The 570,018-nt window shown below is 35.1% G+C and overlaps 27 protein-coding genes, 1 non-coding gene and 1 pseudogene across 39 annotated transcripts; 14 read left to right on the top strand and 15 right to left on the bottom strand.

The window, feature by feature from the left end:
- Positions 1-8,173: 8,173 nt before the first annotated feature.
- On the bottom strand, positions 8,174-20,403 carry LOC113403594 (L-dopachrome tautomerase yellow-f2-like; annotated as a pseudogene).
- A 10,395-nt stretch (positions 20,404-30,798) lies between these two features.
- Positions 30,799-61,900, top strand: LOC113391360 (gelsolin-like). Its single transcript, XM_026627296.2, has 16 exons — positions 30,799-30,897; positions 45,685-45,796; positions 47,651-47,731; positions 49,047-49,121; positions 50,150-50,345; positions 51,260-51,375; positions 51,811-51,988; positions 53,356-53,456; positions 54,202-54,318; positions 55,534-55,602; positions 56,469-56,531; positions 56,944-57,052; positions 57,606-57,715; positions 58,968-59,078; positions 60,420-60,536; positions 61,755-61,900. Exons 2-16 carry the CDS (start codon positions 45,686-45,688, stop codon positions 61,821-61,823), a joined length of 1,623 nt encoding a protein of 540 aa, XP_026483081.1. The 5' UTR covers positions 30,799-30,897; position 45,685; the 3' UTR covers positions 61,824-61,900.
- A 2,269-nt stretch (positions 61,901-64,169) lies between these two features.
- LOC113391361 (gelsolin-like) lies at positions 64,170-88,199 on the bottom strand. Its single transcript, XM_026627297.2, has 11 exons — positions 88,134-88,199; positions 78,695-78,766; positions 75,202-75,276; positions 72,115-72,304; positions 71,025-71,140; positions 70,375-70,552; positions 68,878-68,978; positions 68,090-68,206; positions 66,748-66,813; positions 65,356-65,418; positions 64,170-64,360 (listed from the first exon to the last, which is right to left on the bottom strand). The coding sequence occupies exons 2-11, from the start codon at positions 78,761-78,763 to the stop codon at positions 64,289-64,291; spliced, it is 1,047 nt and encodes a 348-aa protein (XP_026483082.2). The 5' UTR covers positions 78,764-78,766; positions 88,134-88,199; the 3' UTR covers positions 64,170-64,288.
- An 18,924-nt stretch (positions 88,200-107,123) lies between these two features.
- On the bottom strand, positions 107,124-117,884 carry LOC113391420 (cytochrome P450 307a1). The gene is made up of 2 exons (XM_026627382.2): positions 117,433-117,884; positions 107,124-108,521 (listed from the first exon to the last, which is right to left on the bottom strand). The coding sequence occupies exons 1-2, from the start codon at positions 117,809-117,811 to the stop codon at positions 107,281-107,283; spliced, it is 1,620 nt and encodes a 539-aa protein (XP_026483167.2). The 5' UTR covers positions 117,812-117,884; the 3' UTR covers positions 107,124-107,280.
- A 39,866-nt stretch (positions 117,885-157,750) lies between these two features.
- Nvd (neverland) lies at positions 157,751-164,507 on the top strand. The gene is made up of 8 exons (XM_026627359.2): positions 157,751-157,966; positions 158,524-158,707; positions 159,380-159,565; positions 159,879-160,051; positions 160,577-160,682; positions 163,260-163,384; positions 163,613-163,783; positions 164,343-164,507. Exons 1-8 carry the CDS (start codon positions 157,754-157,756, stop codon positions 164,505-164,507), a joined length of 1,323 nt encoding a protein of 440 aa, XP_026483144.2. The 5' UTR covers positions 157,751-157,753.
- Positions 164,508-167,449: 2,942 nt separating this feature from the next.
- LOC113391400 (multiple coagulation factor deficiency protein 2 homolog) lies at positions 167,450-181,927 on the bottom strand. 4 transcript variants are annotated; one of them, XM_064220146.1, is made up of 7 exons: positions 181,789-181,927; positions 181,524-181,630; positions 179,791-179,832; positions 178,059-178,203; positions 177,109-177,151; positions 176,110-176,258; positions 167,450-167,609 (listed from the first exon to the last, which is right to left on the bottom strand). In XM_064220146.1, the coding sequence occupies exons 2-7, from the start codon at positions 181,620-181,622 to the stop codon at positions 167,467-167,469; spliced, it is 621 nt and encodes a 206-aa protein (XP_064076216.1). In that variant the 5' UTR covers positions 181,623-181,630; positions 181,789-181,927; the 3' UTR covers positions 167,450-167,466. The 4 variants fall into 4 exon arrangements, with proteins under 4 accessions (XP_064076216.1, XP_064076215.1, XP_064076214.1 ...); XM_064220145.1 differs by lacking the exon at positions 167,450-167,609 and adding an exon at positions 169,434-169,620; XM_064220144.1 differs by lacking the exon at positions 167,450-167,609 and adding an exon at positions 175,234-175,503.
- Positions 181,928-187,350: 5,423 nt separating this feature from the next.
- LOC113391354 (inactive peptidyl-prolyl cis-trans isomerase shutdown-like) lies at positions 187,351-194,676 on the bottom strand. The gene is made up of 6 exons (XM_026627287.2): positions 194,549-194,676; positions 193,277-193,393; positions 192,150-192,298; positions 191,126-191,241; positions 188,759-188,961; positions 187,351-188,222 (listed from the first exon to the last, which is right to left on the bottom strand). Exons 1-6 carry the CDS (start codon positions 194,599-194,601, stop codon positions 187,475-187,477), a joined length of 1,386 nt encoding a protein of 461 aa, XP_026483072.2. The 5' UTR covers positions 194,602-194,676; the 3' UTR covers positions 187,351-187,474.
- Positions 194,677-195,409: 733 nt separating this feature from the next.
- On the top strand, positions 195,410-202,529 carry LOC113391357 (gametocyte-specific factor 1-like). Its single transcript, XM_026627293.2, has 4 exons — positions 195,410-195,636; positions 199,283-199,458; positions 200,864-200,992; positions 202,381-202,529. The coding sequence occupies exons 2-4, from the start codon at positions 199,285-199,287 to the stop codon at positions 202,513-202,515; spliced, it is 438 nt and encodes a 145-aa protein (XP_026483078.1). The 5' UTR covers positions 195,410-195,636; positions 199,283-199,284; the 3' UTR covers positions 202,516-202,529.
- A 3,038-nt stretch (positions 202,530-205,567) lies between these two features.
- On the bottom strand, positions 205,568-206,739 carry LOC113391355 (protein HGH1 homolog). The gene has a single exon (XM_026627288.2). The coding sequence runs from the start codon at positions 206,662-206,664 to the stop codon at positions 205,582-205,584; it is 1,083 nt and encodes a 360-aa protein (XP_026483073.2). The 5' UTR covers positions 206,665-206,739; the 3' UTR covers positions 205,568-205,581.
- A 3,360-nt stretch (positions 206,740-210,099) lies between these two features.
- LOC113391356 (uncharacterized) lies at positions 210,100-235,946 on the bottom strand. Of its 2 annotated transcripts, none has more exons than XM_026627290.2 (4): positions 235,793-235,946; positions 220,514-220,654; positions 212,713-212,883; positions 210,100-210,406 (listed from the first exon to the last, which is right to left on the bottom strand). In XM_026627290.2, exons 1-4 carry the CDS (start codon positions 235,929-235,931, stop codon positions 210,333-210,335), a joined length of 525 nt encoding a protein of 174 aa, XP_026483075.2. In that variant the 5' UTR covers positions 235,932-235,946; the 3' UTR covers positions 210,100-210,332. The 2 variants fall into 2 exon arrangements, with proteins under 2 accessions (XP_026483075.2, XP_026483074.2); XM_026627289.2 differs by lacking the exon at positions 235,793-235,946 and adding an exon at positions 233,061-233,296 and having other exon boundaries at positions 210,104-210,406.
- Positions 235,105-354,447, top strand: LOC113391424 (tubulin beta chain-like). Of its 2 annotated transcripts, XM_064220139.1 has the most exons (13): positions 235,105-235,108; positions 337,816-337,844; positions 343,569-343,680; positions 345,219-345,341; positions 346,546-346,647; positions 346,992-347,119; positions 348,418-348,585; positions 348,879-348,993; positions 350,407-350,477; positions 351,566-351,705; positions 352,190-352,349; positions 353,443-353,544; positions 354,252-354,447. In XM_064220139.1, exons 4-13 carry the CDS (start codon positions 345,266-345,268, stop codon positions 354,345-354,347), a joined length of 1,158 nt encoding a protein of 385 aa, XP_064076209.1. In that variant the 5' UTR covers positions 235,105-235,108; positions 337,816-337,844; positions 343,569-343,680; positions 345,219-345,265; the 3' UTR covers positions 354,348-354,447. The 2 variants fall into 2 exon arrangements, with proteins under 2 accessions (XP_064076209.1, XP_026483171.2); XM_026627386.2 differs by lacking the exon at positions 235,105-235,108 and having other exon boundaries at positions 337,529-337,844.
- Positions 262,062-288,853, bottom strand: LOC113391349 (prion-like-(Q/N-rich) domain-bearing protein 25). The gene is made up of 13 exons (XM_064220056.1): positions 288,820-288,853; positions 282,603-282,755; positions 281,817-281,915; positions 280,918-281,118; positions 277,104-277,310; positions 269,422-269,541; positions 267,964-268,131; positions 267,571-267,717; positions 266,744-266,860; positions 265,788-265,916; positions 263,369-263,509; positions 262,803-262,931; positions 262,062-262,187 (listed from the first exon to the last, which is right to left on the bottom strand). The coding sequence occupies exons 1-13, from the start codon at positions 288,851-288,853 to the stop codon at positions 262,114-262,116; spliced, it is 1,719 nt and encodes a 572-aa protein (XP_064076126.1). The 3' UTR covers positions 262,062-262,113.
- Positions 289,479-312,596, bottom strand: LOC113391401 (putative fatty acyl-CoA reductase CG5065). Its single transcript, XM_064220055.1, has 11 exons — positions 312,592-312,596; positions 301,828-301,933; positions 298,213-298,329; positions 297,387-297,509; positions 296,787-296,912; positions 294,856-295,003; positions 294,023-294,124; positions 291,644-291,830; positions 291,328-291,434; positions 290,935-291,064; positions 289,479-289,704 (listed from the first exon to the last, which is right to left on the bottom strand). Exons 1-11 carry the CDS (start codon positions 312,594-312,596, stop codon positions 289,479-289,481), a joined length of 1,377 nt encoding a protein of 458 aa, XP_064076125.1.
- Positions 307,857-307,929, top strand: Trnav-uac (transfer RNA valine (anticodon UAC)). The gene has a single exon. It is a non-coding gene; the product is annotated as a tRNA-Val (tRNA).
- On the top strand, positions 315,041-332,069 carry LOC113391425 (serine protease snake-like). The gene is made up of 10 exons (XM_026627388.2): positions 315,041-315,203; positions 319,938-320,017; positions 326,208-326,295; positions 327,102-327,203; positions 327,862-327,929; positions 328,632-328,792; positions 329,937-330,131; positions 330,766-330,955; positions 331,140-331,303; positions 331,841-332,069. Exons 2-10 carry the CDS (start codon positions 319,957-319,959, stop codon positions 332,012-332,014), a joined length of 1,203 nt encoding a protein of 400 aa, XP_026483173.2. The 5' UTR covers positions 315,041-315,203; positions 319,938-319,956; the 3' UTR covers positions 332,015-332,069.
- LOC113391427 (transmembrane protein 267) lies at positions 335,249-336,846 on the bottom strand. The gene is made up of 2 exons (XM_026627392.2): positions 336,366-336,846; positions 335,249-335,619 (listed from the first exon to the last, which is right to left on the bottom strand). The coding sequence occupies exons 1-2, from the start codon at positions 336,642-336,644 to the stop codon at positions 335,293-335,295; spliced, it is 606 nt and encodes a 201-aa protein (XP_026483177.2). The 5' UTR covers positions 336,645-336,846; the 3' UTR covers positions 335,249-335,292.
- Positions 354,448-355,744: 1,297 nt separating the features above from the next.
- Positions 355,745-370,431, bottom strand: LOC113391421 (zinc finger protein 737-like). Its single transcript, XM_026627383.2, has 15 exons — positions 369,870-370,431; positions 368,484-368,658; positions 366,724-366,765; positions 365,759-365,851; positions 363,584-363,715; positions 362,557-363,165; positions 361,367-361,497; positions 361,079-361,153; positions 359,885-360,023; positions 359,013-359,119; positions 358,615-358,768; positions 357,120-357,251; positions 356,681-356,881; positions 356,356-356,502; positions 355,745-355,977 (listed from the first exon to the last, which is right to left on the bottom strand). The coding sequence occupies exons 1-15, from the start codon at positions 369,941-369,943 to the stop codon at positions 355,840-355,842; spliced, it is 2,349 nt and encodes a 782-aa protein (XP_026483168.2). The 5' UTR covers positions 369,944-370,431; the 3' UTR covers positions 355,745-355,839.
- Positions 370,432-371,173: 742 nt separating this feature from the next.
- LOC113391422 (zinc finger protein 260-like) lies at positions 371,174-393,586 on the top strand. Of its 2 annotated transcripts, XM_026627384.2 has the most exons (17): positions 371,174-371,531; positions 371,984-372,061; positions 372,204-372,300; positions 372,844-372,882; positions 375,144-375,236; positions 377,844-377,978; positions 379,913-380,334; positions 384,434-384,650; positions 385,066-385,196; positions 386,387-386,461; positions 388,305-388,443; positions 388,651-388,760; positions 389,776-389,923; positions 391,299-391,430; positions 392,483-392,683; positions 392,946-393,106; positions 393,386-393,586. In XM_026627384.2, exons 1-17 carry the CDS (start codon positions 371,458-371,460, stop codon positions 393,387-393,389), a joined length of 2,256 nt encoding a protein of 751 aa, XP_026483169.2. In that variant the 5' UTR covers positions 371,174-371,457; the 3' UTR covers positions 393,390-393,586. The 2 variants fall into 2 exon arrangements, with proteins under 2 accessions (XP_026483169.2, XP_026483170.2); XM_026627385.2 differs by lacking the exons at positions 371,174-371,531; positions 371,984-372,061; positions 372,204-372,300; positions 372,844-372,882 and adding an exon at positions 374,266-374,305 and having other exon boundaries at positions 393,386-393,584.
- Positions 393,587-395,456: 1,870 nt separating this feature from the next.
- Positions 395,457-402,586, top strand: LOC113391402 (zinc finger protein ZFP2-like). The gene is made up of 8 exons (XM_064220054.1): positions 395,457-395,535; positions 395,841-395,917; positions 397,318-397,411; positions 398,137-398,243; positions 398,913-399,058; positions 401,132-401,253; positions 401,318-401,409; positions 401,731-402,586. The coding sequence occupies exons 1-8, from the start codon at positions 395,457-395,459 to the stop codon at positions 402,583-402,585; spliced, it is 1,572 nt and encodes a 523-aa protein (XP_064076124.1). The 3' UTR covers position 402,586.
- A 10,996-nt stretch (positions 402,587-413,582) lies between these two features.
- Positions 413,583-414,779, top strand: LOC113391426 (uncharacterized). Its single transcript, XM_026627391.2, has one exon. The coding sequence runs from the start codon at positions 413,675-413,677 to the stop codon at positions 414,755-414,757; it is 1,083 nt and encodes a 360-aa protein (XP_026483176.2). The 5' UTR covers positions 413,583-413,674; the 3' UTR covers positions 414,758-414,779.
- Positions 414,780-418,610: 3,831 nt separating this feature from the next.
- Positions 418,611-422,947, bottom strand: LOC113391351 (zinc finger protein 665-like). Its single transcript, XM_026627285.2, has 2 exons — positions 422,776-422,947; positions 418,611-421,074 (listed from the first exon to the last, which is right to left on the bottom strand). Exons 1-2 carry the CDS (start codon positions 422,799-422,801, stop codon positions 418,713-418,715), a joined length of 2,388 nt encoding a protein of 795 aa, XP_026483070.2. The 5' UTR covers positions 422,802-422,947; the 3' UTR covers positions 418,611-418,712.
- Positions 422,948-424,139: 1,192 nt separating this feature from the next.
- Positions 424,140-433,925, top strand: LOC113391352 (microtubule-associated protein 1B). Its single transcript, XM_026627286.2, has 9 exons — positions 424,140-424,434; positions 426,478-426,742; positions 427,091-427,205; positions 427,987-428,093; positions 428,769-428,887; positions 429,507-429,613; positions 430,371-430,505; positions 432,174-432,427; positions 433,456-433,925. Exons 2-9 carry the CDS (start codon positions 426,674-426,676, stop codon positions 433,696-433,698), a joined length of 1,149 nt encoding a protein of 382 aa, XP_026483071.2. The 5' UTR covers positions 424,140-424,434; positions 426,478-426,673; the 3' UTR covers positions 433,699-433,925.
- Positions 433,926-443,396: 9,471 nt separating this feature from the next.
- LOC113391367 (signal transducer and activator of transcription 5B) lies at positions 443,397-483,469 on the bottom strand. Of its 6 annotated transcripts, XM_064220136.1 has the most exons (23): positions 483,270-483,469; positions 483,025-483,074; positions 473,038-473,077; positions 471,727-471,785; positions 469,490-469,566; positions 468,475-468,624; positions 468,257-468,380; positions 467,363-467,483; positions 466,872-466,981; positions 465,607-465,713; positions 464,843-465,047; positions 463,427-463,509; positions 462,773-462,842; positions 462,187-462,341; positions 461,785-461,908; positions 461,190-461,318; positions 459,893-459,999; positions 458,906-459,067; positions 457,403-457,527; positions 456,617-456,769; positions 455,348-455,477; positions 444,702-444,838; positions 443,397-443,557 (listed from the first exon to the last, which is right to left on the bottom strand). In XM_064220136.1, the coding sequence occupies exons 4-22, from the start codon at positions 471,775-471,777 to the stop codon at positions 444,703-444,705; spliced, it is 2,319 nt and encodes a 772-aa protein (XP_064076206.1). In that variant the 5' UTR covers positions 471,778-471,785; positions 473,038-473,077; positions 483,025-483,074; positions 483,270-483,469; the 3' UTR covers positions 443,397-443,557; position 444,702. The 6 variants fall into 6 exon arrangements, with proteins under 6 accessions (XP_064076206.1, XP_026483090.1, XP_064076207.1 ...); XM_026627305.2 differs by having other exon boundaries at positions 483,025-483,469; XM_064220137.1 differs by having other exon boundaries at positions 458,906-459,061; positions 483,025-483,469.
- Positions 483,470-486,800: 3,331 nt separating this feature from the next.
- LOC113391381 (zinc finger protein 596-like) lies at positions 486,801-491,418 on the bottom strand. Its single transcript, XM_026627331.2, has 7 exons — positions 491,145-491,418; positions 490,722-490,779; positions 490,474-490,635; positions 489,704-489,877; positions 488,398-488,468; positions 487,866-488,052; positions 486,801-487,668 (listed from the first exon to the last, which is right to left on the bottom strand). The coding sequence occupies exons 2-7, from the start codon at positions 490,773-490,775 to the stop codon at positions 487,066-487,068; spliced, it is 1,251 nt and encodes a 416-aa protein (XP_026483116.1). The 5' UTR covers positions 490,776-490,779; positions 491,145-491,418; the 3' UTR covers positions 486,801-487,065.
- A 285-nt stretch (positions 491,419-491,703) lies between these two features.
- On the top strand, positions 491,704-494,640 carry LOC113391395 (dynein axonemal light chain 1-like). The gene is made up of 5 exons (XM_026627355.2): positions 491,704-491,904; positions 492,755-492,866; positions 493,335-493,481; positions 493,566-493,736; positions 494,540-494,640. The coding sequence occupies exons 1-5, from the start codon at positions 491,750-491,752 to the stop codon at positions 494,591-494,593; spliced, it is 639 nt and encodes a 212-aa protein (XP_026483140.1). The 5' UTR covers positions 491,704-491,749; the 3' UTR covers positions 494,594-494,640.
- A 692-nt stretch (positions 494,641-495,332) lies between these two features.
- Positions 495,333-502,624, top strand: LOC113391385 (E3 ubiquitin-protein ligase Rnf220). The gene is made up of 8 exons (XM_026627336.2): positions 495,333-495,922; positions 497,167-497,370; positions 498,941-499,072; positions 499,155-499,226; positions 499,838-499,939; positions 500,469-500,534; positions 502,092-502,166; positions 502,295-502,624. The coding sequence occupies exons 1-8, from the start codon at positions 495,572-495,574 to the stop codon at positions 502,385-502,387; spliced, it is 1,095 nt and encodes a 364-aa protein (XP_026483121.2). The 5' UTR covers positions 495,333-495,571; the 3' UTR covers positions 502,388-502,624.
- A 9,261-nt stretch (positions 502,625-511,885) lies between these two features.
- LOC113391403 (zinc finger protein ZFP2-like) lies at positions 511,886-523,181 on the bottom strand. Its single transcript, XM_064220103.1, has 13 exons — positions 523,025-523,181; positions 522,714-522,845; positions 521,694-521,859; positions 520,835-521,008; positions 519,208-519,380; positions 518,554-518,684; positions 516,960-517,034; positions 515,715-515,853; positions 515,518-515,642; positions 515,016-515,142; positions 513,346-513,459; positions 512,191-512,388; positions 511,886-512,110 (listed from the first exon to the last, which is right to left on the bottom strand). Exons 1-13 carry the CDS (start codon positions 523,145-523,147, stop codon positions 511,937-511,939), a joined length of 1,851 nt encoding a protein of 616 aa, XP_064076173.1. The 5' UTR covers positions 523,148-523,181; the 3' UTR covers positions 511,886-511,936.
- A 1,018-nt stretch (positions 523,182-524,199) lies between these two features.
- On the top strand, positions 524,200-527,801 carry LOC113391380 (uncharacterized). Its single transcript, XM_026627330.2, has 3 exons — positions 524,200-524,384; positions 526,078-526,200; positions 526,680-527,801. The coding sequence occupies exons 1-3, from the start codon at positions 524,250-524,252 to the stop codon at positions 527,781-527,783; spliced, it is 1,362 nt and encodes a 453-aa protein (XP_026483115.2). The 5' UTR covers positions 524,200-524,249; the 3' UTR covers positions 527,784-527,801.
- A 4,872-nt stretch (positions 527,802-532,673) lies between these two features.
- LOC113391368 (monocarboxylate transporter 12-like) lies at positions 532,674-569,724 on the top strand. Its single transcript, XM_026627312.2, has 18 exons — positions 532,674-533,117; positions 552,477-552,581; positions 555,653-555,775; positions 556,124-556,257; positions 558,248-558,441; positions 559,039-559,182; positions 559,678-559,744; positions 560,589-560,704; positions 561,744-561,869; positions 562,988-563,142; positions 563,802-563,880; positions 564,000-564,126; positions 565,476-565,631; positions 565,820-565,962; positions 566,844-566,949; positions 568,095-568,168; positions 568,633-568,779; positions 569,485-569,724. The coding sequence occupies exons 1-18, from the start codon at positions 533,085-533,087 to the stop codon at positions 569,619-569,621; spliced, it is 2,166 nt and encodes a 721-aa protein (XP_026483097.1). The 5' UTR covers positions 532,674-533,084; the 3' UTR covers positions 569,622-569,724.
- Positions 569,725-570,018: the final 294 nt, after the last annotated feature.

The raw sequence follows: 570,018 nt of genomic DNA, 5'->3' as shown, positions 1-570,018 counted from the left end.
GCACGAAATTTATAATTTATAAAAACACAAATTCCCAACCCCCGTTTCACCCCTTAAGGGTGTTTTTTTGATTGATGACTGATCGACTCGTATATACATACTTTAATACTAAAAATATGACATTTAATATTTTGTATGTTACTCTAACTTAAATTCAAGTACGACATTTTATATGTTGATTTCGAAGGTTCAAATATTGAAAGGTCTTTAAAATTTTGCCAAAATGTTAATATAAGAAAATCATAAAGGATTAAAACTAAATTAAAATGTTTGTTTATTGATTGTTAATACACTACGGGAAATAAATACCGCTTTTTTACACACGGATGGAAGAAGGGGCCATCTTTATGGTAAATGATTCCCCTTTCCATAAACATTGATACTGTAAGAAATATTAACCATTTCCTGTAACACCCAGGATTGAATCTGGAGGTCTGGAGGCCCCAGGAAGAGTGGGGGCCCCTAATTATTATTTCACTAATTAAATAGAACAATTTCATTTCTATCAGTAGAGTTAGTCAATCATTTATTTAATTTTTATTATCTTTTAAAAGCATTATTAATAATAATATTATAAACTGAATATATCCAGATATATAAACAAATATTACATTAAAATTCTTAACCGTCGGAAACTTTATTTTGGAGCCCCTATTGTGGAGGCCCCAGGGAGTTGCCCCGGCTGCAATGCCCTAAATCCGGCCCTGATAACAATGCGCCACCAACCTCGGGAACTGAGATGTAACGTCCCTTGTGCCTGTAGTTACACTGGCTCACTAGACCTTCAGACTGGAACACTATAATACTAAATATTGATGTTTGAAGGGCGAATAACTGAAGAGTGGGAATACTTTACGGCCAAATATATCCAAGGTCATTTCTAAGATCTGAACACGCCATAAACACTACACACAATATCTGAATTTCCAGTACAGAAAGACTATTTATAAATATTATTAGTATAAATATTTTTTGTACGAGTACAATTTTCCTTGTAAGTGGTTACATCATATTTAATTCGTTTAACGGAATTCATGGTCGTAAGTTTACTAAGAGGTTATCTTGTATCCTTAGAGTTTTTAAATCGCCCAGCGGTTACAAGATGAGAATCTTAACTGAAGATTATGGGATCAAAGAGGACCAACGAAGATACAAAAAAAGTATAGCACCTGGTTGGCTAGTGGCTGGTTCGATTTTTGTCCAGAGAAACGGAGTTGCGATTCAACAGGGAAATGCTGCTAGCATTCTTGCCACCATTGCACATGGTCAAGATTTATACAGTAACTATTTTTACTGTGTGTATGTATATGGGCACAAATCGCCATCTCTTGGTTATGGTTGTCAAATAATAATGTTTATATTTTAAGTCATCATTTATATTATTAAATTTTATTAGATAAATTTCTAAAAAGCGTGAAATATTTATTGAAATAGCTATTCGTAAACATGTTACTGTTACTAACTGTATTTAAAACGGGATATTTACCATGTTTTTTATTTTTTTTATTTGCTGGAGTCTCGTGAACAAGACGTTCGTAGATAATGTCGAAATATCGAGCTTCACCAAATAAAAATAGAAAACATGGTAAATATCCCGTTTTAAATACTGTTAGTTATAAAGATAACCATGTTAATTTAAAATCTTATGATGCTGTTATTTATAAGGCCCCAATAATTAATAGACATTTGATTGTTTTAATCTTTGGAAGATGTGGACGCATCAGCATGCCGCCATTTATCGGCAATGGTTTTAATAATATTAATAATATAAAATAATAATTCATCATCATCATCAGCAGCCTGTAAATTTCCCACTGCTGGGCCAAGGCCTCCTCTCCCTTTGAGAAGGTTTGGAGCATATTGCACGCTGCTCCAATGCGGGTTGGTGGAATACACATGTGGCAGAATTTCGTTGAAATTAGACACATGCAGGTTTCCTCACGATGTTTTCCTTCATCGAGCACGAGATGAATTATAAACACAAATTAAGCACATGAAAACTCAGTGGTGCTTGCCTCTCTACAGTGGGAATGGGTATTGCAAGCATGTAAAATCATTGATCCTGAATTCTTTCCGGTTTTGTCGGATATGACGTCTAATCGGATTGTGATTAAGGGAATAGACAATGCATCTGTGTTTGTGCACACACTTGAGTCCAATATAATAATATTTTGGTGACCGTTGGAAGTGGACGTGTTGCAAATTCGTAAAAATATTTTAAAATTATTGAAAAATTCGCCAACCAAAAGTGTTTCTAATTTTCAAAGTTTTAAACAGTGTTTTCGTATAAAATATAATTGGTACTAATATCATTGTGATTGTACTGAAGAACGAGTTAAGGTGCATCGGCGTCAGTGCAGCTCCCCTCACCCCCTCGAGTAAAGAGTACCGCTGCTATTTTTTTATCTTGTTCGCTCCTATTAAAAAAAATATACGATGAGCCTACAGCGAACGCCACCCAGTAACATATTGATAAGCGGTAGCGAAAGCGTGAGCGGGTCAGTACCCAATCTATCTACATATGATCACGAAGATCCATTCATTAATATAAATCCAAGAAAACGCAAAGAACGCTCTGAGATATTTGATTACCAAAAAGACCAACAAAATTTTCATAGGGACATTATGTCATTGTTAGAAAAATTCGGCCAAACTCAAAACGAAAACTTGATTATGATAAAAGAAGAAATACGCACTATAAAAAATGAAATAAAAATTATCCAATCTAGTAACGAAAACCTCATACAACAATTTAATCAAATAAATTTGGAAATAGAAAAAATTAAATTAAGTTATACTGGAACTCAAAATAAGGTTAAAGCTTTGGAAGATGAAATAACAATAATCAAAAATCAAAAGTGTACATGTTCCTTAACACCAAACTCGCTTCCGCTTATGAATGAAAACCTAATCCTCGAAGTCAAAGATCGTTTCGAACGCGAAAAAAATATCATAGTGGTGGGTATTTCCGAAAAAAATGATAACAACTATAAAAATAGGCGTCAACATGATGAGAATAAAATAATTGATCTAATATTACCACTTTATGATAACTGCCCTAAACCAATCAAAACAATGCGCCTGGGAAAATATATTCCTAATAAGTCGCGACCTATAAAAGTATTTTTTAATAATACGGACATCCCAAAATACCTTGTCTACAACAAGCATAAACTACCGGAAGGCATAAAAATATATTCTGATCAGACAACCACACAAAAACTATTTATGCAACAGTTAAGAGACGAATTGCAAAAAAGAATTGCTAATGGTGAGAAAGATCTTATTATAAAGTATATTAAAGGTATACCCACAATTATTGCTAATAAAACCAATAAAAAAAACTAACAAGCACAGTAAAACAAAACGCAGAAAAATTAAAAAATATAAAACCAATAAAAGAAATAAATCACTACATTATAAAAAAATACGAAGATATTCCCTTACACTCGTCATCACTACGATTATTTTATGCCAATGTGCGTAGTATTCGCAAACATGGTAAGCTCGATGAGATAAAGTGTATACTTAAAGCGATACCGAAAACTACGCACCTGTGTATATTCACTGAGACGTGGATAACATCGGAATCCGATGCAAAACTTTATTATTTACCGGATTATAAACACATATACAATTATAGAAAGAATAGTAGAGGAGGCGGAGTGTCGATTTATATACACAATAGTATAAAATATGACGTTACAGAAGAATTAGAAGAAAATGGAAATCATTACTTATGGATAAGCATTGATAAATTATCACTCAATATTGGCGCTATTTACAAACCAGGGGAAACTAACTTAAAGGATTTTTTAAATAAATATATCACACAACTAAATAATAGAAAAAGATCGATCATCTTAGGAGACTTTAACATCGACCTGTTAAGCACTGGTACAAATATTACGCAATATTTAAGCAGCATACAGGAGGCTGGATATAGAATTATAAATAAAAGAACTAAAACACACAATACCCGTGAAACCACTAAAACCAGCACATTATTAGATCATATATGTACTGATATAAACAATCATTCATTTAATATATCGATAATTGAATCCGCCTTGTCTGACCACAAGCAAATATATCTTGAAATTAGCAGTCTATCACCGCAAAGAAATAAAAAGATAGACTATCAGGCACTTAATTATAAACAACTATACTTTGATGCACTAAATGCTACATACAATAATGAAAGTGACGATTATGATTATTTAGAAAAATTTATATCGAAATTCATAATGAAAAATAAAATCAATAAAACAAAAATACTTAACCCACCTCGAAAGGACTGGATAAATAAAAATATTATTGATTCTATAAATGAGCGCAATAGCCTATGGAAGCAAAATAAAGCCTTACCGGGGAATGAAATCATACATAAAAAATTGAATACAGAACGAGACAGAGTACCGAAACTCATTAAAATGCATAAAAGCGAATATTATTATAATCTATTTGATAAGGTAAAAAACAACCCCAAAAAAATGTGGGAAGTGATGAATAGTTTGGCTTTGAATAAGATTAGGGATGGTTTTGCTCCTCCCAAAATGATGTCAGATTCAGGAATGGTTTTTGACGGTAACAAAATATGTGATCTCTTTAATACTTTTTTTTCGTCAATTGGCACGGAGCTAGCTTCTAAAATACCGAAGCCATACCATGAAAGTACACAGAACATTTTCATGTATGAAGATGGTTACACACATAACATTACATTAACAAACTTCACACCTTGCAGTTCAGACGAAGTTTCTAAAATTATTGATAAACTAGACTGTAATACAAGCACGGGTTTGGATGGAATTAGCACAAAAGCGATTAAATGTCTTAAAGGTGTTATACTTGTAAGACTTACAAATTGTATAAATGTATGCCTTGCACAAGGAATTTATCCCGATTCACTTAAGATCGCAAAGGTCAGTCCTATATTTAAATCTGGTAGCCGATCCAATCCAAGTAATTATAGGCCGATATCTGTTCTGCCAATAATGTCGAAAATATTTGAGCGTATCTTATATAATCGTTTAAATGGGTATTTGACTGAAAAACAGTTCTTAAGTAAACGACAATATGGTTTCCGTCCAAAGTCGAGTACTCTCTCAGCTGTTGTAGACTTAATTACTAAAATTAAAACTAACATTGATAAAAAGAACATTGCATTAGGTATCTTTATTGACTTAAAAAAGGCCTTTGACACAATAAGTCATCAAAAACTTTTATCCAAATTATGTAACGTTGGCGTGACAGGAACTGCCTTAGCGATGTTTGAGTCATATTTAAAAAATAGACAGCAAGTAGTTAAAATTAATAACTTTTCTAGCGCTTCCCAAAATGTGACGTACGGTATCCCTCAAGGATCTATTCTAGGACCCTTATTATTTTTAATTTACATAAACAACATAGAAAAGATAGGATTAACTGGCAATCTTACACTATATGCAGACGACACTTGTCTTTTTTATTTTCATAAATCTATTCATGAAATTGTAATCAATGCACAAAATGATCTAAATTTGATAAATGAGTGGTTCAAACACAATTTACTTACAATCAATACTGCTAAAACTTCATTTATTATTTTCTCTGCTAAAAATAAAAAGATACCTGACTTCACTCCGCTGACGATAAATAACGATATATTACAGCGCTCTCATCATGAAAAATATCTTGGCTTATGGTTAGACGACAAACTAAATTTCAAGATACATATTAACCATATTAGAACAAAGCTGCAATCAATATTAGGAGCAATCAATAGAATCTCCACTTGTATACCAAAAAGAATCCGAAACATTTTATATAATTCTTTAGTAAAATCTCATTTAGAATATCTAATACAGGTCTGGGGATCCACTACTACTTCAAATTTAAATACTTTACAAAGAATACAAAATAAGATTATCAAAACTCTATATAAATATCACTATTCTACTCCAACGACACAACTTTATAATGAAACAAAAATATTGAATATATCACAACTATACACATACTATACATGCATTCTAATCAAACAAATTAAATCAGGTTCCATTCAATCAGAGATAAGGATTTGTGAGAGACCGCATATTTCGAATTTAAGGAATAAATATAAACTTCATATTGATAATGTAAGAACTAATTATGGTAAAAAGACAATTCTGTTTGAGGGAGTACAGCTGTTCAACAAACTACCAGATGAAATAAAACTATGTGATAGTATGGAGATGTTTAAAGTCAAACTAAAAAATCATTTAATATCCTCGCTATAGTAAATAAAGCCTTTTATATCCAACGGCCCAGATGTTAAAACTGTTTTGCAAATGTATAGAAATGTTCATTGTATCTCATTTTAAGTGAATGGTAAATTCTTATGAGAAATAAAGTTCTTTATACCTATATATCTTCTGGGTAGTTGGCTGGTCTCCCTTGAGATTGGTCAGGAGGAGATAATGTATGGGTCACATCTTACAACTGAGTTTTAAACAATTTAAACGCAACCGATTGAGCTGAAACTATACTAAAAAAAAAGTGACCAAGTGTGAGTCGGACTCGCCCATGAAGGGTTACGTAGCAGCAAGTGACAAGGTTTATGTTTATGAAATTCAATTTTTTATTTTTACATTCGAGTTAATTGAATGAAAGGTAAATTGCGGTTTGGATTTGTGACGTATTAATAAAATTACTTACTAGATCTCGTTCAAGCCAATTTTCGGTGGAAGTTTGCGTGGTAATGTATATTATATATTTTTTTTTAGTTCATATATATTGACGACCTCCGTGGTCGAGTAGTGTGTACATCGGTTTTCATGGGTACGCCACTCCGAGGTCCCGGGTTCGATTCCCGGCCGAGTCGATGTAGAAAAAGTTCATTAGTTTTCTATGTTGTCTCGGGTCTGGGTGTTTGTGGTACCGTCGTTACTTCTGATCTTCCATAACTCAAGTGCTTTAGCTACTTACATCGGGATCAGAGTTATGTACGTGATGTTGTCCAATATTTATTTATATTATTTATTTATTTATTTTTAGTTTTTCACCTTTTTTTACCTCGGATTTTCTTATTTACTCTTTTTTTTTTAAAACATTACAATATCGCAACGTAAAAATTACGAGGAATAAAGGCAATTGGTGGCGCTTGCAGTTGACTACTCCACAACAGGGCAGGGACCTAAAGTCCTGGGCTAACACTACTTAGGGGCCCACCTAAGACATATCTGAACGTAAACTTGAATTAAATTAATTGAATGGGTTTTATTACCATACGATCTATTTAATTTGATAAAATGATGGATTCTTTCGCATTGTCGTCTATTTTTGACTTTGACTTGACTTAGCGGGGTCCCCTTGAAGCCACGAGGCCCTGGGCTGAAGTCCAAAAAGCCATATGGTAGATCTGGCCCTGCTCCACAACAATGGCGGCGTTCAACATTCCCGCCAACATCGAGTTGTTTCACCAGACCTGTCAGCTGTCAAATCTTGTTCGTTGAATTTTAAAGATGGCGCTTGCGATTCGCCGTCATAAACATAAAATTTACTTTTTTGTTGCATATATAAAACAGTTTTATTCTTATTTAGCACAAGTATCAAAGATTTTTCGAAGATTTACATTATCTTGAACTTTTTTTTCGTTTAAAATCAAAATGGCGTCAAATAGGTTCAATAAAACAACTTTTACGTAAGAAATGTTATAATTATCTACTAGCAATAATAATAATTCAAGCATCAGTTCTCTTAATATCAATTTGGTTGTATTTTTTATTTTATGTTACAGTTTATACTAAAAAAGAAAACTCTCGGGATCATATTTTTAACAAAAGGATAATTATAATTTCTTCTCGCACGGCGTGTTCCGTATTAAGTCGTACACGTTGGCCCTGAAAAAGACATAGTATTTTAACTATAGTCTGTTCGAAAGAGATCAAAAGCCAAATAAACAATATTTGAGAGCTTGAATATTCATTATGTATTCGAAAAGAAGTTAGAAGAAGAAGTTATTTAAAAAGGAAAATTTTTGTGTTTTTACCAGCCAGGAAATTAATTGGCTTTTCTCTACTATATGAATGTATCATACATATAAACGTTCCTCTTGAATCGCTCTGTTTATTGACGAAAACCGCATTAAAACGCGTTGCGTAGTTTAAAAGATCCAAGCGTAAAGATGTCGGGAAGCGACTTGGTTCTATACTTACTTATGTATGTAGAAATTGTAATCTTTTACATTTAAAGTCGAGTACACGAAATTATGCATCTGATCACTAGTAGCCAGACATCATCGCCAATTACTTTTAAATCTGTAATTAAAATTTATGTATATAAAATCGAAATACCGCTCACTGATTAATCACGAAATCTCTGAAACTATAACACGTACAAACTTGAAAGTTGGCTGGTAGGTTCCCTATAGGGTGTAGATATCCGCTAAGATTGTATCCCTAAGGGGGTACAATGGAAGTTTGTGTTGTGTTATGTTGTATCGTGTGCAGTGATTAACAGTTTGTTAATTAAAGAGTTAAAGACTCACACACAAATCGCACGCACACACATATATGATATCAATCATCATAATATTAGAAAAATTTAATTCATACATTTTGATATTTAATTATTAAAAGTCTAAGTCTATTGAAACATACCAGATATATAAGCTAATTTCTCATGATCCTGAACAGCCACGCCGATGTTCTCGGGCGCCATCTTGTTGTCGACCCGCCAGCACAAAATGGCGTCTTGAGCTACATTAGCGTAGAGCAATGTCTTAGTTCCCGGGTGGTAGTCGTGTGAGCCGCTCTGTGTATTACAACCTTTAGTGCCTGCGACCTGAAATAATAATAAACTATTAATATAATTAGCTCATACTCATTTTTAGACAGAGTGTCGCACCGGGACGACCTCCGTGGTCGAGTAGTGTGTACACCGGTTTTCATGGGTACGCCACTTCGAGGTCCGAGTCGATGTAGAAAAAGTTCATTAGTTTTCTATGTTGTCTCGGGTCTGGGTGTTTGTACCGTCGTTACTTCTGATTTTCCATAACACAAGTGCCTCAGCTACTTACATTTGGGATCATAGTAATGTATGTGATGTTGTCCAATATTTAAAAAAAATAATAAATCAAACGACTGAATTATCTTTGTGTGCGTGACAGCTACGTTTGAAACGCCAATCGTCATACAAGTTTACTAGTGTGCGTGTAGTTGGTTACCGACTGTTAGCCAGTATTTTTTTCGACGTGTTCTCGTCATTGATGGCCAGACATATAAATAATCGAAGGGTGTATTATTGTTAAACAAGGAATTACTTGGTAAGCTTTGTACAATTCCGTCAAGTACATTTGATAACTTCTTATGGAATGTTAAACCGCTTCGTTGCGTAACGCGTTACGGAACACAACAATACTTATACAGCACTCAATAATTTTGGTGGTAGGGCTTTGTGCAAGCCCTTCTGTTTAGGTACCACCCAGTCATCAGATATTCTACCACCAAATAACAGTACTTAGTATTGTTGTGTTCCGGTTTGAAGGGTGACTGAGCCAGTGTAACTACGGGCACAAGGGACATAACATCTTAGTTCCCAAAGTTGGTGGCGCATTGGTGATGTAAGGAATGGTTAATATTTCTTACAGCGCCATTGTCTATGGGCGGTGAACACTAAGCATAAGGTTGCCCATTTGCTCGTTCGCCTACCTATGTCATATAGAAAATAAAAAATACTAAGCCAACGTTGTTTAAATATTGACGATTCGAAAACGCTTCAAAATTGATATGATTCGATTTAAGAGGACAGTCCTTGCGGAACGCCTAAATAGCGCTTACTATTTTCGAAATATCTTAAAACTGGAGCATTGATTATGGATGAAAAAAGACATTCAGTATCTTAATAGATAGATCTCAAGTTTCACCGCGTGATATTTATAAAATTTGTATTAATAACTCAGTAAATTCATCGTCAACATCACTCCAAACACTGAAATCGACCTTTTCTATTAGCGTTTTTTAAGCTATTTAGCTGCTAGTTTATACATGTATTTTTGGTTAAATGGGGACACAAAAGTGTAAATAATAAGTTCACCGTGTTAAATTTCTATTATATCACATAATATTATAGTAATTTTTATTTAAATATTGCTTACTTTTTGGCATTCGTCGTCCATACATTTTAGTATGGAGAAAATAATTTGACGGTTTTGACTTATTATTCGACATCGCTGTCAATAAATTTTCAGTCCCTCCCCAGAGCCCAAGGTGAGAGCACGTCAATTTTTATTTCGAGCCGACTCTTATAATTTCGCAAAACGTCTACGCACACATAGACAAGTTAGCATAAGGGTGGGGCGCGAGTGTCGTGGGACACAATTGTTAATTTTTATGTTGCGGAGCTGAGTCTTCCTGTCAGGGACGATAAATGAGGACTCCACTGAAGTTTGGAATCCAATGCTATTCCCAAAAAAAAAACCGTAGTATTGGCTACATCAAGACGGCCACCATTTAAAGATATATTATAATTTTGCTTTCTAAAATTTGGTAGGGTAAAAACTACACATTTCGTTTTTTGAGTATTCAAAACTAAATTATTTACTGTAAACCAATCGTGTATCTGTGATAATGCACCGTTCACATCGTCATAGTCAGTTTTTTCCTGTCTACCTTAAAAATCAGTGAAGTATCGTCAGCAAACAACATTATATCACAAATACCTTTAACATAGAAAGGAAGATCATTTATATATACTAGAAATAGAAAGGGACCCAAAATTGATCCTTGTGGAACACTCATTTATAACGTAGATCCAGAAAACTTAATGCCATTATTGAAAACTTGCTGGACTCTTTGACTTAAATATGAAGCAATGAGATCAAGAGCTTTACCTTTAATACCGTAGTATTTAAGCTTATAAAGAAGCGTCTCGTGTTCTACACAATCAAATGCTTTAGACAAATCACAGAATACTCCAATAGCATTCTGTGATTTTTGTCAAGCATCGTAAATATGTTTAAGAAGTGCTATTCTCGCATCAGTTGTCGAGCGACCTCTTGTAAAACCGAATTGCTCACTATGAAAAATAGTATTTGTACCGAAATGGACGAGAAGTTGATTTAAAATATTTAATTCGAATATTTTACTTAAAAATAGAGTATTAAAAAAAATTATATTTAACTCCGTTATTTATATTTATAAAATTTAAGAAGTGATTATTTAATGTGTCTTTACTTTAATTTAATTCGGTATATCTACTAACCTTAAAATATCAAGAAAATAATTATTATTATTTAGTTAGACGAAAGCAGTTGAAAAAATAAAAATCATAATGAATATTTGGCATCTTAATGCACTCTGACCGCACCCTATGCTAACAAATAATTTATAATTGCGTTTGCGAGTGACAACCTTATAGCTAATACATTACTCGTAATTAAATGTATTTTTATAAATTCTACGTTATGAACGCGCAATGAAAATTTAATTTATTCGTTGCACCGAAAACAAGCAACTAATTATCTCCGGGGATGCGTACGATACACTGCACAATGCAACTGTATTATTGAAAAGTACCTATGTGTGTGTTCTAAAATTAATTCCCATGCTTACAAACTACGCTCTTAAGTACTGCTGTTTGGCTGTAGATTATGTACTGGGGTTAGTGTTCATATGTAGGGACGGTTTATGAATTAGATTAAATAGTCTTCACCTCGCGCCATTTTATATATTATAAGGAGTGACATCCCTACCATAACCAGTCCACCTGTTACAAAGTATAAAACGCGCGCGATTCTAAGACTCGGATTACTTTTTATCTCGCGCTCGTGTTAGACTGTCGTCTCGCTGTCGGCACGTGAGCTAATTTAGTGTGTCACATTGGGTTTATTGTCATTAATTAATGTAAATAAGATTATTGCTAAATTTTCCATTTGAATAAATAATTAATAAATTAGGAGTGATTTGTAAGGTAGATTGTTTTTTTTTTTTTAATAAATTACCACTTCTGATTCTTATAATATCTTATTTTCCCGCGCTTTCGTGACGTGTCACTGGAGATGACATATGAATAAATACACAGATAATACAAATATTCATACAAAATATAAATCTAATATGTTCTACCATTAAAATTGTTAAAGATAAAGAAACGAACCTTAACATGTTTATCAATAGATTTTCCACTCTGAAGAAACTTCGTGTTGACTGTGAATTCCAAGGTAGATACTAAGGGATGGTAGAACGCAGTTCGATGACCTTCAGCGTCAGGTTCCGACAACGCGATGCTGAACAGTCCGTCTCGCCAGCTAATCACGTAACCTTGAGAATTATATCGTATAACAAAGTCTTATGTTATTCAAATTAAAAGTGTCGGTAGGAAGTTGATCTCGTTATGAATTTTGTTTACTTGTTGACTTCCAGGCAGGATGTATTATATACCTACATATGTAATATATTTTTTTATGGCATTGTTTGGCGGACGAGCATATGGGCCACCTGATGGTAAGTGGTCACCATCGCCCATAGACAAAGGCGCTGTAAGAAATATTAACCATTCCTTACATCACCTATGCGCCACCAACCTTGTGCCTGTGATTACACTGGCTCACTCACCCTTCTAACCGGAACACAACAATACAGTGTACTGTTATTTGGCGATAGAATATCTGATGAGTGGGTGGTACCTACCCAGACGGGCTTGCACAAAGCCCTACCACCAAGTAATTGTATTTAACTAAAATAACTTTGTATTTCTAAAAAGAGTAACTACTGAGTATCGGTTCTTCTCGGTAGAATCTGCATTCCGAACCGGCGGTAGCTTCACTTAATATTGTTTGTTAAATGATGAATAAATTAAAAGTATTTGTAAAAGCCTACTTGAATAAAGTACATTTTAATTTTGATTAAATAACAGACACAATGAAATAAATTATTCCTTATTATTATTATTTCTGCTGATTATGGGCGCTCTAACGGCGGACATACAGGAGGAGGCACCCTGGTGCATGATTTTTGCCGAGGACATTGTACTGGTTGGTGAAGATGGACCTGAGATCCAGAGCAGATTGGAAGATTGGCAACAGAAACTGGAGAATTGTTGGCTTGAAAACCAGTAGAACGAAGACTACTTTGGTCGTCCCCTGCCTCTATATCCATCCACATCCATTCTCTAAACCTTTCTCACAACATGGTCCTCATTCCTCCGCATAGCATGCCCGTACCAAGACAGCCGGTTTCCAGATAGCTTCTCGGTTACCGGTGCCACTTTCAAACTCCCTCTTATGAACTCATTCCTTACCCTATCCATTCGCGTAACACCACACATTCGTCTCAGCATTCTCATCTCCGCCACATTCAATTGTCTTTCCAATCCTTATAGCCATAGTAAGAGTTATACGTACCCCCTATTGTGAAATTCAAAGACATTTCATTATGGGCGAAGCTTGGATGTCTCAATCTCCAACTGTTTTTAGACTTCAACGAAAATACAATCATTCCTTCGGTTGCCAAGTCGTTGATGTAAGCGAAGGCGTCTTCACACTTATCACTCGTAACATCGACTGTGATTGAAGTTAATCCTGAAAAAAATTGGAAGTCAGTTTTGTGTGAAGCGTCTTTATTATTAGTTTTAAGTAGAAGTTTAGTTAAGAAGTTACATTTTCCTGTAGACTATGTTGTATGTTAATTTCAAATAATTAGGCTCAACAGTTTAACAGTAAAATGGGGGGGGGGGGCTAAAGACATATTTATAAATAGATATACTTGTATTTCTCACGAGTCCTCCTTTGATTTCTGATTTAATTTCCAAAATTAATAATCGGAAAGATAAAACCGGATATGTTATATACAAGCTGCCCCCCCCCCCCACCTATTCTATCACTCTCATAACCTGAAGGAACGGCTTAGACTATAACTATGTTTGGCCTTTTTAGAGGGTTACCGCAGAATACGTCAACATCTCAAATAATAACAATAATATGTTAAAAAAAAGCGTGCAATCGCCTTCCACAGTCTCGGGACAATCTGTACAAGTCTATACGATCATCAAACTGATGATATCAGATCGAATTCAGACAAAACAGATCGTGACAGATGAATACACGATAGTATTCCTATAAGGTTTTCGTAATAAATAAATAAATATTGGACAACATCAAATACATTACTCTGATCACAATGTAAGCTGAAGCACTAGTGTTATGGAAGATCAGAAGTAACGACGGTACAAACACCCAGACCCGAGACGACATAGAAAACTAATGAAGTTTTTCTACATGGACTCGGACCTCGAAGTGGTGTACCCATGTAAACCGGTGTGCACTCTACTCGACCACGGAGGTCGTCAAATGTAAGAGAAATGATTACCTCCGGGCGTCCTTTCGTTCACGAGATCCGTGTCCTTTAGCTCGTATCTTAAGATTTGTCTGTCTGTCTTTAAGTCGTATATGACGATGGCGGGTTTTTGCACTTGACTTCGATTACCTAAAAGAATCAAAATAGTTACACGTTCAGACATTTTGGGAATAATGGTTTAACCCTTATCCAATTAAGTACCTTAAATACATTACATTAACAGCCTGTAAATTTCCCACTGCTGGGTTTAGGCCTCTTCTCTCTTTGAGGAGAAAGTTTGGTCGCGCTGCTCCAATGCGGGTTGGTCGAATAAACATGTGGCAGAAATTAGACACATGCAGGTTTCCTCACGGTGTTTTCCTTCACTGCCGACCACGAGATGAATTATAAATATAAATTAAGCACATGAAAATTAAGCGGTGCTTGCCAGGGTTTGAACCCGCAATCATCGGTTAAGATGCAGGCGTTCTAACCACTGGGCCATCTCGGCTCAGGTTTCATGTGTCATAATTAAAAATAAATAAAAAAAAAATTTGTTAAGAAGGCAAAAGTCAAAACTTGTATTGTAGCAATTGGCCTCCTCAGAGTTCGATTTAAAGGTCTGGAGGCCCTAGGCACAAGACGGAGTGGAGACCCTAGAGACTCTAATAATAATATTATAAATTAATTTGAATATTCTAACTTCAATCAGCAAGCTATAATTCATTTACTTTTATCGGTAACGTTTAAAACAGTAATTAGTAACTTTATATCAATTGGATCATATCTAAATATTTGTTGATTCGTCGAAATCTCTGTTGTGGGGGTCCCAGCGCAGTTGCCCTCCCCTAAATCCGGCACTGGGCCTCCTCTACACAGACTCAGAGCTAATGTACGAGGCCTAATTTAGAGTTCTAAAAGCCTTCCCATGATATCCTTACCTGGTATTTCCAAAAGTCCAGTATCAACCATCCAAAGTCGATGACATGCATCAATTCTTGGCCTATACACAGACACCAAGTTCGTACTGTTCGGAAAAGGCCTCAGAGCTGGTGACTTCGTGGACATCTCCACATAATTGAGGGTCGAGGGGATTCCTGTAAAAGATGTAAGTTCTTTTAGAAGATAATCATCTGGGACCTGCATTTTTATTCGAAAATATTTTAATAAGACTATCCATATCGTTCAATAAACAAAAACAAGTTTCCGAGCGCAGCACTCGACGGGCTAGCCACCTCATACCAAAACATCGCACGCCATACGGCAAAACAACAATAACAATCAACGGAGCGCCGCTTTATAACAGTATACCCTCACACGTAAAAAATGTTGACTCATTTCATGCATTTAAAAAGACAATTATCCGGTTATTAATTATTGAACAAATATATTTTTTTTCATCACGAACATTGGGACAAAATTGAGCACAATTGTATTTGTTTTTTTTTTTTTTTTTGGTTATATTTATTATACATAGAATGCCAACGACGACTAATTGCATGTTACTAATTTATGTTATCACATAAGTGACTGTATGTCTTTGTTTATAATAAAGTTCTTTAAACCTATTTAACGAATCGTTATTGGGAAGATGTTTCTTAATGCATGTTTCTTTCCAGGCCATAGATGTAGAGAATGCTTGATTCCGCATGTTCCTTAGATAGTATTAAAAATTGACATGTAATCTATTTTACACCTACGATGACGTCACCTCAACCATACTTGGACATCTTCATTACACAGTATAAAACAAAGTCACTTACCGCTGTCTGTCCCTGTGTATGCTTAGATCTTTAAAATTACACAACGGATTTTGATGCGGTTTTTTTTAATATATATATTGATTCAAGAAGGTTTATATGTATAATACATGCACAATATAGTAGAGAAACACTAATTATTTTAGAGGTCGTAAATAAATACATTTTTGCGCTTACATTGCAAACGCTGGCTGAACCCTACGTGATAAATCAAAATAATGTACTACAGTATTGTACACCTTAAAACGGTCTACAAAAAAGTTCGCGATTGTTAAATGTCTATCTCTTAGGGATAACGCACAATAACCGTTATTTATCCTTGACTTTTTACGAGAAATAATAGCTTATTCGAAGCGATTTTAAGCAAAAAAGTATTAATCCTTATCCAATTAAGTACCTTAAATACATTGTGCATTTAGTAAACATATCAATATGGCCCTTTACAGCGTATAATTTAAATGAATATATTCGTAGATGCAGATTTAAAACGCAGAAACTTAGCATTGTATTGTTTAATGTCTGAAAAACTGTGAACATTATACATAAAGACATTCTGTAGTTATATTTGGTATCAGCATTGCACCCGCGCGGAGCCGGGGCGGACGCTAGTATAACGCAATACCAACTATCGACATGGGTTTCGACACTTTTAGCACTTTCAAAAAGAAATGTTATGCCTTTTATGCAAATTATTAGTCAAAGTAAATTTGTTTCTATAATTTGTTTATGAACTTATTTTCATTTTGTTTAGTTTACATTTTGTTTAGTTTAGATTTATTAAATAGTTTTCGATAAATTATTTTATTTCATTGTTTTGTAATTATTAGTTTTAGTTTTTTATTTTTCTTTTATTTTTATTTCTTAAGTTTTGTTTTAGAGATCAATACTTTATAAGTGCATGTTGTGTTCTCCTATAATTGGAGGTACATTTAATATTTTATTGTCTAAACTTGTATTTTTTGTATTACATATGCACCTGTGTTGGAGTTCCATATTAAATAAATAAATAAAATAAATAAATAAATAAGTTATTATAAATAACTGGCATCCTTCCGACGCCTCTTGTGTTAAATAAACATTATATTTACTTCGTAAACGCATCATGTAATCGCTAAACAGTATTATGTGAATATTTAGCACTTAAGAATATCATACTTTAATACAACTCTGTTAAACTTAACTACTTATATCTACTGTCTGTTTGTAATAATAAAATAACCGCGTTTTAATAAATGCATATGTATGTATACACGGTGCATATACCTAAATAACATTTTTTACAATTTTTGTCTGTCTGTCTGTCTGTTTGTTCCGGCTAATCTCTGGAACGGCTGGACCGATTTTGACGAGACTTTCGCTGGCAGATAGCCGATGTAATAAGGAGTAACTTAGGCTACTTTTATTTTAGAATTATATGTAAAACAATAATAAAGTCACGCTTTTTATTAAATTCAAAACATCAACAGTAACTTCAAATCGTAGATAAATTTATTGTTTTGAATGTCATGCAAAGACATCCGCAGCATTTATCTCATGGAACATAACATATCTCTACAGAGTATTAAAATGTCGCTTCCCGCTCTGTACGCTTGGATCTTTTAAACTACGCAACAATTTTAGAATTACATGTAAAATAATAATAGAGACACGCTCTTTTATTAAATTCAAACGCGCACGAAGTCGCGGGCACAGTTCGTTGTTTAATAAATGAGGTTGTATATATGTGAAACATAATTATCTCTAGCATATATATGTTTATTTACCATACCGCCTTCTCGGCACAGTGACGATAACTTTTTTCCCGTAAACTTCAAAGCCTACGGGCACATTGTTGTACTGAATGAAGAACTTCTCGGAATCCAGAGCGTCTTGTTGAAAATGCAAACCGTTCGGCGTTTTCTCGAAATTCGAGTCTTCGTTATCTGAAAAGAATTAATTATAAATGTCTTTGTTAAACACGAAGAACTGTTGAATCAAATCGAATCAATTTTATTCAAGTAAACTTCACAACGAAGCGTTTTTGAATCGTCGATATTAAAATACTACCACCGTTTCGGATGCAGCCTCCAGCGAGGAGACACGGCAAGAGACTCGCATAGTTGCACTTTTCAAATAAACAGATTTACAATGCTGATTTTTTACAATAATCAGTGTCCCGTGACGGAACCCGAGCCTAAATCCAGGCGTTTTTTTTTTCTAAAAAGTACTCTTTTAATGAATAATAAGATTTATTTATTAATTTAGTCTTAATAAACTTTTTAAATTTCGTAAATGTTAAATTGGTTACATTTCCCGGTGTCTTTTTATATATGCGTATAGCATTGCCCAAAAACGTTCTCTGTACCGTATGCAAACGGAAAGTAGGGGTTACAAGTTTATTCTTATTTCTAAAGTAAAGCGGGTCGCGCTGTTTGAAACGACGCTTTGCTGTATATTGTGTGAAGAGCCGAGATGGCCCAGTGGTTAGAACGCGTGCATCTTAACCGATGATTTCGGGTTCAAACCCAGGCAGGCACCACTGAATTTTCATGTGCTTAATTTGTGTTTATAATTCATCTCGTGCTCGGCGGTGAAGGAAAACATCGCGAGGAAACCTGCATGTGTCTAATTTCAACGAAATTCTGCCACATGTGTATTCCACCAACCCGCATTGGAGCAGCGTGGTGGAATATGCTCCATACCTTCTCCTCAACGGGAGAGGAGGCCTTAGCCCAGCAGTGGGAAATTTACAGGCTGATTATGTTATGTTATGTGTGAACAACAGACAGAACGTAAATTCACAACGTTTGAGACTAATTAAACAATAACGTCAAAAATATACTGATATTACAAATACGAAAGCCGTTTAACAAAATTATTAATGCCGGCTGAAGTCAAAGGGGACTGTGCGGGGAACGGGCGCGAGGGTACGTACAGGGGAACAACATCTCCGATAGTGTACAGGATGTTTTAAATTAATGAAAACGAATTAAAGTCCTACCTAAGTTCATTAATGTATTTTGATTGTTTTTTGTGTTCAGTCTTAAAACGTCATATGATTTGGGGTATTTAATTCGTTGTAAGTAGTATTAATAAGTATAAACTACTTATATAAAGAGGACAGATGTTAGGTTAGTGTCTTTGTCCGCACCCCTGATAACTTGAGTGCACAATTTTCTGATTGGTCGATAAAACCAGACGTGAGAGATAAAAGGGGAAGAAAACAAAGTTTTAGCAGTCGCCACAATATCGAAATACAATATAAATAAATATTGGACAACTTCACATTACATCTCTGATCCCGATGTAAGTAGCTGAAGCACTTGTGTTATGGAAGATCAGAAGTAACGACGGTACAAACACCCGGACCCGAGACGACATAGAAAACTAATGAACTTTTTCTACATCGACTCGGACCTCGAAGTGGCGTACGATGTAAACCGGTGTACACTCTACTCGACCACGGAGGTCGTCTAAAATATAACAATATTGATTACCTCTTATACATATAAGTAAGGATATAATTTTGACTTTAAGTACTATTTGTTTCGGTTTCACTTCCGTTTTAGCGGTCAATAGTTACGTAAAAAGACAAGGTCAGTGGTTTGTCCTTGAAAGAGAAAGATTTTTTTTATATAGGAAATACGGAAAGCACTTCCAAGCGTACAATAATTGATTAAAATCATACTTAATTTGTGGTAGGACTTTGTGCGAGACCGTCTGGGTGGGTACCGACCACTCGTCAAATACGGAAATAATTATTATTGTGTTGCGGTTTTAAGGGTGAGTGAAACTTCATTGTAACTTCAGGAACAAGGGACATTTACATTACATTAGCAGCCTGTAAATTTCCCACTGCTGGGCTAAGGGCTCTCGCTGCTCCAATACGGGTTGGTGGAATACACATGTGGCAAGATTTCGTTGAAATTAGTCATATGCAGGTTTCCCCACGATGTTTTCCTTCGCCGAGCACGAGATGAATTATAAACACAAATTAAGCACGTGAAAATTCAGTGGTGCCTGTCTGGGTTTGAACCGGAAATCATCGCTTAAGATGCACAAGGGACATAACATCTTAATCTTCAGTTGGCTCATTTGCCGTACGCCTATACCATTAAAAAAGTATACTTACATAGGACGCCATTGAAATCATAGCTCATTTGTTTCCAAGCGAAAACTTCACCGATATTCTGATTAGTTAAACTTCTACATTCGTAATTAAATATAATTAACAAACATATAATTGTTTTGTTTATCATTGCGAGTTACTGACGCGATGTTTTTATAACAACTGACCGGTTTTAAAATTATCATAAGGCCAATGTTACACAGCTGCTGATTTTGACCTCGGCGACGTTTTTGATTGCTTAAGATACGGTTAAGCGACGCGACGAAGCTGAGAACTGCGTAGTGTTGCCAGTAAGTACTTAATTTTTTCCCTGGGTGAGTCATGTTGAAATGTAATTATTAATTTAAATGAAATCTCATTTGAATAGAATAAATTTTCAAGTTTAGATGACTGTATATAGTTTGAATATGAAATAAATATCTCTACGTCTCGGGACGCCTGACAGAAGTGATAACTTAAACTGATCTAAGTTGAACTATTTAATATTGTAATTGTTTAACTCGAGAAAAGTTTAGGTTATTACTTAAATCTTATATATATTAATATGATAATGTAAGGAAAGATTATTTATTAATAAAATCTTTTATTGATTATAAAATATATTTCATTCTTAGTTACAATTCTTTAATATATGCATTAGAATTTTGTGTGTGTACCTTATTAGTATCATTATTGCCTGCCTACCGCTGTGTGCTTAAGACAAAGGGAAGCCGGGCAGACTGGCGCCGTAACGCGTTACGTAACGCAGCGGTTTACCCTCCCATAATGAGTTATCACTTCAAAAATGTCTTATGCGATAGGTGGGATGGGAGCTGGTACTGAGGAGCACCCGCCCAGAGTTGAGAGCAGTACTCCATGTGAGGCCGAATTTGCGCCTTGTATAGTCTTAGGCGCTGGGCCGACGTGAAATACTGTCTTGCCTTGCTGAGCACACCGAGCTTTTTGATGCCAATTTGGCTTTTCCTTCCAATTGACCGCGGAACTGAACGAGGCTCGAAATATCAACGCCAAGTATTCCGATACTAGCTGTGCCGGCTAACGGAATGTTCTCGAATCGTGGAGATACGACGAATGTACGAAATTAAACACGAATTTTTTTTTTTTTTATGTTAGAGGTGTCAAACGAGCAAGAGGCTCACCTGATGGAAAGTGACTACCACCGCCCATGGACATCTGCAACACCGGGGGGCTTGCAGGTGCGTTGCCGGCCTTTCAGGAAAGAGTACGCTCTTTTCTTGAAGGTTCCTAAGTCGTATCGGTTCGGAGAAACCGCCGGCGAAAGCTGGTTCCACAGAGTGGTTGTACGAAATGTATATAACTTTGTTATTCTTTGTGGTATTATCGGTATGAGAACATGAACAATCAACACGCAATCGCTAGTATAGTCAATTCCAATCGAAGAAGGAAAAAAGATAAACAAACCTTAGATTAACGTATTTCATGCGATTCGCTAATAACTCAAAACAGTTTTTGGTAATCACTCAGCAGTTGCTCGAATGTCCAAATTGCTCAATGAATTCAGCGATTCAATAGATTTAAACATTGTAAGCCTCCCAAAGTTCCGATATCTAGTTATAGACAGAATTAAAAACGTCTAATTCTATATTGATGTCCAAATTACAAATATTTAATTTATACAAAATTTTACGTTATAATAATCTAAATTTTTTATTCGATTTATGGAACAATATTATTTTAATTCTATAACTTATTATAAATGATGAATTGTATAATTATAATTGAATGATAAATTATTTTAATTGTTTTCGTTATCAATGCATGCCATAATATAATTTAATTTTAAGATATTATTACATGTCGTGTTTGCTTTAATATAGTTGTACATTTAGAAAGTAATTAGTATGTAAATTAATAAATTGTATCATCAAAATGTAACAACTGCTAGCAAACCTAATTAAATAAATAAAATAAATAAAAAAATAAAATAAACTCAGCTATAAACACTACTGAGAGTTTACGATTAATATATCTCTATTTATAATACAACACTGTTACACTTAACTACTTATATCCACTTTAATTTTACTCCCGAAATTCCGACAACAGTTTCGTCGACGTTCAAAACGTTATTTTTACGAAAATCTTTAATGTGTTTCATAGATTAATCGAGCTCTCGACCAATGATGTCGCGTCGATTTGCTGTCAAATGTTGTTTATTTGGCTTCTTTTTCTCTTGTAGTTGGAATAGACTACAATATGAATAGCTATTCTGTTTAATGAAAAAACTGTTCTTAATTAATAAACTCTTTGGGGTTCAGTACCCAAAGGGTAAAAACGGGACCCCTTGCTAAGACTTCGCTGTCTGTCCGTCCGTCTGTCTGTCACCAGGCTGTATCTCAAGAACCGCGATAGTTAGATAGTTGAAATTTCAACATATTATGTATTTCTTTTGCCGCTATAACAACTGATACTAAAAATAAAATAAAATAAATATTTAAGGGGCGCTCCCATACGAAAAACGTAATTTTTTGCCTACTTTTGCTCGATATCAATAAATGTGTACCTACTGTTCTTTATCTAGTCAATGGTACGGAACCCTTCGCGCGCGGGTCCTACTCGGACTTGGCTGGTTTTTATAATATTCATTATATATACCTTTATATATAATATAACATTATTTTACTTAAATACATAATAGATCCACTTTAATCTTTCTTCAAAAATTCCGACAACAGCTTTGCCGACATTTGACACTATACACAGATTATTAAATATCCAAACTTAATCCTCTTGTTTATTAAATAGGGCGGCGTGTCTATTAAAAGAGTGTCTTTGTACTGTCACTGTAGCGGAGCATCACCGATATAGTAGCCAATGAATATATCGTATAGCATAACATAATAAACATAAACAGCCTGTAAATTTCCCCCTGCTGGGCTAAGGCCTCTTCTCCCTTTGAGGAGAAGGTATGGAGCATATTCCACCACGCTGCTCCAATGCGGGTTGGTGGAATACACATGTGGCAGAATTTCGTTGAAATTAGACACATGCAGGTTTCCTCACGATGTTTTCCTTCACCGCCGAGCACGAGATGAATTATAAACACAAATTAAGCGCATGAAAATTCAGTGGTGCCTGCCTGGGTTTGAACCCGAAATCATCGGTTAAGATGCACGCGTTCTAACCACTGGGCCATCTCGGCTCTATCGTATAGCACCTACCTTTAATAATGATACAATGGTAACGTCAAATCTACTACAAAAAAAAAAAACGCTTAAATTGTATGCTCCTAAAATTTGGAGAAAATTCAAAAACTGGTAACACTAACGTTGCCTGTCAAAAACATTCGTTACGCGCCAATGTAATCGCGTCCAAGCTGTCTCGTTTTTGGCGACTTCAAAACAAAAGAGGTTTTTAGTTATTAGGTCTGGTTTATTCGTATGGTTGACGTGGCATCACGTCAAATTATCGCGCCTAAATTAAATACGGTCAAGCCAGCGACTAAATTTTTTATCAATATTGTCACAAGTGAATGAAACTGTTTAAAATGAATATGTTATTTATTTGAATAAGAATTAAGACGCTGTGACGATTATTTTAATTTTTTTTTTATGTATGCAGTTACACTGGCTCACTCAAACCTTTAAACTGGAACACAAAAATACTGAATATTGCACATAAAGTCTTAGTTCCCAAGTTTGGTGACGCAGTGGCGATGTTAGGAATGGTTCATATTTCTTAAAGCGCTGACATCTTTTAACAGTAGTTACCACCAGGGCCGGATCTACCATACGGCTTTAGGCCCCCGTGGATTCAAGGGGGCCCCAGCTAAGTCAAGTTAAAGTCAAAAATAGACGATAATGCGAAAGAATCCATAACTTTATTTAACTAAACAGATCGTATGGTTCGCAGCCCTGCGAGTCCGGCAATTAATCAAACCCATTCAATTAATTTTATTCAAGTCTACGTTCAGATATGTCTTATGGGCCCCTAAGTAGTGTTAGCCCAGGGCCCCCTAAACTTACGGTCCGGCCCTGGTGACCACTTACCGTTAAGTAGACCATTTGCCAATCCGTTAATATTATCAAAGCGAATGTTCCGGGGCAGAATCGTGCCCCCATTTAAATAAATAAATAAATATTGGACAACATCACATACATTACTCTGATCCCAATGTAAGTAGCTAAAGCACTTGTGTTATGGAAGATCAGAAGTAACGACGGTACAAACACCCAGACCCGAGACGACATAGAAAACTAATGAACTTTTTCTACATCGACTCGGGGTTTACCCATGAAAACCGGTGTACACACTACTCGACCACGGAGGTCGTCATTTAAACACCAAACGAAAACATTTTTTTTTTTTTAAGTATCACGTCGAAGGAGGTTTTCCTCAAAACAATTCCGATCATAAATTTAAACTCATTTATAAATAACAAGTCCGATAACTTTCCTCGTAATGAGATAATAATTTAGACGATAAACAATAATACAGTTTAATTCGAAGAAATCGTATCATATTCAGCCCTAGCTGCCTCGTTGGTCTAGTGGTTCGATAAGCGGCTACAGATCCCGAGGTTCTGGATTCAAAGCCTAGATCGGGCCGATTTCTGCTGAAAATTCAGTAACAGCCCGGAGGTTACATCGTAAAACCCTTGACCCCAGTGCCGTAAAAAGCCTTTTTTGATGTTTTATTTTGAGTTAAATCGACGTTCACAATCTCGCGAGATAGATTATAATCTAACTGTCATCATCATCATCATCAATAGCCTGTAAATTTCCCACTGCTGGGCTAAGGCCTCCTCTCCCTTTGAGGAGAAGGTTTTGGAGGATATTCCACCACGCTGCTCCAATGCGGCTTGGTGGAATACACATGCGGCACAATTTCGTTGAAATTAAACACATGCAGGTTTCCTCACGATGTTTTCCTTCACCGCCGAGCACGAGATAAATTATAAACACAAATTAAGCACATGAAAATTCAGTGGTGCCTGCCTGGGTTTGAACCCGAAATCATCGGTTAAGATGCACGCGTTCTAACCACTGGGCCATCTCGGCTCGGCCATCTAACTGTATTTACAATAAAAACCAGACCGAGTATGCAAATGAACAGAAGGCAGATTTTTGGATAGGAGTCCCTTAGAAAAGCTTAACCCGAAATTGTCAACCTCGATGTCCTACGAGCGTTCGGCGCCATCTTGAAAAAAGGATTGAATTTTGTTTCCTGGTGTAACTTCAGTAGTTCGGGATGGAAAAATAAAATTATGTTTTACAATGATGCTCCAATCTCTCTATATTTCTTTACAATCCCTGACAATCATCCAATTGTTTTCCTTATGACAGCTCAATCATTTTTAAAATAGGAAATAGTGTTACATGCCAGTAGGTATTAAATGTTATTCCATATAAAATAATATTAACTAAACTTGTACAAATTATTGATCAACTAATTACAATAATAATTGTATGTTTATAATATGTGTTAGAAATACTTATTTATGTACTTACATTAATATTATAATTATATATTTATTAAACTCATATTTTGTTATTGTATCTGATTTCATAAAAGTATAATCGATTTAAGAACGTCATTCGTATGGCTTTACAATATAATACAAGATGTTTTCCCGCGCAAAAGGATTATTAAAAATAAAAAAGGCGTGTCGCGCATGGAATGAAATAGCAGATTTTTGTGAATTGGATATTTAACTTCAGAACTATAATATTTATAAAATAAAACAAATAATAAATAAATATTCTGTGTACTGGTGTATTTATTATATGTAATAATAATAATAATATTGTTAGAAGAAAATTAAAGTCACAAATGGCAACACTACGACCGGATATATAAGGACGACGGTTGGCGGCACTTGTCTAACCGCTTAGCTGTCCGAATATAGCGATTGCCTGTCATAGAAGGAAAATGTCTGTTGGCCGCCATTACAATATTTTTAAAAAGATCATTTCATTTTCTATTTGTAACATCAGAAGTGGGATCTGAAGGCTGAAAAGCCACTGAAAGCCTACATTTCTGATTTTATAAATGAAATTAGTACTGTTAGATTATCACCACGTGGTCTGATTAATTAATGTTCTGACGGAGTTTTTGTCTCTGCGATGCCTTCCAACGACCAACGTAACAAGCGAAAGCGTCGCGAGCGCACTCCTTCGCCCAATCCGATGGAAGAGATTTTGAGAAGATTACGCGCGTTGGAAGACCAACCCCGTTCGTCTGTGGAGACACCATCGGTATCGGTGCTTGGCATCTACACCGCTGCGTGAGCTGGTGTCCGCGCAATTGGGGACGCAGCCGCTGACTCCACGCACCAGAAACATGGAATCAACGCAGTCTGAGGACGTGGTGACGCACGCCGTGGAGCGTCTATTGACCGCCATCAACTGTGCTCAGGTCAGATCCAACCGATATTTTGTCTCTGATTTTGATCCGAGTGTTCATGATTTCGACTCGTGGTGTGATGAAGTAAAGAGAGCTCGTATTGCGAACTATTAGGACGATAGAGAATGCCTTGCTCGCGTGCGATATTGCCTAAAAGCGGAATCTCGCACCTGGCTGAGCCAATAGACAAGCAATATTCGCAATTAGAACTAAAAGCGCTATGCCCACGATCAGTCGTTGTCGCGAACATTCTTTATGATGTAATGCGGACAGAGTCCGAATTCACCACATACGCTGAGTATTACTCGCAAATCGCTTTTAAGGTTGCCATGGTTACCAGCGCTAAACTATCACCCGATTCTATTGTGGAGTTTTTGTCGAGCTTTGTTAAACCTTCTAACAACTTTAAGAAAGTGTATTTTAATGATAACCGAACTTATAATTCATTCAACAATAATAATTCAAATCGCAAACCGTTAAAACGACAATATGATTCTAAAGATTTAAAATCAATAAAGTGTTTCAAGTGTAATCAGTTCGGTCATAAGAGCGTTAATTGTTTAACTGATGCAGGTTTTTCACTTAATTTAAGAATATGTACTTTCCTTACCAATGAGATAGAATACCTAGGTAGGATTATAAAAGATCGTCAGGTTAGGCCGAGTAATTATAAAATTGATACATTGGTTAAATCGCCGCGACCGAATAATATCTTAACAGGTTCGCCAATTTCTTGGCCTCGCAGGATATTTCCGAAGATACATTCCTAATTACGCGATAAAGGCTGCACAAATCGCCGCTCTAACTAGAAAAGGTGTAATCTTTAATTGGAGTGATGATCACGAAAATGCACGTCAAGAGATCATTACTTATTTAACCCATGGAAGGTACTTGTTGTACTTGTTTCGCTGTTTGCTTTGTTAGCTGATATACCTCTTGTTTTCTATCCTACTCTTGAGTTAGATTATGTACTAAACTAGCCCGTATTTAGTTTTGGCCATGTTATGTAAGTGTTGTGTTCAGTGGAAGAGACCCGTATAAATCCTGTGCGCCATGGTATTGGGTTGACCCTGACACTGGTGGTTTCTGGGGTGAGTCGGTGGCGCAACCGACAACAGACCTGTGTAAATCCAGCCATCATTAGGTATCTGGGGTGACCTACTAGAGACCGATGTAAATCCTGTGTGCATAGACGAGTATATGCGGGGTATTTGGTTGCGTGGGAACAGACCTGTGTAAAGCCTATGTGATTTGAAATTCTTATGTGTGGCGTTTCTGATGGTCATGTTGAACTTAGCTAATTCGTACGTAATCTAACGCTTTTATGTGAAATTAGGTCAGCTGCTAATAATAACAGATGTAAATAAGTGTGATTTTTAGACTGTGTGTATGTTCACAGAAACCGATGATGATGACGCAGAGCAGCCATTGAACGCGGAGGTTGTTGCTGGACCATCCTCGAGTTACTTCTAAGGACTTCGAGCACGCAGTCCCGTCAGGAGAAGCCGTGTTAGAAGAAAATTAAAGTCACAAATGGCAACACTACGACCGGATATATAAGGACGACGGTTGGCGGCACTTGTCTAACCGCTTAGCTGTCCGAATATAGCGATTGCCTGTCATAGAAGGAAAATGTCTGTTGGCCGCCATTACAATATTTTTAAAAAGATCATTTCATTTTCTATTTGTAACAATATGATATAATTAATTATGATATCCTATGACGTAGCACCGTATTGGAGGCTAGGGCTAGTCTCTAGCACTACCGATAACTCGACAGTGCGTCGAGATACAACAATTATTATACAATCATTTTTGTTCCTTAATTAAGGCTCTACAATTTACGACAAATCAAAAATCCTTCTCGGTTCATTTGTGTCACCAAATGTAATATAATGACTGATCTATATGTATGTTAAACTGTACACTAGAATATTTACAAAAGATAGCATTCGGTGGAACGAATTACGAGGTCAATGAACTGATTGCCGATAAATAATTGATGAATTAATTACTGTTACGAGGCAAGCTATGATTACTTGAAATAAATATTATACATTTTAGACGATTTCCGGAAGTTTGAAGCATTTAGTAACTCCAAGACATCTTTGAGTCTTGATTCTTATTATTATTTAAGGACAATTTACATTTTTAATCTTTTAAAAGAGATTATCTGTCACTAGAATTATAATGTGCATTTCAAGTCGACCGTTTATATGGAACGTACTTAAGATTCAATTGTAAAACATGATACGTACTAACAAGTTTAGCTCAATAAAAGTTCGTAAAAAATTTTGAAGGGGCTTAAATATAATCGTGTCGAAATCGATTTAATTTATTTAGATCCGAAATAATATATAAAATTAAAAAATCGATTCAAAGTGTAAATCTGTGAAAAGAAACAATTCATCCATATTTTTTCATCGTCAGGATCGATATATTTTGTTTAAATTTAATAAAGATCAGAGAACATTAAAAACAAATCCGAATCGGTTTATGAATGATCAAAACTTTCTTATTTTTATTTAATAATGTTAAAAAAAAAACAAATCGAAACTTTAATCTTCGAATCAGAACACACGCCAAAAAATGTTGCCACTACACACCGCCCGCTGCTACAAATCGAAAATTATGCTTATTAAATAATATCATTATTAATTTTTTATGGCATTGGTTGGCGGACGAGCATATGAGCCACCTGATGGTAAGTGCCACCGCCGCCCATAGATAATAGCGCTGTAAGAAATATTAACCATTCCTTACATCGCCAATGCGCCACCAACTTTGGGAACTAAGATGTTATATCCCTTGTGCCTGTGATCACACTGGCTCACTCACCCTTCTAACCGGAACACAACAATACTAAGTACTGTTATTTGGCGGTAGAATATCTGATGAATATGTGGTATCTACCCAGACGGGCTTGCACGAAGCCTTACGACCAAGTATTAAAGTACAAACAATGAAACTGTTATTAAAAATCCCATAATTTTAAATAATGTTGAATAAATCCACATCCGCAATTTAAACAATTAAACAATGTATTCAATGGAATAAATAAAGAGTATTCACTTATTGTACAATAATATTTTGCAGACGAGTGTTCCTTTAAATGTTTTTTTTTTTTTAATTTGACAACAGAGGCATTGTGAACGCACTAAAGAGCCCGTTTGAATAAATTATATTTCGATATTAAAACACGTGAACTGTCAGAAATCATCACGTAAGTTTAAAATGTAATATTTGGAATTATTTTGTGTTATTGTTTTAATTTATACAGGATTTTTAGTAACAATTTTATTTCTTTTATTTCTCAGACGTTGTCAATTTATTTCATTGTCTGCTATTTAATAAATACTATAAAGCGAAAGCAGCTCCGTTAAAACCGGAACTAACTAAACTAACATACCTCCTTAAATAAAACTATATATGGGTGCAATGCTGATACTAAATATAATACAGAATTTCTTACAACGTTCACAGTTTTTCAGTCGTTAGACAATACAAACCGCTGTGTCCCTGCGTTTTAAATCTGTAATATCTTCGAAGATATTCATTTACACTACATGCTGTAAAGGGTCATATTGATCTATATTAAATGAACAATTTATTTAAGGTACTTAATAGTATAAGGATTAATGCTGTATTGCATAAAATCCCTTCAAAAATAAGCCATTATTTCTCGTAAAATCCTTTACTTTGGATAAAAATTGTTATTGTGGGTTATCCCTTTAGTTAGATATATTCCATGGCGGACCTTTTTTAGACCGTTTTAAGGTGTATAATACTGTAGTACATTATTTGGATCTATCTCGTAGGGTTCAGCCAGCGTTTGCAATGTAACCGCAAAAAAATGTATTTATTTACGACATCACTTTAGAAACCTCTAAAATTATCAGTGTTTCTCTACTATATTGTGCATGTTTTACACATATAAACCTTCCTCTTGAATCAATCTATCTATTAAAACAAAATCCGTTATGTAATTTTAAAGACCTAAGCATAGGTACATAGGGACAGACAGCGGTAAGCGACTTTGTTTTATACTATATAATGATCATAAGTACCTGTACTTCGTATAGCCCGCATTTAATTTAGACTATTGACATGACAAGAATTAATGTATTTATATTTTAATATATAGATGTGCAAAGTCGCGTCAAATTTATAATCTTCGTAATATAACAGTATCACATTTGTCCATTTGACATTTGAGTTTTGACCGGCGCCATTTTGAATTATACGACGCTCAATCGGCAATTCCTCCAGCTTTGATTCAGTCGGGTTTATTCATTCGAAGGAGTTGATTGTTTTTTTTTTTGTGTGTTTATTTTAAATTTGTATTAAATAGTGTTTGTGTTTGTTACACGTAAGTGATACAATTTGATTTCTAAATATATAAGTTATTGGAATAACATTACCGGCATATGAATTCAATTTGTAATTTAAAAAAAAATTGTACAAATTCTATCGCGTTTGTTTTTTCTTAGAACGTTTAAATAAGGTTTAGACAGTATGAAAATTAACGATTTTTAATTGTTGAATAGTTAATTGAGGTATATTAAATGTATAAATACTTAAAATATTGTAATAGTTTGTACGAATATTGGTATTTTATTGTTATTATTTTATATCTGTAGTTTAAAAATATAAACATAGATATATATATACCTACCCTTCTGTTTAAAGATCTCCAATTTTTAGAAATAGATAAATTATCTATATATTTCGAACAGATTTTGATAAAAAATATACCACTGGAATTTCTTCTCCAATAAATACATTTTTGCTTTAACGTTGTATTTGCCCTCGAGAAAACGAAATTTCAATTGTTTTAAAACTATTAGTGCATATTTATAAGTATATACAATGTACATATATATATTATATGTTATGTATATTATGTATTTACTAGCTATCCGTTCGGATATGATAAACATAAAAAACACATTTTGAATCACTCAGTTCATTGATGAGAACCGTATTAAAATCCTTTGCGTAGTTTAAAATATCTAGTATATACTATTGATATATACTTTTTGTGTAATATACAATGTAATGTTCACATGTAAAGTCGATCTACCAATTAAATAAAATAAATATTATATTTAAATATCAGCTCGCTGTGCACACACACCGTCTTCACCGCGCGCCCATTTTTTATATATCCTCTTTTCCCGCGCTTTTGCGATGTGTGTCACTCGAGATGACAGATGCATAAAATACACAGATAATATATATTTATATAAAATATAAATCTAATGCTAATGAATATGTTACTATAGATCTGTGTACACTACATCCCTCCTTTGTTATAAATATAAAATATTATAGTATATGGGATGAATAATAAACTTCGATTTCTACAATAAGTTTTTTTTTTTTATTATACAACCAGGTAGACAAAATGAAACCATTTTACTGATCTTCATTCGTCTTAAATGATGGTTACTAATCTGTACCTCCACATCACTCTTTAATTGGCTTTTCACCGGGAACAATACTATCGTTATCCTTTAGTACATGCCAGTGTCCTACCATAATTTTTAGGTGTACTACATTTCGCTTATTTGTTGACCTGTCTCATCATTGTGGACTATTACGTCCCCGCTCTTACTCGATTCTACAGTGTGAGGAGCTGGATCGTAATTTAAAGTTATCTTATTATTCTTTGTCATGTTTTTACGTATACCTATCCCCTACCATTAGTTTACAGTTTGAAGACTGTCTGCATTCTTTTCCCTTCTTTTTTGTTGTTTGTCTCTGATCCTCACTTCCTGATCTTCTGCATATGTCATTGTTTTGAATCATAGCTAATTTATCTCGGAAATGACGATGGAAGAATAACTCTGCGGGAGTCTTTCCTGTTATGGGGTGTGGCGTATTGTACATTATCATATATTCTCTTAGAGCTCCTTTTCAGTCTAAGGTTCAGATAGCAACTCCCTCCACTTTAAAGCGTTTTGGGAGATCGGAGCAGACACCAAAGTGATCCCATACCATCCCATACAGGATTTGCACCAATTTTCAGCATCTTTGTCGCACTTCGGCCACCAGAATTTAGTTCTTAATCTAATCTACATTGCAACGATGCCGGGATGGCCTTCATGGGCAGATCCTAACACTCGACTTCTTAAATTTGTTGGAATCTCGATCACAAAGTTCACTTTGTGATATAATATAAGTGTTAATACTTTCACCCAAATAGTATTATAAAGTTCCTTTACTTTTGATATATCTGTATCCTGATATAGATTTCCTGCAGTGGTATAGTGACAGGTGGACGTGACGTGGTCATCTCAGTTATACTCAGGACGTAGTCATGATCAATTACTTTCAGATCTAAAGCCAATTTGCAAAGTCTCGAAAGTGGATCTGCTATATTTGTTTTACCTGGTCTATATTTGACATCAAAATCATATGGTTGTAGCCTTTCAATTCTGGCACATGGCTTTGATTTTGGACTAAACACTACCTCTAATGGTTTATGGTCCGTAATTATTTAATTATTTTTTTTTGCCATAAAGTAACATATCAAAATGTACAACTACCCATACTAGCGCTAACACTTCTTTTTCTGATTCAGTCTTATTACCGAATACAATACTACTATATTTCTCACCAATGTCTTACTTCGTTCGAACCTTTTTTTAGTGGTTCTGTTATTATTGCTAAATGAGGAATCCACTTCCTCACAAAATTTACTAAGCTCATAAATATCTATACATCTACGATAATATTTTCTTACGCCACTTTCTTTCAGAACTGGAACTATAGGTGTTACCCTACTAGATGAGCCATTTACTTCTTCTAATATATATTTTTGTACCAACTCCCTAGCAAATTTCGGGACCAACTTCCTATCACATATACTGTCGTATTCTCTTAAACTTCTTTAAATTTAAATTTGATTTGAAATGACCTCAATAGATCTAGCGGTACTGCACTACCATAAGCTACAAAAGTCTTGTTAGAATTTCAGTTCATATTTGTTACTTGAGCTTTATTTTGTTTCATAATTTATTAGGTCTGTCATGTGATTAAATTATGCTACATACAGCCAGAGTCTATGAGCATGTCACTCTTGTTTCACCAATGCTACTTTTTATGTTTAAATCATTTTCCACTTTAAAAATTTATCAATTTTATTTTATATACTTATTATATTATATGTTGATTCGGTCTTATAAGAATTAACAATGTTCTTTCTTCTTCTAGCTTGCTCTTTTTAGGGTCTCTAGTTCAACATTTTACCCTAAAGTGGTCTATAATTCCACATTTTAAATAGGCTTTCCCTCTCGCAGGTCTAATTTTAACACATGACAAAAGCTTTGTACTTCCACACTTTTTGTCCAAAAATTTCCAACTGTCTGTTTATGGTTTCTAACACATTAGCTCCTATTACTATTTCATCTAAGGTCTACTTGTCTCCTGCTTTTAAAATTGTCTTTCTCAAATCGTCTGATCTATCTTTTCTATTATTTGAACGTTAATGTGGTCCTCTTGATCAAGAACTGATATTTACAAGCTTGATGTCTTAACTTTACTAGAAACTTCTGAAACTTCTTATCAGAGTCTTGCTTTAATAAGTGATGAAATCTTAATAAATGATGCTCATATACATTTCTTTGCTTTGGAGCAAAATACTCATGTTACTTTTGAATGTTATGTTAAATAAATCACCTTCATTATCATTAGCTCCCGGAATACTATAAAATATTTCCTGTAAATCGTTTCCTAAAAAAGAATTGTAATAGACAGAGATCTTTTCTTTTATTCGGTATCAATACCCGCTGCCTCAATATAAATATATAGGCCCCGCTTCCATCTCTCCCATCTAATGGAAGCTGACCCTACATCTCCCTCGCATTCGAACTTTTCAAAGGTATATCGCGTTATTGCAGTTATCTGTAGACAAATAACTTTTTGCTGTCGATAACGACTTTGAGTACAATCAATTAAATATACAATTTAGCAATTGAATGTTGATTACACACTTCCTATTGAATGCGCAAACATTTTTTACGCTATACAATGCTCAAGTGCCTTACGCAATTTAATGCTCACAATATTCGCAATTTAATGCTCAAATGCCTTACGCAATTTAATGCTCGTTATATTCGCAATTTAATGCTCAAATATCCAACGCAATTGAATGCTCACGATATTCGCAATTTAATGCTCAAACATCCAACGCAATTTAATGCTTAAATATCCAACGCAATTTAATGCTCATAATATTCGCAATTTAATGCTCAAACATCCAACGCAATTTAATGCTCAAACATCCAACGCAATTTAATGCTCAAACATCCAACGCAATTTAATGCTCAAATATCCAACGCAATTTAATGCTCATGATATTCGCAATTTAATGCTCAAATATCCAACGCAATTTAATGCTCACGATATTCGCAATTTAATGCTCAAATATCCAACGCAATTTAATGCTCATGATATTCGCAATTTAATGCACCAAAACCACGACTAGCTTAGTCAATGATAACTTACAGAAATCAGTACTTAATACATTTCCCAATTGAATGCTCGTGTTATCCCAATTTCGCAATTTAATGCTGATATCACACCATTCACATTTTTTGTTCATATGTCTCTTACCCATATATCGCATGTGGGACACATATATTTTATTCGGGACTTTGTCCAACACAGGTACGTCTATCCCATTGTATATGGTAAACTTAAAAGTAATTAAGAGTAATTTATATTAATTAATTATTTTCGTATATTAAGAGTAACCTAACCTAACAATTATTATTACTTGTAGGTCTCCCGCGAAACTTCGCGTTTATTCTACAGATTTTTAAGGAATTTCGAAACCTATGACAGGTTTTGTTTTGAATTCATCCCATTATAAACTGCAAGTCACTCAAAATGATGGAACCTTTTTTAATTTTTAAAGTCAAATAGTATAGTTTTTAGTTCAGTTAGAATTGGAGTTTGTCGATAACAATTTACTTGAATTTTGTTTACGTTATTCAACTTTTGCTTATACAGCTGTAGTAGGTACCACTCTCTAACCAGCCAGTACCTTTTTCATTCTCTAAAATTAAGTATTTGTGAAATTATAACAATTAAGTAAATTATAATCAAGAATCCTCTCCACTTTTCTGCACATCTACGATTGCAGCCCTCCAAAATACCGACCTTTTATATGCTGCTCTCGTCCTGTACTCATTGGTACAATATATTTAACTTTAAAACAAACTTAAATGTTTCTCCATTTATATTTAAGTGATCAGTGTTATTCCTAATGATAGATTAACGTTATTATTAACTTCGTCCTATGTAAGTGTAATAGACTTAAGTCCTTGGAAATAAAATCTTAAATTAAACATCGAACATCTACTACAAGATTCTAATTATTGCCTACCATATCATGCTTAGCTTGAACTACATCCACCCTCATCTGGAATCGAATTCGTCTTAATTTTTGTATTCAATAACAATGAGTCCCTTTTATGATTATTATATATCACAATGTTTAATATTTCAATAAGATAATGAAATATTAAAGTTTTCCAACAGTTGTTGTAGTAGGCGTCAATGTATTGATACATTTACTACAAAGTGATTAATTATATTTAAGTTTATTAATTATATTAAAGTTCTTTGTTTAGTATGTTTTGAACATCAGTATAATTAAATAAATAACTATGATATAATTAGAAATGTTAGGAAAGTGAATATATCTGCCTGGGAATTTCCTTTCCTATAATTGAAACAAAAAAAATAACTCACAATTTTCCTCGTCGCCACTTGTAATGTTCACATGTAAAGTCGATCTACCAATTAAATAAAATAAATATTATATTTAAATATCAGCTCGCTGTGCACACACACCGTCTTCACCGCGCGCCCATTTTTTATATATCCTCTTTTCCCGCGCTTTTGCGATGTGTGTCACTCGAGATGACAGATGCATAAAATACACAGATAATATATATTTATATAAAATATAAATCTAATGCTAATGAATATGTTACTATAGATCTGTGTACACTACATACAAGACTATTATATAAGTTGAATTCATTAATAAAACTATTAAAGCTCATATTAAAAATACATTGATAAATAAGGCACAGGTATTACTCAATACAAGATTATATTAAAAATAAAAAATCGTGGCATTAGTATTTATTGACTTCTAGACAGGATATATAAAAACTTAATCGTCGTTTACTGATATACTCTGTAATTTAAATGGTAAAGAGTAACTACTGAGTTTCTTGTCGGTTCTCGGTAGAATCTACTCTCCGAACCGATGGTAGCTTTAGAGACGACCTCCGTGGTCGAGAAGTGTGTACACCGGTTTTCATGGGTACGCCACTCCGAGGTCCCGGGTTCGATTCGCGGCCGAGTCGATGTAGAAAAAGTTCATTAGTTTTCTATGTTGTCTTGGGTCTGAGTTTTTTTTTTATGATATCGGTAGGCGGACGAGCAAATGGGCCACCTGATGGTAAGTGGTCACCGCCCATAGACAATGGCGCTGTATGAAATATAAACCATTCCTTACATCACCAATGCGCCACCAACCTCGGGAACTAAGATGTTATGTCCCTTGTGCCTGTAGTTACACTGGCTCACACTTCAAACCGGAACACAAGAATACTGAGTATTGCTGTTTGGCGGTGGAATATCTGATGAGTGGGTGGTACCCACCCAGACGGGCTTGCACAAAGCCCTACCACCAAGATAAGGGTGTTTGTGGTACCGTCGTTACTTCTGATCTTCCATAACACAAGTGCTTTAGCTACTTACATTGGGATCAGAGTTATGTATGTGATGTTGTCCAATATTTATTTATTATTTATTTATTTATTTATACATATAATTCAACCCTGTAACATTACGATTCAAAAGCGCTTTTATGAGTCTACTTGAATAAAAAGTCAACGTTTAAAACGGTTTTCCCAGAACCATAATGAATAAAACAGATTATTAAAGTTCTCGACCAATGACATTGCGCCAATTCGATGTCAAATGTTGTTTATTTGACTTATATCCTCTGTGAACAACAACATACCAGAGTTCAAAATGCTTCTGTTGCCAAATTTAAAAACATTGTTAAGGAACGCTTTTTGTGCGAAAAGTTACTATACAATTAGTGAGTTTATGTTTGATAGCACACCTTCGGAATGAAACGATCGCCTCCTGGCTGTTTCTATTCATATACAATTATGTATCTAATTAATTTGACAATAAAAAAAAGACCCGCTGAGTTTCTTTCGCCGGTTCTTCTCAGGTCAGGGTGTTTCCTTTTCCGAACCGGTGGTTGTGTTTAATTTGACCATCAATAAGTAAGTGTAATGCTTCTATATTGAATAAAGGAATTTGAGTTTGAGTTTGTTGGAATACAGCATAGACAACGAAATATATATTAAATGCTTTTAGAGAGAGTATTTATTGTCCAGAATATATTGTGAGAAATTGTAATCATTACATAATATTATAAAATAAACTCAAAAACTAGTAATTACATTAAAAAAATATATGTTTCAATGTAGGTTTTTTGTTTTATTTTATTAATACCTGCATACTTTAAATTTGGCAGGTGGGTTCCTTGTCAGAGACATTCGCGGTTGGAAGTTATAAAACAGTCGCTTGCCGCTGTCTGTCTATATAAACTTAGATCTTTAAAATTGCACAACGGATTTTGATTCGGCTTGTTTTAATAGATAAATTGATTCAAAAAGGTTTATATGAAACATTGATAGTTTTGGAGGTTTCTGACGTGATGTCGTAAATAAACATGCGCCGGTAAAACCGCAGATTCAACTAGTAATTCATATGATTTCACTTATCTATCACAATAAAATTTGATACATTGCAGTTTCATAAAAAACTACTGAGTTTCATGCCGGTTCGTCTCGGTAGAATCTACATTCCGAACCGGTGGTAGCTTCATTTGATAGTTTGCTAAAAGACGATTCAAAAGTGCTTGTAAAAGCCTACTTGAAATAAAGTATATTTAGATTTTGATTTTATGTAAGTTAAATTATTGTGCATGTCATTGAAGGTTTTTTTTTTTATTAACATTTGTGTCATTTTTATCTAAATAGTAATCTTTAGCAAGGTTGTTTTGTCTTGACTGTGTCGGGTTGCCATTATAAAGAGAAATATTACTTCCTGTTATGTGTGAACAAATGATATGACCAAGGAATGCGCTGTCGGCCATTTTCTATCTCGAAGTCAATCTCGGACCTTCAAACTTGACTTGCTCGTACGCGCAAGTGGTTCATCTGATGGTAACTCACCACATAGACATTAGATCTGTAAGAAATATTAACCATTCCTTACATCGCCATAAATAAAAGAGCCGAGATGGCCCAATGGTTAGAACGCGTGCATCTTAACCAATGATTACGGGTTCAAACCCAGGCAGGCACCAATGAATTTTCATGTGCTTAATTTGTGTTTATAATTAATCTCGTGCTCGGCGCTGAAGGCAAACATCGTGAGGAAACCTGCATGTGTCTAATTTCAACGAAATTCTGCCACATGTGTGTTCCACCAACCCGCATTGGAGCAGCGTGGTGGAATATGCTCCAAACCTTCTCCTCAAAGGGAGAGGAGGCCTTAGTCCAGCAGTGGGAAATTTACAGGCTGTTAATGTATGTAAAAAAAAACATCGCCAATACACCACCAACCTTGGGAACTGAGATGTTATGTCCCCTGTGTCAAACACAACACTAAGTATTACTAGCGGGAAAATATATGTGTGGGTGGACCCACACAGACGGCCTTGCACAAAACCCCCACCAATTGATGGTTTTAGCTTGTAATCCAGAACGACATAATTAAAAACCCTTGTATTTTGATATCTCCTTTTAAATAATTCTTGTGTTTGAAAGTATAACTATATAGACTTTCTATCCGGTTCTTCTCGATATCGTATAAGATATTTGAGCTCATTTATAAACCAGTTATCGTATCTCTGAGTGCGTAGTTTAATTTTTGGGACATCAAAATAAAAAGATTCGTAAATTATGTAAACTATGATACCATTCTAATTCAATCAGGATTAATAAATAATTACATCGTATAAAACAAAGTCGCTTACCGCTGTCTGTCCGTATGTATGCTAGATAGATAAGTACTAGCGGGTCGATAACTTACGGCCGAAATAGATCAAACGTTGCCGTTCCGAACTATTCATTCACAAAATTAGTAAAAAGTAATGCCGGCTGCTTAGCCGATACTTAGCTTGATTTTTGCTCAGCTTGATACCAAATTCAATTCAATCTAAATCAAAATATACTCTATTCAAGTAGGCTTTTACAAGCACTTTTGAATCGTCATTTAACAAAGCGAAGCTACCACTGGTTCGGAATATAGATTCTATTGAACCGGCAAGAAACTCAGTAGTTACTCTTTTTCAATATCTAAAAATACAGTCATGTTAGTTAAATACAATTATATATGTATGTCATGTCTCCTGCCTGGAAGTCAACGAGCGTTAACTCCACGCTTTTTTATCATCAATATAATCTTGTATCGAATAATATGCCTTCTTTGCCGATGTATTTTTAACAAATTATTTGAATCTATGAAACGGCAAAGTTAAAAATGTCTGCGGAATTTTATTATAGAAACGGATATCTTGCCCCAAGAATGATTTATTGACTTTGCGGAGTCGGAAACTTCTAAGCTTATCCTTACTTCTTGTGCACATACAATGATTATCACTGATTCTATCAAAGTGATCAATGTTACTGTGAAAATACACGTTTAAATCGTTTCAGTGGTTTGGCCTTGAAAGAGCAACAGACAGACAGTTTTGGTTTCGCGTCGATTATATCAGTATAGGTAATATTTTATTGATTGCGTTATGTATTCTGAGAAGTATTTCACCCTTTAACTATGTTAAGAGATAAGGTGACCTCGTAGAATAAAAATTATCATGATTATTGTAATTTATATTTAACTAGCGACCCGCCCCGGCTTCGCACGGGTGCAATGCTGATACTAAATATACAGAATCTATTCATATACAATGTTCATAGCTACGACATCACATTAGAATTCTATAAATTGATCAATGTTTCTCTACTATACGGCATGTATTATACCTATAAACCTTCCTCTTGAATCATTCTATCTTTTATAGAAAACCGCATCAAAATCCGTTGCGTAGTTTTAAAGATCTAAGCATAAATAGGGACAATAGTTTTATATTACGTAGTTATTACAAACACAGGCACACTCAAGCATACGAATACATGTACACTTACTAAATTTTTGAGCAAAATATTTTGGATTATATTTATTTTGTGTGGGACGCTACAGGCGTTGACACGTTGGCCCCGTCTCATATCCGAGAAACAATGTTAAGAGCCGGTGCCGCTGCGGACTAAGCTGAAGCAAAAAAAATATTTAAATATTCAAAGATCAAATTATTTTTTTGTCCCATTTGCTGTCGAAACACTTGGCCCTCGGATGAATGGTGTTCCCAACGATGTTCCCAACCTTCTCAAAAGGAGAGGAGGCCTAAGCCCAGCCGTGGGAAATTTACAGGCTGTTAATGGGCCATTTACAAGTGATATTTTTTAGTTTTATATCTCAACAGAGTATAAAACCAAATCGCTTCTCGCTCTGTACGCTTGGATCTTTTAAACTACGCAACGCATTTTAACGCGGTTTTCATCAATAAACAGAGCGATTCGAGAGGAAGGTTTATATGTAGAATAAATCCATATTAGAATAGAGAAAAGCCGAGATTTCCAACTTTCCCAATCGGAAAATAATAAGTGATTTTCTTCAATCTAAAAATTGTATATCAATCCTTATTGTATTTCTTTTTTAATTCCTTCTCCCCCCTCCCTTTTTAGACTACCCTAATTGTTAACCCTTTCCTTACTATATTATGAATACTTTAAATTGCTTCCATGTTGAGTAACGATATTTGATTCAAAAGAAAATCGTAATTGAATACTAGGTGGTACTCATCAGATATTCTACCACCAAACAACAATCTTCAGTATCATCGTATTCCGGCTTAAAGCGTGAGTCAGTGTAACTATGGTTAGGCGGACGAGTCAATCGGCCACCTGATGGTAAGTGGTCACCACCGCCCATAGTCTTAGACACTGTAAGAGATAATGCCCATTACTTACATCACCAAACCGTCACCAACCCTGGGAACCAAGATGGTGTGTGACCCTTCAAACCGGAACACGACACAGCATATTAGATGGTGCCGTTACCACTAAAACTTGTAAAATTAACAACAATCTCTTGCGTTAATATTTTATGACGTTTGAATGAGAACTCTTGAACTTTAAAACTATGATAAGTATGACCTCTTGTGAGATACGATCGAACAAAATATGTACCAATAAGTATATAATACTAAATATAAAATCAACTTCGTATAAAACAAATTTCGCAGTGAAGCGTTTTTGAATCGTCAATATTTAAACACTGCCACCGTTTCGGATACAGCCTCTAGAGAAGCAACGGCAGGAAACTCGCATAGTTGCTCTTTTCAAATGAACAGATTAACAATGCTGTTGTTCACAATTAGTGTTCAATCAGTATTGTGATGGAACCCGAGCCTAAATCCAGGAGTATTGTCTCTGCACAAAAACATTCTCTGTACCGTATTCGAACGGAAAGTAGGGGTTACAAGTTTATTCTTATTTCTTGTATTAATAGTATGTATATCAGCTTTTATGGAATACTTTTGTATATTCTTCTGTATAAACATTATGTTATTATAAATATATTGTGAAGCAGCCTTTTTCTTTAAATTTTTCGCGTTTATTATGTCCTAGAACTAATACTGTATATAGTTCGGATAGCTCTTTTCTGCAGAATAAATACTATTTCAATATCTCAGGACCGGATCTACCGTTTGGTTTTTTGGGCTTCAGCCCAGGCCCCTGTGGATTCAGGCCCCCAGCTAAGTCAAGTCAAAGACAAAAATAGTCGATAATGCGAAAGAATCCATCATTTTATTAAATTAAACTATAATTAATCAAACCCATACAATTAATTTAATTGCCAATTTATGTTCAGGTGTGTCTTAAGTGGGGCCCCTAAGTAGTATTAGCTCAGACGCCCCCCCCCAAAACTCACGGTCCGGCCTTATAATTTAAGTTATTTGGATTTTTATTTGATTTTATTTTTATTATATATATAATTCTCAAATAAAATTGACCTAATTTACTCCTTATTACATCCGCTATCTGCCAGTGAAAGTCCCGTCGAAATCGGTTCAGCCGTTCCAGAGATTAGCCGGAACAAACAGACAGATAAAAATTGTAAATAATGTTATTTTGGTATATGTACCGTGTATACATACATACATATGCATTTAGTAAAAACCGGTTATTTTAATATTACAAACAGACACTCCAATTTTATTATATGTATAGATAAGGAATATTAGTGTGACTTTCCGAACGTCACGCGTCAAGCTGTCAGACGTCTTTTAAATTGATTCTCATTTTGGCGGGAAGCAGCGCGGCATACGGTCAGGCGTATCATTGTAAAACTGTCTTTGTATAACATAACATAACATAATCAGCCTGTAAATTTCCCACTGCTGGGCTAAGACCTCCTCTCCCGTTGAGGAGAAGGTATGGAGCATATTCCACCACGCTGCTCCAATGTGGGTTGGTGGAATACACATGTGGCAGTATTTCGTTGAAATTAGACACATGCAGGTTTCCTCACGATGTTTTCCTTCACCGCCGAGCACGAGATGAATTATAAACACAAATTAAGCACATGAAAATTCAGTGGTGCCTGCCTGGGTTTGAACCCGAAATCATCGGTTAAGATGCACGCGTTCTAACCACTGGGCCATCTCGGCTCTGTTTTTGTACTAATATTATAAGTATGTTGTTATTAATTAATTATTATTTTATATTCATTTAATAAATTTACTAAGAGTAAATATGTTTTGTTAATAATACCGTATTATAATAGAGTAATTTTTTTTTATTGGTACGTAGTTCTTTAAACGGCCTTACAGTAGAGTGAACTGGCGGATATCTTCACGTAAGGAATATGCGTTATGATCTAGGCGACATTTCCCTCCCTTTCTCGTTCGCTCCGTCTCGTCCTCATTGTTTATGCTTTTATATAAAACTATATTTTGTAAACGTTATTTAGTACATAATATATACAGAGTGGATCTTTGTTCCAACCGGGTGTCACACGACACAACACAATGTTTTTTTGAAGCGATGACTTCTTATCAAATCCAATCGAATCGAAATATACTTTATTCAAGTAGGCTTTTACTTAGTAAGTAAAGCTACCACCGGTTCGGAATGTAGATTCTACCGAGAAGAACCGGCAAGAAACTCAGTAGATACTCTTTTTCGACATCTAAAAATACAGTCATGTTAGTTAAATACAATTGTATATGTATGTTATGTCTCCCGCCTGGAAGTCAACGAGCGTTAACTCCACGCTTTTTTATCATCAATATAATCTTGTATCGAATAATATGCCTTCTTTACCGATGTATTTTTTACAAATGACTTGAATCTATGAAACGGCAAAGTTAAAAATATCTGCAGAATTTTATTATAGAAACGGATATCTTGCCCCAAGGATTTATTGACTTTGCGCAGTCGGAAACTTGGCGTTCTAAGCCTATCCTTACTTCTTGTGCACATACAATGATTATCACTGATTTTATCAAAGTGATCAATGCTACTGTGAATATACATAATATTGTTGTAAATATATTGTGACGCAACAGTGAGTATTCCTACTTTGTTAAAAACATCCCGCAGAGTCTCTAGCTTCAAGATTATAAACGCGTTACGGCGCCAGTCTTTGGGCTGTCCTTTCTCTTGCGCACACAGCGGTAGGCAGGCAATGATGACACTAATAATAAACATCCTCAAAATTCTAATGCCGAGATGGCCCAGTGGTTAGAACACGTGCATCTTAACCGATGATTTCGGGTTCAAACCCAGGCAGGCACCACTGAATTTTCGTGTGCTTAATTTGTAATATAATAAAAATTATATAATAAAAATAATAATATAATTCATCTCGTGCTCGGCGGTGAAGGAAAACATCGCGAGGAAACCTGCATGTGTCTAATTTCAACGAAATTCTGCCACATGTGTATTCCATTAACCCGCATTGGAGCAGCGTGGTGAAATATGCTCCAAACCTTCTCCTCAAAGGGAGAGGCCTTAATTAGCCCAGCAGTGGGAAATTTACAGGCTGTTTATTTATATATTTAATAATATTTAAATTCTAATGCACATATTTAAGAATTATAACAAAAATAATAAAAGATAATTATTAATGAAAAATAATTAACCTTTCCTTACAATATAATATTAATATACATAAGATTTAATTAATAACCTAAGATTTCTCAAGTTAAACGGTTTCAATAAATAGTTCAACTTGGATTAATTTAAGTTATCACTTCCGTCGGGCGTTCCGAGACGCACTTAATTTTTTTTTATTAAATAGTTTATCTTGGTGGTAGGGCATTGTGCAAGCCTGTCTGGGTAGGTACCACCCACTCATCAGATATTCTACCGCCAAATAACAGTACTCTGTATTGTTGTGTTCCGGTTAGAAGGATGAGTGAGCCAGTGTAACTACAGGCACAAGATATAACATCTTAGTTCCCAAGGTCGGTGGCGCGTTGACTATGTAAGGAATGGTTAATATTTCTTACAGCGCCTTTGTCTATGGGCGGTGGTGACTTACCATCAGGTGGCCCATATGCTCGTCCGCCGACCAACGCCATAAAAATTCAAAATATTCAAGAAATCTCAAACCGATATTTGTTTTACAATTGTGCATGTGTGAACATAACCGTACGTATTGTGTTTGAATGTGTTTGTAATAAGCATTTTATACGAAGCCAGGAAATATTTCTTGTTATAGAAAAACCTTGAGAATGAGTGATTCATATAGTCATGAAGGAAAAAACAGTCTAACAATGATAATTGTACGAGTGTAAACATTATTCGTTCCGCGTGATGACCTAATCTTCGTTTTTATTGAGGCAATGTCTGTCTTTGGTGTTATAGCTAGACTAGCCGTGCCCGCGACTTCGTGCGCGTTTCAACTCAACAAAAAAGTTATTTTGTCTAGACAATAAACACTAGTATTCATTAAAATCAATAATTATTTGTTACAGAATGAAGTTACTTATTCTCTGGGCGGTCATTGCCCTCACAGCATCCGGACATGCCCGGTCCACGGCGAAACAGCAGCAGGTGACGCCTCACATCACGTCTTTATCTGATAAGGTACTGTATACCCTAAGATTTCGTTTTTATTAAATAACTTCAAGCCGCGTATTTTGGTTGAAGTATTCATAGTTTCGTGCCGGTTGTTCTCGGTAGAACCTACATTCCGAACCGGTGATTGATGTCAATTTTATTTAATATGTCCTGTGTATAAATTTATTGTTAGATATATATACTTTAATATGTATATATATTAGGTCAGTTGGCGGCCGAGCAAATGGGCCACCTGATGGTAAGTGGTCACCACCGTCCATAGACAATGGCGCTGTGGGAAATAATAACCATTCCTCAACCTTGAGAACGAAGATATTATGTCCTCATCTGTAGTCACACTGGCTCATTCGCCCTTCAAACCGCAGTAGGAATATCTGTTGAGCGGTCGGTACCTACTCAGGCTTGCCCTACAAATCCCTACCACAAAGTAAAATGTCTAAATATTGTAAGGAATAGTTCAGTAAGCTATATATGGCGCCATTTCCCTGTGGCGAACAAGCCGGTCTTTATAGGATAATGGTCGAAACCCATTTATGTAATTAGCGTTCAATGCTGAATCGATCATGTTCTTAGGTTTCGTATATTGCTCGTGTTATATACTTGAGTAGTAAATAAATAAAATTATACTCTATTCAAGTAGGCTCTTACAAGCACTTTTGAATCGTCATTTAACAAACTGTATTAAGTTAAGTTACCGCCGGTTCGGAGTGTAGATTCCACCGAGAAGAACCGCCAAGAAACACAGTAGTTACTCTTTTTCAATATATTTATTAGGTAGTTGAGTTCTACAATTTATTTTAAATTTGAGAGCGAACTTTAGTCCGAATTCGTTCGTGTTCGAATACGAATTTCCACCAGCGTCCTTTGCGGTCATTTTATATCGGTTGTTTTGAAATAAGTTCCTAGTTGTTATACATTTTTGGAGAGCTGATAAAACGGTTATGTTTTTAAAATAATCTGCACGACAAGTTTTTATAACGATTTTTTTTTGTTTTTAAGGCATTTTTGGGGGAAAAACAAATTGAAATAATATCTTTTTCCGTCTATCATTTTTAAATTTGGACCGATAATGATTGTTTTAATATTGACAAAAACCAGTGTTTATTCATTTTTATAAATCAGAAGAAAAAAAAAATAGATTTTAATTGATACTTTTTTTAGAATACATTTTTGAAGTTGCATTTATGACTCATTTTGAAAAAATCTAAAAAACGTGATAACTCAAAAATGGTTCACTTTTGCATGATGCATATGGGGGTTAATATTATGGCAAATAGTTACCCCGATCACCTCCTAACGGGAATACGTCGAATTATATACTAGGGGTAGTCCGCGGCTTTCTTTGTTGTAGTAGTCGAAAGTAGCCTATGTACTTCTTTAAAGTTCAGTGTTGTTTCATACCAAATATCATCAATATCGGTTCATCAAAATTCAAATATGCTATAATTTGTTATTAAGTATTATTAAGAAAAATATATTTTAAGTATACTATGCAAAAACAATATTATAATAATATTTTTTTATATCTGATTCGTTTACGTTTTCTGATAGATTTTTAATTCGGTTACCCGAAAATTTCGGTTCTGTCACGGAGCTCCATTACATTCGTACTGTGTACGTTAAGATCGCACCAAGAAAAGACCGAAAAGGGCTTAAACGCAGGACTAACAGCTTTACGAGCTTCCCGACTTACGAAGGGAATCACTGATAATTTCCAAACCTTATAGAGCTACTGATAAAGTCTCGGCTGAAAAATGCCATAACTTTGTCACTCTTGGAAACCAGTCCTCGGAATATGCCACCTCGTATGCTAAGTGAGAGACATCCAAAGAAACTGTTTTCAATGTTATTTAATTTCAGGATGCGAGACTGAAGGCGAGGACTCATCCAGCGTTCGCCAGCGCGGGTCAGCGAGCTGGACTCGAGCTATGGAGGATAGAGGTCTCATATATCATCTAAGTTTTTGAAGTTCAATTATTTATTTGGTATTTTTTAACGGAGTATACAAAATTGTCTAATAAAAGAGAAAAAAAATTGAATGATAGGCGGACTGGCAAATGGCTGATGGTAAGTGGTCACCACCGCCCATAGGCAATGACACTAAGAAATATTATCCATTCCTTACATCGCCAATGCGCCACCAACCTTCCCTCCTACCCTCACGGGTAGCACACGCTGAGTGAAAGGTATTAAAGCAAATAACAGCCTAAGGGACTCATATTTTGAGGAGATTTGCTTTGTTCTACCACGCTGCTCCAATGCGCGTTAGGTTATTATAATCCTACCGAATTCGTGTGTTTGCCATTAAACTATAAATTAAATAAATAAAAATAAATTTATTAACATAGTCACAAAACATCCGGTGGCCTGCACTAGGCAAGCCTGTCTTGCGGATACGAACTACGGGTTACAATTTCGTACGTTCAAACTAGAGCTCGGACGATCAAAGCCGTCTCAAGCTATGCTGCGGCCCTTGGGCACCCATGAATTTGGGGCCCTCTCGGTAGATATTTACTACCATATACAAATACTTTGCTTATGGCCAGGCCTTAAGTATAGTTTCAAATAAACGGTGCGGTAATTTTCGTACATTCGTAGGAATCTGAATGGTTGTACAATTTTAAGGCTGTAGTTTATATATTTCTGTTTTTAATATTGAGCCGAGATGGCCCAGTGGTTAGAACGCGTGCATCTTAACCGATGATTTCGGGTTCAAACCCAGGCAGGCCACTGAATTTACATGTGCTTAATTTGTTTATAATTCATCTCTTGCTCGGCGGTGAAGGAAAACATTGTGAGGAAACCTGCATGTGTCTAATTTCAACGAAATTCTGCCACATGTGTATTCCACCAACCCGCATTGGAGCAGCGTGGTGGAATATGCTCCATACCTTCTCCTCAACGGGAGAGGAGGCCTTAGCCCAGCAGTGGGAAATTTACAGGCTGATTATGTATGTTTTAATATCGACTACGTCACTAGCCTTTTGATAAGGATGTAAGTTATTTCTTACAAATATGGCAATTTCGAAAATTGTTTGATTCTTCGGGGCCCTGGGCACTTGCCCCATGTGCCCTATGGTAAAGACGGTAAGGCGGACGATATACAATCCCATTGGGGATTAAGTTATAATATTTCTTAACTATCTCGGATTATATATTTGTGTACAACCAAGATTATAAATGTTTCCGTCTCTCTCTTGCAATATTGTTTTATACGTCCGTCCTTGTCGTGCTTCTAATGTGAACTCTTTTTCAGAACTTCGATCCGGTCGCTGTTCCTCAGAAGGATGTTGGAAAATTCTATAAAGGCGATTCGTACATCGTTTTAAAGGTAAAAATGTTTCCTAATAGTAAATAATTATAACTTTGGTATTTTTTTACATACAGCCTATTCTAATGGAAGTAGGAAAAAAGATAAACAAACCTTTGATATACGTATTTTTTGCGATTCGCTAATAACTCAGCTATATTTTGCACTACTAAGAGTCTACGATTAATATATCTCTATTTATAATACAACACTGTTACACTTAACTGCTTATATCCACTTTAATTTTACGAAGTTCGAAACGCCATTTTTTCGCAAATCCACAGTGAATATCATAGATTAATCGAGCTCTCGACCAATGATGTCGCGTCAATTTGCTGTCAAATGCTGAATAAAATGCTGTTTATTTGGCTGTTCTCCTCTTATGGTTGGATATATATATATGTATGTCAGTAATGGCGTCCAGCTGAACGATCTTTGACGCGTTTGTCGCCAAAATCAGATATCTTTACGTAAAAAATAATTGCCTATACGTTTTCTCTAACGTCGCAGTGACTTTGCCGTTTTTCAAATCGAACCATTTTTCTTAGAATCGTAACAGCCGCAAGCAAAAGATTCAACAACATTAATAATGGTCACTATTGCCCCTAGACATTGGAACTGTGAGAAATATTAACCATCCCTCACAATCGTCTATGCACCACCAAAGTTGGGAACTAAGGTCAACATCTCCAAGATCCTTGCCTGATGTGGCTCACTCAAACTGTACCACAACAATACTAAATATTGATGTTTGGCGGTAGAATATGTGTGGTACCCAGGCTTACACAAAGTCCTACTACCCCTATCTATATTAAATTGTACGAAGAGCTCCGTATGTCTGTTGTATGAGAACCTTAAATATTTATGTTAATCAGTTTTTTTAGTATTTGTTGTTATAGCAAAAATATATTAGCTGTGTTAATTTCAGCTAACTATAACGGTATCTTGAGATACAGCTTGCTGATATAGATGTACAACGGAATCTTAGTAATAGTATTTCACGCTTTGGGTGCGGAACCCTAAAAATGACATTTAACAAACCTTTTCAGACCACATCTGACAAACGCAACAATCTCTCCTGGGACATACACTACTGGATCGGCAGCGAAACGAGTCAGGACGAGGCCGGGGCAGCCGCTATACTGACCGTTGGTTTGGATGATAAATTTGACGGAAAAGCGGTTCAGCACAGAGAAAGCATGGGTTACGAGAGCGCACAGTTCCTGGGTTACTTTCCTGGTGGGGGTGAGTCGAGCATGACCTCGGTCCTGTGTTAACACTAGAGTCAAATTTAGAAGTCAGAAAACAAAGTTTTTTATTTATTGTAATTTATACCATAAATTTATTTAATTTAATTAATTTGATGTATTTCTACTAATTTATTATTGTTAACATTATTTTATTTTAATTAAATGCTTATGTGTTCAGATTTTATATTAGGTTAGATTAGATAATTAATATATTAAATTAAATTCATATCATTGTATTCAAATTGCTCTAATTCTGTATTATTTGTAAGTGGAAACTTAATTGGTATCTGTATTACCTTTTTTAATCATATATTTGTGTATTATGTTACTGTTTGTTTCCCAAATAAAATAAATAAATAAATTTACCGCTAAACACTTAAAATTAAAAACTGATACAGTTAACATTCAAAGTGATTTCTTTAAAGGTGTAAACAACATCGACCTTCAAATATATAAAACAAACTAACATATTTAATATATAAATTAACATATTATTGAAATTAAGACAAAAGATACTATACTGAAGTAGTTAAAATTAGATTACAAAGAAAAAAAAAACAAATCTTAAATATGATTATGATATCTTTGGAATAATCAAAAGTAGGTTACTTTTTATGTGGACAGTACTTACAATCCTGTTCCTCGGAAATAATTTCAGCTGTTTGTTGTGTGCCTGGACTTTGTTTTTTGATGGTACATGTAGTCGTGACAAATGGGCCGTCTGATGGTAAGTGGTCAAACCCCCCATATACATTGGCGCCGAAGAAAAATAAGCATTGAACAAAACTTAGGAACTGAGATGTTGTCTGTTGTACGCTAAACACTTCTTCTGTAAACAGTGACATTACAAAATGTTAGGTCGGCTTTTATCTTCAAAAGAATCTTTTATTATTTTAAAAACTATTTCAGCCGTCCGTTACGTTGATGGTGGTCACCAATCCGGTTTCAACCACGTCGTGACCAACCCTGGAGCCGAGAAGCGACTCTTTCAAGTGAAAGGGAAGAAGAACATCAGAGTGAGACAGGTAATTTAATCAACGACCTCCGTGGTCGAGTGGCGTGTACACCGGTTTTCATGGGTACGCCACTCTGAGGTCCCGGGTTCGATTCCCGGCCGAGTCGATGTAGAAAAAGTTGATTAGTTTTCTGTTGTCCTGGGTCTGGGTGTTTGTACCGTCATTACTTCTGATCTTCCATAACACAAGTGCTTCAGCTACTTACATTGGGATCAGAGTAATGTATGTGATGTTGTTCAATATTTATTTATTTAAATAATTAATTTATTGTTTATGATTAATATATCTTTATTTATAATACAACCGTATTACACTTAACTGATAATATCCAATTTTCCCAAAATTCCGTTAGGAGTTTCGTCGACTTTCGTGGTCTATTTGCTACCATAAGAAAATCATGATCATCGAAGTACATACAGTTAAGGATAAATATTTCGTTCTAAGGTCGACCCTCTGATCTCCTCAATGAACAAGGGCGATTGTTTCATCCTGGACATCAATAACGACATCCTGGTGTACGTCGGGGAGAAGGCGAAGAACGTGGAGAAGCTGAAGGCGACATCGATGGCCAACCAAATAAGAGATCAGGACCACAACGGAAGAGGAAAGGTTGAGACCATTGGTGAGTTTTCGATTTAGAAGATTAATAGACCGACGAGCCGAGATGGCCCAGACAAAACCCAGGCAGGCACCACTGAATTTTCATGTGCTTAATTTGAGTTTATAATTCATCTCGTGCTCGGCGGCGAAGGAAAACATCGTGAGGAAACCTGCATGTGTCTAATTTCAACGAAATTCTGCCACATGTGTATTCCACTAACCCGCATTGGAGCGTGGTGGAATATGTTCCATACCTTCTCCTCAAAGGGAGAGGAGGCCTTAGCCCAGCAGTGGGACATTTACAGGCTGCTAATGTAATTTATTTAAAGTAGACCAACAGCGTACTACTTTGGTGACCTTATCCAATTGGAGTTAGTATTCTTTGATGACCACACGAAGCCAGTGGTTAAAATACGTGCATCTTAAGCGACCATTGCGGGCTCAAACCCTGAAGAGCACCGAGTTTTCAAGTGCTTAATTTGTGTGACAAACATCGTAAGGTACTGCATGTCTCCAATTTAAATGGCACTCCGAGTCTTCTTCTCGAAGGGTGAGGAGGTCTTAACCAAGCACTTGCATTCAAGCACAATTTATCATATTTACTAAATCAGTTGCCGTGTGAGTTTCGAGCGGGTATTAGGTGCCCTATAGTCTATTTCAATCGAAGTAGGAATAAAGATAAACAAACCTTAGATTAACGTATTTCTCGCGACTCACTAATAACTCAGCTATAAACACTACTGAGAGTTTACGATTAACATATCTCTATTTATAATACAACCCTGTTACACTTAACTACTTGTATCCAATTTAATTTACCCGAAATTCCGATAACAGTTTCGTCGACGTTAAAAAGTCAATTTTATCGCGAATCCACTCTCGACCAATGAAATCGCTTCGATTCAAGGTCAGAGTTGTTTACGTGGCTTTTCTAATCTTGTGATCGTAATAGAGTATATGGCCTTAGTCAAACTCTAGACGAAGAGTGTGTTAAGCGATTCTTTTCACGTTCATAATATTTATAATTCGTTAAGATCTTTTAACATAACATAACATAATCAGCCTGTAAATTTCCCACTGCTGGGCTAAGGCCTCCTCTCCCGTTGAGGAGAAGGTATGGAGCATATTCCACCACGCTGCTCCAATGCGGGTTGGTGGAATACACATGTGGCAGAATTTCGTTGAAATTAGACACATGCAGGTTTCCTCACGATGTTTTCCTTCATCGCCGAGCACGAGATGAATTATAAACACAAATTAAGCACATGGAAATTCAGTGGTGCCTGCCTGGGTTTGAACCCGAAATCATCGGTTAAGATGCACGCGTTCTAACCACTGGGCCATCTCGGCTTTCTTAAGATCTTTTAACACAATGAACTAATTTTACAGATCAATACTCGAGCGAATCTGATGTCCAGAAGTTCTTCACGTACCTAGGATCCGGTAGCAAGGATTTGGTTCCCGACGAGAGTGCTGGGGGTGACGATCAGGTAACTTAACGATGCAATGATATGACATTAATCTGGTAATTCTTAACCAGTTTTACTGGTGAAGGTATGTACTATGTTTAACTGATGGTGATCGCCCATAGACAATTGTGCTGGAAGAAATATTAACCATTCCTGACCACCATAACCACTGAATTTTCATGCGCTTAATTTGTGTTTATAATTCATCTCGTGCTCGGCGGTGAAGGAAAACATCGTGAGGAAACCTGCATGTGTCTAATTTCAACGAAATTCTGCCACATGTGTATTCCACCAACCCGCATTGGAGCAGCGTGGTGGAATATGCTCCATACCTTCTCCTCAACGGGAGAGGAGGCCTTAGCCCAGCAGTGGGAAATTTACAGGCTGATTATGTTATGTTTATGTACATCGCCAATGCACTAACCTTGGGAACTGAGATGTGTCCCTTGTTCCTGAAGTTACACTGGCTCAACTCAAACCGGAACGCAACAATACTGACTGCCGTTTGACGGTAGAATATCTGATGAGTGGGTGGTACCTACCCAGAGCTTGCACAAAGCCTGTCCACCCAGTAAATTTGCATCCGAAAAGAATATTAATTCAATAACATAGTATGCTTTACCCACCCTAATCTTGGTGGTTCGGTAATGGTTAATATTATGGCGTCAATTTCTATGAGCGATGGTGACCACATACCATAGGGTGTTCCATTTGCCCGACTATGTTTAGTATGAAAAATTGCAAATGATTGAACTAATTTTCGCAGACCTTCGAGAAAAACGAAGAAAAATCCGTGATCCTATCAGAAGTGTCGGACAGCTCCGGCAAGTTGAAGATAACGCCTCTGACGGCGCCGTTCAGACAGGAACAGCTCAAGCCACAGGTCGAATATGTTATTTACTGGCACCACGGTCGACATTTTAATGTTTAAATACATTTTGTCTGTAAAAAAAAAATACTATCTAACTTATAACGTAATTTCACATTTGACACAATTCATATGATATTAAAACTTGTCGTGAGATTTATGTACTCGTATTTGCTTATATATTATGTATATACATCAAGTATATGACGGTGGGAGCTTCTGGTACAGGGTTCACGGCGTAGGTCTCAGAAAAGTTACCACGACAAGATTATATTGATGGTAAAAAAGCGTGGAGTTAACGCTCGTTGACTTCCAGGCGGGAGACGTGACATACATATATAATTGTATTTAACTAACATGACTGTATTTTTGGATGTCGATAAAGAGTAGCTACTGAGTTTCTCGCCGGTTCCTCTCGGTAGAATCTACATTCCGAACCGGCGGTTGGTTTACTTTAAATAGTTTGTTAAATGACGATTCAAAGGTGCTCGTAAAAGCCAACTCGAATAAAGTGTATTTTGATTTTGATAAAAAAAAAATAATGTATATAAGAAAAATTACATTGAACGAGTTAGTCTAGATGAGTTATTAATTTGTCACTGTTAATGAACAATTAAACTTTATTTTGTTTAAACAAAAACACCGTATTTCCGTATGAAGGCGATACGGTTAGCCAACAATATGTCGGAGCGATTTGCCGAACAGTTGGGTTCGGGAATCGATCCGACATTGGGATGACTGACGTGCAATTTTTTTTTTTTATAAGTATTGGTCAACATCACATACATTACTCAGATCCCAATGTAAGTAGCTAAAGTACTTGTGTTATGACTCGGCCGGTAATCGAACCCGGGACCTCGGAGTGGCGTACCCATGAAAACCGGTGTACACACTACTCGATCACGGAGGTCGTCAATGTCGTGCGATGGAGATACTCACGAAATAAAACGTATTCAATATAATCCGATCACTGTATTAATTGATTCAACAATCGTACACCACAAATATCAAAGGATTACAATGATTCAACTCGATTAAGATCGAATCGGTTCGCGAGCCGCCATCGCATTCGAGTCGCCTGTCAAAACGTAACGACTCGCGTCGCCATGACACTTACAACTCCATTCGGGGTGACCCGCTCTTAAAATTAAATCAGCCATCAGACATTATTGCCAGCTACTCGATTCATTGATTATCCAAATCAATAACAGTTCGTCTATATTATTTCAGGAAACATATATTTTGGATACCGTGAGCGGCAGTATCTACGTGTGGGTAGGAAAGCAAGCTACACAGAAGGTATTTATAAAATGTTACCTATGACGTACAGACCGTCATCGGCTCGGTGAAGGGAAGCGTCGTGAGGAAACCTGCATGTGTTTTTAATCCTAAGAATATCGTAACAAAATTAAAAAATTGCGTGTTCAAATCGTGTATATAACATTTGGTCTCACGTTTTTGTTTTGTTAATTTTGTTAATCGAAAGACATTAATAATTCACTTGCTGGTAGATTTGTGCCCGTCTGGTTAGCACCCACTCATCAGATATTCTACTCGGTATTGTTGTGTTTGTTTGAAAGGGTGAGTGAGCCAGTGTAACTACATACACAAGGGATATAGCATCTTAGTTCCCAAGGTTGGTGGCGCAATGGATATAAGGAATGGTTAATATTTCTCACAGCGCCATTGTCTATGGGCGGTGGTGACCTCTTACCATCAGGTGGCCCATATGCTCGTCCGCTAAGCAGTGCCCTAAAAAAAATTTAAAAAGAGAACATATAACTATATAAAGTAAGGCTCACGTCTTCCAAGAAGACGGCTAGCCCGAAGTCCAGCGAAATTCTGATGATGTTTAGCAATAATATAAAACAATGTCTAATTTCATGGAAATTCTACCACATGTGTATCTACCGACAAGCATTGGAGCAGCGTGGTAGCATAAGCTCCAATCCTTCTCAAAGGGAGAGGCCTTGGCCCAGCAGTGGGAAATCTGGTGGAGGCAGTTCCTTTAGTTTACCTTCCTACAGAGATTTTCTCGACGTAGATACCTAAAGACTTGTTACAGGCCTGTTCCGTGGCTTAAACCCAGAACCGGAGATCAGAAGCCTTATAAGTTTATAAAACAAAGAATATTTACAAAAAAAAAATGTTTTTTTTTTTTTCAGGAAAAGACTGAAGCGATGGCGAAGGCCGAGCAATATTTGTCATCGAAAAATTATCCGTCATGGGTGAGTTTTCATTTTTAATATTATTCAAGGTCAGTTAATACAAACTATATCAACAGGCAACAAGTTCAGAACATGAATATGTGTATTTTACTTAGTGATACAGCTTTGAGCTAGCCCGTCTGGGTAGGTACCACCCACTCATCAGATATTCTACATCAAACAACAGTGCTCAGTTTTGTTGTGTTTCGGTTTGAAGAGTGAGCCAGTGTAACTACAGGCTCAAGGGACATAACATCTTAGTTCCCAAGGTTGGTGGTTTATTGGCGATGTAAGGAATGGCTATATTTCTTACAGTGCCATCGTCTATGGGCGGTGGTGACCACTTACCATCAGATGGGCCATGAGGTCGTCCGCTTACCAATATCACAAAAAAAAAAAATCTTGAATTTCAACCTCTAATCGAATCCCTCAGGTGCACGTAGCGAGGATACCGCAGGGGACCGAGCCGGCAATATTCAAGCAGTACTTCACGACTTGGCGCGACGTCGGCATGTCCCACAGCCGCCTCGTCAGGTCTGTCGGTGAGTGTCGTATATGATCTAACAGTATTTACAATTCTACATAATCAGAGCTCGGTGTACTAAAACGGAATCGGACATCCGCCTCCAAAAGGCGCTATGCTTAAATTATCCTCTTAATCAAATGTGAAATGATATGATCAGCCTGTAAATTTCCCACTGCTGGGCTAAGGCCTCCTCTCCCGTTGAGGAGAAGGTATGGAGCGTATTCCACCACGCTGCTCCAATGCGGGTTGGTGGAATACACATGTGGCAGAATTTCGTTGAAATTAGACACATGCAGGTTTCCTCACGATGTTTTCCTTCACCGCCGAGCACGAGATGAATTATAAACACAAATTAAGCACATGAAAATTCAGTGGTGCCTGCCTGGGTTTGAACCCGAAATCATCGGTTAAGATGCACGCGTTGTAACCACTGGGCCATCTCGGCAAATGTATTAATGAATAAATACCAATTTCAAGTAATATCTTCCAGTTACAGTAAGGCCGTCCTGTTAGTTTATGGAGTTGTTATAAATTTCGAGCGAGATTAGATATTTTAAATATATTTCTAGACGACAGATATCTACAGAAACTTGAGCCGAGCGCTGTGAAACGTCTTTACGAAGTGAAAATAGGATCGAACAACATTTATATTAAAGAAATGGACGACGTCGAACAGGTGGTAAGTAAGAAATTTAAAAAAATGTTCCTTATTAAAAATTAAAATTTTTACTTATGGTCCAGGTTTGATATTTTTAATTTTTGTAATGTTTTTGTTGATTTTATATCGTAACGGATTGACATAGTTTTGTAGGTGGATATCGTTTAATTTAAATTTAATTGGAATTCACGATAAATACATTAAAAACCTACAAACTTGAAATTTGGCTGGTAAGTTCCTTATAAAGGATTTCACGAAACTCCACCCGTAAGTGGGTAAAACGGGGATTTAACCCCCTTAGGGGTCAAAAGTAGGGAGGGACGTCCTGTTTTTGAAGTAAGAGTCTAGAAATTTAGAACGTATGCTCTGATGGTGTGGAGGGGTACTAATAATATATCTTTAGAAATCAACCTTTAAGGGTTAAAACAGGGGATGGTACTTTGTATGAAAGTCCAATGTTATTGAAGTTAAAGTAATTATGGCGGAAGGATTTTTTATTATAACAATAAGAAGTATTTTAGCGCGGACCGTGCGGACCGAGTACCTAATATTATTATGAATAAAGATTTGTTTGTTTGTAATAGATAATATCTGAATCTGTTGAACCGACTATCCAGCAATAAAATTATATTTTAATTCAAATTGAAATAACTGCGGATAAAACCGCGGGCACAGTTAGTTAATAATAACAATCATGACAGTTCTAATTCGATAGTTGTAGTGTTGTGACCAAATAAGTAATTATATCGATGGCATATTTTTATTATTTTTTTATTGAAATAAAGATTACCTGTCGTTATAATTATTTCGTTTCATCGTCGAGTACCTACCTATACCTACTTATTTAACAACAGCTTCGAAAATTTTAAAGTAGTTGCCATTGTCAGTCACGAATTAAAACGCGTAACATATTGTAATGAAATATAATAGTCAATAAATTTGTACAAAACTATCCGGCAGTAGTCTGGTTTCTGTCTAACATCGCTCCATCCCCATCAGTTACTCCGACTCTGGTATAACCTTGTATGCGTGTAAACGTCATATTTTCCTGTCATTTGGAAAATAAAGAAATGGATATATAAAAAATAGTTACCGTATAAATCTTGACAGCGCGGAATGGTGGCGAGAATGCCAGCAGCATTTCCCCGTTGAATAGCAATTCAGATCCTCTGGGCTAAAAACGGACCAGCAGTCGAGGCGATGAGGCGAGGTGTTATACTTTTGATGAAGCGAACTCTAGCGGTACTTAATCAAAGATGAAATTATATTACAGAATCTGGAGGAAGATGGAACTTACATCTTACAGAACGGCGAGAACACCTTCGTCTGGTTCGGAAAGGAGACGCCAATTACGTACGTGAAGTTATGGGAGGATGTTGTAGTTGTAAGTCATTTAAACTGATTTTTCGTTATATGACATCTGTGGTCCCCATAGAAGTCCCCATAGTAGTGTAGTCGCCGTTTGAAGCGTCAATGGCGCAATCAAGGGCCGCCTGGCGATGTAAAAAGTTGCAGGGTCGATTCGGATCCCTCGGGCCCCCACTGCCAACACAAGTGATAAGCTTAAAGGGAGTGGTAAATAGAGATATTATCATTTTCATCACGATCGTCATCATCATCATTTTCATCATGATCATCATTTACATCATGATCGTCATCATCATCATTTTCATCATGATCGCCATCATCATCATTTACATCATGATCGTCATCATCATCATTTACATCATGATCGTCATCATCATCAATTTCATCATGATCATCATTTTCATCATTTTCATCACGATCAATATCATCATCATGATCGCCATCATCATCATTTACATCATGATCGTCATCATCATCAATTTCATCATGATCATCATTTTCATCATTTTCATCACGATCAATATCATCATCATGATCGCCATCATCATCATTTACATCATGATCGTCATCATCATCAATTTCATCATGATCATCATTTTCATCATTTTCATCACGATCAATATCATCATCATGATCGCCATCATCATCATTTACATCATGATCGTCATCATCATCAATTTCATCATGATCATCATTTTCATCATTTTCATCACGATCAATATCATCATCATGATCGCCATCATCATCATTTACATCATGATCGTCATCATCATCAATTTCATCATGATCATCATTTTCATCATTTTCATCACGATCAATATCATCATCATGATCGCCATCATCATCATTTACATCATGATCGTCATCATCATCATTTACATCATGATCGTCATCATCATCAATTTCATCATGATCATCATTTTCATCATGACAATCATTATTTTTATCATGATCATCATCATTGACATCCTGTGACAGTCTTTCAAGCTTTGTGACCACGAATCTTGACCATGTTTAGTTCTTTCTTTGTGTAACGGGTCCCTGAATAACCGTTTTACAAATTATAATCTAAATTCGATACAAAAATGCCTCAGTTTTAGCAATAACATCATTTTATTGCGCGACCATTAAGCAAAAAAGATTACATCATCTCTTTTGGCCAGCGGCTTTAAAAGGTGGCACATTTAGTCTATAAACCCCCCCCCCCCACCATCAGTTGGCCTATCGCCCATTGCCGGCTTGACGTTGATTCCTGGGACAGCCTGTATATTGAGAAGCAACATTTAAAATATCGATTTCTTTAAACATATGCATCATCCATCGTCAGACGAATATATATTTATATTTTCTATTTCAGCAATTTCTTCGTTTCTTCCCACAAGAAAATACACAAACGTTCAAAGTTGCTAAACAGGGACTCGAACCGGACAACTTTGTCCGGGCTTTCCGGAAATGGGACCCTTACATGTGGCAGGTGAGTTTGGTAACTTGCGTTCATTTGATGTTAATTCCAATGGCAGGAGGAGTAAATATATAAACAGTTTTGACCTTGAATTGAAGAGATGTCATTGGACGAGATCTATAGATTATTTTGGGTTGTTATTATTATGTGTTCAAGAAAACACATTTTGTACGTTTTAGTTTTAAATGTCAGTAGATGCTATTTGATTTTTGGAAATGAAATAAGAAGTTAAGTTAAATTGTGTTATGTTATAAACAAAGATGTTTTAATCAAAAAAATGTTTTTCATTACTACTCCGGCCACTGAAATGTACTCTAAAATAGATTAGGTCGTTTATTTTTATATTAGACGGTCGGGCAAATGATATGGTGTGTGGTCACCACCGCCCATAGACATGGGTGCTGTAAGAAATGTTAATCATCCCTTACATCACACCAATGCACCACCAACTTTGGGAGCTAAGATTATATATCTCTTGTGCCTGAAGTTACACTGGCTCCCTCTTAATCTTAATTTATATATAAATTTCCCACTGCTGGGCTATAAGCCCCATTGGGAGATTATTCCAACACGTCGCCTTAAGCAATATTGGTATATATTTAACTAACATAACTGTATTTTAAATGTTGAAAAACAGTAACTACTGAGTTTCTTGGCGGTTCTTCTCGGTAGAATCTACATTCCGAACCGGTGGTAGCTTCACTGAATATAGTTTGTTAAATGACGATTCAAAAGTGCTCGTAAAAGCCTACTTGGATAAAGTATATTTTGATTTTGATCAGAGTAAACAAATCTTATCCTTAGACTTACCAAAACCTCACCAGTAGTATTTTTTAGTAAGTTGTCCACCCATAGACAATTTCGATGTAGAAAACTATCAATTCCTTACATATTTATTTATTTATTTATTTGGGAAACAAACAATTATAATTACACTTAATAGAAAAAAAAAACATAAATCAATCAAGTTTCCACTTAAAATTAGTACAAATAAATGACAACTTACATTAAAAATAAAAACAAAAACAGAAAGTATAAGAAGCAAGTAAAACAGTTACAGTTTAGTAATATGACGTAAACTAAATTTAAACTCACTAATTTTTGAGTTAAATATATCTAATTCTTTACAATGTATGTTATAATTTATATCTAATGTTACACTGACCACGGGAACTGAGATGTTATTTGTTATATTTAATTTTTATGTTATCTGTGTCTTTTTTTTTTCAGAAACAAAATTCGTACGAAATGAACAGAGAGGAAGTACTCAGGTTCAATGAAATCGAGGATTCGAAATGAACGCAAGAAAGAATATAAATAATTTTATAATTTGTTTTGTAATCTTTATACGCTGTTAAAGTAATAAATACTCATTTTCTTAATTGTTTTTTTTAATATCAGAAGACCTTGTTAGGTTATAGTAAATAAATAAATATCTTGAGCCGAGATGGCCCAGTGGTTAGAACGCGTGCATCTTAAGCGATGATTTCGGGTTCAAATGCTTAATTTGTGTTTATAATTCATCTCGTGCTCGGCGATGAAGGAAAACATCGTGAGGAAACCTGCATGTGTCTAATTTCAACGAAATTCTGCCACATGTGTATCCACCAATCCGCATTGGAGCAGCGTGGTGGAATATGCTCCATACCTTCTCCTCAACGGGAGAGGAGGCCTTAGCCCAGCAGTGGGAAATTTACAGGCTGATTATGTTATATGTTAAATATCTTGTATTTTAGGAGTTGGTCGTCAGGCTTAGTACGGCCTACGTATGTTTAAGGAACTAGCAAGCCGCCCCGGCTTATAAATATACTACAGAATTTATATACAAAGTTCACAGTTTTTCAGTCGTTAGACAATACGAACTATGTCTCTGCGTTTTAAATCTGTGATATCTTCGAAAATATTCATTTAAATTACACGCTGTAAATAACATTGGTCTATATTAAATGCACAATGTATTTAAGGTACTTAATTGGATAAGGATTCGTTTCGTAAGTAAGCAATTTTTTCTCGTAAAAAGTAAAGGATACAAAAAATATTATTGTGGGCTATCCCCAGTAGTAGTAATATACAAAAGTATTCCATAAAAGCTGATATACACACTATTAATACAAGAAATAAGAATAAACTTGTAACCCCTACTTTCCGTTCGAATACGGTACAGAGAACGTTTTTGTGCAGAGACAATACTCCTGGATTTAGGCTCGGGTTCCATCACAATACTGATTGAACACTAATTGTGAACAACAGCATTGTTAATCTGTTCATTTGAAATTAACAACTGTGCGAGTTTCCTGCCGTTGCTTATCTAGAGGCTGTATCCGAAACGGTTGCAGTGTTTAAATATCGACGATTCAAAAACGCTTCATTATGAAGTTTACTTGAATAAAATACGTTTGATTTGATTTTATCTGCTCTGCTCGACTGAACTGAACTGAATGTGTTTCTAACATTAGTGTGCTGTGTCACACACAGCGAACGTAACCGCGATATTCATAAAAGTAAAGTAGAAAAAAAATGTTTATTTAAAAACGATTCTATCCTACAATCTGTCAAATATTTTAAGACTAGCCGAGCCCGCGACTTCGTGCGCGTTTGAATTTAACAAAAAAGTAATTGTTGTAGCCCAAGTTACTCCGTATTATATATATAAAGTGTAGACTCTATGTATTATAAGTCAAAGGACTGCGTATTTAGACGAAGAAACATCTGTATTAGAAAAAGAAAAAGTTTATTTCAAACTAGTACTAGTAATTGAATAAAACAATTCTTATTCGAACGCTTTTGCGTACAGTCCGTTATTTTCATCTGACGTCTTTTGTTGCACCAGTAGTTTTGTTGTATTTTTTTAATTTTACACAACGGTGCGATATTGAATCATATTGGAGATAAAAAAAAGTATTTATTTAATAATTTTGCTGCTCGCGGGGCTTCTTTAGGCGTGCGAGCAATCACAATTTGTAAGCTAAAGAACGGATTCCTTAGAGAGTTCTGTATGTATGACGCCGACAGTTTACGGGCTGGGATAACAAAGCGACAAATAAATATACACACCGCGCAGTTTTTACTAATTTTGGCGACTTAAAAGAACTTTTTATGACGCCGACAGATTACGGACTGGGATAATAAACTTTGGCGACTTAAAAGAACTTTATGACGCCGACAGATTACGGGCTGGGATAATAAACTTTGGCGACTTAAAAGAACTTTTTTATTATTTAATGTGTTATTGAGGGTGCCTCATTGTACGAAAGACAAGCTGAGCCAACCAAAGTCGAGTGATTTCGACGCTTTAGGGAGTTTGTCGTTAAATCGAGTGACGTTACATTGAGTTTACGTATATATATATAGTTAGTTAGTTTATATATATAAACACTCCGCTGTCTATATACCTATTGGGTACGGAGCCCTAAAACGACTTGTGTCGTGGGATATAAGATTGGAACGAAGTTCTATGTATTATGTATCAAACAACAGACACGATGAAATAAATCAACAACTTTAGAGAATAAAATAGTAAATGATAGAGAGAGAGGCAAAGATAGCTTGGTCTCATAACGCTTTCCTCACGCGACGATTTCTCAGTTCACTCTACTGTAAGCCGCGTTAGAGAACTTCGTTTAAAAATTAAAGAAAAACAAAATAAAACATTAAAATATTTATTTTGTGCAAATTAAATATAAATCACATATCATTAAGACATCTTAAAATTTAAAAAAAAATGATAATAATATTTGAAGTCATAAAATTAATACAAGTCAAGTTTAATTCCAGTCTTGGAAGTGTTGCTTGAAGGCAGTCGGCTCTATGCCCGCCACGACCTTCGATATGTGCACCTGGAAAACAAACCAATCAAATCAGATACAGTTTTAACTTAAAAATCATTTATTTAAACTAGTGATCGCTCATTGGTCGAAATTCGAATGTCATTCGTTGCAAACAAAACTGTAACAAACAACCTGAACCTGCTATACCTACTCGAAATTAAATAAACTTTATCTATAGCACAAAAGGCGTCACAATTAACGCCCTAGGGGGTGGGGGGGACTCAATCTATCTCCATAAGAAATTCCATCCAAACAATGTTTTAAGCGTGAAGAGCTAACCCAGCAAGTGATCGTTTCGATTTTATATTTCGTAAAATTTTAATCGAATATGATTTTTAAACTTGTAAAATTGCACAGATATTTTTAACTTTGCCGTTTCATAAATTCAAATAATTTGTCAAAAATATATTAATAAAAAAAAGCACATAGTTCAATACAAGATTATATAAATGATAAGGATATATTCCATACATATATAACTGTATTTAAATAACATAACTTTGTATTATAAATATTTAAAAAGAGTAACTACCGAGTTTCTTGGCGGTTCTTCTCGATAGAATCTACATTTGGAAACGGTGCTAACTTAGTTCAATATAGTTTGTTAAATGACGATTCAAAAGTGCTTGTAAAAGCCTACTTGAATAGAGTAGTAATAAGTAATAATAGTAGTAAGTAGTAGTACTTGGTGGTAGGGCTTTGTGCAAGCCCGTCTGGGTAGGTACCACCCACTCATCAGATATTCTACCGCCAAATAACAGTACTCTGTATTGTTGTGTTCCGGTTAGAAGGGTGAGTGAGCCGGTGTAATCACAGGCGCAAGGGACATAACATCTTAGTTCCCAATGTTGGTGGCGCATAAGTGATGTAAGGAATGGTTAATATTTCTTACAGCGCCTTTGTCTATGGGCGGTGGTGACTACTTACCATCAGGTGGCCCATATGCTCGTCCGCCAAACAATGCCATAAAAAGTATATTTTGATTTTGATTTAACTCTACTCACCCAAGCAGGATAGTTATTCACTTCAAGGTAATACTGTGCCTTCTTCATAGCCTCCGCTTTCTCCTAAACATTAATATTAACATATTAAAACATACAACCATGACGACCTCCGTGGTCGAGTCACCACGAGTCGATGTAGAAACAGTTCATTAGTTTTCTATGTCGTCTCGGGTCTGGGTGTTTGTACCGTCGTTACTTCTGATCTTCCATAACACAAGTGCTTTAGCTGCTTACATCGGGATCAGAGTAATGTACGTGATGTTGTCCAATATTTATTTAATAACACCAGCTATCTGGTTAAGTATGATATTCGATCCATATCCAGGCTGCTTCAAATAACTAAAATATAATTATCATTGTACATGGAAAATGGTTAAAAAAAAAAAAAAAAAAATATCCCGCTGAGTTTCTTTCGCCGGTTCTCATCAGGTCCGAGGCGCTAAATTCCGAACCGGTGGTAGATTTTTGACAATCAATAAGCAAGTGTAAACACTTCTATACTGAATAAAGATTTTTGACTTTGACTTTGACTATCCGAGTTTTTGTATTGACTTTTGTGTCATTAGAATGATAACGGTGTCTACAGTGGCTAGGATGCGCTTTTCTAACGGTATCCTGAACACATTGAAGGTGGATAACAAATTTGTTAAGCATTGGGGGAACCTTCATGTAAGTACTCTTTGTTTTAAAGCCCTTACGCAGGCCGGATTTAGGGGAGGGCAACTGGGGCCTCCACAAGAGATTGTCTTCCGTTCATAGAATATAACTTACATTACTAAGAGTTTATGATTAATATATATTTATTTATAATACAACACTGTTACACTTAAATACTTATTTGATAACAGCTTTTCCACAGATTATCCAAAATTCAAACTCTCGACCAATGATAAAAAATAAGCGTCAATTCAAGGTCAAGTGTTGTTTAGTTGTCTTTGGTCCTCTTGTTGTTGGATTAGACTAAGATATTATACAGGGTTCTTGGTAACCCGACGTATTCCCGTTATGGGATGATAGGGGGTGACTATTTGCGATAATTTTAAGCCGCATATGCAAAAGTGAACCATTTTTGAGTTATCACGTTTTTTAGCTTTTTTTCAAAATAAATCTTTCGACAACTGCAACTTCAAAAATGTATTTAAAAAAAGTAATATTTTAAATCTAATTTTTTTCTTCCGATTCATAAAACCGATTAAACAATGATTGTTTATAAATATTAAAACAATAATTGTCGGTCCAAATTTAAAGTATGCGAGAAGGAAAACGATAATCTTTCAAATATTTTTTTCAAATAGATCACCTACTAACGCGAATACGTTGAATTGACAACCCTGTGTATCAGCGTAGATAACTTTATGAAGTATGAGCGTTGGATTGTGAACTCATATTTACCCTTCCATTCGCTTCCCTCCCGATCCACACGTAGATGCTGCTGCCGGTGTCCAGGATATAGCACTCCTGGAGGAAAAAAAAATCCGTAAAAAAAATACGTTTGTATTTCGGGACGAACGACAGAAGTGATAACTTAAACTACATTAACAGCCTGTAAATTTCCCACTGCTGGGCTAAGGCCTCTCCCTTTGAGAAGGTTGGGAGCATATTTCACCACGCTGCTCCAGTGCGGGTTGGCGGATACACATGTGGCAGAATTTCGTTGAAATTATAAAATTAAATTGAATTTAAAAAACCGAAGATTATTAGCTCAAAACCGGTAGGAAATCACAGATTTTGTTCTTCTTAATTTAAATTTTAAATGGCTTTCCGTTAGAGGTACGAAACCTTTAGAAGGTCGCTTTGTCCTGCATCTGTCTGTTCATCAAGACCCTTCTCAGGAACGTATAGACGTATAAGTTTGAAATTGATACCAAATACAGAGGAACTGTCGAAAAATCTCTAAGTATGAATGATCAAAAGATACGTCCATTTATGTCGTAGGGAATCAAAACCTCCCCGTAGACTAGAAACATGAAATTCGCAAGAAACAATCTCTTGTACCACAATAGGGTATATTCTGAACTTGGTATTAAAAAATAAACAATGAAATTTGATAAAACTGAAATATAATTTAATTAAATATACTTGAATATTCTGATTTTGAATCATATTATATGTAACATATCTTGAAATATGATAAAAAGTTATGATCAAAATTATTTCACCTCAAGTGAGTATTTGATTGTGTAAATTTCACAATTCACTTATCTCGGTGGTAGGGCTAGGTACCCACTCATCAGATGTTCGACTGCCAAACAAACAGTGCTCAGTATTGTTGTTTCAGTTTGAAAGGTGAGTAAGTCAGTGTAACAAACAGGCACAAGGGACATAACATCTTAGTTCCCAAAGTTAGTGTCGCATTGGTGATGTAAGGAATTGTTTAAATTAAACGTATTCGTACAACTGGACACTAAACACCAAGGACAGCGATATTAATTCATTATTTCCCAAAAAAACACCAAATACTTATAGCTGTTAACGTTGAATGAGTGCCGGTCGTACATACACGACTTGTTTTTACCAATATGACGTCACCAAAACGACTGACAGACTAAAAAAAGGTTTGAAATTTAATTTAATTTGATTTGATGGCAAGAAAACGTGTTTATTTTGTCGAAATATATTTTTTTGCGGCTTTCCATTAGGAAAATTAATATTTTAAAGTAAACCTCAAACGTAGAATACTCTGTTATAGGAAAATATCGAAAACCGATGAATCTCTTGAACATGTATTATTTACCTTTGTGTCTAATTGTTCCTTGGTGTAAGGTCCGGATAGTTTCTTGATCTCCAACGATCCGGAACTGTCGGACACTTCGCACAACGTGACCTCTTTGGAGGCGCCCCGTTCAAAGTCCTGTTAAAAATAACGAAAATATGGTCACCATAGTATTATTTTGCGTCGAGATCGTTTTGTTTAAGCATTAGTTGGTTTGCTGACGAGACTGTTTTGGTAAGTACCACCCACTCATCAGATATTACAAGACAGTGCAATTAAATTGACCCTGTGTGTGTGTGTGTGCAGAGCCTTTTTTGTTTTAGATGCGTTTTGTAGCTCGCTAAAAAGAGTATTAAAATCTCTGAATATCTATCTTCCTCAATGGGATGTATCCAACACTATCTTTGTACAGATATTATTTTGCGTCTCAAATATAATAGACACGGTAAATAAAGTGTTGGTCAGGGCCGGATCTACCGTATGGCTTCTTGGGCTTTAGCCGAGGGCCCCGTGGATTCAAGGGGCCCCCAGCTAAGTCAAGTCAATGTCAAAAAGAGACGATCAAAAGAATCCATCATTTTATTAAACTGAACAGATCGTATGGTTTGCGAATCCTGCAATTAATCAAACCCATTCAATTAATTTAATTCAAGTCTACGTTCAGGTGTGTCTTAAGGGCCCCTAAGTAGTATTAGGCCAGGGCTTCCACTCTAGGTCCGGCCCTGGTTTCGGTCGGTTGGTTTTTGACAACACCTGACATTCGACAACTAGTTTTCAACAATGTATGGTTATCTCCATCTTCCCCTCACCTCATCATCGCCCCCTTCCTCCGCGTCTGAAACCGAATCCTGGTCTCCAGATCCGAGCGCCGCGAAGAACTTGTTCACGTCACCTTCGTTTGAGAAAGGATCTGGAATAATATACAATAATAATTTTAATCAAATCAAATCAAATCAAAAATCTTTATTCAATATAGAAGTGTTTACACTTGCTTATTGATTGTCAAAAATCTACCACCGGTTCGGAATTTAGCACCTCGGACCTGAGAAGAATATATACAATAATATATGAGAATATATACACATTAATATATGAGAGCCGAGACGGCCCAGTGGTTAGAACGCGTGCATCTTAACCGATGATTTCGGGTTCAAACCCAGGCAGGCACCACTGAATTTCCATGCGCTTAATTTGTGTTTATAATTCATCTCGTGCTCGGCGGTGAAGGAAAACATCGTGAGGAAACCTGCATGTGTCTAATTTCAACGAAATTCTGCCACATGTGTATTCCACCAACCCGCATTGGAGCAGCGTGGTGGAATATGCTCCATACCTTCTCCTCAACGGGAGAGGAGGCCTTAGCCCAGCAGTGGGAAATTTACAGGCTGATTATGTTTATGTTTTATGTAATATATGTTGTTAACGCTCCTTCCTTGAAATTATTAAGCCCAACAGTGGGCCGGATATTTTTACTATCACCCACTCGTCAAATAATGAACCGCTAAATAGCGGTGCTAAGTATTCTTGTGTTCCAGTTTGAAAGGTGACTGAGCCAGTTTAACTACACAAACAGGCACAAGGGACATAACATCTTAGTTCCCGAGGCTGGTGGCGCATTGGTGATGTAAGGAATGGTTAATATTTCTTACAGCGCCATTGTCTATGGGCGGTGACCACTTACCATCAGGCGGCCTATACGCTCGTCCGCCAAGATATACCATATACACACACGATAAAACAAATCAACAACTTTAGAGAATAATTAAACAACAATGACAGAATTCAAAGTCAAAAGAAACACGTTACCATAAACTAATGTAATAGAAAGAGACAGAAATATACCGAGAGGGAGACGTCTCTTACGTGAAGATTTCTGTCAGTTCACTCTACTGTAAGCCGCGTTAGAGAATTTTACTTGGTTCCACAAAATACCTACACTACACAGTATAAAACGAAGTCGCTTCCCGCTGTCTGTCTGTCTGTTAGATCTTTAAAATTACACAACGGATTTTGATGCGGTTTTTTACAATAGATAGATTGATTCAAGGGGAAGGTTTATATGTATAATACACGCACAATATAGTAGAGAAATATTGATAATTTTAGCGGTTTCTGAAGTGATGTCGTAAATGAACACAGTTTTTGCGCTTACAATGCAAACGCTGGCTGAACCTTACGAGATAGATCAAAATAATGTACTACAGTATTGTACACCTTAAAAAGGTCTTCAAAAAAGTCCGCGATGCACCCGTGCGAAGCCGGGGCGGGTCACTAGTTTCATTATAAATCAGCTATAATTAGCTCACCAATAATTTCAATGTTGCCGCGTCCACTGTGATCCTGATCTCTGATCTGATTAGCGACCGATATAGCCTTGAGCCGCTCGACGCTCTTCGCCTTCTCTCCAACATAAACCATGATGTCATGATCGACATCCAGGATGAAGCAGTCGCCTTTGTTCATGGACGAAACTGACGTCTCCACCTGGAAAAAGTCCAGAGTTCGTTTGAGTGTTACTGACGTAAAATACATCTGCGAGATATCATTTAAAAACACTAAAATAAGATTCAGTTATGAGTCGTGAAAACTGCTAAACTTTTCACATTGGGAAGGATCTTGGTTAAATCTCTTGGTAGGGTCATATCTGGGTAGGCACCACCTCTCAGATATTCTACCGCCAAACAACAATACTTAGTTTTGTCGCGTTGCGGGTTGAAGGGTGAGTGAGCCAGTGTAACTACAGACACGAGGGGCATAACCTCTTAGCTCCCAAGGTCTTACAGCGATAATCGTCTACCAATAATATTTAAAAAAAAAACTACGGTTTATTAAATAATTGTAAACAATAACAACATTGATAATATATACGTTAACAAAATATTAAACTTAGAGACTTCGTAAGAGGAAAATGTGAGAACTATATCTATCTCACTCTAACGCATTGGTCGTGTATTACCTGTCTCACTCTGACATTCCGTTTGCCCTTGATCTGGAAGAGTCTCTTCTCGGCGCCCGCGTTAACAGTCACGTGGTTAAATCCGGACGCATGACCGCCATCCAAGTAACGTATGGCTGGAAAAATAAACATTAATTAATAGTTATCGCCCGCGGTTTTGCTCGGGTTTTAGGGGGTTTGTCTATATCGTCGATAGTGTTCAAGCTCTGTTCATATAAAAATTTCATCAAATTCCGTTCAAACAGACAGAATTATGTTTACATTTATAGTAATAACATAGAAGTATAGATTTTTTATGTGAAGCATCAATTGCCTGCGGGGTAAATATAGAATAGTTTCATCCCCACCCCCGCTCACCCCACCTCCTTGTGCTCCCTTTTGTATGGGCTTCTAAATCCTGTCATCCATGATTTTGCATGAGTTAGTGTTGTGTAGTGCACTCTGAAATAATTCTCCAAAACGGACCAGCAGTTCTTGAGACAAACGCGTTCAACCAAACAAACAAACTTAAATTTTTCTAACACATTAAATTTAATTTATTTGATACTTAATGACTTTTTTTTTACAAAAATACTAATTTTACATTTTTTCTTCTTCACTTAGAGGGTATAAGTTTTGACAGGAGAGGACAACAGTTCAGAATCCCAACCTCCGACTCACACGCATTGGGTTCTTTTATTTTTATGGCATTGGTTGGCGTACGAGCACCACCGCCCATAGACAATGGCGCTGTAAGAAATATTAAACATTCCTTACATCACCAAAGCGCCACCAACCTCGAGAACTAAGATGTTATGTCCCTTGTGCCTGTAGTTACACTGGCTCACACTTCAAACCGGAACACAACAAGACTGAGTACTGCTGTTTGGCGGTAGAATATCTGATGAGTGGATGGTACCTACCTAGACGGGCTTGCACAAAGCTCTACCACAAAGTAAACCCCTACTAATATTATAAATGTGAAAGTAACTCTGTATGTTACCTCTTCATCCCTTAAGAGCGTGAAAAGGGGATGGAAATGTGTATGGGGGATCAATGTTTTTATGGAAGTATAATGGAGGTCCATTTTAATATATAATTAAATCGTTACCTGGTTCAAAGTATCCAAGAAACTGCCTCGATTCATAACCCTGACTTTCTCTATGCTGGACAGCATCCCCGTGGAATTGCTCGTCGTCGAGATTGACGGAGAGTATGGCGGCGGCACCCGCCTCGTCTTGGCTTGTCTTTGAACCCAGCCAGAAGTGAATATCCCAGGAAAGGTTAGAGGTACCGGTTGTCTGAAATGTTTAATTGAAAAATCATCAAAAAATAAAAGCATGTATCTTGGGGTCCGGTCGGTACGAAGTTTCTCTCGCGATATATTGTATTAAATAACAGACGCAATGAAATAAATTGACAACGTTTGAGAATAAATAAACTACAATTTAAAAATTTTCTATTAAACTTCCGAATGCGAAATTGAAATTATTAAAATAAGTTTAATATACATGATCTTGGCAACATTTTACATGAACAGTTTTTAGTGGTATCATTCATGTTAAGTATATATAAACAATTTTTATAACCTACAAGACGAAGCCCTTCTGTACTGTTTGAGGTTAATTTCGTCATTGGGTTAGGACTCCACTACGTTAATACGTCGGAAATAGATTTGACAACGGCTCGTCACTGTGAAAATCTAGCAAAGCGTCGTATGGATGGTTAGCGAAAACATAATGGCGGCATTCAACAGGGAAGCGGAGCCGTCATCGTAAATGCACCACAAATACGACGAATCGCTTTTGGTCCGTGCAATCCACGATACTTTTTGTTAATTTCGATTCATTTGTGATATAAAGTGATTAATGAGACTGTTCATTTGATTTTTGTGGACTAAACACTGATTTTAATTGTATTTGAAGAAGTGAATTGATTGTACAATTGATTTTGACGTTTTATCTTGTTATCCGATTGCATCCAGAAGTCATAAATCATGGCTAAGCCTGACGAAGGTGATCTCACGCCTTTATACATCGAGGAGCAGGATGCCGAACAGTTGGGTTCGGGGATCGATCCGACATTGGGAAGACTATGTGAGCGTGAAATGGAGATATTCACAAAATAAAACGTATTTAATATCGTCTGATCACTGTATTAATTGATTCAATAATCGTACACCACAAATATCAAAGCATTACAATGATTCAACTCGATTAAGATCGAATCGGTTCGCGAGCTGCCATCGCATTCGAGTCGCCTGTCAAAACGTAACGGCTCGCGTCGCCATGACACTTACAACTCCATTCGGGGTGACCCGCTCTTAAAAGTAAATCAGCCATCAGACATTATTGCCAGCTACTCGATTCATTGATTATCCAAATCAACAACCAAAGTAACCGCGCCCCGTTATATATAAATATTTATTGAATGCATATCTTAATATACTAAGTGGTTCTTTAATAGTTTATATCGGATCAACATTGGAATTATCTTGATCCAGATCGAAAAATAAACACTCGTGTAATTACAAGAGTGTTTTTATTTATCACCTCCTTGAGATCTTAATTTAACGATACGGAACAGATGTTTTTAACAAATAGTACTTTTATTGACTGGTTGATTTCTTCCACTGATTTCCTTTAACTCGCGATATTTGTTAGATATTTTCCGTGTGTTATGTATTTAAAAGTATTTAATTACATTAGAATTATTTACATTAATTCCTTAAATATATATATATATGGATTGAATATTCGTAAATAGTTCAGGCTGTCCGTCTGTGGAACCCTCTCCCTGTTGAAGTAAGACGTGTACAATCAATCGTTTCATTTAAAACCGTCTTGACAAAATACTACCTTGAACTGTTAATGCTGTATATTTCGCGAGAATCTAATTTAAATTTTATATATAATATATATCTAATCTATACTATTAATACTTAATATTATAAATGTGAAAGTAACTCTGTCTGTCTGTCTGTCTGTCGCTTTTTCACTGGCAAACCAATGAACCGATATTGACGAAATTTAGTATGAAGCAAACTTGAACTCCAAGGAAGGACATGGACTACTTTTTTTGCCTGACACCTGACAACGACCCCTAAAACGCGAGTGAAGCTGCGGGCGACAACTAGTTACATATATTTGTAAGATATTAATTTATATAAGATATTATTGTAGAATTAAAAAAAAATACTTTTACTGGGTTCCTTAACCTCTACTAAACAATATAAAATGGATTTTAAAAACCAATCAAGTAGCCTATTATTCTCAAACGTTAATTTAGAGCCGAGAATGCCCAGTGGTTAGAACGCGTGCATCTTAATCGATGACTGCTGTTTCAAACCCAGGCAAGCACCACTGAATCACGTGCTTAATTTGCGTTTATAATACATCTCGTGCTCGATGAAGGAAAACATCGTAAGGGAACCCGCATGGGTCTGATTTCAAAGAAATTGTACATGTATATCCAATCCGCATTCAGCGTGTTGGAATATGCTCCAAACCATCTCAAAGGAAGATAGTCTTAGACCAGTCTGAAAAATTTACAAGCTGCTACTGTTGTTGTCAAAGTATTTCATTGCGTCTGTTATTTAATACAGAATATATAACGACTTCTTTCAAACTGGATCCCACGACCCTTTTACCTTAAATTAGGTATGTAGACTGTCAAATGAATCACCACCGCCGACAATGTAAATGTAAGAAATATCCACCATCATTTGAACCGTCAATGCGTCACTAACCTTGGAAACTAACACGCCACATCATGTTAAGATTTCCTCGTGAATCACGCGTAATTGTAAAACAAATTATGACAATTCATTCGATGGTTGTGTTTATATGTTCAGATATACAGACAGACCTGATGGAGACTGTTTTATTAGATGTAAGAAGAAATAAGTTTTTAATTTATACACGATTTTCCTTCACAAGTCGTTTAAATTCAAGGTTGAATTTGTTTATATAAAATTTTCCCCAAATCCGATCGAATATGTGATTGACAAAAAAGACCCGCTGGGTTTCTTTCGCCGGTTCTTCTCAGGTCAGGGCGTTTCCTTTTCCGAACCGGTGGTTTTTTGACTATCAATAAGTAAGTGTAAAGCTTCTATATTGAATAAAGGAATTTGAGTTTGAGTTTGAGTTTGAGTCCGGGCAGTGGGAATCTTGGATATATACAAAAACAAATAGTTTACCTTTAACACGATGTAAGAATCTCCACTATAGAAGTTCCCGTATTGATGAGAAGGTACTGCAACGGGCTCGAAATCCTGAAAACGATATAAATTTTTAGGTAAGTGGTCACCACTTAAAGTTATACTGGCTCACTCACCCTTCAAACCGCAAAAAAATTTTGTATTGCTGTTTGTTGGAAGTATGTATTATGAGTGATACCTACTTGCATGCACAAGACCCTTCAAGTGAACAAATGTTTTATAACAACATATGCCCCGGCTTCGCACGTGTGCAATGCTGATACTAAATATACGACAGAATGTCTTACAACGTTCACAGTTTTTCAGTCGTTAGGCAATACAAACGGCGTCCCTGCGTTTTAAATCTGTGATATCTTCGAAAATATTCATTTAAATTACACGCTGTAAAGGGCCATATTGATCTATATTAAATGTTCAATGTATTTAAGGTACTTGTTTCATTAATGCTGTATTGCTTAAAATTGCTTTGAAAATAAGCTATTATTTCTCGTAAAAATAGAAGATAAAAATGGTTGTTATGGGTTATCCCTAAGAGATAGACATATACCATCGAAGACTTTTTTGTAGACAGTTTTAAGGTGTACAATACTGTAGTACATTATTTTGACCTATCTCGTAGGGTTCAGCCAGCGTTTGCAATTTAACCGCAATAACGTGTATTAACGACACCACTTTAAAAAACTAAGACTAGCTGATCGTCTCGACTCCGTTCGTCTATATTGCATAGTCATCAGGGGCAGGTTTAGGGAGCAACCAGGGTATATGCTCAAGGGCCTCTACAAGAGAGGATCCGCCACAATAGAGATTCCCATGAGTTAACAATTTTAATATATGTTAAACGGTCTAATTATAAAAATAATACTATTTTAAAAGTCACTGATACTATTGACAAATCTGATTGTCAGAAATGAAAATCTTCGAATTCATTTGTAAAATAATATTTAAGGGCCTCCTCTCCCATGTTGTCCCAGAGCATCCACTCCTTTGTAGCCCTAGGGCTACAAAAATCCGGTCCGTAAGTCATAAATATTTTTGAGAAACTTCAACAGCGTTTCCACTGCGCAACGAAAGCTCTCTAAGGAATACATTACATTACATTAACAGCATGTAAATTTCCCACTGCTGGGCTAAGGCCTCCTCTCCCTTTGAGGAGAAGGTTTGGAGCATATTCCAGCACGCTGCTCCAATGCAGGTTGGTGGAATACAAATGTGGCAGAATTTGGTTGAAATTAGACACATGCATATTTCCTCACGATGTTTTCCTTCACCGCCGAGCACGAGATGAATTATAAACATAAATTCAGCACATGAAAATTCAGTGGTGCTCGCCTGGGTTTGAACCCGAAATCATCGGTTAAGATGCACATGTTCTAACCACTGGGCCATCTCGGCTCGACTCTAAGGAATAATTTTCCCAATTTGCAAGATATTTCATTGCGACTCCCCAACTATTGGTCGCAGCGTGATGTTATATATTATGATGGGCTATTTAACACTGAAAGAATTTCTCAAATAGAATCAGTACTTCCTGAGATCATCGCGTTCAAACAAACTGTTCAGCTCAATGATATTCGAACAGATTTGTATCACAGTGGGCGTTCTGTAATCTCATAGTTTAGAGGAAATATAAATTTAAACTCGAGACGAAAATAGTTTTAATGTCTCGTTACAGAGAACTGGTATTTGAAATTACGAGAAAATACTTTTGGATGTATCGTAATTATTATCTGGGATCTAATTTAATCATCACTTGGTTCTCGCCTGGATTTGAACTCGCGGTCTTCGGTTATGCGAGGCTCGCACGTGGCGAAATATTACAAACATATGAGTTATCAAAATCGAAATATACTTTATTCATAAGGCTTTTACGACTTTTGAATCGTCATTTAACAAACTATATTAAGTGAGGCTACCACCGTTTCGGAATGCAGATTCTACGAAAAAGAACCGGCAATAAACTCAGTAGTTACTCTTTTTAAAAGTTATGTTAGTTATACAATTATATATGTATGTTATATATCCTGCCTGGAAGTCAACGAGCGTTAACTCCACGCTTTTTTATCATCAATATAATCTTGTATCGAATAATATGCCTTCTTTACCGATGTATTTTTTACAAATGATCTGTATATATTTATGTAGATAACGGCTTAATATAAATTAATTAACTTTGAGTTAATAGCTATATACATGTTAAAGGTATCCCTTATCAGTGTCATTAAAATAACAGCGACGTCAGCTTTAATAATGAAACTATTATTTGTAATTGAGATAAAAATATATCAACGTCTAATCAAAAGGGAAAAACGTAAAACTGTTGATTTTTAAGAGCATAACAAAATTTTGTTACGTCAAAAGTCCGTCATTCAAAATCAAAATATTATAGATAGATTCCGTGTCCCACAAACAGGAAGGATGTTACTTTGAACCGATTTGGAAAATTCTCTTTTTTTTGGGAGTGTACATCCCGTTTGGTCGCGTTAATATTTTAAGAAAATATACCTTCTAAGTAGTCAGTAGGAGGAGTGAATAGATCGATTCAATCACGGAGACACGTTAAATTGTAACTAGTGAGTCTCCCGCGAAACTTCGCGTTTATTCAGAAGATTTTTTTAGGAATTTCGAAACCTATGACAGGTTTTCTTTTGATTTCATCTCATTGTAAACTGCAAATCACTCCTACATTTGACGCCAAAATGATGAAACCTCTTTTAAATGATTTTTTTTAATGTCAAATAGTATACATTAGTTCAGTTAGAATTGGAGTATTTCAAAAACTTATTTCTTATACAGCCGTAGCACCGCTCTCTAAACGGTTTGTAACTTTTTTCCGCTCTCTAAAATTAATTCTTTAAATTGTAACAATTTAGTAAATCACAATCAAGAATCCTCTAATCTTCTGCACATCAACGGCTGGAACTCCTCAAAATGAGACCATAACCGATCTTTTACGTGCAGCTGTCGTCCCATAATCACTTGGACCAAAATCGGCTTACGCTTTTAATATATAAAATTATTTTCGTGCATTAGTATGAGTGAGTGACGCCTCATGCTTACAAGATGTCTTAGTGTGCGTGCCTTCGCTAGTAAAAAAAATTATATGACTTGACCGATTTCGGTCTTCATTTCAAGGGAGATCAGTCCCCTATACAGGTCTGTTTCAGTGTCTCACAGGACATATCATACTTCCTTCCCTCTCATAATCCGTTGGGACGATAAATCCAACACGTCCAGAAAGAGTTCAGGCGCAGGACCAACGGTTTACGAGGTTTTTGAGGGGAGAGCACACAATTCCAACTTACAGACTCCGAATTGTTACTGAGAATCTTTCGATAGAACAACCCAATCACCTTCATCGGCCCGATCTGGAGTTTGAACCAAGAACCCGAGACTGGTGTCGTCTGAAACAGGACACGCTTGACCCCCCCCCCCTCCTCCATCTTATACATCCAAGACCCGGGTATCAACCTACCTCAACTCTCCATATTTCGATACCAGCCTTCTTTCCCGAGTTCACGAAAGCGTGGTGCACTTCAGGCATTATCTGCAAACGAAACGTCAAACGTTAAAAGAATAATTAAATACTATTGGTTCTACCTTAAGAATGTCGAGGGTGTGGTTAAGTAAACATTTCTATCTCTCTCTATCGAATGTTACATCAATAATGTCAGAAAAGGACAAATATAGGTAGGTAATGAATCAATCGTACCAAGCAACCAACGCAAGCATTTTTTATTAACTTCTTGTGCCTCACCCATGGTCTTGTACATTGACGACCTTAGTTCGCAAGTGAGAATTTATAGCATACATTACTCGTTTTTAAATGTATTTTTATAAATCCTACGTTATGAGCGCGCAATGAAAATATAATTTAGTCGTTGCACCGACAACAAACAACTAATTCTTTCAGGGTTTGCTTAGGATACACTGCTTAGTGCTGCTGTATTAGTGGAAAGTATCTATGTGTGTGTTCTAAAATAACTCCCCCCCCTCACAAACTACGTTCTTAAAACGCGGCTGTTGGAATTTCAACGTCCTCCACTCTGGATTAAGATAGGGCTGTTGGCAAGCAATATAGTCTTAACTAGCTTTTCAAATATGACTTTATTGAAGGTAGTTTTGAATGCAACAATAAAACGTTAAGAAACGAGATCATTTGATTCCCGGTTGGATCGAAGTGGCTTTCGCGACGGCTTATGTTTTAAATAAGACACGATTAAATAAATCAACAAACTTTGAGAATAATTAATTATATTAATAATAAATTAAATATATATTACATATAAATCCATAAAGAATCACTTATGTATAAAATAAGTCACTTCCCGCCGTCTCTCTGTGCCTATGAATGCTTAGATCTTTGAAACTACGCGACGAATTTTGATGCGGTTTTTTTGATAGATAGATTGATTCAAGAGGAAGGTTTACATGTATAATACATGCACAATATAGTAGAGAAACACTGATAATTTTAGAGGTTTCTAATGTGATGTAAATGAACACATTTTTTGCGCTTACAATGCAAGCGCTGGCTGAACCCTACGAGATAGATCAAAATAATGTCCTACAGTATTGTACACCTTAAAAAGGTTTTCAAAAAATTCCACGATGATATATCTCTCTTAGGGATAACCCACAACAACCATTTCGTATCCTTTACTTTTTAGGAGAAGTAGTTGTATATCAAGAACCTTAAATACATTGTGCATTTAATATAGATCAATACGACCCTTTACAGCGTGTAATTTAAATGAATACTTTCGAAAGATATTTTATAGATTGCCGAGTGCAGATTTAAAACGCAGTGACGTAGCGGTTTGTATTGTCTAATGACAAAAAAAGCTGTAAACGTTGTAAGACATTCTGTAGTATATTTAGTATCAGCATTGCACCCGTGCGGAGCCGGGGCGGATCGCTAGAGAATTATAACTTTGAATTAATTCAGGTTTATATTTCCTCTAGTGGCAAGGAAGACATAGTTAGGAAACTTACGAGATGTGACCACCAACGCAAAGAGATGCGAGTCCAACAGTGGGTTATATATTTATTTAAAGTAATAGATATCTCTTAACAAAATAATTAACTCGTTCGATACAAATAATTCTCGATTTCAGTTAAGATCCAAGAACTCAATTGTCTGAAGTACTTCAAACTGATAAGGATTTACAAGATGATAAGAATGAACGCGTGCAGTTGCGTTACGATACACGCGTCTTTGAATCATGAAAATAAATATTGACAAGGCGTTGTCGTGGCGAGGTTGGAAATAAATTTTTGAAAAATTTGGAAATTTCTAGAAATTAGCCATGTTTGCCGAATATTCATAATTTGGAATATTGAAGGAAGGTTAATTTCTTATGATACAGGATGAGTAAATGGGAAACCTGATGGTAAGTGGTCACCACCGCCCACAGACAATGTCGTTACAAGAAATATTAACCATTCCTTACGTCACCACTCCACCTTACGCCACCAACCTTGGAAACTAAATAACATGTATGACTAAAATTTAGAACGTCAACTGTCTGAAACAATTGATTAGAAGTCTTAAAATGCTTAAGTTTAAGGATACACATGTGACAGAGCCAAAAACCCACCAATCCGCATTTTGTTAAAATTAGACACATGCAGGTTACCTTACGATGTTTTCCTTCACCGCCGAGCACGAGATTAATTATAAACACAAATTAAGCACATGAAAATTCAGTGGTGCTTGTCTTGAACCCGCAATCATCGGTTAAGATGCACGTGTTCTAACCACTGGAGCATCTCAGCTCGGAGGTGTGACTAAGGGTTAACCTATTAACCATGACACGCTAATTTAAAGCGTCTATTCTTAAATTAGACCAATCAATAAATTCCATTCTCATATCAAGAAGTACTGTTAATATTGAAGTTACTAAGAGTACTTATTACGTTGTTTTCTAAGGCGTTACTGAAAAAACGACTAAACGAATATCGATAAAACTTATATCAAGAGATGCAATGCGTTTCGGAGAAGGTTTTAGTATATAATCCATAAATATGCCATAAATTTTTGCCATAAATTATAATCCATAAATTTGCCCACTTTTGGGCGTTAACAAACTGCTATCAATGAGTTTAGCTATAGTTTGCAAGAGCTATAGTTCCAAGGTCATTGGACTAAATCGATTACAGTGAGGAACTCAAGGCCGAACAGGGCGTGGATTCCTATGGGGATTACACATTGTATAAATAGGGTTGTCACAAAATTGTGTTTACTTTTATTTTAATTTATATTGTACTAATAAATTAAACGTCGTTTACGATAAAATATTCTAGTCTGTTGATATATATTTCCCAATCACCGCTTGAGATATCAAACGATCCGATTTTACCGACAGACATTTTGGTCGTATATTGTATCCAAATAATATTTATTTAGGCAGTAAATTAATTTAAATGCACTAGACTCGCTTGATTGCTTCTTTGCTTATATTCGGTTTCAAATGGTTTTTTATCCTCGACGCCATTGAGATGTTTGTGGATAATAGAACACGTTAAATTGCTTGTTAGTTTATTGCTAAGAAAGATGGTTCCCATAGCAACCCGAATAACAATAAATACGAGTGTTAACCATAGCAACACGTATAACATAAATCAAAGAGTTCACCTGCTATTTAGGGGGGGGGGGGGGTTGGATATAAAAAGTAGTCTGTCCTTCCTTGGGTTCAAGCTTGCTTCTCGACATAATTGCGACAGATAGACAGACAGAATTGCACTCACATTTATAATATTAGTAAAGATGGTGCCGGAATTCTTAGGCAAGTATAATATGATCTACTATAAATTATGAACATCTGTATAAAAGTTTTAAGTAGAAGATTAAGATGTTAATTAACAGACGCATCGTCATCCTCCAGCCCTTATCCCAATTTCACTTGGGATCGGCGCATGTCTTCTTCTTCCATACTTCTCTGTCGGACGTTATCCCACAAGTAACATTCTTTCTAACCATATCGTCTTTCACACAATCCATCCATCGTTTCTTGGGTCGTCCCCTACCTCTATATCCATCCACATCCATTCTCAAGACCTCTCTCACAACGTGGTCCTCATTCCTCCGCATAGCATGCCCGTACCGTGACAGCCGGTTTCCAGGTAGCTTCTCGGTTACCGGTGCCACTTTCGAACTTCCTCTTAAATAACAGACGCAATGAAATAAATCAACAACCTTTCAAAATGGAGATATACGATTGCTATTGTGTAAAATTCGTGTGATTTAAATTTCATGGTTAAATAATATTATACAAAACCTATATATTAGAGAGAGACAGAGCTAAAAGGAAAGAGAGGGAAAGACTTAACGCTTTTCCCTCACGTGAAGATTTATACCAGTTCAATCTACTGTACTGTACTGTACTTTCCGTTTGCATACGGTACAGAGAACGTTTTTGGGCAATGGTATACGCATATATAATAAGACACAGGAAAATGTAACCAATTTACCATTTACGAAATTTAAAAAGTTTATTAAGATTAAATGAATAAATAAATCTTATTATTCATTAAAAGGGTACTTTTTAGAAAAAAAAAACGCCTTGATTTAGGCTCGGGTTCCATCACAGGACACTAATTATTGTAAAAAAACAGCATTGTAAATCTGTTTATTTGAAAAGAGTAACTATGCGAGTTTCTTGCCGTGTCTTCTCACTGGAGACTGCTTTCCGAAACGGTGGTAGTATTTTAACATCGACGATTCAAAAACGCTTCGTTTTGAAGTTTACTTGAATAAAATTGATTTGATTTGTAAGTCGCGTAAAACGTGTAAATGTCTAGGTATATTTGATTTATAATTGCAGTTATATTTATATCCACGACAGTACAATCATTTAAAAAATATAAACACACGTATATAGAATTGGCACCCCTAAAGCCACCCCAATCATTAACGCGAGGGCTGTCTGGTGAGTTATCGGACGAAGAATGATGTCTCCATTGCATAATGTGTTTCTACTATATATATGTATTAAAAGCGCAATGGTTTACGGGCCGCCTGGCGATGTATAGAGTAGCAGGTTCGATCCTGACCCCTTGGGCTATTTTCGTAATGGGAGCGATGAATTGTGATCAAAAATCAAAATATTATTATGATATACGTGGGCGGACGAGCATATGGTCCATCTGATGGTCACCACCGCCCATAGACAATGGCGCTGTTAGAAATATTAACCATTCCTTAATGCACTAACCTTGGGAACTGAGATGTTATGTCCCCGTGCCTGTATACACTGGCTCAACTCAAACCTGAACGCAACAATACTGAGTACTGCTGTCTGACGGTAGAATCTGATGAGTGGGTGGTACTGATATGGTACTACCCACACGGGCTGGCACAAAGCTGTACCACCAAGTAAAGTAGACTGATAAAAGCTCTTTTGAATCGTCATGGTACAGTATTGAATTTAATTTAAAGTTACCACCGATTCGGTAATGAAATTATACCGAGAAGAACCGTTATCATTGTATATGGAAAATGGTTATAAAAAAAAAAAAAAAAACCGCTGAGTTTCTTTCGCCGGTTCTTCTCAGGTCCGATGTGCTAAATTCCGAACCGGTGGTAGATTTTTGACAATCAATAAGCAAGTGTAAACACTTCTATATTGAATAAAGTTTTTTGACTTTGACTTTGACTATACCATTTTAATTACATATATAACATATAGAACATATCATATCAATTATTTTTTTATATATCCTGCGTAGAAGTCAATAAATACTACGTCCGCACTTTTTTATCTCTAATATAAATCTTGTATTGAGTAATATGCCTTGCTTACAGATGGGTCTTGATATGAGCTTTAAATTTTTTAATTCCTTAAAGGAATATGAATTTTCATGTGCTTAATTTGTGTTTATAATTCATCTCGTGCTCGGCGGTGAAGGAGAACATCGTGAGGAAACCTGCATGTGTCTAAATTTCAACGAAATTCTGCCACATGTGAATCAACCCGCATCGGAGCAGCGGGGTGGAATATGCTCCAAACCTTCTCCTCAAAGGGAGAGGAGGCCTTAGCCCAGCAGTGGAAAATTTACAGGCTGTTAATGTTAAAAAAAGGGTCTTACTATTATTCTTTAAATATCTATATATATAAATATATAAGATATTTACAGGCCTTTTGCCCTTCTAGGTGGGGGGTAGCCACTCACCATATAGTCGACCGCCAAACAGAAATACTTAGCATAGTTGTTTTTTTTTCGAGATAAGTTTGCTGTTGGCCTAATGGCCTCTACAGCGTCACCGGGCGGAGTAGTCGAGTTAAAATACTCAAGCCTGGATGTTGGGCTTAGAATACGCTCGTCCTAGGGATGCTGCGAGGCCGGACCTCGGCTTAGGACGCCGTCGAAAGGAGGGGTAATGACGTGTGCATTCGTCGTACGGTGAGTCGGAAAATAAGATGGACCTCGGTGTGTTATCTGTGGTACCTATCGTATCCATGAGTCTGTCGACGGGGTCGTGTAGGACGTACTTATAATTATTTTTTTTTATTATAAATGTTGGACATCACATACATTACTCTGATCCAATGTAAGTAGCTAAAGCACTTGTGTTATGGAAGATCAGAAGTAACGACGGTACAAACACCCAGACCCGAGACAATATAGAAAATTAATGAACTTTTTCTAAATCGACTCGGCCGGGAATCGAACCCGGGACCTCGGAGTACACCCTACTCAACTACGGAGGTCATCATGCTTAGGATGCCTACGGATCGGATAGACTGTGTTCTGATTGCATGATCCAAGCCAACGTAACTACAGGCAGAAATGACTTAACTTCTTAACTTCCAAGGTTGGTGGAGCACTGGTGTGTAATTGTTAATGTCTCACCAATGTGTAGTTAGTACCACATACCACCGTCACGGTAGCATGAAAGCGATCCCGTGTCGTCCGCCGGAGAGTCGGAGAGGGTACCGCTGGTTTTTTAGTGGGTAGGTATTCCACTGTAACGGGACACACTCGACGTCTTGGGCCCACAACGTGAGGGAAACGCATAAAAAGTTTTTCCAGCGAAACAAAAACGACCACATACAATCAGGTGGTCGAATTGCCAGGCAGCCTAGGATGTAAAAAAAAATTTTCTTACTTTGTATCTGTGATGGTTGTGTTGTTGAATTTTATGACGCAACAAAATCATAGTAGTTTTAATTACAGTCGTTAGAGTATTTTTAGATGTCAGTACTGACAGCCGCGGTTTCCGAACGATGTTTAGTTAATTTATAAGCAGATTTAGTTTTTTTGTTTTTTTTAGATCGTTAAAGACAAGTATTGTTTATGTATTTATGGAATTAATTAGATGAACAAATTAAAACTGTATTATAAAATCGACAGAGTATATCTTTCCTGGGTAAATTTCCATTACATGCAAAACATTTTACGTTTGCCTTAAGTTAAATTAAAAAAAAAAAAACAAAAGATTGTCGTAAATCGATTGTAACGCAGTTTATATCGGTATGTATTAAAAAAAATACGAGTGCCTCTCGAGACGCCCGACAGAAGTGATAACTTAAACTGATCTAAGTTGAACTGTTTAATATTAAAATTGTTCAACTCGAGAAAAGCTTAAGTTATTTATTAATATGATATAAGGATAGATATTTATTAATAAAATATTTTATTCTTAGTTACAATTCTTGAATATGTTAATATTCAAATTAGAATGAATTTAATAAAGGAAAGCCAAACAGACTGGCGCCGTAACGCGTTACGTAACGAAGCGGTTTACCCTCCCATAAGTCAGAGAGACAAATGAACAACGTTAAAGAATAGTTAAATAACAAAAAATGTAGCTGTTATTAAAAATCCTGAATAAATAGAAAAAAACGGGAAAGATCGCTTAGTCGCTTCTTAAGCTCTACCGTTAACCGCGTTAGAGAAATTCGTTCCAACTTAAAAATAAAGTATATTATACAAGGCCATATAAATAGATATATCTCACCGTAAAACTGTAAATACCGTTAGATTATAATCTATCTCGCGAGATTGTGAACCGCAACACACTGCTCACAATTTAACGCGTTACTTCTCGGTAAATTATAATCCACTGAAGTTAATTAAAGTTAAATTATAAAAACTCTAACCTAACATATGCTATCGAAATTTTCGACGTTTTATTTCGAGTTAAATCACCGTTCCCTATATTTCGATAGTTCACAATATCGCGAGATAGATTACAATCTTACGGTATTTACAATTCTACGGTGATATATACGTAAATATAATTGTATATGATTACGATATATTAAATCATTTTGAATACTATTCATTGTAAGTTATAGTAAATTCCAAACACAAGAGGACAAAAGCGAAATAAACAACACTAGACAACTAACTGCCATTGACAAGGTAAACAACAGTCGGTACACAAAATTTATATTGGATACGGAACCCTAAAAAGTAAATAACGCGACACACTAAATATTTCGTGAATATTTCAAGCGCTGATTTTAATATCGGACAAAAAGCGTCAGAAAATCACTTTTGTTGTATGAGAGCCCCCCTTAAATATTCATTTTATTTTGTTGATAGTATTTGTTGTTATAGCGGCAACAGAAATAGATAAGTCTAGCTATTGAGGTTCTTGAGATACAGCCTGGTGACAAGACAGACGGACGGACAGACAGCGAAGTCATAATAACAGGGATTTTTACCCGTTGGGTACGGAACCCTAATAAGAATTATTTAATTTCAAATTATTTACTCTTTTCGAGATTTCCCCTCAAAAAGGATGTACGATTGAAATGTTAGGGGTTTTCAGTTAACATTTAGCCTTATCTAGGGGAATTTTAAGTTGGCCCTAGGGGGGGAAAACTGCAGGAATGTGCACACTGCTCAACTACAACAGTAGCCCAGGTTCTGTTCAAAACTATATTAGACTTTAACTCATCATTACATAGTATAAAACAAAGTCGCTTCCCGCTGTCTGTCCTTATGTATGCTTAGATCTTTAAAATTACACAACGGATTTTGATGCGGTTTTTATTGATAGATATATTGATTCAAGAGGAAGGTTTATATGTATAACATATGCATAATATAGTTGACAAATACTTATAATATTAGAGGGTTCTAATGTGATGTAAATAAACAAATTTTATGCGCTTAAATTGCAAACTTGGGCTGCACCATAGATAGATCAAAATAATGTACTACAGTATTGTAAACCGTAAAACGTTCTATAAAAAAGTCCGTGATGATATATGTCTAACTCTTAGCGATAACTATTCTTTAATTTTTACGAGAAATAATGGATGTTACAGTTTAAAAATTCAGGAACATAGTTGTTTGTTTTGTATAAGGACAAAAATACAATTGCAAAATACATACTGTAGTATTATTTTTTATTTATTTAGTATCAGCATTACGAACCCGTGCGAAGCTGTGCAGGCCGCTAGTTCAAAATAATAATTTCAAATCTTGGTACGACTTCAATGACCGATAGTGGAAAATTAATGAAAATTCAAAATGAATACCGAAACGAAACTAACGAACCAAAGAACTTCGCTAAATATTTTCTCTGAATTTACTTATATAGGCCTAACGTAGATATAAAATATTTTAGTTGATAATTCAATAAAATCGGTTATTTCTCTCGAAAATTGTTAACAATTCTTACTGTTATTTGTGACAGAAAAAATACTGAGAGAAAAACACAGTTTTAGCATTTAAACGACTCCGAACACAACGAACCAATTCAAAACTTTGAAATACGAAAAAAAATTAACATTAAAACAACAATTTAAAACAGTCGACAGTAAATATCAACAAACGTTTACAAAATTACTATCAATTACAAACTTTTCTATTGTTAAATATTTGTTTGTTTATAAAAATTGTGTCGATGATATTCAAATAAACAAAACTTAATAAAAATATTATAAATGACTTACGTTAACGCGTCTGTCACCGTTGAGCTAACGCTAGGCACTGAACGAACTTCGTTACGAAATGATTGAACTGACTGATGTTGCTCGCGAATGGTGAACGGCATTAATGTCACAAACTCGGTGACTCGTCGCGCGTCCCTGAAATTAAAAAATAAAAACATGCTACCGCTAAACAATGAATTTATACTCTGTCAATTATAAAAATGATTTACATTAATTGATATTTTATTAGAACAACGTTACTATGTGAATCTAATTGCTTTTAATATTTAAATGGATATTATATTGAATATTTAATTATTTCAACCGCATAGTGATTAGTATACTGTAATGTTTAGCGGGAAAACAATCTTATCAATCTTAAATTTAATTATCTGTGTAACCTGTTATTAGAAAAGAATGCATGTTGAGTTTGATGACGGTTCTTCTCGGTATAGTATACATTCCGACGCGGTTGTAGTTTTAAATTTAATTTATACCTATAAAAAGACAATGTGGATAAATTTCTATTTTATATCTGACGTTATTCGACTTTTTTTTTGTTTTATAACAACTATAATATTAACAACAGAAATATTGTAATGGCAGGTACTCATGCGAATGGGGCAAGCGGTGGTCACCACTGCTAATAGCCGGAGCCGGACCGTAAGTTTATGGGGCCCTAAACTTACGGTACTTAGAGGCCTAACACATATCTAAAAGTAGACTTGAATTAAATTAATTGAATGGGTTTGATTAATTGCCGGACTCGCAGGGCTGCAAACCATACGATCTGTTTAGTTAAATAAAGTTATGTTAAGTTAAATTAAGTTATCTTTCGCATTATCGTCTATTTTTGACTTTAACTTGACTTAGCTGGGGCCCCCTTGAATCCACGGGGCCCTGGTCTGAAGCCCAAAAAGCCGTATGGTAGATCCGGCCCTGCTAATAGCCAATAGGTTTATAATATATTTATATGTTTTATGTCTATATTTTATGAATACTGATACATGTCTCATCATGACAACATGAGAGAGTTGCTTTCCAACCCAACGTTGGAAAGCGTCGTTGAATCTGGAATAGATATTTCGTAGAACAGGCGTCATGTTTAAAAACAGGCGATAATTTAAAAGATCCGGAGATATTTTTAACGAAGGAGGAAATAGTCTGAGGAAAACTGATTCTTTATAACTTGCTTACTATTTTCTAGTTTCAATAATAAACATGATTACGATGGCGACAATCATTGTATAAATATTTTAAAGTGGTAAGGTATGTTTATAGTGTTGGGCGCTAATCGCCGTAACTAATTCAATTCTAAAAATGTTTTTACTGGTAGAAAGTTATATTATTCGTGATTGCTATAAAATTAATTATGTTTATTTATTTAAACCATTATGAGTGTTTAAATTATTTATTTGTATCGGAAAAGTGAGGTTAGTTCACTACTTTTTACTTGGTGGTAGGGCTTTGTGCAAGCCCGTCTGGGTAGGTACCACCCACTCATCAGATATTCTACCGCCAAGTAGCAGTACTCAGTATTGTTGTGTTCCGGTTTGAAGGGTGATTGAGCCAGTGTAACTACAGGCACAAGGGATATAACATCTTAGTTCCCAAGGTTGGTGGCGCATTGGTGATGTAAGGAATGGTTAACATTTCTTACAGCGCCTTTGTCTATGGGTGGTGGTGACCACTTACCATCAGGTGGCCCAATTGCTCGTCCGCCTACCGATACCTTAAAAAAAAAAACAATGTGGCCCAGTGCTGGTACAAGGCAAGGCATAACTCAATTGTATTCAATCGCTGCTTTTTTAATAATATAAAAAGTCCATGTTCCTACAAACACGTACGCATACATACACATACATACAAACACGCACAAATTCTTTATTTTTACACATAATTGTACTTATTATTAACGTGCATGAAAAATACAAACTGTAATTTATGTTGAAGAGAATACATTTATTATTATTATTAAATACGTCGTCTTTAACATTGAAATATGCATTATTATTAAAATAATAGAAGATTAAATACAAGAATAATAGACAGATTTAGAAGGATTTTCGTCACCAACTGAAATAAATGCGGGCGAAGACGTTTTGAGCTAGTAAGAAAAAAAAGAAAAGTAAAAAAAAAACAAAAGAGGAACTTAACTATACTGTTTAATCTAGTTTTACCGCCGAATGCATCAATACCTTGTAGTGTAATACATTAAAAAAAAAGAGCGTGCGATCACCTGTCATAGAGGCTTCGGTTTACTTTTAGGCGCGAAATTTGGCAGATCCAGACACAATATTTCTTAGACATAGAAAATTTGTCGTTTTAGTTGGTTGTTGTTATTGCTTATTATTCATTTAAAGTATTTAATTTTATTGTTAATTTTTATTATAAATTCAGATAGTACCACTATATTATTTTTAAAAAGTCATTTTCACCTCTAGTCTGTAAGACTAAATATTATATAATTCCTAACAGTATTTATATATGTTTTTTATTTTTATTTGGTTGAGCTCGATATTTCGACATTATCTACGAATGTCTTGTTCAGTCTAGTGATGTTAAACACAGTTAGTAATAAAAATAACCATCTTAATTTAAAATCTTATTATATAATTCTACAAAACTCTAAAATATGAAATGTATTGAACACATAATCCTTTTTATTAAGTATCATTAGTGAAAAAAAAAGTTATAATAATTTATTTTCAGCTATATTTACTAGTCAGAGATGTCAATTAACTTTAATGAATACATTTTATTTTAAATAGTAACAACCACATATCTATACATATACACGTCTTACAAAACAGCTTGATCAATTCATTAGAGCGTTACCGCTTATGGTCGAGTCTATTGTATTCTATGAACGAAACACAATTAGTCTCATGAGACCATGGTCGAGAATCGCTGGTTGATCAAATATTAAACTAGTAGATATCGTCCGCATGCTTTGCTCGCGTTGTAGGGGCTGGTTGGCAGGTATCAATCGTTTTTTTTCATGGTTTTGGTCTAAAGTCTTTAACAATTTTATCTCATGGCGCATTTACGTCTTATCGAGGAGAGCTGGACACTCTATGTAAGAACGCGTGCATCTTAACCGATGATTGCGGGTTCATACTCAGGCAAGCACCACTGAATTCTCAAGTGCTTAATTTTCAGTTTATAATTCATCTCGTGCTCGGTGAAATAAAACATCGTAAGGAAATCATCTAATTTCAACGAAATTCTGTCACATGTGTATCCACCAAATCGCATTGGAGCAGGACCTTATTCTCAAAGAAGAAGAGGCCTTAGTCCAGCTGTGGGAAATTTTGTCAGGTATTAGGTATAAAAAGTAGCCTATTCATCCTTGGGGTTCAAGCTTGCTTCATACCCTAATTCGTCAAATTCTGTTCAGTGATTTGGCCGTGAAAGCGTCACAGACAGACAAAGTTACTTTCATCATCATCATCAGCCAACATTCGTCCACTGCTGGACATAGGCCTCTCCAAATGCACGCCACTGTGGTATTTCTTCGGCAACTCGCATCCAGCTCCTGCCAGCCGTCTTGCGCAAATCGTCACTCCACCGTGCCTGAGGACGTCCTACACTACGTTTGCCGAGACGCGGTCTCCACTCTAGAACACGTTTTCCCCAACGGTTATCGGTTCTACGACAAGTATGGCCGGCCCACTGCTACTTCAGCTCACTAATCCGGTGGACTATGTCGACTTTAAGTTACTTGCGCATTTGTATTATCAGTATACACTAAATGTGCCCGCGACTTTGTGCACGTTTGAATTTATCAAAAACGTTAATACCTGAGCTGAGCTGAGCTCAGTGCCAGGTGGTGCAGTGCAACAGAGCCCTGGTATGATAGCTACGCCACTGGTTGTGTACCAGTTTGAATGGTGACTGATCCAGTATAACTACAAGCACAAAGGACATGAGTGAACTCACAACTACAGCCACTTGGAGTATATCATACATAACGTAGAGACATATTTTAAAAATTGTTAATAAACATGTAATATCGAATTAGGACAACCATGTCCTGTAATTATATGTATATGGTTTTGTATTATAAATAAATAAATTAATTAATCTTAGTTACCAACATTGGTTGCCCATTGGCGATGTAAGGAATGGTATGTGGAATGGGGAATATTAGCGCCATTATCTATGGGTGGTGGTGGCAATTAACCATCACGTGGTCCATTTACTCGTCCACCAACCTATACCATATTTTGTTTAACTAAATCCTAATAATTAAGTCTTCGGCTGCGCTCAAGTGTTTCTCAAATGTTTCATTTCTCCGGTATAAAAAGTAACCTCTGTGCTAGTTTAGACTATGATCTACCTCAGTGACTAATGCCATTAAAATCCGTTTACTCATTTTCTAATAATTGAATAACTAACATGCATCCATTCCACCTATAACTTTTATTTTATTTATTTTTTGTTTAAAATGTCTACAAAACAAACGTTCTACGGGTTGGTGGATTCACATGTGGCACGATTTCGTTGAAATTAGACACGTGGAGGTTTCCTCACGATGTTTTCCTTCACCGAACACGAGATTAATTATAAACACGACCGTGTCATCAGCAGAGACAAAGCTTACATTTTTTTTCAAGTTGTTTTATTCAAACTATTGAAATATTTAAAAAAAAAAAGAAATTTTAATGAGGCTATAGAACGGTGAGTAATAAATGTTAAGTTATGTTATCTCAATGTTAGTAATATTTAAAGATGCCGGATAGCCTTCATCGAAGTTCATCATGGTTAATTGTACTTGTGCGGAATTTTAATAAAAGTGACAAACTTATCTTGTTCCACAACAAAATATTATAATATTCCAGTAACAGTTATTCACAAACATATTGAAATCGCTTGTTGACGTTATCTTTGACAGCTAATTGCATCTGACATGGCGCGCTGATGATCTTACGAAATAATCTTAATGACGACCTCTGTGTTGGAGTAGTGTGTACACCGGTTTTCATTGGTACGGCACTCCGACGTCCCGTGCTCGATTCCCGGCCGAGTCGATGTAGAAAAAGTACATTAGATTTCTATGTTGTCTTGGTTGTCCTGGGTCTGGGTGTTTGTGGTACCGCCGTTACTTCTGATATTCCATAACACAAGTGCTTTAGCTACTTACATTGGGATCAGAGTAATGTATGTGATGTTGTTCAATATTTCATTTATTTAATCTTAAACAAAACCAAAGCAATGGCTGCCTCACTACCATTGACGCAATGCTTCCCTAGAGTGCTTTCATCACGTTTGATGTAAAACATCTTGGCCGCCTTGGAAGCTAGATCGTTTGTTCGTCATGACGATATGTGGCTCTCATGAACTGTCTCCCTAGTCTCCTATATAATTCCATATTGAATTACTATTATAATAAGAAGGTGTATCGATTTTTTAATTTTGAATATTTCGTAAATAATGTTTACATTTCATATATTTATTGATCTTGGGTGACTTGGGACAAGATCAGCAGTCCCCTGAGGAGAACTCTGCCGTGCCACAGCATAGCAAGATACGATATATCGACCCTATTCGTGGAGTGGACGGCCATTGCAGGGGTTTTGTGGGTAGGAAACCCACATTAAGTGGGCCGGCTTTCCGAAGGCTTCCACTAAACTTCACATAGCAATAAAGTAAGATCATATCGATCAAATTACCAACTGATCCGCTCATATTTTATATATTTTTCTCCAATCAACAGAACCAGTTTTATTAGATTGTTTTGCGGAGAATCAATAAAAATGTGATCGATTCTGTCGGAAATCGGTACGATCCTAACCCAACTCCCTATGTAGGCAAACTTGTAACACAAAATTTTCGACAACGAACTCATTAATCATTCTTGGACCAAGATATTCGTTTCTATAATAAATTCCACTGATATTTATGACATCAGATTACGAAACAAAAGAAGATGTAGGGCACGGAGTACTATATACTAACCAAAACCAAATAATGTACATGGATGTATCATAACCTATGAATAATATTACAATTTGTATGCACTTATTCTATGAGTACAAGCCCTTGAACTAGGCCGAGTCTGTGTCTCAGACGCTAGTCTCTTCCGATTACGTTGTACAATTTTTATACGACCCAACAAACATTTGACAGGTCGCCACAACGTGCCAACTGTAACTTTTGGTTCTATAAGCTGGTCGCTGTTACGCCGTTATAACGTCGACATCACCAAGAAAAGGCCCATTTTATACGACTTAGTGTCCTATAAGAGTCATGTAGCCGTCGCATAATTTACTTTTTGGTCGCATAGTGGTCGTATAGAGGTCGTATAGAGGTCGTGTAGCAGACTTAAAGTGTTTATTACAGCTGCTTTACGACATTTGATCGAATACCAGTATCCAAAACGCTTACCAGACTATATTTTTTGTAAAAGTGACTGGATAAAATATTAATTGTAAATTGAGTTTGAAAGCTGTCACGAACAAACTGAATTGATTGTGAACATTATTTTTTATTTATTCATCTCTGTGTTTACTTCGAAACTCATGTTCAAGGAATGTTGATCTGATGGGGAATTAATTTTATCGAGTTTTATGCGCTAGTTTTAACTATATAATGAACGCGCTAGTGTAATCAATTAAATAATTAATAATTTATTGAGATTTTTTAAAGTAAGTTTTAAAAATTACCGTTACGCGATTTAAAGTGCAGGACAAGACCTTTATACAACTTCGTTTAGAAGTTTTAATTTATGTAATTAATGGATTTGTAAATATTCCGCCATAGAAAACGAAATTAGAGATCAGTTTAGTAATTGCCAAGTAACTATTAGTATTTTTTATTAATTTAAATAACGGTTTTATTTATTTGAAAATTAATAATAAAAAATGAGATCAAAACACCAAAAATAAACTAAGAATAAATTACTAGTACGAATGATACACGACCGTAGTTCGTCACAATGTCAAGGACAAAATGGCGTCTCGCCGCTTCGCTTCGTTCGTGAATTTTTATTTTGTTATAGTTAAACCTTGAATTTAGGCAATTAGCATAGTGTGAACTTTCGAACGGATCATTATCTTCAGATATTTAATTTTAGATTTTAGCGTAAATTAAACGGCTGTTGTATTTTAATGTTATAAAAATTTATTTAGGTCGGATTAATAATTGTAATTTTTGTAACGAAGTTCTTCTACGCGGCTTAAAGTACTCCAGCTTGGGTTGGTTTATGTTTTTGGCTTTATTTCTTAAGAGGCTGTTTTTTTGGAATAGTGATAAGAATTTTTATTCTAAGTCTTGCATCTGTTGAATGGATATTACGGACCAGTGGAATAAGATAAGGCGGTATCAGTTGGACTTATACTCCAAGTGTTTCAACTGCAATGGCTCACATAAGGCCAGTGTGAACGAACTAACGTTCCATGGCCGACTATGTTTCATAATAAAAAAAATATATGTTTCGTCGACCACCCGTTTGGAACGAAGTTGCTTTCGCTTTATATTATCTAACAAATAACAGACTCAATGAAATAAATTACCAACGCTTGAGAATAATTAAATAACAATGATAAAATTGTTATAAAAAATCTCGTGTAACTGAAGTTTTATAATAGAAAGGGACAGAGATAGTGTGAAAGAGAGGCAAAGATCGCTTGGTCGCATAACGTTTTCCTTACGAGTTACGAGACGATTTCTGACAGTTCACTCAACAGTAAGCCGCGTTAAAGAAATTTGTTTCATAAATAAGATTAGTTACTATTCATAGTACCTCATTGAAAGTAAGATAGTAGGATATTTATGAGTAATTCAGTAATTAATACTTAGGTATACATTAACTTAGTAGTGAAACAACACTAAAGTCTAATTATAATAAAAATATATAAACATATTCTAGAACCTTCATTAACAATGGTAACGTAAAAGCCGAGATGCCCCAGTGGTTTGAACGCGTGCATCTTGCGCTTAATTTGTGTTTATAATTCATCTCGTGTGTGTTCGGTGAAGGAAAACATCGTGAGGAAACATGCGTGTGGCTAATTTCAACGAAGTTCTACCACATGTGTATTCCACCAACCCGCATTGGAGCAGCGTGGTGAAATATGTTCCATACCTTCTCCGCAAAGGAAGAGAAGACTTTAGCCCAGCAGTGGGAAATTTACAGACTGTTAATGTAAAAAACGTATGTTATTGTCCATTGGGCTTTTTAGTACTCGTTTTCCTAGTACACGGGAAAACGATTACTAAAAAGCCCAATGGATTATTCCAATTAAATAAAAAATAAAATTACATAGCTCATATCCAAAATGACTGATAAATAAGACATATTACTCAATACAAGATTATATTAAACTATCGAGCCGCCCCGGCTTCGCACGAGTGCATTGCTGATTTGTATACTACGGAATGTCTTACGATGTTTAGTTTTTCAGTCGTTAGACAATACAAACCGCTATGTCCCTGCGTTTTAAATCTGTAATATCTACGAAAATATTCATTTAAATTACATGCTGTAAAGGGCCGTATTGATATATATTAAATGCACAATGTATTAAAATTATTTAATTGGATAAGGATTAAGGCTGTGTTGCTTGAAATCGCTTCGAAAAAAAAACATTATTTCTTGTAAAAAGTAAAGGATAAAAAATGGTTGTCGTGGGTTATCCCAAAGAGATAGACATATACCATCACGGACTTAGTATAGCTTAGTATTTATTGACTTCTAGGCAGGATATATAAAAAAATAATTGTCACTTACTGACATACTCTGTGATTAAAATGGTGGAAAAGAGTAACTACTGAGTTTCTTGTCGGTTCTCGGTATAATCTACATTCAGAACCGGTGGTAGCTTTACTTAAAATAGTTTGTTAAATGACGATTCAAAAGTGCTTTCATGAGCCTAGTTGAATAAAGAATATTTCGAGTCGAATTTGAATCGTGAAGTTATTATAAAATCGTAGAATTATGTTACGCGAATGGATAGAGTAAGGAATGAGTACTTAAGAGGAAGTTTGGAAGCGGCACCGGTAACCGAGAAGCTATCTGGTAACCGGCTGTCTTGGTATGGGCATGTTATGCGGAGGAATGAGGACCATGTTGTGAGAAAGGTTTTGAGAATGGACGTGGATGGATATAGAGGTAGGGGACGACCCAAGAAACGATGGATGGATTGTGTGAAAGACGATATGGTTAGAAAGAATGTTACTTGTGAGATGACGTCCGACAGAGAAGTATGGAAGAGGAAGACATGCGCCGACCCCGAGTGAAACTGGGATAAGGGCAGGAGGATGATGATGATGACTGTAGCACACTCGACATCATCATAGTTTATAGCATATATTGAATATTTTACGAGCTCCGAACAGCTGATAAGCGAATGATAGCTAATTTTTATCAAACACTATTATATTATTTTTACAAGATAATGAGATACTAATGTTTGATAAGAAACCGCTGTTGAACATCGTTTATTGTGTCATTATACACTCAAAACTGATAAGAGTATTGATGGCCTTTTTCTGTGTTGATACAGCCTTAAGTGAAGTGCGCTTGGCGCTATACTTCTCACCCCGCTGTCGTCGTCGGGAGTAGGGGGATTCTCGGTATCCCGGGAACTCCGGGAACTCTCTAGCTTGGAGGAGAGGTAGGCTGACCGTCGGGCCGTCGGCCATCGTCATGTACGCATGTGTAAGCGACCCCTTAATGTCCCCCTGAATAGCCGGGGTGGGTACTGCTGGTCCTTTCGTGGTAAGCTGAGACGCATCAGGCGTTCTCAGCACCGGCGAGTCCCACATAAACTAATTTAATAATTTTTGCTTCCGTATGTTGTGCCCTGGGCGCCCCGTATAATTAATACGGCAGATACGGCGGTAGCTACGTCCCTATGCTCAGGTCTTTGCACTCGTTCGTGTGATGATCGGATCTGAACTGTTATAATACAGACTGGCACCAAAGTCCCAAAATTTTACTTACTAAATAATGTATCATAAATCTCTCTAGTAAACCATGATCTTTGTCTTGATAATAATTATAATATTGGAAACATTTTTCATGGTAAAGGTAGGAATAGGCAAATCGGCTACCTGATAACCACGCCACGCCGTCACCACATAGAGGTAGATCCTTATACCGCCAAAGCGCTACAAACCGTGGGAACTAAGATGTTACTACCATTTTTGTTGTGTCCACTGGCTCACTGACACTTCACTGAACATGACAATACTGTTATTGTTGTTTGGTGGTAGTTAATCGAGCCAGGATAACTACAAGTGACCACTCACCATCAGCTAGCTCATTTTCCGATAAGGTTACCTATATTATTTATGAGATTAAATTTAAATCAATGCAATTGTTTATGTTGGGTATCATATGGCTTAATTAGTTCATGTTTATGGCGTGGGTAGGCGGCCTCGCAATTGAGCCGACTGATGGTAAGTGGTCACCACTGCTGTATGACATTTATAATAATAACAGCCAATACGCTACCATCCTCGAAAAATGAGATGGTATATTCCTTGTAGTTACACTGGCTCATTACAAAAACATATATTCAAATACTAAGTCTTGCTCCCAGCTTTGTTTGTGATAAATACGATAATTTAATACGAAAATGACGTCACTATTAACTTCGACACAAGACGGATTGATCTGTGTTGCCAAAATAATTAAAAAAAACAAAAATGTTTAAAAATACGACATTTTCCTTGACTTTTCAAGTGACTTGTAATCTCGCCAGATAATTTTACAATCTCATGATCTCATGTAGATCTTGTTCTTCCGATAATAGAACAGACGTTGAGTCATTTACCTAGTACTATATATGTTACGAGCACGGCTATCCTCTAAACATATACATACATACATATATATATATTGGAGCCGCATTGGAGCGGCGTGGTGGACCAAGACCTTCTACTCAAAAGACAAATCCAATCAACAGACAACAGACAATCCGGTTCCTACTATGTTTTTTATAATTTCAAAGGTACTTTAATTTGATAAAAATTTACGTCATTTCAGCAAAGCCTGTATTTATATATAATGTTTATACTATTATTATAAACATATATTTACAAAGGCAGACACATAAATAGGTTCTAAGGTGCGGGCAGACCACATAAAAGTTTCTTAACTGTCCTTACGAAGGTCCATTATTTATTTATTATATATAAATTAATACAGTGATCAGACGATATTGAATACGTTTTATTTCGTGAGTATATCCATTGCACGTCAGTCTTCCAAATGTCGGATCGATCCCCGAACCCAACTGTTTGGCATCCCGCTCCTCCGACATAAATTAATCAAAAACTGTTTGTAGCAAATCACATGGAATACTTATTTTAATTGAGGTTTATCGATATTTATTCCTTCTTTGATTGGAATTGACTGTATTATATACAACTTATAAATATAATGAAGAACAAAAATTTTATATGCCAGGAAATTTGAAATTCTCGGTGTTTCTCTACTATAATATGAATATATTATGCATCTAAACCATCTCCTTGAATCACTCTTTATATCGATGAAAACCGCATTCAAATCCGTTGCGTAGTTTAAAAGATCTAAGCGTGCCGAGCGGAAAGCGGCTTTGTTTAATATTCTGTACAGATAACACATTAAAACAGACTGTACCTTACGATCACGAATACAACTTTGTACAAATTCCAGTCTAGAGGAATCACATAGAAAATTCTAGAAATGTAAATACTGTGAACTCATTTTCGCAATAATAAAATCTTCGACAGAGCGATATTGTAACGATGTTAAAAATAACTCAGAACACTTAAATTTTATGCACTATTCTGATCTAGAAATAGATTTTATTGTCGTCTCATGATCTTCGCAGATCTTTTATTTTATGCACATGTTGCTTGGGTTTGTGTGAAACAAACAATACGCAGTTTAATAGCAATATTGAATCATTTTTCGGTGTTTGGGATATTTTGGGCAATATACTACACTGTACCCTAGGGTACAGTGTAGTATGCGCAAGTGATCCCGTGAAGTCCCTCGAAAAGACGGATTGGGTACCGCTGGTTTTTCAGTGGGTATTCCGGTGCCTTCAGCTTCGTCAAGCCATAAACAAGAGATGAGATGTGTAGAACAAACATTATTAAATAAACAAATTTATTTGAATTTACTATTTTTTTTTATTTTTATCTTAGGAACTGTAACGCCTTTTCAAATATAGAAGCAATCTTGACGACTTAAAATATTGCTATACATTTTTATCAGGCATTTAGTTGTAATTTTTTACTTATTTTCGCAAATATAAATAAATAAATTTATAATTGAGAAGTCAGTTAAAAAACGAGAGGCTTCGTGGGTCCCGGTAGAAACGAAGCTTACGCTTTCGCTATATATTATGTATTAAATAACAGACGCAATTAAATAAATTAACAACGTCTTATGTACAGTAGTAACAGCCTATAAATTTGCAACTGCTTAGTTAAGGCCTCCTCTCCCTTTGAGGAGAAAGTTTGGAGCATATTCCACTGCTGTTCCAGTGCGAGTTGGTGCACACATGATCGAATTTCGTTGAAATTAGACACATGATGGTCTCCTCACGATGTTTTCCTTCCCCAAACATGATATGAATTTTAAATGAAAATCACCGGGATAAACTTGACCGTCTGTTAAATAACTCTTTGCGCTTCATTTTCTGCCTTCGTAAGTTCGTCCATATCTCTCAGTATCGTGATAAACTAAAATGGTTTACAATTCGACGACGTAGAGACTTTCATCTCTTTTCTCTATTTTGATCCTCTCCCTCCCGATTATTTGAAAGGGAAATTCTAATTTCTTTGTGATAACCACAATCGTCTACTACCTTCTAAGGATTCTTACGTTCTTTCTGTTCCTACTCATACTGCCGGTTTCGTCTCTTATTCTAACTCCGTTCAAGCTGTCCGATTATGGAACAAAGTACCCGAACATATCAGAAATGCTACCTCTTTATATGTTTTTACTATAGATAATATAGATCTATGTATGTATGTATGTATTTTTATAGTCTTATATATAAGTATATATACATATGTTTTGACAATTATTAATTCTGCCTTCATGGTTTTATGTTTGACCTAAAGGTAGACTGGCAGTGAACGCCTTCAGGCATTGAGTCCGCCTCTGAATTTGTGAAACTGTTATCGGAATTTTGGAAGTAAAATTAAATTGGATATAAGTAGTTAAGTGTAATATTGTTGTATTATAAGTAAAGATATATTAATCACTAGCGACGCGCCCCGGCTTGGCTCGGGTGCAATGATGATACCAAATATAATACAGAATGTCTTAGAACGTTCACAGTTTTTCAGTCATTAGACAATACAAACCGATACGTCCCTACGTTTAAAAATCTGTAATATCTTCCTAAATATTCATTTAAATTACATTGATTTATATTAAATGCACAATGTATTTAAGGTACTTAATTGGATAAGGAATGATGCTGCACGGCTTAAAAACGGTTCGTAAATAAGCATATTTCTCGTAAAATGTAAAGGATAAAAAATGCTTGTTGTGGGCTATCTCTAAGAGATAGACATATACCATCGCGGACTTTTTTGAAGATCTTTTTAAGGTGTACAATACTGTAGTACATTATTTTGATATATCTCGTAGGGTTGAGTTACTGACTCTGTGCAGTCGAGTTACAGGAGTAACAAGTTTGTGTTGTTCCATCTAATGCTATCAGTGTCAGATTTTCTCAGAAAATTCATATCGTTCAACGGCAATATTAATGCTATATTTTACCCGTCTTCCTACCTAGGCAAACGATAACCAAGGCCTTTATACTGAAAGAAATATTAACCATTCCTTACATCACCAATGCGCCACCAATCTTTGGAACTAAGACGTTTTTTTTTTGTTTATGGCATTGGCTGGCGGACGAGCATATGGGCCACCTGATGGTAAGTGGTCACCACCGCCCATAGACAAAGGCGTCGCAAGAAACATTAACCATTCCTTACATCACCAATGCGCCACCAATCTTTGGAACTAAGACGTTTTTTTTTTGTTTATGGCATTGGCTGGCGGACGAGCATATGGGCCACCTGATGGTAAGTGGTCACCACCGCCCATAGACAAAGGCGTCGCAAGAAACATTAACCATTCCTTACATCACCAATGCGCCACCAATCTTTGGAACTAAGATGTTATGTCCCTTGCGCCTGTAGTTACACTGGCTCACTCACCCTTCGAACCGGAACACAACAATATTAAGTACGGCTGTTTGGCGGTAGAATATCTGATGAGTGGGTGGTACCTACCTGAAGGGCTTGCACAAAGCTATCACAAAGTAAACCCCTACTAATATTATAACCGTGAAAGTAACTCTGTCTGTTACGCCTTCAAGCTTAAACCGATACCCTGACATTTGGTTTGGGTATATATAAAATCCCGGGGCAGACATTAATATACTTATAACAAGTCACCCCTTCTCTGGATATATGAGTGCGTCGTACTTATCCAGGCGGGCTTGCGCGACCCCCACTTACTTAAATTTATGCCCCAGTGGGTAACAGATTGCGCGAATAGACATTTGTGAATATAATGTTCTTGTCTATTTAAATACAGTATTTATAACTTATATTTCAATATGACATTGAGGCAGGTCGGAATCCATGAAAATATTATCGGTTGTTGTGAGATTTTTTTATCGTGTTATTGAATTTTAGATTGTGTTGCGGTAGGGAATGGTCGGGTACGCGGCTAGAATGTAAAGGGACCTGGTAACAACTGTGGCATTATACAGTAAGTATTTTTTTTCTATTTGTAGTAACAATTCGTCTTGTTGGATTGCTTGAGTGATTCCGTTTTTATTTACCTTCGAGAAACAAACTCATTTTTGTATTCATAATCAGTCCTGTCCTGGGGCCTTCGCAAGAGAGGGATAGATTCCGATGAGCTAACAATTTTAATGTTTATATATCTGGATATACTAATAACTTTTTTAAAAGATACTGATACGAAGAGTAAATAAATTATTGATAAATATTACTGACAGAAACGAAATTGTTTAAATTAATTTGTAAAATAATAATCAGAGGCCTCCACTTCTTAGTGGCCCCTGGGCCTCCATACCTCCAAATTCGGTCCCGTTCATAATGATAGTTTGGACTAGTGATGGTCCGTCTTAATCCTCGCTTAGAACTGAATCTCAAATTATTATTTTTTTCATCAAACCAATTCGTGTGGGGTATCTATGTATAGGCCTTTAAAAATGATATCGAGGTTTCTAGCATATTTTTTTCTAAACTGAATAGCTTGTGCGAGAGACACTTCCAAAGTCGTAAAATGTGTGTCCCCCCCCCCCTGTAACTTCTAAAATAAGAGAATGATAAAACTAAAAATAAAATATGTTGTACATAACCATGTAAACTTCTACCCAAAATTGGTTTGAACGAGATCTAATAAGTAGTTTTTTTTTTAATTTCATAAATCGTAAACCGCAATTTACCATTCATTCAATCAACTCAAATATGAAAAAAAATATCATTTCATTTCATAAACATAAACCTTGTTACTTGCTACGGAACCCTTCATGGGCGAGTCCGACTCGCACTTGGCCGCTTTTTTTTTTCTTATTTTACGCGGGAAAACATCTTGTATTAACGTTTAAAGACATACAAAGACGTTCTGAAATCGATTAGACTTAGACAAAATGTGTGTTTATTTAATATAAAGGAAAATTGCCATCTCTAATAGGACAAGCCATTTGTTTATTACTTTCGTAAGAAATTACAATTACGCAATATAAAAGTTATGAGGTACAAGGCAAAGAGCCGAGATGGCCCAGTGGTTAGAACGCGTACATCTCAACCGATGATTTCGGGTTCAAACCCAGGCAGGCACCACTGAATTTTCATGTGCTTAATTTGTGTTTATAATTCATCTCGTGCTCGGCGGTGAAGCAAAACATCGTGAGGAAACCTGCATGTGTCTAATTTCATAATCAACGAAATTCTGCCACATGTGTATTCCACCAACCTGCATTGGAGCAGCGTGCTGGAATATGCTCCAAACCTTCTCCTCAAAGGGAGAGGAGGCCTTAGCCCAGCAGTGGGAAATTTACAGGCTGTTAATGCTAATGTAGTTATGGTAAACTATGAGCGCACAATTATGTTATTATTTAAACATACTACAGAATGTCTTACAACGTTCACAGTTTTTCAGTCGTTAGGCAATACAAACCGCTGTGTCCCTGCGTTTTAAATCTGCGATATCTACGAAAATATTCATTTAAATAACATTGATCTATTTTAAATGTGCAATGTATTTAAGGTACTGAAGTATGTACAATTTATTTAACGTACTTGGATAAGGATTAATGCTGTGTTGCTTAAAATCGCTTCGAAAATAAGCCATTACTTCACGTAAAAAGTAAAGGATCTCTAAGAGATAAAAATACATCATATAGGACTTTTTAAGGTGTACAATACTGTAGGACATTATTTTGATGTATCTCGTAGGGTTCAGCTCGTGTTTGCAATGTAAGCGCAAAATGTTTATTTACGAAATCACTTTAGAAACCTCTGAAATTAGTGTTTCTCTACTATACAGTGCATGTATTATACATATAAACCCTCTTGAATCAATCTATCTATTAAAAAAAACCGCATCAAAAACCGTTGTGTAATTTTAAAGACCTAAGCATACACAGGGACAGACAGCGGTAAGCGACTTTGTTTTATACTTTGTTTGTTTGTTTTTGTTTTTGTAAGGATGTCGAATGACAATGTTTTCAAAACACGAGGAATTAAATGGAATTTTGACATTATATAACTACTTAAAAACGCAGTCTAAACAGCACTATGGTTTTACATTCGACGAGGTCAAGCGGAATACTATTTTTTTTCAGATTATGTCAAGTTTCTAAGATAACTTCAGAAACTGTACACTGATAAAAATAATGATTGCTTAAAATTATTGATTATATTAGACAACGTTAAAAACAATTTAGGATTTGACGCAACATAGGACGGAGTTCCATACTAAAATGGTCATTATTTCATAAAATTCGACTGACAGACAGACAGAATTAATTTCGTATTTATAATATTAGTATAGATCAGTCTTAATTTAAAGCGATGATACTGCAAAAGCACAGCTAATGATGTAATAATTATTTTAACGCCGAACACATCAATACCTTGTAGTGTAATGAATTAAAAAAAAAAAAGCGCGCGCAAACGCCTGTCACTGAAGCTTGGGTTTACTTTTTGGCGCGAAGTTTGAATGATTGCCGTTTTGATTGGTTTTTGTTATTTATTTAAAGTAATTATACTCTGTTCGATTTAGCTTGATCTTTTTGACAGACGGGACGGGCTAGTGATGATATAAAACAGTCGATGGAACGATGGAATGCGTAGTTCAAATTAGTTATACCAGCCAAAGAGACCCCAACCAAAAGGACCCCCGTTCGTAACAATAACTTAACAATGATCTTTAATAAGGATTTTTGTAATCGATATTTGTAGCAGTTACTGCCTGTTATTCGCGTCCCTACCGTCCGACCGACGTAACGTCGTACAAGCGTTTATTATTTTCAGTGTTTCTATTTAAATTTTACTTTGAAGCAATAATATATAATAGAAAAAGTCTTAAAGTTTTTGGATGGAATGAATCTTTAGGAACTTTTGTATTATACGTATTTTTTTAAATATTTTTACAATTTTTAATATCATTACATTAAGAAAATAATATGTTCGTCATTGCAGAGTTATGTCGATCAGAAGAATTGACATCTGTCAAAAAGATCAAGCTATATTGAACAGAGTATAATATTATTTGTTGTTATAAGGTATGGTAGTTAGGAATATATATTTTTTTAAATGTTATATTGACTTTTAATTAAGAATATTATATACTAAAACATTCTTGGAAACGCGTTGCATGTTCTGTTTTAACTTGTATGTTTAATAGTTTTTTTTTTTTTACAATTAGGCATTAGAAAATAATACCTTTGCCTCTTATTATCGTACAGACTATTGAAAGCTAGCTGAATCAAATGAACGAATGAATGTTAATAACTTATAAGGTTAAATAAAATACTTTTATAATAATTATGAGTAATTTCTCTATTTAATATCATTCTAAATCCATTCATACAAACTAAAATCGTAATCCAACAAACACAGTACAGTCGTTTATATATATAATATATCATTGTATGTCGCCAGTACATATATGTATGTTTATTATAAAAATCACTAAGTCATGTTTCAAAATAAATAAGTTTTGAGCGTACTTATTAATTTAATCTGTGACAAGAATTTAGTTTTTTAATTTCAAAGGAAAAGTTATAGAAAGAATCTCTAAGGAATGTCGATTTCAATGGCAGGAAGAGTCAATATACTTATATATCAATTTTGACCTTGAATACACTGTTCGAGATTTAAATTATATATGATTTTGAATAATGACGAAATTATCGGAAGTCTAACTGTCAAATGATTATAAGTAGTTAATTGTACAGTATTATAACATTATTTATGGTAGGTATAGGTAGATGGACGAGCAAATGAGCCATCTGATAATAAGTGGTCCCCATCGCATATAGACATTAGCGCTATAAGCAATATGAAACGTTCGTTACATCACCGTAGGGAGCTAAGATGTTATGTCCCTTGTGCCTCACTCACCCTCCTAACCGGAATATAATAACACAAATACGTGGGTGGTACCGAACACTAAATGAAGATATATTAATCAAGAACAGTTTGTAGTTCATAATATAGCAGATGTATTAGCAAATTGGATTTAATATAAAATTTAAGGTTTGTTTATCTTGACTCCTAGTACCATTGAAATATACTTCACCTCTATAAGAGCCTAAAAGTCGACATTTAGAGCAAAGAATACAAAAAATAAATTTCTAAAAGAAAATAGTTTAACTAAAAGAAGTAATTTGACATAGTAATATACATACAGTATATATATGATAATTCTGAAGAATAAATCACTAAACATATTATAAAATTAAATATAATTATTTATTGATTAGTTAAAAATCGAATCAGCCTAATTTAATTTAAACGAAAAACTAAATTAATTACCATACAAAATAAATAAACACTTCAACTAAAACTAAGATAAAATTGAAAAAAAAAAAAAAAAATTGAAATACTAAATTCAATTGTCACAGAATAAATAAGGAGGTCTATCTAAAATAATATGAGTTCAATATTTTCTTGGCAAGAGATAAAGTTCAAAAGTGTCCTTTGGTAAGGCAACGCAAGCTGGCTTCTGTCTCAGGTCGTCTTTATTGACAGCCGCGACGTCAAACTCTTGGACGATGTTGGCGAACATGACGAAACTCATAGTGGTGACCAACGTTTGACCAATACACGTCCTCTTACCAATGCTGAACGGTAAGAAGTGAGGGATGTTCTTCTTGACAGTGACGATTTCCTTTTCGGATTCCGTGGCTTTGTTAATCGGACCCGTTCTCTCGCTGTCCGATTCCATACCTGAATCGCATTGCGAGTTCCTCCTCGTGCGTATTTTGGTGCGTTCCAAGAATCTAGACGGATCGAATTTTTGCGGCTCATCCCAGTATTTACTTGAAGTGTTCAATTCGTAATTGTTTATAAAGACAACGGTTCCTTTCTCAACGCCGTATCCTGATATATTCGCGTTCTCGGTAGCCACATGAGGGACGATGGGTGATGAGGCGTATCTTAGACATTCTAAGATTGTTGCCTCTGTGTACGGCAATAGACTCCTATCAGCCAACGTTACAGCTCGTTTCCCTTTAGTTATTCCATCGATTTCTGCCTTAATCTTCTTTCCAACATCCGGATCCCTGGCGACAGCAGCTAAACAGAGCATGACCAAGTTACCGACAGACGAATGTCCACCTAAGAAATCTTCAAGCATAAATATAATTGTGTTTCTGTCAACAGTTGGATCGTCATGGAGCACTCTTAATAGACCATCGAGGAAGTCTTTCTCAGGTCCCTCCATGTCTAAATTAATCTCCCTCTGTTCAACAATCCTGGACAGGATGAAAGAACGAATATCGTTTGACCAATTGGTTAATTTCTCCATGTGTTTCTTGTAAAATGGCGCCAGCCACGGCAGGAAATCAACAGCGTAACCTTGGTTTATTTCCCAGAAGATCTCGTCGAAATGGTTGACTATCTTCCTGAATTCCGCATCGTTGTCGGCGTCGAAACGAATGTTGCACATGTAGTTTGTAAACATGTTCATAGCTGTTGTCATTAGGAGGGGTTTCAAGTTGATGCTTCCAATTGTCGAACGAGTAATGTTCCGTAAGGTCTGGACGAGTTCTGTGGATTCGAAGGTCGCCACGGAACCGATTCTCGTAAAGTTATCCGTGTGCTGTTTTGGGCCGCAGTGACGTCGCGCCAAGTTTCTACGTCTGAGTTGCAGGTTTGACCAATCACAAAGGGCCAGAGCTGTAAAAGAAAAAACTTTCATTAGTATTTGAGTTTGAAACTTTCACCTGTCTCTCTGTCGGTTTGCAGTAATTTCGTTGGTTTTTATTTAACTCAAAAGTAAAATGAAGAAAAATCAATATACCCAACGTGTAAAATTAAAATGATGTTAGATTAAAGATAGACTGTAGATCTTTTAGGTTTCTGTGTTCAAGCCTCTAAGCCAAAATTTATAAAACTAAATATTTTTTTCTAGAACGTATCACAATCAAACACGTGTCGAAGCTTAGTCGGCTGTGTGGCACTCGATTTATTCAGCTATAAGATGTGACCCACACATACTAACAGTTGAAAATAATCAAAAGCTTGTAAAAAGAAATGAGGTTGCGTGTTTTAGTACAATTCAATACTTGCTCAATAGAGCATGGGTTTTTCGCACCATTGATTTCTATGGGCCATCGATCTTAAACCAATAACTTAAGACATTAACATTGAACCGTCTGGGAAAGCACACTAATAACAATTAGAATTATTGGAAATATTTATGCAGTTACATTTATATCATAAGTAGCAGAACCTGTAGTTTTATCCGAGCTACATTTATAAAACACAAACTTCCAATCCCCGTTTAACACCGCTTGGTAAAATCCGTTTTTAGCGGATGTCTGCATTCTATGAGAAACCTTCCTGCGAAATTTCAATTTGTATGTTGGTGTATTTCGTGATTAATCAGTGAGTTGTTAATTAAGATTTTCACCTATATATGGATTATATATTTAATAAACTAATATATTGTTATTGTATCCGAATCATAAAAAAGATTTTAATCGATTTCAGAACGTCATCCGTATGGCTGTAAACATTAATACGAGATGTTTTCCCGCGTAAAATTAGAAAAAAAAAAACGACTGTCACAGATTGAATGTAAACGGGAGTTCTTGTTCAATTATTTCGACCTCAGGATTATGAGGTTTATAAAATTAAACAAATATTAAAAAAAATATATATATATATATAATTTGTACATGGGGTATTTATTTATTAATAGTACTTGTCAGTTTGCTCATGGAATGCATAAGTACTTATCTATATAACGTATTCCGTTTCGGTGTAAATTGGTTTAGATGGAAGACCGTCTGAGTATCAGCCAGTACATACATTCTATCTCCAAGAAGGGTGAGCCAGTTTAACCACAGGCACAAGAGTGACATCGTAATCCAAGATCGGTGACGCATTCCCGATTTAATTGTAAATATTTCAAACAGCGTCAATGTCCATGGCGGCCATTTTGTCCATCAGTCTAACTATATCATTAAATATAATTTTATAAATGTGAAAGTAACTCTGTCTGTTACGCTATTACGATTAAAACACTGAATCGGATTTGATGAAATTCGTTATGAACTTTAAACCCCAAGGAAGGACGTTATAATTTACAATCTGTAAACTTAATAACTTCGTTGATCGTACGAGAACCGGTGTATTCAACATGGTATGGACGTTGGCAATGAGCCGAGATGGCCCAGTGGTTAGCACGCGTGCATCTTAACCGATGATTTCCGGTTCAAACCCAGACACCAACTGAATTTTCATGTGCTTAATTTGTGTTTAAAATTCATCTCGCGTTCGGCGGTGAAGAAAAACATCGTGAGGAAACCTGCATGTGTCTAATTTCAACGAAATTCTGCCACATATGTATTTCACCCGCATTGGTGCAGCGTGGTGGAATATGCTCGAAACCTTCTCCTCAAAGGGAGATGAGGCCATAGCCCAGCAGTGGAAAATTTACAGGCTGCTAATGTAACCTAATAAAAAAAACATGGGCTGGAGCTTCGCTTGAATTCTAATGTCTAGTAACAAATAAACGACGTTACATATACAGAGGGACTCGAAGCATCAACCGGTTTAAAAGTATAATTCGTAAGTTCTATATTTGTCAATAATTCCATTCTTGGCGCAAAATATGCGCACCTATAATCGCCCTCCATTATCCTGCATGAATTATCTGTGTACGTCACGGTGCCGCAACACCTGGGCTGCGGTATGAAAAAATATCGCTTTTGTAATCGATCACAGATTATAAAACAAAAGATGGGAGCACGCGGGATATCGAAATGTAAAAAAAAAAACAAATGAGAATCCCAGTAGTGTGTCGTTATTAATAATCTTTTAAAACGTTAATAATCTTGACTTTGAATCAGTAATCAGTTTTGAAAAAAAGGATTTTTTTTTTTGGTAATGTTGCCAGTTAAACGTACGAACGTAGTATGTGGGAGAATTTTATCTTTAAAATACAGTTTTAGTAATTTTTTTTAAATATTCTTTTATTATTTGGTTAGATAGTAAAAATATACGTTTAGTTATAGGAGTGTATACTTTCGATAAACGATCATAGATTGTTCAAATCAATAATATTAATTTCACAACAAAATAGACGCGATTGAAGCTTTCAGATGTATCCTGTGAACGTTTATACTCAAATAAAATCTATACTAATGTTATAAATCCGAAAGTAACCCTCTCTGTCTGTCTGTTGCTCTTTCGTTTCAAACCCCAGAACCGAATTTGATAAACTTTAGAATAAAACAAGCTTGATCTCCAAGGAAAGGCGTAGGCTACTTTTGTTAGCATAAAACACGAGCGACGCCGCGTGCAACTTCTAGTATTATATAAATTTAATTGACGTAACTTTGGATTTCAAATGTTGGTAAAGAGTTTCTTGCCGTTATTTTCGATAGAATCTAAATTTCGAACCGGTGGTACGAACGTTTAGTATATTTCTGTAATATGACGATTCAAAAGTGCTTCTAGAATCCTTCTTGAATTAACTATATTTTAATTTTATTTGATTTGAGCAATTGTTTGTATTCTATAAACTTTGGAATTACTGAACCGATTTTGAACGGACATATCATCTCATTTCCTTAGGTTGGTAGCATTACCGATGTAAGGAATTTTTAGAATTACAGCCTACTCCATAGGAATAAAGTTAACAAACCGTACATTTACGTATTTCATGCAATTTAATAATAACTCAGCAATATTGTGCACTACTAAGAGTTTATGATTAATATATCTTTATTTATAATACAACACTGTTGCACTTAAATACTTATTTCCACTTTAATTTTACTTCCAAAATTCCGATAGCAGTTTCGTCGACGTTCAAAACGCAATCTTTCGCAAATCCACAGATTAATCGAGCTGTCGACCAATCATATCGCGTCAATTTGCTGTCAAATGTTGTTTATTTAGCTTACCTCCTCTTATTGTTGGAATAGATTATATATACGGCGACTTTAGGCAGTTTTTTTTTTCATTATAAGTATACGTTTTAACAGAACATAACAATTGTATCAAGATTGTTTATTTATAAATAAGCAAAGTTAACACATTCTGCTGTTTACTATTGAGCCGAAAATTTTTAATGAGACGCCAATAATAATTGATTTTCATGCGGAATATGATACTTTATATAATTTTGACATCGTAGAACAACGCTCATTGTGAAATTTACTTGCCTAATTACAATTGTAGGTCATAGATATTTGATATTTTTGATACTAAATTCTAAAGTGATTGTTTTCAGTTGTATTAATACACTAGCGACCAGCTCCGGCTTCGCACGGGTGCAATGCTGATACTAAATATACTACAGAATGTCTTACAACGTTCGCAGTTTTTCAGTCGTTAGGCAATACAAACCGCTACGTCCCTGCGTTTTAAATCTGTAGTATCTTCGAAAATATTCATTTAAATTACACGCTGTAAAGGGTCATATTGATCGATATTAAATGTTCAATGTATTTAAAGTACTTATTTGATTAATGCTGTATTGCTTAAAATTGCTTTGATTAAAATTGTTATGGGTTATTCCTAAGAGATAGACATATACCATCTAAGACTTTTTTGTAGACAGTTTTAAGGTGTACAATACTGTAGTACATTATTTTGATATATGTCGTAGGGTTCAGCCAGCGTTTGCAATGTAAGCGCAAAGAATGTGTTTATTTACGTCATCACTTCAGAAACCTCTAAAAATATCAGTGTTTCTCTACTATATTGTACATATAAACCTTCCTCTTGAATCAATCTATCTATTAAAAATTACCACATCGAAATCCGTTGTGTAATTTTAAAGATCTAAGCATGCATTGGGACGGACAGCGGTAAGCGACTTTGTTTTATACTATGCAATGAAGCAACCCGTCCTGGTTGCACACGGTTGGGGAAGTTGAAATTCTAGGCTTTTCTCTACTGTAATATGCATGTATTATACATATAAACCTTCCCCTTGAATCGCTCTGTTTTTTGATGAAAACCGCATTAAAATCCGTTGCGTAGTTCAAGAGATCCAAGCGTACAGAGCGGGAAGCGACTTTTTTATACTCTGTAGAGATATGTTGTCATGGTAAGGATGTCTTTGCATGACATTGAAAACAATAAATTTATATACAATTTTAAGTTACTGTTGATGTTTTGAATTTAATAAAAAAGCGTGACTTTATTATGATTTTACATATAATTCTAAAATAAAAGTAGCCTAAGTTACTCCTTATTACATCAGCTATCTGCCAGTGAAAGTCCCGTCAAAATCGGTCCAGCCGTTCCAGAGATTAGCCGGAACAAACAGACAGACAGACAAAAATTGTAAAAAATGTTATTTCGGTATATGTACCGTGTATACATACATATGCATTTAGTAAAACGCGGTTATTTTAATATTACAAACAGACACTTCAATTTTATTATGCGTTTAGATTAGCGCGCTCGGAAGGTGTGACCGACTCGTAAACCGTAACCGACACGTCTTCTCCGACCGCTCTCTTCTGTCTTGTGTGATATTTATACTAATATTATAAACGCGAAAGTAACTCTGTCCTCTACATCTCCACGGTTAAACCGCCGAACAGATTCAGAGAGAATTCGTTAACAATTTGACGTTAAATTGACGCGACATCATTGGTCGAGAGCTTGAATGAAAATTGCGTTTCGAACGTCGACGAAACTGTCATCGGAATTTTTGGAAATAAAATTAAATTGGATACAAGTAGTTAAGTGTAATAGTCTTGTGTTATAAATAGAGATATGTTAATCGTAAACTCTTAGCTATATAGCCGAGTTATTAGCGAATCGCATCAAATATGTAAATCTAAGGTTTGTCTAACTTTTATCCTACTTCCATTGGTACAGGCTTTAGTTAAAACGCCATGATAAACGCCAATTAAACATTCGCAAAATTTCTTGGTTCATTCGGATTGAACCAGTTATCTTTAGGTAAGATTCACGTGCACTAACAACTGTGTCATCAATGTCATTGATATTATGTTACATATTAATGGCGCCTTTTAATATATGTATATGTAATATTATATCCCTATGGTTTAAGTTACGAGAGTCTTGATAGATTGACAGCCTGTAAATTTTCTACTGCTGGGCTAACTCCTCTCTCTTTGAGGAGAAGTTTTTTGGAGCATATTCCACCACACTGCTCCAATGCGCTTGATATATACTATTTATAAAAGCGAAAGTAACACTATCTGTCTGTTAGTTTCGTTCGACTGAATGGATTTTTATTTTTATTTGGTATTATGGAATAGATAAATTATTTTTATACCTTGCTCCTGACGACCAACCGTTAGCAGGCGAAGTTACGGTCAAGCACTAGTTATAAATAATTTAATTATTATCGTGACTTTTAAGGGAGTGGGGGTCTAATCTTGCGTATTGCATTTTCAGTACCTTTGACAATGTATTTGCAAAGAAATGATCAATTCACTTTGTTCCTCTAGAATCTAGGTAGTATAAAACGAAGTCACTTCCCGCTCTGTACGCTTGGATCTTTTAAACTACGTGACGGATTTTAATGCAGTTTTCACCAATGAACATGACGATTCAAGGGGAAGGTTTATATGTATAATACACGCATATCATAATAGAGAAAAGCCTAGAATTTCAACATTCCTAGCCGAAAGAAAATAAGATATATATGTTTTTTAATTTTTGTTTTTCAATTTCAAAGTTGCAAATAGACCCCGATTGTGAAGCCGGGCAGATAACTAATTAATAACATTTATTTAATAAAGTGGTTTTAAGTAACACTTTTGTAAATAAATTTAAAATCTCATAAATTAATTAGGTACTAGTCAGGAAAGATAATCATTTGAAAAAAAAACGCCTGGATTTAGGCTCGGTTTCCATCACAATACTGATTGAACACTAATTGTGAACAACAGCATTGTTAATCTGTTCATTTGAAATGAGCAACTGTGCGAGTTTCCTGCCGTTGCTTATCTAGAGGCTGTATCCGAAACGGTGGCAGTGTTTAAATATCGACGATTCAAAAACGCTTCATTGTGAAGTTTACTTGAATTAAATACGTTTTATAATTGTTCCGACGCTTTAAGTTAAACGCTTGTGACTTGGGACATTATTATGTGATTCTGAGTGATCATTAAAGTTTAGAATTACAATAGGCATACTTTGTAAGTCAAAATGATATCGGTTATCAGGAATTTCGTTTAATTTTAAACCTACAAATGGGCCACCTGATGGTACACAGTCCATAGACTTCGACACTAAGACAAATACCATCAACATTTGGAGCTTGTGGCTCCAGTTATACTGATTCAAACAGGAACACGACTGAATGTATTTTTAAATTTTGAAAAAGAGTAACTACTGAGTTTCTTGTCGGTTCTTCTTGATTGAATCTACATTCCGAACCGGTGGTAGCTTCACTTAATATAGTTTGTTAAATGACGATTCAAAAGTGCTCGTAAAAGCCTACTTGAATAGAGTATATTTTGATTTTGACTATTGCTCTTTGGTGGTAGAATATCTGATGAGTGGGTGGTACCTACACAAAGCCATTTTTTCAAAGATATTTTGCACAATAGTTCCACTGAAATGTTACACGTTACGTTGCACTTCGATTCGAATATAATGTTTTTTATTGAAGGTTTTTTTTCAGTGTAAATCATACTTGAACACTAAGGACAAAGCATATTTATACCTAACACATGACGACCCTTAAAATGCAAGCGACGCCGCGGGCGCCAACAAGTTATAAGTAGAGATATTAAAAGGAAAACCACAGGCGAAAGCGAACAAAAAAATGTGTATATTGTATTTTCTTTATTAAGGACTTTAACGTCATATACTTAAAGTACATTTTCATTAATCATTGTTCGAGTTACATTTCAATGATTTTTAATTACGACGCCAATGTTGGGCCAATGTTGGTTCAATGTTGGTTACAACTTTTTTTATATTGTATGTAATGTTAAGAGCCGAGATGGCCCAGTGGTTAGAACGCGTGCATCTTAACCGATGATTTCGGGTTCAAACCCAGGCAGGCACCACTGAAATTTAATTCACATGTGTATTCCACCAACCCATATTGGAGCAGCGTGGAATATGCTCCAAACCTTCTCCTCAAAGGGAGAGGAGGCCTTAGCCCAGCAGTGGGAAATTTACAGGCTGCTAATGCTAAATTTTTATATTGGTTAAAATATATCAGACGGTATTTGTTATTAGTTTAGTCTCGCGATTTGACTCACATTATAAATACAGGAAAAAATTCAATATCATTTATATGAATCTTTTTATAGTGTTGGCAAACGATATACTGAGTGACTTATTGGTAAGTGGTCACCACTGCTCATAGACATTGATGTGATAAGAAATATTAACCATTCCTTAAATCGGCAATGCGCCACCAACCTTGGGAACTAAGTCTCTTGTACCTTGACAACAACAATACTAAATATTGCTGCTTGGCGACAGAAAATGAAATTATACAGAGCTTTTTACGTATATATAAATACTGTAATGTTATATATGTTGAATATTATTATAAAATTTAAATACTAATAAAAAAAAATGTTTTGACAATTTAAGGCATTATAAGTTTACGCCTTTGCCAGAAAAAAAAAGATACGTTAGTTCGTTATATTTACTGAATTTAAATAGACTTTTTTGTATATTTAAGCTGTAGTTTTTATTTTACATAGATTTTTTAAGATCGTCCTTTTTTCTTTTTTTTTAACTGACTTAGTCGGGCTTAGTTATTCCTGGTGGTCTTTAATATTTTGTATTTTTTTTTTGTTCAGACTAAGCTTGGCTTTGGTTTGTCTATCACGACATTGCTTTTTATATATATACTAGCGATCCGTCCCGGCTTCGCATGAGTGCAATTTTATATAATTTTATTGGTTCAGAAGATCTGTGTAATACTAACACGGCATAGACACTCTTAAGTTTTTTGAAATATACCAATTTTCAGCGCAGTTTTAGTAATTTTTCTTACCAAAAATAACCTTGTGCAAAGGATTAGAAAACTAAAAAAAATAATGGAGCTTGAAAATTAAACAAATAATATGACATTGCATCAAACGTTTGTACCAATGTTGGTCAATGCAACCCAACGCAGTTAAAGCTCATTTTTTACTCATGAGCCTAACGCCTTAGCCAGGCTTTGTAATTTGATGTTTTTTCTTATCGCCTTTATTGAATATAAACAATAATTTTGTAAACAGTTTTACTGTTGACTCTGAGATTGATAGACGTGTTGATTTTTTATTGTTGTAATAAAAAACCTTTTGTGTGTTAAGTTATGCGATATTTTATATTTTGGCTGTATAAAACGGTATGTTGTTTTTATTTAAATTAAAAAAAAATGTCTTCCAAATTCATAATCTATAAAATAAAATTTGTCTAAGCTATACGGACAGTCTCAAAAGTCCTTAGAAATATTTTTTCTTTATAAAAATTCTCGAATAAAATTAGTCTCGACGTGATAGTATCATTAATTTGGTCTTGAGATATTCCATACATATATTTTGCTTATAAACACACAGACATACAAAGAGAAATCCTTTATAAAAAACAAATAATTCTAAATTCAAATTAATATAATAATAATACTTACAATTATTTCTGTCGCCGGCGAATAGTTTGTGGAACCTCAAGAAGTCGGGACGACCGCCGAAGAATTTTCCATTTTGATTCAGAACCTCCCTTATCTTGTCTAAGCTGTTTACAACCAGACACTGTGCTGAACCTAACTTTATACTAAATATATCCCCATAAACACCAGATAATTCAGTAAATGATTGGAAAGGGGATTCATTTTTTCCGAGTAAGTGCAAACTTCCAATTACAGGCAAAGGTATCGGGCCTGGGGCTATTTTCAATTCAGCGACTTTATTTTCTCCATATTTCGTAACTTTTCTCCACGTAACAGAACGTCGCGTTACGAGTTTATATACAATAAGGACGCATAAAGCGATTATGAGGAGTGCACTCATTTTTTCTAAAAAGAAATATTTCGAGTGACAACACCTGTTTTGACAGGAGATTTGGCGGGAATAGCCCCGTTCGTCGGCCAGCACTGCGACAGCTGTCCGATGGCGGCCATATTTATACCAATTCGTGCAAACTGTCATTGACAATTGGCACAGACTATTTTCGACTTTATATCAATGCTAATACGATTCACACATCGTGCTAATTTAATTTTTGTCTATGCATACAATTCGATGTACCATTTAGAAGCATAGTTGGCAGCACTGTGTATTAAAATTTTCAATTACAATAATTTTAAATAAAGTTACATATATTTACTACAATAATAAATATAAATATATTAAAATTTAAAAAATTAACTAATAATAATTTATTTTATAATTTAAATGAAATTGTCGAAGTATAGAATGTTATCTTTGCAATATGTTATTTAAAAATATTCCTTAAAATTGTAATGTTAACTTAAATTCGTCTACCTTTTAAACAAATTTGCTGATCGTATTGAATTCAAATGGAATAATATGATACGACGATTAATTCTAATTACATACAAAGTTTTTTTTTTAATTTATATAAGAGCCGGTCTCATGTTGCATACACTGATTTTGAAATTTATTTCTGGGTTAGGAAGGCAATGCTAAGTGTATAAAAAAGGGTCCGTTGTTATGTCTGTCTATACGAGCCATTATTTATATTTTTGTTTTTGATTTTTATTAAGAAAAGTTATATATATGTTAGAGATTCACCGATTACAACTTTGGCCGACTTGCCGACTAACCAAACAGACGGTCTAACTAGTCGGCCTCTTGATTATTGTTTTGCATATTTTTATTTAAAAAATAAAATGTTATTGTTCAGTGAAAGAGTTTTAAGAGAATTAATATTTATTCAATAAAGTCTCGCGTATGAATTTTCTTTGACCAATTTAATAATGATTCGTGTTATGTCAATTGTAACCAGACTAATTTTAATTTATTCAAAATTCATTTCATCGTAATAATAATTGTAATAAAATAATGTAATTCCTCCTATATATATATTATATATATTTAAGATATAATAAAGGAAGCCAGTTAGTCTGCTCTCTATGTCGAATAGTCGCTACAAGTCGGAACATCTTTAATATATTTGTAGGTAGGTATACGAATCTCCTGTATGTGCACCGAATTCGTAAACGAATCCGATTTTTTTTGTAACCATTTAAGTCTATGGATGCTTTCGTTTGATAAGTAACGCTACGTTAGGTCAATATGAAATCGGTTTGGCTAGTATGTGTATACCAACCACAAGAGGACAAAAGCCAAATAAACAACATTTGACAGCAAATTGACGCGACGTCATTGGTCGAGAGCTCGATAAATCTATGATATTCACTGTGGATTTGCGAAAAATGCCTTTTTGAACGTCAATGAAAGTAAATAAATAGTTTTCTTGAATAGTGTTGTATTAAACATGAGCCGAGATGGCCCAGTGGTTAGAACGCGTGCATCTTAACCGATGATTTTGGGTTCAAACCCAGGCAGGCACCACTGAATTTACATGTGCTTAATTTGTTTATAATTCATCTCGTGCTCGGCGGTGAAGGAAAACATCGTGAGGAAACCTGCATGTGTCTAATTTCAACGAAATTCTGCCACATGTGTGTTCCACCAACCCGCATTGGAGCAGCGTGGTGGAATATGCTCCATACCTTCTCCTCAACGGGAGAGGAGGCCTTAGCCCAGCAGTGGGAAATTCACAGGCTGATTATGTTATGTTTATGTTATGTTGTATTAAACATAAATACGTATTACGCAAGAACTATTATTTAGTTCGTTTTACGTAAATCTAAGGTTTGTTTATCTTTATTCCTCTGACTGAAATCGATTGTGTGTAATCGCTTAATATTAGGCAGTCGACTGGTTTCCGACGGTGGCTAAGTGTTTGGTACTTTATATTCGTTCAAATACACCCCCCCCCTCTTCTAAATAACATGTATGTTATTTTATAATAATCGATTGATTGTAATTTTGTTTTTAAATGTTGAAAAAGTGTGGAAAATTTTAAGTAAGTGAATCGTTATTTAACAAACTGTATTAAGTGAAGCTACCACCGGTTCGAAATGCAGATTCTATCGAGAAGAACCGGCAAGAAACTCGGTAGTTATTCTTTTTCAATTATACAAACGAATGTAAAATGTAATGGCGTCAATCCTATCCTGTTTATAAACATACTCAAATATTCAATTTTTTTGTTTTTTTTTTTTTTTGTATATGTAATAATAATATTAAGTCCGTATGTTTTAAACATAAAGAAACATTGCGTACGATATAAATGTTTTTTTTTTTTTCTCATTTAATTTTGGGACTTTTGCCCAACACAGGTACGTCAGTCCCATTGCCCATTCTTCCTTTTTGTTTAAATATCATTTAATATTAATAGCCATTAAAATACAGGAGCATCCTAGCAGATTCTGATAAAGGATCCGATAGAATACTCTGAACAAATCCAACATCTAACAAACATGCTTTTAAATTAGTTAAGATTAACTTTCTCTGATTCCAGTTTTTTTCATTAGTAACCTAAAACTTTTTGATGGGATATGTCCGGATCTAAGACTTAAATTTTTATATCATCGACTTAAAAACATCGTCGAAAGTTTTTGTTTATAATTAAACTGTATTACTTAAATAAAAATACGTAAAAAGTTTTAGGGTTGCGTTGACAGCGTTACAACTGTCTCTGTCGCACGACGCGGATCCAGATAAGGGTTATGAAACAGATAGCATTTTTGATAACATCATCTCGGGTTGACACAAAGTTCCTTACACTAAAGAACAAGCGTTTAGGATCGCTAAGCCTTCAAACAGTGACATAGGCGGACACTTACTAAACAATGTTATAACCTAAACTTAAACTTATTTTTTACATTACGTTTACGTCAGCAGCCTGTAAATTTCCCACTGCTGGGCTAAGGCCTCCTCTCCCTTTGAGGAGAAGGTTTGGAGCATATTCCACCACACTGCTCCCATGCGGGTGGAATACACATGTGGCAGAATTTCGTTGTAATTAGACACATGCAGGTTTCCTCACGATGTTTTCCTTCATCGAGCACGAGATGAATTATAAACACAAATTAAGCACATGAAAATTCAGTGGTGCCTGCCTGGGTTTGAACCCGAAATCATCGGTCAAGATGCACGCGTTCTAACCACTGGACCATCTCGGCTCTTACTCGTAAACTTATTTACGAGTATGTATTTGAATTTAAGAAAAAATATGTAATTTATAAAACATTGCCTATAGCGTTTGATATATTTGTTCTCAAGTCTAATAAACTTAAAATGTACATGTATACCCACTGCTGGGCCATCTACTAAGGGCCTCTCCCTTTTGAGGAGATAGTTAAGAGCCCTACGCTGCTTCAGTGCGGTTTAGTGGATTCATATTTGGCAGAATTTCGTTGTGATTTCGTCACGATGTTTCCCTTCGCCACCGAGCACGAAATGAGTTATAAACACCTATTTGCACGTATAAGTTCAGTAGTGCTTGTCCGGGTTTGGATCCGCGATTTAAAGTTTTTCCTCTCTCTTTTAATTTAAAAAATAGAATAGGCTAAACCTTATCCTCAATGAAATCGGGCCTTTGCCTTTTTTTAACACGTTACATAACGATAAAACATCGTACAAAAATATTTATAACCTACATCCTAACACAACTGCCAACGTCAAAGGTGTTTTTAAAATTCGTTTGAAATTCAAATAAGTTAATGCTTCTGTATAGAAAATAATACGATTTCGAATTTTGTTTTTTTTTTTTCATTTAGACACGTGCTCGATGCTAATCCGTGACGTCATCCGAACCTTATCTGGTCACGAAACTTGATGAAAATCTTCCCTTAGATTCACTTACATTAGCAGCCTGTAAATTTCCCACTGCTGGACTAAAGCCTCCCTTTGAGGAGAAGGTTTACTACTGCTCCAATGCGGGTGGAATACACATGTGGCAGAATTTCGTTGAAATTAGACACATGCAGGTTTCCTCACGATGTTTTCCTTCATCGAGCACGAGATGAATTATAAACACAAATTAAGCACATGAAAATTCACTGGTGCTTGCCTGGGTTTGAACGCGAAATCATCGGTTAAGATGCCCGCGTTCTAATCACTGGGCCATCTCGGCTCTTAGATTTACTTATCCCATTTTTTTTTTTTTTTTAATCTTTATTTGAAAAGAGGCTCAGCGACTAACGTTGAGCGACTATGTCAGCCCCAATGTTCTATACTTATCCCATGTGATTTGCTTATAGCTCAGCTATAACGTGCACTACAAAGGGTTCTCGATCTCTATTTCACGTAACCAAACATATCGACTTTAATTTCACTTCCAAAGTTTCGATGACTTCACCGAAATTCAAAAAGCTATCGAGAATTCATAATGGACGTCATTGTTTATTCGAGCTCTCGGCCAATGATGTCGCGGCATTCGCCGTCAAACGTTGTTTATTTGCTTTTTGTCTTCTTGTTTTTGTAAACGGTACTTAGGTTGCTAGGTGAATAGGATTCGAGAATTCTAGCAGGACATTGAGAAGACTAACCCAGGCAAACGCGAGTCTAATGCCGTTCATTTGTTTCTATAAATAACAAAAAAGGATTTTTGTTTTATTTTACGGTATAGGTTTTACTTTACTTGGTGGTAGGGCTTTGTGCAAGCCCGTCTATGTAGGTACCATCGAGTGGGTGGTATCAAATATTCTACCGCCAAACAGCAGTACTCAGTATTGTTATGTTCTGGTTTGAAGGATGAGCCAGTGTAACTACAGGCACGAGGGACATAACATCTTAGTTCCCAAGCTTGGTGGCGCATAGGTGATTTAAGGTATGGTTAATTTGTTACAGCACCATTGTCTATGGGCAGATGTGATCACTTACCATCAGCTGGTCCAGTTGGACGACATCCTACTAAAATTATAGCAACATTTGTTTGAGCGTCGTTGCCTCTCGTGTACCGAGACGTGATCTCCGACCGCTCTGTCTTGTTTGGCGCGTATACTCTGTTGCTATTATGACAAATATATACATATTAATTTTAAACTTTTATCGAATCGGCTAAGCAGAGTTTGTGTTTTAAATTCAGCAACAATTGTTCGTCTAGAAATTTTCGAGGTTATATTTCTTTTGGTGCGTTATGATTTAATTATGAAAGTGACTTTTTATGACGCGCGCGTGTCACAGTCATGACATCTACACGATGAAGTCGCTCGCTAACCGCCTGGTGGTAAATGGTCACCTCCGCCCATAGACAAAGGCGCTGTACGAAGTATTAACCATTCCTTACGTCACCTATGCGCCACCAATTTTGGGAACTAAGATGTTATGTCCCTTGTGCCTGTGATTACACCGGCTCAATCACCCTTCTAACCGGAACACAACAATACAGAGTACTGTTATTTGGCGGTAGAATATCTGATGAGTGGGTGGTACCTACTCGCTCCTCATCTTAATTAACAATGTTAATTTATTGCAAATTTAAATTGTTAATAGTAGATATGGTAATGGTCAAAAAATAAGATATTACATGAACGAATATTTTAATTAATTATTTGCTAGCAATTAGAAGAAATACAATGTCTTAAACTTAAACGTATGTACACACACCTTTACGTCTATTCAGAAACTAGCGACGCGCCCCGGCTTCGCACGGGTGTCATGCTGATAGTAATACTACTTGATCTGTATTAAATGCACAATGTATTTAAGGTACTTAATTGGATAAGGAATAATGCTGTATTGCTTAAAATCGCTTTGTAAATAAGCCATTATTTCTCGTAAAAAGTAAAGGATGAAAAGTGGTTCTTGTGGGCTATCCCTAAGAGATAGACATATACCATCGCGGACTTTTTTGAAGACCTTTTTAAGGTGTACAATACTGTAGTACATTATTTTGATTTATCTCGTAGGGTTCAGCCAGCGTTTGCAGTGTAAGCGCAACAAAAAGTGTTTAACTACGACATCACATTAGAAACATCTAAAATTATCATTTATTATACGTATAAACCTTCCTCTTGAATCGCTCTATCTATTACAAAAAACCGCATCAAAATCCGTTGCGCAGTTTTAAGCATCTAAGCACACACAGGGACAGACAGACAGCGGGAAGCGACTTCGTTCTATAACTACGTAGCGACAATTTTACACCAAAAAACATATTTTCCTCGAAAACAAATCTTTCCCGAAAATTAAGGATTTTATTTATAACCATTTTGAATAAAACATTATCCCGCTCTACTTAATAACTAGGTAAGTTTAAAGTGAGATAGGTATACTATTTACTGTGAATTAGAACGAGACGGATAGTGTTTTGTTTTTGTTAGACGTAAAAATGTCAGTGCATTGTATGATGTCTGAAAAACGAATACCTAGTTTGGTAAATGCTGGGCTGCCTCTCCTACCTTTGAGGAGAAGAATTGGAGCTGATTCCTCAACTTCTTATTTTAGATTAATTTAGATAAATTATGCTTATGATTTTAAGTAATACAGTTAAATATCAACTTAAATACATTGTGCATTTAATATAGATCAATATGGCCCTTTACAGCGTGTAATTTAAATGAATATTTTCGAAGATATTACAGATTTAAAACGCAGGGACACAGCGGTTTGTATTGTCTAACGACTGAAAAACTGCGAACGTTGTAAGACATTCTGTAGTATATTTAGTATCAGCATTGCACCCGTGCGAAGCCGGGGCGGGTCGCTAGTTGTAATATAATTTTAAAATATTGTTCGATATGTCAAATCGTTTTTTGTCGATCTTTCCGCGCTTCACTGAGCACGAGATGGATATTAAAATTTAGACGCGCTCGCCAGCAAAGATCGCGCCGCCACTGTTGTTTCACGTGCTACAATCACGACCACCTCAGCCAGTAACGGGCCAAGGATTCCATGGAAAATGGGACACGTTTAATTCTTAGAATGTGTTGAAAAACATGCGTGTTTTTGTGTACGTGATTTATTAATGTACGCGCACTAAACTGTGGGATGAGAAGTTGATACAGTTTGCTATGACTAATGTTCGTTGAATGGTTACAATTTAATGATATTTAGTATTTAAAAAAGAAAAAAACAAATATGTGTTTATATGTTTTGAATGTGGAGTCATTAAAAAATAAAATTCCTAGAGGTTCAAGCTTGACAGCTCGGTATGGAGCCACATTTGAACAAATTCAGTTTAGTAACAGACACACAGAGTACTGAATCTGTTGCTCTATTGGATGATTTTGTTGAATTTATATACGAAACTAGCTGTGTCCGTGACTTCGTGCGCGTTTGAATTTAACTAAAAGTTATTGTTCAGTACGCAGATTTTAGTTTAACTTATTAATTCTGTACTAGGCAGCTTTTGTGATATTAAGTCGTTGGTGGGAGGTACCTGACGTGACGGCGGAGTGGTGGCATGCGCGAGGGCTGAGCGCGATACTGGACACTATTTGGAGATTGCAGGGAATTTTGTTATTATTTCATATATATAGTTCTAAAATAAAAGCCTAAGTTACTCCTTATTACATCAGCTATCTGCCAGTGAAAGTCCCGTCAAAATCGGTCCAGCCGTTCCAGAGATTAGCCGGAACCAACAGACAGACAGATAGACAAAAATTGTAAAAAATGTTGTTTCGGTATATCTACCGTGTATACATACATATGCATTTAGTGAAAAGCGGTTATTTTAATATTACAAACAGACCCTCCAATTTTATTATACGTATATATTAATATTTTTTATGGTCCCCTTATCGTCTCATATACTTAACATATTGTTCAACAGCAATGAGGCTGTTACTGAGATTCTTTCCAATAACAGTTGTATTGGAAGTACACGGGTTTAAACTCGAACTCAAATTCCTTTATTCAATATAGAAGCAGTACGCTTACTTGTTGATCGCATAAACACTACCAACGGTTCGAAAAAAAAATACCCTGACCTGAGAACCGGCGAAAGAAACTCAGCGAGTATTTCTTTGTCAATTTTATTATTTACCAATATTCGATACGAAAAGGACTAGCTACTCCATTGGGTAGAGAATAGTTAATACCTTTAACAGTGCCAATATTTGTGAGCGGTGACCACTTACCATCTGGTGGTCAATTTCCTCGTATGTTTCTGGTAGATTTTTCTTAATAATCGACCAAGTTTAAACGCTCATATCAAAAGTTTGTAAAGATAAATTATGACCTAAATATTTGTTGGTTAAATTAGATAAAACTGGTGGTCTATTCCTCCGGTCATAAGATAGACCAAAATTTAGGAATACATACACCCCCCAACGAATATGTCTTCGTGAATAAAGTTCGCCGTTACGTATAAATTACAGAATCTAGACCAAGACACGATTTGTCAATATTTCCAAGAGTTTCGGCTGTTGTATTTTTTATGTTGATTTCGTTTCCATTCTCGACAAAATTTTTTACCTGTTTCTTAACGGAATACGAATAATGTTTTCAAGTTGCGCCCTCGACTTTGACCTCGGACAGTTTGGTAAATGGTTTTACTTTGATAAATTACTCGGTAGCTCGTTGGGCATCCTTAATTAATCACATATTTCACCATACAGAACTATTCAATGATTGAATTTTTGAAGAAGTGAGCACGTAAAGGCACCTAATATCTGAGTTCTCGAGTTCGGTTTAGCAATGTTATGGTTATGGTTAAGAGCCGAGATGTCCCAGTGGTTAGAACGCGTGCATCTTAACCGATGAGTTCGGGTTCAAACCCAGGCAGACACCACTGAATTTACATGTGCTTAATTTGTTTATAATTCATCTCGTGCTCGGCGGTGAAGGAAAACATCGTGAGGAAACCTGCATGTGTCTAATTTCAACGAAATTCTGCCACATGTGTATTCCACCAACCCGCATTGGAGCAGCGTGGTGGAATATGCTCCATACCTTCTCCTCAACGGGAGAGGAGGCCTTAGCCCAGCAGTGGGAAATTTACAGGCTGATTATGTTATGTATGTATGTAATGTTATGGTTAATGCTTACGTACCAATTTCTATTGGAAGTTCATTTGATAGTCTGTCTAATAATTTTAAATTATTATTCTAGATGGTAATAAGTTAATACCAGCAGAAATACAATAATCTATTTCATTCTAATGAACCTGGTTCATCGCCATGGTTTAAAATGTTTAACTCATAACTGTTCCGGAACTCTACTAGTCCGGTCAAATTAGACCAAAAAAGAGGAGTAAGTTACAAATTATTTCAAGATTTCAAGACTCAACCTTTGACCTCAATTAAAAAAGATCCAGGTAACGTTATGACTCGTAACTTCTGAATAATATTTTTAATTATGTTTTGAACAAGTGAAAGCATTTTCACCTTGTTGTAAATTTATGTAACTTCGAATGTCTAGATCGGCAAAATGATATACGTAACAAATTAAAAAAAGACAGATTTCGTCGGACAACCCGTTGGAACGAAGTTTCTTGAAATTAAATAAACCGACAACGTTTAATAATACTTAAATGACAACATATATAATTGTTATTAAAAATCCCGTTTGAATTAAAACAATAACAAAAGATAACTTTAAATAATTTTATATCATATATGAAACCGTATTCAAACGAAAGATATAAGGAGAAGGAACTTTAACGCGGAAGGAAGGCTTTTTGAACGCGGCTTACAGTAGAGTCAACTGTCAATCTTCACGTAAGGAAAGCGTTATGAGACCGAGCGATCTTTGCCTCTCTTTCTATTTCACTTGTATACGGTTTAACATAAAATTAGCTCTGTTGTTTTAATTACATTGAAATTAATTATCCTTCAAATTACGACTACAAAAATGTACAATGAAACCAAAATAATGAATCCGCCTTTATATTTACAGTACATGTATCTTGATCAGAAGAAATCTTAACAAAACTATCCACACTTATATAAAATTTACCAAAGTAAAAGCACATCTTAAACGTAGCACCCGACGAACTAGCTTCCTTGTATAACCTGAACCTAGAACATCATATGTTAAAAAAACTGTTAGATATAAAGGAGCGCAACTTTATAATAAAATATTATACAAATAAACTTTATAATGTTATTTTGAGAATAAATGTCTATAAACGTAATTAATTCCGTATTAATATTAATTAGATTTATTGAACTATTAATTATTTCCAAAAATTATAAATTTCGATTGGTCGTATCGGTTGGACGTGATGCGTCGTAATCTCCTTGCAATGTGTTGTTGGTTTCATGAATAGGATTAGTAATAACGCTCTATTTGATTTGACCAATGAGAGCGCCGTGTTTGAGTTGGCCTCGAATTGGTTCCAAGTTGACAACCTCCGTGGTCGAGTAGTGTGTACACCGGTTTTCATGGGTACGCGACTCCGAGGTCCCGGTTCCGATTCTCGGCCGAGTCGATGTAGAAAAAGTTCATTAGTTTTCTATGTTGTCTCGGGTCTGGGTGTTTGTACCGTCGTTACTTCTGATCTTCCATAACACGAGTGCTTTAGCTACTTACATTGGGATCAGAGTAATGTACGTGATGTTGTCCAATGTTTATTTATTTAAGTTTGCCGACAGGAAATGTTCATGTTACTTATTACCAAAGGGAGATTTTATTTGCTACATGCCATCTACTTCTGTAAGGTTATTTTTTTTATTCAATAGATTATGACAGACACTAATTTAATCCATAACAGCTATTCAGCCTCATTTACGCGACCCAGGCTTCGCACATGTGCAATTTATTAAGGGGGATGACCCCCTTTTTTATTGTTTATAATAAAAACATTTATATACATCAAGATTATTAACATTAAGTTCTTAAATATATACAAATATGAATTGAAAATAGTTACTATATAAATCTTCCGCGTGGAATGGTGGCGAGAATGCCAGCAGCATTTCCCCGTTGAATCGCAATTCCGGAATTGCTCCTGGGCAAAAAACGAACCAGTTCTCTTGTCACCAGTGGAGGTCACCACCCACAGACAATGGCCCTGTAAGAAATATTAACCATTCCTTACATCACCAATGCGCCACCGACCTTGGGAACTAAGATGCTATGTCCCTTGTCTCTGTAGTTACAAAACCTTCAAACCGGAACAGAACAATACTGAGTACTACTGTTTGGAAGGTGCGCTCCGCATCGGGCGGCACTTTGCCGGGGCCGGCGCTGCGGAGGTTTAACTTTTTTTAAAGAAAATAATTTTTTTGCCTCACACGCTTAAAAGTTAATTTTCAAAATAAAGTTTCACTTGCTCTCACCTAAACAAATCAAGTGAGTTCAAACTCGATAAGAAATTAACCGTCAAAGGAAGACAAGAAATTAAAATTATCTGTCAAAAGTGTTACTCGTACAACCAAAATGTCGAAAACCGCCCGTTATTTCGACTTCAAACTCGATCACGATTGCAAAACTGAGAGAGCGGCAAATTTGGAATCCGCACCGGGTGCTAGTGACCTATGCTACGCCACTGTTTGGAGGTACAATACCTGAGGCCTACCACCAAGTAAAACAAAGTATATTCAAACAAAACAAGTTTTACCACTTAACAACAGATTGGGGACGTGTAAGTGATGTCAGAGGGCTAGCGACTTGCCTGCCCTCTGATCTAGTCTCTTGTCCTATGCCCTCATGGTCGTAAACACGATGACACTCCGAAAATAACCGAACCAAAAACGAAAAGATAGGTTCATATAACAGTTATTTTTATAACGTAAACAAGAAATATAGGCCGTGTTTATTATGTAACTTTGGGTTATTTCTGTACGTGTGTAAAGTTTTTTTATTGATGTAATACTTCTATTTTGCTTCGCGTGTAAGAATGAATCGTAGGACGACCCAAGAAACGATGGATGGATTGTGTGAAAGACGATATGGTTAGAAAGAATGTTACTTGTGAGATGACGTCAGAGAAGTACGGAAGAAGACATGCTGCGCCGACCCCAAGTGAAATTGGGATAAGGGCAGGAGGATGATGATGTATTCCATTACGGCGAACTTCAAGACGCTCTCGTAAACTGAGATGTCTTCTCCGTCTGCTTTCTATTGTCTTGAGTATGGCGCGTATACATTGCCTTTTGTATATTGACCAGCGACCCGCCCCGGCTTCGCACGGGTGCAATGCTGATACTAAATATACTACAGAATGTCTTACAACGTTCACAGTTTTTCAGGCGTTAGACAATACAAACCGCTGTGTCCCTGCGTTTTAAATCTGTAATATCTTCGAAAATATTCATTTAAATTACACGCTGTGAAGGGTCATATTGATCTGTATTAAATGCACAATGTATTTAAGGTACTTAATTGGTTAAGGATTAATGCTGTATTGCTTATAATCGCTGTGAAAATAAGCCATTATTTCTCGTAAAAAGTAAATGATAAAAAATTGTTATTGTGGGCTATCCTTAAGAGATAGACATATACCATCACGGACTTTTTTGAAGACCTTTTTAAGGTGTACAATACTGTAGTACATTATTTTGATCTATCTCGTAGTGTTCAGCCAGCGTTTGCAATGTAAGCGCAAAAAATGTGTTTATTTAAAACATCACATTAGAAACCTCTAAAATTATCAGTGTTTCTCTACTATATTGTGCATGTATTATACATATAAACCTTACTCTTGAATCCGGTACGTAGTTTTAAAGATCTAAGCATACACAGGGACAGACGGACAGCGGGTAGCGACTTTGTTTTATACTATGTAGTGATTACAATTATATCAAATCTTTAAGCAACGCACGACTTAAGCAGGGCGTCTCATTAAGAATAATATTCATGTCTATATTTGCCGTGACACGCCATATTGATACGTTTATCCTGTAAATTTCATAATTGTTAAGGTCAATGTCATATATCATATTTTGACATTTCACGATGTCGAGTCAATTTCGTGTTTCTTTTTACCTGTTCAGAAATATAGATCATTTTATCACGAAGATAGAGGGCGCCCTCTACGTTGAAATATTGTCGTGTGAGTGAGTGACGTCGTTGTGTCAAGACTTGTTAGTGTGCGTGTCGTGTTCAGCAAAAAAAGTTAGGTTATATAAGTTTATTTTATTTAAAAAAAATTAATTTTACCCTTACGTGATGTAGTTTATGCGCAATTTTTTTTATTATATGACGGTCAATGGGCTATAAAAGGGATGACTGAAAGACAATTGCATGTGGCGGAGTTGAGAATGCTGAGAGGAATGTGTGGTGTTACGCGAATGGACAGAGTAAGGAATGAGTACATAAGAGGAAGTTTGAAGGTGGCACCGGTAACCGAGAAGCTATCTGGAAACCGGCTGTCTTGGTTTGGGCATGTTATGCGGAGGAATGAGGACCATGTTGTGAGAAAGGTTTTGAGAATGGATGTGGATGGATATAGAGGTAGGGGACGACCCAATAAACGATGGATGGATTGTGTGAAAGACGATATGGTTAGAAAGAATGTTACTCGTGAGATGACGTCCGACGAGAAGTATGGAAGAAGAAGACATGCCGCGCCGACCCAAAGTAAAATTGGGATAAGGGCAGGAGGATGATGATGATGGGCACCACCCATAGACAATGGCGCTGTAAGAAATATTAACCATTCCTTAGATCGCCAATGCACCACCAACCTCGGGAACTAAGATGTTATGTCCCTTGTGCCTGTAGTTACACTGACTCACACTTCAAACCGGAACACAACAATACTAAGTACTGTTGTTTGGCGGTAGAATATCTGATGAGTGGGACCACCAGACTGATCTCAAAATCTGCCTTATAACAAGACCAACGAGGCAATCAGACAAACAATATCTACACGAGATATATATATTGAGATGTATCTTAAGATTTCAAATTCGCTTCGCAATTGGCAAGAGTTTTGTTTAAATATTCGTATTGATTTTGCCTTCAGCGCTAACATAAAACTTCGGGTATTTTTTTTTTTCGTCGACCGGAAGGTGTCGATGTATTTTTTCTGGTTTGACCCAATTTATTCAGAGAAAAAAAATTGCCTGAAAAATATATTCTCAGGGTTGCCAGTGAATTTATTATAAACTGACAAATGTTTTTATTGGAAAATAGTTAACGCCCACGGCTTCGCTTATTTGAAAGGTTGCTCAGTCGTTAGGCATACTTTAATTCTTAGGTATATTTGGTGGTAGGGCTTTGTGCAAGCCCGTCTGGGTAGATACCACCCACTCATCAGATATTCTACCGCCAAACAGCAGTACTCAGTATTTTTGTGTTCCGGTTTCAAAGGCGACTGAGCCAGTGTAACTAGAGGCACAGGGGACATAACATCTTAGTTCTCAGGTTTGGTGGGGCATTATTTCTTACAGCACCAATGTCTATGGGTGTGTGACTCATCATCAAGTGGTTCATTTACTCTATTAAATACAACCTATTGTATAAAAAGGCATAAAAAGCTTAATAAAACAAATTAATTAAATTCGGGAGCAACAGACAGACAGACAGAAGTTACTGTCGCATAGTGATCTTTGTATTTTAAAATCAATCAATCAAAATACACTTTATTCAATTAGACTTTTACAAGAACTTTTGAATCGTCATTTAACAAATTATATGAAGTAAATCTACCACCGGTTCGAAATGTAGATTCTACCGAGAAGAACCGGCAAAAAACTCAGTAGTTACTCTTTTTCGACATCTAAAAACACAGTCGTGTTAGTTAAATACAATTATAAATGTACGTAATATATCCTGCCTGGAAGTCAACAAGTATTAACGCCACGCTTTTTATTTTAAATTATATTGGACGTGGTTTTTAGGCGGTTTTTGTAAGGGGAAGTCTTCGAGAGATATCCTGGTTCTTGGAGGAGCTGGTTCTTACCTAGTTACTATTGATATCACATAAACATCCGCTGTCCTGCCGTGTCCCAACTGGATGTAGAACGACATCTAGCATCTTGCGATTCTATTTTTGCAACGAAGTTCTCTAACGCGGCTTACAGAACAGTGAACTGTCAGAAATCTTCACGTAAGGAAAGCGTTATGAGACCAAGCGATCTTTCCCTCTCTTTCCTTGACTTTTAGTAACAATTATGTCCTTATAATTGAATTATTCTCAAACTTTGTTAAATTATTTAATTGCGTCTGTTATTTAATAAATAATTTAAAAAGAAAGCAACTTCGTTCCAACCGAGTGTTAAATGACATTTCTCGTTCTATTTTGTTTGTATATCTATAGTCACAATTAGAAATATTTGACAGCGCAAGGTACGCCATCTTGTTTATTCATACTGGTTGGAAAGGAATGTCAATGGGAGTTGAACGGCGCTCTAGTGAAGCGTCGCGTCGATGGTAGCGCGGCGGCCATCTTGGATCGACAGTTACATTCAAGATTTCCCGCGCACCGCGTTTGCGACGAATCGCTAATTTCCGACATTATCTTTATTCTTTTGTAATATATTCAGTGATTTATGTGTGTTTGTGTATATGAGTTATTAACGAATCGATATTGATGACTATTGTGAATATATCTGTTTGATTGATTTGTTTAAATAAAAAATTACTGAATTTGTGGAACGTTCATATATAAAATCGTTTGAATTTACGCCCACTTATCTTGAATAATCCTGATATTACTGATAAAATGTCAATTCATTTCAATTCTTAGTTTAATGGCTTTTAGTTGCACCGACAGGGCACAGATTATTTCGTCAAAGTCACGTAGGATGGAGAAGACACGAAAGAGATTGATCAATTGAGGAAACAAACTCAATTAAACCTAGAACAACACAAACATAAAGGGTTAATAATAAGGTCAGTTACAAATAATTGTTAGTACTCTAAACTATATACAATAAGATATAACACAAAAAATATTTATTCTAAATTTGACATTTGACGTATTTCGCAAAAAAAAAAACATCGTCGCTGTCACGGTGACAGTTACCGCAGCCCTAAAACACACGGAAACGTTGACGTATAAATAAAAATATATGTTAAATACTTATGACCTTCTCTCTCCGTGTAGACACGTGAAAAAAAAACCAAGCGAATATTTTGACGTTCATATTCGGCGGATTCGAAATGTTCTCCGTCTTCCTGAATTTCGGTAAATCATTTTCTTTTTTTACAAGATTAATATTCAATCAAGCTGTTTGTCTGGGTCATGTTTGATGGACTTTTGAGTTTGGCGTTTTTTTATTGTAAATGGTTAGACAGTCTGGCTAGTGGGACACTGGTGGTAAGTTCTCTGTAATAATAACAATTCCTTACATGGTCAATGCGCCACCAACCTTGGGAACTGAGAAGTATCTGTAATTGGACAGCCTTACTCACTCTTCAAACTACTATCGACAATTAACTGATGAGCTGCTGGTGGTACCACCTCAGACGGACTTACACAAAATCCTACCACCAAGTAAATCAAACTAAATATGTATATCATCGTCGAATTGTAAATACCGTTAGATTGTAATCTATCTCCTGAAATTGTAAACGGTCGAAATATTGTAAACAGTGATTAAATTATAGATATATCGGTAAGGTTAGGTTAGAGTTTTTATAATTTAACTTTAGTTAACTTCAGTAAGATTATAATGTACCGAGTAATGCGTTAAATTGTAAGGAGTGTGTTACGGTTCACAATCTCGCGAGATAGACTACAATCTAACGGTATTTACAATTTTACGGTGACAGATATACTAAATTTAAGTTTTCTTTAGTACGTAGTTTATATCAGTACTTTAATATAGGGGACGTCTTCAGCCCATTTATAACCAAAACATTTTTAGCTCTAAGTTTGATAATTTACACTTGATGCTTATTAAAGAACTTGAACGGGGTTTGTACTAAGTCATAGTTTTCAGTTCTAAGCGTTTTGGTATGGTCATGTGAGGCCTAGAGAGGAGACTAGGGTTTGGGTCCCGGGACGTGTCGTGTTTCGAAGTCCCTGGTCTTTTTGTGATTTTAGTCGTCTCGAGTCCCGAGACTGTCGGGTCGAGGTTATACGCGTCATCTGTTAGTTAAATGAATAATTACTTGGTCCGCTACTTATTCTGGGAAAAGAAGTTCTAACTTATATCCAGGGGTAGTAATATTTTGGTCACAACAAACTCGAAATACATTACAGTACAATTCAATTATGATATTTAAAAGACACACGTATCAAAATGGCGGCACTGTAAGTCGGTTCTCAACAATCCACGGGTGAGATGAGATACAGAATACCGAGTATTGTAGATATTATATCTATCACGACCGAAAAGACTTAAGGCGCAGGACCAAAGGCTTTAAGTATTTTCCTAGACGTGGGAGCGTACACACTTCCAATTTCAAGACACCAGTTTTTTTTTTATGGCATAGGTTGGACGAGCATATGGGCCACCTGATGGTAGGTGGTCACCACCGCCCAGACAGTAGCGCTGTAAGAAATATTAACCATTCCTTACATCACCAATGCGCCACCAACCTTGGGAAGTAAGATGTTATGTCCCTTGTGCCTGTAGTTACACTGACTCACACTTCAAACCGGAACACAACAATACTGAGTACTGTTGTTTGGCTGTAGAACATCTGACGAGTGGGTGGTACCTACCCAGACGGGCTGGCACAAAGCCCAAGTAAAAAAGTTTTTCGATAGTAAAACCTGGATTTCGAAACTGGGATCTGTGGCCATATACCAAGTCATCAGACCAACGAGGCTGACCAATAAAAAAAACGAATCAAATAATATTAAAATTAGGACGACGGAGCTTAAGCAAACTATATCAACAGAGTATTTTATTTTTATTTTTTTGCCAATTTACAAGATCATCGAACAGTTTGAAGATGGATGGAAGATCAAAGACTCAATTACATATATATACATGCAGTTAAAATAATAATGTATTACTTAAAACTTAAGTAAATAAATAACAGCACGTTGATCTCACTGGTCGTACGTTTCTTCGTTTATAAGGAGAGTGTTCTGGAGCTTAATCCACATACTGTTCCAATGCGGGTTGATTAGAAGAGTTTCTTTAGTAAAACTATGTTAATTTACCTTGTTATGAATATGTTATGATCGTATATAGAAACGAAGTATATAGTTTACTAATATAGTTTGACGTTTACGGCATACGAGTCGGTATTTCCCTGATCTGCTTAATAGATATTACACAAAAAACGAGAGATGTCTTGTAACATTCAGTTGGAACGTAGTTGCTTTTGCTGTATATTACGTGTTAAAAAATACACCAGAACACAGAATATTTATTTTTTATCTGTTTTATTTTATAAATATTATAGTCCTCAAGTTAAAGTTCCAATTAACAAAAATCTATTGTCATTCCATGCGCGACTCTGTTTTGTTTTTTTTTTTAATTTCATTTTGCGCGGGAAAACATCTTGTCACACGCCATACGAATGACGTTCTGAAATCGATTACTTTTTTATAAAATCGGATACTTATACAAAATATGAGTTTATTAAATATATAAATGTAACAACATAAATAAATATTTCTAACAGTATTAAATAACAGATGCAATGAAATAAATTCAAATCATTTGTAAAAAATACAATGGTAAAAAATATTCCTTAATATTATTCAATACAAGATTATATAGATTATAAAAAAGGGTGGAGTTAATGCTTGTTGACTTCCAGGCGAGAGACATAACATACATATTTATATGTATGTAACTAACATGACTGTGTTTTTAGATGTTGAAAAAGAGTAACTACTGAGTTTCTTACCGGTTCTTCTCGGTAGAATCTACATTCCGAACCGGTGGTAGCTTTACTTAAAATAGTTTGTTAAATGACGATTCAAAAGTGCTTGCAAAAGCCTACTTGAATAAAATATATTTTGATCTTTTTTTATATCAATAGTTTTACTAGGTAAGAACCAGCTCCCCTAAGAACCAAAATATTCAGGACTTTTCCTTGCAAAAATCGCCTAGAAGTACAAATAATTTTATGTAAAACTGTAAACAAGACAAAGGGAGGGAAGATCGCTTTTTGCGTGACGATTTCGGCCACTGTAAGCCACGCAAAAGAACTTCGTTCCAAAAAAACACATTTACTGTAGTACAACAAAACCATAATTTACTTTACAATATAATGCAAATGGTACCTTCTAGAGCTATAGTGGTACCACTAACAAAAACAAGTCTCGAAACACATTCACGGTCATACATTTCGCAACAACCAGAAAGTCTATTGTTAAACATAAAACATTATTCAAATTGGTCCTGTTGACGCAGATCAAACATAAATATTGTATTGAGGCTTAATTCATATGCACGCATGTTTGGATACTCGCTGCTGAATAAAATTAACATAAGCTGTGCCCGCGTGATTTGTTCGACTTTGGGATTGGATACATCTGAAAAAAAAAAACAAATTATGTATAAAACATTCTTCAAACTTCAATAGCTAAATCACAATAATTATCTATATTAATATTTTCGTGCAAGTCTCCGATAGACCCGATCGAAACATATTCAAAATTGTAGATCGTTAAAAAATTATGATTATTGAGTCGATATATTTCGATATTAAGTATATGCAATTCAATGACACGACAGTTCAACGGGCGGCCATGATTGTTTACGGGTGCGTTCAGAAAGTGTGTTCTAAATAATCATTTCGGGCAGGGCTACGGTGGTTAGTATATTTATATTAGTTTGGGTTCATTTATTTTATCCCAGCGAAGCTCGGTTTTTATGTAGTTTAACATAAAATCGTAACACTTGCTTATTGGTTGTCAAATAATGTACGAGAACTGAATGAAAATGAGAGTAATTCTTATAATGCGCGCGCATACGATATCATTAAAACTATACTTTGAAGTTGATCTACTTACTCTTTTTGACCAGGGAAAAGAGTAACAATTGATTGTCTTGTGGGTAGGATCTACTTGCGGAACTGGTGGTGGCTTTGCATTTAACTGAACACGGTAACACGACGATTTAAAAGTGCGTTCTTGAATAAATAATATTCTGATTACGATTTTGTAAATATTCAAACTTAACTGGACAAAATCCGAGAAGTCTTTCCTCGTTAAATTTGGATTTTTTTTCCATCACGCTGCTTCACGGAGGGTTGATCCTCAAAAACAATGGTGCTTGTCCTCTTATACATTTAATCTAATTCAAATCTTTGACTAACATCTACGTCATGCATGATCGTCTAATGAGCTATTTCGGCTCATTATTAAACAATATTACTCATTTCATAAAAATAAAAAAAACATTTGAACTATATTAAGACTTCTCGTTATATAAACATTGCAGATTAAATATATACCGAACAGAACACAAATAAATATCCGAAATACAAATATTATATTCCGGTACGCGTATCCGACCGTGTATTCAAAATGGCTGCTGCGTTAGTAACGGTGAAAAAAATAGTGTCAAATGTTGACAATTTATTATTTATACATACGAGACGGACCGTGTCTTGACAGTTAGTTTATTATGCATTTAATTTAAATACGGGCGAAAATGAAGCGAGACGAAGATTATTTTGATCCAACTCTCGATATTTATCTGGATGTTTAAATGGAGTCAAATATGGTCGGCCATTTGTAAAAACATGACGTAGCTTAGCCATAAATAACATAACATTATAAATACGCCAGTAGTTCAGCCTATTTATTTTTGATTTTAAGGTTTCAATTCAATTTTGAAATTTGATACCAAAATATATAAAATTGGGGATAAACGCCGGCTACGTCCTTACGATTAACACTCGCTACGCTGAAGACATCAAAACAATGTTCTAGAATATTCTAAGTCTTAAAATGCTTCACATAAAATGTACCGCTCCTAAGACGCGTTCATAATACTGTTTTTCGTCTATTAAAATTATTAAAATATAAGTTAATTGCGGCATATTTTTTTTTATTAATTGTCAATTGTTATTCAGATAAATGTGTTAGTTATCATAAACGTTTGATATAGATTAAATATATCTTTTACAGGATATTAACATTTGAATGAATACTTTTGAAGATATCAGTCATCATCGTTTGCTAATTACGTACATGGTAAGGCTTCTGCAAAACCTTTTGGTACCACCTACTTTGAAGGGTGTGCGACCAGTAACTACAGGCACAAGGGGCATACTATTTAAGTTCTTCGAGTTGGTGGAGCATTTGCGATGTAAGGACTGGTTACGCCACAACGCCATTGTCTATGGGCAGTGGTGACCACTTACCATTAGTTGGCCCATTTGCTCGTTCGCCTACCAATAACATAAAAAAAAAACATTACTGTTTTATTGCAATTCATTATTTGCTTACAAATTTAAATTCCGTCAAGGAATTGACAATTTTTTGATATCTGTCAATGTCATCAGTGACCGCAGACTATAAATCAGTTTATAGGCGTACCCTACCTGATGGGTTTAGTTATTTTACTCTATTACCTTTGCATATATTATATCTTCAATATTTGTGAATTATATGGTTTTTGACGACCTCCGTGGTCGAGTAGTGTGTACACCGGTTTACATCGTACGCCATTTCGAGGTCCGAGTCGATGTAGAAAAAGTTGATTAGTTTTCTATGTCGTCTTGGGTCTGGGTGTTTGTACCGTCGTTACTTCTGATCTTCCACAACACAAGTGCTTTAGCGATTTACATCGGGATCAGAGTAATGTATGTGATGTTGTCAAATGTTTATTTATTATCGTCGTTTCATTTTTTTGCTCATATTTAAATACAATTAGTTGAACGAAATTTTTGGTCGAAGTTCGTTAACGCGGCTTACAGTTGAGTGAACTGTCAGAAATCGTCGCGTAAGGGAAGCGTTATGAGACCAAGCGATATTTGCCTCTCTTTCACACTCTCTCTGTCTCTTTCTATTCTAACCGGTTTTATAAACCATAACTTTTTGTTATTGTTAAATTAAAAATTATTAATCGCGGCGTGTAACTATTCTCAAACTTTTTTTTTTTTTTTTAATTAATTATGTAAATAATACATAATTACATTTTAATTAATTATGTACAACATAATTACATTTTAATTAACTATGTACATAAATATGTACATAATTAATTTAAAAAATAATACACTTGTGTTATGGAAGATCAGAAGTAACGACGGTACCACATACACCCAGACCCGAGACGACATAGAAAACTAATGAAATTTATCTACATCGACTCGGCCGGGAATCGAACCCGGGACCTCGGAGTGGCGTACCCATGAAAACCGGTGTACACACTACTCGACCACGGAGGTCGTTGTTTAATTTATGTTTGTAATTCGTTTCGTACTCGGTGAAGGAAACCTGCCTGTGTATAATTTCAATGAAACTCTGCCACATTTGTAACCACCAGCTAACATTTGACGAGCATGGTGTAAAAATGCAAACCAAGCGAGTTAAGGTGGGACAAAAGCTGTTCCTATATTGAGAAAGCAACCAACCAAACGAGCACACTCTCGCTTTAGTTTTTAATACAGGTTTTATTCATTAGCAATCTGTAAATTTCCCACTGCTGGGCTAAAGGCCTCCTCTCCCTTTGAGGAGAAGGTTTGGAGCATATTCCACCACGCTGCTCCAATGCGGGTTGGAAATTCTGCCACATGTGTAGTCCATGTGGCAGAATTTCGTTGAATTTAGACACATGCAGGTTTCCTCACGATGTTTTCCTTTACCAAGCACGAGATGAATTATAAACACAAATTAAGCACATGAAAATTCAGTGGTGCCTGTCTGGGTTTGAGCTCGAAATCATCGGTTAAGATGCACGCGTTCCAACCACTGGGGCATCTCGGCTCATTTTGGGTTTTATTCACTGTGTCAATTATAGTTAGTCTGTTGAATGCAATGTATGCAAATAAGTTTTTTCAATTGTTTTTTTTGTCGAAATGATATTCAAAAGATGTGTCTTTGAATATCATTTATTCTATTTTCGTTTTTATTTATTTTTTGTTATATAATCTTCACCGAGCAAAACAATTGAATGCGTAATTTGATACAACCCATATAATTTTATATGCATTATTTTAAATTTATTCGTGACCATTATCTTAAAGACATAAAGCGATTTTATTCTTCCACGTGAACTGCTGAGAACGCCCGCTGTGCTCTAACTTAGCGACACTACTAAAAAACCAGCAGTACCCACCAGAAGAGACGCTTCTGGAAGCATCGTGGGACCGCTTTCGCATGCCACCATGACACACCGACGGAGGGATAGCTGTACCGATTTCCAACAATTGTCTCTTAATTTATAATGCTGAGTTTTCTTTTTATGAAGCGCAACGATAAATTTGTTCGCTAAGCCGCCAATTATGATTCACGTGCTTTAAAAACTCTATCAGTATCAGTACAAGTTACATTTTTTCAATAATTTATGCATAACATAACATAACATAATCTGCCTGTAAATTTCCCATTGCTGGGCTAAGGCCTCCTCTCCCTTTGAGGAGACGGTTTGGAGCATATTCCACGCTGTTCCAATGCGGGTTGGTGGAATACACATGTGGCAGAATTTCGTTGAAATTAGACACATGCAGGTTTCCTCACGATGTTTTCCTTCACCGCCGAGCACGAGATGAATTATAAACACAAATTAAGCACATGAAAATTCAGCGGTGCCTGCCTGGGTTTGAACCCGAAATAATCGGTTAAGATGCACGCGTTCTAACCACTGGGCCATCTCGGCTAATTATTTAATTTTAATTATCTCGGTTAATTTATGCACTTATAGCCTATTCCAACCACAGGAGGACAAAAGCCAAATAAACAAGATTTGACAGCGAATTCACGCGATATCATTGGTCGAGAGCTCGATTGATCTGTGATACTTATTATGGACCAGCGGATCGCACGCGAAACTTCTCGTTTATTCAAGAGATTTTTCAAATTTTTAAACCTATGACTATAGGGTTTCTTTTTTTTTTTAATTTAAATTCATTGTAAACTGACGACGTCTGTTAGCACGATTTTCATTTGTTTTTTTTATATTTATACAGCCATAGCGCCGCTCCCAACGCGATCAGTAACATTTTTCCGTTCTCTAAATTTAATTCTTTGTTAAATCGTAACAATTTAATGAATTGCAATCAAGAATCCTCTTTAATTTTCTGCACATTATATTATTTTATTATATTATTGTTATTTTATTTCATTGTTTTGTAATTATTAGTTTTAGTTTTTTCTTTTATTTTTATTTCTTAAGTTTTGTTTTAGAGTTCAATACTTTATAAGTGCATGTTGTGTTCTATAATTGGAGGTACATTTAATATTTTATTGTCTAAACTTGTATTTTTTGTATTACATATGTACCTGTGTTGGAGTTCCATATTAAATAAATAAATAAACATCTACGGCTGGAGCTCTTCAAAATGAGATCATGATCGACTTTTAATGTGCAGCCATCGTCCCATAATCACTGGGACAAAAATCGGCTCACGCTATTAATATACAGCGTGATTTTTAATACACAATTATATTACCTTTATTTAATTCTAATTAATTAACGCCGAAGTAAAACTTCTCACACGCGTTCAGTACACGCACTCATATGTAAATATGTGGGATATTTTTAACTTTGCCGTTTCATGAATTCAAAACATTTGTAAAAAATACATCGGTAAAGAAGGCATATCATTCGATACAAGATTATATTGATGATAAAAAAGCGTGGAGTTAACGCTCGTTGACTTCCAGGCGGGAGACATGACATACATATATAATCGTATTTAACTAACACGACTGTATTTTTAGATGTTGAAAAAGAGTAACTACTGTTCTTCTTGCAGGTTCCTCTCGGTAGAATCTACATTCCGAACAGGTGGTAGCTTCACTTAATACAGTTTGTTAAATGACGATTCAAAAGTGCTTGTAAGAGCCTACTTGAATAAAGTATATTTTGATTTTAAAGAGCCCAGCTAGGGCAGTGGTTAGAGGTTTGGTTCACAATCAAACAGTCGTCCTGTTTCAGGTCTAATGGTGCTACAATTCATCTATAGGTTGCGACGGAAAATGCCTTAAATACCTATTTTTGCCGGATGAAATTTCGATGACATGTCTATTTTAGGGGTTGATCTTTAGGTGTTAGGGATAAAAAGTGAACCGAGCTGGCCCAGTGGTTAGAACGCGTTCATCTTAACCGATGATTTCGGGTTCAAACCCAGGCAAGCACCTCTGAATTTTCGTGTGCTTAATGTGTTTATAATTCATCTCGTGCTCGGCGGTGAAGGAGAACATCGTGAGGAAACCTGCATGTGTCTAATTTCAACGAAATTCTGCCACATTTGTATTCCACCAACCCGCATTGGAGCAGCGTGGAATATGCTCCAAACCTTTTCCTCAAAGGGAGAGGCCTTAGCCCAGCAGTGGGAAATTTACAGGTTGTTTATGTATCTAATATATATGATAATAAAGTAGCCTACGTCATTTGTGCAAGCTTGCTTCAAAGCAAATATCATCAAAATCGGTTCAGTGATATGGACGTGAAAGAGCAACGGACAGACAGAGTTACTTTCGTATTTATAGTCGAATAGAATATTTTCGAGTTGCGAAGGGACAAAATGTGCTCAAATACTTATCATATAGGAAGGAAAACAAGGTTTCTATCGACTATAGAATTGGTGAAGGATTTTTTTTTATTTTTTCACTTATGATAATCATCACAACATCACATACATAACTCTGATCCCGATGTAAGCAGCTAAAGCACTTGTGTTATGAAAGATCAGAAGTAACGACGGTACAAACACCCAGACCCAGGACAACATAGAAAACTTTTGAAATTTTTCTACATCGACTCGGCCGGGAATCGAACCCGGGACCTCGGACTGGTCATGAAAACCGGTGTACACACTACTCGACCACGGAGGTCGTTCGATCTGGACTTGGTTATATATATTATATTTTTATATTACATTTTTTTTTATGGCATAGGTTGGCGGACGTGCATATGGGCTACCTGATGGTAAGTGGTCACCACCGCCCATAGACAATGACGTTGTAAGAAATATTAACCATTCCTTACATCGCCAATGCACCACCAGCCTCGGGAACTAAGATGTTATGTCCCTTGTGCCTGTAGTTAAACTGACTCACACTTCAAACCGGAACACAGACTGACTACTGCTGTTTGGCGGTAGAATATCTGATGAGTGGGTGGTACCGACCCAGACGGGCTTGCACAAAGCCCGTCTTACTACCATCAGGTGGCCCATTTGCTCGTCCGCCTACCGATATCATAAAAAAATATATATATTTTAGTAAAAATGGGTAAAAATAAAAACTCACGACTTAATTCTTGTTGTCACGAGGTCTTTACTTTATTACGAAACGACGCGTATAATCTCAAGTCTTAGTTACGACGTATCCATAGAAATTCTCAACGCATAGAGTCGTCGGATATGTCACAAAACATTCATCCACAAAACATTAAAATATTATAACAAAAGGAATAATTTCTCGTATTATAAGATTTTTAAACGCCATTGTAATGTTTCGTTCTTTTTAAATTGTATGACGTCGGACCTTAGCCATGGTTCACTTGTGGGCCCTGTAATAGACCAACGCAAAACGTCGCAACCGAGTATACGACCATATGATATGACCATACGCGCGGGAGTTTAAATATCTCGGTATTTAGAGGGAATTCACGGATGTGTAGTATTTATACTCGTATATTTCATTATAGTACCAAAATATCGTTTTGCTAAAAGAATGTTACGACTTTTTGCATGGAGGGTTTCGATGTATTAGTTTCTTCGACATTTGGATAAACAAATATTGCATGAGGGGGGACAGGCGGCCATTTTGCTAGCAGCGATCTCTTCCAGGCAAACTTGACTGATTGTAGAATAAATTTAGGAGGCGGTAAATAGGCTATTTGACTGGTTTAGGAAGTAAAAGTTAAGGAACCCAGTAAAAGTTGTTTTTTTTTTTAATTCTTGTACATATTTGCTGAAAGATATCAAATTAAAAATTCCATATTTAAATAGCGCGCGAAAACGCTACTTTGACAATATGGCAATAATGGGGTCGGTGACGTCACTTGCCTGTATTGTAATCCACATACAGTAGGCAAACGAGGTTTACAAGCGAGCGACGTCATCATAAGCCCGACCGATCGCGAGCGTTTTGTGTCACGTGACAAACGTTTAAAAAAAATGCATTTTTATTTATGGATTTTCGAATAAATTAATTATTATTTTAAACTTTCGTTGATAACTAAGCATTTTTAAACTCATAATATACTGATTACAATAATTGTCACTTCATAATCAATAATTCGCATCGTCAAATACCAAAAATAATTATTATTAAAAGTCCTTTTTTTGATATATTTTGTTGTATATAAATGAATTTATTCGGGCAGACTTGAGCATTGTTTGAGTAATTTCAAGTGTCAAGGTTGTGATTTAATTGGTCAGTCCAGTCCAGCCAACAATTGCTTTGGTTACGCGAATTTTTAATCTTCTAAAATATTCATACGAAGGATATCTTGTAGAAGACATTTTTGAGTAAGATATTTATTTAAATAATTACTATTTTAAGGTAAAAACAAAAAATTTATAAACGTTCAACTGCTGGGCTAATACCTTGAAGGCTTTGGAACTTACTCCACCACGCTGCTCAAATGCGGGTTGCCGGATACACATGTTCAACTTCCACATGCAGGTTTCCTCACGATGTTTTTCTTCATCGAACACAAGATGAATTATAAACACGAATTATTTATTTATATGAAAATTCGATGTTCTAACTACTGGGCTATCTTTGTTCGTATAACGTTATTTTTGCTATACTTTATACTTATTTCTAATAAATAAAAATAATTATTACGAACGTTTAGCGATGTAATAAGTTTCAGGATCGCTCCTGACCCCTTGGGCTATAGTCGTCCCCGCTCCTAACACAAGTGATAAGCTTAAAAAGGAGGGTAAATGAAATATTAATTCCTTCATTAATTTGGGGCTTCTACGCATTAACAAAAAAATGCTATCTAGACTTTTATTTAGGTCTATTTAAGACTTACAATTTTCTGGTACATTGTTTTGATCTCCTAAGATGAAATCGTTAGGCATGTAAGCGTGCGCCGAAGCGTAAAACGTTTTGGGTAATATCGATACAGTTCAGCCATTTCGTACGAAATCCACTGATCACAAATCAAATCAAATCAAAATATACTTTATCCAATTAGGCTCTTACAAGCACTTTTGAATCGTCATTTAACAAGCTATATTAAGTGAAGCTACCACCGGTTCCGAATGTAGATTTTACCGAGAAGAACCGGCAAGAAACTCAGTAGTTACTCTTTTTCAACATCTAAAAATACAGTCGTGTTAGTTAAATACAATTATATATGTATGTCATGTCTCCCGCCTGGAAGTCAACGAGCGTTAACTCCACTCATCTATATAATCTTGTATCGAATAATATGCCTTCTTCACCGATGTATTTTTTACAAATGACCTGAATCTATGAAACGGCAAAGTTAAAAATATTGAACAACATCACATACATTACTCTGACCCCAATGTAAGTAGCTAAAGCACTTGTGTTATGGAAAAAAAATGTCTGCGGAATTTTATTATAGAAGCGGATACCTTGCCCCAAGAATGATTTATTGACTTTGCGGAGTCGGAAACTTGGCATTCTAAGCATATTCTTACTTCTTGTGCACATACAATGATTATCACTGATTTTATCACATTGAATGGCAAACAGATATATTATTTCGTACATTCGTGTAACATTTGCGAAGTAAAGATGCTTCGATCAGTAATCAAACAATTTTGCTACTAATATCTATGGACGGTGATCATGTCTATAAGGCGTCTGTCTGTCTACCTGTTCTAAATTAATAACATAGTACAGTAGACCGCCGATTATCCGAATTAGTTAAGACCGGGAAAAATGAACTGTCACACATAGAATAAACTTTATTGAGTTTAACAAAAACAGTCCTACGACCATAACAGTTGAAATATATCTAGACCAGTGGCGGACTAAGAAAGACTAAACCCGTCCGAGGGCCGGGGCGGCAAAGACGAATGAGCCCCCCCCCCAGCTTTAAAAATAATGTAGTTTTACAAGCATTTTATGCAGTTTACATTTGTGTGTATTAAGCACATTTTTAAAGTCTTGTTTAGGATTTGAAATGAAAAGAAATATACTTTATTGTACACCACAAACAAAACGAAACACACAGAAATAAAAGTAAAACAAAATTAGTAAAATAAAAATTAAAAAAAAACGTAAAAACTAAAAAGTGTTGTACAATGGGCGGACTTATGGCTAATTAGCCATCTCTTCCAGACAACCCAATCTGAGAGAGAATTTTTAAAACCAACGTCGTAGGCGGTGCTGTCATAAACTTACATACAAATATTTACACACTGATACTTATACATACTACATATATATATATATATATATAATATATATCTCTATATATTTATATAGTTTGATCAGGGGAACGCAGATGAATTTACCAAGACTGGAGGCCCGGGGCGAGCCGCCCCTTCCGCCCCCCTGTTAGTCCGCCACTGATCTGGACTCCATTGATTTCCAACTTGTTACAACATAACAAAACAAACATTACTTGGTTTTAATTTTTTATATTACGCTTAGGACAGATTCGAATAATTTGTTTGGTTAATCGGCGTTCGACTGTACTCCATATATTAATTTAAATTTACTAATTAAACCTTTCTTTTAATAACCAATAGGGCAATTATTTTTTTATTAAAGTTATTATTGGTTAAATATAGAACTTTAAGTCCTTTAAAGGGAAATCTTGTATATTAATAGCGTGAGCCGATTTTTGTCCCAGTGATTTTGGGACGATGGCTGCACGTAAAAGATCGGTTATGGTCTCATTTTGAAGAGCTCCAGTAGATATGCAGAAAGAGCATCGACTGCAATTAACTAAATTGTTATAATTTAACAAAAAAAATATTTTAGTTGTATGAGAAGAATTTGAAAAACGTAAACAATTTTTTTTTTTGACAAACTTCAATTCTAACTGGACTAATGTATACTATTTGACTTTAAAAATGTCATTTAAATAAGGTTTCATAATTTCGACGCCGAATGCAGATGAGCGACTTGCAGTTTACAATGAAATGAAATCGAAATAAAACGTCACATAGGTTTCGTAACTTCTAGAAAAAAACTTTTGAATGAACGCGAAGTTTCGCGGGAAACTAGTATTGAAAACGAAACATTATCAAGGAATTTCTTCTACCGACGAAATCAGGATATATACGAGATCATTTTGATTGCGTTTTTGATTAACGTGACATTTACGGTTACGGTTTGAGATATCTTTATTAATATTTCTCACAAGAATAAAATTCACTTAGAAGAAAAATAAGGTACATTAAAATTTGTTTACATGACTAGCGTTAACAGAAACAGAGGGTAAAATTAAAAAGTTATTCATAACAGAACAACAAACATCACAGAGCGAGCGCAACTGGAAGTGTCTTTTTATTTTGAAGATTTTATTATTATATTATTATTTGTTTTGTTTTAAAATATGGAATTTTAAAAGTCTTTTATATGTAGACAATGATTTAGCATGTTTTTTATCTGTTGGGAGTTTATTATCAAAACAAATAGTCCGATCCTTATTTTAACATAAAATTCATGAATTATATATAAGAACATATCTTTTAAAAACGACGCTTCGATTGTAACAACGCTCAGTTCCACTTTTGCTTTCGAACTTGCAGCGTCTCCGTTTTCGGTTCGATATTTTGGTAAGTTTATTTCTTTCATTCTAATATTAAAAATGAAATTAATCAACAACTAGTTCGTCTCGCGAAACTTCGCGTTCATTCAAAAGTTTTTTTTTTTTCAAAACATCGATTTTCATTAACGTTTGGCGCCAAAATTATGGAACATTATTTTAATTAAATCTTTATTGTCAAATATACATTAGTTCAGTTAGAATTGGAGTTTACTTTAAACTTTGTTTACGTCTATCGTTTTCATTATTATAAAGCCGTAGTGCTCTCTAACCGTTCAGTAACTATATCCGCCCTTTAAAACAATTTAGTAAATTCAAGAATCATGTTTATTTATCTGCACATCTACGGCTGGAGCTCTTCAAAATGAGACCATAACTGTTTTTTATGTGTCCCATAATCGCTGGGACAAAAATCGGCTAACGCTACTAATATATAAAACGATCACCCCTAAACCTAGAGGGCTAGTCAGGATACATATAGATAACCTAGTTTGGGCTTGAGGCTTGTGTGAGAATATATAGAATTAATTCATTAATTCACGTCAATAGTTTAAAGTAGATCGTGAAACAGCGAATTGTAATTACTTTACTTTACTTTATACTTTATCGTACACCACGCAAAGTAAATAAATATAACATGGATACATCTTAAATAAAAGAAGCTTACAATTATGGCGGACTTATCGCTACATAGAGATCTCTTCCAGACAACCAACGGTTTGGGTGATAGCTCACAGAGTATGAGATGTTGTTGTGCTGTAATAATGAATAAAATAACATTTATGTTTAACTAAAACTAATAAATTAATTATATTTACTTGGTAAGGTACCACCCACTCATCAGATATTCGATCGCCAAATTGTACTCAGTATTGTTGTGTTGCGTTTTGAAGGGTGAGTGAGCCAGTGTAACTACAGGCACGGGGACGTAACATCTTAGTTCCCAACGTTGGTGGCGCATTGGCGATGTAAGGAATGGTTAATATTTCTTACAGCGCCTTTGTCTGTGGGCGGTGGTGACCGCTTACCATCAGGTGGCCCATATGCTCGTCCACTAACCAATGCCATAAAAAAAAAATATTATTAATACATATAAAATATATACATACTTCTTATATATTGTGCTTAAACAAAACTATAAAAAATAATATTTTTATTGTTAACGAATGCCTTATGAATTATCTTCATTACACAGTATAAAACAAAGTCGCTTACAGCTGTCTGTCCGTATGTATGCTTAGATCTTTAAAATTACACAACGGATTTTCATGCGGTTTTTTTTAATAGATAGATTAATTCAAGAAGAAGGTTTATATGTATAATACATGCACAATATAGTAGAGAAACACTGATAATTTTAGAGGTTTCTGAAGTGATGTAAATAGACCCATTTCTGCAAACGCTGGCTCAACCCTACGAGATAGATCAAAATAATGTACTACAGTATTGTACACTTCAAAATATCCGCGATGGTATATGTCTATCCCTTAAAGATAACCCACAATAACCATTTTTTAATTAAAAATCAAAAATATAATTAAAATTTTGTATTGTCTAATGACTGTGAACGTTGTAAGAGATTATATAGCATTGCACCCGTGCGAAGCCGGGGCGAGTCGCTAGTTAATATATAAGTTTGTTATAATGACAAGTTATCGTCCAGTTGAGCCTCATTTTTCCGACGTATCTAATGAATTAACCCATCTCATTTATTAGCAATGAATTACGGTCGAATTTCGACCAATGGGCGACCACTATTTTAATTAAAACGACAGCTAAACTCTTCTCATCCAATGGGAACATTTTATGTAAAAAATAGTAATAAATCAGACGTTAGTTTTGTCGGACCGTCGCCCTTAGACGTATATTGCACTGCGAACCATTCAACACACATCCTTCAAACCGGAACACCATAACACTAACAATTTTTTTTTTTTTTTTTATTAATAATAATCTTTATTTGAAAAATAAAAGCATTACAGTAATTAAACCAAGTCGTTTGTAGCTACACTAATTACTTAACAAAAGAGATAAAATTTAGTAAAAATAAAATTTTATAAAAAAAAACGTAAACAAAAATAAGCTTAAATCTATTTAGGAACTACAAAACATCCTTAAAAATCTGGAATATATAGAATTGTTTGAATATAGTATAAAAGGGATCACAAAATATGTCTACATCTCGACAACAGAGTAGGAAGCTATTTAACAGTTTAACAGCCCTAGCAGTGGGGCTGTTGCTAACGTGGGGATAATACCACATAGGTGGGTAACAAAATAATCTATGTTGCCGTCTTCCAACTATTGCTGTTTGGAGATTATATGATGAGCAGGTACCTACACAAAATCTTAAAACCAAGTAATGGCTTCATCATCAATATAATAAATGCAATAATACCCAACGATAATGATGAAATTTTATATATAAGTTGTGTGCAGTCCGACACGTAGGCAATGCCGCGGTTTGAAACATCGATTGGTTTCAATGTAAATTGTCAAAATCAAAGTCAAAATATTATATTATATATAAAGATCGGTGTTTTTTGTAACGGCCGTCACGAAATTTGTACCATTGTGACAAGGTTTTTGGCTAAACATGACCAAACATCAAAATGCGAGTGAAGCCGCAGACGACAACTCGTACAATATATTTCAACGTATAATGTAGCCAAACCAACGCCTGGTTACTACTAGTGTATATATATACTAATATTATAAAGGTTCAAAATTTGTTTGTTTGTAAGAGACAGATGTCTGAGTCAGAGATGTCATCCAATCCAAAAAATGTTTACACTGGTAGAGATCAACATTAATTCTTGAGTATCTGCTTGGATCTTTTAAACAACGCAACGGATTTTAATGCGGCTTTCATCAATAAACAAAGTGATTTTCGAAGTTCCAGCTTCCTTGTCGGTCGTTTCATTTCAGGTGCTTTGAAATAAGTTCCAAGTTGTTATACATTTTTGGAGAGCTTAGAAAACCGTAATGTTTTTTTTAAATAATCCGCAGGACACGTTTCATAACGATTGTTTTTTTGTTTTTAAGGCTAGAAAATATTGAAATATTATCGTTTCGTAATATTAAAATTGATACTTTTTTTAAAAAGAAATTTTTGATGTTGCATTTTTGACTTATTTTTAAAAAATCTAAAAAACGTGATAACTCAAAAATGGTTAACTTTTGCATAATGCATATGGGGGTTAAAATTATCGCAAATAATCACCCCTATCACCTCCTAACGGGAATACGTCGAATTACCAATAACCCTGTATATGACGGACGCATGCACGTGGTTCTCAAATTATCCTTAGCTAGCAAGGTCAGGCATATAGGATACGGAAGACCGTGTTATGTTACTTTTTATACAACTAGTGACCGCCCGCAACTTCAGCGACATAGTTCTAGTGTTGAGTCAATATATAAACGTCATATACATTTTAGGAGGAACGAATCACCTGATGGTAAGATATGACCACTGATCATAGGCAATGGATCTGTAAGAAATAAGAGCCACCAACTTTGGAACTAAGATGTTACGTCCCTTGTGCCTGTAGTTACAAATTCGCAATTCAAACTGGACTACAACAGTACTGAGTACTACTATTTGGCGGTAGAATATAGGTGGGTGTTACCACCTACCACCAAACAGATTTACGTATTACGATTTGCTAATAGCTGCTATATTGTGAACTACAATCATTTATTGATTAATATATCTTTACTACAAATCATATTAACAAATACACCAGCACACGGAATATTTATTTAATTATTTGCTTAATTTTATAAACGTAAGGTTGAAATGAAATCTAAATTGTTAAAAATCTCTCTTTTACAAAAAATTGGTGACAATCATTTTTTTTTCTAATTTTACGCGGGAAAATATTATGTATTAATGTTTAAAGCCATACGAATGACGTTCTGAAATCGATTAGACTTATTTTTATGTAATCGGATGCATTGACAAAATATGTATTTATTAAATTTATTATTTCAATATTAATAACAGGTTTATAACTATTTTAAACAAAATAAAGTTCCCAGCCTACGCGATAAAACCATAAACTATCAGATTTTAATGCGGTTTTACTAATGGACGGACTGTGTCATGAGGAAGATCTAAATGTATAATTCGTGATTTGATGATTGTTATAGTTATCAGAAAACATTACACAGATCTATAAATATAATAAAATAAAAACATAATCAGCCTGTAAATTTCCCACTGCTGGGCTAAGGCCTCCTCTCCCGTTGAGGAGAAGGACACAGATCTATAAAAACATATTAATTAGTAACAGATTTACATTTTACATGACCATGTATTATCTGTGTGTTTATGCATCTGTCATCTCGAGTGACACACGTCGCGAAAGCGCGGGAAAAGTGGATAAATAAATTTATAAAATGACGCGCGTTGAAGACGGTGTGTGTACAGCAAGGTGATATTTAAATATAATATATACCTTACACCTTTTTCCACCAGTGCAAGGGACAGATAACTAGTTAGTCTGGTTAGTTCATTGAAGAGAAGCCGTTGCCCATGGCAACCGAAATAACAAGGACAGAGAGCTACACGACGTAAGCGAGCAGATTAAAAATGTGTTTACAAAATACTAAAGTGTTTTTACTTTGAGAAAGTTGAGCCCACATTTTGAAATTTAACTCATCATAGACTATGGTGAAGTTTCTAGAAACTTCTAGAAACTTTTTGGCGCGAAATCGAAATTGCGTTTCTGAGCTGCTAACATTCTTAAGATAAATCTCTAAATTATAAAGACAATTCTGGGAATAAGTTTCGGAAATTTATAAACAGACTTTTAGACGAATAATTTTACTATATATAGTATTAAATGTGTGTCACGATCAAGTTACAATTTCTGCAGTTCTTAGAATTTCAAGTTGAATTCGAAGAATTGTGGCGTCGCTTATATTAAAAATGTAATAATTAAATAAAAATCATTAGATTTTAATTTTTTTTTATTAGCAACACCGTAAAACACGAGTCATATTATTCAAAATAATTTTTTTATCTGATATTCGGTAAATAATGTATTCGAAATTTTAATTAATTGCGTTTTTTTTTAAAGAAATATCAGGATTGGCGATGATCGTAATATTAAATTGCAATATATTTTCATCTTGATCACTGATTTAATACTGATTGATACTTTGAGGGTCGATTTTTGATAAATTGATGATTAAATATGGCGGAATGGTCTGAAACAATACATTCTGAACTCATAAAAAAAAAAATGATTGACAAATTCAATCGTTTTCAGTGGTTGATTTTATCGTTACGTTTTGGATTAGAAATTCAAATATTTGAAATTTATATTTCGCTTGAATTCGAATGCAACTAACATGTAACGTTTACGAAACATTTTATTCTTAGATCTTAACAATTGAAAGTGATTTTAATTTGACAAATGACATTGATTTTGAGTACATTTATTTGGTTTTAGAATATATATTTAAATTTCATTTTGTATTGTGTACGTTATAATTCCTTGTATGTTTCCTAAGCCTTGCAGTTTTATTTATGATCGAGCACGCTCGTGTACGATCTGTAAAAACATTGAGTCGTTTCACTGCGCAAAACCGTGCGCGTTTTCGCGCAAACGCTTTCCAACGCGTTTTTTAAGATTATTTATCAGACTTATCTTAGCAACAAATATTAACTTAATTACTCTTTATGTAAATGTATTTTATTAAAGAACTATAAAAGAGTATTTATTATAATATTATTGAGGCTTAGTTTTGGCTGTGACTCCGCACGGAAGTTAAATTAAAGTTAGTATATTTATAGTTTAACGTTTATTGTCCATCTTGTGGTAAATGGTCGCCTTACATTTTTATTGTAATAAATATTAACAATGCGTAACGTCGTCAATGCACTTCTAACCTTTTTAAATTGAGACTTTGGTCCTACACAGGTACCTCAGTTCCACTGTCCCTTCTTCCAACCTTAGGTACCATTGTATCTCGTCCTATAGCTATACTGTCTATCTACAAATCGAAACACAACAATACTGGTACCATTGTATCTCGTCCTATAGCTATACTGTCTATCTACAAATCGAAACACAACAATACTGAATGGTACCACCTGGACGGGCTTCCACAAAACCTCAATGAATTCCTAATAAATGAAAAGCAAAAATAGTGACTTGTTTTAGAGCTCGCGTTAAACCCTACATATGTTAGTGAATTCAGAAATGTTGAATGATGGATGTTTCACACGTGTAGACGCACCTTTATAATATTTTATAACGTTCAAATTGTAATTTGATCTATGAATCTATTACACGAAGTTCAGTGCGTTAATTGATTTAATATATATATTTTATGTACAGTATTAAATTATTAAATTGTTTGTGATGGTTCAGTACGTATCATTTTTTATATGCTTTCATGTTTAGTTTAAAATCAACTAAATATTATAATATATTGCATAATCTCCGATGGAATGGAACAACCGTAAATCAGTGCTCTGTTTTGACTCAGCAATTCTAAACCGGGTTCTCGTTGCTAAAGAAAATTATATGTGAAATTTAAATTAGATTTTTTCCAATACAAAAGTTTCTTGTGTGTTGTTCCGGTAAGGGCGATTGAGTCAGTAATTGCAAGTGGAATATGACTAGGTAAGGACTCTTGGGTCGTTTGTCTATTGGAGAACGTATATCACGGGCTCTTTGGTTCGAGATCCGAGTCGGGAGTCTAAAAATCTATTTTTCAAGAGATCGGTTTTTGTCAAGAGAGGGTTTTTTTTTTTTTTTGTGTTTTTTAACATTTTTGATCGCGTTGAATTTGTCTATCGGTTATTATGACTTATATAGGATTGCTTTTAAGACTTAAGTTTGCTCAAAATCAAAATATACTTTAATCAAATATTATATTTCAACGTTAAAAAACATTTTCAGGTGATGGATTTTCAAAACCCGTGTGAAAGGTTTTATACTTATTAACATAAGCTTTATAACGTTTTCCATATTTGTAACATCGGAAATAAAATATTTCCATTCTCACCTTCATCCAACATCTCACCCTCTTAGGTGATTTTCAAAAACCATGTGAAAAGTGATTTTCTTATAAACATAATCTCTATATCGATTTCTGTATTTGTAACATCGGAAGTGACAATTTTTCATTAAACCTTCACACTAAACATCCCCCCCTTAGGTGATCCATTTTCAAAAACCTGGTCACCGTTGTCTTTTAGTTATAAACAGAATCTTTACATCGATTTCCTTCTAAGATCGGATATGACGAATCTCCATTAAAAATAAAATTAATCTTTAATCCTATTGGGTGTTGATTTTTCAAAAACGCCGAACAACCGTGTTTAACTTAATAATGATTTTGATGTTACTGAAATCAATGACGAATTCCCATATAAACGCCTTATTTAGTTACTTTAATTTTACCCAATTATACCCTGTTCAAGTTAGCTTGGTCTTTTTGACAGACGGGCTAGTGATGAGAAACAGAAAATCTAACATATATAACAGTCGATGGAACGATGGAATGCGTAATTCAAATTAGGATTCCATTTTTTTTCTAAAAAGAGTTATACCAGAGATCCCAACCGAAAGGACCCCCGTTCGTAACAATAACTTAACAATGATCTTTAATAAGGATTTCTGTAATCGATATTTGTAGCAGTTACTGCCTGTCATTCGCGTCCCTACCGTCCGTCTGATGTAACATTGCACAAGCGTCTATTATTTTCAGTGTTTCTATTTAAATTTTACTTTGAAGCAATAATATATAATGAAAAAAGTCTTAAAATTTTCGGATAACGCTTGAATCTTTAGGAACTTTTGTATTATATGTATTTTTTTAAATATTTTTACAATTTTTAAAATTATTAATTTAAGAAAATAACATGTTCGTCATTGCAGAGTTATGTCGATCAGAAGAATTGACATCTGTCAAAAAGATCAAGCTATCTTGTACAGGATAGAGGATATTAATTTTTGAAGTCCATTTAGACATCACCTACGTCTTATAAAGAATCATTTTGTAAATTTTCATCCTGTTAACTACCAGTTTAAGCTTTTATTTATAAAATGGTACTCGGCGTCCGTGTTAGGTTTTATTTTGAACTAGCTCAACCCGAGTTTTTACCTGCGTTAAATTTATAAAACTTAACCTTGTAGCACATAAAGCTTCACCAAGTTTACGCCCTCGAGGTGAATTAAAAAAAATGTCCTTCTGAGACTCAAATCATATCCATAGGAAACTTCATCTAAATCAGTTCATCCGTTTAAACGTGGACAGATAACAGACAGAGTTACTTTTGTGTTTATAATATTAGTATAGATTTGTTAATGCAAGAACGTCGCTGTGTAAGATAAAGCCTTCTAATTTTAACTAATTATACAATTGCTTTTTTTTACCTGAATGATTTAGTTCTGTTGGCCCTACTGACCTTTACAGCGTCACCGGACGTTGGGGCAAGTGAAATTCATCCTTGAAATTGAACCCTCTCGAGCTCTTGATAGACGTTCGTTCTGAGGGTGTCTCCTATGAGATCACATCGCTCAGAACGTCGACTACGTTTGAATGAATGTATAAGAAATACAATTACGACAGTAATTTGTTAATTATATATGCCGGGATAGTACAGAGTTCCAGCAGTTCCCTAATACGCAAGCGACGTCGTAAAATAATTACGATTATTTTGAAAACGATGTATGTAAATATTACAATTTATCATTGTATGAAACTTTTGTACAATTGTATGTTAAATAAGCTTGATTTATTTTACTATATTATGGTGTATTTTAACATGAAGTATACGATTGTCACAAATCAAATCAAATCAAATCAAAATATTCTTTATTCAAGTAGGCTTTTGCGAGAACTTTTGAATCGCCATTTAACAAACTATATCGAGTTAAGCCGCCACCGGTTCGGAATGTAGATTCTACCGAGAAGAACCGGCAAGAAACTCGGTAGTTACTCTTTTTCAACATCTAAAAATACAGTCGTGTTAGTTAAATACAATTATATATGTATGTTATGTCTCCTGCTTGGAAGTCAACGAGCGTTAACTCCACGCTTTTTTATCATCTATATAATCTTGTATCGGATAATATGCCTTCTTTACCGATGTATTTATTACAAAAGATTTGAATTTATTAAACTTAAATTAATTAAGTTAATTTAAAGTCGGTAAAACGAATCGCCAACGTGAGCCTAAAAACAATTCTATTAATGCAGGTTCTTTTTTTTTTTTTCAGATATGACGTTAAAGAGGTGAAGAAATCATTCCAAGATGGCGATTAAAGATTTGATCGAAAACGAAAATAACTGTCAGAATACGAAAGTCAATGAACTTTACCTTTCTTCGCATTTAACGTACGGTGTTCTGTGTTCGATTTTTGAATTCGTCTTTAAACATTTCAAAGTTGCATTTTTTGTTTTTATTTTTTTTCTCTTCATATACATTCTGTACAAATCGTATTGGAGTCCCGTGTTTTACGCAAAGGTAAGAATTATTGATATATATTGATAAAACTTCGAATCGAGTTCAATCATATTATTTATAAATAAACGAGAAGCGTATGTAGGTAATATTATGTTTCTTTAAAATTCGGTTTTATTTAAAATTAATAATTTAAGCGTTTTGAAATTTTGTTGGCTGTTGTTTCGTCGTGAGCCAATTTTGACTGTAGAGTCAAGTCTTGTTTAAAATAACTACTACGATTTTGTGAGGATCGTTTTTATTTAAAAAATATTTTCTAAGAAGTTTATGTAAGGTTTTACAACACCGTAACAATATAAGTAAACAAAATCAACCAAGTACAAAAACATCTGAGCCCAAATACATATTATAACTATACAAAGATTAATATAGAGGTTATCCATATTTATGTCATTTTCAAGCTGACTAAGCTAACTTAAGCATTGCAATGTGTTTATTATTTATAATGTTAACATAAAAGATATATATTATTTGACTCTATTGTTAGTTAAACAAGATAATGAACCAAAATGTATTTATGAGCCAAGATAAAAAAAAACATAGTACATTTTATTTTTTAGGAATTATCAGAGGTTGGGTTCAACCACATCCCAAAAGGAAAAGATAGATGCTTAAATATAATAAGGGCACAAAAAGGGAGGAGGTTTGGGAGCAAGTTACCACCTCCCTATCCAAATGGATGGTTCGCTCTCGTGGAGAGCAGAGACTTGGTAGTCGGTGGTGTTGTGGCTATAGATGCATTAGGTAAGAAATACTTGCTGTATTTTCCTGTAGTTTCGTAGCCTTCGAGCTTTGGATGAAAAGTTAACAAGCTATCCTTTTCACAAATGAAGGCAAAATTATTATACGAGTATTTTTTAAATGATATATTTATGCGGACTGGCAAATTAGCTACTTGGTGGTAAATGGTCACTACCGCTCATAACGCCTATACCTATATATGTGATATTGGCACTGTAAGGAATATTAACCATTTGCTACATTGTCAATGCACCACCAAACTTATGAACCAAAATGTTATATCACTTTTGCGGGTAGATACACTGGATCAGTCTCTCTTCAAACCGGAACACGACAATACTAAGAACATAGCTGTTTGGCGATAGAATATCTGATGAGTTGGTGGTACCCACCCAATTGGGTTTGCACAAAGCCCTATCAGAAAGTAAAAATAAATAGTTGACTTTGTATGTTTATTTGTAAAAATTGTGACATCGAAATTCGTTTTTGATTCATGTTATTGTTGACTGGTGGTTCATTTGTAACTGTTGGTAGCTTAGTATACCATTTTTTCCCGTAGGATGATGATTCCAAAGAGATATAAAGTCATTTTACAATTTTATTATTATTTTTTTATTAAAATGTTACGTTATACATGAAAAACGGTCTTGTAAATACTCTTAAATTCTTACACAGGACTTAATCTTTGTGTCTACCGAGGTGAAGATGAAACAGCGCGGGTAGTGGACGCTTACTGTCCACACTTGGGAGCAAATCTAGCGATTGGGGGTAATGTTTGCGGTAATTGCATCGAGTGTCCCTTCCACCAGTGGAAGTTTGGAGAGGATGGGCAGTGTGTCAGTATACCTCATACGGAGACAGGTGAGCTTTTGGGAGAAATATAGATACAATAAAGATTTAAAATATGCCTAATTCTGGTATATGTGATAGGTATTTGATATTTGTAATTTTTAATGAAGAACTGTATATGTGATACGTTTTACTTCACCGCCAAGTATAAGTTATATTATTAACATAAGTTAAGCACATGACAACTCTGTACTCGGTTAACTCAAACCTTCGACTTTCTATCTCTTGAGCCGAGATAGCTTAGTTGCTACACTAGACTATTTTGGCTCATAAATACTGGTACATTCAATATTTCTTCTTAATTCTTATGTTTGTGTAATTCTAGTTCCCAAAGGCATATCAATAAAGACGTATCCGTCAATGGAGATTGACGGAACAGTCTGGGTATGGTACGATGCTGAGGGACGTCCTCCGCTCTGGACCGTCGAGGATTCTGACGAGACGAAGAACTGGGGCTATAGGGGCAGGAACGAATTTCTTGTCAATGCTCATATTCAAGTAAGAAATTTGATCTTTGAAGTAGATTAGTATTTTCGTCTATTTATACGAAAAGTCGATCTATTTTTTCGAAAATGCGAGCGATCATAGTGTGCTTTTAAAGTTTCACTAATAACTTTCAAAGCTGCTAATACTTAATATATATTGTAATAATATTTAAATACTAAGTAAATCATTAAAATATTTAAAATCTTATGAATATACTTAAGTTGTGGTTTCTCCTTAATAATAAAAGTATATATTTTGTATTGATTCAGTTCAAAGTTTTCTTGTTGATTATACATTAAGATTAACATGCTCATAATATGTCATGATTAGACTCACTTTTGTGTGACGGAGATTTATATTAAGATTTAACTTAAAACGTAAGAAAAAAATGATTAAATTATTTTGGCTCATATTATGTTCTTGCCTTTTACAGATATTATCGTTTACTTTCAAAACGAATAAACAAAAAAATATAAAAATTACTTTAACTTAAACCCCATAAATTGTTTTCCACATTTGTGTATATTTTAATTCAAGGAAATACCAGAAAATGGCGCGGACGTGGCACATTTGAACGCTGTACACAATGTCTCGCTGCTAACTGACGTCGGATACAAATACCCATTTTTAAATAACATTATTGGTAAGTCGTAGAAATGTATTCATAAATTTAATTATTGAGACATCAAATATTAAATAAATATGATCACAGATGAAAGTCAGAGTTAGGGGTCATGTTTGTAATAAATGTCAATAGATGGCGCTCATTATATTTTTGTGTTTTCTTAATCGCGCTGGCTAGATTTTCATTTGCTGTTAATGAATGAATGAACATGAATGAGCAAAATGAGGAATGTCCTTTCTTAACTCTAATAATATCAGTTTCGTATCGATCAAAACATTTATAGAATCCCAAATGATAAATAAAGTACAAAGAACTTTATTTCTCATAAGAATTTAACATTCACTTAAAATGAGATACAATGAACATTTCTATACGTTTGCAAGAAAACAGTTTTAACATCTGGGCCGTTGGATATAAAAGGCTTTATTATATAGGCGAGGATATTAAATGATTTTTTAGTTTGACTTTAAACATCCCCATAATATCACATAGTTTTATTTCATCTGGTAGTTTGTTGAACAGCTGTACTCCCTCAAACAGAATTGTTTTTTTACCATAATTAGTTCTTACATTATCAATATGAAGTTTATATTCATTCCTTAAATTCGAAATATGCGGTCTCTCACAAATCCTTATCTCTGATTGAATGGAACCTGATTTAATTTGTTTGATTGCATTTATAGTATGGGTATAGTTGTGATATATTCAATATTTTTGTTTCATTATAAAGTTGTGTCGTTGGAGTAGAATAGTGATATTTATATAGAGTTTTGATAATCTTATTTTGTACTCTTTGTAAAGTATTTAAATTTGAAGTAGTAGTGGATCCCCAAACCTGTATTATTTTTCTAAATGAGATTTTACCAAAGAATTATATAAAATGTTTCGGATTATTTTTGGTACACAAGTGGAGATTCTATTGATTGCAACTTTGTTCTAATATGGTTAATATGTATCTTGAAATTTAGTTTGTCGTCCAACCATAAGCCAAGATATTTTTCACGATGAGACCGCTGTAATATATCGTTAATTATCGTCAGCGGAGTGAAGTCAGGTATCTTTTTATTTTAAGCAGAGAAAATAATAAATGAAGTTTTAGCAGTATTGATTGTTAGTAAATTGTGTTTGAACCACTCATTTATCAAATTTAGATCATTTTGTGCATTGATTATAATTTCATGAATAGATTTATGAAAATAAAAAAGGCAAGTGTCGTCTGCATATAGTGTAAGGTGACCAGTTAATCCTGTCTTTTCTATGTTGTTTATGTAAATTAAAAATAATAAGGGTCCTAGAATAGATCCTTGAGGGATACCGTACGTAACATTTTGGGATGCGCTAGAAAAGTTATTAATTTGAACTACTTGCTGTATATTTTTTAAATATGACTCAAATATCGCTAAGGCAGTTTCTGTCGCGCCAACGTTACATAATTTGGATAAAAGTTTTTGATGACTTATTGTGTCAAAGGTCTTTTTTAAGTCAATAAAGATACCTAATTAAATGTTATTTTTATCAATGTTAGTTATAATTTTAGTAATTAAGTCTACAATATCTGAGAAAGTACTCGACTTTGGACGGAAACCATATTGTCGTTTACTTAAGAACTGTTTTTCAGTCAAATACCCATTTAAACGATTATATAAGATACGCTCAAATATTTTCGACATTATTGGCAGAACAGATATTGGCCTATAATTACTTGGATTGGATCGGCTACCAAATTTAAATATAGGACTGACCTTTGCGATCTTAAGTGAATCGGGATAAATTCCTTGTGAAAGACATACATTTATACAATTTGTAAGTCTTACAAGTATAACACCTTTAAGACATTTAATCGCTTTTGTGTTAATTCCATCCAAACCCGTGCTTGTATTACAGTCTAGTTTATCAATAATTTTAGAAACTTCGTCTGAACTGCAAGATGTGAAGTTTGTTAATGTAATGTTATTTGTGTAACCATCTTCATACATGGAAATGTTCTGTGTACTTCCATGGTATGGCTTCGGTATTTCAGAAGCTAGCTCCGTGCCAATTGATGAACAAAAACTGTTAAAGAGATCACATATTTCGTTACCGTCAAAAACCATTCCTGAATCTGACATCAGTTTGGGAGGAGCAAAACCATCGCTAATCTTATTCAAAGCCAAACTATTCAAATCACTTCCCAAATTTTTTTTTGGTTTGTTTTTTACCTTATCAAATAGATTATTATAATATTCGCTTTGATGCATTTTAATGAGTTTCGGTACTGTCTCGTTCGGTGTTAAATTTTTTATGTATGATTTCATTCCCAGGTAAAGTTTTATTTTGTTTCCATAGGCTGTTGCGCTCATTTATAGAATCAATAATATTTTCATTTATCCAGTCCTTTCGAGGTGGGTTAATTATTTTTGTTTTATTGATTTTATTTTTCATTATGTATTTCGATATAATTTTCTCTAAATAATCATAATCGCCACTTTCATTATTGTGTTCAGCGTTTACCGCATCAAAGTATAGTTGTTTATAATTAAGTGCCTGATAGTCTATCTTTTAAATAAAAAGTGTTGTTCTTGTGCGTTTGTTCTTATTACAATAAACATATACCAGGTTGCCATAATTGGAGTGCGGAGTGGTCTAAGGGCGAAATGGATCACTTGGCCCAGATTAAAATCGCTCACCAGTACATTATAATGAAGTTCGACGTGTTCCCCATCAATGTTACAGTACATCAGGTAATATGGCCTAAAATTTACTATGATATCAATAATAATAATAGCTTTTCTTAAAGAACAAACTTAAAATTCATCGTAGAATCAGAAGTATCAGAAAGTATCGTATTAAATCTCTACCAAATACTGGTCGTCCTTACGAGAAACTAGAATATAACGATTCGTTTAATTTTAAAACGGGCAGTAACCAATAATTTCCTTTGTGAAAGTATATCATTAAAAAATCCTCAGATAGGTCCTGCACACGTGAGACTACGCTTCCATTCGCCGCTCGGTCCAATGACGATTATACAATCTGTGACGCCGATAGCGCCTTTGGTACAAAAAGTCGTCCATAGAGTTTACACGCCCCGTTATAATGCCATCCTCGGCGCAGCTCTTGTGCTTATGGAAGCTTATCAAGTAAGTTTTTTTTTTTAATATAGGTAGGCGATCGGGCAAATGGGCCACCCGATGGTAAGTGGTCACCAGCACTCATAGACAATGGCGCTGTAGAATATTAACCATCGCCAGTGCCAACAACCTTGGGAACTAAGATGTTATGTCCCTTGTGCCTGTAGACTCGATGGAAACTTATCCACAGTAAATTATTCATAAATTATACAACATATTTGTATAATTTTATTTATTTAACCCGAGCGTAGCAGAGTTTTCATCCAGTATCTTATAAAGTGCTACAATTAATCAAAACAAAATATTTTCATTTGAACTTACAAGCTCTTGAATCATCAAGCGCTGCCACCGGTTCGTAATATACAAGCACGTACATTATAAATGACATGATAATTTCTATCATAAGATACAGTAACGGTTAATTCTAAGCACTATTATCAAAAATGATCCATACTGCAAAATTTTGTCTCATCACAAGTCCTTTTATGTTAATGAGCCAAAATAAACACGAGCAAAATCACTAATGTCGATGTAATTTCATAATTTATGATATATTTCCATTTCACAGTTTGCAAGAGACGTTGCTATATGGAACAACAAGAGATATGTCAGTTCGCCTGTCTACGTGAAAAACGACAAAACCATTCGTACATTCCGATCATGGTTTTCACAGTTTTACAGCGAACAGAGCGTGTCTTTGAAGGATGCCTTGCAAAATCCGTTAGATTGGTGATTGAAAATCACAATTATTGCATCAAAGGTATCCTTAAGAATAAGTATTTAACAAAAGAGTTTATCAAGTTCATCTGTAATTATTATTGCTCAAAAATCAAGATAACGTCAAAAACTATTACAGGAGTATTATTGGTTCTCTACCAATACAAGTATTTGGACTCAAGTAACCGTCACAGATCATGAAATGAAATGATGAATCTCACTGTTGATATTACATATACTTGTATTATAAATGCAAAAGTAACCGTGTCTGTCTGTATGTTGCTCTTTCGACGAAACCACTCCAAATTCAATGAAACTTGGAATGAAGCAAGATTGAACTCCGAGAAAGGACTACACTTTATGACTACTGAAAACAAACCTGACGAACAACCTCTGAAACGCTAGAGGAACCGCGGGCGACAACTAGTTGTCCATAAAGTAAATATTGTTGTATGATGGTTATACATAATTATATTTTGTGTTAGAAGCTTGAATTATAAAAAATCATCATAAATAAAAAAACAAGCATTAAATTCCAATATGTAGCATTGCAGTTTAATTATTCATGACTGTTATATTTTAAATACACCGTGAGCCAAAATACTCTTTTAAATCTCTAAAATTCAGTCAAAAGCTTACTTTTCAAATACTCGTGATTAATTTGAACTGCAATTCGAAGAGTACGAAACATTTCTTTAATATTTAAACAGACGATGATTTACTTAGAATTAAAGGCAATTATAATAGAGAGCGTAGATGTGACCTTAAATGAATATTATGTTGAACGAAAATTCACTTGGTGGTAGGGCTTTGTGCAAGCCCGTCTGGGTAGGTACCACCCACTCATCAGATATTCTACCGCCAAATAACAGTACTCTGTATTGTTGTGTTCCGGTTGGAAGGGTGAGTGAGCCAGTGTAAACAGGCACAAGGGACATAACGTCTTAGTTCCCAAGGTTGGTAGCGCATAGGTGATGTAAGGAATGGTTAATATTTCTTACAGCGCCTTTGTCTATGGGCGGTGATGACCACTTACCATCAGGTGGACCATATGCTCGTCCGCCAACCAATGCCTTAAAAAAAAAACAAACGAAAATTAATCCATTCGAATTTTTATGTCAAAGTAAACTATACTTTGGTTTCATTCATTTTTATGTTGGATCATGTCCATTTTTTTTTATTACCAGTGTTCGCCCAGTGATCGAAATTCAACCATAATCATTGTTGAAAATTAACGTTAAGCAACAACGAAATACATTTACAAATTTTCATATTACTTACGAACACTAAAGCTTGTGACGCGATAAAAAAAATTGACAACGCTGAAAAAGGCATTGAGCAGTTGTGCCTTTGACTATTTTTGTATGCATAGATAATAATTAAAAAGTAAGTTCTCATATTAGTTAATTAAAATTATCAATTAATGTATGTCATAAATAGCATTTTATGTATTAAACATCACAATTCGATTGCAAACAAGATTAGTTGAAATTTCTTCTTTAAGTTAGAAGATCCTGTTTTAGCTTTTAAGATGTTATTCCTGTAAATAAAACTATGATATATTTTCAAAAACATATATTGTATGATTTTTGTAATACAATAAAAAAAAAAAAACAAAAAATATCTTTAGGTTACGTCATTTGAACGGATAATTTAATGTTATTGTTGCCATATACGAAAATTGTTTAATGTAATATTTCTTAATGTAAATATAAAAAATATATAATGAATATGTATCGTATTTATTAACAAAACCCTGACTAGATAACTACTCCATATTTTCAAACATCGATTACCCTTATTTACATTTTGGCGCCATAATTTAAAAAAAAATGTCTCGTGTGACATCCGATTGGAAGTAAGTTTCTTTCGCTATATATTGTGTATTAAATAACAATCACAATGAAATAAGCTGAAATCGTTTGAGAATAAATAAACAAGAATAAATATAATTCTTATTAAAGATCCCGTTTGAATTAAAATTTAAAAAAAAAATGAAGAAAGTGAAAGAGCAAAACGCATAACGCGTTTTCGTTACGCGACGATTTCTGCAAGTTCACACTACTGTCGGCCACGTTTAAGAACTTCAGCCCAAAAAATCCTTTTATTGTCTTCAACGTCGTACATATTTATATAAGGTCAAAATATTCAGCCAAATAACTTTATTTATAATCAAAAACCGTCGAGGCTTCCATCGAATTTACTCAAAATATGTCAAATATCTGTATATAGTATAGCCAACGTATTTATACATAACAGAGATAGATTAATCTTGAAATATAGTAAAATTATCCTTAAAAAGAGATAAATGTATATATATTTCTCAATTAAGTTGTTAAAATACACCCATTTGAAATTTACGGACTGTAGACTATTACACGTCGCTCAAGGACAATTTCTTATCTTATTAATATATCTTTATTTATAACACAACACTGTTCTAATTTTGGAAGTAAAAAATCCTATAATTTTGCTGACATCATAAACGTAATTTTTTCATTAATTTGTCTATTGTAATATTATAAACTACAACCACCACCATCCACTCTCGCATAGGAGCAGCGTGGTGGAATATGCCTCAAGCCTTCTCCTCAAAAAGGAGAGCCTTAGCCCAGCAGTGGGAAATTTACAGGCTGTTAATGCATGCATGTAATGCAATGTTATAAATTTTACATTATACACATTTAGTTCAAGAAAAATTGCTACTATTTGATATGTAACACCTGACAAGTATTAAAACCGAGCCGACTACAAATAGTAATTCATACAACAGATTATTCAAGATCTCAACCAATGATATTGTCAGTTTAACCTCAAAGTTGTTTTGTTTATTCCTCCCGCGAGGGCTATGGACTGTAAAAATAATTTAAATGATTCAGCCATCAAAATCACGAGTCAATTTTCAAGATATACTAATGAAAAACGGGTCGCAGTTGAAATTTGGCGTTTTCTTCGTAGATTTTGCTCGTTTTCACCTACACCGTAACTGATCTGAATTCAGCATAGTCTATATATCCATCATTGTTCTTATCCGCCTGTTTTAATGCACCTTCAACTATTTCGGACAGATCTTCATCCTTATATTGAAGTAGTACTTTTTTTTCTTCGCCATTTGGTTCTGCGAAATTCATTAATGTTAAATTGCATGTCACAACGTCAGTTAACACAAATCAGTTGAATTTCACTGCTTCGTGTTAGATCTTTTTGCAAGACTGCCTAGGTAGGTACCATCATGTTTATAGTAGTGTTATCTTCCGGTTTGAGGGAGCTAGTGTAGTACAGGCACCAGGGACATAACATCTCAGATCCCAAATATTATATAACAGAAGAAATAACGAGCTAAAGACAAAATCTTATCATTAAAAACGTAAGCTGTAATTTCTTACGAAAGCAAACACACCCATAAAACTTTACAAAAAAAATCAATATAAAATTTACAGAACACACCTTTAGACTCACCCAAAAACAATCCAACCAACCCACGCTTCAAAGCACCCTTCAATCCAAAAGCATTGGTAGTACCTATTTATGCGATTTACACGTCTCGTCGAAAAATTATGGTTCACTGTCGAGAAATTCATAGTAGGAGTTTGGAACTTAACTATCAATAGTCTATAATCAAACGAGGCGTGAAGAGGCATCTTGCGGGACGGCATGACGAGGGCGACTAGTGCAGCTCATTCTTGGTGACTGTACTAGTCGTCTTCGCGTTTGGACTCCACTTCCGCATACCATCAGGTGAAGTCATAAAACAATCTCGTGCTTCAAAAAGGACGTAAAACCGTTGATTCTGCACCCGAACTTTGTCCGTCCTATCAGATTATAAGAATGAGTGCACAGTCTTGAGCACTTGATGTTTCCTCAGTGCTCGTAATCGGTGAATAAGACATCATTAATTTAAAATGTCGTTATAAAACAAATTTTGCCCTAAGGATTGCCAAGTTACGTAAAAACGTAGTTGAATGTTTGTTATTGTTCCAAGTGATCGATGATCCGGAATAAATATTACACACAAAATTATATCATATATAAAAATAATTAAAAAAGCTCTCTTTTGTGTTGTTAATGTAAAGATTTAATAGCTTAAATGCAAGGCAGGGAAAGTGATATAATGTATAAAAATCTCTACTGTTAACAATAAAATAATGAGCCATACTACAAATGTTGTCATTGTGCCTCATTCTTAATAATATCAACGCAACACAATTACAATTGAGTACTGATTTAGCTAGCTCAGAATATTTTATTTGCTTCAAAACAGAAAAATAGTTATAGAAAAATTTTACATACTATCTCGTAAAAACAAAAGAGGTTATATATATGTATTTGGGTTGTCAACAATTTTCTCATATTCAATAGGCTATTTGACAATGCGAAAAATTGACTTTAGTCAATTATTGTAATCAGTATAAATTATGAGTTTAAAAATGGTTATTTATCAACGAAAGTTGAAAATAATAATTAATTTATTCCAAAATCCATTTTTTAAACGTTTGTCACGTGACACAAAACGCTCCCGATTGGTCGGGCTTATGATGACGTCACTTGCTTATTAACCTCGTTTGCCTATTATATGTACCACAGATTACAATACAGGCAAGTAACGTCACCGACCCCATTGCGGCGCCATATTGTCAAAGTAGCGTTTTCGCGGGTTATATATTTTAATATGGAATTTTTATTTTGATATTTTTCAGCAAATATGTACTAGATTTAAAAAAGACAACTTTTACTGGGTTCCTTAATCTCTACTAAATAATATAAAATGCATTTTAAAAACCAGTCAAATAGCCTATTAAAAGAAAACGCGTTAAAGAAATAAGAATATTAGAAAATAAGTTTATTATGCAAATTATATAAAAAACATCTTTTTCGTGCTGACTGACATTAATTATGAATAAAAAAATGTTGATCGGACGAATATTATTTTCTTGTTTGAGTTTTCTTTACTTGAAATGAATTAAAAAAAAAAGTAAAAAATCACTTATTTTTTCCTTTAATCATACTTATTCTGTATTCTAAATAATCGATATATCCGTCGTTATTAATATCAGCGTGTTTAAGCGCCTTTTCTAAAACCGCTTCAATTTGTCCGTCCGTGTAAACTGAACGATTCGCGTCCACTTGATCTGAAAGAAATTAAAAAAAAGATTTTTTAAGATTATTAGTTATTTTAATTATTAATGTTAAAGTTTAAATCTAAATTAAACTAATCTATAATATATATGTTGCTTCTTTCGTATGCGTACTTTGATTATTTGTATGCCTAAACTTTATTCCAACCATAAGAGGAGAAAAGCCAAATATACAACATTTGACAGCAAATTGACGCGACGTCATTGGTCGAGAGCTCGACTAACGCACGCCATTTTGCGAAAAAATTACGAAAAAACTGTTAATAGTGTTGTATTATAGATAAACATATATTTATAACAAACTCTTAGTAGTGCACAATATAGCTGAGTTATTAGCAAATCTCATGTAATACGTAAATAAATTTTGTTTATCTTTATTCCTACTTCCATTGAAATAAACTGTCAAAACTAAGAATGCGTCTAAAAAAATAGCGACCAACAGTACAGCACGCACACTAGTAAACTAGTTTGACGTATGGCGTGTCAAAAGTAACCGTCACGCACACCAAGATAATAAAATTGGTTCGTTTGTTTTAGTTATTTCTAGTCCGAAACTCTATCTATATGTATAAATAATCAAAGTATGCATGAATACATTTCTTTCAATGAAATCAAAGTCAAGATAAGGTCGCAATCAATGTTCAATAGAAGCATTACACTATGGTGAAGTGACAGGACCGGATTTGGAGGTCCCCTGAAGTTTTTTTTTTTTATGATGTCGGTAGGCGGACGAGCGAATCGGTCATCGGTCGCCCACAGACAATGACGCTGTAAGAAATATTAACCACTCCTTACATCACCAATGCGCCACCAACCTTGTGAACCAAGATGTTACATCCCTTGTGCTTGTAGTTACACTGACTCACTCACCCTTCAAACCGGAACACAAAAATACTGAGTACTGCTGTTTGGCGGCAGAATATCTGATGAGCGGGTGGTACCTACCCAGACGGGCTTGCACAAAGCCCTACCACCTAGTAAAAGTGGAGCCCCTAGTTAGTTTTTTATATATTCATTGTAAGAATTTCATTTCTGTCAGTAAAGTTTGTTTGTAATTTAATTACTATTTTTATCAGTCACTTTTAAAACAGCAGTACTATAATTTTACTATTAGTATAATTTGACTATATCCATATATCTTAACATTATAACATTCGTCGGAACCTCTCTCGTGGGAGGCAGTTGCCCCGGTTGCCATCCCCTAAATCCGGCCCTGAGAAATAGGAGATATTTCATATAGGTCTTGAAAACAAAATGTCTACTTCTCACGCGTGTACATAAATACACGCGCCTTTTCTGTACAATCTACACAACACAGACGTAAATTACGTTATTCGTATAGTTCATATAGTTGCTGACGCTTGCCTAAAAGTGCTTACTCTCATCGGATAAATATTACCACTGTAAGAAATACTAAAATATTATTACCCTTGTAGTTACACTGGCTCACTCATCCTTCAAACCGTAACACAACAATACTAACCTTTTTTTTGAATTTTGAACCAAATAGCTACATAACTAAACTACGTTACAACTAAAATTACTTATGTAAATATATTAATTTAAAATTAACTTACCCCAGTTATAAAGTAGGGTTTTCTTCACAACACACTGTATTTAATGTGGTTCGTAATTCAATACAATAAAAATACCAGTTATTAAAGGGTTTTTTATTAAAAATTCACATCACATATAACAAATAACAAAGACCGGGTAAATCGCTTCGTTACGTAACGCGTTACGGCGCTAGTCTGTCTGGCTTCTCTTTCTCATACGCATACGCAACGGTAGGCAGGCAATAATGATACTAATATAGTACATATTCAAGAATTGTAACTAAGAATAAAATATATTATATAATCAATAAAAGATTTTAGTAATAAATAACGTTTTCTTGCATTCTCATTATTAATATTAAAAATTTCAATATTAAATAGTTCAACTTAGATTAGTTTAAGTTATCACTTTAGTCGGGCTTCTCGAGACGCACACGTATTTTTTTTTTACTTTTCATTGTATCATAGCAATAAATATACTTACAATTTTGCTATTATAATACGACAGGCGTCAAGTATTAGATGCTGCGTAAATATCTCATGAATTATTGTGTAGCCGGTAATAAAGAGAGGTTACAAAATTTATTGTTCGGATACAATATTCAACGGATTTACGATCTTTCATATTCCGGACTGTTATTAAGAATTTTTCGACGGAATAATTTTAACTAATCCGACCCAGTCTGACGCCAAGGCAAGACCTCTGGACCTACGGCGTCATAATCTCACCACTTGACAAGGCAGACAAAAGTATAATATGTTTAACCACGCTCTTTCTAATTCATGTCAGTTCCTATGATTTGGCGGGAAATGAACAACCAATGACACAGCTCCAATAACGACTCGTTATCGATAAGCTTTTCTATTGGTAGATATACAAAATACCTTACTGGGCGTTTTTTTTTAATTATCAAATTTTTAAATTAACTAAGACGTTAAACTCTAAAACATAAGCAATCAAAAAAGCAATAAAACGACAAATCAATGTACAAATTTATTATTATCCACAACATTCGATACTAAGACGACACAACCTTAAAACCACAGACAAAACATTGCACGCATAACATAAAAAAGCGATCATTTGACAATTAATCGTATCGAGTTTGACGTTTAATTTTTAGAAAAATAAACGACATTTTGTGACGTAATTTAAATAAAGAATATTTCTTAAATACAGTATTAAATCGAGTATTCTATAATAATCATAGATATTGCCAAATGATTTCATAAAATGCAATGTGTGTCTATGATTATAACATTCACAACATAATATTATATATATATATATATATATATATATATATATATATACATATATGTATGTGTAGGCATGTAGTAAAATCGATTAACCGAGACATTAGAGTAAAAAAAAAATATTTTAGTCTTTGTTTCAATTAACGCTATAATTTTAAATAAACGTAATTTTTTCGTAACATCTTCCCTCTCGCTTCCGCAAACCGTGAAGGTGATTTCGTAAAAAGGGACGGAAGTATGTGACAGAACCAATTTTCCAAATTATTTAATGTCAATATTTCTTCACCGAGGTGGGATGTCAGATACGCATAAAAGCAAATATTTAAAGGCTCGATTACCGATCTTCTTTATTATCAAGGCAATAAGAACCTTAAGACGTTACCAATAACATAGTTAAGATGAAGTAAATTGTATGAATTATGTTAATTTAGTAATATTTATCTGTTGCATAGATTAGGTTAATCGAGGTTTAAAATATATGTATTTTAATAAAACATATATGTCCTTCCCTATGACAGTGGGTGGTTATTACTTATATAATAAAAATGCACGTACTTTAATATTATATATTCACTTTCCCATTGAATGTTATTTTTTATTAAATATTTTTATATCAAGAAAAAATATTGAAGTCTTAAACAGTTATAAAATTATTTACATTTTATTTTTTTTTTCTAATATTTTGTGGCACTAGTTGGAATAAAACATAATTGTGAACATATTTAAAATAATTATAGAATAAGATTAAAAAAATCAAGATTATTTTTTTAAGGAAGAGATTCCAAATAATTCGAAATTGAAAGAAGAGAACACTAAAATAAATCAAAAGAAAAATTCGAAGAAAAGAGAAAACTCATAGATTAAGTAAAATAAATACTAAACAATATTCGATCAAAAAGTTTGGAAGCACGTCCGTACAAAATATACATCTAATAAAAAAAATAAGTCTTAACATTATCCGAGTTCGAAACTAACGATTTTTATGTATGGCAATACTGATTTTACGAATACAAAAACTCACAGATCTTCATTTCGACACAACCGCTCAAACCGCTCTTTCAAATGGAACGAAATTTAAACTTTAGCATTTGACAAATGCCACAGACTATAAAAGAATTTATAGATATTCAGTTAAAAATTTGACAAACAAATCGAAACGAATCGAACTGGATCGTTGATTTACTTAATGAGAAAAACTTTTCAGTAACGATTTTATTTCGATTCGATTGCGTTTAACAGTGAAACGGAATTAAAATGCTTAATAAATAAAGCACCGCGCTGCACGCTGTTTTATGACTAACGACCTAATTTAAAGTTACTTTACTTTAGCTAGAGAACCGAGATGGACCAGAAGTTAGAACGCGTGCGAAAACCGACGATCGCCGTTTCAAATCCAGGCAAAGCAGTGACACACGGGATCAAGCAGTGCTAAATAATCACGTGTTTAATTTTTTATTTACCCTCATACTCGGTGAAGGCAAACATCGTCCGGAAACCTGACAAAAGATCAGCTAAATTATTATTGATACAAAAAAAAAAACGGGAAAAATGTCATTTATGAAATATGTACCTTAAAATAAAAGTTATTTCCTAATATTCAATTGGAATGGAATGTTTGATCTTATTAAATATATATTATTTGACATTTAAATTGGATTGAACGGCTCAAACGAACTCAAATCGTAGTCGTATAATGTGTCAAGTTTGACATAACGTTGTATTTCAAATTAACGTTGCATATCGACAGTCCACTATCGACAGACTATCGATAGTTAAGGTTGTAGCGACAGTATCAATAGTATATCGATAGTCTTGTCACGTGTCAATGCTATCGATAGTATTGCAAAAACCGTTACTTTTAACCTAAACTATAAATATTGGACAACATCCCATACATTACTCTGATCCCAATTTAAGTAGCTAAAGCACTTGTGTTATGGAAGATCAGAAGTAACGACGGTACCACAAACACCCAGACCCAAGACAACATAGAAAACTAATGAACTTTTTCTACATCGACTCAGCCGGTGTAACCTAAACTATCGATATCCTGAATAGTTTTCAAGGTCTACCTATCTATATATATAGGTAACTATCGATAGTCAAAATATCGATAGTTCTGCAACACTGTTTCAAATGTTAGAAAAGTACCACTGAGTTTCTCACCGGTTAATCTCGAATTTACATTCCGAACCGGTATTCGTTTTACGTTTAATACAAATCTGTCAAATCACGATTCACAAATGCTTGTACGAGCCCAGTTGAATAGAGTGTATTTTAATGATATATCCGTCAAGTGTATTCCTTGTGAAGTTCCTTAACGAGTGTTCCTAATAAAGTATTCGAGATTTTCAGTTTATTTTGACATTTCAATGTGAAATTCGAAGACGATTTTTAATTCGATATTTAAAAACTTTTTTTTGGAACGAAGTTCTTTAACGCGGCTTACAGTATAGTGAACTGTTACGGAATCGTTACAGAAGAAAAATGGTTAACCCCCTCCAGGTGACCTTGCCCTCTATTTCTTTTATATTTGGTTTAATATAACATTATTCAAACTAATTTATTGTTTTAATTCACACGGTATTTTTATTCTCGTCATTGATTTATTTCAATGTATCTGTTATTTAATACATAATATATAAAGGAAGCAACTTCGTTCCAAACTGGTATCCCACGACCGATTTAGTTTTTTTTTTTTAATTTAATAAATATATTAAAAAGACAACCAATCAATAATATACGTATAACTACATATGTATCCATAAAATGTAATACATTAGCCTTTGTATCCAAAAAAAAAAAAATCAATGTTGCCATACACCAAAAAAAAATCCAACTTAAAAAAAAAACGCGGTAAATCAATTATTCTCCTTATTCTGATTCTTCTGTTGCGCTCTAATGAATTCCGGATAATCTATGAAACCGTCACGATTGTGATCGTCCATATTTAATATTGGATCTATTAAGTTTATTAACTCATCATCTTTGAATATTTTCTCCCCTACTGGCGGGGAGCCCTGCTGCTGTTGCTGTTGTTGCTGATTTTGATTATGACCTTGCTCTGATGAATGACAGCGGCACATAGAAATGAAATGACTATAAACATATGTGCAAAATACATATATATATAAATACGAACACAAAAAAAAACAACCCCAAATCACATCAACCCACGAAGCTTCAAAACATAATTTTACTCACGTAATTAATATATTTTACTACGCGAATGTTTGCACAGTATTCGAAACTGTGTCCTGTGATTTGTTGAATACCATTTAACTTTATAATTCATTGTTAAGTCACTCAAGCAATTTAAGTATAGATTAAAAATAAATGTCAAAAACAAAACCAACAGATTATTTTAATGTTAACAAATTAACAAATCTAATCAGAACTTAGGCTAACTTTTATGTTTCTAGTGCGAAAATAAATAAGCAATTTTTTTTTTTTTTTAACTGTATATGTTAGATAAAATTTTGAATTCATCCCAAAAATCTGATTATATTTGCAAGATATTATTTATATATTAAAAATCTTACAATTTAATATTAAACCGAATTTTAACTATTACTGGTGACAAGACAATCAAGTATACTTAATGTCATTTTGACGCAAAATTTGCCGCCAATTTTTTTTTTTTTTTAGTACTATGAAGGTGTTAACTTACCGTGCCAATGTATTAAACTCTTAATCAGCTCACATCCGTCTAATTTGTTATTATTATCAGCGTCGTGCATTTTGAAATAATGAAACTGTAATTCCTGTTCGGTCATCTTCGATGTGTCGATTGGTACTTCCATGTGCTCTTGAATATGTCTGGAGAGAGAGAAAGAGATAGATAGAGATCACGGGATGCCAGACAGAGAAAACATTAATTTGGAGTTAAGACCTACAAGCCTGTCTTTCACACAATCATCATCATCCTCCTGCCCTTATTCCAATTTTACTTGGGGTCGGCGCATGTCTTCCTCTTCCATACTTCTCTGACGTCATCTCACAAGTAACATTCTTTCTAATCATATCATCACAATCCATCCATCGTTTCTTGGGTCGTCCCCTACCTCTATATCCATCCACATCCATTCTCAAAACCTTTCTCACAACATGTTCCTCATTCCTCCGCAAAACATGCCCATACCATGACAGCCGGTTTCCAGGTAGCTTCTCGGTTACCGGTGCCACTTTCTTTCACAAAAATACATACAAATACCGCCGCCAAATATTAATGTTAAACTTAGTATCGTCGTGTTCCAGTTAGTCAGTGTAACCACAGACACAATGGACATAACATCTTAGTTAGAAAGGTTGATGACGCAGTGCCAATGTAAGGAATGGTTAACATTTCTTACAATGACTATATCACCGAGATCTTGTCCAATCAATTGGTCAATTCGAAGTCAAAATTATTTAAATTTTAATATTCTTGTAGTTGGAAGAGATAGAAAATGATACACTACCTCCCGAAAATTGTTAATTGTTGTTCATACAGTTTATTTTACACCACAAACATAAAATACAGAAATCTTAAGAAGGAAATAAAATATAAACAAATAATTGATGTGCCGTACAACGGGCGGACTTATGTCCAATTAGCGATCTCTTCCAGACAATCCAAAATATAATTGTGTATATTATTTAAATTATTAATAATCAACAAACTACTCACTCTCTCTCCTGGGCGATGTTCGCCGCGTTCAGAAGTTGTGGATCTGAAAAGATTATGTCCATATCGTTTTATTCTAATATTGCGAAGAAGATTTTGTTTTGTTTTGTAGGGAATAATCTCAGTAACTAATGAGATCCAATTCTAAAATTGTTTTCACTGATAGAAAGCTCAATTTCCGATTGTTATAAGGTATAAATATTAATTATATCATATAATTTTCTTTAATAAAAAATTGCACGCGAACGAAAACGAGGCGGATTGGTGTATTAAAATTTCGACAGGCTTTAGCCCAGCAATGGAACATTGGCAGACATTTATGATTTGATAAATCGCATTTTCTCAAAGACACGGTTAATAAGACAAAAAAAAATCAAACAAATCTTAAAATTCGAAAAATTAAATTACAAAACTTAACTTGAAACTTCGGCTCTACTGGTTGTGTAAAACCTTCGCGCTTCCTTAAAAACAACCCAAGGGTAAAATCGACAACACTATATAGAATCAGAATTATCAGAGTCTGTTTTGTGTGAAATTTTTTGGGATGTTTTCACGATTGTCTAATTATTCTTGGTCTCACAATATCCTTATGTTTTCGTGAACCTTCGAATTACCAAACCATCCGCCAAGTATGTAAAGATTAGAATGATGATATTTATTTTAGACTTTCTCACGTACGTTTTCAATTTGGAATTGAAACAAGCAATCTAATACAAATTTTAAATTGAAAAAAAAAAAACAACCAAAAAAAGTTTTTTTTTTTTCGTCTAGGAAAATCGAAATTACTGGCTTATCTCTACTATAATATGCATGTATTATACATAAAAACCTTCCTCTTGAATCGCTCTGTTTATTGATGAAAACTGCATTAAAATGCGTCGCGTAGTTTAAAAGATCCAAGCGTACAAAGCGGGAAGCGACTTTGTTTCATACTATGCAGAGGTTCCCCTCACCATGACCACCGTGTCCATGTCCATGGGAATTCTGCACCGGCATCTGTTGCACGGGCACCTGCTGTTGATACTGCTGCTGGGGAGGCTGCTGGTACTGTTGTTGTGGTGGCGGCTGTTGATATTGTTGCTGTTGTGGCGGGGGTGGCTAGAAAGATTCACTTCATTAATATAATTTATTAATAAACATAATCAGCCTGTAAATTTCCCACTGCTGGGCTAAGGCCTCTCCCGTTGAGGAGAAGGTATGGAGCATATTCCACCACGCTGCTCCAATGCGGGTTGGTGGAATACACATGTGGCAGAATTTCGTTGAAATTAGACACATGCAGGTTTCCTCACGATGTTTTCCTTCACCGCCGAGCACGAGATGAATTATAAACAAATTAAGCACATGTAAATTCAGTGGTGCCTGCCTGGGTTTGAACCCGAAATCATCGGTTAAGATGCACGCGTTCTAACCACTGGGCCATTTTAATTTAATTTATTAAGGTTTTGCTTTAAAAAAAAACTTTTTACGTTGATTAGTTTATGATTAAGAAAAGTTATAGACATTACTAGTTTGTCATCAGTAAAAAGTAGCTTCTAGTCTATTCCGACTCCATTAGGACAAAGCCCAATTAAACAACATTTGACGTCGAATTGACGCGATAACATTGGTCGAGAGCTTGAATAATATATGATACTTATGACTGATTTGCGAAAGAATGCCGTACTGAACAAAAAAAAATGATTCAAGTAAACTTCACAATGAAGTGTTTTTGAATCGTCAATATTTAAACACTACCACCGGAAAGCAGCCTCCAGCGAGACGAAACGGCAATAAACTAGTTGCTCTATTCAAAGATTTACAATGCTATCTAGATCCAGGCGTTTTTTTCTAAAAAGTACTCTTTTAATGCACAATATGATTTATTTATTAATTTATCTTAATACACTTTTTATATTTTGTAATTTATAAATTGATTATATTTCCCGGTATCTTATTACATATTCGTATACCATTGCCCAAAAAAAGTTCTCTGTACCGAATGCAAACGTCGACGAAACTATCATCGAAACTTTGGAAGTAAAATTCAAATGGATTAGTGTGTTATTATAAATAAATATTTATTAGTCAAGAACTGTTATAATTAATGCTCATATACATTTGTTTTGGATAGATCGTAAATATTAAGAGAGACCTACAAAAATTAAGAGAGACCCAACCTTAAATAATATGCTATGTACATACACTGTGGTATAAAAAAAAAACTAAATATACTACAGAATGTCTTACAAAGTTAACAGTTTTTTTGTAATTAGACAATACAAACTGCTATTTGTAAACCGTTTTAAGGTAACACTGTAGTACATTATTTAGATCTATCTCGGAAGGGTTCAGCCAGCGTTTGCAATGTAAGCTAAAAAAAAATGTATTTATTCACGACATCACACAGAAACCTCTAAAATGATAAGTGTTTCTCTACTACTTTGTGCATGTATGTAGTCGGAATAGACTAGAAGCTACTTTGTTACTGATAACAAACGCCTAAAACGCGAGCGCAACCAATGATGTCAACTAGTATTGTCTATAACATTTCTCAATCATAAAAACATTCCTCTTGAATCAATCTATCTATTAAAAAAAACCGCATCCAAATCCGTTGTGTAATTTTAAAGATCTAAGCATACATATGGACAGTTAGACAGCATTAAGCGACTTTGTTTTATGCTATGAAGTGATTAATTTTACCTGTTGCTGCATCGGTTGAGGAGGGGGTGGCTGTTGATAGTTCTAGAACATCAAATTATCAGTTATGAATATGTTATCTGTGATTAAAGGATTAAAAATGATATAGTTAAAACCAAGGTTTTTTTTTTTTTTTAAAGTTGTTTTACGCGGCTTACAGTAGAGTGAACTAGCAAATCATCACGTATCTCTCTGTCACGTCACGAATTTATATTATAAACATGATTGTTCGGACATCTTGAGTAATCTTTAATCTAAACTAAAAATCAAAGGAAGCTCAGCCATCTGTCTTTCGGATATTTTCAACTATAAGATACAAAATGTTGTTCACACATGTAATTGTATTGTATACCCAAGACACACATACATAAATACCATAGACATATTATACAGATACTGATAAATTAATAAATTTTAATACCCATCGTAACCATACACATTTTAATTTTTTGGTAATAAACAACTGCATAGTTGCCCGAGCAATTTAATGGGGCTTTGATTTATAACGACCTCTTCTATCTTTAAGACATTGGTTATAAAAGAAAATCTAGTGAATTTATTTTCAAATATACAGAGACGAATATAAAATAATAAATCATGTCTAATTACATAATTATTATTGTATTATATATTTCCAACAAAAACAGATCTTTATATATTTAGATGGAGTCTCGTGAACAAGACGTTCATAGATAACGTCGAAATATCGAGCTCCACCAATTAAAAATAAAAAACATGGTAAATATCCGGTATTAAATACTGTTAGCAATAAAAATAACCATGTTAATTTAAAATCTTATATAAATTTAAAATGCTTGAGAATTCAACCGAGAAACCGGAACAAGTCTCGTGAATGAACCCAATAAATAAGTTTATATCACGTTTCATACAATTATATACATCTCTATTATATTCTATAATCAAATTCTCAAACATTTTAAATTTATTTCTTATACAATACATAATATATAGAGACAGGAACTTCGATCCAACCGGGAGTTGCACAACACATCTTTTTCATTAAATACACAAGCATAGATTCAAAACAATCTATGTTTTTTTAAATGGTAATAGACTCTAACAACAGGCAAGGGATTCCAGGCAAAGGATACAGGCAAAGGAGTTCCCTAGTCTGATGACGTATTGATGTTACAATAATAATTATTGTTTTACTGTAATTGATTACTTATAATGCGCAAATACACACATTCATTAAGTTATATTTTTTATTTCAAGCACACTGCCTGTTTAGGGTCTAAATCACAATAATTTCCAAGACAAGGTATTTTTAAATAGAAAAATTATTTCTTATTAGATTAGAATTAATATTATTTAGTTTATATTTCTATTGATGGAATACTATTGTATAAGTATATATACATATAACAAATAATTTATCTCTCTAACTAATTTGAATGTTCTGATTGATGTTCTCATGTTAGTTGTAAAACCTTAAACAGGTTCCAAGTAGATTAGTGTTTCAATTTATAAATAATTTTACTAAATGTATAATTATTTATTAAAAAAATATTTAGAATATTAATTATAAATGTATGATAAAAAAGAAAAACAGGAAAAGGCTTAAACAACTTTATACAACTGTCTGTGCTAATTTAAAAAATAAAAAAGGTTTTTTAAAGTGTCATAGCACAAATGAAACAGCTTTAAAAAAAGGGTTATTTATCATGTCACGTCTGAATTCAATAACTCATAAATAAAACTATTTAATAAATTACCTGGTAATTCTGCGGGGGTACCCCGGGCGCAACTTTCTGCTGATACTGTTGCGAAATTGTACATTGTAAAAACCCAGCTACTATTAACAGACGAAGCATTTTGGTACCTGTAATTAACACAACAACCACTTGACACGTATTCCACACATAGAACAAATTTTTAACACAACTTTATAACAGTTTGAGGATTTTATTTTTTTAATTTTAGGTTCTTTAATGGTCAACGGTTTAATACCATAACGAATAGTATAGAAAATTAGTTTACCTTTCAGCTACGTGGTCATGCGGTCACGATAAATTACCTTATCGAATCTAATGATAAAATTATTATAAGCTATTCGTTTTGCGGACGTTTTCAAAAAACAAGTTGGGATATCACACGTCACGATAACATGTCATGGTTGACTTTTACTATTTACGTTCCGTTTCGCAAGTTAACGCTAAACGATGTTATCATTACATAATCCTCCGGAATAAAACTTTTATTTTATTATAAACTATAATGTACATCTATATTTATAATATTTTTTTTCAAATTCGTTTAATAAAACTATTGACTTATATTAATAAAACTATGGAGTGTAAAATTTAGAGGCCGTTGTTGGAGTTAGCGTGGGGAATTTGAAAGGACGCGTTACTTGATAGAGTATACCGGATTTAGGAAAAGGTAGACATCCACCTTCGAAATGATATTTTATACTAATAATTAATAAAAACATAAACGTTATCCAAAAAATCAAAATATACGTTGTTCAAGTATGCACATGCATAAGCAGTTTTGGGTTATAATATCATGTAGTACTTACTAGCTACGGTGGCGCCATTTTGGAATTTTATGCAACTATATTTCGTAATTCGGTTGATTTTTTTGTGCAGAGTTGCAAACCATATAAAATACTTTTTACCCCTACACTCAATAATTATTTTAAATATATATTAAAATAAGACTATCGTGTTCTTGTTCTATGGTGACCACTTACCATCAAATTGTTTAAATGAGTCATAATTTAGCTTGTAATCATTTGGTAAGAATATCACAAATATTTCGTTCAGGCCGTCTATAATTATGACTGTGCATTTATTTGAGCAGGGCCGAATTTAGGGGAGCCCCCACATTAGAGGTTCCGACGAGTTAAGAATTTTTATGTAATATGTTTAGAAATCTGGATATAGACAATTTATAATACTATTACTAATAACTGTTTTAAAAGTCACCGATACAAAGATTAAATATATTATTGCCAAAGCTGATTGACAGAAATGAAATTGTTCAAATTGTTAGAAAAACTTATTTATGTAGTTACATTTATATTATAATTATATATTTAATAAACTCATATTTTGTTATTGTATCTGATTTCATAAAAGTGTAATCGATTTCAGAACGTCATTCGTATGGCTTTACAATATAATACAAGATGTTTTCCCGCGCAAAAAAATGATTAAAAATAAAAAAGTGAGTCGCGCATGGAATGAAAATAACAGATTTTTGTGAATTGGATATTTAACTTCAGAATTATAATATTTATAAAATAAAACAAATAATAAATAAATATTCTGTGTACTGGTGTATTTATTAAAATTAATTAGGGGCCTCCGATTCTCTGTTGTTCCAAGGTCTCGACTCCTTTGTGGCCTCGAGACCTTTAAATCCGGTACTGATTTGTGATCATGTAATTGCGCCATTATTAACTAAAACTCTTCTAGGGTAAATTGAGTCAATTGAGATATTACCATCGGTAAGTAATTTTGTTGCTTAAATTGATGTAATTAATTTTAAAATCATTTTACGATGTCCAATTATGGCTGTATGACGTCATCGTACGTATAAAATGTTAACTCGCTCGATTTTTTCATACTATGTAAATAAAATTCATTATTATTGTTATACTGGATGAAAACCCGGCTTTGTTCGGTTAAAATAAATATTACTTAACAAATAAGGTTTACTTTTCATGTATCAATAACGCTTTCAAAAACGTGTTCAAGCAATAACCAGTAAACGTCAAACATGGCCGCCCGTTGAACTGTCATTTCATTAGACAGATTTAATATCTAAATATCTCTATCATAAAGAGTTTGATAATATATATGTACTTTCGACTAAATAATTTTTTTTTTTATAATTATATTAAATTAAATAAGGTTTCGATCTGGTATATCTTAAACATGAACGAAATTATATATTATTTATTTATTTATTAAGGACCGTTAAAAAACAGTAAGCAACGTACAAAAAAAAAAAAAATTATACTTAATAAAAAGTGTGCGACTCTTTAAGACGACCACAACATACATTTTACGGTACAATATATAAATATATTTATTTTACTAAAATAATTCTATTACACTAGAATATTAAATATTAACTAAGTACATTACATTTAAAAAATAAGCAATAAATATTATAATTAGCAAGTGCTGTAATATAATTTATCACATTAATAACGTATAACAAAATACATTCAATAAAAAAAAAAAACAAAATTGTAATAAATTAAAAAAAAAGTTTAAATTCATTTTTCATTAATATCTTAAAGTAACATGCTTACAATATTTTGTTTTGTAATTAAGATTGTTACATAATTATATAACTTTAATTTAATACCGTAAATAACGTATAGTATCTAGCAAATGTTTTCAAGATATATTATTGATTTTATAAAAAATAAAACACAGTATTGCCCAAATTGTTTATTTAGTTATAGGAACACAACCTTTGTTTTTTACATGTGGTTTTTTTTTTTTTTAAATGATACCTCTTTAGACATAATGAAATAAAAAAATAGTGATTACGTTTGAATTAATTAAACTTTATTTGGATATCAAGTACGCCATACATGTATATTATTTTAAAAATGTCTACACATATAGAAGAATCAATGGTGGTGTATATACCTACACAATTTTTTCGCTGTACAAACGCTTTTACCCTCAACTTTTTTGACTCATCAGCAACCGAGTGCTACAAAACTCACTAAAAAAACCTGTGGTCCCAACCCGTTCGAAGGGCGCCACGGGATCGCTTGTTCATACAACCGTGCAACTGATACGCCTAGCCAACTGAGCCGTACCCTGTTCAACTTAGCTTGAACAGTCGATGGAACGATGGAATGCATAATTCAAATTAGAATTCAATTTTTTTAACTTATTTTTCTAAAAAGAGTTATACCAGCTATAGAGACCCCAACTAAAAGGACCTCCGTTCGTAATAATAACTTAACAATGGACTTTAATAAGGATTTTTGTAATCGATATTTGTAGCAGTTACTGCCTGTTATTCGCGTCCCTACCGTCCGTCTGATGTAACATTGTACAAGCGTCTATTATTTTCAATGTTTCTATTTAAATTTTACTTTGAAGCAATATTATATAATAGAAAAAGTCTTAAAAATTTCGGATAACGCTTGAATCTTTTGTATTATATGTATTTTTTTAAATATTTTTACAATTTTCAAAATCATTAAATTAAGAAAATAACATGTTCGTCATTGCAAAGTTATGTCGATCAGAAAAATTTACATCTGTCAAAAAGATCAAGCTATCTTGTACAGGGTATAGTGATAAGTTCCCGGTTCTTTTCAAATCAAACTTTGACTATAACCCACAGATTTTTTTAACCTATCTGAGGGCCAATTCGTTGAATAAAACTTATTTATATCGGTTACAAGACGATCTTGATTATATTTCGATACAACTTCTACTGAACCACAACCGTATCGTTGCGTTAGTTGGACAGAAATACGTCTTATAACGTTAGCAATAACGTTTGAATTCGATTGCAAGTGACAATTAGTAGAATTGGCGCCCAGTAGGGCTATTCTGTAACAAAAAACTCGTATCTCATCGCAATACGAGCGTGAAATGTCAGAAACGGCGTATAACCGTAAGTCGGTTGTGAACATTACACGAGTGAGATTCGAAGTGATTTCTTACAGAATCCCACAGCAGCAGTAACAGCGCCGCTAAGTGACTTGATTGAATAGCTAATTTAACCAGTTGGCTGCGACATATACATACACACACCTTTAACAGTTTTAAAGGAGACTGACAGCTGTCAGTACCACCATCACAGTGGTGCCATTGGATCCCGGTAAGCATGTATCATGCAAGTAATACTTATACATCTTAATCATCTTATCTATTAACAAATTTGAAAGACCCTGTCCGATTTTTTTTTTTGCATTTTGACGATTCCTGACACTTAAGCTTAGAACTACTTATCGAATCTAGAAAGGTCAAGCCCAGGCTCACATATATAGGATTAAAATTGAGTTATTTACAATATAATAATAAGTATACCATATAAAATTGAGTTAATTACAATATAATACGAAATATATCATATAAAAACACTATAAACACATGGGTGAGTATAGAATCTTCTCAAGATATGCTTCGTTCAAAACAAAATTTTACCAACATTTCTGGGAGAATTCCCCACATGCACCACCTCTTTATTTCCATGGCAACACTGAAGTAAAATTTCATTAAACATTTATGGCATACGTGTAACTTTTGAAGTCTACACAAATCCCTGTTTCCCGCCTAAATCACTGTCAAAAAATTGGTCTCAATTTTATACACACGCCATCATTTTAAGAATTAATTTGAATGTTAAACCTTAATCAGTTTTACATACGTTAAAATTATATTTATATTCATTAAAATTTTATTTTAAAAATATACGAGAAATAAGAACAATTATATTACGAGTTTATCTTTCTAAAAAGTACAATCACCCTTCCAAATTCAAAAACCTCCAAAGGTCACAGTTGAGTCTTTTTATTCCCTGTAAAACTCACACATCCAGAAATGTATAAAACATCAATAAGATTATATTTATATTAGATATATATATATATTAAGTCTAATCGTCATTAAGATTATATATATATACGCTTATATGTTTATATAGTATATAATGTATAAACGTCATTTTTATACACAATTATATCATATTGTAGGAATTTAAACCGACAACTAGACATATAAAACAATTGGACAGATTAATTACGTTATATTATCACTAATAATAAAAAAAATTTAAAAATATAACAAAAAGAAAAAAAACTAAAAAATATTTATTTCAATAACGTAGTGATACTCACAGAGTACAAATATTTTTTTCTTATTATCTAACAAAGTAAAAGGCAAAAACAATTTAAAAAAAAATAACTAACAGGTGCATTCATGTTAAAAATAAAAAGACTTCGATATGTTTTTTAAAAACAAACTACAGTCTACTAATAAATTTCTTAGTATTTAAAGCTTACAGGAACACAGAATGTATCAACCAATACTAAAATAATTTCAAAGTGACTATTAAGTCACAAATCATATATTTTAGCTGTAAATATGTCAAAAAAATACGCACTACGTTCCTGAGTGAGTTCTATATACATATGTATTTTAAATGCGTTACCGTACTTTGTGGCAACGTCGTGGTAATAAAAAGTAACGAAGTGACAGGAACCTACCGCCCCAACAACGAAATGAAAGTTAAAAATTCCTAATAAATTATAGGCAATACACTATTATTGTTAATCACTACAGATTATAAAATAAAAACCGTCTGCAGCGTCTGAACCAAAAGCTACCGAATATACTTTCATAGGATGCGGCCATTTTGTTTTATACCCCGTGTCATCTTCGAATGGCTTAGATATATTGTGCACTACTAAGATTTCTTGATTAATACATCTTTACCTATAACAAAACACTAATTCTGTCTACTTTAATTTTACTTATAAAATTCCGAAAACGATAAATAATTGCTCAATCCATTCAAGCTATCCACCAATTATATCGCGTCAATTCGCTGTCAAATGATGTTTATTTATTCGGCTTTAGTCTTATCTGCTAGTGTTTGGAACTGAGTACTGACTATGGTTATATTTAAAACTAAGTCGTCATGTGTGAAAAGATAGAAAATATTTTATATAAAAAATTTATGTATGCGACTTTTTTACAATGGAAAGCTTTTTCCTTTTCCCCTGTCCCTCCTCTAAAACGACTAATCCCTCAAATTTCGAACTCAAATCTTTTATACATTCGACCTCATCTTTCGTCAAACCGGGAGGCAAATCGAATTTCGCATATTCTTCGTTTCCCGCCAAATTTTGACACATGTCAGTTACGCCATTTTTGAAACTCTCGTCTACGTCATAGACGACTGTCTTTTTCGCAGACGAACACTTAAACGCATTCTGCCACAAATCTCTTTCCTGATCAGCTGATTTTAAGTTATATTTGTCTAAATTCGCAAGCGCTTCACCTATTTCTTTGTTTTTCGGTTGCAATTTAAGCGCTTTCTTGTAATATGTAACAGCATCCTCATACTTACCTAACATCTCGTGACCTCGAGCGTAATAAAACAAGATTTTGCAATGTTTATCTACATCTACGATATATTCTAAGGACGCACACATATTAAGAACGTGTTTGGGTTTATTTAATTTATAATAACACACAGCTAAGTTTGTGTAAGCGTTGATTTTTAATTTTTCTACTTCTTCTCTTTCTAGATCGTTCTCTGGCTGTGATATGTTTAGTATAGATATTGACTGTTGGTAATTCTTGACGGCTTTAAAGTACTTCTTCTTCGAGAACAAATCTTTTGAGTAATTGTGCAGAGATTTCACTGTTTTCATCGTAACCTCGTATTTCTTCTGTTCCTGCGATGGCAGATCGTTGAACCTGGTAGCAAAATCAACGAATAAAAATGTATTATTAACGATGTCACTGGAAACCGTAGTCTTTTAAAAAATTGAAGAGCATTTTTGTTAAATTCATTTGGTCGTGGGGCTTTGCTCAAGCCTGTCTAAGTACCACTCACTAACTCACCACATATTCTACCGCCAAACAATAGGTTTGAAAGATAAGTTTTTTTTTATGTAATAGGTAGGTGGACCCGGTGGTAAGTGGTCACCACCGCCCATAGATAACGACGCTGTAAGAAATAACAACCAAAAACTTGGTTGCTAAGATTTTATGTTGTGTCTGTAGTTAAACTGGCTCACTCAGCAAAGGCCTACCACCAAGTTAGTTTAAAAAAATAAAGGAACATAGCATCTTAAATCAAATTAGTGACACTTTCTTACAGTGCATGTGAAACCAGTTATTTCCAGTTTGGTAAATAGTAGCGAAATCACTGGCCATAGACACAAGCAGAGATACAAAAACCGTTCGCCTTACTAATGTAGAATACTAGAAATGTATAAAAAATAACTTACCTTGATATAGCTTGAACGTCGTCAACGTCGTACAAAGAGATAACAAACAGCGCTGGCTCCGGTCTAATCCTTGGCGGAGCACCTTGGAGCCCCCATGCCATCCTCGGCTGCAGCAGCAGAAGGAACCTAGCCTTCGGTCCTTTGACACAAGTCAGACCGATTTCGAGACCTGGTAGAAACCGTCCTCTGCCTAATCGCATGCGCTAAATTAAAAAAAAAAAAATCGAATACAATACATTTTACTGAAAGCAAACATTTTAAAGATACGACTTTTTACGTTGGAATCTTTCGACTGACCAGTGAGTTTTAAAGTATCAAAACATTTCTCATGAAAAAAATATAATATAACGTAAATTATGGCAATATTATCAATCAAAGCAGTGACAATGTCAATTTCTCTCACACAAACACAGCGACATACATTTTGACGACCTCCGTGGTCGAGTAGTGTGTACACTACGGGTAGGTCGTCTAACCGGCTTTCATGGGTACGCCACTCCGATTCCCGACCGAGTCAATGTAGAAATAATATCTATATATTAAAAGAACTGTAACACCACCCCAGCTTCGCACGTTTGCAATTTATTGATAAAGAAAATGTTATCTTATAAACAATAATACCCTATATCTACTCTGGAATAATGTTGCCATGTAGCAATTTATTTTTAGAATTGGATCATTAGTCCCGGGGATTACCCGAAACAAAAAAAAAATTGCCTCTTTATAATATTAGTATATAAATATCGAAAAGCTTGCAAAAAACCCACGTTACGTGATGGGAGGACTTTGAACGGTTTGAAAGATGAGCGAGCCAGTGTCACCACAGACACAAGGGACATAACATCTTAGGTCCCAAGATAAGTTGTGCATTGGCGATGTAAGGACTTTTTTAATACTATTGAGCTAACTTTTATGATGACCACTAACCATTAAATGGTCTATTTACGGTTAGAGATATTTATTTCCGCCTATAGACAAAGGCGCTGTAAGAAATATTAAGCATTCCTTACATCACCAATGCGCCACCAACCTTGGGAACTAAGATGTTATGTCCCTTGTGCCTGTGATCACACTGGCTCACTCACCCTTCTAACCGGAACACAACAAAACAGTGTACTGTTATTTGGCGGTAGAATATCTGATGAGTGGGTGGTACCCAGACGGGCTTGCACAAAGCCCTACCACCAAGTTTTATTGTATATACACTTATTTATGATTATGTTTATAATTTATATTATAATAAATATATATGTGTGTAAATAAGGTAATTTAATTTAATGTTAAATAAATATTTTAGTATTTATTTTACATAAAGTGCCTATCTATATAATTCATAATTAATATTGTTCTAAGTTTTCTCTAATATAGTGTTTTTAGGTATTATGTTATTTTAGTTACATCTTTTAGTATTTTCAGTTATTTTATATAAGATTGAATTGAATTTTAAGAACATCCCTTTAGAATGTGGCTTTCAAGACTTTTTTTGATGTTACGAAGCGATTTTATTTCTTTGATATTCTTCGGCAAATTGTTGTAGGTATAAGCTTTTGGCATACCTTTACTAAAAAAAAACAAAACATGCATACATGCTCTCATATGCAAGTGTCGTAAAGATTGATATTTTGGCTCCGTCGCAGGCAACTAGCTGAATTAGCTATCCAATTAATTTGTTTTTTTTTTTACATTAACAGCCTGTAAATTTCCAACTGCTGAGCTAAGGCCTCCTCTCCCTTTGAAGAGAAGGTTTTGGAGCATTTTTCACCACGCTGCTCCAATGCCGGTTGGTGGAATACACATGTGGCAGAATTTCGTTGAAATTAGACACATGCAGGTTTCCTCACGATGTTTTCCTTCACCGCCGAGCACGAGATGAATTACAAACACAAATTAAGCACATGAAAATTCAGTGGTGCTTGCCTGTCATCCAATTAAACGCCTAGCCAATATGATCTTCTCCAATTTACTCCTAGTGTTTTTTAAGAAAACACTTCACAGGGCACTCAGTTTCGAAATTGTCGATAAACAAACTAATTTTAAGATAAGTATTACGATATTTACTAATGACAATGTGTCAGGAACGGAGTATTTTAGGTTAGGGGTCAGACAAAGAAGATGAAACAGAGTCGAGCCATTTTAACCAATTTTAAAAAGAGGAGAGTCTAAAGCAAGTTTACTGTCCATATTTTATGAACAGAAGATGAATTGGCCGAGTGTCATTCAGACCGTTGGTTGAACAGCATCGTTTCGTAAAGTGGCTAGGCGTTTAATTGGATGGCTAATTTAACCAGTTGGCTAAAGCAGCTCCCATTCATCAAGAGTTTCTATCGTTAGCGTTACAGAACCTCGTTTCCACTGTCATATACTTACCAATGGGGCACCACCATTCATTGTGAGTGTGGAATCGAAAGGAATTTTCGCCTTTTCAAAATATGCTGCATAGTGGATGGTCACCATCGCATCTACTGGTATCAGCGGACCATTGCCTACAAAAATAATTAACAAATCCTTGTAAAATTGTCTATGCCTAAATTTCATTGTCTTTGATATTCCATGCATGTAAACGATAAACTCAAAAACTACTGAACGGATTTTGATACGGTTTCAACTAACTTGAGTGATTCAAGGGAAAGAGTTAGGTGTGTTCTTTAAGATTTTGTGTAAATTGGCTGGAGGATGATGAGGATTGTTGAACTTGTCGTAAAAAAAATTATACCGACCAATAAAAAATAAAATGTGATAAAAACTTTTTTATGTAACACCCTTATTTTAGGGAGGTCTAGACTTGTAGCTGGTAGTGTGTATCTTTAATATTAGATAGTACGACAGAAGAGTATGTTAGAGTAGGGTATATGATGCCGTCACGGTTGCACACGAAAGCGACCCCGTGGCAACCGCCGAAGTGACGGAGAACACCGCTGGTTTAATAGTGGACATTCCGGTGCGTTAAGCGTTCTCGGCACATCAGGTGGGGGAAACACGTATTGCGTTATTCGAGCGAGAGAAACAAAAAACTAGGGTCTATTATGCCAGAGGACTCTTATTAGTTAATCTAGAGTATAAAGTGTTTTATGGTATAGGAAGAACGCGTAAGTGGCTCACATGATGGTAAGTGGTCAGTAGGAGCCTGCCTTATGCGTAAGAGAAAGGGAAGCCAGACAGACTGGCACCGTAACGCGTTACGTAACGAAGCGGTTTACCCTCCCATAAAGAGTTATATCTTCAAAATTTATAATAAACATACATTTCGAACATTGTAAAACAAGATAAGGTGTAAAGACTTGACATTTATTGCTGGTTTAGCGATAATTCATCGTGTAGATGTCACGTCTGCGCGCGCATCTTAAACATTATTCAATAACGCGCCAAAAGTAGAACTTCGAAAATAAAATACCTTCTTCCATGATGAGCATTTTGACATCACCAGTCGATATACAATCAACCATCTTCGTCGAGAGATCGCCGAACGAGTGATACTCCGGGCAGGAGAGCATTTGTTTCTCCGTTGACTTTTCTATATTCTTGAATGCATCTTCAGAGTCGCTGTTGGATTAAAAATCTCTGATTGCCTGTATTAACGTATACTTGGATCGCCCTGTCATTTTTTAACTTCACATTGTACGATCTGTGAGAAAGAGATGAAACATTCGCTTCATCCCTTTCACGCAGACGGGTCACCGTAAAGTTAAAGAGAGACAGGACGAATGTTTCATGAGTTTAGTCGGTATCGTACTTTGAATGCATTGACGTACCAGAACGTTATTCATAGTTTTTTTAGATGTGATGAAAACGGTTACCCGTCAACATCGAATCGATGACATCTGATATTCCGAAGACATCCGATTTTAGATGTGTTTCGTTATATCGAACACATGGCTACTCGTTGGTCTAGTGGCTGGGTTACAAGGGTTGGTGATATAATTATCATTAAATATTTATAATGTTACACTTCCATTCCAAAGAACTCGTAGTATATTCCAACCGCAAGAGACCAAAGGCAAATAAACACATATGCGGACGAGCATATGGACCACCTGATAGTAAGTGGTCACCAACGCCCATAGCAATGGCGCTGTATGAAATATTAACCATTCCTTACATCGCCCATGCACCACCAACCTTGGGAACTAAGATGTTATGTCCCTGCCTGTAGTTACACTAGCTCACTCACCGTTCAAACCGGAACACATCAATACTGAGTACTGTTGTTTGGCGGTAGAATATCTGATGAGTGGGCGGTACCTACCCAGACGGGCTTACACAAAGCCCTACCACCAAGTAATGTAAATATACTTTATTGTACACCACGAACATAATACACAGGAATCTTAGGACTAAAAAACATATTTGATGTATTGTGAACAGACTTTGGCTAATTAGCGTTCTCTTCTAGACAACCCAATCTCGGTGACAGATTTCAAAACATAATCTCGGTAAGTGTTGTTCTCTTAAACGTACCTACCAATATTTACACACTAATATGTATACTTAAATAACTATATTACACATCAATATAATTACCTATCACTGTCTCCGATATCAGGACAGAGGTCATCATCGCAATTTGTCATCAAGCCCATATTCGGTTTCTTGAAGTCCATATCTATTTGAAATTCCGAGTTACCACTTATTAAATCTCTGAAAACAAACATATTGCAATAATAATAGTAATGAAGCATTTATATCAGACTATATGTCCATTTTGTTAGTAAAGATTATCTTATCCCAGTGTTAGTACAATAAATAACACTAAAGAAGAAAAAATCTCTTAATAATCACTTCTGCACCATTTCGTTAGAGATTGCACAACAATTATTGATATACAAGCAGTCAAGTCTGCTGGGGATCATGCTAAGTATGCTGTTGGTGCTGCCACTGACTTTACGCAATAGGGATGCGCATCTTTTATGCATTGTTGCATATGAAACTATCAACCCAATACTCTGCGAACATTCCCGATGCACTATAAAAAGACAGCAGTTCCATCAGCACCCTGAATGCATTGTTATATTGTACTCAAAGGGCACTGTACGATTTTTGTGTATAATGAGCCCACAGGCTGCACATATTTTAAAAAATAATGTAATTAATATATCACATGAAAGTATTTATATGATATTAATATGATTTATGACTACATAATATACAATAAAGTTTACCCACTGTGTTTGTACGCCCTAAAAATTAAAAAACTACTCGACAGATTCTATGCGGTTCTCATTAATGGACAAAGTGATTCATGAGGAAGGTTTGGGTGTATAATTTATGAGAATTTTGTGTAAATTATCTGAATTATGATGATATTTTTTAATGTTGTCACAAAATATTATTGCCAACCAATTGACAGGGATGTATATTATGAATACCCAGGGGAAGTTGGGTCTGATAGCAACTATACAATAAACATATATCCATGGAAATCATTAATATTTTTAAATATAAGAAACAATATAAAAAAATTGTGTGTCCATTTAAATAAAATATATAATTTAAAATAATACAGGTATCTTCATTTAGTTGTTAGGTGTAAGTTTATATATTGTTTTATAGAAAGCAAATGTATAAGCACCGCCACTTTCATCTTGGCATTATGCTCAGTGTCCTTACAAAATGTCCTCCAGATATAAAAAATTAAAAATGTTTTTTTTTTTTTTATAAATGAGATATTTTAGTTTTAATTTTTTTTTTTTATGTATCTTATTCAAATAATATATTGTGAATATTTAGAAAATTATTCGCAAATTTCCCAGATTCTGTGAAAAGCAAAAATTAAGTAAATATTATGACACTTACTTTAGTTTCACTCCTGAAGAAAGTTGAACGGGATCTTTAAAAACTTCTTCCATATTAAATTAAATTCTATAATAATATTTCTATAGGTTATCGGCTTACAAAATATTATAACAAACACGAAAATTTGTATTTACTATTTGTAATCTGTCAACGGCACTGTTTTTTTTTAAATATAATATAATAGCTATGGATGTAATTTTATTGCGGCCCTGAAAAAATACAATATACAGAGTGGAATGTACAAGTTATGGCATTTGGCACTTTAAGCCTATACTATAAGCCTAAATTATTAATCACATATAAGAAAATGTTTTCGAATAATATGTAGTTTCTTTTTAACTTTTTTTTATTTTTTTGAATACTTAACATAATTTACTAACAAAAAATCTGTAAAATAAAATATGTAACTGGCTCCAGAATCTCCAAATATTTGTTTTAATAATAAATATGTTTTAATACAAATCAATTAATATTTAATTCCTTATCTAAATTATATGCAAAACTACCAATGAAGCGTTTTTTAATCATTTTATATTCATTCATACATATTATATTTATTCTTTTCACATCTCAGAAGCTTTTTTTCCTTTCTCTATTCTTTTACTCCAAAACCGAATGGTTTAATGGTATATAGATGAAGATTTCTCTAAGTTTTTGTTTTTTTTTATTGTACTGATAAATATCTAAAACTATGAGCAATCATATTATTATTTTTATATATAATAAACACTGTAAATTGTAATTGACAAAATAGTTTTATATCAATTTTAGTCTAGTCACAAAATTCACTACGATATTTTCTAGTGTTGTTTTAAACTCTTGTTATGCTGGCAGCCCCAAACTTAACTTGTTGCGACCCTTATTTGTATACATCCAGAGCAGGTATTTTTCTATAAATAGTGACAAATTTAGACGTTGAGTAAGTGAGACAAATTATTAACTGAGTCTATGCCAATGCACTTATTGATCGAATGTACTGTACTATATGTGTATTGATATTTTTATATGAGTTATCACCTATTGCACCTGCGAGGTACTGACAAAGCTGAATTCGCACCGGCTTCCGTGAAAATCGTCAGCAGTTAAAGGTAAATATTTTTACGTGTTATCTAGTGAAATAAAAAGTAACGTATAATAAAAACGCTAATTTTTAAAATATATTCTTTAAACTAAAATAAAAATCTTTTAAATGATTTCAATAGCAATTTGTAGCTTGTGTAATGCATAAGAAAACTAAGAAAACCGATTATTATGATGAAAAATTTGTAACTGCTTGCGAATATTTCAATTTAGAGTCCGTATATAAGTGAGTAGCTACTCGCCCCGGGTTCACACGGGTTGATTAAAACCGCATTAAAATCTGTTACGTAGTTAAAAAGATCGAAGCGAGCAGAGCGACAAGCGACTTTGTTTTATACTATGTAAATAAATAAATCCCCTATTCCAAAGGTACCCCCTCGGCATAGCCTAGCTGTGGAATAGGATCCTACTAATCCGAAGAACCTTTATATTATCAGATGTGATCCTATTTCACCATGTTGCTCTAAAGCAAATTTGAACTACCTAAGATTAAAATTTATACTCTATCTACTAGCCAAATCAAGAATTAGTTATTCTCAAAATAATTTTAAAATGTGTTTAGTCATGAAATTTTATTTATTTGGTAGATTAGCAATCGCTTACCCTAAATAATAATAATTAAAAAAAAACTTTATTAAAGTAGCCAAATGTATGATTATAATTAAACATATTATGTATATGATACTTAAACATATTAAAGATATAATTGGCGAAGAGTTAAACAATATATCCTTAACTACATATATGCCGGGCGAATATGATGCTTCATTACATTGTTTTGTTTGAGCGAAGCGAATCGAGCTTTTGATAAATGTAGTAATTTATATTGCTATTGTCATAGTGCAATATATTATATATTTCATCGTAGGCCAGAAGCCAGAAGTCTATATTTGAGTTGAATCTATGCTGGAAGCTCTGATAATTTGAAAAAAGAATAGGCATTAGATAGGATCATATGATTTGTAAGTACAGCATACTGCTTGGTTTTAACCTACCACACATGCACACATGCACACACATGTGCTCACAAATATGCTCATATATATTTATATTCACCTTTTTTATATATTATAAATTATCATTGGAAATAGTTGCTATTGTACAGATGGAGTCAGGCGACCCTTAGTACAGGGCAACCTAGTTTGTCTCTAGTAGCTCCTGCCTCCCACATACAATTTTACTTATTATGAAGGCAAATGTAGAATATGAACTGCAATGTTCCCGGGAGAGAATAAATAAATTTATTATTATTATTTAAATATATATGACTGCGCATGCGTAGCGCCATGTTGAATTACGTCGGAATAGGCTATTTGACAAATGCGAAAAATAAAGTGTCAATTATTGTAATCAGTATAAATTATGAGTTTAAAAATGGTTATTTATCAATGAAAGTTGAAAATAATAATTAATTTATTCAAAAATCCTTGAATAAAAATGCATTTTTTTAAACGTTTGTCACGTGACACAAAACGCTCCCGATTGGTCGGGCTTATGATGACGTCACATGCTTATTAACCTCGTTTGCCTATTATATGTACTACAGATTACAATACAGGCAAGTAACGTCACCGACCCCATTGCAGCGCCATATTGTCAAAGTAGCGTTTTCGCGGGCTATGTAAAATTAAAATATGGAATTTTTATTATGATATTTTTCAGCAAATATGTACTAGATTTAAAAAAGACAACTTTTACTGGGTTCCTTAACCTCTACTAAATAATATAAAATGCATTTTAAAAACCAGTCAAATAGCCTATTTGATTTGACAACGGCTCGTCACTGTCAAAATCTAGCGAAGCGTCGTATGGATGGTTAGCGAAAACATAATGGCGGCATTCAACGGGGAAGCGAAGCCGTCATCGTAAATGCGCCACAAATACGACGAATCGCTTTTGGTCCGTGCAATCCACGATAGTTTTTGTTAATTTCGATTCATTTTATGATATAAAGTGATCAATGAGACTATTCATTTGATTTTTGGACTAAACACTGATTTTAATTATATTTTGAAGAAGTAAATTGATTGTACAATTGATTTTGACGTTTTATCTTGTTATCCGATTGCATCCAGAAGTCATAAATCATGGCTAATCCCGACGAAGGTGATCTCACGCCTTTATATATGACAGAGTCACTGTGATTGGTTGCAAATAATGTTGACAGTTGTCCTGCCATACATATTACAGTTCATAAACTAAAACAATAATATAAACAATTATTTTATGTGTGTACAATGGGCGGACTTATGGCTGATTAGCCATCTCTTCCAGACAACCCAATCTGAGAGAGTATTTTTAAAACAACGGGGTAGGCGGTGCCGTCATAAACTTAAATACAAATATTGACACACTAATACTTGTACTTAAAATATATATATACAAACATATATATATATGTTTGTATCAATATATATATATATCAATATATATATAAAACTCAAAAATAATATTTATATATATATATACAGGATTAAAAAAGCGTTCAAAACGCTTCTGTTGCCAAATTAAAAAAAAAAATTAAGGAATGCTTTTGTGCGAAAACTTACTATACAATTAGTGAGTTTACGGTTGATGCACACCTTGGGAATGAAACGATCGCCTCCTGGCTGTTTCTATTCATATACAATGTATGTATTTAATTAGTTTGACAAAGAAAAAGACCCGCAGAGTTTCTTTCGCCGGTTCTTCTCAGGTCAGGGCGTTTCCTTTACCGAATCGGTGGTAGTGTTTTTGACTATCAATAAGTAAGTGTAATGCTTCTATATTGAATAAAGGAATTTGACATTATAGACATTATTAAACACAAATAATGTTGTTGAAGACGTCTAAATTATTACAAATAAAAAAAAAAAAAAATGGTGAATTGAAGGAGTATTTTTACTTAGAGAACAATTCCACCACCCTTGGACATCGGTCCCGTAAGAAATGTTAATCATTCCTTATTTCGTCAATCCGCAACCAACAAAGATGTTGATGTTCCTTGTGCCGGCTTCTGACTTATTTACCCTTTAACATGAACGTGTCACATTGGCACGCGTGATATCTGCTGATTAAGTTATGTGCAGTGACGTGAAGAGTTATGGAATGTGTTCAGTGTTATTAACAATAGAATTGATGATACAAAGTTTTGGTAATTCTGTGTCAATTTTGGTACTCACATCGATCAAACGTCACATACATTTTAGAATTAATTAGTTTTAATAAGTTAACTTAAATGATTTCGTTATTTTGGAACCGACGCTGCCAGTCTACGTAATTATATTAACACAACAATATATGAGGACAGGCTGATACCTACCTAGACGGGCTTGCACAGAGCTCTCCTTCCGTAAACGAACGCGTCTTGTGCATTTCTTTTTGATTAAATAGATATTTATCTTGGTGGTACGGCTTTGTGCAAGCCCCTTTGGGTAGGTACTACCCACTCATCAGATACTCTACCGCCAAACAGCAATACTCTGTATTGTTCTGTTCCGGTTTGAAGGGTGAGTGAGCCAGTGTAACTACATGCACAAGGGACATAACATCTCAGTTTCCAAGGTTGGTGGCGCATTGGTGATGTAAGGAATAGTTAATATATTTTAAAGCGCCATTGTCTATGTTCGGTGGTGACCACTTACCATCAATATATATATATTTTTTTTGTTACAGCAATGGCCGACCCAGCTCCACGCCAAATGGTATCATGTCCCTACAACAAGTCACATCAGTTGGAGCACTATCGTATGCACATTCACCTGCAGAAATGTAGGAAACAACACCTAAATTGCAACAAAGTTACGTGTCCCTTCGACTCAACGCATGTCGTAAATGACGTGGAGCTAGATGTGAGTTATTATTCAATTCTGTTGATATAAATGTATACATAACTATAGAGTCGATTTCAATGGCAGGAAGAGGAAAGGTGTATAAACTTTGACCTTGAATTGATGTGACGTCATTGGCCGAGATTTAATTATCTGTGGTATCATCATGGAAGAGAAATGGACCAAGAATAGATCCCAGAGGGACCCCACATTTCATAGATCCCTAGGATATCTCTTACTAATTACATCAATCCTCTGAACACGAATGTTCAGATACGAAGTCAGTACATTGAGAGTGGCCTCTTTAAGGCCGACGTAGCTCTCTGAACAGCGGGTCATGTTGCACGCGATTGATAGCCTTAGATAAGTCACGATATATCCTTAAAGAATGTCGATGAATTTGTTCTCGGAAATTTAGAAGTATGATTTTTTTTTTATTGACAACATCACATACATCACTCTGATCCCAATGTAAGCAGCTAAAGCACTCGTGATATGGAAAATCAGAAGTAACGACGGTACCACAAACACCCAGACCCGAGACGACATAGAAAACTAATGAACTTTTTCTACATCGACTCGGCCGGGAATCGAACCCGGGACCTCGGATTGGCGTACCCATGAAAACCGGTGTACACACTACTCGACCACGGAGGTCGTCATCATGATCATGATTAAAGTGGATATAAGTAATGACGTAAAATATTGTTATAATTTACATAAATAATAATATATTAACAAAGAACTGTGCGTACAGCATAATTAGCAAATCGCATGGGAAACGTAAATCTAAGTTTTATTTATCTGCAAAGTGCAGAGTCTTGCCGTTGAAATGTGAAATACCAGCCACCCGACCCCTCTTAGCAAGAAAATATTACGAACCCTGTAACTGTCTGTAAATTCCACAGCTGGGCTAAGGGCTCTTCTTCCTTTGAGGAGAAGTTTTGTATAGCCTATTCCAATGGAAAAAAAAACCTTAGATTTACGTATATTATGCCATTTAGTAATAACAGCCATATTGTGCATTACTAAGAGTTTATGATTAATATATCTTTATTTTATAAATAACACAAGACTATTGCACTTAACTACTTATATCCACTTTAATTTTACTTCCAAAATTTTGATAACAGTTTCGTTGACGTTCAACGCGCCATTTTTTCAAATCCATAGTGAATATCATAGATTAATCAAGCCCTCGACCAATGATATCGCGTCAATTTGCTGTCAAATTTGGCTTTTTTCCTGTTATGGTTGGGATAATTAATTCGACCACACTGTTCCATTTGGGTTAGTATACACATGTGGCAGAATTTCATTGAAATTAGACACGTGCAGGCTTCCTCACGATGTTTATCCTCATCGAACTGGAGATGAAAATTCAGTGGTGGCCAGTCACATACTTACGAATAAATTATTGTTCAAGTATCACGTGAGTGTCTGCCCCAAGAGAGAGATGTTGGACAGCCAGATGTATGTTATGGATAACGATTACCGCCCAGCCGTGGAAGTGCAGCCTCCGCCAGTGGTCACGTATGAGGAGAACTGGGACGATGTAAGTCAATTTAATTACCTTTTAAGTTACTTCACATTTTAAGACGTGGGGGCAAATGTTGCAAATTAATTTTGAACGAGTTCCAAAGATTGGAACTGAAGTGGGTTTCGGCTCTTATTCTAACTACGTGCAAGCTGTCGGATTATGGAACAATATACCCCTAATATATTAGAAAAGCTATCTCTAAATTTACTTTTAAGACTCGTGTACGTGAGGACATACTGTCAGAGAGCCCCTAGCTCTCATGATATCTGTGATGAAGTATTATTTATATGTTTTTACTATAGATAGTATATGTCGATATTTATTTTGTAGATATATGTATGTATTTTTTTTTATAGTATAGTTTGACAAGCATATGGGTCACCTGATGGTTAGTGGTGACCACCGCTCATAGACAATGGTGCTGTAAGTAATATTAACCATTCCTTACATCGCCAATGCCCCACCAACCTTGGGAACTAAGATGTTATGTCCCTTGTCCCTGTAGTGACACTGGCTTACTCACCCTTTAAACCGGAACACAACAATACTGAGTACTGTTGTTTCGAGGTAGAATATCTGATGAGTGGGTGGTACCTACTCAGACGGGCTTGCACAAAGCCCTACCACCAAGTAAATATGTTTCTTTTATTCTATAGTTTTGTGTTGTTGGTAATTAATTACCGCCTTCAGGGTTTTCTAATTTACCTAAAGATTGACTGGCAGAGAATCAGGCATTAAGTCTGCCTTTTGTTCTGTTTACTTTGTGGTTGTTGTTGTTGTTTGTGTTGTTTGTTGTAAGTCATTAAATAAATAAATATTTTATCGTCAAACTGGTATAGTAAACTTAGTATTGTTGTGTTCCGGTTTGAAGGGAGAGTGACCCAGTATTAATAGAGAATCAAAAGTATAATCTTGGTTTTTAAGGTCAGTAGAGCATTGGTGATGTAAGGAATGGTAATATATTTTACAGCGACCATGTCAATGGGCAAATGTTACTGTTTACCGTTAGATGGCACATTTGAGTCTGTTTGTATATTATAAGACATTATACAATACAGAATCAATAACCATGTGACTATCCCAGGCGTCAAGTATTTTGCAGAATTATGCTTTATAAAAAATAGTCAAAAGTGAAAGGAGAAAGGAGCAATAAAAATAAATTGCTTTATGTTAGAATTTGTCTGTCTTAATAATTTGATACCAAAGCTTTAAGACCATTGGTCGACCTTAATTTTATTTGAATTCTAACATCTGTCAAATGTTAAAAATATATATTTTTTAATATTCTGCCGTTATTTTTATATATACTTTAATTAGAGGCATGAAATAGGTGACATGTCGTATATAAATACTGGATTGATATATTGTTGTTGAATTTTAAACATCCTGTATTTATTTCACAGTTCAATACAACATCTTACATACCAGACCCAGCTAAGAAAGGGTCACATATTATTACAAAGATCAGAGGTGCAACGCCGTCCGAGAGGCGGAAGGCAAGGATGCAGGGTATTGCAAATTTCAAACCTCTAGAATAAACATACCAAGCATATTATAATATTTATTTAAAAAAAAAAAACAACATCTAAATATCATTTTGTTTAAAAAACAAACTTTCTCTATCTGTTGTTCGTGTCAATGTAAATAATACTATCAATTGATAAATATGAAAAATAACAGTGACGTTTATTATTTAAAGGAATAAATTTTATTTCTTAGTCTTTTTTTTTTTTTTATATTTTGACAGGAGTAATATGTTAAACTGCCCTACATAGTCCTTTGTTTATGGTTGTTATCATATTATTATATATAATGCTTATGTTTAAGTAAAGTACCAAAGTAAAAGTCCGTCTATGTTCCACTATTAGGTAAACGTCTCTTATGGTAATATTTGAGGTTATTACATCAAGCTGCGCAGGTTTCCTCGCGATTTTTTCTTTCAGTATTGTTTACAAAAATAATTCTGTGGCTTGGTACTAAAAGAGCTAAAATTAGTAATATAATCCTTGTTACCAATAAAAAAAAAATACTCAGTTTTTTTTTTGTATGTATAATTATTTGGTTTGGGCCTTATTTATTCAGATTTTGTTGATTTCTGTTGTTGTTCATAACAATTATATATTTCATATAACGTAACGGTAAACGGTAAACTAAAAATATAATATTTTCGATGTTATTAACTTTTAATTAAACACTAGTATCAAAATTGGATAATTACTTTACTGTTCTGTTTTCTATCATAGATATAAAAAAAAAGAACATTTTTTACATTTATATTGAGTTGAATTAAATTCAAACGACTAGCAAGTTCCTTTTTTAAAAATAAGCGTTTTTAAGTACATAACTAAAGGATGGTGCATTCCAGAATATTCTTAGCATTATTCATCCTCCTGCCCTTATCCCAATTTTACTTGGGGTCGGCGCAGCATGTCTTCTTCTTCCATACTTCTCTGTCGGACGTCATCTCACTTATACCAGAATATTCTTAGCATATTCTATATTTAAAGTTGTATTCAAGATTACAATGGATAGGATCTGAGTTTTGTAACATTATCTTTTAAGGACTCATTTTGACGATCATTAAGAGTGGTGAGCCAGTCTCTAAACTTCTATCCCTACAAAGTAGATCATAGATTTAATGTGATATTTGTATTTCGTACATTACGCTTAGATTAACGACAAAACATTGTGAACCAGCTCAAGAATGTTGCCAGTGTAAAAAATGTAATTTAAGTTGTAATAAAATCTTTATTGTTCTTTAAGTATGTTTTTAATCTAATTTTAACGTAACTATGTTAGTAGTTCTTCAATTATTCTTCAATTTGTCACGTTATTTTTAATTTAGCGTTATTTTCTTGACGCGTAGGGTGTGTTTTTAGAATACTTTTTTTTAACAATTGTGAAGAAAAAAAAAATCAAATTTAGAATGAAGCTATGTATTTGAAATGTGCGGGATAAGAAACCGGGGTGCTACTTAAGAATACAAGGAATGTAGACTAGAGATTAAGCTGTTGCTATGTATATTTTTATATTACACTTTTTTTTTTCATTTGTCTGTAGTTTTGACATAATTTCATCTGTGCTGTATCAACGAGCTGGCTGTATATATGATAGTTTATTCAAACCCCAAGAGGATAAAGCCAAATAAAAAAATATTTGACAGTGACAGTGTCAAATGTCGTATATTTGGCTTTTCGGGATAGAGTATAGATCTATTTACTGACGAATGTACGCTGCCCCATGACGTATATTATTGACGTGAATGACTTCTTATAATATGTATTTGTGTGCGTGAGACAATTTCGAGTTTTATTGAAAATTAAATGTGGAAAATGTGTTAATACATTGATATCGCTTTTAATGTGCAATTTGTTGTATAATTAAGTTCATTCTGTGGTCCATTTAAAGTCATATACTATTTAAATGTAAGTTTATTCTAAATAAACTTGTAGTTCCATAAATGTGGGTATAATATGTCATTTCAAGTGTTACCAGACTAGTGATTAAATTTATGGATTGATATCTCAATGTAAACTTTCATTAAATCTAAATGTCAATATTACGATGGTTTTATTTATTGGTTACCGTCATAACTCTACTCTCCCACTTCCCTTCCTTTCCTAACATCGATCCCTTGTATAGCCTATTCCAATAGAAGTAGGAAAAAGGATAAACAAACCTTTGATTTACGATTACATGTGATTTACTAATAACTTAGTTAATGTACTGTGCACTAAGAGTTTATGGTTAATTTAATTTTATTTAAAATACAACACTATTACACTTAACTACTTATTTCTACTTTTAATTTACTTTCAAAATTTCGATAACAGTTATGTCGACTTTCAAAACGCAAGTTCTCGCTAATCCATAGTGAATATCATAGATTAATCAAATTCTCGACATATAATATCCCGTCAATTTTCTGGTTGGTATTCCAACCAGGAAACCGTATACTTGAAAAATGCCATAGAATTTTAAGTGCTTTAAGAATGTATTTTGCCACTAGGCAAGTTTTAAGATCTAATGAGGAAAATTGACACACTCAATGTTTCATACTTGTGACATGTTGGCACGTGTCCGTATTTCGTTAACACAATTTTAGAGGAACACTAAAATATACACTAAATTTAAATTTTATGAATACCGATGCTATTAAATCTACTCTTAGTAAACCTACGAGTATTTCCGTAATTTGAATGTATGAATTTGTTAGTGTCTCTCAAACTGAATTAGTCTTAGATAAACCATTTATGATTTAATTTAGCATGTAACGATGGGTACGACATACGTATAAAGGCAATCCCTAATAGAGTTTAAAAAAAAATAGGAGTAAATAATTGAACAAAGACTATTTTGATTGAACAATCTTTTTGTAATAAGCAAGTTACGCATACAGCTCGAAGCTGACTTGGATTTCCCTTGAAACAAATAATGTATAAGCTTACATAGAGTAGGTTGTACATTAAAATTAGTTTGAAATAATGTTTGTTTTTTTTTCAGCCTTCCGACTGTAGCTAACTTAACTATGAACAAAATATTCTTTATTTTATTCAATTAGGATTCTATGATCAAAATAAAAGTAATATATGTTTTAGATTATTTTATTTAACACTATTTATATATTCTTCATCCATTTTCTGGAACTTCTCCGTCATGTCTTCAGGGATTTCCACCGTCGTTAAATCCTCGGCCCCAACCTCGTCTTCCTTTTGAATTAAAATATCAACAACATTCTCACAAGCGAGCAATATGTTAGGATCTTTCTCCCATTTATGATTTTCACGTAAAACATAATAAACACCGTTATCCCTTAATATTTCTCTGCCTTTACGCTGTGCACATAACTGATTTAACGTCTCAATTATCATCTTACGTATATCAACGTCGGCATCCCGTTGTTTCTCTTTTGGTAAATATTGTAGAGCTATCGGCAATTTATCCATTTCATCGTCAGGATAATCTTCATTACCCATCAATGGTGATAGCAAATACGTAAGTAACTCTAAATCATTACTTAAGAGGAAGTCGTGATATTTAGTGTCAAATGACAAGTTCCTTATTGTTCCAATAACACCACCTCTGAGTATAACTGATTGTTCATAGTTGCAGAATGGTAAAAGTTTTAGTAAAGGTACATAAGGATTTTCTTCTGTTAACCACTTACGTATTCTTGGGGAACAGCTTAGATTACTAAACATAGGCGCCAAGTAATGTAATTTCGATCCTTTTTTATTATAATCTAAGTTAACGAAAACATTTAATAAGTCATTTAAGTGAGGCATAAATGAGTCGAGACATTCTTCAACTATATTTTCTTGCCTTGTGATATTGGATAGTATCATACAAACGGCGTCCGCGTCTTTTTTTTGTTGATCGAGAACATAACCTATAAATATTTCAATGACATTTTTGTAAGACGGTTTGTATTTAATTATCTCAGAAGCGCCTGTTGTGTTTGCTGTAACATTAACAAGTAATAGTAACGCGTTTTTGTTAATTTCATCCACTTTATCATTAGTTAATTCAATGATACTCTGTATAATTTTTTCGTTCTTTAACAAAACATTAATTCCGTCCTCTGTACCAGACAGACCCAGTAAATGATCCAAAGCAATGTGCTTTAAGTCAATTCGTGCTTGCGGTTTTAGGAACTGTATCATTTCGTCTAGTGGATCTTTTGCCATGATTTATTAATTTAATTTAAAAAATAACTTTGTATAAAACGTGCGGAATATTTTCTTTACAAATATGTCATTGTCAAAGAAAACATCAAAATTTGATAATTGACAATGAACGTCATGAGGTATAAAATTACCGGTAAAATAATCGGAAGTTATTAGTGATAAGTATTATGGCTTTTTTTAAATTTGATATTTTTTTACATGTATTATGCAATTTACGGTTTTATATCGATATGTGAAAACAAATTTTAATGTATCTCATTATTTTAACTTATACTATGAACGCTGTCGCCTCTTCTTTTTTTTTTTAAGATGATGTGTAACGTTTATAGAATGCGATTGATCAAAAATCGAATCTAGGCTAGGACGAGCTAACAGTGGCTGATCACGTAAACAATGATTATAAATATTAAAATAGGTATTCATTTCTGTGATCATTTATTTTACTAAAATTAACTGCAATATTTTTATGCACGTATTACACTCTCGAACTATAACAAGCAAAAGGATAATTTTTGTTTCTATTAAAAACTATAGGATAATAGAGTAGTAATTTATAACACTAACAATTGCCTAATATATTATGTATTAAGCACAAACTGAAATAATTTAGCTTATTTAGCTTTTAGTTTCCTTACGAAAGAGTAGGATAGATCTCATCTCAACTCATGGAAAGTAAATGTCATCTGTCTCAACTGATTTATAGATCTGTAGCCCTGCGTTGTAACACCGTTAGCATCGACAAGTCACAATATATTATGACATAATTATTTGAAACAATGAATAGTTTTGTCGAGAACTATTAATTTGAATTAAGCTCTGAAAAGAACTATTTGTCTCCAAAGAACACTATGTTCAATTTTTCAAATTATATATTTACTTCCGTAGAAATTAAATCAATATATCAACTTAGATACTTTTAATGTAGACGTTTTAATTGGATGTTTATTTTATATTAATTTCCTGCATTTTTATTTCATTCTTTGTTTATATACTCGTTACTTTTTTCATCAAAATATTCCACTGCCTATTCCACTCGCCACAACCAAGAAGTTTTACTATATTGCCAGTCTCCTCTTAAAGATCTTATGTTACAAAACAACCATGAACAAAGCACATTACTTAATACCCTATTATGAATTTTGGGTAGTTTATTTGTAGATATTAAGAACAATAAAATACTTATACAATTGTTTAAAAAAAGTATCCAGTTTAAATGAATATCTAGGCTTTGAGTATTAGTGTCATAACCCATTAGCGTTGCATGTCACGCGAACTTCAGCGTGTTTGTCGCGTACGGTGTGATTTTCTATGTAGTTCTGTGGCGAAGCGTCTTGTCACGTATCAAAAACGCGCGTAAAACGTCACGTATAGCCTATTCCAATCGCAAAGATAAGCAAAACTTGAGTTAAGTATTTCATGCGATTTGCTAATAACTCAGCTATATTGTACACTACTAAGAGTTTATGATTAATATATCTTTATTTATCTATATTTATAACTACTTATATGCGATTTAATTTTAATTCCGATAAGTTTCGTCGAGGTTCAAAACGTATTTTTTTCACAAATCCATAGTGAATATCATAGATGTATTAAGCTCGATCTAATGATATCGTGTCAATTTGCTGTCAAATGTTGTTTTTTGGCTTTTTTTCTCTTATGTTTGGAATATAGTATAGATGGGTTATGGAATTGAGTTGGTAAAATATATTTAATAAAAAAACTGCAATGTGAATTTATTTATTCAAACAAGAGAAACACACCTATTCTAAACACAACTAATTTTTAGTAAGATGTTATAAGCTATATTCGAATTGAAATTTATTACTAAAATATACGATGATATAATTAAACGAATTAAAAGCCGTCAAAAAAGTTCCTTTTCTCACTTCAAGAGTGAACGCTCGACTACAAAAAAAAAAAAAAACTAATTGAACAATTAAAACCCTGACTTATGCTATCCTGTGTGACGTCTTAGTTGCGATTTATATCAAACGCGTCGCATAGAATCTTACCACAGCGCATTTTGCAAAAGTAAATTTAATCACACAATAGTTAAAGTCTATATTTGCATGGAACGCTTGTACGCGGTGGCAAAACGATTGCAGTCAATTGTGTTCCTATTTCTTAATATAGTGTAAACATTTTATTTACTTTACTACATATAAACACGATTCGATGTGACGCGTCTGATTTAAATCGTCCTTTAATATTTGTTTCGGAGTGCAACTTGACTTCTTAACTCCGCGTATTGGATTGATTCGGGTTTTGAACCAGCTATTATACCAATGAGACAGTGAAATTGAGATAATTTAATTCAAAATAGTTATCAGCTGTTGAGAGTTTGATTTTACTAGTCAAAAACATACGTATTGAAATTTTGGGCGGGAAAATGTATTTCGGCAAAAGACTGACGTTTGTGTCATTGTCATCAAAATACAAATCGTTTAAATAATTGTATTATTTATTGATTCAACAGATATTTATCGCTAAAGCTATGGGCTTTTTGTAGTCTCTGGTATGCAGTACAATTTTTAAATTGGTTTTGAAAGAGTCACACTTCAAGCTTCATCGCGTAACATTGGAGTTTTTTTGCATACAATATAATTTAAATCTATCATTCACTACAAAGTCAAAAGGTGCTGAATCGTAAATCTATTTACATATAATGTATGTAACATTTATTATGAATTATGTTTTAATAAGCATTGTTATAGTTAAATAAAAAAGTATCAATATTATGCACAGATAAAATATTGTTTTAATCGAGTGACATTTAGAAAGATTAAAAATATGTACACGTATTTTTTTAAGTTTATTAAATGTGCATTATTTTTGTTAAGCAAACTATGAAAAATTTCAATAACAATTTGACTTATATTTATTCGAAAATGTATTACATAATTACTATGTGAGAAAATAAGCACGAACATTAGTGTTTTTTTTTCTTAATACTAAAAACAGCTATGAAAAATATCAATTATTCTATAAAAAATGCAGTATTTTTGACAACATTGATATATTGTGACGTAAAGTCTAATGATTTTTAACTTTTTAAATTTAATTTATAACACAAAGACATTTTGCTACGATATTACATCAGCTCAAAGATGAAAATAGATGAATTAACAAATTACTTGAATATTTTAGATGAAATATATGATTTAAATAAATTATAAATATTGTAGTAATTATTAAATGCCTCGAATATTTTTTTAAATATTTTTTAGTATTTTGTTTATTTTTCTGTTATTTTTTTTTTACTATACAACAATTTATTATTATCTCTGTTGATAAACGGCTGTTAAGTTTCTTTTGAGTATTATGACCTCTTGGTTATTTTTAGCTACACAAGTTTTCTTTACTAATTTGTGTAGCAATAAAAAAAAAGAAGATTTTTAAGTAGAATAATAAAATAGTAATCACTAATTATCATTGAATGCTATTAAAACAATTATATTAGAAGCATAAAGGATTGATCACACTTGCGCTACTTAGCTATTAAGCTAAGGTTACATGTATTTATAACAGATTACTTAAACAAAGAGAATAAAATCAATAGTTTTAAGATAGATGATTTCATAGTCGCTTTAATATTGTCGTGCAATTGTGTTCAATCCTATAAAGGCCTATAATAATAAATATAAATCGTGCGAAATTCTCTTGAGTTAGTTGACGAGCATTTTCCTTAAGCAGGTTACGAAGATCACGGCGATTATTGATGTGTTAAGGATGTCCGCATCTGTAATAAATATATGCATATTTTAAAATGAAAGGAACAGCCAGACTGGCTATTTAATTGACAATATTGTGCAGTTAGTAAAGAATTATAAAGCAACCACGGCCAAAATAGATACTATTTCCGATGTGCCTGTAATTACACTGGCTCACCCGCTCGTCAAATCTCAACACATAGTTACAAATGATTGATGCTTAGAAGGCTGTTAAGAGTGGGTAGCACCGACCTAGGTTTAAATTTGGGCCTTCATAATACGCAAGAGTATCAGAGGCTAATAACAATATTTTCCCACATCATAACAAGACTTTAATCGATCTTATAATTTGATTTCCATATCTATAGTGATCTTTTTATTACATTAAAACCTCCTTTATACGTACAACAATAAAACTTTAGATAAAAAAAAAACAATAAGAAAAATCTTTTTTTTCCTTTTAGGAAGGTTGAAATTCTGGGCTTTTCTCTACTATAATATGCATGTATTGTACATATAAATTTTCCTCTTGAATCACTCTGTTTATTGATGATAACCGCATCAAAATCCGTCGCGTATTTTAAAAGATCTATACAGAGTACCGAGCGGGATGCGACTATGTTTTATACTATGTAGAGATGTTAAGCCAGTTGTTAAGAAAGCTTATCAACAATATTTCATCGTGTTGTTTTAGATCGTTTTATATATATACTTATAAAATAACATGTCCTAACTGAATGATTGGCCATTGCCAAGCGTAAATTATAAAAGTTGGGGCCATTGAATTTGGAGAGTACGGTCGTTTTATTGAGGAGACACCCAATATAGAAGGAATTTTGCATTAACTACACCAAAGGGAATGAAATATCTTTGAAAGTTTGTATGGTAATCCGATTTTTTTTAGTTAGAAGCATGACTTTTATTTTTGGGCTACTGATTAAAAATATGTAGATACGTTTTTAAGTGTTTCTGGATATTCTACCCCTAAGGGGTGAAATACACTCCAATGTGGTATACAAAGAGGTCTTAATGAGGTATTAAATATTTTAAATTAATCTGTAAATATATTTTATTACACGTATGATACGGACAACACGTCACTGGAAGTTAGATCAATGAAAATAAAATGACATTAGGTCGTGGGTTGTCAGTCTGTGGGTATTACGAGATTTGTTTAGTAGATAGATTAAAAAATAAATCGTAAACTTTAGTAATTAATTATTTTTAAATAATATACTAAAAAAACTTACGCGTGTTGAAGCCGTATTAAAATATTTGATAACAAATAAATATGTACAAATTTTGTAATGGTTTTGTCACGTGTAAATTACCTGTACTTACCCCTCCAAAGTGGGGGATCAGAACTCGTTTAATGATAAGGATTTTTTTAATTGTGGGGTCAAATCTGATCGTATTTTTTTGATAAGATCTCAGTGACTGAATTGCGATTTAACTTGAAATCACGCAGGGTCTTAGCATAGAGCTAACTTAACTCTTTTACATCGAAATTTATGGTTAGTTAGTCCATCCAGATAGCACACATCTACTAGTCAGATATTTTAGCAGCAGTCAGTATTGTTGTGTTCCGGTTTGAAGGGTGAGTGAGCCAGTGTAACTACAGGCACAAGGGTCGTAACTACTTAGTTCCCAAGGTTGGTGGCACATTGGTGATGTAAGGAATGGTTAATATTTCTTACAACGCCATTGTCTATGGGCGGGGGTGACCGCTTACCATCAGGTGGACCATTAAAAACAAAATAATATTATGTATTAAATAACAGACACATTCAAATAAATTAACAAAGTTTCTCAAATACATAAATGTCAAAAAATTAAGTTGAAATAATGTTATTAATTTAAACAATATTTAATAGATCGAAAAAGAGGTCGCGTGGAGAGTACATAACAATGTTTCCTTACATGACGACTTATGCCAGTTCACTCTACTGTTAGCCGCGTTGAAAGCATTACCGTCTTTACCATAAGGCTCCCATCCTGAGAGGGCCCCAAATAACCTACAATTTCTTTGACTGCTATGTATATTTTCGAAAATGATATATTTGTAAGAAATAACTAACATATTTATCAGAAAAGGCTATATAAAATAGCCTTAAGATTTGACAACCTAATAACCAATCAGATTCCTACGAATTTACGAAAATTACCGCACGGTTTATTTGAAACTATACTTAAGGCCTGGCCAAAAGCAAAGTATTTGTACATGGTAGTAAATATCTACCAAGAGGACCCCAAATTCTGGCTCTGGTTAAAAGACTTCATTTCAATAATCACTGGATGAATAATCCATCCAATAGATAGATAGATAGATACATACCACTACACGTGTGTTCCTTTTCCCTGTAGCCGCTCTCGGTGTCGCACAGACATATCTTATCCTGTGGCGAGTGGACGCGAAGATGAGCTGGCGCAGAGCCGGTGATGTTGGGTGTTCCGCAAATGAGGCCGTCGTTGCATTCGTCACTGTTTGCGCACACGTGGTAAAGGACTGGAAAATAATTAATATGTTCTATTAACTCATTACATTTAGAGTATTTGATTAACTATGTTTCATGATTTCGTTTAACATGACAATTAGTATTTTATTGCTGGTTTGTCAAGGTTGAATTTATTTAACGAGATGACTTTAAATTTAGTTCGATAATGTATGACAATTGAAAGTTTATTTTATGGGCTTATTTTATCAATTTGAATAATATTCATTCGGAAAGTAGATTCTAACGAGAATAACCGGCAAGAAACTCAATAGTTAATCTTTTCCACCATTTTTATTACAGAGTTTATGTCAATGAAGTACAGTTATATTTATATATAACGGGGCGCGGTTTGGTTGTTGATTTGGATAATTAATGAATCGAGAAGTTGGCAATAATGTGTGATGACTGATTTACTTTCAAGAGCGGGTCACCCCGAATGGAGTTGTAAGTGTCATGGCGACGCGAGCCGTTACGTTTTGACAGGCGACTCGAATGCGATGGCTGCTCGCGAACCCATTTGCTCTTAATCGAGATGAATCATTGTAATCCTTTGATATTTGTGGTGTGCGATTATTGAATCAAGTAAAACAGTGATCAGACGATATTGAATACGTTTTATTTCGTGAGTATCTCCATTGCACGTCATAGTCTTCCATATGTCGGATCGATCCCCGAACCCAACTGTTCGGCATCCTGCTCGTCCGACATAATTATATATATGTATATATATATATCATGCCTGATATTAATAGATACAAAGTCCACGCATTTTTATGATTAACATAATCTTGTATTGAGTATGCCTAATATGCGTTAAAACTATTTACGTCATAATTTTTGGAGACATCTCCACGGTCTTTACAATAATATTGATTCTGAAAAGAGTCGTATAAATACTTAAAATATATGACACCGTAACAAAACTATAAATATATATTTACGAGATTCCTTTATCCATACAATTGACTAGAACAAATAAAATAAAAAAACAAAAGCGCGCGAAACCGAATTAATCCGCCATTTTTTTTTTGGGCGCGAACAGTAATTTCTATATTGGCGCGACTTGTCATCTGTTAAAAGTGTTCATTATGTTTTATTATGACTTGTAAGCTCAACTGAGTAAGATTATATTCAATATGTATGATTTGGTTATTTACTTAAGTTAAGACAAATTCGAAGTTAGAACTATTTACGGTTGTTTTAAGTAATTTAAATTCTTGTCTTTTCAAGTCTATTTCACTTCTGTACGCTAAATATATTAATATCAAAATTCATCTAATCGCAAAGTTGTGGCTGTTGCTTAAGAACTTCGTGTTATCGCTTCGATTGGTCGCGCGTGTGTTAATCGCCTTATTTCCTTAACGATCGTAATTTACTTCTTCTGTACGTTCGTGACCGATTTCGTTCGTGATAATAAAATTTCGTGTTAAAATATATGAGAATTTTCAGTCTGTAATATAATACTTAAGGATTATCGTTTACTGTGATCATTTAAACGAAATGTTTAACAAAAAAAATCACGTTTAATCACGACGTAAAATTAAAGCTAAAGTTCTGGTATCAGATATAAATCTATGCAATATATATTTATAGACATTTTACTGGCAATGTCGGGATTATTCGAGATAAGTGGGCGTATATTCAAACGATTTTATATGAACGTTCCACAAATTTAGTTAGTTTTTAATTAAAAAAATCAATCAAACAGATATATTCACAATAGTCATCAATATCGATTCGTTAATAAATCATATACACAAACACACATAAATCACTGAATCTATTACAAAAGAATAAAGATAATGTTGGAAATTAGCGATTCGTCGCAAACGCGGTGCGCGGGAAATCTTGAATGTAACTGTCGATCCAAGATGGCCGCCGCGCTACCATCGACGCGACGCTTCACTCGAGCGCCGTTCAACTCCCATTGACACTCTTTTCCAACCAGTATGAATAAACAAGATGGCGCATCATGCGCCGTCATATTTAATAGTTATTGGTCGCGTTTTAGTTAGTGGTTGTCAAGTGTTAGGCATAAAATCGTAGCCCACGTTCTTCCTTGGAATTCAAGCATGTTTCATATCAAATTTCATCAATTTCGGTTCAGTGGTTTGTATGTGAAAGAGCAACAGACAGAGTTACTTTGGTATTTATAATAATTTTTAGTATAATAATTTCTTGTGAATCTATTATAGACCCGATCGAAACCTATCCACAATTATAAGATCGTTAAAAAATAATGATATTTAGTCGACAACATATATCCGCAAATTTTATATAATCGAGATATACCCGCACCACCTACCACCTCGACATTTTCTATTTCTAAAACATTTTCTGCCTCGCACAACCACTCTGTGGAACCAGCTTTCGCCGGCGGTTTTTCCGAACCGATACGACTTGGGAACCTTCAAGAAAAGAGCGTAATCCTTCCTTAAAGGCCGGCAACGCATCTGTAAGCCCCGCGGTGTTGCAGATGTCCATGGGCGGTGGTAGTCACTTTCCATCAGTTGAGCCTTCTGCTAGTTTGCCGCTTATGATTTAAAAAAAAAAAATCCATGAAATTCAATGACATGACAGTTCAACGAGCGGCCATTTTGGACGTTAACGGGTGCGTTCAGAAAGCTTTGTAAAGAATGGTTATTGTTAGTTTTATTTTATAAAAAGTTGTATGAAATGTAAATGATAAACCGTATTTGTTTAGTTTTATTTATTTCACGCAAGCGAAGCCGTGTACACATCTAGCATTAGTATATTGCGAGTGATTTGACAGATACCAAAGGTTAATTTGTGTTTTTAATTCATTTCATTCTTTTAAAGCGGAATATCTTGACGAAATCTGCAGGTCTATGATGAATCTGAATTAATCTTTACAGCACATACATTGACGCTTAAAGAAATATTAACAATCCCTTACATCCCCAATACGCCACTAACCTTGGAAATAAATAAACCATGAAGGCTATTACAAGCCCTTTTGAATTACTTTACAAGGATGTTACTGGTACTTTACAAGAAATGTTAACCATTCCTTACATTGCCAATGCGCCACCAACCTTGGGAACTAAGATGTTATGTCCCCTGTGCCTGTAGTCACACTGACGCTTCAAACCGGTAAATAACAATACTAAATACTGCTGTTTTGTGATAGATATGTTGAGTGGGTGGTACTGACCGGCTTGCTCAAAGCCTCATCAGGTTGTCTGAAATGTTCTGAGCGGATGTCTACACCCCACAAGGAACCTATCTACCAAATTTCAAGTTTGTAGGACTGCAGGTGTTTTAGTTTCTGAGATTTCGTGATTGATCAGTGAGCGGTATTTCGCTTTTATATATTATATAGATGTTTAATACACTTAACTACTTATGTCCACATTAATTTTACTTCCGAAATTTCGATAATAATTTCGTCAACGTTCAAAACGCGATTTTCCACAAATCCATAGTGAATGTCATAGATCAATCGAGCTCTCGACCAATGATATCGCGTCGATTTGCTGTCAAATGTTGTTTATTTGTCTTGTTTTTTTTTCTCATCTTATGGTTGGAATAGAGTATAGATTCTTGGTGGTTATGCCCAGTAGAATTTGAATTTCGAACTGTGGTAGTTTTCAATTCAATTTAATCCGGTAAGATTATTACTACAGTGAAATATTGAGATATTTTACATTTCAAAAGGCTAATTATATAACGATAGGCTATATTCACATGAGGCTTTAAATTGTAGGATCAAAACTTGATCTGATAAAAGTTTGCCAAACACTTTGAATTGGCAAATGTCCTCATACTTTGCCGTGATATTTTAAAAGTTCATGTTATGTTCCTAGTGCCTGTAGTTACACTGAAACACTCTTCAAACTCCAACAAAACTATACTAATTATTGCTTATCGATAGAATATAAGCGTCAACAGCGCTTTCTAAATGCGCATTGTAATTCATTTCGTGCTCGGCGAAGGAAAACATCAAGAGGAAACCTGCATGTGTTGTCAACACATGTGTATCCTTGGTGGATCTCCCTTCTCCTCAAAGGGAGAGTGTGCCTTAGACCAGCAGTGAGAATTTACAGGCTGTTGTGTTCCACACAACCGTAACATATTGTAACGTTACGGAAATTTACGTTCTCGTAACATTCGAAATAGCATTTCAATGTCTTCGAAATAACTACGCCACAACCATTAACTTTATAAAGGCAGGAACGAATAATTATAACATCTACACTATAATTGTTTGCCTCCCCGACCCCTGCGAGGCTAATTGGGGGGGAGGTAGGTCACGTGACCTTAAACATTTATTCATTACGCCGGTTCTCATAAATTATGTTACAATCACGGCCTCTTAATAGGGTCACAGAATGACGTCAGTACGTTTTAAGGGAGGATTAGTATATCAACAATAATTATTGTTATATATTGCGAGATTAATTTAATTTATAATTCGTTTTAATTGGATTGGATTTTATTTTATTTTGTTAAGGAAACAAACGGTACGAAAATGTTACTAGATGTCCGAAAATCCACAACAGCGCGATTTTTAAGACATTTTCTGCGTCGCACAACCACTCTGTGGAACCAGCTTTCGCCGGCGGTTTTTCCGAACCGATACGACTTGGGAACCTTCAAGAAAACAGCGTACGCCTTCCTTAAAGGCCGGCAACGCACCTGCAAGCCGATGCAGATGTCCATGGGCGGTGGTAGTCACTTTCCATCAGTTGAGCCTTCCTGCTCGTTTGCCACATATGCCTATGACATAAAAAAAAAAACGAAGCAATACATTCAAACAAAACACAAAGACAAAACATTGACCAACACAGTCGCCAAAAGTAAACGATACGCCAAAATGAAAAAGAAAAAACTTAAATCAATAATTAACAAAATGAGTTATAATTGAACAACAATATAAAAAGCGACTAGGACATCATCATCCTCCAAACTCAAACTCAAACTCAAATTCCTTTATTCGATGTAGAAGCATTACACTTACTTATTGATAGTCAAAAACACTACCAACGGTTCGGAAAAGGAAACACCCTGACCTGAGAAGAACCGGCGAAAGAAACTCAGCGGGTCTTTTTTTTGACAATCAGATTATATACGTATATTGAATATGATATAATAGGGAGGATTTTCGCAAGACGGCTGGCAGGAGCTGGATGCGAGCTGCCGAAGAAAGACCACAGTGGCGTGCATTTGGAGAGGCCTATGTCCAGCAGTGGACAAATATGGGCTGGTGATGTGATGTGATTGAATATGAATAGAAATAGCCAGGAGGCGATCGTTTCATTCCCGAGGTCTGCTATCAATCATAAACTCACTTATTGTATAGTAACCTTTCGCACACAAGCGTTCCTCAACATTTTTTTTTAATTTGGCAACAGAAGCATTTTGAACGGTTTCTGGGATCCTGTTGTAGAAGCGTATACATTGCCCCACAAAAGAGTTGCTGACTCTATGCAGTCGAGTAACAGGAGTAACAAGTTTGTGTTTGTTCTCCTCCTGCCCTTATCCCAATTTACTTGCGGTCGGCGCAGCATGTCTTTTATTATTTACTAGCTGTTACCCGCGGCTTTGCCCGCGTAGAATATGAATATATTTACAAATTAACCTAAAATATTACGTTCATGTAAGACCTCTTTGTATACCACATTGGTGTGTACTTCAGCCCTTAGGGGAGAATATTCGGAAACGCTGAAATACGTATCTACTCATTTTTAATCGGTAGCCCAAAAATAAATTTTAATGCTTCTAACTTCAAAATGACGGACTTTCAGACTATCCTATATACGGAATATCTACCCAATTTCTCTTCTTAGGCGTAAAATATCCCAAATTGCTTAAATGCGAATCAACTCATTTTTAATCGGTAGCCCATAAATAAAATTTCTTGCATCTAACTTCAAAATTACAGACTTCCAGACTAACCTGTATAAGAAATGTCAACCCCTATTAAACCCCTTAGAGTCAAAGGTGCGATGTGAAAGGAGCAAATAATCCTGACTGACACAGACGGGTCACCGTAAAGTTAAAGAGGGACAGGACGAATGTTTCATGAGTTGTCGTTCTCCGAATGCGTTGACGTTACGGTTACCCGTCAAATTGATGACATCTGATATCCCGACGACATCGGATTTTAGATGTGTTTCAATATATCGAACAGATGCCTACACTTCCTTAAGCCGCTTAAAAGAAATTCGTTCCAAAAAATAATTCCCTACGAAATATTCTTGTAGCTAATTAAATTAACGATTACCTTAAAACCTGTTTTAGGGTAAGGGTGAGTTTAGATTATGACTGATAACGCTTCGTAATTAGTTTGGAAGAAATAATTAATTATGCCTCAATACGAAATTGCCTCTAATAATTAGTGAAATTTTGTAGTGTGTTCAATGTTACTTATTATAAGTATTATTTACTTGATGGCAGGGCATTGTGCAAGTCCGTCTGGGTAGGTACCATTCACTCATCAAATATTCAGCCGCCAAGCAGCCTTTGAACTAAAATTTATATAAAATATAAAGGCATTTCATTGTAAATTCCGTCCGAAGTAGAAGACTACGTTACGTATTCGCTGACCTTTTTAGCCATTCACATTGGACAGAAAAAAGTTAAGTTAAGGTCATTGCTTTTTAGGAATATCTAAAATAGGTTTATAATGATATATATCTTGTACGTCATAGTATCTCATATATGATAAAAGATATTTTGTTTAATGAATTATATTATTGTATTATTTGTTAACAAAATAATTATCTTTAAATTAATTATTATTTTTCTGTTGCTTGCGTTTAAGGAGTTGGTTGGCATAAAAAAGCCTTTCGTACAAAGCCTTGAAGTTCAAGCTTGATTCATATGGAATTTTATCAAATTTCGATCAGGTGTGACCCGTGTAACGAACAGACAGACAGACAGAGCTACCTTCACATTTATAAGATTAGTATAGAAGTATTGATAATATAATAAACCTTAATTAATTGTAAATTAGGGGAGAAGAGTCACTACTGAGTTGCCGGATTTACTCGATAGAATCTACTTACAGAACCGGACATAGGTCTATGTTAAGTTATTGGCGGAGGTGACTTATCATCAGGTGCCTCATTAGGTCACCTGTCTTTAACAGCCTTTAAATTTCCCAATGCTGGGCTAAGGCCTCCTCTGCCTTTGAGGAGAAAGTTTGGTGGATATTCCATTGGCAGAATTCCATTGAAATTAGACACATGCAGGTATCCTCACGATGTTTTCCTTCACCGCCGAGCTCGAGGTGAATTATAAAGACAATATAAGCACATGAAAATTCAGTGGTGCTTGCCTGGGCTTGAACCCGATATCATCGGTAAAGATGCACGCGTTCTAACCACTGGGCCATCTCGGCTCACTCGGTCAGCTGTCTACTTATGTTAAAAAAATATGAGTATTCAGTAAGTACTGTCTGATTTCAATTTCCCAATCTTACCCCACCTTGACAACACATAATATATACAAACATATACTTATAACAATGAATATATATAACATTCAACATATATAACAGAAGAAGTCATATCTGCATATCAATTATCATAGCGATCGGTGGAAGGCTGAAGAAGTTAACGAGCAGCGCCATCTAGGATTGGATAGCTGTTCCATTTTCAAATTAATCATACATACCTTTTGTAACCGCTTCACACTGCCCATTCACTGGAGGCAGGTTGTCTCCACACAGACATCTTGTGACGGGATCATAATGCGTCCTGACGCATGAAGAGCTGCTAATCCCAGCGCATTCGGCTTGGCGGTTGCACTGTCGAGCTGCAAAAAATAATAAATGTGAGAACAGTACCATCTTCAGTCTTGGCGGCAGCCTTTGTTGGTACCACACATCCAACAGATATTTTACTGGCAAACAGCAATGTTAAGTATTGTTGTGTTACGGTTTGAAGGGCGAGCGAGAATAATTACAGGCACAAGGGACATATCATCTTAGTTCCCAAAGTTGGTGCGTTTTGGACATGTAAGGAATGGTTTCTATTTCTTACAACGCCAATGTCCTTGGGCGGTGGTCACTCACCATCAGGTCACCTTATAGGTCATTATAGCTTGAGACGGCTCTGCCTACGAGATAGATCAAAATAATGTACTATACTATTGTACAGCTTTAAAAGGGCAGGATTGCACCCGTGCGAAGCCGGGCCTGGTCGCTAGTATTAATTTAAAACAACAGTATCAATATAAAATCTCTAAAAATTATATTGATATCATTATTGATGTCTAAATGTTTTTGGCACTTTTGAATCGGAAGTAACATTTCCTTGTAGTTGCTTCCTCCCCGTGATATTAGTGCGATGTTAATAACCTACAAATATCAAGAATTGAATTATCAAATGCCGTCCAAAAAATCTAATTCTAACTACAGAGATTATTGCGTTCAAAAAAATAGATAAATTCTTCAACTTTATTAAACAATAGCTCTCCGTCCTGACTTTGTACACAAAAATCATACAAAGCTACCTTAAGCTTAAAGCCCTAAAGCTGAAATTCCCAAAACAACGTCCTTAATGAGAACTTTGCTAAATTTAAAGTCAATCGGACTAGTAGTTGAGGAGATCTGGTGATGAGTTTTTACTGCTATTACATATGGATAATGCAGGAACTAATCTAGATTTTTAAAGCTGCTGCATTTAGGACAATGCCACAGGAAAATCTGTTTGAAAAAGTATATTTTCCAAAGTAGAGCTCGGCCAGTGGGTTCTCGAAATCCGACCACAATCAAACCAAGCACTACTGAATTTGGTACCACTGGTAATTTATCTCGTGACACAAAACTTCGTGAGGTTACCATGCATTTGAAGCGTGGTGAAGTACGCTCTAAATCGTTCCTTCAAAAGGCAGTTCCTAAATTATATTTCAAACAAAAAAGTACTTGGTATGTCTTTACGTCTTAAATGAATTGATCGTTTGAGTTTGCGTACAAGTTATCAAGAGTACGTGAAAGGACTCCCAGTACCTCCCCCCCTTTTCAATGGTTCTACTATACTTTTTACTTGGACTCCCACCAGTAAATATCAAGTTAAATTATAATAGATGTAGTAACTTAATAAACCCCGTAACCTACTTTCAGTAGAGATGGTTGGATATCGTTCGGAAGCACATTACTTTTACGCCCCCGCAGCGGCCATTTTACAATGAACTTCCGGTTAAACTCCGTTTCCATTGTTAAGACACTGAGACAAAAATAAAAGATATATTTTAATTTAGTAATTACAAAAATATGTAATTCCTTCTAAATTTAAAAACAGCAGTGTGATTCTGTACAAAAAATTGCTACTGTACTATAAACTAACTAACATGCTGATAACCGACTTAGGATGTCAAGCTATTTTGATACGTGTATCATATAAATTTTATATTTATTAGAATCAAAGTCGTATGTCACATAGAAATTTCATGCTCGTCTTCTGCTTTGAATTCCGAGTTTCCTCTTATAGAATATCCCTCTTTTGAAAACAGACTTTAAAATAACGGTTTTGATAGAGGAGTCTATCGTTTTAAATGAAATGTAATCATATTCAGCTCGTGTGAATATTGATACTTGATTCGGCTTCGAATGCAGGGCCGGATTTGGAGGTCTGTGGCCCTGGGGCAACGGCGAAGTGGGAGGCCCTTGTTATATTTTTATAAATTAATTTTAAGAATTTAATGTATGTCAGTAATGTTTGTTTATAATTTATCTACTCTTTGTATCAGTAAATTTTAAAACATCAATACTATAATATGACTATTTCTATTATTTGACTATATCTATATATCGCCGTAAGATTACAAAAATCGTTAAATTACAATCTGACGAGACAGATTGTAAACTGTCGAAATATTGTGAACTGTGAAATATGATTGCAATTTAACGCATTATTTTTCGCTGTATTTAGATATATATATCTAAACTCATTGGAATTTCTCTTGTGGAGGCTTCAGGGCAGTTGCCCGGTTGCCCTCACCTCAAGCCCTGTTCGAATGGGCAAAATTCATACCAGTTTACACGTCCCCTTTCCCTCAAAGTACCAATAAGTAATAATAATTCCTTAAATAGCCAATAATCCATTCTTTCCAGATTTTTTAAAAGACCTTGAAATAAACCTATTTCAAATTTTAAATTTCTAGTTTTAGGTGTTGCGACTGTGTTACAGCAGTCAAGACTAACGACTATATAACTACGAAAGATATTATTGTCATACATTTACACGGCAGCCTCGTGTCGTACGCACTAGCGAGCAGAGTGAGAGGTCGAGATTATCTACACCTGAGAAGAGCTCCACCAAGCCATGAGCGGAGCTCTGCATAGGGCCACTGAGGCGTTATATCGACACGATCCCGCAGCCTCATCCGTGCCGAAGACGGCCAGTGGTTTTACTCCCTAAAACCACTGGCCGTCTTCGGCACGGAATCCCACATAACCCGGTTTCCCCCCCGTGAAAAAAAAAGACAGACGCGGCGGGGAGCTTTGTTTTAGAACATCTAGTGATGATGGATGTCAGTCAAATTTAATACATTCTCATCCTGTGACAGGTTTACATAACGTATTTAAAATCCAAAGTATTATAATACGTTTACAATTAAAAAAAAACTTAATGTTTACTTCGATCATGAAACCACACCTTAACAAGACCAAGGAGGCCTAATGTAATTCAGCCGGTTAGTTCCGTAGTAGAGGCCGCCACTAGTATCTATGAAAACGTTATCAGTAGTGTTCCATTGAAATTTGCACCTTAAATTCCACGTGATAAAACTGAATTTCACTTGACGGCTTTATCTATGAATTTGAATTTTATCGAATTTCTTAAATTTAATTAAATTTGCACGTAAATCGCACTGAAATAGAGTTTCATTTTGTGTAAACTGTTTTTTTTTGTTTTGAATTCGAATAGAGTTATAACGCGTTCCATTTTCGAAGTATTGAATTTTTGTGTTACTATTTTTATTTTTTATTTTGGCACTGGTATTAATTCTCTAATTTTATTTTTTTAAGACAATGTTATTCAATATCTGTTATCTTAATTATTATTCTTATATTATTAATTCTATAACAAGAGTTCCTATACTAATATTAGAAAGATGTTAAGTTTGTCTTTTTGTATGTAGGGCATAATATCCTGAACTACTGATGCAATTCTAAAAAAAAAGTAAAAATCTACATTATTCGTGAGCGCTATAGAGTATAAATTTAATTTATATCATGCATTAGTCGAGAAATATCTCTTAAAACAGAATAATTTTAGTATATTTCGATTTCTGATTATAGACAGCCAAATTCGCCGCGAAATTAGCGTTCAGGTCGAACTGTAACAATCAAATTTTGACGTTTCGTTTCATACGAAGCTAATATTATAATTCATTTGTTTTTGGATACCGGACGAATATTAGAAAAAAAAAAATTGATCATAGAGATGCGTGGAGTAATTCGATGATATTCATGCCAGATAAATATAATTAAATTGTACTGAATGAATTCTCTATGTATTTTTTATATATAAGTATATGGACGGGCAAACGCGCCATGAACCTTGGGAGCTAAGATGTTTGATCCCTTGTGCCTGTAATAACACCGGGCTACATTACAAACCGAAGCACAACAATACTGAATTGCTACTTGGACTTATAGTGATGAATGGGTGGTACCTACTTAGATGTGCTTGCACAAAACCGTACCACTACCAAAATTGTGCGGTCTGTGAACCGAACCGTTGGTAGCATCAAGATTAATTTAATCTTGTAAAACGATGATTATTGAATTTAGGAAGACTACACTTGAAGTTGAATACTTATATATTGACATTCCATTAAAAATGTATGAACTGTAAATTTCCCACTGCTGGGCGAAGGCCTCTCAGTTTTGAGGAGGAGGTTTGGAGGTTATTCCGCCACGCACCTATGGAGGTTGAGGCAGAATTTCATTAGAGTTAAACACGTGTAGGTTTCCTCACGATGTTTTCCATCACCATTATGTGTATGATGATCTTTTTTATAACAACTACCTTTTTTTATGGTATTGGTTTTGCGGATGAGCAAATAGGCTAATGGTAAGTGGTCACCGACACCCATAGACAATGGTACAGTAGGAAATATTAACCATTACTTACATCGCCAATGCGCTACAACCTAGGCACCAAGATTGTATGTATGGACGTGTATACAGGCACACTCACCCTTCAAACCATACATAACAATACTGAGTACTGCTGTTAGGCGATAGAATATCTGATGAGTGGGTGGTACCTTCCCTGACGGGCTTGCACAAAGCCCTACAAGAAGTAATCTAAAACGAATTTCAAACGAACGAATGTAATTCATTGCCAAATATCAAAATGAATGATTTTTTGAATACACTAACCGGTCTTTAGTTTCACATAACGGAATTCTATTATTTTTTAACAATACCGCTGTTGTAATGTTATGAATCTAAAAATATACGCCATTTTGTGATGCCGGATGTGGCCGGGAGTTAAATTGTCCGATAGAAAGCGTGATTTATGAAATATAGCATACAATAAAAATAACTCTTTTGTTTTCTTGGCTGTATATTTTCGAATATAATATATTAGTATATATTATTACTTTTTGAATTTTATTATAAACTAACTAACTGTCCCGGATAGTTCACAGGGATATATGTATATAGTAAGGCTCTATATACAACTTTAAGATTGAAATACTAAAATAAAAAAGAAAATTAATGTTTTTTCCGACTAGGAAAGTTGAAATTCTCGTCTTTTCTCTACTGTAATATATGTGAATTGTACATGTAAACCTTCCTCGTGAATCGCTCTGTTCATTGATGAAAACCGCGTTAAAATGCGTTGCGTAGTTTAAAAGATCCAAACGTACAGAGCGGGAAGCGACTTTGTTTTATACTGTGTAGAAATATATAACCTGATTGGTTCTCAAATATATTTTTATTCTATATATGAAATAAATATATACACACGGTCGATATAGCTCAGAAGATTAGCCAGCTGAAGGGGCAGTGGGCTGGTCACATCTGTCGAAGAACCGATAGCCGTTGGGGCAAGAAGGTTCTAGAGAGGACACCGTGAATCGGTGTAGGACGCCGGTAGGAAGTGGATGAGAAGGGCCGAAGATCGGGCTCAATGGTGCGCCTTGGGGGAGGCATATGTCCAGCAGTGGACTAATAAAGGCTCATTATGATGATCATGATGATATATACCTAAACTTATATATGTCATAAGAGTTAAATTCATTCCATTTTCATAAAGTACATAGATAAGACTTCTCAATGTAATTAATTGATTAAATTTGTAATTTTTACCAATTTTGATAGTTACTCAAGACAAAGAGACAAAAATGAAAAAAATGTTTATTCGATTTTGGAAAGCTTGTCAAAGGCCACGATAATTAATACAAGCTGAACCTGAGGGTTTACAAACTCCGTCATACCCCCTTGGGTGTGGAAATTCGTAAATCTACGCCCTATTAGGGACCTGCCCGCCTAATTTCGAGTTTGCAGGCGTTATAGTTTCTGAGATTTCGTGATTAATCAGTGAGCGGTATTTCGCTTTTATATACAGGGTTATTGGTAATTCGACGTATTCCCTTTAGGAGGTAATAGGGGTGACTATTTGCGATAATTTTAATCTCCATATGAGGAACGTATACGTGAGGAAACCTGCATGTGTCTAATTTCAACGAAATTCTGCCACATGTGTATTCCGCCAAACCGCATTTGAGCAGCGTGGTGGAATTTGCTCCAAACCATCTCCTCAAAGGGAGAGGAGGCCTTTAGTCCAGCAGTGGGAAATTTATAGGCTGCTAATGCATGCATGATGCTAAAGTAAACCATTTTTGAGCTATCACGTTTTTTAGATTTTTCAAAAAAATTCAAAAATGTTACTTCAAAAATTTGTTTAAGAAAAGTATGTATTGTATGTATGTATTATAAATAAAGTGTATATAGATTGTACTGATGTAAGACATGTTTGTTTGTAATCTCTGAAACTACTGCAACGATTTCAATAATCTTTTTTCTTTTTTTTTTAACCATTAGAAAGGTACTATATCTAGAATTAACATAAGATATATTTTAATTAAGATTTCAGTATCTCTGTTTGTAAGCCCTGGGGCCACAAGGGAGTGGAGGCCGTGGGCAACAGAGGAGTATAGCCCCCAAATTATTATTTTACAAATTAATTTGAAAAATTTCATTTATATCAGTAAAAGTTTGTCAATAATTTATTTACTCTTTGCATAAGTGTCTTTTTAAATAATTATTAGTAATATTATTATAATTTGATTGTATCCAGATATCTAATTATATTTCACAAAAAGTTTTAACTCTTTTCTACTGTGGAGGTACCAGGGCAGTTGCCCCGGTTGCCCTCCCCTAAATCCGTTCCTGTATATTTGTATCATTATAGTACTACTGAGTTTTTCAATTATTATATAACTACTGAGTTTCTTGCCGGTTCTTCTCGGTAAAATGTACATTCCGAACCGGTGGTAGCTTTACTTAAAATAGTTTGTTAAATGACGATTCAAAAGTGCTTGTAAAAGTCTACTTGAATAAAGTATATTTTGATTTTGAGTCACAATCCTAATTCCAAGAAGGAAAAGTCGCGCATCTCTCGTATATTCTAATTACCTACTAATTATATTCAAATATAAGTTAAAGTTATTTGAAAATACTGCGCAGCGAATTGCGAATTTAATTCAAACGAAACTTATAATATATTAAGGCATGCTTCCTACGTGAAACATTGCTTTTTTTAAAGTCTTTTTGTGAATAATCGTACGTTATTCCACCCAAGGAATCCAACGTGGCATGTCTGAACTCGTTCTATTAAGGAAAAACGCAAGTTATATTCAAATTTATGTTAAAATGTAAACATTTGCAAGAAAAAAAAAGAAACAAGTTTAATTATATGTTATATAGTCACGTGACATTTACCCCGCCATCTTGTCAGTTTTAAATGTCAAATCGGTTATGTTAAGTAACTAGTCTGTCCATTGTATGTTGAGTAAAGGAAATAAATAAATAATTACGGAATAAAATAATATACTATATCTAAAATAATATAAATAAAAATTTGGTTTCGTTAGTAAAATAAATAGATTTGACGAATATATGTTTTTTTATGGTCTCGTTGATCAACACGGGAATGAGTAGACTCTTTTCTGGAAGGTTCCTAAGTCGTATCGGTTAAGAAAAACCGTCGGCGAAAGCTGATCACACAAAGATATGAGAGACGGAAAGTTCCGTAAAAATCGCTTTGTGAATTACACCAGAAAGCTAGCAGGTACGTTGCCGGCTTTTAAGAAATTAGTGGATTATCTTCTTAAAGGTTCCCAAGTCGTTCGTCGTCGGTTCGAAATATCCAAAAACTAAAGGTAACCCAGATTGGTTGAAATCGCTGTTGTGAATTACTTCTCGAAGTTTGCTCGAAAACCATACGTTAAGTCAATTCAAATAAAAGCGTCCATTTTAGTTTGTTTAATGTTAAATAAATATTATTGCTACCATTTCATTTGGTCGTTTTTAATTATTTTATTAAGATTTATAATTAATTAATTTAGTATATTTGTTATCTATATATACATACAATAAAATTGGAGTGTCTGTTTGTAATATTAAAATAACCACATTTTACCAAAGGCATATGACACAGTACATGTACCAAAATAACATATTTTTAAATTTTTGCCTGTCTGTCTGTTTGTTGCGACTAATCTCTGGTATATAGCTGATGTAATAAGGAGTGATTTAGGCTACTTTTAGTTTAGATATGAATTATGATACATATGTACCACAGTAACATTTATACGAAACGTCAAAATTGTTACAAGCGCCGCCATTTTTTTTATAGATCGTACCAACGCGTGCCGTGCACGGTTTAATATTTGGCAAGATTTTATCTTTTTACGATAAATTTCGTAAAACCACATTGTCGTCCAATGATCGAACGTTTATGATAACGATTTTCGCGTATTATTTTTATGAAACTGTCATGACTTCAGCTTTTCGTACCGGGATATATATTTAATATAATCAAACCAAGGACTCAAACACACTAAAGTACATCGAACACAAATCAATCAACTTTGACTACTAACTGAAAATTCTTGCCAATCGCCGCACAAGACCCTTGACGACCTCCGTGGTCGAGTAACGTGTACATCTCTCTAGGTGTATGTGGTACCGTCGTTATTTCTGATTTTCCATAACACGAGTGCTTTAGCTGCTTACATTGGGATCAGAGTAATCTATGTGATGTTGTCCAATATTTATTTTATTTATAAAAAAAAACAATAGACCCGGTATTCATGGTTACTGGCAAAGAAAAGTCCGAGTGGTTATCCGTTAGCCCGTACCCGGACTGGCTTCTGCCACCACTCAGTAAGAACCCCACTCTGTAACCACAAAAAAAAACAACAAAATCGAGCCGTTAAAAGCCGTTGAATTATTAGAGAGACTATTTTTTGTATACCTAAAATTCGACGACCAACCAAACGCGAGCGAAGCCTATAATTCATTTTATATATAATATCAGTCATTAATTTACGTCAACTTCAATCTATGGTTGAAATCTAATTAATGTTGTTAATATGAGGGACTTAATATATTGATCGCGTTTAATTTATTCTTAAAATACGCAATATAACGGTCGTAAGTGTTGCCACTAATTGGGTATTTGTTTAATTCTGCTAACAAATTGTCTATTGTAAATGAATCAAGACGTAATCCTTGCAGTTAATCAGCTTTCCTGTTCTACAAACACAACGATTGGGGCCGACATATAGGCTGCCTATAAAGGCCCCTTAAAAATACTAGAATTAAAAAAAAAAACAAAACGATCCAGTTGCCGTTCGGAAGATAGATATCCTAGAAGTTATAAATTAGTAGAATCACCCTTAACATGATGATGGTTAATGCTTTACGATATAGTAACGGTAAGTGGTCACCGCCGTACATCGACATTGGCGCTGTGGGATACTTTAACAATTCCTTCCATCACTATGCACCAATCTTGGGAACTTAGGAAGATGTCCCTTGTGCCTGTGGTTGCACTGGCTCACTTACTCTTCAAACCGGAACACACAATACTATTCGAGATCATTTTTTATTTTTTTTATTTATGGCATTGATTGGCGGACGAGCATATGGGCCACCTGATGGTAAGTGGTCACCACCGCCCATAGACAAAGGCGCTGTAAGAAATATTAACCATTCCTTACATCACCTATGCGCCACCAACATTGGGAACTAAGATGATAGATCATTGATATAGCGTCAAATCGATGTCAAATGTCATTTGACTTCTGTCCTCTTGTGGTTGGATTAGATAAATATTGTTGTATGTTGGTAGAATATCTGATGAGTGGTCGGTACCTACCCAAACGGGCACAAAGCCTCTAATACTATGATTAAAACATGAATATTAACTCTTTGGACGTCACGAGGTCACCTTGTACCGCGAGGGCAAAACTCGCAAAATCGTCTCTCTTGTAATGTTTCAAATGTTTACTTTATAAATACAAAATTCAACATATGAAAATTTAGAATTGGAATTGCTCCAAAACATTACACTTAGAAGCTTCAATGAATCAACCATTTTTGCTAGGCCATTCTTTACATAGTATAAAACGAAGTCGCTTTCCGCTGTGACACGCTTGGATCTTTTAAACTACGCGTCGGATTTTATGCGGTTTTCATCAATAGACGGAGTGATTTAAGAGAAATGATTATATGTATAATACATGCATATTATAGTCGAGGAAAGCCGAAAATTTACTGCCTGAAAAAAAAAGAATTATTCTTTTTTATTTTTTTTTTCAATGTTAAACTTGTGTAATATACCCACGTCCGCCAGTAAAGCCGTATATATATATAATACTAGGAATTATATATTCGAAACTATTGGTCCGATTTATGTAAAGTTTAGTATATAAAATCAAAGTACAGCCTGTATTTATCATACAGTTGGGCTTTCCATTTGAGGAGAGAGTTTCAGAGGTTATTCCGCCATGCTCCTCCTGTGTGGTAGCAGAAATTCATTGATATTAGATACATACAGGTTTCCTCACGATGTTTTTAATTATAAACACAAATCTAAGGCTTGTCTGGGTTTAAAATCTCAAACGTCGGTTAAGATGAACGCGTTCTACGCGCCATCTCGGAAACAAAGAATTTCTTACAAAAACGTCAAAGTATTCCAAAAAAATCTATCACAGTGTATCAAGTACATATTATATACGTACAGATATTAGGAAACTTCTAGATAGCTCATCATTCTTGTATAAGATTTACCGGCCGTACTTATAGGCTCATCCAGAGCCCTAGCGTGACGCACGCAAGCAGACTATTTGAATACAGTATGATGTATATTTCATTTGATTGATGTTAAAATGAATGATCGATTGTTACAAGTTATTCTATTATTAATACGAAATTAAAAGTTGACGTCTCTTGTAATATACTCTATTCGAACCGTAAAAGGAGAAACGCCAAATAAAAAAAAATACGACGGCCAATTGACGCGATATCATTGGTCCAGAGTTTGATTAATCTGTGAATTTCGCTATGGATTTACGAAAATGGCGTTTTGAACGTCGACGAAACTTATCGGAAATTTGGAAGTAAAATTAGATGTCGTATTATAAATGAAGTTATATTAATCATAAACTCTTAGAAGTGCACAATATAGCTGAGTTATAAGCAAATTTCATGAAATAAATAAATATATGAGTATGTTTATCTTTATTCCTACTTCGATTGGAATAGGCTCACTCAACCTTCAAACTGAAACATAACAGTACTAAGGATTGCTATTTGATGCTAGAATATTCGATAAGTGGGTACTTTCCACGCTTGGACGAAGTCATTAGGTTGCTTTTTCGGTTATATTATTGAAGGAATTACTGTTATTCATATTTATCCCTCCAATAAAGCTTAAATCCTGTGCTAGAAGTGAGAACAACAATAGCCCAAGGTGTGAGGAACTTGTGACATTTTCAACGCTGATCGGCCCGTAAACTATTATGCTATGCTTTTTTTTTAGGTATAGGTTGGCGGGCGAGCATATGGGCCACCTGATGGTAAGTGGTCACCACCGCCCATAGACAATGGCGCTGTAAGAAACATTAACCATACCTTACATCCCCAACGCGTAATCAACCTTGGGAACTAAGATGTTATGTCCCTTGTGTTTGTAGTTGCACTGGCTCACTAACCCTTCAAACGGAATATAGCAAGTGGGTGGTAGCTAGACGGGCTTGCACAAAGCTATACCACCCTACCCAGTAAACCTATTCTGTACATATCTATGAAGGAATAGGAGCTCACTTTAATACTACTTCGATGGGGATTGGAGATGGCCTCATTTACCGAGACCGAGATAGACTTCAGAAAATATATTTTCAGCTATTATTTTATATAAAAAAATATATTTAATAAACATAAATGTAGCTTATGATAAATAATTAATATTAAATATTACTTACCATAATCAAATACGTCAGAATGTGCAAATGGTGCCACAGATAATGAATGAATTGGTGTTTTATTTAAATGATGCTTTTAGAGTTATATTGTGGACTTTGACGTGTCTGGTTTAAACTAACAGATGACGTATGTTGTCAATTCGTCTGTATATAGCTATTTCATTTGGCGTCGTGTTCATTATCGTACTAAGGTACGTATTATTTGAGGTCGTTGAGTAATTGTTATATGTTTTTTCTTAAGCAAATATTCAGAGAAATTGATGTTTGCATGTCATTCGATAACTGTTTAATCTATGGTTTTTTGACAGTTTGATGATAAATTATTTGTATTATTTGGAAAATGTAGAACTATCGAATTATCGACGCGTTTGTCATGTCAAATGAAACAAAATGAAAAATGTATGTACAATTGGTCTGAAAATTCTAAATTTGATCCGTATTACTTTTACACTTTTTATTGCAAATATTTATTAAATAGCAACATTTAATTCGATAATATAATAACCCGGCTTTATTATTAACCGATTAACCAACAATAATTTATTTAAGCCTATATAACAACTGAAACTAGAAGAAAAGACATTTTTTTTTTATTAATTAACCGACGCAAAGATCTTTTATCACTTTAGAGTGATCCTAATTTTTCTTATGATCTATGATCATAGAGTTTATTTATCAAAGTCCACAATATATACTATAAAAGTCTTACCTGGTGGAGCCGTTGGTGCGACTTCTTTCGGTGGTTGCGTATTGCTTTTTCCAAATGTAGTCAACGCTTCCGATGATTCGCCAGTCAACCAACCAGCTAACAGCAACGGCAAAATGGCCGCCGCAGCTTGACGCCTGCACCACATCTCGACGCGCGAAAAGACATGCATAGTGTAGCACTAGCTTTACTTTAATGTCCAATAATTGACAGTTGACAGCTCACTCGATCAAATAGCACTTTTTGATAAATGACAAAGCTGAATACTTTAAGTGTTTTGCCTTTTGCGTACAGGAAAAAAAAACTAAATAGTTTTTTTGACAGATTAGTTTTTAATTTGTACTATGGCGCTAAAAATATTTCGTAAATGTGATGTAGAATTCGAATTGGAATTTTTTTTTGATAAATTAAGTGAGGTGCCAAGTATATATCTTTTAAATTTTTGTGGTTCTTTTTTCGAATATTCGAATTACGTAAATAAAAAAAAAACAATTCACCAAATCCAAAGTCAAATGTCATTTTAAATTACGAATCAAGATGTGGCGTAGTTTTTTTTAAATAATATAAGTTCGAAGAACGATGTTGTTCAGCCGAAATTATTATTATTCTAGTGTATAATATGGTAATAATGATATGGCGTATTTGACCTTCGTGTATCAAAGTTATACCATACTGCTATGTTATGTATAACAAAAAAAAAAAAAATACGTCATCCTCTTTTGTCTATCATTTCAAGGTCTGATTTATACAATCATATAGAGGCAATAGAATTCTTACAATATAACAATAGGGCTGTATGGCCGCAGACCTTTACCTAACCCGAATGATTTAAACGAAACAATAATAAATTAACTTACTTACTCATCTAACTTTTTGTCATTTTTAATCTGTTGTGAGTAGATGTTTTAATCGATGTAATATTACAGTGTACTGTCTTTGTTATAAAACGAAGCTATAGTCAATTCCAATCGAATAAGGAATAAAGAATCAAAGGTGTGTCCTTTGATTTACGTTTGCCTTAGATATATTGATCTATACTAACAGTATAGTATAATATATCTTTATTTATAATACAACAATACTCCACTAAACTAGTTTAATCAACTTTAATTTTACTTCCAAAGTTCCGATAACAGTTTCGTCGACGTTCAAAATGCCGTTCATAGATTCAAACTCGACCAACGACATCGCGTCAAGATTCAAGCTCGAGCAATGATATCGCGTTAAGATTCAAGCTCGACCAATGACATCCCGTCAAGATTCAAACTCGACCAACGACATCGCGTCAAGATTCAAGCTCGACCAATGACATTCCGTCAAGATTCAAGCTGTCAAATGTTGTTTATTTGGTTTTTGTCCTCTTGTGCTTGGAATGGACTATATGTAGCTTGCTTTATGAATGATGTAGTTATGTTTGTGTATGCTTGCATATGTGTTTGTCGGTGTCGCGTGTGTTTTGGATACATAGCACGAAATATTATCTTAATTACTAAACAAATCATACGTTCCTCATTAGTGTCAACGAAGCAACAATATTTTTTCAGTTTCATTCTTTACAAATAAGGAAATGTTTTCTGTGATGTCTAACTGAAAAATTACCAAATCAATTTGAATAAAACTCATACCAGAAAGCGCGTTTCGGAGAATTTAGTAAATAATATTGTTGTATAAGTTAGCTGCGTTTCGCAGTTTCACGTACGCAATTGATTTTCATGTTCTTGTCAATGTGTATAACAATATTTTTTTCAATACCGTACCGAAATTCAATTTATTTTCCGAAAAAAACATATGATCTTTTTAATTCATCTTTACGACGGAGTCCTTCTTTTATTTTGAAGGGTAACTTTGTATTTTAAATGTTGAAAAATACTAACTAACTATTGAGTTTCTTGTCGGTTCTTCTCGGTAGAATCTACATTCCGAACCGGTGGTAGCTTCACTCAATATAGTTTGTGAAATGACGTTTCAATAGTGCTCGTAAAAGCCTAATTGAATAAAGTATATTTTGATTTTTATTTTGAATAATAGGTTTTAGCTTGGGGTTCAAGCTGTTTCTGTTTACCAGTTATTCTCCAGTCAATAGAAGCCGTTTTATTAGCTTGTATTACGGAGAATAAAATCAGTAAAAAATTGCCCGAATCAGACGGAAATTCGGTCGGATACCCAAACTATATATGCCAAATTTTATCTGAAGTTGAAGTCTACTAATCTAAACGACTGATGAAAAATGACGACTGGGTCAAGACAAGACAAGACCCTGACCCACTGGGTCAAAACTAAAGGACACGGTAGCTAAGAGCTACCGTTGAGGATATGCCCGGGCAAGGAGGCATGCCTTGAAGCCCGTACCCCGCTTGACCTAAGCCAAGAAGGAAGAACCCTCTCTGAAAAATAGTAACTATTGTTTATCTTGCTGGTACATCTATATATAATCTGCATACATAACCAGTATACTTTGTAACGAAGTACTTTTACGCGGCTTACAGTAGAACTGGAAGAAATCGCCACGTAAGGACAAAATTCATACGAGATTTTTAATACAAATCTTGTCAATATAATTTAATTACTTTCAAACGTTAATTGAATTAATTCTTTTCTTCGTTCCAACTGACAACTCTTGTTTTTTTTTTTTTGTTCAATGGCTAAGGTATAGCATTAAGAGTACGTACATATATTTAGTGTTATGTATCCAATTTATATATAAAAGCTATACACCGATAATAAATATATCTTACCAGGTGACGGAGTACTTGTCGGTGGCTTAGGTGGTTCTGTGTTAGCTTTCCCAAACGACGAGATACCGAAACCATTACATTGTGTTATGTTGTACAATATTATAATTGTTAAAAGCACTTCAATTTTACGGATCCACATGATTCCCTTTCGAATATCGAGTGTTGTCAAGTTCTCTTGTTTCTTGAGGGTTATTTTGTATGTTTTATTTTCGAAAAAGGTTAGTGCAAAACTTTTTTTTTTTTTATTTATTGTAACACTTAAGTCCTAATTCATACGGTTTAAAGTTTTATTTGCATTAATTGTCTGTCGAATATCACGTAGGGATTTTAATTTATAGATAACGGTAATGTTAATGAGATTTAAATGTCGTAAGTCCAAATTTTATTCATACGATTTTCTGCTTTATTTTCATTGACAGAAATTTCAAATCAGCTCGAGATTAGCCAAGTTTTCGAGTTTAATTTGACAAATTAGTGAAGCTATTCTGTAAAGTCTAGCTCGAAACTCATAGCAGACATGTCACGAAATATCCGGAAATTTTGATTGATCATAGTATTAATTTTTTGTCATATTAGGGGGAAGTCCATGAACGTAGAGGAATAGAGGGGAGACCTAAGAAAACATAATATGAGAGAGATGGACAATCAGATAAAGAATAATTAAGGAGATTGGAAGGCAAAGATATGCTGCGCCCCCCCAAATAGATTGAAACAGAGTATTGAGACCCGAAGCCATCACGGAAAAAGCCGAAGCGAATAAATGATCCAAATATTTGTTTCTTTGGGATTTCTCCTTGTTCCATTTTCAGTTAAAATGCTTAAATATTGGAGTTATCGTGCTTGGAGTAATTGTATACTAAAAGTATAATACTTGGCTTATTTCCTTCAATCAGCGAATGGCTAAATTTACGCCCGGAATATCGGAATTGCGATTCAACGGGGAAATGCTGCAAGCATTTTCGTCATTCCACGCGGTCATTGTTTGCGTTAACTATTTCTAATTTTTATTTATATATAATTGAGATCTTAACATTATTAATTATTATGTTAATAAATTTTAACTATTTATGATAACAATAAACCAACAAAAATGTCATACTTGAATCATAAAAGCAACAACCTTAGAACAAATTCCACTTATATTATATATGTATCTATGTCATAGTATTATATACTATACGGTACGCCACTCCAAGGTCCCGGGTGCGATTCCCGGCCTAGTCGATGTAGAAAAAGTTCATTAGTTTTCTATGTTGTCCTGGGTCTGGGTGTTTGTACCGTCGTTACTTCTGATCTTCCATAACACAAGTGCTTTAGCTACTTACATTGGGATCAGAGTTATGTACATAAATTACTCCCATATAGTATCGTTTCGATTCGATTGAGGTACAATTGGCGCTGTTTGTTGGTATGCAATATCCCGCTGCAGTAAATATCTTCAAAAGTCTGCAGATATATAAAACGCGAGCTCATTTGTTGTCTTCCAGGCAGGATATAGAGCCGAGATAGCCCAGTGGTTAGAACGCGTGCATCTTAACCGATGATTTCGGGTTCAAACCCAGGCAGGCACCACTTAATTTTCATGTGCTTAATTTGTGTTTATAATTCATCTCGTGCTCGGCGCTGAAGGAAAACATCGTGAGGAAACCTGCATGTGTCTAATTTCAACGAAATTCTGCCAATGGAATATCCTCCAAACTTTCTCCTCAAAGGCAGAGGAGGCCTTGGCACTACACTGGCTCACTCGTCCTTCAAACCGCAACACTTCAATACTAATTATTGCTGTTTGGGGGTAGAATATTTCAGTGATACCCACCCAGACTAACTTGTACAAAGTCCTTTCACCAAGTAACATATTATGGTGGACTGATTGAATCAGAAATATAAGTTCAATGTCATATTCATAGGAAAAAGGAATTAAATAGTCTGTCAAGGTTATCTTAACTTTGATCTCAGATATACTCCAGTTTTACAGCGAAACAAAATAGCAAATTAGGTCGCTCAAATTTATTATTAATACGATAACTTTTTTTTTCTGAACTCTGAACTCGAGCAAAGACCCTTGAAATATGATCGTCTGAAAATGTTAAATCGTTTTATAAACTTCAATGTAACGTAACGGGGCTTGTAAACAGTTCTTGTTGGAACAATTCCTTCACTTGGCAGCCATTTTAAAAACTAGACTGATGAATTATTCAATCACCAAAATGTGCTTTCAGAGTTCACAGATCTTCTTATTCAATTGACAGACATAATTCTAAGTTTTGCCATAATATAAGCACATATTTAAAACAAAAAAAACTTTAAAGACCGTTTAGTTCAATAAAAGTTTTATAATACTAATAATTTATAAAATGTATTTACATCAAAATGGGGAGTCACCAAAAGTCTATCTATTAGGGTTTCGTGGTCAACAATTTGGGAACGGCGAACTTCAGCAGTCCATTTATGATCGTAATTATTATTTAAGGGGCGACACAAACGTCAAAACGGCAAAATAAATAAAGATACTATGCCGTAGCCTGTATGAGATAAAAAAAAATTAATCATCTGTGGACTTATCATAATGAAATAAGTATCTATATAATTTGACACCAGATGTGCGTAGAGTCTATAGGGGTACAGTACTAAACATATATGTGACACGGCCTTTTCACTAAAGGATTAAAAAAAAATTTTTTTTTGACATTTAATTGACGCGATATTATTGGTTGATATTACAGATTTACGAAAAATTTAATTTTGGAGGTAAAATTAAAATGCTTGTACGTATTATTATAGCAGAGTTATAAGCAAATCTCATGGTATAAGTCAATCTAAGTTGCCATATTTCCTAACTTATAACGGTAATGTTCCCGATTATATTTAAATCTAACTTCGACTACACAAAAATTAAACTCAGCTCAATTGTAACTGAAGTCCAATTACATTACGAATTTTGACAAAATCGCAACTGTATTGTTGCGTTGGTTAGTTTAAAATTGGGGCCAAGGTTTGTGCTATCGTTGGTCCTTCGTTTGTGACAATAATATAAGAAATGAACCCGATTAAAGCCGAACGGCAAATCTAGTTTAATATAAAATATAATAGTTTATAGTTTTGCACTAACATTTTTAATTATTTTTTATGTTATTGTTTTGCGTGTGCGTGATGGCGGTCAGCGCCATTTTGAATAAATTAACATTTCTTATTTATTTCTATGAGTGTGAAATACGTTGTGTTTATTGTAGGAATAGTTTTGCTTATTTATTTAATATTATTCGTGAGCAATGACATTTAATTTTAAGGTCCAATTCATATGCGTTTTTTTTTATAATGATAAGAGATACAATAAAATGTTTTTTTTTTTTTAATAGGATAGAATTTAAATATGAAAACATTTTTGTCTTTATTTAATCGACTACAGATTAAAAATTAAAACTGATTTAAAATATTGTATTCATCATTGAAGTTTAGACATATAATATTATTCAAATTGACCCAAGGAAATGTTTTTAGTAGATTTTAATGTTATCTGTTGATGATACTGTGTGTATGTTACATGTGTTGTGTTGGTAAAGTTTTCTACATAATAGGACAATATGATATACATTCAATAGACAATAGTTTTTACGATAAATCTACACATCGAGAGTAAGAAAATCAGTGTTGCCAATTTGCAAAATAAAAAATATATACGTGTTAATTGTCATAGATGTAAATATATATATTATAATTTTTTCTAAAGTAATATTTTGCAAAATTAAATAATATAATTTTGTATTATAATTATAAAGATAACATGCAGAGATGTCCTATTATATAAAAAAATAATTACCAGGCGCCACCGCGGGAGTTGATGCAGTCGCCGGCGGCTTTGTGTTCGACACGCCAAAAGAACTTAAACATTGTATATTTCCAACCAGAGTAACGAAAATGAGGAACCACATCTTGTTTTGTTCACTGTTGTAATTTTGCGTTTAATCTGTGATATTTGAATTTGGAACGGTTATTATGTACATTATAAAAACTCCGTTGTGTTTAACTTTTTACGGTGTTTAATAAATATTCGTGCGTATTTTTTTTATAATGTACATAGGAAACGATAACTGTCACTTCGAAATGAAACTTCTTTGATCGCGTTGGGGTTATATTTAAATGTGAAACATTTTAATGTAACGATTCTGATGCAAAAACGTTTCATTTCTATCACGTGGTCGATGCACGTGCTTGATTTGATCATTTATATATTTGATTATCATCATTGGATATAGTTAAATATGACATATTCAGAATATGATGAAAAATATTTAATTCGTATTTTACTTTTTTTTTTTTTTTATTTAGTAATCAAAAAAGATACGAACAAAGGTCGTACTTCTGAATACATTATATTTTATAAAGGCACTTCACATATATCTTCTTAAATCTAAAATATAATAAAATATGTGCGTTAAAGGCGTCCAGTGATTTATGTCGTGAATAAAAAAAAAATAATGAAATAAACGAGGCTTTGAACGATGTCATTAAATTAAAAAAAAAAATACGAATGACATTTCCGTAAATACATTATCTGTAGTAATATTATAAATCTACATAAATATGATTTATTTGTTTGGAAGTGTTCGTTTTAATGTTTATCAGTATGATTAATATGTTTGCGTTATTCGTTAAAAAAAGGTTAACACGTTTATCGTTACTAAACAAGAGGATAAACGTCAAATAAACATTTGACTTGCTTGAATAATCTATGAGATTCATTAGATATTATCGAAAAAATTGCGTTTTGAACGTCGACGAAACTATCATCGGAACTTTGGAAGTAAAATTTAATTGGATATAAGTAGTTAAGCGTAATAGTGTTGTATTATAAATAAAGATATATTAATTAATATTTTTTAGCAGTGTACAATTATTTTTTTACATTAACAACCTATGTCCCACTGTTGGGCTAAGGCCTTTGAGGAGAAGGTTTGGAGCATATTATACCACGCTGCTCCAATGCGGGTTGGTGGAATACACATGTGGCAGAATTTCGTTGAAATTAGACACATGCAGGTTTCCTCGCAATATTTTCCCTCATCGAGCACGAGATGAATTATAAACACAAATTAAGCACATGAAAATTCAGCGGTGCTTGCCTGGGTTTGAACCCGAAATCATCGGCCATCTCGGCTCATATTAGCAAATCGCATGGAATACGTAGATCTAAGGTTTTATATACCTTGATTCCTTCTTCGATTGAAATAGATCTTTGTTAGGACATAACAATTTAAAAAAAAAAAACTGTGCGGTGTTTCTAGAAATTTCGCTTGGGAACCAACCCTGTTGGTTTTAGCGAAGTAAGTTTAATTAGAATAATTATTGAGTTCATTTCAAGATTTGTCACGGAAGAACCAAGATCTTTTGGGGGGTGACGAAAAAATACTCCCAAAGGGTGAAACAGTACGATGAACATTATTACGGGCTCAAGTTTTATTTATTATTTATTTTTTCAGTTTCCGGGCCGCCTAGCGATATAAAAAGTCACAGAGTCGATCCTGACCCCTTGGGCTATTGTTGTCCTCACTCCTAACACAAGTGATAAGCTTATAAGGAGGCGTAAATATTATTCGATACAAGATTATATTGATGATAAAAAAGCGTGGAGTTAACGCTCGTTGACTTCCAGGCAGGAGACATAACATACATATATAATTGTATTTAGCTAACATGACTGTATTTTTTGATGATGAAATAGAGTAACTGCTGAGTTTCTTGCCGGTTCTTCTCGGTAGAATCTACATTCCGAACCGATGGTAGCTTTACTTTAAATAGTTTGTTAAATGACGATTCAAAAGTGCTTGTAAAAGCGTACTCGAGTAAAGTATATTTTGTTTTTTTGAGTAATATTAGTAATTTCTTAATTCATTGAGGGCATTGCTAGTATTCTTAAAAAAAAAGCAGTTTTTGTTAACTTTTTGCATCTGTGACGCATCCCGTTCTCAAGTTAGACAAGCGTAGCGAATGTCATACAAAAGTGGAACGCGCAACAGAGTTGTAAGACTTCAGCGTATTTTCTGACGTTCGAAATTACACACTGACAACATCTCGGGAACTACAGATAACTTTTTGACGTTAAAACTTTATAACGTATTATCATTTCGAACAAGGATATAAAACCTCGAGATTATTATTCAGCCGATAATATAGCTACCAAGGAGTTCTAGACCAACGAGGTTTTGCGTAGTGATATGGTAACATAGCCTAAGAGATAAACAGGGGAATCAAATGATGGAAATTTGCGTTATCATTTAAAATCAGCTTTTGGCATTTTGTTAAACAAATGGGCTTTACCTAGGGTTTAGGCCGCGGTGCGTCTCGTGTCTGTCACGAGAAATTATCTGTGATTTTGAGATTTAAACAAGCGAATAGCCGAGACTTCTATACGCCTCTAAGTCCCGAGAACACACTTTGAAAACATAGAGACTTCCCATACTTGAATTTTACTCGTACTTTTCTACGGTACGATAAATGACTGGACTGTGTCCGGCGGTAAGTTTATTCGTACACGCAGAGTTAAATGCGACGTATATTTTAAGAAATCCACGTTGAATCTACCAGTAATAACTCAGTACAGTCCTTATGCGGATTTGACGTTCAATATTGACCAATTATAAAGGTCAAACTGCGAATATCTACGACGAAAAATTTAACTTATTTAAATGGTTATTTATATTTTTGTTTATCATTATTAAAAAAAATCTAATAATATTTAGTTATTATATATTTAATTTTATTTAATTGGGACATAAAAGTATTTGTAATTTATATTTTGTAAAATTTTATTCGTACGATTTAATTTACAATGTATTACATAATAATTATTTAAAAATAAAATGGTTTAGATTTTCAATAATATATTATACACAAAATAATGATAATCAATTTATTAAACCGACAATTTGTTGACAGATTCGAAAAGACGCCATTTTGAATTGATTGCCATCATTATAGTTGACATTTAGGCCAGTTTTACTCAAACGTTTATCAAATAAATTACTTGTATACTGTAAGTATATAAAGGGTATAATAATTACCTTCTTTGAAAGGGTCTGTCTGTTAATATATTTATATTTAACACATAATTAAACACAAATCAGACCACTAAATATACAAATTACTATGGAAAAAAATTGTTTAATATTATATGGGACGATAAAAATATTTTTTTAAAACTAGAACTGTCTGCAGTCTAATTAAAATTAAAATTATAGTTACAGGAATATTATGAAGTTCTTTAAAAATCACTTACATACTAAATATTATTTGATGGAATATTCCCATATATCGTATCAAAGCCTCGTTTGATTAAAAATATATATATATATGTAATACGAATGTGCGTTAAAGCGGGCGTGTTATTAAAAAAAAAGGTAAAGGACAAAAGTTTTTCTGCCTTGCTGTAAAATATTCTAAGAAAAAAATGGTAATAAATTTTATAATTTAATAAAATAAAAAAAAAAAACAACTATACAATAAATTAATTATTTTTTTTACACAAGACAGTAAAACTTCTTTTGTCTAATAAAAAAAAAAAAATGAAAACGTCTAAAAAAGCGTGCGTAGAGCGTGTTTATTTTAATCGATTGATTATTTATTTTGCTTTTAAATTTCTTAAAAAAACTTTTGTTTTAAACAGTTTTATTTTTAGTACAGTTTTATTCACAGTTCGGTGTCTGAATTGAGACTAGAGTTTTAGTTACTATTAAGTTGTTCCTTGTGTTGTGGCTACGGTGTGTGACGCGGTACTAAATAATATACCTTTGTGTTGCCTTGCACGAACTTTCTTCGTATACAGGCTGCTCTTGTTCGTTGTTTCTTCAAGGTTGGTTAGTATTCACAATGACTAATAAAACTATTTATATATAAAAAAACAACTTTGTCTAAAAAGAAATATAAAATACATAATAATAGACTATTTGACTAGTTTTTAAAATCCATTTTATATTATTTAGTAGAGGTTAAGGAACCCAGTAAAAGTTGTTTTTTTTAATTCTAGTACATATTTGCTGAAAAATATCAAATTAAAAATTCCATATTTAAATAGCGCGCGAAAACGCTACTTTGACAATATGGCGTTGCAATGGGGTCGGTGACGTCACTTTCCTGTATTCTAATCTGTGGCACATATAATCCACATACAGTAGGCAAACGAGGTTAACCAGCAAGTGACGTCATCATAAGCCGACCAATCAGGAGCGTTTTGTGTCACGTGACAAACGTTTAAAAAATGCATTTTTATTTATGGATTTTTGAATAAATTAATTATTATTTTCAACTTTCGTTAGTAAATAACCATTTTCAATCTCATAATATATACTGATTACAATAATTGATACTTTATTTTCGCATTGTCAAATAGCCTATTGTAATAGCAACAGATAATTAAATTACCAAACAGTTTTCTGGGATTTAGTTTTGTTTATAGTATTGTTATAAAACATTCATAACTAGATTCAATCAGGATACTAATTAGAGTTTCTTGCCGGCAGAATCTACATTCCGAACCGGTGGTAGCTTCACTTAATATAGTTTTGTAAAATGACGATTCAAAAGCTTCCTTGATTGCCATATATTTTGATTTTTGGTAATATAATATATTGTAATGAGTTTTCATGCCTATGTAAGGAGTATTTATGCATCGCCATTAAACACCCGACGAAAAATAACCCAGAAATAACGTGACATTTGACTTGTCATCCGTGGTATGGCACGGACGATGCTGATAATCAGTGTCAGTCGTGATTAAGGTCACGTACGCCATTTTGATTTGACTTGATGCTATTTTGTTATTGAAATTTGCTGTATTTGTCTGTGATATTCATTGTGTGTTACCTAGCTTCTGGTTGCTAAAAATATTTATATTGAACACTGGTGTTACACTTCATGCAAAGGTTAAGACAGGATGTATTTAACTGTGTCACGGTAGCATTCGAAGGAGAGGGTTCCGCAGATTTTTTTAGTAGGTATAATTTTAGTGACTGTACTAGTCCTGGGCTCCGGTGAGTCCGTAACCTACGATGCGCGCGCAGACGTGACAGCTACACGATGAAATCGTTCGCTAAACTGTCAGTTAAGTGTCAAGTCGCTCGATATAGACAACTTCATAACTTATATTATTGTACAATGTTAAGTTATTACAAGTATTGGTAAAAAAAGAAGTACTTACATTTGTCGTAATAATGACAATAATTTTACTATTAATAATATAATAGTAATTGTAATTATTATAAATGCAATTAAAAAAAACTTTTATAAACGAAGAATGAACTGCAATGCGTAATTGACCTTTTAAAGAACTTTGTCCAGTCAAATGAAGCTTAAACTTCAACTCTAACCGTAACCAAAATGTTACAGAACATTTCGACATCAACCGGTTGAAGTTAGACCGTTGTTTAACAACTCAAACACCCTGTATATTCCTATCAAATTATCGCTGGTATAATATAATGCAACCCTACCAGGACTCGAGGCAAAAAATAAAGCCTGCTTTGTTGGAATTCGCGTGATTACTATGTTCTCAACCGACTTTCAATACGTGTGTTTTGTGTTTGGGATTTTTTTGAATAAAGAATTCGCTTGCGTTTGTTTTTTTTTTCTGCCTACGTTGTTGAGCGACGATTTAACGCGTTTCGGCGATAGAGGAATTTTTACATTGTCTGTTTTGTTGTAATCATCCATTTTCGACTTGGGAACCTTCAAGAAAAGAGCGTACTCCTTCCTGAAAAGCCGGCAACGCATCTGCAAACCCCCCGGTGTTGCACACTACTCGACCACGAAGGTGGTATGGGTACGCAACTCCGAGTTCTCGGGTTCGATTCCCGGCCGAGTAGATGTAGAAAAAGTTCATTAGTTTTCTATGTCGTCTTGGGTCTGGGTGTTTGTACCGTCGTTACTTCTGATCTTCCATAACACAAGTGCTTTAGCTACTTACATTGGGATCAGAGTAATGTATGTGATGTTGTTCAATATTTATTTATTGAATACATTCCATTGTCATCAGACTGAAGCAGATTGCTCATTTCGACTCCTTACGATAACAAAAGTGCTTCAAAACCAGCTAGTTGCATGTATAATATAAATCTTATCATTCATTAAAATTATACATTTTTTTTTATAATGATTTAGACTCGGGTTCCAATTCGGGACAGATTAAACAGTAATTGTGAATAATAACATCTTGGTACATCTGATTATTTAAAAGAGCTATGCGAGTTTCATCTTACTGGCGGCTGTATCGCGGCGGTCGAATTGAAATATTGACGATTCTTGATTGTAAATTTTACTTGAATAAAATACATTTGATTTGAATTGATTTAATAAAAGCTTGTTATAAAAAAAGAACTGTAATTTACGGCAAATTCAACACGACCGGAAAGATCAGGCGCACGAGCGACGACTTTACAATTAGATCTTTTAAACTTTTCGTTTTGATATTTTGATCTGTTTATAATAATAATAATAGCCTTCTAATCAGATATCTTAATAGGTTACAATAAATTAAAACTTAAATAAAAAAACGAATGCTCGACTCTAAAGAAACTATTTAAACTATCAGTTCTTTGGTTATAATCTCTAGATCTGTTCGGTAATCGGCAAAGACTTCCTCCTTTTCCATTCATCCCTGTCTTGAGGCACTCTGTTCCATATTACTTGCCACTGCTCTGATGTCGTCAGTCCACCTTTTCTGCCTCTCTTCCTTTAGCCCTCTCTGCCACCGAGTCACTCATTTGGTCCTGTCGTGTCCTCTTACCAAGTGACCAGTCCATCTCCATTTAAGTCGCTTTAGTATAATATAATAAGTTAAATATAATAAAATGTCACGTAAAATTGGTTTGCTCACATCATTCGTATGTTTTTCAATCAGATTACCTTTATGTACAGTCGTCGAACTTTAAAACGAAACGATTAAACTATAAATTTTGAGCAAGTTTCGTGTTGAACTTGAGTTTTAATTGTGTTGATTGAATTCTGATAAAATATACGTAGTTTTTTTTATGTTACAGGTGGTATACGAACAGGAGGCCTGATGGAAAGTGACTACCACTCATGGACAAAGCAAGACAAGCTTACAGATGCGTTGCCGGTCTTTAAGAAATGAGTACACTCTTTTCTTGAAGGTTTCCAAGGCGTATCGGTTCGGAAAATCCACCGGCGAAAGCTGGTTCCACAGAGTGGTTGTGCGAGGCAGAAAATGTCTTAAAAATCGCGCTGTTGTGGATTTTTGGATATCTACGTGGTGCGGGTGATACTTTGAGTTTTGACGAGATGTCCGAAGGTGAAATTCAGCACAGGATGAATCGAAACAATTCCTCGGAACATTCCCCGTGAAAAATTCGGTAGCAGATGCAGTGTGATCCAACATCTCTACGCAAAGCCAAAGAATTAAGCAGATCGGAAAGGGCTTGATCGTCGATAATTCGAGCCGCTCTACGTTGGATACGGTTTGAAGGTTTACAAGTCGTATCGGTTCGGAAAAACCGCCAGCGAAAGTTTCCAGAGAAATCCGCAAGCCCGTCTGGGTACAAAATAAAAGAATTCCGTCATGTGTGACCAAAAGTCGTTTACTATATTATAAACAATTCGTATTGTTATTCGGTCACGACTCTCCTTCGTCCGCTTAAAACTAGTTTTAGGTTACTTGGTGGCATGCCCGTCAGGAAACGTAGTACCCGCTCATCAGATATTCTCCCGCCAAACAGCAGTCAGTATTGTTGTGTTCCGGTTTGAAGTGTGAGTCAGTGTAACTACAGGCACAAGGGACGTAACATCTTAGTTCCCAAGGTTGGTGGCGCATTGGTGATGTAAGGTATGGTTAATATTTCTTACCGCGCCATTGTCTATGGATGGTGGTGACAGCTTACCACCAGCTGGAAGATTTGCTCGTCGGTCTACCTGTATCATAAAAAATAACAGTATTTTTTAATCAATTTTATGTATTGTTACTATCTCTTGCTCGCGACTTTACTCGCGTATATATTGTAATAAAACCCAGAGATGCACATATCACAAATCACAGATGTATAAACTATATTATTGTAAAGTTTCACTAAAATCTATTTAGTAGTTTTTGCGTGAAAGACGTTCATACAACCTCAAAAACTTTCGTATCAATACGTAGTATAAAACAAAGTCGCTTCCCGCCGTCTTATTTATGCTTACATATTTAAAACTACGCAACGGAAACATAATTTTAGAGTTTTCTAATGTGATGTCGTAAATAAACACATTTTTTGCGCTTACATTGCAAACGCTGGCTGAACCCTACGAGATAGATCAAAATAATGTACTACAGTATTGTACACCTTAAAAAGATCTACAAAAAAGTTTGCGATGGCATATGTCTATCTCTTAGGTATAATCCAAAATAACCATTTTTTATCCTTTACTTCTTACGAGAAATAATGACTTATTTTCGAAGCGTTTTAAAGCAATACAGCATTAATCCTTATCCAATTAAGTACCTTAAATACATTGTGCATTTAATACAGATCAATACGGCCCTTTACATAATTTATTTAAATGAATATTTTCGAAGGTATTAGAAACTGTGAACGTTGTATATAAAGATATTCGGTATTATTCGAGTATGTAGTATCACTAGTGCCCCCCCCCCCCCCCCCCGTGCGTAGCCGAGGCGAATGTCCGAATTTATAATATCAGTAGGATTCCTAACAGATACCACGGACTCGAGATATGTGACCTTTAAGCTAACCGACGAATCACAGCTATCTAGAGTAGATAGTATTTCCTACACAAAGAAAATTATATATATAAATCGAATTCTCGAAAATTTTATGTCAAAACTTTTCCGCCGTAGAAACTTAAAATGATCGCGTGTATAATCGGTCAATTTTTAGTTATTTCAAGCACGCGATACGTACGAAAAGACTGCAATATACTTTACAATATATATAATAATTATTAATACGGAAATATTTATTCAGGACGAACATACATTGCAAGCATAAAAAATAAAAAAGACAAAAAATAAAAATAAAATAAAATTAAAGATTAACTAATTACTATAAGAAAAAAAAACTAACCATTTTCGAATTATCAAGCTTTTCTCAAAATAAGTCAAAAGTGCTATTTCAAAAATTTATTTAAAATAATCGTATCAATTTAAATCTCATTTTTTCTTATGTTTTTTAAAACCGACTTAACTCTGGTTATTCATCAATATTAAAAAAATAATCATCGTTCCATATTTAAAAATGCGAGACGGAAAACGATATTAGTTCAATATTTATTTTTTTTTGTTTTTTTTCCACAAGTAATGAAACCTGTGTTTAAAGACATAACTGTTTTCTTAGCTCTCCAAAAATGTATAACAACTAGAAACTTATTTCATAATAACAAAAAAATATCACAAACAAAGTTGGTGGGAATTTCGCATTTGAAAAAAAACTTAAATTCTCTCTTTGAATGTCTCGCAAATAGGTTAAACGCATACCTAACCAATGAACGATTATTCGCTTCAGTTTCCTAATCGCCGGCTACCTAATATATCAGTTTTTAACAAAGTGCCAATATTCATCCTTAACACCTCCTGACGAGAATACGTCGAATCACCAAAAAGCAACAAATTCACGCACACACAAACAAAACTAATTTTATCTTATGATATCTGCAACCGTGATGTGTCCTGAATAACCATTGTAGCTATTAACATCTTAAGTTGTAATCTTAAGTCATTTTAACTGAACAAAATACTATAGCAATATATATTAAACAAATACTAGAAGACGCTGCGTATTTCGGAGATTAGGTTAGTAATATTCACATTTAAGATTCATATATAAATTCTAGAAGAAAAATAGTATATTTTAGTTTATTTTAGTAGTATATTTAGTGTCAACATTGCACCCGCGCGAAGCCGGGGCTAGTCGCTACTAGATCATAATATATAATATACCAAATCAAATCAAAATATACTTTATTCAAGTAAGCTTTTACAAGCACTTTTGAATCGTCATTTAACAAACTATTTAAAGTAGAGCTACCACCGGTTCGGAATGTACATAGATTCTACCCAGAAAAACCGGCAAGAAAGTCAGTAGTTACTCTTTTTCAACGTCTTAAAACACAGTCGTGTTAGTTAAATACAATTATATATGTATGTTATGTCTCCTGCCTGGAAGTCAACGAGCGTTAACTCGACGCTTTTTTATCACCTCGTAACAATAAAGAATAATGAATCTCTACCAGAGAAGACATTTTTGGAATTACATCATTATCCCTGTTCAAGTTTATTTAATTGGAGAACATACAGCCGTTGATAAACAAAAATAACAAATACTTAATAACTATTAGGCCAATAACAGTTCACACATATAACATTAAAGAGACAGAATAGGAAAATAAAAAAAAAAAACAAAAAAGCCAGTGAGTCCACAAGTTAAAAAGTTAAAAAATTACTATGTCTTTGCAAACATTTCTGTCATGTATCGCTTAACATTATTATGCTTTCTGCAGAAAACATCAAAATCTTCACAAACTTCGATAAGCTCATTAAGACTAGCAGACGCTCTTATCAGAAAATAATTCTGCCTAAAATTTGTCTTAGCCGTTAGGACATGCAGTAGGGGATGACGACGTCGATTTATGGTTTTAGGTATTATCAAATTAAGCTTGCCCAAAAGATCTGTGCAGTCAATGCGGCTATTTAATATATTTACAAGTTAGCTTGTTCTTTTTGACAGACGGGCTAGTCATGAGAAACAGAAAATATAATATATGGAACGATGGAATGCGTAATTCAAATTAGATTTTTTTTTTTTTTCTAAAAAGTGTTTATACCAGCTAAAGAGACCCCAACCAAAAGGACCCCCGTTCGTAACAATAACTTAACAATGATCTTTAATAAGGATTTTTTAATCGATTTTTGTAGCAGTTACTGCCTGTCATTCGCGTCCCTACCGTCCGACCGATGTAACATCGTACAAGCGTCTATTATTTTCAATGTTTCTATTTAAATTTTACTTTGAAGCAATAATATATAATAGAAAAAGTCTTAAAATTTTCGGATAGCGCTTGAATCTTTAGGAACTTTTGTATTATATGTATGTTTTTAAATATTTTTAAAATCGTTAAATTAAGAAAATAACATGTTCGTCATTGCAAACTTATGTCGATCAGAAAAAATTACATCTGTCAAAAAGATCAAGCTATCTTGTACAGAGTATAGTTCTGGATTACCTCCTACATACAAACAGACAAATACTTCTTTATAATATCAGTTTAGGATTAAACGTCAATAGATGTGTAAACATTGAGAGAAAGATTGATAATTGTCGTAAATAAACATTAGAAATGACAATTATTAAAAGGAAAGATGGCTGCCTTAAAAGATAGGCGCCACTCTACACGGTCGTGATTTGTAAATGAGTTATTTTTAATTCGTTTTATATACTGTAATGTTCACATGTAAGGTCGATTTAGTAATTAGATAAAATAAAATATATAAATATCGGCTTGCTATGCACACACCGTCTTCACCGCGCCATTTTATATCTCCTCTTTTCCCGCGCTTTCGTGACGTGTGTCACTCGAGATGACAGATCCATAAATACACAGATAATATATATTCATATAAAATATTAATCTAATACTGAATATGTTGTTATAGATCTGTGTACAATACATAAATACACTTATTTAAATTCTCACAGTTAAATAGTCATCTAAACACATAATAAAATTGAAGTGTCTGTTTGTAATATTAAAATAACCGCGATTTACTAAATGCATATGTATGTATACACGGTACATACACTTAAATAAAATCTTTTTGAATTTTTGTCTGTCTGTCTGTTTGTTCCGGTTAATCTCTGGAACGGCTGGACCGATTTTGACGGGACTTTCACTGGCAGATAGCTGATGTAATAAGGAGTAACTTAGGCTTTTATTTTAGAATTATATGTAAAATAATAATAAAGACACGCTTTTTTATTAAATTAAAACGCGCACGAAGTCGCGGGTACAGCTTGTGTCAAATAAAATAAATCTTATATGCTAATATATGTAAATGAATTCCTCATATAATTTCTAAATTAACTCAATTATATTATAAAGCGGCGGTAACTTTATATGGTGAGTGCGCACATGTAAAAATAGCTACAATATAATATTCAAGTCAATATTTATAATTCTAGAAAGCTTATGTTTAATATGATATATTTCATACAGTAATAATGTATTTTCTGAAGTGATTTACTTCTTATGGGAGGGTAAACCGCTTCGTTACGTAACGCGTTACGGCGCCAGTCTATCCGGCTTCCCTTAATTAAGGTTAAACTTTGAAAAAATTTTTTTATATAGAGAATGAATTTGTTTGTTCTGTTATTTATAACGAAGACTGAGGGACGTGCCCGGGGAAGTGACGTCACCAGACAGACGACGTGGCATGAAAAAATATATGACACGGGGGCGACCGTCGGCAATTGGAGATAAAACTGAATAGTCAGTTGCATGTTATATGAGTTCCTTAATGTTTTTGTCATTTTCTACGATATAATTATAACTTTATTAACTAATACCTGTGAATATTTTTTCAATATTTTGTTGAATGCCAGATTATAATATAAACAATTTAAATATCAAGAAAAAATATTTCATATTTTTTTTTCTGTGCGTGATCGTTTATGAAAAAAAAAGTTCGCTAGTAGGTATTTAGGTATTGTCGTTAATACCTATTATTTAAAAATTGTTTAGATTATATGTTACATAGTAATTCTCAAAGCGATTACGTTCCATCACACGATATTCGCAATCATCGGCCGTGTTGTTTGAGTAAACAAAATGGCGGGCTGTCAGCTGTCAGTTTCCGCGCGCTTTTTACCGAATGAAAAATAAACATTACGTTTAAATTACCGATTGGACATGGAAATTATATTAGTTAAGTGTTCAAGGTCATTTTAATGTTACCTACATTAATTTTGTTGTCTTTTTTTATAATTATATCACAAAAAATATATATGTTTGAAGACCCAGCTTCAAGTAAACAGGAACGTCAAATAAATAATCATATTTAATATAGTTTACGATATTTATTTTCCAGTTTTGTTACGATCATCCATTATCTTCCGCTTTTCAAGCCAGATTAACAATTCCCATGCCAAATTCAAAAATATTCTTCTTCTACTTTTATTTATAAAAATGTCAAAACAAAAAGTATCCATTACATTTTTATAATTCTGTGATTGAATATAATTCAATAGTTAGAAGTTATACAGCCTTTAATAATTATTTTTATAAAATAATTTATAGGCTTACATGTTGGATACTTTACATCCTAATCTCGATCCGATTTTAAATCAATAAAATATGCTTAAATCAGGAAATTCGATCGGTACTAAGAGTGTTGACTTCCAGGTAGGATATATGCCGTGATGTTTGCTCGAACCTTAAGGAACTAAAATAAAGAGTTGTATTCAAGTTATAAAAACACTTCATTTCGTCATCACAAGCTGAATTCCACCGCAAATATAAATGAAATCGTAATAAAAATTAACAAATTAAATAAAAGACGCAGAGATATTTCTTAATAAGCAGATGAGATGGTCACAATTGTCGAAGTACTGATGACAGGTTTGAGCAGACAAATCCTAGAGCGGGACGGCAAACATGTCAAATCTGAAGAAAATGTCGGAACCCCTCGAATTCGTAAGGTCGTTTACTTTAACTCATCTCGAAAGACCTATGACCAATAGATGAAAAAGGACGAACAGTCTTTGACCAATTGATCGATAAGAAATCTTAGAATACTTTATAAGATTTTAAATTAACATGGTTATTTTTATTACTAACAGTATTTAAGACGACGTGACTTGTAGTAGAGACGTTAACAAGACATTCGTAGATAATGTCGAAATATCGAGCTCCACCAAATAAAAATAAAAAACATGGTAAATATCCCGTTTTAAATACTGTTAGAATACTTTAGTTGGATGTATATAGAGTCTAATGGGTATGTCCTGAGCGATTTCGGCTACGGCGGCTCGAGGGCGACCAGACGACTACGCAGGACATAGTATAGCATACGAGGTTGAATCTTATTGGATGTTAGGGAAAAATAATAGAGAGATCTCGTTGCGAATTGAATTTATTTCACCGAATTAATCAATATTTTAAAAGACTGTTTATTTTGAGATTAGTTTCAATACAGACGAACAAATTACACATCTTTACATACACATCTACACATAACATTAGCAGCCTGTAAATTTCCCACTGCTGGGCTAAGGCCTCCTCTCCCTTTGAGGAGAAGATTTGAGCATATTCCACCACGCTGGTCCAATGCGGGCTGGTGGAATACACATGTGGCAGAATTTCGTTGAAATTAGACACATGCAGGTTTCCTCACGATGTTTTCCTTCACCGTCGAGCACGAGATGAATTATAAATGCAAATTAAGCACATGAAAATTCAGTGGTGCCTGCCTGGGTTTGAACCCGAAATCATCGGTTAAGATGCACGCGTTCTAACTACTGGGCCATCTCGGCTCTCATCTCTCACTATAATACCTACAAACTTGAAATTTGGCAGGTAGGTTCCTTATAGGGTAAGACATCCGCTAAGGATATTACGAAAATCCACCCCTAAGGGGATGAAAAGGGGTTTGGAAGTTTGTGTTTTATAAATATCGCGCGGTTAAAGACGCAGGTTCAGTTAGTTATAATATAAAGGAAGAGGTTGTAAATGACCCACTGTTGGGCTAAGGCCTCCTCTCCCATGGGGAGAAGATTTGTAGCTACGAGTAATTCAACCACTCTGCTCCAATATCTGATGGACACACATGTGGCAGAATTTCGAAATTAGACACATTCAAGTTTCCTCACTACAACTACGGTTGCCAGATCACCAAACCCGATAGCCGGACAGACCAACTAGTTTGGCCGGACATTTGGGTAAAAATAACGGACGTAGATTATTGAAGATTTTGTATCTTAGTATTAATAGATGCAATACATTTTTTAATGTAAAATCAAGCTTTTCTGATTATTGCTAATCTGATATTTACCATGAATCTTATTAATTTCTAATAAAACCGAACGTATCTTGTTTGCAAAATAAATATAATGTAAAAAGACTAACAAAAGCCGGACACGCCGGACACTGTCTATTTGGGCCGGACACGCAATCAAAAAGTCTAACTATGTCCGGCTTTATGCGGACTCCTGGTAACCCTAACTACAAGCTCCATTTGATTATTATATTTTTTATATTGGCAGGGCCGGATCTACCGTATGGCTTTTTGGGCTTCAGCCCAGGGCTCCGTGGATTCAAGGGGGCCCCAGCTAAGTCAAGTCAAAGTCATAAATAGACGATAATGCGAAAGAATCCATAACTTTATTGAACTAAACAGATCGTATGGTTCGCAGCCCTGCGAGTCCTGCAATTAATCAAACCCATTCAATTAATTTAATTCAAGTCTACGTTCAGGTGTATCTTAAGTGGGGTCCCTAAGTAGTATTAGCCCAGGGCCCTGTAACCTCACGATCCGGCCCTCTTGTCCGGGTAGACATATGACTCCACTCCACCTGATGTTAAGTGGAAGTGGAGTCCAAACGCGAAGACGACAATAAATTATTTATAAAATTTAAGCACAAAACAAAATGTCGTGGTTTGAACCTGCAATCATCAGTTAAGACACACGCATTCTAAGCGTGGAGTTATCGCTCGTTGACTTCCAGGCAGGAGACATGACATACATATATAATTGTATTTAACTAATATGACTGTATTTTTAGATGTCGAAAAAGAGTAACTACTGAGTTTCTTGCCGGTTTTCTTTGTAGAATCTACATTCCGAACCGGCGGTAGCTTCACTTAATATAGTTTGTTAAATGACGATTCAAAAGTGCTTGTAAAAGCCTACTTGAATAAAGTATATTTTGATTTGATTTGATTTGGTGTTTGGAATGTAACCTTTTTAGAAACGCTTCAGTCCCCCTCTCGTATAAATCTTTTTGTCGCATCCAAAATGCTGTCATATTATTCAGTTTTCCTTAAAGCTAATCTTGTCTTTAGAACCTCTCAATGGAGATGCTAAAGACTAGACTACGGTAAATCAATTTGTATAATCGCTCCCGTCTGAAGTCGACTTTGCTTTCTTCGAACCCATCAAGAACTTGTATTTGTGTGTGTGGCTGTGTATGTGTGTACTAAACATAATTATAATATTAAGACTGCATGAAAAATTAAATCAGAAATGATTCAATGATAAACTCCAAACTAAACATTCGGTACTCCTATCGATTAACAAAAGGCGAATAAATCTACTTTTTTAAGGCTCTATACGTACGACCTTTGGCATAACACGATACTATTTAACCGTCTTATAAAAAATAAACACAAATATAATTTTATACAATGTAAATTGTACTCTATTACAAATTAATAAGACTTTAATTCGATTGGGGTTTTTTGTAGTGACGCCCATATAACTTCCAAGGAGGTTTCTCTTTTTTAATCGGCCTGTTTAAATGCTAGCCTATGCGTGTGCCCTTTCGGTTGCGGTGCGGTTAATTTAAAAAAGAAATTCGGTAACGTCAAACATATAAGGTCGTGTTTAGATTTAGACATTTTGTACATATTTAAACGTGTTTCCTGTAAGTGTTGATAAAAAATATACTAACGATACAATATTTATTAAGAACCACGGGCCTTCGACGATCGACCTTCGGCCTTATAATTCTTAATCGACTTAAAAAAAAGAAGGTTATCAATCCTGTCGTATTTTTAGAACGAAGTTTTTTGACGCGGCTTACAGTAGAGTCAACTGGCAAAAAATATCTCGTAAGGGTAAAGCGATTTACTTCCTTCAGACCTTCCCTTTCTTCCCCCCTCTGCCTCTTTCTATAATATACGTTTCTATATAACACTGATTATCGTCCGCGTCTTCGCTCCCTTTTCATGATTTAGCCCGAAACTTAAAAAATCTGACGGGCCACTGTGTTTTGAGAGTGTCAAGAAACGAAAAAAAGAAATAATGACATTTTTGACAGGAACATTAGGAATAGTGCGGTTTGACGTTTCTTCACTCTGACGCAACTTCAGGCTCTTTCGTGTAATGCATTTGCATTTGTCGTACGCAAGACGTGCCTGGTGGAGCGTCGTTACTTTATTACAATATCAAAAGTGCTGATTGTATTACTGTTGTACTGTAAAACCTTCAAACACGTGGTTTTAATTCTCCTCGCCCGCCTACCCACGATCGGTCGGCAGCCACAGATGGATACAGAAAATAATGATAATGGCAATGTTTCGTTAAATCCATTTAAAAAGTTACGCAAATATAATCTTAGCCTTATTTTAAAAAAAAAGTAAATTACGACGATAATTAACGACTCTTTGGATTGTAAGTAAAATAATTAACATAAATGTTTAATTACATAAAATTATTTCATGTTAAAAAGTTTTAAATTCGCTCGTTTGAAATGTTGACGAAAGTATTAAAAAAAAAAAAAACAATAGAAAGGAGCATTTTCTCTCCCCTTGAGGAAGGTTAGGAGTTTTTGTTATTTTAAATAGATACGCGGATAAATGGGCCACCTCTCTGTATATCAGCACTTCCAAAGTCATTTAAACCATCTCTTGATATGGTATGATACTTGGAAGAAAATTAGGATTAAATTTTTGGACGTCTCAGGCTTAGGAACATTTCGTCACTAGACCGAGACAACAAATCCGATTCTGAGAAAAAGTACTTAAAATACAAGAAGTTCGAGTTTCACCATTTTAATTGACTTCAAGCAAGACTTTGTTACTATAAAGGTAGGCTGACGACCACCTGATGGTAAGTGGTCGCCACTGTCCAAGCCCTTGGCGCTGACAGAAATATTAACCCACAAAATCCTGCCATTACGTAAAAATTTAGTCCTACGTCAACCTAGTGTTACTGCGCAAGGTACTATCAAGAGTTATAAAAAAAAAAACTTCGGTCAAGTTTAGCAGCAAGAAGCAATGGTGTAATTTTCACATGTAAGGTCTATTTACCAATTAGATAAAATAAATATTATATTTAAATATCAGCTCGATGTACACACACCGTCTTCAACGCGCCATTTTATATCTCCTCTTTTCCCGCGCTTTCGTGACGTGTGTCATCTCGAGTGACACACGTCACGAAAGCGCGGCGAAACAAAATATAAATACACAGATAATATATATTCAAATAAAATATAAACCTAATACTTATTAATATGTTATTATAGATCTGTGTACAGTACAATGGATCTAAGATGTTATGTCCCTTGTGCCTGTAGTTACTGACTCACCTAAACCGGAACACATTCAAGTACAAATTTTAAACGACCTGACAGATATGCATTCGTTTGAATATTTCAATCATCCCGATTGTGATTGGGTACAAATTCATTTCATTCAACGAATTCGTGTTTTTTAATCTGTAAGCTAAAAAATAAAATCTACGTCAAGCTAAATTTTTTGTACACTTTTTTACCTAAAAGACGCGCACGGGGGTATATGAAATTTGCCGCTATTAAAGTTTATGTGGAGAAGGAGTGCAGATAGCTAATATATTTATAAAATATGCATTAGAAATACATTGAAATAATAAAAAAAAGACATTACACACACTACGATACGTTTGACACATACACGTTTATCTGCATAATATTTAATATGAAACATTCATAGTTTAACTTCGTACTGCCAATGACAGTGTTGTCATTGTGTCAAAAATGAAAATCAATGACACTTTTTTTATAAATGAATTCTTTAATTATACTAGTGACGAGGTTGAGCCTCATTTTTCCTACGTATCTTTCATTCAACGCATCTAGTATTTTATTAGGAACTAGCGACCCGCCCCGGCTTCGCACGTGTGCCATGCTGATACTAAATATACTACATAATGTCTTACAACGTTCACAGTTTTTCATTAGACAATACAAACCGCTTTGTCCCTGCGTTTTAAATCTGTAATATCTTCGAAAATATTCATTTAAATTACACGCTGTATAGGGCCATATTGATCTATATTAAATGCACAGTATATTTAATTGGATAAGGATGAATGGTGTAAAATCTCTAAATAAAGGATAAAAAATGGTTATTGTTGGTTATCCCTAAGAGATAGACATATACCATCGCGGACTTGTTTGTTTGACCTTGTTAAAGAGTATTTTATTTGTTTATTTTTTTTTACGACATCACATTAGAAACCTCTAGAATTATCAGTTTTTCTCTACTATATTGTGCATGTATTATAAATATAAACCTTCCTCTTGAATCAATCTATCTATTAAAAAAACCACATCATAAATCGTGGCGTAGTTTTAAAGATCTAAGCATATATAGGGACAGACAGCGGGAAGCGACTTTGTTTTATACTATGTAATGATGAATTATGGTCAAATTTCGACCAATGGGCGACCACTATGTTCCTGCGTTAGAGCCGAGATGGCCCAGTGGTTAGAACGCGTGCATCTTAACCGATGATTTCGGGTTCAAACCCAGGCAGGCACCACTGAAATTTCATGTGCTTAATTTGTGTTTATAATTCATCTCGGTGAAGGAAAACATCGTGAGGAAACCTGCGTGTGTCTAATTTCAACGAAATTCTGCCACATGTGTATTCCATCAAACCGCATTGGAACAGCGTGGTGGAATATGCTCCAAACCATCAAAAGGAGATGAGGCCTTAGCCCAGCAGTGGGAAATTTACAGGCTGCTAATAGGCGACCACTATTTATTATAAAATGTGCAAATTTTATTGTACATTTTAATGTCATTAAGAGTTTTTACTCTAAGTAAGCAACAGAACCGGTCATTAAGGTTTTATCGACAAAACATTTTGTGGGATTAAATATTGAACTAGTCAAACGAACTAACTTCGTTTATTGAATTTGTAACTTCAACACGAAACATCATAAGCGTTAAAATGCGACCGACTCGTATTCCGTGATACTTCATACTTCATTGCTATATATTCAGTGGCGGACTAAGCCCGTCAGAGGCCCGGGCGGCGAAATTGAATGAGCCCCCCCCCCAGCTTTTAATAAAGTGTAGTTTTATAAGCTTTTATTCCGTTTACATTTGTGTGTGTGAGTGTTTATGTTAATTTGAAAAAAGTCTTATCCGTTCGCGAAATTATCAGTAAACAACATTAAACTATAAAATATCAACGTAATGAAATTTAATATATTTTAAATGAGGCAAATGTTCATTTCAGTTCAATATCCAATTTACTTATAACTTGGGTTCTGATTCTGTTTCTAAATTTTATTTTAAATTTTTATTTTAGTTTTAATCACATTGGGTATTTTTTTTAATTAATTTTGTGGAAATTTTAAAGAACGGTCTTTAGTACGAATTCGTTCAAGTCCGAATTTTCACCAGAGTCCTTTGTGGTCATTTTATTTCGGTCGCTTTGAAATAAGTTCATAGTTGTTATACATTTTTGGAAAGCTAAGAAAACGGTTATGTTTTTATTTAAATATTCTGCTGGACAAGTTTCGTGACGTTTTTGTTTTGTTTTGAGGCATTTTGTGGAAAAAAATACTGAAATAATATCGTTTTCCGTCTCGCATTTTTACATTTGGACCGATAAGTATTGTTTTAATATTGGCATATTACCAGTGTATAATTGTTTTTATAAATTAAAAGAAAAAAATAGATTTGTATTGATACTTTTATTTAAATACATTTTTAGTTGCAGTTTTTGACTCATTTTGAAAAAATCTAAAAAACGTGATAACTCAAAAATGGTTCACTTTTGCACCATGCATATGGGGGTTAAAATTATCACAAATAGTCACCCCTATCACCTCCTAACGGGAATACGTCGAATTACAAAAGCCCTGTATTTATGAGAATTAAACTGTGAAATGTATGGACACGAAAAAACATTTATATATATTTATATATAGGTAAATATTTTGCATGCTAAACTGTTATTAGAATTCAATTTACCGAAAAAATATTATAATGACTTTCTAATTGTTTTTTTAAATTTCAAATCGTAGTTCTTCGGTTTCCTTAATCAAAAACGAATTGCTTAATATTTTGTAATGGCCGAAATATAATTTATTTTCGTTTAGGAGTTTGAACGTTTGAACAAACAAATGGATACTTCAGTTCTGTGTTTATACATATGGTATTTATTCGTTTTTAATTTAATCGTTTCTAAGTATAAGATGTGTAGTGGGAATTATCTGTTGGTCTTTTTAAGCCCTACATTTTTTTATTAAATTGTTTTGATGTATCTCTTAAGCTAGTTTTTGAACCCCTCCCCTATTATAAGAACAGGCCGACCCCCTCGCCCCTGTTTAATATTTATTACGTAACAATCAAATAGAAAAAATAATGACACGGTTTATTTTAATGTTTATTTTTCGAAGTAACAATTTTTTGAAATGTTTATTTGTAATTTCAAAGGTACTAATAATTATCTTTATTTTCTAGCCCGTCCGTTGCCATTGAAATGGAAATATCGTATTATACTTTTACATATCCGAGCGAACCTCGGCAATCGCGCGGTTGCCCCCTCTTTCTCAAATAATTTTAACTTTGTGCATATTTTTTTTCATCTTACGTAAGAACTATCGAGACTCCTTCCCACCCCCTTGTAAGAAAACATAATACATGGTCGACTCCCCTCCCCCCTAAATCGTCTTACGTAATAAATTAATGGTAAGGTTTAGCCAGTGTTAGCCATGTGAGCGTACGTAAACTGTCAAAACACCAACACAGTTCAGCCATTTTGTACAAATTGTATATACAAACTTTCCTTGTGTGTCGTTTATTAGTGAAAACCCTATCAAAATCAGTTTAGTGGTTTTAAAGAAAACAGAAACAGTGAGGCGACGGAGCAATAACATCTCGGTTCCCAAGGTTGGTAATACATTACTAAACTAAGGAATGATTGAAATTTCATACGGTGTGAATATATATGGACAGTCGTAAGTACTTACTATTCCCAACCCCTAGGGGATTAGATGATGGTTAAACTCTAATGTTATGGAAAAAAAACTATTAAGAAGTTTTTGAAAATTCATCAACCATGACATTGGAGTCGGGAAAAAAACTGTTCGTAATTTTACCAAACTTTACAACGTTCAGCTTGTTTGTTTGGTTATCCACCAACCCGCATTGGAGCAGTGTGCTGGAATATGCTCCTAACATTCTCCTCAGAAGGAGAGGAGGCCATAGCCTAACGGTACAATTAAAAACACGGTCAATTAAAAGGTTTTAATAAAAAAATACGATATATTTCATAGTTGATATAAGATTAAAAAATAACTGTACATAATTAATTTAAGCATAAAATTTTATCTAATTATCATTGATATGGCTGTCAGAATTAGAACTGCGCAGGCGCTGACAGCACTCGCTTTTGAGGGCACTGAAAACAAAAACATTATTGTCCATCAAAAGGGAAACTCAATAGAGAGTTTGTTTGTGGTTTACTGATTCGCGTAGAAAGTTCCTAAACCAGCAGGCAAAGACGTAGAGCGCTAAATTAGGGGCCCAAATCTGGAGTCCTCAATACTGTGCTATACTCATATTGATAAGCAAAAACGAAACAGTTAAGTACATTGTTATACAAAGAGATATTACTTTGTTTCTTGGTTGGGTAACTTCTCTTCTCCAATCTGATATCGTCCATGGCAATAAAATTAACTTTATAATGAAATTCTAATAAAATTTTTCAAGTATTACACGCAAATGCAAATTGTATATTTTGTGTTTTTTTGTGTTAACTTAGTTGAAACCTGTTCCTAGAGGGGTCAAGCCTCTTCCAAGCGACACTCCTTAAACCTCCACTCTGAGTTTTGCTCAAATTTTTGATATTGTGGTCTTTTTTACGCTCGAGAAACTGATTTGTTGATTGATGAGTTTCCCCCTCATAAAATGGGAGTCACCAGCACCAATTGCCACAGTATTGCTTGAGTAAACTACGCTAGTTAAGTTAAATCAATAAATACGTATAATTCGTTTTTGATAAAGGCGTACTCACAGCACGTGCCGAGTTCCGGTGAATATGGATATTTGAAATCACACTCGCAAAAGCTGTTCCGACACACGATTTTGTCGTTTGAACCTTCTAAGTAGCACTGACTGCTTCGCTCACAACGTTCAAACAGACCTGGAAATAAATATAGCGTTAAATAAAAATAAAAAAAAAATGTGTCCGTGTCGGGACGCCCGACAGAAGTGATGACTTAAACTGTCCGAAATATTAGCGCTGTGTTAGAGCGAGAACGGATGAACCTGCCGCTGTGTGCGTAAGAGAAAGGGAAGCCGGACAGACTGGCGTAACGCGTTACGTAACGAAGCGGTTTACTCTCACATAAGAAGTTATCATTTCAACAATTAGACTGGAAATATTTCACTGCCGGCCAATATTTTCTATTAATTAATATTAAGTTTTTTTGGAACTGTTTTATTTTTGTTTATAATTCATCTTATATTATTTCCATTTCTATCACCACTAACCCGCGTCGAAGAAGCGTGGTGGATTAAGCTCTCAAGCCCAGCAGTAGAAATTAACTACCTATCATTATAAAAAAGATTTTATCTCACCAGTAATAGGCCAGCATCCACCATCTCTGTGATGGTAGTTCTCTATGCAGGTGCATTTGTTATCCGCACATATACTGCCCACCCCGAGCACAGCTGCACACTGTGCGGTCACGGAACAGCTTGAATTGAATCCAGGTATTCCTGTAATACAAAAATTATTAAAATTAATTTATTCAAAAATCCATAAATAAAAACGCATCTGTTTAAACGTTTGTCACGTGACAGAAAACGCTCCTGATTGACGGCTTATGATGACGTCACTTGCTTGTTAACGTAGTTTGCCTACGGTATGTGGCTTATATGTGCCACAGGTTACAATACGGGCGAATGACGTCACCGACCCCATTGCAGCGCCATATTGTCAAAGTAGCGTTTTCGCGCGCTATTTAAATATTGAATTTTTAATTTGATATTTTTCAGCAAATATGTACTAGAATTTAAAAAAATATCAACTTTTACTGGGTTCCTTAACCTCTACTAAATAATATAAAATGTGTTTTAAAAACCAGTCAAATAGCCTATTGTAATGCCTAATTAAAAATCTACTAAACCAATATACATAAAACTTTCGGCGTCGTCCCGAATTCCTGGAAGACTGCTTTGGTGCATCCGATTCTTAAAAAGGGCAACCGCTCTACTGGCCTATAGCCATCACCTCCTTGTTCTCCAAGTTAATGGAGTCCATTATAAACTGCCAGCTCCTGCGGTACCTAGAGGAGTACCAGCTGATTAGCGACCGCCAGTACGGTTTCCGTTGGGGTCGCTCAGCCAGTGATCTTCTAGTTTGCCTTACTCATAGATGGGCGGAAGCAGTTGAGAGCAAGGGGGAGGCATTAGCAGCCAGTTTGGATATAGCGAAGGCCTTCGATCGCGTGTGGCACAAAACGCTTCTTTCGAAGCTTCCTTCCTATGGGCTTCCCGGGAAATTATACAATTAGATTACCAGCTTCTTGGCAGATCGGAGCATCAAGGTCGACGGTGCATGCTCCGACCAAAAATTCGTCAATGCTGGTGTTCCACAAGGCTGCGTTCTATCACCCAGTCTGTTTCTTCTGCATAACAATGACTTGTTGCAAATCAGTAACATTCACTGCTATGCAGACGATAGCACCGTAGACACCTCATACACCGGCCGTGCTAATATTTCTCGGGAAAACGTCGAAGAAAACCGGAACAAACTTGTGTCTGAAATCGAGTCTTCGTTAAAGAAAGTCTTGAACTGACGACTGAACGAACAAAAAAGACGCAAGTTTGCGCGTTAACCGCCAAAAAAAACACCATTCGTCGTATCTCCACGATTCGAGAACATTCCGTTAGCCGCCACAGCTAGTATCGGAATACTTGGCGTTGATATTTCGAACCTGGTTCAGTTCCGCGGTCAATCGGAAGGGAAAGCCAAATTGGCATCAAAAAAGCTCGGTGTGCTCAGCAAAGCAAGACAGTATTTCACGTCGGCACATCGCCTAAGACTATACAAGGCGCAAATTCGGCCTCACTTGGAATACTGCTCTCACCTCTGGGCGGGTGCTCCCCAGTACCAGCTCCTTCCATTTGACCGTATCCAACGTAGAGCAGCTCGAATTATCGACGATCAAGCCCTTTCTGATCTGCTCGATCCTTTGGCTCTGCGTACAGATGTTGGATCACTCTGCATCTTCTACCGAATCTTCCACGGGGACTGTTCCGAGGAATTGTTTGGATTAATCCCGGCTGCTGAATTTCACCTTCGGACATCTCGTCAAAATTCTAAATTTCACCTGCACCACCTAGATGTCCGAAAATCCACAACAGCGCGATTTTTAAGACATTTTCTGCCTCGCACAACCACTCTGTGGAACCAGCTTTCGCCGGCGGTTTTTCCGAACCGATACGACTTGGGAACCTTAAAAAAAAGAGCGTACTCCTTCCTAAAAGGCCGGCAACGCACCTGCAACCCTCCTGGTGTTGCAGATGTCCATGGGCGGTGGTAATCACTTTCCATCAGGTGAGCCTACTGCTCGTTTGCCCCCTATAACATAAAAAAAAAATACAAATTCCTTCACTGTTCAGGATATTCGTCTGTGGAACTCTCTTCCTGTTGAAGTAAGACGTGCACAATCATTTGCTTCATTTAAAACTACCTTGAAACAATACTATCTTGCACATTAATGTTGTATTTTGTTTGAGAGAATTTTAGTTTAATTTTTTATATAATTTATATCTAATGAGATACATATATGTATGCCCGTTAGCTACCAGGTACTGTACATTATTTTGTTGATGTTTTTGATGATGATGATGAAATAAACACAAATTATATCATATATATATATATACATCATCAGCCCACGTTCGTCCACTGCTGGACATAGGCCTCTCCAAATGTATTCGTCCACTGCTGGACGATGAGTTACACGTATGAATTAAATATAAATCTCACCAGGCCAGCAAATGTCATTGTATTCGACGAAAGTTTCAATGCATTGACAAATGTTGCCAGTCGTCGTGTTGACGCAGATTGTGTTCTCGATCAGACAGTCTGAGTCCAGGGTGCAGGAACCGCCGATAACTAAAAAATTAATTAACTGATGTTGATATATTTAACGTGAATCTGTTTGAGTGAGTATATTTACTTGGTGGTAGGGCTTTGTACAAGCCCGTCTGGGTAGGTACCACTCACTCATCAGATATTCTGCCGCCAAACAGCAGTACTCAGTATTGTTGTGTTCCGGTTTGAAGGGTGAGTGAGCCAGTGTAACTACAGGCACAAGGGACGTAACATCTCGGTTTCCAAGGTTGGTGGCGCATTGGTGATGTAAGGAATGGTTAATATTTCTTACAACGCCATTGTTATTGGCGGTAGTGACCATATTCCATCAGGTGGCCCATTTACTCGTCCACCTACCGATATCTTCGCCTTCGAACCCGCAATCATCGATTAAGATGCACGCGTTCTAACCACTGAGCCATCTCGGCTCATCATCCCATGGGACTTCAAATCTAACACGATCGTAAAGAGTTCAGGCACAGGACTAATGGCTTTACGTACAATCCAAGGTATGGAAGTATCATAGCTGACTAATTCTTAACTCTGGGCTGCTATTGAGACTTTTTTTTTATGATATTGGTACGCGGACGAGCCAATGGGCCACCTGCCGGTCAGTAGTTACCATCACCCATAGACAATGGCGCTGTAAGAAACATTAACCATTCCATACATCACCAACGCACCAACGACCCTGGCACCTAAGATGTTACGTCCCTTGTGCCTGTAGTTATACTGGCTCACTCACCCTTCAAACCTGAATATTAAATTTTGCTGTGTGGCGGTAGAATGTCCGATTATATCATAGAATTAATGGGGAAGAAAGCTCAACCAAAAATAAGAAAACTTACTCGGAGCACAAAAATCGTCAACCGCTTGATATCCTTCAGCACAGGAACAGACGCCGTTGCAGATTGTGTTGTTTGTGGCTGTGCATTCTAGTGTACTCTGACAGGGATCTCCGAGTTCTGTGAAATATACACAAACATTTGTATTTTTTTTATATCGCTACATAGTATAAAATAAAGTCGCTTCCCGCTGTCTGTCTGTCCCTGAGTATGCTTAGATCTTTAAAACTACGTAACGGATTCAAGAGGAAGGTTTATATGTATAATATATGCAGAATATAGTAGAGAAACACTGATAATTTTAGAGGTTTCTGAAGTGATGTCGTAAATAAACACATTTTTGCGCTTACATTGCAAACGCTGGCTGAACCCTACGAGATAGAACAAAATAATGTACTACAGTATTGTACACCTTAAAAAGGTCTACAAAAAAGTCCGCCATGGTATATGTCTATCTTATGGGGATAACGCACAATAACAATTTTTTATCCTTTACTTTTAAGAGAAATAACGGCTAATTTACGAAGCGATTTTAAGCAATACAGCTTTAATCCTTATCCAATTTACTAATTTAAGACAGATTCTCCAAGCATAGTGTAAACTGAAACTGTTCAATAGTAAACAGTCACACACGACACAGGAACACCTTGTTACCGAAAAGATAGCCGATATCAAATCTTTTTCTCAAATTTAGATATGACCATTGGGAAGTGTCCCAAAAAAATTCCAAACCTGTACATAAGCTCCTTCGTACTTTGTAGCCGTTTTTGAAAAACATGAGAACTTGTCAAAAAATAAAGAAGGCACCATATCAACAAGAGTTCAATCACCTAGACCACTTGAGAGACATAATCCATCCACTTCGTTTAAGTCTTCAGGGCAAGCGCAGAATCCTGCGCCTTCATCGTTAAGGACACATCTTATTTCCAGCGTTCCGGCCAAACAATCGCTGTCTACTTCACACGCCTCGCCAATACCTAGAAATAAATACATTCATCAGAGGTTTGAACGCGTGCATCCTAATCGATGAAGATTAGATTATATTGATGATAAAAAAGCGTGGAGTTAATGCTCGTTGACTTCCAGGCAGGAGACATGACATACATATATAACTGTATTTAACTAACACGACTGTGTTTTAAGACGTTGAAAAAGAGTAACTACTCAGTTTCTTGCCGGTTCTTCCGTAATAATAATGTTGCCATTTATAAAATTTCACTTACCGGCAAATAATCTGCAAATCTGTCTGTTCTCATCCCACACAGAGGTTTCAGGGATACATTCGCAATTCCGTATCCCCCAGGGATCTTTTGGGGGGCCGCAACGAGCGGGCGTTCCGAAGGTATGGCAGTGAACGTCACTGACACAGGAGTCTTGTATACGTCTGGTAACTGCAAAAAAATATTACTAAATTTATCAAATTTGAGAGAATTACGCTTGAATGTTTGCTCAACTATGCAAAAACGGTTTTGGATGGATTTGGATGACATTTGGAATAGAGACAGCTTATACACTGACTTTAAACATAAGTTACCTAAAACCACCTAGGCAGGCGGAATCTAAGCAATTATAAAAGGGTTACTATGTTAACTGCCGACTGGACTTCTTACGGACAAAAGAAAAGTTTAGTTTATGATATTATATATGGTTAAGGGGTAGGTTGCAGGTGCTAGTTACACCTTTAAGGCATACAAATGTGCCTATGTCCTATTCCAGAGCATAATCTATCACAGCTTCAGACGTTTAGGCGTGATTAAGTAACAAACATTCATCACAGCACTAGGAGAGCTAATTAAAATAAAATGTATCATATATCCGTCCTTGAGTTTGTCTGTATATCTTTTATGCTTTCACTGTTAAGACACTGGACCGATTTTGTTGAAATTTGTTACGAAGCAAGCTTGTACCTTATGGAAGGTCATAGGCTACTTTTTTATACCTAAAACCTACGACAGCTCACCGACAACTTTTTAATTTTGCCGTTTCATAGATTCAAGTCATTTGTAAAAAATACATCGGTAAAGAAGGCATATCATTCGATACAAGATTATATAGATGATAAAAAAGCGTGGAGTTAACGCTCGTCGACTTCCAGGCGGGAGACATGACATACATATATAACTGTATTTAACTAACACGACTGTATTCTTAGATGTTGAAAAAGAGTACCTACTGAGTTTCTTGCCGGTTCTTCTCGGTAGAATCTACAGTGGTAGCTTTACTTTAAATAGTTTGTTAAATGACGATCCAAAAGTGCTTGTAAAAGCCTACTTGAATAAAGTATATTTTGATTTGATTTGATTTGATGATATTACGTTCAATATCTGACAAATATCACTGGATTTCCATGTGTTTACAATACGTCTCGTGGTCGTTAAAGGTAAACAAATGAATTCATACAGTATTGTACAGATAAATTCTTAAGGAACTTGTAGAGGACCAACATACAAACACGTAAATAAGAAATAAATAAATAAATATTGGACAACATCACGTACATTACTCTGTTCCCAAAGTCAACCGCCTGGGTTGACTAGTAGACTATAAGAAAATAATAGATCAGTCGACCTCATTGGTTGTACAACAGCACGGATTCAAATTCTAATTTTAGGATCGTAAATCGAAAAGATAGTTTATTGACCCTGAAGGGGGAGGAGGAAGTCTTCTTTAATTATAAGTACCTCTTATACAATCTCGCATGTTATGGTCGTAAAAGAAATTGGGGCGGCAAGAACAAACTCCGTCTATAACCTCTGCCAGCAGACCGACGCATTGCTCGGCGGTGGACGGCGATCCGAGATCTGGAAGACGAAGTGATCTTAATAAAAATAAAAATAAAAAAAAACCGTCAAATTTTATAATTAAACAATAACTATAAATGAATACGGAATACAATGATCGTTTATAAAAGAAATATATTATAATCGGACAGAAGATACGGTAGTGATTTGAAGACTGCTAAAACAAAGTCGCTAACCGATGTCTGTCACTATGTATGCTTAGATCTTTGAAACTACGCAACGGATTTTGATGCGGTTTTTTTTAATAGATAGAGTGATTCAAGAGGAAGGTTTATGTGTATAACACATGCACAATATAGTAGAGAAACACTGATAAATTTAGAGGTTCATCACTTCAGTGATGTCGTAAAATGGTATAGATACATACATTTCATCGTACGATTCAGTATATGCACTTACGATTTCACAATTTGAAATTTTAATGAAAATGATTTGTTTTTTTTTTTTTTAAAAACAGGCAGGCTGACGCGCAAATATGTCACCTGATGTTAAGTGGGCATCCATGAAATTAGCGCTGTTAACACCTCCAATGCTCCAGCCTTGGGAACTAAGTTACTGGCTCACTCAGCCTTCAAACGGGAACACAATAACACAAAAAATTGCTTTTCGGTAGGATACATGATGGTATCTACCCAGACGGTTTTGCTTTGTACCACACCAGTGATAAAAGTTGGCATTTAACTACTCGAATTAAGTCTACACAGCACATATTGTTACCGAATACCAAATATTTCGATGAAGGTCATGTCGAAGTGTTTGGATATGAAAACTTATTTCTGATCCGATCGTGGTTTACAAAATCGCATAGCAAAGGTGAGTTTTGTGTTAATTCATAGATCATGCCCTAAAGGTCATGTCAGTATCTAAATTAACCTTGACCCTTAACTTTTTTCATTCTAAGAATCGTGAATACCTAAAAAGGTCAGGTCGACATTTAATCAATCTTGTGATATATTTGGACGATGTTTAATATAATTAAATCGGAATATAAATAAACTATACAGAATATCAAACGATAAAGAAATATTGGTTATTATTATAAGTATTTGAAACGGGATATTCAGTCTCGTGAACGAGACCTTCGTAGATAACGTCGAAATATCGACCACCGCCAAATAAAAATAAAAAAAAAACATGGTAAATATCCCGTTTCAAATACTTATAGTTATAAAAATAACCATTTTAATTTAAAATCTTGGTAGTTATCATATTTTTTAGTACGAACGAACGAACGTTCCTTTGACGCGGCTTACAGTAGAGTGAACTGGCAGAAAACGTTACGTAAGGAACAAGCTTGACGGCCCCGTCCAGGAAATATTTCCCTCTCTTTCTGTAGGTCTCTTTCTTTATACGTTCGCGCGCGCGCGCTTTAAGCGTTAGCTCAGTATTGTATCTCTCTCTCGAAATTTTTATTTAACTAGTATTTATAGTTATTTTTTTATGTTAAAATTGAACAATTGTATAATAAAGTGCCAGTACTTAAAAGTGACTAAAGTTAAAAGTGGTGCAAGTCAAAGATTTTGTGTGTGTTGAGAAATTAAAATTACAAATTATTAGCAGTGTTAGTATAAACTAATACACGGTTGTCGCTGTGACCACAGGGCATTGACCTGTAGCCGAGCTGTGCGTGTGATTCATACGGCTCGCACCTGTGCATCGCGAAGAAGTCCTTATCTACTAGGATTACGTTCGCTTATTGAAATTACTTATATTTAGCAACAAGTGTCAGCGCTGTTTACCAGATCAACAAATTGTTATAAATTTATTATTTTGTGCAAGATGTCAAAGCAATGCGCAGGTTGTCGTTCGTCGATAACGCGAAAAGACTTTTTAACTTGCATAAAATGCAAAGATAATTATGATCTCCTCTGTGCGAACTTGACACCTAAAAAATTTAATTCTATGTCTCAAGAAAATAAAAATAACTGGACTTGTCAAGCGTGTCGTAACAAAATACCTAAGTGTGATAATACGAACACACCAATTAGCAGTCGTTATGGTACTCAAAACCAAACTGAAATCAACCCATCATGCCCAGAAATTTCTAACGTAACGTATCGATCCAAAAATATTGAACATGAACACAGATCCGTCAGAGATGAATATATAAATACCTCGGACTCTCAGGAATTAGAATGCACGAAATCTCCCATATCTGATGTTATTAAGAATGAAATACGTTATGTAGTAAGAAATGAATTATCTTCTTTTCTCTCAAACTTTGAAACAAAAATATTCGAAATACTTGAATCTAGGAACAAGGACTTGTTACAGCAGGTTGAACAATTAACCAATTCATTGAATTTTTTTGAGCAAAAATATGAAGAAATCAGACAAGATATTAAGTTTAAATCGGAGTGTATAAAAGACTTGGAGTCGAAAAATAATGAATTAAAATGTACTGTCTCAGATCTTAGTGCCAGATTAACTCAAATGGAACAACATTCTAGGGCCAGTAATGTTGAGATTCAATGCATACCGGAGTACAAGTCTGAAAACCTTGTTACTATAATAAAACAAATAGCAAGCATCACAAATTATAAACTAAATGAATCTGACATACATCTCTGTACACGCGTATCGAAATTAAATAAGTCAAATCCCCGCCCTAGGTCTGTACTAGTGAAATTTAGTTCCCCAATAGTACGAGATGGGTTTTTGGCCGCCACTTTATCTTTTAACAAGAAGAATAAAAATAAATTGGATAAATTAAATACAAGCCATATTGGCATATCGGGTGATAAAACACCTATTTATGTGATGGAACATTTATCCCCGGCTATGAAAGCTCTTCATGCTGCTACCAGGATCCAAGCTAAGGCAAAAAATTACAGATATGTCTGGATTAAGTCAGGTCGTATCTACGTGCGAAAGAATGAGTCATCCGAACATAAACTTATAAAAAATCAAGACTCTGTTGATAAGTTAGAATAGTTACAACTTAATGTTTTTATTATTATTCAATTGATCTCAAATTTGTTTAAAAGTTGGTTATGTGTTATTAATTTCTTATAAAATAATTAAATTCGGTACTTTAAATATTTATTATCAAAATGTTAGGGGTCTTAGGTCTAACACTATGGATGTATCCCTAAAAATTTTAAATACCAACTACGATATAATTGTATTTACGGAAACTTGGTTAAACGGTACCATATTTGACAACGAAATATTCGACAGTAGATATAATGTTTATAGGACTGACAGAGCTGGGGCTAGGCTCGGAGGAGGTGTATTAATAGCGGTTTCGACAAAATTCCCGTCATGTAAGATTTTAGGACATAGTAACGATTATGAGGATCTATGGATTGGGGTAGAAGTAAATTCAGGCAAAAGTAAAGAATTTTTAAAAATCTGCGCTGTATATCTTCCTCCTCCGATGAACCTAAGAACATTTAATAATTTTTTTGATGAGGCCAACAAATTATCTGAGCAGAATTCTTCTAAATATACCTTAATACTAGGTGACTTTAATATCAATAATATTACATGGAATTCAAGCGAATCTGGTTCTAACTTAGTGCCTGAATTTAATTCTGGTTGCAGCATACATAATGTCCTATCGGATTTTATGGAATTGAACGACATCCGGCAATTTAACTGCATTACTAACGAGAATGACCGAGTTTTAGATTTAGTTTTATTTGATTCGGATTTTCTTAAGATAAAACAATGCGATTCACCACTACGTAAAGTCGACTCACATCACCCTCCTTTAGAGATATTTGTTTCGTTTCCATTGAGTAAAGAAAATGCGAATGCGAGTCCTACGAGTATAAGGTTTAATTTTCGTAAAGCAGATTACGATAAAATTAAATCAGCCTTGGACAAAATATCTTGGTTAGAGGAACTCCTCATTTATGACGATGTCAATCTTATGATAGATAAATTCTATAGTATATTAAGAGAAATAATCCAGCAGCATGTTCCTAAAAGTAAAAAATATAATAATAAGTATCCAACTTGGTTTAATTCTAATTTAATTTATATGATTAAGCAAAAACATAAATATCACACTCGTTATAAAAAATATAAAAATCCTCTAGATTTACTTGAATTCCAATATCTTCGTGATGATTGTGAAAAACTTATGCATCACTGTTATAATAACTATATTATGTCAATTGAGTCCGCTATAAGTAATAATCCAAGGTACTTCTGGACACACGTAAAGAATAAACATAAAAATAGTTCCAACTATCCACCTATCATGTCATTTAATGAGAGTAAAACATCGGACAAAAAAGGCATATGCGATCTTTTTGCTCTTAACTTCTCAAGCGTATTTGAGGCAAACCTTGGCTATTCGAGCTATAGCTTAAGTAAATCGACATCTTGTAACGAAATGGAAAATATATTTATTTCTCAAAAAAGTGTTGCAATTAAATTAAAAAGACTTGATGTGCATCAAACTGCGGGACCGGATAATATACCACCTATATTTTTGAAAAACTGTTCTGATTCTATATCTTTACCACTAGCAATTATCTATAATACCTCTATTTACAGTGGAATATTCCCGGATAAGTGGAAAGAGGCCAGAATAGTACCAATATTTAAGGACGGTAATAAGGAGTGTGTACGCAATTACAGGCCAATATCGATCCTATCAGCAATGTCGAAGGTTTTTGAAACCCTTATTTACCCGTTTATTTTTCATCATGTCAAGTCTCTTCTATCACCCGATCAACATGGATTCATTGCTATGCGGTCAACAAATACAAATTTATTAAACTACCTTTCAGATCTTATAGACGCAGTGGACAGTAATTTGCAAATTGATTCTATCTATACAGATTTTTCAAAGGCATTCGACAAAGTTGACCACGATTTATTGCTTCTTAAGCTGACGCATCACGGAATTTCCAATCCTTTATTGACATGGTGTAAATCTTATCTTTGTAATAGGCCAGCGAAAGTAGTCATCGATGGCTATGAATCATATCCCTACATTGCCACCTCCGGGGTCCCTCAAGGCTCAAATTTGGGTCCACTCTTTTTTATATTGTTCATAAATGATCTCATGACGGTAATGAAGCACTCACGTGTATACATGTTTGCAGACGATCTCAAAATCACTAAGATTATTAAGCAACAGTCTGATGTCTTAGAACTTCAAGAGGACCTAAATAATCTAGTAATCTGGTGTCAGAAAAATAAAGTGTATTTGAATCCCCTGAAGTGCTGTTTCATTAGATTCACAAGAAAAAGAAATCCAATAATTAGTTCATATACAATCTCCGAAAAACATCTAAAGGAGTCAAAAACGGTACGTGATTTAGGCGTTATATTTGACAGTAATCTCCGCTTCGATGCTCACGTTGATGGCATTGTCACTTCTGCGTTGAAATCACTGGGTTTTATTATAAGACAATCTAAAGACTTCAGGAGGACATCCACCATGATTCGACTTTATAACTGTTATGTTAGGAGTAAACTTGAGTATTGTTGTCAAGTATGGTCACCGTTATATAAGGTATATGATGATCGTATTGAAAAGGTGCAAAAACGATTATTGAGACACTTGTGTTACAGAATGAGGGTACACGTAAAAAGCTATAGCGATAGACTTAAGTACTTCGAAATGCAACCTCTTCGTGTGCGAAGATCCTTATTGGATTTAGCCTTTCTGTATAAGCTTTTTCATAATAAAGTGGACAGTAAATATTTGCTCGAAAAACTTAATATAAACGTGCCACGAAGACCACCTCGGAACCCATGTCCATTGTTCAAAATGAGTAAGAATAGAACCAATCTTGGGAAAAATTCACCATTAGCCCGAATGACACGCTTATTTAACGCAATACCAACTATCGACATGGGTTTCGACACTTTTAGCACTTTCAAAAGGAAATGTTATGCCTTTTATGCAAATTATTAGTCAAAGTAAATTTGTTTCTATAATTTGTTTATGAACTTATTTTCATTTTGTTTAGTTTACATTTTGTTTAGTTTAGATTTATTAAATAGTTTTCGATAAATTATTTTATTTCATTGTTTTGTAATTATTAGTTTTAGTTTTTTCTTTTTCTTTTATTTTTATTTCTTAAGTTTTGTTTTAGAGTTCAATACTTTATAAGTGCATGTTGTGTTCTCCTATAATTGGAGGTACATTTAATATTTTATTGTCTAAACTTGTATTTTTTGTATTACATATGTACCTGTGTTGGAGTTCCATATTAAATAAATAAATAAATAAATAAATAAATAAATAAATAAATAAATAAATAAATATATAAGGCTCATAAAATTCGTTATCACACGGCGTTTGAATAAGTAAGTAATGTCTTTTGATTTATACCCTGTACAAGTTAGCTTGATCTTTTTGACAGACGGGCTAGTGATGGGAAACAGAAAATATCTACTTGTCCAAAATTAACGTCTTAAAATACTCGTAACTGTGACGAGATGGTGTGGTTGTATTATGTGGGTAATTTTGCACTAGACATAAATTATTGCGTAATTCAAATTAGAATTCAATTTTTTTTAATTTTTTTTTTTATCTAAAAAGAGTTGTACCAGCTAAATAGACCTCAAACAAGGGGACCCCCGTTCGTAGCAATAACTTAACAATGATCTTTAATAGGGATTTTTTTGTAATCGATATTTGTAGCAGTTACTGCCTGTTATTCGCGTCCCTACCGTCCGACCGATGTAACATTTTACATGCGTCTATTATTTTCAGTGTTCCTATTTAAATTTTACTTTGAAACATTAAAAAGTCTTAAAATTTTCGGATCGCGCTTGAAACTTTAGGTACTTCTGTGTTATATATATATTTTTTAAATCATTTTACTATTTTTAAAATAATTAAATTAAGAAAATAATATTTTCGTCGTCATTGTAAAGTTACGTCGATCAGAAAAATTTACATCTGTCAAAAAGATCAAGATAACTTGTACAGGGTATAATTATTCTCAAAAGTTAATTATAATTTATTACGTCATTAAATAAATCATATACATCGAAAGTGACTTTGTTTTGACCGGATGTGACATAACACCATTTTACCCAATGACAACATCAATAAATAAGGTATAATATTTAACACAAGATTATATAGATGATTGAAAAGCTTAGAGCTAATACTTTTTGACTTTCAGAAAAATTTTTTTTTTTTTGTGTTTCAAATGTTGGCAAAAGAGTATATTCTGAACCGGTTCTCATCATCATCCTTCTGCCCTTATCCCAATTTTACTTGGGGTCGGTGCAGCATGTCTTCTTCTTCCATATTTCTCTGACGTCATCTCCCAAGTAACATTAATTCTAACCATATCGTCTTTCACACAATCCATCCATTGTTTCTTGGGTCGTCCCCTATCTCTATATCCATCATGGTTCTCATTCCTCCTCTTTCTTTTTGAACCGGTAGAAGCTTTAAATTTAATACAATTCTGTAAAATTACGATTCAAGAGTGCATGCAATAACCTTCTTGATTGAATTATATATTTTTATGATATACGTAAGCCGTAGGCCGGGCAAATAGGCCTAATGACAATAATTAGTTACAATTAATAAATAAATAATTAGTTATAATTAATTAATATGTTGAAAATCTTACCCGCATAACATATTTGGCCATTAGTACTTTCGTAGTAACCAGACGGACAAACACAGACGCCGAACGCGGAGCATTCAAACGGGCTCGGACATGGAACGCTCGAGTCGCATATAGTTCGTTGAGCCGCCATTTTGTTGTTATTTGCCGCCATTTTGATTGACGTATGAATTTTGTCTGCAAACTCTGTGTCGGTATTCATTTGAGTAGCTGAAAGTATTAATAAATAAATATAACCATTGCGTAATAAATAAATAATCAAGTTTCAGATCCTTTATTATGCTTATATACTTAAACTATACTTATAAAATAACATGTCCTAGCTGACTGATCCATCATCGCCGAGCGTAAACTACTAAAATTATTGCCATGAAATTTGGTTAGTAGTATCAGACACACACTAAGGAAGGGATTTTCGAAATTCTACAACTAAGGGGGTGAAATAGGGGTTGTAATTTTGTATGGGAGTCCATGTGGTATAGAAAGAGTGTTCAATTAACGTAATATTTTAAGTTGATCTGTAAATATATTGAACTTCCACGCGAGCGAAGTCACAACTGCTAGTCATTTATATTTTTAAAACATTTCTTGTCAACGTATAGAATTCGTATGAAACAATTGCTTCTGTCGTCTGTACGCTCGGATCTTTTAAACTACGCAACGCATTTTAATGCGGTTTTCGTCAATAAACAGAGCGATTCAAGAGGAAGGTTTACATGTATAATGCACGCTACTTAAACTTTCCTAGCCGGTACAAAACATGAATATTATTTTTATTTTTGTTCTTCAATATAAAAATTATGTGTGGTATTATAAACCCTTGCTGACCCCGTGTGAAGCCGGGGCGGGTAGCTAGTAAATATTTTAAATAACCCAAAAAAATATAAAATTCCATCTTATTGAAATTATCAATGTTATACATCACCTTCAGTAATCAAGTTAAAGATTTAGACATCTATGTCACGATAGTCGCCCTCAGTTCAATCGAAAAATAAAAATAAAAAATGGTGCTCATTTCTTATTTTATGGAATATTTAATTTGTTTTATTGATTATATTATAGTTTAATGTATTATAAATTCTTATCTCGAATTATTGCTTTTATTTATTTTATATTTTTAATACATATTGTGCAATATGATAGTGCATCTTGAGACTAGCTGTCAGCAGTAGAACTTTTGCCTTGATAATTTTGAAATGTCATTTTTTATTATTTATTTTGGATGTGATGTTGTATCTACTGTTGTCCTAATGAATATAAATAAATAAATATACTATAAACAGAGAAGTTACGTTCTTCGTTGGTTGAATAAGAAAATCTGGTAAAATATTGGCATATTACTAAAATACTAATGTTTATTTCCTCTTCCAACATTGTACTTTTAATTGAAATGTAATGATCTTCGCCAAAATCAGCCAAGTTGGCCAATTGGTTCAAATAGTACATTGATAGCCTATTTTCCATATTGCTGTCTGTTTTGTCCATTCTTGGTCATAACTAACATCAATCACAACGGAACGACCAACCATTGAAACTAAATTTGTACGTCTCTTGCTCAATCCGGAACACAACTTTTGGCGGTAGGGCTTTGTGCAAGCCCGTCTGGGTAACACCCACTCATCAGATATTCTACCGCCAAACAGTAGTACTTGTGTTCCGGTTTGAGAGTCACTGTAACATTTAGTTTTGCACAACATTTTAGTTCCAAAAGTTGGTGGCGCATTGGCTATGTACGGAACGGTTAATATTTCTTACAGCGCCATTGTCTATGGGCGATGCTGACCACTTACCATCAGGCGGCCTATTTGGTGGTCCTCCAACCAATATAATAATAAAAAAAGAGGTTTGGCGGTAGAATCGGTACCATGCGACGTACTCCGAAATGACCGGAAAAATTTGAAACACCGAAGCGATCGCTTGAGATTTCTGGCAGTGACACGTCGTCTACACTCCCTTGGGTTGTCAATCTCGGGTTTTATGACCCCAAAACTTCAGTAGACAGATATATATAAATATATCAAATACTCACGAGCACTTTCAACGCAAGTAAACGTCTCTTGATTACAAGCTCCGTTCGGAAACTGACAGTCTTGATCCAAGACACATCCACCGCCAGAAGCTGTAATAACAAAAAATAAATTACAGTCGAACCTCTAAGTCCGAACTAAATGGGACCAAGACTTGTTCGGATGATGGAAATGTCGGTTTTGAGACAAGATCTAACAAAAACAACACATTTTCACAAAAAAAAAACAAAACAGTCTATTAAAATTGGACATAAATATTAAAATATTAAATATAAAACGTTGTAATACAAAACATATAATATCAAATGCTATTTTTATATATTATATTTTTAATGAAATCAATAATTCTTATTAAGCGTTCAGATACACTAAGGCAGCGTTCGGATAATTGAGGGTTCGGATAATCTAGTTTCTAAAAAAAATCCTATAGTATCCTATAATATTAAATGAGCAAATCCTTACTAATATTATAAACGCGAAAGTAACTCTGTCCGGCTGTTGCTCTTTCACAGCCAAAGCACTGAACGATTTTGACAAAATTTGTTTAGAAGCTCTAACTCCAAGGACAAAGCCTACTTTTTGTACCTAACACTAAGGACCGAGCCCTAAAACGCGAGCAAAGTTGCGGGCAACAACTAATGTGTAGATAAATTTAAATTGTCTCGGCTTTGGCTAAGATTTCCAAATTATAAGGTTACGCTTTTACGTTTGTCTTTGATGATTTTTTTTCATAAATGGCGCAAGTTAAGGTGTTCATTCCGTTGGTCCGTTATAAAAAAAATATTCAAGGTTAAAACGCGTGCATCTTAACCGATTTTGGGTTCAAACTCAGGCAAGCACCATTTACTTTTCATGTGCTTAATTTGTGATTATGTTTATTGCGGTGAAGGAAACATCGTGAGGAAACCTGCATGTGTCCAATTTCAACGAAATTCCGCCACATGTGTATTCCACCGATCCGCATTGGGGCAGCGTGAATATGCTCCAAACCTTCTCCTCAAAGGACGAGGAGGTCTTAGCCCAGCAGTGGGAAATTTACAGGCTGCTAATGCTAACACATTATCTTATTATTAATATTTATTTTATTACAAACATAATTGGGAATATTTCAATTTATAAGAAAAATTGTAAAAAAAGAAGAAAAAATATTTATCATAATAAATACTATATATATATATTTTATCGTACATAATTATATGCACGTGGCAGATTAAGTAAGAATTAAATAAATAATTAGACAATTACAAACAAGGCTTAAACTATGTATTGTATGTTTTAATCAATTCTGTAATAACAATAATTTAATTTAAGTTATTTTTGAATAGTATTGATAACATTGATATTAAATAAGAGGTACTTTGACTTTTCTGTTCAATATTGTGAGTCACGTGATTTGTAGTGAGGCTTATATAAGTGATGGAAACTCGGTACAGAACACTTGACTTTTACTTTTCACTTGATCCTGGACCAGCAAGTTGCTGCTAACATTTAAGGTACGATATAATTTTGTGATATAATATAATTGTTATTGCTTGTTAAGTTATTGATGAATATGTGAATTGTGTTTTTGCAATTATCAATATACAAAGTTAGTATCATATATACAAAGTTAATATAATTGTACTTAACTAAAACGACTGTATTTTTGGATATTGAAAAAGAGTAACTACTGAGTTTCTTGCCGGTTCTTCTCGGTAAAATCTAACACGTGCAATTAAAAAAGATTTTAAATTATACCGAAGGAGTCGAATTCCGCACGCGGACATTTTGTTTATTTAAATATAACGTACCGAGAGTTACCCTCCTACATTCTCCTCTTTGTCTCTCAATGTAGCCCTCTGCACATTGACAGACACCATTGCAAGTCAAGCTGAATGGGTCACGGATGATACCCAAGCACTCCTCAGATCTGGTACACGAGTCTCCGAACTCGAGAGATTTCCAACATCTACCGTGGAAGTAATGATATCCTTCTTGACAGAAGCAAATTCCTGCAATTTTGATTGGTTAGTTTTTAATGGACAATATTTGCTACATTCTGATTGGTCAAATTTCTGAGGTTAGTTATGATTGGTCTAAATAGGCTATTTGACTAGTTTTTAAAATCCATTTTATATTATTTAGTAGAGGTTAAGGAAACCAGTAAAAGTTGTTTTTTTTAGTAATTCTAGCACATATTTGCTGAAAAATATCAAATTAAAAATTCCATATTTAAATAGCGCGCGAAAACATTACTTTAGCAATATGGCACTACAATGGGGTCGGTGACGTCACTTTCCTGTATTGTAATCTGTGACATATATAAGCCACATACAGAAGGCAAACGAGGTTAACCAGCAAGTGACGTCATCATAAGCCCGACCAATCAGGAGCGTTTTGTGTTACATGACAAACGTTCAAAAAAATGCATTTTTATTGATGGATTTTTGAATAAATAAATTATTATTTTCAACTTTCGTTAATAAATAACCATTTTTAATCTCATAATATATACCGATTACAATAATTGACACTTTATTTTTTGCATTGTCAAATAGCCAATTGGCACAGAGAAGATTACAAATACATGAAAATAATTCTTAGTCAAAGTACTTAATATATTCAAACAACCAAATGATAGCGTGATTCAGAGAACATATAGCGCCATCTATTGACGAAAAGATTAAACACAAATAACTAATGTTCTTACCTGCGGTGTTGTTACCGCCACTAGACAGACAGTGATACCCACTAAACAGTCTGGCACACTGGTGATCTTCTACGCACGGGGACTCGATGTACGGTGATACTAAAAAAAATACTTCATATGAACGACTGTCTATTCTACGCGGTTTCATAAGTCAAGCGGCTCGTAAATTGTCGCTGAAATCTTATAGTCTCAATGAATGACTAATGGTGTTCGGATCAGAGTAATGTATGTGATGTTGTCTAATATTTATATTATGTTTATAACACAAGTAGCGTCCACTCTTATAAAACGTCGCGGCGGCAAAATCGACACGATCGGAAACGGCAAAAAAATCAACATATTTCATTTACCTAACACATTTTTAATCCTTGTGATATTCATTTTTTTTTAATGGCATAGGTTAGCGGACGAGCATATGGCCCACCTGATGGTAAGTGGTGACCACCATAGACAATAGCGCTGTAAGAAATATTAACCATTCCCTACATCGCCAATGCGCCACCAACCTTGGGAACTAAGATGTTATGTCCTCTGTACCTCGAGTTACACTGTCTCACTCATCCTTCAAACCGGAACACAACAATACTGAGTACTGTTGTTTGGCGGTAGAATATCTTATGAGTGGATCGTACCTACCCAGTCGGGCTTGCACAAAGCCCAACCACCAAGTGATTCATCCTCATAAGCTTGTCACTAAACTAGCACAGAATCCTATTAACAAGACTTATATTTCAATAGATATTTTATGCATATGAGATTTCAGGATTCTAAATGGTCAATACTTACTGTCAACACATTCCCTGCCCCCCCTAACCGCCTGCTGTCCAGGACGACACTCACAAGCGCCAGAGTTACATATACTACCAGACAGACTTGTGCAGTCTTGATCCAATGAACAAGTCCACAGTGAATCGACATGAGCACCGCTGCACAGCAATGCTGAAAAATATTAAAATCATTCCAGTTGTCGTAGAACACTCAGTTGGAAAGAAGTTGCTTTTGCTAAATATTATGTATCAAACAACAGACGCAATGAAATAAATTAAGAACGGTAATATAATTTTTAAGACATTTTTAACTTTGCCGTTTCATAGATTCAAGTCATTTGTAAAAAATACATCGGTGAAGAAGGCATATTATTCGATACAAGATTATATTGATGATAAAAAAGCGTGGAGTTAACGCTCGTTGACTTCCAGGCAGGAGACATGACATACATATATAATTGTATTTAACTAACACGACTGTATTTTTAGATGTTGAAAAAGAGTAACTACTGGGTCTCTTGCCGGTTCGTCTCGCTAGAATCTATATTCCGAACCGGTGGTAGCTTTACTTTAAATAGTTTGTTAAATGACGATTCAAAAGTGCTCGTAAAAGCCTACTCGAATAAAGTATATTTTGATTTAATAAATGAAATGACGAGAATTAAAATTGTTATCAAAAGTCCCATTTGAATTAAAACAATATAAAAAAAATGTTAAAGTGCCGGTGCCGCTGCGGAAAAAGCTGAAGTAAAAAAAAAAACGATCGAAATATTCGAGTCTTATGTCGAATTATTTTTCTGTCCCATTTGCCGTCGAAACAATTGGTCCTTGGAGTAGTGGTGCAAATTCCTGCGTCCACTGTTGACAGGAGGATTTCGCCCTGAGCATCGGAATTGCGATTCAACGGAGAAATGCTGCTAGCATTCTAGCCACCATTCCGCGCGGTCAAGATTTATACACTAACTTATCTAACGACCTAATGTTAATAATTCTTATGTAAATAACAAAGAATAAATTTAAACAGAAGAGGGAGACAGAGAGACAGAGAGAGAGGGAAATAATCGCCTGGAGCCTCTCCGTAGTGCTTGTTCCTTGCGTGACGATTTTCCAATTCAATTTACTGCAAACATATACATTGCAGGAACCATTTTGTTTTGGTTCAAATCGATTGGCGATCCGATTAATGGACTACTTGAAAGATTGTTGACATCTGGACATCGATGCTGTAGGAAATATCAAATATACCTACTCTCTCAATATTAAAAACGAAGATGTTGTGTCCCTTGTGCCTGTAGTTACGCTGACTCAATTTTTTTATGTTATCAGTAAGCTGACGAGCAAATAGGTCACCTGATGGTAAGTAGTCACCACCGCCCATAGACAAAGGCGCTGTAAGAAATATTAACCATTCCTTACATCACCTATGCGCCACCAACCTCGGGAACTAAGATGTTGTCCCTTGTGCCTGTAGTTACACTGGCTCACTCATCCTTCAAACCGGAACACAACAATACTGAGTACCGCTGTTTGGCGGTAGAATATCTGATGAGTGGGCGGGATCTACATGGGTATGTAGGTCCCGTCTTTCTGGTAGACGTCCTGTCTGGGTAGACGGACTTGCACAAAGCCTTACCACTAAGTAAGTCATCCAAACTGGAACACGCTATTACTACATAAACATAATCAGCCTGTAAATTTCCCACCGCTGGGCTAAGGCCTCCTCTCCCGTTGAGGAGAAGGTATGGAGCATATTCCACCACGCTGCTCCAATGCGGGTTGGTAGAATACAAATGTGGCAGAATTTCGTTGAAATTAGACACATGCAGGTTTCCTCACGATGTTTTCCTTCACCGCCGAGCACGAGATGAATTATAAACACAAATTAAGCACATGAAAATTCAGTGGTGCCTGCCTGGGTTTGAACCCGAAATCATCGGTTAAGATGCACGCGTTCTAACCACTGGGCCATCTCGCTATTACTACATCGGTAGAATATGTGATAGGTAGTGACCACACACAGCTACACAGAAAGAAACACAAAGCCCTACCCAAGAGGAGAGACTTAATTTCTTAAACATATTAAAAATTTAACTAAAACTCACCAAATAAAACAAAATAATATTTGTCCTCCATTATAAGTCAATCACTACAAATGAATCCTACAATAAAAAAAAAAACTAAAGATTCCTTCTTACAGTACTTTGTTATCGAAGCGATTACCGTTATCGACTAATTTGGTACATAGACTTGAAATTCGAATATTTAGACATGGCATGACAAATAAAATTCGTGTATTGACCGATACACAATCCGAATTGACCTTGTGGTTTCTCATTGTTCCCAAAAATATTACGTTTTTATAGAAAACTAGTTTAAGGGGCTGGCTGTCAAGTGTTATGTATGTCGCCTCCGGTTAAGCTTACAGACGGAACAAAAGGCAAGCCTACGGTTTTGAAATAGATATAGATTTAAAACTTCCATGAAGAGTCTGAGGTATAACTCCTGTACGATAGAGCTATAAGCACCAACAGATTTTGGTGTTCTTAACTGTTGTGTTTTTATTTACTATGGATAAATCAGTGTGCTTAGATACTGATACTGCTCGTTTACCAACTATGACCAAAAAAAAAGAACTTGACTTCGGTGTAGTTCGTTAGAGTCGTGAAGGCATCGCTCGGGTCGGGGCAGAACTGTCCTACCGTTCCTGAAGTGAGTGCTTTCATTCATTTTGATTTCTTTGTGTGTGAACCTAATCGTGTTAAGTGTACTTAGATAAAGTGTAATTAAAATATTGACTATGTGTTCTTTGTATTATTTTCACGTTAGCTCACTGTACACCCACACGGTGTACAATAATATCTGATGTCCGTCCGGCATGTATAAATAATATGTCTCACTTTGTAAAGTGCCAAACCATTTGTAATAGAGTACTTAGCTGATATTAATATTTAATTATAGACATATTTATTTGGTAAACTCATATAATATGAGCTTCATTTTCTAATATTTAGTTTTATAATTATTACTGTTATGATATTTTTCTTTTGTTAAAAAAAAAAAGGATTATGTAACCATGTAAGGGCCTGGTCCAAGTGCATAGCTAAGGGAGTTAGCTTAAGAATTTTGCCGACGAGGCGGCATTTATTTAAAGTTACAGCTTTCTGTAAAAGTATGTAGATGGATCTTTGGATATTCAGCGGTTTTAAACTACCATGGAGAGTGTTAGGTATAACTCCTGTATAGGATAGAACTAAAGGCACCAACACATTTTGGGGTTCTTAACTGTTGTGTTTTTATTTCTATGGATAAATCAGTGTGCTTATGAGGATGAATCACTTGGTGGTATTTGCAAGCCCGTCTGGGTAGGTTACACCCACTCATCAGATATTCTACCGCCAAACAATAATACACAGTATTGTTGTGTCCCGTTTTGTAGAGTGAGTGAGCCAGTGTAACTAAAGGCACAAGGGACATAACATCTTAGTTCCCAAAGTTGGAAGCGCATTGGTGATTTAAGAAATGGTTAATATTTCCTACAGCGCCGTTGTCTGTGGACGGTGTTGACCACTTACCATCAGGCGGATTTGCTCGTCCGCCTATGTATGACATAAAAAAGTGACTTACGAGTCGGAAAGACATTATTTAATCGGCGTGTCTATAACATTCATAATTCTATAATCAGATATCTCAAATGCAGGTGTTTGAACATATGGATTGATAAAAAATGTTATCTACGTACAACAGATGGACGATACGTGATTCATGCGTAGCGAACTGTTAAATCAAATCGATTAGTGGATAGACTTTTCAATAATTACTTTTTCTTTTATTCGTTTCCTGTAAGAGGCGAAGAGAACCTCTCAGCAAAGGTCCTACTCCGTATGGATGACGGAACAAATCTTATTTGATCACGGAAAATGATTAAAATGGCTCGTTTTAAATATGTATCACAAACGAAATCTTTAAATTACAATGCAGCTAAAGGTTTAACCAAACAGAGACGCCTAAATTACCGTAATTACACAGATTAGATTCATACATTCAAATAATTTGTAAATATTACATTAATAAAAAAAAAAGAATATTATTCGATACAAGATTATACAGATAATAAAAAAGCGTGGAGCTAATACTTGTTGACTTCCAGGTAGAACATATTATATACATATATAATCGTATAATTAACGTAACTTTGTATTTTAAATGTTTAAAAAGAGTAACTACTGAGTTTATTGCCGGCTCTTTTCCGTAGAATCTATATTTCGAAACGGCGGTAACTTCACTTAATATAGTTTGTTAAATGACGATTCAAAAGTGCTTGTAAAAGCCTACTTGAACAAAATATATTTTGATTTTGTATATAAGTCAATAATGAATAATATTTGATTTAGGAATTGAATTCCATTCAATATCATTAAAATAACAGCCAGTGAAACTCCTTAGTAACTCCTCTTAAGAGCTTAGAGCTTATTCCAAAGCTTCCATGCGATTTTGAGACCATATGAACTCAAATTCAGTACATGAAAACATTCACATGGTCAATCTACGGTACCATTTATGTTCTCACATTCGATAAACTTAGCTTATTTATTTTATTTCAGACATATTTTTTTACACTTTACATTTTTACATTATCAGCCTGTAAATTTCCCACTGCTGGGCTAAGGCCTCCTCTCCCTTTGAGGAGAAGGTTTGGAGCATATTCCACCACGCTGCTCCAATGCGGTTTGGTGGAATACACATGTGGCAGAATTTCGATGAAATTAGACACATGCAGGTTTCCTCACGATGTTTTCTTTCTCCGAGCACGAGATGAATTATAAACACAAATTAAGCACATGAAAATTCAGTGGTGCTTGTCTGGCTTTGAACCCGAAATCATCGATCAAGATGCACGCGTTCTAACCACTGGGCCATCTCGGTTCTATTATTTACATAAGAATTATTAACATTAAGTCCTTAAATATAAACAAATATGAATTAAAAATGATTAGTTTATAGACGTCGACCGAAATAAAAAAAATACAAAAATTATATATATAAAGATTGTTTTGGTGTTAAGGTTGATATTAGCTTGCAGGACGATTATGTTTTTAAAGAAAACCACGATATGTGTTCACTTATACGTTGTTTATTTGCGACTGACTCAAGATTTAAACAGATCGAGTACTACACTAGGTTCGAAGTAATAATTTATTTATATATCAAAGAAATACTTAACAAACTTAAAGATTTATTTATATAACTAAATTACATTAATTGTATACTTTTATCTGCAAATACAACAATTACGTGATATACATATGTTAATTATCATATCTTACACTGAAAGGACATACAGCTGTAACCGCGAGTATATAAGCTCCCTTTAAGTAGCAAGATATACGTATACACAATCTTATACAGACAAACATTAACTTTAATGCCTCGTAACCGTGTTATGAACAGCCTATATAAAATAATAATTAAAGTATTTAAGTTAGAACTAGTCGACCGATGAGCCGAGATGGCCCAGTGGTTAGAACGCGTGCATCTTAACCGATGATTTCGGGTTCAAACCCAGGCAGGCACCACTGAATTTACATGTGCTTAATTTGTTTATAATTCATCTCGTGCTCGGCGGTGAAGGAAAACATCGTGAGGAAACCTGCATGTGTCTAATTTCAACGAAATTCTGCCACATGTGTATTCCACCAACCCGCATTGGAGCAGCGTGGTGGAATATGCTCCATACCTTCTCCTGAACGGGAGAGGAGGCCTTAGCCCAGCAGTGGGAAATTTACAGGCTGATTATGTAGTCGACCAAATTCCATCAAATTCGGTATAGTGGTTTGAAAGCGAAAGCAACAGACAGACAGAGTTACTTTCGAATTTATAATATATAAAGTATAAATTAGTTGTTAAACAAGATAACAATGATAATAAGCCCTTCACTCGTGACGTCATAAAAGTATAATATATATTTAATTATATTATAAATATGGAAGGCGACGCTGGTAAATTAAAAGAAATTCAATTGTAATAATTTTATTTGTATAAAAGACATCTCGTTACATTTATTAATAAAATACACGTTTTGTTGTTAAATTCTTTAAAAAAAAAACATCCGACGACAATTGACAGATGATAGATGACAGATGACAGACAGTGACTGGTGTCGTGGAACTCCCGGTTGGAACGTAGTTGCTCTCGTTATAGGGGGAATGTTATAGGGGGCAAACGAGCAGGACGCTCACCTGATGGGAAGTGATTACCACCGCCCATGGACATCTGCAACACCAGGGGGGTTGCAGATGCGTTGCCGGCCTTTAAGGAATAAGTACGCTCTTTTCGTGAAGGATTTTGAAAAGGTTCGGAAAAACCGCCGGCGAAAGCTGGTTCCACAGAGTGGTTGTGCGAGGCAGAAAATGCCTTAAAAATCGCGCTGTTGTGGATTTTCGGACATCTAAGTTGAAGTTTTTTTTCGCTTAACACACGTGTTAAGAGATTTCGAGTGTTTACGTTTATTTGTGCCCGCGACTTCGTGCGCGTTTGAATTTAAGTCATTTGGATATTGCAGCGTGATTTTATTCTAAAATAAAAGTAGCCCAAGTTACTCCTTATTACATCCGTTATCTGCCAGTGAGAGTCCCGTCGAAATCGGTTCAGCCGTTCCAGAGATTAGCCGGAACAAACAGACACACAGACAAAAATTGTAAAAAATGTTATTTCGGTATATGTACCGTGTATACATACACATGCATTTAGTAAAAAGCGTATTTAATATTACAAACAGACACTCCGATTTTATTATACGTATCAAAATGACGTTTTACAAACGAGAGAGCTTCTGACACTTCGTTTTTTTGGGCAGTCCTGTAAATATCGTTCTTAATGATGTCGAGATGGATCCAAACTACTGCTTCGGTTTTAGCAAATATTTCTGAATTCCACGACAAAACAATGGCATATAAGTTTGCCAGGCGATCGTTCTTGGGTCGCACGGGAACATAGCCCTATCCCGTTTGTCCAACGTCTCGATAAGTTTCTGAGAATTCTCCGATTTTATATGATAAGATGTCGACGAGAAATACTTCAGTATGTCTCGCAGGAGGACTGGACGTTTCTGCATTTTCAGATACCTGAAAGAGAACATTTGTAAGGAATGGTATTGCTGAAAGCCTGTTCTGGTGGGGGCCTGGGTTCCATAGCTTAAGGGGCTCATTGCATATATTCAGCTCAACAATTTTGATTGTATTTATAAAATTCAGTTTCTATCAGGTGATCGTGAGTATATTCGTTGAAACCCCATCAATATATATTGTCTTGGTGGTAGGGCTTTGTGCAAACCCGTCTGGGTAGGTACCACTCACTCATCAGATATTCTACCGCCAAACATCAGTACTCAGTATCGTTGTGTTCCGGTTTGAAGGGTGAGTCAGTGTAACTACAGGCACAAGGGACATAACATCTTAGTTCCCAAGGTTGGTGGTGAATTGGTGATGAAAGGAATGGTTAATATTTCTTACAACGCCATTGTCTATGGGCGGTGGTGACCACTTACCATCAGGTGGCCCATTTGCTCGTCCGGCTACCGATACCATAAAAAAACACCCACAGTAGCTCAACCTTAGTTACTAAGATTTTATATCCCTTCCAACTGGCACACAATAATTCTAAGTATTATTGTTTAGTGGTTGGATTTATGATAAGACAGTCACCTCATTGGTCTCGTGTTTAAATATGAGGCTGCACATCCCGAAATTCTCGGTTCAAACCACAAATAAAAGTTTGGGTTTTTCTTTCGAAAACTCAGTAACAGCTGTCTGTAAGTTTGAAGTCTGTACACTTCTGTGCCTCGAAAAGCAGGTAATGTTGGACCTGATCTCTTTCCGGTTGTGCTGAATTTGCCGTCTCATCGGATTATAAGAGTGAGGGTACAGAGAGTGCACCTGTGTTAGCGACCACGACCGATCCTCGTGACAGAAATCGGTCAGGAAGACATCACCATTATCATATTCTAAATATTGAAAAAATAAATCAAAATTTTTAAGTAAGAATATATATATATATTTGTTATTCATATTAAGTTACATTTGCATTTTATTATTAATAAGATTATATTTTTGTAAATTCTACTATAATTATTAATTATTTTCTGTTTATATGATATTACTTTTTATTTAATGTATTAGATTTTTTTTTTTTAAATTGTAATTAACTTGCTCGCATTATTCTATGTATTATTTAATTGTGGAAACTTTATTGGTCAATGATTTATATTTTATGTTTTTTTTTTATTATGTTAATTTGTACTGTTTGTTACCCGAATAAAATAAAATAAAATAAAAAATAAATAAAATAAAACATACTTAGGGGACTCCCCCTTCAGACGCAGCCAGAGATCCGCCAGGAATGATGGAGTTGTTTGCAAAATGAACGTCAGCAAGTTGACCTTTAATTGTGACATGCTCACTTCCACTGGTCTTGGCTTCAGATCATCTGAAAATCATGAATGCAATCAAAATATTTGTTAAAATAGTCCTGTGAAGTCCTGGACTATAGAAAATACTTGAATTTTCCGTGGAGATATTCTCAATAGCAGTCCAGAGGTTAGGAAGTTGGGAACATTGGCTCCAATGTTAATCACCAGCATTTTTATAACACAAGACGAATAGAAGCAGCATTGGATTAAGCTCTGAAACCATCGCCTCGAGAGGAGAGGAGATTTCCAAATTCATTAGAAAAATTCTCAAACCACTCACATTTACCGTGCCTTAGACTCTCTCCTAAATATAAATCAGCTCCTCGCTTCCACGTGATGGGGTTAGAGGAACTGCTGCAGGAATTGTAAACTATGATGTCATCGGATCTAAAAGCAAGAAGAAATACATCACTGATTAAAGATTGAGGAGTATCTTTCATGGATCTTAGTAGAAATCTTTTCTACTGTTGGCTGGCGACTGTTGGCTGTTTGAACGCCTTGGCATCAGATGGCGTAATTGCCAGTTTAGACTGGCGCCGTACCGCGTTACGTAACGAAGCTGTTTACCCTCCCGTAAGAAGTTATCAATAACTCACGGATTTCCTCTGGCAGCCGCAACGATAATAAAGTTACAGACATAGTCCACGGGGATCATGTCGCAGACGACATTGGGATCTCCATATATGACCTTCGTCAGACCTCTGGCGATATCGCTGAACGTAGCGGTGGCCGCGACCCACGAGTCCTGCCAGCCAGGCAGCGGTTCCTTTAAAACTGGCGTCACTGAAATGTAAGGACTATTTTATAGTATTTTTAATTTTTTTTTTATGTTAGAGGTGGCAAACGCGCTGGAGGCTCACCTGATGGAAAGTGACTACCACCGCCCATGGACATCTGCAACACCGGGGGGCTTGCAGGTGCGTTGCCGGCGTTTCGGGAAGGAGTACGCTCTTTTTTTGAAGGTTCCCAAGTCGTATCGGTTCGGAAAAACCGCCGGCGAAAGCTGGTTCCACAGAATGGTTATGCGAGGTAGAAAATGTCTTAAAAATCGCGCTGTTGTGGATTTTCGGACATCTAGGTGGTGCGGGTGATATTTGGAATTTTGACGAGATTTTCGTAGGTGAAATTCAGCAGCCGGGAATAATCCGAACAATTCCTCGGAACATTCCCTGTGATAAATTCTGTAGAAGATGCAGAGCGATCCAACATCTCTACGCAAAGCCAAAGGATCAAGCAGATCGGAAAGGGCTTGATCGTCGATAATTCGAGCCGCTCTACGTTGGATACGGTCAAATGGAAGGAGCTGGTACTGGGGAGCACCCGCCCAGAGGTGAGAGCAGTACTCCATGTGTGGCCGAATTTGTGCCTTGTAGAGTTTTAGACGATGGGCCGACGTGAAATACTGTCTTGCCTTGCTGACCGCGGAACTGAACGAGGCTCGAAATATCGACGCCAAGTATTCCGATACTAGCTTTGGCGGCTAACGGAATGTTCTCAAATCGTGGAGATACGACAAATGGTGTTTTTTTAGCAGTTAGCGCGCAAACTTGCGTCTTTTTGGGGTTGAAATGGACTAGGTTTATCCGGCCCCAGTTCGAGACTTTGTTTAACGAAAACTCGCAGAATACGGAATGAATTGTTCCATAGCCTGAAGTACCACATCGGCGACAGAGTCAGCAACAACGCTCGGATCATCCGGCGAGAAACACACCTGCCCCCATGGGTAGGATGCAAAGAAGGACCGCATCCCAGCCCAATCTGCTGACTTGTAGTACCACACTCGGCGTCGTGAGTACCGCGCAACCGGCACTGTACTCCGGACGAGACAGTGGTCCGACGAGCCCAGAGGGGGATCGACAATAACCTGGTAGCCATCCGGATGGGAAGTCAGCAGAAGGTCCAAGGTATTCGCGTTGGCGAGGTGACTAGTTGTGTCAAATCATATGCTAAAGCGAAGTCGAGAACAGATCTACCCGCATGATCGGTAGGGCGCGATCCAAGCCATTCGGCATGGTGGGCATTAAAATCGCCAAGAATTACAGTCTCTGCGGATGGGATCTGCTGCAGCACGGAATCTGTAGCCATTTGGACGTGCTCGACTAGTCGGTCGGTTTCGGCATTACCGCTATGGGACCTATAAAGGCACGCGTATATTCGCGGATGGTCGTCGCAGTCTACACGCAGCCAGATAATCGATAGGTCCTGTCCTTCAAGGCTGCCGAGGCGACGAGAGCAGATATCATCTCTGACGTAAACGCACACCTCAGCTCGTGGTACAAAGGAATGTTCCAATTTGTACCCGGGGTAAGAGAGAAAAGTCGTATCGGCAGGAGAGGATATCTGGGTTTCCGTAAGAAAGAGTAAGACCGGCTTCGCCGTCTCAAGGTGATAGTGAACGGCGTTCAAGTTGGAGTTGAGTCCCCTTATGTTGCAGAAGTCCACAGTGAGGGTGGTAGGGGTTGCCTTATGATGCCTGCTCCGCTTGCCCCGAACAGTGGCGAGCGCAAAATTGCCCTTCCCAGAATTCGGAAGGCAGCCTGGGCATCCCTGCTCAGGTGGTGTACGTCCTGAGCATGGATGCCCAGAGAGGGATTCTCCACCGTAGTCGCTGATGGTACCCGGGGGTAACAAAACCAAATTCTGCACAACCATTATAGTTTTGGGGGGAGAGGGATCTGGCCTTCGGGACTATCACATACCGGACGAAACGCGGTAACATAGCCACCACTTTACGCCGATTTTAAGTGAGAGAGTGGTACTTCCCCGGGCGTGCCGGCCCATTCGGCTGCAACCCGAAGGTATACAGTGTGGCACTACCACTGTTTTTATTCTAAATAACTTCATTATTTTTAAGGGATTTTAATTGTGAATCTATATTAAACGTTATGTCTGTCTGTCTGTCACACTTTTACGGCCAAACTAATGAATCGAATTTGATTAAATGTTGTATAAAGAAACTTCTGTTAACACCTTACCTATCGACGGTCTCACGATGATCGTTTTCATGGTCCCACGATTCTCGTCGACGTAGTTTTCACAAAGCGCTTTTGATAGTGTATATGTATTTGGGTAACCATCTGAAAAATATATAAATCAAAATCAAAATCAAAATCGAATTCGTAACGAAATAATCGACATCGAAATCGAAATCGCAATCGTAATCGATATCGAAATCGACATCGACATCGACATCGACCTCGACATCGAAATCGAAATCGGTATCGAAATAAAAATAGAAATAAAAATCGAAATCGACATCGAAATCGAAATCGACATCGAAATCGAAATCGAAATAAAAACCGAAATCGACATCGAAATCGAAATAAAAATCGAAATCGAAATCGAAATCGACATCGAAATCGAAATCGACATCGACATCGACATCGATATCAAAATATACTTCATCGAAATATTATTCAAGTAGCTACTATTAACAGCACTTTGAAATCATCATTTGACAGAACTGCATCAAAAGTAGAGCTACCGGTTCGGAGCGTAGATACCGAAAAGAACCGACAATATAAACTCTTTTCCAGCATTTTAGATACAAAGTTACATCAATTGAATGAAATTACTTCATTATTCATAAGGTAAAATTCATATTTAATAAGTCTAACATAATGCTTATAGTAACTCACCGTGTAAATGTTTAATTATTAAATTGGGTCTCGAATAATGATCCTTAGCTATATACTCACTTGTTTTTCTGGAATGTTCTCGAACGTGTTGACAACAAAATCTTTTATCATTTATGGCGTTTACATTTCCGACCTTATCCTATAAAATTATAAAAAAAAAAAAAACTCACTTATAAAATTCTCGGTCGCTTCCGAATTATCGCCGTAATTGTCTATGAACGAGTACACTTCGTCTATCGTCTTTGGTTTCGGATATATAGTTTCGTCTATGACTAATTTATTTGCATTGGAAAAACAAGTCGATAGATATAAAAATGTCTGAAATATATGAAATATATTATTATTTACAAAAGATAGATAAAATATATTGTGAAAATGAAATTAAACTAGCACGCTGAATTACTTTCGAATTACCTCTCGGGTCCGAGGTGTTAATTTCCGAACCGGTGGTAGATTTTTGCCTATCAATAAGCATACTAATAATATTGAATAAATATTTTAACTTAAACTTTGATACGAGTAATGATTACAAAACTCAGGTACCAGGAGATCATAAAATGTGGAAATAGTCAATACAGACACTATTGGTGATCAAGCGAGCGTCGCGGATGCGTCTATAAGATTTTCAACGTGCATTCAAGAATAGATTCTATCTAGGTATTAAACATTAATATATAAAAATCAAAATCAAAATATACTCTATTCAAGTAGGCTTTTACAAGCACTTTTGAATCGTCATTTAACAAACTATATTAAGCGAAGTTACCATCGGTTCGGAATACAGATCCCACCGAGAACAACCGGCAAGAATCTCATTAGTTACTCTTTTTCAACGTTTAAAAATACAAAATTACGTTAGTTAAATATAGCATATGTCTGTAATACATAATTTATATATTCTCGTATTGAACAATATGCCTTCTTTAACAATGTATTTTTTACATAATATTTGAATTCATGAATCGGCAAAGTTAAAAATATCTGCGGTATTTTTATATGAATCATTTCAAATATGAGAACCCTCAATCAATCAAACCATCAATGTTGTTTACACCTTTAAAGACGTATCACTTCGTATGTTACCCAAGTCAGACATTAATTTTAAGTGCTTAGTGATAAGTGGACGGTGAAACTTTTCCAATAAATAAATAAATAAATAAATTAATAAACCCTGATAACTCAGAGGGTATAACAACGCAAGCGTAGCCAACTTGATGGTAAAGCTTCGTGCAAGCCTGGCTGGGCAGACACCAGAAACTCATCAAATATTCTATCGCCAAACAGCAGTACTTATTGGCATGTTCTGGTTTCAAGGTCGAATGGGTCAGTGCAACTACAGGCACAGGGGACATAACATTAATCCCAATGTTGGTGGCGCATTGGCGATGTAAGGAATGGTTAATATTTTTACAGCATCGATATCTATTGAGAGCCGAGATGACTCAGTGGTTAGAACGCGTGCATCTTAACCGATGATTGCCTTTAAACCCAGGCGAGCACCACTGAATTTTCATGTGCTTAATTTGTGTTTATAATTCATCTCGTGCTCGGCGGTGAAGGAAAACATCACGAGGCAACCTGCATGTGTCTAATTTCAACCAACCCGCATTGGAGCAGCGTGTTGACATTTGTTTCAAACCTTTTCCTCAAAGGGAGAGGTGGCCTTAGCCCAGCAGTGGGAAATTTACAGGTACTGTTGATGTAAAAAATAATGGTATGTTATATCTATGATCACCAGGTTGTCCATCGCCCGTCTGCCTAACCATATTTTAAAAATAAATAAATAGACAAGCACACTGAATATTCAAGAGATTAATATGTGTTTATCGTGATCCTTGAAGAAAAACATTGTGAGGAAACCTGCATGTGTCCAAAACAATACCAAGTAACTACTGTTTGGTGGTAGAATATCTGATGAGTGGGTGACGTCTACCCAGAAGCCCAACCACCAAGTAATAGTCCTGAAATCATGACCCTCGTTCTAGTGGTACACTATGAAGTCTCCTCAAACGCAGCTTTAACTACACAATGGCAAGGTAACGCTTGCTTCGTAATAAGCCAGCGACTCGACTTCTCGTAATAAGAATAACAAGTTACTCACCTCCAAGTTTTTAATTTTTTTACTTAAATCCATAACATGTCTCGTACCTTCGAAGTTGACCTTCATAATATTTTCAAAACTTTCTACAAATCTCACAGTTGCAGCCGAGTGGAACACGACCGAGACCTGGTGAATTATTTTGGTTTAGAATCAACGAACTTGGTATCAGAAACAGTCTCTGTACAACTCGTTGGTAGGAAAAACAGAAACAGCTGGTTTTGAACTTAGAATAACCTGACCAAGTCTGGCGAAAGAATATTATCGGTTGTACAAAAACCTAAATTATACAATTAAAAAAAAAAACATTCATCAAAAATAAATCATATAAATCTTTCACTATATGACACTAGATAATAACCCGGCTTCGTACGGGTAAAATAAATATTATTAATCATTCATAAATAAACAATACAATGGTTTTAATATCGAAATCTGCTAAAAAATAATTATTTATAACACACAAACCTTGAACACGCCAAGACCCCCCCACAAAATTTGTACATACATATGCATTTAGTAAAAAGCGGTTATTTTAATATTACAAACAGACCCTCCAATTTTACTTTTACTTTAAGATTTAATAAATAAAGATATGCTCACATTATCAATGAGTTTCTGTTCATCGCTTGACTTTATGTCCAAATCTGGTTTCGTGATGTCCCCTTCGATTAATATTATCTTCTTCAAAGCATTCGGCTTCAAAGCTTTTAACTTATCAAACACCTTAAAAGTATATATGTAATTAATATCGGAAAAAACATTCATAACAGTAATACGATCAGAACAGTGCCGGATATAGGGGAGGGCAACTGGGGCAGCTGCCCTGGGCCTCCACAAGAGAGGGGCCCCGCAATAGAGATTCTGAAGAGTTTTAACTTTAATGTTATATATGTTTAAGTTTCTAAATATAGATATATTAAAATAATATTACTATGAACTGTCTAATATTACTGTTACACAAATCAAAAATATTTTTGGTAAACCTGACAGAAGGGAAAGTGTTCAAATCAATTTTACTTCGTGGTAGAGCTTTGAGCAAGCCCGTCTGGGTAGGTACCACCTACTCATCAGATATTCTACCGCGAAACAGCAGTACTCAGTATTGTTGTGTTCCGGTTAGAAGGATGGCACAAGGGACATTACATCTTAGTTCCCAAAGTTGGTGGCGCATAGATGATGTAAAGCGCCTTTGTCTATGGGCGGTGGTGACCACTTACCATCGGGTGGCCCATTTGCTCGTCCGCTAACCAATGCCAAAAAAAAAAAAAGTTGTTTGAAGGTTGAGTCAGTGTTACTTCAGGCAAAATGGTCATCTTAATTCCCAAGATTGGTGAAAGCTCAAAGCTCTATCACTAAGTGATTTTCTGAAAGCGCTTCTACATTATGCACTAAAAACAGTTCTTGATAATATTTACTTCATACATACCGGTACATCTAACATTTGTTGAAGCCTGTTCTCTGATTTGAAGCCTTTCTTCCCACGAATAAGTACGTATATACTTTCAATATCAGTACAGTTGTACAAAAGTCTTTCGATGAGGACCTGAAAAATTTAACATTATTCAAATCCGGCGATACTTCTTATTTGTCCGTCTGTTCTGTCTGTCTGTCAAGATCCTTTTCCTCAGGAACGCGTGGAGGTGGCAAGTCAAAAATCAAAATCAAAATATACTTTATTCAAGTAGGCCTTTACAAGCACTTTTGAATCGTCATTTTACAAACTATATTAACTGAAGCTACCACCGGTTCGGAATGTAGATTTTACCGAGTAGATGCAAGAAACTCAGTAGTTACTCTTTTTCAACATTTAAAAAACACGACAGAACCATCGGATTGTGACGCCGGCAATGATGAAGGCACATTAAAATAACATAATATGATATACCAGCAGCACGGTCAGCACGTCTATGAAGAAATAACATACATAAATAAACATAAACATAATCAGCCTGTAAATTTCCCACTGCTGGGCTAAGGCCTCCTCTCCCGTTGAGGAGAAGGTATGGAGCATATTCCACCACGCTGCTCCAATGCGGGTTGGTGGAATACACATGTGGCAGAATTTCGTTGAAATTAGACACATGTAGGTTTCCTCACGATGTTTTCCTTCACCGCCGAGCACGAGATGAATTATAAACACAAATTAAGCACATGAAAACTCAGTGGTGCCTGCCTGGGTTTGAACCCGAAATCATCGGTTAAGATGCACGCGTTCTAACCACTGGGCCATCTCGGCTCAACATACATACATACATACATACAATCACCAATAACCCTGTATATATTTATATTACGATAAAAATAGAAGATTATAATTATGGAATTCGAAACTTAATTTATTTTACTTTTCGTAATAATATGCTTTAGTATTGGTAATAAATATAATGGCTTTAAGCGGATTAAAGCGCTGACAGTTTATTGTTAATGGCAGTTTTTATTACGGAATATATTATATATTAAACTAGGGACCCGCCCCGGCTTCGCACGGGTGCATTCCTGCCACTAAATATACTACAGAATTTCTTACAACGTTCACAAGTTTTTCAGTCGTTAGACAATACAAACCGCTGTGTCCCTGCGTTTTAAATCTGTGATATCTTCGAAAATATTCATTTAAATTACACGCTGTAAGAGGCCATATTTATCTACATTAAATGCACAATGTATTTAAGCTACTTAATTGGATAAGATTTATGCCGTATTGCATAAAATCGATTCGAAAATAAGCCATTTTTTCTCGTAAATAGTAAAGGATAAAAAATGGTTGTTGTGGACTATGCTTAAGAGATAGACATATACCATCGCGGACTTTTTTGTAGACCTTTTTAAGGTGTACAATACTGTAGTACATTATTTTGATCTATCTCGTAGGGTTCAGCCACCGTTGGCAATGTAAACGCAAAAATGTGTTCATTTACGACATCACTTTAGAAACCTCTAAAATTATCAGTGTTTCTCTACTATATTGTGCAAAGAATTTTAAAGATCTAATCATACACAGGCACAGACAGCGGTAAGCGACTTTGTTTTATAGTATGTAATGATAATGAAGCGTAAAGCGATAATCCCAGTGATTATGGGACGATAGCTTTTGAAGAGCTCCAGCCGTTGATGTGCAGAAAATTAAAGAGGATTGTTGATTGCAATTAACTAAATTGCTACGAATTAAAGAACTTATTTTAGAGAGCGGAAAAAGTTACTGACCGATTAGAGAGCGGTACTACTATACGGCTGTATAAGAACTGAACTAATGTATTTGATATTAATATCATTTCAAAAGAGGTTTCATAATTTTGGCGCCAAATAAAGAAGAGAGACTTAGAGTTTACAATGAAATTAAATCAAAACAAAACCTGTCATAGGTTTCGAAATTTCTTAAAAATCTTTTGAATAAACGCGAAGTTTCGCTTAAGACCCAATAGTAAATAAGTATAATGGCTTTAAGCGGATTGAAGCGCTGACACTTTGATAGTTGATAATAGCTGATTTTTTATTACGGGACATATCAAACACTGGCAAATGTATAACGGGGCGCGGTTACTTTGGTTGTTGATTTGGATAATTAATGAATCGAGTGGTTGGCAATAATGTTTGATGGCTGATTTACTTTTAAGAGCGGGTCACCCCGAATGGAGTTGTAAGTGTCATGGCAACGCGAGCCGTTACGTTTTGACAAGCGACTCGAATGCGATGGCTGCTCGCGAACCCATTCGCTCTTAATCGAGATGAATCATTGTAATCCTTTGATGTTTGTGGTGTGCGATTGTTGAATCAAGTAATACAGTGATCAGACGATATTTAATACGTTTTATTTCGTGAGTATCTCCATTGCACGTCATAGTCTTCCAAATGTCGGATCGATCCCCGAACCCAACTGTTCGGCATCCTGCTCCTCCGACATATATATCATCATCATCATTAGCAGCCTGTAAATTTCCCACTGCTGAGCTAAGGCCTCCTCTCCATTTGAGGAGAAGGTTTGGAGTATATTTCACCACGCTGCTCCAATGCGGGTTGGTGGAATACACATGTGGCATTTTCGTTGAAATTAGACACATGCAGGTTTCCTCACGATGTTTTCCTTCACCGCCGAACGCGAGATGAATTATAAACACAAATTAAGCACATCGAAATTCAGTGGTGCCTGTGGTTTGAACCCGAAAACATCGGTTAAGATGCACGCGTTCTAACCACTGGGCCATCTCGGCTCTTATATATTAACGAATAACCAAAATGTACGTAATACCTAAACGTAATATCGTGTTATATGTCTGACAATAAAAACATTAAAGTAGGCCTCATTTAAAATTATGGCTACTGCCCTGGGGCCTCCACAAGAGAGACCCCTCCCCCCCATAATAGAGGTTCCGACGAGTTTAGATATCCAGATATAGTCAAATTATAGCATTGCTTTTTAAAAGTTAATGTTAGGAAGAGTAAATAAATTATAAAAAAATCTTACTGACAGAATTGAAAATCTTAAAATTTATTTATAAAAAATAAATAAAGGCTCCCAGTTCTCTGTTGCTGGGCGTCCTTACCTCGAAATCCGGTCCTGTGTATTTGATAATTGATTACAATAAAATAATAAAAATCTACTTATTAATAATAAAATAATAATGTTTTTTTTTTAAGTAATAGGTAGGGGGACCAGCATATGGACCACCTGAGGGTAAGCGGTCACCACCGCCCATAGACATTGGTGCTGATAGAAATTAACCATTCCTTACCTTGGGAACTAAGACGTTATGTCCCTTGTGCCTGTAGTTACACTGGCTCACGCACCCTTCAAACCGGAACACAACAATACTGAGTACTGTTGTTTGCCGGTAGAATATCTGATGAGTGGGTGGTACCTACCCAGACGGGCTTGCCCAAAGCCCTACCACCAAGGACAACTTCTAGTCTCGTTTATAATTAGGTGTGTATTTGTGTTCGACGTGATGAACCAATGGTTGGATCATCTTAAAAAATGATTCATCGCACAGCATCAAAATGCGCTCGCGTTACGTAACGCGCAAAATAACTTCAAAATGAATACCTTCCCCAAGAATCCCGTTCCGCCCGTGACGAAAACCGACTTCCCGGCATAATAGTCGCTAACACGTTCATAAGGTTTGCCTTGACTTGTTTTGATGAGATCAATCCTGTAATAATGTTACTTTTACTATAGGCCAGTCAATAAAGCCCGTGAAGGTCAAGTAATAAGTTTCGGACGTTAAAATAATAACAAATTAAAATTTTCCTACGAACTGAGATATTATGTCCCTTGTGCCTGTAGCTACACTGGCTCATTTATCATTACTCAACAATACTTTATATTTCTGTTTGGTACCCACACAGGCTTGCACAAAGCCCTGAATCAAATGACAATTAATTTACGACAAAGCCCCATATCGTACCTGGGTGTGCCCCAGGGAATGGCCTAAAACGAGAAGGCAAGATCTGATTTTATTTTATTTTATTTTCATTAATACAACCAACAGTAGATACAATATCTCATCCAAAATAAAAAATAAAAAATTACATTTCAAAATTATCAAGGCAAAAGTTCTACTACTTACAGGTAGTCTCATACTCAAACTCAAACTCAAATTCCTTTATTCAATATAGAAGCATTACACTTACTTATTGATAGTCAAAAAACCACCGGTTCGGAAAAGGAAACGCCCTGACCTGAGAAGAACCGGCGAAAGAAACTCAGCGGGTCTTTTATTTTCTCAATCTCACCATGAATTCTCATATTAAACAATGTAATTATTGAAAATATAAATTAAATAAACATAAAAATAAGATAAACCATTTGATTGAAATTGAGCTCAAATCATCTTTATTTTTCGGTTGAATTGAGGGCGACTATCATGACATATTATATCTAAATCTTTTACTTTAATACTGATGGAATAATATAATAATCGATTTTTAATAATAATAGAATCCGATCGAAGTAACTTGAAGTTAACGTCTCACCCATTCGTTCCGTTGTTACGAGAGATACATCCAAAGTCACTGTTGAAATTAAACTTACGCTCCAAGTTACGAATATCTGTCAAACCGATAGACCGTTTTATTTTGTACATCTCTAACGAGTTTTGATATCGAGAGTTTGTTTTAAACTGTTCAATGATTATATTTTATTTTACTTTTATAAGAAATTAAATTGCGTTTAGGGATACGTTCGATAATACAAAAACGTTATATGTTGTTAGAAATGTTTATTTAATATTTTTCTTGGTGGTAGGGCTTTGTGCAAGCCCTTCTGGGTAGGTACCACCCACTCATCAGATATTCTACCGCCAAACAGTCGTACTCAGTATTGTTGCGTTCCAGTTTGGAGGGTGAGTGAGCCAGTGTAACTACAGGCACAAGGGACGTAACATCTTAGTTCCCAAGGTTGGTGGCGCTTTGGTGATGTAAGGAATGGTTAATGTTTCTTGCAGCGCCATTGTCTATGGGCGGTGGTGACCACTTAACATCAGGTGGCCCATTTTGCTCGTCCGCCTACCGATATCACAAAAAATGTATATGTTTATTTATGCAGAATATATTTTTGTTATATTTTTTTTTATTTGTATTTGGTGGAGCACGATATACAGACCTTATCTACTAATTTTAATTAATGTTGTTTACACCTTTAAAGACGTATCACTTTGTATGTTACCCAAGTCAGATATTAATTTTAAGTGCTTAGTGTTAAGTTGACGGTGTAACCTTGTCCAATAAAGAAAAAAAAAAAAAAAAAAGTCTTGTTCACGAGTCTCGTGAATCGAGACAATAGAGCTCCACCAAATACAAATTAAAAAAATAAAATAATAATAATTAAAAACCTGGTAAATATCCCGTTTTAAATACTGATAAAAATAACCATATTAATTTAAAATCTTATAAAGATATATTAATCATAAACTCTTAGCAGTGCACAATATAACTGAATTATTAGCAAATCGCATGAAATACGTAAATCTAAGGTTTGTTTATCTTTATTAATAGCGACCCGCCCCGACTTCGCACGGGTGCAATGCTGATACTAAATATACTACAGAATGTCTTACAACGTTCACAGTTTTTCAGTCACTAGACAACCGTCCCTGCGTTTTAAATCTGTAATATTTTCGAAACTATTCATTTAAATTACACGCTGTAAAGGGTCATATTCATCTATATTAAATGTACAATGTATTTAAGGTACTTAATTGGATAAGGATTAATGCTGTATTGCTTAAAATCTCTTCGAAAATAAGGAATTATTTCTCGTAATAAGTAAAGGATAAAAAATGTTTCTTGTGGACCATCCCTAAGAGATAGACATATATCACCGAGGACATTTTTGAAGTCGCGACGCCACACCGTTCAATGCGAAATAGAAATGAAAATATCTGGCTCGCTTTCTCTAAGAGAGAGAGAGAGAGAGACAGACAGACAGACAGACAGAGAAACATGCGCACGCCGCACAGCTTACAATAGTAAGTTAAGTAAAACTTACAATTGCAAAAGTGTCGTTACAAGTTTTCGTGAGACTTTTTTCCGTCTAGCCCCCTTTCACAACGCGCGATAAGGAACCTCGTTCCAAAATTAAAGTTAAACTTTCAAATTAAAGTTTAAAAAAAATTCAATATGGCTAAAGACTCACTTAGAATGTAATAGTTGATGTATATATATTACAGACGAGTTTTTTTATGGTAGGCGGACGGGAAAATTAAGGAACCGGGACCACCTGATGGTAAGTGGTCACCACCGACCATAGACATTGCCGCTGTAAGAAGTTTGTGCCGCGAACTCGCCTTTGTACGCTCGTAACGTTGACCTACAAGGGCTTAAACGTCGATTCGGGCGCCGAGCACCTCGAAACAAACCAATAAACCATTGTAATCCGTTGATAGCATAACCATGTTCAATATTAATCTGAATAAAAACAAACAAACTGTAGTTTTTTACTAATTTATAATAGATCAAAATAGACAAACACTAAATAAACTAAAATTTTAACAAAAAAAAACCGACTTCGAATTGAACACTATTCCAAAACAAATTAATATGCACTAAAAAGTTAAAAAAAATAAATTGCGTATTCTTCAACAAATTAATGATCAACTAACTTTTTCGATTCATCAATATGTAGGTACGATCTATGAGTTTAGTAAGTAAAATGAAATGAAAAATATTAGAATACTTAAAAGTCGATTTACGATAATATAATGTAGTTACAATTATGTTAGTTTTGGTGTCGGTGTCGGCCAAGGAAACACAACAATATACCTAGCAAAAATAATTCGAGAATTCTTTAAGAAATATATTTTTTTACAAATTAACTTATATACGACTATGGGACCATTCATTTATTACGTAAGACGATTTAGGGGGGAGGGGAGTCGACCATGTCTTATGTTTTCTTACAAGGGGGTGGGAAGGAGTTTCGATAGTTCTTACGTGAGTTAAAAAAAATATGTATATTTGAAAAAACGCGGGAAATCGCGCGATTGCTGAGGTTCGCTCGGACGCGTACCTTTAGAACCTTTGAAATTACAAATAAACAAATTTCAAAAAGTTTTTACTTCGAAAAATAAACATTAAAATAAACCAAACGTGTATTAATTTTCTAATTTAGATTCTTACTTAATAAATATTAAACAGGGAGGGAGAGGATCGGCCAACTCTTATTTTTTCTTATATTAGGGGGGGGGGGGGTCAATAACTAGCGAAAATAGTCTTACGTAATAAATGAATGGTCCCTATATACTGTGACAATTACTGCGATCTTGAAACGATATAAATACCTATACTTTATTAAATCAAACAAACGACACTGCTGAGACATAATGCAGAAATGGTGATACCAAAATATAGCCAATATTAAACACAAGGAATGACCTTAAGAAGGACCGTATAGATATAGAAAGAGAAAAGAATCTGAAACGGTTCGTAATCAAGTGACTTGTATCCAGTGCCGGACCGTAAGTTAAGGGGGCCCTGGGCTAACACTACTTAGGGGCCCACCTAAGACATATCTGAACGTAGACTTGAATTAAATGAATTGAATGGGTTTGATTAATTGCAGGACTCGCAGGGCTGCGAACCATACGATCTGTTTAGTTTAATAAAATTATGGATTCTTTCGCATTATCGTCTATTTTTGACTTTGACTTGACTTAGATGGGGGCCCCTTGAATCCACGGGGCCCTGAGCTGAAGCCTAAAAAGTCATATGGTAGATCCGGCCCTGCTTGTATCGCTTTTGACTGGCGTGACGTGTGCCTGTAGCTGACACCGACTCCAAAACTAGCAATAATTGTAACTAGAACTACTTTATATCATCGTAAATCGTCGTCGTAACTACTGAGTTTCTTACCTGTTCCCGGTAGAATCTACTTTCCGAACCGGTAGTAGCTTTACATTTGATTCAACACTAACATGACGATTCAAAGGTGCTTTTATGAGCCTACTTGAATAAATAATATTTTGATTGATTATGAGTTCACTTTAAAAGGTCCTGTCACGAACTTTTCGGTAAGGCATTCTTTTAATGTACCCCCAAAGTCTTAGTGAGGGTTAGCCATGTAAGCAAACAAATATATATTTTTGAATTATATCACTTGTAACTATGTATGACAGAAAATCTTGGAATCATAATTTGATCCACTTCCCGGTCTTCGATTAGGATAAAATTTTGCACACGCTCTGAGCTCTGATGACAATACATGACTAGCTAAGAAACGTCATTACAAATCAAATATGACGGCCTACCCAAGATGGCGGACTGGCTGTTCGAAATTCACCCCCATGATATGGGTATTAAATGAAAGCGTACTTAAAGCTAAAACCGTATTTTTTAAGCTATTATTATTAGTAAAAATGATTTATCATAATTCGTCGAAGATTTAAAAGAAAAGGCGATACCGACAGAATAAACGACTTTGTTTTGTACGTGTGTATTTATAGATATAGATTTAATTGGATAAAAAATAATAATCATAATATGTCTATCACCATTTATCAGCGTACTAATTCGAACAAAAGTGGTTATTTTTGCGCAACTATAATAGAAATACAGACAGCTTCGCGAACATTTTTAAAAGACACCCAATAGTGTCCTTTTTTCCAATATCTTCCTTGTCGATCAGTTACAATTTCATTATAAGCAATACGTATGTCATCGTAAAATTTTAAATACCGTTTGATTATAATTGTGATCTGTCGAATTAAAGTTAAATTATAAAAACTCTAACCTAACCTTAATGAAATATTTTAAGCTATCGAAATTTTTGAAGTTTTATTTTGAGTTAAATCAGTGTCCACAATATTTCCGCAGCCTACAATACCGCGATATTGTATTTAGATAGATTAGAATCTAACGGTATTTATAATTCTGCGGTGATTATATAGTATTATATAAAAGACAGTAGACATACTAATATCCTTGTAAAATACTTAACAATCGGTTTAGCGCCATCTATTGACAAACACCGTAACTACTCTTTCACTTTAGCCACCACTTTGAGAAACTATTAAACTGATAAAATGGTTCAAATTATATTACATTAAATTAATTATTATGTTATTAATTTTCAACTTGTATGTATTTATTTAAATCATTTAATGTAAATATCTTATGTATTGAAATAAATGTTTCTTAGAAGTTCCAATTTTACGACATAGATGGCGGTATCAACTTATTCGTACAAATTATCTTTCTGAAAGATGACTTTTAAAATATTGAACATACTAACATTATTTCTTATTTTATATTATTAAAGTTTCTAGTATTATTTTTAAAAACAGGATTTCTAATAAGGATTATGAAAAAAACGTATGCAAATATTTTGCGAAGCTATTTCGATCGAAATAAAAAAAATTAAATAACCTGTCATTACTAATTTTTACTTCCTTTTTTTTTTTAAAGAAATGAATATGGCATACGTTCATTCATCCGAAACTATAATATATGAATAGAAAGAGTTTCTTTTTTAATTAGGAATTATACTTGCAATTAAATAATTACTATAACTACGCTTATATATAAATATTGTATTTAATTGGTAAATAATATATTATAATTTCGATTATACAGACATCTGGTTCCGTGGTGTAGTGGTTATCACATCTGCTTTACACGCAGAAGGCCGCCAGTTCGATCCTGGCCGGAATCATATTTTTTTATTTTTAAACTTATATCCGTAATCAATACTAATATCAGATACACAAATTATATCAAGGTTATCATAAAACCACCTGGTTAAAAAAAAAATTAAAAATACGTCTAATCTTATTGATACGAATATTTCACGATAATTATAATTTATAGGTACTAAATATAATATTATATACCGTTATATGCAATTTTTATTTAAGATTAAAAAAAATTAAAATAACATAAGAATTTATAACATTAAATGCTTAAATATATTATATACAAATATGAATTAAAAAAAGTTACTGTATAAATCTTGACCGCGTGGAACGGTGGCAAGAATGCTAGCAGCATTTCCCCGTTGAATCGCAATTCCGATCCTCTGGGCTAAAAACGAACCAGCCCTCCTGTCACCAGTGGAGGCGATAAGGCGAGGTGTTATACTTTTGATGAAGCTTTTTGCACCATTACTCCAAGGGCCAAGTGTTTCGAAATATAAATTACCGTTATATAAATACATTATCATTACATACTATAAAACAGTCACTTTCCGCTGTCTGTCTGTCCCTATGTATGTTTAGAAACTACGCAACGGATTTTGATGCGGTTTTTGTAATAGATAGCGCGATTCATATAATTTATGCTTAATATAGTAGAGAAACACTGATAATTTTAGAGGTTTCTAATGTGATGTTTTAAATAAACACATTTTTTGCGCTTACATCGTAAACGCTGGCTGAACACTACGAGATAGATCAAAATAACGTACAACAGTATCGTACACCTTAAAAAGTTTTACAAAAAAGTCCGCGATGATATATGTCTATCTCTTAGGGATAGCCCTCAATAACCATTTTTTATCCTTTACTTTTCACGAGAAATAATGGCTTATTACAAAGGGATTTTAAGCAATACAACATTAATCCTTATTTAATAAAGAACCTTAAATACACTGTGCATTTAATATAGACCAATATGGCCCTTTACAGCACGTAATTTAAATGAATATTTTCGAAGATATTACAGATTTAAAATGCAAGGACATAGCGGTTTGTATTGTCTAACGACAAAAAAACTGTTAACATTGTATAGGAAATTAGTATTTAATAAATGAGATTATCTAACCTCTCTGACTTTACACGACTAGATAAACTTTAAGTTAAGTTAAAAAAAACACTTACAAATTTAAAAACACTGATATTCGACAATCGATCAACCGCCATTACTAGTGCACGACTCACGAGTATTTTAATACTGTATTATATTTGCATAGTAGTAATAGACTTGAAGTATTCACAAATTATAAATTGTTTATTGTGAAGTTTACTTGAATATATATTTTTTTAATCACACGTATCTTACATCTTTTTACTTATACAAAGTTTGTACCGGTTACTAGTAAACATTATTAAGTAGATAATAACAACATGATAAAATAAACATTTAAATATGATATATTACGTAGCGTTTAAAATTAATGCTTTAGTAATCTTTCATAAAACCAGCGCCATCTTGAGTTATAGCGTATTCAAATTTCAATTTCGTATTTTATAACAAGTTTAATGTGACCCAGGTATTAATCGATACAGCCTTAATGATACTAATATTGTAAACGAAAAATTATTTTTTTCTTTTTCCCCTGATTCTTGCATATATTTACCTTTAAATTATTTCGCATTTGTAATAACTATGTACAAAAAATATAAAAGTCGTTTTATTTATTTTATTTATGGGTATAAAAACATAATAATATTGTATTCGTAAATTACTTCAAACTATTAATGGACCAAAAAGGACATATACTAATTAAAAACAGAGTACATTTAACACATGTTTAGATTATTCATATAAATAGATAGTGCGTTTTTTTCTGGCCTTTATTTGTGCCAAGAGAATAGCACTGAGGCCCCCATGCGGCCACTCAATCAGGGAGTTATAGAGTTGAATTATTAACAAATCGCATGGAATACGTAAATCTAAGGTTTGTTTATTCCTACTTCTATTGGAATAGGCTGTAGATCTTAAAACAGACCGTACATATTCCAAGTGATTTACTAAATCTTTACTATAAATAATATATATACAACACCATTATATTCAACTATATCCACATAAATTTTACTTACAAAGTTTCGACAACTTTGCCGCCATTTAAAGAGCTTTTTGTAGACACTAATAATGCATACCACAGATTATTTAAATCTTCTAATGACGTCATATTAGTAAATGTCAAACTATGATTAAATTTGTTTATTTGAACTTATTCGTGCCATTGAAATCGTTTAAGTTTATATATATATTAATATTATAAATGCGAAAGTAGCTCTGTCTTTCTGTAACGATTTTACACGTCATATTTGGTATGAAGTAAGCCTGACCCCAAGACTTTTTATACCTAAAACCTACGAGTACCTAAACCAATGGGGTATCGTACTATGTTTGAAAAAGTATTTCAAAATATTGATCTATTTAATAAAAGGCCACAAAAAACATTATAATTTGGCAAAATAAACACGTTTTCTTGCCATAAAATTAATAAAGTGTCTAGGCGTTTAATTGGATTTCTGATTTAAGCTATTTGCCTGCGACGTGTACAGACAATATAAATATGATTACAAAGATATTTAAAATACATGAGTATTACGGACTTAAATACGGCAAACACTTAATCAATATTGAAAATAGCTACCGTACAAATGATGAGCTGACTACAAATCTGGCTTAGGGTTGCCAACTGCTCTGTAATTACGGTAAATACGCCATAATCAGCGCAGACGTATCACTTACCGTAACAATTTAATAACGGCAACAAAAAAAGGGTTTTTATACACCTATCAAAATATTCATAATTTATATGTAAGTTTCATGAATTTCAATTACTTTTGTTAGTATTTTTTGATTTTATTTTAATGGCAACACATTTCTAACACATTTTTCGTGGTGGTAGAGCTTTGTGCAAGCCCGTCTGGGTAGGTACCACCTACTCATCAGATATTCTACTGCCAAACAGCAGTACTCAGTAATGTTGTGTTCCGGTTTGAAGGATGAGTGAGACAATGTAACTACAGGCACAGGGGACATAACATCTTAGTTCCCAAGGTTGGTGGCGCATTGGCGATGTAAGGAATGGTTAATATTACTTACAGCGCCATTGTCTGTGGGCGGTGGTGACCACTTACCATCAGGTGGACTAACTGCTCGTCCGCCTATATCATAAAAAAATAACCTTTTTTGTTGCGTTAATAATTCTACTTTAAATCCGATTTAAATGTCTGGAGGTCCTAGGGTCACAAAGGAGTGGAGGCCCTAGACCAACAAAAGCGTGGAGATCTTAAAAATAATATTATTAATTAATAATAATATTTTAATTTCAATCAGTAAGCTATAATTTATTTACTTGTATCGGTAACTTTGAAAACAGTAATTAAAAACATTATTATAATACGACTATATCTAGATGTTTGTTAACTCATTGGAATCTCTGCCCCGGGAGGTCCGGGGCAGTTGCCGGCCGGCCCTGTCGGCAACGATTATTTGTCGGTATAGTTGGCGCCCAGTATAGAGCACACCAGGGATATAACTTTGTTTAAATGTGAAATATTGAAAAGGAGTAACTACTCAGTTTCTTGCTGGTTCTTCTCGGTAGAATCTTCATTTCGAGCCAGTGGTTAAATGACGATTCAAAAGTGCTTGTAAAGGCCTACTTGAATAAAGTATATTTTGATTTTGACATTGGTTTTGATAACACATGCGTCATAACAAACAAGATGGCGGCGTGATGGCCGCGCGGCAAACTCATTTATTGTGTTGTGCACTCAGTAGTTACGTAGTAGATCAAGTAATTATTCATTTAACTAACAGATGACGCATATATACATAACAATTTCGATAATCTTGTCTCGAGTCAAGACTCGACCCAATTCGAAATTATCTTAAAAAAAATCTTCGAGTTTTCGAGACACGAGACGTCCCCGGATCCAAACCTAAATACTACCAAGATACGAGTAAAACAAGCATATAATTTACGGCATCGCTCTATAATCTGAAATACCTTAAAAGAAAAATTACCAATAATAATCTGTTACTATTGGGTCTCACGCGAAACTTCGCGTTTATTCAAAAGATCTTTTAGGAATTTCGAAACCTATGACAGGTTTTGTTTTGATTTCATTTCATTGTAAACCGCAAGTCACTCCTACATTTGGCGCCAAAATTATTAAACCTTTTTTGAATTAAATTAAATAGTAAGTAAATTGGAGTTTGTCGATAACGATTTACTTTAATTTTGTTTACGTTTTTTCATTTTTTTTTCTTATACAGTCGTAGTGCCGCTCTCTATTCCACCGGTACCTTTTTCCTTCCTCTAAAATTAATGATTTGTTTAATCGTAACTATTTAGTAAATTACAATCAAGAATCCTCTTTAATTTTCTGCACATCTACTGGAGCTCTTCAAAATGAGACCATAACCGATCATTTACGTGCAGCCATCTTCCCAAAATCACTAAGAAAAACATCGGCTTACATTATATATATACAAGATGTTGTTTCATAATAAACAGAATCGAACTCAAAGGACCTCAAATCATGGGATTTCGTGAAAATTTGGTCTTTCCAAAATCGGAAACATTTAATAATAATTTAAATGGGGTATTTTAAAATCAATACAAAAATACGCTTACCGCATTACGCTAATAAAACGACGCCGTGGGAAAATACTAGTTGTGTAAAAACTTGAATTCATCCTGTTATAACTTAAGGCTGCTTACAGACTGAGCGTTCAATGGACGTTCATTAAACGCTTCTATCGCACAAATATTGGCAAATGTATTGAAGATTGACAAAGAACTTAAGATGTAATTAATTTTGCGTGATTTTTATTTATTTATTTATTTATTTATTTATTTATGTACCAACAAATATATAGACAATTACATAGACAAAAGACGTGTACAAAGGATAACTTATCCCTAACAAGAGATCTCTTCCAGAAACCCTGATTCTGTTGGAGATTATTTGTAAATTATAATTATGGTGTAGGTACAATATCAAGTATCATTTTATAAGAAATACATAGACTTTTAACTATAATTATTTTTTATTATGTATATGATATATCACTAATATTATAAATACGAAAGTAACTCTGTCTGTCATGATTTCACGGCTATACCAATAAATACTAATTTGATGGAATTTGGTGAGAAAAGCAAGATCCAAGGAAGGATATGAGCTTGGGAACTTGTTGACTTCTAGGCGGGATATGTTATATACATACATATATAATTGTATTTAACTAACATGACTGTATTATTAAATCTTGAAAAAGAGTAAATACTGATTTTCTTGTCGGTTCTGCTCGGTAGAATCTACATTCCGAAGGGTTGGTAGCTTCACTTAATATAGTTTGTTAAATGACGATTCAAAAGTGCTTGTAAAAACCTACTTGAATAGAGTATATTTTGATTTTGACATATTTAGTGTTGTACAGTAAAAGATTTAATAACGAATAGTCATTATACTGGAATGAATACGTTATAGTGATGTCAAATAAATATGGTCATAGATTACTTATATGTCGAAGTATTAAAAAGCTTAATTAGGATTTTATTATATTTTTTATCCGTCATGCTAGCAACGTCAGTATGACGTAACAGAACACGTGACAACGGAGAAGTGTCATTGTTAATAGAAGATCGAAAGAAGGTTATTACGAACGTGAACCAATATACTTACATTTCGGATATCATCATTTTTTTTTTTTATTATATCGGTAAGCGGACGAGCAAATAGATCACCTGATGGTAAATAGTCACTACCGCCCATAGACAAAGGCACTGTGAGAAATATTAACCATTCCTTACAACAACAATGCGTCACCAACCTCAGGAACTAAGATGATCCCTTGTGCCTGTAGTTACACTGGCTCAATCACCCTTCAAACCGGAACACAACTATACTGAGTATTGCTGTTTGGCGGTAGAATATCTGATGCATGGGTGGTACCTACCCAGACGGGCTACTGTATCAACTCAACAAATTTATCAACTTAATGGCTAAACCCCACGATATATACAATAAAGTCTATTCCAATTGAATAAGGAACACAGATAAACAAACGTTAGATTGGCCCAATTTCCTACTGACTCAGCTATATTGTGCACTACTAACAGTTCTTTAACATATATATTTATAATACAACACGATTCAACTTAACTACTAATAACCACTTCAATATTACTTCTAAAGTTTAGAAGTATAGCAACTTCGACGTTTAAAGCGTATTTTTTCGCAAATCCAGTTTCGACCAATGATAACGCGTTAATTCAATGTAAAATTTTGTTTTTTTGACTTTTTTTTCTCTTGTGGTTGGTTTAGACGGTATTTTTTCAATTTACATAACAAGCAACGGGCAGAGATAAAAAAAATGGAATATCACTAGCATCTTCGCCTCAATCAGTTTCGCTGTTACATACATTAAAAAAAAACACGTTTACAACACAATAAATAAAAACTTAATGTGCGTCTCGAGACGCCCGACAGAAGTGATAACTTAAACTAATCTAAGCCGAACTATTTAATATTGAAATTGTTTAACTTGATTGTTTAACTTAGGTTATTACTTAAATTTTATGCATATTAATATGACCATGTAAGGAAAGGTTATTAATTAAATCATTTATTGATTATGAAATATATTTTATTCTTGGTTACAATTCTTGAATATGTACATTAGAATTTTGTGTGTGTACATTATAAATATCATCATTGCCTGCCTACCGCTGAGGTATGCGTAGGAGAAAGGGAAGCCAGACAGACTGGCGCCGTAACGCGTTACGTAACGAAGCGGTTCACACTCCCATAAGAAGTTATCCCGTCAACAATTTAAAATATCGATAAAAATAACAAAAAAAAAAGTATTCTCAAATTTATTTTTAAATACGTACACGAGAACTGTCATGGCTGACATTAAAATCAAAACCCTTTAAACACAGATTATAAAACATCTAATTTTTTTTTTCAGTTTTATACAAAGTCTAAAAATATATCAAACAGCCAACGTGTCACGTGACTTTAAGACTTTTCGTAGCGTCTTTTCGCTGCGTGTGTAACCCGTCTTAGTATCTCAACTAACTAAGGAAAATACTCAAACAAAATAAACCAGTCCTACATCAGAATAACACACGTTAAACGCAGACGTGCGGTCTTATACTCGGATTTTTATATAAATAATTCGAATCAGTATTATTGTGAAGCATTTATTAACATAGTGTTAATAAGCAAAGGATTTCCGGTAAGATATTTTATAATTGTAACAATAGAATGTCGTAATTTCTGTATTACTTATAAATTGAATATCATGTCGAAAAAAACATTGTTGAATAAGGCGTATTACTCAATACAAGATTATATTAAAGATAAAAAAGCATGGACTTAGTATTCATTGACTTCTAGACAGGATATATATAAATTTAATTGTAATTTAATTATAACTCAATTTATTATACAACGGATTTACGAGCTCTCCGAGGGGGGCGGCAAACACCACCACTCTAAGCCCTCTCTCATAATCCGATTCCACCGAAAACAGTTCAGGCACAGGACTTAACAGAAGCCTAAATACTGAATTAATACTCTAGCATCAGAAATGATTTGCCATACATTACTTTCGTCCCCCTATTTGCCATTAGGTATTTCGAAAAACCCAACCTTAGTGCAGACGTATCATAAGTATTCCTGTGCCAACTCAAGAAATTTAAGTACTCATATTTACTTAGTTTGGAAATTTGACTACACAAGTAAATCTCGCGACTAGCTTTTATATCACATAAATTGTGTTAAATGTGAAATTAGTTTATAAGTTAACGGTAAAAGTTTTTGTGTAAAAGCTTTTCCTTTCTTTTTAGCGCATTTAAAAAAAGTGTGTTTTTTAAAATGGATTTTTACTTTTAATTTATTTTTTACTTTTTAGTAATTAAACTCGCATTCGTATTTTCAGTCAGTTCTTTCATTTGATAACCATATTATAGGCAAGCACTAAAAGCTTCCTCCGCCATATTGGTTTACAGTTACGTCACTTTATTTTTTGACTTATTCTCAGTAAGCCTTGTAGGAGTGTATTAAAAATAATTGGTCCGCCATCTTAGGTGTGCCGCCATGTTGGATTTAGAATGACGTCACACAGTTAACTATACATTGTCATCCACACTGAACGTGTATATAAAATGTGTATACAAAATTTCAGCTCAATCGGTTAAAGATATCTGCTTCAAAATTAATTTTCATGCTTTAGAAGTCCGCCATATTGAATTAAGAGTGACGTCATATTATTTTTCGAGTTATTCTTAGCAAGCCCTTTTATTTGATAACCATATTGTAGGAGTGTATTAAAAATAATTGGTCCGCCATCTTAGGTGTGCCGCCATGTTGGATTTAGAATGACGTCACAGTTAACCATGCATTGTCATCCAATCTGAACGTGTATAAAAAATGCTTCTAAATTGAGTTGCAAGATTTCACCGAACATACTTACATTGCATGTTAAATAAAAGCTTGTAAAAATTAGTTTATAAATTATCAAAGTCTGAAAATCTGATGATTTTTATAAATGTTTACTAATAAAAAAAAAATCTATCGTATCGATTTACTTAAAAAGATGATACAAGGACCTCAAGAATCCTACTTAGTAGTTATTACTACTATTTAAAATGCAAATAAAAATAAGTTATGGCGGAAGCGATCGCGATTTAAAAAAAGAAAGAATTCTCTTTTTTTTTAATTTAACTCAATGACAGCTATTTAGAGATACCCTCATTCAGCCTAGATATAATTTGAATTAATTTAATATTAAGATAAATATAACGACTTGTTTAAATCTACACTAAACTGGTTTTTATAAAACTTTCTTTATTTAAGAATTTATTAAGGCTTTCATTTAACAAAAGAAGGTTTTTAGTGACAAAAGATTCTCACAACCAACGAGTTAAGTATGATAGAAAATTTAAATTTTAAATATTCAAAATATCCTCTACTAAGTATTCTAATCTATAAACATTCCAATGAACTCAAAAACAATGTATTCACTGTCGTTGAAACCACATCGGACGAATAGCAGTTGTTCATATCCCTTCAATAATTAGAATAAATCTAATGATCTGAAAACGGCTGAATTGTCTTTGACCCTAACTAGGAAATCTGTCAAGTCACCTTCCAAACAAGAAAAAAAAAATTGGTTTGGATGCAGATATACACGTCATAAGTCAAGTTTACACCCATTTTTTTCGTTCAGGGTTAAAAACAAATGTCGTAATCTTAATTTGTTATTAACTAGGGGTTAATTTTACTAATTTTTTAAAGAATGGTTACAAACGGCTTATTAATTTACATCGGATCCAACTTTGAACGAGCCGCAATTTTTTGGCTTTTATTTGTGCCAAAAAGGCACAGACTATTTCGCCAATGGCATAGTAAGGATCATTTTACAATTCAATTAAATTCTTAGTTTAATGGCTTTTAGTTGTGCCGACAGGGCACAGATTGTTTTTAAATATTAAATATATCTTTTTTTTATATTCAAACTTAAATTGAATGTCAAGTGATGATTTATAAATTTATTTATACAAAAATGAATTAAACCTCCAATCTCCAACATCTATTCTCCATCGAACGTGACATTAGCGAAATAATCTGTGCCCTATTGATAAAAAAAAAACTGTAATTATTTGTCAAGTGAATCATTTATAAAACCAGGAACTATGAACGTCAAAACATTGATAATTTTGCCAAAAGTTATCTGTAAAATAAAATTTCTCATACGTTTTGTATTAAATAAAAGATGGCGCAGATGGGAATGTGGTCATGAGGACATTGTTACTAGGTCGTTATTAATTCACACACTTTCTTTGAAATCGGACTGGCGACCTCAAAACATACATTTCTCAGAGATTTCGAAATTACATTTTATTTGTAAAATTTTTCGTAAAAGCTTAAATAAATATTAAATACCATTTTAAATTAAATATAAATAGTACATGAACGTAGAGTTAAAAAAAAATCGCTTGACTTAATATGTTATAACAAAATCAAAAGTTAATTCAAACCATATATTGAAAGCACTTGATGTAAACTCAGAAGAATAAATCTATTCCTGAGTATTTCTCGCCCAGTAAAAATAAAAGAAAGTAAATTAATTTTGCCGCCATTACGGCTACCTGTCTAAGTCAATATGGTACAGATTAAAAAGATAATATTATATTTTTTAAAATACAAAGTGACAGATAGTCGTCAATACTTTAAAGATAACTATTAGTCACCCACGGCTTTTCATTTTAGGGTTTATGTCCTTCGGGTTTAAAACCGATTTCATTGAGATATATTTAAAAAAACAAATTTGTTAATTAAATTCAAAGCAACATATACAAATACAGAGTTATTTTCGCATTTATAATATTAGTATAGATCGTGAATGGATACTTTATCCACTTCATTACATTAATTTACAAGCTGCTAATGTAATGTAATGATGATTTTTAAAGCGCTTTAAAGGTCATTCACCAGTGTAGCTACCTCATTGAATTAAAAAAAAAAACATATTAAGCTTTAACATTTACAAAATTTAGTTAGAAGTAGTTTTATACGTCGTGATATTCACTTTATTATTCAACGAGCTAGTTTTAAATATAAACAAGGAAAATCTGATATTAACTTAGTTTCTCATAAATATAATAAAATGATCAATTCTTTTTATATAGTCTTTGGTCTGAGTTCAGTTTTGTTTGTCGAATGTTGAAATCAACTTATAAAATTCCGTTATTATATCATAAAGGTTATGATATCTACCCGACTCTATTCCGGTTCGACAATTCCTCACAAAAATTTGAATTAGCTTAACTTAGGGCCGATTCTACTTATTCGTAAGCTATTATTAGGTATAATCACAGAAATAACGAATACCTTTGAAATATAATTAGCTATTCTCTATGCAAAAACAATGTTATTATAAATATATATTTTATCGGTTTCGGTTTCGGACAGATTTCGGAGAGAATTTCGGATATCCGATAATTTCGATTACGGTTCCGGAGCTCCATAACATCCCTTAATTTGAATACGTGTATTTGTGAGTGAACTCCTCCTAAACGGTTGGAGTTTACTCACAAATACACGTATTCATTTTTTTTTAATATCACTAACGACCCACCCCGACTTCGCTTTATAAACAGCGTTCACGGCTTTTTTATCATTAAACAACACAAACCGCTATGTCCCGGCATTTTAAATCTGTAACATCTTCGAAAATATACATTGAAATTACCTACTGTTAAGGGCCATATTGATCTATATTAAATGCATAATGTATTTAAGGTGCTTAATTGGATAAGGATTAATGTTGTATTGCTTAAAATCGTTTCGAAAATAAGCCATTATTTCTCGTAAGAAGTAAAGGATAAAAAATGGTTATTGAGGGCTATCCCTAAGAGATAGACATATACCATCGCGGACTTTTTTTGTAGATATTTTTAAGGTGTACGATACTGTTGTACATTATTTTGATCTATCTCGTAGTGTTCAGCCAGCGTTTACGATGTAAGCGCAAAAAAATGTGTTTATTTAAAAAATCACATTAGAAACATCTAAAATTATCAGTGTTTCTCTACTATATTAAGCAAATATTATATGAATCGCGCTATCTATTACAAAAACCGCATCAAAATCCGTTGCGTAGTTTCTAAGCATGCTTAGGGACAGACAGAGAACGGCAAGCGATTTTTTTTTATACTATTTAGTGAAGACAGCCTGATATTTAATAAAACACATTTTAATACAGTGTGCAACAGAGATGCAAACAGTGTGCAAGCAAGATGGCGTGATTAGTCGTCATCTATAAATATTTTCTATACTAGCACAGGTAACGTCTAAAAAATATCGCTTTTTTAAAAAACCAGTACATTGAGATCATTTTAATCAAAATCATAATAAAACCTGTTTTAACTCGGCCTTTTTGTTCATAATTCTTTTTTTTTTTCAGGTGTAAATCTCCGTGGAAGATGCTACTAGCGTTATGTTTTTTAGTTCTTGTAAGGGCCCAACTCGGAACTTCGCAAAATGGTAAGTTTTAATAACTATATTAATATTTGTAGCATTACATGTATTTAGGTTACAACACATCACAACACACACACAACACAATTTTTAGTTTTAGTTAGGTGTGGCAGCAGGGCCGGACCGTAAGTTTAGGGGGCCCTGGGCTAACACCACTTAGGGGCTCACCTAAGACATATCTGAACGTAGACTTGAATTAAATTAATTGAATGGGTTTGATTAATTGCCGGACTCGCAGCGCTGCGAACCATACGATCTGTTTAATTTAATAAAGTTATTGATTTGTTCGCATTATTGTCTATTTTCGACTTTGACTTGACTTAGGTCCCCCTCCACGGGGCCCTGGGCTGAAGCCCAAAAAGCCATATGGTAGATTGGTAGCCCTGTGTGGCAGTTTACAATTTTTCTTATTTACTAAACATCAGCAGATCTTCACTGGAGTTGGAGCTCGTCGTTCTTGAAATAATATTATTCTTAATATACACAAATAAGGTCATGGGTTTTTCAAAGGATTATACAATTTGATTAATCTAAAACAGAGTTTAATTTTGTTAATAACAAATAAGTTTTACAATAATAATACTAATGGCTGACTAATACCAACCTAAAACAGAATCGACAATCGCAATGTGCATGCATTGTTTCCTTATTTTAAAGAGAACTGGAATTGTCCTTTCCGCTCTAAATGAACACTAATCAATAAAATAAAATACGTTTACAACTGAGTCTTAAATAAATATTTAAATTACAATTTAAATTAACTGACACTTCTAATGACATTAAAAAATATGATACGTTTCTTACTGAGACGCCATTTTTTCCTTCGACTCAACTGCCAACACTCGAATGTCAACACAACGCTTACACATATATTTCTAAATATAGGATATTAAGTATTATTATTATTACTTACGTATATTTCTTTGTTTCATACAAATTTATTTTTTACTTACAGACAAGTAACATTGCCTATCAGTTAAAAATGGTAAAATTGTCTATGCCCAAATCCCCTTTTCATTGATACGTACGTACTGAAAAGTATGTTATAGTTGCCAGGGGACTGCAGTTATGATCAGCATATAGTCTAAATAGTAACTTAACTTTTTTGATAATTATACCTCTATTCCAACCATAAGAGGAGAAAAGCCAAATAAACAAAATTTGACAGCAAATCGACGCGATGTCATTGGTCGAGAGCTCGATTAATCTATGATAATCACTATGGATTTGCGAAAACGTGGCGTTTTCAACGTCTGCGAAACTGTTATCGAATATTTGGCAGTGAAATTAAAGTGGAAATAAGTAGTTACTTAACATATTGTTCTACTATAAATAAAGATATTTTAATCGTAAACTCTTAGTTGTGCACAATATAGCCGAATTATTAGCGAGTCGCATGAAATACGTAAATCTAAGGTTTGTTTATCTTTATTCCTACTAAGAATTAGACTATATATAAGTCGGTACAAAAATGAGATTTTATGAGTCGCTTCAATTTAAATTTGTACTATAAGTTCTATAACTGTTACTTAAATTATTTACTCCTCATTTAATCGTGTGATATTTTCTGAATATTACGCAAACGGCTATCGCAGAAGTTGACTATTCGATACAAACATGTAAACAATTGAAAAACGCATAATCGAGTTCAACTATCCATAATACAATAAATTAAATTATAATTCTTATTTGTAGAAGAGATAAGATTCAATTTTCCTTACCGCAAACGTCATTAACGGTTTTATACGGCCACATTTTATGTATGTAAACATATCAATTAGTCATTTAACATTATACACAGTTAATAATAAAACCCAGTTCAAAATATTACGCACGAGAAGCGCCTGATTTAATGACAAATGGTGATTTCCTCTCCACCTAAAAATATTTTTTTTAGAGACCTTCTGGGGTATCCCTTCCTCTCGAATGTATCTGCTACTTTTATCTGCGAGGTCCTCAACGCGCTGGGTTTTTTGCTTTCTGTGCCCTGACTGAAGAGGTCGAAGAAGGAATGATTTACATGTTCCAAGTGATTTGCTAATAGTATCTATAGCTATATTATGCACTAAGAGTTTTTGATTAATGTATCTTTATTTATAATGCAACATAATTACACTTAACTATTTATATCCACTTTAATATTAATTCCAAAATTCCGATAACAACTTCGTCAACGTTCAAAACGCCATTTTTTCATCAATCCATAGTGAATATCATAGATTAATCGAGCTCTCGACCAATGACATCGCGTCAAATTGCTGTCAAATGTTGTTTATTCGGCTTTTATCCTCTTATGGTTGGATTAGACAATATATTTATGTTGGAGAAACACTATGACTGTTAAAATAATTTTAAACAAATTATACCTTTTAATCACAACAACATGAATTATTTCATTAATTCAGAGAAATTGTACATTATTAATATTTGCGTTTACAATTTATTGCCTTCGAACCCTCGATCAACAATATCATTAAAATAAAAAAAAAAAAAAAAATACAATAAATACTCTTTTGTTAAACACAAGTGCTGTCAGAAATCGTCATTACTTATATCAATCATACTCTGTCTTGGCGTAATATCCTTAGGTTACGATACGCTGTTCCTTTAGAGCAAGCTAGTTTGACTCTCCCTTTTAATTACAATTGACACAAAAAGTTACTTATTACTGACTTTATCAATAATATCCTTCGACATACATAAATATACGTAACAAGTATTCATTGAGACCATTCCAAAGAACTCAAGTACGTACTCCGCTGTAAGTTGGTGAGTTGGGTCTCTTGGTGATACCAGATGATGCATCATCAACATCAGCTGCCTGTAAATCTCCCACTACTGGTCTAAGGCCTCCTCTCCCTTTGAGGAGAAGGTTTGTAGCATATTCCACCACGCTGCTCCAATGCATGTTAGTGGAATATACATGTGACAGAATTTCGTTGAAATGTGTCTCGTGAGTAAACCTGCATGTGTCTAACATGCAGGATTACTCACGATGTTTTCCTTCACCGCCGAGCACGAGATTAATTATAAACACAAATTAAGCACATGAAAATTCAGTGATGCACGCGTTCTAACCACTGGGTCATCTCGGCTCTCATCTGCATCTGCTGCATTATCATTATTGTAATATTTAAGTCATTAAAGCCAGTAGAAGTTGCTTATATCCTTCAACAATTAAAATAACTGGTGAACTACAAATAGATAAACAAGTTTACTTCAACCCTAGCCAAGGATTAAGAATATTCTCCACCAAGTCACCTTTCAAACAAAATATAATGTCAGAGATAATGACGCAATACAGACTCTTTTTTTGCATATATTGATACTTTCAAATTACTAACACCGAAACAACTATTAGAGCTGTCTTTATTAACACAATGTCATAAGGTAAAATACATATTTAATAGATCTCACATAATGCTCATTGTAACTTACCGTGTAAATGATTAATAATAATTGGGTCTCTAATAATGATCCGTATCTGTCTTGTTTTTTTTTTTATGACAGCTGACTTGTTCAAGAGCTTGAATGTGTTGGCAATGAAATATTTTATCATCCTAATGGTGTTTGCATTTGCGACCTTAACTTATCAATAAATAAGTCGGTATATAGACAAAACTTAAACTAAATATTGACAAAATAAAATTAATCAATAATAATAATTAATTAATAAATAATGACTGTGCATATATACATTTTTTTCGTCCGAAGAAAACGCTTACAATCCTACCAATAAAAAACGAATAACATTTAAAAATGATAAAAAAATATTATTCAACCAATTAAAAGTTAAACATTAAAGTTTACAATTATTTATTTATTTATTTATTAGATCACCAACAAAATACACACTAAAAACAATCCAGATACATGAATAAAAAGTAAGACTAGTGGTATCTTACTTATAGGTGATAACAGCATGCACAAAATAAAAGTTAAGCGACAACAAAAGGGAGGTAAAAAATGCTAATTAAAGACTATTACAAAACAACAATAAATTAAAATAAAGATAAGAACACAATTAAACTATCTAAACTAACAATTTTGAGCAATTATAGTTAATATTTTATAGTTAATATTTTACTTTTAAATTTTTTCATATTATCGAAAATATCTAAATCTTTGTCTCCGCTTATTGAATTATAGGCTCTCATAATTCTATTGAGAGGGGAGTAATGACCCAAATTAGATTTAGACATATGCTCTGAAAATATCGTGCGTTTGCTAGTGCGTAATGACTTGGAAGGCGCGGAAATATGTATCCGCGATAATAAGTCTGGACAATCCAAAGTGCCGTTAATCAGTTTATAGATGAACATGAAGTGCCGTTAATCAGTTTATAGATGAACATGTTGTCCAGTAAGCGTCTTCGATCGGCTTTATACCACCTAGGTGTCCGAAAATCCACAACAGTGCGATTTCTAAGGCATTTTCTGCCACGCACGACCACTCTGTGGAATCAGCTTTCGCCGGCGGATTTTCCGAACCGATACGACTTGCGAACCTTCAAAAATAGACCGTACTCATTTCTTAAAGGCCTGCAACGCACCTGCAAAGCCCCCGATGTTGCAGATCCATAGGCGGTGGTAGTCACTTTTCATCAGGTGAAGCTCCTGTCCGTTTGCCACCATAAGCATTAAAAAAAAAAGGAGGATTATTTTCATCAAAAGCGGTTGCATTTAAAAAAAACTTAAAACTTTATCGTGGGCAGGATTACCTAGTGTTCAGTAAATAAAACAATATTAATTAATATATTAATTTAATTATATTAATAACACAGATAAAAAACTGTGGCTTTTGTGTCAATACAGGATAATATTATAGGAAATTAAATTAATTTTATCGTCACAAACTGGTCACTAACCACAAGTCGTATTTATAAGCAAATAATAACTATTTGTTATTGAAAGAGAAGACTGCGGAGTTAATCTCACTGAATTTTGACGTGCCGAATATTCGATCGGTGGCCACCTATGGTAAGTGGTCACCACCGCCCATAGACAATGGCGCTGCGAGAAATATTAACAATTCCGTATATCGCCAAAGCACCACCAACCTTGGGAACTAAGATGTTATGTCCATACAAGAATTTTAAGAAACATGCATACCTACACACATGCACTACACGCACTCTCACACACACCTCACACACTCACACACACACTCACACACTCACACACCCACACTCACACAATACGTACCCATTTCATGCAAATATAAATTATAATTAGTGATAAGTACCTATGGTAAATTAAGTTTTGATACTTATCAAAACCTTTACATAGTGCAGAGAATTGTGAATGAACTGCAAGAGGATGGCGCCTGTGTCTGTAACACAGTTTATACTAGCACGGACACAGACGTTCACTCTGACTCAATAATGTATAGCATTGTACCATCTACATATTATATTATATTATTATTATTAAAGGAAGAGAACTATGTATTGAACCATGTAATGTCAGAGTATAAGGTGTCAAAAGATTATGAATAATAAATACTTTATTATTATTATTATACAAACTAAATTATTTAGCTTCATTAAAAGTTGAAAACAAGAACTATATATTTTATTAAGACTAAATTAATCAATAAATCTTATTATTCATTAAAAGAATACTTTGTAGAAAAAATTTACTGGATTTAGTGCCGGATTCCATCACAGGGCCGATTGAACTCTAATTGTGAATATCAGCATTGTAAATCTGTTCATTTGAAAACAATAACTATGCGAGTTCCTTACCGTTTTTCCTTGCTGGAGGCTGTACCCAAAAAGGTGGTACATGGTGTTCAAATATTGACGATTCAAAACGTTTCATTGTGATGTTTACTCCAATAAAATACATTTGATTTGATTGAATTGAATTAATAATAGCTTGGCGTTTAAAAATATAGTTCCACGCATGAAGTCTATAATAGAAGTCATCACTGTAAATCATGACCCTCGATCATCTCTAAGATGGAAAGGCGATGGTTAGTGGTCACCACTGCCTGTAGACATTGGTTACTGTAAGAAACCTTAATCTTTCCAAAATGCCCCATCAACTTTGTGGACTTGACAAATCCCTTGACTGGTTACACTGACTCACCTTTTAAACTGTAACACAGCAGTACTAATTATCATCTGCCCAGCTGAGCACAAGACCACGAGCAACATTTTTCACTTGCTTTAATTATTTTATTGTTATTTTAGAGGGGGAAGCCTGCGTTGTCAAACACACGAACACGCGTGGCGTGTGCAAACTCGCTTCTAAATGTCAATCGGCCAGAGAAGATTTCCAGTAAGCGATTCATTATGATGTATTCAAATGAAAATTCAATTTACAGAACTTCAAATGCTACAACACCTTTCTGCCCGTCTTAAGCACAACAGCCGCACTGGTGTAGCCAATGTTCTGGCGATCTCCTCTTCCCAAAAAAGATTTATATGAGACCTTCTGGGTCCGCCTCGGCTCTCACTTGACCATTAACGGCAAAGACCCCCCATTAAACCCCCTACGCTCTAGATTAACACTCTAGCTCTACAGATAGCGGAAGACGAGACATATAAAAAACTGGTTCAGTCAAAACAAAATTGCGAAATAGTTTATGGATACACAAAAAGATTTCCATCAAATACAAATTGTGCACGAGATGAAATATAAACCAAAAGAGATGAAGATTCAGTGATACCTTACTGGATCGGAAGTCGCAATCTTCGTTTAAGAATCACGTCTTTCTAACCTTAGAATTTTCGCTGGAAGAACAGCCTCACGAATCCCTTTACATGAAGCGGGGCGTGTACGGTACCCACCTTTTATCATCTCACTCTAAACGTTCTCTAAAGCGTTTCTCTCAGATTAAGCTGGGATAAGCTATGTGGGACTCACTGGTACCTAGAACGCCTAGCACGCCTAGTACTCAGCTAATAAAAAGGCAGCAAAACACTCCGTCTCTTTGGAATGCATTGCAGGATCGCTTGTATTTTTAGCCATTCGATCAATAGAGCACCTTTTTGGTAACCTTCTCAAAGATCACGAGGCCTTAGACCAGCAGTGGGATGTTTGCAGACTGTTACGTTACTTTAATATTTGTTTTTACTTTACAGAAACAATGGAATCAAGCCAACCTTCTGCTCGCATTCCTTCGATTCTATACTCGTCTGCTGCAGCGACGGCAGTTCAATACTAAACACAGCACAGGTATTCGAGTAAGTAACGAAATATATTATACTAGCTACCCAACCCGACTTCATGCGGGAAAAATAAGGGTACAAAAATAACTTTTAGGTTGAAGACCAAACATAACAAAAAATCTCTTCTCCGGCTATGAAATTGAAATTCTCAGCTCGTCTCCACTATAATATGCATGTGTTGTAAATATAAACCTTCCTCTTGAATCGCTCTGTTTATTAATGAAAACCGCTTTAAAATCCGTCGCGTAGTTTAAAAGATCTAAGCAGAAGATCTAAGAGCGGAAAGCAACTTTGTTTTATACTATGTAGAGATGTTTTAATAGTATTACTTTATTTTTGTAAACGCGTTAAATCCTTACAAACAATTATGCATGTCCGTCGGATTACAAGTCGGGTATAAGAGGTCACTTTGATGTTGTAAAATGTATGATCTTACCTATCGAAAATATATTAAACCTTATTGTTTTAACTAGAAAGTGTATTTTGCAATATTGAAAGATTGTAACAGCAGCCGAAGTCGCATTGTTTCAAAGATCCAAGCGAACAATCGTGAAATGACTTTGTTTTATACTCTGTAGAGATTTTAATGTCAGAACGAGTAAAATAAACGAACTTCAGGTTTATAAATTCCAAACGACAATGTTTGTATTAAATTTAAGTGCCTTATTTACAGTCGCAGACCGGTCTGGAATCAATTCTCTGAAACAAATAACAATCAAAACAAACGACTCAGCGAGCGAAGTAAGTATGCAGTTATAGTCTGTCCTGTTTATTTTCTTTTTGACATCTCACGCCAATAAATTAGCGGTTTTTTTTCGGAATAATGTACTAACGGAATGACGTACTTGATTGACGGGTAGTGAAGTTCCCCGCGCACAACAAACAACCACAGACTATAAAACAGTTAATGAAATACGATAAATCGATCATATGATAAAAATAATTTATCTCCATATAAGTATTGTTATTGCATAGTTAATAAAAAAGGAACTTATGACTGCAAAGAATAAAGACAAAATATTAAAATTTCAATTCAAATTTAAGTTAAGAACAATAACTACGTTCATTTTTTTTTTATTTGACGGCTGCCTTAAAATTTCACTAATAAACGTGCTTATACAGCCTATACCAAGAGTTATGAGCAAATATACAATACATTGAAAATCACATACCTACCTACTTATATATAATTTTTATATAACTGGAGGTCGCACGCGAAACTTGGCGTATATTGAACAGATTTTTACAAATCTAGAAACTTATGACAGGTTTTGTTTTAATTTAATTTAAGGTTCAATGCCCTTGTGATACGCTCGAATATCGACATCTCAGTCGCACGTATACGTCCATCGCAGCGTCGCGATGTGGCGCGTTAAAAAGCCCAAGACATTTATTATCCGTTCTTAATAACTTTGAACGTTAATTATGACTCTCGTTCCATAGAATGTGACGAATACAGTCAGGGAGTCACGCAGACGGTCAACTTCATCGCCCTGATGCCGGACCCCGACGCGATGACCTTGGTCTCGCCGAAGTGTAATTATGAAAGCGTCCAGCTTATCGTGGGAGGGGAGAACGCTATCCAGGGTGAATTTCCGCACATGGTAAGGGTACCATTGAAAGTGGTTCATTTATTTAAAAGAGTTATTCTGTTATCAAACCTTTACTTAACTTTTAGTTTAAACCTTGACAGAATTACTTACTGGTACTTTATATTGTGAAGACCGCTCCGGTACACCGGAATCTCCCCATACACGCTACCAATGTTCGGTTGACCTGCGCAGGCATACTTGCTCAGGTGGACCTTTCCGGCAGACCGTAGCGTGTATGGCCGGCATTAGGAATTGCATCCCGGTATTGCAGCCACTGTGACAACAGGCATCAGACACGTAACATCTCAGTCAATATTTATCGAAGTGCAAGGCAGGATATAGTATAGATATATATTATATATATACATATATAATTGTAATTTAACTAACATACATTTTTTTACATTAGCAGCCTGTAAATTTCTCACTGCTGGGCTAAAGGCCTCCTCTCCCTTTGAGGAGAAGGTTTGGACCATATTCCACCACGCTGCTCCAATGGGGGTTGCTGGAATACACATGTGGCAGAATTTTGTTGAAATTAGACACATGCAGGTTTTATCACGATGTTTTCCTTCACCGCCGAGCACGAGATGAATTATAAATACAAATTAAGCACATGAAAATTCAGTGGTGCCTGCCTGGGTTTGAACCCGAAATCATCGGTTGAGATGCACGCGTTCTAACCACTGGGCCATCTCGGATCTAAAAAAAAAAGAAAAGAAAAAGAGTTACTACTGAGTTTCTCGCCTTACTCATTTTCAACATTTAAAATACGAAGTTATGTTAGTTAAATACAATTATATATTATATACCCTACCTGGAAGTCAACAAGTATAAGCACTACGATTAATTATCATCTTTATAATCTTGTATTGAATATATGCTTTTTATTCGTGTAGTTTTTACAAAGTATTTAAATTTACGAATCGGAAAAGTTAAAAATTTCTGCACCAACCCGCATTGGAGCAGCGTGGTGGAATATGCTCCATACCTTCTCCTCAACGGGAGAGGAGGCCTTAGCCCAGCAGTGGGAAATTCACAGGCCGATTATATATTTATATATATAAAAATTTCTGCGGAATTTTATTATAGAAACGGATACCTTGCCCCAAGGAGGCTTTAATGATATGACAACTAAACATATTTAATTTTACAGGCTGCAATTGGCTGGATTGATATTGAGGGTAATTATGCCTTCCAATGTGGGGGGAGTCTCATCAGCTCTCGCTTCGTGCTGACAGCTGGGCATTGCATCAAAAACCCAAAGATGAAAGATCCAAAGCCATCCATCGTGCGACTTGGTGATCAAAACTTGGATCCAACAGTTAGTGATGGGGCTAGTCCTGTTGATGTAAGTCGGTATTTAATCCCTTCTAGAAGTTCCATAGACAAGAATAAAATAAATCGGTAAACTTAATCAGTCAGTGAACAGAATGTTGACTAACTCATACTAAATACCGCCAAACAAATGTTCTCAGTATTGTTGTGTGAGCCAGTGTAACCACAGGCACAAGGGACATAACGTCTTAGTTCCCAAGGTTGGTGGTGCATTGGTGATGAAAAGAATTGGTTAATATTTATGACGACCTCCGTGGTCGAGTAGTGTGTACACCGGTTTTCATGGATACGCCACTCCGAGCACCCGGGTTCGATTCCCGGCCGAGTCGATGTAGAAAGAGTTTAGTTTTCTATGTTGTCTTGGGTCTGGGTGTTTGTACCGTCGTTACTTCTGATCTTCCATAACACAAGTGCTTTAGCTACTTACATTGGGATCAGAGTAATGTATGGGATGTTGTCCAATATTTATTTATATTTATTTATTATTTATAACAGTGTAGGGAATAGACAGTGCATCTGTGTTTGCGTACAGTTGTGCAATATAAAAGAACGTCATTACCGAAATCCGTTAAGATAATGTCATTCCGTTCGAGCCAAAATTACATGCTTTTCTGTTCTTCAAAATAATCATAAGTCGTCTCCTCTAGATACCGATAAAGACCGTCCACAAGCACCCGTCTTACAAATCGCCGGGCAAATATAACGATATAGCCTTATTTGAGCTGAACAGCGACGTCGACTTCGAATCAGCGATCAGACCAGCGTGTCTTTGGACGAAGTTTGACTTCCCTGGACATACGAAGGCTGTGGCTACCGGATGGGGCGTGACCAGTGCGCGTAAGTATTAATACACTCCAGATAACGTACGATTATTAAACGATGCTATTCGGAAAGCGACTCCACAAACATAAAATTTGTAACGAAACACAGACCGAGACTTTTTATGGAGAGACCCGTGCGAAAACGAGACAGATATATATTTCAACATACTGCTATAATTTTCCAATACATATGATTCAAGGTAACAGAGAAACATCGAAGGAACTGCAGAAGGTGTCCTTGACGTTACTAGAAAACGACCACTGCGACGTGCTCTTAAACGACACGCACAACAGACACTGGGCAGGATTCGTTGACTCCCAAATGTGCGCTGGCGAGTTACGTGGAGGGAAAGACACGTGTCAAGTAAGTAAACACTATTATATTAAATTTAAAGTACATGATGGGTAGGTAACACACACTCATCAAACATTCAACTGCCAAACAGCAGTACTCAGTATTGCTGTGTTCAGGTTTGAAGGGTGAGTGAAACAGTGTAACTACATGCACAAGGGACATAACGTATCATCTTCACTTTCGAAGAGAGAAGAAGAGAAACTTTTCTAAATTTAGAACGATTTTCATCAAAAACTGAAAGCTATCTGAGTTCGGTATTAAACTAGTTATATAAAATATTTATTTATTTAATTAGGTTTGCTAGCAGTTGTTACATTTTGATGATACAATTTATTAATTTACATACTAATTACTTTCTAAATGTACAACTATATTAAAGCAAACACGACATGTACGATTAATATATACATCCTGTTTAAGTGGTTCTAATTTGACAAAAATGTAAAAAATTATCACATGGTAGGAAAAATTAATAGTATTACAATTATAACAATTAGAATAAGTTAAATATAAATCAATAACGAAATATATCTGTTCCAAATCCAGGGTGATTCCGGATCTCCCCTCCAAGTTGCATCAACACAGAACAAGTGTATTTTCCACATCGTCGGTATCACTTCGTTCGGTCGCCGATGTGCCGAATCTGGCAGACCAGCCGTTTACACCAGAGTCTCCGTCTATTTGGATTGGATTGAATCGATCGTCTGGCCAGGAGAATAATTTAAAAAATAGTTTCATATTTTTAATACTTTATTAAAAAACAAATTAAAAACAATCTTTTATTTATCTTTGCCTCCTGTTTAATGCAATTTTAAAATGTCCGAGTGACACGCAACGCGTAGCCGTCAGTGCGACTGAGAGGATGAAATTTTCCAGGGATTCCTTACGGAACGAAAATGAGCACAAAGGATTTTATCAAAAAAATCTCATTCTTTAAATATTGAGACTTTATGACACAAAATAATCAAAACCTATACTCCTTTCATCACCATAAAGTTTTAATCAATAATATTTTAAATTTATTTTACGTTATAAAAACAATCATACTTTAAATATGGCTTATTTCAATCTGAGTAGGAATAAAGGTAAACAAACCTAAGATCTACAATTTAGTATTTCATGCGATTTGCTAATAACTTAGCTATATTGTGAATACTCAGAGTTTATAATTATGTCTATTTATAATACAACACTATTACACTTAACTACTTATATCCATTTTAATTTTACTTGCAAAATTGCGAGAAACAGTTTCGTCGACGTTCATAACGCGATTTTTTTTCGCAAATCCATAGTGAATATCATAGATTAATCAAGCTCTCGACCAATGATATCGCGTCAATTTGCTGTCAAATGTTGTTTGCTTAGAGCCTGTCCAGATGAGGCGTTTTAGGCGCGAGTCCACACGCGCGTTGACACTCGCGCGTATCCGAGATACTAGAGCTATATATATCCCGTCCAGATGCCTACGCGCGTATCCTCACTCGCGCGTAAAACGCGTGCAATGAGCGGGACTCTCGACTCGCGCGTTTAACGCGCGAGCGACGCGCGAGTCGAGATACTCGGGTGCCATTGCTGCGTCCAGTACTACGCGCGAGTCCGTTGCGAGTGGACGTATTTACGATGGAGCGTGATAACTTCGATACGGAACTTTTTATTGATGAAATTGAAAAAAGGGCAGCCATATGGAATATGGAATCATCAGATTATTCCAATAGAACCATAAAACGCAGGAACTGGGAAGAAATCGTCGAGATTTTTAAATCAAATAAACATAAAATGCACGTTAAATCGTCGACGTTCTCTTCGTTTACGATTTTTCCATCGACGGTATGCAAGCCACAACACAACCGCTGTTTCCGAGTTCATGTTTGTAACTGGCTGGATCCCTCCCAGCGTAGAAACGCGCGTAAAACGCGGCATCTGGATGCAATAGAATTTGAAACGCGCGTGTGGACTCGCGCGTAAAACGCCTCATCTGGACAGGCTCTTACATTTACAGAACCGAGATGGTCCAGCGGTTAGGACGTGCATCTTAACCGATGACTGCGGGTTCAAACCCAGGCAGGCACCGCTGAATTATCATGTGCTTAATTGTGTTTATAATTCATCTCGTGCTCGGCGGTGAAGGAAAACATCGTGAGGAAACCTACATGTGTCTAATTTCAACGAAATTCTGCCACATGTGTATCCACCAACCCGCACTGGAGCAGCGTAGTGTAATATGCTCCAAACCTTCTCCTCAAAGGGAGAGGAGGCTTTAGCCCAGCAGTGGGAAATTTACAGGCTGTTAATTTTGTTGTACGTTGTTGTTTATTGGGCTTTTTTCTTTTTATGGTTGGAACTTGGAGTAGAGTGTACAAAAATGAAGAGAAATAATTGCACTCATAAGTACATAACTTGACTATCTAGCTATTAAGACTCTCTCCTCAGCCTCTTGCCTTTTCCACTTTTTTTCCTCTCATCTCATATTTTTTTATTAAAATGACAGAAAAGTATAACTACTGAGTTTCTTGCCGGTTCTCGGTAGAATCAACTTTCCGAACCAAAAATTATATTACGATTCAAAAGAGCATTTATGAATAAACAATATTTTATTTATTTTACAACAATCCAGTTCTCAAATCTGCTTAGAGTAACTACTCTACTTAGAGCGACATACGCTCGCCCAGGTGCGAAAGTACGGAATCTTAAATAGATAACGTTTGACTACCGTACACAGATAATGCCCAGGAAATTATACACCTAGGGGTTTGCTTTGTATGTCAGTTTTATACATTATATTTTTACATAAAAGTTTACATAAAAAAATGGAAAGACATTTTTCAAATGCATATAATGAGCCCAAACTCTATGGGTTTACTAGTAGAAATTCCAAGATTCCATCAACCTTTGAGTTCAGAGCAGATAACTCAGTGGTACCATAAGACTACTGCATCGTCGTCGGTTCTTGATAAGTACGCAATGTTTAAAATTAATCCAACTTTCTTAAGTAAAAATCATGTTCAAATAATCATTTACATACATACAAAGATATAATGTAAAAATATAACTTTATTTATATAACAAATAAAACAAGACAAAACAACTTCTAAAGGATCTGTACATCCAAAATAATTTCTTGATCTGCAACCAACCATAGTTCTTGAATACTATATACTTTACAAGAGTCCCACCCAAGCTTTGCACTTGGGAAATTTGTTAATGAAGAAAATGTTATGATATAAACATCATTTAAAGCCTATAGCACTCAGGAATAATGTACCTTTCCACCAATAAATTTATTTAAGAACTAGCTGTAATTTAACAAAAAAGTTATCGTTGTAGCCTAAGTTACTCCTTATTACATCGGCTATCTGCCAGTGAAAATCCCGTCAAAATCGGTCCAGCCGTTCCAGATATTAGCCGGAACAATAAGACTGACAAAAATTGAAAAAAATGTTATTTTGGTGTATGTACCGAGTATACATACATATGCATTTATTAAAAAGCGGTTATTTTAATATTACATACAGACACAGCAATTTTATTATATGTATAGGTCGAATCATAATTCCATTGACTACCCCCTACAAACAAACAAAATTTCCCTCTTTATAATATTAGTATAGATACAACAACTTTACTTTAATTTTATTTCTAAGCCCTTTGCCTTATTCTTTTTTTTTATATTTATTTATTATAAAAAGTTTTTATTCTGGCTTTTATTTGTGCCAAGCAGAAATCTCGGACAATGATATCATGTCATTTAAATGTCAAAGTACATTTAATATTACTTCGAATATGAAATAAATTTATAGATAGCAAATAAATAAACATCAAATTATATCTGTAATCAGTCCGCTTCAATATATTCACAATAAAAAATAAACATCACATAATATATAATTTATTTTATTATAATTAGAATCTGTTTAGTTTTTCAAACTTAATTAATTAACAAATATCTCTTACAATATTAATTAAAACGGCAACACTTAAAAATGAAAACCAGAATATTAAACTTCGTTATATTGCAGTACAGTATGCTTAAACATTGGTCTGGTATAATTAAATAAATAAGAAAATAATATCGGAAGGATACAAATCAATATTACATATATAAACTTAGGTATTGACATTGTGTGTCCGAACGGACACAACCATAGCCCCCGTCTGTTACCATCTCTTAAATGGTGGCTGGTAAATGCCAATACTATCATATAGGTTACAATGTATATGTTGATTTTATGAATAATGTGACTATACAGAGCAAGAATTGACGTTACGAGCATCATAAACGTTGTACAATGAAGGATACCTCTTTGGCTTACGTTGTTTAAATCCTGAAACAAAAGAAAGTTTCGTTTTAGTATTAATGGTTAATAGTACTGCGTTTTTAGTCTAACAAATATATACAGCTGCAGATCTTGCGGTTTTAAGGTCAAACTACAGGACAGGCTGATTAAAATTATTGGGTTTTGTATTGAGTATTTTCAGTCAGAGCATGAATTTTAGAAGTTGGGAGTGTGTATGTTGATTCGAAAAACTTATAAGGTGTTGGTCCTGTCTTAAATATTTCTGTTTGTGTAGAATTTGCCTTCCATCGGATCATAGTGCACCTGTGAGTGCACTATAATATCCCGTATAGTTGGATGGGAAGACTCTTGAAATTGGCTGCTGTAACCAAAATCTTTCTTAGGTCTTTTAATAAACCCATATATTTATTATTTATCTTTCTTAATTCTTTTTCCCTTTACAATATATTGAAAGAAATCTCTTAAAGCAATATGCTCTGTGGAACCAGCTTTCGCCGGCGGTTTTTCCGAACCGATACGACTTGGGAACCTTCAAGAAAAGAGCGTAGTCTTTCCTGAAAGGCCGGCAACGCACCTGCAAGCCCCCCGGTGTTGCAGATGTCCATGGGTGGTGGTAATCACTTTCCATCAGGTGAGTCTCATGCTCGTTTGCCACCTCTAATATAAAAAAAGAAAAAGAATGCAAGCTTCATACACTTATATCTCTTCTGAATGAGTTTTTTTATATCTTTTTCATTAATGTATGTAAAAAACATAATAAAAATTATTTTTACCTTCAGATAAATTGATCTTGCCAAAATAAAATGATCGACGTCGATTACTGAGGACATGAACGTGCAGAAAATAGTATTATAAATACAAGCTTGATTTGTTATTTTTATATTACTAAAGAATAATAGCGCCGACAAAAAGCCGATAGCTCCATGGGTAGAGCTGTCTGCCAACGCTCGGAACAGCTGAGAACTTGAATATTTCGATTTAAAAACAACATAATCTCCCAGATATGCTGTCAGTGCTATAGAAATTGTTAGTAATAACCGGACACTCTTCATTGCTTAGAAATTTGAGTATTATTTTTGAAGTTTATTCATTTTGCTGTTAGATTAATTACGTTTTTAGTTACATAGTTGTTTTTTTAATATTTGTTATTTCTGGTATTGGAATTTCATTATATTCGTTTTTATTTAGGATTTTCATAATAATTATTAATATTATATGAAAATTATCATCTTGCTAAAACAAGATGTTATTCGATTTGACAGACTATTCTTCGTTGAAAAATTTATAGTATCAATTTTATAATGTCTTTATCTTTTTTTTCTATTTCAAACTATATTACTTACTTACATTAAAATATATATTTTATTATATGAAAATTAGAATTTTATTTTATAATTTCGAATGAACAAGATTTAGATTTCAGAACGCTTATAGTAAAGCAGTGTACACTTATCAATTTTTTGTTTTAGATTTTTTACGGATGATGATGTGCTTATGTTACTGTTTAAACCTTTTAATTAATAAGAAAAAAATAGTGAATATTTTAGGAATTATAATAAAAATAAAATTTATTTTTTGTCTTAGATCAATATCACAACTACTTATTATCTACTTTCCTTTTTCTTATAAGTACTTCAGAATTTGCAAAAAATATGAACAGTATAATCATTAACAATTAATAATGTCAGAGAAAGTAATAAAAACAATAAAATCTCGAGTAACATTACTTAACTAATGAAAGTCTTGAATATGGTTATACATAAAATTACTTCAAAATAAACTTTATAGAGCTGTAATTAAGGTACATAATTATATGATAGCCTTGTAAAATCTAATGCAACCACACCTAGAACTGATTAGCTAGAATGTTGACTGTGTAGATACAATTTATATAGACCTCCATTAACAACGTCTTGCTAAGGAGACGAGGGTCTTATTTTCCTGGACAATTATATCTATGTCCAAAATAAAAATAACTCTCCATTAAAACAGATCTTATGAAATAAAAGTCCTTCATAAAATGGTAATTAGTATCAACGTTAGTCACTGTAGATAAGATATGTAGTGTATTGATAAATTCGAACAATTTACACCATTTTGTGAATGACGTGAAGTTATGTGCATTTAAATAAGAATAAAAATAAATATCATCATTTAAGACGTTTAATTTTTTTATTGTATAATTTTATTTAAACATGCGTGAAATCGTGCACATCCAAGCGGGCCAGTGTGGAAATCAGATCGGTTCCAAGGTAAGTTATAAACAGCCGAATTGTCCATAGTTACACCAGCATTTGATTTAAATTTGTTATACGCAATGCACATGACAACAACGTGCATCTCATTATCCTAATATGTAATAGTTTGTCAAATTCTTTGACGTTTGTTATGGCTCCTTCTCAACTTAAAAAACGAGTAGTAATTCCGAACCGTTTGAAATCAGTCTTATAATATTCCTAATAATAATTCCCTTTATTTGTATGTGTAAATGAAAGTTTTTTAATGTGAACTAATATTATAACCTACATCTTGAGTTAGCCTATAAATGGATGTCAAAAAATGTGTTAAGTGCGTACCTTTGACATACTAATAAAAAAAAATGGCAAAATTATATTGTATATGAAAGTTAAATCTTTTAAATTGATTCCTTATCACATTTTATAACTAGTTATGTTAATTTTATTTTTGTGTGTAAAAAAATGCACACATTCGTCTTATTACTAGTATCGTAAAGTGTTTTGTTAGTTTTGTTTATATTCCGATTTACGTAAAAACTACTAATACAATTGATATGGAAGTTTTTTAAATATAAGTTAATAGTTTCATGTCAAACATAGGCTGTGTAGTTTGTTAAATATTTTTTGATATAGCTTAATACAGCATAGTCGGAGAGAATATTGACTAGGCGCTTTATCAAAACAATAACCGATACACAAAAAGGTTATTGAAATTATTTGTAGTCCTCTAAAATAACTACAAATCATTTAAAAGTCTTTATTTAAAAGCAACTCAAAGCAATCTTCTATATTTAAATAAATGAGACAAATTTCAATTTAATTGTATCATAATTAAGTTAATCTTTATCGAAATTAATTAAATATTAATTCAAAACGGTTAATGTAGATAAATATTACCTTTTAAATTTTTCAATTCGGATCCGTATTTTTAGATATATTACGAGATGTTAATAAAATACGGGAGTTTAAACGATTCATTAGCAAAGTGCCGGCGTTATAGATCGGTTTACTAATACTTGTATGTCATTGGTTAAATATTACCACGAAATACAAATCTTATTTACTCGTACTAACCGGGCCGGTGGGACAGGTAGCTGCTAAGTATACTGTACTGTTGCAGTTACAAGAAAGTATTTGAAAAATAGCTTATTCATTGAATAACGCCATTAAACTAAACGCCTAAGTCGATTAACCGAGCTAAGCGTTTAAATGTCAATTGGCTAGGCTATAGCAACATAGAACAAACACACTATTTGCAATTTTTTACATTGTGAATGTGTTTTAAGTTTTTTTTTTTTTAATATTATTTAGGTAGGCAGACGGTCAAATGTCTCACCTTATAAAAACCATCGCCTATAGACATAAGCGACGTATGAAATATTAACCATTATTTAAACAACCTTGGAAACTTAAGATGTTATGTCCCCTGTGCCTCTAGTTACACTGTAAACCGGAAAACAACAATACTCACAATGATTATTGCATTGACGGTAGAATATGTGTTGAGTAAGTGGTACCTACCCAGGCGGGCTGGCACAAAGCACTACCACCAAGTAGTATTTATATATATTTTTTATTTAACGTAATAATAATGATCTTCGATCTAAAACGTCACATGTAGGGGTGGCTTTAATGTAGCTGTCATAATTATATTATCGTTAAATTAAATCTTCGTTTTCGTGTTTCGTATCGACTGCCTCGTTGGTCTAATATATATACCAAAGTAACATCTCGGAAGTAAGAAGTGTGTACACTTCCGTGCCTCCGAAAGTACGTAAAGTTGGTCCTGTGTCTGAGCTATTACCGGTCGTGTCGGATTTGCCGTCCATTCGGACTACAAGAGTGACGGAATAGGCAGTGCACCCAGATTGTGCACGCACACAGTATGTCCTGCTTAGTTAGCAGTGGGGCTATAACGGTTAGAGCATAGCAACGGTTTCAATCAAACATTTGACGCGGATTGATAAATATTGCAGTCAAATCAGTGTTATGGAGTATAGTGCTACTACATAGGTCCATGATACTGATTTATATTTTTTCGATTTGATATCATTCCTCAACAGATATTTGATAGCAACAGTTGCTTTGCTCTAACCTTAATAGCCCCATTTTTCTCCACTGAGATTGTCCGCTGTGATTAATAATTAATATCGGTCAGGACAAAACCTACAAATGAGTAGTCAATGATGAAATCTGATCCCATAGTCGATTTATCATTTTTCTAACTAGTCCTGTAGTATTCTTAACAATTTTCAACGTTATAAAGCCACAATGATTCATCTAAAAAAACTATGCTTGTAGTTTAAAAGTTTTGTGCAATGAAAAGGCAAGACTTGCAATAAATACATAAACAGACTCATTTCGATTCGAAACTCTATCTCAGAAGGCAATGATTACAAAATGATTAATTAAGCAACATTATGGATATTCGTTATCTGTGGATATTATAAAGATAAAAAATATATACTTAAAAATTGATCAATTTATTTTTAAGGAACTAAAATTTCCTATCTAAGAATTTTGTTTTGATAAGATACCTTTATGTAGCCACGAATTAATATAAAGTATGAATAAGGTACATAATATTAACAGATTGTTTGGCTGAATACATTCAACCATTACCATATACTTAACGAATAAACAAAAATTTAAAAAAAAAAAAAAGCCGACTTCTAAAAAAAACTCTATTCCAAAACAAATTAATATGCACTAAAAAGTAAAAAAATCGTTGCGTATTCTTCTGCAACTTAATAATCAATTTGCTTTTTCTACTCATCAATATGTAGGTACGAACTGTGAATTTACCACTCAAAAAGGTAGGATACCCACTTTAAATCTAACTCAACACATATGAATAACAAACAATGATCTATTTGAAATATTTTTTAGAGTTCTCCTAAAATGAAATGAATTAATATTAGACTACTTAAAAGTCGATTAACGATTGTAACTTCAGTAGTTCGGGTTGGCAAAATAAAATTATGTTTTTTACAATGATGCTCCAATCTCTCTATCTATCTTTACAATCCTCCAATTGTTTTCCTTATGACAGCTCAATCATTTTTAAAATAAGAAATAGTGTTACATGCCAGTATTAAATGTTATCCCATAAAATAATATTAACTAAAGTTGTACAAATTATTGATCAATTAATTACAATAATAATTGTATATATTTATAATATCCTATGACGTAGCTCCGTATGGAGGCTAGGGCTAGTCTCGTAACACGATATATTTTTAGTTTTTTATAACCTACTACTCGAAATCGGCTAAAAATCTTTAACGTCATTCGTTGAATTTGAAGTTGACTTAAAATATATGGTATATTGTAAACTTTTTAATATCGTAACGTACCTAGTTTAGATAAACTATTATTATAAATCTGTTTTTAAGTTTATTTAATAACATAAAAAACTAACAAAATGAAGCTATACTTTATAATAAAATTAATTTTGTCTAAAATAATTTACGATATCAATATCAATCGAACACGCAAATACTACTAATTACTACTTAACCAGACAGACAAAATTTACATCTATATAATATTAGTTGCTTTGTTGATCTTGTTTAGCTTACAAGGTCGCTGATTGCAAAGGTCTGAGTTCAAGTTTTTAAACGGCCATTAAGTTTTTTCGGACTTTCGAATTTGGTAGTGCATTACCGTGGTTACAAAAGTACTTTAAGCCGTTATTCCTGAGCCTGTACTATTTCTAATTGCGCCGGATTTGCCGTTCTATCGGATTATAAGAATGCACCTATTTTGGCGGACATACTTGTGTACTAAAATATGTCTAGTACTTTGACACTTTAAAATGTCTTGTTTAGGAAGACTTTACGATGACCCCAAAAATAGGTTAGTTATAAATGAATATCACTACATATTATAATACAAAATCTCCCTGCCGTATTACTCTGTCCGAACGCCATAAATTCCAAAACTATCGAACGGATTTCCCTCAAGACTTAAGGTTGCCAGGTCGCAAAACCCAATAGCCGGACAGACCAAGTAGTTTGGCCGGACATTGGTTAAAAAGGCCGGACGTTCTACATTATTGAAGATTTTGTGTCTCAGTATTAAAAGATACGGTAAAAAAAATGTATATAAAATCAAGGTTTTCTGATTATTAACACGAATCTTGTTAATTTAAGAACGTATCTGGGTTGCGAAATAAATAAAATGTAAAAGCCGGACAAGCAGGAAAATATTGATTCTGGCCGGACACGCAATCAAAAAGCCTTACTATGTACGGCTTTATTTACGCCTGGCAACCCTAACAAGACTCATCAATAGATAAAGTAATTCATGATCAAAGTTTAAATTGATTTAAATATGACTGTGACCATTAAAGGATATCGGAAATCTCTCTGTTAGTCTTTAACAACCAAACCATTGAAACGATTTTGATGAAATTTCATATGCAGCAAACTTTAACCTCAAGGACATATTTAAGCTATTTATTTATACATAAAACCGTACAACGAACCCCTAAAACCCGGGCGGTACCTCGCCGATACTTAGTATTGTTATACAGTGGACCCCCGATAAATAGACAGGCGATTTTCAAGGCATTGTCGGACTATCGATTTTGTCGGATTGTAGCCTAAGACACCCCTTAGTCCGGTTTTTCTTACAAAAGAGTACCTTTCCGACAAATGACATATCCAATGATATGATTCTATATGTTATACTGTAAGTACCAATGTTTCTCCGCTGTCACATGTAGTTAAATTCAAACTAAGCAATCAGAGTCGAAACAAAAAAACACGTCGAGCACTGTAATGGCGCGAATTAATTGTAACCTGTTCAATCACGCATTATTTACATTCAAACAATGATATTCTAATAAATAGATACGTTATACACTTACTAAACAACAGAAAAAAGTGTTCCGCGCCGGGGGCCGTTTATTTTACATTTCGCTACAAGTAAAAAGGAAAGCTTGATAAAAACAATAAGAATAAAAGAGACAACAAGATGTTTTAATTGCGTTTTTTTTTTATATTCATATAAAAAAAAAACAAAATATACTTTATTCAAGTAGGCTTTTACAAGAACTTTTGAATCGTCATTTAAAAAACTATTTAAAGTAAAGCTACCACCGGTTCGGAATATAGATTCTAATGAGAAGAACCGGCGAGAAACTCAGTAGTTACTCTTTTTCAACATCTAAAAATACAGTCATATTAGTTAAATACAATTATATATGTATGTTATGTCTCCTGCCTGGAAGTCAACAAGCATTAGCGAAGATTGTCAAAAAACTAGCCTGTATGGCCCAGTGATAGATCTTAACCGATGATTACAGGTTCAAACCGAGTCAAGCACCGATGAATTTTCATGTACTTAATTGTATTTATAATTTATCTCGTGCTCGATGAAGGAAAACATCGTGAGGGAACCTGCATGTATCTAATTTCAACGAACTGCCACATGTGTATCCAACCACATTGGAGCACCATATTGGAATATGTTCTTAACCCTCTCCTCAAAAAGGGAGAGGAGGCCTTAGCCCAGCAATGGTAAATTTACAGGATGTTGATGTGGATACTATATTAGAAAATATTCAATAATAATATATATGTTGGATTAAAGGGGGGTCAGATTAGCCAAGGGGAGTCCACTGTATATGTAATATCATAATATGTATTTCCATTTATAATTCTATGTAAAATAAGGTACTTTATTCTTCAAATGAGTTTAGTGTATATTTATAAATTCATTGTCTTTTTTTAGTTCTGGGAGATCATATCTGACGAACATGGCATAGACGAGACCGGCATTTACAAAGGCGTAAGTCCACTACAAGCTGAGAGACTTAATGTTTACTACAATGAGGCTTCTAGTGGTAAGTTTAAAGTATCTAAACATATATACATACAAATACATATATTAGGAATATATTATATATATTTTTTTGTTTTTCGGCTGTTATTTGTGCCAAGAAGGCACAGATTAAATATATCATATAAGTCAAAAGTAGTAAAATTGTCTATGTCTAAATCCCATTGTCTTTGATACATTATATCTAACTGGGAACTGAACAAAGAACATATGTATTCTATCTATCTATCTTTTGTATGTATATATAAACAAAGATAAAAAGTTTGTCAAGCTATTTTCTTTTTTTTTGTGTCACTATTTTAAAAATAGAAAAAAAAATGCTCGCAATTGTACATTTTCCTCAAAACAATTATTTCCTTGGTGGTAGGGCTTTGTGCAAGCCCGTCTGGGTAGGTACCACCCACTCATCATATATTCTACTGCCCCACAGTAGTACTTAGTATTATAGTGTTCCCATTTGAAGGGTGAGTGAGTCAGTGTAACTACAGACACAAAGGACATAACATCTTAGCTCCCGAGGTTGATTGTGTATTTGTGGTAAGGAATGGTTAATATTTTTATAGCGCCGATGTCTGTTGTAGCCACCTACCACTTACCATCACGTGGTTTATTTTCCTGTACAAAGAAAAAAAAGATTTGGGTCCAATTTTGACCGCAGGTCAACACTAGTTATATTTCAATATAAATTTAAAATAGCAGTATTCTTAACTCTGTCTCTTACCGGTGATCAGAAAGAGATGTAAACCTCTATTGGGTCATGTCGAATGTCGTGACAGCAAACGGTATCGACACGACGCTCACTGCAGCCTAAATATAATAAACTCAAAATCAAATCATATCAAAATACTCTTTATTGTACACCAGTAAACATAAAGTTGAATCACATTTTAGAAAGATGCCCAAGAGGCGGCCTTTTCGCTAAACAGCGATCTCTTCCAGGCAACCTTAGGGTAGAGGAAAGAAACAGATATAGAAAGAGGTAGAGGTGTACAAGGCAGATATAAACATAATATATGAATACATTACAGTGAAATAATGATATATTTAAAATAAAATAATGTACAGTACCTGGTAGCTAACAGGCATACATATATGTATGTAACTCATTAGATATAAATTATATATAAAATTAAACTAAAATTCTCTCGAACTAAATACAACATTAATGTGCAAGATAGTATTGTTTCAAGATAGTTTTAAATGAAGCAAGTGATTGTGCACGTCTTACTTCAACAGGAAGAGAGTTCCACAGACGAATAGCCTGAACAGTAAAGGAATTTGTATAGAATAAAGTCGAATGTGGAGGAATTTTTAAAAGTAAATTATCCTCAGAACGAAGCGTTCGATCATGAGTAGTACATAAAAATTTAAATTCTCCTTTAAATAGAGCGGAGTTGAAGGATGAAAAAGAATTGAGTAAATTAGATGGAGAATATGAGTATCCCTGCGATAGCAAATTGGGAGCCACTTGAGCTTTTTGCGAAAGTCGGAGATGTGATCATATCATTTGTTTAATTAAAATATTTTTTATATTTTTTTAAGGAAAATTTGTCCCAAGAGCTGTCCTCGTGGACCTTGAACCTGGGACCATGGACTCAGTGCGGTCCGGCCGCTATGGTCAATTGTTCAGGCCGGACAATTTTGTATTTGGTCAGAGTGGAGCAGGTAAATTATCCTTCATATAACTGATTAATAACATTTACTAAACTAAAATTTATTTATTTTTAACAAAATTAGGAGCACTATTCTGTAAAATATAACTCAATACAAAACATTGTGTAATGTCACAGAGACCTATGCAATATTTACTTTAATATTTATAACATTTTAAGGTTATATGCACCAAAATGCCATATCACCGTAAGTCGGTTTAAACATCTTTCAAATGAGATATTTGTATCTCATTTATGAGTGAACTTGATTAATGATATTATTTGCTTAAACTTTTTATAACTTTTGTATATATTAAATATCCTTTCAGAATTTGAGACTTAATTAAGCAATTGTTAAAAAATATATGTGTAAATATGCTTTTAAATGGTCACTAAGGCCTTTCCTAATTGGCGCCAATCCAACCAATCCTGAGCCCTTTGCATTCTCTGTAATCTTGAGATTGTCAGGTTATTTAAAATCATTTTTCATTATTGATTATTTTCAATCTTGTATTCATTTCAATTCTTAGTTTAATGGCTTTTAGTTATCAATCTTTTATCAGATCGTACATTAGTAATTTTGCATTTCAATCAAGTAAAAAAAAAGTTTATTTATCTGTATTAAGACACCAAGAGATAGTCTATAGTCGCCCTCAGTACAATCGAAAAATAAAGAATTTTCTTTGCGCTTATTTCTAATTTTATGTAATATTTTATTGGTTTTATTAATTATATAATAGTTTAATGTATTATAAATTCTTATCTCTAATCATTGCTTATATTAATTTTATATTTTTAATACATATTGTGCAATATGATAGTGCACAGTGAGCCTGTAAGTAGTAGAACATTTGCCTTGATAATTTTGAAATGTATTTTTTTTTTCATTTGATGAAATATTGTATCTGTTGGTTGTCCTAATGAAAATAAATAAATAAATAACAGATGGCGTTAATAGTTACTGTCAAGTAGCATTAAATTTATTTTAAGCCGTGCTGGACACAATATTTTCGTTTGGAAGGGGTTTGACCTGATATGATTTTCCAAAGTAAGCACCAAAAATGGTCAAGCTTTAGGTAGTGTGCTTACGATTTTTTTTAACTAGTATAATAAAATATATGTTTACAGGATATCAATAGATTGCGTTAATTTATTTTAAATTGTACTTTCACTAGACACCAACAGATGGCGTTAAATGTATTTTTTTTTTTAAACAGGAAACAACTGGGCTAAGGGTCATTATACAGAGGGTGCCGAACTAGTTGATGCTGTTCTTGATGTTATCAGGAAAGAAGCAGAAGGATGCGATTGCTTACAAGGTAATTTTTTTAATTAACATTATTAAGAAATTTAGAAGTTTTTAAACTTTACTTTTAAGACATTTTTATTTGCCCGGGCACTTTTGAGAAAACTGACTTTCTGTTTTGACAAAAAAAATTCGTGGAAGTACTGATATTAATGTAATTGTATCTTACGATTCCGTTAATAAAATACATTTATTTGGTAACATATCAATGCTAAAATTATTATTTTCACACAAATTCATACAAACTTTTTCATTGTTATCGAACCATCACATTGAAATACATTTTAAATAATTATTTTATCTTGTATTAAATAATGATGTGATTTTTAAGTCTTATTTAGTATTTTCTCCTTCCAGGTTTCCAACTCAGCCACTCCTTGGGCGGTGGAACCGGTTCCGGGATGGGTACGCTCCTCCTTAGCAAGATAAGGGAGGAATACCCTGATCGCATCATGACCACATTCAGCGTGGTCCCCTCACCCAAGGTATGGAAAGGTTTCGGGGTTCGTAGTATCTTGTACTAACCAGTACATCATCATCAAACCATAGATTATTATCGACTAAAATACAGAAATAGAAGTTTATTGAAATTATTTCTTATGGTTCGTTTTGATATAATGATGAAAGTGACTGTTTACGATGCGCGCGCAGACGTGACAACTACACGATGAAATCGCTCGTTAACTGTCAGTTACTAAACTGTCAGTTAAGTGTCAAGTCGCTCGATATAGACAACTTCACACCTTATTCTACAATGTTTAATTCATGATCAACATTTTTAAATTTAATTTTTTTAAATTTAACACTTTTAAATTTAATTTTTTTTTGTGTTAATGTTTGGCTTATATAGTTTCCTATCAAAAATATTTTTGAAGGTCAATGTTGTTTACATCTTTAAAGACGTATCATTTTGTATGTTACCCAACAGATATTAATTTTAAGTGCTTAGTGATATGTTGATGGTGTAACTTTTCCAATAAATAAATAAATAAATGAATGAATGAATGAATGAATGAATGAATGAATGAATGAATGAATGAATGAATGAATGAATGAATAAATAAATAAATAAACATCCTCCTGCTCTTATCCCAATTTACTTGGGGTCGGCGCAGCATTTCTTCTTCTTCTATACTTTTATCTTCAATTGTTCTCAAATGTCATTAATTTCATTGTGTCTGTTATTTAATACATAACATATAGGTAAAGCAACTTCGTTCTAACTGGGTGTCCCACGATACATCTAGTTTCAAACAAACAAAGTAAACTTTTATCTATTCGCTTGGTGGTAGGACTTCGTGCAAGCCCGCCTTGATAGGTACCAGTCACTCATATATTCAACAGCCAAACAGAAATATTTAAATAAATATTGGACAACATCACATACATAACTCTGATCCCGATGTAAGTAGCTAAAGCACTTGTGTTATGGAAGATCAGAAGTAACGACGGTACAAACACTCAGACCCGAGACGACATAGAAATTAATGAACTTTTTCTACATAGAATCGAACCCTCGGAGTGGCCATGAAAACCGGTGTACATACTACTCGACCACGGAGGTCGTCAAAGTATTGTTGTGTTCCGGTTTGAAGGGTGAGCCAGTATAACTACAAGCACAAGGGACATAACATCTTAGTTCCCAAGATTGAAAGCGAATTGGCGATGCAAGGACTTATTGTGATCATAAAAAAGTTACCACAGAGTCTATGGTATTATCTCGGTAATAATTGTCTATGAATCACCATTATTTCGTTTATCTTGATATTAATATAATTGACAGGTCAGCGAGGTGGTCCTGGAGCCATACAACGCAACGCTCTCCGTCCACCAGCTCGTTGAGAATACAGACATGACGTTCTGCATCGACAACGAAGCTCTCTATAACATTTGCTTCAGGACACTACGTCTGAGCAGTCCAGGGTACGGAGACTTGAATCACTTGATATCGGTAAGTTGTTTTTTTTTTTTAAATATATTCCCGACAAATTACTTCAGTTTGCTGCAACTCGCCACTAGATGGCGGTGTAGATCAAACAAAATATACTTAATTCAATTTGACTTTCATAACAATTTTGAATCTAATTTAACACAACTGTATTAAATCTAAATCTGCCACCGATTTGTAATGTAGATACTGAAACGAACCGGCAAGTAACTCTTAAGTTATTTTCCAACATTAGAGATAGAAAGTTATGTCAGTTAAATACAATCATTAATTCGACGTTAAATTAATATTTTCAGCTCACAATGTCGGGAGTGACCACGTGTTTGCGGTTCCCGGGACAGCTGAACGCCGATCTGAGGAAGTTGGCCGTCAATATGGTCCCATTCCCGAGACTGCACTTCTTCATGCCTGGTTAGTTTTATTATCACAGAAATTAGTCACATAGATTCCTCACGATGATTTCCTTCACCGGGTACGATATAAACACTACCGCTTTACTAGTGTGTGTGTGTGTACTGTGCAAATGTTGGCCACTATTCTCGATGCAATCTCAGCTTTGACAGACTACCTAGCATACTATATCCTGTTCAAGTCAGCTTGATCTTTTTGACAGACGATCAATAGACAATCTATATAACAGATGGGACGATGGAATGCGTAATTAAAATTGGAAATCAATATTTTTCTTAAAAGATTTGAACAGGGTATAGAAACTATGACAGCATATCAATAATTAAAGTTTGTTAATAATAAAAATTGTCTTACATACTAATCTAAAACTAGTGGATCTCCCGCGAATCTTCGCGATTGTTCTAGAGATTTCTTAAGAATTTCGAAACCTATGACAGGTTTTGTTTTGACTTCATTTCATTTGCGAAACCTTTTTTGGAATGAAAATTTTAATGTCAATTAGATTATATTAGTTCAGTTAGAATTGGAGTTTGTCGCTCTCTAACCAGCCAGTAACTTTCATCGGCTCTCTAAAATTAATTCTTTATTAAATTCTTAAAATTCAGTAAATTGCAATCGAGAATCCTCGTTAATTTTGTGCACATCTATTGGAGCTGGAGGGCTGGAGCTCTTCAAAATGGGACCATAACTGTTTTTTTGTGTGCAGCCTTCGTCCCCTAAACACTGGGACAAAAATCGGCTAACGCTATTAATATATAAAATAGTTAGGACTAGTACAGTCAGTACAGCCCGCTCTCATATCAAAAACATTTTCAAAAAAGTTTAGCATCAATAGCGCAATGATTCCGGGACGTCTAGGGAGTGATAAGCTTAGTAACATAAGTAACATAAAAACATAATCAGCCTGTAAATTTCCCACTGCTGGGCTAAGGCCTCCTCTCCCGTTGAGGAGAAGGTATGGAGCATATTCCACCACGCTGCTCCAATGCGGGTTGGTGGAATACACATGTGGCAGAATTTCGTTGAAATTAGACACATGCAGGTTTCCTCACGATGTTTCCCTTCACCGCCGAGCACGAGATGAATTATAAACACAAATTAAGCACATGAAAATTCAGCGGTGCCTGCCTGGGTTTGAACCCGAAATCATCGGTTAAGATGCACGCGTTCTAACCACTGGGCCATCTCGGCTCTTAAGTAACATAAGTGATAAGCTTAAAAGGCCCCTCCTTAATTAGGAATATTAGGATTACCTTAGTTAATTTGGATCATGTGGCTATTATTTAAAAAAAAAAACAGCTGTACTGATAAATGACACCAAAGTTAAGATTATGTATGTCTGTGTATGTGTGTGTTATGTAACTCGTAATAAACTGATTATTTAGACTTTTATAATGTGATGTATTTGCACAGGCTTCGCACCTTTGACCGCGAGGAACTCCTTCAGCTTCCGCGCACAGACCGTCCCAGAGTTAATGACACAGGTAACTCTTTCTATTGTTAAAACTTTACATTACATTAGCAGCCTGTAAATTTCCCACTGCTGGGCTAAGGCCTCCTCTCTCTTTGATGAGAAGGTTTGCAGCATATTCCACCACGCTGCTCCAATGCGGGTCGTTAAAACGTCGTAAGCGTCGGGAATTTCATGGCGCTTACGCTTTTAATGCAAAGTAACAATATTTCATCTCTATCTAAAAACTAAACTAGACTCTTTTCAATAGTCTAATCTACTTTAATTGTTCACTAAAAAGTGTAAATTTTTATTCTTTGCGAATGTAATATTTTGGAAAATCCCGCCAAAACTAGCAATTGTTTCTACACAGATAATAAAAATCATTCCGTTTATAATTCGATTAACAAATTAACAATCGTAATAATTATTTTAATCGTAATTATTATTTTATATTTATAAATAATAATTATTTATAATTATTATTTACAAATATAAAATTATTATTATGATACATGAGACTTAAGTAACATTTTATATTGCCCAAAGGTGTCCGCCAGCACAGACTCGTAATTTTACGCAATAGGCTATTTGACAATGCGAAAAACAAAGTGTCAATTATTGTAATCAGTATATATTATGAGTTTAAAAATGGTTATTTATCAACGAAAGTTGAAAATAATAATCAATTTATTCAAAAATCCATAAATAAAAATGCATCTTTTTTAAACATTTGTCACGTGACACAAAACGCTCCTGGTTGGTCGGGTTTATGATGACGTCACTTGCTCGTTAACCTCGTTTGCCCACTGTATGTGGATTAAATGTGCCACAGATTACAATACAGGCAAGCGACGTCACCGACCCCATTGCAGCGCCATATTGTCAAAGTAGCGTTTTCGCGCGCTTTTTAAATATTCAATTTTTAATTTGATATTTTCAGCAAATATTTACTAGAATTAAGAAGCACAACTTTTTCAACTAAATAATATAAAATGGATATTGAAAACAGTCAAATAGCCTGTTTATCAGATCACGGACCCTATTATTTTGGAAGTTACGCAAAACATGATACGATTGATCATTTTAATATGAGTATATAATATTATATTATATTCACAGATGTTCAACCCTGGTAATATGATGACGGCTTGCGATCCTCGTCACGGTAGATATTTGACAGTGGCCACCATGTTCAGAGGCCAGATGTCCATGAAGGAGGTCGACGATCAAATACTAGCGATACAGAATAAGAATTCGAGGTAAGTATTCTGTTAGACGAAGTCGAAACTCACCGCGGCAAACATTAACTTTTTTTTAAATATATCGGTTGGCGGACGAGGCCTCCTGATGGTAAGTGATAACCACCGCCGATAGACAATGACGCTGTAAAAAATATTAACCATTCCTTACATCGCCAAAGCGCCACCAACCTTGAGAAATTAGATGTTACGTCCCTTGTGCCTGTTGTTACACTGGCTCACTCACCCTTCAAACCGGATCACAACAATACTGAGTACTGCTGTTTGGCGGTAGAATATCTGATGAGTGGGTGGTACCTACCCAGACGGGCTTACACAAAGCCCTACTACCAAGTAACATTATAAATAGTAAATTACCGTACTTTTTTTTCTCATATTTAATTGATTATTATTGATAAAAACCGCATTAAACTTAGCGTAGACGGACCGTCTTCTAGTCTTATTAATATAGATTGAAATCATAATATTCCGTTTATTATTACAGCTATTTCGTGGAATGGATTCCGAATAACCTCAAAGTGTCCGTCTGTGACGTCCCGCCGAGAGGACTCAAAATGTCCGCGACCTTTGTCGGAAACTCGACCGCCATTCAGGAGATATTTAAACGGATATCCGAACAATTCACAGCCATGTTCAAGAGACGGGTGAGTTTAAAAAAAAATAGTAAATTTTGCAATAGTTGAAACCAACATTGACAGTTGATGTGATATTGGTCGAGTTTTAAATAATCTGTGGTATTCATTATGAATTCCTAAACAAAATGACGTTTTAAATGTCAGCGAAGATCTTAAAGGAACTTTGGAAGTAAAAGAAAATTAAGAAAAAATAAATAAAATATTGTATTATTAACAAAACTAATTTACTTTTAATAAACTTATTACATTAATATAAAATAATAATTAATTAATGACAAAATACTTTAATCAATTTCTGGTTTGCGAATATTATTACAAAAACAGTTTAACAATGATATGCCTGACAAATGAATTTAAAAGACGTCTGTCAGTTTGACGTAAGACGTTCGAAAAGTTATACCAATTCTTATAGTATTATAAATACAGATATATTAAACAAGATATATTTCTAGTATACAATATAGTAGAGCTACTAGTAAATGTCGCATGAAATATGTAAATTTAAGGTTTTATTTTTTCTCCTGCCAGTGGTATATACTTGATGTATACAGACTGGTTTATCCTAGATAAAAAGGAAAAAAAAACTCTCGCAATGACTAAAAATGACCGTCGTGGATTTAATGTTACTGATGTCATTTTGAATAAGTTCCTAGTTGTTATACATTTTTGGAGAGCTAAGAAAATGGTTTAGTTTTTAAGGCATTTTTGTGGACAAAAAATAAAAAATATATTGAAATAATATCTTTTTCCATCTCGCATTTTTTAATTTGGACCGATAATTATTGTTTGAATATTGAAGAATATCCAGTGTATATTCGTTTTTATAAATCAGAAGAAAAAAATAGATTTTAGTTGATAGTATTTAAAAAAAAAAAATTTGAATTTGCATTTTTGACTTATTTTGAAAAAATCTAAAAAACGTAATATTATCGCAAATAGTTACCCCTAAACGGGAATACCTCGAATTACCAATAACCCTGTATACATCGTAATGTCACGCAGACTGCGTCTATCATTCGAACTTTGAAATGTTGAGATTTGTAAAAAAATCGTTTTGGTAAAACATTACATATATTGATTTTTATTATTTAAATATCGGCAGGCTTTCCTCCACTGGTACACCGGCGAGGGTATGGACGAAATGGAGTTCACAGAAGCCGCTAGCAACATGAGCGACTTAATATCAGAATACCAGCAGTATCAGGTGATTATTTCTTTCAATTTTATATTGTACTTGTTTACTTTTACCTATAGCACAAAAACCGTTACCCCTAATTTTACCCCCTCGATTGGTGAATAAAATCTTTCCCCTGTACTAAAACTGTATCCGTACCAAATGTCATCTAAATCGGTTCAGCGTTCATGATATTAGTAAAGATTACAGTTGAGGAGGTTATGCTATTATTTTTTAAAATATATATTTTACAGGCAAAGAATAATAATTGTTTCAACACATTAGCTACACTAGCGATTTAGTAACTGATAAACAATTTATTCTATGACACTACGAATGTAACAATTATTAAAAACTGCAACATTGTCTATGTACAAATTTAATTGTCTTTGGTTTGTGTTTCTTATTAAGTTTTAATAACACGACAGACTGTATGAGTAGACGAGTGCGCTTTAATTATTTTCAAAACCAGATTATATTGTTTAAATATGTTATATTTTCATATTAATATTCAAATTCTAATTATAAAAGTCTATAATTGATAAACTAGTTGTTACAATAATTCCGGATTGGCGCCTAAATAATTTTTGGGTTAGTTATCAGAGTATATGTTCTTTTTTTTCTTTTTTGTAACATGTCAAAGATATCGTACCATCCAGCCTCGTAACTTTAACAGTTATTTTGTTAAGTTAACCTTTAAATATTGACACCATTGTCATTAACAAAATTTTTTATAGGATGCTCATGTAGATGATGAAGAAGTCGGCTTTGATGAAGAGGAAGAGGAGGAGGAAGAGCCAAATTTCACAGACACCAAAGAAATTTTGCATTAATGTTGCCCGTTTGTAAATAATAAATAAATTACATTTGAAGTTACTACGTAGGTGTTATGATAATATCGTTATAAATAAATGACATTACTCCAAAATCAAATTTAGTTTTTTTTCTCTTTTTCTTCCTTCCTTCCTAATCCTTATTTAAAAATACTCTAATAAATTAAGAAATATTTAATTGTATGTTTTGTTTATGTTAATATTCATATACCATATTAACATAGTCGATTTTATGGAAGGAAATTATATGTAACTGACTACAGCTGAAATTATGGAATGGACTTTTAGTATGACGTTATACCCAATTTAATTGTAAAGTTTATGACTGTTTCCTTTCGAGCTCCTAAGAGTGTCTATATATAAATAAGCAATAATTCAGTTCATCTTTCTCTTCTGTTCGTCAATTATTTTCCTTTTTATGTTTGCTTCGTAACTATTACGACAAATTACACTACGAACTTGCAGAACAGTTGATACTTCAAAATTTGCACTGCAGATTTTTGCGTACACGTACAATTTACGTTAGAGATTACTTCTTCTTAATTCTTCTAAACTTTTATCCTAAGGAAGTCTTACACTAATTTATATATATGTATATATAAATATAAACTAAAATTTTTCCATGCATACTTAAACCTTCTTAGTAATTTCTACGTGGTGGCGAGGCTTTGTGCAAGCCCGTCAGGTTAGATACCACCCACTCATATGATATTCTACCGCCAAACCATTTAGTTTGTTATGTTCCGGTTTGATCCAGCGAGTCAGTGTACACTACAGGCACAAGGAATATAACATCTCAGCTCCCAAAGTTGGCGGCGCTTTGGTGATATAAGGAATGGTTAATATATCTACAGCGTCAATTTCTATGGCCGGTGACCACTTACCATCAGGTGGCCAGTCCGTCTACCTATTAAATCAAAAAAATGTTTAGCTTTGTGCTGTCAATAAAAAAAAAACTAAATATTTGAATAATCTGAATTTGTAACTATTTTTTTTTTCCATTATTTGTATTTCACCGAATTTCAAATAAAACGACGCTAGGATAAATTTTATATAGAAATCCTATTAAATGAAAACACGACTGTATTAAAAATCATTTTATTATTACGAATATTATGTCAATAAATACAATTATAGAATATTAATAATTTAATTAGAAGTCACTCATATACAAAGCATCTTTTATAATAACATGTCTTTTTTTATTCGAAAAAATAAACTTTTTGTCTATTGTGAGTATAGACAAGCATTAATTTTTAACTTCAGTTCAAAAATGTACAAAACACAATTCGTATAAAATAAAAATAAAAAATACTTCAGAAATGTTTATGTAATAAAAAATGTTCCATTTCAATAAAAAAATGTTTTTAATAAGAACCAATTATAAAATTGTGATTATTTATAAATACAAAATTCACTTGGAAATCATTTCGAGGCAATGATCACCCATCCAAGTTCGACCGCACCAAGTGACGCTTAACTCAGCGTTAAACTATATTTTCAAATTGTAATATATCGGTTTATCGTCTATGATATTGTTCATGTCGCCCATTTTAGGGTCACAATTCGGCCACATCGGCTGAGCTATGTCCATCTCGCTCACACCCACCGGAACTTGACCCATCTGACCCTGTAAACGTAGAAAAAGTTAATAAATTGTTTTTAATGTTTGTAAATGTTCACCCGAAGACGTAGTGAGTACCGCTCGTTTTCTAGCGGTTTCTGCACTCGTTATCAGTGAGTCCTATACCCAAATTAATGGGGGGTAACGCTTAAATGCGTTTTTCTAGTATGATACCATCACAGGGTTGGTGAAAACACAGGTAATATTTTATCACGAAACGAACAGATTATATCATCAACAGAGGTTTAGCAGGGGCATGGCAACCTAAGGCTTGAACCCAGGAACTTGGAATCTGCGGCTTTATAAGGTAGCAACAAGAGCTAACGCGATAAAAAATATGTCGGTCTATCAACGAAATCCAGCATCAGTGTATCCTGTACTCACAGGCCTGTCCGCCCGCCGCTTCCCCCGGGCCCGCTTGGGCCAGGGCTTCTTCAGGTGCACGTACGTGATGTGTGCGCGCTTCTCGCTCGCGTGCTTGAAGCACTTCCCGCACATCTCACACTTGAACGGCTTCAGGCCGGTGTGGATCTGTAACGTTAATAATATTTTAATATTATGTACAAAGGAAACATTAAAATACGTTTTTTTTATGAATAATTTTTAATTTACAGTTATTTTAATGATAAACGTAGAATGTACTCAGACAGACCCTCGCACAAGCGTAGACAGCAACCATATGAATTGAACGCGAGGGCGCGGTACTCACGAACATGTGTCGCTGTCGGTTGCTGTGCGTGCTGAAGCTCTTCCCGCACAGCGCGCACACGAAGGCGGCGCGTCTGGGCGCGTGCACACGTCTGTGCGCGACGAGCCGCTGCCGCATGCGGAACGCCTTCCCGCACGACTCGCACGCGAAGGGCCGCTCGCCCGTGTGCACCCAGCGGTGGTCCTTCAGCAGCGCGTAGCTCTGGGGGGGGCACGGTTGGCACTTAGTTAATTTTTTAACATTTAACTCCTTATCCTGAAGGCTAGTGATCACCACCACTCGCAGATACTGATACAATAATAAATATGGATCAATAAATTTGTCAGTAGAAATTAATGATTGGGTTGTACTAAAACGAACGACCTTGAGCCGTATCCTACGAAAAGTTGGAATTGTCGTTCGGAATATCAATATATTTCTAAGATAGACTTGTACTAACTTGAAACATTCTCCCGCACACCTCGCACATGCAAGGCGACTTCATCGAGGGATATTTCGTTCGGTTCTTATCCGGGTGCATCCGTCTGAAGTGTCCGTGGTACGCCCTCGAGTCTTCTAGTTGGAGACCGCACTGGAAACACACATTACAACCGCTTAGACAAAAATATCTATACGTATAATAAAATCGGAGTGTCTGTTTGTAACATTAAAATAACAGCTTTTTACTAAATGCATATGTATGTATACACGGTACATATACCAAGACAACATCGTTTTCAAATTTGTCTGTCTGTCTGTTTATTCCGGCTAATCTCTGGACCGGCTCGACCGATTCTGACGGGACTTTCACTGGCAGATAGCTTATGTAATAAGGAGTAACTTAGGCTAAAACGATAACTTTTTCGTTAAATTCAAACGCTCAGCTAGTTAATTAGTAAACATTTAAACCAAGAAAAAGCCTTTCCCTCTCTCCCTCTCTCTCCGTCTCTTTCTATTGTATACGGTTTGTTATAATTTTAGGATTTTAATTATAACTCCACATGTCAACTATGATACCTCAGTTACACATTTCCAGTCGCGTTCAAATTTAATCTTTAAAATTCGTTAACCCATATCAACGCGTTCGCAATAAAACAACCCTTATATTGATATATATTTTTTTCTATTATCAAGCAAGTCAAGGTAACTGGCATCGACATGGCCACATACCTGACAACCGAGTAGTTTGTCAAGGCAAAGAATAGGTAACCCAACGGCTGCACACTTCATCCGTTTGATACTTTAAGTCAGGGTAAAAATTTTGCTTATTATCTTGATGTTGCAACATTAAATTAAAATTCATTTATTTTAACAACAATTAAAAATAGTCTGTCGAGGATTCGTTGATGGACCCATTCTTGACATATATTCCAATATACTAAAATTCTTATAAAATATGTTTCAAATCAAATCAAATCAAAAATCTTTATTCAATATAGAAGTGTTTACACTTGCTTATTGATTGTCAAAAATCTACCACCGGTTCGGAATTTAGCACCTCGGACCTGAGAAGAACCGGCGAAAGAAACTCAGCGGGATATATATATATGTCGCAGCGTCAGATAATTAAATACTTTGATTGTAATCTCTAAGTTTTGAGATTTGATTCTGGATGGCCAGTGAAGTCAATAACTCTTTGTAACGTTAGAAAAACATAAAATGTCAGTTGTCAAGAAGGATAAGACAGATGTGGTCGCGGCCAATGAAATATTGTAAAAATCAATATACGACAATCCAGCCATCGATTTGTTGTATTATTTGTGAATATGTATGACGAAGATGATGACCCCGAACCAAACAATATTGCCGGCTCGCCGTTATATATATATATATATATTTTTAAACCATTATTATATACAATGATAATTGTATTTTGTTTCAATATATTATCTGCTCGGTGAAGGTCGCTTCAGGTTCGGATCTTCTACTGTTACGATAATTTCATAACTAAATACCTGTTCACACGGTATCGGGCCCTCGGCCTTCCTCATCTGACTTGGATACATTTTCTTCTTCTCATCGTCGTCGTCTCCGTCTTCTATACTTCTCTTCTTCTCTCTTACGATACGAGATCTACCTTTTCTCATCTTGTTAGATTCTTTCGAATCGCTGAAACGAACGTACGTACATTGAAAATTTAAAACTATCGAAAATCTCCGCGTTTCCCTTCTATAATACGCACGTATCATAAACATAAACCTTCCCCTTGAATCGCTCTGTTTATTGACGAAAACCGCATCAAAATGCGTCACATAGTTAAAAAATATTCAAGCGAACGGAGCGGGAAGCGACTTTGTTTCATAGTACGAGAAAATCGATCAGAGCCATCTATCGTCGCCGAAGGCAAACTTACGAGTCACTCGTGTTGTGGCGCGCGGACACGTGCTGGTGCCTCCTGTACGCCTCCTGCGACAGGAACCTCACGTTGCACAAGTCGCACAGCGGACCGTCCTCGGGTATCTGAGATATGTAAATATTTATTTATTTCGGCTATTTCGAAACGCGCAACTGAAAACGTACTAAACAAATCTTATACGTTAATAGCGTAAGACGACTTCCGTGTCAGTGATTATGGGACGATGGCTGCACGTAAATGATCGGTTATGGTCTCATTTTGATGAGCTCCAGCCGTGGATGTGCAGAAAAATTAAGAGGATTCTTGATTACGAAAATAAAGTTACTGGCCGTTTAGAGAGTGGCGCTACGGCTGTATGAGATAAAAAAATGAAAAACGTAAACAAAATTAAAGTAAATTGTTATCGACGAACTCCAATTCAAACTGAACTAATGTACACTATTTGATATTAAAATTTCATTTAAATGAGGTTTCAACATTTGGCGCCAAATATAGATAAGTATCTAAACTCCTTTTATTTTTTTTTATGGCGTTTATTGGTGGACGAGCATATGGGCCACCTGATGGTAAGTAGTCACCACCGCCCATAGACAAAGGCGCTGTAAGAAATATTAACCATTCCTTACATCACCTATGCGCCACCAACATTGGGAACTAAGATGTTATGTCCCTTGTGCCTGTGATTACACTGGCTCACTCACCCTTCAAACCGGAACACAACAATACTGAGTACTGCTGTTTGGTGGTAGAATACCTGATGAGTGGGTGGTACCTACCCAGACGGGCTTGCACAAAGCCCTACCACCAAGTAAAATCTTTTGAATAAACGCGATATTTTGCGGGAGACCCTCTAGTATTGTTTAAGTCACCTGTCCGTCATCGAGACGATGTTTGAGTTTCTTGTGCAGTTCGATTCCTTTCTCGCTGACGAAGGAGTACCCGCACAGCGCACACACAAAGTCCGACGGGTGCTTTATACGGATGTGACCCATGTAAGTTGTGAATTTACTGTAACATAAAATAAAACCATTGTCAGTAATTAAAAAGGGGGTTAATCTATGTTTAGTATATGTTTTGGGGGGAGCAGACTTTGATAACACCTTACTTTTTTTTTTAATTTTTTTTTTATTTATTTGTTACCACAATTTACATAGCATATTTAAGGTTGGGTCTCTCTAGTGAGCATGATTCATACTCGTGTCAGAGGGACCCACTTTTCCATAACATGTTGTGTTATATGAGCAACCAAAGAATAAACATACTTTTAATTAATATAAATAAAAAGAACAAAGAAAATAAAGTAAAATCAAATAAAAAAAAAAAAAACAAAAAAAATATAACTGAACTTAATAATTATCACAAAGTGCAAGTGTTTTTTGTGATTCAAGTGTGTGTGTGTGTGTATGAATGTGTGTGCGTGTGTATAAGTGAGTGTATAAATCATTGATGACCTTACAACATATAACATAATCAACAACAGATAAACGTACCTCCTGTACGTACACGCACGTTAACACATGTGTCCGTACAAACTAAACTCAAATTTCTTATTGGTTGACAAAACTCTACCGTCGGTTCGGAAAGAAAAACCTCAGAAATGAGAAGAACCGGCGAAAGAAACTTAGGGAGACATATATTTTTCATCAGAGATTCGTGATAACAATGATAAATTATATAGTTAAGTGATAACTTCATACGGGTTACGGCGCCAGTCTGTTTGTCTTCCCTTTCTGTTACGCAAACGTCCAATATTAAATAGTTCAACTTAGAATGGTTTATGTTATCACTTCTGTCGGCCTGAGGCTATCTTTTCCCAAAGCATGCTTTCATCTATAAAATATTCTTTTGATTTAACTTAAAAAACTCGTCACCCCCACGTGCAACTGGGGGGAGACCCGCCGGTACCTAGGACGCCGATTGTACTCCGGTACACCGCAATACAAATACCCACTGAAAAACCAGCGGTACCATCACGCTTTCGTACGCTACCGTGACGCTCCGTCTAAAACCCACAATCTTGAACTGAGATTGACCGGTTCGAACCATAAGATTCTGGTACTCACACAAACTCATCCTGACAGTGCGGACACTGGTACTTCGTCCCCTTGTGCCACCTCTCGTGTAGTCTAGCTGTCTGTCTGTAAGAGAAAAGATACATCACACCCTGTCCCTGTAACTGTACTATATGTTACGTAACTTGGAATTTGGCAGGTAGGTATAGTATGTACCTCCGCTAAGAACGGATTTTACGAAACTCCCTAAGGGGGTGGAACGGGATTTGGAAGTTTGTGTTTTGTAAAATTTCGCGCGAGTAAGCCCGCAGGTTCATCTAGTAAATAGATAAAACTCACCGGTGCGTCGTGACGTACGGGCACTGGTTGCAGCTGAAGCGCTGCGTGTGGTGCGCCGTGATGTGCTTCCGCAACGCGTGCGGGTGCTTGAAGTGCGTCTTGCAGATGTCGCACTCGAACTCGCCGCATTGCTGGAGGATAACACACACACACATAAACAAGACGCAAATCTTAGTAACAAGCTCCTCTCGTTTGCACACACACATTCAGTCATAACAGTTTATTATGTGTGACAATGTCAGTTACTCAGCAGTGGAACGTTAAAAGACTGTCAATTTATAGGAAAATATTTTCATAATTCTGACAAGTGCCCGGGCAGGTTTAGCCCTAGTTAAATTTTATATCGTGATTTTGTTATTTAGTTCACCAATATGTTCCGTCATAAACGTAAAACTAGACCACAAAAGCAGGTCAACTGTTGGCACCTCGCACCAGCGAACCCGAAATAGGAACCGCTGATTTTTAATCCAACTCTGTTTTTTTTGGTCCTTCGAGCCGGATTCGGACCTACGCATTAAAAACCTATATCAATAATTCCGTCGCAGATCTACGATAGACCCGATCGAAACCTATCCACATTTAAAGACCTTTAAGAAACAATTATATTTAGTCAAAGACATATATTCGCTAAATTCGTACAATCGAGATACTTCGATATTAAATCCATGAAAGTTAACAAAATAACATTGACGAGTGCGTTGATGTGAAAGTGTTCCAAATATGAATTTCGAAATTAAACTTCAACTTTACATAACATAAACATAATCAGCCTGTAAATTTCCCACTGCTGGGCTAAGGCCTCCTCTCCCGTTGAGGAGAAGGTATGGAGCATATTCCACCACGCTGCTCCAATGCGGGTTGGTGGAATACACATGTGGCAGAATTTCGTTGAAATTACACACATGCAGGTTTCCTCGCGATGTTTTCCTTCACCGCCGAGCACGAGATGAATTATAAACACAAATTAAGCACATGTAAACTCAGCGGTGCCTGCCTGGGTTTGAACCCGAAATCATCGGTTAAGATGCACGCGTTCTAACCACTGGGCCATCTCGGCTGCAACTTCAACTTTAACTTCTACAAAAAAGTGATATGTTATATGAAACGTAAAAAATGAACCGTATATGTTCAGCGTTATTTACTTCACCCGAGCGAAGCCGGGCTTACATCTAGTATATCAAACGACTCACATTCGTATGCCGCGTCATGTGTCCATTATACGCCGTCTCGTCCAAAAAACCTTTAAAACACTCCGTACACTTAAACATCGAATTCTTATAATTGGACGAATCTCGTCTCTTGTGAATTTCAGCAACTTGTTCATCGAAAGTGAGATCAGTTATCGTGAACAGAGTTTCGTTCAGATCATCGTTCAGAAACGGCTTCCGTCGCCTATCTATCTTTGGCTCCGTTTTATCTTTTATCTTCTTCCTTACTTTCTTCTCTTTCGTTTTAATCTTCTTCGCCTTCTTCCTTTGCGTCTCCAGCGGCAGACTGTCGTCTGTTGAATAGTTTGGAACTACGAAGTTGGCGTCGTCGTCTACGTCATCACCGTTAACGATCTCATCTCTCGCTTCGGTGAAAACTTCATTCGTGTATATTTCTTCGTCTCTCTCGCTCTTCACGTCTAAATCTTCAATATCAGCTTCCTGTATGGGATTTTTGTCCGTCTGTTCGTCTTGATCTTCCGTGTACTGTATGTACAGATCGCAGTGGTCCGGACCGAATGTTTTTTTTATCAAATCGGATGTTAATTGGTTCTGCTCTCGGTTTATAGTTTTTATATTATGTATGGTTAGCTGAAAATAGATTTTGTATTATTAACGGCTCGTCTCGCGGCGGTTTTACAACGAGACACACCAAACAAAACCACGCACGGAAAAATATTGGTGTTTTTTAATAATTCAACGTATCGGTATCTTTCTCATAACATATCCAGGGCCGGATTTGGAGGTCTGGTTACCCTGGGGCAACAGAGAAGTGGGGACCCCTAGATATTTTTTATAATTTAATTTCTGACAGTATGGTTCGTTCATAATTTAATTACTCTTTGCAACAGTAACTTTTAAAACATATCTAAACATATATTACAATAAAATTCTTAACTCGTCGGAACCTTTATTGTGGGGCCCTCTCTTGTGGAGGCCCCATGGCAGTTGCCCCGGTTGCCCTCCCCTAAATCCGGCCCCTGAAGATATCCACTGATAGTATACTTACAATATCTTGCTTTTTAACTAATTCTAAGAGCAACATGTTTGCTCTTAAGCTTTTTGACCTCAATTTATCACAATTCAACAATCTCTTTGAGCAATCCGCACACAGCGTCTGCGGTAGATCTTCACCGGATAACTGTAATAGACAAAATACGGTTTAGTTGGTGGTAGGGCTTCGTGCTATCCCGTCTGGTTAGGTACCGTAGGACGCTTCACTCAGATTATTCATATTTCTAGTTAGACTGTCAAAGCTGAGAACATCATCATCCTCCAGCCCTTATCCCAATTTTACTCGGGGTCGGCGCAGCATGTCACCTTCCATACTTCTCTGTCGGACGTCATCTCACAAGTAACATTCTTTCTAACCATATCGTCTTTCACACAATCCATCCATCGTTTCTTGGGTCGTCCCCTACCTCTATATCCATCCACGTCCATGCTCAAAACCTTTCTCACAACATGGTCCCCTGTCAAAGCTGAGAACGTTACGAAAAAAAATAGCGACCAACACTTGTACAGTGAGCCGAGATGGCCCAGTGGTTAGAACGCGTGCATCTTAACCGATGATTTCGGGTTCAAACCCAGGCAGGCACCACTGAATTTACATGTGCTTAATTTGTTTATAATTCATCTCGTGCTCGGCGGTGAAGGAAAACATCGTGAGGAAACCTGCATGTGTCTAATTTCAACGAAATTCTGCCACATGTGTATTCCACCAACCCGCATTGGAGCAGCGTGGTGGAATATGCTCCATACCTTCTCCTCAACGGGAGTGGAGGCCTTAGCCCAGCAGTGGGAAATTTACAGGCTGATTATGTATGTATGTATGATTATCTTTCGCCGGTTCTTCTCAGGTCAGAGTATTTTCATTTCCGAACCGGTGTTAGTGTTTAATTTGACAATAAATAAATAAGGGGTTTTCCAATAGGGACTTGACAATTTTGAATTTAGATTGTGAACTAAACTTTTCACTTAACATCGAACTGTCACTGTCAATTTATACAGTAGACATAACATTTTCATCATAGTTAAGTACACGAACGAACAACGCCTGCAAATCATAAAAAATTACTACAGAAATTCATAGTCGGTGGCCGCTACTTTAAGAGCGTTAACTCCGATAAATGAAAAAATCATATTTTCCGAGTCATGGAAAATTGGTTCCAACGAATCGACCGCTGCCAGTTCCATACATAAATGAACTTCAACCCGATTAGAAAGTTTTTGAAATATCTTAAATGGTTTTCATTTTTATTTTGAAAAAAACTTGTCAAGTCCTTATTGGAAAACCCGTCATAATGCTTCTATATTGAATAAAGGAATTTCATTCGATCTGTTTAGTACAATTCTGTAAAATGTCAAAATACAAAAGTGCTTCTAAAGCCTATTTGTATAAAGTTTCTATACTAGTGGATCTCCAGCGAAACTTCGCGTTTATTCAAAAGTTTTTATAGGAATTTCGAAACCTATGACAGGTTTTGTTTTGATTTCATTTCATTGTAAACTGCAAATCACTCATCTCCATTTGGCGCCAAAATTATGTAATCTTATTCAAATGAAATCTTTAATGTCAAATAGTATCCATTAGTTCGGTTAGAATTGGAGTTTGTCGAAAATTAATTTCTTGTTAAATTGTAACTATTAAGTAAATTGCAATCAAGAATGCTCTTTAATTTTCTGCACATCTATTGGAGCTGGAGGGCTGGATATCTTCAAAATGAGACCATATAACAATAGTATTTTTTCATATACAGCAGCCTGTAAATTTCCCACTGCTGGAGCATATTCCACCACGCTGCTCCAATGCGAGTTGGTGGAATACACATGTGGCAGAATTTCGTTGAAATTAGACACACGCAGATTTCCTCACGATGTTTTCCCTCATCGAGCACGAGATGAATTATAAACACAAATTAAGCACATGAAAATTCAGGTTTGAAACCGAATTCATCGGTTAAGATGCACGCGTTCTAACCACTGGGCCATCTCGGCTCTTAAACGTAAGAGGAAGTGTATTCTTTAGTGTGATGCCACTACTGTCCTTAGATCACTAGCTCTAGTTAGGTTTACGGCACGTGACGTCACCTGCTCGTCGTCAGGCGACGTCGGCCGGCGGCGCACTTTCCTCGAGCGGCCTCAACCTAACAATAGTATATTATACACAAATAATATCACTCACCGTAACACCGGTTAGATTTTCATAGGCCTTGTCCAACTTGTACATCCTCATGGGATACAGCTTCGAATCCACGCTGAGGCATATTCTGCATATCTAGAATTTTTTTTTTTTAACATAATGTTTAAATGTTTGTAATATTTATAAAAAATTAAATAGATATATTATACTAATTGCCGGCTGCGGTTTCTCTTGGATTTAAGGGGGTTCGTTGTCAGGTGTTAGGCATAAAAAAAGAGCCTACGTCCTTATTTGGGGTTCAAGCTTGCTTCATAAAAATTTCATCAAATTCGATTCAGTAGTTTAGCATTTAAGAGCAACAGACGAACAGTTTTAAGAGGTCAGATGAGATTTTTTTTTGTCTTTTTATATGAAAAATATTTCCTGGAACCTCTTCGCATCTCAACACGCCGAGTCTCGATCCCATCATCATCATCATCCACTCATCAGACACACAGACACACAGAAAACATCACCAAAATCGGTTCAGCCATTTAGTAATTGTGATATACACACACAGAAGAATTACATAAACTAGGTAATCATAGAGATCCATTGAACGGCGAGTTTATTGTTGTTTTTTCTATATTTTGAAGTGATACTTCTTATTGGAAGTAAACTGCTTCGTTACGTAACGCGTTACGGCGTCAGTCTGTCTGGCTTCCCTTCCTCTTACGCATACGGCAGCGGTACGCATGCAATAATGATACTAATAATGTTCATACACAAAGTAAATATTCAAGAATTGTGACTAAGAATAAAACATACTCCATAATCAATAAAATATTTCATTAATAAACAACCTCTCCTTACGTTATCATATTAGTAATCATAAAATTTAATTAATAACCTAATCTTCTCTCAAGTTAAACGTTTCAATATAAATAGTTCAAGTTAGATTAGTTTAAGTTAACACTTCTGTCGTCCCGAGACGAACACATTTTTTTTTTTTAATTACTATCGCTTACCTTCGAACTGGCTGATTCACCGATTTCACAGCTTGAAGTATCCTAAAAAAAATAAAAACAATTTATTTTAAATTACTGTGACAATTGTGTCTCTAAGATACGGTTATACATACAGGTCTTGCAACAATACTAATACTAGGGAGCGACTTCACTGTTGAAGGAAATTGCAGAAGGCGCAGAGATCGATACATTTTTCAAATTAAAAGTCGCCATACATTTATATACAGGGTTATTGGTAATTCGACGTATTCCCGTTAGGAGATAATAGGGGTGACTATTTGCGAGAATTTTAACCCCCCATATCCATTACGCATTTTTCAAAATAAGTCAAAAATGCAACTTCAAAAATTTATTAACAAAAAAAGGATCAAATAAAATCATTTCTTTTTCTTCTGATTTACAAAAACGAATAAATACTGGTTATTTGTCAGTATTAAAACAATAATTATCGGTCCAAATGTAAAAATTCGAGACGGAAAACGACATTATTTAATATATTTTTTTGATAACTAAAAATATCGCAAACAGTCACCACTGTCATTTAACGGGATGACGTCGAATTACCAATAACCCTGTATATAAATTAGCTTGATTACTAACTAATGTCCTTCCTTGAATTTCAAGCTTGATTCGGTTCAGTGTTTTTTTTTATTAAATTGCAACAAAAATACAGACAGATTAACTTTCGCTGTATAATATTAGTATAGAATATATACAATATATGACCATATATAATATACCTTTCAAATGTTTTATTTTTAAATAGATATTGATGTAGACATAATATATATAACAAAAAAAATGTTTCAGAGTTCAATGCCTTCTCTTTGTCGCACCGGGTTTTCTCGTTCGCGACGCTAAACCTAATCCTAAGAAATCCAGAATTGCTAAACCTAATCCTAAGTTCAGACGTCAGATCAATTTTGGACAATGGTTTCTAGAGAAACCAGTATGCAATATCTCTTCATATAAAATGTTAGATAAAACCGTATCATTCCTAAATATATCCTCCTGTCAAATGTTCTATACAATGGGACTACAGGTTAAAAAAATATACCTGAGGCTCAGAATTCGCCTTACATTACTTATATTAACGAATTATGACTTTTTTTTTTTTTTCAGTCTCGTGAACAAGACATTCGTAGATAATGTCGAAATATCGAGCTCCACCAAATAAAAATAAAAAACATGGTAAATATCCCGTTTTAAATACTGTTAGAATTATGAATTATTTGTTACATTACAAGTAGGGTCATAAAAACACTTTTGAATCATCGTATCACAGTGTTGAATTTAATGTAAAACTACTACAAGTTCCGAAAGTAGATTCTACCGAGATGTGAGCGAGAACGCGTACATCTTAACCGATAATTGCGGTTTCAAACCCAGGCAAGCACCAATGAATTTTCATGTACTTAATTTGTGTTTATAATTCATCTCGTGAAGGAAAACGTCGTAAGTAAAACTGCATGTGCCTAATTTGAATGTGGTGGAATATGCTCCAGACTTTCTCAAAGGAAGAGGAGGCCTTAGACCAGCTGTGGGACATTTAAAGGCTGTTAATGTTGTAATGTTGAACCAGCAAAGACCTCAGTAGTTACTATTTTCCAACATTTTAATTGCAGAATATATCTGTTAAACACAATAAAATTTTTAAATATCCAGCCAAGAAAATAAATACGAAATCCATACTTAGTTAGCCTTAGTTTATATAACCAAGTAAATAAAATATTTCTATATTTTATTATATATATGCATACTTGTATCACAATTGGTACAGCTCCAGTCCTCACTTTCCTCAATCCACTCTTAGTTTCATAGAGATCATCACAGAGAAAGTGCTCCGAGCACACAGCGCTCCTCTCTCTGGGCGACCATGTGTCCTTTCCCACGGCTCTTAACCACGAAGCACGAAGAGCTGGTTCCGTTGGAAAGCTAAAATGTTTTAGAATGCTCTATTATTTGTTTAATACAAATTATATTCATCATCGAGATAGGTTAAAATTAATATCTAGACGTGGTCTTGTGCTTTACTTTCTTAGATGTAAGATCGTATATTTCTTTAATATATATAACGGTAGGTGGACAAGCAAATTGACCACATAGACAATGACACTAAGAAATATTAACCATTCCTTACACTGCCAATGCACTACCAACATTGGGAATTAAGATATTATATTCCTTGTGCCTGTAGTTGCACTGGTTCACTCACCCTTCAAACTAGAACACAATAACACTGAATACTTATTTGGAGGTAAAATATCTGATAAGTGTGTGGTGTAAAGACCCAACACCAAGTTAAGATCACAATATTGTTTAAATTAAAAAAAAAAAAACATTTTTAATTTCAGAATGTTATCGATGTGTAATTTTGATACTGGATATGACATAGATTTATGAAAAATATTTTATTGGCTTCAGATTTGATTACAGATATTTAATTATTGCAGAATATCTGATGGTTTTGGATAGTTTCAACTATGAATATAATATTGTATAGATAATGCAAAAGAGAAAACTATAAAATTATAATTTGTCTTTATTTGTTGGGTATTATTTGTTATTAGATATTATCACAGAAAAAAAAAAAAAATCTACTACTCTCTTTAAGAGTAACACTCTCTCTTTAAGTGGTTTGTTATTGATTTTTATTTTAAATATTCAATATCTTATAGTTTCTATTAAGGTTACGGAGTTCCATGACATCCCTGTTTAATAGTAGAAATAGTTATTTAGTATTTTATTAGTTCAAGAAATTATATAAATCGGTATGAAAGAGTGAAGTATACTTATTAATGGATTGTGTTCTTGTTGGAAATATATATTTAAGGAATTTAAGAAAGAATAAAAAGTTTCAACATAGTTAAAATATGTATACTATAGTAGATGTTGTGATAACTCTCTTCAGGAGAAATTTATTAAAAAAAAACTGTCATTCTATATACGCAAAATATGATTATGATATAAATACGTTATTCGATTTGAAGTAATTTAAAAAAAAATGAGATTTTTTTTTTCAATAGTAAAACTGGTGTACAAGGACGAACTTTAGTAATAAACTGTAATGAGTATAAACAAATCAACATTAAAAATAGAGCGATTTAATTTAAGACAATAATTTTTAACATATGCGAGGTACTTACACGTGAAATGTTATTCCTTGAGATTTAGAAATATGTCTAGAGTCATTTTTACAGGAAGGCGCGCAGCACCGCATTTTGAAAACACTTTTTCTCGAGTTTTCAAAGATACGATTCTTTTAACAATCCGTCAAAATTCCGCAAACATTATATTTTGTCATCAATAAACAATTTTATAAATTAAACGTGGTGTGTTATTGAATATAAACAGAGAGTTCGGTTTAATAGCCATTTAAAGTTATTGATAATAATCAAATTGTATTTGTATTTCACAAAATACAGTAATTTACAAAAATTACAACAGAGAATTCACGTCTGTCAATATGTACTTCACCGACAAATTATAACAAATATATTACACGATTCATTCAAAGATAATAGTTAAATCGTGACTTTTGTCTTTATCTCTCTCAGACACATAATAACGTCTTTAAAGAAAAAGAGACAAAAATTCAAAGGGGTAAATTTTTATTTGGATGGTTAACAAAACAATATAACATAACTATAGAAACGAAGTTATAGTCTTTCCTTTTCTGGCAAAGGATTTATTGTATTTTTGGAAAGGAATAACAAATGATGTTGACAGCAATAGTTATATCGATATATATTGTGACGGACGAGATGATAGACTTCTTATAAAGCCGGTTATACACAACAGAAGACAGGGTGTTTCACGTTTGAAGACTGCTAATCATTGCTCTCTATTGTTTGCTAGTATCTGCTAACAGGGATAAGATAGGTACATACTAAAATCATCATCAAATCATCGTGTTTGGATACTAATATTTTTAGAAAAATTACTTGTTAACTATAACAACAAGAGAAATAACGTATAAACATTAGTTAAGACAATACCTATTGTGGATTGGTATTTATCTTAGGTTGAGAACAAGAAAATAATAATTTATGCAAAGGTCGATGACTTCACGTATACCATAATACGACTTAAAACATACCATATGACTTATAAAGAAAAAGTTTAAAAGTAGTAGACATTGTTTTTAAATAGTACAATTGGATGTATTTATATAAATATTCAAAAATGCATCGATTTGTTTGCAGAACTATTTGTCCAAATTTGTAGCGCAGGCCTAATATATCGATAACGATTTACGTTTGGAAATAAAATTTTAAAATCGACTCGTTAATAAAATTAGATTTAAATGTAAAATATTAAATTTTAAATGAAACTTAAATACACATTTAAAATTAGCTGCAGATTTAAATGGTGCTTAAATTTAGTCGCTAACTACAGGGAAGAGTTACATTGATTTTATAAAATACATATATGTTCATAATGGCCGCCATTGGCCTTTCTAGCTTGCGTTACATCTTTGGACGCATTTAATAAACTTGTCAGATTTGAAATCTGTCAATACTTTTAGTATTGAAAATTAGATTTATTAAAAATAAACAAAAAAACTTTAATAAAGTACACAATGAATTATTTAAATAAATACTTTTTGTAATAATTAAACTCAAATCAAGCCCTGTTTGTTTAATAAAATGTTTAAGACTTGGCTATAAGTGCAATATTATCTTTGAATTCACCTCTAATCAGTTTATTGTTTATGTGTTTTAATTTATAAAAATGCGGTGTTGTGTTCAAAATTGTACGAATGATACTCGAAGGACAACTAAAAGCCATGGAATTACATTCCATATGTATGTTAATTAAAATAATTCATTATTAAAATTATCATTTATTTACGATTGTTTTCATTCAATTTTCTTTTCTAAATCGATAAAAATTAACGATATTTAATATATACAATACATTTTACGAGATACTTAGTACATTGAGAAAAATAATTATACATGTCCAAAACAATATAACATGTTTTTTTTTTTAAAACTACCTATCAAAGATACAATATATTTATAAGACATACAGTTAGTTACAGCATTCTTATTTTAATATTTGAATTTGAATATATATTTTTTTTAAATATTCTTTAAAATATATATGTGTTTTTATTTTTATTTTTTATAAACTAGATTTATTCTATCTAGACAGATAACTAATCAGAAAGTCTAGCTTTTTTTTTTTGTATAATAGTGTATTGCTTTTGACTCTAATAAGTTATGTATGTACATTTAAAAGGTATAATTTGTAGGTTTCCTAAAGAGACAAACTTAAGAACAGCTTGGATCGAAGCCCTGGGTCTGTCTGACTGGGAACCAAGGGAGAGAAGGTGAGGATGATACTATATTTAATCAAACTCTAATTTAATAATTACAATACTTTAAGTTAAGTCTTAATAATAACTTAATTTTTGTTAATTTTGATTCAGATCTATATGGAAATGGTATTTTAATATGTAATTTCTTTTGTAGCGCGGTGTGCTCAGAACATTTTCAACAAGACGCCTTTTATCAGACAAGATGCGGTTTGAGGAAAGTCAAGAATGGTGCCGTACCACTTCCTGTCATTGTAAGTATTTTTTTTAATATTTTTAATCATACAGCTCAATGTTTAGAAAATTATTGTGAAGGAAAACATTGTCAAGGAATATGTGATCCACAAATTAGCCTTTTTTATATAAAATATACATGTGGATGGTACCGTAGGTTATATGAACATTACCTTACAACATTTTAAATTAACATGGTTATTTTTATTACTATCAGTATTTAAAACGGGATATTTACCATGACATTCGTAGATAATGTCGAAATATCGAGCTCCTCTATCCAAATGGGTACAAATATCTACCAAGTAAACCTACCGGTATTGGAGCAGAATGGTGGAAAGCAGATTAGTGGAATTACCCTTTAAAAATTATTCTCAAAATGAGACTAGGTCTTAACCCACCAGTGGGATATTGATGTGTATTTTACCTTTGAATCAATATGTTTAAAAAAAAATCGTAATTTTTTATTTTAATAATAAATAAAGTAGTATTGATTTTTAGTTTATGTAATTAATTAAGAATTCATGATAAATATCAGATATTCAATGATAATTCAATTACAGGAGTCATCTGAAAATTTGGACGCCCCTGCCACGTTGAGGGTGAGTCATTTTTAATTTGTTATTTTGAAATCATTATTATACTTAGAGAGAATAAATTGTTTCATTAGTAATACTATATTTCGGTTTGTGTCTTTGATTAATATTGAATAATAATTATTTACAATACAATGTATCTGATATTGATTTTCTGAAGAATTCAAAGAAGTTGTGAACAGTAGTTACCAACTATGCCCTATTAATGTACGAACTAACTAGTGTTGCCAGATTTATTGGGTAAAACTCGCGTTAAAATCGAACTAACGCAAGTGTTATCGAGAAACTTGAGTTGAATGTATATTGAATAAGGGTTTCTAGTAAGGGACAGCATCCTGCCTACTCCCCTCCATCCCCTCGAAGAAGCGCCAACATTACCTGTAAAATGTTTCCGATCGGTACTACCAACATAACTGTGTTACCAATTGAAAAAAATTAACTGTTATCAATAATATTTGCAATCGTATAAGGGATGTAATTTTGATGTTTTTTTTTAATCATACATCATTTAAATGAAATAATAGATAGCTTTGGGTAAACTTGCTGGTAGGGCGGTGTGCAAGCCTATCCTAGAAGGTAGTTCTTACTTATCTGGTATTCTAACACTAAACAGCAATGAAGGGTGGGTGAGCCATTCTGACAGGCACAAGACGGCTTATTGGTGCTGTAAGGAATGGCTAATATTTCTTACTAATGTCTATGGACAACGGTGACCACTTGCCATCAGGTTATCCACTTGACCGTCCGCCTAACTATTATATTTAAAAAATAAATCATGGCATTTTACAAGACTATTGTATTCGTAATGTACATTTGTAATATTACAAAAAATATTAATTTAATTCGACTTATAAGAAAATCAACGAAAACGTTATGGTTATAATTGCAGGTTTTAAATATGTAATCGTATTCCAATAAGAATATCGAATCTATATTGTAATAATTTTCATCCCCGTTATAGCCCAGGGGGGCTGGTCTTAAAGTCGTCATTTTAAATATATATTTTCTTTAAAAAGGACTAATATTTTAGTCCGAATGATACTTGTTGATAGTTCTGTGAGAATAAACCATAAATTCATACCATAGAATGTTCGTGAAATTTAAAAGTCACTCGTATTAAAATATCGTGATATAAGAAGTGAGTTCTTGCGGAGTGTCTATGGACATACCATAGATTATGATAACGATAGAACAGGAAATGACGTATGCAGACTGCTCATTTTATTGATCGATTCGTGCGACGTACCGAGATTCGTTCTTTCGAGAGCTCTCCTTACACGGCGGCGGACGTCTCCGGCTCATTTTTATCATTTAATATATCTACATATTGTATATCGAGAATTAAATTTCTAAATATGTTGAGTCGCAAGTCAAAGATCGCTGCGTTTAACATCGCTCCGAAAAATCGACGTGTTCTTTCTGGGACAAGGTATTTTATTCTATAAAAAATTTTCGGACATTTTCGTTTGCTTATCGATCAATGAATTTATCTGTTAAAAATTTTTTTATAATAAATGGATGGTTTAAGTTATTGTGGATTTTCATGCTTTCAATGTAAACTTTAATTTGTAATAATTAAATATATATTATAATTTTAATATTAATTAATGAATTATTAAATAAGATAATTGGAATAGAAACTCGTCTAGTGAATTCTTTTATGGCAGCCATTTTGGAAAAAAAAACTATGTTAGGTTTAAAATCTGCAAGCACCACCCAGTAGCTTTTTTCGCGAAAAAAGTCGCAAAGGTCACACGGTCTGAGTTGAGCATTCGTTGATTTTCTTGCCGGACATGTAATTCAATTAATTCGTACATACCGAAATTATCATCTAATTTAGTAATTTTACAGATTTGAACATAAAATATTTTTATTTTTTTTTGATATAATACAAACTATCATTATTCCCAATGGTGTTAGCGTTACGGTTTAATCTTGTAAAATTACAATTAAAAGGTGTTTATAATATTTAATTAAAAAAAAACCCGCTATGAAAATTATTCCTTTGTCCGGCTTACGAATCAATACGCCCCACTCCCCCCTCCCTCCTTCGGGAGCGAAGGGGGAGGCTTTTGATAAAATCAATAACGAAGCGTATCCTCCATTTTGAAATATGACTTTGACCGACACGGTATACCTTGATCTGAAATGTCGTCGGAGCTCCCGGGATCTTTGCCTGATTTTCGTTTATATACGATTAAAAAAAAAAAGAAAAGAATTCAAATTATGAAAATTATTTAACGTAATGAATTGTTTCGCGTTTAAAGGTATGCCGGATCTGCCTATCGATGGATGTCAAGATGTTTCACTTGACAGTGAATAACTTGGACACCATGTACGAACAAGTGACCGGCCTTTCGGTAAGTTTATTGTATAATTGTTTTAGTTTGTGGTAGGGCGTTGTTCAAGCCCGTCTGGGTAGGTACCACCCACTCATCGAATATTCTATCGCCAAACAGCAGCAGCATCGTTGTTCCGATGTGTGGGTGAGTCAGTGTAACTACAGGCACAAGGGACATAACATCTTAGCTGTCAATGTTGGTGGCGCATTGGTGTGATGTAAGGAATGGTTATTATTTCTTAGAGCGTCAATGTCTATGGGCGGTTGGGCGGTGGTGACCACTTACCATCAGGCGTTCCACTTGCTCGGCCGCCTAAGTCTTAATCACACCAAGCGAAATGCAAGTGATTATTCTGGTGATCTCCTTAAGAAAGATTTTGAAGAGACCAGGTGCGCCTCACCGATAGTCCTAGGCTTGTTCGCTAAGGCGCCGCCCTAGACGCGACGTTCGGGTTTTTTGTTACCCCCTTTTAAGTATATAATGTTTGAAATATATGATACATCGGTCTGTGTGGCTTTCGGTGAAGTCAAAAATAATCGTCCCGATTTAAAATCACTTATGATTAAATAGCTATTAAAGGATTTATTTTACGCATTGACGACTGACACCCCTATGATGGCGGAAGGTGCCACTCCCTTTTTTCGCGCAGCTCTCTGCGCAGACTCCGAAATGAATGGGATAAGCTAGGACAGTGATGAAATAGAAATGGCTGGAAGGTTCGAGAATGTTCTCGAACCTTTATTGACGTAACTATGAACAATGATGGAAGTTCAGCGTTCGGTTTTAATATATCTATTATAGCGTTTATGATTTTGTTAATTATTTTTGGTTATAAAATTCCTAGGTACATCTCAATTTATTCTGTATTTTACATTGTTAAGTTTATATTAGAAGCGTTTAGGAATTTGGAAAAAAAATTGACGTCGAGTTTTAGAGAAATATGATTGTTATAGCTGAGATGGCCCAATGGTTAGGTTAGGTCAGGTTTGTTCAAACCCAGGCAACGACTGAAGTTTCATGAGCTTAATTTATCTCTAATTCATCTCGTGCTTTGCGGTGGAGGAAAACATCGTGAGGAATCCTGCTACATGTGGATAACCAATCCACATTAGAGCAGCGTGGTGGATTAAGTTCCGAACCTTCTCCTTAAAAGGGAGAGGAGGCCTTAGCCCAGCAGTGGGACATTTACAAGCCTGTATTTTTTTTATTAATATTATTGGAATCCGATTGGGTGTTTCTGAGATAACCCTCCGGCGGCCGACTAAATATTAATTTTGTTAAGTACATCCATCATGTCAATTCAGCGTTCAAGCGCTTGAATCGTTTTCGGAAAAGTCGGACACACCCTGTTGCTCGCACAGTTCACTGCGCAGACTCCAAATAAACGGAAGCCTGTTGAAAACGTTTGCCTGTTAAACGTTGTATTGAGGATTTATATTTATGTACCAATGTTTTTCAACGTTTTTAAAATGTTTTGTTTCACTAAATAAAGACCACCATTACAAAGGCTAAACTCGCGCATGCGTACTTTACATAACGATTAGAGATGCGTTGATTATAACTTTGGCCGACTAGCCGACTAGCCGGTTGTACTAAGACCGACTAAACAGCCAAGCCGATCACGGTTGATTTTTACTTTGCACAATCAGAGCGGTATTTTTTTTGTAAAAAAATAAAGTGTTATTGTTCATTAAAGTGAAAGATCTCAAGATAATTATTATTGGATAATGATTCACGTAAAGTCAGGTGTAAGTGACAAGTGATAACTTATCTAAAGTTCATGTAATGTAATTCCTCCTATAAACATTTTTATCAAGAAATATATATAATAAAATTAGACGTTAGTCGGCATTCTTTGCCGAACAGTCGTCGACTAGGCGCCGACGTCAACTTTACTGACTAGTCGGAACATCTTTAATAACGACACATTATTTTCGTTTAGTGTTTGGTTCATATACTTATAAATCGAAAGTTCGAGAATATGATAGAAATATGATAAAGACTGTCTAGTACTTTTGATGTTTTCAATAAATCTTCGGAAAACCTATCGATTAGTCTGTTACATTAGTCTGTCATTTTTGGAGTCTGCGCAGTGAGTTGCGCGAACAAACGGCACTTAGCGACATATGCTTTTATACGAGTCATCTAATATTGATATCTGACTTGTCTCATTCAAACTCAGTTTAATATAAGTACTCTAAGCTAGTTTAACTACAGTCACGAGGTACATAACATCTTAGTTCCTAGGGTTGGTGGTTGGTTGCAATGTAAGAAATAGTTATTCTTACAGAACTAATATTTATGGGCAGTGCTGACCACTTACCAGCTAACTTACATGCAGGGATGTTTTGAGTACCGTCGATCTCAAATGTGACACAACATTCCGTAATCGGGGAATTTTGTTCAATCATTAGGGACTCCCCGAAAATTTTAACCGTGAATGGTTTAGTGACACACCACTGAATATATGGAAATATCTTGTTCGTTACCGTATCCGGAGAAATTTGTTCAAACACGAGGGAATCCCCGAGAATCTGAACCGTGAATGGTTCGAATCGTTCCCCCGGATTTTAATTATTAAACACACGTTTTCAATTGGTTATTGATATTAATTGTTGATTTCAGATCAACGTAGACGACAAACTACCTCAGAAGTTATGTTTCGAATGCGTCGCAAGATTGTCTTCTGCGAATTTATTTCGCTCGAAAGCGTTGAGGACTCAGGGCATACTGTTGAACAAGCTCGACACCGATCGATACGTAAGTATCTTTCAATTGTAATGTTAAATAGGATTTTATTATATATTAATACGTGAAGCGATAATTTTGTATCCCTCTTTACCAATACCACGCGAACGAGGTATATTTCATTTGGTAGTGTTTATTTATTTATTTATTTAATATTTGGGAAACAAACAGATATAAAATATAATCTGATAACATAATACAATTTAAATATCAGATTATCCAGCGAAGTTTCCACCGATCGATAAAACATAAAATGCACTCAAATATTTTAACACAATAAGATAAAAAATATTGGACAATATTAAAAATATATAATTAAGTTAATTTAAGATTGTTACAAATATTATCTTTAAATTTAATCAAAGACAAATGAAATATATCAATGTTCCCAAAATGCTTATTATATTCGCGACAAGCTCCGATTAGAAAACAGTTAGCATTATGTGTTAACACTATTGAAGTTATTCTGGAAAAGGATTGCAGACAGTTTTTGTGGCTTTTATTTGTGTCAAAATGGCACAGACTATTTCGCCAATGTCACGTGCGAAATGATATTTAATATGAAACATTTATAGTTTAGGTACCTACTGTCAATGACGACACACGTCATGTCAAAGATGAAAATCAATGACTTTTTTTTTTTTTTACGGTTTTTTACGGTCGAATTTCGAACATTGGTCGATCACTGGTATGCTTAAATAGTCCAATGGCAGTTAAGGAAGATCGCAGATACTAAACGATTTTTTTTTTTTTTTACGGAATTTATTTGTTCTAACATTATAAATGCGAAAGTATCTATTATATTTTGACGACCTCCGTGGTCGAGTGATGTGTACACCGGTTTTCATGGGTACGCCACTCCGAGGTCCCGGGTTCGATTCCCGGCCGAGTCGATGTAGAAAAAGTTCATTAGTTTTCTATGTCGTCTCGGGTCTGGGTATTTGTGGTACCGTCGTTACTTCTGATTTTCCATAACACAAGTGCTTTAGCTACTTACATTGGGATCAGAGTAATGTATGTGATGTTGTCCAATATTTATTATTATCTATACCATTGAACCAATGTAATTGTTATTTAGTACAAAGTCAAGCTTGGACCCAAGGGTATGAGCTCTTATTACCCTTTAAGGGGCAAAAGCTGTAGATTGCTTGGCTTGTTTGTTAATACTTCAGAATTTTTAATATTCTAAATTGTAAATTCAATATCATATGATATATACATAGCATATCTTTATATACTTAGTATGCTTCATTATATAAATACTCGCCTCGTCTCGACTTTGCTTGGCTATCAAATCAAATATCAAAATATACTTTATACAAGTAGACTTTTACAAGCACTTTTGAATCGTCATTTAACAAACTATTTTAAGTAAAGCTACCACCGGTTCGGAATGTAGATTCTACCGAGAAGAACCGGCAAGAGACTCAGTAGTTACTCTTTTTCGACATCTAAAGATACGGTCATGTTAGTTAAATACATTTATATATGTATGTCATGTCTCCCGCCTGGAAGTCAACGAGCGTTAACTCCACGCTTTTTTATCATCTATATAATCTTGTGTCGAATAATATGCCTTCTTTACGGATGTATTTTAAACAAATGATACAGATGATACAGATTCTGACATACATGATTTTGCTTCTATCGGTCGTAGCGTGATTGTATACAAGCCAAAGCCTTAGACAAATCTGCTATCTGACACTGAATCAATTTTTAAAGACCAGTGGTTCTTGAGATTAGCGCGTTTGACCAAAAAAACAAAATCTTCAGATTTCAGATGTATAATCTTAGTGTAGACAAGGCTTGAATATTTAAATGATACTTTATTCTTCTGTCAAATGTCAAATAGATTATGTAAGAAAGAGATAAATTAGTGTTTAACAGAACCTACTAAATATTTTTTTAATAAGCCGTTAGTAATTAATAAAAATTTCGATAAACAGATAACTATAAGGGACATAAAATCTATCAGCCGAGCTCACAATCAACTAATATCATCCCTCGGTCAGAAAGTTTACGAAGTAAATGAATGCGACGTGTTAATAAATGACAATGAAGTCATAAAAATTGAAAGAGAAGCAAAAGAAGCAGAAGTAGACGAGGAAGAATTGCAGTTTAATGATAACGACGTCGAATATAATGATTATAAAAATGTCGACGTTGAAATCAAAGACGAAAGCAACAATGAGATATTTTTCGAGGAGTATCCGGTTTTCGACGATAGCGATGACAATAGGACGTTGAGCGAGGTCTACAAGAAAAAAACGAAGATCAAGAAGAAGAAAATGAAGATCGAGAAGAAGATCAAAGAAGTGAAAGACAAGAAACGCGATGAAGACGACAGTCCTTCGACGACAATGGATAAGTATGATTTGATTTTATTCGTATTGTTAGTTAGAAGTTGAGCTCTTAACAGATGTTCTATCGTAAACAGTAATGTTTAGATTTAGTATTGTAAAGGTTCAATTTGAAGGGGATTTAGTGTAACTACAGACACAAGGGACATAACATCTTAGTTCCCAAAGTCGGTGGCGTATTGGTGGTGTATGGACTGGTTAATATTTATCTCAGCGATAATCTCGATGGGCAGTGGAGACCACTTAGAGCTATCATTTATAAAAAAATGTAAGCTATGTCTGTATATTTTTATTGTAATTTTAGCGATTTAATTGTGAAATATCGACCATTTAATTATTGAATTCGAATTCGTTGTTGTGTTGCGAAAACATTACAATTGATGTTTCTAAAAACGATTTATAATCAAAGAAACTACATACCTAAATATGAAGGACAATTAATAAAACAAAACAACGAATTTTGTAGTATGTGCACCAGACATAAGCAGCAGAGCGGACGGAGAAGACGTTTCGGTATAAGATAATGTTATCCTCTTCGCCGTCACGACATAAGACTCGGTTTTACCCCCGAAGCGCATCAACTGATTCTTTATATCAAAAATTATTAACTACCGAGCAAATTACAACAACTGTCACTTCGATGTCTTCCAAAACTTCACTGACGCTCTGAATAATTGTAGAGTTACGTCAGTGAAGATTATGTTTGAGAGATGTATGTTCTTGATCGAGTTAGATAAGGCGTTACCGATGTGTATACCTCGCAGTCTGTGCACTTGTGTGAAAGTGGCTTGTGAATCTGGTTAGCACAGCACGATTACGTCGTGGTGTGCGTGCATCAATTACATAAAAAAGTTTTTTTTTTTTTTTTCATAAATATTTTACAAAAATAAGTCGAAGGTTCCCTCGGAATTATGTTGTTTAATATACTAATGTTATTAAAAAAATCGCATAACAGGTAGCTCAGGAGAAAAAAGGTATTAACTCCAAAAATAGAAGGTGCTTTTCATACTTACAACAATTACAGCATATTGTTTAAAAAAATATATTTTTTTTAAAGATTTTTTGATAATAACTAAGAAAAAAGGTTTTTGTTGTAAATCAATTAAAGCCTACCTCATATAAATCTACTTCCTAAACAATCAAAATGCTCTTTCAAGTAGACTTTACACAACACTATGGAATAGTTCGCAGATCGCAGAGTTACCGGTTAGGAATCTTGATTCGAACTAGAAGAACCGGCAATAAACTCATTAGTTACTTTGTTTTTTATAGCCGGGTAAAATGAAAACGTGTCATCGCTGCTGAAAACTTTAACTTTATAACGTGTGTGTACTAATATATTATTTGCAGGTGAATATTCGCGATGGAGCCATTTTGAATTATTTCGGGTTTATTGGTCTGCGCTAAAAAGATTGACTTTTTTAACGTAGACCAATAAAACCGAAATGAATCATACTATAATCGACGTCTTCATTATTTGTGTATCAATTATGAAATTACTTGGAAATATGTCGCCGGCTGTGTAACTCAGAGTTGCCAACTTGGGGGTTTTCCCCCCAAATGTCAGGTAAATCAAGCTGTATAGGAGTTTACTAATTTAGGAGGATATTATTAAAAGAAAAACTATATTTCGGGAAATGAAAGTTAAGAAATAGAAAAATTTAAATTGTTTAAGTTCAATATTTAAATTACCTCTGGATCAGTGTGTACAATAAAAACTTGAAGGGGTTTTAGTTGAAATTTAGCCTTATTTACGGGACTATTGAAGTCGATCCAAGGAGGAATCTGTTGATTTGGTAACCCGTTTGTGTGTTATTGTTGTGTTGTTTTTAATGTCATCATAATGTGTTAAATAAATATTGTGTATATGTATGTATTTATTTATTATTAGTCAAATATGGTTTAATCCTGTCTCTGTATGTACGTAACTCGCGCTCAGATCAGAATGGGATCAGACTTTTTGGAACTGAGTTTTGCGGTCCGTGTGCCAGCGGTAATCTCGGCAAACTCGTCACGTTATTTTTAATATGGTACAACACCTACATAAGTATTTGCTTAGACATAACCTTACTGAAGTCTTAATACTGACTATATCAAAGCAAGTTGAATAATTATTATTCAGAAATTGTTTGGTAACGCTCCTTTGCTCGAGAACTTTCATTTTTCGATTTAGTTCGACAAGGTCCTATCCCATTTTGGAAGCGCACAGACTATGCTAACTATTCCGTGACTCATAATCCAAGGTGACGGCATATCTGACCCGACCGGAAATGCTTTTCATGGCACAGGACACACTTCCAGACCGGAGTGTGTTACCGAGAATTTTTCAATAGAAAAATACAATAAAACACTAGACCAGGCAACAAATTCATAGCTACTCAACCGACCTAGAAATATTACATGAACATTGTTAGGAGTAAAAAAAGGACGTACATAAGTGACACTCAAAACCCATCAACAACCCCTCCCCTTAAAGAACCCCCCCTATTAAAACACCCTTTCCTTAAGTACACTCCCCGTCCCATTAACAGCCCCACCTTAAGCAACCCCGATTAAAACCCCCTCCCCTTAAACATCTCCCACCATTTACACGCCCTTTCCTTAAGCAACTACCCCCCATTAACACCCATCCCCTTAAACAACTCTCCCTTCCCCTGAAGCAACTCTCCCCTCCCCTCAAGCAACTCTTCCCCCATTAACACCCCGAATTAATCCCCTGCCCCCGCCCCGTAAAGGTTATGAATGAACAGTTTCTCTTCCAGCTCGTCTCGTTGAAGGAACATAAGTAAGCTTCAGCCTCGGATACAGTGATCTTTGTCCAGTGTATTTGTGTATTGATTAATGTTATTATCAATACACAAATACACTAGATAACGTTTACAGAATTCACGGATCGGTAGACCGACTGCGTCACGGGGATCGTTGATTGTTTATTTCTATACGAGTTGACGGATATTGTCGTGTATAGCCTATTCCAATCAGGGGGGTAATGAAACTATGCCAGCATCTGCAGAGCTTGATTAATCTATGGTATTCACTGTGGATTTGCGTTTTGGAGGTTAAATTAAAGCGGATAAAAGTATCTAAGTGTAATAGTGTTGTATTTTAAATAAATATACGTTAATGAAGAGCTGTGTGTCGTGCACAATATAGCCGAGTTATTAGCAAAACGCGGGGAACACGTAAATCTAAGGTTTGTTTATCTTTTGATTGGAATAGACTTTACTGTTTACTAATCTCATACAATGTCTTGATACGTATTAATTTTCTGTTTCTCTCTTTCTCGTCCTACTTCTTCCCCTTCCCACCATCTCCCCCCCCCTCTCTTTCTCTACCCTCACTCTATCTCTCTTATTCTCTCTCTCCCTCTATCACTCGTTTGTAAATACATTTGCCGTCTCTTGCTCATAAAATGTTTACGTGACTTTGTAGTCTCACTCTGAGTGAGACTAAAAGTTTCACTTCGGACACAGTTCCGAAGAAAGTTCTCGAAACTTCTTTAGCCTTACTAAGAGTGATATTACACGTCGCGATCTATATTATATTAATATTATTTTCTATATAAGTAATATGACCTGTCAACTCGAATGTGTATACGTTACTATGTGTGCAATTATATTATACACACACACACACGTAGAAACACGGAAGTTGAACACAGAATTCAAAATGAATGAAACAGACACAAACACAGACTCAGTTGAATTGAGATTATATATATACATGAAAAAAATAACAATAACAATAGTGAGCGAATACCCTCGCACATACACACACAGTAGGGGTATTAGGCACGACAGTATTACTATGACGAATGACCCCCCCCCACCACTGGCACACTTTGCTGATCGTTCAATACAATATATAAGTTTCACCTTTAATATTACAACAACCCCACCGACTACGTTCTGAGCCGAGGTGCGATCTCATAGGAGACACCCTCAGGACGAACGTCACTTTCGAGCCCAAAAGGGTTCACCTCAAGGCAGAGTCTTAGCACTCGCCCCAACGTTCGGTGACGCTGTAAAGGCCAGTAGGGCCAACAGCAATACACAATCACAGATAAAAAAAAAAAAAAAAAATTACAACGATATCTCCTCTGTATAGGTACAAGAAATCGGACGTGAAACGTCGAAAAACGACGGACGGCCTCGACGAATCACTGTTCACGATAACGACGTTGACTTACGAAGAGCAGATAGCGGAAGTTGAACGCAGACAGGAGGCTGCCTCGTACCAGAGCGCGCCGTTCAAGTGTACCACGTGCTACAGAGGCTTCCAGATCCGAGACAGATACGACGCCCATGTCGTCAGGCATAGCGAGGTGATTGTTTATATTTTATTGGTTTACCGAGGAGTGAGTATGTTTGACATTGACAGATGTTAGGACGAGACCTTTGACCTCTGAAGGGAATACCGCCGCAAGAATTGGGACACGATCCCGCGGCATCTCAGATCTGTGCCCAGGGCGGTCATCGTAGTGGTTTTAGTGGGTAGGAATCTCATATCAGTCGAACCCCCTCCCCCGAGTACGTTTATAAATGGTTACACAAATTTCCTTACGTGACGATTTCTGCCAGTTCACTCTACCGTAAGCCGCGTTAACGAACTTCGTTGCAATATGGTTGGTTTTGAAGTTATTCGAAATTACAGACAGACAATTCGTTTTCGATTTACTCGTATAGATTTAAGTGTAAATTTTATTGTGCTTTTTGTAAATTAATTTCTTTTTATTACAGCAAAGTGGTGCATACGAATGCTTCATTTGCAAGACGCGATTGAAAACGGCCCGAGCGTTGAGGAAACACCTGACGGCTCAACATACTGAGAAATTCAGCTGCAAGGGATGTCCGTTTGTCACGAGGAACAGGTCAGTGTCGTTGGATGGATTGCACAATGAAGTCCACTGCTTCTTTTCCACGTCTCAAGATCTGTCAACTGCATTATATCTTGAATGGGTTGGTTGTAAGAGCTGGTTTTCACCAAAGCGAAAAAGGTGGAGATCTACGGCGTAGTGGATTTAACTGCCTAAAGTGCAGTAGTGGTATCTCAAGCGAGAGATCGAGGAACATGCTTGGTGGTGGGGCTTTGTGCAAGCCCGTCCGAGTAGGTACCACCCGCTCATCAGATATCCTACAGCCAAGCAGCAGTACTCAGTATTGTTGTGTTCCGGTTTAAAGGTCATGAGCCAATACACATAACATCTTAGTTCGAAAGGTTAGTGGCGCATTGGTGATCTAATGAATGGTATTTCTTACAGCGCCGTTGTCTTCAGGCGGTGGTAAACACTCAGATCAGGGTTACACAAAAAAAAAACTAGATACATATATTTGAGGCAACAAATATTAACAATTCTGTCGCAGTTAATTTGGTTCAACAAAATGCTTTCGTATTAGGGATCCAGCGTTAATAATTCCAAGAGCTGCCATTAGTATAGAACTAATTATTGGCGATGCAAAGATGCGCGCCTCTGACGGCGAAATTTAGAAATTGTGTAAGAACTTTTTGGTATAGTTCAGATATAATCCTGAAAACCCTGTTGCTGATAAAATTAGATATACGAAATATTGTTGCGTTCCTCGATGTAGTACTTGCTGAGATTCGGGAATAAGATTTTTTTCCCTCAGAAATCACCATTCCACTCCGTAATTCCTCTCCAGCGCCAACGCATTCGTTTTGTGTATCCGGCAGACGCTCTAATTACATCGACCATTGACAATATAATTATTGTCTCATCCAGCAAGGAACCACATAAATCTAATTTGTATTTAAAATAAATTGAAATATAAAAATATATGAAATAATGATATCTGATTGGTTATTTACTCTGCTTTAGTTCGATTTCGTGGAAACTCGGCTTAAAAAACAAATATCCTAAATAATAATAAATAATATAAAATAAAAAAAATATATATTTACTGAAAAACCCAATAACTCGTGGGGCTCCGAGTGGATCGTCTGTACACTAGTCCACTAGGTTAGATGCAATGTGTTAATTTTTTTGTAATATTAGCTATAGGGTCATGATTTTCACGTCGTTTTAAGGGTGATTATTTTCAGAGGTGTCGCGAGGGAACACGAGAAATGGCACGCCGGTACCAAGTATCAGTGTCCACATTGTCCAAGCGAGTTCGAGTGAGTATGAACACATATGTATACTAGTATTATAAAGAAGATAAATTTGTTTGTATGTAAGGGTGATGTCGAGATCCAATTCTAAACTTTCAAAGTCAAAGTCAAAGTCAAAAATCTTTATTCAATATAGAAGTGTTTACACTTGCTTATTGATAGTCAAAAATCTACCACCGGTTCGGAAATTAACACCTCGGACCTGAGAAGAACCGGCGAAAGAAACTCAGCGGGATATATTTTGTCTTTCCGTTTTGCATGTACAATAATAATTATATTTTAGCTATTTGAAACAGCCTGGAGGCGATCATTTCATTCCCAAGGTGTGCAGTCAACTAAAAAGTCATTAGTGTTGTAATATCCTTTAGCACACAAACGCTCTTTAACGATTCTTTTGAATTTTATAATTGAATAATTTTGAACGTTTTCTGGGATCCTGTTGTAAAAACGTATACATTGCCCCAAACTTTATCTCTGAGTGGGTATAAATTATATGATTGATTAATGATATTTTTTTTAAATTAGTATTTTTGAAATCAAAAACTGAAATGAACCCGTTTATTTAATAATGTATGAGTCGTTAACATTGTTTAAATATAGTTTATAATATGTATAGACTTATTACAATTAATACGTAATCATTAACATATAATCTCGAAATATTCTCAAGGAGAGCCAGTATTCAACTCAACACAAATGTAATTTACCTTATTTAACATATTTGCCATATTTACTTATGTACCTTATTTACTTATGTACCTTATTTACCTATGTACCTTATTTACCATATTTACCTATGTACCATATTTACGATATTTACCTATGTACCTTATTTACCATATTTACCTATGTACCATATTTACGATATTTACCTATGTCCCTTATTTACCATATTTACCTATGTACCTTATTTACCATATTTACCTATGTACCATATTTACGATATTTACCTATGTCCCTTATTTACGATATTTACCTATGTCCCTTATTTACCATATTTACCTATGTACCTTATTTACCATATTTACCTATGTCCCTTATTTACCATATTTACCTATGTACCTTATTTACCATATTTACCTATGTCCCTTATTTACCATATTTACCTATGTACCTTATTTACCATATTTACCTATGTCCCTTATTTACCATATTTACCTATGTACCTTATTTACCATATTTACCTATGTACCTTATTTACCATATTTACCTATGTACCTTATTTACCATATTTACCTATGTACCTTATTTACCATATTTACCTATGTACCTTATTTACCATATTTACCTATGTACCATATTTACGATATTTACCTATGTCCCTTATTTACCATATTTACCTATGTACCTTATTTACCATATTTACCTATGTACCTTATTTACCATATTTACCTATGTACCTTATTTACCATATTTACCTATGTACCTTATTTACCATATTTACCTATGTACCTTATTTACCATATTTACCTATGTAACTTATTTACCATATTTACCTATGTACCTTATTTACCATATTTACCTATGTCCCTTATTTACCATATTTACCTATGTACCTTATTTACCATATTTACCTATGTACCTTATTTACCATATTTACCTATGTACCTTATTTACCATAATTACCTATGTACCTTATTTTCCATATTTACCTATGTACCTTATTTACCATATTTACCTATGTACCTTATTTACGATATTTACCTATGTACCTTATTTACCATATTTACCTATGTACCTTATTTACCATATTTACCTATGTACCTTATTTACGATATTTACCTATGTACCTTATTTACCTATATATCTTATTTACCTATTTACCTTATATACCTTGTGTCTTTTACAGCAAACTCACGACATACATGGGACACATTCGAATCAAACATGTCTCAGATTTCGTGTGTGAACTGTGCGGTTACACGTTCGTCAGTAAAAAGGGCATTGACGTCCACAAGAAGAAGAAACATCGGTTGGCTGATAAAACTGTAAGTTGGTTTTCAGTTTTAGAGTCTATTTCAATAGAAGTAGGAAAAATGGTAAACAAACCTTAGATTTACGTATTTCATGCGATTCGATAATAACTCAGCTATAAACACTACTAAGAGTTTATGATTAATATATCTTTATTTATAAAACAAAACTATAAACTCGATAAATAATTTTTAATGGCTTGTTCGTTGTTATAATTTCAGGTTAGTCTGGAAGGTCCATATTGTGATGTGTGTGAAGTACGTTTTATATCCGAGGAAGCGCATTCGAGGCACCTGAAGCTGTCCTCAAGGCACAGCAGCGATAACGACCCGTGAGTAATGTCTGTTATGATTATTTTTCAGCGTCACCGATGGGGGGGGGGGGGGTGAGTGCTGACTCGGCCTTGAAGTTTAATCCCTCTCGGGTTTCGATTGATGTTCATCCTGAGGCTAAAGTATCTAAAAGTAGACTTTTACAAGCACTTTTGTATCGTCATTTAACAAACTATTTAAAGTAAAGCTACCACCGGTTCGGAATGTAGATTCTGCCGAGAAGAACCGGCGAGACATTCAGTAGTTACTCTTTTTGGACATCTAAAAATACAGTCGTGTTAGTTAAATACTGTTATATATGTATGTTATGTCTCCTGCTTGGAAGTCAACAATGAGATCGCACCTCGGCTCAGGACGTAGTCGGTGGGGTGGGGAGCGCTTCTGCTCGTAGCACTGTTTGGTTTAGTTGTAAAACACAATTGGCAAAATTAATTCGATAACTTCTGCAAACGGCACCACGAGTGCTGGACGTACCCACACCCGCTCCCCGCTCCGTCCCCTCTGACTTCAGTCGGCTTTACTTTAATAATTTTGTGAATGAATACTTCGGAACGGCAACGTTTGATATATTTCGGGACTAGTGTGTGCACCGGTTTTCATTTCCGAGGTCCCGGGTTAGATTTCCGGCCGACTCGATGTAGAAAAAGTTCATTAGTTTTCTATGTCGTCTCGGGTCTGGGTGTTTGTACCGTCGTTATTTCTGATCTTCCATAACACAAGTGCTTCAGCTACTTATACTGGGATCAGAGTGATGTATGTCATACTGTCCAAACAAAAAAATATCAGTGTTGACATCCGATTTCATATGTCGTCCTGTCCTTGTTTAACTTTACATCGTACGACATGTGAGAGAGAGACGAAACGAACGTGATATCCAAATCGGTTTAACGTTCGCTTCATCTCCCTCACACCGATGAGTTACTGCAAAGTTAAAAAGAGACAGATATATTATATATTAGATATATCGGACGCAAGCCTAATATTAACAATATATTTTCATACATTATTTTCCAGTAACCGAATAAGGAACGATTCACAAAGTATGAACACGGAACGAAACGGCCGTATAATGAGAAAGATCGAACGGAGACCCGTGATACACCCGCGCTCGCCCACCATGAGCCACGGGGACGGGAACGGCTCACCGGTCACGTGTGAACAGGTTAGTTATATAATTGGTACATAATGAGCCCCTTGAATAAATATCTTTTTTGGAACGAAGTTTTTTAACGTGTCGCAGTAGAGTGAACTGGCAGAAATCGTCACGTAAGGATAAAGCATTATACCCCTCCCCCCCCTCCAGGCCCCCTGTCTCCCACTCTTTCTCTCTATTTCCTTCTACTATATATGGTTTTGTTTAATATTTTAACTTATGTTTTGTTAGTGAAGTGATAACTTCTTATGAGGGGGTAAATCAAGTTCGTTACGTAACGCGTTACGGCGCCCGTCCGTCTGGCTTCCCTTTCTCTTTCGCACACGGCGGCGGGTGGGCTCCACCTCTCTCATTCTAACCCACAGCGTATAATCACTAAATGGTTTAATTGATAAATAACCTTTCGACATCGCCATATTAATATACATAACGGCGAGCCGGCAGTATTGTTCGGTTCGGGGTCGCCATCTGCGTCGTACATATTCACAAATAATACAACAAATCGATGGCTGGATTGTCGTATATTGATTTTTACAATATTTCGTTGGCCGCGACCACATCTGTTTTTATCCTGCTTGACAATTGACATTTTATGTTTTTCTAACGTGACACAGAGTGATTGACTTCACTGGCCATCCAAAGTCAAAGTCAAGTCAAAGTCAAAAATCTTTATTCAATATAAAAGTGTTTACACTTGCTTATTGATAGTCAAAAGTCTACCACCGGTTCGGAATTTAGCACCTCGGACCTGAGAAGAACCGGCGAAAGAAACTCAGCGGGATATATTTCTTTTTTTTTTTTTTTAACCATTATTATGTACAATGATAATTATATTTTAGCTATTTGAAACAGCCTGGAGGCGATCATTTCATTCCCAAGGTGTGCAGTCAACTAAAAAGTCATTAGTGTTGTAATATCCTTTAGCACACAATGAAATCCAGAATGAAATCTCAAAACTAAGAGATTACAATCAAAGTATTTAATTATCTGACGCTGCGACGTACATAACATTTAAGTAACAACCTAAGCTTGTCTCGAGTTAAACAATTTCAATGTTAAATAGTTCAAATCATTGTTTTTATTCAGACGGGATTTAAAAAAGAATCATTCAAATTATATTATATGAAACCATATATATGTATGAGACAGAGAAGCAATGTTCGCCGGAGTGAGATGGGGGGGGGGCGTTACGTTGTGGAGGTATTAGGTACCCTATGATCTATGTGTTATGTTCAGACGTGGAAGCTTTCCAAACGAACTCATTTTTGGTGTTTCTAATATTATTCCAAATCATCTCCGAAGGTCAACTCAAATCTCGAACCCAAATGGGGGTTTTCTTTAACAAATTTCTCAATACCGGTGAATAAATTCATTCGATGTTTAGTGCGGCATTCAGCTGAGAGACTTACGACTGTACGCGCAACACTTCCGACGAGCTCACCCGGACAAGAATCGTACCAAGTATCCGGCTATGAAGACGCCGTGCATGTGCGAACAGTGCGGACGAATATTTCAGGTATTTATATAAGATCTTTGAAAAAGTCCCATTAGGGGGGGGGGGCACGTCATATGGCTAAGTGGTCATCACTATGCCGTTAGGAATATTAACAATTACTGACATCCTCGATGCAGTACCAACTTAAGGAACTAAGATGTTATGTCTCACGTGCTCGTAGTTACACTGGCTCACTCGCCCGGTTTTGCTGTGTGGTGGTAGAATATCTGATGAGCGGGTACAACACGAGATGGCCCAGTGGTTAGAACGCGTGCATCTTAACCGATGATTTCGAGTTCAAACCCAGGCAGGCACCACTGAATTTTCATGTGCTTAATTCGTGTTTATAATTCATCTCGTGCTCGGCGGTGAAGGAAAACATCGTGAGGTAACCTGCATGTGTCTAATTTTAACGAAATTCTGCCACATGTGTATTCCACCAATCCGCATTGGAGCAGCGTGGTGGAATATGCTCCAAACCTTCTCCTCAAAGGGAGAGGAGGCCTTAGCCCAGCAGTGGGAAGTTTACAACATACCCTTTCGGACTCGCATTAAGGCCTCGATAATGTCTCATTACAATCGGTTGACTAGTTAGACTGAGGAAGCGAAACGAAACAACACGCGCACGAAATTCATAAAACTTTACCCGTAGCATACACAGTGTCTGCCCCCCCCCCCCCCCCCCCAACGCCATTTGTTTCCGTGTAAAGTTCAATAATAACAATCCTATGTCCTACCCTGGCATTCAAACTATATCCACACCGAATTTCATCTAAATCGGTTCAGCAGTTACTTTCGCATTTCTATTGTTAGTATAGTATTCGACGACCTCCGCGGTCGAGTGGTGTGTACACCGGTTTTCATGGGTACGCCACTCGGAGGTCCTGGGTTCGATTCCCGGCCGAGTCGATGTCGAAAAAGTTTATTAGTTTTCTATGTTGTCTTGGGTCTGGGTGTTTGTACCGTCGTTACTTCTGATCTTCCATAACACAAGTGCTTCAGCTACTTACATTGGGATCAGAGTGATGTATGTGATGTTGTCCAATATTTATATTTATGTATAAATGTTTCAGAGCATGGCCCTTCTGAAGGACCACATGTGGGTCCACACGGGGGAGAAGCGCTTCAAGTGCGACCGCTGCGAGAAGAGCTTCACGCAGAAGACGAACCTCGTGTTCCACATGCGCGTGCACAGCGCGACCCGGCCGACGTACGAGTGCCCGCTCTGCGGGAAACACTTCGCCTTCTTCAACAACAGGCGCCGCCATATGTTCGTGAGTATATTAAACTTGTACTAGTTGTGGCGCGTGATTTCGCTCGTGTTTTTGTCCAAAGAATAGTGAACAAATAAAGCCAAATCGATATCCTATAATTAACTAATTTGCAATTTCTAATAATTTAACATCCATAAAATCAAAAATCTAAATCAAAGTATACCATATTCGAGTAGGTCATAAATGAAACTATCCGAAATAATGTCTTGTTAATAAATTAAGTGAAAAAACTTGTCGATTCACTCCGATGACCCGCCCGCAGATCCACACGGGGCTGAAGCCGTTCAAGTGCGACACGTGCGGCAAGTGCTTCACGACGGCGGGCGAGCAGCGCGCGCACGTGGAGCACGTGCACCTCAAGAAGCCGTGGCCGCGCCGCGCGCGCGCGCGCCCCGACCTCGCCTGGCGCGCGCACGCCCTCGAGTACGTCCCGCCTGTCTATACTGTGTAGTACTCCTCCCCCTTCGAGGATACTCTATGTTTACCTCCCCCGCCGACCACTAATATTTCTACACAAAAATAATTACCTGCAGTCTAGTAGCCGTCGATAGAGCCACCGAGCCGTTAATCTTATTGTGTTATCGATTTGTTCATTAATAATACTTCCTCAGACAATATTTATTTCCTGGTAGCATTAATCGTTATACTTTTAACTAGCAACACTGGCAATGAAACCGTGTAATCATTTATCGTTTGTTTCAGGTGACTCGGGAAATAATCTTAAACGAAAACGTCATAATAATGAAAATAACGCAAGACAATATTTATTTTGAAAACCAATTCGATATTAAAAGTGATCCTCGGAGTATTATTTATTTATTTTTCAATATAATCATGTTTTATTTTTATATTAGATAATTGTGAACGATTGGAATAGTTCGCTCTTACTTATTCATCGTAAGAAAGCGTTGAAGCCGTCTTGCCCTAGAAATCAGCTCTAGTGAATGCCCTCTGATGGAAGGGCGCACGTCTGCTTGCACGAGACGCAGACACGCCTTGAGAATGACCACTGCGGTCGAAATCAGTCGGGGAACGTCGACAACCAGCACGAACTATTCAAATTTTCTTACATTCGTATTATTGATATTTAATATTGTAAATAATAAAGTTACATGGATCTCGTAGTTGGGTGTGTTGTGAATGTATATTAGAATATTTAAGTAACGATATCTGGCTACGCTACAGTCGAGAATTTTATTTTATTTAATCTTTACAAATACAGATGATGAATAAAATTATGTGTCTTATTTCCGAAGCCTTTTCCTTTAGTCATTAAATTAAAAAAAAAAAAAGTGATATAGTTAACTAGAGGCCATTCATTTATTACGTAAGAATATTTTAGCTTTTTTTTTGAGCCCCTTTATAAGAAAAAATAAGAATAGGCTGACAGTTACCATCATCGATCAGGCTACAATATATTATCCTAAGTTATAAGGAGAAATGATATTTTATGTAGTTATAAATAAATTTCAGGAAGTAGTTATAAATATATATCATAATATTGGACTTGGTTCTCAATTTTTCATTTATGTTTTTGATGGGATATATTTTGTCAGGCTTAACATTCATATAGTAAATGAACATCATTAAATAAAATGAGTATCTTAAGCCTTTAAATAAATAAATAGAGCGCACCTTCTCAAAATGTAGCAAAGTATAGGGAGTGAATTTGAAATTGGAAGCGGCGTTACAAGTGCGATGCGACAAATCTACAGTGCGAGCCGTTACAAAATCAAAATTGATTTCAAAATTACATTCCGTTTTGTAAAATATTTTTATAACTATATTTAAAAAGATGGTACTCTGAGTTAACGTTTCACAGATTAAGGTTTAATCGTGCTAAATTTGTCAAAAAAACATTTGTAACTCATTGCAACCAAAACTTCGAATAAATTCACCGTTTGACCAACCAATCACTTATAAAATGTATAACTTTATTCTATTATAAATTATTTATAATCTGCCAGATCTTTTATTATATGAGTATATAGATATATAGACCACTTTACACTATTAATGTAAAATTGCTTAACCACTACGATGTTGAATGTTTAAATTTATATACTTAATAAATTTAAAAATAAATATATATTTTTTATCTAATTTAATATTTATAAAAACATTTTTATATAAACATCGTCTGTTCGTTTCACATCTGTTACCATATGGAACGCAAGACAATAAAAAAAAGAAAAAAAATTGGCGGGAAAATTTATAGGCTTACATTGTTTCGCCCGACGCCCACACTTCTACCCACTGTCAGAAATAATCGTAAGTAGTGATTAATTTAAAGCCATTATTTATACACATAATTATATTAAATAAGTAAGTTACATTTAGGTTTTTATTATACGAATTTGTATACTTCTAGTTTGTGGTTGGACTTTGTGTCCGTCTACGTCTAGTGCCACCCACTCGTCAGATACTCTACCTCTAAATAGCAATAGATAATATTGATATGTTTCGGTTTGAAGGGTTTATAAACCCAAACCAGTGTAACTACTAACTACAGGCACCAGAGACATATCATCTTAGTTTCCAAGGTCACCATATCCACGATATAAGGAATGGTTAATATAATCTTCCAGCCCCATTGTTCAATGGCGGTGTTAACAACTTACCATTAGTTGACCATCCGCCTACCTATATCATAAAATAAAATTAACATTGAATGTTTTCTCAATTTATTGAATGTTACTTTTAAATAAAATATGTACTTCTGTGTGCCATGTTATGTTATAATTATAATAAATTATTTTTCCTAGTGATCGTCATGAGTCGTTTAAATTTAAGAAAAAGAACTCGTATAAGCTATTACGAACCAGAAGAACCCAATTTGGACGAATATGTTTGTAAGTAAAATTACAAAGCTAGGCTGAATATATTCAACTCTTAAGTGATACAAAAATAATTTTAAAAACTAAAACTAACAATGTACAAATTCAAGTCTAAAAATAACTAAATACTTATAAAATGTTAAAGTATTAATTATTTGTATAAGTTTTCTTGGATATTATGTTGATTTTTTAGAGATTAATGAAATACATATTTACCTTTAAAAATAAAAAGCAAGAGCAAAGTGTTTCAGGAGTTAAAACAATATTTTAATTATAATAAAACAATTAATTTATATTTCCAAAGATACCTTTTATTACAGTTTGCACAGATTGTGGGGACTTTGTGTATGAATACTGTGCTATACACAAGCCCCTATTGGTAATACCAGATGACAAGGTTAGTATACTATACTACATCTAGAAAGAAAAAATACTAAAACTCATTATAATATCTTAACATTATTCAATATTTTTGTAAATCCAACCTGGTAAATTATAGTATTATTTAATGTATTTTACAAATAGATAGTGTGAGCTACAGTGAATTATTGATAACCTTAATCAAAATATACTTTATTCGAGTAGTCTTTTATATGGACTTTTGAATCTTCACTAACAAAACTGTATTAAATGCAAACCTAACACCGGTTTAGAATGTAGATTCTCTACTGAGAAGCACCGGTAAGAAACTCAGTAGTTATTCTTTCTCAACATTTGAAATACTAAGTTATGTCAGTTAAATTGAATTGAAATTTTTTATAATATATTTTGGATGTCAACAAGTATTAGCTCAATACTTTTTTTTTCATCTATGTAATCTTGTGTTGAATAATATGCCTTATTTATTAATGTTTTTGTAGCAAACTATGTATTTATGAATCGGTAAATTTTAAACATAAATTATTATTGCTTTAAAATACTTTATAAGAGTATATTTTTGTGTTATGACCCAAGTACTTTGTAATAGACATTTAATTTTAAAATACACAAGGCCTCTCCCTTTGAGGAGAAGGCCTGGAGCATATTCCACATGCAGGTTTCCTCACGATGTTTTCCTTCACCGCCGAGCACGAGATAAATTGTAAAAACAATTTAAGCACATGAAAATTCAGTGGTGCTTGCCTGGGTTTGAACCCGAAATCATCGGTTAAGATGCATGCGTTCTAACCACTGGGCCATTTTTTTTTTTTTATGTTAGAGGTGGCAAATGAGCTGGAGGCTCACCTGATGGAAAGTGACTTAAACAGGCGATATTTCTATAAAAAGGCATATTATTCAATACAAGACTACCTATACAGATAATAAAAAAAGTTAATACTTGTTGACTTCCAGGAAGGATATATTACATACATACATAATTGTATTTAACTAACATAACTGTATTTTTAAATGTTGAAAAAGAGTAACTACTAAGTTTCTTGCCGGTTCTTCTCGGTAGAATCTGCATTTCGAACCGGGAGTAGCTTCACTTAATATAGTTAAATGACGATTCAAAAGTGCTTGTAAAAGCCTACTTGAATTAAGTGTATTTTGATTGATAAAAACTGTGTAGTGTGGCCTACGAAATATTCTGCACCATCCGTAGTTCTTGAGGGCATGTCCTGCAGCACGCTGCTCCACTTGTTCCCTAGTATATCCGGGGCTTCTAGCTTCAACAGCTTCATCTAAATTTCATGCATTTTGAGGAACATTTATTATACGCTACTTTTTACCTCTACACTCCATAGTACTTTTAGTACCAATAAATGTGATTTGCAAACAGTAACAATAATAATTCAATTAAAATTGATAAACTAGGTACCATCAAAGTCACCCTATCCTCCCTCCGTACCCCGCTCCGCCCTCACCATACCACGCGTGTTCCTGCACCTCGCACCTTCTGTTATACCAGGTTTGATCAATTATACAACCAAGTTTAGTGTTGCCAGATGTAATTTATTTATTGTTATTCTATTATTACATAATCTGTTTAAAAATATGTAACTCGTATGTCGTTTATACAAAGGCATTTTCAGCTCAACATTACAACGGAATTTTAAATTTAAAGTTTGTTTTAGTTCTACCTGTGTATGTACTTCTTTTCGTACGTAATGGTCGGTGCTCTTTTTTTTTTTACTTTTTCACTTTTACCTCGATTCCGTTTCCGTCTCTTTCGTTTTAACTATATTACACACTATTTTATTTTGCCGCGTGCTCAATTTATTTCTAATACAACTATTTATATGGACAACTCGAGTCTTTCATCTAGTATTAACACAAGCTTTTGGTTCGGTTAAGCTCTTCTCGCTAGTGCGGAGAGACACTACGTCTTTCTAGCTACTGCCTCGTCAGGGACATACGAGGCCCCCGTCTCACTTATAACATTTATATCAGCGTTGCAGAACTATCAATAGTCAAACTTTCAGGATTGACCTCGAAAACTATTCAGGATATCGATAGTACTATCGATATTATCGATAGCTCTCCGTGAGCAATACTCTAGATTACGGCAATACTATCGATAGTCTATCGATAGTGGACTATCAATATGCAACACTATTTACAATAAATCATCTATAATATAACTTAAAAATTGTACGATTGACTTGATATTCTTAATGTATTAAAATAATTTAGGGGCTGGCATAGGCGTTTTTAGTACGTTGACTCTGCCCCGTGGTGTCAGATTCGGACCTTACCGGGGCAAAAAGACGGACGCAGTGACGTCTATGTACAGCTGGCAGGTAAGTTTCTCAAGAAAGTGGCCAATAAGGCATTTTATTACACTAGTTGAAAACGGGGATTTACCCAATTTTACCATATATCATATACAAAGGTCCTTAAAAAAATCATCATTCGGTTAAATTATTATGAGTTTTTCATTCCTTACTTAAAAAATTAATGATTCCCCATACAAACTTTTCTACCCCCCTTTTCACAATCTTAAAGGATGATTTTCTTGATAAAACTAACCCATGTCTTCTGCCGGGAGTCATCATCTCCATTAAAAGTTTCTTCTACCCGGTTCATCGTTTTAAGCGTAATGAAGTAACAGAGTTACTTTAATTTACGTTGAAAAACTGAGCTGTTTCTAGGCAGATAGTATCTCACGCCAAACTATTATTACATGGAGACTTATTCCATAGCGGAAATTTAAGACGTCTTGATTTTTACAACTGGTTACTTATAATTTTACTACCCAGAATTTGATTCTTATAAGCAACACTATCGAAAGGTTTTAATAATACAGGCTTGTTTTTTATTTTCAAAATCCTGAAAAATGGATTAGTTTCCTGTCAAAATTGAGCTCACCTTCACCCGAGTCACCTTAAAGTATTTTTTGGCTATTTCTAATAGTCCAGATCTAGCTATTAAATCCCCGTTGAAAAAATCAGGCCGTATGTTGCTTATAGATACATGACGGTAACAATAGACGATCACATTTTGTGGACGCGGAAGACGCACACAACTCGAACTGGATGCGCTTTGTGAACTGTTCGCGACATTGGAACGAGCAAAATCTAGTCGCTTATCAGTATAAAGGACAGCTTTATTACAGGTAATTTTTATACATTTTTGAAGACCTTTTTTAAGGTACAATACAGTAGTACAATATTTTGATCTATCTCGAAGGGTTCAGCCAACGTTTGCAATGGAAGCTCAAAAATTGTGTTTATTTACATCACTTTAGAAACCTCTAAATTTATCAGTGTTTCTCTACTATATTGTGCATGTGCATGTATTATACATATAAACCTTCCTCGTGAATCAATCTATCTATTAAAAAAACCGCATCAAAATCCACTGTGTAATTTTAAAGATCTAACGTACATAGGGCCACAGCGGTAAGCGACTTTGTTTTATCCTGTGTAATGATTAAAACACTAGTTCTCGCCCGCGCCTTCATCCACATATAACGCGTTCGGTAGGTTTTAGGTATAAAAATTGTTATATTTTTATGTCCAAGCTTCATAACCAAATTCAATCGTTTCGGTTCATTCGTTCATTATCGGTCACGAAAGCGTAACGCGCGCGACGCGAATATTAGTGCAGATGTAATTGTCGTGTTAAACGATAGAAGTTTATTAACATAAAAAATATTAACATTAAGTCCTTAAATTTATACAAATATGAATTAAAAATAGTTACTGTGTAAATCTTGATCGCGTGGACTGGTGGCGAGAATGCTAGCAGCATTTCCCCGTTGAATCGCAATTCCGTTCGTCTGGGCGAAAAACGTACCGAACTAATTACTAATACTAAAATTACTTATTAATCTATATACCAATTATTAAAATCCTCATCAGACACTACTCATACATAGCGTATTGTCAAATTAAATTAAAAAAAATGGAAGATCAAAGACAACGAGATTTAGATATAGACAATTCGACTACGTTTTTCTAATTTGATATATTCCTATTAAATACAAAACAAAGTCTCCCCGCCGCCTCTGTCTGTCTATATGTGTGAACGCAGAAAACTCAAGAACTATGGGATTTTAATACGGTTTTTATCAATAGACGGAGTGATCATTTCTCATTATACGAGATGTATAATTCGTTTAAGTTTTGAGTAAATTCGCTGAAATATAACGACGATTGATGAATATTTCAGATAAATATATACCTCTTATTTGAACTTTTTTAATACCATTTTTTTTTTTTTTTGTTTAACGAGGAGGAAATGCATTTACGCATGCCGCCCGGTCGGGGGACCGCGACGGGTATGTGGGACTCAACCGGGGCCTAATGCCCCGTGCCAGGGCAGATGCCCTGTCCTACCCACTAAAACCATCCTCGGGTTTCCACCATGCCGCCGAGTGGTGAGGCAACGGGATCGCCAAGGGCATGCAACCGCGACCCCACCAGCGGCAGCCGCCGTAAGGCGGCTGAATATACATGGAAAGCGCGCCTAGTGCGCGCCTTCCCCCTCATCCTCCACGTGTGAATGTGACGAACTCCCCCGAGTCCGCCACTGGAGGCTGGGCGTCAACGAAGCTGACGCCCTGCGGCGGATAAGATGGTAGGCTCCGCCGCCGACCGCCGGTGTAAAACACCTGGGAGGCTCGAGTAGCGAGCCCTCCCACTCCCTCCTAGCCAACGAGGCCACTCACATGGTCCGCCCTGACGCCGATCAGGGACGTACCAGGAGCGGCCCCGCGGCTTCCCTCCCGCCAGTCTTAGCCGTGGCCGACGAGCAAGCTCAAGCCGGCCCCGTTGCCCAGGGTACGCCACGAGGAGGCGACTGACATGTACCCCAAACTTTTTTAATACCAAGCTAAGCCAAGATAGTTTCCTATTTATTGATATATGAACAAATATTCTTTCAATAGGACTATGCAGTTTTACTAGAGTTTTAAGTGTCAATTTCTTAACGCTAATTGAATAGCAATACTCAATATTATTTTTTCCTATTTATAGTTTGAGTGAGCCAGTGTAAGTTCTTATGGTAGGTGGCGCATTGGCAATGTAGGGAATGGTTAATATTTCTTACATCGCCAATGTCTATGAATGATGTTGTGATTACTTCCAATCAGATGGCCCATTTTCCAGAAGGCATTCATTTAAAACAAAAAAAACAAATGAGTATTTATTTATATATTTCATTTACAAATAAAACATTTTAACAGGACAATAAAAATAATCCCCAAATTCACGGAGCTGATGGTTTTCTACGGAAGTGAATTTGCTAATATTCTCCAAATTAACCTCAAGAAATACAATTCACCAGTAGGCTATGCTCAAAAATTAGGTAAATATATTTTTATACCGTGTAGCTCATTTATTTGATTACTAAGAAAATTTCATACTTTTAGGTGCACCAATCCCTCAGAAAAGTATATTGGAAGAAAAGAACAGAAATAAAAATTTAAATGTCGACAAAGAAAACGCCCTTAAAGAAACAAAGGTAGCCCAAACAGTTAATCCGAAAACAAACGCTCTAAACGATGTCACTGTAAACTCAAACTCTGTGTCTTTATGCAAATCCAATAAAACTAATGACAAAATAATTAAGAATATAAAAACAAAAACAAATAAAACTTCAAAAGTTAATAAAGGGAACGTCTTTGATGAACCCAAGGTAGCAAAAACAGTTCGCCCAAAAAACGTTCAAAACAAAATTAATCTAGTATCAAAACCACCGGTTAAAAAATCAGTCGCAGTAAACATTACTCAGACCACGAACAATGTATCAAAACCGTTAACTAATGATCTGAATATAAATCAGCCTCAATTTTCCATAAAGGATGTCAAACTAAATGATCATATAATTAACAAAATTCAAAACAATAAATTCATTTGTGACGTATGTAGCTATGAAACGACCAAGATAAGTTATTTAATAACTCACTTACGTTTGCATAATGGTTTTCTAGGAAAGATTTACGCTTGTAACTTTTGTAAGTATATTTCTTTTCAGAAATATTCATTGAACTTACATATTAGAACTCACACAGGTGAAAAGCCATATGAATGTCATAGTTGTCACAAGAAATTTAGTCGAAAAGCTCATTTAGAAGTCCATATTAGAACTCACACAGGTGAAAAACCATATGAATGTCATAGTTGTCACAAGAAATTTAGTCAAAAAGCTCATTTAGAAGTCCATATTAGAACTCACACAGGTGAAAAACCATATGAATGTCATAGTTGTCACAAGAAATTTAATACAAAAACCCAATTAAATATTCATATTAGAACTCACACAGGTGAAAAACCATATGAATGTCATAGTTGTCACAAGAAATTTAATACAAAAACCCAATTAAATATTCATATTAGAACTCACACAGGTGAAAAACCATATGAATGTCATAGTTGTCACAAGAAATTTAATACAAAAACCCAATTAAATATTCATATTAGAACTCACACAGGTGAAAAACCATATGAATGTCATAGTTGTCACAAGAAATTTAGTCAAATAACTTATTTAAAACTCCATATTAGAACTCACACAGGTGAAAAACCATATGAATGTCATAGTTGTCACAAGAAATTTAATACAAAAACCAAATTAAATATTCATATTAGAACTCACACAGGTGAAAAACCATATGAACGTCCTATTAGTCAAAAGTAATTTAAGATTAAATAATTATATTAAAATTCACACATAGCACGGTGAAGAAGTTTTTATATAAGTAATTTAAGATTGTTTTGATAAAAATATTTATTAAAACAAATAAAAAGCTGACACCAATTACATTAACGACGATCATCGTTTTGCAAGAGTCATCAAATACCGTCGGGTCACTGAAATTAGAGTCAGGCAGGCAACCTTCACGTAAGGAAAAAGCGTTATAACCCCTTCCAGGCGACCTATCCTTAATTTTCGTATTATACACGATATTATAAAATAATATTTAAACTCGATCTTTGTTATAGTTTTAATTCGTGCGGGATTTTAATAACAATTCTTAATTAATTATTCCCAAACGTTAATTTTTTTCAATGTGTCTGTTATGTAATAGATAATATTTAGCGAAAGCAACTCCATTCAAACTGGGTACCACGACATCTGTAGTTTTTTATCGTTTTTATTTTTTCAGTTTTCCAATAATTGAAACGATAAGTTCAGTAACTTTCCGAAATATTTTGTTTTAATTCTTGCAAAGTTTATACTAACTAGCCCCCGTTCCTGGGGTATTTGTTCTAAACAACATTAATAGTATTCAAAGAAAGAAAGACAGTTGTCCCTATGATCAGCGAGTGTGTGGACAGCTAGTCTATACTAATGTAAAGAGGTCAATTTTGGTAATGGCAATCTGGTAAACGGAACCAATAAAAAAAAAGGCTACAAATCTATTTCTGAGTGCTATTATATAATTTTCTTTATAAATAAATTGTTCACGTGCGAAGACGGAGCGAGTCGCTAATATTTTATAATATTAAAGCATCCATTCTTGTATATATAAATATAGGTATATAAATTTAATTCAATTCAAGTCGAAAAACTTACACTGAAAAAAAATTACCGTCAAAATTTTATATCCAACATTGGCTCTGTATGAAAATTATAAATGTTTAAATTAAAAACACGTATCCAGATAGCGTATTTAAGTACTTTACTACTTCAGAATTAATATTGAGTATCGGGTAACATCTATATTTACGAACAAAACTGTCTACATCGCGACGGTAAGTAGTATAGTTTCTGTTAAGAAATCGAAATTCAATTCGAAAAATAACAACTAAAATTTATATCTTTTCTGAGTGATTCCTAAAACCAACACCCTAGTTATATATTATGTATTTATTTGATGTCTCGCTCGCTCGGATCAAATTATTGTTGGAATCTTATAAATCTTCTTATAAAGAATACATTTTCCCAATGTTTGCCGATGAACAATAGATCGGTCGTAGCTTTTCCATAAAGTATTCTTATTTTTTTTATTACAATTATAAATATTTCTGTTATATATATTTTTTTAATGTATTACGGTTTTGATTAAAGCGTTTTGCTTGCGTTTTTGTTTACTTTGTTTCGTTTCAAAAGTATACTTTAGTGAGAAGGAATGTATCATTTTTTATAGTTTAAGTGTTATAAAATAATTTTGTCTTTTTTATCAACATATAAAAAAAAACTTGGAATTAGCCTTGTTAGGAATTGTCATTTTAGCTCAAGAATGTTTTCGAAATCTTATACGTATGATATTATTTATTCAATTGTAATGTATTATGGCTATGATTTTCTTAACTCGAATCCAAATATCTAATGGCGGCACTTCACTTAGCTTTGCAAATTGGTGTATTTAAATATACTTATCATAATTACGTTACGTGTGGTCAAGACACAGGGACTGAACCCGAAAACGACGTATTTGCCAAAATATTTAGATTTATATTAGAACGCTCTCACACATTTTATACGAAATAATAATAAAGATATGTAAACAACTACGACCTTGAATTGTAATTACATTATTGGTCGAGAGCTAAATAATCTATGGTATTAATGGATTCGTGAAAAATGGCGTCTTGAATTTTGTCAAAGCTACTTGCTTGCGGAACTTAGTAAGTAAAATTAAAGTTCATATAAGTGGTAATGTATTAAATTATTAAATAAATATATGGTAGCCGAGAACTGTTTAAATATGCAGAGGTATTAGCAAATTGCCACATGTACTAAGAATAGTTTATCTTAACTCATGTCATAGAAATATAGTACATATTGCTGTTTGCATTTGTACAAATCTTTTTAACTAGATTTTATCTGTACGATCTTGCTAAACCGGGTAAAGTGTCAAACACGACTTCTAAAATGTCTCACTATGACTGACAAGTGAAGTGGCACGTGACATTAGCGAAATAATCTGTGCCCTCGGCACAAATAAAAGCCAAATAAAAAAAAAGACTGACAAGTGTCTAGTATCAATTGATAACAATCTCTGTCATGTCTTCTTCATCGCACGTGATATTGGCAAAATAATCCGTGCCACGGCACAAATAAAAGCCACAAATGAAAAAAGCAATTGATACTTAAATCCAATAAGATTTCTTTAAGATTAATTAATAAATAATATTTAATATATCAAAATTAACATCTGCTATTTTAGCTACATTTAAAAAATATTTTAGTTTTTTAAAATGATGGCGGATTTTAATTTTATAACGAGCATTTTTTGAGTTATAATTTCTATGGTTTTTTGTTATTTTATTCGTGTTTTGTTTTGTAAGCTTTTAAATTTCTGTTTCTTGTGATTAATTTTGTTTTTGTTCAAATAAATATTTTTTGTGTATCTACTTATTTATACATTTCCCTTAGTGCATACTAAATTACTACAAATCTTACTAATGGTAGGGAAGCCCCTCACCGGCAATGCAATGCCTTATAAAGTAACAATCTAAGATTTGATTTTGTACATTCGCCTGCAGTGGAATCAGTCGTTTTTATATTGTAATGCGCAGGGCATCTCGTTCACTTGTATAGTGCTTGAATTTAAACTTTAATAGACGAAAGCCAATGTGAGGGACCGCCCTTAAATTATTATGTAATATCAAAATGTACTTTATTCAAGTAGGCTTGACGAGCTCTTTTGAATCGTCAATTTAGAAACTATATTAATTAAAGCTACCATCGCCGGTTCGGAATGGAGATTCTACAGAGAAAAAGAATAATAAAAATATATATATATATTAGTCTTTATTCAATTAGACATTTGAATTAGTGTTTTTTTTTTTTGTGAAAAAGTGGTTTTAATTGTGGTTACTGCCCATACACATTAGTACTGCTATAAACGTTTACCTTTACTTACAAAATCATTTATATTTGTATAAATTTGAGACTAACGACGATGTTATATCGCTTGACCATGTAGTCCCGCATCCTATAAACCGGAACACACTACGGCTTTGCCTATTTGCTCAAATTCAGTTCACATTTCATGACGACACTTGACTTGGCAAATCGGCACGCCATGTTTGATGAGGAAAAACTTTAGAATGTTTTTTTTTGTGTAAATTGCGAAAAACTATTCATCACAACTTATTTATTTCATGAAAATAAATAATTACGAGAACCAGAAAGAACACTTTTTCATTTCATTCATCATTTCAAGACTCAAAAAGCGTGGATATATTTTTTCTTATTTATGAATAGATATGATGATCATGGAACTTCATTCCACGTATATTAAATGTAGGATTTACATAGTTATTTTATAATAGAGAAAGTCAATTAAAATAATTAATAACGTATTTGTAGTGCGACATCCACGTTTATACGAAGCGTCGCTGTCACTCTCTCGTTGCGCTCGTACAGAATCATCCATATCTGTATTTTATGTTAAATTGATAGAAAAACGTAATATTTCAGTTGCCATTCCATTTCAATTTAATTTTTCACTTCTGTAACTTTTAGTTAATAAGTCTTACCGTATTATTTTAAATTACTACCTCAGCCACTTTATTCCATCAACAAAAAAATATATAAATTCGCGCGCATTTTATATTTTCACCTGACAAAAAATTGTCTATCATGAATATAAACAAGAAAAGCCATGTTCAAAATAAGTGTAATGATATAATGCTTCGTTTTGAAGATAACTATATTTGTAAGCATTTTCATTGATTATGTATTTAGGTATATTACGTTACAAAATTATTAAAAAATATGCCTTTGTGAGTTATTGTACCACCCTTTCGAATACACGATTTACACTATAAAAATAATAAAATTGTATTGTAGCCAAAAATATAAAAAATTACAATTCTAAAATCTCAAATTTCTTTTGCGTGTTTTGACGTTTTTCATCGAAATAATTATTGTTATAAAATATTGTTACAAATACTGATCGATTCAAATTTTTGCACTGGCTCTATATCCACTCATCGTTACTTAAATAAAGTAAGTATTAATACAAAATGAATTAGTTAATAAATAAATTAAAAAAAAAAAAAACAAATGATTTGGCACAGCTCCAAATATACCTATTTTTATCGGTGATGATACGATCCCGATTATTTTGCGATTCAACTTCGACTAAACAGCCACAGTTACCTGTTGATTCGATTGCAATAAAGTGATAATTTGGTAATTGGGGGCCAGATTCTAAAACTTAAGGCAGGCTGATCGCTAGTGCGGAAGGATGCTTCTTTTTATTCATATGCGAAATGCCAATAATTAAAATGACAGTGACGTTTTCACAAGAGGCGTATTCGAACTATCGGGATTTCTAATTTATTGCTTTTGTTGCTTCAGATACCCTATTCCAATCGAAATAGAAATAAAGATAAGCAAACCTTAGATACGTATTTCATGCGATTTGCTAATAACTCAACTATATTGTGCACTACTAATAGTTTATGATTATTATATCTTTATTTATAATACAACACTAGTACACTTAACTATTTATTTCCACTTTAATTTTACTTCCGAAATTCCGATAACAGTTTCGTCGACGTCAAAAACGCCATTGTTTCGCAAATCCATAGTGAATATCATAGATTAATCAAGATCTAGACCAATGATATCGCGTCAATTTGCTGTCAAATGTTGTTTATTTGACTTTTTTACTTTTATGGTTGGAATAGAGAATAAGTACAGATGCTTGTTTATTTCGAGTAAAAAACTTTTAGTCAAACATAATTTTACAGTTTGTCCTAAGTGTGTGACGATGGTGTCTGAATTTTGCTCTCTCCACGGACCTCAACTAATTATACCCGATGCTGAGGTATGAAAATAAATTAAATTATTTATTCACATTTGCGTTACTTACAATCGATAAGATTAAACATTGTTATTTTTTTTATTGTATAATATTGTCTATGGAATTTTTCATAAGGAAAAAAACAAATCAAAACTTTTTAATTTTTCTGTTTAGTCTGTAAGCCCTATTGTCGCCATTGAAACAAAAACAATCAGTGTGATATAAGCTGTTTTAAATTGCTTAATTTTTTTAAGACAAATCAATTATTCCTCAACTGTACTTGTTAATAAATATATTATTTATTATATTTGTTCCAAAAAGCAATTTAATGCGTTCCTAGAAAAATTAGAATTTTAAAGCGTTTTTTTTTTCAAAATAAATATAAATTGATCGTTTATACCTATACTGAATCTTATTTCATAATTGAAGAAGATTATGTATGTACACTTAACTTACAACAATTTAGTTCCAGTAAGAGGGCATTGGCGATGTCAATATTACCTCTTATAAATAAAAGTAATCAAAATATATAATATTAATTTAATCCAAAGCATCAAGACTCCATACCAATCGCCGCCTACACAATACCGCAAACATTTTTACATCTAGCAACATCGGTCATACCAGGTATGTCCAAATATTTTCTAGTAACTTCTATTATAAGACTTTGTTATTATTCTATTCTTTACTGTTTCGATATCGTTATGTGTGTATAGCTTGTTACCGGAGATGTTATGGAGCTCCGTGACCGTAACCAAAAGTATCGGATATCCGAAATAAATATGTATCCGTATCTATTTACGAAAACAAAAATATTTATTATAATTTTGTTTTTGTAGTGTTATACTTAAAGAGAGAAGCTAATTATATATAAAAGTATATTATATATATATTCTGTGTTTATACCTCATTATAAATAATAACATGCAAAGATAGTAATATTAATATCTTGTAATTTTTTCTTGTACAATTTCTAAATAATGTAATATCCGTAACCGAAACTATCCGAAATAATTTCGTATCAGTAACCGGTAAAATATTATTCATGTATCCGTATCTAGATCCGAAATGACATATCCATAACATCCCGGTTGTAGCAACTCTGTTTGTCTGTCTGTCTTTTGTTGTTTCGCGGTTACAAAACTAAATCAAATTTGATGAAATTTGGTATGAAGCAAGTTTGAACTACAAGGACATAGGCGTACTTTTCAATTCCTAACAACTGATGACGCAAGCGAAGAAGCGAAGTGAAGTAGTAAACCATAAATCAGCAGTTCTCTACACTTATTTCGGTCACCGCGACCTTTACCAAAGAGACTAATTGGGTAGAAATATAGAATATTCCGTTACTCTCCGCCAGTAAGAGTTCAGCCTCAAGAGCAACGTGCCAAAAATCTTTATACTATATTCCAACTATAAGAAGAGAAAAGTCAAATAAACAACGTTTGACAGCATATTGACGCAATATCATTGGTGGAGAGCTCGATTAATCTATGATATTCACTATGGATTTGCGAAAAAATGGCTATTTGAACATCGAAGAAACTGTAATCGGAATTTTGGAAGTAAAATTAAAGTGGAAATAAGTAGTTAAGTGTACTAGTGTTGTATTATAAATAAAGATATATTAATCATAAATCCTCAGTAGTGCACAATATAGCTGAGCTATTAGCGAATCGCATGAATTTGTTTTTTCCTGAGTACTCATATAGTCATACCCCGAACTACCTCCACCTGTCGAGTGATAGGGGGGGCCGAGCGCCATCCGTGTAAGTCGGGGTACAGATTTGCATACAAAGACATACGAGTTTTATTGGGACCGGAGATAAAACAATAACTTACGAAATAAATATCTAACTAAATGTAGGTAATATTATGTATATTATTATAAACTGCATAAACACAGTCCGAAGTAATTCTGATGTAGATGGTTTCATGAAATCTAACAAATTTCAAATATTGTTTATTTGGCTTTTATCCTCTTATGGTTGGAATATACATATCATTCAGAGACCCAGTACAGTGAGAGTGATATAATTTCTTCGATTTAGCTTTGCCATCCTTGTTCTTGAACACAGGGGCGGGCCTAGGCGTATTTAGTTCCAGGACAATACCACGCGGGGTAAGATTCGGACCTTATCGCGGTAAGAGGACTAATGATGCGAGTTCTTTGTACTCTTGGCAGGTAAGATAATAATAATGAAACTCTTGTTCTGTGAAACTACGACAATAAATGCTAATATACACTAAGCCTCTTAATTCATTATGTATTAGAAATCTAGATTTTTATAAATTAGGGCCCTCAGATGGTAAGTGGTCACCATCGCTACGGACATTGGCACTACAAAATACACCTTCCTTCCATAACACTTTCCTTGGGAAATAATAATACAATTGTGTAGATAAATGATAACCCAATAGCTTGGACTAATACTTGGTGGAAGGGCTTTATCACGTCTGGATAGGGACTCATCCAGAGCCGTCTCAAGCTATGCTGGGGCCCTTGGGCTCCCATGAATTTGGGGCCCTTTTGCTAGATATTTTTTGGTTTAATTTGGTAAATTGTTGGTTCTTCGGGGCCCTCTCAGGATGGGGGTCCTGGGCACGTGCCCCATGTGCCTTAAGGTAAAGACGGTAATGGACTCATCAGATATTCTTCCGCCAAACCGCAATACTTGATGCTGCTGTATTCCGCTTTGAAGAATGGACAGTCACGAGGGACATAACATCTTGGTTCTCAAGGTTGGTAGCTCATGTAAAGTCTATGGACAGTGATGCCCACTTAATATCAGGGCCCATTTGTGCTTCTGCTAACTCATATAATAAATAAATACCTCATCATATACAGGTATATTCATACAAAACTCCATCGTACATAATAGACGGGGGAAACGATATTGAATCGAACTGGATGCGTTATGTTAATTGTTCGAGAAATTTCCACGAACAAAATCTGGTCGCCTATCAATATAGAGAACAGATTTATTACAGGTAACTCTTTTTCTATATGGACGGAGGAGGATTTAAAGAGTTGAAAGCTCTGCGACAAAAATGAAATGGACGAACACAATATGTCTTTTGGAATGATCGATAAAAGAATGCCTAACAGATTTTTAATTATTTATACAATTTAACATTTAGAAATTTAAGTATTTGATATCTTTAAAATAATATATTGAACGTCAGTTGCCCTTTTTTTTTTTTTCTCTCGCTGGAAAAACGCGTTACGCGCTTCCCCACGTGATGGAAGGTGGGGGGGTGTGTGGGACTCCCCGGAGCCCTGGACGCCGAGTGCGCCCAGGTACGCCGGGTTTACCCAATAAAAAACCAGCGGTACCCTCTCCGTCTTTCGGTGGGCGCCACGGGATCGCTTGCGCATGCTACCGTGACGAACGTCAGTTGCCCTACCGTAATCCCGACATATTCATGAAATAATAAAAAAAAAAAAAAAAAACGTACAGCATTAGCAGAAGTAAAATAAGTTTAAGTTAACAAGTTACGCATATGTTTGAAGTTTTAAATTAAGCTGACTTTTGATTGATGTAATCGCGATTGAGATATTTTACCGTATAATTTGACTCCGACAATCATCAACAAATTTTATACAACGTACCAACGGACAAACAAAAACTTAAAAAAACAAATCTTTGACTTCGATAATAATGACCGTTAGAATAGAGATCTTCCAATAAATATTCAAAGTACATACATACAAGAATCGGCTATAGCAAATACGCTTGGCGAATGAGAGCTAAGCCGAAATAAAAGTCAGACTTCGAACGTCACTACATGTTGCTATTGCGTGTGTGTGTGTGTGTGTGATGTGTGTTGTACGCTTACATGTGCCTATCGTTTTACATGTGTTGCTGCAAATTACACACACGCACACTATATAGTATGTGTGTAATTTTGAATACGTTTCATTATTTTTAATTATTTCTTCAATAGCCGTAAAACTTTATTAATTTATATCTATATGTCACCGTAAGATTACAAACATCGTTAGATTACAATCTGACGAGACAGTTTGTAAACTGTCGAAATATTGTGAATATGATTGCAATTTAACGGATTATTTTTTGCTATATTGTGCTTACGGTTGCTTACGGTGACATATACATAAATTATAAGCGAAATACTACTTACGGAAATTTTCATACTCCTTTCCAACGTAATCGCTTACTGAGAGACGAGCTTCGAAAATTTTAATTTCTAAAAACTTAATATGAATTTTACCCGTACGAAATCGGTACCTGTCGTTTTGTTGAATTATACTAAATTTACAGTACCATTAAAATTATCCCAAGAAACACTGAGCTCCTTGTTTTCTATGGGTGCGAATACGCTAATCTACTTGATATTGATTTGATAAAATACAATAAGGGTTTACCCATTGCAGCCAATTCTTCAGGTAAGATTTTATGCGTTTAAATACTCTTATAAGTACTAAAAAATTACACGTCATGTAATTTATTAAAGCGAATTCAGAGATGTAAGTCATATTGCGATACGATGAAGGGAAAGCGAAGAAAAAAATATAGTCTGTTTCACGTGTCCAACTGTCCTAAGAAACAAATAACATCATACCACATTGGTCGATTCTCGTGGCGAGTGACATGTGAGACGATTCTAAGGAATGATATTTCGGCAATTGAAGGTTCATAAATTAATAACACGAAGGAAATTTCCATTGGGAGCTTGTTTCGTGGAATAGAATGAATTTAATAACTTTCGTATTTTGTCACTGAATTTTCATATGGTTCGTAGAAAATCTTTTGAGTTAAAGACTGAGAAAATGCTTGGCCTTTTTTACGACTCGCATTATTATTTTTTTAAATTGTTGTTTTTCGTTTCATTAAAAACTAATTGAAATCAAAAATATTGTAAACATTTCAACTAAATAATAATTTAATATTTATTAGAGATGATAATTACCAAAGCAATTATTTCATAGAAACAGAAATCGAGCAAGCTACAAAAGAAGTACTTTATACAAATAATGTTACATCATTATATAATATTTCACAAAACCCTATACAAACTAATATAAGCATTTGTCATTCAAGCAACATTTTTATAAGTGGAAATACTTTTGACAGTCACTGTACAATGAACAAAAAATCCCCGGACACAATGAAGAACATATTTATCTGTCAAATATGTTGTAAAGGTTTTAATAAGAAATCTTCACTCTCTAGGCACGAGTTAGTACATTTAGTAACTAAACTTTATAACTGCAACTTTTGTAAATTTGCGACGAATTCGAAAAGAAATTTAGGCTACCACATAAATATTAAACATATTAGAGCGATTATATACCAATGTGAATTTTGTAACAAGAAATATTATGCAAAACGATCATTTCGAAAACATAGAATGTGTCATGTAACAGGGATGAAGTAAAAATAAAAAAAAAAGTTTAATTTATGACTAATTCTTAGCATTATGATGATTTCACGATTTCGTATTATTTGTTTAAATATGATAAGAAATAATAAACACATTACTAATTATTATATGTTTTATTATTACAATTATTATTTTTCGTTAATTTTTCTTCTATATTTAACCTTAATATTTTGAGTTGATGCAGAGATTATTATTTTTACAAAAAATACTTTGGCGATTTACTAATTAATGTTGTAATTGTGTTGGTATTTCCAATAAAATAAATGTGTAGTGAATTAAAAAATCACCAGAAAACTAATCTCAGATTGTTATGTAAAAACCTTGTATTCAGTAAAGTTATGAAAGCTAAATGATACTTGTAACTTGAAATAACAAGTTATTAAGTATAATGATTTAATATTCTTAGGTAATATACTATAAATTCTTTGACACAAACCTGTCATTTCAGATCTTTGCATATCTGTTATCGATAGAAAAAAATAAACATTATCTATGGAATATAAATCTTCGACTGTCATTGTCGAATTGTCAAAATATAAACATTGTTTTTATTTTTGTAACCTATTAATGCACGTGCGGACAAAAGTCGCCGTTTTAGTTTAAGTTAAAATGACAGAAATAATTATCGACGATGTATATCCCAAAGGGTCAGTGTATCCGATGATTTTAAACTTCCAAAATGGTTATACGACGGACAACTTTGCTAACCAAGAATGCATTTTGGCCGAAAACTCCGTCACTAATAATAAAACCTTAGCCACTGAGATAGATGGCCTCGTATATGCTGGTGATGAAGAAAACGAGGGCTTGGGTAAGACTTTTATACTAGCACGCAATAAAAGTACGGGGAAAGTGCGTTTGATCGAATCGGGTGTCGTGAATGTTAAGCCTATCCTCAAGTTTGACCTAAACGCAACGCATTTGCAGCTTGAAACGAGCCACCTAGAACTCAGTCGTAAGTTCGGTTCGAAGAAGCAAAAACAACGTATGGAACAACGTGAAAAGTTAAAAGTAAATATTGAAACTGTTACCGAACAGATGCAAAATGTAACACAAGAAGTGACAGAAGAAAACTTAGATTTATCTACGTACAATAATATTAACAATGACGATTTTTACATACCTCACATTAACCGCACAGCTGAAAAAGTTGAGCATGTCTATGAGATAGACAAAATACTATCTGAAGAACAATATGAAAAGATACATTCTGAGTTAGAGGGTAAAGACTACACATCAGATATGATACCACTTATAAAGTCGATGATATACAAGAAGACTTTATCACCAAAGCTTATAGTATTAGCAGTGTACGCCAATTCATTGCTATATCTTTACACAATGATGGTAAAAGATATTACAAAAAAGTCATTTGTAGCCTGTTCAACGTCTGTGACATTGAATAATATAATTTTAAGTAATTTCCTGAGTATGTCACATTCAAAACGAACAAGACCAGCGCCGTTTAAGGACAAGTCGTTATGCCATGCAATAGTATTTTTATTGTTAATTAACAATTTAAAATTAGAGTTGGAAAGTTTATGCGACGCTCTAAAATTGACACCGAACACTGCGACACTTAAGGTTCGTGTTACTGGAGCCTCGGTAATTACATCGGGTAATAAAAAAATAGTTCAATTGAAATTACCTCTAAATAAAACAGGATTCAAGAGAAGGAGTACTAAATTTTAAATAAATGATTTATATTTTAAAATGTTATTTTATTCATTTTCCATATAAACAACTATATAATCAAAATTGGTTTGATGACTTCGGACAGTGTTACTGTATAAGATGTAGGAAACAGTTTTATGAATAACACTTAAATTCTTGGTCTTGTTTAGAAACTATATACTGATTATACATATACATCAGCGTTACAGAACTATCGATAGTTTGGCTTTGAAAACTTCAGGATATCGATAGTATGTACTATTGAGTATCGTTTTTCTCAATACTATCGATAGTATCACTAGCTCTGTAAATAATACTTTTTGTAGCAGCGATACTCTTGATAATATCGATAGTTTAAATAATAAATAAATAAATAAATATTGGACAACATCACATACATTACTCTGATCCCAATGTAAGTAGCTAAAGCACTTGTGTTATGGAAAATCAGAAGTAACGACGGTACCACAAACACTCAGACCCAAGACAACATAGAAAACTAAACTCTTTCTACATCGACTCGGCCGGGAATCGAACTCGGGACCTCGGAGTGGCGTACCCATGAAAACCGGTGTACACACTACTCGACCACGGAGGTCGTCAGGTTTAGGTTAAAAGTAATGGTTTTTGCAATTCTATCGATAGTATTGCTCATGGGGAACTATCGATAGTATTGACAAGTGCCAATACTATGGATAGACTATCGATACTATCGCTAAGACCTTAACTATCGATAGTCTATCGATAGTTGACTATCCATATTCAATATTAGTATACATACTACAAAGCCCAGCAGGCCAGCATAGACCCTAAAGTCTAAGACAGCCTTCTAGCATACTGTCAAATCTTATATAAATATAATGACATTAGGACATAGACAAAATTGTTAGTTTTTATACCAGTAAATTTTGATAAATTCCTAACACCAGTATGTCTTAATTAAAGGCTAAAAACTAGATATTTAAGTCATTACAATGGTTGATTTATATATTAAATAATTAAGAGAACGCGCCCCCCCTTTAAATCCACTTAAAAGGGGGTAAAGTATAGTTAGTTAAATTCATATGGGGATCTTGACTTAAATGTAGAGCTACCGCCGGTTCGGAATGTAGATTATATCCAGAAGAACCGGCAAGAAACTCAGTTGTTACTCTTTTCCATCATTTTAATTACAAGGTATGTTATTAAAGTACAATTAAATTTATATATAGCCTTTTGTTTTTCGGCTAGAGTACGCTGTTGGCCTTAATGGCCTCTACAGCGTCACGGGGCGGGTGAGTTAAAATTCTCAAGCCCACTTAAAGCTCAAAATACGCGCGTCCTAAGGGTGCCTCCTGTGAATCCGAACCTCGGCTTAGGATTTCGTCAACGTCAGGAGGTATGACGCGTGCATACGTTGGCATACGCCCAGACGTCGACGGGTCGAAATTAATCCCTCTATGTATTGTCGGCAGTGAGCGACGCGGACGTGTAGGACTTGCTTAGGGTGCCTACGGATCGGATAAGTTAACTGCGCGACTATATTTGCTCGTCTCAAATATAAGTGTGTTAGATATATATCTTACCTGGAAATCAACAAATACTAAGTCTTGTATTGAGTAATATCCTAATTGGACCAACCGATTTTGATTTCGTTTTTTTGAAAGATCTTGACTGAGAGTATTAGCTATGATTACAGAAAAACTATTTAGGTTTTTTTAAGATTACATTAGCAGCCTGTAAATTTCCCACTGCTGGGCTAAAGCCTCCTCTCCCTTTGAGGAGAAGGTTTCGAGCATATTCCACCACGCTGCTCCAATGCGGTTTGGTGGAATACACGTGGCAGAATTTCGTTGAAATTAGACACATGCAGGTTTCCTCACGATGTTTTCCTTCACCGCCGAGCACGAGATGAATTATAAACACAAATTAAGCACATGAAAATTCAGTGGTGCTTGCCTGGTTGAACCCGAAATCATCGGTTAAGATGCACGCATTCTAACGACTGGGCCATCGCGGCTTCTTTTTAAGATTATCAGTTCTTTTCAAATTAATATGATTCAGTGATATTGCAAATTATAACACGCAACTTGGGCTCTTGCTCCATCTACGTCATATGGAATTAACAGGACACCCAACCTCACAAACTAACATCGAATTTCGGTAAAAAGCATACACTATCAGGGCCGGATCTACCATATGGCCTTTTGGGCTTCAGCCCAGGGCCCCGTGGATTCAAGGGGCCCCCAGCTAAGACCAGTCAATGTCAAAATTAGACGATAATGCGAAAGAATCCATAACTTTATTGAACTAAACAGATCGTATTGTTCGCAGCGCTGCGAGTCCGGCAATTAATCAAACCCATTCAATTAATTTAATTCAAGTCTACGTTCAGATATGTCTTAGGTGGACCCCAAGTAGTGTTAGCCCAGGGCCCCCTAAACTTACGGTCCGGCCCTGTACACTTTTCGGTAAACCAAAATGAAAAAAATATATAAACACGTGGACATGTGTTACTCTGAAATATAAATTATAAAAAAAGGCTGAAGATTTACAATAAAGTTTAATACGAAACATTACACGTCGAAAACATTCCTTACAATACGATCAGTCTTCATCATTCCTTTTTATTCTAGGACCTGACATCTATACGTATAACAAAATCGGAGTGTCTGTTTGTAATATTAAAATAACCGCTTCTTACTAAATGCATCTGTAGGTACACACAGTATATATACCAAAATGACATTTCTTACAATTTTTGTCTGTCGGCTTGTTCAGGCTGGACATATTTTGACGCGATTTTCACTGGCAGATAGCTAATTTAATAAGGAGTAATTTAGTTTTATTTTAGAATTATAAATAAAATAATAATGCGATGGAATAATACTGATGGTACGTGTTCACCACCGCCCGCGACACAGGCGCAGTAAGATATATTAACTATTCCTTCTTCTTCTTCTTTCTTCATCTTAGGAAACGGATACATAACATATATTTCTTTTTTAATTCTAATATTTTTAAGGAGCCTTTGTGTCGCCCCATCATTACACGCTAAATTTAATCAAAACTGGTTCAAAAAGTATGACTAAATCATTTTGAGAGAATTACTAACAAATTCATAAGGGTAATTCGTAGGGTTATTATATCTTATAAAACACTTAAAAAAAAAAAAAAAAATTCTGTTAAGAAATTGCCAGTAACAGCCAGGATTCAAGTTAGTAGTTATACGCTCCCATTGGATTATATAAATAGCTTATTACAATAGTATACTTTTTTATGTACCTATCTTGTTCTAGTATATACGAAGAAGCAGAAATTTTAGCAAATTTGTTTATCCCACGAATCGACCTCCTAGGAAACGAAATACTCCCCCCTCATTGTCTATGTCTATGTCTAATATAGAGGATTCGTCGACAACACGCACTCACCAATGATCGCACAAGAGCAATTTCCTTTGGGAGCTCGTTTCGTGGAATATACTTTAACAATTAAACACGTTTTATACATATATTTTGTGTGTCAATTTTGACACGTATATTAAATATATCGTCGCCAAAGGTTCGTACAAAATTTCAGATTAACCGGTTCTGCGTTACTAGTTTAAAATTCAGTAGGTAGTTTCACCCTCACATATCCTCAAAGTTACTTCGTTCGATTGTCATAATTAAAGTTTAATTAGTATCAAAATCATTAGAAAAATGTTATTGTCGTAAAACATCGGACTCGCCTCGAGGATATGACCAACTAGTATGCCATAACGGCATTTGGCATCACGCTCTCTTGCCCTGTTTACTCCCTCGTGTATGAGAGGCGTGTATACTATATATATTATTATAAAACTAAGAAAAAAACATTTATTTTATTAACGAGACTCCTTTTTTTTCGACACCATATTTATAGGTTTATTTCAATAAGCAATCATTTCTATGTCTCACACCGTCTCATAACGACACCATTTTTTCAAATATACGAATATAATATTCATACAATTTTATGGCGACGCAGTTTCTATTTTAATGACACACTCGGATTCCATTTCATCTTGGGGTTCGATTTTGATGTCACACGTCGTACTTTCCGGTTCCATTATTTCGTTCGACTCGAATTCTTCGACATCGCTCATTTCAGTCGTACAGAGTTCGCTCAAATACAACTTAGTCTTGGAAACATCGAACGTTTGCTTGTATCTCTGTATCGCGTATTCTAAACTTGAATACGAAGTAACACACGATTCACATTTAAATATTACGGAATCCCTAAGATGTTTTAATTTTTGATAAATACCGAAGTAAAATTCGTCGTTGAAGTTTTTCAGACATTCGCCACAGTCGACATTAAAACTCCGCTTCCTAGAACCATATGTAGCTAATTCGTCAACATTGAATTCGCAGTGAAACTTCTTTATGTGCCTCTTCAGAGTTTTGCGCGTACTGAAATCTTTCATGCATATTATACAACGAGGGAGCGGTTTCTGCTTCAAATTCGGCACATTCGTATGGTAGTTCTCATTGTGATGGTCGAATCTTTCCTGACCTTTGAAAACTATGTTGCACTCTTCGCATTTGTAAATCTCGTCCTCAGCCAAATGTTTCGTCGATAAATGTATATTCAAAGCTTCGATCGACGTGAACGAAACCGAACAGAGGTCGCAGGGGTGCGTGTTCATATTGAAAGAATGCAACAGTTTCAGGTGAATCTTACAGGATTTCGCCGATTCGAAGCGTTTTTGGCAAATATGGCATTGAGGAAACGCCGTCGAATTGGGATGCTTCGTTCTAACATGCTTCCTTAAGCTTCTCTTCTCTTTAAACAGCGTCTCGCATTCAATGCACTTATACCTCTGCATGCCTAAATGGGTGTTCTCAATATGGCGTCGTATACTCCTCTTCGATTTAAACTGTTTGTCACAATAGTCGCATTTCGACCAAGAGTCGTTATTATGAACGATTTTTATGTGAGACGCCAAATAATATTTATTATTGCATATTTTTCCACAAGATTGACATTCAACGGCCTCCTCGGTGGTATGTTTCAATTTAACGTGATGTTTTAAAGACCTATCGCTATAATATATGCGATCACAGTGGAGACATCTGAAGGAAGCTTCCAGCGAATCCTCCATGTTGGTTGAAGATATGTTCGAATCGGCGATTTGAGCTTGTGGATGGAAGATTCTCGTGTGAAAAATTAAACTCGATATATCCGTAAACAATTTGTCGCAATGACTGCATGAGTTTACGTTATCAGGTGGAAAACAGATTTTCTTATGATCCGTTAACGTTTCCTTGCTGAAAAACTTGCTGAAGCAGACATTACAAGTGGACAGATTGTATTCCCTGTCATGGTGAGATCGCATGTGATCTTTTAAATCGTAAACGGTCGCGAACGCGTTAATACAATATTCACAATTGTAAAACATTAGATTCTGTTTGCGTTGCTTCTCTGAATTCCAAGTCGCTTTTAAGAGAGATTTCTTGCAATAACTGTAGAAGTTCTGGAATGAATGTTCAGATTTAATATGGTAACGTAATCTTGACTCGTATTCATAGCCTTTATTACAAAATTCGCATTCATAGACGCGATTAGACCCGGCCGCATCGTAATCATTTGAACTTGAATTTTCTTGTCTATGGCAGAATAACACATGGTTTTTAAGATTCTCTTTGCCAATGAATGTTTTCGAACAATACTCGCAGTTAAATTGAGAATAATTGTACGTAGTGTGGCTACGGGCGTGTCGCTTCAAGCTCTGGTTAGATGTGTACACCTTTGGGCATATATCGCACTTAAATTCACCCCTTTCCCCATGATTCATTTCAACATGCCGTTTCAAATTTCGATTATTCGTGTACACCTTACCGCACAGATTGCATTTTGTTAATCTAAAGATTGAATTATGCGCGGACTGTATATGGCTTATCAACGAGTGTTTACCTTTGAACACTTTATGGCACTCGTCGCAAGTAGGATATTCAATGTTCGGGTTATGTAAGTGGTTCACGTGTCTTTTCAAATTACGATCGGTCGTGAATGTCTTGTTGCACAATTTGCAACGGATATCCGGTCTGCCGCCTTGGAGGTGCACTGTTATCATATGCGACGTGATATTTTGCTTTCTCGTGAAGATCCTCCCGCATATGTCGCATTCCGGCAAGCCTTGGCCGAATCTGTTATGACCTCTTGACAGGTGGAGCTGCAGGCCAGCAGGGCTGCCGAACCTTTGATTGCAGATTTCGCAGTAGCATGACGAATTTATGTGGCAGTTTTCTATATGAGTTTGAAGATTGTATTTTCTAGTGAACGATCGGCTGCAGTAATCACAGACATAGTCCGAGTGATTTTGTGACATTTTGCTGAAACAAAAATTTTGTTATCATTATAAATAGTAATAATTCATTAAAAGAAATATACCAAATTTATAAATATATATTCTTACATAGTATATATATATATGTTATTTAAAACTCTTTTTTTATGTCATAGGTTACCACCACCACCACCCATAGACAATGGCGCTGTAAGAAATATTAACCATTCCTTACATCACCTATGCGCCACCAACCTTGGAAACTAAGATGTTATGTCCCTTGTGCCTACAGATACCTTGGCTCACTCGCCCTTCAAACCGGAGCACAATAATGCTGAGTACTGCTGTTTGGCGGTAGAGTATCTGATGATTGGGTTGCACCTACCCAGACGGGCTTCCACAAAGTCCTACCACCAAATGAAACAACTCAGTTATAAAATTAAACCGCTTAATAATTTTTTATTTATTATATAAGGAGCATTTATAAACACCCCTATTTCATTTCAAGATTATAACTACTGTGATAGCTAATAACTGAAAATGGATGCTTCAAAATAAATAATAAACATCATGCAGATTTTGATATGTTAATTACTTTAAGTACATTGCCTCGGAGTTAAATTTTCAGTTAATTTAATAGTATAAAAAAAGGATATATACAAAGACAATAATGTTACAAATTTCGATTATGACCGTAATTTCAAATAACTTTTTAATATATTAATAAATGATTAGGAAGTATACAGGGAACTCTGGCGGAGCTTGGGAGAGGCCCATGTCCAGCAGTAGATTACGAATAACTGATGTTTTAATTGATCGAAGTTAATATTAATTTCAAGTACATCATAACTATAATTTAAATTTTTGACAAGGTTTATGATAAAAAAGAAAATTTTATATAGGCTGTTTTCCGAGGCCTTATTCTCTTCCGTACTTTTTTATATTCCCCAATATATCTATAATAAAAACTATTAAAATGTTTTTCATGCATATACAGTCTAGATTTTACTATGTTGACAGTAATAAAATCACTACCGCTGGGAATGAAATTATGTAATGTGTAATAAGGAAAATGTTAATTTTTCTTACATGGCCAATGTTTATGGGCCACAACCATCTTATATTATAAACAAGAAAGTTACCTAGTACTAAGTTAAGTAGTAAAATACTTAGTTAAATAGTATAAATACTGACTGTTACCACTTTATGCTTCAACCGCTGAAAAAAATTAAATGAAATTTTGTATATTGATCTTTTGAGTACCGGATAAGCATATGCTAACTTTTTTTTTTTTATATTTTACCCTTCAAAGGGGTAAATTTGGAGTGAAAGTTTGTGAGCTATAAAATTTCTATATTTGGTGCAAGTCGCAGGTTCAGCTAGTATTATATATATATAAAAATTACTCACAATTAATTCAATTAAAACTTAAATAGTTTATTAAATAATGAACAATGGTTACATTTTTCGCACATATGAATTTCCTCTTTAGTATATTATTTCAATATAAATAATATTCTATAGGCGATATATAGATCTATCTGTACATTTAGAATATATATATACATTAAAGACGATATATTATAAGTTTGCCTAACAGTTTATTAAAAATAAGTTGTCAGTCTAGTCTTGATTGAAACAATGACCAGACTCATAACCACGTAACTCTCAAAAATATTTAAGTTATCGAGTAATCCAGAGAATTTAAAATATCTTACCAAAATAAATATTTAAAAAAACGACTTACTTAACACGAACTGTCTCCATATTCATGAATAAACCTAGTGTTTTCAGTAACCTTAACTTCTAAAATACAAACAGTACTACAAGCATATTTGTAATATAACTTCTATCTAATTTAATCTAATAACAAATTAGATTTATATTGCTTATTTTACATATTTTTCTAGTTAGTTGTATGTATAAGTAGGTACTAGGTACAAACAAAAGATATATTGACAGTTCATTGACATTTAACTTTTGACAACTTGATGCATCCAATGGTAACTTAATCCTACTGAAATATTTTTAAAGTAAAAAGTAATATAATAAATAGTAAAGTTAATATAATAAATAAGCACAAAAATTAATACGTAATTTTTTTTCGAACGATTGTTTACTAAATTAGCAATCTTTATTTCATAAAATTGCAATTTTTTCAACCATACATAGGAACTATAATTTAAATTAAATTGATACGTAAATTACAAGACCCTAGGAGAATTTATTCAAGGACGCAAGATCTCACTTCTTTGATATGTTATACAATCAACGATGACAAAGATTACTGATACGCGCACCAGTCTAGGCGATATCTAAAGAATCTTCATTCAAATTTCAAATTTCTAACACATCCACAAAAAGAACTTCCTTAATCTGCAACTCTTTTTTTAAATTATTTAAAGGTTAATTTGTTTCCTAAATTAAGCAAAACTACAATTCGTTTAAATAATATATTTAATAAATTTCCGTTTACAGTTACAGTTTTTTTAGACTATCGTCATTAGTAAACCTAATGACGATAGTCTAAAAAAAAAACCATTGGTAGAAAGCTACATTATTTATTTGTTCATAAATTGTACCCGTGAATGCAAACAAGAAAAATCTTTTTAATTATCTCGATCACTCAACTTTTATATTGATCTGCCATTAAATCCCCTATCTCCCTTTATGACCATGGGATCTACGCGCACACTATTTCTAGTCCACGTTTATGATGCCTAAATAGCCATTATCTTGTTGACTTCCAGGCAGGATATGTTAAATACATATATTATAATTGTATTTAACTAACATGACAGTATTTTTAAATGTTGAAAATGAGTAACTACTGACTTTCTTGCCGGTTCTTTTCGGTAGAATCTACATACCGAACCGGTGGTAGCTTCACTTAGTATAGTTTGCTGAATGACGATTCAAAAGTGTAAAAGCCTACTTAAATAAAGTATTACTACTACAGCAGACAGTACCCGCCTATTTTTATTATCCAAGACAAATGAATGCTATAATTTCTTCATAAATTACACGTCAAAAGTAGAACATCATGACAGTAATTTTGACATTATTTTGGCCTTACTAAATTTACAAGAGTATGATTCTCTCAATTAAGTAATATTTTTATCAAATTCTAAATTTCATCGCTTTAAATAAACATAACCGGCATTTTCAAAGTTGCGAAGTTAGTTTATTATCGTGGAGTTATCTGCACGAAGTTCACATCCGTCGCCATTTACGCCACGAAGTAAGTACGCGGAATCGGGAATTGGACTGGCGCAGTGAAATAGTGTTACTTAGGTTATAGTGTTAAAATAATATATAATTGTGCAACGAAAACAGCAATAAAACACTGGGAACATTTTACAATATAAATTAGTAAAACGAAGATAGCAATAAGACGGTACAATGTGTAAGTATTATATCAATTAAGTTATTGCACAGTGTGCACACGTGTTTGAAATAATTTCACGGTAAAATCACTTACGTACAAATTGAGCGATTATAAAGTACACGCCAGTCGCCAAATGTACTATGTTCGCGCTGTCTAAGTCCTACAAGACAACGAAACTCGGTCATTTATTATTATTGTGTAGGCTATTTTCGTCTTCAGTATTGAGACTGAGCACTAAAATTCACATTTTAACTTCTCAACAATATGAACACCGGACTTGAGTAAATATTATATTTAATAATATCGTTTTAGTATATTCTCCATGCTGTATTTGTCAATTTTCTATGATATCTATAAAACTATACAATTTCTTAAATATTTCATGTACAATTAAATGTTTTCGAGACAATTAATTTTAAGTTAGCTCTATAGTTTGATTAATAAGCTTTTCAAATGTCCTTGATAACTTATTTTAATACTTTTCACTGTATTAAAAAATGGGTTTATACCTAAGACTTCCATCCATTTTCCTTATAACCGGGTCAGTTATATTTTCAACACTGCACAGTAAACTTTTTTATTTATTTATAATACAAAACTGTATACATATCACTACAGGACATGATTGTATTAATTCGATATTACAGGACTATGTTATTTACTTATTTTTATTTTATTTATACTAGTTTATATATATATATATATAGGACTATATATGATATAGTCCAAGTGGCTATAGTTGTGAGTTCACTCAGGCTGCAACAAAACAAATCCACCCTGTCGGCTATGACAAACTAATAGGGCTAGGAAATTTTTTGTCAACTACAGATTATCTGATATATTAAATATCTTATATATTTTAATTTAAAAATGTATAGTATACTAAATGTTAATAGTATGTAAACCTTGACATATCCATATATATTTATTTTGTGGTACAACATATGTGTTTTTACAACCAGATTGTAGGAAATGTTTACTCTACAAAGGATACTAATTACTTTTTAAACAATATTTGTTTAAATTAAGACTTAATTCCACTGAATTTCTTTTGCTGGTCTGCACCGGTCAGAGTTGGATCTTTCCAAATAGCTAATAGATTTTAGATCATAAGTGATAAATAAGTTACTTAATATCAGCAGGTCAAAGAAAGATTTTTGTGGTATGATGCATATCGGCATATCACCTCATCCTAAGAAAAATGATGTTCTACAAATACATTCTTTGAAATAATCAAAAATATATTACAATTATATGTCTTTACAAAGAATCCAATTAAGCTTCAACTGATATGATAAACTTAAATAGAAATTGGAAATGATTATGTAATTATAAAAATATTAAACATTAATTAAATCACTATCATTTTAATTCCAAACGAAACTCAGCAAATATATAAATTTAAGAGCATTTTGTCGATCGGTATATAAGTTTAACTTCTCTATACCTTTTGTAATCTTTTTCAAATAATATAAAACTACATGTATTATAAAAGAAATGATTAATTTTAATATATTAATTTTTTATAAGACCTTGAAAACTCATCTCGTGACCGTCTTGAAGAGTCGTGCAGTTTATATTAACTTTGAATGTATTTTCACTGTTGCAATGTTTAAGCGTTGCGACTGCTGATGTTCTTTAATGGTAATTGGTCTTATTGAGCCATTTGTCAGTCCACTCACCCATTATAAATTAGGGTTCTGCAACTCGAAAGGAAAAATTGGACCCCTTATAAGAATAACTTTGTTGTCCATCTGTCTGGCTCTATCTCCGACAAGACCCTTTCACATTAATACGTAAAGATATATAGTTAAAAAAAGTCACTTAAAGTTTATGTTGGATTTCCCATACATTGACAAAATGAATTAAAACCCATAGGATGTTTCCCGTTGACCTAATCATGAAATTTGGCAACGAGCAATATATTGTTGCATAAGTGAATTTGGTCTTACATCTGTCTGGTTGTATGGAACCCTCAGTGCGTGAGTCAGACACCCACTTGCCAGGTATTTTTTTTTTAAATTGTCAGATAAAATTAATATTGAATATTTCTTTTTACAGTCAATGAACGTCAGATATGAAGAAGGATAGAACCACGAGCGAAGTTCAAACTTATGACGACAGTGCCTTAAGATATAAATAATAATTAGAATTAAATTAACGAAAACCAGTATTTTGTTTTTATTATTTGCGGTTAGATGTTTAGAGATATATGAGAAGGTGGGAAATAGTTCACTTTTAAGTTAGTGTTGCAAGCATGAAAATTCCAGAGACTTCAGCTAATGTTGGCGCTTATTATGGCAATGAGGACAGTGGACAGTGGCAGGTAGGTTTTTAAATATATATAGTCGTAAATGATAAACTGTAGTTTAACTGCTAGGGAACGATATACTTGAATCATATTGGATAATCTGTAAGATGAATTTGGCTTTGATATAAATTGCAAGGTTTATAAGCATTAACAAATGTCCAAGAGTCAATACGAGTCCAAGTTCCATTGGGAGTTTGTTATTTCTATAAAATAAATAACTAACCTTAAATTTTTCTTCAAATTTAAATGGTACCAAACGAGAAATGTACTCATCCAAACAAAATGAGCAATAATCAAATTGATTCATAGAATAGATAAACTTTTATTTTCAAATTTGTTTAAAAAAAATGTATATTTCCACAGCCAAACGGCGTAATCATAGACAACGGTGTTGGTGGTGGTGTGGTTGGTAGCGGAGACGCTGGTCACAGACCCGCCGTATACCCAGTACCCATCCCTAGAGGACATATTCCTGGAGGTAAGAAAAATTTAATTGATTATTATTATTATTATCATCATCTACTGGAAGTTACTTTTACCTATAGAAAGCTCCACAGTAATAAATAGTAAAAGGTATATATACCTTTTACTTTTTGGTACGGCATTGCGCAAGCATGTCTGGGTGGGTAACGCCCTGTCATATGTTCTACCATCAAACAATATGTATTATTTTTGTGTCCTGGTTTGAATTGTGAGTTAGACAGTGTAACTGCAGATACAAGAAACAAATATACAACCAAAATAGTTTCTGTGGTTGTAAAGGTTGATTAATATTTCTAACAGCACCAATCTGTATAGGCTTGTTTGGTCGTATGGCTTTGTGCTAGTCGGTCTGGGTAGGTACCACCCATTCATTGGACATTATCCTTACCAGTATTGTGTTCCGGCTTGAAGGGTGAATGATCCAGTGTAACTACACGCACAAGGGACATAACATCTCAGTTTCCAAGGTTGGTCCACTTATCATCGGGTCGCCCATTTGCTCGTCCATCTATCTATCTATATCATTAAAAATAAAATAAAAAAAAGGCTTCGGTGGCCGTTAATGATCGGGTGGTCAATTAGCCAAGGTTCATACTTTTTTTTCTAATTAAATTAACAATAAACACTTAAATTTGAATTATCAGATATGTTTAGGTGCCCATAGTACAGCCCCGAATATTCTCTGGCTGGGATTGTTTAAGGAATAACCGTATACTTCATACCATCGTACTACCTATTCCCAATGTGTTATTGAAATGTCTGTCCTTGATTTTCAGGATACGTCATGGCTGGTGCAGCGTACCCGGGTGCTGCGTACATCGAGTCCCAGGATGACTTCGAGGACTACATGTGGATGGAGAACGAAGAAGAATTCGACAATCAGGTTTGTTCGTAATTTTATATATAGACGACCTCCGTGGTCGAGTAGTGTGTACACCGGTTTTCATGGGTACGCCACTCCGAGGTCCCGGGTCCGATTCCCGGCCGAGTCGATGTAGAAAAGTTCATTAGTTTTCTATGTTGTCTTGGGTCTGGGCGTTTGTGGTGCCGTCGCTACTTCTGATTTTCCATAACACAAGTGCTTTAGCTACTCACATTGGGATCAGAGTAATGTATGTGATGTTGTCCAATATTTATTATTATTTATTATTATATTGTCTTCAAATTTGTTTAACTTTAAATGATGATTCAAAAATATTCGCGAGATTCTTGATCGAGTATATTTCGATTTTGTAATACATTTTCGTTCGTCGTCCAATGTATCATGATTCATGGTGGTCATTATAAAAACATATTAAATTTAAGTACCTGTAAATATTCCACAGCTGGGTAAACTGGTTTTAATAAATCACTCCATGAAATGATAGGGAGATTTCACATGTGGCAGAATTTCAGGCTTCATTAAACTGCAGATTTCCTCGTGACGTTTTCCTTGGGAGTTTACATGTGAGAACTCGGTGCTTGCCCAATAACCTACTATGATGGATTCATGTGTTCTGATCATTTGGTAATCTGAAGAATGTGTTGCTATAATATTTGTCCAAAATTTTGTTTCCAGGTCATGCAGCAATTAGAGGAAGAAGCATTAATGGAACAGTGTATAGAAGCAATGCTGGAAGATGAACAGAGAGAGCAGAGACAGAGGCCGGTTTCAAACGGACACAATCACTATCCAACGTGAGTTAAACCGAGATCCATTACAGACACAAGAATCTTATGATCTCATCTCATATTCCATTGTTGGCACCATGTCTGTATAGCCCATTCCAATGGAAGTAGGAAAAAAGATAAACAAACCTTAGATTCATGTATGTCATGCGATTCGCTAATAACTCAGCTATATTGTGCACTGCTAATAGTTTATGATTAATATATCTTTATTTATAATACAACACTAGTACACTTAACTACTTATTTCCACTTTAATTTTACTTCCAAAATTCCTGTATAGTTTTGTCGATGTTCAAAATGCCATTTTGTTGGCAAATCCATAGCATCAATTTGCTGTCAAATGTTGTTCATTTGACTTTTTTCCTGTTATGGTTGGAAATTGGAATAGAGTGTAAACATTTTAATTTAGACACTTGTGCCTTGTGTCCGTGCTTTGGAAGCCACTTTGAGTCGTTGATCTTGCACCTAAAATTTTGTTAGTCATGTCGATTTAATTCAGTTTTTATTACTAATAATTCTTATAAGCAATGGTGCCTTATTTTTATTACATCTCTGACTGACACTTAGTGCTACAACATAACATAACGTATAAAAATATATTAATAGATAAAAATCTGTATTACAGGACGAGTAACGGCCTATCATCTCTGTCATTGGAAGAAACTGTTTCGAGATCTAAGTTGAACCCGCTTGCTGCTGAATTTGTTCCCATCAGAGCGAGGCCATCTGCAGGTAAACTAAATAAGGCATACGCATTACATCACCTGATAAATTTATCTTCATTTGTTATTTTAAAGTTCCAATAACATCTCTGACATTCAAAACATCATATTTTTCGTTATGGATATCAAAGTTGTTGGTTTGTTCGTTTTTACTCTTCATGTGATAAGATTAGACTATATATTACCTAACTCTATCTGTAACAGCACATTACGAGCAAGCGGTTCTCGTTCGCAACTTACTAAAATTTGTTGAGAATTTCTTGTCAGAGAAACATGAATTGTTATTTTAGACTGACTTTATTGGTAGGCAATGATACTCTCATGTCTCATTTGAGTCTCTAAAGCTGATGTTCGTGTACATGAACTCACTTCTTGCTGGATTGCTGTCCAGTGCACTATTGCTGCATATTATGAAATAAATCACTCCGTCGCGTTTGTACGCGATGAACTCATAACAACCAAACTGATTTCTGTCAACTTTCACAAATGAACTGAGTGATAATGAGGAAGGTTTCTCTGTATAATTCATTGAGATTTTATTTAAATTGGCTGCGATATGATGTTGAAATTGTCGGAATAAAAAAATAAAAAATGCCCATCAAAGATCTTTATCATGAAGTGATGAAGCCGAATGATGCTCATACTGGTAGGTAGTAACTAATCTGCAGTTAGTTATTCTTCGTTTGAAAGATCACCATGCCTGAAAGCTGATACGAGGATATTAATTTAATGAGTATAAAATATGTATATTATACTTTAAATTTCAGAAGAAGCACAAGATAATGCAGATGCAAAATCAGAAGTGGAAAGTGCTAAAGAAACAGTTCCAGTTCCGCAGGAGAAACCACAGCAGCCGGACGAAGTTGACAGCAAACCGACTTTGGAAGAGAGTAGAACAGAAGGTAAATTAATGGAAATAATTTGTTTCAAGTATGGCCAAGTATGAAGTTAAATTAAAAAAATAACTAGTCTTGGATGCCAAATCTACTAAAAAAAATTTATCATTTTAGATTGCAAAGGAGATGTTAATAGTCAATCTATCCCTACAACTACCAGGTCCTATCGGAAGACTGTTATCAGTACTCCTCGCCCAAGATCACCTCTTGGGAAAGGGTATGATAAGCAGGCCCATCAATCGATCGTTAGTAATTCTCCCTCTACCACTCCTAATGGTTGTGCCCTCAACCAAAACACTTCTAATCCTCTTAATAACAATCCCAACTTCTTAGAAATGCTAACTAAAATACTTCTTAGTATTATCTCAACATGTAACGATATCCCCTTACCGTCCAACGTTGCTCAAGACTTATGTCAGTTATTCTCCATCCTTCACAATGGCCCCAATCAGCTTCTTTCAATGGAACTGCAAGAGCGTCCGGCCTAAAAAACATGAACTCCTCTCACTGATAAACCTACATAAATCTATCATTATTGCGATCTCTGAAACGTGGTTGATCCCTGGATCCCGATTCCGGGTCCCAGGCTTCTCCTGTTTGAGGGATGACAGAAGTGATAGTTGTGCTGGGAGTGCCATTTTCGTTCGGCACTCCCTTCCCTTCTCCCAAATTTCTTTATCCCTTCCCAGACAGCATATTAATGCTGTTGCTGTTAGAGCCCTTAACATCTCTTTTGTTTCCCTGTATATTCCTCATCCTAATCCAGCTTTAATTCCTGATAGGTCTGCCATTATTTCCTCTCTCCCTAGTCCTATCCTAGTCATGGGGGATTTTAACGCCCATCACACCGTCTGGGTTTCACATTTCTGTGACCCATTTGCTCTCTTGTTGATGGACATATTTGATGATGCAAACCTCTGCATCCTCAATAATGGCTCACCAACACGTGGAGTATACCCTAACCAAAACCCAAAATCGTCATTTAACAAACTATATTAAATGTAAATCTAAATAATTGGAATATAGATTTTAACTGAGTACTCTTAATTCTGTAGTTACTCTTTGCCACGTACGATACAAAGTTATGTCATAATTACAACTAGCTAGTATTAGCTCTATGCTTTTTTATCATCTATTTATATTATAAGGTTGTCAACGAAATATGATCTCTGTGATGGTTACCTGTGCAGTACTTATAGCCTTTATAGCTGGTTATACTAAAAAAAATGTGTTAATTACACATTACTTTGTCAATGGTGTGAACCAGCGTTGCAGAGCTGTCGATTGTTTGACTATCGATGGTTGACTTCGGAAACTATCGATAATATCGATAATATCGATACTATTGATACTATCGATAGTCTATCAATAGTGGACTATCGATATGCAACACTGTGAACTCAAAGTAATATCGGTAGAATTGCGACTACTTTTACTGGTCATAGTTATAAATTCTACCGCTAAACAATAGTACTTAGTACTGTTGTTTTACGGTTCGAAGGGTGGAGACATAAAACTTTGTTTCTCAAAGTTGTTGATGTATTAAGGTTGGAAAGGATTGTTACTATTTCTTAAAATATCAATGTTTCTGGGTATTAGACAGTGATGACTACTTCCCATCTGATACAATATTTCCAGTTTACAGTTCAATTATACAAATACATAAAATTTCAGAACCGATCCCAGTGCCAACGGAGCCGCCGGAAGTGAGCGCCGCAGACGTACAGCCGATAGACAAGAAGGTTAGAGACGTGAAGAAGGAAACGAAGCCGAAGACGGATGTTAAGAAAATTATAAAGAATGACGTTAAAAAGACTAAACCGGTTCCGGTGAAATCTGATACTAAAGTGACAGCTAAAAAGAAGGAAGTGAAAATTGTTAAAAGTGAAGTGAAGGAGGAGGAGGGCCCGGTCGCCGACGTTGTCAAAGTGAGTTGAATATAAGTCTAATACGTATCTAATAACCTTGGGGATATGATGAGGATACGATCCACTAGGGTAGAACATAAAAAAATAACAATTTAACTTTAAATAATAATTTTTGTGCATACTCTATTCCAACCACAAGAGTAGAAAAGCCAAATTAATAACATTTGACAGAAAATTTACGCGTCATCATTGGTCGACAGCTCGATTGATCTATGATATTCACTATGGATTTGACTGACGTATTGAACGTCGACGAAACTGTTATCGAATTTTAGGAAGTCAAATTAAAGTGGATTTAAGTGGTTGAGTGGAATACTTTTGTATTATAAATAAAGATATATTAATCATAAACTCTTGGGGGCCGTTCATTTTTACGTAAGAATATTTTCGCTTGTTTTTGAGCCCCTCCCCCCTATTATAAGAAAAAATAAGAATCTCGACAATCGAAACTTTTTCAAATAATTTTAACTTGCGCATTTTTTTGATCTTACATAAGAACTATTGAGACTCCTTCCCACCCCCTTGTAATAAAACATAAGACATGGTCGACCCCCCTCCCCCCTAAATCGTCTTACGTAATAAATGAATGGCCCCTTAGTAGTGCACAATATAGCTGAGTTATTAGCAAATCATATGGAATACGTAAATCTAAGATTAGTTTTTTGCTACTTCCATTGGAAAAGGCTATAGTGTTTATAATAAATAAAACTGCAATAGTAATAATATATTGTATATTAATATATAAACCTTAGGGATCACTTATTTATTTCTCTCTCTCTACCTCCCTCCCTCCCTTTCTCTCTCTCTAAAAAATAAATATATAATGAATAAACATACATTGGCAAAAATATATATATATTGGCAAAAGCCTTCAATCCATCTTACGGAGAGGTCCAAATTAACTACTAAACTAAATAACTACAAACTAAGCACATGAACTCAGTGGTGCTTGTCCGAGTTCAAACTTGGTATCATTGGTTAAGATTTATATAGAAAATCAGCGAAAATAAGTAACATCTTTCTTTCAGCAATCAACACCACCACCAGCTGAGGAATTACAAACGGGAATTAAACCAATCAACTACGCTGCCGCGGCGAAAGCGAATAAGCCCAAGAAACCAACGACACCGCCGATGGTGGAAAAGACTCCGCAACCAACGAAAACCGACAAACCTGTGAAACCGGCCGACAAGCAGGACAAGAAGCCACAAGTAAAGGACAGAGTTAAAGTAGAGAAACCAGTTGTACAAAGGAAGAATTCCACAAAGTAATTCTTAAATTGATTGTGTACAAAAATTAATAAAATACAAAATTTTTTTTTTTTTGCACTGGCAACCCTGATGTACAATGTCAACGAGGTTCTAAGCTTTATCAACGGGCAACACCGCCAGTTTTGTATGTATATAGTTCATTTTTTTTTTATATTTTGTGATATTTCCCGTTAATTGCATTTTTTTCTTGAAACGAGGAAATGAAAAAAAAATATATAGTGTAAAAATCATAATAATATAATTGTACAAGATTATAATAAAAAAAATAATATTATTGTTTAGTTTGATGGTGCGGGTTTTTGTTGTACAGACAGACATACTAAGTACATGCATAATTTAAAAGCATAATATTCATTCGTACAACATTACTGTTTTCAAATATACATCTTTAAAACTATAAATTTCTTTGAATAAATCAATATTACTAAATAATACTATTGTTATTTGGAAATATTTTCAATATCGAATTGATACATTTGGAAAATGTATTGTGATTTTGTCGGACAAGTCAGATGTGGGAGAGAAATGAGATTAATATTAAATGATAACTATTGAAAACACTAGCATTGGTGTACTGACTAAATCAAAATGAATAATTACAGTATGGCGATAAGTTCTGTTAACGAGCAAACAAGGCAAACCTGCCTTTATCGTCTAACTACTTGATCTATTTTCTCTAAATAATATGTAATCATTGGATTATCGGTTAAAATAACCTACATGTTACACGATGGATTCGTCAACAGCCCAAGTTGAGCCCGAGTTGGACATCATGTGAGCATAAGATATATTTGTAGCGAGCCTAAATCATGTTTCAGTTAGAACATTTTTATTTGTATTACAAAAATAGGGTTTTGGTTCATAAGCTTTATTGTCACTCAAAAGATAAGGAATTAACGCAATAAAAAAATGTTAAATACTATAATAAATACAATTAAAGAAATTCATTTTATATTTTTTGAAGATGTGTATTTTTTATATTTGATATTACTTGTATAGATGTGTATGAAATGTCACTGCAAAAAGTCGCGCCATGTTATATTAAATATAACAAAATGAGCCTCCATTTAAGGCTGTCCACTAACCGTATAGAGCATAGATAATTAGGAATTTAAAAAAAAAATGTACATTTTTGTGAGCGTCTAAAAAAAATGTATAATAAAAAAAAAGCACGCGTTGTGTGTTATGGGTATTCAGTTATTTTAGCACTAAGTTTATATAGAATAGAGGTTTTGTAGGTTTTAAAATATAGACAAGTACATGGGATGTGCACTCCGTTAGACAATGATTTGAAGGCGACCTCAATTTATTTTTGGCTGTTAACTTTAAGTTGTGCTTAAAAAAAAAAAAAGCTAATGTCACGTTGACAGATACAGAAAAGTGTTGGCTATAAAAATCTATCAATAAATATAGAGCAACTATTTGTTCAATGTTTTAGTTATTTATTATATATTTGTCATACCATACAACACTATAGATAAATCTGTCATAAGTCATTAAAAGATTCGTCAAAATGGTAATGAAAATATACATGTTCAAGATGTTGATGCCAGCCGGCCGAAACGTCAACTTGACAGTTAAAAAAAACTTTTCGAAATTTCTTTAGATCTCAAAAAACGCCAACAGTTAAAAAAAAGTTTTTTTGATGGATTGCACAGTTCGTGTTATTTATCGGCTTGATATTTGGAGGTTGCTAGATTGTCATGAATATACCATTTTGGTAGAAGATTCGTACCATTTGGTAAGTTTGGTTGACTTGCTATTAAATTTTATTATAATACTGAATTTATCGTTTACAATCATAGATTTAAAAGTGTATTTAATAGTAATTTTGTTAAAATTTAATAAATAACAACGGCGTTCGTTTCAATTGTAATTAAAAATAAATTCTATAGTCTTTGTTGAACGTATATCACTGCCTTTACACCAATTTATCAGATTTAGAATAAATTTTAATGATACAAACTTAACTTTAAATAATTACTCCATTTTTGAACTACAGCTTTTAGCAAACGAATTAAGGAAAGTTTATTTTTTGTTTTATAAATAACAAGTCTTACGGAAGTTATTAAAAAAAAAAACTAAGTTTTGAGAGTTATCTATTCATATAATTGTTTTTTTTTGTCAAGCATTGTATAATAATAATACGTAATTATACGTTATATCTTAGTTTTTAAAAATCAGACGTCGCACGGGTTCGGTCATATTTTTTTTTACAAAAATAATTATAGAACGATTTAATATTTTTGTTATTAATTAAATTCATCAGAATATGTTTAAGATGATGTTAATAACAAATAAATTGATTGTAAGAAATTGTACAAAATTGCAAAATTGTTTTTTTTTTTCACTGTGCGAAGTCAAGCTCATATTTAGGTTATGTCTAATTTTATTTCCTAATTCTGTATTAAACACAGATTATAAAACAAATGACAGATGGAGCGCGCGAAACGTCACAGTCAAGAAACAAAAACAATGAAAAAATGTTAAATATAATTAAAGTGATGGAACTTTTGAAGCATTAACAAAAATATATTCGTTTCGCATTACGCTGAATTTTTATTTATTTTTGTTATTGACTATCATGTTAAGCGCGACTTTTGTTTTATAATCTGTGTTATTAAATAAAAGTTATATGTTAATTGTCACAATTGGAATATCGTTGGTCATAAACGAAATCTGTCAATATATGTACAATATTATAAAGAAATATGTATTTTTATTTTTCCTCAACAATAAGTCATTTTGATCACGGTGATTTGAACCGTCCAAATATATTTTAAATTTAAAGGAATTTATTTTTTCTTTAAGCTAACTAAGCTTAAAGGAAAAATAAATTGTATTTTAGTGTATCGTTGAGCCATATGTGATACTCAATAGGCTATTTGACTGGTTTTTGAAATCCATTTTATATTATTTTGTAGAGGTTAGGGAACCCGGTAAAAGTAGTTTTTTTTATTCTAGTACATATTTGCTGAAAAATATCAAATTAAAAATTCCATATTCAAATAGCGCGCGAAAATGCGACTTTAACAATATGGCGCTGCTATGGGGTCGGTGACGTCACTTGCCTGTATTGTAATTTGTGGCACATATAATTCACATACAGTAGAAAAACGAGGTTAACAAGCAAGTGACGTCATCACAAACCCGACCAATCAGAAGCGTTTTGTGTCACGTGACAACCGTTTAAAAAAATGCATTTTTATTTATGGATTTTTGAATAAATTAATTATTTTCAACTTTCGTTAGTAAATAACCATTTTAAACTCATAATATATACTGATTACAATAATTGACACTTTATTTTTCGCATTGTCAAATAGCCTATTATTGGAAAGCCTCCTGACAATCAGCGGGACGCGGGGCGAACGATACGTTCAGCTATACGCGACACGAGGTTACGACTGGAGGTCTTAAAATTATATCGATTTTTTTGGATTTATTTATTCTTGTTCAAAATATTTTTATTCAGTTTATTTGAAATTTATTAGAAGCAAATATATTAGTGCGTGCATGCAATGCATTATCCGTGTAACAAATTTTAATAAAACACAGGTTAATACTAGAGTACCTAATCCCGCATCAAGATCGTGCTCCGCGAGCCTACGTCTCCCACGGATTTACGAAATTGAGATGTATTTTTTTATTAGTTTCTTTTTTGGTTAATTTTTTATTAAATATAAAATAAAAACAATTCTATCTGTGTCTTTTCAGATTACTAGTATGACGCAATAATCTTATTTGACATTAACAATAAACTGCATTCGAAAGTATATTGTTCTCGTGGAGAGGGGAATTCCTAGTCACAGAGTACCTACTTGAGCTAACATTTATAAAGGATTCACAATATATTATTATAATAACTGAATTTAAAATAACATTCAATACAAGTCGTATGGAAAAGTTTTACGAATAAGTTGTCAAATCTACTAATCTACTAATTAAAAAGTCAGATCGTCGTCTGAGTCCATTTATATTGAATTATTTTTATCAGTCTCGCAAACGTCACGAACGTTGAGTATCTCGCATTTCTGATCCAAAAGGTGCGGAATAGGATTCCCTAGTAAATTATTCGATAATATCGATGGTATTGACGTAATCAATAACCTGTAAGCAATACTCTTGGTAACAGCTACTATTGATATTGATAGTTTTGGACTATCGATAGCTTAGGTTAAAAGTAATGGATTTTGCAATAATGGAGCATCCATTTTTAAGCTGTTTAAGAGCAATCTCGATTTCGCCAATACTGAATTCTGGCAGGTCTTCGGTGAAATGGCGTGTTAATGTAGCTCTAGGATCCTCATTTTCGGGATCAGGTCGAGATGCATGCGATGCGTATAGCCGTAGAAGTCCTCTACTTGTGAAAGAACTGCCGAGCTGCAGAACCTGTTGAGTACTGAGACGTCTCTGAATATGTGCCTCTTGTCCGTCATGATGAAGTCGATCTCATTTTTGGTAATAGTGTCGGGACTTTGCCACGTCCACTTCCTTTGGGGCTGCTTCTTGAAGAAGGAGTTCATTAAGAAGAGCCCCTCCCGTTCGAGGAAGTCGACAAGCATTTGCCCCCTATGATTTCTGCTTCCAAATCTATGGGGTCCTACTACCGATTCGCTGCAATTTTGTACTCCCACTTTAGCGTTGAAGTCCCCCATGTCATAGTTATAGTGGGTTTTTGTAATGAAGTGGAGGGGAGGGCCCCACGAACGATATGTCATCGAACATTTCCTCCACTTCGTACACTTGAGGCTGTACCTCTCGGTGAGCTTTACAATGAGGTACGCTACCCTGTTCGACACACTGGAGATTTCCATAACAGAAACCAACGGAACGGAAGTACATTAGGGCGCCCGATTCGAGGTTTACGGTGTCCTCTCCCTCTCTACGGACTTCACATAACCCTAATATGTGCCAACTAATTTTCCCAAGTTCCACCTCGAGTTGCGCTAGATGCGAGTGAAGCCGTAGCGAGCGTCCGTTGTACGTCGCCAGGGTCAGTCGGTTGTGGTGGCCTCCCGTAGCCCGGTGATTCTTAGCACCCTCCGTCCCGCCGTTACCATCGTCGCCACCATAACGAGGAATAGCGGGGCCGCCGCGACCTGAGGGCCGTGGCTTGCATGTGTTTTGGATTTAGAGGAATTGCCCGTAATCGCCACGCTGGGCAGGCGGGTTAGCGATCGCAGGACGCAGCTTCTCGCACCGGTGACGCTGCTGCCCGTCACCGGCCTGTGGTATTTAGCTACGCCTATTTCTTGATGGTTATACCGCCATCAGTCGGTCGCCAGAGCCTCGTTTGCTGGCCGGCAGGATGCACCACGGGCAGTTGAGGTTGCCTTGAGGCGCTAAGGTGTAGTTTGCACCCCCTTACACCCCAGGGAAGGAAGGGTCTAGTATGGTATTAAACAATACTTGCAGAGTCCGTTGTCCTGTTTGTATATAGAGTAGAGTAGTATATACCGGTTCATCATACATATAACATTTCATTTATGTCATAGAAGGGTTTTCGACTACTAATATAAATTAAAAAATTATCAAAATTCCAGGTTCAATGCGTAGACGAGCAAGCATGTCTTTAACTCTTTTTTATAAACATTGAGCCTTGAGCCTCCTTTATGCTCAATATTAGGAATATTTCATACACAGATTATAAAACAAACGGTAGATGGAGCCGATGAATCTAATTCCAAAGTTGAATGGTATCGGTACGGATGACGTAAGTTAATACGATGCATTGCCGTCTAGCGGCGATTTAGTGACAGGTGACAATTAAAAAAAAAAAGCATATGTTCAAGAGTTTATGATCAAACTGTGTTTAAGTCTATTAATCTCTAACATTTCTCAATTTTTTTGTATCAGATTGAGTTTATTACTCATAATATTATAATAATTAATAAAGTAGATCGGCTAGAAATAAAGTAACCGCATAGAGAGCTAATTCAAACTAAAAGAAAACAAAAGTCAAATAAACAATATTTGGAATCGAGTCGACGCGATATAATCGGTTGAGAGCTGGAATAATTATTTTAATTATGGATTTGCTTAAAAATGCATTTTTATAGGTAAATTACTAAATAAGTAGTTGGGATAACATAGGACAAAAGAAATAGTGTTGTAAAACGCATCGAGCACGATAGTGATGGCGCACAGGTTGGAACCTGCTCAATCTCGCATTGTCAACATAAGCGAAGATTGACAATTGTCAAAATGTGGTGAAGCATGTCGGGTTACAGGGGGCGCCGGACTAGCTAGGGGCCAGATTACCGGGAGTCCACTGTAAATATATATTAGTCAGTGCACTATATAACAGAGATATTAGCAAATCGCATGAAATACGTAAATCAAAGGTTTGTATATCTTTATTCTTTCTTTTATTAAATATACAAATGGATCCTATACGTTAATTTTTGGTTAACTTTGGACGAAAAAACAGACATTTACACAGACGGTTACAGTAGATACAGAAATGGAGAGTAAACTCACATCATTAATCGGGAAACAATAAAACAACATATTCAACAGTCAATATTTATTATTACTACACATCGACATACAATAACGGGACGAAGCAAAGACAGGCATTTAATAATATAACATTACATTTAATTTTCAAAATAAAAAAATATATAATGATATACAATCTATTTTCAATAACCTTTTTGTTCGAAATGTCAAAAAAAAAATAAATGAGTTTATGATTTATACGGAATAAAAATTCTCAGAATAGTTCTTAATTTTATTAATATTGTCTGCCTGTTTAATAATTATTTATATATTTTTCTGTAACATTAACATTATATAACATATCTAAAGACGTATTAAGCATACTTATAAATATTATTTTTTTTTGCAAAAAAGCTTGCCTCGTACAATTAGCACAAGTAGATTAAAAATATTCTTATGAAGAAAAAGACACAGTTTAAAAAAAAACGACAACTATTATAAACAAGAAACTCACAAGTGTTGTTTGTTTATTTTTTATCTGTCCTACTCATAAATTTATTATAGCGTTAGCAACCGACGGATCGATATAAGTCATTAAAATATCACTATAAGTTCACGTCAAAACAGAAAACATTATTGAAAACAGAAAGAACTGACATCGGAAAAATATATCCATTCGGATATTATTTGAATATATATGATAAAAAACAGTTGATTTGTTCCAGAATATTTTTTCGCGCCAATATTTAAGAATGATTTAAAGAGTATTGCATTGCAATATTTTACTGTGTAAACAATACTTGGTCAAGTAAGTTACGAATACGTAAACAGTTTGTGGTTGCTAATACTAAATATTACAAATTATATTGTAAGAAATAGAAGTACTATTTTAATTATATTTTGAATTCAAATATTGATAGACATATGAGTTCTGAATAACCGTTATGTTAATAATCAACTCATAATTAAGTAAACTTAACAATAAGAATTCATAGCGACTTGATCGGTATTTTTTTTTTATTGTTTAATTTGATAGTTCAGAGTTGTCAACTGTTTTGTTGCTCGAAAGAGTTACATCTGCTACATCAATATACAGAGTTATTGGTAATTCGACGTATTCCCGTTAGGAGGTGATAGGGGTGACTATTTGCGATAATTTTAACCCCCATATGCATAATGCAAAAGTGAACCATTTTTGAGTTATCGCGTTTTTTAGATTTTTTCAAAATAAGTCAAAAAAGCAACTTCTAAAATTTATTTAAAAAAAAAAAATCAATTAAAATCAAATTTTTGCTTCTGATTTATACAAACGATTAAACACTGGATATTTTTCAATATTCAAACAATAATTATCGGTCCAAATTTAAAATTGCGAGACGGAAAACGCATGCATATGGGGGTTAAAATTATCGCAAATAGTTACCCCTATCACCTCCTAACGGGAATACGTCGAATTACCAATAACTATGTATTTCGCTAAGCATCCAGCGTTTTTAAGCTTATTTGCGTAAAATTAATAGAAAATTTTAAAACAAAAAATGTATATATATTTCTAAACCTTAAAGAAACTACAAGTTTCGATTACTGAATTAAAAAAAAAAAACAAATGGCATTTTCATTTTGAAGAATTATAAAATTTTCATTGTTTAAGTTCAAATATATTTAATGCATCTTAATCGATTGATTTTTATTGTTATATAGACCAAAAGTTATTTTTTTAATGTTTAAAATCGTACAAAGGTTTAATTATTTAAAATTTAATTTTGTTTTTGTTTATGGTCACTAAATATATAATAGGCCTGGGTAAGGCATGATAAGGCCACATTTATCACATTTTTTTTTGATAAAAATTGACTGAGTTTTCTAAAAATTAAATTTAAAAAAAAGAAAACTAGAAAATATGCCTATTCTATGTGCAATAATAATTAATAACATTGGTAAAGCGACATCGTAAATTTGCGCTAGACATGACTGTTATTTTTATATTTACGTATGTGTGTCGCTAGCATAATTGCACGATTTAGCGTGATTTAATTTTAACACATCATAAAATTAGTAATAAAAAAAAAAAAAACTGGAAGGACTGGGTTCAATTATCATGTCAAATATATATTTTTACAATCTTTATAAAAAATTAACAGCTGGTTTTAGATAACATCTGATTTTCTAAGCACCATTGTCAAAGTCACATTTGATTTATTTATTCACTATGAAAGTTAGATATTCGGTCATAATTTTTTATTAACTAGGAACTTGAGAATAAAATAATTTGTATCTAGAAATCAGAAACCAGCTCAGTGCTTGACTAAAAACCTCTTTAAAAATATATATGTTTAAAAGACATGATTTTTAAAATTTCATTTTCATTTCTAACATTTTTAATATTATCTATGGCACCGTATAATAATTTATTATTTTGTAATATTTGTCTGTTATAATATATTGTAATAATCTCCATAGTTTGGTTAATATCTGTACATAAATTGCATTTAACTTACACGAAAATAATTAACAGTAAAAATTAACGAAATAAGTTTTCGTGAAATCATACTTTTTATAAGGCCAGTAGCGCACTCTACACTCTATACAATATATTGATATACGTATTATAAAATTTTATAACTAAGTAAAACATTTAATAGCTAAAGGTACAAAATTATTGCTTAAAAATTAAGAATTATTTAGACTCTGTCGAATTACATTTTTTTATCTGTCAAGTTTTGGCGGCAAATCGTCGCTGTCAAGTGTCAAAATATTTTAACTTCAAAAAAACTCTTAATTGATTTATGTAAATAACTCCCTGATTGCGAACACCTATTCAATGTCAGAGACCACAGCTTGAAAAATATTGTGTAATTTTATTATTTGAATGTGCAAAATACTTTTTTATAATCTAATTTAAGCTCATAGATAATTCTTGTTATAGTATTAATGACGAGTAATATATATAAAAAAAAAAAAAAAACTTTCTTTAACATTTGTACAAAACATGAAGATAAAAGTACTACTTTTATACTTTCACATTGTAAACACATTATATTTTTTTCTTTGATTATTTATATCTAGATAGACGGTCAAAGCTGCGAACGCGTCGAAAAATTACAGCCACTGCTTAAAAGCACACCAGTAGACTAGTGACGTTTGACGAGTGTCAAGCGTGGCTGTCACGTCAAGATAATAAAGTTAGCTCTAGTATTCGTTCATTTATTATTCGACACTCTATTTAGATATAAAAAATATTCTTCTTAAATATATTAATTTAATAAGTACATGAAGCTGAAATTTCTTAAAAAGAATAACAGTTACATTTTCCTTGTCTATGGCACAAATATAGATAATAAATGACATCAACTAGATCTTAAAATAATTGACTCAAAGCTGTTAATCTATAGCTACTGGTAATTCTGTTCTGCATCTGAAATAGTGCAAAAAAAAAAACAAGGTTTGGTGGCGCATTGGTGATGCAAGAAATGGTTAATTCTTACAGCGTCATTGTCTATGGGCAATGATGACCAACCAGCAGGTGGCACATTTGCTCGTACGCATATCTATATAATAAAAAAACAAACAACAATTTTACTTTAAATTAAATTATACGAATAATTTTAATATTGCAAAATGTTGATACTTTTTGTAGTAGATAAAGAATTTTAGAGTTGATATTACTTATTATTATTATCACCCCAATAATCACAGAGACAAACTTTATGGCACGTCTATGACCCGAGCAAACTATTCTTTATAAAAAATCGCCTAGATATTTATCTCCAATAAAAGATACAAACTTAATACATATTTCTTAAAATAAAACATTATAAGGGCTACAAGTAGTGTGCTTCAGATATAGACAACGGTATGCACTATTAGGCAAAGAATATTAAAATACAATTCAGATAAAAAGCAAGAACAGGTTACGGTAAAAGAAACATTTTACATGACGGTGTCATGAGATACAATAAACTACCAAATAAAATAAAAATGTGCGAAAGCATTTCTATATTCAAATGTAAATTGAAACAATACATACTTTAAATGTAATGCGTAAAATCTAAAATAAATCACATTGTTAGTTATATATTTAAAAATTATAAAGTCTTTCGTAATTTGTTTTTATTTATTTTTTTTTTTCTATCAAACCACCCACAACAAATCAAAAATATAAACTACACTAAAGCTAAAATTAATAATACATATTAAACAAATAAATACTTTTATAGTTTAAAATAAATGCGAAGCAAAAAAAAAAAAATAAAAAAAAAAAAATTAAATAATTTCCTTGCTGCTATCCAACCCTATATTGAGTCATTACCAATTGATATTCTTACGGTCGAACTGTTTGTTACATGTTAACTGCATTATGTGTAAAATTCTGTACTCATAAGTGAACTGTAATGTTCTTGAGAAATAAAGTTCTTTAAACCTAAGTGAAAAAATGTATTTAAACTATTTTTTGGGTTAATTTAAAATTTAAGTGAGACACACTCTGAATTAGGACAAGCTGGAGCGATGAATATGTATGTATGCCTCCCCGCTTTAATAAATATAAAAACAGTTCTCACCTCACTTCATTGCCACATTTCCTCCGTAGAAGTCGAAGTCCTCAAATCCATCAGGCTCGAAGGCGCGTATCTGTTCAAACAGATCGCTATCCATGAAGGTGCTCTCGGTCTGAGCTGGCGTTGCAGCGCTGAAGTAGCTGTTTTTTTTTTTTTGTATTTTATACGTATTTTTTGTGTCAGTATTGCAAATTGTTTTTTTTTTTTTTTGTAGTGTATATTTAAATATCCATGTATTTTTGTTTTTTTGTGTAATATAATGTTTATATAAAGTTAATTATTAGTGTTTTTGTTTTTGTTGTTTCAATAAATATTATTAACAAGAAACATTGTTTTATATTCAAAGACAATTTAAAATCGGTTAATAAAATTATATCAATTTTTATTTAATTTTAAAAGTGTTTTTTTTTTCAAATGTATTATATTATGTGTTCGTTTGTATTTATTTTTTTTAATTTTTATTTCGTTGTCGTCAGCCAAGCCACCAGCGATATCGGGAAAGGAAGAGAAAATGCAACACATTAGTCATACTAGAGACGGTCGTTAAATTAAAAAAAAAAAAAAGAAAACCTAAATCCGTCGCATAAATGTCAGCACAGACTATATAAGGCAAAACATTAATACAATAAATTTAAAGTTGAAAATAAAAACTATGCAGATAGATTGTTACAATAAGACGACCGTCTGTGTTGCATTTTCGCGAGGGTATGAAAAAAAAATGGATTTTTTTTTGTTGCCGAACGCTTACGATTTAAACCAAGAAGGATTTTACCAAACGAGTTAAAAAAATCCATTTTTTTTTTCGTATAAATAAAAAAATATGTAATCTCACATATAATTGTATTATAAATACATCAAAACATACATCAAACATCCGACATTGTCATGTATAGTTGTATAACCCAAATACATCTTAAATCCAATATGAAAAAATGTCAAAAAAAAATATATATATATAATTTCCAAAATTACAAATGTCTAAACTAAATCAAACTTATATTATTACATGATACAAATAATAAATACTATCAAGACTAATCGATTTGGCTGAACCAAGTCAACTGTTTGACTACTAGTAAAAAAAAAAAAGTATTAAATTAGATATTTAGACACATTTAGTAAGAACAATTATTTAAGAAAAAAAAAAAATAAATTTTGACATTTGTCCATACAGCCGATTTCGTTTTTTGAGCATTTTTTTATTTTCTTTTTTTATAATTTTTTTTTAAACTTACTCTATCTTAAACTAGGAAAAAAGTTTAATAGTCACATCCAATAGAAATTGTAGTTCGACAACAGATAAGAAAATCTTATTATGCTTCCGTGTTCACTCATTCGAGAGTCGAATTTCATTATACTTCATTATATTCTTTATTTAAATTTTTTAATTGTCATTAGAGCTGGTTTACATTTGATCGGAACGACACGTTTTTGCCACGTTTACACAATAGCGTATTTTTAATAGGACCTGTGAGTAGGTTTGATTAAACAATCTATATTTGTTTAATGTTTTTTTATCGATGTCATACATTCTACACTGCACTAAAGTCAACAACATTGATGACCTTGCCATCTACATAGAGCGACTAATCAATTTTGAGACTTTAGAACATTTAAAAAGTTTCAATTCGTTTTGCGTAATAATAATAAATATAATTGATTATAAAAGTAAAAAGTAAAGATATTGAAGCTGAGCTCGTAACAACTAACAAGACAGTTGTCTCTCCCCTCCAGTAAACACAGTCGACACGACCAAATGCGAACCAACTCCGAATACATTTGATGTCGGTTTAACTCAAACACAAGTACCAACTTGAAACAACACCAGACATTTTTACAATTTAACGAATATATATATTTATAATACAATTTAAAACCACTTAAATGTGTTATCTCAACAATTTTATATGAATTTTGACAAGCCAACTAAATTCGAATATCACAAAATTCACAAATACAATACGAATTTTAAACATTTTTGTATTTTTTTTTTTTTTATCTATCAAAACAATTTTAGCCTTTGGAAACATAACATACATGTTTAAAAAATTTGAATAAGAGTACAGTCAAATTAAAATATTTAATCTCCGTCACTAATCGACAGTTTCTTAAACCATAATCAAAGTTAAATTTACCGTTGATCGTATTGCGTCTCACGTGCAGATTGTGCACAAATGTTTTAACACAAAAAAACACTGTTAAAATCAAAACATTTTAAAGATAAAATATTATGTATATTATTTAAAAACCAAAAACTCTTATTTCCAAAAATCAATTTGGAGTCATATCATAGTTAATCTGACTTTGATCAAAGTTTCCTAATGTTAAAGTACGTTTTATTACCAAGTCCCAACCCTTAGGCATGAGAGTTTGTTACGAATCACAGATTAAAAAAATACTTATTTGTTGATAAAAGTGGTTATCATACAGACAGTATATCCACTCAAAATGACCGAACACTGATAATTTAATACTAGTAATATAGTTAAGATTAATAACAATAATTTTTGTGCCATTTAATTTTATTTAAAATTTAATATTATAATTCTAATTAAAATTGGAGACCATTCGTTTTAAAAAATGCATAAATGGAATTATATCAACGCAATAATATTATGTATAGAAAATAGCTTAGCAAGAAAATAACTGGTTTTTTTTTAATGTTATTTTTAGTCATCAATGGCAGAGAAAATAGTGCCATTGCCTCATTTAGGTATACTAAAAAAAACATATCTGTCAACGTCATGTCAACATGTCAATAAACGTCAGATCGTTGTCAATGTCACACACGATTTAGATCGTTAAGCTATTTTCCATGACTTACATGTGAGTAAATAATATAATTTATAAGAATTAATATTAATACTTACTATTTTATTAAATTGGTCAATGAAATTCGATATGAAAAAGTTTAGAAAATTTACTGTATTTCATTATTATAATTATTTAAAACGAAACAAGATTAAAAAAAAAAAAAGAACATTTCAAAACATTATAAGCTAATTCGCTGTAGTAATTACACGTAAAATAAAAAAAAATATCTACTTCATCCAATCGTTAAATAAATTTAATTTATTACTGCATAAGACACTGCGAATTGCGCATGCGTGAGTAAACGTCATATAATAGAGAGCAGCTGGGAGGGAGGATCTTCATCTGTCTGTAACGTTCGTTCAACTAAAAACTATATTGAACTTATTTTAAATATTTTTCCATACCCAATATAGGTTCACGGTATACTAATCTCATAAGCAACCCCCCCCCCCTATGGGAACTCTTAAGAAACGTAATTTGTGAACGCTTCCATAAAAATATCATTCATTTTGTTCACTTAGAACAATATATATATATATAAGTAATTATTTTTATTACAATAACATTATATATATTCTATCTTATGAATGCAATAGGGACGGGTTAATTGAGATAGCTCTGACACAGTTTATATATACAAGAAATCGATTTACAATCGATTTTATTATGTAAGAACTCACTTCGTATCTCACTCGCGAAACATTGAAAATCGATTCGGAAGCGTAATTTAAAAAAATTCAAGTCAATTTTGCATATCACGACCGTGATCTGAGATGATTTTGGAGTTCAGTGTTACAGAATAGCCGTATTACACATGAGAACATATACATAACATTTTTTTTTTTATATATTTTTTTCTCTTCTAAGTTTTGAAAGAGATACGTTACTCTATGTAAATATTGTTGATTATTTGTTATTGCAATATTCATTGAACATTAAAGTTTACGACAACACTAATATATTTAAAAAAAAAAAAAACGATATAATTTCCCGCTAAAAATATTACAAGGTTACGCTTCACGATTCGGTCTCGCGACAGAGACGGAAGATACATAAATATAGCGAGGGAGAGAGATAGCAAATGAGATTAAAAAATTGTCAAGAGTTCAATGTGTTCTCGCGCTATTTCTTCAACAATATTAACTTTTACTGTAAGATATTACTTTTGTATATTTTTAAATGAACTTTTTAAATTCGCTGACAACCCTGAAATAGTTTTTTTTTATATAGTAACATTGATATGCAGTAGGAATAGGTAAATTGACATTGATTCGTATTTTTTTACTTTGAAGGTAATATATGTTTAGAAACCTTTTGCATTTTCATTCATATATTTTAATCTGTTCGTATGCGCGTTTGAAACTCACTTAACTACAATTAATGAATTTAATCAGCAAGATGACAGAAGTCCACAGATGAAAAAGAAATCTCAATTTATAATCTGTCTAAACAATTTCCTGTTAAAAATTGGCAACGAAGCGAAATACAACCAAAATTACAAATAATACTGATATTTTATCGAAATAATAAAAAAAAAAAAACTATTTTAATTGACTTTTTTTTATAAATCTAATACTGATTACGATTTCAAATTGTTTATATTTTAAAATTCCTACCTAATTATTTCATTAGTTAAAAACATTTCGAATTTAGGAATAGTTATTTCAAAAGTACTTTCTCATACTTATAATAATTTAACTTCAATTGTAAATAGGGTTTATTTATTTTTATTATTAAGAAATGTATAATCCAAGCGCGATCAGAATGGGATCTGTCATCTGACGTTATAGAACTGTGAAACGTGCGGTCCGCCGGCCAGCGACATTATAATAACAGCAGGCAAACTCGCGTTGACGCTCGCGAAGCTCTTCTCGTAATTTATTTCGCTTTACAGAATTATTTAAAATATAAGCTTATTATCAGATTGTAGTCTAGATAGACTGTCAAAGCTGAGATCGCGTCGAAGAAAATAGTGGCCAACCGTTGTACAATACACGCACACTAGTATAGTATGTCCTGTAACTGTCCCACACCAAGATAACTCGTTTAGCAGTAGTAGTGAAAACTTCTTATGGGAGGGTAAACCGCTTCGTTACGTAACGCGTTACGGCGTCAGTCTGTCTGGCTTCCCTTTCTCTTACGCATACGGCAGCGGTAAGCAGGCTCCTCTCTCACTTTAACCCACAGCGCTAGCCTATATCGGACAGTTTAGGTTACCACTTACCACGGTCCCGAGACGCATTTTTTTCGTAATTCAACATTCTATCTAGGCATATAAATAACTTAAAATTCTGGCTTTGTCACAGTTTGCACTTTCACCCGCGAACTTACATTTCAAAAATGTAATTCACTTTGACAAAGTTCCGACCCATTCTCATAGCGCGCGGATTACAATTTTCGTAAACCGTCTAAAGCGTCAATAGTGACGTGATAAGTACATTTATTAGGCAAGTTTTTTTTTTTTTAAATAAACGTCTACCTACACACATCGATATTGTAACCATAAACATTTTTTTTTTAACATCAACAGACATTACAAATCACGAAGTAACAGAAAGCCTCATAATATTAACATCCTTGATATGCAACACTTAACTCTGTATGACGCAATACATTCTAATTTCGCCTTTAAAATTGGAGAAGTTACGTTACTTCGTAAACTCATAGATGGCGTTACTGTGTTTGTTTCGTTAACTTCCAAATTTGAAATGTATTTCTTTTGGAAGCTTCGAGATATACATTTCAAGTTCAAATTTGAGTTAAAATTTAACCCAGTCGTTTTCGCGGCATCTTATATCAAGCAATACTTTAGAACAGCGTCCACTCGAGTAATTCCGTTATCGAATGAGATTTAAATCGTTTGAAACTATTGAGCAACAGATAATCATTTCAAATGGAACTGTATACGTTATACGTTTTAAAATAAAAATCATTTAATACAATACAAATCATAGATTATAACAATGTTTTGGAAACGCACTACATATTCAATAAGTTAAAGTTACCCATCATAGAAAACACGTAACCAAATCTCTAAATACAGAGATCAAATGTCACACATCAATGATCTAACATTCGACCGATTAATTTAATAATATATCCACGCTCCATCTTCCTTTAGAGTTGAAGAACAGTTGTTCCGCAACTAACGAGGAAAATCGTACAATTAGTCTTATTATAATCGATTCGATTGAACATCGATTTTTTTTTAAAAAAAAAACCATTTTTATCGTTCATTATAATTAGGGATTGACTAGTGGACTTTCCTATTGAAAATTCACCATAGGCTGGACAGGGGAAGTATATGTTTACGAGAGGAAAGTCCAATAGCCAAACATAGCAAGACAAAACAAAATGGCGAATAATTTTCGCGCGCTTTCACATCACCAATGGGAAAACTTAACTAAAGAATTCGTGACGTATTTAATAAATCAAAATATTTATTCATATACGATGCTTGTAAGCTTATAAAACTTTATTTAAGTAAAAAAAAAATATTTGTTTTGCTTACCGTACCTAACCGTTTATATGTACTCGTATGACGTCACTGGTATCGTGAAGTCATGTATCTTTTAATCCCTTAGTACATATCATGCCTTATTCTATGTAACTTATTGATATAATTATTTATGAGTAAGACTTTGGGATCTGACATAAAGGCGTATACATACTTATATTTCAAAAACAAGTTATTGAAACATATTTATATCGTATTCAACTAACATGACTTTGTATTTTTAAATGTTGAAAAAGACTTGAGTTTCTCGCCGATTCTTTTCGGTAGAATCTGCATTCCGAACCGGTGGTACCTAGCTTCACTTAATGTAGCTTGTTAAATGACGATTCAAAAGTGCTTGTCAAAGCCTACTTGAATAAAGTATATTTAAATTTTTATTGAATTGTTTTGTCAGAAACTATATTTATAACGAAAACGCCTTCTCGTCAGATCCCAGTAAGCCAATCAAAAACAAATATCTCTAGACGCGTTACGTTTAAACCATATTTAAAATATTATTCATAGAAAACATTTCTTACATGAGTGAGATAGAGAATATCTTTCAGATTTGAGAGTAACAAGTGTCAGAAAGAGATGGATAACAATCCCTATATGAAAATGACTTTATCTCTCGTGTATGGCGTCTAGAGATAAAATTTCATTATACACGACAAGTTTAACACACACCTACAAATGTCAATAAGGATATCGGTAGCCATTAGGTGTAATATTTAAATGAAAATTCAACAGCGCCCCTAGCGGTCACTTGAGGAACTATTCGTAATTCGCTTTAATATACATTTTAGATATAATCAAAGTTTACAAGGGGCACTAGACGAAGTTAACTGGTTTGTCGAATTTCACTTTTTAGATCATTCAAATAAACACGTAAACTTTTTGATCACGCGAATAATACCTTCATCATGACAATTGACTATCGTTATGTGACTTAGTCCAGACCCGCTTGGTAACCAAATTTTTTTTTTTTTTAATCTTTGTCAGATGTGGCAACGGTAACACCTTATTAATATGCAGTCTATATCCCTAATGCCTGTTTCGTAAGCGATATTATGCAACAAAGGATTTGTTTAATACAATTAATTATATACGTCACAATGTATTGAGTACTCTAATACGGCTTATATCTGAATCTTAACGGCTTAAAACACTAAAATATTCTAAATTTAAAAAAATTATCAAACATAAAAATGAAGATCATAAAAAAGTATGTATAATACTAAAACTTATATTTATTTAAAAGAAATCTATTTTTAAATCTATCCCTTAACTAATATTGCAATTAATACTAAACTAAAATAAAATAAAACTATTGAGATTGTCTTGATTTCAATGGATTATGGAAGCACGAATTGATACGAAAAAAAAAAAAATTTAAATAAAAAAAAATAAAAATGGATGTGACTACCAACTACGGGAAATTAATCTTATTTAAAAAAAAAAATAGTCGAAATAAATCCGGACGTTTAGTTTCAAAACTCAATCATGTACCTAGGAAGAAATAAAAAAAAATAATTAAGCAAACAAAAAACTGGTTTAAAAAAAAAAAAAAAAAATAAGAAAAAACAAAAACGAAATTTAAAACACAATGACACTTTATCTCTAGACAGATTATTTGCAGAAATTGAATTTTAAAAAAGATGATCGGTGTTTTTTTTTGCCGCGTATAGATGGCGTCGATCGTCGACAAAATGGCTGCCTTGTGTTTACGTAATATTTTTATATACTATTATTATAAAGATGTCAAATTAGTTTGTATGTGTATCTTAGGAACTAAAGACCCAACTAAAAAACTCACTGTTATGGTACAGGGTATAAAAATATATTTACAACATACCATTTTCTCTATTAACATATAGTACACATGCGAAGCCGGAGCGGATCGCTAGTACAACATATACTAAAGAGCTTAAATAATAACACCGTAATTGATTCAAATATTAAGTCGCTAATATGTTAATACAAGTTTAAAGCTATACAATAATAACTAGATAAAAATATAAATTAAACAAAAATCAGTTAAATAGCAAATATATAATGTTATAATTGGTTTTGTTTTTCTCATAAAACAACGATAAGTGATTCGTGAGACTATCCGTCAATCGGATTTTTATTAAAGCGAAGCATCCCTCTAGAGAATTTTTAATCTTACTAGGATGTTCTAAATATCAAAAAATTTAATATAATTCATTTAAGTATACTCTTGCGATCACTTTTGAATTCTGTGTGAGACTAGCTGTGCCCGCGACTCCGTGCGCGTTGTTTGAATTTAAGTTATTTGGATATTGTAGCGTGATTTTATTTTTATTCCATATATCATTCTAAAATAAAAGTAGCCCAAGTTACTCCTTATTACATCCGCTATCTGCCAGTGAGAGCCGCGTCGAAATCGGTTCAGCCGTTCCAGAGATTAGCCGGAACAAACAGACAGACAGACAGACAGAAATTGTAAAAAATGTTGTTTTGGTATGTGTAACATGTATTTATTTATTTTAGGGTTATTTTAATATTACAAACAGACACTCCAATTTTATTATATGTATAGAAGATATATAGACAGCAATGAAATGAACTCAAACGAAACGAAGAAATCATTACCATTCTTTAATTTTAATTATTAAACGTTTAAATTAAATAACCACTAACGGATTTTATACGTTTAAAAGATTAAATGATACCGGGAGGAAATTCTACTAATCTTTACATATAAAAGCGAAATACACTCTGAAAATATAACACCTACAAACTTGAAATTGGGCAGGTAGATTCCTTATAGGGTATAGACATCCGCTAAGGATTTAACGAAACTCGACCCCTAAGGGGGTAAAACTGAGTTTGAAAGTTCAGCTAGTTTAATATAAGCAATTTTGACACGCTTCGCTATTGCGGTCCAAGTTCCAAGTTAAATCGTTGGGTTAGTAAAATAGGTAACCTTTAAATAAATTAAATTGACAATTTGTTTGTAGAATTGACACCACGAACGAAATAATACATTAGTCCGATATTACACACGAGTCTAGAGATAAAATGCCTTTGAATTTAATAAATTAAGAAACTAAGCAGCTTGTTATTGTCTTGTTCTCTCTTTCTGATATTACTGTATTGACGTACGAAAGAAGAAGACAGCATCATTTTACGAAATCACTCCCTAAACATTATTTATAAGTAAATCGATAGATGGTTCTGTCTTTGAATTTCAATTTTAAAAACATTTCATTTATATCGTCTAGCAACACTTGTTATTTTGGGCGTAAGGAAACATACTCCTGGACGACCTAACAATGGGGGTATGTTGTAATTTTTAATTTAATTTAATTTGTACTAATACTAGTACTCGTAAATGTATTTAACTTTACTTGTATGGGGGGGGGGGGGGGGGGGGTTATCTCTGTTTGCTTAGGTTTGGAGTTCATGAGGGCACATTTTTCCAAGGTTCATAAATACAAGTGATATGATTTTATTCCATCTCTACATATTTAGTATAAAACAAAAAAGCTTCCCGCTCTGTACGCTCGGATCTTTTAAGCTACGCGACGCATTTTAATGAGGTTTTCATCAATAAACAGAGCGATTCAAGAGGAAGGTTCATATTTATAATACTTGCATACAATAGTAGAGAAAATCCGAGAATTTAAGCATAAAAAAAAAACAAAAAAAAAATCGTTTTGATGTTTGTTCTTTAATCTAAAAATTGCATATAGACCCTTATCGTACTTGTGTGAAGACGGGTCGAGTACCATGTTAAAATATATACGAAGAAATCAAATATAACAAATATTTAATATTTCAAACTCGATTAAAAGTAAATTTAAATATACAACTTACCCCCACAAGGGTTTCAACCAAAATCAAAGTAGTGAGGCGAGAATTATGTATCATTGATTACGTATAACTTACTATATTTAGGTAGTAGTTAAGGTAGTAGTACCCCTTGAGGGGGTTTTTCTCAATAGTGACAGAATAAAACTGTATTTGCTAGTGAATGTTTGTTTGCAAATGGTTAATGATAGAATTAATGAGTTCATTTCTGATAGCACATCTCGGTATAAAACGATCGCCTGTTGACCATACCCTATGTCCTGACTATATAACAAAAATTGCCAAAAAAGTTTTTGTTATATTAAAGTATATTCCTTCCCGAACAATTGCAAATTTTCACTCCATCAATAAATGCTTTAACTTCAAATAAACTAATTACAATACAAGTTGCCGAGTCGACTTTAGTGCATATTTTAATATTTATCATTGAAATTACAAAGACAAACCATATCAGACGTATAAAAAATTCCAAGCAAAGTGTTACCATCCGGTACAATCTCACCTGCTGTGCACACTGGGCGTGTTCCTGTGCGAGTCCGGCGAGTGCGCGTACGCCGGCGACGCGGACATGTACGGCGGCAAGGTGGTCACCAGAACTGGCTTCACGTAGCCATTCTTCAGCATCTCGTTCTCTGCAACCACAGATAACAAAAAAATAAAAAAATATTGACATGAAAAGTTAACATAGTCACAAATGTATTATATATAATAATATATTATTAGAAGAAAATTAAAATCACTAATAGCAACACTGCGACCGGATACATAAGGACGACTGTTGGCGGTACTAGTACGTCCGTTTAGCTGTCCGAATATCTAGCGATGGCCTGTCATAGGAGGAAAATATCTGTTGGCCGCCATTACAATATTTTTTAAAAATATCATTTCATTTTTTATTTGTAATAATATAATAATATTTCGTTATATACAATACAGCAAAATAAGCAATACATTGTATTTATGTTTCAAATAGGTAGGCAGGCTGACAAAGGGGGTAGCTGATGGTAAGTACCCCCTCTCATAGACACTGGTACTGTTTGATATATTAATCATCCCTTACATCTCCAATACGCCATTTAGAACTAATATGTCACTTGTGCCTGTAGTTACACTGGCTCACTAACATTCCCACCGGAACATGACAACAAGTATTGCTGTTTGACGGTAGAATATATTATGAGTGGTCCACGAGATGGGCTATCACTAAGTTAAATATACGAACGCTTTTAAAGTTTAACACGTTTTAGCTTCATATAAAACAAGGTAATCTCGGTATGAAGTTCTCCTGACCGTTGTCGGTAGGGTTGCCAGGCGTTCGGATAAAGCCGGACATAGTTAGGCTTTTTGATTGCGTTTCCGGTTAAAATAAACGTCGTCCGGCCCAACCCTTAAAAGGAGAACAGCACCGACGCCGACTACTTGTTTTATAGTATAACATAATACATAACATAATCAGCCTGTAAATTTCCCACTGCTGGGCTAAGGCCTCCTCTCCCGTTGAGGAGAAGGTATGGAGCATATTCCACCACGCTGCTCCAATGCGGGTTGGCGGAATACACATGTGGCAGAATTTCGTTGAAATTAGACACATGCAGGTTTCCTCACGATGTTTTCCTTCACCGCCGAGCACGAGATGAATTATAAACACAAATTAAGCACATGAATATTCAGTGGTGCCTGCCTGGGTTTGAACCCGAAATCATCGGTTAAGATGCACGCGTTCTAACCACTGGGCCATCTCGGTTTTATAGTATGCGTTGCTCGAACTTACCAGGTTTAGTGTAGTATTTCGAGAACACATCGTCCTTCGCCACGTTCGGGTACAGGAACTGCAGCTGAGCCAGGTCCAAGATCCTATCCGCGAGGGAGCGCAGCATCAAATCGCGAGACGTGAACGGCTGGAGACTGAAGACTTCATTCGCCTCTGCGAAAGATCAAAATATACTCTATTCAAGTAGGCTTTTACGGGCACTTTTGAATCGAGTCATTTAACAAACTATATTAAGCGAAGCTACCGCCGGTTCGGAATGTAGATTCTACCGAGAAGAACCTTGATTCAACATTTAAAACACAAAGATATGTCAGTTGAATACGTTTATATGTATATAATATATTCTGGAAGTCAACAAGTATTAGCTCAATGCTTTTTTATCGTCTATATAATCTTGTGTTGAATAATATTCCCTTGCCCTATGCCCGTGCCCTATTTATTCATGTTTTCGCAACGAAGTTCCCTAGCGCGGCTTACAGCAGAGTGAACTGGCAGAAATCGTAACGCAAGGAAAGCGTTATGCGACCAAGCGATCATTCCCTCTCTTTTTCATAATGTCTATCTCTTTCTATTCTATACGGTTTTATATAAAATTATTTCTTGTTATTGTTTTAATTTAAACAGTGTTATAGTTGTTAATTTATTTCATTGTGTCTGATTGCGTCTGTGTATTTAATATGACATAAAATTTAACATGACACCTCTGGTTATTTATTCAGACTGCCCCCCCCCACGTAATGTTCCGTGTAACTATGCTTCAATATTATGATTATTTAAAATACTCACCCCCAACCCAAGCGATAGTGATACCACCGAGCTCGGAGTCAGAGAACCTCAGCAGGAAAGTGCCCGGAGGACACTTGGCCAGCATCTCCTCAGCTTGCTTCTTCTGGATGAAGCCCATTATCAGTCTGGTGATAGAACAAAACATTTGATAAATAATACATATCATACGTTAGGACTGCTAGACAGAGTAGTTTAAAACTTTTTACTGGCCGACATGAAGTTGAGGCCTCAGACCATGTGAGTTAGTAGCTTTCAAACATGTTACTATTGCAACACTATAGCCTGTTCCAATCGAAGTGGAAATAAAGATAAAACGTATTCCATGCGATTCACTGATAACTCAGCTATATTGTGCACTACTAAGAGTTTATGATTAATATATCCGTTGAGGGATGAGGAATGCCATTTGTTAATAGGCTCAAGAACTATGCCTCGGTGTTGCTAGTTAATAAATTCTCGATATCAAAACGTCAAGTGGACGATTGGATGGAATCGATTTTGCGAAACGGCAACACTGCATTTTCAGATGGATATGTCATTCATTCATTTGTCATTACCGATTTTGTTCCGTTAAATAAGATATTGAGAAGTCCGCTAACGGTTTTATTTAAGCACAACAATGGAGGAAGAGCGATCTGAGCCCGAACGTGCGGAGGATGAGACATGTATCTGACGGGCCACTGTGTTTTGAGAGTGTCAAGAAACGAAAAAAAGTAATAATGACATTTTTGACAGGAACATTAGGAATAGTGCGGTTTGACGTTTCTTCACTCTGACGCAACTTCGGGCTCTTTCGTGTGATGCGTTTGCATTTGTCGTAAGCAAGACGTGCCTGGCGGAGCGTCGTTACTTTATTACAATATCAAAAGCGCTGATCGTATTACTGTTGTACTGTAAAACCTTCAAACACGTGGTTTTAATTCTCCTCGCCTGCCTACCCACGATCGCTCGGCAGCAACAGATGGATACAGAAAATAATGATAATGGCAATGTTTCGTTAAATTTATTTATAATACGACACTATTGACTATATAACATACATGCATAATAACATAATCAGCCTGTAAATTTCCCACTGCTGGGCTAAGGCCTCCTCTCCCGTTGAGGAGAAGGTATGGAGCATATTCCACCACGCTGCTCCAATGCGGGTTGGTGGAATACACATGTGGCAGAATTTCGTTGAAATTAGACACATGCAGGTTTCCTCACGATGTTTTCCTTCACCGCCGAGCACGAGATGAATTATAAACAAATTAAGACTATATGACTAGTCACCATACACTTTAACTACACTTTCAAAGTTCCGATAACTTTATCGAAGTTCAAAACGCATTTCCGTCGTGTAAATCATAGATTAAACAAGCTCTCGACTAATGATATCGCGCCAATTCAAGGTCAAAAGTTTATTTGACTTTTGTCCTCTTGCGGTTGGAATAGACAACCATCCGTGTAAACTAAAACCCTACGTGACCTAATAAGTATAGTCAATAACTCAAAACTCACCTGTCACACCAAAGCGTCCGCAGATAGTCCCTCGTGACCTTCACGACCATGTAGAACCACTCCCAGAATGTGAAGTTTCGCTCCGGAAGAGCGTCCTTGCAGAACTGCGTCCAGCTCACGGTCATGCTGTTCAGCTCCATACTGTTCAGCGGTAGGCTGGTCCTGAGATATGTAGTATTTATTTTGGAAATAACAATTGGGGGGGGGGTCAAGTTGAGGGTTCAGTTTACTGGGGATAATTTACGATTGAGGGAAGGAGAGAACTCATTATATATGATCGCTAAGCCAATTCCACACAAACGATATAGTTCGTTTGAAAATATCGTGAGGAAACCAAATCCATAAAATCACACGAACAGTCTGTTCTCACAGATTTTCGAAACACGTTCGACGTGTTTACAAATTATTCAATAAAAGTGAACAAAACAAGCGTAACGTAACGTAACACTCGTACATTAATAAATCTTTAAAATAAAAACAAAAACAATAATAACATAATCCTAATTAAAAAGAAACAAAACATGAAACGAAAACAAAAATTAAACTTGACACTAATCAAGCAAAGAGGTTAACATCATCTTAAAACTATTGCTGTTATGGTAACGTATGACTCAGACAAACATTTGAAACAAATCCACCTTAAATGCCAATTTTCAGCTTATTATTCAAACAAAAATAATATCTTTAAGAGATCACCTTAAGTCCATTCCACGAGACGAGCTCCCAAAGACAATCGATGTGCACTCATTGGTCCAAATAAATTTAAAGTCTCGCTATCTCCAGCCGCGCACCAATGACGTGCTGGTATCATCTCTAGCTAGTAACTCGTGGAATGGACAAAAGATGTCTCATCCACCTAACTGCAAAAAACATCAACCAAGAAATCCACACGCGATTCTAGAAAATTCTAATACAAATTAACTCGGCCACGTGAACTTAGCTACGAATCGTTTTAAAACAAAAAAAAAATATATAATATTTAATTACCTGAATATCTTCTCGGCGAGGAATCGCAAATTATCCTCGGAGAGATCACCGCCGGTCGCTGAGCAGAACTTGATACGCAGAGTCTCGGCCAGTTGACCCCAAGACACCTGTATTCGAAATAATATTATTAATTTCTTTTGGAACTTTTTAACGACAAAGCTAAACGCCAGTCCCATTGTTACCTTAAAACATTTCCACCACCAGCAACAATAATAACAACTTATTTTAACTTAAACTGAAAAATAGACTCTTTGCTCAATTAGTGTCAAGATATATATATTTTTTTTTGTTATATTTCTATTTCTTTTTAATTTGGAGTAATTTATTATTTTTTTTTGTTCTTTCACATTTTTGTTTTTGTTTTAAAGATATATTAAAGTAGGAGTAGTGGTTTTTTTTTTGTTATTTAAAATGTATAATGTAAACGCCTGCAGTGGTGTATCACACCGTACATGAATTTATTTCCTACTTTTTCTTAAAAAATTGTGAATATGCCGATGGTTTTTCGAAAATCTATAAAAAAAATAAATAAATAAAATAAAAACTTCTTGGTGGTAGGGCTTTGTGCAAGCCTCTCTGGGTAGGTACCACCCACTCATCAGATATTCTACCGCCAAACAGCAGTACTCAGTATTGTTGTGTTCCGGTTTGAAGGGTGAGTGAGCCAGTGTAACAACAGGCACAAGGGACGTAACATCTTAGTGCCCAAGGTTGGTGGCGCATTGGTGATGTAAGAAATGGTTAATATTTCTTACAACGCCATTGTCTATGGGCGGTGGTAGTCAATTTCCATCAGGTGAGCCTCCTGCTCGTTTGCCACCTCTACCAAAAAAAAAAAAAATCGTTTTGGACATATCTGAGTCTGGTGTCGACAGTGCGCTTTGAAAAACGCCGACATCTTTAAAATTTACTAATTGATTAATAATTACAGTTCTTCTAATCACTCCCGAGTCTCTAATAGAAACACATAAAATTATCAAACCAGCACCACCACCAGTACAAGATCTCCGTGTGATTTTATCTGAACTAGTGGGTCGCACGCGAATCTTCGCGTTTATTCAACAGATTATTAGGAATCAAGAAACCTGTGATAGGTTTTGTTTTGGTTTAATTTCGTTGTAAACTGACGAAGTCTGTTCGCAAGTTTCACATTTGATTTTGATCTAATCAAGAATCCTCTATAATTTTCTGCACATCTACGGCTGGTGCTCCTCAAAATGAGACCATAACCGATCTTCTTCGTGCAGCGTCGTCCAGGATTATCGTCCCAGGATCACTGGGACAGAAATCAGCTCACCTTATCGGGCACCGCGAAGGGCACTCGTCCGGGCGGGCTGAAGGCGTTGTCCCACGTGACCGTGGCCCAGCCGTGCGGCTCCTGGTTGCCGTGCACGATCACCACCACCGGCAGCGACAGCGTCCACACCTGCCACACACGTCACCACCGCGTCATCACATTATTATAACTTATTATTACACAGCGAAGTACTATATTATATTATGCATTGAAAGAGGCATTCAACAGCATCCTGGCTTCGCACGGGTAGGATAAGGATCTACCTGTAACGTGTGTATTGAAGGACAAACTTACAAGAAAAAAAATCTAGTGTTTTAGTAGGAGCCTTCTCGAATCTTACTTGGTGGTAGTGCTTTGAGTCATGATGAATGTCAGCAAGGCCTCCTCTTAAAGCGAAGATTAAGAGCCTCAACGACCTTGAAACTTGTCTAACTTATGACAGCAAGGCCCCCCTCTTAGAGAGAGGATTAAGAGCCTCAACGACCTTGAAACTTGTCTAACTTATGACAGCAAGGCCCCCCTCTTTGAGAGAGGATTAAGAGCCTCGACGACCTTGAAACCTGTTCAACTTAAATATGAGTCTCGTGCAACTCACTTGGAACACCAATTCTCCCCCTCCGACGTTGAACTCAGACTGAAATAGCAGAGTGAGTTTCTCGTCCATAACGCTCTCCGTCCCTTTCTTCTCGGCGCGTTTTATCTTTCTCAACTGCATGTTCCTGTTGACGAATGAAAATACTCAATACAATGTTGACAACCGATTTCCGGTGTCGCTCTGTCTCTGTTTAACTTTACATTGCACGGTCTGCGTGAAGGAGATGAAACGAATGTGATATCGAATCGTTTCACATACGCCTCGTCTCTTTCTCGCAGACCGGTTACCGTAAAGTTAAAGAGGGACAGGAGGAATGTTCCATGCGTTTGTTATCGTACTTTGAATGCATTGACGTACCAGAACATACAAATGTCCGTCAATGGACAGTAAGTGTGAGCTCACCGGAAGCTGACGCTGAGCTGGCGGCTGGTGGGCTGGTACTCCATGCAGCCGCTGTTGTTGAGGATGTCCCCGCACTCCACCGGCTGCTTGCCGCGCCCGCTCTGCGTGTCGCTCTTCAGCAGCAGCTGCGCCTGCTGCTCCGATATTATCACCACCTGGTGGGCGGGAGGACGGATTCAAATTTATTTATATTAAAACCAGAGTTCTCTTGCGGTATACGGTAGATATTATGCAACTCGCTCTCGATCAGAATTTTATGCTACATGCGACCTTTTGGAGTTGAGACAGTGCGGTCGTCGCGGCCTGTTCGTCTTTAGGGTTCCGCACCCAAAGGGTAATACCGACCCTATAACTAAGACTTCGCTGCCCGTCCGTCCGTCTGTTCGCCTGTTACCAGACTGTATCTCATGAACAGTGACAATTAGACACTAGAAATTTTCCCCAGATTACCTTCTTGGCTTTACAATAGTCAGATAGTTATTAAATCTCTTGCGAACTGTCATTTTCGATATACTATGACAAAGTTACGTCTCTTATCTCCTAGCGCAAAAAACTATATTAAAAATATATGCAATTATAAAGTTACCGTCACACGCGGCGGCGTCATGTGCACGTTGAGCTGACCACCCACGAGCAGGCGGACTGTAGCCGTGAAACTGTTAACAGAACATTGAAATTTTAACTTTGAATCTTACTCAAACAACGATAATTGGACTAAAGTCAAACTCTCTTGAAGGTGAAGCAGTTGCTTTCCTCATGTTTCCCCAGTACATAAACTATGGACTGGTCTGGTCACAACCAAATTTGACGAAATTTTGGAGCTTGAACTCCAAGGCAGGACAGGCTAATTTTTATGCCCAACACTTGATTTGAACTATATTAAGTGAAGCTACCACCGGCTCGTTACGTAGATTCTACCGAGAAGAAACGGCAAGAAACTCAGTAGTTACTCTTTTTCGACATCTAAAAATACAGTCATGTTAGTTAAACACAATTATACATGTATGTCATGTCTCCCGCCTGGAAGTCAACGAGCGTTAACTCCACGCTTTTTTATCATCAATACAATCTTGTATCAACACAACCAAACGACTGTCCGAATTTAACGAAACTTGGTTCAAAGCATCCTCAAACTCCAAGGGAAGATAGAGGCTTCGTTTGATGCGTTATACATGACAATCAACCCGTAAAACGCGAGCGAAGTCGCGGTCGTCAGCCAGTGCCACAGATTTGGACTCACCGAGTGTTGGTCTTCATCACTTGGGGCGGTTGTTTCTCGATTACAAACGTTGATGTCACCAATGTCGACAGCAAACTCGTCACCTGGAAAACGAGTCAACGATCGGCGTCAACGCACATGTGCGCAAAAAATGTGCGCCTGGTGCGCTATTCATCTTAGAACCCTCGCCCACGACGACTTTTTCTAGTGATTCATTTGCAACGCGCGACCGTGTCGGACGACACCGGGGGAAGAACGGAGGGAGGGGAGGGGAGGAGAACGGTGGAAATGGTTTTTCTTACCATGAAGTCATTGTTAGCCGTTCTTCAGCTGTTACACAACTCTATACATATATAAATTGTCTCATCACGGTATTTCTGCGTATCAACTCTGGTTTTACAATGGAAAGCAATTCACGAAACTTCGAATGGGACATTCTATAACAACTTCTGAATTTGTATCGCTACAGAAAGTCGCCGTGGGCGAGGGCCCTTATCTATTTGACGAGGTCTCCTTCTAAACATTCAAATGTATGTATTAAGGTTCCAATTTAAATGGCGGGTGGTGAGCTACTAAAGAACCAACATAACATCTTAGTTCCTAATGTTTGGGTCGCATTGTCGATCGTATAAAATGTTGGAAAGATGGTGGAGTGATGGTGACCACTTAACTGGATAACTTAAATATGGATAATTTTTTCTTTTTGCTATGGTTATAGGTTGGCGGGCGAGTATCTGGGCCACCTGATGGTAAGGGGTCATCACCACCCATAGACAATGGCGCTGATAGAAATATTAAGCATTCCTTACATCGCCAATGCGCCATTAACCTTGAAAACTAACCGGAACACAACAGTACTGTTGTTTGGCGGTAGAATATCTGATGAATGGGTGGTACCTACCCAGACGGTCTTGCACAAGGCCCTACCGCCAAGAATATATACCTACATAAAACAATATTATAAATGCGAAAAAATATCTGTCTGTCCTTTCACGGCTAAGCTACTGAACCGATTTTGATGAAATTGGTCGCCAACCACGAAGCCACTTTTGTTATCATTGGAGGGGGTTACGTTCTGGACAAAGCGTTGTAAAAAAGTTTTTGAAGCATTTACGTCACGAACCATTCCAAGCGTGCGAAGCCGCAGTTACATCTAGTTTAGTATAGACAATAAAATGTACAACGTGAAACTAACGCCACCTAGTGCATCATTATGGAATTAAATTTAGCGGTCAGTCATTGCGGTATACCACCGGACCAGACACACTTATCCATACAGCCACGGCGACACCTGTGACCCTAGCCTTACAAGCCTAACGGTAGCCTCCGATACCGCTGAGTTAAAACTCGACTAAGGGACTTGTCCGGAAGAAGTCCCACCCCCATTTTGATTTATATCAGATTACCGCACTCGATAGTCCAGCAGTGGGATTATACCTGTTTGCTCATGTCGTCCAACATTTCGGCGAGATGCGCCTGCCTCAGTTCCGCTATAGTCTTGCTGTTGATCCGGGCGACGTTGCTGACCTGCTGCCTCGTGCTCCAGATGAGGTCGGCCAGCAGCTCGCACCATTCTTGTATCGTGTTCAGATTCGACTGCATCGGTACGCCATTGCCGCTGAGTTGCTGTTCGCGTTTCCATCTAGTAACAAAATACATTATATAAAATCTTTTCAAACGCCCGACCGAAGTGACAACTTAAACTAATCTAAGCTGAACTATTTAATATCGAAATTGTTTAACTCGAGAGAAGCTTAGGTTATTACTTTAATTTTATTTATTTCTTATGATATAGGCACGCGGACGAGCAAATTGGCCACCTGGTGGTAAGTGGTCACCACAGCCCATAGACAATGGCGCTGTAAGAAATATTAACCATTTCTTACATCACCAATGCGCCTCCCACCTCGGGAACTAAGATGTTGCGTCCCTTGTGCCTGTAGTTACACTGGCTAACTCACCCTTCAAACCGGAACACAACGATACTGAGCACTGCTGTTTGGCGGTAGAATATCTGACGAGTGGGTGGTACCTACCCGGACGGGCTTGCACAAAGCCCTACCACCAAGTAAATATATATATACATTAATATGATGATGTAAGGAGATGTTATTTACTAATGAAATTTATTGATTATACGCTGTGAGTTGGAGTGAGAGAGAAGGATACTGCTTACGACAGCAACAAAACAATAAACTCACTTGATCAGCTCCTCGTCCAGCACTTGGCTCTGCAACTGTCTGAGATTAGTGATATTTTCCTTCATGTGATCAACGAGTTCCATCTGCGACTGGTTGATTTGGGCCACCTGAAAACGACATACATTTTTATATCAATGAAATGTAACACCCTGTATAGTGTACGACGTGCATACCATCAAGAAATCGCTATCGGTGTTTAAAGAAACAATTATTTAGTACAAATTTGATTTTTCATGTTTATATTTAAGTGTAAGGCGACTTTTATTTAATGTTTTAAATTATTATTATTTCAATTTATTTTTATATTTTTTATTAACAATAAAATATTTTTGAATGCCGGTAATTATATTTTGTGAATGGCAACAAAATGTGTGCGGAAAATGAGGATACGGTAATTTGATTCATTCGGTTTCGAGAGCGTTGAAGGAAAAACAAAAGAAATAGAAAAAAGAGAAAAATCTAAAGTCGAGGGAAAAATAAAGAAAATGATTGTGATGTTTACGGAATTTTATTTTGGACAATAGCTGCTATTGTTTTTGAAGGTCATTTGTTTTCTGTGATTATAATGGATACCAACTCTATTTGAATATATATATATATGATTCAATATTAATTAAAACATATTCATAGCATCCCTGATTCATTTGTGTTAATTTTCAAAACGATTTTGCATACCGGACCAACTGCTATATTTAACCTGACCTATACTTCGTGGTAGGGCTTTGTGCAATAAAGGTAAAGGTTAGTGAACCAGTGGAACCATAAGCACTCCAATCCAATCACAAGAGTCCTCTTGTGATTGGATTCGACTGTAGTATTTTGTCTTAAGCCCGTCACACCCCTAGCTATAATATATATTAATATACGGTACTATCTATTGTAAGCCTATAAATTATTTTATATAAAATATTTATAAATAATCATTTAAGGTTGTATAGCTTTTAGCTATTGAGTTATATTCAATCACAGAATTACATAAATGTGATGAATACTTTTTGGTTTGACATTTTTATAATAAAAGTAGAGGAAGATTATTTTTGAATTTGACATTGGAATTGTTAATCTGGGTTGAAAAGCGGAAGATAATGGATGATTGTAACAAAAACTGGAAAAATAAATATTGTAAACTATATTAAATATTGTTAATTATTTGACGTTCCTATTTACTTGAAGCTGGGTCTTCACTATACTAATATTATATTCAGTCTTAAAGTATCTCACGCCAAATCCATACGCTAGACTGATATGGTATCATGATATATTACCAGAGCGTTCAATTTCCTCTCCATTTCCTCAATCTGGACCCTGAGACAGGCTTCTAGTTCCCGTCGCTCGTTCGTCATCGGTCCAGACTGCTGGAGATAATTTATGTGACCTGGAAAAAAAAAAAACATATTTTAATGACGTATATTAATATATTATATAGACATTGGGCTCCTTTAGGTGTATTACCAATTCATTTTATCACAGACAATAAACTTGAATTGAAGGTAACCACTGTTCTAAGTATTTTAGTGTATACCACATTAAACACAAATAATCCACTATCAGTATATTTCGAAAAAGTCCCATGTACAACAAAATACATGCAAATAAACCCCCCCCCCCTTAAAAGATTTTTAAAATACCCTCTAACCTAAACTAACCGGTTATTCATGAATCATGACCATATACAACGGTACGACCGTGGAACCACAGAAGCCCTTACGCGGCGTTTCTTCAGTAACTATCGTCAGTTAACTCAATATAACCTGACCTTTATTCTTCAGACACTCGTGGTATTGGAGGGAGAACGACTCTATGTTCGCCTGGAGGCTTCTTATCTCCTCGCTCGCCATGTTCACCTTCTGACGCACTGTCTGAAGACCAGTTATGAGCTGAAACGATACCAACACGATTACGACTATCTCCTCAAGGTGACCATTATTTTGTAAATTGCGCGGGACGTATTTTTAGGAATCTTTTTAATATTGAAGTTATTATGTAATATTGAACTTCTCATGGAATAATGATGAGAGCCGCTCGAAATAGACAAATTCACACCTCATCTTACGTTCCAATGTTTATTTTTATTACAAAATTAAATTCTTAATGTTTAAATTTGTGAGCGGGTGTTACGGTTGTGGTGAGAAAATTAGATTCATAATTACCTCTATCATAATGATTAATGTTATTTAATACTTATGAATTATTTGCACGTACGTTATGAAATAGTATTTACACCAAAATTACACCAAAAAATTAACAACTTCTGAAGCGCCCGTGCATTATTAAACGCCCATAGTTCTGTCTCCATAGACGTATGGACAATGCCTTTGGTGTGTTTTTTTTTCAAATTAAAACTGTGGACGAACTTTCGAATATGCTATCTGACAGGAATTGGTCACCACCGCCCATAGACATTAGCGCCGTACGCAAAATTAAACAATCCTTACATCGCCAACGCACCACTAATATAGGGAACTGAGATGGTACGACCCTTGTGCCTGTACAGACTCTCATCCTACAAGCCAAACACAAAAGATACTATTACTGTTTGGCGGTAGAGTTCACGATGACCGGGTACCTACCCAGACCTTGGACAAAGCTCAACCACCAAGCTATAACAAAGCGAGATGAAGACATATTATTAACATTACTTATAACATACCTCGCTATATTTCCTCTCTGTCTGCGGCTGAGCTATATACGGCGTTCCCATGGCACTCTGGATCACCTCCATTTCCAGAGCCAAGCATCGTCGCATGTATGTGTATAGCTCGTGGGGGGCGTGGCTGCAACGAAAACGTTAACCAATATTCATTATGGACCACACTTCGGTTGCTACGCCAGGGAAGGGTAGTTATTTAGGAACAACTTAAAATCTACCTGTACTGCATACGGAACAGCTTAGCGGCTTCGATGAGCTTCATTTTGGTGACGAACATCTCTGGAGACAGCATTAGCTCCGTGTGCGTGTGGATCTCCTGCACGAGTTCTTCGACGAAGAATCTCTGTTGCTCCTCCGGTTCTGGAGTCCTGAATGAATTATAGAATAGTTAACAATCTCTATCATTCGCTTGTAGGTTTGGTAGGCTACAAATGTACCTAATTTGTGGCTAAATACAACCAGCCCTTTTGTCGAAATTTGACCATCACGATCATCACTGAAAATATGAGGAGTTTGGGCATGTTTCGAACTTTTTGGAACGAAGTTCGTTAACGCGGCTCACAGTAGAGTGAACTGGCAGAAATCATCACATCAGCAAAAATCTTCACGATCAGGTGACTTTTCCTCTGTTTCTTTTAAATTTCTGTCATTGATTTGGTGTTTTTTTTTTAAATTAAAATGGTGGGGGAACTTTCGAATATGCTATCTGTCAGCAACTGGTCGCTATCGCCCATAGACGTTAGCGCCGTAGGCAGTTTTAAACAATCCTTACATCGCCAACGCACCAATAATATAGGGAACTGAGATTTTACGACCTTACAGTACAGTAGCAGAAATCGTCACGATCAGGTGACTTTTCCATCGCTCTGTTTCACATTCCGTCTCGTTCTATTGTATAGGATTTTATACCATTATTTTTTTGTTACAGTTTTAATTCATACGGGATCTTTGATAACTCTTTTTTTTGTCGTTTAATTCTTCTCAAACGTTGTTAATTTAACTCATCGTGTCTGTTATTTACTACATAATATAAAGCGAAAACTTCGTTCCAAACGGGTGTCCCACAATATCCTTCTTTACCTTCAAGGTTTTCCAAATAAGTTTCTATAGATAAATTGATGATACACTAAAGTTAAATGGTTACCATGGAAAAAAAAACAGTTGACAAACAGAGGAGAAAAAGTTACTGAACTATTCGGTCTTTGCCCATAGATTATTAAAAAAAAAACTTACCATATTCGATTCTCGATCCAAGTTGCGAGACAATGACGAACTTCGATGGGAAAGTGTTCCCCATAAACTGCACGCACCTGTTACAGAATTAACATTATTTATAAGCTATATGATAATGTCTTGAGCCGAGATGACCCAGTGTTTAGAACGCGTGCATCTTAACCAATGATTACTGGTTTACCAGGCAAGCTCCACTGAATTTTCATGCGCTCGGCGGAGAAGGCATAAACCGCATGTGTCTAATTTCAACGAAATTCTGTCACATGTGTATCCTGCAACCCGCATAGGTGCATCGTGGTGGAATAAGCTCTTAACCTTCTCAAAGGGAGAGGAGCCCTTAGCAGTGGGAAATTTACAGGCTGTTACTATTGTTCTGTTGTTGTAGTATGATAATGTCTTGAAAGATTTGGACCACGGCGGCTATCTCAAAGGAGACCTACGCAGGACATATTACAGTATACGAGAGTGTGAGGAAACAGAGGTCCACTCTATTGCGACACACTCGTAATCCGATGAACGGCAAATCCGACACGACCGGAAATAGTACAGACACAGAACCAACGACCATACACGCTGTCCACTTCACGGAACTGTACACACTACTAAGACTACAGGGCGTTATTAAGAATTTTTCTATGTATTTTGAATTCAGGACCTCGAGGCAGCACTTATAAACATATATACTAAGTAATACTATATATGAACATGTCGGCTTGACGCGGTACAATAAGCGTCTCTATACAACTTTTAACGAACAAACAAAAAGAAAAAATCTATGTTTTTCGACTAGAGAAGTTGAAATGAAATTCCTGTACTCATCCATCCTGCCCTTATTCCAATTTTACTTGGGGGTCGGCGCAGCATGTCACCTTCCATACTTCTCTGTCGGACGTCATCTCACAAGTAACATTCTTTCTAACCATATCGTCTTTCACACAATCCATCCATCGTTTCTTTGGTCGTCCCCTACCTCTATATCCATCCACATCCATTCTCAAAACCTTCCTGAACTATAATATGCATTAACTAACTTTAACTTTTTACTCTATTGTACATCATACAGAGAAAATAAATAAATAAAACATGAACACAGACTAAATAAAAGGAGCGTACAATTTCGGCGACCTTATCGCTCCATAGCGATCTCTTTCAGACAACCAACGGTGTCGGTGATAGATCACAGAATATTAGATGGGTTACTGTAGACAGTAAAGATCAATATTTATTTTGTAGATACAATAATGGTTATGTATGTAATAGTTTTATATATAAGTATGTATATCTATGTATTGTTAATTAATTATTAATCACCGCCTTCATGGGTTTCTGTTGACCTAAAGGTTGACTGGCAGAGAATACGTTCAGGCAATAATACCGCCTTTTGTCCCATTTACTTTGTGGTAGTCAATAAAGTATTCAAATAAAAAAAGAAAATGGATGGTCCTATAATGCATGCATTGTACAAATACACCTTCCTCTTGAATCGCTCTGTTTATTGACAAAAACCGCATTAAAATGCGTTGCGTAGTTTAAAAGATCCAAGCGCATATGTACGGCGAGAAGTTACTTTGTTTTATACTACGTAGAGAAGACGTACTAATCAAGAACTGTTCGTTGTATAACAAATCAAATCAAATCAAATCAAAAATCTTTATTCAATATAGAAGTGTTTACACTTGCTTATTGATTGTCAAAAATCTACCACCGGTTCGGAATTTAGCACCTCGGACCTGAGAAGAACCGGCGAAAGAAACTCAGCGGGATATATTTTTTTTTTCCATTTTGCATGTACAATAATAATTATATTTTAGTTATTTGAAACAGCCTGGAGGCGATCATTTCATTCCCAAGGTGTGCAGTCAACTAAAAAGTCATTAGTGTTGTAATATCCTTTAGCACACAAACGCTCTTTAACGATTCTTTTGAATTTTATAATTTCTTAACAAGCAGTTTCTTAGCAAGTTCCATGATATAACAAATCAAATCAAATCAAGTAGACTTTTACAAGCACTTTTGAATCGTCATCTAACAAACTATTTAAAGTAAAACTACCACCGGGAATGTATATTCTACCGAGAGGAACCGGCAAGAAACTCAGTAGTTACTCTTTTTCAACGTCTAAGAATACAGTCATGTTAGTTAAATACAATTATATATGTATGTTATGTCTCCTGTCTGGAAGTCAACGAGCATTAACTCCACAGGCAGGGGTGGATTGGAATTAACTGGTTACGTACCTTTTGCAGGCTCTCGGGCGGCAACTGCTGTGCTCTCGCCCACAGCGACATTTTATTTACTGTAAAAAAAAAAAGTTCTAGAAAAATATAATAAACGCGACAGTAACTGTCTGTTACCTCTTCACGCTCAAACCGCTGATACCGATTTTGATAAAATTTGGTATGGAGATAGTTTGAGTCACGGAGAAGGACGTTTGCCTTCTTTTTTTTTAATTCACTCCTCGAAGGGGTAACATCTCCTATTTATTACCCCTTCAAGTCTCATCGCGGTTTGTGTAAAATATAAATATATAAAGTTTTCAATTATATATAGGTTATCTACCTTATAGACTGAGAGCCAGTGATCGGCAGACTTACGTAAGGACTACGTTACTTCATAAGGACAGCTAAGAAATTTTTTATGTGGTCTTCCTGCACCTTAGAACCGACCTGTGTCTGCTTTTGTAAATATTTGTATATAATAATAATATAAATATTATATATAAATACAGGCTTTGCTGAAATGACGTAAATTTGTACCAAATTAAGGTAACCTTTGAAATTATAAAAAATATAGTAGGAACCGGAGTAAGTGTCTGCCATTATTTTTTTCTAATATATTTTAAGATATCAAAATGGCAGACATGCTGCGATCACGTTTTGAAAGTCAATTTTTAAGCTTTTCGACTCCTTGGCGCGCTCAAAGGAACCCTCGATGGGATTAGTGAACCTCCATTTCCCCAACAGCAGGTGAAGCAGTATACCTGGCAGTGATATGGAGTTTGCTACTATACCGTAAGTCTGTCGATCACTGGCTCTTAGACTATTAAAAGAGAATAGATACTAACAGGAATTTAATTAAATAATTGTGATAGAACGTACTATTCAAGCTGATTTCTACTCTAATCTACTTATACTCTTAGCAGATATATGTTTTTGCGAACGGTACCCTGTTATCCTCACAAGCATTATCCTGACACTATTTAAAAATGAATACATTTTTACAACGGTACCGACATCGTTTGACGTCACACAGCGCTCCATACCATAAGGTCCTATCTCAAAAGTATTTATAATAAAACATAGACTACCCGATTTACGTATTGTAATATAATTGTTTAAACGAAATAGAACCTATTGTTGTAGACAACGTAATAGATGAGACAAAAATATGATGACGTAGTTTATTGTTCTCTCTCGATAAAACTGTCATGGCGGAATGTGCGTAACGTAAACGTAAAAAAACCTTTAAAAATATTGAGTTAATTTTTTTTTATTCAACATCCTTCTATAATGTTATAAATATTCATATAAATAAATACAAAAACATACTTTTTGTTTATATTCCTGTAATTTCCTTCAGCTATTCTATCTGAAACAAAAAAAAACATCGAATCAATTTCACGTTTCACAATTATAAATTTTGATCCATCAATGACGTCACCACGCAAGTATCAAAACCGATGAGTTATCGTAGAAATTACAACAGAAGATTGTATAATAATTTCACGAAGGTTCTAGTGGAGACCGCGAATCGGCAAGCGTAGTGTAGGACGCCGTGGGGCCCGGTGGGGCGATGATGTACGGAAGGTGGCCCCTAGAACGTGGATGAGTACCTTGGGGGCCTACGTCCAGCAGTGGAATAATACAGGCTGATCACCATGATGATGATGATAATCATTTCACAAACATTTTACGCAAATTTGTCCAATAATTTCATTAATCAAAATCTTAGTATAATTAAGTACATCGTTCAAACCTTCGCGCTTTTCAGGGAGTAGGGGGGGGGGGATATTTTCGATAGGACTGGGGTATCAAAAGCATCAAATATTTGCTCTAGTGGTTGTCTCAGAGTGCAGAACCTGATGTGCTTGGTTGAAAACACACAATTTAGACTTCCGTACCTTGACATTCACATGAAACCGTCACACCTGCGACTTTAATCTCCAATCTTATTGCAATTATTAATCCTCAAATGTTTATTTTCAAGTTGATACTGTCATTGCTTGGCTACAAGGGAGACAGCTGAAAATCAGCAGAGGGATAAAAATCCCTCATAGCCTGAGCTGTCTCCTTTTGACTGCACACAAGTGTCATATTCATTATATTTAATTATTTTTTCTTTATTATTATGTTGTTTTTATATTCATTTTTTGTATATATATTTTTTTCTTTATATGTGTGTATGTCAATAAATGTTTTTTCTTTCTTTCTTTCAATTCGATAACGCACAAATTTGTGCAAAAATACCCTTCTAATTAGTTGGGTTGAAGAATTTTAAGTTCATTTGTAAGGCTTCAGCCGTATACATTTACAGGTAATGTTAGTTAAAGCCTGTTGTTGCAAAATATGTAGACAGACCACCACCCATGACCGTCATGTGACAGTGATGGAGTAAATTGAAAACTACCACCGGCTCGGAAAGTAGATTCCACCGAAAACAACCGTTAAGAATCTCAGTTACTCTTTTGGACAATTTTCATTACAGAGTATGTCAGTAAAGGAAAATTATAGAAGAGTAACTACTGAGTTTCTTGCCGGTTCTTCTCGGTAGAATCTACATTCCGAACCGGTGGTAGCTTCACTTTAAATAGTTTGTTAAATGACGATTCAAAAGTGCTTGTAAAAGCCTACTTGAATAAATTATATTTTGATTTGATTTGATTCAAAGTCAAAGTCAATAATCTTTATTCAATATAGAAGTGTTTACACTTGCTTATTGATAGTCAAAAATCTACCACCGGTTCGGAAATTAACACCTCGGACTCGAGAAGAACCGGCGAAAGAAACTCAGCGGGATATATATTTTCTTTAATTTCATTTTCGCAAGTATATAAATTAATAGTATATTTAGTAGTATATACATACATATAATATATATTTTTATATACTAAGTCCACGATCTTTTATCTATACGTATAATAAAATCGGAGTGTCTGTTTGTAATATTAAAATAACCGCTTTTCACTAAATGCACATGTATGTACACACGGTACATATACCTAAACAACATTTTTTACAATTTTTGTCCGTTTGTCTGTCTGTCTGTTTGTTCCGACTAATCTCTGGAACGGCTGAACCGATTTTGACGGGACTTTCACTGGCAGACAGCTGATGTAATAAGGAGCAACTTAGGCTACTTTTATTTTAGAATTACGAAAAAAAAAAAAAAAATTCACACTTTTTTATTAAATTCAAACGCGCACGAAGTCGCGGGCACAGCTAGTCTTTAATATAATCTTGTATTGTGTAATATGCCTTATTTATATTTAATATTTTTTTAAACAGGCATTAAAATAGCCGTGGAATGTTACTATAGAAACGACTACGGTGCCCCAGGAAGGCTGTATTAACTTTAATAGTAGAAATATCAACCGCCAATGGTCCACCAACCTTGGAACCAATGTTGTCTTATACCTGTAATGATACTGACTCACTGACCCTTCAAGCCGGAACACAACAGTACACGACGATACTGAGTATTTCTGTTTGGTGGACTGTTTGATGAGTGGGTTGTTTCTACCCAGACGGGGTTGCACAAAGCCCTACCACCAAGTATTTATACCCAAAGGTGCCCATCTCGTACAGAATGATCATCGTATAAAAAAATACATAATAATCGTAATCATAATGAATTACGTAATAAATCAATTTATATAATATACTAAACTGCGTAATTTATTTCTCATAATGACTTGGATTTTTGATAAAAAATGTTTTTTACAATAAATTAAGAGTTGCTTTTATAAAATATATATTATATAATTTTCTTGGTAATTGTTACAATTTAATGTTATTCACTGCAATGATTCATTGTAAACACAATAAATATAAAACATAATACAAATCCATATATGTATGTATCCATGGCTCAAACTATATCCATACTGAATCTCATGTAAATCGGTTCAGTGGTTTGAGAATCAAGACGTATCAGAATTAGTTTCACATTTATAATTTTTTTTATGATAAACATAAAACCGGCCACAGACAATGACACTGTTAGAAATTTTAACCATTCCTTACATAGCCAATCCTCCACCAATCTTGGCAACTAAGATATTATGTCCCTTATGCCTGCTGTAACACTGGCTCGCTTCAATACGGAACACAACTGATGTTTGGCGGTAGAGTTTAACGAGTGGGTGTACCTACGAAAACGGCCTTGCACAAAGACATACGCCTCGTGCGCCATCTATTATTTTGCTGATGGTACTATACGAGTATGACGCAAACAATAGATAGATAGATAGATAGATAGGACACTCTCTATCTCTCTCTCTCGTTTAGTTTATTGAGCGAGACAGAACGTGAGGTGTCATCTAGTGTGCAAATTCCGTCTTGGATATTCCCCGCCCCCCGCAACGCCCCCCCCGGTGCAGTTGTACTCGCCGCGTCGCAAGGCGTTGGCTTGAGGAAACGACCGGTTCAAGTTGCGTGGAGCTGCCTTACCCGCTTCGGAAGGAGTACGCACGTGATCCTGCACATTTTTACTTATAAAAATTCCTGCAGGATCAACAGGATTTGACTGCCGACGCCCTAGACAACCAGAGTGAACGGTAGGAACTTCCGCTCGCGGGCGCTTAGCTGGGCCTCCCCTTAGGGTCTCACCTGGCTGGGTTGCACGCGCTGAGGTGGCGAATACCGTTCAGGCTTTGAAAAGGGTAGTTAGGAGAGAAGGAATACCACCATGTCTGAAGGGGGGGAGCCCCCCCCCTTAGACCAACGAAAGCGCGGCCGAGGAAGGTCGGGGATACCGCGGTCTGTTGTTCGGAGGGACATCTTCGACAACACGACCGTGCCCGTCCCCCGCACCTCCGCCGCCCCCCCGCGCCCCACCATCCGCATCGTGCATGCGGAGCCAGGGGACGAAGAGGAGGACCGGGACGCCGACGCGTACTTCGCAGCTGTTGTAGCTGAGACTACAACCAGCGCGGAAGGAGCGAAGCGCCCGAGGCCGGATTCGTCCCCTGAATCCACGGAGGGGGAGGACAAGCGCCCGAGGACAGACGCGTCCCCCCCGCAACCCTCCCCGCCGACCACTCCGGCGAAGGAAGACCCACCGCGCACCGAGTCGCCCGCCTCTAGTGAGGCCTATATGGAGGCGACCGAGGTTCCTCCGCATATGGAGCACCGACAACCGCCGAGATCCCCCTCACCCCTCGAGGGGGGAACACAGGAGTCTTGGCCGCGTGACTCGACCAGTTACGCGGCCTTGGCCTCGATGGCTGGAGAAACCTCACCACCACGCCCGGACTCACCACAGCCGGGGCCGTCAGGCCTCTCATACGCGGCTGCGGCCGCAGCACCGGCCTCACCAGGAGGTCGGGCCCCCCCGCAAGTGCCACCACCAACAAAGTTGCCGCGTTCAGAATACCCGCCAATTACGGCGGAGTGCCTGCCGAACTGGACGCGGCACTTCGAAACCATCAGAAGCAAACTCGGACACGCCCCGAACGCGCGCCCCATGGGGAAAGGGGTCCGCTTTCTGCCCGGATCGGCGGAAGAATTCCGGGTGGTGCAGAGACACCTCACGGAGGCTAGAAACCAGGATAAGTCCATATCCTGGTTTTGCTATAGTCCCGCCACGGAACTGCCAAGCAAAATAGCCATCAGGGGGCTGCCCTTCGACACCCCCTCCGAGGAAGTCGTCGCTGCGCTGCGCAACCTGGGGTTCCCAGCTGAGCGCGCGAAGGCGATTCCGGTGGGCAAGGGCAGACACGGGTGCACGTACTTCGTGCAGCTCGCTCACCTTAAGGACCAAGAACTCAATGAACTCTACAAGGTGACCGAGCTCCTGTGCATGCCCGGCCTCTTGGTGGAGGCCTGGAAAGGGGCCAGGAGCCCTCCCCAATGTCACCGATGCCAGGCCTTCGGTCACGCCTCGGCCAACTGCCACCGGCCCACAAAATGTGTTCGCTGTGCCGGCGAACACTTGGCCAGGGACTGCCCGCGCCCCCTCGAAGAACCGCCGACATGCGCCAACTGTGGGAAGGCGCACACGGCGAAGGACCGCAGGTGCGCGGTCTATAAGAGGGAGGCCAGAAGGAGGGGTATCACTGTGCCACCTCCCCAACCCCAACCGCCGGCACCCAGAGGAAAAGCCGCACTAAGAAGAAGGCAGAGGGAGGGCGGTGAACTGCACGCCCCCCCCCACTCGACAGGAGCCGGAGCAGCCGGAGCAGCCGGACAGGGACAGCCGTCCCCCAGTCCCGGCGCCGAGAAGAATGCCGGCAAGACCACCACCGGCAGAACAACAAGCGCCAGCGACAGGACTTGCACCCACCTCCCTGGCCCCCCCGGCCAATCAGCCGATCGAAAGGGGCCAACCTATTCCTAAGAAAAGGAATAGGAGGAGGAAGAAGAGGGCAGCGAGACCGGCTAGGTCGGAGCCAGCGGCGGCGTCTACACCGCAGCCGAGGCAGGCGACGCGGCCAAGACGAGAGACGAGGCCAGCTCCCAGGGTCGAGCAACAACAAGCAGTGGCCCTAAGGGTGGCACAGGCCGAGCGCCGGGACGCGCCTTCGCAACCGATGAGAAGAGACCCGGACACTACCACCATCATCCGGGTCTTCATGGAGGCGCTTACGGCTATCCTGGTAGCATATACACAAGGCCAGGATATCATACCGGCGATCTCAGCTGGAATAGCCTCCTTAGCGCAGCTAAATTCCAGCTGAGAATTATATACTGGAACCCAGGCGGCATCAGAGGCCACATTCGAGAGCTAACCTTACTCGCCCAGTTGCAGAATGCGCATATCATTCTCCTGGGCGAGACTAAGCTCTCGGAAGAAGTAGAGCTCCGCATCCCGAATTTCTTCGTGTACCGGCGCGACGAAGTCTCCCCACGGGGCGCCCCATTCAGAGGCACGGCAGCCCTTGTGAGGAGGGACATCGTACACGAAGAACTCGCGCACGCCCCCTACGTGAGTCTGCGAACACAGGGAGTACGTGTGCAAGCTGGTGAGATGGAGCTCCTTCTGTATGCCGCCTACAAGCCACCCGGAATGTCAATCTGCAGCACCGATGTCCAGACGCTCTTTAGCTCGCAGCTGCCCACATTGGTAGTTGGTGATATTAACGCGAAGCACCATGCCTGGGGCTCGCGTGTCATCAACTGGACCGGCAAGCAGCTGTTCGAGGACAGCGAACGTCACGGCTATGGTGTGCTGGGTCCAGGAGCGCCGACCCACATACCTACGGCCGCAATACACCAGCCGGACGTTCTGGACATAGTGCTGCATCAAGGACTAGACTGCCCCATCGATGTTGAGGTCAACTACGACCTCAACACGCAACACCTGCCCATACTCGTCACGCTCACCCTCGAACGGGAGTTCAGAGTGCTTCGTCCCCCGAGATCGCGGGTCGACTGGAGGCGCTTTTCCTCCGAACTCACGGGGCTCGAGCTCACGGTCCCGATATCGACACCTGCCGATGTCGAAGGGGCTGCTTCCGCAATCACCGAGGCGATCCAAAAGGCCAAAGAAGCAGCCACCACACAAAGTGGTGGAGTAGACAGAACAACCAACGGACGTCGGGACCAGCTACCGAGCTCGCTCCGTGCCAAACTGCGGAGGAAGAGGGAGCTTCGCCGACTCTGGGCACGAACGCGCTGCCCGAGGGTGAAGCGTGACCTAAACAGACTTGCAGAGGAGGTGTCGCGTGCACTCGCGGCTCTCGATGATGACCACTGGGAAGTCACCATCGATCGAGCATCCGAGCATGACACGGCACTTTATCGCCTCTGCAAGGAACTGTCCGGAGTGGACTCACCAATTTACCCGCTCCTAGATAGAGCGGGTAAAAGAAGATACGCCGCCAGTGAGAGAGCAGAAATCCTGGCGGAACATCTAGAGGTGCAGTTCACCCCGAACCCACCGGATGTGACAAACCCGAATGTCGTCCGACATCACGCGGCGGTCCACGAGCAAGTGGAAACGTTCCTGTCGGCCCAGATTCCGCCACTCCAGGAAGACAAACTCATCTCCCTGTCCGAGTTGCGGAAGGCAGTCTTCCGACTACCAAAGCGGAAGGCGCCAGGCCCAGACGGGATCACCAACGCCGCGTTGATGCAGCTACCCAACGAATGCCTCGATGCGCTCACGAGGACATTCAACGGGATACTCCGAACAGGACACTTCCCCGAGTTATGGAAGACGGGGAAGGTCATCGTCCTGCCGAAGCCGGGTAAAGACCCCCGGCTTCCGTCAAGCTATCGGCCGATCACGCTACTGTCGCACATCGCCAAGCTGTTCGAGCGTCTGCTACTGCGAAGACTCACTCCTCACCTGCCCCTGCGCGAGGAGCAGTTCGGGTTCCGCAGCAGCCACTCAACGACGCTCCAGCTGACGAGAGTCCTCAGCCATTTAGCCAGCGAGAAGAACAGAAGGCATCCCACCGTCGGGGTCTTTCTCGATATGGAGAAGGCCTTCGACCGGGTGTGGCATGCCGGCCTCCTGGCTAAACTCTTGAACACCTCGGCGCCTCTCGCGATGGTGCGAATAGTGGCGTCATTTTTGGAAGGCCGAAGCTTCTACGTCTCGGTGGAAGGCGCGGACTCCCAACCGCGCCCCATCCGAGCAGGAGTACCCCAGGGTAGCTGTCTGTCACCGCGTCTATACGCGGTGTACACGGACGACATTCCCACCCTCCGCGACCATCTGCGTGAGGGTGAAGAGGACGTGCTGTTGGCCCTTTATGCGGACGACAGCGCGTTCTTCGCGTCGTCCTATCACCAAATCGTCGCTGCAAACAAAATGCAGCGCCTGCTGGATCTGCTTCCGGAGTGGCTCGACAAGTGGAGGATGGCCGTCAACGTCGGGAAGACGGCCGCTCTGCTAGTCGGAGCCAGGAAACCCATGCGTCAACTCACTCTCCGAGGCCAGGACGTGGAGTGGCAGACCTCAGTTTGCTACTTGGGGTGTCACATCGACAGGTCGCTGCAAATGATTCCCACCGTTGATCGGGCGGTGAACCATGCTGCGGCGGCCCGGTCGAAGCTGCACACCCTCTTCGCATCCCGCCTCCAACTGAAGACCAAACTGAGGATCTACGGTGCCTACGTCCGCTCGCGTTTGACGTATGCGGCTCCCGCCTGGTTCGCCCTATGTTCGGCGAGCCAGAGAAGGAGGATACAGATCCAGCAGAACCGATGCCTGCGTCTCATAGTCGGAGCTCCGAGGTACGTCAGGAACGACGTCATACACCGAGACACCAGGACGCCCACCGTGGAGGAGTTCGTCCGCCATCTCGCACGCTCAATGTTCGCAAGAGCGGACAACAGCGCGTGCAGACACCTCCACGGCATAGCCCCACTACATGCGAGACCACCTGACGGGCGTCCTCAACCTCGTGAGCTCCTGCTATCGCCGACCACCTGCCCCGACGCAGGCATCGACGAAGACGGTTTGGAGCAGCAACAATAGGACGACGCAACCACCGGATATGACAACCACTCGGACATGACACCCAATCGGATCAGACAAACCTTATCATCAACATCGGACATACCACTGGGTCCATAGGACCCTGACCCATCGGGTCAGAATAGCATGACGCGGTAGCTGCGTGCTACCGCAGAGGACACGCCCGGGTTAGGAGGCAAGCCTCGATGCCCGTACCCGGCTCGGCCATAAGGCCAAGCAGGAAGACCCTACGTTCGTACAATAGATAACGCAAAAATAAGTTTAGTTAAGTTCATCGGACAATTTTATCATTTACTATCTATAAACAATTTATCATTACAATTCGACTATCATTTCCGAGTATAGTTTTATAATCAAAAGTAAGTAAAATATAAGATAAGGTACGGAACCAATCGTGAGTGAGTCCGTCTCGAACTTGGCCAATTTTTTTGTGTTAGAACCTTGGACGGCTTAGCCTGGACTTGGTGAGTAAATACATATCTAATTTCACCGAGACAACGTTGGGATACGCAGGTACTCCTTTATTTAACTTTACCTCTTGTTATAATTTATTATTTGACTGAAATAAATATCTTACGTACATATAATACATATTTTCAGTATATTTTCTTTGCAATGCAGATTTTTACGTGCAACAAAACAAAATATAGCACCAAAATGTGATCAAGATTAATCATTTAAATATTTAACAAACATTAGTAGGAATTTCTTTGTTTATCTACACTCTGAAACAAGTTTAACGTCAAATTATATTATTAGTATTATATGATGTAAATATTTACAATCACGAGTTGTTTATGAATTTTCAAATTTTATATTTTAATTTAAAGTTGAATTGGACTGGACATATTATGTAAAACATTACAAATTTATATGGCAATGTTCTAGATAGAAAAAGTTTGGGAAAGTCATAGAGTATATTCAATCAAAGTAAATAAAACCCAATAAAAAGCTTGCTAATGTGTGAGCCAGTGTAACTACACTCTATTCCAACCATAACAGGAGAAAAGCCAAATAAACAACATTTGACAGCAAATTGATGCGATATCATTGGTCATGAGCTTGATTAATCTATATTTACTATGGATTCTGGCGTTTTGAACGTCGATGAAACTGTTATCGGAATTTTGGAAGTAAAATCAAAGTTGAAATAAGTGTAACAGTGTTGTATTATAAATAAAGATATATTAATCATAAACTCTAAGTAGTGCACAATATAGCTGAGTTTTTAGCAAATGGCATGAAATATGAATATCTAAGGTTTGTTTATCTTTTTTTCTACTTCCATTGTAAAAGGCTATACAGGCATAAGGGGCACATCTTGGTTCCCAAGTTTGGTAAATATAAATAAACATTGTGCAGCAGGTATTTATTTAAACACTGCTGTCTCTTTTTCTCATCTTTCATTTAACATTCGATAGAAAAATACAGCACTATTTTACTAATGACTAAATAGCATTTTAAGGTAAAGCCATTTGAGACAAACAATACTTTGTACAGACACAAAGATTGCTTATTGTGTTTATAAAATTTCGTATATTGTTTTTAAACTAAAATTAAATATAGTTGAAGGAAATTAATTTTCTATATTTTATTTATGGAGTTATCTTATTAGATATATCAAAAAATTTATAACAAAGATAGTTCAAACAAAAACCTTGTATTTAAATATCTTGAATCATTTATCATTATGTGAATCACAATTTTTATCTAAGTTTAAGTAAAACATAGTATAAGAAATCATGATAAGCCACATTATGCGATCGTATTAAATCACGAAGCGAGTCTGCCGTAATAATAGATTGAAAATCAATTACCTTAACGATAAACACTGAATTAATAAAAAATATGTTTAACTACGTATTAAATATTAATAGTTTACAAAGAACTTACTTATTTTTTCAAGTCGACCCTTACACGAGCTTGGGAAGTGGAAGCTCTGCCCGGGGCAAGAGAATAAAAACTATTTTACATGTATTGAACGAAGCGTGTACGTCCGCAACAAAATTCATTCCAGCCGGATTCCGAGAATTTTGACGTTTACACAGTAACACACACAAGTACACACCAACGCAACACATGCAAGGAATATTAAATTTAGATTATGTCAACACATTAATACCTATAAAATTACCTGTTGTTCATAACAATCGATGCCACAGGTGTCCAATCACATCCTATAGAGCTCTAGCTTTATCAATTATTGTTTCAAAATGCTTAGATACGGGGTTAAAATTAAATTTCATGTAATAATATCACTTGTATACGTAAAAATAATAAATTGCTTGCCGACTTCCTTCTTCTGTTTGACAACTACAGTCATAATAATACCAGTTATAAGTTTAAAAGTAGCCTTGTAATTAAAATCTATAACAATATTACAACTAATATTACAATTGAAATATGATTACACGTAACTTATCTTATTAAATATAATAATTTATCATATTATTGTTATTCGGATTAACTTGTAATCATAATTGTAATGATATGAAATATCAAGAAAAGTTGTCATTTAAATGAATTCTATACAAATGATATTTTTTCTAACTACTTTTTAATGAACATCATTAACGATGCATAATTATTAACTAACTATTTACGCACCTATATTTTTAGATTTTGTATTTTCTAATGATAATGTCAATTCAATCCAATCCAAATAGGATAGGCAGACTAGGAACATAAAATTAAAGTCATAAGCATATTAATATGCTTAGGATAAAATCATAGTCGTTTATTATAATGCTTTTGCATTTTTCTTCTAAAATAATAATTTAGTATAATTTCTCTGACATAATTTCTCGAAGAATGAGATCTTAGCTCAATTAAAAAAGATACACTATAAATTATTATAAATAAACGAAACATATCCACAAAAATGGTAAATAAACTTATGCTGGCAACAAATGAATCAATTGTTTATCAAACACCAGAGGTCACTTGTTGAAAATGTTAATACGTTTCGTTTCACGGAATATATTACTTAGAGTACGAAATAAAATTCATTTCTATGATTTTTTTGTAAAATATAATAATAATATAATTTAATTTTAAATATAATGTTTACATTATATATATTAAATATAATGTTTACGTATGTTATGTTTATATATTTTAATAGTACCCTACAATTTATAGGTTTATATTTATAAAATAGGTAGGCAGGTAGGATATAAACATTTTTTTATATCGTAAAGGTTTTTTTTATGTTACAGGTGGTAAACGAGCGGGAGGTTTACCTGATGGAAAGTGATTACCACCGCCCATGGACATCTGCAACACAGGGGGGGTTTGCAGGTAAGGAAGGAGTACACTCTTTTCTTGAATGTTCCCAAGTCGTATAGGTTCGAAAAAACCGCCGACGAAAGCTGGTTCTACGGAGTGGTTGTGCGAGGTATAAATTAGGAAATCTTTCAATCAATTCTGCCACATATGTGTCCCTCAACCCGCATTGGAGCAGCGTGGTAGGATATGCTCAACCTTCTCCTCAAAGGGAGAGGAAGCTTTAGCCCAGCAATGGGAAATTTACAGGCTGTTAATGTCTGTTGTACTGTATAAACTAGGCACCGTAAGAAATATTAACTATCAATACTATACTATATCCCAACCATAACAGAGAAAAACCAAATAAACAACATTTGACAGTAAATTGACGCGATATCATTGGTCGAGAATTTGATTAATCTATGATATTCACTATGGCTTTGCGAAAAATGACGTTTTGAACGATGACGAAACTTATCGGAATTTTGGAAGTAAAATTAATGTGGATATAAGTGGTTAAATGCAATAGTGTTGTATTATAAATAAAGATATATTAATCATAAACTGTTAGTAGTGCACAATATAGCTGAGTTATATATACGTAAATCAAAGATTTGTTTTTTTTTTACATTAATTGGAATAGGCTATATAAAGTCTCCTATTCGCGTTCGTCTAATTGAATGACAGAAATACAAAAACGACAGAATAGGCTTTTATACGGATTTCAATGTCACCAATAGACTGAGTCATGAAAGTTTAGATATATAATTAATTAAACTTATGTTTAAATTGGTTAAAATATGATTATTGAAGTAAAGATATTTTCTTTTTTTATTGAGGGGAATTTGACTGGCGCGCGCCAGTCGCCATGTAAAGTTATATATGTCTGAGCAAATGGCGGAATACTTGTTTACATTTTAAATTTTGTACTGTCATATTTGTTGTCGTTTAAAATCTTACTAAATAATTCAAAGCTACTAATATAATATTGCATCAAACGTCACAACCGATCAGAATAGACGATACGCCTCAAACCGCCATCTTAAATTTTTGGCGGGAATTACGTATGTACATGTAGTTAACAGCGTTGCAGAACTATCGATAGTTGACTTCGAAAACTATTCAGGATATCGATAGTATCGTTTTGATCAATACTATTGATTACGGCAATACTATCGATAGTATCGCTAGCTCTCTGTAAGCAATACTATGGATAGTTTACGTTACAAGCAATGGTTTTTGCAACACTATCGATAGTATTGCTCATGGGGAGCTATCGATAGTATTGCTCATGGGAAGCTATCGATAGTGTTGCTCATGGGTCATCGATAGCTATCGATACTATCGCTAACATTTTAACCATCGATAGTCTATCGATGTTTAACACTAGTAGTTAATATTATTGAGTGCAAATATATAAAAATAGCAAGAAATGTGCTCTCGATATTACATACTCAATTCTAACAATTAGATTGTTCTTTTATGATTTAGCATTGTGAAAATTTAATTAAATCGTACGAAAGAGTTAAATACTTTGTTATGTTCGCATTCAATCCTCATGACGCCCACAGGACTTGTAATATATGACGTCAGGGAGAATAAAGTTGTCTCCCGCGAGATATATATTACGGAATAAACTTTATAAAGGGAATCTTAGTCTATATTTGCGAAACCGCGTTGGATAGCTAGTCTGATCTAATAAAAACACACTATAAGGAATAATTTAATGACATATACAATTAAAATACTATGAAAATCTAAATCTACAACATTGCGATATTAGAACGAGAAAATATTAACAAATTCATTGATGATAATTAATATTACAGTAAAAAAAATTCACGAGGCCCCCATTGCAAAGGGGCCTTTTGTTAATACATCTCGTCAATTTAAGTTTTATTCTATAACAAATAAAGCTAGGTTTTATATTATTTCCATGTGTATATTTATATTTATAAATAACTATCCACCCATTACGGCTTATGTTAGTGTGAGTGGACCGCTTGTTCACAGAATGTTTTAGTGTGTGTGAACTGACTAAAGTTAATACAGCAAAAAATATAGATAAATTTATTACTATAGCCTTCCTGAGTGAATAGATCTCTAAGCACATTTTAGTTAAAAAAAAAAACATTATGAATAGTAGCTTATCAGTGACATACTTATAATTACTAAAACGAGATCTTGCAACAAATAATAAAGCCGAGTTCAATAAATAACATAAAAAGGATAAAGATAAACAAACTAATTTGACCTTGAATTGGGACGACACCATTGGTCTAACACTGTAAGATCGAAAATTATCTATGGTATTTATTATGGATTTGTAAAAAAATGACTATACTTGTGGATATAAATAGTTTAGTGTAATAGTGTTGTGTTATAAATAAATATATATTAATCAAGAACTGTTTGTTGTGTAATATAACAGAGCTATAAGCAAATTGCATGCAACATCTAAAGTTTGTTTATCTTAAAATCCTACCATCGGAATATACAGTATTACATATTTAAAGTTCAGTGTTCAATTTGAGCCAAAAATACATTTAATTTGCACGAAACAGCATTCTGGAAGATTCTTGTTTCCTAATAATCCTTCGACCAGCGATGGGACATCACTTATGGAAACAGCTCATAGTTCACTTATGTAAATACCATTTGGATCACAATGTTTGTTCATCACCTTTCACCTCACACCAGTTCCCGCTATCGTCGACCACACACGTCGCAATGTCATCGCTCTGCACCTGTTCCAGCATCACTTCCGGTTGGCTAGTGTCGATCTCCACCTCGACCATTTCACCTTGACCCATCAGCTGGACCAACTTCGCGTATCTCTCCTTCTGTTCATCGGTCATGTTCGCTGGATTGTGGTATTTCAGATGGTAGTTTAGATGGCTGCTCTGCTTGAAGCGTTTCTGGCATATCCCGCATTGGAATGGTGCGACGTTAGTGTGCGTCCGCATGTGCTGCTGAAGGTGCACGGACTGCGAGAAAGCCTTACTGCATATGATGCATCTGTAAGGTTTCACTTTCGTGTGTATCCGTAGGTGTTGATCGAGGCCAGATTTTTGTGTGAAGGCCTTCGGGCAAAACGTGCATGGGAATGGCCGGTCGCCGGTGTGCATTCGCATATGCTGCTGCACGCCCCCTTGTTGGGTGAAGCGTTTCTGGCATATCGTGCATTGGAAGGGTTTGAGTTTAATGTGCGCCGTCTGACTGTGGTCGAATAGATCTTTGGAATTTTCAAAACCCATTCCGCATATCTGAAAAATATTCATTTATTATTCATTATTAATAACAATTTATTCATTGTTTATGTTATATTATATCATAGCTAAAGCCAGCATGAATTGCAATGCCTGTTTTTGTTTTTTAAACGTTTGAGATATGACTTGTGCTCAAATACCCGTACAGAAGTACTACAGTCCTGCTGCGTACGTGACCCCCCCCCCCCCCCTACCTGGCAGGCGTGCGCGTCCTGCGGCGCGAGGGCGAGCGGCTTCTCGCACACCTGGCACCGCAGCGCCTTGCGGCGGCGCGTGTGCTCGTCGCGGTGGTGCGCGGAGTACGCGCAGCACGACAGGAACATCTGGTGGCACAGGCCCTCGCTGCTGTGCGGCGACGGCTGCAGGCATTCGAACGGGCCGCTGTAAAGTACAATGTGTAATATCGTTAAAAATTTACAGTTCCACAGAAACAGTATTCAGTTCCAAAGTCGGTCAAAAGGTATCTAACTTTAACACATTATCTGTACTAATATTATATATGCGTAAGTAACTATTTGTCTGTTTGTTGCTCTTTTACAAAACCACTCAACCAAATTTGATGAAGTTTGCTATGAAACTCGCCCAAGGACACGGGCTGCTTTTTTATGACACCTGACAACCGACCTCTAAATAAATAATAATTATTATATGGAAGTGTATCAAATAAAATATTGTTATAATAATCCAACAAGAGATTAAATTAATTTCTTAACTCATAACACTCACCTAATAGCTTTTACTTCTCTTTCCTTCCTTACAACAGTCTTTACAACTTTCTCAGGTTTTTCTTTCTCTACCTAAAAATTTATGTTATTAATAAACAAACAATTATAAATTTAGCAAAAATATATTCTAAGATGTATATTATAAACATTTATGTCTATTGTACAAAAATTACTGCTTTGTTGTTCAACGGGATACCCTTTAGTCTAATTTGGTCCTTGATTCAAACCCTGGATCGGGTCAAAACGCAGTTACTGGATTATTCTGTTGAGAATATCTCAGTAAGAACTTTGGAAGTTGACAGTGGAAACGTGTCCACGCCTCGGAAAACTTGTATCACTATTAATTCTGTTCCCAAACTGAACATGTTTGTGATGGTATTTCTAACCCACGAGATTATCAGAGTTTTTTTTTACCATTGAAATTGACGCTGTAAGCAATAATAACCGTTCCTTACATTACACCAACGTGCCACCAACCTTGGAGCTAAGATGTTATGTGCCTGTAGTTACACTGGAGCACTCATCCTTCAAACTGCAACACAACAATACTGAGTATTGTTGTTTAGCAGCAGAATATCTAATAGGCTTGCTTAAGTCCTCCCACCAAGTAAAAAGTACATGTTTTTGCACCCATACTTGGACAGTATATTGTTCTGAGCAGTTTAGAAGTCTCCCTTGACACAGTGGCGTAGCATAGGTCACAAGCACCCGGTGCGGATTCCAAATTTGCCATCGTTATCGAATTTGAAGTCGAAATAACGGGCGGTTTTCGACATTTTGGTAGTACGAGTAACACTTTTGACAGACAATTTTAATTTCTTATCTTCTTTTGACAGTTAATTTCTTATCGAGTTTGAACGCACTTGATTTATTTAGGTGAGAGCAAGTGAAACTTTATTTTGAAAATTAATTATTAAGCGTGTGAGGCAAAAAATTTAATTTCTTTAAAAAAAGTTTCGCAGCGCCGCCCCCGGCAAAGTGCCGCCCGGTTCAGACCGCGTCCTCCACCCCCCCCCCCCTACGCCACTTCCTTGACAATGGCCATGACTGAACTTGGTCAGGCATACATAATCATAAAAACTTGTGGTAGCATAGTATCTAGTCCACCCTCCCTTTTGAGAAGTTTTGAGCTTACTCTACAACACCCCTTCAATACAAGCTTGGTGAAACACAGCAGATTCCCATCTACATGTGCATATTTCCTTACTATGTTTTAATTCATTTATAAGACATCTGTATTTAAAGTATTACTCTGTAACAAAAATTCTCAACGTTATAGAGTATCTCTGAAAATGTCCTCTCCTTACCTTTAACTTATCCTTCTTCCATTTCTTAATCTCCGGTTGCCCGTTAGCCTTAATTATAATATAACTGACGTCATTTGAGGCCAGGCTCATGATATCAGTCGGTTCCATCGATGATATCAATTCCTCTGTTTTCAATTCAATGGTACGCTTTTCATCCTCTGTGTATTTACGTTTCTGTAAATAATATTGTGAATAGCAAAATCATATTATTTTAACTAGTTTAATCAGATATTAGGATAATCAATCGAAAAATTCTTAAATATAAAGTTTATGCTAACATTCTGCAATATTTAAAAATATAATGCTTTAACATGTCTCTTTTCCCATAATTGCAGGGTGGAATTGTTAAAATATCATCAAGGTGATCAATCAATTTACATGATGTACAAAAAATTAACCATTCTGTACATTAGCAATGTGTCTCCAACCTTTGGAACTCAAATGTTATTAACCTTGTGCCTGTAGTTGTATTGGCTCACTCACCCTTCAAACGGGAGCACATCAATACTGGTAGAATATATAAGTGTGTGGTACCTACCCAGACAGACTTGCACAAAGTCCTACCACCACCAAATTGGAGCATTAATGCATTGATAATGAACAAATATTAATGAGACAGATAAATGTTTCAAATATAACTTGCATTTCAATAATCTAAATGCTTAAATATAGTTAGCATTGTTAGAACAACAGTTGCATTTATAATACAGTTGAATTTGTGTGATTTTGAAAATAAATTATTTTGATTTAGTAAAAGATTAAAATCTAACCTGCTTTACATGTTTTCTTAGACACAAATCTTGCCCAGCCATGTATTCATCTATATGTTCCACTCTTGCATGATTTAACAGAGCCTTTTCTGTTATGAAGCCCTTATTGCAGATTCTACACGACACTGTGTCTTCGTCTTCTTGATCGCTAAATCTCTCTTTCTGTAATAATTTTAATGAATTAAAATTATGTTTAAGCTCTGTTTGAGGTAAATTGTTTCTTATAAAGAATAACGTAAAATACTCACTTTTATTTTAGGTATAGGAACTACATTAACTGTTCGAATGTTACGAGTCGTCATTTTTCTGTAATAATATAAAATTATAACTTATAAGTTTCTTTTAGAATGTCAATAAAAACTCTAAATAATTCATCCGTAATGATGTAGCTACAAGTTATTTTAGAGTTTTCACAAAATACGTATTATAAATCATAACGCTATGCAATGATTTCATATATTATTTAAAATTTTATCAAAACAGCGGGAATTTACAATTGACAAAACTTTTTTTTCAGTCTAAGTGTGTGAACTGGCGTAGGCACTACGAAAGTAAACAATGCTAATATTATTTATTAATTTACACTTTTATAAATCTCTATAATATTTTTAATAGTTTAATAGTAATAGTTACACTCGAGAGAAACTAAATATGTTATCTACTACATTTACCTTCGATCCGATTCTGGGAATAGATTGGTGCTCGTTTTTTTTTTTTAATTAAAAAAAAGAAAATAAAAGAAAAATGCGGTACTATGGAGTTTGTGAAAAAATTAAAAATGTCAAAATGACATGACATTTACCGAAAATGCATTGTGTCTGAATGCTTATAATATAGAAATAGTACAATCACATAACCGCTAATCGGTAGTTCTTAACGAATACGACGTTTCTAGATAAAGTAAACCGCCATTTCGTGAGTCGATAATAAAGGTTACATACAATACAAATATATATATGTACAGAATACAGATTGACAGGACATTGCTCCTAGAACAGAATAAAAAAATATTCTTGTCTATGGTACTCTCAAAATACAATCTTTTTACTTATATATTATAATATAGTAAAATTTAATAACTAAAAATACTCAGTTAGACATATTAAAACAAATAATAGTTATAAATTAATTAATATAAATAGTTTAAATCGTAACAATACACCTCAGTAACTACCTTAGTTACTACATCGATAAAATTTTCAAAAGATCGTCTATAATTTTACGATTTCTGTTTAATTTCAGTCAAATAAAATTCTCAATTTATAAATTCAATTAAATGGCTACAAAAGCTACAACAATAAAAGAAGCAATTAAACGCTGGGAAGAAAAAACCGGTCAACATGCGAGTCAGGCTACAGAAGTTAGTTTAGTTTTTCAATGGCCACCTATAGAAAAAATGGATAATACCCTCGCTTCTTTAGTTAATTGCGAGTAAGTAATATATATTTTTTTCCTATAAACTAATGGGTTCATTTTATGATACAATATATTATTAAATAAAATAAAATAAAAACATATTTCTGTAATACTTTATTAATTTAAATTTAAAAACAAAATTTAGTTTTTTTTTTTAAATATATAAATCTCGCAGGCAGACAAGTAATTGGACCACTTGATGATAAGTGTTCACCACCGCTTTGCGCTTATAGACATTGCGCCACCAACCTTGGAAACTAAGATGTTATGTCTTTTGTTGATGGATTTTTGAACTGAAACACAACAATATTAGGTATTGTAGTTTGGCGGTGGAATTACAAGTAACTTCTAAACTGCATACCCAGCCGAGTTCGCACAAAGCCCAACAAGGGTTTACACAATAATAATTTTAGCAGATTGACATAATATATTACATACAATGTTGATTTATTTCAATTACTTTTGTTGTTGGAATATAATACACGACAGAAGAGGTAGAAGATTCTTACGAGTTGTATTTAAAACTTTAATTCATGCTATCATACAATTTCCTTTAATCCATACTAATGACTATATACCAAAAGTTTTTACAAATAATGTCGGTCGCCATTTTGTGCTCTCATCTTCTCACGCACACGGACTACAACACGTTGTATCCTACAGCAAATGAGGTGCGTTACATTGCCGGGTTCGCTTGTTTTATATTTAACGTTAAATAAATGAAATGATTGGAGTAACTGAAATGTAATGTGTCATGATAGATAAGGTTTCGAAAGCTGCTCTTTATTAGAAGATCTTTACTAACAGTATTTTTATATTTCTTTAAAATAATATGATTTTACTTGATATATAATGTTGTTTTCAGAAAACTTAGCTTATCCACGAACATGATCGAAAAGGTGACAGGATTGAATAGTTTCAAGAAGTTACGGGTTTTATCACTCGGTAGGAACTATATCAAATCATTTTCAGGAATGGTGAGTATACTTTTATCTATATAGCCTTGGATTCATAATGGGCTATGAGTCGCTCAATAGCTATAAATGTTGCGAGAAAAATGTCCCAAAACATTTAGCAAGTCAAGTCAGTGCTTATAGAAGTCACAGGAACGCCTGGCTCAGATGCGCGATACAGAAGCTCCATATTGTAGTGAGAACTCGCAATATGTCCTGTCTTTCGTAAATACGTCGTATAATGTTGCGACGCATGTTAGACATGTTACGTTACGAAGATTAAGCGTTGCGTGTCATTTTGGGAAATATTTGGTCTCCTAATATATCCGAGGCTCTAACATATTTAGAAGTAACTTGAATGTGTCCGATCTTTTAAGGTGCATATTTCTGATTCTGTATGTATGTAAGTGTACTGGATAGTGTAATACTCGTATCGACTTTTATGGTTTATTGAATGCTGTCAAAAAATCCTTAATGATCTTTAAATTTTAGGAATCACTTAGCGATACGTTAGAAGAACTTTGGATATCTTATAATTTGGTTGAAAAATTGAAGGGAATCAATGTATTGAGGAATTTAAAAGTTTTGTATATGAGCAACAATTTTGTAAAAGAATGGAGTGAATTCAATAAATTGCAGGCAAGTTAAGTACTAAATAAAAGCTATTCAAGAAGTCTCAATGACATATGGTGTATTTGAGGTTGGGGTATCCTTGCATTGCAGGAACTACCTAATCTAGAAGATCTATTGTTCGTTGGTAATCCACTTTACGATGCTTGCGAATTGGAAGTTTGGAGGTCTGAGGCAGCAAGACGTCTCCCTGGACTTAAGAAGCTGGATGGTGAGACGGTGCTGCGAGAGGATGAGCCTCCTTTAACTGTTGCTGATTTAGAAGTACGTCTTTACATGACTACCAATATATATAGGACTAGCTAAACCTGCGGCTTTACCTGTGCGAAATTTATAAAACTTTACCTTTAGCGTATAGACCGTCACGTCAATTTTACTTCCTCGAGGGGTGAATTAAAAAGTAGCTTATGTCCCTGACCTTAAACTATCTTTATGCCAAATTTCATCTTAATCAGTTCAGCAGTTTAAGCGTGAAGACAGAGTTACTTTCGAATTTATAATATTAGTATAAATATAGTATCAAAATACAATAACAGATTTATAATTTGTTTGTAGCAGTACGTCGTTGCGCCGTTAGCCGCTCCAAGCGCCACTTTATGAGGTGCTTGCGAGTATAATGAAACGTATTCTTTGTAGCGAGTACAATCGTGGAATGTTTAATAGAAAAATGTTACGAGAATATATATACAATATGTTTCTTCGACGAAGACAAACAGTTTCAGAGCTTATATCATGTTTCAAACGATATCGCATGCTGCTTCATGTTTCAGATAAACAATTCTTGTCAGAAATATTCGTTGTTTCAAACTGTTTCTAGCGACGTAACAAAATACTGCTAATTATGTAAATTAATGATAACTTACTATATAAATGAAGGCTCAAAGTGTATTATTCAGAATAACTGTAAATAATTTTATTTATAAATACTGTATTACAAGAAACAACATTCCCAATTAAATTCTAAATTAAGAAAAAGCACAGTGTTTAAAAAATATATCAAAATAATCTTTCGTAAAATAATATAAGGTTGAGGAAATCAGTAACATATTTTTATTTATTTTTTTCAGCCTGATGGAGGTGATGCTGTGGAAACTCTTGTTAGTGCTGAGACAAATGATTAGTTAACCAATAAAATGATTAATACTCAGTCGGTTGTCAGTATTCTTTTCTAGCAGGTAGGGCAGTGTCTTAAATAAAGTATGAAAAAAAAATATTCTTCTTTTATTTTAATAAATACGTTAAGTTGAACAAAAACAAATTGATTGAAAAATGCTAAAATGATTAACATAATGAATGATGGTAATTTTTATACCATGTTGTGATTTCCGATACCTAAAATCAAAAGTAGTTTCGTGTCTCACTGTACAGATATTGCGTTAATTTTAAATCTACATTGAATTATTATTTTTTTATAGTATTATTCATAATAAAATATGATTAATATAATGTAAGACTCAGAAAAATATAATTATTTGTTTTTACATTTAAAAAAAAAACAGAGATGTGTCGCGGAATACTCTGTTGAAAAGAAGTTGCTTTCACTATATATTATGTATTCACTAACAGACACGATGAAATAAATTAAGAAAGTTTAAGAATAATACAAAAAAATAAGTTTCCATAATGTCATATTAAGTCGTATATAATAGAAAGGCACAGAAAGGAAAAAACAGCCCTCTTGGCATAACACTCTTTCCTTACATGCTGAAAAGCGACGTAAAAGAAATCCGTTTCAAAGAAAGAAATTTTACCCCGCTTTGTATGTACTACACATTACAGTGTATGTCAGTCTTTATTTGCAAAGATCATCATAGGATCATAGACTAAAGATTTATTACTTTATATGACAGATGTCAGTAATCAAAATGTTATGTCAATTCCCATCCAATAAAAAAAACACTTAGCGTTTATTTATTATTGTTTCGGTTACAATAATTAGGGTAAATTACGTAAATAATGACGGCGGTGTCGACAAGACGAGTTCGTACATCATCATCGAACTTTTATAAACGATGTTAAATAATCAAATGACTATTTAATTCAACAAAACCCGCGATGTTATTAGATTTTGAACTGTGAATCAACAACAAACATTTGAAATGTTACCCGTAGTTATGTATAACATGGAAGGAAGTTCAAATACAATTCCAAATTCGAATTTTGGTTCGGTTTTTGATGATAACGTTATTTTAAACTGTGTTAGGAGTAGGAAAAAAGTCACGGAACTTCCGAATTGTCCTGTATGCAGCTGTACTATCAGACAGGGTGAATTAGATACTCATTTATGTTTGGAAGTGGAGAGGCTAAATAAACTTTCTAATGGTGGTTCTAAACGTAAGTTAAGTGCTAATAGCCCCGGGAGTTCTAACCCAATGCCTGGATCTAGTTCTAGTGTTGATAATCAGAGTGATGTTGATGTGAGCGGGTGCCTCGGCAGCGATGTTTATCAGGTACACAAACCTTTTTTAAATTAAAAAAAAAATCACTTTTGTAATAGTAGTAGATGATTTTAAAAATTAATACCTACGGCAAAATATCAAGGCTCGAAATAAATTTAAAAAAAAATTCGTAGATTTTTTTTTTCTTTTTTTATTGAAGTTTTATTTTTGTTTTGAGGTTGACCTTAATACATGCATTAGACTAACTATTTAAAAGTATTTTTTTTAATGATCTGCCATAAAAAATATATCTGTATTTTTTTCACAAATTATATAATATAAATTTTTTTTCTACAATATTTGCAAAGATTTCAAAAAATATACAACTAAAATCTTAAACTATTTAAGATGTTTTATAAATAATAAAAGTGAATGTTTAAGATTATTTGATTTTTTTTGGACCATTTTCAATATTTAATATCAAGTATTATAATTACAAACAGTTCTCGATTAATATATCTTTATTTATAATACAACACTATTACACTTAACTACTTATATACACTTTCATTTCACTTCCAAAGTTTCAAGGCTGCACATATTATGTTATTCAAGATCACATCAATTCAATGTTAATAAATGATGAGAAGTTGGTCATTATCCCCACATATTTAGGAATTTGAGAAATGTATCCCCTGAAAAACCCCTGTAGGGTTTTTTTTTCAATTATTTTTCAAGGGATTCTTTAGACGAACAATTAACAAAAAGATTAAAATAATGAAAGTGTTTAATTTCATTTTTGTTATGTTTAATGTGTAAAATGCACTCACAACAGCTACTTCATACTACTTGTGTGAAATTAAACAAAACTCGTGTTAATTTATTTTATAATTCTTATTGAATGAACCTGTGGCTTTACCTGCACTTTTCACATAGCGCAAAAACCGTCAGCCCCCATATAACCGCTTCGGAGAGTGAATTTAATATAAGCAGACAATGTCCGAATCGAATCTTTTGGAGTTAAATACAGATTATCTCGGTAAAGTACAATTGAATTTTTATATATCAGTTACTTGTACTGCATTTCTGGTCTCTTTTATTGAGTAAGTTAATTTGTAACTAAGGCTCTTTTCACACAATGTACTCAAGACACTTGTCAGATGAGAGCTATAAAACATAGTCATAGAATGTGTAGTTTTTTTATTTATTTAGTTGGCAATTGTTTCATGTGATAGATGACAACAATTCTCATATATATTTAGTTGATATTAACATTATGTTGACATAACATAAATTCTATTGATATTTTGTTTCAGCGAGTTCACACAAACCGACTCAAAAGACTGCGGGCCCGTCGACGAAGTCCCCCCCCACAGCAGGGGGAGTGTCCCGTGTGTAATGCAACTCTACCCGTGTCTAGACTACAGAGGCATGCTCTACGGTGCCTGAAACGAACAGGAGCGGAGATGGACGAAGATATACCAGATACGAGCTCGGAGGATGGAAGTATTGACGTTGAGGTGGGTTACTGTGATAATGAGGGGGTTTGTATTGTAACTAAAACCAAAAAAGGGATGTGTTGGGGTACTCAGTTGGAACGAAGTTCCTGTCGCCTGTATATTATTTTTAAAGTCTCTGGTTGTGTCGGATGTGCTGTCCCATAGGATTATAAGAGTATAGGAAAAGGGAGTACATCTGTGCTTAAGCACATACTTGTGAACTATAATATATTCCTGCGTAGTTGGCTGGTCTCCGTTGAGATCGGCCGCCGTGATCAAAATCGGTCGGTTGAATTTAAGTTTTTTGGACATTGCATCGTAAGTTTATTTTTATTTCTGATACAGTTCTAAAATAAAAGACGCCTATTTCATCCTTATTACATGAACTATCTGCCAGTGAAAGTCTCGTCAAAATCGGTCCAGTCGTTCCAGAGATTACCCGGAACAAACAAACAGACGGACACTATTTTTTTTTTGTATAAGTACAGTGTCATATGCGTTTAGTAAAAAGCGGTTATTTTAATATTACAAACAGACACTCCAATTTTATTATACGTATAGATGGTAAACAAAGACAGAAATGAAATTGTTATTAAGAATCTCGCGCGAATTGAAACAATAACAAAAAATAAGCTTAAATATTTTTGTATAAAACTGTATATAATAGACAGAGACAGATATATGGAGAAAGAGATAGCATATAGGGGCCATAAAGAATTTTCTTACGCGACGATTTCTACAAATTCACTCTGTAGTAAGCCACGTAAAAGACTTCGTTCAAAAAATAATATTACTATGATTATATATTACGTATATATTACGTATTAAAATAGTCGTAATTATCTAAATTAAGGGGGGGGATCCGTGTCAAGGACAATTATCGCAGGGTCTTTAGTTGTATTTCGGATATTGCAATTTTATAAGATAGATACTCAAATGAGTTCACTGTAATAGAAGTTGACGACCACCGCGGTCGAGTTGTGTGTACACCGGTTTTCAGGGGTACGCCACTCCGAGGTCCCGGGTTCGATTCCCGGCCTAGTCGATGTAGAAAAAGATCATTATTTAGTTAGTTACATAGTTGTCTGTTGTCTTGGGTCTGGGTGTTTGTGATGCCGTCGTTACTTCTGATCTTCCACAACACAAGTGCTTTAGCCACTTACATTGGGATCAGAGTGATGTATGTGATGTTGTCCAATATTTATATATTTATATGATATCTGTGATGTATCATAATATGTTGCAAAGTTGTGATTATATTAGTATATAATAGGTACATGGATTAACACGTCAAATAAATTACAAGTCGTGTTCGGTTGTTACTTTAACTTTAACTCTGGGCTGCTGCAGATGGTCCCCAAGGGATCCGTTTTTGTTCTGAAGTATTTGTCGTAGATTTAAACTTGGATAAGGCGCCGATAACCCTTCTTTTTCTCGCTGATAAAACGCGCTTTCCCCACGCGGAAGTGAGGGTATGTGGTACTAGACGGTGCCCAGGACGCCGAATGCGCCCCGGTACTCCGGAACACCAACCGATACCGAAAACCTTTTGCAAGTATTCCAATAGTTGTTTTTATTTCGAAACGAATAGAACGATGAGCCGTCGGGCTTCGGTGCGGAGTACCAGTGGTGCGGCGAGTGGCGCGTGCGCGCGGCGGCGCTGCAGGGCTCCGAGGCGCGACCCGCCACCTGCGTGCGACGGGCCTCCACTGACCGCGCTCTGGTGAGATTTTTATTCTTAATTTATCATTATACATTAGTTTTTAATAATAATATATTTAAATATAATATTAATAATTCATCAGGTCGTAGACGGCGACGAAGACACGGAACTGTACGGTCCAGCACAGTATTCGCCATCACGCATTGCACCAGATGTAAGTTAAGTCTCAATAACTCACTGGTATGTTAATTTCACAGTTGTGAACATTATGTCATCCACATATGTCTGGATCTATCCGCATTTGACTGGACCTATCCGCAGTCATCTGGCTCTATCCGCAATCATCTGGCTCTATCCGCATTTGTCTGGACCTATCCGCAGTCATCTGGCTCTATCCGCATTTGTTGCATTTTCCAACTACACTCATTTGCATACAACGTTATTACTTAACTACTTATTTCCACTTTAATTTTAATTCCAACATTAACAGTTTCGTCGACTTTCAAGACGCCATTTTTTCGCAAATCCATAGTGAATATCAGACAGGCTCTCGACTAATTAAATCACGTCAATTTGCCGTCAAATGCCGTTTAATTGGCTCTTCTCCTCTCGTGGTCGGAATAGACTATGCATACATTGTTGTATAGAAGCGTTTGAACGGAGATGACGGCCTTTCATAATCTTACGATCGTGCACGCAGCGGATACGATAAACCAAAATCGTTCAGCGAATCGCGTAATCGATCCCTTAGCCTGGATCTATTTATTTGAGTGAGTCTATTTTAAATTTTCTTTCCGTTAATTTAGTTTAACGTTTTTATTCCAGGCGGATATTCCCGTTGAAGACGAGGAGACGGAACAAAACGTGGATGACGTAATGGAGGAGGCGACCTCGAAACCGAACGGCATCGTGGAAGCAAGTGCAGAGGTAAAGTTTATTGGAGCGAAGTTGTTTTACGCGGCTTACAGTATTGAGCTGGTATTCGTCACCAAAATCAAAATAGGTGTACTTTATTCAAGTAGGCTTTTAGAAGCACTTTTGAGTCGTCTTTGTAAAGTATTATATTATGTGAAGCTACCACCGGTTTGGAATCTAGATTCTACCGAGTAGATCCAAACTGTTGCGGATATATCCAGACAAATACGGGTATATCGAGACTAATGCGGATAGAGCTAGACGAATGCGGACTAATCCAGACGAATGCGGATAGGTTCGAGCTTGCTTCATTTTTAATTTCTTACAGAACCTATGTTTAGGGGCAGTGGTGACCATCAGGTGGCCCACATGCCAGTCAGACTACCTATCTGACAATAAAAAAATAGTTTCCTATATGAGTTCTTCTCGGGTCAGGGTATTGTATTTTATGAACCCATTACTATTTGACACAAAATAATTAAGTTTTTGCTCGTACATTCAATAAATTAATTATTGTGTTTTTTTTTGTTTTTTTTTACAGACAAGGATACAAGCGTTGAAAGAAAAGATAAAAGATTTGGAAAAAAAGCAGAATTCATCTTTAGAAGTGAGTATAATTGATATTCAAAATGTAAATCTTAACGTAAGTTGGGGATCGAACCCGGGCAAGAATCACTGAGACTTCGTATGATTATAAAACTGTTAGGCAACCTGCATTTGTTTTAACAAATTTAAGTACAAACTTAAGACCTCCGTGGTCGAGTAGTGTGTACACCGGTTTTCATGGGTACGCCACTCCGAGGTCTCGGGTTCGATTCCCGGACGAGTCGATGTAGAAAAAGTTCATTAGTTTTCTATGTTGTCTTGGGTCTGGGTGTTTGTGGTACCGTCGTTACTTCTGATTTTCCATAACACAAGTGCTTTAGCTACTTACATTGGGGTCAGAGTAATGTATGTGATGTTGTCCAATATATTTATTTAAACTAGTTGTTACGAATGGAATCCCACATTTTCTTGATACGTGAGGATTTTATCTTTTAAAAAAAAAAAGTACCATATAGGCATGTGTCGGATACATCAGGTTAGATTATTATCAAATGATTCGATATTGACTGGTAACCGTTTTCACTGCATTTAAAAAAAATCTATAAATATCGTTCATAATTGTCGCTCCGGTATGGCATTGCGTGCGATAACAAACGCATGTAACATTCGTCCTGTCTCTCTTTAACTATACGGTAACCCGTCTGCGAGAATGAGATGAAGCGATTGAATGAATGAGATTTCGATGTCACATTCGTTTCGTCTCTTTCTCACGAACCGGACGATCTAATGTTGAACAGAGACAGGGGGACGTCTGAAGTCGGTCGTCAACATAGATATTTAATCCAAATATATAATCCGTTTTACAAACGATACCCTGTTCAAGTCATCTTGATCTTTTTGACAGACGGGCTAGTGATGGGAAACAGAAAACATAACATATATAACAGTCGATGGAACGATGGAATGCGTAATTCTAATTGGAATTCAATTTTTTTTTAACTTATTTTTCTAAAAAGTGTTATACCAGCCAAAGAGACCTCAACCACTACTTTACTTTAAAGCAGTAATATATAATAGAAAAAGTCTTAAAATTCTTGTATTATATGTATTTTTTTTAATATTTTTAAAATGATTAAATTAAGAAAATAATATGTTCGTCATTGCAAAGTTATGTCGATCGATTTACATCTGTCAAAAAGATCAAGCTATCTTGAAATGTATTTTTTTTTACTTGAATTAGTTTAAGTTGTAACTTCTGCCGGGCGTCCCGAGACGCACGTTTTAATTTTTATTATGATTAACTGTTTGTTTAAATTGATACTAATATACTAGTCTTCAAAATTTAATTGAATTTGTACCTCAACCGATCAATCTCATTCGTGTCTTCTCCTACGTGACATTGGCGCAATAATCTGTGCCCTGTCGGCGCAACTAAAAGCCATTAAACTAAAAATTGAATTGAATTAGTTTTTTATATCGGTTAAGATATTATATAAAAATTCCGATTCAATTTAGACCGAATCGCAGCTGGATCGCTTTAGTAGAGTAGGAAAACGGTTCGGCAAAGATGTTTTTATTGAATTGAATCAAATATTAATACATTTTGTGTTATTTTCAGGCGAAGTGTCTTATCTGCCTCGGACCGTATATATCCCCGGCCGTTTCGATCCAGTGCTGGCACGTGTACTGCGAGGTAAGGTTATACACTAGCCGATTCTGCGGCTTTACTCGCGCGAAATTTATAAAACACAGTTACAACGTCCGTTTTACCCCCTTAGGGGTGGACTTCATAAATTGGACTAAAGAAACGTTTTATTCCAGGTCTGTTGGCTACAATCGCTGCGTGCCAAGAAAATATGTCCTCAATGCAACGCAATCACGACGGCCGATCACCTCAGACGAATTTATATGTGAAATGTTATCAAATGATATTAGCTCAATTATATTATTAAGAATATATTTTTGTCAGCTCCGTAGATTACACGTGTAATAAAATAAATGTTACATATGGTCGCTTTCAATGGCAGGAGGACGATAATTTGACAAACTCGACCTTTATTTATTGACATTGGTGGAGATGTAAATAATCTGTGGGCTTTAAAAATGGCGTTTTGAATGTCAACGATTTTATTTAAAGCAAAGATTAAATTAAAGTTTATGTAATTAAGTGGAACAGTGTTGTATTATAAATATAGAGGCCATTCGTTTATTACGTAAACTATTTTTATAGTTTTTGACTGTCTACCCCCTAAATAGGAAAAAATAAGAATAGGCCGTCTCCACCCCCTGTTTAATATTTATTACGTAAGAATCTAAAGGAAAAATAAATATACGCTTGTTTTGTGTTACACGACGACAATCGGTCATGATTAGAACACACCAAAGACATTAATTGACACACATAAATGAAATAATTTCATAGACATTAATAAACCTTTGCAGTAAAGGTATAAGATATTAAATCATCAACGAATCGTTTACTCAAACAAATGACGTCACGTTTAAAAGCGGCGAGTTCCTGGAAGGTGCAGTGCGTGTAGCGCATCCGAGCGCATCTTGCGTTTGTCCGCGCTTTTACAAATCTTAACTGCGTATATTTGTGATCTTTCCACCTTTGATGAAGACAAATCACATTTAAAATGTAAATCTATGGTTTAATTCTACCCCTCTTGCCATTGGAATGTACTATAGGTTAAGTTTGTTTCCTGTCGTCGTCGACAGTTTCAGTAAGCGGTGTGTCGGTTCAAAATAATTGTTTCAAAGAATATGCCTTGGATGAAGTTTATACAATAATAATAAAAGCTAGGTTAGCCTTAGTTTATTTACTGTGTAAATAAATTGTATTTTTTCTATGTAAAATGTGTTATTTTATTTCTCCGGTAACTTGTTGCCTCTTGATTTAAGTGATTATGTTGTCTTAAACTAATTTTGGCTAATCTCAAGTAAGACCAGCTAACAACGCAGGACATATGCACAAGTCAACGAACATCATTTGAAAATAACTAAATAACAATGATAAAATTGATATTAATTTTTTTTATTAAAACTATTTTATAGAGTTTTACCTTACAATAAAACTTGCCTATTATTTTTCCTTAAGACATCCGGAATCCATCTTGAGTCAAGCACCTGTCTTTTTTAGCGATTTTCAGCTTAGCGACTTCCTCCCTTCGTACTTCCGGCGCCGTTCTCTCTTTTGGCGGCACTAATGGGCGCACTTTTTTCGACACCAACTTTTAACTTCATTATTAACTCGAGATGCACCAGGTACAAATTACCTGGATTCCGGATGTCTTAAGGAAAAATTAAAGGTAAGTTTTGTTGTAAGGTAAAAGTTTCTATAATTTATTCCGTGTCGACATCCGGAATCCATCTTGAGTGACGTGTTTGTTATCTCCTGGTGATGACTAAAATGACAATGTTATAATTTGTTATTAATTGAAATATACATATTATATACAATTACTTTAATCACAATATATATATATATATAATATTAATCACAAAATATAAATAAGTTTAGTGAATCGGATTAAAATAATTTGACAAAGAAACATTCCTAGTATTCATATCAGATTGTTTCAAGACCACTTTTTGGTAATATTTTCTAAATGTGTGCTCATGCCTCCAATTACCAGTTTCTAAAATTTTATCAATAGTAAAGTCCTCGATCCTATTAAGAGATTCTACCGCAGACCGTACGGATCCAGGGGATGCTTCCACGCCTGCTTCCCTCAAAACTGATTTCACCCAGCCTCCAATCACAGTCCTTGATGCAGCCTTAGGATTTCCTCTTGTTGTAATAAATAACTCCATCAAATTTCCAGATACGTGGCCACGTTCGTCGGAGAGATGTATCATATAACGAATCCAATAAGCGCAATCCAAAGGTTTGCTTGGATGTTGCAACAGTTTCCATCCCGACTGGTTATAATTTACGCTGTGCGTTTTAGATCCAAAACGTGGCCAAAAAATAATAGCATTATTTTTTCTCAATATATCTGCCTTCCTCAATACTTAGCAAAGTCAAATCATGGACTCTGCGTCCCGATGACAAAAGAAGTAGGATTGCTGCTCGTCTCGATACTTGATACAAGTTTGTTTCATCTGGAGTATAATTGTTCAGGTATTGTATTACCATTTGAGCATCCTATATAGGCGGTGCAGCATTCCTTATTCTTGCAACTGAAATAGCTTTTAGCATATGTTTGATAAAGAAGTTATTTATTTATTTATTTATTTAAAAGGTACATCAACATCACACATATTCAGCACTTATAAATAACAGATAAAACAAAAGAGAAAAAATTAGGACCTGATATGAGTGACAATTACAGATGTACACAACATTCGCACAAAGAAAAAACAAAAAATAAAACTTATTGTCTACCTGTTGAATTTAAGTAATAATAAAAAAATATATATATATTAAAAAGAAATCATAAGACCTAATATACAAAACTAATATATAAAACCATAAATAAAGATCCACAAATGAAAAATAAAACAATTATGTCTTAGTAACAGTACAGTGAAAAATGTGACTACAGACGAATTTTTTTATTGATAGATTTTATTCTTAAATCTGGGCAAGGCATCAGAAAATATGTCAAGATGCGGGATCTTAGAACATAGTTGGTTGTACTCAGAGCAAAGTCTATTCATAGGACAATGTTTGCCGACATTTGTGCGAGAGACGGTTGTATGAAATATTTTATAAATAGGCTTTCTAGGAGGTCTAACGGGTACTGAGATGTTAATATACGACAGAAGGTGCTCACTTCTAACTACCCCGTTAATAATTTTATATAAAAATATCAGGTCATGCATTTGTCGACGTTTAGACAAGGCTTCCATTTTAAAGAAATTTAAACGCGTGTCATATGGTGTTCTATGTGATAATCCACTACAATTAAAAGCAAGAGATCTGGTAAATGCACGTTGTAAGTTTTCTATTCTCTGTAAATGAACTGTATACGTGGGGTTCCATACTTGGGACGCATATTCAAGTAGACTTCGTACAAGAGCATTATATAGGGTAATCTTGGTGTTACTGTTAAAAGTTTTTGTGTTTCTCTTTATGAAACCGATCATTTGTGATGCCTTCTTGACTATGGTTTCAATATGAGGAACAAATGTGAGTTTTTTGTCGATTATAACCCCGAGATCACGAACGTCATCAACTTGTTCAACCGATTCTCCATTAATTGTGTATTCAGCTGGACAAACGTTTATTTTCATTTTGGTAAAACGAATGTGGTAACATTTTTTTGGGTTTAATTTCATATTATTGAGTGCACACCAGTGTTGAATACCATTCAAATCTTTTTGGATTAATTGTACGTCACAGCAAGATTTAACTGTCTGATATATTTTAAGATCATCAGCAAAGAGGGAATATTTGCTATGACGTAAGTATTGAGCGATATCATTGATGTACACTAAAAACAACAGTGGACCCAAGTGGGAACCTTGAGGAACTCCTGATTTAGCATAATATACGGCTGATTCATACCCTTTAATAGATACTATTTGAGGACGATCGGTCAGATACGACTTAAACCAACTTAAAACAGGACCATCAAAACCAATTGACTTTAACTTTTTAACTAAAATTAAGTGGTCTACTTTATCAAAAGCACTGCTAAAGTCAGTATAAATGACATCTACTTCACGTCTTGCATCTAATGATTGGGAAATATCAGTAACAAAAGAAAGTAAATTAGTTTGTATTGAATAGCCTTTCCTAAAACCATGTTGGTGGGGTGTTAAAATATTATTTATCGTAGGATAAACGCTGGAATAAACTAGGGTCTCAAATATTTTTGAAAAACAAGACAAAATAGAAATAGGTCTATAGTTTTTGATGTCATCCTGCGCACCTTTCTTATAAATTGGTAAAATTCTAGCCTGTTTCCATCGTTGAGGAAATTTGCCATCAGTAAGGGATCGATTGATGATTGCCACTAATGGTCGAGATAAATGAGCAGCACAACGTTTTGCAAACAGAGACGGAATGTTATCAGGTCCAGCACCCTTTGACGCATCCAAATTTTTTAAAACATTATAGACTTCGGCTTCAGTATATTGAGGACATACTGTAAACGTATTTTGAGATATAGGGAAGCTTTGGTGGTCATGTATTTGAGTCGAATATATAGATGCAAAATTTTTGGCAAAAAGGTTTGCAATATCAGAGCCGCTTTCTGCTATTACATTCTCAAGGTGCACGACGGACGGAATAGAATTTTTTTTAGATTTTTTATCAAAAAACTTCCAGAATGACTTACTATTTTTAATAAGAGCATCCTGGATATTTCTTTTATAATTTGCATAGCACTCATCATATAGTTTGTTACAACGGTCTCTGATAAGTTCAAATTCAAGTTGATCACGCGGATTTTTATATTTTCGATGCCTTAGCCTTAATTTATATTTTTCATTCAACAAATTTATCATTGACTTAGTGTACCAAATCGGATAGCGTTTGGAGCCACGTTTTATTGACTTCGGAACATATTTTTGGATAAGGGACTCGAGAACATCATAAAAAATGGAAACCATGTCGTCTACAGTACTACATTGCATAAACTGATTATCCCAGTTTGTACGCTCTAGTTCAGTCAGTATTTTGGTATAGTCTGCTTTATAGAAATTAAAGTTCAGTCGAGATTTAGGTGGAAGCATCTTTAAATTTAAGTTTTCAAAAGTACATACTAAATTAGGATGGTATTTGTCAATTTCCCGTAGCGGATCTGGTGTGCTATGAACTTTTATATTGGATAGATTGCTAAAAATTAAATCTAGGATTTTACCATTGCAATTAGTTATATTGTTATACTGATTAAGGTTGTTAAGATTGGCAAAATCTATCAACGATTTCTCGATTGCACTCTGATATTTTATCGGATACATATATGAATAATCATTGCTTTCTTTCCATATAATTGAACCCAAATTAAAATCACCCAAAATAATAGCGTTATCACAGTGCTGCAATGCTATTGAAGCCTTCTCGAGAAATTCATTGAGTGTATCCAATCTGGATGGAGGTGGCAAATATACAACTCCTATAGCAATTTTAATCAGGTTATTACCAATTTTTGTATTTATAATGATCCACAAATCTTCTCCATCAGTTTCCCAACTCGATATCCTGCATGAATCGATATTTTTTGAAACAGCAATTAATACGCCTCCTCCATCCTGCTTGGTTATTGGCTTAGAACCTGTGGCCAAACAGCTATTTCCAACAATGAATCTATCCTTTCGGTAAACATTGTAACGCGAATCTATAAATTCACTGTCATATACACCAGCCTTTAGCCAGGTTTCAGTAAATACAATGACATCATAAGAACACAGTAAAATATTTTTGTACATTTGATTCGTCCGCGTGCGGATACCTCGAATATTCTGATAATATAGTTCAAACATTTTTACACAGTAAATTTAAAATCACACTATCATGGATAACATATTTTCCCCTTAAACTATTAACTTAATACTATCCGTATTTCTAATTAATATGGCTTGGCTGGACTCGTTTTTGCGGACATAGATTCTCCCGTTACGGACCCAAGTAAATCTGTAATTTAGCTCTTTAGCCTTGGCTCTCGTAGCAGCATGAAGTGACTTGTTCGACGGAGTCAAATGCTCTGCAACATACACTGGCGATCGCGTACCACCAAAACCCAGATGATGGGAGTTTAATTTCTCGTCTTTATTCTTTTTATTAAATGTTTGAACAGCTGCCAACAAAATATCACGATGTCGCGGCGTACGCAGTCTTGCAATAACCGTACGTGGCCTGTTACTATCATTCCTCAACTTTGCAACTCGTGTTACTTGTATAATATCATCATCTAAGAGATTTACATTAACAGTTTTAGCTAACTGTCCAATAGTATTCACGAGATTTTCGGTCTTATGTTCCGGAACTCCATTAATTTCCAGGTTACTTTCGCGCATATATTGTTCAGTAAGATTTAATCGCGTAGTGAGATCTTTTACTTCCAACGTTAGCTGATCATTTTTAGTTTGTAATTTTTGGATAGTAGCAGCACTAGTTTCTAAACATTTCTTAAAATTATCATACTGATCACTAAAAAAGTTCATAGCTTCTCTAAGTCCTCCTAATTCGGTGTTAATGTCACTTAGTTGATTGGATAAAGTATCTATATATAAGTTAGAAGATAATTCGATTTTTGATGAAATATTTGTAAAAGTTGATACGACTGATTTATGAACTAGTATTGTTCTGTATGCCAAACGTTCAACGATGTGCAAATAGGCTAAGTAACGAGCAACTTCTGTTGGATTTAGGGCTTCGTAGTCAACAGTATTACTCATGCACCAGGATTTCCATTTTCGTCAAGCTGGTTGGTATGTTTTTAAAGTCGACTGTCGCCAACTGGATAGTAAGAGAGATTTCTCTTCTGGAGTCGAATTTTCAATCATTTCCGCCCACCCAAAATCAACCAAGCCTCCAAATGAATTTGTTGGATGTTCGGTGCGTGGAATCCAGTTACCGTGTCCAGTTGTTCTTGAAGGTTCGGAATGTGGTAAGGTTCTCGAATGGCACGGCACTGTAGATCTGCCATCCAGAACGTTTTCTCCCACTTGGGTGCAATAAGTATATATATACCTTTCGCATTGTTTAGCTGAAACAGAACCCGAGGAATTAAGTAGGGAGGTGGAAATAGCCAAGCTAGTCTGTAATCCCAATGGTGGCAAAAAGCGTTGTGTAGGAAAGCCGTCTGGTCCGATATATCTAATGTGACATATTTCGGTACGACGTGGGCTGTCCTTGAAGCGAATAAATCTACATCTGGAGTACCCTACATTTGAAAAATCATCCCAGTAGCCTGCTGCAGAAGATGCCATTCCGGACATGGTTTCATTCTGGACAACGCATCGACTTCGCAATTGTAACGGCCTGGAAAGTTCTGAGCCGTCAGTTGAATGTTCAGGAGATCCATTACTTTCAATAACTGCATTGTGAGATTTAAAAGCTTCATCGATTTGGTACCACCTTCTTTGTTGAGATGGGACACCACAGTACGATTGTCTGTCAAGAGAAGTAAACATGATATAAAAACATAATATATATATATATAAACATAATATGAGCATTGCGTAACTGGTCCTGTTCGTGAATAATGACTTTGTGGACTGCAGTTCTTTGAGATTGACATGTCATGTTTGCTGTGCTGTGGTCCACTGACCGGATACCTTGGTGTCCCCAATTTGCGCTCCCTAGCCTATATCGGAAGCATCGGTTGTGAGGTGATGACTTACTGAGGCCATGTGAATGGGTAAGGAGCCTGACGCAGCCGTCATCCACCATTACATGTCGCTCACTACAGAATCTTTAAGGTTAATTTTCTGCATGGATGAGACCTGGGGAGTTGTCGGCTGTAGTATTGCATTGTCCGACAATGCATTCTCCCTCGGCGAATAACAAATGAGGCAAAGTTGAGTCTCCCTAGAAGCGACTGGGCTTGCTTGAGAGACCAACTCAAACTCAAACTCATTTTTCCTTTATTGAACATAGAATTGATGGTCAAATTGGTGGTAGGGCTTTGTGCATCCCCGTCTGGGTAGGTACCACCCACTCATCAGGTATTATACCGCCAAACAGCAGCACTCAGTACTGTTGTGTTCCGGTTTGAAAAGTGAGTGAGCCAGTGTAACTACAGGCACAAGAGACAACATCTTAGTTCCCAAGGTTGGTGGCGCATTGGTGATGTAAGGAATGGTTAATATTTCTTACAGCGCCATTGTCTATGGGCGGTGGTGACCACTTACCATCAAGTGGCCCATTTGCTCGTCCGCCTAACGATAAAAAAAAAAATAAACACTACCACCGGTTCGGAAAAAGGAACACCCTGACCTGAGAACCGGCGAAAGAAACTCAGCGAGTCTTTTTTTTTTTTTGTCAAATTAATTAGATACGGAATTGTATATGAATAGAAACAGCCAGGAGGCGATCGTTTCATTTTTTTAAAATGTAATTCAGTTGTTTCAACTGGATCCATCGATTCCCCATTTAACGTCAACCCTCTGAATTCTATTGTTATAAGAAGTCAGAAGGTCGAGTGCACATTCTCTAATTCCATAGTGATATAGTTTCCTGACCAGAATTTCATGCTGAACACAATCAAAGGCTTTGGATAAGTCGCAGAAAATCCTTAAGGCATCCTGCGACCTCTCCCAGGCTTCATAGATATTTCTTATAAGTTCGATACCTGCCAGTGAGCCAGAAGTGAAGTTTCCTTCGTACTCGGTACCGATGGTTGCCGGCAATACATCGGTGGTCTCAATGTTGCAACTCGTACGATTCCCATATTATATATTACGAAGAATTATTGAAATCACGGCGATCGCTTTGGTGGTCTTTGTGTTGTATTCCCCAGAATTCTCAAGTAAGGTGTTACGAGAATTCTTGAATGTGGAATGTCGATGGGAAATATATTACGAAAGGTATACATCGGTAGTTACCAATTGTAGTCTAGTGCTATTGTAACAAGTTTAAAAATACAGGATGCAGGACATGATATTGCGCACGCACTTGACCACTATAATATGTCCTGCGTGTTGGCTGGTCTACCTTGAGATTAGCCGCCGTGACCGCAATCACTAAATACGACATAATTGAAATCTTTTAGGATTAAGAAATTTTAGATTCAGACATATGCGGAAAGATCCCGACGAATGCATATATAGCCAGATGAATATAAATAGACCCTGACGAATGACTACTAATCTCAATTGTTAGATAGATGCTAGCGTTTCGTTTCGAGTTTTTATCTATTAATCTTGGCAATATCTATTATTTTAGAATGTAAAATATCGAACTAAGCGATCCCCCTTTGAGCATCAATCCTAGAATTTCGTTTTGAGTCTTGGACGCAATAGGAAGATTAAATTACGAGTTAATCTTAGTAATAGGTATCAAATTTGTTAGAATGAATAAAATCGAATCGATGCTAACATTTCGGTTGGAGTATTTCTCAGTTAATCTTGGCAAAATCTATTTTTTTAGATTAGATTCAGACAAATGCGGATAAATTCAGACAAATGTGGGTAGGTCCAGACTATTGCGGATAGAGTCAGACGATCAGACGAACATAGGTTCTGTAAGAAATATTAACCATTCCTTACATAAACTATGCGCCACCAACCTTGGAAACTAAGATGTTATGTCCCTTGCGCCTGTGATTACACTGGCTCACTCACCCTTCTAACCGGAACACAACAGAGTACTGTTATTTGGCGGTAGAATATCTGATGAGTGGGTGGTACCTACCCAGACGGGCTTGCACAAAGCCCTACCACCAAGTGACATCATTACACAGTATAAAACAAAGTCATCAAAGATTTTGATGCGATTTATTACAAAAATAAAACATTTTTCTCAAAGAACACAACAGTTTATTCACAAGATACAAGATTGTGTCTTCATATGACTTCGGCGCCGTCCTTGTCGACAGCTCGCTCTGCAGTCTGATCCTTTTTTTTCTTGTTCGGAGGTAATCTCAGGTGGACCGTCCGGATGTGCGTCTTGAGCGAATTCGACTGGCTGAAAGGCTTGCCGCACACGTGGCACTCATAGGGCTTCGCGCCCGTGTGGACCTGGAACAGAGAGCGCCGATTGTAGCCCGGAGGCAGACGGCTCGGCTCGATGCGTCAAGGGGGGGGAGGTCGATGCTCACCCGGTAGTGGCGGGTGAGCGCCGGCTTCTGGCTGAAGGCGTGGTGGCAGAGCGCGCAGCGGTAAGGGCGCTCGCCGGAGTGCGTGCGCGCGTGGAGGCGCAGCTGCTCGCGACTCACGAAGCGCGCGGCGCAGCGCTCGCACGGGAACGGCTTCTCGCCCGTGTGGCGGCGCTGGTGGTAGCGCAGCGTGGCGTCCGACTGCGACACACGCGGTCGGAGGCGGCTCAGTGGTCATGTTGAAATTTGATATGAAGCAAGATTGAACTTCAAGGAATGACATAGGCTACTTTTTTATGGCAAACCCTTGACTAACCCCTAAAACGTGGGCAAAGCCCAGTGCCATATAATTAGCTAGTTTCTGCCAGCGGTTTCCACACCTTTTAGTCATCAGACGTACAAAATAATGCCCCATGTCCCTCCTTGGAGCTTAAAGTTCAAATTAAAATATCTCTATTCAACATACAAAGGATTACAGTTTCTTATTGATTGCCAAATTCTAGCAATTGAGATTGTACAATTAAGATATTTTAATTTTTAAATACAGTCTCATATTTGTCGCGACCAAAAATGGCAAGTCACTAATGTAACCGAGGAAGATAAATGGACCAAGAATAGATCTCTGAGGGACTCCCACATCTACTGGAGCGCCGGGCTATCTCTAACTATTTACATCAAACAAATTGTTCCAGTACAAAATCAGAAGATTGAGAGGGGCTTCTTTAATTCTGTAGTGACCTAGCTTCCTGGCAAGCACGTGTTTCTAGTTGCACACAATAGAAAGCCTTAACGGAGGGGAAGGCTTAGCCCAGTACACCAACAACAATAACAGCCTGTAAATTTCCCACTGCTGGGCTAAGGCCTCCTCTCCCGTTGAGGAGAAGGTATGGAGCATATTCCACCACGCTGCTCCAATGCGGGTTGGTGGAATACACTTGTGGCAGAATTTCGTTGAAATTAGACACATGCAGGTTTCCTCACGATGTTTTCCTTCACCGCCGAGCACGAGATGAATTATAAACACAAATGAGGCAAATGAAAATTCAGTGGTGCTCACCTTAAACCCGCAATGATCGGCTAAGAAGCGTTCTAGCCGCTGGGCCATCTCGCCCAGCAGTGGGACGTTTGGTCGGATTATAATTTAATCTAAACACTCACCGTGCACTTCTTGCCGCATATCTCGCAGACTATGTTTTTATTATACTTCAAGCCCAGGTGGATTCGTTTCACGTGATTCTGGAGTTTCGCTCGACTTGGAAACGTCGATTCGCACTGGTAACATTAGAAATTTAACATTGTATACACTGGTGTTAGAAAGAGCAGGGTCGGACCGTAAGTCTAGGAGGCCCTGGTCTAACACTACTTAGGGGCCCACCTAAGACGTATCTGAACGTAGACTTGAATTAAATTAATTGAATGGGTTTGATTAATTGCCGGACTGTTTAGTTTAATAAAGTTATGGATTCTTTCGCATTATCGTCTAATTTTGACTTTGACTTGACTTAGCTGGGCCCCTGGCATCCACGGGGCCCTGGACTGAAGCCCAAAAAGCCATATGGTAGATCCAGCCCTGAGAAAGAAATAGAATATGTTTCTAACAGTATTTAAAACGGGATATTTACCATGTTTTTTATTTTTATTTGGTGGAGCTCGATATTTCGACGTTATCTACGAAAGTCTTGTTCACGAGACCCGTTTTAAATACTGTTAGTAATAAAAACAACCATGTTAATTTAAAATCTTATATAGAATATGTTTGTTTGTATGTAGAGTGTAATCTTCTGAACTACGCTACTCCTGTGTGCGTGTGTGTGTGTGAGGGTATCAATTATTTTTATAACCTTAAATTATCTTCATTAATAAATACTTGGCTGGATTTAGGGGTGGGCAACCGGGCTTATGGCCTAGGGCCTCCACGAGAGAGGGGGCCCCACAATAGAGATTCCGACGAGTTAACAATTTTAATCAAATATATGTTGAGATATCTAAAGTCAAATTATAAAAATATTACTATTTTAAATGTTACTGATACATAAAACTGAATATATTACTGACTGACAGAAATGAAAAATTACGAATTCATTTGTGAAACAATATTCCGGGGACTCCACTTCCCTGTTGCGAATGGGCCTCCAATCCTCGAAATCCGGTCTCGAATATCACATAGCAAAGTCTGTGATGTCGGGACGGATCACTAGTAACATTCTCGGGAGAATTCTACTAACTTTTCACACAAAATTACGTCAAGTGAGATTACTTTCGAATTTATTCACTTTAAGCGAAAACGCACACGAAATACTTAGTATTATTATTACAGTAGTATACAGTTATACTGTTCTGTAATAATAATCACAGACCAGACGTTGGTGAAAAATGTTTGTTTATTAAAACTAGTACTGTTTTGTTAATTTAAGATTTCGAAGCTTCGACTTTGCAATCAATCAAAATCAAAATACACTCTATTCAAGTAGGCTTTCACGAGCACTTTTGAATCGTAATTTAACAAACTATATTAAGCGAAGTTACCGCCGGTTCGGAATACAGATCTACCGGGAAGAACCGGCAAGTAGTGCAATGAGATAAACATTCGTTCACCGGTTTATTCGCCTGAAACGGATACGATTTGATAGAGTCCAGGCACAGGACCAACGACGCTTTGCACGCACCGAGGAAGTGTTTCAAACACATACACACACACTTTCAAATTTCAGTTTGAACCTGGACCTCTTGTCCCGTTTAGAGCATCGTTTGTCTAGGAGCTAGCTATAACTCAACGAAGTCCTCTCAGGTGTAAAGCGGCGCGGATCCGGCCAGAAGGACCACCTCACCTGGTCGCAGGCGAGCGCGAGCGGCGGGCGCGGCGCGGGCGCGGGCGCGAGCGCGCGCACGTGGCGCCGCGCGTGCGCCGCGCGCGCCGCGGGCGGCACCCGCGCGCCGCACAGCGAGCACTTGGAGCTGCCGGCGGGGGACGCGTTACGTTAGCTATACGACGGCACGGTAAAAGCTATCTGGAATCATTTACTTGGCGGTGGGGCTCCGTGCGAGCCGGCTGGGTAGCTCCAGCGCGCTGTTCTGACGCCAAACCGCTATACTCAGTGTCCTTGTGTTCGAGTTAGAAGGTCGAGTCGCCCAGTGTAACCGAAGACGCATAGCGTCTGAGTTACCAACGCATTTGCAACTGTGACTACTTATCATCAGGTGGCACATATATCACCTGGGCGCACGTTTGAATATATACATGTTATCAATGACCAGACTTTCATTTTTATATCATTCTTCTGGAGACATTAAAACTCTGGAAACATGGAAGCTCGATAAGCACACACTCACTCATTATCCTTGAAGATAACGTGTCGCTTGGAGATCAACACGTGACGCGTCTTCGCTTCCGTGGACGCGAACTGGATGTTGCACTCGACGCAGAAACCGTCCGGATCGGGCTCGGGCTTCGGTTTCTGGAGACGATGACGTTAAACATCAGCAGTCCGTCGACAACGGACACCCAGCCGGCAAGGGAGGCAACTCACGCGGTCCCCGCGGTGCGCCTTGCTGCGGTGCATGAGCAGGCCGTGCCGGCGCGCGAACCCCTCCCCGCACTCGCCGCACACGTGCTCCGACGCGCCCGCGTGCCACTTGCGCACGTGCGACAGGTACGAGGTCGGCTTGCTGGCGGTTTAGTCGAGTGTTTATATCTGCTGCACCCACTCGAGTAACATTGTCCATTATGGTGAACACAGCACGACCACAGATGTCAAATAAATTAACATATTACGCACCCAACTAGTAGATTGTGAATTCAATACCCAAATATTTCTATTTTTTTTAAGCTATACATGGAAAACGAGGCTCACTTGATTGAAAGCGACTCACACCACCCCTAGGACCAGAACACTACGGGTTTGCAGGTGCATTGCCTACATGCCTACCTTGGATCCCAAAGAGTGAGGCAGAAACAACCTGAAAAATCGCGCTGTTGCGTATTTTCGGACATCTAGGTGGTGCGGATGAAACTTCGAATTCTTATGCTATATCCGAAGATGTACCATACGCGATCGAAGGCCTCCACTATGTCCAAACTGGCTAATAATGACTATTCCCAATGGACTCGACTTCTTCTGAACATCTATGTCAGTTAAACTAGAAGATCAATGACTAAGCGACCCAGACGGAAACAGTACTGGTGGCTAATCAACTAGTGCTCCTCTAGTTACCACAGAAGCTGGTAATTAATAATGGACTCCTTTATTTCGGAGGTGACAGGGATCCGCCCGCGGTATAGAGGAATGTTCCAATTTGTATCCCGAATGAGGAGAAAAAGTGGTAACAGTCGAAGATGATATCAAGGACTCGGTACGAAAGAGCAAGACCGGTTTCGTCTCAAGGTGAAAGTAAAAGGCATTCAAGGTGGAGTTCAGCGCCCTTATGTGGCAGAAGTCCACGGCGAGGGTGGAAGGGTTTGGCTTACGTTACCCACTTCACTTTCCCCGAACAGTGACGAGCACAGAATTTCATACTGAATCACATCAAATTCGGTTCAGTAGTGTGGCCGTGTAAGAGCAAAAGACAGACAAACAGACAGACAGACATTCGCATTAATAATATTAGTATAGACAAGACATCAATATAAACACGTATTCTACAGCTAAACATCTGAGTGAGCCAGTGTAAAAACAATTTTGTGTTGTACTGGTGTTGTAAGTGATTTTTATGGTCTATATTGATTATTTACAGGTAGCCTGACTGACTACCTTAAATAAGTAAAAAATTCATACCTAAAGGCACGTCCGCAGGGCTTGCACGGGTATGTGTGTCCGTTATGCCATTGCTCATGGGCTTTAGCCTGATGTCTGTAAGGAATGAATTAAAGATACAAAATTTTAAGCTATATATTTATATTACAATATAAATTTAAAAAAAAATTCAAGGTTGAATATATTTGCAACGTTTCTGTGTAACGTTTCTGACGCAAAAGCGTTTCACATGTACAACGTGTTGTGTGCCTTTTGATTTTATCACTCACCTACAAAAAAAAAAATTAACCACAAATACGTTTCACGCAACCGTAACACATCGAAATGTTGCATCAAACTTACCGATAAATATATAGACATTTTATTGGTAATATCAGGATTATTCAAGATAAGTGGGCGTATATTCAAACGATTTTATATATGAACACAGATCCACAGATTAAACAAATAAATTACACAGATATATTCACAGTGGTAATCAACATCGATTCGTTAATAAATCACATATAAATCACTGAATCTATTACAAAAGAATGTCGGAAATTAGCGATTCGTCGCATACGCGGTGCGCGGGAAATCTTGAATGTAACTGTCGATCCAAGATGGCGGCCGCGCTACCATCGACGCGACGCTTCACTAGAGCGCCGTTCGACTCCCATTGACGCTCTTTTCCAACCAGTATGAATAAACAAGATGGCGCACCATGCGCCGTCAAATACAAAAATATTCGAACACAATTTTTTTTTTAGTAGTATTCGAGTATTTAATATTACGTTTCATCCGAACATTACAACACAAACGTTGCAATGAAATTAACAAAAAAAATATATGTAACGGGACGCGGTTACTTTGGTTGTTGATTTGGATAATCAATAAATCGAGTAGCTGGCAATAATGTTTGATGGCTGTATTTACTTTCAAGAGCCGGTCACCCCGAATGGAGTTGTAAGTGTCATGGCGACGCGAGCCGTTACGTTTTGACAGACGACTCGAATGCGATGGCTGCTTGCGAACCCATTCGATCTTAATCGAGTTGAATCATTGTAATCCTTTGATATTTGTGGTGTGCGATTATTGAATCAAGTAATACAGTGATCAGACGATATTAAATACGTTTTATTTCGTGAGTATCTGCATTTCATGTCATAGTCTTCCAAACGTCGGATCGATCCCCGAACCCAACTGTTCGGCATCCTGCTCCTCCGACATATATATATTTTTTACATTACATTAACAGCCTGTAAATTTCCCACTGCTGGGCTAAGGCTCCTCTCCCTTTGAGAAGGTTTGCAACCTATTCCACCACGCTGCTCCAGTGCGGATTGGTGGAATACACATGTGGCAGAATTTCGTTGAAATTAGACAAATGCAGGTTTCCTCACGATGTTTTCCTTCACCGCCGAGCACGAGATGAATTATAAACACGAATTAAGCACATGAAAATTCAGTGGTCTGCCTGGGTTTGAACCCGAAATCATCGGTTAAGATGCCAGTTCTAACCACTGGGCCATCTCGGCGATGACATATATATATATATAAAAAAAAAAAAAACAGAAAACGTCAGAAAAGTTACACAAAAACGTTGCAAATTAATTTATTTGCCTAAATAACTTACTTGGTGTGAGAAAGATGCGAGCATATGTTACAGGAGAAGCGTCTCGAATGAGCGGAAGACGTGTGAGCCCTCAGCGACTTGACCGTTAAATATCTCAAGTGACAGAGCTGGCACTCGTGGGGGCCACTTATCTTGAAAGCAAGCAAACGAATACATTTTTATTTGATTGTAGGGCTTCGTGAAAGCTCAGATCTTCTCGGTAGAATCTACTTTCCAAACCGGTGCTTTTATGAGCCTATTTGAATAATTATTTAGAGTCCGTTGCTCTTCCAGGGACAAATCACTGAACCGAAATTGATGAAGTTCAGTTTAAAAGGGTAAATTTCAAGGAATGACACTTATGCTTAACATCTAACAACCCCTAAAACGCGAGCAAACCCGGGGGCCACACAGGGCCGGATCTGCCACATGGCTTTTTGGGCTTCAGCCCAGGGCCCCGTGGATTCAGGGGGCCCCAGCTAAGTCAAGTCAAAGTCAAAAATAGACGATCCAATAACTTTAATAAATTAAACAAATTAATCAAACCCATTCAATTAATTTAATTCAAGTCTACGTTCAGATATGTATTAGGTGGGCCCCTAAGTAGTGTTAGCCCAGGGCCCCCTAAACTTACGGTCTGGCCCTGGGGCCACAAGTATTCGTTTATAAACATACCTCATCGTGTTTTTCTTTGTGTTTATCAAACGCTATCGGGTCGAGAAAACCTTTGTAACACAAATCACATTTGTACGGAGAATTCAAATAATTCAGCGACTTCGAGCGCTGGAACATTTCATCGAGCTGCTGTTCCTCGTCGAGGATCAATTCTTGAGCGTCGACTTTAGTTTCTGAAAGTAACTGATTTATTTTATTGTACTATACATAAATCACTTCAGCCCTACCACGGTATTTGAGCAAGCCGCATTGGGTACCTAACATATATTACACCGCCAAACGGAAATAACTTGCCAATGGACCACCTGATCGCAAGTGGTCACCACCGCCCATAGACATTGGCACTGTAAGAAATATTAACCATTCCTTACACAGTCAAAGCGCCACCAACGTTGAGAACTAAGATGTTATGTCCCTTGTACCTGTAGTTACACTGGCTCACTCACCCTTCTTGCTGCTTGGCGGCAGAATGTCTGATGAGTGGGTGGTACCTACCTGGGGCTAATAATGAATCATCTATCTAACTGATTGTTGAAAATGAGTAACTACTGAGTTTAACGGTGCTTCACGTTAGAATCTACATTACAACGGCGATATACGAGGAGGCTAGGAGGTGATAGGGGTGATTATTTCCGATAATTTTAACCCCCATATGCATGGTGCAGAAGTGAACCATTTTTGAGTTATCACGTTTTTTAGATTTTTTCAAAATAAGTCAAAAATGCAACTGGAAAAATGTATTAAAAAAAAAGTATCAATTAAAATCTATTTTTTTCTTCTGTTTTATAAAAACGAATAAACACTGGTTATTTGTCAGTATTAAAACAATAATTATCGGTCCAAATTTATAAATGCGAGACGTAAAAAGATATTATTTCAATTTTTTTTTGATGTATCAGTTTTTAATAAGCGAGTCCGGGGAAACTGGTAGTGTTCAGAGATGACAAATTGATGTCGAAAGACTCCCAGTCCATATTGTTAATGAGAGGATTCATATGGGGGTTAAAATTACCGCAAATAATCACCCCTATCACCTCCTAACGGGAACACGTCGAAGTACCAATAAACCTGTATATTCAGCAATGTTATATATGGACGGAAAAATATTAATGTTTTTATGAGAAAATGTGATTCTCATAACATTGGTACAAGGAACGAACACAATCTTGTTACTCCTGTTACTCGACTGCATAGAGTCAGTGACTCTTTTGTGGGGCAATGTATACGGTTCTACAAAGGATCCCAGAAAGCGTTCAAAATGCCTCTGTTGTTAAATTACAAAAAAAATGTTAAAGAACGCTGGTGTGCGAAAGGTTACTATACAATTAGTGAGTTTATCATTGATAGCACAGCTTGGGAATGAAACGATCGTCTCCTGGCTATTTCTAATCGTATTGAATATATGTAGATAATTTCTATATAAAAAATTTCTTCTCAGGTCAGGGTGTTTCCTTTTCCGAACCGGTCGCAGTTTTTAATTTGACAATCAACAAGCAAGTGTAATACCTTCCATATTGAATAAGAGGAATTTGATTTGATGACTTAAAATTCATTTTAAAGTTTGTTTATGAGTAGATACCTCCCCCCCCCACAAGCTAAACAGCTCTAGATGTAAACAAAAACATACCCTTATATTTTTTAATTCTTTTAATTTCCTTCTCTTCGATTTTCCTATCCAGATGCTTCTTCATGCTGATATTCTTTAATGGTACGTCGTCTTCAGAGTCGGATGTTATTTCTTTGACGTCATCAGATTTGATATCATCCAAAGACAACTGATCTTTTATATTTATTTCTTGATCTGGAATAAATATTTATTGTTATTGTCTGTACTTCTCGATGAGACTTTGGAACGATGTTCTCTGACGTGGCTTCCGGTAGAGTGAGCTGGCAGAATCGTCACGTACGTCACGTTATGCAGGCAACCATCTCTTTTTCTCCTGCTGTCTATCTCTTTCTATTATACACGGTTTTATAGAATATTATTTAAACATTTATTTTGTTATTGTTTTAATACACACGAGATTTTTAATAACAATTTAATTTCTTGATATTTAATTATTTTCTGCCCGTCTGGGTAGGTACCACTCACTCATCAGATATTCTACCATCATACAACAGTACTCAGTATTGTTCTGTTCCAGTTTGAAGGGTGAGTGGACCAGTGTAATTACAGGCACTCGGCTATGTAAGGAGTAGTTAATATTTCTTACAGCGCCATTGTCTATGGGTGGTGGTGACTACACACGATCAGGTGACCCAAATACACGTACGCCAACCGATTCCATAAAAAAAAATATTTTTATAAATCCCGTTTCAATGAAAACAATAACAAAAAATATTATTGTACAAAATCGTATAGAAGGAGACAAGGATAGAGTACAGAGGTCAAGGCTGTCTGGTTGCACTTCCTTACATGACAATTTCTGCCAATTCACTCTACTGTAAGCATAAAAGAACTTTGTTCCAAATAAAATAATACATACCAATTTGACTAGGTATATCGTCAATGTAATTTCCATCTCCTTGGACATTTAATTCTTCTTTAATAGCGATCTCATCTTTAACGTCACAGTCTATGTCGCCCAGTGATATGTTGATCGTTGATGATACGGACAGTTTGAATTTTTCATTTTGTTGTACTCCATTGACCTATAACGTAACATAAAGATTATTATTAAATTAAACCATAAAAATTGCAGAAGCAAAACTTCTCTGCACCAAAATGTATTTTTTTTTTGTCATAACAGATCAATATATAATAATATTCTTATTTTTTTTCTTTTAATAAATAAATTTTAAATATTGGACAACATCACATACATTACTCCGAAACCAATGTAAGTAGCTAAAGCACTTGTGTTATGGAAAATCAGAAGTAACGACGGTACCGTAAACACCCAGACCCGAAACAACATAGAAAACTAATGAACTTTTTCTACATCGACTTGGCCGGGAATCGAACCTCGGAGTGGCATACCCATGAAAACTGGTGTACACACTACTTGACCACGGAGGTCATCACTCTGCTACTTTACAGCTCTCATTTGACTGCCTCGTCGACTGACTAGGGGCTCGATATATGGCCACAGATGGAGGTCCTGAGTACGATAAATAGTTCTTATGTGTTTTAACCTTGTACATTAGAATATATAGCTTATACCAACCACAAGAAGACAAAAGTCAAACAACAAATGCAATAATAATAAAACAAAAATAAAAAAAACATGAGATTGAAGCAATATCATTGTTCGACAGCTTGAATAATCTATATTAATTATAGATTTGCAAAAAAATTGCACTTGAAAGTCGACAAAGCTGTTTTCGGAACTATACAAGTAAAATTAAAGAGGGTATATCATGAACTGCAATATTGTTTTATTATAAATAAAGATATATTTATAAAGAATTGTTTATCAATATCATTTCTTCAGTTGGAATCAACATTAAGACATAAATTAAAAAAATAATTATTATTATAATTATATACGAAAGAATATACTCACCTCAGAGTTGCATTGTAGAGCATCTTTCAAAATTTTGTCACTAGTAATAGCTTGCTGAATCAATGTGTGACAATTTCTTAACCTTTTAACACATATGTAACATATTGATTGCATGTATGTTATAGAGTTTAACTGAAAATAAAATATCAATAAATAAATATAAATAAACTACAGTTGAGATTGATATTCATTATATGACAACATTTTTTAATTATTATCAGTGTCATGAATGTCCAAGACTTTATTTATTTCGGCCTAGCTCTCATTTGCTAAGTGTGATAAGTTCTTTAACAAAAATATTTTATACTTACTTCAATGTCCGTTATTTTTTCGTAAACATCTTGTAGATACGTATTATTTAAACATAACATTCGATTATTTCCTTTTAAACATAGCCTACATAAGTTTTCGTTTATTTTCGTATTGTATTCCATTTTATTGTATTTAAAGTATTGTAAAAAAATTACATCGTTTTTTTTTTTAATTTTTATGAGTCAAGATCGCACAACATACGTTAAAAAATATATTTTAAAACCAATTAGTGATTATACCGGTTCTATGAAATGTAGGACATTTTGATTTTGATTTGAAATATTTCTTTATGAACATTATTATTGTAATGAGTTTTTTTAACTGAAGAACACTTTAAGTTAGAATGATTAATTATTTATTTACAAATGCTATCAACAACTTTACATAAATTGTTTGATAACAATTAACAAATAACAATGTCAAACTCAGTTTCCGTACAGAGTATATACGAAGTCCGATCGACGATGCCAGCACCAGCAGTGCTGCCATGTAAATATAATTTTAATTTTAATTATGGCTAAGCATGTATTATGCCAAGCTTTGATAATATGTCATATAACCTACTAGTTTTGGCCCATATTAAGGGGAGCGGCCGTAGATTTTGGGTATAAAAAGTAGCCTTAGCCTATGGCGTTTCTTGGAGTTTAAGTTTACCTCATACCAAATATAATGAAATTTAGTATAGTGGTTTAGCCGTTAAAGCGTACCAGATATATAGACAGAGATACTTTCACCTATAATATAAGTATAGATGTCACCTACCCTCCTAAATATTTTTGAAGTGATAACTTCTTATGGGAGAGTAAATCGCTCCGTTACGTAATGCGTTACGGCCGTATTGAATGTTAGTCACTACCGTCGTGTGCCTACATCAAATAATCTCAAATTGAGTTTGGCTTTCGCTAGTTTGAAATATTTATTTATTATAAAGCTGTTTTGACACCTATAATATAGTTTCTATAGGAATGTTGTTTTTTTAATGTAATATTTGTTTATTTTAAATATGTGTATGTCTCATACGTGTACAAGCACTAAATAATAGCGGTTTAGACTTTAGTTGTAACTGTAATATGTCCTTAATCCTTAATGATTCTTTTAATTTAATTGTTCTTGGTAACATTGATATGACGTATTTTGACAGTAAAAAAAATCAAAATATTGATCGTTCGTGTTGATTGTTTTCAATAATATTTTTGTTTTATATGTAAAAATCATTTTAAGATTATGTCCGGCCAAACCGATATTTTGTATAAAGATCTCACTTTAGTTTGCCGCGGATGTCTCGAGACAACGCGCGAAATGAAGAATATGATTGAATTTGGTCTTGATGAGGATTTTCATAAGCTGACGAATATCAAGGTTTGTGACGAATAAATTAAAACGACATATATATATATATTATCATTAATCATGATATAATAAACATTATAATTTATATTTATACTCTAAAGAGTTTAGTTTGGAAAACTGTTTCGTTGCTTACTAAAATTTTTGAACTTTAAAATTTAATCTTTGAGTTTTTGGAACGAACTTTTTTTACGCGGCTTACATTAGACTAAACCGGGAGAAATCGTCACGTAAAGAAAATGCGTTATGTCCCTTCTAGGTGTCCTTAACTCTCTACTGTGTACAGTTTTGTTAGAACTTATTTTTCGTCATTGTTTTAATTCACAAGTGGTTATTAAATAATAATTCTCTCATTGACAAGTAATCATCTTCAAACACAGTTAATTGTCTTTATTGTATCTTTTATTTAATTCACAATCACAAACGAAACCAACTTTGTTCCAACCGGGTGTCCCAAAATATCTCTCATTACCTTTTTGTAAATTTTTTTTTTGTCCTTATACTGAGTGTCCGATCTTGATTATGTATTCATATTTATATTACTGTTTTAATATTATAATGGTAACCATATATTCATGCACATATAGCTCTCTGGTATACTGTTAAATATATATAGGAAAAAAAAGTAAAGGATCAGCTCATAAATATCCCTGGAGTAAGGCCACACTGTTTGCTGATAAGGTTTGGAGCTAATTCCACTGAGCTTTATTGAGTTTGGTGGATATACACGTGATGTTAGACACATGAAGGTTTTCTCAAGTTATTATAGTTCACTGACAAGGTTGTGATGAATAATAAACACAAATTAAGCCATTGAAAATTGAGTACTTGCACGGCTTTGTAGCCTCAACCATTGGTTACATGGCACTCATGTATATGGTTATTTCCTTTTTATTATCAAAATTTAACTTCTATGTGTTTAAATTTATGTTTGTATGTATTTCTTGTATCAAACTGATGTTAGGTATGGAAGAGCGAGGCCTGCCATAGGTTTTATTTAACTTACTAGAAGGCTCTCAATCAAGTACATAACAATATAATACGAAAATTATGTTTAAACTTATATACTTTATCATGAATACTAAAAAAATATCATAAGTTATATGACCTGGGTTCATCACTCGATAATAAGTAATTGTGTTTTGTATCAAAATATTCTCAGTCACAGCCCATAGACTAGAACTTGTCTTGCATCTCGGTATGCACGTACAGCTGTTTCTGCACCTGAACTCTTGCCAGTCGAATTGAGGGAATAGAGAGTGCATCTGTGTTACACACACATGTCCTGCGTAGTGTCTGGTATCCCTTAAAGTTTGTCGCCGGGGCTGAAATCAGTCAGGACGACATTTTTTATTAATTAATAAAATAAAAAGTAAAAAATAATATTCAAACCCAGGCAGGCACCATTGAATTTTCATGTGCTTAATTTGTGTTTAAAATCCATCTCGTGCTCGGCGGTAAAGGAACACATCATGAGGAAACCTGCATGTGTCTAATTTCAACGAAATTCTGCCACATGTGTATTCCACCAACCCGCATTGGAGCATCGTGGTGGAATATGCTCCAAACCTTCTCCTCAAAGGGAGAGGAGGCATTTAGCCCAGCAGTTTGAAACTTACAGGCTGTTAATTTAATGTATGTAATATGGATGGATAAATAATTCAAAAGTTTTATTTCAATATAAATACAATATTGTCTATTTCAGATAAACAAAGCGGATAATTTGTCAAAATTGATCTGTTCGGAATGCGAGAATGTTATCTTGAGGTGTAAAAATTTCCAGGAGCAATGCAGTCAATCGGATTTTATACTGAACGTGGTTTCTAAGGTATATTTTAATTATATATACCATAATTAATAGATTAACAATTTTTTTATAGGTTGTAAGAATATTGTTTTTAGAGATCACCTACTTGATCAATAATATTTTTCTTATGATTTATGAAGTCGAATGAGGCCATCACCGCCCATTCACATCGCCAATGTGTCACCAGCCTCGGGTAGTAAGATGTTATGTCCCTTGTGCCTAAAGTTACACTGGCTCACCCACCCTTCAAACCGGAACACAGTAAAGTACTGCTCTGTGGCGGTAGAATATTATAAATGCGATATTAACTCTGTCTGTCTGTTGTTCTCCTGAACCGAATTTGATGGGAGTTTGTTTGGCATGAACTCAAAGCACATATAAAGACTGTGTACTCTGTATATACTCTTATACCTAAAATGTATGTCCCCCCACTCCTCAAAATGCAGGAAAATTATTATAATATACTTTTATCCTTAAAATATAACTGTTCTAAATTCCAGAAACAATCTCTCGATTCTGCAAACGATACAAAATCCTTTGACGATAATCCTTCACGGAATACAATAAAATACTTCGAGCACGATAAAAAGTTAGTCATAAAAGTAAAGGCTCCGGATCCAGACGCGAAAATAACATATCACTGCCCCCAAAACTGTCCAGAGAGATTTAAAAAGAAGACGGATCTTCTACAGCATCTAATCAGACGTCACGAGATCGAAACGGATTTCGTTATCGACGTGGAATACTACTGCTCATTCTCGAGCTGTCAGTATCACGTTGAATCGACTACCGGTAAACACTTCACCGGCAGGAAGTACCTGAATCAGCACATGTCGAAAGTGCACAGAGAAAAAGTTGTATGTCAGAATTGTTTATTGAACTTTCCGTGCGGTACGGAGTTCAATCGTCATTTGAAGGATTGTTCGTTGTCGCACGAATGTAAAGTGTGTGATCGGGAATTTAAGACGAACGAACGTTTGCTCGTCCATTTGTTAAGAAAACATCCGACGCTGCATAAGAAGTACAAGATGGAACGGAAAAACTTTAAGAGGAAATTCCAGGATATCGATATTGATAAGTTCAGGGAACAGGAGAATGTTCCAGACTACGCCTGCGATAGTCCAACGAGGTCGTTTGCGACACAGACGTTGAAATTGGACGATAATATCAGGAACGACGTCGCGTTACCATCTTGGCAGCCGGAACCGACGAGGAAAGATGAAATATCTACACAGACGGTTTTCGAAGATTTACTGTCACTGAAATCCCAAACGAGCGAAGATGATTCCATATTTTACTCGGAAACAGTGTCCCTGTCTGATATACAAACTCAAACTCTGCCACTGGAATTTGGTCTGAGTCGGTCGAATAAGGAAACGATTACGTCGGAAACTCAATCTCCTGATTTGAGTATAAAGGAAACTCAAACGTGTTTCTGTTTGTACGATACACTCAAACCGAATTTCAGATGTGCCGATCTCATGTCGAACACGGGTTCGTTTTGTACGACTGAAACTCAAACGCTCAAACTCGAATCTGACTTGCTCAGCTTCTCGTCGGCCGAAACTCAAACTTGCTTTGAAGATTCAAGTAAAGACTTTTGACAGTGGTTTTAAATCATGATAAAAATGAGTGGAATTAAAATTAATTTATTAAGTTTGTTGGGTTTACGCACGAATAATAATCGGGTAGTAGTACCCCCCATTATTAATTTAACATTAATTAAATTGGTCGAAACAAATTAATAGTATTCGCTACTTGACATAGCTCAGCTATATTGTGCACTACAAACAATCCGCTATTAATACTAGTGTTGTATATCGATAGTCCACTATCGAGAGACAATCTTTTGTTTAAGTGATAGTATCGATAGTCTATCGATATTATCGTCACGTATATAATATATATTATAGGAAAAACCATTCACCTTAACCAAAACCGATAGACGCTAACGAAAGTGTTCATGGCTTTTTAATATCGATAGCCTGTGATGTTTCGATAGTATTAACTACTAAATTTCTAACCTCGAGGTAAGAAATATAGTAGGCCAAGTAACGAGATTATATTTAAAAAAAAAACAATGAAATTCGCGCCAGTAAAGAGTAAAATAATTAATACATTTTGTACAAGCAACAAAGTTAAAAGTCTGTTATACTGATTAAGAGGCCAATATTAACAATGTTGCTGGTGCGGTCAATATTTTCTTGCTAATATTTCTATGGTTCCAAACGAATCACTAGCATTGCTGTTATCAATAGTTCTGCTTACGGAGAGATATCGATACTATGTGTCGATAGTATCGACACAAGACGATACTATCGATATCCTGAATAGTTTTCGAGGTAAATCATCGATGGTCAAACTGTCGATGATTCTGCAACACTGTTTATAATACAACACTACTGTTACTTTATTGAAACGAAATTTACGATTTCATACTGATTATTAGACATTACTCAAGATATCGACCAATGAAATCGTGTTATTTTAATTATTCTAGAAATCAAGGTTGTTGCTTCAACTCGACATTTTTTTTTTTTTCGAATGGACAGTCGCTGTTGGCAAGAGTGGCCTCTACAGCGTCACCGGGCGGGTTCGGACTAACTATCTTGAACTCGACTTGTTTTTTTTTCGAACTGATTGATGCTGTTGGCCCTTGGGCGCAGCAGCGTCACCGGGCGGGGTAGGCGAGCTAAACTACTCAATCCTTGATGTTGAGAACCAACTTAAGGGCTCAGAGTACGCGCGTCCTGAGGGGGCTTCCTGTGAGGCCGGATCGTGGCTTAGGACGCCGTCGTCGACGAGGAATTGAACTCGACAGAATCAGCAATAGTTATGTTTACCTAACGAAAATTTAGCCAGCGCGATTCAGAAATGTGTTATGTAGAATCAGTGCCATCTATCGGTACCATTTGTAACGAAAATATTAAGGTAAAGTTCGAGTTTAACTCGATGAGTGTCTCGTATCATTAATTTAAGTAAACAATTAATATATAAGCATAATTCCATGTAGAATAAACTTTTAGAGTTATTACATTAGAGATTTTTTTTATAAAAGTTAAATTATTATATATTCGCTGTCGGTAAATATATTTTTTTATATATTATTGATTTGGTAATTTTATTAGGGGCCATTCAATTATTACGTAAGACGATTTAGGGGGGTAGGGGGGTCGAACGTGTAAAAAGTTTTCCAAAACCTGCTGCATATTCACGTATAATTTTTATGTGAAACTTTATTCCACGAAACGAGCTCCCAAAGGAAATTACTCTTGAGCGCTCATTGGTCAAACCGCGTGACCTTCACTTGTCAAATAATTTCCTAGGAGTGTTTTACAAGTTAGATTCGTCTAGCTTATCTTTAGCTTTGCGTATCGACCAATGAGATGCGAGTATTTTATTCCCTAGGAGTTCGTAGACTGAAATAGTTTCGACAGAATGGCGTCATTGATGAATTATGACGTCACAAATATGGCGGCAATTTGTTTCGCCGTTTTTGTATTCCGTGATATTTATTAATTAATTTATAAGTATTTGTTTATAGTTTTTTATAAGCGTCATTCAATTATTTTTCATAAGTCTTATGAGTGGCAGTCTTGGTTTTTATTTTTTTTTAATAATAGCTGTTAAAATTTCTAGTCCGAAAATGTTTTTTTTTAAATAAAATTCCTCTTTTATATTGAATTGTAAAACTGAATGTTATTATTGAATAAATATTTTTTTTATTATTTATGATTTATTATTATATATTTGAATATAGTGTTTTGCTAAAAGTTATTTCGAATACGCTCAACTTAAATCGACGTCTCAGCTGACGCGAGCCGATCAAATAGTGATCACTGTACCCGTGATTTTACGTGCGTTTGAATTAAACAAAAAAGTTATCGTTTTGGCCTAAGTTACTCCTTATTACATCAGCTATCTGCCAGTGAAAGTCCCGTCAAAATCGGTGCAGCCGATCTCGAGATTAGCCAGAACAAACAGACAGAGAGACAAGAATGTTTTGTAGGTATATGTACCGTGTATACATACATATGCATTTAGTGAAAAGCTGTACAGGGTTATTGGTGATTCGACGTATTCCCGTTAGGAGGTGATAGGGGTGATTATTTGCGATAATTTTAACCCCCATATGCATGGTGCAGAAGTGAACCATTTTTGAATTATCACGTTTTTTAGATTTTTTCAAAATAAATCATAAATAACATTATGAAACTTGTCCTGCAGATTAGATTAGACTTATTTACAGAAAGAAGATTACCAAGAAGGTTACGAGACAAAATATCATATACCAGCCAGACATACAGAGTCGCGTCTTGTTTGAATAAAATAAATATCTATACGACGAATTACCAATAACCCTGTATAAATAATTTAAGATAAAATAAACACTTTTCGAACATAACTGTTCAAAATACTCTGTATGGACTACAAGGTTCTCGGAATTGCTTAGATTAAATACTGTATAATAATTACAATTTTAAAAATTAATAATAGCAAATGGGCCACCTGATGGTAAGTGGTCACCACCGCCGATTGACGACACCGCTGTAAGAAATATTAGCCATTCCACCACCAAGTGGACAAAGCCCTATCACCAAGTGATCACAAAGAAGTAAATAAAAGTTTATTATGATTGTGATCTAATTTCTGACTTCAGATCCCCCCCCCCCCCCAAAAGAACGATTATTAAGAGACCTTCTAGTGCTTACCGTTTGTCTAAAAGCGACTTGCATCCTGAATTAAGCCGGCCTGGTGAGTGTGTAATGATTTTGATACATTAATTATATACGCAGAGTAAGATTTAGGGGATGCACCTGGGGGCAATTACTCTGGCCTCAAAATGGGGTATATTTAACGTAATTTCAATTAAATTAATTTAATTTAAGTTTTTCCGAACCGATACGACTTGGGAACCTTCAAGAAAAGAGCGTACTCCTTCCTGAAAGGCCGGCAACGCACCTGCAAGCCCCCCGGTGTTGCAGATGTCCATGGGCGGTGGTAGTCACTTTCCATCAGGTGAGCCTCCTGCTCGTTTGCCATCTCTAACAGGAAAAAAATAAATAAAAAATTATAACATACTTAAACCAGCTTCAAACGAACTTTATTAATATGAGCAATTTCTTGCTTTTTACGTATATTATCATTTCATACAAGGTACCGCTGGTTTTTAGTGGGTATTGCGGTGTACTATGTAGGGTGACTCTAGGGGGAGATAAAAAAGGTTAAGTTTTATGTAAAATAATAATAGTAATAAATAAATAAAACCTAACGTAATCTATATACGTAGACATTTTTTTGACCACGTTGGCGTTAATACGTAAGTACCATTATTTTGTAATGCGGTTATTGTTTTTCCAGCGCAAAAAATGGCCTCGAGGCCTTGACCACTAACATCATTCTAATATTACAAATAGATAAGATTTTTTTCTAAGTCTTTTTACGAAAAAATTGCTAACGCAATTAATAAGGATTTTTCATATTATTCAGTTTATAGAATCATAACGGACTATATCTATTTTATATATGTTTTTAAAGTGATTTCGAAAGTAATTAAGAATATATTAAAAGAGTACTGAAGTGAAACAGATTTAAAAAAAATAATTAAAATATTTAAAACAATTTACTAACAAACCAAAAATAGTTCTAACTTCGAATTTATCTTGACATGAATAAACCATCAAATCATACATAGTGAAGTAAACTATTTACTCAGTTATGTTTACAAGTATAAAATTCAACAAAACGAACACTTTAACAAATTACAAGTCGCGTCAAGATCGACCTTACTGTCTGCGCCCAAAAAGTTATCTTTTCGCGTGCTTTTGTGTTTTTTTTTTTTAATTTGTTCTAGTCAATTGTTTGGATAAAGGAATCCCCTAAATCTTTTATATTAATAGAAAATAAAATATGCAGAAAATTAAAGAGGATTCTTGATTGTAATTTACTAAATTGTTACGATTTAACAAATAATTCATTTTAGAGAACGGGACAAAGTTACAATGAAATTAAATCAAACAAAACCTGTCATAGGTTTCGAAATTCCCAAAAATTCTGTTGAATAAACGCGAAGTTTCGCGGGCGACCCATTATATAGTTTATATTAATATCTGTCCCTCATGCCTTCATGTCAAATTTATTCTAACGTCAAAATATTTTTTCCCGTAACATCACCTGTCTCTTTCCCTCCAGGCTATCTCTATGTCAAATTCCAATACGATCGTAACAGATACACAAAGAACTATATAATGTCGCAATTACAATATTACCCTAGTGTTGCTAGTGCTGAAATGAGGAAATCAATAAATACTGCAGACAATGCTTTGATCATAAATATAAAGTTACATAAGTATAAAGAAATATTATGAAATTAAATAATTATACAAAATTACCATACTTAAAAATCTTTCATTATGCTGAAACTCAATTATATAGACATGCAACATTACGAACTTCTGGTAACAGATAACTAGGAAAGAATATTATTTATTTTCCTACTAGAACTTCAACTCATTCTCGTATATTGATTGCCTGTTCAGCGCATGCGCGGATTCAGTACAACCACTAATAACGCTGACATAAACCTCTGCGGACGTCCGGAAAGAGTTATAAAAAAAAAGATAACAGGCAAAGGAAATATTAAAATAAAAATTGTGTTACAAAAAAATGTTCTGTATTTTACCGTGAGAGAAATAATAAAAGATTTTTATTAAATTTTTTCTATTGAGAAGTGATTTAAAAATAGTAAAAACGGCTACCCCAAAGTTATATTACGCAAAACCAATGTATTTAGCGGCGGATGCCGTGCGTGAGACAAGAATCGTATTAAGGCTCGAATCAACAGAATCTGAGGACCACTTTAATAGTATTCGTTCTTCAATACCAGCGCCTCCAGATATTGAATCATGTCATTGCCTAGAGAGTTTATTTTTAACAAGGTAAGCATTTTTTAAATTTTTTTAATTCTATTTTAAAGCTGTATAAAATTTGACAGTTCATATTATATCTTTTTATTGAATGTCAAGCTATAAATGATAAAAAAGCAAACGCTATTTTATACGTTTGATTAAAAAAAATACAAATCAATCTTCAACGTGTCGTCTTATTTGCAGAATATTTTGCAATCAGTTAGCGTAAATAAAAGCTATATTAAAAAGTAAAAAAAAAAAAAACAATTTATTGACGTATTTCTAAAATATTTTGATAAAAGAAAATGGAATCATAAATAATTATTTAACTGCGTATATGTATCATTTAGATGCTTAAATACATTCATCATAGTTTAAATCAAGAAAAAAACTAAAACAATTTCAATGAACGTAGCTCATGCAAAAATTCCATTTCCGAGTTAAATAAGTCGTCTTGACTTAAATAACTATACAATCGTTATACATTCAACTAAATATGAACAAATTTATAGTCATTTTGACAATTTATTTTTCACTTTTTAATGTTCGGCCATTACTCGAATTTGACTATAATCGATCTTGAAAATTTTAAAATGTTTCGATTATGCCTTTTTCTACTTCAATATAAAAAAATAATTGATAAAAATAATTTGCGTCAAAGTCTAACAAGAATAAAAAAAAAAAACAAAAGACAAGCAAAGGTGAAAAAAGTTCTGTACTGTTTCATCTTTGCCTAGTTATATATGATTAAAAATAATCAGACGTGACGATGACGTTACTGACCAATTTGGGCCACATCATTCTCAAAACACTAGAAAGACTAAGAAGTATTTAATGCAAAAAAATAATTAAAAACACATTAATTTTAAATTTCGATTTAGGATGTACAAAGGCTCCTTTATTGCTTCAAGCAATCTCAAACGGACAACCTTTGATCAAAGAAAAATCCAATAAATTTATCGGGCCGACCTGGGGTTTGAACCCAGGATCTTGATATACTCGTATCTACAAAATAGATAAACGCGGCAGTCCATTTTCATATACTTATATTATTAAGAAGTAAAAATTGTTTGTTTGTATGTAGGAAGTAAATCCAGGAACTGAGGTACAAATTCTAAAAAAAAAATTGGTCAAAGGTTACATTAATTTTGCTATGGGTTATAATTTATACGAGCTGTGCCCGCGACTTCGAGATCAATGACTGGCGAAGGGTTAGCGCTTTTACGAACATAGTCACTCCGAGACGTCTCTGAGTCATAGTTTTATGATATATCATAAAACGCTACAATTTTCACATACAGTTATATTTCTTGCTAGCTGTGCCCGCGAATTCGTGCGCGTTTGAATTTAGCAAAAATGTATCGTTGTAGCCTAAGTTACTCCTTATTGCATCAGCTATCTGCCAGTGAAAGTCCCGTCAAAATCGGTCCAGCCGTCCCGGAGATTAGCCGGAATAAACAGGCAGACAGACAAAAATTGAAAAATATGTTATTTTGGTATATGTACCGTGTATACATACATATGCAAACAGACACTCCGATTTTGTTATATATATAGATTATATGATTTTCATTAATAATAAATTGCATTTGCATTACATATTGCTGAAAGATATCAAAATAAAAATTCCATATTTAAATAGCGCGCGGAAACGCTACTTTGACAATATGGCGCTGCAATGGGGTCGGTGACGTCACTTGCCTGTATTGTAATTTTTGGCACATGTAATCCAATACGGTAGGCAAACGAGGTTAACAAGCAGGTGACGTCATCATGAACCCGACCAATCAGGAGCGTTTTGTGTCACGTGAAAAACGTTTAAAAAAATGCATTTTTATTTATGGATTTTTGAATAAATTAATTATTATTTTCAACTTTCGTTAATAAATAACCATTTTTAAACTCATAATATATACTGATTACAATAATTGACACTTTATTTTTCGCATTGTCAAATATCCTGTTCTGTTTTCTAGGAATACAAGGTCTTCCCTAGTAACTCCATTCCTTCCTAGTAGCTTAATAATACTTGTACTGAAAATAGGTACGGCCCTCATTTGTCGTGGGTGGCGCTACGTAAACTACTAATGGGCTACGTGCGTGGATATTCTTATGACATTTATTTTACAACATCAAATATATTGAACAAGGCTCGCCGCCATTCAGCCGTGAAGTCATTACAGATGAATGAATGAAAGAGATAGCACGATACGGATGTTTTTTTTTATGATATAGATTGGCGGACGAGCAAGTGCCACCTGATGTTATGGTCAACATCGCCTGTAGACAATTACGTTGTACGTAATATAAATAAATAAATATTGGACAACATCACATACATTATTCTGATCCCAATGTAAGTAGTTAAATGTGTTATGGAAAATCAGAAGTAACTGTAACTCCTTGTTCATCATCATTCGTTGTGTCTTCATCATCTGTATCTGATTCATTTGATGTTGTCGGCGTTGTTGCCAGGCGGTCATCTGACTTCTCTTCATTATTTTTATATAAAATATCGACCATAGCTAATCATAGCTAATGTGCGAAGCACAGCTGTTCATAACAATTCATAAGCTTACCTACTTTGACCATGACTCTTGCTCATGCCAATAATATAAATTCAGTATCAAAACCGGAGTTTTTTAAGCAGTGCTGATAGTATGTTCTGCAGTACATTAACGATGTAATTTAATCAAGCCTAGATTAAAGAGTTTTTAACAATTAAGCGCATTTAAAGTGTCTACTCATGCAACAGTTCTATCATTTTGCCAAAATTGCTAGCACCGGATCCGGTAGACGTATAATGATGCCGGATCCGCCGGATTACCGGATCCGGATTGTAATCCCTAATTGTAATGTCAGCGAGAGACTATTATTCTAGTATCTCTACTATACTAGAGACTACTATATTTCTTGGTAGGGCTTTGTGTTCCGGTTTGACAGGTGAGTGAGCCAGTGTAACTACACGCACAAGGGACGTAACATCTTAGTTACCGAGGTTGGAGGCGCATTGTTGATGTAAGGAATGGTTAATATTTCTTACAACGCCGTTGTCTATGGGCGGTAGTGACCACTTACCATCGGGTGACCTATTTGCTCGTCCGCCTACCGATATCATAAACAAAAAAAACGAAAACGCACAGACGGATCATGACAACACAAATACACGTTATATGTTTAAGATAATAATATTCCCATTGGTTTAGAAATATAGATTTTTAATTATTAAAAAAAACAGTATTGCACGGCTCATTTTTTCTCTCGGTCGACTGACTCTGACGTGTGCTCTAGTAAACAATTTAAATGCGTAGGCGGTACCCATTCAGCTGCGAGAGGATGACGTAAGCACTTAAACACGTAATCATATTGCGTGGATATCCGCAATTTTAAAAATCAGATGACATTGTCAGTTTCAAAATATTTTGACAGATCGTGGGCGATTGGCAGAATGGTGTAGTTCTTGGGCCTTAGAGACTTGACATTTTTTTTTTATTTCAATACATTGTTATATTTGAGACATACCTTAGTGAGTAAATTGATAGACTGTTTAGGTATTGTAAATTTTTAAATTATTATTACGAATTTTATTTTTTTTCTTTAAAATTATTAATTTTCGTAAAAAAAATTAAGCTTTTATTTAACTACACATTAAGCATGGCTGGATCACACCTTGCGACCGAATTTTAAGCTAGTGTCACACAATCGATTCGAGTCGAAATTTTGCAGACGAAACCGTAGAGAGGTTTAATTTTGTCCTCATAGAAAACCACAGATAAAAAATAATATTACTTTTTAATTTAAAAAAGTGGGGTAAAACCAGGCATAACTGGCCGCTTTCAGTAATTGGTCGTTTCATTTCGACATAATAAGAATTATATTATACGAAGCCATCTCTGGGAAGTTTACGGAATCACGTAGTTGTCTAAAAATCATCTTAGTAAAAAAAAATCCTCTTTAGATACTCGAGACAGTTACGGTTATTTTTCGACACTCGGCAGACATGTTTGTTTCTCAAAAATACTTAACTTTCCGTTTTGAACTCTTTCCAGTGAATACTATTAATGGTGGGCAATTACTATATTCAAGTTCTTTTTTAGTTATAAAAATAAATAGAGGGAATACATAGGGTGGCCAGTTACTGAAAGGAATAATCTTTTTTTTTAATTTATTGGTCACCTATGCCAGTTTTATACATACTAGTTTTTTGTATAATATGTGAATTTCATTAAAGTTAGCTCGTATTTATTTTATTTTCATTCGGACAATCAACAGTAGATACAAAAATAAGAAATATAATACATTTTTTAAACTATAATATAATAAATAATAATTAATAACACCAATAAAATAAACTTAAAATATGATTAGAATTGAACACAAATAAAATTCTTTATTTTTCGATTGAATTGAATTTAGATAGAACTTAAATCCAATTATTGTGTGCAGAATTATCTTTTATTTTCATTGATGTTTTTCAGTAAATGGCATCGGTGGCCATTTATTAATATACTACTAATAATAATACTAATGAAGGACAGAACGCAAACGAAGCATTTAATAATGCTGTCAATTTAGTTTTGACAGAAGGTGTTTCAGTATGGCAAGCTGCGAAAAAGTATGGTCTACCTAGAAGCAGTATCTAATTTAAAGTTAAGAATACTAATACCACATTTAAAATTGGCTCTGATCGAGTGCTAACAGAGACTGAAGAAGACGACTTTATTTTAAAGTTGGCTAAACGTGGCTTCCCCATATTAAAAGAGGACATACAGTTATGTGTTCAAACCTACTTAGAACAAACTGTCTGATTCAAAGCATTTTTAAAATGTCATCCAACCATTTCAATTCAGACTTCTGAACGAGTGACTACCGCTAGACTCGTGTATCTGAAGAGGATATCCGTAAATGGTTTCAGGAAATTCGTTGGTATATAAACGAAGACAGCCTCACCGAGCGAGAATTTCGAATGTCGATGAGGCTGGCTTTGATGTTTGCCCAAAAATTGGAAAACTTTTGGCAGGGAGAAGGGTGCAAACACAAGTACACATTCATTTCATATACGATGAAATAGTTAAAGGTTTATTTAAAAAACTTAAATGTTTTATTATAGAGAATATATTCTATGCTGCTGGTCTCTCTTGTAACCAGTTGATATTATACAGGTATAAAAGAATACCTGACAAAAGCTTACGCTAAGCTAACTACACTAAGCTTCTGGTTACGGACGTACGGATCAATACAGGATGGATGGCGGCTGCTGTCTTTTCTGATTTGATTGGCAACTGCTCTTATCCACAGCATTTAATAACCAGCAGTACGTAAAGTAACGTAGCATTTTGCCCAATAAAATTGGATTCGAAAAAAATCGGCTGTTCCAAAATAATTGTGGTCTCATATTGCCAGTTAGTAGGATATTAGTTTAGTAAGCGTTACGTTTTAAAGTATTTTTTAATGTTTTTTTTTATATATAAGTATATATTTACATTCCTGTGATTATTTTATATTTCTAGTGTTCCAAAGTAATTGTAATCTCATATGGCCATTTAATGGTATCTAGGACATAATTACGCGAAAAAATTAAATAAATAGGCGTATTAACGGCTGCTTCACAATATATTTATGATAATATAATTTTTATACAGAAGAATATACAAAAGTATTCCATAAAAGCTGATATAAATCCTATTAATACAAGAAATAAGAATAAACTTGTAACCCCTACTTTCCGTTTGCATACGGTACAGAGAACGTTTTTGGGGAATGGTATACGCATATATAATAAGATACCGGGAAATGTAACCAATTTACCATTTACGAAATTTAAAAAGTTTATTAAGACTAAATTAATAAATAAATCTTATTATTCATTAAAAGAGTACTTTTTAGAAAAAAAACGCCTGGATTTAGGCTCGGGTTCCATCACAGGACACTAATTATTGTAAAAAACAGCATTGTAAATCTGTTTATTTTGAAAAGAGCAACTATGCGAGTTTCTTGCCGTTTCTTCTCGCTGGAGGCTGCTTTCCGAAACGGTGGTAGTATTTTAATATCGACGATTCAAAAACGCTTCATTGTGAAGTTTACTTGAATAAAATTGATTTGATTTGATTGATTATTGCTTTTTGACGGCCAGTCACTGGCTAAAAGCATATGTTTTTCATTTTAATAAAATATTATCTTAATAAATCAGTTATCCATAGATATAAATAACTCGAACTCTGCTATGATATATCTGAACAAATTTTTTAACTAAAACTACGCAGGTGGCTTAAGTGACTTAACTAGTGAGTTAACCCTCGATTAAGTTATGCGATGTATTGATTTTTTTAACGTAAAATTGCAGATATTTAGTTAGCATGCTCTAGATTTTGCTAGAATGTTCCGAGTTCAATGCAATTGTGACCTGGATACCGGACCTAGTATATTAGGTCACAGTTCGCCGTATCTTGGTGACATTACTGTTTCATATATAACGACTCAGCATTATATATAATATTAATTTAACTAGTTATCTATTATAAGTGGTTAGACCGCGTTCAACTTCTAAATTTACTGATATTTCATCTCGTGTTCAGTGAAGGGAAACATCGCGTGTCCTATTTCAAAGAAATTTTGCCACTTGTGTACCAACCTGCATTGGAGCAGCATGGAATAAGCTCCAAAACATTCTCCTCAACGAGAGCTTAGTCCAGCAGAGGGTCATTAACAAGCTCTTATTTTTAACTACTCATTTACGTGTAGGAATAATTCTTAACTCGATTTTACCGTCCTAGAGCACGGCCTCAAGATATCCAAGTATACATAAACGCGACATCAGAGTCGCCGAGGCTGTGCTCTCTCTGATCGAGCGCGGAGCAGCGCCCGCTGGATTTTAGTAAATAGAATTAAAAGAATTACGCATATATTATTTTAAAACGAAAAAAAAAGTCAGCGTGTGCCACGTCTTCCGAGAAGACGACAAGCTCGAAGTCCAGCGAAGATCTGCTGATGTTCAGTAAAAATATAAAACGCTGTAAAAGTAAAATGTAAAAAAAAGGCACGGGCTACTGTGAGCCCGTGGATGTTGTAAATTAAATAAATAAAAAAAACAACTCGATTTTACGAGAGTCTTGAAATAATACGACAACATGGCGCAAGTTTACGCGTCTAATCGAGGGAGCGTATCCTTCGCAAAATAATATTGGAAACTTATTAAATTCCTAATAAAAACACATTGTTTTGTTAGGTTTTGAAATTTTCCAGTAACATTTATAAGATGGCGGCATAGTGACGTACATAATAAACATAATCAGCCTGTAAATTTCCCACTGCTGGGCTAAGGCCTCCTCTCCCGTTGAGGAGAAGGTATGGAGCATATTCCACCACGCTGCTCCAATGCGGGTTGGTGGAATACACATGTGGCAGAATTTCGTTGAAATTAGACACATGCAGGTTTCCTCACGATGTTTTCCTTCACCGCCGAGCACGAGATGAATTATAAACACAAATTAAGCACATGAAGATTCAGTGGTGCTTTCCTGGGTTGGAACCCGAAATCATCGGTTAAGATGCACGCGTTCTAACCACGGTCGTGTCGGCTCTTAAAAAGAATAACTCTTTTGTTTGAGTACTAGAGAAGGATTAAGTTTTGTTTTTTTTTTAATGTGATTTAACTTAAATTAAACGCAACACGCTTTTCAACATCACACGAAGTAATATAATCTATATATATACCAAAATCGGAGTGTCTGTTTGCATATATATGTATGTGTATAAATATGTTATTTTATATGTACCGTGTGGTACATATACCAAAATAACATATTTTTCAATTTTTGTCTGTCTGCCTGTTTGTTCCGGCTAATCTCTGGAACGGCTGGACCGAAGTTGACGGGACTTTCACTGGCAGATAGCTGATGCAATAAGGACTAACTTAGGCTACAACGATACATTTTTGCTAAATTTAAACGCGCACGAATTCGCGGGCACAGCTAGTAAGAAATATAACTGTATGTGAAAATTGTAGCGTTTTATGATATATCATAAAACTATGACTCAGAGACGTCTCGGAGTGACTATGTTCGTAAAAGCGCTAACCCTTCGCCAGTCATTGATCTCTTTAATGTGGGGTCCTAAAAATAAACGTTTTTGTATTGTCAACGTAATTGTTTATATTTTATTGCAAATTGAATAAACGTTCACAATCTATCGACAGTTTACAATTGCGCGAAATAGATTATAATCTAACGGTATTTGCAATTTTACTGTGAAATAATATGGCGGATGCCGAAGAGGCGGGGGCCACATAACGTTCAACCAATCAGCGCGCGAGATGCGTTCCGTTCTACGCCAGTTCACAATTTGATCGCTTCCCATCGATAGATTACAATATAGCGAAAAATAATGCGTTAAATTGCAATCATATTTCACGGTTCACAATATTTCGACAGTTTACAATCTGACGAGATAGATTGTAACCTAATGATGTTTGTAATCTTACGGTAACATATACATCCTTTTATTTCACGCTGTAAAAATACGTTACGTTACCCCCACATTAAGGGTTATGTAGGACTCGATGGTAAACAGGACTAGACGTCCTAGTACACCGGTGTGTGGTTCAAAAAAGCGGTACCCTCTCGTCTCTTCAGCGGGCGTCAGGTTATTTAACAACTTTACATTGCATATTTGTTTAATACTAAATCAGATATTTCCGCCATCTTACAGACGCATTCAGATGTCCATTAATGCAAATAAACCATTTTTACTAAACGATTTTTGAAACAATAACAAAATCATTCAGCGTCTTAAACTGCAGTCAGATCTTAAGACTCTAGAGACTTAGAGCTTCCTTAATAATACGACCCCGATTTTTTGGTGGTAGGGTTTTCTGCAAGCCCGTCTGGTTTGATACCGACCACTCATCGTATATTCTAGCGCCAAGCAGAAATGCCTAGTCTTGTCGTGGTTTAGTTTGAAAGGTGAGTGATCTAGTGTAACAAGTGAGCTAACATCTTAGATCCAATAGTAACATTGGTGATGTAAGGAATGGTAATATTTCTAAAAGTGCTTCTGTCATGGGCAGTGGTGACCACTTACCATCAGGTAGCCCGTCCTTATATATTATGAAAAGGAAAACAAAAATCCAAAGGTTGTTAGAACTAATGCAGATATTGGTTCCAAAAACAAAAGCCGGTATATATTTTCTGGACAAAAGTCTCCTCACTCTAGAGAAGGTTTTGAGCGCATTTCACTAGGCTGTTCCAATTCGGGTTGGTAGATACGAACGTGGGAGATTTTCATTTGACATATGCAGGTGTTTTCTTGTATGTATTGTTCTTCTATGTATTTTCTTCTCAATGAAAATTCAGAGAGGATCACGGGTTGAATCCGTAAACATCGATAATGGGCAGGAAAACTTTTTTCTTTTTTTTTTGTATGGTTGGCAAATAGGCTAGAGACGCACCTGATGGGAAGTGACACTCTCACGGACACCTGAAACACTGGGGGGCTTGGAGATACGTTGCCGGCCTTTAAGCAGTAGGCTCTTTGAAGGTTCCCAAGTCGTATCTGTTCGGAAAAACCGCTGGCGGAACTTGGTGAGATACTAAATTAGTTGGCTCCTCTTTGTACCCACGCGTCATTGTTGAAAACTCAAAAATGCGAACATAATAGTCTCAATAAAAAATGACTCAAATGGTTATGCTAATCAAACCTGCTTATGTAATTTTATAATTTTTAGGTGTGGTATCTCTTGCACAGTACAAGGAAGGCAACTCAGTATTGATCGCTAACGTTGTCTAGCGTTATTCGAGCAACGACCTGGTTGATACCGAGCTTTAGTACGTCGAAAACAATTGTAACGTAAGATTTACAAAATGCTAGAGTTCGCACAGAAGTCGAAATCCGAATATGAATTTTCATGTTCCGAACATATATATTTTTTTAAAAACATTTCCAATTTTTTACTGTCCACCAAAAAGCTTGGTATTGGTTACTGAAAAAAAAAAGAAAACCGTTTGACAGGTAGAGGAGAATTAGGAACTATTTATTTTCGTCTTTGCCTTTTTATCGCGACATATAAAAAAATATACCCAGCCGCATCTGTACGCAATGAACTCAACTAGCGAATGCGGACGGTTTTATCTAATGGACGGAGTGATTCAAGACACCAGATTGATATAATGAGTTTTTATTCAGATAAAAAATTAAAAGATTTTCTTCTGCCTGTTGGTTGATGGTCTATTGACGAAAATGTTGCAGCTCGTCCCAATACTCAGCTCACGATTGGCGGTTACTTGTTGCGGAATTATATCATCAAAATCAAAATTAAAATGTTCTTATACAAGTAGACTCATAAAAGCACTTTTGAATCGTCACGTTACAGTATTGAATTAAAAGTGAATCTACCACCGAGAAGAACCACCGAGAAACTCTTACTCTTTTGCTCCATTTTAACTACAGAATACGTGAAAAAAGTACAATAAAATCTATAAATACGTATAATATAATTGGAGTGTCTGTTTGTAATATTAAAATAACCGCTTTTTACTCTAATCTCTGGAACGGCTGGACCGATTTTGACGGGACTTTCACTGGCAGATAGTTGATGTAATAAGGAGTACCCTAGGCTACTTTTATTTTAGAAATTAATAAAAAAGTGCGATGGTATATGTCTCTTAGGGATAACCCACAATAACTATTTTTTATCTTTACGAGAAATAATGGCTTATTTTGAAAGCGATTTTAAGCAATACAGCATTAAACCTTATCCAATTAAAAACCTTAAATACATTGTGCATTTAATATAGATCAATATGGCCCTTTACAGCACGTAATTTAAATGAATATTTTCGAAGATATTACAGATTTAAAACGCAGGGACATAGCGGTTTGTATTGTCTAACGACTGAAAAACTGTGAACGTTGTAAGACATTCTGTAGTATATTTAGTAGCAGCATTGCACCCGTGCGAAGCCCGGCGGATCGCTAGTATTTTATAAATTGATACATAAATTTATCTTATTTAAATATTTTTTAAAAGAATACATTTTCTCGAATATAATATAGTTTATTATAATTTTGGCAGCTACGGTTTAAGAAGATACTATTAGTAATTTTCGTTTTACCTATATCTACGATAAACATTTTGTTTTTCATTCTTTCGTTCGTTCGTTCATTCGTCCAAACAACAGCCAAGTTCGTACACGTGAATATCTGAATTAATAATTTCGTGCAGGTCTTCGATAGACCCGATCGAAATCTACCCACAATTGTGTATCGTTAAAAAATTACGATTCAAAGTCGACAAAATTCGTATAATCGAGATATTTCAATATTATTAATAATAATAATTAATCGTTTATTTCAGACTATATGTCCATTTTGTCAGTAACAATAATCTTATCCTAGTGTTAGTGCAATAAGACTAATTGATATACGAGCAGTCGAGTCTGCTGGCGATCTTGCTAAGGATGCTTTTGGTGCTGCCACTGACTTTGCGCACTAAGGTTGCGCATTCTTTACGCATATTCCGTGAACATTTCCGATGCACTACAGAATCGCGGCAGCCATTACCGTCTTTACCATTGGGCACATGGGGCACGTGCCCAGGGCCCCCATCCTGAGAGGGCCCCGAAGAACCAACAACATGCTTCCCACGTTTGTGCTCACGTTGACTGCTATGTTTATTTTCTGAAGTGATATATTTGTAAGAAATAACTAACATATTTATCAAAAAGGCTATTGACGACAGTCGACATGCTCCTCATGAAAGAAATAGATATACTATAAAATAGCCATAAGATTGTACAACCAATCAGATTCCTACGAATTTACGAAAATTACCGCACCGTTTGTTTGAAACTATATTTAAGGCCTGGCCATAAGCAAAGTCTTTGTACATGGTAGTAAATATCTACCAAAAATGCCCCAAATTCATGGGTGCCCGAGTGCCCCAGCATAGCTTGAGACGGCTCTAGCAGCAGCCCCATTAGCCTCTGAACGCATTGTTATATTGTACCCGAAGGGCGCAGTACGATTTTTGGGTATAATGAGCCCACAGGCTGCAGTAGAAAGAAGTACAGTATGATCTGAACAGAGTAGTTTTAACATTTTTAGAGCTTCGTAATAGGATGTTTGCCCTTACTGCTAGCGCCCTTCGTTCCCGCTCTATGTCATCATCGTCCTTGAGGTCAAAGGTCAATAGGTGTCCTAGGTAATTAAACTTCTGTACCCTTACCGTTCCCTTTAAATTACATCCATGTAATTCAATGACATGACAGTTCAGCGGGCGGCCATTTTTTTTACAACGTTTACGAGTGCGTTTAGTAAACTGTAAAGAAATATTATTGTTAGTTTTCATCACGTGAATTGAAAATATAGATGTTTGACAAACTCAAACTCAAATTCAAATTCCTTTATTTAATATAGAAGCATTACACTTACTTATTGATAGTCAAATTAAACACTACCACCGGTTCGGAAAAGGAAACACCCTGACCTGAGAAGAACCGGCGAAAGAAACTCAGCAGGTCTTTTTTTTTGTCAATCTAATTAAATACATATATTAAAAACGAATAGAATAAATAGATAATATAATAATGATTAATATGTCTTACAGCGCCATTGTCTGTGGGCGGTGGTGATCTCTGACGAGGTTGCCCATGTGCTCGTTCGCCTACCTATATAATATTACAAAAAGAAATGTCCTTCTAAACTTTCTCCATTTCAATATATATGTTTGCCAAATAGATACAGCAAAGTTACACGTTTTCAAAATTTTCCGAAAGAACCTTGTTATCAACCTTGCAAGTTTATGGTTAAACGTATCTGCCTCGATTACGGAAAACCATAACACAGTATCGATTGAGGTAAATTTAGAAACTACATTATAAATTCAATGCCGATTGCCTTCGTTATAATAGGAAGTTAAACGATTTTCGAATTTATCGAACAAAGTTATGTAAAAACGTGAATCTTTTTGGAAGATTGCGGATTAAAGTTGAATGCTTTGTGTTTAATTCGGTTTGATGTGACAAATCTCTTGGCGCGCCTTGGGGAAAAGTTGTGACGTCACCGCCAAGAATCATCCCCAATTAGTATTAGACTATTGATGTACGAGTATATCTTTCCAAAAATAACTTTCAAAATATCAATCTTGGAACAATAAATATTTTTATGAGATTTAGCTACCAAGATTTTTTATATATATGTCGGAGGAGCAGGATGCCGAACAGTTGGGTTCGGGGCTTGATCCGACTCAACCGAACTCAATAAATAAAACGTATTTAATATCGTCTGATCACTGTATTAATAGATTCAATAATCGTACACCACAAACATCAAAGGATTACAATGATTCATCTCGATTAAGATCGAATGGGTTCGCGAGCAGCCATCGCATTCGAGTCGCTTGTCAAAACGTAACGGCTCGCGTCGCCATGACACTTACAACTCCATTCGGGGTGACGCGCTCTTGAAAGTAAATCAGCCATCAAACATTATTGCCAGCTACTCGATTCATTGATTATCCAAATCAACAACCAAAGTAACCGCGTCCCGTTATATATATATTAATGAGTATTATCGTTATCAGATTAAGCCGAGATGGCCCAGTGGTTAGAACGCGTGCATCTTAAACGATGTGAATTTTCATGTGCTTAATTTGTGTTTATAATACATGTCGTGCTCGGCGGTGAAGGAAAAGGTCGTGAGGAAAACTGCATGTGCCTAATTTCAACGCAATTGTGCCACATGTGTATTCGACCAACACGAATTGGAGCAGCGTGGTGGAATACGCTCAAACCTCCTCCTCAAAGGGAGAGGAGGCCTTAGCCCAGCAGTGGGAAATTTACAGGCTGTTAATGTATGTATGTAATGTATGTTAGGGACCATCCATTTATTACGTAAGACTATTTAAAATAATGACTGTCGCTTCTCAATTTGTTTTTGATAATGTTATGTATGTATGCAAAAACATAAACGATTTTCCCAGAAATTGTGACGTACATTCTATTAACACTAGGAACAAGAATAAACTTGGTACTCCAAGTACCCGATTACACAGGGTTAGTAACTCTTTTTTGGGGCAATGTATACGTTTTTACAACAGGATCCCAGAAAACGTTCAAAATTATTCAATTATAAAATTCAAAAGAATCGTTAAAGAGCGTTTGTGTGCTAAAGGATATTACAACACTAATGACTTTTTAGTTGACTGCACACCTTGGGAATGAAATGATCGCCTCCAGGCTGCTTCAAATAACTAAAATATAATTATCATTGTATATAATAATGGTTAAAAAAAGAAAAAATATATATATATATATCCCGCTGTGTTTCTTTCGCCGTATCTTCTCAGGTCCGAGGTGCTAAATTCCGAACCGGTGGTAGATTTTTGACAATCAATAAGCAAGTGTAAACACTTTTATATTGAATAAAGATTTTTGACTTTGACTTTGACTTTGACTTTATTTTCTCTAGTTTTTGACCCCCTAGTATAAGAAAAAATAAGAACTGGCCGACCCCTTCCCTCCCTGTTTAATATTTATTATGTAAAAATCAAAAGGATAAAATGAATATACGTTTGGTTTATTTTTCAAAGTAACAACTTTTTGAAATGTGTTTATTTGTAATTTCAAAGGTTCTAAAGGTACGCATCCGAGCGAACCTCAACAATCGCGCGGTTTTCGCGTTTTTTTAAATAATTTTAATTTTTTTTTATCTTACGTAAGAACTATAGAAACTCCTTCCCATCCCCTTGTAAGAAAACATAAGACATGGTACACCCCCTCCCCCCTAAATCATCTTACGTAATAAATGAATGGCCCCTTATCAGATTCACACTTAGATGGATGAGAGATCGAATCAAACTATAGATGGCGATGGCTTTGCCTGCGCGGTATTCAGTAAATAGCTAAGTAGCTAGTAACTTTAAGAATACATACTTTACTTTACTTTACTAATGGGTCGGTTGCTAACGGCTAATAATCGATTCGGTTTCAGGGTTTATCGATTTACAACAAACAAATATTTCCTCTTCATTTATACTTATATTTCTATGGGGGTTGAAACAGAATCCGATTAAATTACTTACCAAGCAAGAACGAACTCCAAGGAAGGATATTCTTTTTTGTGCCAGTCAGCTGAAGATCAACCAACTAGTAATTTTTTTTTTAATGCGATAAATAGCAAATGACCAGGACGCTGACCTGATGGCAAGTGACTACCACCGCCCATGGACATCTGCATGTGGGGGGGATTTGCAGGTGCGTTGCCGACCTTTGAGGAAGGAGTACGCTCTTTTCTTGAAGGTTCCCATGTCGTATCGGTTCGGAAAAACCGCTGGCGAAATCATAGCAAGCAATATTAGTAGTAGAAAATAAATCAGGCTATTTAAAAACCACTTACATAATAATGAAGCAAGATGCTGAAGCCATGGAAGCGCAGTTATAATGTCGCGCCCACACTCGCGTCGAATGAGTGCACCGAACGCGAACACCGTTGAAACCATATGGTTTGCACCATGTTCTTCAATCCAATCAATACTTTTTTATATATTTATCGTTTTAGTTGCAATAAAGGTCTATTACGATGGTTATAGACGATTAACGTGAAAGCTTGTTAACGTCCCACTACTGGGCAAAGGATTCCTTTCCCTTTTGAGGAGGTTTGGAGGTTATTTATTATGCACAAGAATTAAGGATAAGCTTATAACGCCATGTTTCCGACTCCGGAAAGTCAATAAATCACTCTTGGGGCAAGCTATCCGTTTCTATAATAAAAAACCGCAGACATTTTTAACTTTGCCGTTTCATAGATTCAAATAATTTGTAAAAAATACATCGGTAAAGAAGGCATATTATTCAATACAAGAGTATATTGATTATAAAAAAGCGTGGACTTAATGCTTGTTGACTTCCAGGCAGGAGACATGACATACATATATAATTGTATTTAACTAACATGACTGTATTTTTAGATGTTGAAAAAGAGATACTGAGTTTGAACCGGCGGTAGCTTCACTTAATATAGTTTGTTAAATGACGATTCGAAAGTGCTTGTAAAAGTCTACTTGAATAAAGTATATTTTGATTTGATTTGATATTCCACCGCGCTGATCCACTGCGTCTTGATGCGGTAGAGTGAACTGGCAGAAATCGTCACGTAAGCAAACAGCGTTATGATATGGGCAACCATTCCCCCTCTTTTTCTTTGTTTTCGTCTCTTTCTATTATATAGGGTTTTATATAAAATTATTTAAACTTATTTTTTTAAATCACACTACAGATTTTGTAATAACAAGTATGTCATTGTTATTTAATTCTTCTCAAACATTGTTAATTTATTTCATCGTGTCTGCTATTTGATAAATAATATATAGCAAAACCCGCACCACCTAGATGTCCGAAATTCCACAACAGCGCAATTTTTAAGACACTTTCTGCCTCGCACAACCACTCTGTGGGACCAGCTTTCACCGGCGGTTTTTCCGAACCGATACGACTTGGGAAACTTCAAGAAAAGAGCGTACTCCTTCCTTAAAGGCCGGCAACGCACCTGCAAGTCCCCCGGTGTTGCAGATGTCCATGGGCGGTGGTAGTCACTTTCCATCAGGTGAGCCTCCTGTTCGTTTGCCACTTATAACATGAAAAAGAACTTCTTTCCAGCCGGGTGTCCCGAGTATCTCTTTTTTAAATAATGAATGCATACAATGTCATCGTGAACTAAACTGTATAGGTATTCTTTGATAAATAACAAAATACGCGTGAACAAATGCGTCACGCTTGAGAGAGGTGATGACTTAAACTGTCCGAAATACGTCTAGTGTTGTGGGTTAGAGTGAGAGAGGACGAGCCTGCCTACCACTGCTTTATGCGTAAGAGAAAGGGAAGCCAGACCGACTAGCCAGCAAACCATACGAACTGTTTAATTTAATAAAATGATGGATTCTTTCGCATTATGGTCTATTTTTGACTTTGACTTTACTTGACTTAGCTGGGGGCCCCTTGAATTCACGCGGCCCTGGGCTGAAGCCCAAAAAGCCATACGGTAGATCCGGCCCTGCGACTAGCGCCGTAACGCGTTACGTAACGAAGCGGTTTACCTTCTCATAAGAAGTCATCACTTCAAAAATCGAACTCAACGCAGAACAGTGAGCTTGAAATGTCAAAATGTGATTTGCGATATTGTCCATTAAAACTATAAAATTAAAAGGATAAAATTCATAGGATACACTTATCAAAATGGCGTGTCACTGTAAGTCAACATATTACGAGACGTACGAAGTTAGCTCTATGCTGCGTATTTGCAACGTATTTGCAAGTCTGGCGCTCGCTTTAAATAAATCGTTTGAAAATTGACCATTAAGTGTCTTCTAATGTCGTATGTATTATTATTATTATTATAATTGGTTATTATTAGGGCTTCTTCATAAAAATAGTTGACTGTCAAATTTGTTAGGTATAAACCCGAAAACATTGTAACTCGCGAAAAATATCACTAATTTAGTAAATTTCCAGTAATTTGTTTAGCGACTGTTCTTTTTACTCAGTATCGTTTGATTTGATGGCTGGCAGGGGGAAGCGACATTTTTTTATTAAAAAAAAATTAACCTAATTTTATAAAAACCATTGATAATTAGACATTACTCCATTCGACAATTATATTTATGATAAAAAAAGTTTGGAGTATTTGCTGATTTCCAGTCATGGAAATATAGAGTTAATTGAACTCTACTGGCACACTCTGTAATTAAAATGGCGGGAAAAAGTTACTATAGAGTTTCTTGTCGTTTCTTCTCGGTAGAATCTACATTCCGAACCGGTGGTAGCTTTAAATTTAATTCAACAACATGACGATTCAAAAATGCTTTTATGAACCTACTTGAATAAAGAATATTTTGATTTATAATTATCGTATTCCACGAACAAGCTTTGTAAATTAAAGCTTATTTATATTTACAAAATAGAACTGAGTAGAGGTTTAGATAGAATGTTGGGTTGTCAAGGATATGAGTCTTAATTACTGTAATCAGTATATATTATGCGATTAAAAATGGTCATTCATTAACGAAAGTTGAAAATAATAATTAATTTATTCAAAAATATATATAAATAAAAATGCATTTTTATAAACGTTTGTCACGTGACCCAAAACGCTCCTGATTGGTCGGGCTTATGATGACGTCACTTGCTGGTTAACCTCGTTTGCCTACTGTATGTGGATTATATGTGCCACAGATTACAATACAGGAAAGTGACGTCACCGACTCCATTGCAGCGCCATATTGTCAAAGTAGCGTTTTCGCGCGCTATTTAAATATGGAATTATTAATTTGAAATTTTTAGCAAATATGTACTAGAATTAAAAAAAAACAACTTTTACTGGGTTCCTTAACCTCTACTAAATAATATAAAATGGATTTTAAAAACTAATCAAATAGCCTATTGTGACAACAACTCACCCCATGACATTGTTCCGCGTCGTTTGTTTAATCACTGAACACATTATTCGAATTAAATTAATAAAGTTTTTATGTTAATATAATACTACAAATGCTGAAGTATCTTACGCTTTAACGTCTGAAGTATTTAAGTAATCAAAATCAAAATATACTTTATTTAAGTAGGCTTTTACAAGCACTTTTGAATTGTCATTTAACAAACTATTTTAAGTGAAGCTACCACCGGTTCGGAATGTGGATTCTACCGAGGAGAACCGGCAAGAAACTCAGTAGTTACTCTTTTTCGACATCTAAAAATACAGACACGTTAGTTAAATACAATTATATATGTATGTAATATATCCTGCCTGTAAATAAAACTAAAAACAATTCGAAAGCAAACCGGAGTTACAGATGTGACATATTACATCAAAAAACTAAAATGGAGATGGACGGGTCACATGATCAGAAACAAAAAAGATAAATGGACCAAGGATATAACTGAATGGTATCCAAGACAACGTCGCAGGTGGGAAGACGACATAAAAAGAACAGCAGGTTTTACATGGAGAAGAAAGACACGAGATCGTACTTTGTGGCAAGCTTTAGGGGAGGCCTATGCTGGGAAGCAAGACAATCTTGGCGAAACTGGTGTCAAATATTAAAATTTAGTATTTAAGAACGAAATATATTATGTAAAATTGTTAAATGAAGGCTATTATTATTATTATCCTGCCTGGAAGTCAACGAGCATTAACTCCACGTTTTTTTATCATCTATATACTCTTGTATCGAATAATATGCCTTCTTTACCGATGTATTTTTTACTAATGATTTGAATTTATGAAACGGCAAAGTACTAAGGGGTACCGAGACGTGTCTTGCACACAGCTATACCATCAAATAAAAAAGCCCTTTCCAACCACAAGAGATATATCTATATATAAAATGTATTCCTTTTACAGGAACTGTCGAAGTTGGACGGACAGATGCTCGGCTCATCAGCCCCAACAACAACACCAGCCCCGGCGTCGTGCTCAATCGAATTGTCAGCGGATCCAATTGTCGAGGTACCGTAAATTTATAGACAGAACACAGAAGTGATAACTTAAACCAATCTAAGTTGAACTATTTAATATTTAAATTGTTTAACTTAAGATAAGTTTAGGTTGTTACTTAAATGTTATGTACATTAATATGATGACGTAAGGAAAGGTTATTTATTAATGAAATCTTTTATTGATTATAAAATAATACGAATAACGTGTGTGTCTGCTTACCGCTGCCGTATGCGTAAGAGTAAGGGAAGCCAGACAGACTGGCGGCGTAACGCGTTACGTAACGAAGCAGTTTACATTCCCGTAAGAAGTTATCACTTAAAAAAATACTGAGGAAAGCCAATTTAATTTGGAACCATTACCAGGAGCAGATCTCGTCATGTTACTTGTATTGCTTTACTAGAGATTTCACGATGTATTTAATAAGGTAGGAATACTTTTGGGTCACAATATACATACAACAATGTTATGTATATTCACAGTAACTTTTATTTTGATAGAATCAGTGATAATCATTGTATGTGCACGAGACGCAAGGATAAGCTTATAACGCCAAGTTTCCGACTCCGCAATATCAGTAAATCCTCCTTGGTAAAAAGGTATTCATGTCTATAATAAAGTTGCGCAGATATTTTTAACTTTGTCGATCGTTTGTTAAAAAAAAAAATAGGACGTATAATTCTACATTTAGTACTTGTTCACTGCCATGATATATTATATATGTATTTAAGTAACATAATGTACTTTCAAATGTTGGAAAAGAGTAACTACTGAGTTTATTGGCGATTCTTCTTGATAGAATCTACATTCCGAACCGGTGTTAGCCCCATTTAATATAGTTTTGCAAAATGACGATTCAAAAGTGCTCGTAAAAACCTACTTGAATAAAGTACATTGATTTTAATTTTCTGAAATTACGCTCACAAAAATATCAATATACCTAATAATTAATAAAAAAAAGTATTACTCGAAGCCAGAACTCTTCAAAGCGTTTTAACATTTGAAGAATAAGATCTCAATGGATTTGCACGGAAACTCGATGAGACGCTACGATTTATTTGCGAAGTTGCCATTTAATTTTTCAAACTAATTTATTATTTATAAATAACGAAGGAACTGTTGTAAAAAATAAAATAATAATAATAACTCTTTATTGTACATACACGAGAAAAAAAAAAAACTTACATTCAATAACACAATATTAAAAAAAAAGGAAATGTACAACAGGCGGTCTTATCGCTTAACAGCGATTTCTTCCAGACAACCAGCGTGGAGGAGTTAATTTGAAAAAGCGGAAAGCGCGTGTACAGCACAGAAGTTAAATACTATACAGCAACTGTAGAACTTTGTCGGATACAACTAGAACCGATGTTTATTTGTCAGTTGGCTTTAGATACTTGTAGTTTTTCCGTATGTGAGCGGATTGCTACCAGACGTTAATACGTAATTAAATATGTACCTAGTATTGAAAAATTAAGGTATCTTAGTTCTCAAGATTAGTTAATACATATTGTTAATATCTCCAGGGCAGGACCGTAAGATTAGGGGGCCCTGGGCTAACATTACTTAGAAGCCCACCTAGGACATATCTGAACGTAGACTTGAATTAAATTAATTGAATGGGTTTGATTAATTGCAGGACTCGCATTATTGTCTATTTTTGACATTGCCTTGACTTAGCTGGGGCCCCCTTGAATCCACGGGGCCCTGAGCTGAAACCCAAAAAGCCATACTGTAGATCCGGCCCTGAATATCTGCCCCTATGCTTATGTCTATGGTAAAGTAGATTTTAAATAATTTCAAAGTCGCTTAGTCACCAAAACGTGATTGAATCTATACAAATACCGGCGGGTCTGCCAGCATGGTATTATTTGTGTTTTGTGAGTCACGCTTTAAACTTTGCCAAGTAAATTGTTAGATAGATATTTGCGTCACGTTAAAATGAATCAATATAATGTTAAAGTTCATTTGATACGGTTTGTTAAGTTTCAATGTCTTCCTTTCTTAGTAATAGCATTTTTAGCATTAGCATTAGCAGCCTGTAAATTTCCCACTGCTGGGCTAAAGGCCTCCTCTCCCTTTGAGGAGAAGGTTTGGAGCATATTCCACCACGCTGCTCCAATGCGGGTTGGCGGAATACACATGTGTCAGAATTTCGTTGAAATTAGACACATGCAGGTTTCCTCACGATGTTTTCGTTCACCGCCGAACACGAGATGAATTATAAACACAAATTAAGCACATGGAATTTCAGTGCCTGCTTGGATTTGAACTCGAAATCATCGGTTAAGATGCACGCGTTCTAACCACTGGGCCATCTCGGCTCGGTTTCTTATTATATAACAGTAACATGACTATTTACGTAGAAGGTAAATAGGCGTCGTGGGACAACTGACTCGAACGAAGTCGCTTATACATTATGTATTAAATAACAGACATAATTAAATAAATAATGACGTCTGAGAATAATTCAACGAAGGCAATTTTTTAAATAACCTAATATAAAACTGTTCCAAAATATACAGGGTTATTGGTAATTCGACGTGTTCCCGTTAGGAGAATTATAGTAATGATAGGGGTGATTGTTTGCGATAATTTTAACCCCCATATGCATGGTGCAGAAGTGAACCATTTATGAGTTATCATGTTTTTTAGATTTTATTTCAAAATAAGTCAAAATTTTATTTAAAATAATCTGCATGAGAAGTTTCATAACGATCTTTTTCGTTTTTAAGGAAATTTTGCGGAAGAAATATTGAAATAATATCGTTTTGCGTCTCGCATTTTTAAATTTGGACCGATGATTATTGTTTTAATATTGACGAATAACCAGTGTTTATTCGTTTTTATAAATCAGAAGAAAAAAATAGATTTTAATTGATACTTTTTTTTAAATAAATTTTTGAAGTTTAGGCGCCTTCCTGCTACCCGAGGCATAGCAGCTTAAATATTGACAATTATACTCAAAAACTTTATAACTTTTTCATCCAGGATCCAGGATCTTGGAGGTCTATGCCACTGGACTAACGAAGCATTTACTGTAAATATTATTAGGGTTATATTGGATTCTTTTTTTGTGTCAGGTTTTGTCACCGGACAAAGCGGGATCACTGCTGTCGATTCAATCAGCGCCGCCCGAGCAGAGCGAACGCATCGAGCCCCGAGAGAGACCTGTCAGCTTGCTCTTAGAATTGCCATTAGCTACTGTAAGTGAAAATGATAAGTAGTTATGACTACACAGTATAAAACGAAGTCGCTTACCGCTGTCTGTCCTTATGTATGCTTAGATCTTTAAAATTACACAATGGATTTTGATGCGGCTTTTTTTTGATAGATAGATTGATTCAAGAGGAAGGTTTATATGTATAATACATGCTCAATATAGTAGAGAAACACTGACAATTTTAGAGGTTTCTGAAGTTATGTCGTAAATAAGCACATTTGCGTTTACATTGCAAACGCTGGCTGAACCCTACGAGATAGATCGAAACGTCTACTATGGTATATGTCCATCTCTTTGGGATAGCCCACGGCAACCATTTTTATTTTAACAGCAAGTCGGCGCGTATTTGTCAGCGATGTCACCTACGGACCAGGAGGAGGACTCCCTCTTGACTCTGTCCTCGGTGACCGCTCGCCCGCTGCTAGCCGCGTCGAGAAAGCTCAGACCTCATAACGGTTCCACGGAGTAAGTACGCCATTTTGATTTCTGTAGTTCGTGGTGTTTTTTTGTTTGACGTAGGTAGGCGAAATTACAAAAAGGTCGCCTTAAATTTAAGTCCTTTTTGAATTATTAAAATAACCGCTTTAACTAAATGCATACGTATGCATACACGGTACATATACCAAAAAAACATTTTTTAAAATTTTTGTCAGTCGATCAGTCTGTATGTCTGTTCCGGCTAATTTCAGAAACGGCTGGACAGATTTTGACGGGACTTTCACTGGCAGATAGCTGATGTAATAAGGAGTAACGTAGACTACAACAATAATTTACTTTGTTAAATTTAAACGCGCACGAAGTCGCGGGCAGAGCTAGTTACAGTATTAAATTCCTGAGAATATTACCAGCCTTTCAGGGTCCACGTGTGTCAGTATACTAACAATGGTATCATAAAAAGCATTAAAGAACCAACTTCCTTTATTAATATGTACACAGTCTAATGAGCTTGAGTGCAGTTTCAAATCAACTATGATGCGTGCCACGCCCAGGCAGGGCCGGACCGTTTAGGGGGCCCTGGGCTAACACTACTTAGGGGCCCACCTAAGACATATCTGAACGTAGACTTGAATTAAATTAATTGAATGGGTTTGATTAATTGCCGGACTCGCAGCGCTGCGAACCATACGATCTGTTTAGTTTAATAAAGTTATGGATTCTTTCGCATTATCGTCTAATTTTGACATTGACTGGTCTTAGCTGGGCCCCTTGAATCCACGGGGCCCTGGGCTGAAGCCCAAAAAGCCATAAGGTAGATCCGGTTCTGCACCCAAGATTATTTAGAGAGCCTTGCGGCAGGGTTACTGTTGATTATGATATTTGTTTTTCCTCGAATAGTAATTATTTTTATGAATATACCTACTGATATTATAAATTCGACAGTAACTCTGTTACGTCATCACGCTTAAGCCGATTGAGATAAAATTCGGTATGGAGTTAATTCGAGTCCCGGAGAAGGGCATAAAAGGGGGTGAGATTTTGTATGGGGAATCAATTATTTATTATATAATGAATATAAGAAATAGATACAAATATGAATTAAAAACAGTTGCTGTATAAATCTTGACCGCTTGGGATTCTGGCGACAATGATTCCCCGTTGAAACGCAATTGCGATCCTCTGCGCAAAAAATTAAGTTTCTTGAGTTGTTTTCTTTTTTTAAGTCTTCTAAAATATTTTTAGTGCATTTTTGGACAAATAGATAACGTACATGTGGATAAAACTTCTCGGGGGTTTAACCATATTAGTAAATATATTAATTAAATTTATCTTAAAATAGTTCTATGTGTACATCCCCTTACTGCTTAGACAATGTCACGTTGTTTGGAAATATGTCCGAGTCTGTTGTACAAAGCATTTTCAATTATATTCTAAGAATCGACCTTATCATACCACGTCAAGGGACCTGACCGTTTTAGGAGATTGTTTGGAGCTGTTCCAATTCCTGGAGAACATACAAAGCGAGACCCAAGATGGCACAGTGGCTAGAACGCGATAATCTTAAAATAATGCGGTTTAAAACCAGTAAAACACTTTATTGTTTATTGTTGAATTAAAATATCACGAGTAATTGACTTGGTGGTAGGGCTTTGTGCAAACCCGTCTGAGTAGGTACCACGCACTCATCAGATATTCTACCGCCAAACTGCAGTACTCAGTATTGTTGTGTTCCGGTTTGAAAGGCTAGTGACCCAGTGTAACTACAGGCACAAGGGACATAACATTTTAGTTCTAAAGGTTGGTTACGCATTGGCGATGTAAGGAATGGTTAATATTTCTCACACCGCTATTGTTTATGGGCGGTGGTGACTGCTTACCAGGTGGCTCATACGGTCGACCGCCAACCTATACCATAAAAAAAGATCTTCAAGTTATGTGAAATAAGCTCCAAGCCTCAAAAGCAGAAGAGTCCTTTGCAATATCACGGTTTTAATAACGTATGTAATTCCCTTTCCAGTATATCATCACCTCCAGACGGAGGGTACGGCTGGGTGGTCGTATTCGGCGCTTTCATGGTTCAATTCTGGGTCGCGGGGCTGTTTAAGTCATATGGGGTACTTTATGTGGAAATAATGGAAACATTTCCTGATTCCTCCGAGAGTGTTGCGTCGTGGATTCCAGCAGCTTTGTCAACGCTTTGCCTCGCTTTGGGTGAGTTTTAACATGCAATAAAAATAATAAGGGTAGATGCACACTACGTGACGTTTTATATATGTCCGCTATAGCGCATAGGTTTTGAAAAAAAAGGACCCGCTGAGTTTCTTTCGCCGGTTCTTCTCAGGTCAGTTTTGTTTTCCGGACCGGTGGTAGTTTTTCATTTGACTATCAATAATTTAGTATTGAATAAAGGAATTTGAGTTTGAGTTTGAATCCGGCAAGTTCTAAGGGCGAGTTCACATACAAGACATCTGGATTTAATGAATACCTTGAAAACGATCCTACAAATCCAGTAGTTTAGAGGACACGAGTGTCAAAAGTCAGAATTACTTTGAATATGATAATTATAAAATATATCGGGGATAAAATGGCGTGTCACTGTAATTCATTTGTCAACATATTACTAATTAGATATAAAACGAATTCTTACAGAATTGCATTGCTTCTGTGTGAACGTGAATTGAAGCGGATTTATCTATAAACGTAGTTTAGGAAAAATCGTTCCAAAATGTCATATTTACTGATGGCGGTATTTTTTATGTGATAAATAATTCCGATTTACTCTAAATAATAAAATAATCTCAATTTCAGCTCCTTTATCATCAGCGCTCTGCGAGAAATACTCGTGTCGGCTCGTCGTTTTCATCGGGGGCTTGTTCTGCGCTACGGGGCTCGCCGTCTCATTCTTTAGCACAGGATTACTGCACTTACTGCTGAGTTTCGGTGTTATGACGGGTAATATTACATTATTAATAATCTATACTGATATTAAATAACTCCGTCTGTATGTCTGTTTGTTGCTGTTTCAGTGTCAAAACACTGAACCGAATTTGCATGAAGTGTACTTGAACTCCAAGGATGTTTTTTTCAGTTGAATAACACGTGCTCTTAACATAATCATTTATAAAGGCGATTGATTGTTCAATCGTACGTGTAAACAGCAACATGTACAGCATGTAAATTGCCCACTGCTGGGCTAAGTCTTGGTGCGGGTTGATGGATTCACATGTGGCACAATTATCTTGAAATAAGACACATGCAGGTTTCCTCACGATGTTTTCCTTCACCGAACACGAGATGAATTTTAAACACAAATTAAGCACATGAAAATTCAGTGGTGCTTGCCTGGGTTTGAACCCGCAATCATCGGTTATGATGTATGTGACCACTGGGCCGTCTCGGCTCTGTGTAAACATAATATTAGTAAATATATATTATAATCATTTACAGGTATTGGAGGGGGCCTGTCCACTACCCCTGGTATCGTGATAGTTTCGCAGTATTTTGATAAACATAGGTAAGATTATTAATATCAAAACGTATAAACATTGTTTAATATTATTGTATGTATGTATATTGTATAACGTCATAGGAAGAGACTAGCGTCTGAGACACAGGCTCGGCCTAGTTCAGGCGCTCGTACTCATACAATAAATGTACGTACAAATTGTAATATTGTTCATAAGGCGTGATATATCCATGAACATTATTTGGTTGTAATTTCTAATAAACAATTATTATTATTAAATGCCTCTGTCTGGAGGCGATGTATAAAATTATAAGGTTCAGGGTTCAAGACCAGTTCGGACCAATGAAAAATTTGTATGTTTTTCAGTCAAATATTCTTAAAAGTATCCCGATTGTATGCAATGACGTGCCTCTCGCGGAAAGCACGTACAGCCTACACCAGGATTTTTTTTCGATCGTGTCGGATTTGCCTTCCCATCGGATTATGAGTAAGGGAGAGGAGGGTAGAGAGTGCACTACAGTCTTTACCATAAGGGCACACGGATCACGTGCCACCCTGTGGGGGCCCCGAAGAACCAACACATTACACGTTTGCGAATAATAAATAATATTTTCAGATTTTTTTGAAATAACTAACGTATTTACCAAAAGACTTGTGACGATAGTCTATATTAAAAGTTGAAAGATATCGGTTACCTATGTCCAGAGCCGTCTCAAGCTATGTGTGTGTGGGAACCAGCATAGCTTGAGACGGCTCTGTACCTGTTCATGCAGGCACTTGAATAACATGTCACGTGTAGGTGGCTGGTCTCTCTTGATTGGCTGCTGTTACCGAACCCTTGACCTCATCAGTATTCGCGTCAATATTTACAAGTATCTACCGTCTCTTTCAGAGCACTGGCAAATGGTATTTGCGTCAGCGGGACGGCAGCTGGGAGTTTTGTTTTTCCTATGCTGATTGAGAAACTCGTCGACACGTACGGGCTACATGGAACCGTTTTGCTCTTGGGTAAGTTTGTCATGCGAGAGCGAGAAAAACGATATAATGACTAGAGAAAGACAAAGATGGTTATATATTTAAGACGTTTCACTTCTATCATGAGTTTGTTGGCTATTTCTATTCATATTAAATATATGTGTTTGATTAGTTTGATAAAAAAAAAGACCTGCTGAATTTCGTTCGCCGGTTCTTCTCAGGTCAGGGTGATCCTTTTCCGAACCGGTGGTAGTGTTTAATTTGACTATCAATAAGTAAGTGTAATTCTATATTGAATAAAGGAATTTGAGTTTGAGTTTGAGTTGCTGTATACGCAGTTGATTTTTGGAACGAAGATCTTTAACGCGCAAGGAAAACGCGTTATGCCAGGCGACCTTTGCCTCTCTGTCTCTGTATATATTTCAATTATATACGGTTATATGACTTTTTTGTAAATCATCAACAGCCTGTAAATTTCCCACGGCTAGGCTAAGGCCTCCTCTCCTTTCGAGGAGAAGGTTTGGACATTCCACTGCGCTGCTCCAATGCGGGTTGGTGGAATACACATGTGGCAGAATTTCGATGAAATTAGACACATGCAGGTTTCCTCACGATGTTTTCCCTCACCGCCGAGCACGAGATGAATTACAAACACAAATTAAGCAAATGAAAATTCAGTGGTGCCTGCCTGGGTTTGAACCCGAAATCATCGCTTAAGATGCACGCGTTCTAACCACTGGGCCATGTTAATCTATTAGTTCAAACAGGATTTCAAATTTAAAAAAATATCTTGTCATTTAAATTCTCATACGCTGTTGATTTATTTCATCGTGACTGTTATTTAATACATAATATATATCGAAATCAACTCTGTTCCAAACGGCTGTCAGACGACACCTCTAGTTGGATTAATCTTAATAACTTATTAAAGTAACTAAGATTAATGTCTTATATAAAGTAAAAAAGAAAAAGCAACTACTTGTCTTGATCCACTGTGAGCCAAGGCCCCCTTTTCCAAAAGAAATCCAACAGACAATTTATTCCAACCGTACACTAATTAGTGTTAAATTAGGTGCCGGTATGCTGCACGTGTGTGTCTCGGCCACTCTGTACCGTCCACCACCCACGCCACGCCCTATCACCCCCGTCACGACCACCACCACGGAGAATACTACGCTTCTCAACGATATACAGGAAGGTGAGTCATAATCTATACTAATATAATAAATACAAAAGTACTTTGTCTGTCTGTTGTTTACGACCAAACCACTGAATCGAAATTGATGAATTTTGTTACAAAACAAGCTTGAACTCCAAGGAAATGTTGTTAAAATGCGAGCGAAACCAGGCGGCAACTAGTTGATTATAAATGAGCCCATAATCTGCATTGAATTACCAAATATGTCTATAAGTCATTTACGCACGCATTTTTTTTATTTGCTAGATTAGGTGTTGCCATATTATATACTAGCGGTTGCCCGCGGCTTTGCTCGCGTGGAAATTGGTTATAAATAAATTAACCGAATAATTTAAAGTATTACGTTTCCTTGCGAAGAACAGTCATCTCCGGTCATTTTAGAGATTTGATCTTGTGCTCTAATAAATGTCATGGCGAAGCAGACTTTAAGCGCGAACTGTATCCTTTTAAACTTAAAAAAGTATTCTGAAGGTATCAAAGATACTCGTGGAATATACACTGTTTCTCATCCATCCATCGTCCAGTGATAACTGTAGCCTCTATGACATTACGATGGAGTGCCGTTCCTGTTAGTCTGGTGCCGTTGCATAATTTTGGAGGTCTTAAATCCTTCAGTAACATTATTGGTACGCTAATATTCGATACAAACGTTCAACCCCAATTTCAACCCCTTAGCGGTTGAATTTCCAAATTCCTTTCATTTAGTGGGTGTCTACTTAATTAAACAATTCTACTTACCAAACTTCAATGCCCTAACTTATATATAAATAGTTTACGCTGGGCGATTATGAAGTCAGTCAGGACTTGTTATTTTATATATATACAGGGTTATTGGTAATTCGACGTATTCCCGTTAGGAGGTGATAGGGGTGATTATTTGCGATAATTTTAACCCCCATATGCATGGTGCAAAAGTGAACCATTTTTGAGTTATCATGTTTTTTAAGTTTTTTTCAAAATAAGTCAAAAGTGCAACTTTATATATTTATTTAAAAAAAAAGTATCAACTAAAATTGTTTTTTTCTTCTGATTTATAAAAACGAATAAACACTGGTTATTTGACAATATTAAAACAATAATTATCGGTCCAAATTTATGACATATTTTATGAATTTCAGGTAAAACTTTAGTCCAAAACAAAGACAATAAGCTACAGAACCTCTTTCAACCAGAGACTGAACTCACTCTGACATTGAACCAGAAGAACGCCTTGATGAGCGAAGATAAAAGGACGAATCTCCTCAGCGAAATAATTCACCCGAGTCTCATCGAGGTTTGTTTTTTACACTATGATCCAGTATGAGCCAAAGTACATTTTTACCATATTATTGTCACTAACACGGCCAGTTATAAATAAGTTTTCAATTATTTTATATCAATCTAATTTATTATGTTTTGTATCTGAATTTTCCTTATTTTGAAAGTTACGGTAAAAAAAATCAGTCAACAACAAAATACAAAAACATATTAAGACTACATATAAATATATTTATTGATTTTATTACCCTTTGTAGTCCGCTTACTATGTTATAAATAAAAATTCGTTTTGATTTTTGACGTTAGAAATGCATAACTGACACTAACCTTTAACCAAATTAAATAACGCATCGTAGATAATTCTGACATCTATATACTTTTTGTTTGTATGTAGGGGATAATGCAATTAAAAAAAAGCACCGACAGTAAGACATTATTTCTGAGTGCTTAAATATATGAATTCTGTGAGAAGCTGGATTTGATCACTAGTCTTAAATAAAAAACTGATCGTCTCTTGAATATAGTGACCGAACTAGTTGTGTAATTTAAGATTGTATTAACAGTTGTAACTAAAGTACAAAAGCTTCACTGTGAGACAAAATACACATTACACAATGATCCAAAGTATTATTTTGGCTTGATTATTAAGTTTTTTAATTCTTTATGTAATTTTAGCAAGTCGCGCGTCCACCTTTACAATCTCAAATGTCGGATTCTGAAGACTCGGAAGGGCTTGATGTATTAGGAGTTGTTGGTGAGTTATTAACACTTCACGTCTTTTACTAAATCTTAATATTGATAAATAATATTCAAAATTTAAATAATCAACAATGTTAGTTAGTAAATGAATGTGGTACTAATCTTTGGCTTCAGGTTTACCGCGTGAGGTCGCGAGGCTGCGTCTCAGACCGACTCGGTCATCTTCAATTCTCCATTCCGTTGAAGATCTCTCAACAGACAGCACGTGTGTCTATAAAGCTAGAGGAAGGACGCTGAGTCGGTAAGATTAAGATATTTAACTAGCAATTTTCGTTGCAAGTCGATATAGTCCAGTGGTTAGAACGCGTGTACCTTAATCGTTCAAACCTAACTAAGCACCACAGAATTTCTATGTGCTTAATTTGTGTTTATAATTCATCTCGTGAACAGTGAAGGAAAACATTGTAAGGAAATCTATGTGTCTAATTTCAATGACATTCTGCCACGTGTGCACCCACCAGCATCGGAGAATCGAGGTGGATTAAGCTCCAATATCTTATCCTCACAGGGAGTGGCTAGCCCAGCAGTGGGATATTTCGAAGCTGTTTCTAATGTTCGTTAGTTTGCTTAAATTAAATCATACAAGCTACATCAGAACCAATTAATGTTGAAGTCTTTCATAAAGGTACAGTATGAACATGATCAGACAGTACATTGCAGGATTTGCTCTAAAGCAACTCTTCAGCGGTCAAAGGCATAGTTATGATATTTTGTATATAAAAGTTTCATGTCTTGTAGATGTAAGATACATTAACAATTTCTCATATTGCCAATACGCCACTAACCTCGGGGACTATAATTTTGTGTCCCTTGTGCCTGTAGTTAGATTTAGTTTTTATTTGGATCCCCAACAGCCGTATATAATATACATCCAAAGCTCACTTTACGTTAAATTAAAACTGTCTATGTACAACCTATTACAGGAGACCAAACCATTCTCACACAAATTTACAAAATGTCGAATCAATTTCAAAATAAGAAAACAAACATTTAAATAAAAATAGCAAACAAAAAAAAAGTGGTAACTAATTAAATTTTAAAACCATATTTTTGTTTAAAAAAAAAAACGAAACAAAAGACGTAACTAACTAAATTTTTAAGCTAAATTAACATTTGCATAATTCACCCTTCAAATAATTAATCCTTCAACCCAATAATACTAAGTATTGCTGTTTGGTGGTAGAATATCTGATCAGTGGGTAGTACCTGCAAAAAGCCCTAACACCAATTAACTTGTTTGTTTGTTATCGATAAACTCTGATACTACTGAACCGAGTTAAGTAATTCTTTCGTTAGGAAGCTAATTTATCTAGAAGTAACATAATCTACATTTTATTTCTACAATAATAACATTTAATTATGATGTATGTTTGTGTGTGCTCTTACCAAAAGTAAAATGTCAGTGAAAATATCCTGACCTGAGAAGAACCGGCGAAAGAAACTCAGAGGGTTTTTGCCGGTGGGTGTTCCAAACCCAGACCAATGTGGCTACACTATACATAATGTATGACTTGCCTCTCGAACTGAAAAACAACTGCGTTCAACCAGGACATGACTTCTTTAATACAAATCATTGTTCTGTCTCTACAGATCGTTATATATTAAGCCTCCATTGCCGAGCAGGATCATTCAAAGCAAACTCTCCGAGCCTGTTAACGATGTCAAAAAGAACGAACAAGAAGAATTAAAAGAAGAAAACGTGGAAGACAAAGAAGCGAAGCGGGGATGTGTTGAAAAAATATCCAGGTAATCTTAGTGATATAAAGATTTTAACATTTTTTGTTTTCATATTGATATCCGATCATATTTCCTGATCCATTGGACAGAAGGTGTATCTCTTGTTAAGAAGGTCCAGGTGTTTAAACTTTAAAGTGTCTGGTGCATATGTTTATACAAGTTGATTTTGTTCTCAAACCAGATAATTCTTCTTTTAGATATCTCGACGTGTCTCTGTTGAAGTCTTGGCGTTTTGGTCTCCTGTGTGCGTCCGTCGCGCTCATGTCCTGCGGCTCTCCGTACGCCTTGTACTACTTACCAGCGTACACGGTGGCTGTCGGGCATAGCAAGGCGGCAGCTGGTGAGACATTTTCTTTAAATTCGTGGCAAAGTTCGCCATTGTCCAATAATATGAATGAAATGAAATGAAATATACTTTATTGTACACCACAAACAAAACGAAACACACAGAAATAAAAGTAAAACAAAATTAGTAAAATAAAAAAAAATAATTAAAAAAAACGTAAAAACTAAAAAGTGTTGTACAATGGGCGGACTTATGGCTAATTAGCCATCTCTTCCAGACAACCCAATCTGAGAGAGAATTTTTAAAACCAACGTCGTAGGCGGTGCAATCATAAACTTACATACAAATATTTACACACTAATACTTAAACATACTACATATATATATATATAATATATATCTCTATTATACACTAATACATATTTAAGATACTAAAAATGTTATATAAAGGAAATTAATTAAAGTCGAAAATCAAATAATATTGGTGTTGTTAGAAATATTAAACGTTCTTACGTCGCCAATGTGCTAGCAACCTTGCGAATTGTTATGGTCCTTGTGCCTGTAGTTGCACTGGCTCAGACAATCTTCAAACGAGGCGTGAATCTTGATGAGATGATCTCGTGATGAGTAGGTGGTACTCACCCTGTTGGGGTTTCAAAAATGTATTATTCCATTGTGTTTAATAACTTGGTCTAGTCCATAAACTCAGCTGCTATAACTTAAATCATATTCCAAATATATTTGAAGAGTTAAAACAAAAAAACTTTTTCAAAGATCCATAACGAATACTTCAGATTTTTGAGGTTGGAACTTATTCCATAATGATTTAAACAAAATTACTTCAGCAACATTTTAACTGACAGAAGACTTTAAGAGGTTAAATGCAATTGGCCCATATAAAGCTCCAATAATACGTAAATATTTGTTATTTTCAGGTCATTTAGTAGCAATAAGTGCTATTTTGGACTTATGCGGCCGCCTCGGTCTGGGTTATTTATGTGATTTGCATCTGTTTTGCAGAAGGAAGGCTTATATTTTAAGGTATTATTATTACATATTGGTATTAGTAAAATTGTCTATAACTAAATCTCATTGGAACCGAGAAGGCCCTGTGGTTAGAACGCGTGCAGCTTAACCGATGATTTCGGGTTCAAACCCAGGCAAGCACCACTGAAATTCCATGTGCTTAATTCGTGTTTATAATTCATCTCGTGCTCGGCGGTGTAGGAAAACATCGTGAGGAAACCTGCATGTGTCTAATTTCAATGAAATTCTGCCACAAGTGTATTCCACCAACCCGCATTGGAGCAGCGTGGTGAAATATACTCCAAACCATCTCCTCAAAGGGAGAGGAGGCCTTAGCCCAACAATGGGAAATTTACAGGCTTCTAATGTAATGTAATAAAAAATCTCATTGTTTTTGATTTATATGCCGGATTAACCACATAGAAAAAGTAGCAATTGCTACAGGCCACGCGCGAAGGGGGCCCCCGCATATTTAAACAAACTCATCAGTGCCTGAGCGTAGTTTTTTAAATAAATTGTATAGTATAATCAGTTTCCAATTTTTAGTTTCTTCTAATATTTGTTATTCTTAATTGCCAGACAATCTCAATTCTGGCTTTTTTTACTTGGCAGAGCCTAACAGGGCCTTTATTTGTCTACTAGACCAATCATTTAATTACCCACAAAAATGTATCCTATAAGATGGCAAATAAAGGAACCCAAAGCAGATCAAGCGCTTTTTAACAGAATTTGCTACTGGCCTCGCTTTTGGTCTGCCTCTAACCCGGCTCTAGGTCTACGTAGTTTATATACAATCAGTATATACGAATAGTAACTAAAAAAGACCAAGAACTCAATATTGTTAATTTATAAATGCACGTATTTTAAACATTAATTTCACAAATTAAATTTATATCCTGCTTAACATGAACACGACGGGTATTCTCGAAGGAAACCTAACCAACTGCGTACGATGTAAACCAGTGCACGACCCTCCTTCATACGATGCGGTAGCTTTCCATCGGATTATGAAAATAATTGAAATGGAAATAGCATCTGTGCCTGTGCACACGTTTGTGCATTTTGGTAACTCCCGTTAGCTGTACGTTTATTTGGAAATCGCTCAGGAAGACAACGTATTCAATGTCCGCAGATATATCTAACTCCAATCTCTTTTTCAGTATAATTATTGCTGGAATCGCCGTTTTGTCGTTGCCCAGTTTGACTTCGTGGTGGAGTTTGGCGGTTGCATCAGGTAGATATGACTGGTTGATTTTTACTATAAGTATTTGAAACGGGATATTTAACAAGACATTCGTAGATAATGTCGAAATATCGAGCTCCACCAAATAAAATTAAAAACAAACGGGATGTTACAAATAATTATAGTAATAAAAAATTTAAAGTCTTATATGGTTGATTTTTTTTTCAAAGTTCCGTTTCATGCCCGCCATTTTATAAAATGCCATTGTTTGAACTACTTGGGGGTTGATTTTGTGATTATTAGAAAGATGTTTGTGAAAGAAGAACCGGCAAGAAACTTATTAGTTATTTTTCTTTGAATTTTGAAAAGTAACTATTGAGTTTCTTGCCGGTTCTTCTCGGTAGAATCTGCATTCTGAACAGATGATAGCTTTAAGCTAACAAAATAAACAACTGTGGTGTCTTTATTTTGAATAAAGTTTTGAACTTTACCCTAAATCTAAATATATTTCTCAGGCGCTTACGGACTCTGTCTCGGCTGCTGGTTCCTGTTGGTTCCAGTTTTACTGGCTGATGCATTCGGCACCGCTCGCATCGCGTCTTCATATGGTCTGGTCAGAATGTTCCAGAGCTTGGCGGCTGTTTCTGTTCCTCCAACAGCTGGTGAGTATTCTATTATGAAAAGACCTTTTTTTACTTTATGCAAGTCCGTCTGGTACCACCACACCACCAGTACCATCCACTCATCATATCTGCCACCAACAAACAATACTTAGTACTGTTGTGTTCCGGAATATAAAAATATCATAGTTTTAAAATAACTTCGCAACAAAATAATGACCAAGAACTGCTAAATTATAGTTATAAGACGCAGTAATTTTACCTAACGCTCTGAAGTTTCGCTCTTACTGATAATAGCATTTACATTACATTAACAGCCTGTAAATTTCCCACTGCTGGGCTAAAGGCCTCCTCTCCCTTTGAGGAGAAGGTATGGAGCATATTCAATCACGCTGCTCCAATGCGGGTTGGTGGAATACACATGTAGCAGAATTTCTTTGAAATTAGACACATGCAGGTTTCCTCACGATGTTTTCCTTCACCGCTGAGCACGAGATGAATTATAACACAAATTAAGCACATGAAAATTCAGTGGTGCTTGCCTGGGTTTGAACCCGAAATCATCGGTTAAGATGAACGCGTTCTAACCGCTGGGCCATCTCGGCTCAGTCGGCCATGTCGCCGATAACAGCTTGACGAACCTAAAACGGGTCCTATTGTATTTTGATTTTACAAATATTCTCAACATCAACACGAAAGAAGTCGCGGCTAAAAGCTAGCTATCAAAAATATATTCTTTTTTTCTAGGTCTCCTCCGTGACGTCACTGGCGGCTACTCCTGGTGCTTCTACGGCATGGGTTCGTGTATGGTTCTCGGGTCGATTCCTGTAATCGCGTTCCATCTCAGCACCAAGAATGAGGACTCTGAATCTTCTGTCGATTGAATTGATATCATTATTAATATGTACTACATAATATTTAAAACCAGTACGGTTTCATTCGAATATAAAAAAAATGAGTAATCGGTATAAAAAAAATAAATAAAAAAAAACCATTGTGACATCTGTTATTTAGTAAAAAAAAAAACGCGCCATTTTGGATAATGTAATAAAAAAATATACATAAATTCGCTTCGAATAGCGTTAAAAGAGCGCCTTATATTTTTGTTTAGTTTAAAGTTAGGTTTATAAAAAGTGAATACTTCAAATAGATGTTATTAATTTTGCTACATTTAATTTTAGTTTTTTTTTTAAAACTGTACTGTGTATTGTGGGCATAAGTATGAATAGATAGAGGCCAAAATGTATACAATTTGTTTATGCACGTATAATCCTAGAACAC

Source organism: Vanessa tameamea, chromosome 31 (assembly GCF_037043105.1).
Source record: "Vanessa tameamea isolate UH-Manoa-2023 chromosome 31, ilVanTame1 primary haplotype, whole genome shotgun sequence".
Lineage (NCBI taxonomy): Eukaryota > Metazoa > Arthropoda > Insecta > Lepidoptera > Nymphalidae > Vanessa > Vanessa tameamea.
This window is presented reverse-complemented; position numbering and strand designations above follow the sequence as displayed.

What these genes read in the sequence shown, in the direction of transcription:
- LOC113391426 (XM_026627391.2), top strand. Translation starts at nt 413,675, where the DNA reads ATGACAGAAATAATTATCGACGATGTATATCCCAAAGGGTCAGTGTAT.
- LOC113391361 (XM_026627297.2), bottom strand. Translation starts at nt 78,763, where the DNA reads ATGCCTGAAGTGCACCACGCTTTCGTGAACTCGGGAAAGAAGGCTGGT. An exon ending in ATTCTTACATCGTGTTAAAG is followed by an intron (nt 72,305 to 75,201) that starts GTAAACTATTTG and finishes TAAACATTTCAG; the next exon opens with ACAACCGGTACCTCTAACCT. An exon ending in TGAATAACTATCCTGCTTGG is followed by an intron (nt 64,361 to 65,355) that starts GTGAGTAGAGTT and finishes TTTGTTTTCCAG; the next exon opens with GTGCACATATCGAAGGTCGT.
- LOC113391422 (XM_026627384.2), top strand. Translation starts at nt 371,458, where the DNA reads ATGCGGTGTTGTGTTCAAAATTGTACGAATGATACTCGAAGGACAACT. An exon ending in ACGCCCCTGCCACGTTGAGG is followed by an intron (nt 372,883 to 375,143) that starts GTGAGTCATTTT and finishes TCGCGTTTAAAG; the next exon opens with GTATGCCGGATCTGCCTATC. An exon ending in ATGTCGTCAGGCATAGCGAG is followed by an intron (nt 384,651 to 385,065) that starts GTGATTGTTTAT and finishes TTTTTATTACAG; the next exon opens with CAAAGTGGTGCATACGAATG.
- LOC113391400 (XM_064220144.1), bottom strand. Translation starts at nt 181,622, where the DNA reads ATGCTTCGTCTGTTAATAGTAGCTGGGTTTTTACAATGTACAATTTCG. An exon ending in CTCAACCGATGCAGCAACAG is followed by an intron (nt 178,204 to 179,790) that starts GTAAAATTAATC and finishes GAATCTTTCTAG; the next exon opens with CCACCCCCGCCACAACAGCA. An exon ending in ACATGGACACGGTGGTCATG is followed by an intron (nt 177,152 to 178,058) that starts GTGAGGGGAACC and finishes TAATCTTTTCAG; the next exon opens with ATCCACAACTTCTGAACGCG.
- LOC113391427 (XM_026627392.2), bottom strand. Translation starts at nt 336,644, where the DNA reads ATGAAGAGTGTCCGGTTATTACTAACAATTTCTATAGCACTGACAGCA. An exon ending in CAAGATCAATTTATCTGAAG is followed by an intron (nt 335,620 to 336,365) that starts GTAAAAATAATT and finishes CTTTTGTTTCAG; the next exon opens with GATTTAAACAACGTAAGCCA.
- LOC113391349 (XM_064220056.1), bottom strand. Translation starts at nt 288,853, where the DNA reads ATGTCCATGGGCGGTGGTAATCACTTCCCATCAG. An exon ending in CAATGACATTTGCTGGCCTG is followed by an intron (nt 263,510 to 265,787) that starts GTGAGATTTATA and finishes TTTGTATTACAG; the next exon opens with GAATACCTGGATTCAATTCA. An exon ending in TGGATGCTGGCCTATTACTG is followed by an intron (nt 262,932 to 263,368) that starts GTGAGATAAAAT and finishes ATTTATTTCCAG; the next exon opens with GTCTGTTTGAACGTTGTGAG.
- Nvd (XM_026627359.2), top strand. Translation starts at nt 157,754, where the DNA reads ATGGCGATTAAAGATTTGATCGAAAACGAAAATAACTGTCAGAATACG. An exon ending in TATACCTCATACGGAGACAG is followed by an intron (nt 159,566 to 159,878) that starts GTGAGCTTTTGG and finishes GTGTAATTCTAG; the next exon opens with TTCCCAAAGGCATATCAATA. An exon ending in ATTTTTAAATAACATTATTG is followed by an intron (nt 160,683 to 163,259) that starts GTAAGTCGTAGA and finishes AACATATACCAG; the next exon opens with GTTGCCATAATTGGAGTGCG.
- LOC113391421 (XM_026627383.2), bottom strand. Translation starts at nt 369,943, where the DNA reads ATGCGGTGCTGCGCGCCTTCCTGTAAAAATGACTCTAGACATATTTCT. An exon ending in ACATGACGCGGCATACGAAT is followed by an intron (nt 361,498 to 362,556) that starts GTGAGTCGTTTG and finishes GTTATCCTCCAG; the next exon opens with CAATGCGGCGAGTTCGAGTG. An exon ending in TGTGCGGGAGAATGTTTCAA is followed by an intron (nt 356,882 to 357,119) that starts GTTAGTACAAGT and finishes TGCCCCCCCCAG; the next exon opens with AGCTACGCGCTGCTGAAGGA.
- LOC113391424 (XM_026627386.2), top strand. Translation starts at nt 337,788, where the DNA reads ATGCGTGAAATCGTGCACATCCAAGCGGGCCAGTGTGGAAATCAGATC. An exon ending in ATTTGGTCAGAGTGGAGCAG is followed by an intron (nt 345,342 to 346,545) that starts GTAAATTATCCT and finishes TTTTTTAAACAG; the next exon opens with GAAACAACTGGGCTAAGGGT. An exon ending in ACTTGAATCACTTGATATCG is followed by an intron (nt 348,586 to 348,878) that starts GTAAGTTGTTTT and finishes TAATATTTTCAG; the next exon opens with CTCACAATGTCGGGAGTGAC.
- LOC113391351 (XM_026627285.2), bottom strand. Translation starts at nt 422,801, where the DNA reads ATGAATATGGAGACAGTTCGTGTTAA. An exon ending in ATGGAGACAGTTCGTGTTAA is followed by an intron (nt 421,075 to 422,775) that starts GTAAGTCGTTTT and finishes TTTTTGTTTCAG; the next exon opens with CAAAATGTCACAAAATCACT.
- LOC113391354 (XM_026627287.2), bottom strand. Translation starts at nt 194,601, where the DNA reads ATGGAAGAAGTTTTTAAAGATCCCGTTCAACTTTCTTCAGGAGTGAAA. An exon ending in GATATCGGAGACAGTGATAG is followed by an intron (nt 192,299 to 193,276) that starts GTAATTATATTG and finishes TTAATCCAACAG; the next exon opens with CGACTCTGAAGATGCATTCA. An exon ending in TGAATGGTGGTGCCCCATTG is followed by an intron (nt 188,962 to 191,125) that starts GTAAGTATATGA and finishes TTTTTAATTTAG; the next exon opens with CGCATGCGATTAGGCAGAGG.
- LOC113391380 (XM_026627330.2), top strand. Translation starts at nt 524,250, where the DNA reads ATGTCCGGCCAAACCGATATTTTGTATAAAGATCTCACTTTAGTTTGC. An exon ending in ATAAGCTGACGAATATCAAG is followed by an intron (nt 524,385 to 526,077) that starts GTTTGTGACGAA and finishes TGTCTATTTCAG; the next exon opens with ATAAACAAAGCGGATAATTT. An exon ending in TACTGAACGTGGTTTCTAAG is followed by an intron (nt 526,201 to 526,679) that starts GTATATTTTAAT and finishes TCTAAATTCCAG; the next exon opens with AAACAATCTCTCGATTCTGC.
- LOC113391360 (XM_026627296.2), top strand. Translation starts at nt 45,686, where the DNA reads ATGAAGTTACTTATTCTCTGGGCGGTCATTGCCCTCACAGCATCCGGA. An exon ending in GGGTTACTTTCCTGGTGGGG is followed by an intron (nt 50,346 to 51,259) that starts GTGAGTCGAGCA and finishes AAACTATTTCAG; the next exon opens with CCGTCCGTTACGTTGATGGT. An exon ending in CGAAAAATTATCCGTCATGG is followed by an intron (nt 56,532 to 56,943) that starts GTGAGTTTTCAT and finishes CGAATCCCTCAG; the next exon opens with GTGCACGTAGCGAGGATACC.
- LOC113391356 (XM_026627289.2), bottom strand. Translation starts at nt 233,229, where the DNA reads ATGCATGTCTTTTCGCGCGTCGAGATGTGGTGCAGGCGTCAAGCTGCG. An exon ending in CGCACCAACGGCTCCACCAG is followed by an intron (nt 220,655 to 233,060) that starts GTAAGACTTTTA and finishes TATTTTTTGCAG; the next exon opens with CTCGACAGTGCAACCGCCAA. An exon ending in GTGTGAAGCGGTTACAAAAG is followed by an intron (nt 212,884 to 220,513) that starts GTATGTATGATT and finishes ATTATTTTCCAG; the next exon opens with TCCTTTACCACGTGTGCGCA.
- LOC113391355 (XM_026627288.2), bottom strand. Translation starts at nt 206,664, where the DNA reads ATGGCAAAAGATCCACTAGACGAAATGATACAGTTCCTAAAACCGCAA.
- LOC113391395 (XM_026627355.2), top strand. Translation starts at nt 491,750, where the DNA reads ATGGCTACAAAAGCTACAACAATAAAAGAAGCAATTAAACGCTGGGAA. An exon ending in GTGAATTCAATAAATTGCAG is followed by an intron (nt 493,482 to 493,565) that starts GCAAGTTAAGTA and finishes CTTGCATTGCAG; the next exon opens with GAACTACCTAATCTAGAAGA. An exon ending in TAACTGTTGCTGATTTAGAA is followed by an intron (nt 493,737 to 494,539) that starts GTACGTCTTTAC and finishes TATTTTTTTCAG; the next exon opens with CCTGATGGAGGTGATGCTGT.
- LOC113391352 (XM_026627286.2), top strand. Translation starts at nt 426,674, where the DNA reads ATGAAAATTCCAGAGACTTCAGCTAATGTTGGCGCTTATTATGGCAAT. An exon ending in GGACACAATCACTATCCAAC is followed by an intron (nt 428,888 to 429,506) that starts GTGAGTTAAACC and finishes TCTGTATTACAG; the next exon opens with GACGAGTAACGGCCTATCAT. An exon ending in GGAAGAGAGTAGAACAGAAG is followed by an intron (nt 430,506 to 432,173) that starts GTAAATTAATGG and finishes ATAAAATTTCAG; the next exon opens with AACCGATCCCAGTGCCAACG.
- LOC113391367 (XM_026627305.2), bottom strand. Translation starts at nt 471,777, where the DNA reads ATGTCGCTGTGGGCGAGAGCACAGCAGTTGCCGCCCGAGAGCCTGCAA. An exon ending in CGAGTGTCTGAAGAATAAAG is followed by an intron (nt 466,982 to 467,362) that starts GTCAGGTTATAT and finishes TTTTTTTTCCAG; the next exon opens with GTCACATAAATTATCTCCAG. An exon ending in GGGGAGAATTGGTGTTCCAA is followed by an intron (nt 461,319 to 461,784) that starts GTGAGTTGCACG and finishes CGTGTGTGGCAG; the next exon opens with GTGTGGACGCTGTCGCTGCC.
- LOC113391420 (XM_026627382.2), bottom strand. Translation starts at nt 117,811, where the DNA reads ATGAGTGCACTCCTCATAATCGCTTTATGCGTCCTTATTGTATATAAA. An exon ending in CGCCGGCGACAGAAATAATT is followed by an intron (nt 108,522 to 117,432) that starts GTAAGTATTATT and finishes TTTCTTTTACAG; the next exon opens with CTCTGGCCCTTTGTGATTGG.
- LOC113391402 (XM_064220054.1), top strand. Translation starts at nt 395,457, where the DNA reads ATGAGTCGTTTAAATTTAAGAAAAAGAACTCGTATAAGCTATTACGAA. An exon ending in TGGTAATACCAGATGACAAG is followed by an intron (nt 395,918 to 397,317) that starts GTTAGTATACTA and finishes TTGATAAACTAG; the next exon opens with GTACCATCAAAGTCACCCTA. An exon ending in CGTCTATGTACAGCTGGCAG is followed by an intron (nt 398,244 to 398,912) that starts GTAAGTTTCTCA and finishes TGTTGCTTATAG; the next exon opens with ATACATGACGGTAACAATAG.
- LOC113391357 (XM_026627293.2), top strand. Translation starts at nt 199,285, where the DNA reads ATGGCCGACCCAGCTCCACGCCAAATGGTATCATGTCCCTACAACAAG. An exon ending in TAAATGACGTGGAGCTAGAT is followed by an intron (nt 199,459 to 200,863) that starts GTGAGTTATTAT and finishes TTATTGTTCAAG; the next exon opens with TATCACGTGAGTGTCTGCCC. An exon ending in ATGAGGAGAACTGGGACGAT is followed by an intron (nt 200,993 to 202,380) that starts GTAAGTCAATTT and finishes TTTATTTCACAG; the next exon opens with TTCAATACAACATCTTACAT.
- LOC113391381 (XM_026627331.2), bottom strand. Translation starts at nt 490,775, where the DNA reads ATGACGACTCGTAACATTCGAACAGTTAATGTAGTTCCTATACCTAAA. An exon ending in GGAAGAAGGATAAGTTAAAG is followed by an intron (nt 488,469 to 489,703) that starts GTAAGGAGAGGA and finishes ATAAATTTTTAG; the next exon opens with GTAGAGAAAGAAAAACCTGA. An exon ending in AGAGAAGTAAAAGCTATTAG is followed by an intron (nt 488,053 to 488,397) that starts GTGAGTGTTATG and finishes TGTACTTTACAG; the next exon opens with CGGCCCGTTCGAATGCCTGC.
- LOC113391401 (XM_064220055.1), bottom strand. An exon ending in AGCGACCGAGAATTTTATAA is followed by an intron (nt 294,125 to 294,855) that starts GTGAGTTTTTTT and finishes TATATTTTTCAG; the next exon opens with ATGGTTACCCAAATACATAT. An exon ending in GCGGCTGCCAGAGGAAATCC is followed by an intron (nt 291,435 to 291,643) that starts GTGAGTTATTGA and finishes TCTTGCTTTTAG; the next exon opens with ATCCGATGACATCATAGTTT.
- LOC113391368 (XM_026627312.2), top strand. Translation starts at nt 533,085, where the DNA reads ATGTCATTGCCTAGAGAGTTTATTTTTAACAAG. An exon ending in AGAGGAAGGACGCTGAGTCG is followed by an intron (nt 564,127 to 565,475) that starts GTAAGATTAAGA and finishes CTGTCTCTACAG; the next exon opens with ATCGTTATATATTAAGCCTC. An exon ending in TTCTGTTCCTCCAACAGCTG is followed by an intron (nt 568,780 to 569,484) that starts GTGAGTATTCTA and finishes CTTTTTTTCTAG; the next exon opens with GTCTCCTCCGTGACGTCACT.
- LOC113391385 (XM_026627336.2), top strand. Translation starts at nt 495,572, where the DNA reads ATGTTACCCGTAGTTATGTATAACATGGAAGGAAGTTCAAATACAATT. An exon ending in TCGGCAGCGATGTTTATCAG is followed by an intron (nt 495,923 to 497,166) that starts GTACACAAACCT and finishes ATTTTGTTTCAG; the next exon opens with CGAGTTCACACAAACCGACT. An exon ending in TCGTGGAAGCAAGTGCAGAG is followed by an intron (nt 499,940 to 500,468) that starts GTAAAGTTTATT and finishes TTTTTTTTACAG; the next exon opens with ACAAGGATACAAGCGTTGAA.
- LOC113391403 (XM_064220103.1), bottom strand. Translation starts at nt 523,147, where the DNA reads ATGGAATACAATACGAAAATAAACGAAAACTTATGTAGGCTATGTTTA. An exon ending in CCCTGCGGACGTGCCTTTAG is followed by an intron (nt 515,854 to 516,959) that starts GTATGAATTTTT and finishes CTAAACCGCCAG; the next exon opens with CAAGCCGACCTCGTACCTGT. An exon ending in TCGCGCTCGCCTGCGACCAG is followed by an intron (nt 513,460 to 515,015) that starts GTGAGGTGGTCC and finishes TAATGTTACCAG; the next exon opens with TGCGAATCGACGTTTCCAAG.
- LOC113391425 (XM_026627388.2), top strand. Translation starts at nt 319,957, where the DNA reads ATGCTACTAGCGTTATGTTTTTTAGTTCTTGTAAGGGCCCAACTCGGA. An exon ending in TCGGCCAGAGAAGATTTCCA is followed by an intron (nt 326,296 to 327,101) that starts GTAAGCGATTCA and finishes TTTACTTTACAG; the next exon opens with AAACAATGGAATCAAGCCAA. An exon ending in AGGGTGAATTTCCGCACATG is followed by an intron (nt 328,793 to 329,936) that starts GTAAGGGTACCA and finishes TTAATTTTACAG; the next exon opens with GCTGCAATTGGCTGGATTGA.